The 576,716-nt window shown below is 43.9% G+C and overlaps 3 protein-coding genes across 4 annotated transcripts in view; 2 read left to right on the top strand and 1 right to left on the bottom strand.

Moving 5' to 3' along the window:
* Positions 1-189,720: 189,720 nt before the first annotated feature.
* Positions 189,721-424,074, top strand: MAMLD1 (mastermind like domain containing 1). Of its 2 annotated transcripts, none has more exons than XM_030209722.1 (6): positions 189,721-190,132; positions 328,809-330,473; positions 390,653-390,742; positions 418,344-418,487; positions 421,987-422,068; positions 423,016-424,074. In XM_030209722.1, the coding sequence occupies exons 1-6, from the start codon at positions 190,079-190,081 to the stop codon at positions 424,029-424,031; spliced, it is 3,051 nt and encodes a 1,016-aa protein (XP_030065582.1). In that variant the 5' UTR covers positions 189,721-190,078; the 3' UTR covers positions 424,032-424,074. The 2 variants fall into 2 exon arrangements, with proteins under 2 accessions (XP_030065582.1, XP_030065581.1); XM_030209721.1 differs by having other exon boundaries at positions 421,984-422,068.
* A 27,344-nt stretch (positions 424,075-451,418) lies between these two features.
* The window catches only part of MTM1 (myotubularin 1), a 199,101-nt gene continuing 73,803 nt past the window's right edge, over positions 451,419-576,716 (top strand). Inside the window, exons 1-6 of the mRNA XM_030208931.1 lie at positions 451,419-451,522; positions 510,325-510,388; positions 515,169-515,241; positions 519,516-519,610; positions 536,748-536,858; positions 550,569-550,670. Of these exons, the coding sequence (XP_030064791.1) occupies positions 510,326-510,388; positions 515,169-515,241; positions 519,516-519,610; positions 536,748-536,858; positions 550,569-550,670 (444 nt within the window). The 5' untranslated portion in view covers positions 451,419-451,522; position 510,325. The remainder of the gene's footprint in view (positions 451,523-510,324; positions 510,389-515,168; positions 515,242-519,515; positions 519,611-536,747; positions 536,859-550,568; positions 550,671-576,716) is intronic.
* Positions 544,645-545,842, bottom strand: LOC115473814 (cell division cycle protein 123 homolog). Its single transcript, XM_030208932.1, is given in 3 exon segments — positions 544,645-545,476; positions 545,554-545,684; positions 545,687-545,842. Coding segments are annotated over 3 exon segments (972 nt in total). The 5' UTR covers positions 545,829-545,842; the 3' UTR covers positions 544,645-544,777.

The raw sequence follows: 576,716 nt of genomic DNA, 5'->3' as shown, positions 1-576,716 counted from the left end.
AAGAAGGTGGCGAAATTCTACAGTCAGAATATAGCTTCCCTTAAAAGGAAGCTATATTCTGTACATTCTAAATGGATGCACACAACGGCAAGTACAAATAACCCAGCTCTAACAAATTAACAGTTTTATTCCTAAGACAGTTTTGAAATTCTTTGAGCTGCTCGGCTGGATTTTGCTTGGTTTATGAAGTTACTATGATGCCATGTGTGATGTCACAGCCAATATGGCCCAATGGGACCCAGTGGGTGTGAATTATTGTATGAGATTTGCTAACAGAGCAGATCCCAGAGGTTTTAGGGAAATTGATAGAGGAGCTTCTGAAAGCATTTCAAAAAGCCGTGAGAGAAGCAATTTTTGAAAAAGCTGCTCATGGGAGGAAAACACATACATTTATTCCTCACAGCTGCTCCCAAAAGTGGCTATGTCCTTGCTCTCAAACACCCACTCAAAGATATCAATGACCCCATCTGATTCCCCCACACACACACATACACACACACACAGAGCCGTAAAGACAGCAAACCTTTGTCTTTTGACATGGTGTTGGCTGTTCTAGTTTTAATTAAAGTTTGATGAAACTGCCCAGGTGTAGATATCCTGCCTGACCTCTTTTGCATCAGCCAGTTGTATCCAGACCATTTAGTGGAAATGCAACCTACTGTCCAATTTCATATCAAGAAATCACTATAATATTTTTGGGGCAATTCTATAAACTTGCACCAAGAGCTACATGCCACTTATGTACATCAAAGGCATCTTTAATGGCCATCTTCGTGCATAAATGCACTAGGCACTTTTCTATGAAGTAGCACATAACCCCCGGATTCTATATATGGCGATTAAATTTGTGTGTGCAAATCAGTGTGCATTACCAATTTGTGTGTGCAAATTAATGAGTCAGTCGGTGCCAATAATTGGTTGCTAACAACCAATTATTGGCATTAATTGGGATTTATGTGCGCGTGTGCAGAATCCAATAGCGTGTGAATTCAAGGGGGCATGGGCAGGGTGTTCCGGGAGGGGGGGGCATTCCCAGAATTTATGCACATTGTTACAGAATAGACCCGATTGGCACCTAACTTAGGCACTGGCATATGCACCTGCTTTCAGCAGACATAATTGCCGGCACCTTAAGTTAGGCACCGTTTATGCGCTTAGCCGCATTCTATAAAGGGTGTAGATCCTTTATAGAATAGCGCTCAGCACTTAATGTTTTGGTGCTGATTTCTCAGAGCCATTTGAAGACTCTAGTCTTAAGTGCATAAGGTGGGCATAAACATGGGAGAAGCATAGGCAGACCATGGGCACAGTGCCAAGTAACACCCATAATTAGAAAAGGTGCAGAGAAGGGCGACAAAAATGATAAAGGGGATGGGACGACTTCCCTATGAGGAAAGGCTAAAGTGGCTAGGGCTCTTCAGCTTGGAGAAAAGGCGGCTGAGAGGAGATATGATAGAGGTCTATAAAATAATGAGTGGAGTTGCGTCTGTTCACGCTTTTCAAAAATACTAGGACTAGGGGGCATGCGATGAAGCTACAATACAGTAAATTTAAAACAAATCGGAGAAATTTTTTCTTCACTCAACGTGTAATTAAACTCTGGAATTCATTGCCAGAGAATGTGGTAAAGGCGGTTAGCTTAGCAGACTTTTAAAAAAGTTTGGACGGCTTCCTGAAGGAAAAGTCCATAGACCGTTATTAAATGGACTTGGGGAAAATCCACTATTTCTGGATAAGCAGCATAAAATGTTTTGTACGTTTTTGGGATCTTGCCGGGAAATGTGACCTGGATTGGCCACTGTTGGAAACAGGATGCTGGGCTCAATGGACCTTTGGTCTTTCCCAGTATGGCAATACTTATGTACTTATAACCTGGGCAAACTGACCATTTGGGCAACTGGGCAGTTCCTGATGGCCCAGAGGCTCTAGGGGGCCCAGAGGCTCTGCCCGGTTGCCCACCACCACCGCATCATATTGCAGCCCTTCGCGGTCCTACCTTGAAGGGCATGGTGGTCTAGTGGCCTCTATGGGGGCAGGAAAGAATTCCACTCTTTTCCTGCCCAGCCACGCCACTACTCTGCATAGTGGCACCATGTTTTAGAAATGGCTACCAAGACTGCCAAGACCCACGAGATTATTGCTGTAAGTCTCAGCAGTCATTTTGAAAAACACGGTGGCGCTGCCACAGGCCGGGCACAGTAGTAACAGTGGGCAGGAAAGAGCGGGGTTCTTTCCTGTCCTCAAAGAAGCCACTAGACCACCAGGCCCTTCAAGGTAGGACTGAGGAGAGCAGGAGTGGTACAGGAGGAGAGCAGCGGTGGGGCGACAGGCAGTGGCTGGGGGGTCCCAACCACTGTCAGTCCACCCCTGCCCTTAACTTAGAGAACACTATCTGTTATGCACATCACTTGCTGCACTTATGTGTGACCATTTACAGCTTCAATTGACATGGTATAAAGAGCAGTGTTTCCCAAGTCCGGTCCTCGAGTACCCCTTGCCAGTCAGATTTTCAGGATATTCACAATGAATATGCATGAACCTGATTTGCATGTACTGCCTCCATTATATGCAAATGTCTTTCATGCGTATTCACTGTGGATATCCTGAAAACCTGACTGGCAAGGGGTACTCTAGGACTAGACTTGGGAAATATTGGTGTAAAGGGTCATGCTTAAGTTTTGGCATGCCAATGTGGGTTTGCATTAGTCCTATATATCCTATATAATAAAAAGCACCTCCAACATTCTGAAGCTGACTCTGTGGCACTGTGGCAGCAGTGTAGGGTTTGTAAGTCTGTAGTTCAGCGTTTCATTGGCACTCACTGTCAACGAAGAACCAATCAGACAGAACGGAACTTGGAGGAGGGAAGTGGAGTGGATTGAATCTCTAACAAACAATCATATACAGGGAGGTACGAACATCAGTGGAGGCAAGTGCACAGAACGGAAGGGAAGACAAACATTTAATCACTTTGTCACTCAAACACATACACACACATACAGACATCACACACACAATCACTCTGTGTATCTCTCTCTTACACTGTCTGTAAAGCACACTGTCACTCTCAGTCTCTCACGTGGGCAACTGTATGTTGCATTCTCACAAGTAAGGAGCTCTTCTGATGTGATTGTTAAACTGATTGAAGGGCCTGAACAAGGAAAACTTTTACCACATTGTAACACAGTTTACACAAACAATATTGTATATAAAGAAATCTTACACATGTAAACAACAATTATATTCAGAATACAACCGTGTAAACATTAATGGCAGGAACTCATTACATTGCTAGTGTCCGTTTCATTGCGTTAAGAAACGGGCCTTTTTTACTAGTATTCTATGACTTAGGTATGCCCAAGTGCCATTATAGAATTGGCTCTAGGAACACCAATTGTAGCTCTTAAACAGAAGCACCAAATTATAGCATCGCCTCCTTTATATATTTTTATACCATATAAGCTACCTGTTTAGTCAATAATATGCTTGTGAAAGGAGTCAATTGATTGAAATTCTCCATTTACCTTCATAACGGATGTAACAATCCTTTTGTCAGAATACCAACAGTGATTTTTAAGGGTCTGTCTATTGCATCAACTCTCTCTCCCTTTTTGGCATGTAGACCTTGTTTTACTAGTCTCTGTTAGCTTCTGAAATTACACTCCAGTTTCCTTGCGAACTGTTTCTGATTTTCTGTTATTACAGTCTATGATGCACAAGGCTACTGTACTCCAGAGGGGCTTCAGTCTCCAAGTGCACTGCCTCTCCTCCTCTTTTCTCATTAGAGAATTTTTCTACCTGTTATTGCCTTTCCTGTTTTTGTTTCTTATTTGGTAACTACCCATCAATATGTTGCTACTCAGATTCAGATCCCATTGGAATCTTCTACCAAATTTACTTATGTCAAGGCTTAGCTGCTTTTCTCATGCTGTTCTTTTTAAGGAGCTGCAGGTGTTGCTCTCACTACAGTACCAACACTTCTTATATTGTTCCTGCTGTGCTCTCAGTCTGACCATGTATTGTGTCTTTGTGGTCTACATAATTAACCCTTCAGTTGCAAAATATGAGCATCTCTGGAGGAAGAGCTGCCTCTTGGTTCACAAATTAGTTTGGAGAGATCTGTTAGCAGTCCAATGCCTCCTTATTAGACCTGTGAAGATCTTTTTGCCTATATTTCATTATTTTTTTTTTCATGTTTATCGACGGTGATACGCTGTCCTCTATTGCAAGGAGATGAATGGTTCTCCTTAATATGTTCTACCATCTAATATTTTTATGCACAGAATTTATTCAAACTTTCCAACTATTTCTTATATCCATAACTGTCCTCTTTTCCTAGGTCTGGTTTACCATTTGCAGAGAGACGTGGAGGGGCATTTTCGAAAGAAACGTCCAAGTTGCGATTTGGACGTCTTTGCAAAACGTCAAAATCCAGGGACAGGGAAACCCGTATTATCGAAAAAAGATGGGCATCCATCTTTCGTTTCGAAAATACCGTCAGAAACGTCCAAATCCTTAAATTTGGATGTCCCTATATTTGGACGTCCTTGGATCTGGATGTTTCTGGCTTTCGGCGATTTTCGAAACCAAAGACATCCATGTCAAAAACGTCCAAATGCAAGCCATTTGGATGTGGGAGGAGCCAGCATTTCTAGTGCACTGGTCCCCCTGACATGCCAGGACACCAACCGGGCACCCTAGGGGGCACTGCAGTGGACTTCATAAATTGCTCCCAGGAACATAGCTCCCTTACCTTAATATCCTCCCTTAATTAAAGAGAAAAGAAATGTCTCTATAGAAATCAAAATCATTGTTGTATGTAATAAAAGTGAGCCAAGTATAGAGAAATCAAGTCATTGTGACATCATTGATGAGGTTGGCTCTTAGGCATTGGTGGAGTGAGGCATTATGACATCACAATATCAGCTCTGGTTACCAGAGACTGAAACTCTTCACACTCTGAAGGGAAGTTATCAACAACTTACTTCATCTCAAATTTCCAATGTTTAAGAACTTAAAGTCAACTCGCAAAGAACAACCATATCTCAAACAACTAATTATTACCTGAATTGGTAATTACTCTATTTACCATTAACCTTCTCTTTGCTTCATGTACAATTTCTCATTCATAATAGATTTTCTAAATGTTAAACATCCATAGCCATCCCAGTACTTTTATGATACTGTTTTGTAAAATTGGATTCTTACAACAAATTACTTTCTTATGCATTATTCTTTGTTATGTATCCAATACTGTTAATTGTAAGCCACACTGAACTCAAACTTGTTTGGGATAATGTGGGATATAAATGTCACAAATAAATACATAAATTAAATAAACATCTTACTCTATTCTATATCAACTAGCCAATCTGTGAAGCCAACTCTCCGAACCTCTGAGATCATACTTACAGTACCTGCAATTCAGAAAGCTTCTAAAACTATCTTATTAAGCAGGTCTATCCAATACCTAATGAAATAACCATCATGAGGACTCATCTGAAATCAAAGACATGTCATTAGTTGCTCTATCCATCTCTAATTCCTGGACTGATTAGTCCAGCTCTTTATCAGTTGTGATCTGTCCTTGAACTGTAGGCGGAATACAAGAACTATAATAATAATAATAATAATTGGTGGCTCAGAGGGATCACAGGAAGACACCAAGAGAGAGGTAAGAGCACATCGAGGGCACCTGCCAGGAGCCACCTGCAGGGGATGAAGAGCAGGAGAAACTAGTGCTGGAACCCCCCTCCCCCCCTCCGCGGCATTTGCAGATGGCCCAATAGTGGCAGAGCAGACTGATGAGGAGCCACAGTCGGCTTGTAGGGACCCAACTACCACAGGTGGCAGGTGCTGTAGCTGTCCAATATAGCTGGAGGACTACCGGCAGCAGAAAGTACAGCATGAAGGGCTCCAAGTCCAATAGGAATTTGGGCAGCTGCTGCGGAGCATGGAGCAGGACAGCGAGGAGGCAGCAGCTTCTGGGGATCCAGTGTGATCTTCAGAATTACACATTTAATGCTATTCTATAAACCTCAACTTAAGTTAGGCACGGTTTAGCCTAGTGTAAATGCCTGCACTTAACTTAGGCATAGATCAGGCATATTCTATAGCAGTGTGCATAATTTTTAGGAATGTCCAAGACCCGTCCATGCCCCTTCCACGGCCATGCTCCCTTTTGAGATCCGTGCATTTGAATTTACACACGCCACTTTACAGAATATATGCATGTAAATTCTAATTAGTCCATGGTGACTATACACTCATTCTGTACCTGAACTAGCTTGCTTAGACCAATTCCTTATACCTTGTTTAAATATACAAAGAACTTGCAGAGAGTTTAGCCACCCATCTATTTATCCCAACTGACTCTGTACCATCCATCTTGTCCCCATCTATATATCTACACTTGGCCCCTAGGTGTTTCATTGGTATTATGCTGACATTGAATTACATCTATGTTATTTGAATACTATGCTGTTAAATGTGTATAGTTTTTATACTGTTTCATTGTAGTTTTATTATTAGGTTTCAATTTGCTATTTTCAAGCATACCTAATTTAGACCCCTTGTACAAAGACGCGCTAATGGCTGCCAGTGTGGTAATGCCGACACAGCCCATTCAAAGATGACATTACCATGTGGCTTTGTAAAAGGAGGGGTTATTGCATTTATTTTTATATTTGGTCATTCTAACATTGCTATGCAGTTAGCAAAATTGCTGTACACTGCCTTGAGTGAATCTCTTCTTAAAGGAGGTTAATAAATCCCATTAATTAAATAAATAAGCAACGTATCCAGGCGTGCTTAGAAATTCTTTTCAATGAGACCTATGGCATCCAAAAGAATGAGAAATATTTTTATATTCTTCTGCCACGTTTTCTTGGTCTCAGACTGCATTTATGCGATTCACTGAGCAATCGCTTGGGACTGATACCTCTATAATCAAGGCCATTCTGGCGCTCAGTTTTTTATCTGTTGAAATGGGGCTGTCCCAGGTGATCACAACCTCTTCAATCTCTGTGATTCTCTTAGGGTCATGATCCCAGTGCTTTTCCGGTACAGCAATGTTATAGTGTTTACAAAGTTTCCAATGGAGGAGCCCTGCCACCTTGTATGCCTTGCTGTATAGAGATTTTCTGTCATCAGAACTTCACAAGATGAGTAAGTTTCTAGCAACTTCTTACAGTCTATATTTGTCTTTTGCACCAGCTTTTTGCTATGCTTACAGTAAACCGGTCATTATTGTGGGATGGATAGGATTCCCTCTGGGCTTTAAATACTGCTACTGCAGCATTCCCCAGTCCTGCTGCCCTGATGAACAGAAGAAGCTGGCTCCAGGAATCAAACCAGTTCTCCTGCAGAGCCTCGACTAGCGCAGATGCCAGCTGCATTCTTATAGTATCAGTGACTTAGGGATCCTTTTCCTAAGGTGCGCTGAAAAATGGCCTGCAGTAGTGTAGGCGCGTGTTTTGGGTGAGCGCAGATCCATTTTTCAGCACGCCTGCAAAAAGGCCTTTTTTAAAATTTTTGCCAAAAATGGACTGTGGCAAAATCAAAATTGGCACGCGTCCATTTTTTGGATCTTAAACCTTACTGCCAGCCATTGACCTAGCAGTAAAGTCTCATAAGGTAACCAGGCGGTAATGACCTACGCGCGTCAATTGCCACTTGGTGCGCGTCTGAAAATAAAAATTATTTTTAGGACACGCGTATCGGATGCACGCCACAAATGAAATTACTGCAAGAGCCACACGGTAGCCGGTTGGTAACTCCATCTTGGCACTTGTTGGGCACACGTAGACACATACGCAGCTTAGTAAAGGGTCACTTAGTCCACAAAGTAATAATTCATATACTCCTAGGTTCTAAACAGTGTGACTTAAGTTGTGCACGCAAATCTAGTCGTATTCTGGATTTGCACACACAACTTAATTACTTAAGCCAATCAGCACAGATAATTGCCATTTTACAAGCAAATATTGACACTAATTGGCATTAATTAGAATTTAAGTGCACAACTGTCTAAGCGTATTCTATAACGTGATACATATAAATTCTAAGTCACATAGATGAAAAAGGGGCATGGAATGGGCGGGTCATGGGCATTTCTAAAATCTATGCACATCTACTATAATAAAACTCACCTTCAACGTTCTGAGGACACTGACGTCAGTGAAGCCAAGCCCTGACTTCCTTCAAAAAGGTTCGAAGGTTCGTGGTGGTGAAGCCACCAAAATCGCTCCGGGCCCCGCCCTCGAGGGCGGAGCTATGGCAGAACAACGAAGGGGTTGGCAGGGAGGGAGGCGGGGGGGTGGAAAATCGCTCTGGGCCCCGCCCTCGCATCAAACGTCATGACATTGGGGGCGGAGCAATGGCAGAACAACGAAGGGGTTGGCCAGGGAGGGAGGAGGGGGGTGTTGGCGACAAAAACCTTGCTAGCGCCCGTTTCATTTGCTCAGAAACGGGCCTCTTTTACTAGTTGTTATATAATACACCTGGTCTGCTCACAATTTAGGTGTTGGCATTCACTTGGGGTAACACTGCCCTTGACTAAAATAGTCACGCAGATGGGCACTCAGTGTATTCTATAAACCATGCAAAAATGTAGGCTTATTCTATAAAGTACGCCTAAATTTAGGTGTAATTTATAGAACATGCCTAGGTGTATTTCGTTTCAGTGCAGATTTTTTAGGTGTGATATATAGAATCTAGTCCTATATGCCTTTAATCACGTATCCTCTGTTTTCTACGTTTGAATCACAAGTCTGAGCTATATCTAAGAAACACACACCATACGGTTCTCTTGGCACAAAGTTATGTTTATAAGCTTTGCTCTAAAGTCGTTTGAAACAAGCTTATATAATTGCTTTTTATATGTGCAAACAAATTGATCCATACAGACATAACATAGAGCTCAAGATTGTAGGAGAGCAGCGGGGGGGGGGGGGGGGGGTGAAATAAGACCTATGAAACAGTGTTGCACCGGCCGACCGAGATGCTTCCTGGACTGTTCCCAGGTATAACTGAATTTGACTACTTTTTGTTGAGGACGACACTGACCCAAGCAGGGAATTTGGATCTGATTTGTAAAGGGCACAAAATAGATTAAAATCTTTTATAAATTAGGACCTTGAGTTTTCCTGATTGCAATGTAATACATCAAAGCCAATAAGATTCTTAACTGGTACTCAGTCTGCGGCTCCTCACTACCTCTCCACCCTCATCTCCCCCTATGTTCCCGCCCGTAACCTCCGCTCACAGGTCAAAGCCCTTCTCTCTGTACCCTTCTCCACCACTGCCAACTCCAGGCTCCGCTCATTCTGCCTTGCCTCACCCTACGCCTGGAACAATCTTCCTTTACCCATACGCCATGCCCCCTCCCTACCCATCTTCAAATCTCTGCTTAAAACTCACCTCTTCAATGCTGCCTTCGGCGCCTAACCGCTTGAGATAGATAGAATGCCCCAATCTATCCACCCTATCAGATTAACTGTTCACTCGTCCTCTAGATTGTACACTTGTCTTTAGATTGTTCTCTTGTCTTTTAGATTGTAAGCTCTTTGAGCAGGGACTGTCCTTCTATGTTTAAATTGTACAGCGCTGCGTAACCCTAGTAGCGCTTTAGAAATGTCAGTTAGTAGTAGTAGTTTATTTGATTTTATTGTTTTGCTTGTTTTCCACTTAATCCAATGAAGCTGACCTTAAAAGATACATTTATAAAAGTAACGCATGACACAATAAACACAAAAATCCCCAGATCGGGTCACGTGATGGCTGCAGGAGAGTGACGACACTCACAGGGAGAGCCCCCGGCCATAACTGGGTGGTGTTTAATATTGGTCAAGATGGGGTGGGGAAGTGTAAATTGTATACAAAACTTCCAGTTCAAATTGAAGACTGTAGTATTTTCAGTCAAGTAAAAATGATTCTTCTCTTACTAAGCGTTTAATGTTTCCGTACTAGTTTTGCCCTTTTTTTTTTTTTGCCTCTGAAATGCTTTGAGCAAATCATTCATTTAATGACATTAACTATTCCACAGGTATGAGTAGATTGCAATATCCCGTGTTTCCGAGTGGAATTCAGGTATTTAAAACTCAAAGAACAGCTGCTACTCATGTCAGGGAAAGGACTGCACACAACTGTATTTACGACTGAACTACAGGGAAACACCTTAATCCTCTATGTAAAGGACCAATTTTAGTTTCAAACCTAAACCGGTTCTACTACCTTTTGTTCCTGGGGAACTGAGGAACTGAGTTCGATTCCCACTTCAGGCACAGGCAGCTCCTTGTGACTCTGGGCAAGTCACTTAACCCTCCATTGCCCCATGTAAGCCGCATTGAGCCTGCCATGAGTGGGAAAGCGCAGGGTACAAATGCAACAAAAATAAAATAGATACTATTGGAGATTCTACATGGAATGTTGCTACTATTGGAGATTCTATATGGAATGTTGCTATTCCACTAGCAAACATTCCATGCAGAAGCCTGCGCGGCCACATTGATGATCTGCAAGGGCCGACTTCTACATGGAATGTTGCTAGTGGAATAGCAACATTCCATGTAGAATCTCAAATAGTAGCAACAGTGGAGGAGTGGCCTAGTGGTTAGGGTGGTGGACTTTGGTCCTGAGGAACTGAGTTCGATTCCCACTTCAAGCACAGGCAGCTCCTTGTGACTCTGGGCAAGTCACTTAACCCTCCATTGCCCCGTGTAAGCTGCATTGAGCCTGCCATGAGTGGGAAAGCGCAGGGTACAAATGTAACAAAAATAAAATAGATACTATTGGAGATTCTACATGGAATGTTGCTACTATTGGAGATTCTACATGGAATGTTGCTATTCCACTAGCAACATTCCATGTAGAAGGCTGCGCAGGCTTCTGTTTCTGTGAGTCTGACGTCCTGCACGTATGTGCAGGACGTCAGACTCACAGAAGCAGAAGCCTGCGCGGCCACATTGGTGATCTGCAAGGGCCGACTTCTACATGGAATGTTGCTAGTGGAATAGCAACATTCCATGTAGAATCTCAAATAGTAGCAACAGTGGAGGAGTGGCCTAGTGGTTAGGGTGGTGGACTTTGGTCCTGAGGAACTGAGTTCGATTCCCACTTCAAGCACAGGCAGCTCCTTGTGACTCTGGGCAAGTCACTTAACCCTCCATTGCCCCGTGTAAGCCGCATTGAGCCTGCCATGAGTGGGAAAGTGCGGGGTACAAATGTAACAAAAAAAATATATGTGAATAACCACCCCTGCGTATCATATGTCGGATTCGTTCTCTTAGATGTTATTTGGATTTTGCCTCTGTTCACACTCTTCTTCACGCTTTTGTCTTATCACGAATTGACTATTGTAACACTGTCTATGCTTGATTTCCTAAATTTCAACTGTGGCGTTTACAAACACTTCAAAATACGGCTGCTAGAATGCTGTTCAGAGCTAGATGTTTTGATTCAGTCACTCTTCTTTGTAAACCACAGTGGTTGCCATTGCTTTTTCAAATTTAATTTAAAGTCCTTCTTTTGACTCACAAAGTTCTTCATACTGGAGAACCACCTTATTTGTCTAAAATGGTTAACCCATACACCCCCTCTCGTAATCTTCAATCTCTAGATTCTAACCGCCTTACTCTACCTTCACCTAGATACGCCTACTTGGAATCGACTAGGTCATCTGTTTTTTTCTTTCTATCACCCAAACTTTGGAACTATCCCCCCCCCCCCCCAGACATTTGTAATGAATTATCTTTAACCAATTTCAAAATGAAACTAAAAACGCATTTTCTCCAATTGGCTTTTGGGTCCTAATGCTGTAGAGCTCTCCTGTGGTGGGTTTAGAGAGTGTATGTCCATTATTTTTGTATCCATGTTTTTGTCTGCAATATATAATTCTCTTGTTTGAATGTAGTTATTCTTTCCTATCTTTTAATGGTGTTCTTATATTGTTTTTAATTTTTATTATTGTATTTTATGTTTTTTTATTGTATTATTGTAAACCGCTTTGTTCTTGCTTGAAATAACAGCGGTATATCAAGTTTGAATAAACATATTGATGAAACAATAGAACTGTAGCATGGCGGAAAATGAGCAATCTAATTTGCTCCTGCTGTCTCCTATCTTTCCCAGTGCATGATTCCTCACACAAGCAATAAAACACAGGTATCATTCAAAGAGTTTTATTAAATGAAAGTAACATAAGATAGAAAGGGCTTATATTTCAGTGGGATCTAACCAGCAAACTACTTTGTTCATGCTGCAGAGTGGCTAAATCCAACCATCCAGTTTCAAGATGCAAGTAGATGTGAAGGCCCATTTTACATCAAAGTAATTTCTTTATAAACCTTACTTGTAAAATAGATGTAGAAATTGTGACATTTGCATGTATAAATGACATCCACACATGCATGCCAATTTTAGAAAGGACTCAATTACAGGAGGGTATCCAGAATGCATAGATGTTGGGGTGTGTCAAACATTCTCATATGTATTGTCCATTTCATAAATACCCAACCACTAGACTACTACATATATATTATAACTTTCAAAATATTTCACTCTTTATTTTCAACTTTTAAATTACTAACTACATACTCACTCACTCACACACAATTAATCTCACATCAAATATTCAAACATTGAGCAGCCAAGTCCATAAATGTCTCTTATCACAAGTTGTAATCCGCAAATCTTCCCTGCTGTGAACACCGTGGTTAATCCAAAAATGTGATCTTCAATATGTTTGACATCCACGTATTCTGCACCAAGTCTATAGTCCAATCCTGGTTAGCTCAATCCAGTTCAGATGTTGAAAAAACTCAATCCAGTTCAGATGTTGAAAAACCTTTAAACAGCAACAGATATGGAATCTTCGCTGCTCACATCCCCTCTTTTCACACAGCACTACCTGAATATAGTTCACTCTTCTCAGACATTATAACAAGCATCCATCCGGTCTCAACACTGGCCGTGTTTCAGTTTCCTTCCTCAGGAGACCTACTACAAAATATCAGCAATTACTCCACATTTCATACATCCCAAATATCTTAAATTACATTAAATCCCAAAAATCTTAAACAATACCTTTAACAGCTTCTTATAACTGTCTGGTACACCAAGGTTGACTTCCAAATACGCTATAACAGCTCACATCGGTTTAATGAACCTGCATCTGTTCTTCTTATCCTTTTATAACGTCATCAATAGTGGCCAATCCACCTCCTTATTTAAACCTAAGGGCTCCACCGTTCGTCAATTAAATATCATTCTTTGTTCTCTCCTAATCAGCTCTCTTTCACAGTTCCTCCCCTCCCAACAGACTAGCACCACAAATTGTAGATCCTCAACAGAGAAATATTATAATATTTTGAAAGTTATAATATATATGTAGTAGTCTAGTGGTTGGGTATTTAATACAGGATGACTAACTAATATGAAGTGAAACACTTGTAATGGTATTAAGATTGTCCATTTCATAAAGGGAAAGTACAAATATGACCTAATATTTCAACCTTGGGATTTACATCTTCTCCTTGGCACATATTCTGGCCAGCCCTTTAAAGGAGGGATAAATCGGGGGTGCCCCCCTTAATCCCCCATTGTTTCTTTTCCCTTTCAAATTGAAACTAAAGACTCTGTAGTTAATTAGCAGCATATACACATATAATTTTGCAAGATGGCTCACAAACATGTATAAGTGCCGACAAAATACAAACATACACATATAACTCTCAGCTCATACAGATATAAGAAGCCTCATTTCCTCCACTAATTTTTCCGACATATAAATGTGTAAACTGCTCCCGTTGCGCATGCCGGAAAATACACTTGCACTCCTACGTGTATTTTAGAACACGTTCTACATTGGCAAATCCTTTTCTAAAAAACCAGGGAAATTGTGAACATCCCAATCTAGTTGTCTCAATTCCAATTTCTACATTCAATATAAAATGTAGATCATCAAAGAACAAAAGGGGCATGCAGGGAAGACAAGCCCTTAGCGTTGGTCTTTATTTATTGTATTTATTTATTTATTATTAATTTATATTCTGCCTAAACAAGAAGATGTTTGAGATCTACCTGTACCAGAAATGGTTTTCAAGAGTGATAATGCAGAGGAACCGAAAGAAATCTCAGTGAACCTGGAAAATGTACTGAGCCAAATCAACAAATTAAAGAGTAGTAAATCACCTGGACGAGATGGTATACACCCCAGAGTACAGAAAAAACTCAAACATGAAATTGCTGATCCACTGTTAGTGACCTGTCATTAAAATCATTCATAGTACCTGAAGATTAGAAGGTGGCCAAAAAAAACTCAGATTTGTAAAAAGGGTTCCAGGGGTGATCCGGGAAATTACAGACCAGTAAGCCTGACTTCAGTGCTGGGCAAAACAGTAGAAACTTTTACAAAGAATAACGTTACTCAACACATAGACAAATAAAGTTTAATGAGATAGATTCCGCATAGATTCAGCCAAGGGAAGTCTTGCCTCACCAATTTGCTTAATTTCTTTGAAGGAGTGAATAAACATATGGATAAAGGTGAGCCAGTTGATGTAGTGTATCTAGATTTTCAGAAAGTTTTTGACAAAGTCCCTTCATGAGAGACTCCTGAGAAAATTAAAATCCATGGGATAGGAGCAATGTTCTGTTGTGGATTATGAACCGATTAATGGACAGAAAACAAAGGGTAGGGTTAAATAGCCATTTTTCTCAATGGTGAGGGTGAATAGTGGAGTGCCACAGGGATCTGTACTGGGACTGGTGCTATTTAGCATTTTTATAAATGATCAGGAAATCGGAATGACGAATGAGGTGATTAAATTTGAGAATCAGAGCCCCAGAAAAAGATCTAGGTGTCACTGTAGACAATATGCTGAAATCCTCTGCCCAGTGTGTGCCAGCAGACAAAAAAGCAAACAGGATGCTAGGAATTATTAGGAAAGGGATGGTAAATAAGACCAAGAATACTATAATGCCTCTGTATCGCTCCATGGTGTGAGCTCACCTTCAGTATTACATTCAATTTTGGTCAAAGTATCTAAAAAAAGATATAGCGGAATAAGGAAAGGTTTAAAGAAGAGTGACCAAAATGGTAAAGGGATGGAACTCCTCTCTTACGACGGAAGGCTAAAGAGATTAGGGCTCTTCATTTTGGAAAAGAGACAGATGAGGGGAGGTATGACTGAGGTCTACAAAATCCTGAGTGGTGTAGAACAGGTAAAAGTGAATTGCTTTCATACTCTTTCAAAAAGTACAAAGGCTAGGGGACACTCAATGAAGTTACATGGAAATACTTTTAAAACAAATAGGAAAAATATTTTTTCACTCAATGAATAGTTAAGCTTTGGAACTCATTGCCAGAGGATGTGGTAACAGTGGTTAGCATATCTGGGGTTTAAAAAGGTTTAGACAAGTTCTTGGAGGAAAAATTCATAGTCTGCTATTGAGATGGGCATGGGATAAGCTACTGCTTGCCCTGGGATTGGTAGCATGGAATGTTGCTATTGTTTAAGATTCTGAATGGAATCTTGCTACTCTTTTGGATTCTACATGGAATGTTGCTACTATTTGGGATTCTGTCAGGTACTTGGATTGGTCACTATTGGAAGCAGGATACTGGGCTAGATGGACCTTTGGTCTGACCTATTATGGCTATTGTTATGTTCTTATGGGACTCAAAATGTTGAGCTGGGAATTGACACAAAAAATTTGAATTTAGATTCTTCTCTGAATCTTGGCACTCCTTAATTCCAAGCTGGAGCCAGTCAATTTCTTATTAAAAAAATAAATAATCCAAAAGGGAAGAGCCTCATAGAGCTTAATGAACCAATTACTTCTGGTTCTTATCTAGCTCAAAAATTTCTAATCATAGACATTAAAAAAAAACATTTTGCTTATAAAAAAAAAAGTATATAATATATTTTGTGTGAATAATTGTGCAAAAGACAAAAACTGTGACAAAGCACTTTTAATTAAGGCACTTGACCAAAAAGAATTTAACTTTTTGAACTGTGGGGCCCTTTTACCAAGCTGCAGGAAATAGGGCCCTGTGCTGGTGGTGGGGGCCATTTTTCTCTCACGCCAGAGCCCTTTTTACCGCAGCTGGTAAAAAAGCCCCCAACAAACATGGCCATGTGGTAAGAGAACTCTTCCTGCATGGCCATGCGACGGGGAGTCCTTACCACCACCCATTGAGGTGGCAATAAGGGCTCCCACATTAGCCCAGTAGTAACCGGGCAGCGAGCGGCAATCCCTGATTACCACCAGGTTACCACCATGCAAGCCATTTCTGAAGGGTTTCTTTTTCCCCCGGAAATGGCGCAAACTCAGGGTGGGACTACCGCTGGCGGCCTCTTTGGGCTGGCAGTAGTCCCAAAAGAGCAAGCGGTAGGCCCATATTGGGCTTACCACCACTCTGTAAAAGGGCCCCTATGATTAAAAAGGTCCATCATTTCATGATTATACCGCTACTTCAGGCAGCTCAGACAAATGTATCTGCAACTGAACATGGGTTCGTTTACTTGGAATTGAGACATCCAAGTTGTAGCATTCACAATCCCCCTGATATTTTACAGCAAGATCTTTGTGAAATGCTATAGTAATGTACAAGAGTGCATGAGAATCTGCCAGCACATCTAGCAGGAGAAGCATTTTAAAAAGCTGCATGTAGACAGATAGATCATCCTGGTTGCTCCAGGTTTCTATCTCTGCAGCTTCTTAAAATTGATCCTTCTCTCTCTGCACCCTCTGATCCCTGAAGACAGCAAGACCACCCATCTCCCCATCCCCTGAACCTCCCCGACAGCATCACCATACATCCCACCAAACCCCCTCCAAAGAATCTGACAAAGGCAGCCCTACCAAAGAAGACTCCCCATCCCACTCCCAGTCTTACTTGTGGTCTTCCTGATGTCTAGTGATCCCCAGTCACTTCTGCCCCTTCCAGCACTGGGTTTAAGATGGCAGATCTGACCCCTTGTGGTAGTACCATGAGACTACTGCTAAGGGGCAGATCTGTCATTTTGAACCTGGTGCTAGAAGGGGCAGGCGTGATTGGGGATCACTTCTGCCTCCCACTTGGCCACAGGAAGACCATCGGTAAAACCAAGGCAAGGGTTGGGATGGTTCCCTTTGTCGGGGGGATTGCAGGCGGTTCAAGAGAGAAGGGAAGATGGATGCTCATGATCATAGAAGCCTACTTTTCAAAATGATTGAGGGTGCTAAACCCAACAGAAATTACACTGCCCTGACATAGTCAAGGAGTTTGCTCAATATAAGGGGTGCTCAAGTACCCACCGAGCTGGCTCCTATCATCACGATGTCAGCAGTTTCAGGGAAGGGGGGTCCCTTCATCCTGCACACCTACCCCTTCAGGCTGGCATTTATGAGTATCTCAGGGCAGGTTTAAAAGCCAACATTGAATATTTTAGGTCTCCACAGTATTCCCCTTGTAAAATGTTGACGTTCTGCTCCTCAAACCTCATCTGATCCACGCGCACACCACGCCCCCTTAAAATCTGTACAAGGTGTGAGTCCCCACTTGTAAATAGTGGCTTTCTAAAATCACCATTTGCACTTGTAAATGATTTAGGGGGGAAGTTATCAACATGGATACAGTTAAGATGTATTATTTTACTAGACTTTGTGTAAAATAACTCTCTTAATAGCCCACCTTGAGTTAAGCACCTTCAAAACAAAGAACTTAAAACACAAAAATAAAGAAAGCTAGGGGGGGGGGAATTAGGAAATAGTTTAGCAATATAAAAGCCATGCTGAACAAGACCAAGGTTCATCGAGCCCAGTATCACGTCTCTGCAGCCAGTCCAGGTCACAAGTCTCAGCAGATCCAAAAAAATAGATCCCATGTATAAATTGCTGTTTGCTATGGAGGTGCTTCTAAAATAATGCCCTTATTTCCTCCAAACATGAACAGCCACTAGAGTACTCATAGGGTGGGAGAAGACTTGGCTAGCATTGATTTTCAGTGTTAGTTTTAGCTGGCTAACCCTAAGCAACCAAATGGCAGGTCTAAATCTAACTATCCAGCTATGTTTAGACCAATTTTTAACCACAACACATTGTGGCTGACAGCATACTAAATTTACCACATCCACTCATTGGACCTTTGAAAATCTGGCCCAAAATATCTATGTATAATGACAATAAACTACAGAACTATAAACACTGCTCATTAATGCTTTCAGGTCATTTCCTCACAGATACCACAAACATGATATTTTGCTAAATATATTTCTGCTTGCTCTTCTGTATATTGTGATGCATTTCTAGGGTGCTTTATTCATTTTCCTTTAAAAGAATTCTCTTTTTTTTTTCCTTGCCTAGGCTTGCTTTCACTCTTGATAGCATTCAGCTTGGCAATCCCAGCCAGTTGGGTTTTCAAGGTATCCACAATGAATGTATATAAGATTTGCATACAGTGGATATCAAATGCATATTCATTACGGATATCCCGAAAACTCAACTGGCTGGGAGTATTCAGAGGGCTGGGTTGAGAACATCTGGTTCTCAACCCTGTAAGAGAGAAACATAGAAACCAGTTTGCTCATCCTCAGGAACCACTAACTTTCTTAAATTCCGACACAGTCCTCCTTTCCACAACCTCCACCGGTGGGCCATTCCAACCACCCTTTCGGTGAAAGAGTATTTTCTTAGAATCCTCCTAAGTCTATTTCCTCTTAACGTCATCGTATGCCCCCTTATTCCAGAGTTTTCCTTCATTTGAAGAAGGCTCATCTCCTGTACATTAAAGCCACTGAGGTATTTAAACACCTCTATCATATCCCCTCTCTCCCGCCTCTCTTCCAGCATATACATGTTGAGGTTCCTAAGCCTATCCCTATATGTTTTTATGACAGAGACCGCTTACTAATTTTGTAGCCGCCCTCTCGACCAACTCCATCCTGTATATATCTTTCTCTAGGTGCGGTCTCCAGAATTGCATGCAGTACTCTAAATGGGGCCTCACCAGAGACTTATACAAGGGCACTATCATCTCTTTTTTTCCTGCTGGTCATCCCTCTCCTTCTGCACCCAAGCATCTTTCTGGCTTTGGCCATCGCCTTTTCTACCTGATTGGCCACCTTAAGGTCATCAGACACAATTACCCCTTCTTTGGTACACAGAAGCTCTATAATGTACCATTCCCTTGGATTCTTCTACCCCAAGTGCATGACTCTGCATTTCTTAGCATTAAATCTTAGTTGCCAATTATTGGACCATTCTTCAAGCTTCGCTAGATCCTTCTTCATACCATCCACACCCTTCGGGGTGTCCACCCTATTGCAGAGTTTGGTATCATCCGCAAAGAGACAAACCTTACCAGACAGTCCTTCTGCAATATCACTCACGAAGATGTTAAAAAGATCTGGCTCGAGGACCGAACCCTGCGGTACACCACTGATATCAACCCTTTCCTCAGAGCAAGCTCCATTTACCACTACCCCCTCTCTCCTTCCACTTAACCAGTTTGTAACCCAGTCAGTCACTTTAGGTCCCATACTGAGGGCGTTCAGTTTATTTATCAGTCACCTGTGCGGGACCGTGTCACAGGCTTTGCTAAAATCCAAGTACACTACTACTACTACTATAAATCACTTGTATAGTGCTACCAGTCGTACGCAGCGCTTTACAATTGAACATGAAGAAGACAGTCCCTGCTCAAAAGAGCTTACAATCTAAATCAGGACAAACAGACAGGACCAAAAAGGAGACGGGAAGGACAGACAGAAGGACACATAAGGATAAGATAAAAGTGACAAGTCAGGAGTCGAAAGCAGCATCAAACAGGTAGACCTTTAGCCTGGATTTGAAGGCAGCCAGGGATGGAGCTAGACGTAATGGCTCAGGAAGCCCATTCCAGGCATAAGGTGCAGCGAGATAAAAGGAGCGGAGTCTGGAGTTAGCAATGGAGGAGAAGTGTGCACCACATCTAGTGAAAAACATCTGGTCAGTATATGCAAGATACAATCTATTTATATTCAACAACATACAAAATGCGATAATGTACTTAAAATCTGCTTTAAAAGAGAGACGTTGATATTCAAAGTGATTTAACTGGCTCATGGCCGGTTAAAGCGCTTGTGCCGGGCTATCCACTGATATTCAGCAACACTTCACCAGTTAGTCCTGCTGACTATCACCACAGACCACTAAAGAAAAAGCCGGCTATTTTGTGTGTGGTCCAGGGGAGGAGGCGGCACTTGTGCAGTTAGGCATTGAGTATGGTGTATCAGCACTTAAGTTAAGCAGCCATCAGAACATAAGAGTAGCCATACTGGGTCAGACCAATGGTCCATCTAGCCCAGTATCCTGGTCACAAATACCTGGCAGAAACCCAAATCATGGCAGCATTCCATGCTACAAATCCCAGGACAAGAAGTTGCTTCCCCATATCTGTCTCAATAGCAGACTATGGAATTTTCCTCCAGGAACTTGTCCAAAACGGTTTTAAACACAGATACGCTAATCGCTGTTACCACATCCTTCAGCAAAGAGTTCCAGAGCTTAACTATTCGTTGAGTGAAAAAAAGATGTCCTCCTATTTGTTTTAAAAGTATTTCCATGTAACTTCCTTGAGTGTCCCCTAGTCTTTGTACTTTTGGAATGAGTAAAAAATTGATTTACTACTACTCGTTCTACACCACTCAGGATTTTGTAGACCTCAATCATATCTACCCTCATCCGCCTCTTTTCCAAGCTGAAGAGCCCAAACCTCTTTAGCCTTTCCTCATACGAGAGGAGTTCCATCCCCTTTATCATTTTGGTCGCTCATCTTTGAACCTTTTCTAATTCCACTATATCTTTTTTGAGATACGGTGACCAGAACTGAAGGTAACACTCAAGGTCTCCATTTTGGGTCTGTGACCTTAACGCCAGTCTCATACGGTAACCAGGCAGTAATGACCTACGCACGCCAAATGTCACTTGGCGCATGTCCAATATGTGCGGCTGAAAATAAAAATTATTATTTTTTGGCCATGTGTATCGGACACACACCAAAAATGAAATTACTGCAACAGCCACGCTGTAGCCGGGTGGTAACTCCATTTTGGCAAGCATTGGGCGCACATAGAGCCTTACGCGGCTTAGTAAAAGGGCCTCATAATCACCTCACTCGTCATTCTGATTTCCATATCATTTATTGGACTGAATAAAAGTCAGTCCTATCTTTATGAAGGGTCACTTAGGCACTTAACTGCTGAATATCGCACTTAACCGCATAAGAGACAGCCAGCCACATAAACCTAGATATTCAATGCTGGGGACCGGACATGGCCAGCATTGAATATCGGGGCATAACGCCAGAATTGGCTAAAAAATCACTCACCACCACTGACTGAATACCTACCCTGGAGTTAATTCAATGGGAAGAATTATCTCAGCATTGAAGGAATCAGACTGTAGAATCAACTGTCTTGTGAGACTATCGGGCTCATTTTCAAAAGAGAAGGACTCCCATATTTCAACATAAATCGGAAGATGGATGTCCTTCTCACAGGGTCGTCCAAATCGGTATAATCGAAAGCCGATTATGGATGTCTCCAACTGCTTTCTGTCACAGGGACAGCCAAAGTTCAAGGGGGATGTCGGAGGCTTAGCAAAGACGGGACTTGGGCGTGCCTAACACATGGATGTCCTCGACCCATAATGGAAAAAAAAGGGCGTCCCTGACAAGCACTTGGACGACTTTACCTGGTTATGTTTTTCTTATGACCAATGCACAAAAAGGTGCCCAAAATGACCAGATGACCACCGGAGAGAATCGGGGATGACCTCCCCTTATTCCCCCAGTGGTTACTAACCCCCCTCCCACCCTCAAAAAATATCTTTCAAAATATTTTTTACCAGCCTCAGATGTCATACTCAGGTCCGTGACAGCAGTATGCAGGTTCCTGGAGCAGTTTTAGTGGGTGCAGTGCACTTCAGACAGGCAGACCCAGGCCCATCCCCCCCCCCACCTGTTACGTTTGAAACAGCCAGCCCTCCAAAACCCACCACAAACCCACTGTACCCACATCTAGGTGCCCCCCTTCACCTGTAAGGGCTATCTATAGTAGTGGTGTACAGTTGTGGGTAGTGGGTTTTGGGGGGGTTGGGTTGAGGGGCTCAGCACACAAGGTAAGGGAGCTATGTACCTGGGAGTAATTTATGAACTCCACTGCAGTGTCCCCTAGGGTGCCTGGTTGGTGTCCTGGCATGTCAAAGGGACCAGTGCACTACAAATGCTGGCTCCTCCCATAACCAAAGGGCTTGCATTTGGTTGTTTCTGAGATGGATGTACTTGGTTTCCATTATCGCCGAAAATCAGAAATGACCAAGTCTAGGGATGACCATCTCTAGGGACAACCTAAATTTCAAGATTTGGGCGTCCCTGACCATATTATTGAAACGAAAGATGGTCGTCCATCTTGTTTCGATAATACGGGTTTCCCCGCCCCTCCATCGTGATGTTTTGCGAGGATGTCCTCAACAAAACTTGGGCGTCCCTTTCGATTATGCTCCTCCACATATGTAACATCACAGGATATTTGTTTGTACTGAGAGGCTAACAGATTACTGGAGTAGACTTCTAGTGGAGGTAATAGGAGCTATAACTGAAAAAAAATAAGCATGTATGGGAGAGTCACAAACACTTATCACTTATCAAGGAATTTTCAAATAATATACAGATAATCTCAGCCATTTAATTCACTAAGCAGTATATTCTATAATTAGCGCCCGAAAATCGGCGCCGAAAATTTAATGCGCTTAGCACAATTCTATAAAGAGTATGCATCCTTTATAGAGTCACGCTTATAAATAAACTGCGCCTAACTGCAGGCACCTGCAATATATACGCAAGCCAAACCACCACAAGGGTGGAGGTACACAAATTCCTACGAAAAGTAGAATCTGAGGAAAGGGGGAGTAGGAGGAGTCGAGTGTATATTTAAATAAAGAGATTGTTCCTATCTACGTCGCCTACTGGTGTACCTGCAATATATATACGTGCAGTTTGGCCATATTCTATATCAACATTCCCCAGAAATGTCCCTTCCACACCTCCCAAATATGTACGTGCATTAGGATTCCCACACACATCATTATAGAATACGATATCCACGTAAATCCTAATTATTAGCAATTAGTGCTGATAATCATCAGCGCTGATTGGATCATTACTCAATTAAGTTACGTGCATTAAATTGGATGTACGCCCAATTTAACGCACATAATTCATAGAGCCATATATAGAATTTGGCCCTAAATCTGGGTAAAAGGGGACCAGATTAGAAGGGGCAGAAGTAGTGCTGGAAAATATTGAATAGCGAGATTCAGCCACTAAATGGATAAGTTATTCAATTAATTGAGGACAGCAAAATAGCAGGCTTCAATTAAATAGATAGTCACCGGCGGCAGTCACAGCTTCCATGTATATTCAGCATCACCAATTAAACAGATAATTCCGCTGAATATATGCATAAAGTTAAGTCAGCCCCACTGCTTAGCCACCCTGGCTGAATATTGGATCCATTAAATTTATCTCCATAATTAATCTAACAGAAGGATAATTAAGCTAAAAGAATAATCCAAGGCAGATCTTATAATGGAAGTTCTGGGTTATGGAAAATGCCAGGTGACATATTTGTCTAAAAACAATAAATCACTCTGTTTCTGCTTTGCTTTGTCCCTCGGAAAATTAACTGCTTGTAGAGATGTGAGAAGTATGAGGAAACTCTGAAATACTTTGCAACATAAAAAAGTATAGATGGCACAAGGTAATCATGAAAGAGCTCCCTGGAGTGAGAAAGCATTTCTGGGTCATGTGGATGCTTGTCACATCATCTGGAGTAATTGTCTCAGTGTAGGGGTAGTTTCTGGATGGCAGGGAAATAGACCTGGTAGAGAAAGCAATAATTACAGTGGGAAACTCTTCAAAGCAGCCAATAATCCATTTCCTTTTGTTTGTTTTCCTAGGCTGTGTTATGCTTTAGAGCTGCTTTTCTGTTTTACCATGCTGAGGGGTACTACCAAAGTGCAAGAAGGAGCGGAATTCGATGATTGGCTACCAGGCCGTAGGGGATGGAGTAGATTCCTTGCCCTGGCAACACAAGACCTTCTGTGACTTATTATTTGGTTGCCAGCCCCAACAGTCAAGGAAATTTTGTGAGCTACAGTTGCACTGTGCATTCATTATTTCTAAAGGGTGGGAGATTTCTCACTGGTTAATAACGGAGTGTTTTTTCAGCCTTTCAATATGCAGAAATTATACCAACATTGTGTCTCTATAGGAAATGAAGAGTTCAAGTAGTAATAGTGCTCCTAGAGAAAACTAAATAGTAACATATAGTAACATAGTAGATGACGGCAGAAAAAGACCTGCACGGTCCATCCAGTCTGCCCAACAAGACAGCTCATGTGTGCTACTTTTTGTGTATACCCTACTTTGATTTGTACCTATGCTCTTCAGGGCACAGACCGTATAAGTCTGCCCAGCACTATCCCCGCCTCCCAACCACCAGCCCCGCCTCCCAACCACCGGCTCTGGCACAGACCGTATAAGTCTGTCCAGCACTATCCCCGCCTCCCAACCACCAGCCCCGCCTCCCAACCACCGGCTCTGGCACAGACCGTATAAGTCTGCCCAGCACTATCCCCGCCTCCCACCACCGGCTCTGGCACAGACCGTATAAGTCTGCCCAGCACTATCCCCGCCTCCCAACCTCCAGTCCCGCCTCCAACCACTGGCTCTGGCACAGACCGTATAAGTCTGCCCAGCACTATCCCCGTCTCCCAACCTCCAGCCCCGCCTCCCACTACCGGCTCTGCTATCCAATCTCGGTTAAGCTCCTGAGGATCCATTCCTTCTGAAGGCTGTAATAGCTTTTAAATGGACCACCCTAAAAGTGATCCAAAGATGTTGATCTATAGAGCTTTCAAGATTGCTTATATCCCTTCTTTAGACAGGTGATCTTGACATTACATCAACATCTTTAGATAATTCTTATGTTGGTTCATTAAAAGGTACCATAAATTACATATAATCCAGTTTTCTACAGGAAGGTAAAGATTTGATCAGACTTTCTATTGATATGAGCTACACAAAACCACTGTAGCAAATTCCAGCCGATGAAGATGTATATAACTATCAGGCACTGGACTGTCTCTTAGACCAACAAACAAAAGAGGACCAGTCCCCACAGAAAAAGCAACAAAAACAGATGAGCAGTGACAACCCAGGAGAGAACAGAATACAGCTCGTTCTTGCTATTCACAATAGTATGGTTCTTGGAAAACTTCGCGAACCATGAAATCACAAATATCAAACCATTGCCCCTATGGGAAAATAGGGATTTTGTTCCAGGTTTACCTATATTTCTAAAAAAAAAAAAACATGGATAGCGAATAATAGACTCTATGGGAGTTAGAGGGTTAGGGTTCCTTCTCTGGAAAACCATATAGGATTGGTAACTTGTAACTCTCTCCTTGGATGCTTGGTGGTCATTCCCAGAAGCAAATGCCAAAACGAGAAAAGTGAAAGCATAGAAGGCCTTTGTGAATCCCTCTGTGTTTCTAAATCGGTAAATTTTTACCGATTTGGAAATGCAGACGGATCCTTGACGGGACCTTTGTACATCTGTCTCAGGTGTTATTGTTGCACACTGATTTGTGACTTCCTTCTCTCTCAAGAGCTACGAATGTTTTCACCCTGGCATCCCTATTCCCAGCCAACTTGTGGAGCAAAAGACTTGAACCATGTAAGGAACGTAGCTTCCTTTGGCAGGATACAGCATTGTCACCGAGCCAGAAGGCCAGTTCGAGTGCTATTGCTTTAAAAATTACCCCAGAACTCCTTCAAAGGTTACTGTGACACAAAACTATTACCTTGCATTGGCATTCCACCCACATTCATTAATGAATAATTTTCTGAACTTTCTGATTTTCTAATGTGATTTCATATTCTCATCACTCTTCTGCACCACCGTTTTTTACTCTCATGTATCAAATTGATGGCAGGAAACACTTTTCAGGGATCATTTCAATATTTACAAATATCTGACGGGCAATGACCTTTTCACTTTGGAAACTCAGGTACGGCTTCCTGTTTTCAGAGTCTATTCAAACTCCTTGACATTAAGTAATTTAATTAAGCACTTGCAGCAATGTAGGAACACTCTCCGAGAGGTCAATCTGTATAATTCAAGGACACCTTTTTCAAAGGTAAAATTGAGTTAACTTGTCAGATGTGGTCAATGGATATATAACCCCCGGAAAGGATGTGTGTACTCTCACGGCATTTTATACTTTGGTCATTCATTCAAGGCAGTGTTTTAGAAGCACTGTTTAGAAACAACACGCTAGCATTTTCTTAGTCAAAATGTGCATACACAATAGACATGAAGGTGGTGTGTTTATTTCACACCATAGTTTTGAAACATGTAATTGTGAACACATGCTCTTAGCCACCTAACAAACCAATATTTAAACAAGTTGTCCACACAGTTACCTTGTGTTTGCAAATCAGCTGGTTTTGTATAGTCTTAAGAGGTTCTTCTACTAAGCTGCAGTAAGCACTAACGTGCATACTGAAGCAAAAAATGTTGTGTTGTGGGGCGTCATAACTACATAAGTACAGAAGTATTGCCACACTGGGACAGACCAAAGGTCCATCAAGCCCAGCATCCTGTTTCCAAAAGTGGCCAATCCAGGTCACAAGTACCTGGCAGAAAAACAAAGAATAGCAACATTCCATGTAGAACCCCAAAGAGTAGCAAGATTCTAGAATGCTAAAGAATAACAAGATTCCATGCAGAATTTCAAAGTGTAGCAACATTCCATGTAGAACCCCAGAGAGTAGCAAGATTCCATTCAGAATCCCCAGTACATAAGTACATAAGTATTGCCATACTGGGAAAGACCAAAGGTCCATCAAGCCCAGCATCCTGTTTCCAACAGTGGCCAATCCAGGTCACAAGTACCTGGCAAGATCCCAAAAAAGTACAATACATTTTATGCTGCTTATCCCAGAAATAGCAGTGGAATTTCCCCAAGTCAATTTAATAATGGTCTATGGACTTTTCCCTTTAGGAAGCCATCCAGACCTTTTTTAAACCCTGCTAAGCTAACCGCCTTTACCAAATTCTCTGGCAACGAATTCCAGAGTTTAATTACACATTCAGTGAAGAAAAATGTTCTCCGATTCGTATTAAATTTACTACTTTGTAGCTTCATCGCATGCCCCCTGTCCTGGTATTTTTGGAAAGAGTAAACAAACTATTCATGTCTACCCGTTCCACTCCACTCATTATTTTATAATGAGAGTCCTGAGGCAATTTTTGGATGTGTGTGCACTACCCATAGGGCAGGTCTGGGATGGAGACTGGGCACATTCTGTGCTAATCAGTTAGTGCAGCTACATTGCCTTGCGCTAAGGGGCCCTTTTACTAAAGAGTTGGTGTGCGGCAACAGGCTTGCCGTGTGCCAATCTGGAACTACCACCAGGTTTCCGCAGAAGCCCGGCAGTAGTTCCCACCCCTAGTGTGTGCCATTTCCAGTGCCACAGTAATTTTTTTTAGATTTTTGTAGAACCAGAGCTTAACCGCCGGGTTAGTGTGGGGGCCCTTACTGCCATCTCAACGGATGGCAGTAAGGGCTCCTCACCGAAATGGTTCACTTACCGCATGGCAAAACAAAAAAGTACTAGGAGCCTTCAAAAAAAGGGGAGTAAAACCTTTAATCGTGTGTTTTCAGGAACAAATCTTTGAATGGACCCGACATGGTCCGTGTTTCGGCGCTGAGCGCCTGCGTCAGGGGTCTGCATTGAACAAAAAATAATTTTAAAATTAGCGCCGAAACACAGACCTTGTCAGGTCCATTCAAAGATTTGTTCCTCAAAACACGATTAAAGGTTTTACTTCCCTTTTTTTGAAGGCTCCTGGTATTTTTTTGTTTTGCTTTTTGGACCTTCATTTGTACTTTGCTCCCTCTCTTTGCGTCACTTACCGCATGGCCATTTCTTTTTCCCCCAAGATGGCCAGCCGTCTACCCGCTGTGGTAAAAGGAGGCCTTAGCATGCATCAAAAACACGAGCTGACGCTAGTGCAGACCTCTTTTTCACCGCAGCTCAGAAAAAGGACCCTAAATGATTATCACGTCATTAACATAAGTCTTTACTGCCTACAAAATAGGTGGCGGTAGAGACTCACATGCTAATGGCCATGCGCTAATTGGTAAATTAGTACGTGGCAATTAATAAATAAATACTGAAAACAGAAATTCAGCCATTTTACTCCTCTGGAAAAGTGGTGTTAGAGCATGGGAATGACCCACGTAAGGAAGCTCTGAGGCCACTTTTTACCACGGTTTGGTAAAAGGGCCCCTAAAGTACAAGAAAGCACTTCCAGTTAGATACCAATTAAAATGCATCTCAAGACTTTTGTAACTCTAAAGATGCTGATTTCCAGTAGTTGTACCGGACCTGGAGAAAACTGGATACTTTTCAGATTATGATACTTAACTGACTCAAAGCAAAAATGATACGAAACTGTGGGCATTGTTCCCTCTAAGCTGAGCGAGACTCCTCCACTTACGGTCCCTACCAGTGGGGGGGGGGGGGTGCTGTTTCACTATCACATTTTCAATAGTGACAGACAGGCAAGCTCTGCAGGACTCCAGGGAACAGGCCTGCCTCTAGTGACTGAAAGCAGGGCCGCTGAGAGGGGGAGACAGGGGGGGGACAAAATTCCCCAGGCCCGGGCCTCCAAGGGGGGCCTGGCGCCGGGGTCAGGCCGCCGGAGCTGCAGTCCCCGGTCTCACCTGCCTGCCTCCTCGGCTCCGGGCCCCCTGCATTCGAAGCGGCAGTCACAGATTGCCTCTCTTCAGGCCTTCCCTCCCTGTGTCCCGCTCTCGTGGAAACCGGAAGTTACATCAGACGAGGGCGGGACACAGGGAGGGAAGGCCAGAAGAGAGGTGATCTGCGACTCAAGAGAGGCAATCTGCGACTGCCGCTTTGAATGCAGGGGGCCCGGAGCCATGGAGGCAGGCAGGTGAGACCGAGGACGGCATCGGCGGGGGGAGCGAGAGGGGGCAGCAGGGGGTGGAGGCGGGGCGGCCTTGCCCCGGGCCCGGCCTAGTTTCTCGGCGGCCCTGTCTGAAAGCACGATATTGAAGCAGCACCCCCTGCTGGCCGCAATACAGTTGGAGGACTCCCACTCAGTTTGAGGGAGGAGTGACTATGGAGCCCTTTTACTAGGGTTCATAAAGTTATTAATTCACAAATTAGCACGATTTAACCACTACTGCACAATCGCACCAACTGTTAGTACAGTGTCTGCTGGTTGGTGGGTGTAAGTTTGCACGTTAATCACATGTCATTATATGGGGTGGGAACTTGGTAGAGAGTGGGAGGGAACTGCATATTACAGTTAGCATGAAGTACTTAGCACGCACTGTCACTTTTGCTGATAGCGCAGGTTTACTTAGCGCCTCCTCAGTAGGAGATGTTAAGTGCCTCTGCGCTAATTGAAAACAATTTGTGGCACACCCTCAACAATTCACAAACACAAAGAAGAGGTGTGAAAAGTCTGCAGCAAACAGAATGTGCAGGAACAGAGCAGACACAGCGTCCAGAAGAATCTTGTCCAAAAGGACCCAAATGGTCTTTATTCTAAAGGACCAGACGTTTTACTGCTGTCTTATATCCTTTATGACCAGGGGAAGCACTGTGTATATCCCTGGCTGGTATTTTGTTATACCCCTGATGCAGCCATTTTTTGGCGAAATGTGGCCACTTCAGGTCCTTTCGAATAAAGATCATCTGGGTCTGCTTTGTTCCTGCACACACTTGACTCAACAATTACCACATGGCCTTTACACTTAGTATATTTTAACCTTTGCTAAGTCCAAAAACTTATTGAACTTTAGTAAAACCAGGGCTTATTTTGAGGGGGTACTTGGGGGTACTGAGTACCGGCACCTTTTCCATTGTCTGCTAAAATTGAGCCATGGTCTTCAAGTTTGAATGAAAGAGCTCAGGCTCTACACACCAATTCTGTCTTGTCATAGATTCTGTGACTGGTTGCAGGGGGCCTGGCTATTGTGGGATGGGTTCCTCAGTGATTATCCCACCCATGAAGGGTGGCCTGGTATTTGTAGGGTTACCATATTTGCAGAGACAAAAAAGAGGACAGAAAAAATCAGGGCTTTTTTTGAGGGGGTACTCGGGGGTACTGAGTACCGGCACCTTTTCCATTGTCTGCTAAAATTGAGCCATGGTCTTCAAGTTTGAATGAAAGAGCTCAGGCTCTACACACCAATTCTGCCTTGTCATAGATTCTGTGACTGGTTGCAGGGATCCTGGCTATTGTGGGGTAGGTCCCTCAGTGATCACCCCCATCTCTGAAGGGTGGCCTGACATTTGAATACCGGCACCTTTTTTGCTGGAAATAACGCACTGAGTAAAACACCCCCTATGTGTCTGAAGAAGGGACCCAGATGCTCTCCAAAGCTCATACACCAGAATATCTTTACATAAGTCTTGTCAGTCCAGTAAAAGACAACACACATGCAAAGGTTCCTCCTTAAAGTGACACAAAGACAGAAAAACTCCCCAAAAAATACAAAGTTAAAGAAAAATTGGATCCTGCAACACCGTTTCCCGACCTCTTCCAGTCTGTGGCACGTCTAGGTGAATTTAACTTTTATATGGCACAATCAGTCAGTTCAGACTTGGCATGGTAACAGGGTAACTTTCCACTCTGGTTTCACAAGCCTCTCAAAGACTTCTTTTGTGGACTCTTGGTATATCTTACACTTACAGAATTTAACTCCCAAGTGTATGTTGTCAAAAATGGGAAAAAAAAATTGGACAGTATAATCTAAGATTGCTGTGGAGGAGTGGCCTAGTGGTTAGGGTGGTGGACTTTGGTCCTGAGGAACTGAGTTCGATTCCCACTTCAGGCACAGGCAGCTCCTTGTGACTGGGCAAGTCACTTAACCCTCCATTGCCCCATGTAAGCCGCATTGAGCCTGCCATGAGTGGGAAAGCGCGGGGTACAAATGTAACAAAACAAAAAAAATCAGAACATGCTTTTCTCTTTGTCCTAGCAGTTTCCCACTGCCCCTTTGGACATCTCTCTCAGCCAGAACTGGCTTCTCTCAGGTTATCTTCATTTGTAACTATCTGGTGATTTTCCCCATCCTCCTCCACCTTTCCCAGTCATTATAGTGATAGCTCATTGTTGGGGCCACATACTCCTGGGCAAATGCATTTCAACTAAAACTCAACAAAGAAAAAACACACTGTCTTATCCTCTCATCCCAACACAATACGGACAACCCCACAACTGTCAACACCCCAGACTACACTCTTCCTATATCAGACTGCAACCTAACATTAGAGAGCCAAGTAACGTCCACAACAAAGAAAATGTTCCATTCAATGTGGAAACTCAAACGAGTGAAACAATTCTTCCCAAGGGAAACATTTCGCAACCTGATACAATCAATGGTACTAAGCCACGTAGACTACTGCAATGGAATTTATGCGGGATGCAAAGAACAAACGTTAAAGAAACTTCAGACCGCTCAAAACACGGCAGCTAGGCTCATTTTCAGAAAAACACGATTTGAAAGCACAAAACCCTTACGTGAAAAACTACACTGGCTCCCAATCAAAGAATGTATTGCTTTCAAAATCTGCACTCTGGTCCACGAAATTATCTACGGTGAAGCCCTGGGATACATGACAAACCTGATCGACCGCCCAACCAGAAATACATCCGAATCTACACGAACGTACCTAAATCTGCACTACCCAAGCTGCAAAGGACTCAAATACAAATCAACCTACGCTTCCAATTTCTCCTACATAAGCACACAACTGTGGAACGCATTACCAAAAGCCGTGAAAACCACGTTCGACCACCTACACTTCCGGAAAAAACTAACCTGTTTGAAAAGGCATACCAGACCAATCCATCATAAACGCCTAATCTCTGCAACATAACATACCTAACTTATGAAATGGGCATTACACAACTCTTCCGTTGAACAATTCCCTAATGTGGCTGTACCACATGAACTCTATCCTATCACAACATCACTTTGTAATTGTTTACACCGGAGTATGCAAACGCCTCTCCGGTACTATGTAAGCCACATTGAGCCTGCAAATAGGTGGGAAAATGTGGGATACAAATGTAACAAATAAATAAAATAAATAAATACCACAGGTCACAGCTCTCTCTACAATCTGGTGCACCCTAATACTGGGCAGTAGATGTCACCATAGGTTGCTGGCTGAGACTCATTCCCACCCATTGCTACCAGTGCAGTATCTCCACCACTGGTCAAACAGAAGTGTAAACGCTAGGCCCAGAAATTGAACTTAGGACTTCAGCACATCTGCTGGGCCATTAGGCCAGGCTACCAAGCTGTTTTTCCAAAGTGTTGTCTGTTCTAAGTCACAGCTGTAACTGTGTAGAGATGTCAAAGATGAACCAACCCAACTTCAGGGCTGGTACAACTGCTCGTTCCAAAAGTACAAAGACTAGGGGACACTCGAGGAAGTTACATGGAAACACTTTTAAAACAAATAGGAGGAAATGTTTTTTCACTCAACGCATAGTTAAGCTCTGGAACTCTTTGCCAGAGGAGGTAGTAATGGTGGTTAGCGTATCTGGGTTTAAAAAAGGTTTGGATAAATTCCTGGAGGAAAAGTCCATAGTCTGCTATTGAGACAGACATGGGAAGCAACTGCTTGCCCTGGGATTTGTAGTATGGAGTGTTGACACGATTTGGGTTTCTGCAAGGTACTTGTGACCTAGCTTGGCCACTATTTGGAAAACAGGATACTGGGCTAGATGGACCATTGGTCTGAGGCAGTATGGCTATTCTTATGTTCTTGTGAATTAAGTTTACCATGCCAAACAGTGAGATTGAAGGGCAAGGAGTGAGATTTTCCAGATAGTGCATTTGGGGTATAATCCTAGAAATATTTAGTGAAGTATTGTTTTCCAAATGAAAATAAAGAAGCGTTATGTAGGGCCCCCTTATGGGCATCTCTAGGTGTGAAGCCAAATTGGCCGGAGTCCCTCTAAGGCAGACTCTACTGGTCCATTGGTCCATGAATATATAGTGTCTGGTGCTTGATGTTAACAAGTTGGATTTCCCTCCCTTCTCCTCTAGGAAAAACCCCAAACCAAATAAGAAAACAAAGCTGGCTGGCAAATATATGTAGTTTATTCAACTTATACAGCTATAGGTTTATAGCAAGTGTCAAAAGTGCACTTAAGCAATGGAAATATTAAACTCCTTGAAGCGTAATCATTCAGAGAACAGCAAGAACTTCTTATAAAGTGCATTCTTATAAAGCATCAGATAATTACTGAGATGATTTGAGGTACTAATCCCAACACAATATTAACCAGCTAGATAAGGAACCCATGTATCTCACCCATGTCCCATTACTAGCTGTCCTCTCCAGTCTCCTTCCCACCATACCCCAAGTCTCACTCATAGGCAGAAGTGCACCTGGACTGATGGCTACTGGAAGCCCTGGGAGGATCTGTGGTGCTTAGCCTGGTCCATCTCTGTTGCTCTGTTCTCCCAGAGCTCCATCTGTGGGGCTAGCTTCAGCCCTCCTGGAGCTATGGCTCTGCTGCCTCTACATGGCTGGACCTCCCTCCAAGCTAGAGAGGTCACTGCTCCATTGCCTCTGTGCTTCTGGACCTCCCTTCTACCTAAAGGGACTGCTGCTCCAGGTGCCTCTCAGCTACTGAACCCCACTGCCCCACCTGAGCTGTGTGGGGGCATTTGCCATCTTCCACTCTGCTTTTTCCTTTTATTTATTTTGGTTTTTTGAAAACTCTGTTTTATAGTCAACCAAGAAGAACAGTGCCAACTTATTTACTGCACCTCTTAGTCTGAGCTCAAAACATAGCACCACGCCTCAAAAAAACCTTCATTGGACTCTACCTGCATTTCCAACTATCACGTCATCTCCCTCTTCCCTTTCCTAGTCAAGATACTTGAACATACTGTTGACTTTCTTTCAATTCAAGCTATTCTTGATCCACTTCTGGCATATGCCCTCTACACTCAAATGAAGCAGCCCTTGCTAATGTCTCCAATTACCTGTCCCTGGCCAGATCCAAAGGTCTCTATTCTATCCTCATCCTTCTCGATCTGTCTGCTGCTTTTGACAGATGATCACAACCTACTCCTTGAGACGCTGTCCTCACTTGGATTTCAGGGCTCTATTCTTTCTTAGTTTTCTTCTGTTCTCTCCCATCACACTTTTAGTGTATGCTCTGGTGGATCTTCCTCCACTTCTATCCCGCTACCAGTTAGTGTATTTCAAGGCTCTGTCTTGGGACCTTTTCTTTTCTCCATCTATACTTCTTCCCTTGGTGCTCTGATCTCCTCCCATGATTTTCAGCATCACCTTTATGCTGGTGACTCCCAGATCTACCTCTCCACACCAGAAATTTCAGCAGGAATCCAGGCCCAAATCTCAGCCTGCCTGTCTGACATTGCTGCCTGGATGTCTCACCACCATCTGAAACTAAACATGGTCAAGTCTACTACTACTTGACATTTCTAGAGCGCTACTAGGGTTACGCAGCGCTGTACAGTTTAACAAAAAAGGACAGTCACTGCTCAAAGGAGCTTACAATCTAATGGACGAAATGACAAGTTGGGGCAGTCTAGATTTCTTGAATAGAGGTAAAGTGGTTAGGTGCCAAAGGTGACATTGAAGAGGTGGGCTTTGAGTAGGGATTTGAAGATGGGCAGGGAGCTTCTTATCTTTCCACCTAAACCCACCTCTCCTCTTCCCCCATTCTCTACCTCTGTGGATAACACGCTCACCCTCTCTGTCAAATCAGCTTGTAACATTGGGGTCATCTTTGACTCCTCTCTCTCTTTCTCTGTACATATCCAACAGACTGCTAAAACCTGCTGTTTCTTTCTCTATAACATCACCAAAATTTGTCCCTTCCTTTCTGAGTACACTACCAAAATCCTTGTCCACACTCTTATCACCTCTCACTTAGACCACTGCAAGTTGCTTCTCACAGGTCTCCCACTAAACCATCAGTGGTGCTCCTGGAACTGGCGCACAGTGTTATAGAATTCAGAGGATCCACACCAGGGGCATAGCCAGACAGCAGATTTTGGGTGGACCTAGGCAAGAAGTGGGTGGGCACCAAGTGTTCTCCACCCCACCAAAAAAATATCTCAGCTGGTGGAAAAATGCTTCTCGCCACCTTGGTAGTCTGCTGCAGGCAGGCGCTGAAAACTGAGAATGTGCAGGTGCCAGTATCATGGAGAGTAGTGTTTTCATTACCATCAGGGGGGAAGTCTTCAGCTAGCAGAGATTGGGATCCCCACCACCTACTGCTAAATGTGTATTACTGTTGGGTGGGCCTGAGCCCTAAGTGGGTGGGCCCTGGCCCACCCCAGTCCACCTGTGGCTACGCCACTGATCCGCACCTAATTTAGGTGTGAGAATTTACATCAGGTTTCAGTTGGTGTAAATTCTTGCACCCAAAATTGGGTGGAGATCCCGGCACTAAGTGCTATTCTATAAATGACACCCAACTCTCAGCACCATTTATAGAATAGCGCTTACCACTCATTTTTATTGGCGCCCAAATTTGTCTTCTGCCCCTATCAACAGAGAATTCTTCCAAGACATTTATACAAAAGACGGATTGAGAAATAGGAGGCACCACCTACACCAGGCATCTGTTCGCAACTGTGGCACTTGTTCACTTTCAAGGTCTAATTTATCTATCAGACCATCAGTGCACCAATATTTATGTGTCTCAAAATAGGGCCTTTGACTGCTCTTAAATGCAGAATATTATCCCATAGCTTTTTGCCAGGTACATAGAAAGCAATAACATCTAGCAAGGAATAGTTAAAGGATTTCAGCACACACTCCGGATGCATTATGACTCATGCCATAAAAGGCTGAGTCCTTTCAAAACACAGGAAAGAGTATCAGAATCCTTTGTTGCACACATCGGAATGTATTTACATACATTTGCAAAGTGTTCTGGGACCAAAATAATCATTCTGCTCAAGCTGCATCTGTAGTGCAGGGATCCTAAAGTTAAAAGGTGTCTTCAGACACCTCCTCCTGGATCATCTGAGATGCCTTTGCCCTCACCCGCTACCCCACCACCACCAGCAGTTCTAAGATCCTTTTCTGAAATTATGCCTTAAGTGCCCTTAATTTCATCTTATGCCACTCAATGTAGATTAAAGTTGAAAACTCAGAATTGTCAGAGAAAAGGATCAGTTTTGGATTGTGATGCTCAAGGATTTCACTTGAGTACCGAAGGATCTGTTTCTGCATTGCAAAATTATAAATGTTAGATCAGAATCCAAACAGGGGAACACTCTACAAAACAGCAGGAAAGTGCTTTGCCTCCTGGGGATGTAATTAAATAATGGCCCTTTTCTAATTTTCATCCACTTTTAAAATCTTCATTTTATCAACAGCATAGTTTACATTGTAGTGGAGCTGTAGTCTACCATCAGGCATTTGTTAAAGTAGCCTTCCCATCGTTTGGTGCCTTGGGTTTCCTTAAAACATCACATGAAGTTGCCTGATAAATCACAATGCTTGATTTTTCTCAACTATTTTACAATGACAAATAAAACAGAATATGTAATTAATTATACTAATATAATCAATTAGTGCCGATTTTTTTTTCTGCTTACCTAATGTTTTTTTTTTTTGTTTTATGTTTGTACCCCGCGCTTTCCCACTCATGGCAGGCTCAATGCGGCAGGCAATGGAGGGTTAAGTGACTTGCCCAGAGTCACAAGGAGCTGCCTGTGCCGGGAATGTCATCTTTTTGCCCTCAATTACCGCTTATTGAACATACATTGGAAAGGAGAAAGAAGTTACACGAATAAGGAAATGAAATATTCCATTAAGAAAAAAAAAAAAACGAAAGAAAGAAACACTCGTTCCTGCAATACTAAATTCTACCAAAATGAGGGATCTTCAGAGAAAAAAACACCAACCAGTTTATTTATTTACTTATTTATTGGGATTTATTAACCACCTTTATGAAGAGATTCACCCAAGGCAGTGTCGATGTTCAGGCCGTGGCAATTAGCTCCAGATATTCAGTATTGAATATCTAGGATTAATGCAACTGCACTGGCCGCTAAAGCTTATGTGGGTCATGGCTGAGTATTGGCCAGGAACTGCATAAGTATGTGTAGTTTCCTTTGCCTCTTCAATCCTCACTCCTCGAGCCTGATCCGTTTCCCTCCCCCCAAAAAAATGATGCTTCAGGGTCTGAGCCCTCCCACCCGGCCCTGGTGGTCTAGGGGGATCATGCAGGCAGAAGCAATGCCCACTCAGTCCTGCCCAGTGTAACAGAGGAGCCCTTTTACTAAGCTGCGTAAGTGCCTATGCGCGTACAGTGCATGCCAAATCAGCATTACCGCCCGGCTAGCGTGTGAGCTGGGTGGTAATCCTGAATTTGGCTCGTGCCGAATCCCGTGGTAGGAAATAATTTTCTATTTTCTACCACAGGCCGATTACCCAGCAGGTAGCATGTGAGACCTTACTGCTAGGTCAATGGACAGCGGTAAGGTCTCAGGCCGAAAATGAATGTGCACTGGTTTCAATTTTAGCGCATGTCCATTTGCCATCCCCTTAAAAAAAAGGCCCTTTTTCCTAGACGCGATAAAAAATTGGCCGCGTGCACGCCCAAAAGACACACTCGCACTAATGTAGGTCACTTTTTACCTTGACTTAGTAAAAGGACCCCATAGTAGCATAGCAGATGACAGCAGATTAAGACCTTGTAAACCTGTATGGTCCATCCAGTCTACCCAATAAGATAAATTCATTGCATATGGTATGAAATGATACATCATATGTATACCTGATCTTGATTTATCCTTGCCAGTTTTAGGGCATAGAACGTAGAAGTCTGCCCAGCACTGGCCTTGTCCTAAAATTTCTGAAGTTGTTGTCAAAGCCCCTGAATAGCTCCACTCCAGCCCATCCAAATCTATTCAGCCTCAATCAGAGCACAGACTGTAGAAATCTGCCCAGCACTGGCTTTCCTACTCAATCTCTGCTAAGCTTCTTTGGATCCAATCTTGCAATCCAGAGGTGGCCGGTTCAAATCCCACTGCTGCTCCTTGTGATCTTGGGCAAGTCACATAACCCTCCATTGCCTCAGGTGCAGCGCCCCCCCCCCCCCCCCCCCGGTGCAGCGCGACCCCCCCCAGCGAAAGGACACCCCCCACACACCGCCGAAAGACCCCCTGGGTGCACGCCGCTGGGGGGGTGCTGCGCGCCAGTCAGCTTCCTTCGTTTCCATGCTCCGTCTGCCCCGGAACAGCGACATGCACCCGGGGCGGACCGCCCCCACCGCCCCCCCCCCCTTGGTACGTCACTGCCCTCCTGGGACAGAGAAATATCCAGAGTACCTGAATGTAACTCACGTTGAGCTACTACTGAAAAAGGTGTGCGCAAAATCTAAATTAATAATAAACAAACAGGATTGCTTTGTGTTTGTCTTACGCATTTTTGAATTCCGTTACCATTTTCATCTCTACCACCTCCTGCGGGAGGGCATTCCAGGTATCTACCACCCTCTCAGTGAAAAGATACTTCCTGACATTATTCCTGAGTCAACCTTTTTCAACCTCAATTCATGACCTCTGGTTCTACCACCTTCCCGTCTCAGAAAAGGTTTGTTTGGCCACCACTACCTCTAGCAGGAGTCTTGCGGTTCATATACCACTTGATGACAATTCTGTTGCCAAAGCGTTTTTTGGTTTCCAGGATAAATATTATATGCAGATTAAGGGTACTGCCATGAGTTTAATTATGACCCTGTCATTGGCATGCCTATGTATGGCAGACTTTATCCATCTCATTTTAATAAATATATCTATTATGCTCAGAAGGGATATATTGATGATGTATTTCTGATATGGACAGGAACTCATGATTTATTGGGTCATTTTTTTCAAGTGACATAATAATTATGATAGGAATATACAATTTACTATGCATGTTGGAATGATATCCATAGTATTTTTGGATATTCAGATTTCTTATATCACAGGGCTTCTTAACCTCTGCAAAGGTACAGATTACAACACCTTGTTAACATATAGACTTTTTCTCCCTAGGAACTTATGTGACAACATTTCAGTGGGCCAATTTTTATGTGATGTACATAAAACTTCAAGCTATGGTTACGTGAGAGTAGTTTATGGGGGAAAACTATCCATCACAGATAGTAAAACAAGCCCAGCGAGACCAATCTTCTGTAAGTACGAGTTAATCCTCACCAGTTTGTGTATTGCCTTACTCAAGCCGGGCTAATGATATATGGCAGATAATCAAGAAATATTGACATATCTTACAAGTTCATACAGTTTTTGAGCAATTCCCTAGGACAGCATATCAATGTGGCCATAATCTTGGAGAATATTTAAGTAAATCTTTTTTATCATGTTCTCCATTGCCCCAATAATTGGAAAGAGGTCAGTGGAAATGTAGCCATGGGGACGGACTGTGTCTTCATCCCTTGTTGCAGATAAAACATTATCTCTGACAATACATTGATTGCAAAATAGCACAGGTTATCTGTACGATGTTTTGCCCACGTAATTTCATTTACATCGGACAGACTAAAGGAAGGTTATGGTTAGAATTGCTGAACATTTGAGTAATATTCATCTGGGAAAGATAAAGACCCCCCTTCTTCAACACTGAAGAGCTCAATAGGGGCTAGATACAATCAGAATCCAAAATGCTAGCCACACGGATCATGTGAGAGCTGCAATGCACAATATCATTCAAATGTACTAACAATTTATAAAAGAACTTATAGAAAGAAAGAGAAAAGCCTCAGAAAAGTCTGAATGGCACATTTATGAAAAATCAAAGTGCTCCAGCAATCAATCATGGGCAAAAAAAACCTCTTTGTATATATATCCATGCCACAAATCAAATGAGGATGAGGCCCCTCCTTTGGACAATAGTCAGCTTTAGGGAAGATCAGAGCAATATCTAGAAAATGTCATCTTGAAATTTGAATTCTGTGAAAAACTAAAAGCAAAAAGGCAGGGCTCACATTCTTAACACAATGCCAATCCAACTCAAGATGTAATCTCAGCATTCTCAGTACTGCAAACATGGCCGCAGTGCTATTTATCTCCTCCTTCTTCAATTAGTTAACTTTATTGACAACGCAAAACAAAACAGCTTAGCAAAAAAAAATGTTGCCACTCCAGCCTAGAATTCAACCCATGGGGCTCAACTGAGTTGAAACGAAATATCCATGGTTGTTCCAATCAGAGCAATTTCTAACTTGTTGTACATATTTTATAAAATACACATAGACCTCACAACTCTGCCCCAGCTCCACCCAAACACCACCCCTAGAATGTAAAAATGTGTGTGCTTTTATTGGCACAAATACTTTCTATGCACATATCAAAGTTGGTGATGTTATTTTTCCTTGTATCTTGGCTCAGAGATTTGTGGACTAAGGGCCTCTTTTATCAAGCCATGTTAGCAGCTCCCGATGCAATAATGCCGACAAAGCCCATTCAATTTAAATGGGCTCCATCGGCATTGCCGCGCGGGAACCGCTAGAGCGGCTTGATAAAAGAGGTCCTAAGTTAGAGGGTAATTTTCCTTTTTGTATTTTCTTCTTATTGTTTTGAGTGTTCTGTTAGTTTGCTGATTTTGCCATTATCCTTCATAAGTTTGTTCTTTGAATGTATATTATTTGAATATTATAAGTAAAAAAAATTTTTTAAAAGTTGATGATGATGTTACCCTTGCAGTTCAATAACAGCAATTTCCCAGGTGCTATACACATGGAAAAGCTTTGTAAAGTTGCCCCTAAGTATTTCATAATTAAAGAGGAAGGAGGTAGATTGCATTTGGTAAACCCAAGAAAACGTTGTGTTGTGGCTTGACTTAAAGTCATCATCATACAGGGCAATGATAGAAAACATAGGGGGTCTTTTGCAAAGCGGTGGTAAGCCCAAAGCGGGCCCACTGCGTGCTATGTCAGAACTACCGCCAGCCCAACACAGCCTCCTTTGTGGTAGTTCCAGCTCCAGTGCGTGCCATTTCCTTGGGTATCGCCACGCGCTGTCCAGTAACCACCAGGTTACTGCGGGAGCCCTCACCGCTACCTCAGTGGGTGGCAGTAAGTGTTCCCAACCACATGGCCATGTTGTAAAATTTATCTTATCACGTGGGCATTTTACCCGCTGCAGTAAAGAGGGCCCTGGCACATGGGAAAAACAGCCCCTGCCACTACCACAGGGCCCTGCTTCCCACAGTTTAGTAAAAGGACCCCATAGTTTGACTCCTGCTTCATAAAACCATTTGCAGTCTATAACCTACTTCTTTTACTTTGTGGTTGACTGTTCTTGCCAAGTCTCCCACTGGAAACATTGAACTGTGCAATAAATACACACAGAAGAATGTTTGGGGTTTTTTTTAATATACTTCTCTGGACTTGAGGTTATAGTGATTATGTGAGCATCAGGCATTAGTACTGGACTTTTGGGGGTGAGAGTAAGTAGAAAATATTGGATATATATATATAAGTGCAGATATTATATAAATCTAGTTCAGGACATCTTGGAATGTTTAGCATGCCTTTTCACAAAAATGTGTGCAATTACTGAGAAGTCCGAATTTACCTTAAAATGCGATGTGGGAATGGCTGACAGATTATCTTTCGGTAAGAAAATGATTAGTTTCCCTAAGCCCATAAGATGGTAAAAAATGAAGCATGTTGCTGAGAGGTTATGTCCATGGCAGTAAGTATGCATTCTAAGGGGCCTTTTTCTACAATACTTATACTGGCTGTTTTATTTATTTTCCATATTTTATTGTAAAATGTTACTTCCAAGGACTCTCATTTCAACAAAGTTTGGCCAAGGAGCACTTGCAGAAAAACATAGTGCACAGCTCAGGCTTATGGCTTCAAGTGTAAAGTAGGTTTCAAATCCCTCCCTGATTACTAGGCTCTGCAGACAGTGGTCAACAGCACCGATGCATGCCTCCCTAGATCAGGGCTCCCCAACACTGTTCTGTGGACTCCACAGCCAGGGGCGCTGAGAGGGGGAGCAAAATTCCCCGGACCCGGGCATCCAAGGCCTCTTCTCTCTCCTGCTCCTGAAGGGACCCAAGTGATCGCAGGAGCAGGAGACAGAAAACTCCGGTGCTGGGCCTCCCTTGGAGGCTGGGGAGGACCTGAAGCTTCCTCCAGCGCTGCTTTTCTGCCCGTTGCTGAGCGGCTGCTTTTCCTCTCAGGCGCAACACGCTTGGTTTTGAAACCGAGCATACGCTAAGAGAAAAAGCAGCCACAGGGGCGAGCAGTCAGCGCTGGAGGAAGAAGACGTCTTCTGCTGGCGGGGCCTGGGATCCCCGCCAGCCAAGGTATTTTAGCAGCAGCAGCGATGGGGGGGCAGTAGCGGCAGTGATGGGGGGCGGCAACGATCGGTGACTTGGGGGATCATCAGTGGCCCTGCCCTAGGCCCAGTTCAGTCTCTCAGCGGCCCTGTCCACAGCCAGTTGGGTTTTTAGGATATCCACGATAAATATGCATGAAATGAATGTACATATGCAGAGCCTCCAGTGTATGCAAATTTATCTCATGCATATTCATCGTGGATGTCCTGAAAACCTGATAGGCTGTGGGGTCTTCAGGACAGGTTTGGGAAGCCCCAGTGGCGTAGCAGGGGGGGCTACCACCCAGGGCGGTTCACCGTTGCACCCCCCCCCCCGGGTGCAGCATGATGACACCCCCTCCCCCCCTGACCAGCTCCCGCACCCTACCTTTAAAAAGAATATCGGGAGGCGAGGTGCAGCGCCTCGCGCCTACCCTGCACGTAAAAGAAATGTGGCCCGTTGGGTCTTCCCTCGCTCTATCTGTCCCGCCCTCCGCTGACACAACTTCCTATATCCGCAAGGGCAGGACAGACAGAGCGAGAGAAGGCCCGATGGTCCACATTTCTTTTACATGCAGAGCAGGCGCGAGGCGCTGCGCTTCGCCTCCTGATATTCTTTTTTAAGGTAGGGTGCGGGAGCTGGTCGGGGGGGGGGTGTCGATTCACCGAGGGGGGGGAGCTGGCAGGGAGCACCCCCCCCTGAGCTGACACTCGGGACGGACCGCCCCTCCCGCCCCCCCTTGCTACGCCACTGGGAAGCCCCGCCCTTTTGTCGAATAACTCCTACCAGGTGCCCTTTGGGTGCCTAATTTTAGGTTTCCTGTTATAAAATTGACCCTTATTAGTCACATTTTAGATAGAAGGTAGAAATCAGAGTTGATACATTCAGGACAGGACAGGTCAAATTCCATCAGTATTTCAGAAAAGGATCTGCTAAAGTAGAACCCTTTGTAAACTATATGCAGGAATGGACATGTATGTACCGGCGAATGCCATGGAAGCAATCGTTTTATGTCAGTGTCTAGAACATCAACAGAAGCAAGTAAGCACTTACATGTGTAAGCTGATATGTCAGAATCAGTGGGGTTCTTAGGTCAGCTGCCACCTGGGGTGGATATTCCCCCCCCCCCCCCCCACCGTGAATCATGACACCGCCCCACGAATCACGACACCCCCCCCCCCCAAACGCATCGCTCTTACCGGCTGGGGGGTGCAAGGAGCAGTCGCGTGGCTGTCTGCTCCGCTGGTTCCCTGCCCCAGAACAAGAAGTAACGTCAGAGGGGGCAGGGAACTGGCAGAGCTGACAGCCACACGGCTGCTCCCTGCACCCCCTTGCAGCATGCACCCGGGATGACCTCCCCTCCCTTGGTACGCCACTGGTCAGAACCTAGACATGGACTGTAGGTGCTGATTCTTAGACTTGTATGTGTGCCATTTTGGAAACCTACACATCCAAAGGATCTCATTTGAGTACAGAGCCAACAATCATTCAGCACAATCAATTTTGGAGGAAGAACACTGGGGATGATGTCCCCTACTCTGTTCTGTAGGGCACTGTTAAATCACAAGCATGTTTACCAAACCTTTATATACCCAGGAGTAGCTGTAAATCTCAACCTATACTTTTAAATATTTCACTGCTTCAGGTATACACAATAAAGGCAATTTTCAAAAGCCAGTTACTACTAATCATTTCTATAGCACTACTAGACATATACAGTGCTGTACACATCATATGCAGACACTTTCTCTGTCCCTAGATGGCTCACAATCTAAGGGGGTCTTTTACTAGTAAAAGACCCCCTAAGCTTTTGTACCTGGGGCAATGGAGGGTTAAGTGACTTGCCCAAGGTCACAAGGAGCTACAGTGGGAATTGAACCCCGGTTGCCAGGATCACAGCCTGCTGCTCTAGCCATTAGACCACTGATCCACTCCAATAGTTACCAGTTACCTGGTAAATGTTCCTGCTGCCACCCTCACCGCTGCTGCTTCTTTTCCTGACCAACAGCAGGGGCAAAATAGCAGATATCACTCACAAGGCTACAGTTTCTCTACCTGTAGCTTCTGGTCCCGCCCCTTCCAACATCATCTTCCTGTTCCGAGGCAGAGCTAGCAGCCATTGGCCCAGTGAGTGATGTCTGTTGTTTTGCAGCTCCTGCTAGTGGTCAGGAAAAGCAGCAGCAGCACCTAGGGTGTCGGGGGATGCAGTTTAGTGACACAAAGTGGAGGGAGAGGCTGGATGAAAGGGGAGAGAGAAAAAGAGGGCTGAGGGCACATAGTGGATGGAAGAGAAGAAGAAAGGGCAGATGGGTGAAAGGGAAGAAAGAAAGGGCAAAAACTGGATGGACGAGAAGGAAGAAAGAGCAGTAGATGAATGGAAGAGAAGGAAGAAAGGGCAGAAGCTGGATGGAAGGGGAGAAAGAGGACAGATGCTGGGTGAAAGGGAGTAAAGAAAGGGCAGAAGCTGGATAGAAGGGGGAAAAGGGCAGTAGATGAATGGAAGGGGAGAAGAAAGGGCAGAAACTGGATGGAAGGAGGAGAAAGAGAGCAGGTGCTGGGTGAAATGGAGGAAAGAAAGGGCAAAAGTTGGATGGAAAGGGGAAAGAAAGGGCAGGTGCTGGGTGAAAGAGAAGGGGAAAGGGGCAGAAGCTGGATGGAAAGGGGAAATAAAGGGTGAAGGAGAAGGAAAAAAGGGCAGGTGCAGGATGGATTGGGGACATAGAGGGCAGATTGTAGATGGAAGGGGGAGAAAGAGGGTAGATACTGAATTGAAGAGAGGAGAGAAAGGACCAATGTTGGATGAAGGTGGAAAGAAAGAGGGCAGACACTGGATGGAAGGGGGAAGAAAGGGTAGATGATGGATAGAAGGGGAGAAAAAGAGGGCAGAAGATGGATGGAAATGGGGAGAGAAAGAGGACAGATACTAGATAGGGGGGAAGAAAGAAAACATGCTGGACTGAAGGGGGGAGAAAAAGAGGGCAGAGGGCAGATTCTGGATGGAAGGGAGAGAGAAAGGGTAGATGTTGGGTAAAAGAGAAGGAAGAAAGGGCAGATGCTGGATGGAAAGAGGAAGAAAGAGGGCAGAAGCTGGATGGAAGGGGAAGAGAAAGAGGATAGAGTAAGTAAAAGACTGGGGAATAAGAAAATAGAAGAAGTGAGCAGAGGGAAACGGATGGAAAGCTGGCTCAGTAAAAAGAGGGAAAATGAAGATAGGAAGGATGAATTAAATTTAGACAGAGAGACAGAAACAAACAAACGTAAGAAAGCTGTATGAAAAAGGAGAAGAGAGAAAAATGACAAATGGACAGAAATTATGGCAAGAGAGTTAAGAGAAAATGGAGCAAACCAGAAACCAGAGACTGTGACCAACACAATTAGAACAAGTAAATGGCCAGATAACAAAGGTATGAAAATTAATTTTGGGGTCCTTTTATTAAGGTGTGCTAATGGATTTAGCACGGGCGGGCGCTACATGATAAGATGCCCATTATATTCTTATGGGTGTCTTATCGTTAGTGTGTGCTAAATCTGTTAGTGCACCTTAGTAAAAGAACCCCTTTTAATTTTAGTTTAGGGTAAAGTAGTGTGGTAGCCATGCTAATAAAGGTTAATAAATATAAATAGAAAATGGAAATAAGCTAATATCTTTTTATTGGACTAATTTTAATACATTTTTGACTTACTGTCAGAGACCAAAATCTCCTTCCTCAGGTCAGGACAGGATACCATAATTTTAGCTTACTATCCTGATCTGAGGAAAGAGGTTTTGGCCTCTGAAAGTTTATTGGAAAATGTATAGTTAGTTCAATAAAATGGTATCATCTTATTTTCCATTTTTGGATTTATTTGTTAATTTGTAATGTAGTGACTGGAATATGTCAGGTTTTTTTTTAATTTATGTCTGCTGTCTTTATATTTTGCATAATACAGTGGCACATGCATCAATATTTTTCTGGTGTTCACTGTATGCAGTCTGGCTTCTTGGAGGTTCAGTTTAACCTTTGTCTACATATTTCTGTTTTTAGTTTGTGGCTATTCATTCTACACTAGGTGAGGGTCTGTCTGAGTTTTGCATTGTGAAAGAGACATGGTTTTCTGTTAGCATTGCCTGTCTGTGCAGGATCGAACTGTACTAATTTGGCTTGTTTATTTTTCCAGTAGGTTTTATTGATGTTCTAGTGCCCACCACAATATTTTTGGTGTTGCATTTTCCTAAGTAGAGCCTTATTTTATGGCTTGTGGAAGGGTTTAGTAAAATTAAGTACATAAGTAATGCCACACTGGGAAAAGACCAAGGGTCCATCGAGCCCAGCATCCTGTCCACGACAGCGGCCAATCCAGGCCAAGGGCACCTGGCAAGCTTCCCAAACGTACAAACATTCTATACATGTTATTCCCGGAATTGTGGATTTTTCCCAAGTCCATTTAGTAGCGGTTTATGGACTTGTCCTTTAGGAAACCGTCTAACCCCCTTTTAAACTCTGCCAAGCTAACCGCCTTCACCACGTTCTCCGGCAACGAATTCCAGAGTTTAATTACGCGTTCTATAGGTCCCGAGTGACATTTGTAGTGTTTTGTGTTACTTCACAGTATGCGTGGTATTGGACTTGGATTTAGATCACACCTTTCTCAGTAGCTCAAGGCAGGTACAGTAGGTACTTTCCTGTCTCTGGAGAGCTTACAATCTACAGTAAGTTTTGTACTTGAGGCAGTGAAGAGTTAAGTGACATCTCATGGAGCAGCATAGCTGCTGAGAGGGGGGACGGGGCAAAATTTCCTGGGCCCGGGCCTCCGGGGGGGGGGGGGAGCCCCGGCACAGGAGTCTCTCTCTCTCACCTGCTCCTGACGGGACCTGGGTGATTGCGTCCTGACAGGAGCAGGAGACAGAAAAATCTGGTGCTGGGCCCCTCTTGCATTGCCTGCCTAGCAGCTGCTGGGTCCTCAGGCCGCGCATGCTCAGCTGAAGAAAGCAGCTGCAGGAGCAGGTAATGCTGGGCAGAGGAAGGAGCCGTACTGCCTGTAGATGTCGGGGCCAGTCAAGGTTCTTCGGGCAGGAGCGATGACGATTTTGGGGGGGGGGGCAGTGGCGGCGATGGTGATTCTGCCCTAGGCCCAGTGGTGGCAGCCCTGCCACGTGCCCGGCACAGTCTCTCGGCGGACCTGAGGAGCAGCAATGGGATTTGAACCCTGGCTGCCAGTAACCTCAGGATATCTGTTACAGTGCTGCTGAACATCACTGTTCACATGGTCAACAGGAAGATGTGGACTAGGGAGGTAGGGCTGACTGACAGCCAGAATACTGCAAATATTATTCTGTTTAATATGTTGTATTTGTTCAACGTGCATTACTTTTTTTGGTACATAATTCCCTGGAGTGTATACAGTAAGGAGTCAGTACACCAAACCTTCAACTCCGACTCTGAATCCTCTGTATTTCTACTGTGCGACTCCAACTCCTACTAAAATTAGACTTTAGATTTTTTGTTTATTGGGTTGGCATGGTGGAGACTTGATATCCAGTGTTTAAACACGGATGGCTGCGGCCCGCACAGAGTGGCAGGTGCATCTCTGGCTACCTTGTTGGGCAGACTGAATGGGCTGTGCGGGTCTTTGTCTGCTGTCATTTACTGTACTACTGTGTAAGTATGAGTAAATATAAGTTATATTTACCAGTACTTTAGATCTAGGACAAAAAAAAAAATCAACGTTATACTTATATATAAGTGTAAAATGACAACAGCAGAAAATAAGTTGGAAATTGACCGTGGACTCCAGAAGTGAGAGGGACAACCTTGATATCAAGGTTGTCCCTCTCATTTCTGGAGTCCACAGTCGATTTCCCACTTATTTTCTGCTCTTGGTATTTCCCGTGGGATCTAGAGTTCTCCACTTTGGTGGATTTCTACTGGATAAGTATAAAATGATACATGTACCATATATTACAATGTTGTAAGGTTTTATTTTGAAGCTTGAGTCGGAGTCGGTACATTTTTACTGACTCCAACTCTGAGTCCACAGCCCTGTTAACAGAGGTACTAGAAGAGGCAGCTGATAGACAGTGGAGACCTTCCCTGCGGTGTTCAAAAATGCTCCCTACCCTACCCCCCCCCCCTTTTTTTTTGTTGTAAGATTACTGCTTATATAGGAGGAGGGGAGCAATGTTCCCTCAAAGCTGTATTAAACATCCAGTAGCTGAGTAAAATACAGAGTAGCATAAGCATACAACTAAACTACAGGCGAACAAGTACAACTTAGTCCTTGGAGAGAACATTGTATGCACCAGGGCCGGTGTTAGGGGAGGCAAACAGGGCAACTGGCCTAGGCCCCCATGATCCATCACCTCTTCCCTTTCTCTCCACCCTGGTCCGATATCCTCTCTCTCCCTCCCAATCTACCTTACTACTACTACTACTACTACTACTACTACTACTACTATTTAGCATTTCTATAGCGCTACAAGGCATACGCAGCGCTGCACAAACATAGAAGAAAGACAGTCCCTGCTCAAAGAGCTTACAATCTAATAGACAAAAAAAACAAGTAAGCAAATCAAATCAATTAATGTGTACAGGAAGGAGGAGAGGAGGGTAGGTGGAGGCGAGTGGTTACAAGTGGTTAAGAGTCAAAAGCAATGTTAAAGAGGTGGGCTTTCAGTCTAGATTTAAGGGTCACCAAGGATGGGGCAAGATGTAGGGGCTCAGGAAGTTTATTCCAGGCGTAGGGTGCAGCGAGACAGAAGGCGCGAAGTCTGGAGTTGGCAGTAGTGGAGAAGGGAACAGATACGAAGGATTTATCCATGGAGCGGAGTGCACAGGGAAGGGTGTAGGGAAGGACGAGTGTGGAGAGATACTAGGGAGCAGCAGAGTGAGTACAATTATAGGTTAGTAGAAGAAGTTTGAACAGGATGCGAAAACGGATAGGGAGCCAGTGAAGTGACTTGAGGAGAGGGGTAGTATGAGTAAAGCGACCCTGGCGGAAGACGAGACGGCAGCAGAGTTTTGAACCGATTGGAGAGGGGAGAGGTGACTAAGTGGGAGGCCAGCAAGAAGCAGATTGCAGTAGTCTAAACGCGAGGTGACAAGGGTGTGGATGAGGGTTTTGGTAGAGTGCTCGGAAAGAAAGGGGCGGATTTTACGGATGTTGTAAAGAAAGAAATGACAGGTCTTGGCGATCTGCTGGATATGAGCAGAGAAGGAGAGAGAAGAGTCAAAGATGACCCCAAGGTTTCGAACTGAGGAGACAGGGAGAATGAGAGAGCCATCAACAGAAATAGAAAATGGGGGGAGTGGGGAGGTGGGTTTGGGGGGGAAAATGAGAAGCTCGGTTTTGGTCATGTTTAATTTCAGGTGGCATTAAGATATTCAGGCAGCAATGTCAGACAAGCACACTGAAACTTTGGTTTGGATGCAAGGTGAGATATCAGGGGTAGAAAGGTAGATTTGGGAGTCATCAGCATAGAGATGGTAGAAAAAGCCATGGGATGAGATTAATGAACCAAGGGAAGAAGTGTAGATAGAAAAGAGGAGGGAACCAAGAACAGAACCCTGAGGTACGCCGACAGGCAGAGGGATAGAAGTAGAAGAGGATCCACCAGAGTGAACACTGAAGATGCGGAGGGAGAGGTAGGAAGAGAACCAGGAAAGGACAGAGCCCTGGAATCTAAGTGAGGACAGGGTATTGAGGAGTATGCTGTGATCGACAGTGTCAAAAGCAGCGGAAAGATCAAGAAAAATGAGGATGGAATAGAGACCTCTGGATTTAGCCAGTAATAGGTCATTGGAGACTTTAGTAAGCACAGTTTTGGTTGAGTGGAGAGGGCGAAAACCAGATTGTAGTGGGTCAAGAGTAGCATGTGAGGAGAGAAAATCAAGGCAGCAGTGGTGAACAGCACGCTCAAGTAATTTGGAGAGAAAAGGGAGGAGGGAGATGGGTCGGTAATTAGAGAGACAAGTAGGGTCGAGTGAAGGCTTCTTAAGGAGAGGTGTGACCACAGCATGTTTAAAGGCAGTAGGGACAGTTGCAGTGGAAAGTGAGAGGTTGATAATGTGGCAGATAAAAGGAATAAGAGCAGGTGAGATGGCATTAAGAAGGTGGGTGGGAATGGGATCAGAGGAACAGGTGGTACATTTTGAGGAAGAAAGGAGAAGTGTAGTTTCCTCTATAGTAACTTCAGGAAAGGAGGAAAAGGAATGAGGGGAAGGAGAGAGAGGGGAACGGACTAGTGGAGGGAGAGGTGGCGAGGTAGAGAATTCAAGGTTTATCTTTTGAACCTTGTCGTGAAAGAATTCAGCAAGGGTCTGAGGAGATAATGAAGGGGGAGTTGGGGGAGTGGGCACCTTGAGGAGAGAGTTCAATGTGGTGAAAAGAAGTCGAGGGTTAGAGCCAAGAGAGTTGGTCAGTTGGATATAATAATCCTGTTTGGCGCATAAAAGAGCAGATTGGAATTGGAAAAATTCCGTTGCATTTTTCTTTACAGGGGTCACCGGCGTGACAGTGGTTCTGATATGCTGTCTGTGCCAGCCTTGGAGCTTTCCCTGTGCCGCGCTCTGCCCCTCCTCTGATACAACTTCCTGTTTTAGTCTGGGCAAAGCGTGACAGAGGGAATGCTCCTAGGCCAGCACAGACTATGCAGGATGTTGTAGAGGCTGACTGGAAGCACAGAGGAACTCGGGGGATGAGAGAGGGGCATAGAGGCACTGCTAGAAAGGGGTGCGAGAATAAGAGCGGGGCACAGCGGCTTGGCCAACACCAAATGTCCAAAGGCAAGTTAGACCTTGGGGAGGAGGGGGACAGGGGAGTGTAAAGAAAGTACGTTAAAATTAATTTTTAATGCCAAGGGAGCTGTGTGATGCTGTGACTTGCCTTCCACTTTGGCACTTATTTTACAAAAGTCTGGCTCCCCCTGACATCAAACCCTGGCTTCGCCTCTGAACAGTGGAAGTGGTGCCGACAAGGACAGTATCTGAATTCAAAAAAGCATGGGATGAGTACAGTGGATCTCTGAGGGAGAGGAAGGGATTGTAGAGCCGAGCAGTAGGTGTAGATAGGCAGAGTGGATAGACTGTATGATCTTCTGCTGCCATCATTTTCTATGATTTTATCGACTCATTAGTTCAGAAATGTAATACATTTTCATGCATGGAGGCGTATTTTCAAAGCACTTAGACTTACAAAGTTATGAGTAACCTATGGAAATTTGTAAGCCTCAGGGGAGCTTAACCTAGTAACATAGTAAATGGCGGCAGTTAAAGACCTGAACGGTCCATTCAGTCTGACAAACAGTCACGTTCATTATTAATTCATGATTAAATCAACAATGAATGTGATATTGTATATTTGCTTGCAATGTTTGCTTTAGAATGGTTGTAGCCGGTCTAAAGCAAATGCTATTTAGCGTCTAATGCACAAAGGGGTTCTGCATCCCTTTTACCAGTCGCCATAGCAGCTACCGATAACCCTATGCAAATGTATTAAAACAAGTTCATCAGTATTAAAATGAGCATTCCATGTGATGCACAGAGAGGAGTGCCTACCTTTAACTTGCTAGATTTTACAGCAAGTCAGGGCGGAGCTGTCAGGGAGGAAATATCGTCATCCACACTGGCAACTCTGGGGTTTCCTCCCTGACAAGTTCCCTTTTCCCTTCAGCCTCTGCCTCCCGTTCCCCCCCCCCCCCCCCCCCGGTCTGGTGCAGGGAGCCCTCCCCTCCTTCTGGCACTCTGCTGACCTTGTTCAGCTTCTGCTTCACGCACCCGAGCCCCCACCACCATCTTTACAAACTGGCTACGCAGGTCCCCTTACCGCCACAGGCATCTGAAAGAGCTCTGAAGTTTTGCCCCAAGGATGAAGTTTCATGAGTGCAAGAGCTCTCTCTCTCCCTCCCCCCCCCCCCCTCCCTTCCATGTCCTGGAAACAACTCCTGTTCTGCGCATGTCCTAGGGTGGCACTTCCAGGGGTGATGCACGAAATTCCATGCATCTATTTTGCATTCCATCCCTATTGTGCATCGGTCGCTGTTTGCGACTCGGTACGTTCTCCCATGGCTGCCATATTTAACGGTGACCTTTGTGTATCGTCCCCTGCGTGCTTTGAAAATGAGCCCCAATGTGAACTGCACATGAAAGTTTACTACTTAAAAAAAGGAGGAGTGCAAAAGGGGGCTATGTGCAAAAAATTCATTTATCAGTTTTGCATGGTTTTTTTTTTGTTTGTTTTTTTGCTTCAAAGGCCCCTTTTGCCATATCATTTGTACTGTAGTATATATCAGCCTCCATGTTTGCGCTTAATAGACCTGAAATAATAGGCAGCTTTATTCCATGCCCACCGGGCTTTGGCTTTAAACATTAAACAATGTTCCCTTTCCTACACTAAACACATTTTTTATTTGTTTTTGTTTTTTTTCTATTTTACAGTGGGGCCAAAAGTATATGTAGCTAAAAGAAACTGCTGTAGCTTTGAGAAATGATTGCAACCAATTGCTATAATATGTTGGGAAAAATATTTGTATCACAGCAACCAAAACGCTTATGAAAATTATAGCTAGAACATCTAGAATTTGTACTGGTTTATAAGGAACTGGCAGTTCTGTCCTTTTCCCCATTACTGCATCTTTAGTCTGCCTGGTCAACTTGAAGTGCATTGGAGCTTTCTTGAACAGTGACTTTTTTTTTTCCCTGTTTTTATTTTTATTGGCAAACAGGGAGTTGTTTTGATTCAGTATATGAAGTCCTTGTTTGCAGGCTCAGTAACTTAAATTTATGCTGGCTGTGGGTTTTGAAATTGACTAACCTGTGCAAAGCTTAAAATCTTTAGAGGTAGTCGGTGGAGTTGGCAGTGCAGTAAAAGCAAGATTCATTACCTCTGATGTCTGCATAACCCATTTTCTATCAGCCTCACATTTCTGTGAAGAACAATGTAATTAAAGAGAGTGTGGGTTGATCCTGTTTTATAAGACAGAGCAACTTTTTCTCAGTTTTGTTAACAGACGTACGACATTATCGGCCCAGCCCTGATTGTTCATTTGCTCATTTCAGAATGATGATGCAGTTCTTCTCAGTATTTATATCTCAGGATCATGAACTTGTTTGGTTGTGTTTTGCAAGTTTTGACTTCCTGATCAATTATACTCTAAGAATAATACTAGCAACCTGCACGTATATTTTAGTTCTTCGTTTTTGTGCCTAGAACCCTGACAATAACACATAGCATCAGTATTTTTGCTCAGCAGACATCCCTGTCTCCTTCCCTTGTTGCATCCTGTTTCAATCAGTCCCCTGCAGATCTGGGACCAGTGGGTGGCAAATGGAGAAGTTGTCCTGAATGTCATGTAGCAAGGGGCATCAGGTAACACTCTTTCCTTTAACTCCCTCCTTCGTGCCTTAAATTCTCCAGCCTCCCCATCCTCCCAAACTGAACAGATTACCTCAGGTTGCTCACACTGGATCCCCCTCTAACCATGCATCCCTACAGGCACCAAGAGACATATTTAATCTGATGTCATCTCCTGTTTCCTCAGGACCAAAACTCATGATAAGAGTTACGAGATTTGTTCTCACAGCAGCAAGAGCATAGCCATGGAAGAGCCTGAGAGGGCAGTGCCCCCCCCCCCCCCCACACCACCACCAAACATACACACATATACTCTGGAGTCAGACCCAACCAGTCACCAGCAGCAGCACCGACCAATGAAAGCAGATCTGGAAACAATTGAATGGGAGACAAGTTTTAGTGGAGACATTACAGACATCTGATATACGATAGTATGCCTTTCAAAATCCTTTCTTTCCAGTATAACATTGAATTATTTACCTTAATTTGTGGATTATCCCAAAGACAGGAGAATATTGAATTGTGTGTAGAGTGAAGCATAGATTTATCCATTTCCAACAAACATTTCTGGGTATTCGCAATTATTACGTTATCACTTTTGGAAATCGGCAAAGTTAGAAAGGGTGGCATTGATAAAGGAAAAGGTTTTGAAAAACTTTGCTCCAATTGCAACCATGAGGGAATATATTCTTCAGAAGATGAGAACCAATGACAACCTTGTTGTATGATGAAAGCCTTATGGTATAAAAGAAAATCTGGGAGCATCACACCAAAGGGCATGTTTACTAGGTGCGCTAGCGTTTTTAACACGCCTTTAAAGTTAAGGCGTGTTAAGCGCTAATGCACCTATACATTTCTGTGGGCGCATTAGCGTTTAACACACATTAACCATTAATGCACATTACAAATGCTAATGCACCTATAACGCACCTTAGTAAACATAGGAGCAAATCTTATTTTAGGTGCCTTTAGCTTGGTCATTGAAATTCTGACCAGTTTCTCTTTCCATATCAATGTAGATAGTAGTTGACAATACAATTTGATTCCACGTTAGGAGTCACAGACCTAGAAAGGGATCTGGGAGTTATCGCGGATAAGACGTTTAAAACTTCTGCTCAGTGTGCTGCGGCGGCTAAGAAAGCGTACAGAACGTTGGGTATTATTAGGAAAGGGATGGAAAACAATCACGAGGATGTTATAATGCCGTATCGCTCCATGGTGCGACTGCACCTCGAATATTGTGTCCAATTCTGGTCACCGCATCTCAAAAAAGATATAAAGCAATTGGAGAAGGTGCAGAGAAGGGCAACGAAAATGATAAAAGGGATGGAACGACTTCCCTATGAGGAAAGGCTGAGAAGGTTAGGGCTCTTCAGCTTGGAGAAAAGGCGGCTGAGGGGGTGATATGATAGAAGTCTACAAGATAATGAGCGGAGTAGAGCGGACAGATGTGAAGCATTTGTTTACACTTTCAAACAACAATAGAACCAGGGGGCACAAGATGACGCTAGAATGTGGTAGATTTAAAACAAACAGGAGAAAGTTTTTCTTTACTCAGCGTGTAGTTGGACTCTGGAACTCGTTGCCTGAAAATGTAGTGACAGCAGCTGGCCTTACGGAGTTTAAAGGGGGTTTGGACAGATTCCTGAGGGAAAAGTCCATTGAACATTATTAAAAATTCATTTTTTGGGGGGGGAGGGGGGGGTGCCGGGTTCTTGAAACCTTGATTTGGCCGCTGTCGGAGACAGGATGCTGGGCTTGATGGACCATTGGTCTTTTCCCAGTATGGCGGTGCTTATGTTCTTATTTCTACTTTTTTGTGGTGATTTGTAAAGGAAAATACCTTAGCACCACAGCTGGGAGAATGTGGAATGTGTGTTACAGAACTGGAAGTTCGGGTTTTCTATTGAGATTCTCTCAAATCCTCTATAGAATTCAGACTTTACTCCCACATAGGACAAGTAGTTGAATGATGCTATTAGTTTTAATGGTAGTTTTACTGGCTGCCTGATACTGGTTCTTCATAAAAGGCCCTTGGGCTTTTTTCTTGTCTTTAATTCCTAATTTAAAGGCAAGGAAGGGGGTTGTGAAGTGGTGATAGGCATGATGAGGGTAATTCTATGCCAGGACACCCATTAATCACTGTTGTGGCATTAATGTTATGCCTATACTATTTAAAAAAGTAGGCACCTACTTTCGTTTATAGAATACTAGTGCAAAAACAGGCCTAAATTTAAAGCACAATCACTTACACCAGCCCTATAGCTGGTATAAATACAAACAATAAATACAAATATGTATAACCATGGGGTTTCGCTCACAGCACCCGGGACTGGGGTCACACGAAGAGCGTACTTCTGCCACACACATAGCTCCCACTGGCAGGATCACTCAAGCTGGGCGCAGGCCAGGGCCGGAATAAATGCGGTAGGCCGAGGGTATGTTTTTTTTCTCTGGGCACTTTCACTCAAAAAAAGAGTCAGTAGTCAGTTGCAAAACTTCAACTTGCTTTACTAAACTTGGGAAAAAAAACAGTTCATAAGCTTGGCGACTTGGTCTGTACAGTTCAGGGTGTTTCAGATGGTCAGCATAGCGCAAAACTTAGTCTCCACGTGATATCAGGGTGCTTTTTTAAATTATTTATTTTTCTTATTATGATTACATGAGTCAAGTACTCATGCGTAGGATATGCATAAAGGAATCCTGTGCAGTAGGAATGGATCCTCAGAAGCTTAGCCAAAATTGGGTGGCAGAGCAGGTGGGGGAAGAGGGGTTGGTGGTTGGGAGGTGAGGATAGTGGAGGGCAGACTTATACGGTCTGTGCCAGAGCCAGTGATGGGTGGCGGGACTGGTGGTTGGGAGGTGGGAAATACTGCTGGGCAGACTTGTACGGTCTGTGCCCTGAAAAAGGCAGGTACAAATCAAGGTAAGGTATACACATATGAGTTTATCTTGTTGGGCAGACTGGATGGACCATGCAGGTCGTTTTCTGCCGTCATCTACTATGTTACTATGTAAGTAAACACCTAATAGTATACAGTAGAAATCCAGAAATAAACCATACACATTATCTCTAAGAAAAAATAAAAGAAATAAAACCTACATCATCAACCAAAATACAAGAGAGCTAGATCAAAGAATAAAGAAAGAAAATATAGAAAAAATAAGGGGGGGGGGGGGGGGAAACCCTTTAGAAAGGAACACTATGCAACATCTTTTCTTCAGCCACCCAAAACAGCAAGCATAAGGGATCAAACAACAACATCAATATCCTCTTTGGCTTTTAGAAAATTCTTCAATTGTTTTGAATCAAAAATTTGAACTTCCTTATCCTCAAAAACTATAATACATGACCAAGGAAAATGCAACACAAAATTGTCTCCCAAGACCACAGGGCCAAGAATGCTTTGCGCCTCATCTGTGTCTCTCTTGCAGGGTCAGGAAAAATTCTTATTGTAGATTCCATAAACAATGACCCCAAGAGGGGCATAATCGAACGTCGCCGGTGAAATAGATCACCGGTGATCTATTTTGGCGGCGGCGCAACAGCTGGCCGGAACCGTATTATTGAAAAAGATGGCCGGCCATCTTTTTCTTCGCTAATACGGTTTAGCCCGGCCAAATGCTAGAGTTCGCCGGGTTTGAGATGGCCGGTTTTGTTTTTCAGCAATAATGGAAAAAAATGCCGGCGATCTCAAACCCGGCAAAATCCAAGGCATTTGGTCATGGGAGGAGCCAGCATTTGTAGTGCACTGGTCCCCATGACATGCCAGGACACCAACCGGGCACCCTAGGGGGCACTTCTAAAAATGTTTTAAAAATACACAAATAGCTCCCAGGTGCATAGCTCCCTTACCTTGGGTGCTGAGCCCCCCAAATCCCCCCCAAACCCACTCCCCACAACTCTATACCATTACTATAGCCCTTATGGGTGAAGGGGGGGCACCTACATGTGGGTACAGTGGGTTTTGGGGAGGGGTTGGAGGGCTCAACACTTACCACCACAAGTGTAACAGGTAGGGGGGGGATGGGCCTGGGTCTGCCTGCCACCCATTAAAAACTGCTCCAGGGACTTGCATACTGCTGTCAGGGAGCTGGGTATGACATTTGAGGCTGGCATACAGGCTGGTAAAAAAAGGTTTTTATTTTTATTTTTTTTTGTGCGGGAGGGGGTTGGTAACCACTGGGGGACTATGGGGAGGTCATCCCCCATTCCCTCCGGTGGTCATCTGGTCAGTTGGGGCATCTTTTGAGGCTTGGTTGTGAAAATAAAAGGACCAAGTAAACCTGGCGAAATACTGATTAACGCCACTTTTTGTTTTTCCATTATCCGTGAAAGCCGGCCATCTGGTAGCCATGCCCATGCCTGCCCATGTCCCGCCTTCGCTACACCGCAGACACACCCCCTTGAACTTTCACCAGCACGGCGACGGGAAAGTGGCGATGCTGTCAAAAAGTCGCTTTTGATTATACCGATTTTGCCGCTTTTGAGAGATCGCCAGCCATCTCCCGATTTATGTCGGGAAATGGCCGGCGATCACTTTCGAAAATAAGCCTGCCAATGTATAAAAGAAAGTCTCAAAAGATTAAATATTGGCCCTATTGTTAATAGTAAGAATATAGTTTTCTTGCATCTTTAATAAAGTAATGCCTATTGTTTTCTGTTAAATTTTAACAAACGACACTGGCTGCGCCTATTATAGCAGGGCGTGTTTAGCCACTCCTACCCTAGCCAAGATAATGTTCAAGCACCTTTCTGACCTCATTTGCAACTTTCTTTAAACTAGCCCCTTATGTCTTTACTCCTGTATGTTCCACTTTTGCTTACACCCTATGCTGTCTATTAAAATGTTTTATTGTGTATTATGTTGGCATTGTAATGTAGCTTACTATGCCATACTTTGTATTGTCTGAATATTTTTACTGCTATAATTGTCCATTGCTTATGTTTGACTTATTCTTACTGTACACCGCCTTGAGTGAATTCCTTCAAAAAGGCGGTAAATAAGTCCTAATAAATAAATAAAATTATAGAACACATTTTATGGGGAGGTTTAAATTTACATCTCTAATATGCATGAGAACGGTTAGAATACCAGAGAATGCAAGGAAATAAGGTCCTACTAACTAGATATCAAATAATAATCCTCACATGTACTTAGTGACTTAAGAGATATCTACTAAAAAAAAAAAAAAGAGATATCTACTGAAAATTTAAAGTCCTACTGTACTCCACCTTGAGTGAATAAATAAATAAACTCGCAAGGAGGAAAAAGCCTGAGCAAGCCAGGACTTTTTATGAAACTTGGAGGCATATTCTCAAAGCACTTAGACTTACAAAGTGCTTTGAAAATGAGCCCCGTGAAGCGGCATAATCGAACGGGGGCGCCCATCTATAAGGGCGCCCATCTCTAAGGACGGCCCCATAAAGAGGCGTCCCCGACTGTATTATCGAAACAAGATGGGCGGCCATCTTTCATTTCGATAATACAGTCGGGGCCGGCCAAATCTCAACGTTTGGGTCGACCTTAGAGATGACCGCCCTTAGAGATGGCCGGCATTGGTTTTCGCCGATAATGGAAACCGAGGCCGGCTATCTCAAAGCTGGCCAAATCCAAGCCCTTTGGTCATGGGAGGAGCCAGCATTTGTAGTGCACTGGTCCCCCTCACATGCACCCTAGGGGGCACTGCAGTGGACTTCATTAATTGCTTCCAGGTACATAGCTCCCTTCCCTTGGGTGCTGAGCCCCTCAAAACCCACTCCCCACAACTGTACACCACTACCATAGCCCTTATGGGTGAAGGGGGCACCTATATGTGGGTACAGTGGGTTTCGGGTGGGTTTTGGAGAGCTCACATTTACCACCACAAGTGTAACAAGTAGGGGGAGGATGGGCCTGGGTCCGCCTACCTGAAGTGCATTGCACCCACTAAAACTGCTACAGGGACTTGCATACTGCTGTCATGGAGCTGGGTATGACACTTGAGGCTGGCATAGAGACTGGCAAAAAAATGTTTTTTATTTTTTTTTTAGGGTGGGATGGGGTTGGTGACCACTGGGGGAGTACGGGGAGGTCATCCCTGATTCCCTCCGGTAGTCATCTGGTCAATTCGGACACCTTTTTGAGGCTTGGTCCTGAAAATAAATGGACCAAGTAAAGTTGGCCAAATGCTCGTCAGTGCCGCCCTTCTTTTTTCCATTATCGGCCGAGGACAGCCAGCTCTTAACCACGCCCCGCCCTGCCTTCGGTCCACTGCCAAAACACCCCCTTGAACTTTGGCCGGCCCTGCGATGGAAAGCAGTTGAGGGCGGACAAAATCAGCTTTCGATTATACCGATTTGGCCGCCCTTAGGAGAAGGGCGCCCATCTCCCGATTTGTGTCGGAAGATGGCCGCCCTTCTCCTTCGAAAATAGGATAGTCACTTCAAGGCTTTGATGAAATCATAGGCCTAAAAAGCCCTCCTTTGTGATAAAACTGGCACTTTTTAAACTTTTTTATATTTTCTATATATCAAAAGCACTTAAAGTCCAATTGCCCATTAACATAGCAGCATTCTCCAGTTCTCTCTCTCTGCCTCCGAAGATGGCCAGTGTCGGGAACGGCAGGGTCACTTCGGCTACGGGATCGCTGGTGGTGATAATTTAAACTTAGACAAAAATTCAGCAAAAAACGTAGCAAATATATTAATATAAAGCTGAATGGAGTTGAAACAACATAAATATTGAAATGTTAGTAGTATCAGTTTAAAGGCTTTTTTGTTTACAGTGGAGAAAAAGACCTCAATAGTCATCACATGGCAATAAATCAATGAATGTAATCAATGCCAGCGTTTCATTGACTCCGTTATTATCACTGATCGTAAAAAAACTCCACTTGCATGTAAATATGGGCTAAGGATGAAATAACTTGTGACCCATCAAGGATAATCAGAATCGTGATATTTTACACGTAATTAAACAAATAGTGTCACTTAGCTTTCGCAATTTTGCCTAACGGGGCTCTCCGTTTCACTCTAGCTTCATCAGGGGGCCAAGTAACTATTGGCAAATCACGATACCTTAAGCAATGGCGTCCTTTGCTCATGTGACACGATTCTGATTATCCTTGATGGGTCATAAGTTATTTCATCCTTAGCCCATATTTACATGCAAGTGGAGTTTTTTACGACCAGTGATAATAACGGAGTCAATGAAAAGCTGGCATTGATTACATTCATTGATTTATTGCCATGTGATGACTATTGAGGTCTTTTTCTCCACTATAAACAAAAAAGCCTTTAAACTGATACTACTAACATTTCAATATTTATATTGTTTCAACTCCATTCAACTTTATATTAGATAATTTAAACTTAGCAGAAGCCATCTTGGAATACCGAGCCCTGATAAAGCAGAATGTTGCTGATTATTGCAGTAAGCGTCGATTTCTATTGAACTATGTTTGTTTCAAGGTGCCCGCAGCTGAAGTGACCCTGCCATTCCCTGACGCAGTCCGTTGAAATGCTGGCCATCGTTGGAGGCAGAGGGAGAATCGGAGAATGTGCAACGTTAATGGGCGATTGGACTCAAGTGAAGTGCTTTTGATATAAAGAAAATATAGAAAAGTTTATAAAGCACTAGTTGTATCACAAATGAGATTTTTTTATGCCTATGATTGCATCAAAGCCTTAACGTGACAGTGTTTCATAAAAAGTCCTGGCTTGCTGAGGCTTTTTTCCTCCTTGTGGCTTTAAATTTTCAGTAGATATCTAAGTCATTGATGGGTCCTTTTACTAAGGTGCGCTGAAAAATGGCTTGTGGTAGTGTAGGCGCGTGTTTTGGATGCGCGCTGATCCATTTTTCAGTGCGCCTGTAAAAAAGGCCTTTTCTTAAAATTTTTGCCGAAAATGGACTTGCGGCAATTTGCACGTCCATTTTGAGTCTGCAACCTTACCGCCAGCCATTGACCTAACGGTAAAGTCTCACATGATAACCAGGCGGTAATGACCTACGCGCGTCAAATGCCACTTGGTATCGGGCGCGCACCAAAAGTGAAATTACCGCAAGAGCCACGCGATAGCCAGGCGATAACTCCACGCATAGATGCTTACGTGGCTTAGTAAAAGGGCCCCTGAATACATGTGAGGATTATTATATAATACCTAAAAGATTTGAATACAACAGAGATAGTATATATGCAAAATCTATCTCATGCATATTTATTAGGAGTATCCTGAAAACCCAACCTACCTGTGGCCTCCAGGGCCATTGATGAATACCACTGCACTAGGGTATCAATTACCACCATTTATATTCTACTACTACTACTACTACTTAGCATTTCTATAGCGCTACAAGGGTTATGCAGCGCTGTACAAGTTAAAACATGGGGAAGGACAGTCCCTGCTCAAGAGAGCTTACAATCTAAAGGTAACAAGCTATGTAGTCAGTGTAGGTTAGAGAGCTGCACGGCTTCCGTCCCCGCGGGAATCCCGCGGAACCCGCGGGATTCCTGCGGGTACGGAGGCAGTTCCTGCGGGGTTCCCGTGGGGATGGAAGCAGTTCTGCGGGGTTCCCGTGGAAGTGTAAGCTGCACCTGCACCAGCCTCTCATCTACCGAATACCAATTTATTTGAGTGCTGTCTCCTCCTCTTCTTCCTTGCTTTACTAGCATAAATGTGGAAAGTCTTCCATTAAGGAGGTGGTAGAGTCACAAATGATGACGGAATTCAAAAAGGCGTGCTAACCTTAAATGGCTGCATGTGTGTGGATATGTCAAGTGACACTTAGATGGCGACTCTGGCTGTGATGAACTAGAGCTGATACCTGGCAGACTTGTATGGTCTGTGTCTCATACATGGCAATCTGGTGTAGGATGGGCTGGAAAGGGCTTAGACAGCAACTTCAGTGGCTGGAACATGAGGACAGTGCTGGACAGACTTTTATGGTCTGTGTCCCACAAATGAGAACATGAATAGGCTGGAGTGGGCTTCGATGGCAACTCCAGCAGTTGGAACATAAGGTTGGGGCCAGATAGACTTCTGTGGTCTTTGTTCCAGAAACACGAAAGAAATACCATAATCAAGTATATAATATCACACTCGTTGATTTAATGATGAATTGATCATGAGTGTGACTATTGGGCAGAGTGGATGGACCATTCAGGTCTATTTGCTGTCACTTACTATGTTACTATTAATCCTCTTTGCTCCCAGGCTGGTGCACAGACCTCAGCTCTGACACAGGCACGAGAATCAGATGTCACCTGACCTACTGGCGCATGCATGTGGCGACCTCTCAGCACACACTGCCAGTGAATCAGAGACAAATCTTACATGTGCGCACCAGAGTGTTCCAAGTTCCAACTTCCGTTCCTTCCTTGCCTACAGTGCTGTGGCTCAAATCCAGAGAGAGACTGAGGGAGCTGACTGGAACTTTCTTTTATGTACTATTAAATTCTTACGGGGATGGGTGAGGATGGGCTAAATTCTTGCGGGGACGGGTGGGGACGGGTTAAATTCTTGCGGGGACGGGTTGGGATGGTTTAAAATTTTGCGGGGATGGGTGGGGATGGGTAAGATTCCAGTGGGGATGGGTGGGGACGGGTAAGATTCCAGCAGGGACGGGCGGGGATGGGTAAGATTTCTGTCCCCGTGCAACTCTCTAGTGTAGGTATCATGAATGGGGAAGGTGGTTAGGCGCCAAAAGCAAGGGAGAAGAGATGGGCTTTGAGTAAGGACTTGAAGATGGGCAGGGAGGGCGCATGGTGTATGGGCTCGGGGAGTCTGTTCCAGGCATAAGGTGATGCGAGGCAGAAGGGGCGGAGTCTGGAGTTAGCGGTGGTGGAGAAGGGTACAGATAGGAGTGATTCATGCTCCATTCATGCTCCATTAGTTTATATCAGCAGGATTATCTTTCCACTAGGAACTAAACTGAGGTCATTTCATATCGTCCACTGAATTAATGATGGTAACAACTTTTGCCACTAACAACACAAGTCAGGTTTAAATCAGCGAGCTGAAGATGAAAGGCTGAATAACCCCGTGCATCTCTGCAAAGCCATCTAGCTCCCTAAATAAATTTAGAGGCTATGTAATACAACAAAATAATAAATACATACAGAGTGATTTACTATAAGTATAAACCTGCAAGTGACAGCCTACTAATACTTGCCCATCTAATCTTACCAGATGTACAGCTAATGAAAAATGGCAGTTTATATTACATTAACGTAGTTTGCTATTTATTATCTAGCTGGTGAGGAATTGTATACCTCCCCCCTTCTTCTGCCTTCAGCAGGGAGACTGAAAACAGCATTAAAGCAAACTCTGTCCAGGCAGCACAAAATGATAATTCTCAAGGATGAGATGAGTGAAGTGCTGTGAACACATGGATCATAATGGGATGAGCTGCATAAATTTACATCTCACTAATGGGTCCCTATCCTGCTTATAATCGAATGAGAAAAACGCCCAAGTTCCGACCTAAATCGGGAGATGGACGTTTATCTCACAAAAACGAATAAAGCGGTATAATCGAAAGCCGATTTTTGGACGTTTTCAACTGTAATCCGTCGCGGATGCGGACAAAGTTGATGGGGGCGTGTCAGAGGTGTGGCGAAGGCGGAACTGGGGCGTGGTTATCTGCCGAACAGAGATGGGCGCATTTCACCGATAATGGGAAAAAAGTATGCGTTTTTAGCTAGAATTTAGGACACTTTTCCTGGACCCTGTTTTTTCACGAATAAGGCCCCAAAAAGTGCCCTAAATGACCAGATGACCACTGGAGGGAATCGGGGATGACCTCCCCTGACTCCCCCAGTGGTCACTAACCCCCTCCCACCACAAAAAATGAAGTTTCTCAACTTTTTATTTTCACCCTCAAATGTCATACCCACCTCCCTGGCAGCAGTATGCAGGTCACTGGAGGAGTTGTTAGGGGGTGCAGTGGACTTCAGGCAGGTGGACCCAGGCCCATCCCCCCTACCTGTTACAATTGTGCTGCTTAATGCTTATTAGTCGTCCAACCCCCCCAAACCCACTGTACCCACATGTAGGTGCCCCCCTTCACCCCTTAGGGCTATAGTAATGGTGTAGACTTGTGGGCAGTGGGTTTTGAGGGGGATTTGGGGGGCTCAACACACAAGGGAAGGGTGCTATGCACCTGGGAGCTCTTTTACCTGTTTTTTTGGTTTTGTAAAAGTGCCCCCTAGGGTGCCCGGTTGATGTCCTGGCATGTGAGGGGGACCAGTGCACTACGAATCCTGGCCCCTCCCACGAATAAATGTCTTGGATTTATTCGTTTTTGAGCTGGGCGCTTTCATTTTCCATTATCGCTGAAAAACAAAAACGCCCAGCTCACACATTGTTGAATAAAACATGGGCGTCTATTTTTTCCCAAAATACGGTTCGGTCCGCCCCTTCACGGACCCGTTCTCGGAGATAAACGCCCATGGAGATAGGCGTTTTCGTTCAATTATGCCCCTCTATGTACACCGGGTTGATGCTGCGAGATTATATGAAGTTTAATAAGCAGTCTTCATTGATTCCAATCTCAGCACTCTCCTTAAAAGTCAAATTCAGTAATAAAGATCAAGGGGATGCAGCTATTGGAATTGGGGTGGGCTTAACCGCAAGGCGGCTGCCTAGGGCGGCAGCTTCTGGGAGACAGCAAAACAATAGCTCCTAAGAGCCAGGCAACTTAAAGAATCTTCCGTACATACTTTTACCCACAGGGAGGGTAGGTAATTTTCAAATAGCCCATTTACCTGTTAAATAGCTTTTGGAAATTGCCCTCATTAGGGTTGTACATGCAAAACAAAGTTTCATATTTTCTGCTTCCATTCCCTCCCTCTCCCTCCCCCTTCCCCTGTATCTCCCCCCCTTGTCCTCCCCCCATCTTCCCCCCACTAACTATCTGGCCTGTCTTACCAATCTCACTGCGTTCAGTGAGTGTAGCAGGCAGAGGTCTAGATGCTATAGGAGCCCTACCCTTCTTTCATATCAAAATAAATGTATCATAGTTAGTGTCTCACATAGCCCAGAAAGCCACCAAGATCACACCGTCAGGTATTCGAACAGCTTTCCGCTCCAGTCCATTCCTGAGCCATTCCGCCATATGTCTCTGGTCTACCATCTTGTTCACCCAGCCATTCGGTCTCACTCTTTTTCACAGTCAATTTTCGCCGTTAGCAGCCCAACAAGAACTTTCTAGAACTCAAGCAAAGTAGCAATCCAACCGGCAACTGCCAACCAAGAACTCCATCAACATATTGTGTGGTTAAACCATCTGTGGAATATAATGGCAATCCCCCCAATGTCAGGTCTGGTGATGATTCAACCACTCCGCTACAGCATCTGGTTCAGTATAAGTTGTCCAGGTTCCATTCGCCAAGATTTTCAAGGTTGCTGGATATTGCAGGGTGAATTTGAACTTTTTTTCCACTAAACAGGTGCAAACCGTGGAAAAAGCACGGCGTTGTGCTGCCAAAGCCGCAGAGTAATCCTGAAAGATACGTATTAAGGTTCCATCATACTTTGTAGTTTCCCTGCAGCTTTTATACTGTCGCAATATTGCCGCTTTTTGGGCATAACAGTGAAATTTTGCTATCACCACTCTGGGCCTCGATTCTCTTGTCGGCCTAGGTCCTACACGATGTGCACGTTCAATTCGGATCGTACGGCCTTCTCCAGCCTCCGGGAAATGTGCCTGAAGCCATGTTTCCAATGTGCGTTTTAAGTCTTTATCTGCCAAGGATTCTGCAAATCCCACAAAGCGGAGATTATCGCGGCGCGAGCGATTTTCCAAATCTTCTACTCGCTGCACATTCTCCTGGACCAGGCGTTGTAGTCTTTCTATCTCTCCCGAGTTATTTTGTTGACCATCTTCCACCTCCGCAACCCGGGCCTCCAGCTCCCCAGTCCGACGTGAAAGTTCTGTCGTGAGCGCCGACAGCCCCGTTATCTGGGCAGAAAGCTGATCAAACTGGGGGGCCAATGCGCCCACCACTGCTTCTGTAAGTTCTGGCAGCGTGAAATCAGAGGCCGGGCGGGAGGGTGAATTCGCCGGCGAGGCGGCCGCCATCTTGGATTCGCCAAGTCTCGGTTTCTCCTCTTTTTTCTTCGTGTTTTTTGCGGTTTGCGCCATCGCCGATCGCGTTAAATATTTGTCCATATACTGGGAGAGCGTGTGCGCCTTAGATTCTCTACTTTCTGGGGTCGGAGACGTCTTTAAAGGTTCGAATTTCGGGCAGGGCTCCCAGCAGCCGAAAATTCACTTCCTTCCCAGCTCACAGCATCACGTGACCCCACAAAGTTTCATATTTAAAAGTGTGAGGTTCATGTTTGCATTTTTACAGGCTTGTTCTGGGAATGGGCGATATTGGGAATGTCATGACTATTGAGTTAATTATGAAAATCTCAAGCGGGGGTTTAAGGGCATGAAGGCCATTGTGAGGCAGTGCAAGCCTGAAGGTTCACCCAGTACCAGTGGAATGCCTTTTGGGGGGAGGGGGAACGAAATGATCTGCCTCCAATTTCACCCCAGATCAACACCAAGCTCATCATCTTCCGTTCCCTTCTCATGGCATCCAACATCTTTGTCCTTCCCTACCTTTCAACCCCCCATTCCCACCCCATGGTGTCCAACATTTCTCTCCTTCCCTTCCTCCCTTCCCCTCCCCCATGGTCTCTACCATCTCTTTCCTCCCCCCCCCATGGTCTCTACCATCTCTTTCCTCCCCTCCCCCATGGTCTCTACCATCTCTTTCCTCCTCCCTCCCCCCATGGTCTCTACCATCTCTTTCCTCCCCCCCCCCCCCCCCCCCCATGGTCTCTACCATATCTTTCCTTCCATCTACCTCCCTCCTCTTGGGAGGTGTTTATTTTCTTACCTCCTTCCCCCAAGGCAGCAATGCTACAATTGGCATAACAGAAGAGGCAGTGGGACCTTAAGCATCCACTCTCTCACTTCCTGTTTTGGAGGGGTGGGAATCTGGCAGGCCTTGAGCGTGGATGGATGCGGCTCCCCCCTAGTCCATCTAATAACCTTGCATCAACCCTGACTGCAATGGTTGATGATGCTGGGAGTATTAGAGAAGTGTTCAGTCTACTGTCTGATGTAGCCATGCGGGGCTGGTTTACATGAGCCAACATTCATTATGGACATCTTTCTCCTAGTCTTGAAATGTAATTAAAATGGAAATTGTAACATAAGTCTGCAGCAAGAAGGCCATCTTTTAGCCAGAGGAATGGCATCACCACCACCTAAGTCAGATGCTGCCAACCTCTAGGTGAAAGTGTAGTTCCTGGGTTCAAATGTCAGCATGGATAACTAAATATTGTTTTTTCCTGAGGTAAATAAAATAAGAATCAGTTATAAATGGGCAAATATAATCTTTCAAAACATGCTATTGTTGTATGATTTAATTTCAGGAGTGGTGAAGCAAATGTTGTGCTATGTAGGATAAGCTTCAGACATTAATTCATAAAAGTGTCCTTCTGGTGAACTTGATGTATACCTGTAAGCTTGATTTATTCAAGGCTCTTCACCGAGACACAAATTGAGAGACAGTCTTTGATACTTCAGGCTCACAGAGAACAAATGATGCTGTCAGGTTACGGTACCTGTATACCAACAGTTCATATCTGTTCAGTTCACTTACTTGAAAAGCCCTTTTCATGCCAAGTATCTATGGAGTTCCTAGAACAGGAAGCTCAGGATGTGTTCTGTAGCTGACATCATTGCGTAATGAGACTGTGTGATTAAATCCACTACAGAAAGAACAGAGCATGATCATTGGCTTTCATTTTCTGTGTGCAAGAGCCAGTGGCAATCCTAGGTCGGCTGCCACCTGTGGCAGATCGCCGCTGCGCACCCCCCCTCCCCCCGGGTGCAGCGGCATCCATCCCCCCAGAGTGCAGCAGGACACCCCCCCCCCCCGGCACAATGACACCCCCCCCAGCGCATCAATCCCCCCCCTGGTGCAATGACACCCCCCTCCCCGGGGCATCAAGCCCCCCCCGGGTGGATTCTTGGCTGCTGGAGGGTGCAGAGAGCAGCCGTGCGCCTGTCGGCTCCACTGGCTCCCTGCTCCCTCTACCCCGGAACAGGAAGTAACCTGTTCCGGGGCAGAGGGAGCAGGGAACCAGCGGAGCCGACAGGCGCGCGGCTGCTCTCTGCACCCTCCAGCAGCGTGAACCCGGGGCGAACCGCCCCCACCGCACCGCCCTTGCTACGCCACTGGCAAGAAGGGATAAACAGAGGTAAACCATTTTCAGTCCACATTCATTTTTTTTTTTTACTTTTTAGCAGTTTGGAATTGTTGTTTTTTTGGGGGGGGTTGTGTATTACCATTTACACATGTTATCTCATAGGTGAACTGTTAAATAAATTTTGTGCACACTATAGACTAGATTCAATATATATAACACCTAAAAAAAATCGGCGCAAAAAAAAAAAAGCTACCTAATGCTATTCTATGTGCTGCATCTAAAGTTAGGCACAGTTTATAGAATTGGCGCTTATGGGCGAGAATTGCTCCTAATTTTAGGCATGGCCATTTGCACCAACCAAAATGTGGTGCATATTGTTGCACCTAAATTAGTTGCGCTTCCCTTTTCTTCTATAAACTACACGCAGAAATTCTCAGAATGCCCCTGATCCACCCATGACCCTCCCATTTCCATGCCCTTGTTTCAAAGTCACGTGTGAAATTTAGGTGTGGATCCCACGCCTAAATTTACATGCGTATGTTTCAATTAAAATCAATTAACACTAATAATTGCTTGTTAGGCTGCGCTAATTGGCTCGTTATTCAATTAAGTTGCACGCACAAATTGGGCACGTGCCTAAGTTTGCCCGGACAGCTTGAAGCGTCATATATAGACTCAGGGGCATATTTTTTAAGGTGCATAAATGAACCGAATATGCACTAACAAATGCACATCCCAAGAATATGACCTCCTAGCAATAGGTTTGCAGTACAGCCACTAGGGGTCAGATTAACAAAATAAGGGGAACGCCCTTCTATGGATAAAGATTTATCTTATGGCATTCCCACCTGATAAAAGAGCTGTTGTACCTCTCATTAGGTTTTGATGAGAGTGCAGAAGCACTGGCCCCTGGTTAGTATCACATGTATACCTGTCCCATATCACTGAGGTATTCATCTTCATTCACATATGAACTGACCCAATAATCTTATAATCACTTGATCAATACATCTATATACAACTATTTCATGTTTAAAAAGACTGACGTATAACTAGAGGAGCTATAAAAGGTCTATAAAATACTGAGTGGAGGGGAAAAGGAGTAGAGATAAATTGCATGTTTACTCTTTCCAAAAATACTAGGACTAGGGGGCACACAATGAGGCTACTAAGTAGTAAATTTAAAACAAACTGGAGAAAATATTTCTTCACTCAACGTGTAATTAAACTCTGGAATTTGTTGCCAAAGAATGTGATAAAAGCAGTTAGCTTAGCAGGGTTTAAAAAAGGTTTGGATATTTTCCTAAAGGAAAAGTCCATAAACCATTATTAAGATGGACTTGGGAAAATCCAATGCTTATTTCTAGGATAAGTAGCATAAGGTCTGTTTTACTGTTCTGGGATCTTGCCAGGTACTTGTGACCTGGATTGACCATTGATGGACCTTCAGTCTGTCCCAGTATGACAACACTTATGTTCTTATTTGTCCTTGTTCCAGTCAGTATTTAATCATGATGGTTAGTGTTTAAGCAAAACACCAGCTGCCACAGTCAAAATGAAGCCAGATATGCAATGCTAGTATTCAGATACCAGCCAGCACTAAATATCCAGTTTCGGCGCCAACCCAGAAGCGCTATCCGGTTAGTAGCGATATCAGACCACCAAATGGATAGTCAACCGGATAAAGCTAGAATAGTTTTTTTTTTAACTCTCCTAACTTTATCTCTGGGTAGAGGTCTGAATACCACCACTAAGTGGATAACCTCCAGCTTCATCTGAGCTGTGCCCATGGACTGCCCCTGCACTGTCCAGATACTGCCAAAGGTGGTCAGGGGAAATATTCAGCTGCACTATCCGACTGGTGCCACTGAATATCCCTCTTCCTGGCACTTGTCCAATTAGCAGCCCCTGCTAACCTTGTAAGTGCTTTTAAATATTGACTTCTATGGGCCCGATATTCAAAGGGGTGGCCGATTAAAGCCCAATGAGCTGGCTGGCCACTGATATTCTGCAGCAGTTAACCAGGTAGTGCCACTAAATATTGACTCGGACTGGCCATTTCCTAACTGGCTAGGTTAGGGGCAGTCCAGGGCCACTGAGAGTCTGAGGCGGGCCCGGGGCAAGGCCGCCCCCCCAATCGCTACTCAGGCCGCCAGCGCTGCAATCCCCAGTCTCCACCTGCCCACCCCCAGCCCCGTCGACAGCCCCCCTCCATCCGCCACCGGGCCCCCTGCATTCAAATCGGCAGCGCCTCACCTCCGTGTGAAAGCGGCAGATCGCCTCCCTTTGGGCCCTCCCTTCCTGTGTCCCACCCTCGCGGAACTGGAAGTTACATCAGATGAGGGCGGGACACAGGGAGGGGGGGCCCAAAGGGAGGTGATCTGCCGCTTTCACACGGAGGTGAGGCGCTGCCGATTTGAATGCAGGGGGCCCGGTGGTGGATGGAGGGGGGCTGTCGACAGAGCCGAGGTCAGGCGAGTGAAACCGGGGACTGCAGCACCGGTGGCCTGAGAGCAGGAGACAGAGATCAACCCGGGCCCGTGGAATTTTGTCCCCCCTGCCCCCCCCCCCCCCCCCCCCTCTTGGCGGCCCTGGGGCAGTCTGTAGGCAGAGTTTGGGTAGAACCACTGTATTACATTACTTTGCATTGGCCATTTTTATCCCACATTAGCCATGAGGTTCAACATGGCTTACAAACTGATCAGAAAACTGAAAGACAAGAAATGTAATTACATAGCTAGAGATATAGCAGTATACCTCCATCACATTCAGGAACAGTACAATCTCATTATTACTTAAAAATCAGGAATTTAAAAAAAAAAAAAGATTTTAAAGTCTTTCTAAATGAACCATATATATGCTGCCGGTAAAATATTCCACCAATGAGGAGCCAAATAAGAAAAAGTAGTATTCTTACAACTAGGATGGGATAGGATTAAAACATTCCTAGAACAAAAATTAACATTCCTATTGAGCAACTTAATAAGCCCCTGCATATAGCTGAGAACAATTCCTTGTATCTGATTTTATGTGACCTTTTTTTAATTGATATCAGTGGTGTGTGTGCGTTTATCTTTCCTATCAGACTATTGTAGTTCTTTGTTGGTATTTTATGTGATATTAATATTGTGCACCACTGGGATATTTTTCTTTTGTAAATGTTAAGCTGTATAGCAAGTTTAATAAACTGTAACTGAAACTATTATTGAAAAAGTAAGTGTGCGGAGCTTAAGCAATGATCGTGTATCGTCAGGTAACTAGTGCAGCCTTACCAGCAACGGTGGTGCTCTTTCAAACTTTAATACTTTACTTATCAGACAGACAGCTCTATTTTGCACCGTCTGAAGTAGAGAATGACACGGGGATGGAGACTCGCAGTAACCGCTGGGATAGGCAGAGGGACACAGCCTGCGGGGACGGGGTGGAGACAGATCCCGCAGGCATGGGGTGGGGACGGGGACAGATACCACGGGTACGGGGTGGGGATGGGGACAGAGCCCGTGAGGACAGGGACAAACTTTCTCCCCGTGTCACTTTCTACTTTGAAGCCTGTTAATCAACTGGACTGTTATTTATTTATGTTTGATTGATGCAGGTGACAATATTTTTTCTATTCGTAATTTAAACACAACAGTTACACAGCATATTGTTCCTTTTTATACGTTAATAAAAAGATTTAAATGTAAAATCATAAGTGTTCGAGGCTTCTGCAGATGAGAACGGAGCCCACGGGGACGGGGCGGGAACGGAGACGTGGCCTGCAGGGACGGGATGGGGACAGAGACAGAACCCACGGGGACGGGGACAAATTTTATCCCTGTGTCATTCTCTAGTCTGAAGTTTAGACAGCTAAGAATTTTCTTACATCCAACATATATGATGTCGCAATAATCTAAATTTGCAACATCATATACTTTGCCGGTTAGTGGTGACATCCAGTTCACTGACTGGCTAAGTCAACGGAGAAAGCTAGGACAGCAAAATAGCTATCCTATTTTTATCTGCCGAGTTAACCAGGCATCAGCCTGAATATTGTACTTCTGTACTATGTACTAGACTTCTACAAATCTAAATTTTGTAACCGCCTTTTTAGCAATATGTAAGCCACATTGAACCTGCCACACGGTGGGAAAATGTGGGATACAAATGCAATAAAAATAAATAAATAAATATCAACCAGTACCTGGTTAACTTCTGTGTAACCGCAAATACCTGAATATTCAGTGCCGGAAGCTGGATATGCTCTAGCATTGACTATCCAGAGTTATTTCAGCCTGCAACTATGATCAACTTACAAGCTGCTCACCTCCACAGGCTGAGTATTAGGCCCTATATTTTTGTTATATTCTTATAAGCATTACAAATATTTAGCTTAACTGGACAGGATGCTAGGCAATTGTTCAAATGCAGACTTGAATGTGAAGAGTTAAGGAAGGTATTTTTAATATATCCTATATAATAATTCTCACCGCCAACATTCTGAAGCTGCCTGGGACCGTGACTTCCGCCGGAGGTGGTCTGCTTCATGCAGTAGATAACTCTGACGTCACTGGCCTGGAAGCATTGAAGAGCGAGCAGGCTCAGCCAGTCTGCTGCCTTTCCTTCTGTTCGCTCTGAGCTGTGACTCTGCTCCCGCCCTTGCGGAAACAGGAAATGAGGGCGGGGCGACGTCCACGTTGGGGGATGGGGGAGGGTGGACTGGAACTTGGAGGGAGGACTGGGAGGACAGAGTGAAGGACAGTGACAGAGGGAGGGAGGAAGCCATGGAAATCGGAGGGGAGGAAAGGGGGCCATGGGACTTGGACGGGACACAGGGACAGAGCGAGGGGGGGGGAGGAAAACCTTGCTAGTGCCCGTTTCCTTTCATACAGAAATGGGCCTTTTTTACTAGTTAAAAAAAAATCAAACTAGGGTCCCTTTTTACAAAGGCATGTAAGGGCTTATGCATGTTCAACGTACGCCAAATTGGCATTACCATCTGGCTACAGCGTGCCCTGGGTGGTAATTCTGAATTTGGCGCATGCTGAAAACACGAGGTAGAAAATATTTTCTATTTTCTACCATATGGCGCTTACCCAGCGGTAAAGAGCAGTAGGCACACACTGCATGCCTACCGCCCGGGTAGCACGTGAGACCTTACCGCTAAGTCAATGTGTGGCAGTAAGGTCTCAGGCCAAAAATGAACACGCTGGTTTTTGTTTTCCTACCATCCATTTTCCAGCCCCTTAAAAAAGGCCCTTTTTCCAGGACACGGTAAAAACTGGCCCTGCATGCACCCAAAAGATGAGCTCACACTGCCGCAGGCCACTTTTTGCTGCGGCTTAGTAAAAGGGCCCCCTAGAGAAGTGGATATTTATTGAGGAGCTATACTAACAGTAATACCAAAAGGAACGTATGATCAAATAATCCCTCTAATTAATATCAAAGACGTTATGAGGCACCACAGGTAACAAACAGATCAGCTAAAACCAAGTCAACAAGGGCCTGATCAGTGCAAAGGGACACAAACAAAAACAGTATGATAACCAACAATAATTTATTAAGAAAGAACATAAGTAAAATCAAAATAAACCACACATCTAAATGAAACCTGATACGACTGCGTTTCAGCACTGCCCGCATCAGAGGTAACACAAATTCTCTGAAAAAAAACCATATAAACAGAGAATGAATAGAACAATTAATATAAACATACATTAAAAAAATCAATAAAAACATACAATTTCTGTCACCATAAAGTATAGACAACAATGTTTTAGGAGCCATACTGTGAGTAAATATATAATAATGTTTGGTTATGATAAGTAATATTAGTTCCTTGTCTGATTTTTATAACTCCATCAGCAAACAAATAATTCAGCAACTGTATTTAGTATATACCAAATTCAGGATAAGCTGGTTGGTGTAGTATGAACAGTGTTACAATAAAGTCTTATTATTTCCTGCTCAACCGGCAGAGTCGATAATATTGACTTCTTACAGTAAGAAACTAATCACATAACGTTCCTTGCCCTTACATATCTGCAGCTATTGCAAGAGCTGTAGAACTCAGTTTATGATTTTGCTTGTGATTTCTTAATAAATGATAACAGTTACAGTTTATTACATTTGCTATACCACTTGGCTTAAAACAATAAGAACACAACAGCATACAACAATTAAATAGGAAATAGGAAGTCCAAAAGTCAAATAGTAAAGTACACTGTCCCAAGGCCATACACTCCAATACAAATAACAAAAATATAAAACACACCAATTTCCAGTCACTGCTGACTCCCCAGAGATAACTCACTAAATGCTAGAGAAAAATAATATCCTTTTCGCTTAAATCGCTTCAAAGAGCCTTCAGCCCTCACTGCCAAGGGCAACGCATTCCACAAACTTAGGACCTAATAAAGAAAGATCCTGCTCACGTGACCGCCCAATATGCCCTAGATAGCAAAGACACCTGCAAGGTCACAGCATTTGCCGATCTCAAAAACCTCTTCGGAACATAGGGCTTCTCCAAGTCAGCCAGGGTAGATGGTATCCTGTGGGTCAAAACCATCATCTTACATTTAAATCAAAATCTCACAGGTAGCCAATGAAACTGCAAATACAAAGAGGTCACGTGATCAAACTGGTTTGCTCCACCCACCCAACAACCGAATGGCCACATTTTGAAGGGTTTATGATATTTTTTATACTGTATTCAGTTATATTCTCTTTACCATAAACAGTGTGTTTTTTCTAGCAAAAAAGGTGCCGGTACTCAAATGCTAGGCCACCCTTCAGGGGTGGGGTGATCACTGAGGGACCCACCCCACAATAGCCAGGCCCCCTGCAACAAGTCACAGAATCTATGACAAGGCAGAATTGGTGTGTAGAGCCTGAGCTCTACATACAATGGAAAAGGAGCCGGTACTCAGTATCCCCAAGTACCCCTTCAAAAAAAGCCCTGACCATAACTAGCATAACCCGAAAGATGAGAGACAAAACAGAATCAAGTATGAATTAAAACATATAATGCTTCTTACTGACAAAAGTGGCAAAGCTTCAAAATAGCTCATGTGTGATTGAATAATCTATATATATAAAACTCACCCTCAACGTTCTGAAGACAGTGACGTCAGTGAAGCCAAGCCATGACTTCCTTCAAAAAGGTTCGAAGGTTCGTGGTGGTGAAGCCACCAAAATCGCTCCGGGCCCCGCCCTCGAGGGCGGAGCTATGGCAGAACAATGAAGGAGTTGGCAGGGAGGGAGGCAGGGAGGGGGTGGGAAATCGCTACGGGTCCCGCCCTCGAGGGCGGAGCAAAGGCAGAACAACCAAGGGGTTGGAAGGGAGGGAGGCGGGGGGGTGGGAAATCGCTACGGGCCCCGTCCTCGCGTCAAACGTCATGACGTTGAGGGCGGAGCAATGCCACAACAACGAAGGGGTTGGGGGGGATGTTGCCGACGAAAACCTTGCTAGCGCCTGTTTCATTTGCTCATAAATGGGCCTCTTTTACTAGTAAACTATAAATTGTACAAAATATAGTGCTGTAAAAACAAGAAGAGTGAAAAGGAACGTGAGAATAGCCATACTGGGTCAGACCAATGGTCCATCTAGCCCAGTATCCTACTTCCAGCAGTGGCTAATCCAGGTCATAAGAACATGGCACAAACCCAAATCACAGAAACATTCCATGCTACCAAACTCAGGGCAAGCAGTGGCTTCCCCCATGTCTATCTCAATAGCACTTTTCCTCCAGGAACTTGTCCAAACCTTTTTTAAACCCAGATATAATAACCGCTGTTACCACATTCTGTAGCAGTGAGTTCCAGAGCTTAACTATTCTTTGGGTGTTGAGAGGGAGAAGGGGTTGGGGTCGGATGGCTCACTGGTCCAGGAGGACCCGCCCTTTTCCAGAGGCGGGTATGGTAGCAAAGAGCGGACGCAGAGGGTAGGGGATGGAGAGTTTTGGGGTCAACCAAAAATGCACAATCATTTTCAGTTGAAATCTGAATCCAGGTTTTGGGTCAGCTTCAGTGCCAAATCTGAAACCAAAATTCAGTCGGCCTCTACCCCTCAACCCCTCCCCCACACATCTGAGCCCCCTGCCTGCTGATACCCTGATCTCTGGCCCCCACACCCCTGTTGACATTCTGATCTCCAATCCCCTCTGGTCCAAACTCCACCCTGAGGTTCAAAACCACAGAACCCCTACCCCACCCCCCAAAAAAATTCAAAACCCTGCTCACAAAAGTCAAAACTGCATAAGCGCTATTATATAAATCGTGCCTAACTTTAAATGCAGTTTATAGAATAGCACTTTTTCTGGTGCTGATGTTTTTGGCACCATGCGTAGAATCTGGCTTTTTACCTCTAAGAAATGTGTGAATCAGTGGCAAAGTGGCAGATAAAATCCAGTAGTAATAAACATTAAATCTTAAAAACGTGAAAGCAAGCTTAGACACCATTTAAAAGTTAGGGGCCCTTTTACAAAGGTTCACTAGTTTAGCAAGTGCAATAAATATGCATGCGCTAAACACTAGAGATACCCATATATTCCTATGGACTTTTCCTTTAGGAAGCCGTCCAAACCTTTTTTAAACTCCGCTAAGCTAACCGCCTTTACCACATTCTCTGGCAATGAATTCCAGAGTTGAATTAACCCACCGAACTCTGGCATTTGGCCGGGCTAAACTGTATTATTGGAAAAAAAAGATGGCCGGCCATCTTTTTTGATAATACGGTTCCGGCCAGCTGTTGCACCGCCGCCAAAATAGATCGCCGGCGACGTTTGATTATGCCCCTCCACGTTACTATGAGCATATTTAGCGTTTAGCGCAGGCTAATCATTAGCGTTGCTTTTGTAAACCTTAGTTTCCCGTATTATAAAGATTGACAATTGCAATTGTAGCATTGTCACATAGCCCCGCCTATTATTTTAGAAAAGGTTTTCTTGTGCTCATAGATGTTGCGAATTTTAACTCTGCATCACAATACTTGTGCTTTGAGGGGGTCTTTGACTAAAGCTTAGCTCGAGTTATCTGCAGCAGGGCCCATTTTATTCCTATGGGCCCTGCTGCAGATAACTCGAGCTAAGCTTTAGTAAAAGACCCCCCTGACTGTCTCAACTAATTGTAATCATCATGCCTGTGCATTAACCTGTTGGCTAAAAATGCTAAAAACAAGCAACAGAAAGAAACCTCCATATATGTATGCAGGCACCAAGGAAGCAGAGGTGGCCAAGAGAAAGGCAGGGAAGTCAGAATATGTCACCGGGTTTCTATATTGTAAAAATAATCCAACACAGCTGGGTTTCAGCATAAATGCCTGCATCAGGAGTCTATAAGCATCAATAAAAAACCTCACATACATTTACAAACTTCATAGATCCCTAGATCTGCTGCTACAGCTGCCCACCTTTTAGGGCTATAAATTTGAGTACTTGAGTACTGGATGCACTAGTGCTTTTCTTTAAATGTCCTGCCCATATGAACACATACCTTTTGTCATCTAGGTCACCATGGGGGCAGTTCTATAACTGGATGCCTCTATGCTCTTGCACTGTATTTGGGTTTTTTGAGTGAAAAATGAGCCACAAAACCATTTTTTCATTAGTTCATTTTCATGCAATAATGAGCTATTTTGCATGTTTTTGCATCACAGCCACTCAATAGTGCCAAAGTTATTTAAGGACCTGTTTACTAAGCCATGCTAACGTTTTTAGCACGTGCTAAATGCTAGAGTTGCCCATATGTTACTATGGGTGACTTAGCATTTAGCACATCCTAATCATTAGAACACGCTCAAAACACTAACACGCCCTTAGTAATGCTTCATAAACAGGGCCCGTAATCTTTAACGTGAAACAGGCTTGGTGCAAAGGTTTAGTACACTTCACATGAAAAACAGCGCACAGTGCCTGTACTATGACTTTTTTTCTTTCATGTTTCCAGGCTTCTTTGTGCTATTTCCATGCAACAGTCACTTTTATGATCACCTCACATTTTCGTATGTAGGACCCTATCCATTTTATCTTCAAACAAGGCTGAAGTAGGATCTTTTGTGGGGTTTTTTGGTTAGTTCTTCTCAGGGCTGGTGATAGGGGTTGGCAAACAGGGCAGTTGTTCTGAGCCCCCAAACCATAGGGAGCCCCAAACCTGCCTTAAGCTAAAGGAGGCATAGGCTGAAGGTCAGCTTTTGGGCCCCCTCCCCAGTTTCTGCCCTGGGCCCCTGAATGTCTAACACCAGCCCTAGTTCTTCTGATACATGCTGGTAAGTTTTTCCAACCCTGTGATCAGTCTGGTACTGATATTTGAAAAAGTGTTGCCCACTGTACCCCCCACTCCACGACCTTGCTAGGCTTCAGGTATTCCTCCTAATCTTGTGGAGGGAGAGATGCGATGATTGGCGCACTAAGGGCCCCTTTTACTAACCTACGTAAGCGTCTATGCACGCCCAACGTGTGCCAAAATGAACTTACCGCCCGACTACCGCATGGCTCTTGCAGTAATTTCATTTTTGGCACGCGCGTCTGAAAAATATTTTTTTATTTTCTGGCATGCATAGCGGACACGCACCAAGTTGCATCTGACATGCGTAGGTTGTTACCGTGCAGATTCCTTACCGCTAGGTCTATGGCTGGCAGTAAGGTCAGACACCCAAAATGGACGCGTGGCAATTTTGATTTTGCTGCACGTCCGTTTTCAGGGAAAGGAAAAAAAGGCATTTTTGGTATGTGTGCTGAAAAATATTTCTTGCGTGCACCCAAACTCCGCGCCTACACTACCGCAAGCCATTTTTTACCACGGCTTAGTAAAAAGACCCCTAAACATTTCAGTGCTTAGCAAAGAGTATCGGGAACAGTCAAGCATCATTCTTTGAATTCTAAAACTGACAGCTGCACAGTGGCATGAAGTGAGAAAAAGATCCTGCCCAGTAATGAAGTTTACACATTTCTCCTGGGGATTGGGAAGATGCTTCTGCAACAGGCTTAAAGAGAAAAGTGCTCTAGACAAACCATTTCAGACTGTCATTTAAGTGTCTTCCACATGAAACTATGCAGTACCAAGTGCCATCTGGCAGAAGCAGACTATATTCTGTCCAAAGTAAATCTTATATTCAATGGTCTTTTTATGTATAACATTTGTTATGATGTTGTTATAATATTGATTAGTCATTTTCCCTGATCTTTTTAATTATATATTTTTTTTTATTTTCAATTCATATGATTGTCTTTTTTTATAATTTTATACTCCTAATGCATGTATTATTATGATCTATATATTTGTATTTTAATTTGATTTTATTTGCAGAAACTGATATAATTATGTAACGTATTTGCATATCCATTGTTCGTATTTTTAGACTCCTGAGGCAGGCACTTTGCCGAAACACGGTACCGTGTCGAATTTGTTCATGAATAAATTTTCTTTTTGAATCACCTCGTCTCCCTGGTGTCCTTTCTGGAAGAGTTCTGTTGGCTCCACTGCTTCTCCTGATTACCCTTACCACTCGTAGTGTTTCACATTCCTTCACTTCTATGGTTTACCTCAAAGTAAATCATAGCATCCCAGGACAAGTGGTTTTATGATGATAATAATAATAAATTCTAATGACCATTTGACACCCAGTCATCTCTGTAATGGAATGCTGGAACATTTACTTCCATATACAGTGCACCTAGTGGTTAGTGCAGCGGACTATGATCTTCGAACTGGGTTCGATTCCCACTGCAGCTCCTTGTGACTCTGAGCAAGTCACTTAACCCTCCATTGCCCCTGGTACAAAATAAGTACCTGAATATATGTAAACTGCTTTGAATGTAGTTGCAAAAACCTCAGAAAGGCGGTATATCAAGTCCCATTTCCCTTTCCCTAGTTGAGATTCTACTTGGAATGTTGCTACTATTGGAGATTCTAGATGGAATGTTGCTACTATTGAGATTCTGTTGCTACTATTTGAGATTCTAGATGGAATGTTGCTACTATTGAGATTCTGTTGCTACTATTTGAGATTCTACGTGGAATGTTGCTACTATTGAGATTCTGTTGCTACTATTTGAGATTCTACATGGAATGTTGCTACTATTGGAGATTCTAGATGGAATGATGCTACTATTGAGATTCTGTTGCCACTATTTGAGATTCTACATGGAATGTTGCTATTCCACTAGCAACATTCCATGTAGAAGCCTGCCCTTGCAGATCAGCAATGCGGCCGCGCAGGCTTCTGTTTCTGTGAGTCTGACGTCCTGCACGTACATTGCTGATGTGCAAGGGCAGGCTTCTACATGGAATGTTGCTAGTGGAGGAGTAGACTAGTGGTTAGTGCAGTGGACTTTGATCCTAGGGAACTGAGTTCAATTCCCACTGCAGCTCCTTGTGACTGGGCAAGTCACTTAATCCTCCATTGCCCCTGGTACAAAATAAGTACTGAATATATGTAAACCGCTTTGGAAGTAGTTGCAAAAACCTCAGAAAGGCGGTATATCTAGTCCCATTTCCCTTTCCCTATATGAGATTCAACATGGAATGTTGCTATTGCTACTATTTGAGGATTCTGGAATGTTGAGATTCTGTTGCTACTATTTGAAATTCTACATGGAATGTTGCTATTCCACTAGCAACATTCCATGTAGAAGCCTGTCCTTGCAGATCAGCAACGTGGCCGCGCAGGCTTCTATTTCTGTGAATCTGACGTCCTGTGCAGGACGTCAGACTCACAGGAACAGAAGCCTGCACGTGGCGTTCCTGGCCTGGATGGCACCCGGGGCGGAGCGCCAATACGTCCCCCCCCCCCCAGGTGCAGCGCCCCCCCCTCCCTGCTAGATGACACCTCCCCCCTCCGGTGAAATGACACGCCGCTGGGGGGGTGCCACGGTGCGCGCCTACTCCTCCGAGTTCGCTAAACTTCGTTTGTTCGCTGCAGCTCCTCTGCCCTGGAACAGGAAATAACCTGTTCCGGGGCAGAGAGAGCTGCAGTGAACGAACGAAGTTTAGCGAACTCGGAGGAGCATGCGCGCGCCATGGCCCCCGCCAGCGGCATGCACCCCCCCCCCCCCCCGGTACGCCACTGGCCTACACGGCTGCATTGCTGATCTGCAAGGGTAGGCTTCTACGTGGAATGTTGCTAGTGGAGGAGTAGCCTAGGGGTTAGTGCAGTGGACTTTGATCCTGGGGAACTGAGTTCAATTCCCACTGCAGCTCCTTGTGGCTCTGGGCAAGTCACTTAACCCTCCATTGCCCCAGGTACAAATAAGTACCTATATATACTATGCAAACTGCTTTGAATGTAGTTGCAAAAACCACAGAAAGGCAGTACAGTAGTACCTCAGTTTTCGTTGACTTCGGGTTTTGTCGATTTTTTTCTGCGAAAAATTTGTCTCGGATTTTGTTGGTTGCCTCAGATTTCGTCAGCATGCCCATGTGACCTCGCTGCTAATTTTGCGAAAACAAAGGACAACAAACGCATTCTCCTGCTTAGGGTGGCGTTGTTTCTCATTATGTGAGCATCATCCCGCGCGTCTAGCCAAACAATTCCATTGCTTTCCAGTGTTGATGCATATGGAAATAATTGCCTCGGTTTTCGTCGGTTTCGGATTTCGCCAATTGTTTTCGGACGGATTATTAACGAAAGCCGAGGTATCATTGTATATCAATTCCCTTCCCCTTTATAGAAGGGCAAATATGTGCCTATATTTTAGGCACAACCACTTACACTAGCTATAGAGCTTGTGTAAATGCTCACACCTAGATTGCTAAAAAAAACACACACACACAAATTTTAGGATTCTATCATTTACACACATAAGTACATAAGTAGTGCCATACTGGGAAAGACCAAAGGTCCATCTAGCCCAGCATCCTGTCACCGACAGTGGCCAATCCAGGTCAAGGGCACCTGGCACGCTCCCCAAACGTAAAAACATTCCAGACAAGTTATACCTAAAAATGCGGAATTTTTCCAAGTCCATTTAATAGCGGTCTATGGACTTGTCCTTTAGGAATCTATCTAACCCCTTTTTAAACTCCGTCAAGCTAACCGCCCGTACCACGTTCTCCGGCAACGAATTCCAGAGTCTAATTACACGTTGGGTGAAGAAAAATTTTCTCCGATTCGTTTTAAATTTACCACACTGTAGCTTCAACTCATGCCCTCTAGTCCTAGTATTTTTGGATAGCGTGAACAGTCGCTTCACATCCACCCGATCCATTCCACTCATTATTTTATACACTTCTATCATATCTCCCCTCAGCCGTCTCTTCTCCAAGCTAAAAAGCCCTAGCCTTCTCAGCCTCTCTTCATAGGAAAGTCGTCCCATCCCCACTATCATTTTCGTCGCCCTTCGCTGTACCTTTTCCAATTCTACTATATCTTTTTTGAGATACGGAGACCAGTACTGAACACAATACTCCAGGTGCGGTCGCACCATGGAGCGATACAATGGCATTATAACATCCGCACACCTGGACTCCATACCCTTCCTAATAACACCCAACATTCTATTCGCTTTCCTAGCCGCAGCAGCACACTGAGCAGAAGGTTTCAGCGTATCATCGACGACGACACCCAGATCCCTTTCTTGATCCGTAACTCCTAACGCGGAACCTTGCAAGACGTAGCTATAATTCAGGTTCCTCTTACCCACATGCATCACTTTGCACTTGTCAACATTGAACTTCATCTGCCACTTGCACGCCCAATCTCCCAGTCTCGCAAGGTCCTCCTGTAATCGTTCACATTCCTCCTGCGACTTGACGACCCTGAATAATTTTGTGTCATCGGCGAATTTAATTACCTCACTAGTTATTCCCATCTCTAGGTCATTTATAAATACATTAAAAAGCAACAACCCAGCACAGACCCCTGCGGGACCCCACTAACTACCCTCCTCCACTGAGAATACTGTCCACGCAATCCTACTCTCTGCTTCCTATCTTTCAACCAGTTCTTAATCCATAATAATACCCTACCTCCGATTCCATGACTCTGCAATTTCTTCAGGAGTCTTTCGTGCGGCACTTTGTCAAACGCCTTCTGAAAATCCAGATATACAATATCAACCGGCTCCCCATTGTCCACATGTTTGCTTACCCCCTCAAAAAAATGCATTAGATTGGTGAGGCAAGACTTCCCTTCACTAAATCCGTGCTGACTTTGTCTCATCAGTCCATGTTTTTGTATATGCTCTGCAATTTTATTCTTAATAATAGCCTCCACCATCTTGCCCGGCACCGACGTCAGACTCACCGGTCTATAATTTCCCGGATCTCCTCTGGAACCCTTCTTAAAAATCGGAGTAACATTGGCTACCCTCCAGTCTTCCAGTACTACACTCGATTTTAGGGACAGATTGCATATTTCTAACAGTAGCTCCGCAAGTTCATTTTTTAGTTCTATTAATACTCTGGGATGAATACCATCAGGTCCCGGTGATTTACTACTCTTCAGCTTGCTGAACTGACCCATTACATCCTCCAAGGTTACAGAGAATTCGTTTAGTTTCTCCGACTCCCCCGCTTCAAATATTCTTTCCGGCACCGGTGTCCCCCCCAAATCCTCCTCGGTGAAGACCGAAGCAAAGAATTCATTTAATTTCTCCGCTACGGCTTTGTCCTCCCTGATCGCCCCTTTAACACCATTTTCGTCCAGTGGCCCAACCGACTCTTTGGCCGGTTTCCTGCTTTTAATGTATCTAAAAAATTTTTACTATGTATTTTTGCTTCCAACGCTAATTTCTTCTCAAAGTCCTTTTTTGCCCTCCTTATCTCCGCTTTGCATTTGGCTTGGCATTCCTTATGATCTATCCTGTTACTTTCAGTTGGTTCTCTTCTCCACTTTCTGAAGGATTGTTTTTTGGCTCTAATGACTTCCTTTATCTTACTGTTTAGCCACGCCGGCTGACGTTTAGTCTTTTTCCCTTTTTTCTAATACGTGGAATATATTTGTCCTGAACCTCCAGGATGGTGTTTTTAAACAGCATCCACGCCTGACGCAAGTTTTTTACTCTGCGAGCTGCTCCTTTCAGTCTTTTTTTCACCATTTTTCTCATTTTGTCGTAATCACCTTTTCTATAGTTAAACGCTAGCGTACTTGATTTCCTAGTTTCACTTCCTTCAATGCCAATATCAAAACCGATCATATTATGATCACTGTTGTCAAGCGGCCCTCGTACCGTTACCCCCTGCACTAGATCATGAGCACCACTAAGGACTAAGTCTAGTATTTTTCCTTCTCTTGTCGGCTCCTGAACTAGCTGTTCCATGAAGCTGTCCTTGATTTCATCAAGAAATCTTATGTCCCTTGCGTGTACAGATGTTACATTAACCCAGTCTATATGCGGGTAATTGAAATCCCCCATTATTATTGTGTTGCCCAGTTTGTTTGCGTCCCTGATTTCCTTTAACATTTCTGCATCCGTCTGTTCGTCCTGGCCAGGCGGACGGTAGTACACTCCTATCACTATCCTTTTCCCCTTTGCACATGGAATTTCAATCCACAGTGATTCCAAGGAGTGTTTTGTTTCCTGCAGAATTTTCAATCTATTTGATTCAAGGCTCTCGTTAATATACAATGCTACCCCTCCACCAATCCACTATGCAGCCCACCCACGCATACACTGTTGCTGGCCACCCACGCTCTGCCCATCTATACACTGTAGCTGGGTCACCCATCCAGGGGCCAGCCAGGCTCAACCCTGCTTAGCTGCCTCTTCCTCCACACGACTGTTGCCTTCACTCCACAGCAATCTGGCTCCTCTGAGCCTTGGCTCCAGGCCCTGCGAACTCCCAGGCCTTCCTCCTCCCTCCGTTCCTTTCACAGAGGCACATTCAAAGCCCAATGTTTATAAGTAAGAGCTTTTATTTTCTTGCTTCAAATCAACAAAACACCCTTCACTCCAGGTTGTTTAGGCTAGCAGCCCAGAGCACAATTCAGGTTCAACACAGTCAAATTCAGGTTCAAAAACAGTCCATATAACTTCACTTCACTTTAGCTCAGATTACTTCACTTAGGGAACAATACATTATCAGAGGGAAAAACCCAATAGCTTGGTAGGTTGCAGCCCAGACCTTTTTAGTATGAAAGTTTACACAGTCTTTCTTGCACCTTCTTACAGCACGGTTACACAGCTTTATTCCCACCTGGTTCAGGCTAGGGTTTCAATTGTGCCCAGCTCTCTTTCTCTCCCACAGGCTGCACCTGTTTCCTCTTTAGTAGAGATTTCCCCCAGTGCCTTAGCCTCTCTCCTCCGGTCTTCCACCAGTCTCTCCAAGGTACAGCTAGCCACCCTCTTACGGCAGCTTTTTGGGTTTGAGCCAGGGCTCCAATCTCCATCTGTTCCTCCTCTAGTCCTTCAGTAACCTCCATTTTATCCTCCTCTCCAACTTCCCCCGCCCCCAAACTCTCCAGCTGGCCCTCATCACCTTCCTCTGAGACCATTTCCCAATCTTCTATCTCCTCCCCTAACTCTTGCACAGCCGGGTGGGGAAGAGAAGGATTCTGGGACTGGTAGTTCCTTCTCTTCTTCCTTAACCCAGCCAACCTCTCTCCCTCCGGTAGACCAGCTTTCTGAATGTGGGTGCTGTGCACATGAAATCTGCCCCATTGGGGTTCCCCGGCTGCCTGCACCCCCTTTCTTTGTGCCCTCCCAGATCCCCTTTCACCTGCACTCTCACAACACTCACCTTCAAACTATGTGCCATTGTACTTAGGTGCAATTTTTACACTACCACATAGCCAGAATATCAGCATTTATGCTCATATGTGCACACATATCCCCCTACTTCCATTCTGTTCTGTTTTATATTCCTCTTTCTTCCTGATTCTATATAGGTCACCAAAAATTGTGCGTGCAAATTAAAACTTGGCTTCGATTTGCGTGCAGGACAATGAACAACCACCGAGGTGGAGAAACTGGATCCGCAATGAAAGGAGCAATGCAACAGCAGAGGAGTAGTGTGATCAACAAGACTCTTCCAAAAAAACAAGGTGACGAAGGGTGGACAAATGTTCTTTAATTGTAGATAAGATAGGACTCGACAGGGTACTGTGTTTTGGCAAACAATGCCTGTCTCAGGAGGCTGTATATGATGGTAAGTTGAAGGTGAAATTCGAAGGATAATGTGGGGAAGAACCTACCAAATCAAGTCTTTAAAAAGAGTAGTGAATGGAGGACAAAAACTCTAAGCGTATATGTCAGACCTGATAGACTTACCGACAAGGAACGCCAAAAGATCAGCCCGCACATTCCTCAATCTTCATCTCCCAAGCTGCAAAGGTTTAAAATACAAACTTACATATGCAGCAAACTTCACCTACTTGAGTGCCAAGCTATGGAATGCACTGCCGCACAACCTCAGAGGGATCTACGAACTAACAAACTTTCGAACATCACTGAAGACCCATCTTTTTAAAAAGGCATACCATATAGAATAACAATTATAAATGTATACATCTCCCACATCTTTACTCAGATCTATTTTTATAATATCTGCTTGCTTTAAACTCTAATACGTTATTCAACATCTCTATGTAACAATAAGTGATTACGTTCTAATCTATCACCACCAAGAACGATTTATTGTAAGCCACATTGAGCCTGCAAAGAGGTGGGATAATGTGGGATACAATTGCAATAAATAATAATAATAATAATAAGTCAATGGAGGGTAAGTGGATGCCAAACTGGATATTGCTGGAAGTGTCTGGTTGATCATGCTACTCCTCTACTGTTGCCCGATTTCTGTGCGTAATTTAATAGAATAACAAGCCAATAATTGGCACTAATTAGATTTAATTGGGGATTACACATAAAAAATTAGGCAGGGGATCCATGCCTAAAATGTATGCGCAGCCTGAAAAAAGGTGGTGAGTGATGGGCATTTCATGGTGGGTTGGGGTCATGGTTTTGAGTTACTTGCAAAATTATAGAATAACGGTGTTCCACGTGTAAATTTAGGTGCAGCATTCGCACCACATTTTCGTTGGTGCTAATGGCAGCACCTAAGTTTACATGTGACCTGTCTGCTTAGGTGTTTATTCTATAAACCATGCCAAATTTTAGGTGTGACTTATAGAATACTGCTTAAGAGGGTTTTTTGGTGCCCATTTCTTAGGCACCATATATAGAATCTAGCCCCTTGTTCCTTATTGGATTCCAGGCAGATTACATAGTAAGAAATCCTCAACAACAGAGGATGCTGTATATAACAGGGGGTACTGCAGTGCACTTTATAGACTGCTACTAGGTACACATCTCACCATTGCTCCCTTACTTTGTGTGCTGAACCCCCCAAAACCAACTACCCCCAACTGTACACCACTACCATAGCCCTTACGGGTGAAGGGGGCACCTATATGTGGCTACAGTGGGTTTCTGGTGAGTTTGGAGGGCTCACAGTTTCATCCACAAGTGTAACAAGTAAGGGTGAGGTAGGAACCTGGGTCTACCTGTCTGCAGTGCACTGCACCCAACACTAGACTACTCCAGGGACCTGCATGCTGTTCTAATGGACCTGAGTATAACATCCGAGGCTGGCATAGAGGTTGGTAAGTAATGTTTTTCATCACATTTTTGGGGGGTGGGAAGAGGTTAGTGACCACTAGGGGAATAAGGGGAGGTCATCCCTGATTCCCTCCAGTGGTCATCTGGTTATTTAGGGCACCTTTTTGTGCCTTATTCATAATAAAAACAGGTCTAGCTCAAAACGTCTAAGTTTTAGTCCTGGACGGTTTTGTTTTTTTACTCCCCCTTGTGATTTGGACGCACTTTTGGTGAACTTCAGAGAAAAACATCTAAAAATACTGATTTGGACGTTTTTGTGAGAAAAACATCCAAATGCAGACATGCCACGTTTTGAACATTTTTCTCTTTTGAAAATGAGCCCGTTAGTGCAAAAAGTCCAAAGTCCAACTAAGATTTTTTAAAAAGCCCCTTCACATAACTTTTTAATTCTAAGTGCTTTGAAAATATGTCTCCTTACCTCCTAATGTTAGTAATCTAACTAATTATCTAGGTTTTCACTAAGTCCTGAAAATTTGAAACCCATTTTTTTTTGTTACATTTGTACCCTGTGCTTTCCCACTCATGGCAGGCTCTATGTGGTGGGCAATGGAGGGTTAAGTGACTTGCCCAGAGTCACAAGGAGCTGCCTGTGCTGGGAATTAAACTCAGTTCCTCAGTTCCCCAAGGCACCCTAACCACTAGGCCACTCCTCCTCATTAGGTTTATGGCTAACCTTGACTTAAGTTTGAAAAAATAATTTAATTAGGCTTATGGTTAATTGTAATGTATATTTGGAAAACATTGCATATTTAATTTGGTTTTATATTTTATATGTTATTGTAACTTCTGATTGTTTTTGATATTTATTGTACACCACTTTGATACTAGTAGAAAGCAGTATATCAAGTTAATAAATCCAATCCAATTAACTAACCCCCAATTTCTATATATGGCTCCTTAAGTTGTGCGCGCTAATTTGGCTGCATGGCCAAATTATGCATACAACTTAATTGATTAACAAGCCAATCAGTGTTGATAATTAGTACTTCAGAACCCATTAGTTGCACTAATTGGTTTAATTAGAGTTAATGCGTACAACTTTCTAGGCGCATTCTATAACACAGTGTGGGTAAATTCTAATGTGCACAGTCAAAAAGGGGGCATGGCCATGGGTGTTGACTGGGCAGGTTGTGGGCATTTCAAAAAAAATATGCGAACTATTATAGAATATAGCCGAGCTGCGCCTAACTTGGCGCAAGTATTTAGGCCTGGATTTAGGTGGCCTAAATGAGTGTGCCTAAATTTTGTCATAAGAATGGCACGTGAGTGTATTCTATAAACTATGCGTAACTTTAAGCATAGTTTATAGAATCACACTAACCGTGTGGTTTTGCGGTGTCAGTTTTTAAGGCACCCATATATAGAATTTCCCCCTAACCAGTTAAGTGCCGCTGAATATCAGCAGATAGACCTACTTAAGCAGTTTAACTGGCCAGAAGCCTCTCCTGCCCACTTAAATTGCCTTGAATGTCAACCCATTTGTTCTCAATGCAGTAAAGTAATGTTATGCAAATTACTGCAACATTAATAAAAGACTGTGAGGTCAGGACACTGAACGTTGCAAGACAAATGTACAAAAAGCAGAGAGCAGAGCTGCTTCTACAACCCCAGAGTGCAGCTTCTGTTGTTGATAAGTGGGGACAGCATACTGGCTGATTCTTTAACCCCTAGTGACTTTCAGGATCCTACTTAGTAATTACCTGAGGTTGCATGTGTAACTTTATGTTTACAAAGAGTCATTATAGGTTTTATTTAGTTATTTATTTAAAACATTTGTAGAGCGCTCTAAGTGGATAACAAACAATGAACATAATCCATTACAGACCTAAAGAATACATAAATTAAAACCAACCAATCAAATACAGAAGTTAAAAACAATCAACAAATATACAAGTTAAAGCAACTCACCAACACCCCACTCTCTCTTCATGTGGAGTGGAGGAGTAGCCAATGCTGCTCCTTCTGATCTTGGGCAACTCACTTAACCCTCCATTGCCTCAGGTACAAAATTAGATTGTGAGCCCTCCAGGGACAGAGAAATTCGTGGAGGGGCATAATCGAACGGGGTGCCCAAGTTTTTCTGAGGGCGTCCTCGCAGGACTTCCCCGCGAAGGGATGGGGAAACCCGTATTATCGAAACAAGATGGGTGGCCATCTTTTGTTTTGATAATACAGTTGGGGATGCCCAAATCTCAACATTTAGTTCGACCTTAGAGTTGGTCGTCCCCGATTTTCGGCGATAATGGAAACCAAGGACACCCATCTCAGAAACGACCAAATGCAAGCCCTTTGGTCATGGGAGCAGCCAGCATTCGTAGTCCACTGGTCCCCCTGACATGTCAGGACACCAACCGGGCACCCTAGGGGGCACTGCAGTGGACTTCAGAAAAAGCTCCAAGGTGCATAGCTCCCTTACCTTGGGTGCTGAGCCCCCCAAAACCCACTACCCTCAACTGTACACCACTACCATAGCCCTTAGGGATGAAGGGGGCACCTAGATGTGGGTACAGTGGGTTTGTGGTGAGTTTTGGAGGGCTCACATTTACCACCACAAGTTTAACAGGTAGGGGGGATGGGCCTGGGTCCGCCTGCCTGAAGTGTACTGCAGTACCCACTAAAACTGCTCCAGGGACCTGCATACTGCTGTCATGGTGCTGGGTATGATATTTGAGGCTGGCATAAAGGCTGGAAAATATATTTTTAAAAATTGTTTTTAGGGTGGGAGGGGGTTAGTGACCACTAGGGGAGTAGGGGGGTCATCCCCGATTCCCTCCGGTGGTCATCTGGTCATTTAGGGCACATTGTTGTGGCTTGGCCTTAAAAAAAAGGACCAAGTAAAGTCAGCCAAGTGTTCATCAGGGATGCCCTTCTTTTTTCCATTATCGGCCGAAGACACCCATGTGTTAAGCACACCTCAGTCCCGCCTTCGCTATGCTTTCAACATGCCCCCGTGAACTTTGGTCGTCCCCGTGACGGAAAGCAGTTGAGGACGCCCAAAATCAGCTTTCGATTATGCCGATTTGGGTGACTCTGGGAGAAGGACGCCCATCTCCCGATTTGTGTCGAAAGATGGGCACCCTTGTCTTTCGAAAATAAGCCTGCTAGTGTACCTGAATGTAACTCATCTTGAGCTACTACTGGAAAAGGTTTGAGGAAAATCCAAATAAATAATAATAAATATACCCATCCACCCACAGGCATAGCTACAGATGGGAACCCTCCTGCCCCCCCCCCCCCAGCCCATTGAGCCGTCGCTGGCAGTGATTCCTGTAAGCAACTGCGTCCTGCCCTCGATGATGTCATTCCTGTAAGCAACTGTTTCCTGCCCTCAATGATGTCATTTCCTATTCTTCACTGGCGGGACACGGTAGAGGGAAACCTGCAGGGCTGGTGCAGGTTGCTTATAAGAATTGCTGCTCGGAGGTAGACCAAGAAGGGAGAGAGGAGCAGATGATCAACAGGGGGAGGGGGGGGAGAAAGAAGTAACATAGTAACATAGTAGATGACGGCAGAAAAAGACCTGCACGGTCCATCTAGTCTGCCCAACAATTTAAACTCATATGTGCTACTTTATGTGTATACCTGACCTTGATTTGTTTCTGCCATTTTCAGGGCACAGACCGTAGAAGTCTGCCCAGATCAAGGCCCACCTCCCAACCACCAGCCCCGCCTCCCCCCCCCCCCCCCCCCCCCACTGGCTCTGCCACCCAATCTCAGCTAAGCTTCTGAGGATCCCTTCCTTCCGAACAGGATTCCTTTATGTTTATCCCATGCATTTTGAATTTCGTTACCATTTTCATCTCCACCACCTCCCGCGGGAGGGCATTCCAAGCATCCACCACTCTCTCCGTGAAAAAATACTTACTGACATTTTTCTTGAGTCTTCAATCTCATTTCATGTCCTTTCGTTTTACCGCCTTCCCATCTCCGGTAGATGCTGAACGGAGAGGGAAAGTTTTTTTTAAAAACTGTATGCCTGTATGGGGTAGGGGCGGGAAGGTCCCACCTAGGTTAACTCAGGGCCCACCTAAAATGGCAGGTCTGGCTACGCAGAATCACCTGCTAACCATATACTCAACCATCTTTCACCTCCAAACCAGGAATACAATTCTTATTATACAAAAACCATGCTAAACAAAATAAAGCTTTTAACATCTTTATCATCAGACATTTGCTTGGTCCTGCAATGACAAAGTAATTGATGGAATATACAACTTTGCACATTCTGATCTCAAAGCAATGACAGTATATAAATCTTGAAAACAATCTTGATAATTTTGGGGGGGGAGTGGGGGCATTCCCATCTACAGTCCTATGAATCAGTATCAAGATTTTAGTCTTAATTCTCCAAAGTCAGGGAGCCAATGTCAGCTAACCAGGCACGGAGTAATATGATGAAAACATGAAGCTCCAGTCAAAAGTCTGGTTGCAGTGTTTTGAACCATTCAAAGGGTTTTCATCGAATTATTAGGCAACCCCAAATAAAGGGAGATACAATAGCCATGGCACATTGAATCAGGACCTGAAGTACAGACTTGAAATCACTGGCAAGAATTAATGGCTTTATACAATGCAATGTACGTACTGCATTTAGAGTACCCTTCTCCACCACCTCCAACTCCAGGCTCCGCCCCTTCTGTCTCACCTCACCCCATGCTTGGAACAAACTCCCTGAGCCCATACGCCGTGCCCCCTCCCTACCCATCTTCAAATCAATGCTCAAAGCCCACCTCTTCAATGTCACCTTCAGCACCTAATCACTACACCTCTTCTCAGGAAAACTTATCTACCCCAACTTGACATTTCGTTCTTTAGATTGTAAGCTCTTCCGAGCAGGGACCGTCCTTAATTGTTAATTTGTACAGCGCTGCGTAACCCTAGTAGCGCTCTAGAAATGTTAAGTAGTAGTAGTAGTAGATAATATTTTCACTCTTCTGTTCCCTTGGTTGCTAAAGTACTCTAGGGCTCCATCTTCTCAGTGACCCTTTTCAACCTATATGTGACCCTTTTGTGTAAGTTATTAGGGGATCTGGGGGTTTACTATCATATTTATGCTGATGAAATGGAATTTTATAGACAGTTGCCAGATATTTACTCCTAACTGAAGAATGACGTCAACTAATTAGCTTGCTCTCCTGCCCAATTGCTTTGGATATCTACCTCATAGTTTTTGGTTATTTTAAGAAAATAGATTTTTTTTTTGTATCTTTTTACTTGATTTGGTATGTTTGAGGGGTAGTGCCCTTATGACAGTGATATTTATTTATGGGGTTGGCATATATACTTAGTGAATGTTGTAATACTCTTTTTCAGATTCTTATCCTATATAGTTCCTGTTCTGAACAGCCTGAGGATATGGAAACTCTTACAAGTTAAGGTTATCCATAGGTTTCTATCTATATGTGTTTCTGCCAGTTCCTGGGTAAGAAAGCTATTTTTGAAAAATGTTTTACTCTTTTTTATTTTTGGATTTTTTAAATTTTATTTTTAACTTTTGTTTTTTTAAGATCCTAATGTTTATTCTTTTCTCTCTCTCCGTTCCTTTTTTTTTTTTTTTTTCTTTCATATGCTCTGGCTAAGTCACTATTTCTCAGGATTTGAATATCTGCTTTCAGATTGTAAGTTTTAGGCTGTCATTTTATGAAATACTGTTATGTACAGAATATAACATGGCCCTGACGCAATCTATGGCCATGTTGGAATTTTATTGACTCTTGTGTTTTTTATAGTAGAGAGGTGTGGTAGCCGTGTTAGTCCACCTTTAAAAGTAATCAATAGAAATAAAACAAAATAAAACATGAAAAAGAAAATAAGATGATACCTTTTTTATTGGACATAACTTAGTACATTTCTTGATTAGCTTTCGAAGGTTGCCCTTCTTCCTCAGATCGGAAACGAGCAAATCTTAGTAGATGACAGTATATATAAGTGAGACATCAAAGCATTTCAGTGACAATCTAACAGGGTGGGGATGGAGGTGGATGGGTGAGACAGGGGGATATGCATGGAGACAGGAGAGTGACAAACAAAGCAGTACAATTTACAATTTTATGGCTTACTAGTATAAAAGGCCCGTTTCGGTAGGCAATGAAACGGGCGCTAGCAAGGTAATCCCCCCCCCCCCCGCAGCGTCCTTCCTGTCTCCCCTGCCCCCACTGCAGCCACCTATCTGGTCTCAGGACCCCCTCCCCACCAACCCTCCTCTGCCCCTGCAGCCACGCATGTGCAGCGGCCCTCCTCTCTCCCCTGCTCCCCCTGCAGCCACCCATGTCCAGCGACTCTCCTCTCCCCCTGCCGCCACCCATGTCCAGCAACCCTCCTCTCCCCCTGCAGCTACCCATGTCCAGCGACCCTCCTCTCCCCCTGCCCCCCCTGCAGCGTCCCTTCTGTCTCCCCTGCCCTCCCCTGCAGCCACCCATCTGGTCTCAGGACCCCTTCCCCACCTCCCTCTTCCCTGCCCCCCCTGCAGCCATCCATGTCCAGCGACCCTCCTCTCCCCCTGCAGCCACCCATGTCCAGCAACCCTCCCCTCCCCCCTCGGTGCATCAGCCAAACCCCTACCCCCCCCCCCCCCAGGGCATCACCCAAGCACCTACCCCCCCCCCCCCTCGGGCACATCAACCCCCTCGCCACACGCAGCTGCCAATACTAACGCTGTCCGGCCGCTGCTGCGTCTCCTGTTGAGCAGCAGCGGCCGGTACAAAAAGAAAAATGCCAAAAAAAGATTTTAAACCTGAAACACGGCTCCGTAGACAGCCATCTGGCATTGGCTGTCATCTCTGCAGTCGCTCCTCCTCTCCCCTCTGACGTCGCTGCGCTCCTCCGGGGTCTTCCTGCAGGGGCAGTGACGTGGAGGGGAGAGGAGGAGCGGCTGCAGTGATGACAGCCAATGCCAGATGGCTGGCTACGGAGCCGCGTTTCAGGTTAAAAATCTTTTTTTGGCCTTTTTCTTTTTGTACCGGCCGCTGCTGCTCCACAGGAGAAGCAGCAGCGGCCGGACAGCGTTAGTATTGGCGGCTGCGGGTGGCGAGGGAGTTGATGTGCCTGAGAGGGGGGGAGGGGCTTTGGTGATGCGCCGGGGGGAGGGTCTTGGGTGATGCGTCGAGGGGGGGTAGGGGCTTGGGTGCTGCGCCGAGGGGGGAGCACTGACAGCTGTTTCCCAGGCAGGGGGAGGAATAGGGAAACACGCTCCGTGTGTTTCCCTACTCCTCCCCTTGCCTTGGAATCAGCTGTCAGTGACATCACTGACATCAGTGCATTCTAAACTGCCTAGCAGACCACCTCCGAGGGAGCCACGGTACCAGGCACATTAGAACGTTGGAGGTGAGAATTATTATATAGGATAATGGGCTAGAAAGCCCAGATCTTTGTTAAGTCCTGTCTGGTGGGTGTCAAAATATTTAATCATTCTGACTTCAAAGGTCTTACCAGTGGCGTACCAAGGGGGGGCGGTGGGGGCAGTCCGCCCCGGGTGCCAATGGGTGGGGGGTGCTCCGCTCCCTCCGCCTCCCGTGGCCGTTCCCGCGGCGCCGCACATTTAAAAAACCGGCGAAGCAGTGTCGCAGGCAGCGCCTCGTGCCCTGCTTGTAAAAAAAAAAAAACAAATCTCCTTCCTCCTTCTCCTCCGAGTCGACGTCAAGACGAGGAGAAGGAAGGAGATTTGATTTTTTTTTACAAGCAGGGCACGAGGCGCTGCCTGCGACGCTGCTTCGCCGGTTTTAACAGGACTGAGGTGGGGAAGGAGAGGGGCGAAAGGGACTCGGGTGGGGGTGTTCAGAGGGGAGAAGGGGACTGGGGTGGGGATCTCAGAGGGGAGAAGGGAAAGGGAGGGGAGAAGGGGACTGGGGTGGGGGTGTTCAGAGGGGAGAAGGGGACTGGGGTGGGGTCTCAGAGGGGAAAAGGGGAGGGGAGAAGGGGACTGGGGTGGGGATCTCAGACAGGGGAGGGGGAGGGGAGAAGGGGACTGGGGTGGGGATCTCAGAGGGGAGAAGGGAAGGGGAGGGGAGAAGGGGACTGGGATGGGGGTGTTCAGAGGAGAGAAGGGACTGGGGTGGGGGTCTCAGACAGGGGAGGGGAGAAGGGGACTGTGGTGGGGGTCTCAGACAGGAGAAGGGGAGGGGAGAAGGGGACTGGGGTGGGGTGTTCAGAGGGGAGAAGGGGACTGGGGTGGGGATCTCAGAGGGGAGAAGGGGAGGGGAGAAGGGGACTGGGGTGGGGTGTTCAGAGGGGAGAAGGGGACTGGGGTGGGGGTCTCAGAGGGGAAAAGGGGAGGGAGAAGGGGACTGGGGTGGGGATCTCAGACAGGGGAGGGGGAGGGGGAAGGGGATTGGGGTGGGGATCTCAGAGGGGAGAAGGGAAGGGGAGGGGAGAAGGGGACTGAGATGGGGGTGTTCAGAGGAGAGAAGGGGACTGGGGTGGGGGTCTCAGACAGGGGAGGATGAGAGCAGCGCGCTGGACAGGAAAGAGGAGGCTCTTTCCTGCCCCGACGTCACTAGACCACCAGGGAAAATCGCGTGAGTAGGGAGAAGTGGTGACAGGGCCGGGGGAGGGCGATCCCGAACTCGGAGGGAGGGAGGGATTCGGACAAGACGCACCGGAGCACCTAGGTTTTAGAGTTGGGAAAAAGGAAAAAAAAAATTTTCCTATTTACCTCCTCTAAAACCTAGGTGCGTCTTATGGTCCGGTGCGTCTTATGGTCCGGTGCGTCTTATAGTCCGAAAAATACGGTACTAACTAGGAAATTTTAAATAAAGTTTCACTCAGTACGTAATTAAAGTTCTGAAATTCATTGCCAAAGGATATGGTGAAAGCAGTTAGCGTAGCTGGGCTTAAAAATGGTTTCGACAAGTTCTTTTATTAATACAGATAGACGTGAGGAAAGCCACTGCTTTTCCCTGGGTGTAAGCAACATGGAATCTTGCTACTTTCTGGGATTCTGCCAGGAACTTATGACCTGGATTGGCCACTGATGAAAACAGGATGCTGGGCTTGATGGAGCTTTGGTCTGACCCAGTATGACAATTCTTGTGGTCTAATCCCTATTTCTCAATTCACTCCGAATTTGCATAACACTTTCCATGTTTCATACTGATTGGTCGATCTTGCAATGGAACAAATTATGAGCACAGTTGCTTTCCTGCAGCTCTCATACTGTCCTCTTCCTGATCTGCTCTTTTTTTTATTTTTCTGCATCCTGCAGCACCAGCAAAATCACTCTGTCATCATTACCAGAAGTGCTGGCACCACACACAAAATAACCTTGTTGAGGGGAAAAAAAAAACCCATTGGAACAAGGAGAAGGTTTGGAAGCATAGCAAAACAGAACAAGTACCTTCTGCCAGTAGCAGCTTATTTAGCTTATTGTTCCATAGAGATGTTTTGGTTTTAATTTCTGTAAATGTAAGAAGAAAGCAGAGACAGGGTCGCCGAGAGACTGAGCCAGGCCCGGGGCAGAATCGTCATCGCCGCCGCCCGAGGTACCTTGGCTGGCCTTGCCATCTACAGGCAGCGCAGCTCCTTCCTCTGCCCAGCATTGCCTGCCCCTGCGGCTGCTTTTCTCAGGTCGCACATGCTCAGTCTCAAAACTGAGCATGCGCGGCCTGAGGGCCCAGCAGCTGCTAGGCAGTCAATGCAAGGGGGGGCCCGGCGCCGGAGTTTTCTCTCTCCTGCTCCTGTCGGGATGCGATCACCCGGGTCCCGTCAGGAGCAGGAGAGAGAGAGAGATCCCTGCACTGGGCCCCCTCCTGGAGTCCCGGGGAATTTTGCCCCCCCTGCCCCTCCCTCTCGGCAGCTATGACCAGATCCCCATCTGTGAGACTCTAGACCAAGCTGAAGTGGAATCCTTCAAAGGGTGAGGTCTGAAGCTGAGCTCTGACCTAAAAGATTCCTTCCCTGTGACAGCAGACTGTGATGGGCAGTGGAACGCAGTAAAATAGAGGTGGGCCCCCAAAATGTTAATCTATTTGGCTGAGGCTGGTGTGCGTCCTGGATCATGTCCTAATATTTTTGGTCAGGGTATAAAAAGTTCAACCAACTCTTTTTGTTTTGGCACAAGCCTGATTTTAAAACAACTGTAGCTTTATGATTCTTGAGAAGGAAGCTGATGAAATAAAGCTGATATCTGGGTCATGAGAAAAAGGTCAGCTCAGCTCACCATAGTGAATGTATCCTATAAATGCTGCAGTTCTTTCCAAGACTCACTCCTCTACGGATTTCTGCAGATTTAGGCGTAGGTACTAAGCCGCATTATGGCCATAGCACGTTATTTGCCTCTTTACAAATTTTAAAGGGTGATAAGGGGTGTCACATTACTGTAATGCACATTACTTTTTTTACCACAGCGGACACTGTAATGAGACAAAAATCATGCAAAACACCTCATTGCTAGTAAATTGAATAATGCAGCTTGTTGTAAAGACCACAAGCTACGTTACTCCTGGAAACATTTTCTGGCCGGGAGCATCCAGTCACTAACTGCCAGATTCTATATAGGGTGACTTAAGTTGCATGTTCAAATCCAGTCATATTCTGGGGTTGTGCACACAATTTAATTAGTTAACAAGCCAATCAGTGCTAATAATTGCCACTTAACAAGCAATTATTGGCACTAATTGGCATTCATTAGAATTTACATGCACAACTGTCTAAGCACATTCTGCAACATGATGCATCTAAATTCTAAGTCTCATAGTTGAAAAGCGGGTGTGACCATGGGTGTGGAATGGGCGGGTTATGGACGTGTCTCAAATCTATGCACGTTGTTATAGAATACACCCGGTCCACGCCTAATTTAGGCATCGGGATTTACACCAAGGGGTATGTTTACTAAGGCGCGCTATGGACAGTTTAGCGTTTTTAACATGCATTAATGGTTGATGCACATTAAACGCTAATGCACCCATAGGATTATATTAGCATGTTAGCGTTTAATGCACCTTAACTTTAAAGGTGAGTTAAAAACACTAACGCACCTTGATAAACATACCCCCAACTGCCCATGACTAAATTTAGTCGCATGGACGGATGCTCGATGTATTCTATAATGCATGCGGAAATTTAGGCTTATTTTATAAAGTACACCTAAATTTAGGCATACTTTGTAGAATACGCCTAGGCGTATTTTTTTGGCCAGCGCTATATGTAGAATCTAGCCTTAACTCTTTTGCCCTTATACAACAGCTTGACCCCTGGTGGTAGTACTGTGAAACTACTGCTAGGAGGTTGCCAATGCCATTTTGAACCCTGCACCGGCAGGGGTAGGAGTGACTGGGGATTGATCCTGCCTGGACCCTACTAGACTCCATGGATTTTCTCAGCATAGGTCCAGGAAAACCTATGGGAGGGGGATATAGCCAAACTTGGGAAGGGGTATGTGTTGTGGGAGGCTTCAGGAGAGGTATGGCCACATGGGAGGGGGCAATTCTGGAATTCTCATGCTGGCTTCTTTAAGAAACAACCCAGAAGCAGCAGGCTGTGGCTTAATACCCTTTGCTCCCAGGCACTATGAATAGTGCAGCCTTGTGAGGTTGATCGCAAGCCACGTTATTCATATATCACAGGAGTGATTAACCTGCAGTACTGAGCAGGTTAATCACCCCCATGGGAAAATCCCAACTTTTACCACACTTTTAACCACATTCTTCAATGAAACCCATATAAACCGTAACTCTTGCTATATAGGGCAAGAGGCTATGAAAATGAACCCAGTTAAGGAAACAGCCAAGCATTTGTGACATGCCAGCAGAATGAGAGGTAAGGAAAAGAAGTAGTCTTTTGAGGTTTTATTACCTTTTGCTTTGTGATGACTGGCTAGAAGCCTACGCATTTCTTGAATACACAATGGGGAGCTGGGCAAGGTTTGAGAAATAAATTTTATTAACACACAATCACTGCAGCAGCAGACAGAGTAATCTGCTTTATTCTCCTCTGCCTGACAGGATTCTCTGTGAAGGAGGTCAACTCAATTAGCAATATAATGTACAACAGGTTTTATTTAAAAAGGGTTTAATTAAGGTTTAGATTCAATGTGTATTTCAAACCAACAATACATCTTTTAGGTGGTATGTATTATCTGAAAATTGATTTTAACTTAATCACTAACTCATTGGCTGTTGACTCTAATGCTTGAAGTTTTTGGAATATGTTAACGGCTACCCTTTCCCCTTAATTTTCTAAGCAAATAGAAACAATGAACCCATAGGACTCAAATCAAAAATGTCTTCTTTTGGGGGAAGAAGGCTGAAGTTTCTTTCTGTTCCTTTTGGGTCTCTTGCTAAATCAGAACAAAGGCTGAAATCTGGCACTGTGAGCCAGGGGCGTAGCCAGACACCCAATTTTGGGTGGGCCTGGGCCCATGATGGGTGGGCAGAAGAACTCCACCTTGTCCCAATTGTGATTTGGTCTCTCCCCTTCTCGCCTGCATGCCATATGATCTGTCAAACAATCCCCCCCCCCCCCCCCCCGCATACCTTTTAAATAGATTTTCACCAGCAGTGAGCAGTAACTAATACACCTGCTCATGTTGGCCCCACAGCCTCCCTCTGATGCAAATTCCTGTTTCCACATAGGCGGGAATACATCAGAGGGAAGGCTGTGGGGCCAGTGCGAGCAGTATGCATCAGTCACTACTCACTGCAGACAAAGATCTGCTATTTACAACATATGCAGGAGGGACAGTTGTTGGGAGTTTTTGGCTGGTGGGGCTTGGGGATCCCTGCCAGCCACATCATAGGTGTGCTACTACTGGATGTGCCTGAGCCCAAAGTGGATGGGCCCGGGCCCACCCTTGGCTACGCCACTGCAGTGAGCTTTCATTCAAAACTATAGAGGGTTTTCCCCCTCTATTTTGTCACTCCCAACTCACCTACTCAGTTGCTCATGTCTTATTAAGGTTCAAGGTTATGTTTATTTGATGAATCACCTAAGGCAATGCCGTCAAAGAGATTTACATTAATAAAAGCATTATCACACAGTACATTAATTTTACAGTAAAAGCAAAATAAGCAGAAAACAAGCAAAATAAAATGATAGAAGGAACAGAAAGCAAGACCAAGCAGACTACAAATAAGCAAACCTGCTGTATCTCACGGGACCCCAAAGGCTAAAGCAGACCCACAGTTAGGGGAAACAAGTCTAATTGGCGAAAGCTAACCGACAAAGATGTGTTTAGAGTAAGTATGGGAAGAGAAGTCTCCAAACGTAAAAATTTGGGCAGGTTATGCCACAGTGTAGGCGCCACTTTCCGAAGGCATAATGGTGCGCAGCGGAAGAGCTGTTGGCTAGAGTGGAGGGCTCACCGAGATGTGTAAGACTGTAGACAAAAACACTTATTTATCTGTACATAATTCTATATTCTTGCACTCCCAATTGTATACTTACCCCCAAATTTGCATATACAATTTATTGAGCCAATTAGCACCAATAATTGGGCCCTAACAATCACTTATCGGTGCTAATTGGCAGTAATTAAAATTTACATGTGTCCGGATCCGCACGTAAAATTTATGTGCAGATCCAAAAAGGGGATGTGGCCATGGGAGGGTCAGGGGCAGATTGGGGGTGTTCTCACAATTTATGTATACTGTTATAGAATGAAGGGAATCTGTGCCTAATTTAGACCCGGGGATTTACACCAGGGTTTTGTTGGTGTAAATGGTCTCACCTAAAAGTAATCACAGTTCCTGGCGCTAAGCGCTATTCTATAAACGGGCCTAACTTTGAGCACCATTTGTTGAATAGCGCTAAGTGCTATTTTATTCAGTGCTGATTGTTTATTATTATTATTTATTGCATTTGTATCCCACATTTTCCCACCTATTTGCAGGCTCAATGTGGCTTACAAGGTCCCGTTATGGCAATCGCCATTCCAGGGTGAAAGATACAATTGGTAGTCCGTAGGGACCAGGTGTAAAAAGAAAATAGTCAGAAACTAGGTGGAGTGTTGATGTGTTATAAATAACTATTATTCCATTTGGTATGCCTTGTTGAAGAGATAGGTCTTCAAAGATTTACGAAAGTTAGTTATTTCGTAGATTGTTTTTAGGTTCCATATCTGCGTGCTCATATAGGAGAAGCTGGCTGCGTGTGTTAGTTTATATTTTAAACCTTTACAGCTGGGGAAGTGTAGGTTAAGGAATGTGCGTGCGGATCTTTTGGCATTTCTGGGTGGCCTTCGACATGGTTAACCACGGAATACTACTACACATCCTAGAATACTTTGGAGTTGGAGGTAGCGTTCTTAACTGGTTTAGAGGATTCCTGACCACAAGATCATACCAAGTAACAGCTAACGCGGCTAAATCAGCCCCATGGACACCTGAATGTGGAGTTCCCCAAGGATCCCCCCTCTCACCAACCCTCTTCAACCTTTGGCGTTATTTACTGAATTTAGTCCATAGCGCACAAAATGGTGTGCACAGATTATAGAATACCTACAGTTATATTGGCACAACCCAACAATTATTGGTCATAATTAGCACTAATTTGCAGTCATGTGCATAACTGCACTTAGTCATAATTCTATAACCTTAGTATGCAAATTCTATAACATGTGACTGCTAGGGGGTGTGGATTTGGGAAGAGCATGATCGGGTCATGGGCGTGGCCAGAACACATGCACTTAGGTTATAGAATACCAAGAGTTACACGCACAACTGTAACATTGAGTCACACATATTTACATCAGCCATTGACATGATGTATGCATCCCCACCTAAATGTTGGCATGTAACTGTGGACTTACACTAACATTCTATAAAAGCAATTATACACAGAATTGTCACTATAGAATTTGTGCTTAGTGGATAATATCCTGGCACCTAACTATTGAGACAGACATGGGAAGCAACTGCTTGCCCTGGAATTTGTAGTATGGAGTGTTGCCACGATTTGGGTTTCTGCCAGGTACTTGTGACCTGGCTTGGCCACTGTTTGGAAAACAGGATACTGGGCTAGATGGACCATTGGTCTGACCCAGTATGGCTACTCTTATGTTCTTATGTAGAGAATTACACCCTGTAATGTACCTTCAATTTAGACATCTATTTATCCTGACTTTGTACTACCCATCTATATATCTCAACTGCACTTGCTCCCTTGCTTACCTGTTAAGATGTTCCATTGTACTGTATTGTATGAACAGCGTTAGCATCATATCTACGTTATTTGAATGTTCTAATGCATGATTATTACGGCATTTCTTTTGTATTGGGTTGACTTCATGAGAATCATATCTATGTGAAATATTCTTCCATACTGCTATTATATTATTCATATTCTGCTGATAGTTATCATATTTCTGTTATGATTGTTCTACTGTGCTGTTAACATAGTAACGTGGAGGGACATAATCGAACGTCGCCGGCGAAATAGGTCGCCGGCGATCTATTTTGGTGGCAGCGCAACAGCTGGCCGGAACCGTGTTTTCGAAAAAGATGACCGACCATCTTTTTTTTCGATAATACGGTTTAGCCCGGCCAAATGCCAGAGTTCGCCGGGTTTGAGTTCGCCGGTTTTGTTTTTCAGCGATAATGGAAAAAACTGCCGGCCATCTCAAACGCGGCAAAATCCAAGGCATTCGGTCATGGGAGGAGCCAGCATTTGTAGTGCACTGGTCCCCCTGACATGCCAGGACACCAACCGGGCACCCTAGGGGGGCACTTCTCAAAATGTTCAAAGAATACATAAATAGCTCCCAGGTGCATAGCTCCCTTCCCTTGGGTGCTGAGCCCCCCAAACCCACTCCCCACAACTCTACACCATTACCATAGCCATTATGGGTGAAGGGGGGCACCTACATGTGGGTACAGTGGGTTTTGGGGGGGTTGGAGGGCTCAACACTTAGCACCACAAGTGTAACAGGTAGGGGGGGATGGACCTGGGTCTGCCTGCCTGAAGTGCACTGCACCCATTAAAACCTGCTCCAGGGACTTGCATACTGCTGTCAGGGAGCTGGGTATGACATTTGACGCTGGCATACAGGCTGGTAAAAAAAGGTTTTTATTTGTATTTTTTTAATGTGGGAGGGGGTTGGTGACCACTGGGGGACTATCGGGAGGTCATCCCCCATTCTCTTCGGTGGCCATCTGGTCAGTTGGGGCACCTTTTTGAGACTTGGTCGTGAAAATAAAAGGACCAAGTAAAGCCGGCGAAATACTGATGAACGCCGCTTTTTTTTTCCATTATCCGCGAAAGCTGGCCATCTGGTAGCCACGCCCATGCCCGCCCATGTCCCGCCTTTGCTACGGCGCCGACACGCCCCCTTGAACTTCCGCCGGTGCAGTGACGGGAAAGCGGCGATGGTGTCAAAAACGCCACTTTCGATTATACCTATTTCGCCGCTTTTGAGAGATCGCCGGCGATCTCCCGATTTATGTCGGAAGATCGCTGGCGATCACTTTCAAAAATAAGCCCGATAGTAACATAGTAGATGACGGCAGAAAAAGACCTGCACGGTCCATCCACTCTGCCCAACAAGAAACTCATATGTGCTACTTTTTGTGTATGCCTTACCTTGATTTGTATCTGCCATTTTCAGGGCACAGACCGTAGAAGTCTGCCCAGCACTAGCCCCGCCTCCCACCACCGGCTCTGCCACCCAATCTCTGCTAAGCTTCTGAGGATCCATGTTTATATTTCTGATACTGTATCATGTTAGTCCTATTACTAGGATTCAATTTGCCATCTCCAAGTTTACCTTACTGAATTTATTTATGCTTATATTTGTTCATTTTACTATCGTTATACTGTGAACAAAATTGTAATTTTAATGTCAAGTTGCATCTGCTGTATACCACCTTGAGTAATCTGTTCCTAAAGATGATTAATAAATCCCAATCAATCCATCAATACAATTGCAGCAACAGTCCTTTCAGAACCTTCAATCATGGGTCCTAAATTTTGTCCCTTGATCTCACCAATGTGTATTGATTGACACTCTGGTCTCAACTCAGGGGCTGTGAACACCACCTCTACAGCAAAGCTTTCCAAACCTGCACTGTGGTGCATCCCATAAGTACATAAGTATTGCCATACTGGGAAAGACCAAAGGTCCATCGAGCCCAGCATCCTGTTTCCAGCAGTGGCCAATCCAGATCACAAATACCTGGCAAGATCCCAAAAAGTACAAAACATTTTATACTGCTTGTCCCAGAAATAGTGGATTTTCCCCAAGTCCATTTAATAACGGTCTATGGACTTTTCCTTCAGGAAGCCGTCCAAACCTTTTTAAAACTCCGCTAAGCTAACCGCCTTTACTACATTCTCTGGCAACGAATTCCAGAGTTTAATTACACGTTGAGTGAAGAAACATTTTCTCCGATTCGTTTTACATTTACTACATTGTAGCTTCAACGCATGCCCCCTAGTCCTAGTATTTTTGGAAAGCATGAACAGACGCTTCACATCTACCCGTTCAACTCCACTCCGTAGCCTGTTGTATTTTCAAAGCATCAGCAAAGAATGTTGGAGGTCTAGCACATGCAAACTGATCTCATGCATATTCACTGTGAATATCCTAAAATCCTGGCTGACTCTGAGGTCCCCAGGAAAGGTTTGAGAAACCCTGCTCTACAGCAATGATTCTTAGCCATCTTTTAAAGGTATACCTAGGCAGCTGGTTTTTATACATGAGATATGTTTGTATACAGAGGTGTCTCCAGTGCATGCCAATCAATTTCAGGCATATTCAATGTGATAATCCTGAAACCTGATTGACTAGGTGTGCCTCCAGGAGAAGGTTGAGAAGCATTGTGGAGGTGATGGGAACAAACATGGAAGTGGTGAGGACAAAAACAGTACCCAAATGGTAACTGAACACAAAAAAATACAACAAACCAAAAAGTGGGACATGAAAGAGGGCTAGGCAAACCACGGGTTCTACAAGTCACATTTATCCCGTACAACATAAAATATCAAGACTCAACACGGCACAGTGTAGGAATCTATAATATAAAGAACAAAAGTATAAAATATTATAACAAAAATAAAATGTAGACAATAAATACAACATATAAACTTGATGAGGACAAAAACAGTGACAGAATTGAAAAACGCATGAGATAAACACAGAAGATCCCTGTATAGAAAGAGGATGAAATCAAAGCAAAACTTAAATGGCCTTCACACTTTTAAACAGGGCAGAGAGGAGTGTAACCTGCACCGAGTGGCAGGTAGAACTCCGGTTGCCCTGTTGGGTAGACTCGAAGGGAGGCCCGGCTGTTAGGACCTTGTGCCACGACTGAGCACGGTGGATGAAGAGCAGCACCACACTCGGTCAGGCAGTCGGACAACCCCTAGTTTCACCTGGGAAGTGACCACCGTTCCTCAGGAGTTGAGCCCCCAGGTGCAAGTGGCCACCAGGACTTCGGGATCTGGACGGGGTTGGGCAGCCACTGACCTGGCTAGTGGTAAGAGCAGGCATAACTTGGCAGGTAGGCAGGTACAGTCCAGAGATCAAGGCAGGCAGCACTACAGTGGGTTATCAGGTCCGGTCCAAAGGTCAAGGCAGGCAGCGATATAGCGGGTAGTCATGTTCAGTCCAAAGGTCAAGGCAGGCAGCAAAACAGCGGGTAGTCAGGAACGGTCCAAAGGTCAAGGCAGGTAAAGCAGACGAGTAGTAGTGAAGCACATGATACAAGCACCAAACCTCTAACAAGATAGAAGCCGAAGCAAAGATGGTGTACCAGGCTAGCTCTTAAATAGGCCTCCAATCAGAGGATCCTGGTCTCAGCTGAGAGGCAAGAGATCTCATAGGGCACGCCCAAAAGACATTCAAGATGGTTGCCCCTTGATGAGCTACCTAAGATGGCTGCTCCTCAAATGATTCTTCCAAGATGGCTGCCCCCTCAGATGATCTTCCCAAAATGGTTGCTGCTCAGATGATCCTGCCAATATGGCCGCTGCCAGAAGACTAAGGTAGGGATGCAACACCAGCACTGGGGTCTCTCTCTTTCTCCTGCTCCCAGGCCTGCCGGTGCTGCAGTCCCCAGTCTCACCTGCCCGCCCTCTGCTCCGTCGATAGCCCCCCTGTGTCTGCCACCGTGACCGGGCCACCTGCATTCAAATCGGCAGCGCCTCACCTCCGTGTGAAGGCAGCAGATCGCCTCCCTTCAGGCCCTCCCTCACTGTGCCTGGCCCTCGCAGAAACAGGAAGTGACGAGGGCGGGCAGGTGAGACCGGGAACTACAGCGCCGGCAGGCTGGGAGCAGGATAGGAGGGTGACAGTGGTAGGGATTGGGGGGGCGGCCGTGCCCCGTGTCCAGCTCAGTCTCACGGCAGCCCTGGGTCAACATTTTTTTTTTATTTGTATATTTATTCATTTACATATATCATTAAACAAGAATAAATACTTGTCAAGAAATAACTATGCTGTTCATTCTCAAACAAAAAGAAACTAATTATTTTAACACAAGTACCTACAGCAAGTTAATTAAAGTCCACATTACAGAGATTCAAAATTTACGATAGGAATAAAGGAAACACAATTTAAGGGAAATCACATTAGATCGGTTACTCATAAAAGATACCCTTTTTTATTTTCTAAACCTAGTACTAAGATCTAATTATTCCCCTGTCCTTTTGCGACCAGAAAAGATGATAGCTGAGAAGGGTCATAGAATACATACTTATTAGATTCATACTTTATTAGGCATTTGCAGGGGTACTTTAAAAAGAATGTTGCCCCTATCTGAAGTACAGCAGGTCTCATAAGTAAAAATCTCTGACGGCGTTTTTGAGTTTCCTTAGTGACATCCGGGAAGAGTTGGACCTTCAAACCAAGAAATGTTTTATCTTTGTTTTGGAAGAAAAGCCTCATCAACCAGTTTTTATCCGGTGATAAGGCTACAGTGGCAATTAAAGTAGCAGGGCTTACCAATTCAGTATCTGAGGATTCTAGAATCTTCGAGATATCTAGGACATTTGTTTGAGATACTTGGTTTTTTGGGGGCAAATAATATGTTTGTGTAAATGGAGGAACCATTTCTTTAGAAACACCTAGAATCTCTATAATATATTTCCTAAGCATTTCTCTTGGTAAGACCCCCATACTTTTAGGAAAATTTAAGAAGCGGATATTATTATTCCTAGTTACATTCTCCAGAAATTCAGTTCGCCTCCTTAGAGTACATAAATCTTTTATCATGGTCTCTTGATGTACCTGTACAATTTTCAAATCTTTCTCCATTTCTGTTTGTCGGGTAACCATAGTCTCTGCCCTAGTTTCAACTACTTGAACCCTTTGATCAAGATTAACAATGTCCTGTGAAACTTGTTTCATTTGTGGGCTTAAGGATTTCCCAAGGTCCACAATTAATGTCCAAAGAGATTCCATTGTAATTTCAGTGGGTCTTTGAATAAAAGGAAATTGTACCTCTGCAGCTTCTGTGGATTGTTGCTTTCTATTTTCACTTCCAGCTTCCATCAAATCCTGGTAACTAGATGTTATTTCTAGCCCTCCGGAGGCGCCTTGTTCTTCTAGGCTTGCATTCTCCGCTTGATGATTTCCCTCCTCGGTCCGTTGGACTGCTTCACTCGTCGGTGGCGTCCCTGCAAAAACCGGCGTTGACGTGCTCACTCCCGAGGGTTGCATGGGAGGTGGTCTAGCGTCGGGGCTGAGCGAAAGCTCCAACCCAGAAGTCTCCGGAGTGTTTCCCTCTCCACCCGATAGACTCAGCGGGTCCGCTCTCGACGTCCTCGGCATCTGGGCTCTTAGGAGGTGAGCGGTCATGGTAGATTGTATTAATTGAGGATTTTGCCGTGGCGGGGCAGCTGAGGAGGACACGCGGCCCCTTCTCTTCGGCATCTTCTCCAAGAGCTACTGAGCGTCCGATCTAATCGGCAGCCATTTTGAATCAGCCCTGGGTCAACATTTAATCAAAAAATGTACACTCCAATGAACAACTCCATAACAATGTTGAATGCCATAGGTTTATTCTCAAGATATAACAGAAATCTCTCCACACTAGACCAGAACTCATCACCACATCAGTGCCATACATTAGTAGGCTTTGGTTTTTTTTGGGGGGGGGGGGGTTTTGGTTCAATGTCATTTTTCATTATTTACTTAGCTTTCTGTAAGGTACAATTCCTAGGTGAGCTCAGGAGTTTGTAACTCAAGGTGAAAATGGGCAAGCAGAACCAGTTCCAGTGTTACTCCAATTACTTTAATGAGATTGCCATTTTAGTTTCTTAATAAGAAGCCCATAGATGCCAGAGGCATAGGCGCAAACATTTTATTAAGAGTGCCGAGTATAATACAAATTACCCCTCCCTGGACACAATGAAGGAGCTTGCTCAGTATTGGGGGTGCTGAGCACCTACAGAACTGACTCCTACGGGCAGAGGAGCAACATCAAGACCAGCTCAGCCTGTCTCTTGTGTCCCAAAATTCTCTTCATTGATGTAAACTAATCGTACCTAGAAATCAAAATCAAAACCAGTTTTGCAGTTAATCTGTCTCTCATCCACTGCAAATTGGAACATGTATCAATTATAATTCACCCAGGCAGGGCACCAAAAGTCCTTGACATAGATACATCAGTAGCATCAACATAGAAAAAAATAGGGTGCTTACATTAAACCTGAACCTTTAGTCGGCAATTTACGTAGTTTAGGATCCTATCCTCAAAGGAGGTTTTACAGAAGCAGAACATGAGAGCAAACCCACTGTTGATACAGATAGATTTAAGTATGTCTCTAATATACCCAGGAGCCTGTAGTCTCCTTTAAATCTATGGTAAAAGCAGTTAGTTTTATGGGGTTTAAAAAAGGTTTGGATGACTTTCTAAAGGAAAAGTCAATAGACTATTATTAAAATGGACTTGGGAAAATCCACTGCTTATTTCTAGAATAAGCAGCATAAAATGTATTGTTCTTTTTTGGGATCTTGCCAGGTACTTGTGACCTGGATTGGCCACTGTTGGAAACAGGATGCTGGGATTGAGGGACCTTTTGTCTGTCCCAGTATGGCAATACTTATGTACTTATGAGATGACACGAGTGCTTGTTGCCTTATGTTTTCCTCACTTGGAGGTCAATGCCAGAAAGCAACCGCGAGCTTAGCTGCAGGGATTTCCGAGGGTTGAACACTGGTTTTGTTAGATAATATATGTTCTATGCTCCACCAATTATCTGTAAGATAATAAGATAAGAATATGTGAGAAAAGGGGGCATTAAATACTATATTTGTTGAATTACATTAACCTGCACTGCAAGGTTTAAAGACATGTGTTCAGAACATAAAGACTATATATTTAACTTTAAAATGTTTATTTACAATACAGGTAATATAATAATGTTACAAGAGAGAGGCAGATTTTAAGAATCTTTCACAAGTGAAATGTGCTTTTCAAGATTAAAAGGTCTGAATTATAAATGGTAACTCACTTTGATAGAGGCTGCTGGGTGGAGTGATGGAGATCCTTACTGAAACAGAAGTCTTTTCTTACAAAGTTGTTGTTGTTGTTGGAGCTTGGAGAAAGTCTTGTCAGGGTGTGTGTGAAGTCAAGCCGAGAGGCAGATCCCCAGACCTGGGCATTTTCCAGGCTTTTTGTATTTTCTTGCTGGACCCTAGGCTGAAGTCAGGTGGGGTGTGCTTGATCCAATGAAAACTCAGGGATAGCTGAAATCTGGTTTCATCTAGTTTTGAGATGGAGCGTGTTTAATGACATCATCTGGACATCTGCTGGTCCATTGTCTGAGAGTAAGTGGGCTTCTTTTGTCTGATTAGATAGGTAGATGGGCTTTTCAGTCTGAGCCATTGTCTGAGAATAGGTGGAGTTTCACTTTCTTTGATTAACTGTAGTCTCTGTGATTACTGCCCATCTTCAGATTTTTGTTCTTTGGAGATGTGTTGATGGACTTAGGTGTCCACCCAGCTAGTTTTTGTTATCAGTAGTTTCCAGGGGAAAGGGGAAAGTAAAGTCTTTGCAGCTGTATATTTTTTTTATATTTGTATCTGATCCAGCAAAATCAATAGCTCTGACAATTGAACTCATATCATGCTACAGTTTTACGTGCTGAGCAATGCAGAAAGGGTTTGTGCACGGGTATTAACTCACACAGAAGACACAGCTGCAAGTTGTATTGAAATATATGCTGATGAGCTGATTTAGGTATTCCATGCGATGCAGAGAGTACCCCGCTCACTTTTGACGTATGCACAACACAACAATTTTTCCACCTGGGTCCGTGGTAACATAGAAGGTTTTGCAGAGAGGATTGCTGGTCAATCTTTCACATGAAAGTGCTGGTTTTGTCTTATTACACAGTGTCTGAACAAAATTGAAAGTGAAAGCACACATCAGAGCCTGTGCTTCTACGCTTAAATATGAGCCTCTCAAAAAGTTCAAGTGGAAACAATTTGCAGGGCTCCTATTTAGGCACAGATAAACAAGCGCTGATGTGTGCTGATACTTTTGTTTTTGATTTGGACATGAACAAACCTTGGGTCCTGTTTACTACGCCATGCTAGAGGCGCATTAGTGTTTTTAGCGTGTGCTAAGGATTAGCGTGTGTTGTGTACATGCCCATACTATTCTTATGGGTGTCTCCACGGTTTGTGAGCACTCATTTTTAGCATGTGCTAAAATTTATTTATTTATTTATTTGTTGCATTTGTATCCCACATTTTCCCACCTATTTGCAGGCTCAATGTGGCTTACATTATGCCATAGTGGCGATCACCATTATCGGAATGAGATATACAGAGTGATATTGCTTTAAAGTTCATAAGTGACAGAGTACTTTAAGCAGTCAGGTATAGAGAGTTCATTTCCGGACTGAGAAATAAAGTGGTATTGCGTTAAAGTTCAATGGTGACAGAGTAAATTAAGCAATCAAGTATCGAGGGTTCAGTTTTGTCCAGTTCTGGTATAAGTTTTGTTATCTGGAATTTAGGATAGATCATTGTGGAATGCCTTTTTGAACCTTAGTAAACAGGGCCCCTTGTGCACATGCATCCAGCATACCCTCCCCACATTTGCCGCAGGTTTGCCACGCATAAAATTTGCATGTAATTTGCTTCCTGAATGCTGCAGTATTACGCCCATAGTAGAAGTCATGTGCTCCAAACATCTGCACATGTCTCTACTGAAAGCCTTGCTGCATCCCACCCACCCCCCTTGATCAGCTTGAGGAATAGTTGTAGCCAGCGGTAGCTCAAGTACACTAAGGTGTTTCCTGTCCCCAGAGGGCTCACAATATAAGTTTGTATTTGAAGCAATGGAGGGTTTGACAGATTGTTCAATTGCTTAAGACCCTGCCTTAGGTAAGTTCAAGGGGGCTCCTGGATTTAACATTTAATGATTATTTCTATTTTAGTCACAGATCTTGTCTCTTTCCTCACTTCCTCCTCCATGTAGGGCCTCCGGTGGTCTAGCACCTTTTTATATAAGCTTTTGGTAGATGGAGACCTCTGCTCATTTCAAGTGACTCCTCTCCTTCTGTGCACCTAGTCTATGGTGCTCTGGTGGTGGTAATAGTCATCCTTAACAGTAGTGGATTTTGCTCTGATATTCTGTAATAAAAATTCTTATAACAAATATTACGACAGATTCCACTCAACCTAGCCATCTGTCAAAGATGATGTGGAGAAGAAGAAAGGAGACTTCTTTCCATGCAGACCACTTTAACTAGAAGAAGCAAATGGTCCGATCTGCATCCCCTTCCTGGACATAACCCCTCCTCTATGACTGTTCTGTCCTTTATAGCAGGGGCGTAGCTACGAGTGGGCCTGGGTGGGCCCGGGCCCACCCATTCTCGATTCAGGCCCACCCAGTCTTTCAGGACCCTCCAATCGGTGCTGGTCTGGCTATAGCTTAGAGAGCAGAGATCCCCGATCCACTGAAATACCTCTGTCATTAGTAACAATCTCCAGCTGTCAATGCTCACTTGTCCAAAATCCAAAGAGCAGGACCTATCTGTTTATAGTGCTACATACATCTTGCAGCACTATATAAATGGTAGCAGCAATAGCTGTTTTTTCCAGGGGCCACATTTTAATTGAACCACTCTGTTCTCTACTGCTATACTGTTTCTGCACTTTGATCTCACACATAAGAACCAAATTTATTTATTTTTTATTTTTGTTACATTTGTACCCCGCGCTTTCCCACTCATGGCAGGCTCAATGCGGCTTACATGGGGCAATGGAGGGTTAAGTGACTTGCCCAGAGTCACAAGGAGCTGCCTGTGCCTGAAGTGGAATTGAACTCAGTTCCTCAGATCCCCAGGACCAGAGTCCACCACCCTAACCACTAGGCCACTCCTCCACTGTTGCTACTATTTGAGATTCTACATGGAATGTTGCTATTCCAATTCCATGTAGAAGTCGGCCCTTGCAGATCACCAATGTGGCCGCGCAGGCTTCTACATGGAATGTTGCTAGTGGAATAACAACATTCCATGTAGAATCTCCAATAGTAGCAACATTCCATGTAGAATCTCCAATAGTATCTATTTTGTTTTTGTTACATTTGTACCCCATGCTTTCCCACTCATGGCAGGCTCATTGCGGCTTACATGGGGCAATGGAGGGTTAAGTGAATTGCCCAGAGTCACAAGGAGCTGCCTGTGCCTGAAGTGGGAATCGAACTCAGTTCCTCAGTTCCCCAGGACCAGAGTCCACCACCCTAATGAGGAAGAGGTGGTATAAAACAGCACTATACAGCTCAGGAAGAGAAGAGCTAAAGAGGAAAGCAGTGGGAAACTTCCTCTGGAAGAAATAGATATGAGCATTGCAGATAATGTGAAGACTTCAGCTAAGAATTCAGTAAAAAGCCTTCCTTGTCTTTCCCTTCAAATAAGATATGCTTTTGGAAAGACCCTTTTGTAATTCTTTGAAATATCCAGGATTAGACACAAAAAGAGAGACAGAGAATTGATAAGATGTTAAAAAAATATATATATGACCCTTCACCAGAAAAAGAGTAGACTGAATCAACCTAATGCCCTCATGAAATGTCTATCTCCTAGCCCACCCCCATAAGAAATAATGATATGTGTAACATCGTGAGGAATTCAGCAGTGATGAGACCGTGTGACTCCTCAGTGCTGTTTCCAGTCTTAGTAGAATGTCGGTGTGGCACTGTGCAAGGTAATCCACCTACAGTAGAATTTGGTCTGTCTGATATTAGCAGCAGTTAGGCGGCCTTTATTCCCGTGTCCTGCCACCTGCCAAGAAGGCACAGAATCTTTCCAGAAGGCAGAAGAACTGTGAAGAACAGTTTAGAAGCTTTAGGAAAATGGTAGAACTTAAGGAGCACTTTTGATAATCAGTGGGAAGAATCTGGTGGCAGCAGAAGCCCACCCCTCTGATTATATAATACTAGTAAAAAAAAGGCCCGTTTCTGGAACGAATGAAATGGGTGCTAGCAAGGTTTTCCTGGGAGTGTGTATGTTTGAGAGAGAGAGCCAGAGTGAATGTGCGGGTGTGTGACAGAGTGAGACTGTCTGTGTGACAGTGTGTTTGTGAGAATGAGAGTGTGTGACAGGGCCCCCCTCTCCTGTTCCTAATGCCCCTCACCCCGTTCCCTCCCCTCCTTTTCCTCCTCCTTCCCACACTTTGGGTTCCTTAAGGCTTTCAAAAGTCTATGTACCCCCGTGGCCCTAATGCCCAGTATCCGGATACCCCACCGCTTTCCTTCTCCCCCCTCCCCCAAGATGTTATACTTTCACGTCCTTCTTTTTTTTTTTTTTAAAGTGTCCTATCTACCCTGTGTCCAAATGCCCGGCATTCAGATTGTGTTCCTCTCGTAAATTTTCATTTCTTTCATTCATTCAGAACTTGCCCCCCCCCCCCCCCCCCCCCCCCCCCCACCGAACACTTTTGGTTCCTTCAGTCTTTTAAAACTCTCCTATGTACCCTTTGTGCTAATGGCCAGCATTGAGATTGTTTTCCTGTCCCAAATTTGCATGTCTTTCAGTCATTGACAACTTCCCCCCCCCCCCCCTTCTCCAGTTTAACACTTTCATTTCCTTCAGTCTTTTAAAACTCTCCTATCAACCCTGTGTCCTAATGGCCAGCACTCAGATTGTTTTGCTTTGCCAAATGTTCATGTCTTTCAGTCGTTCAGAACTCCCCCCCCCCTCCCCCCATTTAACACTTTTGGATCCTTCAGTCTTTTAAAACTCTCCTATCAACCCTGTGTCCTAATGGCCAGCACTCAGATTGTTTTGCTTTGCCAAATTGTCTGTCACTGATGTCACTGAGGTCAGTGCGTGCCTGCCTAGCAGACCACTTCCGGCAGGCACGATCCCAGGCACATCCTGTTGGAGGTGAGAATTATTATATAGGATATTTCCATGCCCAGTAGAAGTGTCTTAGGTTCCATCACCTGCCTACGGCCCTTAGGTCTTAAGGAGACCCTTCTAGATAAGCCTGTGGCAGATACTCAGGGCAAAGTCTCAGCCTTGTTTTGTCCTCATGGGTAGGCAGTGTTGTTCAAAGTACTAAATCAAAGTACTTAAATAAAAGTACACTGAAGAACACATTAAGGGCCCCTTTTACCAAGCTGCGGAAAAAGGGGGCCTGCGCTGGCATCGGCGTTTTTGCTATGTGCCGAGGCCCCCTTTTACCGCAGTGGGTAAAGGGTGGGTCTTGCCTTTCTGGCAGGAAATGGCCACACGGCCATTTCAGGGGGAGCCCTAAGGGCTCCCGCGCTACCCTGGCAGTAACTGTGCAGCCCACAGCACTGCCCGATTACTGCCGGGGTACACACCAGCACTACAAAAATAACAGCGCGTTGAGGGTGGGAAGTACCGCTGGGCTGCTGCGGTAGCAAGGCGGTACTTCCTTTTTAGCGAGCGGAGAGCCCGCATTGGGCTTACCACTGCTTTGTAAAAGGGTCCCTAAAAAATGTACTTAAGTAAAAGTAAAAAAGCTATTGCCTAATATAATACTTTTTGAGTAAAATATAAAAGTACTGCAACTACATTGAATGCAGTGGCGTACCAAGGGGGGGGGCGATGGGGGCGGTCCGCCCCGGGTGCATGCCGCTGGGGGGGTGCCGCGCGCCTGTCGGCTCTTCGTTTTCATGCTCCCTTTGCCCCGGAACAGGTTACTTCCTGTTCCGGGGCAGAGGAAGCATGAAAACGAAGAGCCAGCAAGCGAGCGGCACCCCCTCCCCAGCAGCGTGCACCCGGGGGGGTTGTCACGCTGTTCCGGGGGGGGCGCTGCACCCGGGGGGCGGGGCGCATCGGCGATCCGCCCCGGGTGTCAGCCCCCCTAGGTACGCCACTGATTGAATGCAACTATTGTTAATGTTTTTGTCCCAACGATTTTATTGCTATACAGTACAATTTAATCCACTTTGCTTTCAGTAAAACTACATTTTTGAAAATGATTGTCATTGATTGTGAGTCATTAATCCAGCACAGCTAAAAAGGTTCAACAATTGCACTAGCACAAAGTGGATTGTTCAGTCTGATATTAAAAAAAAAAAAACTCCTTCAAATCAGGCCGGGTTACAATATTACTGATGTCTTCTGACTGGATCTGAAACACTTGACTTCCGTATAGTAACAAGTACTTTATCATCATTATTGTCATTATCATCTGAAATTAGAAGAACTGTTGTCTAATTCATCACTTGCATCGTCACTTTTATCTTTGTTACCATCCTTACGCTGTCCAGTTACAGAGAAAGCTTTCACAAAATTGGAATTATAGTGTTGTTCTAGCAATTTTTCTTCTGATGCCAAACTCTGTTTGAATATCTTCAGGAACTGGTGCAAGAACGTCAAATGTGTGGGAACCCTCCAGTCTTAAAGCCAGACAAGCAAACTTCCTCTCTAAAGACGTAGAGACATGTCTGTCCACAAAGAATTACTACCAGCTTCGTCTCCGGTTTACAAGGACCCAACTCATCACTTCTGTTTGGCTAGAGACCAGTAACCAGTTCAACAAACACAGGCAACGCCACTGTTCTTACAGGCTATATTCACTGAACAGCAACATTTAAGATGAGATAATCCACCGTTTGCATGTTTGCAATAGCAAAATCCTGATCCTAGTTTTGCTGTTTCATTTGGTTTACTGAGAAATTGTTATTGACATCTCCCTTCCACTTTTACTTTGTACTTTTAACTGCAAGCATTACATGTAACTGAGTAAAAGTAGTAAAAATTGGTGAAATTATTACTTCAGTAAAAGTAGCAAATGTTATCCTGTACTTCTTCACAAGTAAAAGTGAAAAAAAAACTTTTACTTAAGTACAGTAACTACATTTACTTAGGTGGTGATGATCAGAAGCCCCGCGCTGTTCCAAACAGCGCTCTAAAAATAGCACTGGAACAGAGCAGGGCTATAACACCCCTATGATCAGAGCTAATAGCATGCAAATTTTGGCACGCTATTAGCTCTGATCATAGGGGTACAGTGCAGGAGGATTGTGCCTGAATGCAAGCTCAGGCACAATCCTCCTGCACTAGTTTGACAGGTCCAGGTTGTCAAAAGCCCGGACCTGTCAAACGCAGGAGATGGATGTCTGTGGGACCCCCAGACCTCCGCCATCCCTTTGACCCTGATGATCAAGTGCCATCCCAAGCCCTCCCCCCAACAGAGACAGGGGCTGGAGGTCTGGCGGTTCCCCCCAACCCCCCCCCCCCAATACAAGTTTATGGAGTGCTAGCTCCCCTAACCCTCCTCACCCCCCCCCCCACAAAAAAAGCCCTGGTGGCCCAGTGAGCCGCAAAATCAACCCCCCCCCCCCAACATGGTGGTTTAGTGCCCCTCTCTCCCCCGTACCTCCATCATGGCGCACTTTTTTGAAGCTTGGTCGTGACAAAAAAGAGACCAAGTAAAGCCGGCGAAATGCTCGTCAAGCCTGGCTTTTCCATTATTGGGCAAAGCCGGCCATCTCATGAGCACGCCCCTGTCCCGCCCCCGTCCTGCCTTCACTACCCTACCGACACTCCCTCCAATCCAGTACCATGTTCGAAATAGCAGTGCCCTGCCCTGTCCAGCGCATTTCAGGATGCACTGGGCAGGGCATGATGCTATCATTTTGAAGGCAGTGATGGAAGAGGAGGGAGTGTGCTATTCCCTCCTCCATCACAGAGGTACGAAGGGGAGAGGAGGCTGCTAGACCACCATGTGGGGGGTTGGGTCTGTAGTCCACTTTTTTTGAGGGTGTGAGGGGGGGTTAGGGGGGCTGGAGATCCATCAGATCTCCAGCCCTCCCTGCCCTTGTGTTAGGAGGATTGGAGGTCCACCAGTCCTCCAGCCTCTGTGTTTCTGGCTTGGAGTGGAGGGAGTTGGCAGTTCTGCGGGGGAGGGCTGTTTTCGGTTTCGGGATCTGGTCCTCTGTTGAGAAGATGGGGGGCCTACTATCATGCAGATGCATGCTGGACAGGGCTCCCCATTCCTCCCCAATGCTTTGTAAACCCTAACGCCAGCTCTGCGCTGGTGTAGGGTTTACAGCAGTAGCAGTGAGTAGTGGGAAGAAATACTAATGTCCCTACTTAGTATGCATTTGCATGCTATTAGCATTCAGAGCACACGTTCACCAGCTCCGATCCTGGGACGCAAGCAAATGTGGGTGCTAGTCTGATGCTAATAGCCTCCAGCACCCACGTTTGCTCTTGATCATCTGGGCTTTAGTTACTATACAACACTGCTCATGGGCTAGCATTAATACGGCATATTGACAGAGGGCAAGTAAAAGAACCTGCAGAAGACTGCTGGCTTGTTCAGTGTGAAGGAATCAAGGAGTCTCTACGCTCCCCTAGTTTCAGGGAAGGAGAAGGATTTACCTGAAGTTATTTGTTGTTCCAACCAGGTGCCCTGTCTATAAATTCTATGGTGAAGGTACCATCCAGAGCAGAATGAGAATACAGTCTATTCAAGGGTAACCATCCAACATAATTGCACTATGCAAACAGCAGGAATACTACTGGATAAGATAACATCATTTTAGCAGAGCCACAGAGTCTACCACCAGCTGCCTGCAAAATCTGTAAGTGATAACATCCGTGTCAACTGCACTAATTTCAACATCATGCATACTGTGGAATAGTAATTAGAATCTGAGTGTGACCCTCACCATCCAGGTAAGAAGGTTTAAGAAGGAAAGGGCATTATTCTTTCAAATTTAGAGGAAAGAGAGACATTTGTATATAGCTGGTCACTTGTTAAATGAGCTGAAGGTGCTGTTTGACCAGTTGAAGGATACAGTAGGAAAACACAGCACCGCTATTCCGCCCCTATTTTCATGGACGCAGGCTGTTTGTTGTTTATGTATATATATATATCAGGCATTGTTTATACCAGCTTACGTTATCTGTAATTAGGTGGCACTGTAATCCTGTAGTTCCCTATAATAGGCTGGTTTAGAGCACATGCCAAGGTGTCTGTGTATTATGGGACTCTGTTGGCTTGCCTTGTTCTCTGTGCATACTGGACAATTTGCCCTCCCCTTCTCTTCCCATCGGGTCTGTAAGAGTTAGTCTGCAGCATTTTCCTCTGTGAACTGAAACTGCCTCTATGCTGTACTTTGCTGTATGACCCCCTTGAAGCTACTGTGACGCCATCAAGATTTCAACAGTGTAAAAGTATAAATAGCATCTCTACTCAGCATGTTGTTGAATTACTCCCAGCTTCTCTCTTGCATGGAGAGAGAGAGCTGGTGGAGAACAAATTCCCAGTTTGCAAGGCAAAAACTCTTGTTATTTTTCCTTGTTTGATTTTTGCGTTAAAGATGATTTTGGTTCAAGAGTTCTGAGTCTTCTTGTAGTGATGTTATGTACTCTAGCCTAAGCGAGAAGGAGTGATCCACCTAAGTGGATGAACACTAGCTCCCACGTAAATATAACAGCACAAAAGAGGAGTGGGAAATGGACCAATGACTCCAGGAGAATGGGAGATAAATTTAAAGAACCACTTTATTAAATGACTCGACACAGACAACTGTGTTTCGGCCAGAAGGCCTGCCTCAGGAGTCTAAAAACAATAGATATTTAAAAACATCAATTAAAATAAACAACAACAGATATAATCAAAAAATATAATCGAAAAATAATGTAATAAAAAGAAAAAACATGATATCATATAAATATAAATAATACAGAGTGATAAAACAATATGAATCTGTATAAATAATCAAGAGATATAAAATGTAGTAAAAGGTACATATATATACACATATAATATAGTATAACAAATAAAAAGCAGAACATGCTTTCATATTATATTTCATTAGTGTGCACACATATAAATCTATGATTAAGACAAATAAAGTCAGGAATATATGTGTACATAAATATACATACATACACACACATATACATGCATACACACATATATATACATATTATATGTATATGTATCTTTAAATCAAACTGAAAGATCAAAAAATAGAAAGTTAAAGAAAATAGAAGATTAAAGAAATATATATATATGTATACTGAGGGTATTTAATTATTAAAAATTTTTTTATACATATATGTATATATGGCCATGTTCAAAGCTCATTTAAAGAGAGGGTATAAGATCAGTAATTACAGAGAGTATGGAATGCTGTGAGCATATAGGAAAATGATAAGATCAGGTGTTTCTATGAAAAAAAGGTGTTTCTATGAGAAAAATATATATAAAAAGACCGACCTTGGTGATCCTTGTATTCTCAAGTGAAAACTTGAGGTCGAATAGTCTATACAGAAAAAAGGAAAGAAAGGAGAAAACGACATTACTCCAACTCAGGTTACAGCAGAAAATATATCGTACTTTAAAGATGTGTCCACGGGATCTTCCGTTATGAAACGGAAAATATAGAGCAGAAAAGTATGTATGATGTTGAGACCAAAAAGGGGTCCACAGGACTTTACACCGTAAATCAGGAAATATAGGGGAGAGAAGAGAGAGAAAAATATGCACAGTGTTAATCGGGTACTGTAGGGCAGTAAAGTATACACAGTGTTTGCACTACACTGTGTTGGTGATTTAAATAAAAAAGGTATGCGCAGTAATGCAACTGAGTAATGTTTGTACCTTCTCACGGCGTTCACGGTACAAACGGAACAGCCAAATAAGACCGCAAAATCAATGACTATAACCAACTTCAAGCTAAAAAATGAGCACAATCAAAGTATGCGAAAAAAATTTTATATATATATATAGGCATTGCCATATGACACTCTAAATGTCTTACATAGGCGAACGAAAGAAAAAGAAAAAAGAAAAAAAGATAGAAAAGGAAAAATATTAGCAGTTACTCATATCGCCCTGAGTATCTTCCATGAGCGAACAAAAGGAAAAAATATATATTTACCTTGAGAAAGACCTTTGTAATATTCTGTTGGCGCAGCGTCTCGATATACTTGTAATGACTATGGGAAAAACCATATACTTTATATATATATATAAAAAAATTTTCGCATACTTTGATTGTGCTCATTTTTTAGCTTGAAGTTGGTTATAGTCATTGATTTTGCGGTCTTATTTGGCTGTTCCGTTTGTACCGTGAACGCCGTGAGAAGGTACAAACATTACTCAGTTGCATTACTGCGCATACCTTTTTTATTTAAATCACCAACACAGTGTAGTGCAAACACTGTGTATACTTTACTGCCCTACAGTACCCGATTAACACTGTGCATATTTTTCTCTCTCTTCTCTCCCCTATATTTCCTGATTTACGGTGTAAAGTCCTGTGGACCCCTTTTTGGTCTCAACATCATACATACTTTTCTGCTCTATATTTTCCGTTTCATAACGGAAGATCCCGTGGACACATCTTTAAAGTACGATATATTTTCTGCTGTAACCTGAGTTGGAGTAATGTCGTTTTCTCCTTTCTTTCCTTTTTTCTGTATAGACTATTCGACCTCAAGTTTTCACTTGAGAATACAAGGATCACCAAGGTCGGTCTTTATATATATTTTTCTCATAGAAACACCTTTTTTTCATAGAAACACCTGATCTCATCATTTTCCTATATGCTCATTGCATTCCATACTCTCTGCAATTACTGATCTTATACCCTCTCTTTAAATGTGCTTTGAACATGGCCATATATACATATATGTATAAAAAAAATTTTTAATAAGTAAATACCCTCAGTATACATATATATATATTTCTTTAATCTTCTATTTTCTTTAACTTTCTATTTTTTGATCTTTCAGTTTGATTTAAAGATACATATACATATAATATGTATATATATGTGTGTATGCATGTATATGTGTGTGTATGTATGTATATTTATGTACACATATATTCCTGACTTTATTTGTCTTAATCATAGATTTATATGTGTGCACACTAATGAAATATAATATGAAAGCATGTTCTGCTTTTTATTTGTTATACTATATTATATGTGTATATATATGTACCTTTTACTACATTTTATATCTCTTGATTAGATTATACAGATTCATATTGTTTTATCACTCTGTATTATTTATATTTATATGATATCATGTTTTTTCTTTTTATTACATTATTTTTCGATTATATTTTTTGATTATATCTGTTGTTGTTTATTTTAATTGATGTTTTTAAATATCTATTGTTTTTAGACTCCTGAGGCAGGCCTTCTGGCCGAAACACAGTTGTCTGTGTCGAGTCATTTAATAAAGTGGTTCTTTAAATTTATCTCCCATTCTCCTGGAGTCATTGGTCCATTTCCCACTCCTCTTTTGTGCTGTTATATTTACGTGGGAGCTAGTGTTCATCCACTTAGGTGGATCACTCCTTCTCGTTTCGGACCGGACCATGACTTCCCGGACATGGGAACACACACTATGTTATAGTGAGGAATATGTTAACAATTTACTACAACAACAAGAAGAAGAAGATGAACCTTCCCAACCTAATTCTACTATTATGGACTTATGGCTAGAAATTATACAGTTAAAGAAAAATGTTATCAGGAATGATATGCATTTTCAAAGCTAAAAGAATCCCTAGAGGACTCAGAATGATAAAAGCACCAACCATGTTTTTAGATGATCAATCTTTCTTAGATAAGTGGTGCTGTATACTAAACAAATGTAGTTTAGACCTTATGATTCTATTAGCCGAAACATCTAAACAAAAAAGTACCAAATTAGAAGAAGTTTTAGAAACCAAAATTAATAATATCTACTCTGCAGATCCAAATCATGAACAAATTTCCCAAGATGTTGACCACAAGATGTCCAGATTTAGAAATGAAATTAAAGAAACCAAAAATCATAAATTCTCAAGAGATGAGTTGGATTATAAGAGAGGTAATGTATATCCTTTTGCGAAAGCTAGGGTTTATCATCATAGAGATAAAAATAATAGAATATCTTACAGGAACAATTATATAGTTCCCTCAGATGATATAACAATACATAAGAATAAGAACAGTTACTCAGTTCCATCTGACGGTACTAGAAGAGAAAGTTTGCCCACTACATCAGGATTTCAGAAAAAAGTGGCATCCAACGAACAGAGACGAAAAAGAATTAGGAGTGAATCAGATGATGAATTCACATCACCCATCTGTAGTCCTACGGGAATACCTAATTTTCAACAACCATCGAAGAATGACATCCATGAATCTTACCTACCAACAGATGAAAGTTGCCCATCATCAGAAAATGTACAAGGTGACCACACACGTATTTTTTTAGAGAGACTGTGGACCAAAGATACAGAATTCAAGAAGTCAAGGACAATGTCCAACTCCAGGAGCACGTATCACCAATCCAAAGAGAGAGAATACCCAAATCAATATCAAACCAACTACAGTTTCCCCCAAAGAGGCAGGGGCAGGGGCAGGGGCAGACCCAGGGGATCGTCCTATCACCAGGACTATCCACTGAACTATCAGGATCATTCATATCAAGTAGGGAGATTTCACTATCAAAACCAGAAGAGAACACACCCACACGATTAGTAAATAATCAGCCATTAGAGAAGCTGATCCCAATTTTCAATCTCTCTAGTAAGGCATTGACCAATATAGAAAAAGATGTTTTACAAAAAGGACTGTCGTTTGTACCTACGGTCAAATACAATGCTTTCCAAACAAGGGTTGACCTATTTAAATTCAATCGTAAACTACAAATTATTCAAGCTTTTTCTAATACCACAATTTCATCTAGCGATATGTCTATAGTGAAAAAAACTTCCACCTGGATCCCTCCTGGCCCAGTTAACCCTCTTATCCAAGCTTTTTCTACATGTGTTGAAAATGATGTCCGCCAACTCGAAAAGAAAAAACATCTACGCTACTACAATACCACCAGAGTAGAACAAGAAGCGATTGCACAATTAGGACGTAATCAAGAAATAGTTATTAAACCAGCTGACAAGGGAGGCGGGATCGTGGTGATGAATAGACATCAATACGTAAGCGAGGTCCTACGTCAACTATCTGATTTGGAATTTTATGTGCCTCTAGACAAGGATCCTACTCCAGACCTCCAAGAAGATATTAAAGAACTAATAAATATATCCTCACGGATGGGTTTTCTGACGAAGAAAGAAAAAGAATTTCTACAAGTCAAGCATCCAGTCATTCCTACTATTTACATGTTACCTAAAATCCATAAGTCTCTAGAGAATCCACCGGGTAGGCCCATTGTATCAGGGAATGGATCTGTTCTAGAACCATTATCAATATTTGTAGACTTCTTCCTTCGACCCTTCGTCCCTCAGATTCCCTCATATGTTCGTGACAGTACTGACATGATTAACATACTAGAAAATTATGAAGGTACTTTGACAGACACAATTATGGTCACGTTGGATATTGAATCACTGTACACGAATATACCTCAGATAGAAGCATTACAAATTATAGAATCAACTCTTCTTAAAAGAACTACGCATAAAAGGATTCCAAATCATCTCATTCTAACATGTGCGACTTTAGCACTTACTAAAAATTACTTTTCATTCCAGAACACTTTTTATCAACAAGTTAAAGGGACTGCCATGGGGTCCACCATGGCTCCCGATTTGGCCAATCTGTACGTAGGAGACTTTGAAAAACAACATCTCACTGCATGTCGCTTCTCAGAACATATTAAAATATATAAAAGATATATCGATGATATTTTCATCCTGTGGCATGGTAGTATAAAATCTTTGCAACAATTCTACACTTGGCTCAATTCACGAGACCCTAATCTCAAATTCAAAATGGAGTATAATGAAGGACAAGTCCACTTTTTAGATCTCAATATCTCAAAAGGCACATATTTTTTTCAGACATCCATTTATAGGAAACCCACCGATAGAAATGTCTTTTTGCATTACACCAGCTATCATAACCCATCTTTGAAACAAAACCTACCACTCAGCCAATTTTTGAGATTACGCAGGATTTGCTCTAGCTTTGAAGATTTCAACACGCAGGCAGAACAACTAAGCAAGAGATTCTCCAGCAGGGGTTATCCTGAAAAATGTATCAAGGACGGGTATACCAAAGCACTCTCAAAAGATAGGTCTGCTCTACTACAATCCACCATGCACAGAGAGAAACCGGACATTGTATGCACTTTACGATATTCCCATTTGGCAAAAGATATACAGAGATCAATAAGACGGAATTGGCATATTTTAGATAATTTAGACTGTTTTAAAGACCAAAATTTAGTTGTGGCCTATTCAAGAAATAGAAATCTTAAAGAACATCTTATACCATCCTGTTTGCCAGAAAGAAGAGAACCTCTAATTCATCATGGTCACCGACCCTGTGGTAAATGTAGTGTATGCAAACACTCTATGGACACGTCTGTTTTTTTGCATCCCACAACCCTTCAGACCTTCCATCTACGTCATACTTCAGATTGCAATACTGCATGTGTTATTTATATTATACAATGCCCGTGCCTCAAGCTATATATTGGAAAGACCGTTAGAGCAATAAAAACAAGACTGATAGAACACCGCAGTTGTATCAATAGAAAAATTGAGAGTGCTCCTTTGGTCTCCCATTGGCTTACTGCCAACCATGATATTTCTGATCTTAAGTTCCTGGTTTTTAGAACTTTACAAATCAATAAGAGAGGTGGAAATATAGATGTTCTACTTCTGAGAGAGGAACAAAAATTGATTTTTGAATTAAAAACCCTCGCGCCTGAAGGACTTAATAGTGAATTGGATCTCTCTGTCTATTTATAAAATTTTATAATAATTCTCTCACCTCTATAATATTCAGGTATGATGTACATAAAAACATCCCATCAATAGAGAAGTTATTATTTTTTATGTATTATTTATTATTTTTTATGTCTCTTTCAGATCAAAATAGACTACTAAATATTTTATACTGATGCACTGTTCTAATCTTATATATATGTACGTGCATGTTTCTGTGCATGCATGTGTATATATATACAGATATGTATTTGCATTATTTTGCACTTTTGCACGTACATACGTTGATGACAAAATGTTTTTGTAAACCCATTCCGCACATATATATATATATATTTTGTCTAGATTATTATTATTATTTTATTTTATTATTAATTTTTAATAAAAAAAAATTTTTCTATTACAGATATATTAATCCATGTCTTTATGTATGAAGATGTGGGGATAAATATGTATATGTACCCTAATTAATTGACCCTTTTAATATCAGTAGATTTATTTTTATTGCATATGCTCGTATGCATAGACACTTACACTGCAACATTTACATTAGTATTTCTTTTTTTCTTTTTTCATTGATCAAACCTCCTTTTTCTCAAACACATAGAAATTTCGCTCTTCAACCATTCTAATCTATACTTCCCTCAAAATATTTTTTACCCTTACAAGTTCAGAGCACTTTGCTCTTTTCATTAACATAGCTTTAATCTTTGCTTTACTTTCAAATCTTGTTCATCCAATGTGTCATTTAACATTTACAGCGTTCTTCTATGATAAGATACATCGTTCGTTAATAATGACACTCCCTTTCCTTATGACAACGTTCGTTTATTCGACACGTCATTTTCACGTCCTTTCCCTACTTACACTCACTATTGGATTACCCTTATACTAATCCTCTGCTTTTTGGACACCCTGATTGAGTACCTTCTCTGTCAATCTATTACATCGAATATCACATGATCATGACTCATCCAATAGCGCACTTACATGATCATGACTCACCCGTAACGCGCTTACGTAATACGTCTTCCTTCCCCCGTTTTTTTGGCGCCAAACACAACATTTAAAGTATATGGTTTTTCCCATAGTCATTACAAGTACGTATATCGAGACGCTGCGCCAACAGAATATTACAAAGGTCTTTCTCAAGGTAAATATATATTTTTTCCTTTTGTTCGCTCATGGAAGATACTCAGGGCGATATGAGTAACTGCTAATATTTTTCCTTTTCTATCTTTTTTTCTTTTTTCTTTTTCTTTCGTTCGCCTATGTAAGACATTTAGAGTGTCATATGGCAGTGCCTATATATATATATAAAAAATTTTTCGCATACTTTGATTGTGCTCATTTTTTAGCTTGAAGTTGGTTATAGTCATTGATTTTGCGGTCTTATTTGGCTGTTCCGTTTGTACCGTGAACGCCGTGAGAAGGTACAAACATTACTCAGTTGCATTACTGCGCATACCTTTTTTATTTAAATCACCAACACAGTGTAGTGCAAACACTGTGTATACTTTACTGCCCTACAGTACCCGATTAACACTGTGCATATTTTTCTCTCTCTTCTCTCCCCTATATTTCCTGATTTACGGTGTAAAGTCCTGTGGACCCCTTTTTGGTCTCAACATCATACATACTTTTCTGCTCTATATTTTCCGTTTCATAACGGAAGATCCCGTGGACACATCTTTAAAGTACGATATATTTTCTGCTGTAACCTGAGTTGGAGTAATGTCGTTTTCTCCTTTCTTTCCTTTTTTCTGTATAGACTATTCGACCTCAAGTTTTCACTTGAGAATACAAGGATCACCAAGGTCGGTCTTTATATATATTTTTCTCATAGAAACACCTTTTTTTCATAGAAACACCTGATCTCATCATTTTCCTATATGCTCATTGCATTCCATACTCTCTGCAATTACTGATCTTATACCCTCTCTTTAAATGTGCTTTGAACATGGCCATATATACATATATGTATAAAAAAAATTTTTAATAAGTAAATACCCTCAGTATACATATATATATATTTCTTTAATCTTCTATTTTCTTTAACTTTCTATTTTTTGATCTTTCAGTTTGATTTAAAGATACATATACATATAATATGTATATATATGTGTGTATGCATGTATATGTGTGTGTATGTATGTATATTTATGTACACATATATTCCTGACTTTATTTGTCTTAATCATAGATTTATATGTGTGCACACTAATGAAATATAATATGAAAGCATGTTCTGCTTTTTATTTGTTATACTATATTATATGTGTATATATATGTACCTTTTACTACATTTTATATCTCTTGATTAGATTATACAGATTCATATTGTTTTATCACTCTGTATTATTTATATTTATATGATATCATGTTTTTTCTTTTTATTACATTATTTTTCGATTATATTTTTTGATTATATCTGTTGTTGTTTATTTTAATTGATGTTTTTAAATATCTATTGTTTTTAGACTCCTGAGGCAGGCCTTCTGGCCGAAACACAGTTGTCTGTGTCGAGTCATTTAATAAAGTGGTTCTTTAAATTTATCTCCCATTCTCCTGGAGTCATTGGTCCATTTCCCACTCCTCTTTTGTGCTCTAGCCTAAGCTGCATGCCAATCACACCCAGTGAAAAGACAGAACAGTGAAATCTTATGAGTTTCAGTGAAAATCTTGGGATTCTTCAGTGGACTTCAGTTAATAAAGTCTCAGTGCATTTACTCAAAGCATCAAATGTGTGGTGACAGAGAAATGCTATCATCAGTTTAAATGCAAGTAAGCCGTCAGGCAGAATAAGAGCATTTCTATTGCCTCGGGAAACTCTCAGCTGTGAACGAAATCATAGTGAACTACAGGGAATAGTTTGGAACAATTGCATTGCCTTAAAAACAGTAGTAAATTAAAAATGAATTATGTAAAATCAGAATCCTGCAATAGTAAACATTGTACATGGCTGCCCCCAGAAAATCTCCAGAGCGGCACCTGGCTATTCCAGGATCAAAAGTTTAGCTATTTGACAGAGAGTGCTTAGCTCAAGCTGCATATATAGGGGTCTGTTTACTAAGCCGTGCTAGCGGCTTCCAGTGGCATTGCTGAGACAGCCCATTCAAAGTGAATGGGCTGTCTCAGCACCGGGGGCGTAGCCAGATCTCGGAGGGAGGGGGGGTCCAGAACCCAAGGTAGGGGGAGGCACATTTTAGCCTGCTTCCCCCAGCCGCCGACCCCCCCCCCCCCCCGCCACTTAAAGGAACGTGCTGGACATCAGGACTCACAGCACAGATCAGCGAAGTGAGCGAACGCGCTGGAAACTGGTGCCGAAGACTAAGGCTGACGGGGGCTGGGGACCCATGCCAGCAAAGGTACCTTGTGGCAGCGGGGGGAGGGGTTGAAAGTGGCGGGGGAGGGTCGGCAGGAAGGGGGTCGAAAGTGGAGGGGGCCCGGACTAAATCTGTGGGGGCCCATGCCCCCATGGCTAGGTTTACCATAATGTCCGGATTTACTACTACTACTACTACTACTTATCATTTCTATAGCGCTACAAGGCATACGCAGCGCTGTACACCATACACAAAAGAAAGTCCCTGCTCAAAGAGCTTACAATCTAGATAAGACAGGTAAACAGACAGAACAATTAAGGGTAGGGGAAAGAGGTGAGGATAAAGGATAAAGACAGGTAAACAGACAGAACAATTAAGGGTAGGGAATAAAGAGGTGAGGATAAAGGACAGGGCAAGTGAGTTAGGAGTCAAATGCAGTGGTAAAGAGGTGGATTTTGAGTTTGGACTTGAAAACGGCCAAAGACGGGGCTAGACGTATAAGCTCGGGAAGTCTATTCCAGGCGTGAGGTGCAGCAAGATAAAAGGAACAGAGTCTTGAATTAGCAGTAGAGGAGAAAGGGACAGATAAGAGAGATTTATCTACAGAACGGAGTACTCGAGAGGGGACGTAGGGGGAGACAAGAGTGGAGAGGTACTGGAGAGCGGCAGAGTGAATGCACTTATAGGTCAATAGGAGAAGTTTGAATTGAATACGGAAATGGATAGGGAGCCAGTGAAGTGACTTAAGGAGAGGGCTAATGTGGGCATAGCGACTTTGGCGGAAAATGAGTCACGCAGCAGAGTTTTGGATTGATTGAAGAGGAGAGAGATGGCTAAGAGGGAGGCCGATGAGAAGTAGGCTACAATAATCAAGACGAGAGGTGATAAGAGTGTGGATAAGGGTTCTGGTAGAGTGCTCAGAGATGAAGGGATGGATTTTGTGGATGTTATAGAGAAAGAAATGATAGGTTTTGGCAATCTGCTGAATGTGGGCAGAGAAGGAGAGAGAGGAGTCAAAGATGACCCCAAGGTTATGAGCTGATGAGACAGGGAGAATGAGAGTGCCATCCACCAAAATAGAGAAAGGGGGAAGAGGGGAGGTAGGTTTAGGGGGAAAGATGAGAAGCTCAGTTTTGGCCATGTTAAGTTTCAGATGTCATTGAGACATCCAGGCAGCAATATCAGACAGGCAGGCTGAGACATTGGTCTGGATGCTGGTTGAGATTTCAGGGGTAGAGAGGTAGATTTGGAAGTCATCAGCATAGAGATGGTATTGAAAGCCATGGGATGATATTAGAGAGCCAAGGGAAGAAGTATAGATGGAGAACAGGAGACGACCGAGAACAGAACCCTGAGGTACACCGATTGGTAGAGGGATAGAAGTGGAAGAGGATCCACCAGAGTGTACACTAAAGGTGTGAAGCAAGAGGTAGGAGGAGAACCAGGAAAGAAAAGAGCCCTGGAATCCAAATGAAAACAGCGTATCAAGGAGTAGGCTGTGATCAAGAGTGTCAAAAGCAGCGGATAGATCGAGAAGGATGAGGATAGGATAGAGACCTTTGGATTTGGCCAGGAACAGGTCATTGGAAACTTTTGTAAGTGCAGTTTCAGTTGAATGAAGAGGGCGAAAGCCAGATTGGAGAGGGTCAAGAACAGTATGAGATGAGAGAAAGCCAAGACAGCGGCGGTGAACAGTGCGTTCAAGTAACCTGGACATGTCCTCTTTTGAGAGACTTCAACTCTCGGTGGCCATTTTGAATCGGCGCCGAGATCACCAACAGGAAGGATGCGTGCAGGGCAGCGCTCCGGGCAGGAAAGAGGGGGCTCTTTCCTGCCCTGAAGAGGTCACTAGACCACCAGGGCAGTAGTAAGGTAAGGGGAGGGGGGTGACGGGGTGTGTGACAGGAGGGAGGGGAAAATGTGACAGCAGGGGGCGGAGCGAGGGCGTGAAAGTTTGCAGGGCATGTGTCCTCCTTTTGGGGGGGACAAAATATGGTAACCCTACCCATGGCCCCACCTAGCTATGCCCCTGCTCAGCACTAGTGCACAGCCAGCCACACTAGCAGCTTAGTAAACCCCAGCGATAATTATTTAAGTACATGGGTGCTTTGAAAATACACCTCAGACTGTGCACTAGCATAGGAAGGAGCTACTGCACATCCCCCATCTTTGCTCTAGCTACAAACAAGGTAATCATTTGAGCACAAACCCAAGGCACACTAACTGACAGCAAAAGATATTCAGGAAAAAAAAAAAAAAAGGATTACCTTACAGAAACTTCCTAGCTCCCCTCATTCTCAGCTCAGTGCTACCAGGTCTAAGCAAAAAAAAAATAAATAAAAATTCTGGCACAGAGCTAAGGTTCACAGTCACTGCAGAGGGTGTTCCAAGAGAAGAAAAAAAGGTGAAAAGGGGGATTTATATTTACCAGTTCAAGAAATGGCAGGTTCTATTGTGTCAGACAGTGAAGTAAATTGAGCAGACTGAACAAAATGTTCAAGCCAACCTAGATGATGCTGGGAACATAGATGAGAATGGACAGTCTACTAGTTTAAAAGGAACACACAAGCTTACACTGGGTTCTTGTCTTCTGCACATATTTCTATTCTTTTTATCCAGAAGACAGAGCAGAGATGCCAAGAGTGGCCCATCCTAAAGATTTACCACCGCTATGCTGGAGATTTAAAGCTAATGAGTGAAAATTTTCTCATGAGTTCCAGCTATGTCTAACACTAGTTCAGGTAGATGTACATTTTACTATTGTTATGTTGTTAACAAAATTGTAAATTTTACGTTAAACTGGACCTGCTGTACACTGCCTTGGGTGAATCCGTTCATAAAGGTGGTTATTAAATCCTAATAAATAAATTTGAAAAACTGATATATTCTAATCAATAAATAGAAAATAAAATTATTTTTTCTACCTTTGTCATCTGGTCATTTTATTTTTCTAATTGTGTTGGTCCCAGTCTCTGGTTTCTGTTTTCCTCTGATTTCTGTTAATTCTCTTTGCCATAGTCTCCTTGCCCATTTGACAGTTCTTCTCTCTCCACATCTACCATCCATCTTCTTTCTGCATCCCTGTCCAGCATCTTCCCTGTGTCCCTACCACTATCCCCCTGACACATTCAGTATCTCCCCTCTTGGTGTCCCTATTCTTGCCCTGTCCAGCATTGCCATTCTGTGTCCCTACCCCCATCATGTGTCCATAATCGCCCCTCTGTATCCCTATGCCCCCCACATGTCCAGCATCACCCCTCTGTGTCCTATTCCCACACATCTAGCATCACTCTTCTGTGTCCCTATCCTTCCCTATGTTCAGCTTCTCCCCTCACTCTTCCATTTCTCCCACACCACAACCCCTCTCCCCTTTTGAGGCCACCATGTCTCCATCTCTCTCCCTTCACTTCTGTCCCAGGTAGGGATCAGGAGGAAGGGAAGAGAGAGAGAGAAATGCTTTGGAAGGGAAGGGTGGGGGCATGGAGCCAATACATAGGAGGAGGACATTTCAATGTGTGAGCTGGAGAAGGGGGCGAAATGATGTGTCACATGCCTAATGTGTGTGTATCTTGGCATGTCTGACAGAACTCCATGTGGTGTTCTTTCTTTTTTTTATTTTTTTTCTATTTAGCAGTTCAGTTGAAATATTCTTCCTGGGACCTCTGGAAGAGAACCAAACTTCTGCCTTCTCTTCAGCATGACTCCAGGGGGAAGCTATACCTTCTTTCCTGCTGTGAACCTTTCCATGGTCAGACTTCTTTTATCTGGTCAGCAAGGTACTCTCCATTCTCTGTCACCTCCGTTTGCTGCTGCCTAAACCACTTCTATTTCACCTTCCTCTGAAGCTCTCCCTACTACTACTACTGTCTCTTTACTGCCGTTCACAGCCCAACTGCTGTTTCTTATAGCCATCCCCACAACTTTCTTTGCATAGGGCTACTGCTTCTTCCTGTGTCTTCCATGAGTCAGTACATCAAGCTCCATCTCTGGCCATATTCAAATGAAAGCTAAAAGTGCACCTTTTTTAGGCTGAAAGTGCACCTTTTTTAGGCTGCTTTTAATTCCTAACTCATGTTCACCTGTTCAGTACTCATGTCTGTAAGTAATTCCGTTATCCCTTATTTGTCCTGATTAGATTGTAAGCTCTCTAAAGCAGGGACTGTCTATTCATGTATAAGTGTACAGCACTGCATACGTCTAGTAACGCTATAGAAATGATAAAAAGTAGTAGAAGTAGTCTTTGGGATTCCGGAATCTTGCCACTCTTTGAGATTCCAGAATCTTGCTACTCTTTGGGATTCTGCACAGAATCTTGCTACTCTTTGGGATTCCGGAATCTTGCTTCTCTTTATCCTTATCCCTTATTTGTCCTGTTTGTCTGTCTTGATTAGATTGTAAGCTCTGTCGAGAAGGGACTGTCTCTTACATATTTAATGTACAGTGCTGCGTGCGCCAGTAGCGCTGTAGAAATGATTAATAGTAGTAGCAGTATTTTTGTCATATGTGCATGCAAAGGAGCGCAAAACCATGGGCAATCAGGTACAGAATTGACCCTTTTCAAATGATGTCTGTATTCAACAGTGCTGTTTTGATAGCACCGCTAAATATACTTCTAACTTGAGCCATCTAAGTTAGACATTTTGTTATACTGCTATTAGTGCGGCCCACTTGTCCATGTAACTTAGACATTTAGCAGCTGAACATTGCCACTTCAATGTATAAGAAGTCTAAATGATGTCACCTCCAGAATGCCCCAAATCCCGCCCCTTTTTTGGACAAGTAATTGTAGCCATATAACTTATACAATGAAAATTACCCGTTCAAGTGGCCTGGATTTCAAAATAGAGAGCACTTATGCCAGTGACCTTCACGTTTGAAGCAGGAGCCACACTGGCAAAAAGGCTTCGACTTGAGAACTGGGACCAGCACTGGATAAAGTAGATGGTGCTCGGAGCCCTGGGTGATATGGGGAGGGGGTCTCCTCTTGATGGACTGCTTAAGTATACTCAGAGCACTACGTGTAAATTAAACAATGTTTGATTCTCTAGAAACTCTCCCCCAGCTGGCATTGTCTTCCTCAACCCACATTTCATCTTACGTTTTCTTCCCCAATACTCACTCTCCCCCAACCCTATCTGAATCAGTCTCAACTCTCTCCAACCTCTCCTCTCAGTCAGCCACCACCATCCTGTCCCCAATCCCTCCAAGCTGGGTCTCTCCCTGGTTTGCTCATGCCCCTTAACCTTTCCCAGAGTCTTGACGCAGGTTCTGCCTCTGAGACAGGTTTTCTGTTGTCTTCCAGCATCATGTGGCTCCTGGTGAGCTTGATCCAAATGGTGTCCAAACATCTTCACTGTTTGCACAATCTTGCAAAACTAGCATGGGAGCTTGGATACTCTATAGTTCAAACTCACTAAGAACCACAGAGTCGTGAAGGAAAATAGAGCAGTTGTTTTGAAGACGGTGCCAGTATCAAGCCTCTGAACAAGGTAGGGGAATGACATTAACGTATGCAGTTGACCACACTGCCAAACACATGAGTGCTTTTGAATATTGACCACTAGGAAAAAAGGCCCGTTTCTCAGCGCAATGAAACGGGCGCTAGCAAGATTCTATAATGGTAGGGGCCCCCTCCCTCCGTCCCTCTGAGCTGCTTGCCTGCCTCCGTGTGACTGTCGGACGTTGTTCGTAGTTCGCTCTGTGTGGGGAGGGTTTTTTTTTTTTTGCTGCGCCTCCGTGCCTGTGCCGTTTCCGTTTCGGTCCTCGAGTGTCATTGCTCCGCCCTCGACGTCATCACGTTTTGACGCGAGGGCGGTGCAGACACTCAGGGGCACACCGGATATCTCGGGCGCCTCAACTTCCGTGGAGGCTTCATTAGAACGTTGGGGTTGCCTTTTATATAGAGAGATAATATTGACTACAACATTTACATCCCTATTTATAAATGCTTAGTTTGCAATAAAGGCAGAAAATGCATGATAACAGTGTGAGTAGATGTAGGTCTGGATGAGTTAAAAGTAAAGAATTGCAAAAGTAATAGGAATATGTTTAGAATAAGAGTAGACAAGAATATTTCACATTATTTACATGTGAAACGGACAGATGAACCAGAGCATGATATCTACATTTTAACCATCTCAAGAGTTGCAAAGAATGGAAGGAGAAAGAATGATAGATAAAAGAATTAAGCATTGAACTTCATTCCCACTTCCAGACATAAGCGTGTGGTTGACTTATACTTGGTCAAAGGGCAGATGTAGGCAGACACACATGGGGAAAAAAAACTTTTTTGGTGTCGTTCTTCATTGGGTTTTGAAGGTAATCTTTTCTGTCATCCATCACCAATAGTACTATACTATTAACAACAGCAAAGACATTTTATAACCACAGTTGTCAGAAGTAAGTACCTCAGTCAGGGCGAGGCAGAATCTTCGACTTTTATTACTGTCATAATTTTATTTTTAGATGATGCTGGCTGGGTTATGCAAACATTGATAATTCAATAAATGGATGCAGAAACCACTAACACCGCTCAGATGTGTGCAATAAGTAAGGGAGTTCCCCAAGCTCCCCAGAGCTCACAGTTTTGGCAGGAAGAAAGAAGTATATCTGACGCAGGAGGACGGGAGTAGCGCAGGAAGGATTTGCTGGTAGACCGTGTAGAAGTTGTGTTGACTTTCCAGGAGATATGTAGAGAGGGGTGGTAGCCCTGTTAGTCCACTCTTAAAGGTAATCAATAGAAATCAAACAAAATTAAAACATGGAAAAGAAAATAAGATGATACCTTTTTTATTGGACATAACGTAATACATTTCTTGATTAGCTTTCGAAGGTTGCCCTTCTTCCTCAGATCGGAAATAAGCAAATGTGCTAGCTGACAGTGTATATAAGTGAAAACATTCAAGCATTACTATGACAGTAAAATAGATACCATTGGAGATTCTACATGGAATGTTGCTACTATTGGAGATTCTACATGGAATGTTGCTATACCACTAGCAACATTCCATGTAGAAGGCTACGCAGGCTTCTGTTTCTGTGAGTCTGACGTCCTGCACATACGTGCAGGACGTCAGACTCACAGAAGCAGAAGCCTGCGCGGCCACGTTGGTGATCTACAAGGGCCGACTTCTACATGGAATGTTGCTAGTGGAATAGCAACATTCCATGTAGAATCTATAGAAATCAAACAAAATAAAACATGGAAAAGAAAATAAGATGATACCTTTTTTATTGGACATAACTTAATAAATTTCTTGATTGGTTTTTGAAGGTTCTTAGGAGATATGTAGAATGCCCAAAACTGTAAGTATGCTGCTAGAGTCTGGTGCCGTGTTTTTACAGAATCATTCTGGAACAGGTGTTGATGGAGTGATCATGATTATTAAAATTATATTATCAAAATCTTGGAAGGGAGGATGCAACACTGAAGATTTGCCTAGGTTCCTAACAACCTTGAACCAGCCCTTTAAACAGCTACCAAAAGTAGCAAGGCCGGCCTCTTGGGTTTGCATTGACTTATTGGTCAGTACAGAGGCCAAGAAAGGTGGCAGGATCAGGCCTACAATGCAATGTCATGGAACTATGATTGATTTGGTAAGTTGCTGTCATAAAGTTGAAAATTACTTGATTAAACTGGCTAATTTAATTAATGTATTGTCAATTTATTTAACTAATACTGTAGTTAGCTACCTATTGAAACCCTGAGGCTTTTGGTGTTAAAAAATCATGGAATATTTTTGTGAGGGGGCAGAGTTGGGGACACAATGATAGAGTATCAGTAAGACTTTAAAAGGGCAATTCTATAACTGGGCGTCACTTGACCACAGAATACTGTCACATGCACAAGTGGCAGCAAAGCAACTAACCATTATTCTGTAAGGGCACACTTAAGTGGCATAGCATGTAAATCAAGGGCGTGTTCACATGGGTGGAGCATGGGAGAGGCATTGACAGTTCCAGTGCTCTCTATACTGACTAAAGTCGTTGGACATAGGAACTGTTCCAATTAACCTGAAGACAGCAGTTGTTAGCCCTATTTTGAAAAAGGATGCTGGGAGGAGGGGGCTGATAATGTCATATTGCCCAAATTCAGATTTACCACTAGTATTTTAACTATTGCAGAAACTTGTATTTAATCAATCAGAGGATTTTTTTTGTTGTTGTTGTTACATTTGTACCCTGCACTTTCCCACTCATGGCAGGCTCAATGCAGCTTACATGGGGCAATGGAGGGTCAAGTGACTTGCCCAGAGTCCCACTAGCAACATTCCATGTAGAAGTCGGCCCTTGCAGATCACCAATGTGGCCGCGCAGGCTTCTGCTTCTGTGAGTCTGACATCCTGCACGTACGTGCAGGACGTCAGACTCACAGATGCAGAAGCCTGCGCAGCCTTCTACATGGAATGTTGCTAGTGGAATAGCAACATTCCATGTAGAATCTCCAATAGTAGCAACATTCCATGTAGAATCTCCAATAGTATCTATTTTATTTTTGTTACATTTGTATCCCGCGCTTTCCCACTCATGGCAGGCTCAATGCGGCTTACATGGGAGGGTTAAGTGACTTGCCCAGAGTCACAAGGAGCTGCCTGTGCCTGAAGTGGGAATTGAACTCAGTTCCTCAGGACCAAAGTCCACCACCCTAACCACTAGGCCACTCCTCCACTCCACTCTGGAACATAGGTGTTTCATCCAGCTCAGTCATGTTTCTGACTATGCTGTAGTACAGAAACACACTTACTGGCAATGATGGATATAATAAGGGAACAAGCTGATCAGAGATGGGATACCTTGTGGCTTCAATTAGATTTTTCAGCTGCATTTGACATAGTTCACCATGGTTTATTGATTCACTAGTTCTCTAGTTTAGGCTTTCAGGGTAAAGTTCTAGGAAGATTTAAGGATTACCTGACACAATAGGTTTCATACTGCTTCCTGGAAAGATCAGTACTCGGAATGTAGGCCATTTAACTGCAGTGTTCCTCAAGAATCAATTATAGCTCCTGAGCTAGTCAATGTATACGTGACACCCCTGGCAAAGATATCAAGAACATAGATGTGGAAGCTCATTTTTTTTGCAGATGTGCAGTTGATCATGTTTGTACCTTTAGACCAGACTGAGGTTGGGGCTGGGCTGAATGCATGTTTAACAGTGATTGTTGATTGGTTCTTTAAGAAGCATTTCAAGTTGAATCCCTACAAGACAAGGGCCCTTTTCATACCTAGACATGGGTTAAAATTAAATGTAATGCCCACTGTTGTAGGTTGTCCAGTGTTGGTAGTAAGTCTAATCGGACCATCGTCTTACAGTGTCACTGCAAATTTTTCAAACTTGTGCTTTTGTTTTCTTAGGATCATTTATTATTTGTGTATGTTTTGGCTTAAGTTAGTTTACTCCTTAGTATTGAACAGAATTGACTATTGTTAGTCTTTATTTTCAGGAATGTATGAAAACCAGCTTAAAACATATTCAAGTAATTCAGAATTGCAGTTAAATTATTGGCTGGAAAGGGAAATTGTGACCATGTATGGCGCACCCTAATAAAGCAGCAGGTTGAGAACCAAGGAAGCCCAGTTCAAATCCCATTGTGGTTCCTTGTCACCTCAGGAAAGTCATTTAACTCTCCATTGCCTCACATACAACTTTAAACTGTAAGCCCTCCCAGGACAGGAAGGTATCTACTCTACCTGAATGTAACTCACCTTGAACTACAACGGGTGAGCTAAATCAAACTCCCTTCCTTTCTTTGTTGATCAAATTATCATTGACTTCCTGTGGAAGCAAGGATGAATTTTAAAATGCTGTCTTTGGTCTATAAATGTTATTGCAGCTTCTTATGAGACAGTGTAGATGTGCTAAAAGGAAATGGAGAAAGAACAAGTCTCTTGAGAACCCCTTTATGTAAAAACCATTATTGTTATTATGAAGAAACAATTCAACTTGCTAAATGGAGACTATTTTCCACCTTGATTTACCCATCTAATAACCACCCTAGAAAATTGTTAACAAGCTTACTACCCCAATTGCAGTTAGCATATCTATGCCAGAGGTGTCCTCAAAGAATTTTCCTTCTTTCTAGGAGTAAAGTTTCTATTCTATGGAACCAATTTTCTGCAAGTTTGGCAGATCCAGTGACTCTAACCCAGGTAACTAGTTTAACTCAGTCTTCAATGTCTTCTATGGTCTTGATTACATCAGCCTTATCTGATAAAGTAGACATTAAATCGGTCTCTGCTGCTCCCTCAATTACATTGTCCTCATGGCACACTTTTAACCTTCTCTCGTCATGTAGTCTAAAGAAGACGCTGTTTTCTTTAAATTCTCCCTATCACCATCTTAACTGGAGACAAAAAAAAAAAAGCATGACCATGGCCATATATGTTATATCTTAACCATGTCAAATGCCAGCTTGTTCTCTGGCCTTTTTCATTTTTGTTAGCAAAAGGTTAGAGTGTGTCTACTCCTAAAGAAACCTGGCTTAAACCTAGTGAAAGTTGCTCATTATCATAAATTCTCCCATCTTATTTGCTTCAAACGTTGTAGATAAATTGATACTGAGGCAACTCAGGTTTTCTTGATAAGTCCTAGACACTGCATCTTTACCAGTTGGGTTTTAGAGCTAGCCAGAACATTAAAACCCCACTTGTGGATCTACCTAGTTAGGTCAGGACAAGATTAGACTTAGGGGCCCTTTTACAAAGGTGCATTGAAAAAAGGCCTGCGATAGTGTAGACTCGTGTTTTGGGTGCGCGCGCAGAATCATTTTTCAGCACACCTGTAAAAAATGCCTTTTTAAAATTTTTTCCAAAAATGGATGTGCGGCAAAATGAAAATTGCCACTCGTCCATTTTGGGTCTGAGACCTTATCGCCAGCCATTGGCCTAGTGGTAAAGTCTCACACGGTAACCGGGCAGTAATGACCTACGTACGTCAAATGCCATTTAGCGTGCGCTCAATACGCACGTCTGAAAATAAAAATAATTTTTCAGACGCGCATACTGAACACGCACCAAAAATGAAATTACCACAAGAGCCACATGGTAGCCGGGCGGTAACTCCATTTTAGCGCGTGTTGGGCATGCGTAGATGCTTACGCAGCTTAGTAAAAGGGCCCCTTAAAGAAAGATGTTAGTATTATTTTCCTTCATCCGAGTGCTGCCTTTGACTTGGCAGACTATGATCTTCTGCTTTCCTGCTTAAGAGATCCTGGTACTGAGGATTTAATATCATTTTGAAATGGTTCCATTCAGGTGAAGTATAATTCCCTTACTTCTAACCCATTGTCGTTTACCTGCAGTGTGCCACAGAGCTCAATTCTAACTCTAACTTGGTTCTATTTTTTTTAACTGTTTGCAAGATTTAATTCAAAATCTTAAATTGTTCTCTATATGCTGATGATATTCAGTTGCTGGTTTCTCTAAGAAAGTTGTCTACTACAATACTAGGTTGCCCTTACATAAATTAGTCATGGAATTACTCTTCATATCATTGGACTAATCCACACATCTAAATATCAAACCATAAGTACATAAATATTGCCATACTGGGAAAGAGCAAAGGTCCATCGAGCCCAGCATCCTGTTTCCAACAGTGGCCAATCCAGGTCACAAATACCCGGCAAGATCCCAAAAAAGTACAAAACATTTTATACTGCTTATCCCAGAAATTGTGGATTTTCCCCAGTCCATTTAATAACAGTCTATGGACATTTCCTTTAGGAAGCCATCCAAACCTTTTTAAAACTCTGCTAAGCTAACCGCCTTTACCACATTCTCTGGGAACGAATTCCAGAGTTTAATTGCACGTTGAATGAAGAAAACATTTCTCTGATTCGTTTTAAATTTACTACATTGTAGCTTCATCGCATGCCCCCTAGTCCTAGTATTTTTGGAAAGCGTGAACAGACGCTTCACATCTACCCATTCAACTCCACTGAGGTAGCATAATATGTGTATAGGCATTACACTTGTTGAATAGTATGAGTTGTGTATTTATTGTGTATGAAAGTAACATCCTTGTTAGTTAAGAAATGTTAGTTGGTTTGATATTTAGATGTGTGGATTAGTCCAATGATATGATGAATAAGAAAGTTGTCTGGTACATTAGTTAATAGTGGACTCGATTATAACAGTAAAAGTTATACATCTGTAGCTGCAACTTGAAATAGGAAAAATTAATTTCACGTAACTATCTATATTCATGTTTATGCATCGCTGTGTATAAAAGCGTTTATGCAACATGTAACTCAGAAATACCTTTTTTTTCCTTTCTGATGTGCTTAATACCTAATGGGCCTTTTTACTAAGATGAGCTAAAAGGTGGCCTGCACTTCCCCGTGCGCTGAGGCCACTTTTAGCACAGCTGTAAAATGGCCAATTTTTCATTTTCTGTATTAATTGCTACGTACTAATTCCCAAATTAGCGCAAGGCCATTAGATCGTGATTCCTTACCACCACCTATTTACTAAGCAGAAAGGACTCATGCACTAACCATGTGCTAATCGGTTGGTGCACGGCCTAGTAGCACTAACCCATTAGCGCTGTCCACCACCAAAACAAACCTCCAGCACTAAAAAATACAAACCCCTCAATATTCAGCGCTATTGAACCAGCCAGAATGGCTGCTGACAGGTTAAATAGCGTTTAACCAGCTATCCCCTGCTGAATATCCCCGGTTAGCATATGATATAACCCGCTACTCACCGATTTCTAAAGCACGTTTAATGGCCGTATTTGGCTGCATGAAACCGTAGAATATCTTTGGCCAGTTTCAACGTAGCTGGATATCTTGAAACCGGCTAAAATTAAATGCCAGTCACCAGAAACAGCCCGGGCAGACTTTATCTGCCGTCATTTACTATGTTACTATGTAAATAAAATTAACTATTATCTACAAAATGGGGTAGACAGGGAACAAGTGAAAGATATGATTGCCAAGTGACTTGTGTACAGACACCCCTCTTTCTGGAATGTTATTTATTTATTTATTTATTTATTACATTTGTCGCGCTTTCCCACACATGGCAGGCTCAATGCGGCTTACATAGTAACAATAAGAAGAATTACAAGTCGTAAAAAGAATATACAATTTGTAGTAAACGTAATATTAGTGGGGTTAGTGGATGAGTAAATTGAACAAAGGAGGAATTAGGTGCAGAAGGAAATGGGCATTAGGAGGTGGGCGTAGGAAGATGGAGAGGAATAGATGGAGAGGAAAAGATTGGGGATAGCAATAAGGATAATGGTAAACATGGTCAATATATAATAATTGTTGGTAAGAATCATGTGGGCAGGCTTTAGTTAGTTGAATCGTTAGGGTAGGCTTCCTTGAATAGATGGGTCTTCAATGCTTTTCTAAAGTGCAAAAGGCCATTGATGTTCAGATTGGTCTTGGTAGAGTGTTCCAAAGCTGGCTATCCAGAAAGGAAAAATTGGTTGCATAGAAGGATTTGTACTTAATACCTTTGCAGTTGGGGAGTTGTAAATTAAGGTAAGTACAGGAAGACGTCAAACTGTTTCTGGTTGGGAGGTCGATAAGGTTATTCGTGTAGGTAGGGGCTTCTCTGTGTAGTATCTTGTAAATCATTGTGTAAACTTTAAAATTAATTCTTTCTCTGATGGGGAGCCAGTGAAGCTTCTCTCGAAGAGGTGTTGCACTATCGAATCTTGACCTGCCGAAAATAAGTCTGGCTGTCGTGTTTTAGGTAGTCTGGAGCTTTTTCAATATTAGGGACTTACATCCTAAAAAAACACTGTTCCAGTAATCTGCGTGCGTGAGTACAGTGGATTGTACTAGGTTCTGGAAGGTGTTCAAGGGAAGATACTCGTTTCAAAATCCACATTATGTTGAACATCTTTTTGTTGATGAATTTAGCATGGTATTCGAAAGATAAATGGCTATCAATCGTTACTCCAAGGATTTTCAAGTTGTCAGATATGGGAAGTTTAACCTCTGGGGTGCTAAGAGTAGTTGAGAGGAGTGGAGAGTATTGAGATGAGAGGACTAAACACTGTGTTTTCTCTTTATTTAGCTTCATCTTAAAAGCATCGGCCCAAGAGGTTAGAGTGGTCATGCCTGTGTTAATTTTATTAGAGATTTCAGATAAGTTTGATTTAAAAGGAATGAATATGGTGATGTCATCAGCGTAGATGAAGGGATTAAGGCCATATTTGGCTAGTGATCTGGCCAGAGGAATCATCATAAGGGTAAAGAGTATCGGAGAAAGCGGAGATCCCTGTGGCACTCCGCATTCCGATAGCCATGGAGATGACCTGTTTGTAGGCCCTTTGACTTGGTAGTATCTTGCAGTGATGAAGCTTTTTATCCAGTTAATGATGTTGCCACCTATCCCAAGTTTGTCCAAAAGTTTAGTTAGGATGGTATGATCAACCATGTCAAAGGCGCTGGACAAGTAAAATGTTAGTAAAAGGATGGACTTACTCATGGTTTACACTCATTATACAAGTAACCCAGTTACTAAAATAACAATGAGAAGAGCCAGGGGTTTTAAACTGAAGGTAGGAGCTCTCAGTTCTTAGAGTCTGCAAAAGAGAATTCCACAAGAAAGGGGCTTGATCATTTAAGGCACTATGACATGCAAGTTCTCTCCTCATTTTTGTGGCAGAGCAAATATATTTATAACTTACTTTGAGATGACCAGAGAGATCAGAAGGGAATATAAGGAATGAGTACACTTGAGAGGTAAACTAGAAAACCACAGTGTATAGCACAGTGAGTGTTATGACATTTAATTTGATCTAGAGGAAACTGGTAGCCAGTGTTGTTTGATCAGAAGAGGACTGAGATTATCTTTTTTTTTTTTTGCCTCTTAAAAAAAAAAAGATTTATTACAGTGTTTTGAACTAACTGAAGAAAGAAGTTTGATAGAAGACTTTTTAAGACCAGAATACAGTGAGTTACAAGGGTCAAGATGATTTATAACCAAAGCATGAGAACTGAGAAGGATTTTTCTAAACAGGAGATTTGAGGTTCATCTGTTATAGTAAATCAGTGTCAGGATAAAAACTGAGTGTACAGACTGAGCTCTTTGGGGTTCCTAAGACGCAGGGAGCTGAGAGAGAAGACCGATTTTGCCTAGGAAATCAGATTGCCTCTGATGTCTCGGGAATGAGTTTGAGTTTGTGGGATAATAGCCAATTTGCCACTACCATAGAGACAGATGTTCAGGTTCATAAGGAATTCTGCATTAATTGATCCTGCAGCAGTCATCAATTAAACGTCACCAGCATATACTGAAACAGTAAGCACAAAGCTGTCAATGAGCATTGTGAGTAAAACAAGAAATATACTGGAGAGAGTGGAGGCAAGGATAGAGCTTTGCAGAATGCCACAAGGTAACTTGAAGGAGGTCGATAGCTTAGTTTTCTGTTCCACCTGAAATGTACACTGATGACTGACCAAGAAAGGAGCAAAACAAATTTAGGGCAGTTCCTGTCAGACTGATCTCTTAAACTGTTCTGGTCAAAGGCTGTGCTCATATTGAGCAAGACAAGAACCTCCTTTCCCCCATCAAGATGTCTACATAACTCATTGATCAGGGCCACCAAGGCTGATTCTGTACTATGGTAAGGCCAAAAATTAGACTGCTTGGGATGTAGAATGTTGTATTAGTCTAGATCAGATAATCACGGAGATGCCTTTTATCTCCAAAATAACAGAAAAAAGTTGTAAGTTAGAAAGGGATGATCACACTGGATCAAAATTAGCCTTCTTTAGGTAAGGACAAATCTATGCTTCCTTCAATAAGCTTGGAACTATACCATGGGATAAGCTAGGTCTAGTAAGAACGTAATGGTAAAGACTGAGTTGAATTCTTTACTAGATGAGAGGGAATGGATCAACTGGTGAGGTGGAACATTTAATGGTTCCCATAAGTTTACAAAATTAGGGCATAGTAGGAAACCTAAGGGCTGATTATGAATAACTAAAGGAAGAACTTAGATTAGAGGAGTTATCCCTATAGGGGGCAAGTCTATAACAAGCACCAAAAGTTAGGTGTCCAAATCTGTTTGCTGAGATAGTCTTTTCTAACAGTATCTGAGTGCCCAGATTTTGTTCTAGGATAGAGCCTAAATTAGCATTTGGGCACCAACATATAGGTGATAATATTAGGTGCTAACACTTACACCATGTAAGAGGCAGGTGTAAACACAGGTCCTAAATATTGACACCTAGACACATAGCTTACAGTATTCTATAAGTTTGATGCCTAAGTATATGACCTGCCCATTCCCATCCACATGCATGTCTCCTTTGCAGTTAGGCGCTAACTTTTATAGAATAGCGCCTAAGTGTAGCTAGGCACCTAACTGCCAATTACTCCTATTTGGGTGCCCATTTTCCATTTGAGTACATAAAGTTAGAAGCCTAATTGGCACCTTACTTGTGGTGCTCCATATAGAATTAGGTAGATAGTTCATAGGTGCCAACATTAGAAAATGATTGGGGGTGCCAAACACAATACAAATCAGCCCTCCCTGGACACAGTGAAGGAGCTTGCTGAATACTGGGGTGCTTACCACCCACTGACACCCACAGAGCTAACTCCTATATTATAGTCTTCCATAGGAACTTTGATTCTGTTCATGATCAAATATGCTGCCTCCACATTCAGAACCTTTTCAAGGAAGTACCAAGCAAATAGGTCTACTGTAAGGTTGGATCCTTGTGATATTCTTTACAAGGTGTTTGGATTGTTTGTAGAGGCTGACCAAAGTTTGATTCCGGTTTCAGATTCGGCACAGAAACCGACCCAAAATCTGGGTCTGGGTTTGGGTTTCGGCCATAAATGCAGTTGAAACCAAAACTCTTCCCCCTTCTCCTGCCAAAGTTCTCTGCCCCCCCCCCCCGGGCCGCCTGACCACTCCTGGACCAGCTGCTGCTGCCACCCCCTGCCAAAGCCTCTCCACCCTCCCACTTTTAAATGTTCGGGCGGTCCCGGTGGCCATTTTGGGATTGTAACCAGCAAAAACCAGAGTGACTGGAGATTTCTCCTGGTTATGCTGGCTGTAATCTCAAAACGGCCACAGGATTTCCAGCGGGAAGTCCTGGCAGCCATATTGGCTGAGGGAATGGTGGGGGCAAGAGCGACTGGAGATGGCTCTTGCCCAGAAGAGGCCACTAGACCATCAGGAGATTTAAAAGGTAGGCCTAGAAAACCTGGGGGGGGGGGGGGAGGCACCACTAGACCACCAGAGCATTTAAATGAAGGCCCGAGAACGTTGGAGGAGTTGTAGCAGTGTAGGGGGGATGGGGTGGCCTCAGCTGGTCCAAGAGGACCTGCATTCTGCTGGGGGTGGGGTAGTGGGAGGAGCCAGTTTCGTTTTTGGTTTTATTGTTGGCTGAAAACAAATGGTAAATTGTGACTGCTGATTTGGTTTTGTTCAGACTTGAGAACCCCAGTTTGATCGGCCTCTCATTGTTCGTTTACCTAGGTGCTGAAAATAATGATTCCCTTAAGAGTGATACAGGTTACTCATTTTAAACACTTAAACCTCATTTTCCTATTTTCCAAAAATGTTCAAAGCAGTGTGACGCAGCGGAAAAGTAGTCCTTCGTTGCCTGATCAACTTTATCTTTGAACCATCTGTGCTGCTCAGGGGCGTAGCCAGACAGCAGATTTTGGGTGGGCCTAGACAAGAAGTGGGTGGGCACCAAGTGTTCTCCCCCCTCCCCCACCAAATTAAAAAAAATATCTCAGCTGGCAGGAAAACACTGCTCTCTACCTTGGCAGCGTGCAGCAGGCATGCGCTGAAAACTGAGCATGCGCAGTTGCCAGTATCGGCAGCTTAGGAAGCTCAGACTTCTGAAGTGGAGAGCAATGTTTTCAGCACCATCAGGAGGAGGTCTTCAGCTGGCGGAGCTTGGGATCCCCACCAGCTACCACTAAATCTGTGCTACTGTTGGGTGGGCCTGAGCCTTAAGTGGGTGGGCCCCAGCCCACCCAGGCCCACCTGTGGCTACGCCACTGGTGCTGCTGCTTACACTTTAATAGATTGCATGAGTTATGCCTGTTTATGTGATGCTGATCAGCATGTAACCAGGGATTGTAGCTGGTTTAAAGATAACCATGGCCGTGGCACATCTTTGATTGCTCCTCCTTTTAACTATTCTCTTTTGGTCAGGCATGGAGTCGTCTGCACAAGCAATCACTGGCCAGGTAGAGAAATTTAAAAGTAAAGATTCGTTTGCTCAGGAGGAGCAAGATGGTGGTGGGATGCTGAAGCTGTGCTGAGAGTGTCTTATTTTCTTGCAAGTTTTCCTTTTCGTTACAGTTGATGGCTTCTAAAAGAAGAGGCAAGGGTCGGGCTGCCTCTGTGTATCCTCAAAGCCCATAAGCTCCTAGTCTCAAGTTACCATTCAGCGGCTTATGGTTACAAATGTAAGCCAGTCCTCTGCAGTGGCATCTGTTGCTGGAGAGCCGGCATCACAGGGAGGAAAGGTTTACCTCAGCCTGTGTGTTCATTCCTTTTTCCGCCTTTAGCTGAATACCCCGGATGCAGTTAGATGGAGTCTGCAGGATTGGATATGGTAGGAGAAGCTATGGGGGAAACGTCGGCTGCAAGGGACTGATCCTGGAAATAAGCAGCAGCCGACACAAGTGAGCAGTCCCTTGGCTTTGAATCAAGGAACTGCAATGAAGAGAGAATACGGAGCTGCAGTTACAGCAAGTATAATCTACTGTTAATACCCACTCCTGAAGTCTTGTTGAAAATCATTTGGGATGTGTCGGTTAAGCTAGACTCAGCTATGACAACACGCTCTTCCAATATAGCCTCATTGGTACAAACAGTTGGATCTTTGTCTCAAAAGCAGGACAGTCTTGGTAAAGGATATCATGAGAAAACATTTGTTCAGGAAGGCAATCAAGACTCTAAAGAGGCAAAAGGAGCATTAATTAAGGACAACGTCACTATATAAAGGAAGATAGAACAAGTGGAAAATCACGCGAGGTGCCTGAATTTTCCTAAAGTGTTGGGGCAGACTCCTATTGATACTTGGAAGAAATAGCTGGTGGAGTTTTGGGGCTTGTTGCCTCAATGTTACCTCCCTTTAATAGGGTAAATTTTCTACCCGTTTCCAAAGAACAATTACAAGGGAGAGTTGACCCATTGAATATTTCTGAAATTTTGGAACCATCATCTGAAGAGATCCAAGGATGAGCCACTCGGTTAGTGTTGACATTAGACAAGATGTAAATATGCTAATGAGTCTGCAGAGTGCTTTATGGGGCAGACTATGGATATATCCAGATGTTGCATGTGCAACACAAGAAAGATGTAAATTATTTCTTGCCACGCACCAAGAAACTTTAACTCTTGGCTCAACTTTTTTTCTTTGCTATCCCTGTAAATGTTTACCCCCCGTTTACAAAGCCGCGCTAGGGGCTACCATGTGCTAAAGCTGACACAGCCCCTTTAGGGGTCCTTTTACAAAGGCGCACTAGCATTTTTAGTGTGCGCTGATTACCGTGTGCTAAACGCTAGAGATGCCCATAGAAATATTTGTCATTATACTCAGCTTCAACTTCACATTAGATACATCCTTATTCAAACCATCATGGTCTAGTTAGACAAAGATACTTTACTAGGTTCATCAGACCAGCATGTCTGCCTCTATAGTGGCTAGTATGAGCCAAGCATGTTTCAAAAGCAATACCGCAATCCTCATTGATCCCAATTTTTGTTATTAGCTTTTTTTCTTTTTTTATATCATTTATTTTGTTTTTATTTATTTATTTATTTATTGCATTTGTATCCCACATTTTCCCACCTCTTCACACTCATTATTGATTTTCAATTTAATACTTAGCTTTTCAACTTCAGTGAACATGCATAAAGAAAACCGCTTTGAGAAAACAGGAGACTACCTTGAAACAGCGTACAGCGAAACATGGATCTATGTCGGTGATACCGAGTCTCCATTATGCATGTCACCAGGCTCAAAGTCCACTGCATAAACCATTCACGCCACTCCTGCTGCCTTTTTGCTTCACCTATCGCCAGTGGCGTACCAAGGGGGTGGCGGTGGGGGCGGTCCGCCCCGGGTGCACGCCGCTGGGGGGAGTGCCGCGCGCCTGTCGGCTCCACTCATTCCGTGCTCCCTCTGCCCCGGAACAGGTTACTTCCTGTTCCGGGGCAGAGGGAGCATGGAATGAGCGAAGCCAACAGGTGCGCGGCACCCCCCCCCCCCCCAGCAGGTAAAATGCACCCGGGGGGTCCTTTTGCCGGGGGGGTGTCAGCCATCCTAGGAATGCCACTGCCTTTCGCAATGTTCACTACAAGCAACAGGCAGTGTGTTTTTTTTTCTAGTGAAAAAGGTGCCGGTACTCAAATGCCAGGCGACCCTTCAAGGGTGGGGTGATCACCGAGGGACCCACCCCACAATAGCCAGGCCCCCTGCAACCAGTGGCAGAATCTATGACAAGGCAGATTTGGTGTGTAGAGCCTGACCTCTTTCATTAAACCTTGAGGACCATGGGTCAATTTTAGCAGACAACGGAAAAGGTGCTGGTACTCGCTACCCCCCCCCCAAGTACCCCCCTCAAAAAAAGCCCTGGCAACAGGACCTCAGAAGTAATCTGATCTAAGAAAACCCATGGATTACGACAAGAGGGAATTAACTTTGCAGAAACCCGGCCTGTGTGTGAGGAATGGAATCTGTGCGTTCGATAGCTGCTAAGAGTGAAAATGCTAAATGGCAATCTTGTGCTAACAGGTAGCATTTAGTGAATATTTACTTTCTCTGAAGCATGAATCATTTATGATTATGTACCACATGTCAAAGATATATAATTATGAAATCCATCTTAATCCCAGATAGGAGAATAAACTTGTCAAAATACGTCAATATACACAGCGGATTCAATACAGCACAAATGTGACTTGGTTTATATGTTGCTTAACAAGTATTTGAACCAAAAGAATGGCAAGACTGTCAGCTTAACAAGACTGGTCCAAAAACGTTTTTGGCCTTTTAGCGATCTCTTTGGCCATTTACTTTCGCTTTGATCTGCAGCACCATATCTGCTACCAGATGGAAGTTATCCTTGCGAGGGAGCAGCGATAAATGCTTGGAGGGTTCCTGAAGAAGCGGCGTGCTCTCCAAAACAGAGCTCTGTAGGGCACGTCATCTACTATAATAAAACTCACCCTCAACGTTCTGAAGACAACGTTCTGAAGTCACTCAGTCACTCCCTGAAGGGTTCATGGATACATGGTGGTGAAGCCACAACACTGACCATGTCCCTGCCCCGCCCTCGCATGACGGACCAATCAGAAAAAACACCCTCAACATTCTGAAACACAAAGGACCATCACAACACCGTTCCCAGGCAACACTAGGCAACGTAAGACGGACCAATCAGAGGAAACTATGTGACAATAAGGGAGGAGCATTCCCCAGCAGAATGGCTCATTATCTGTGCGGCACGGAGAGCACAGAACCACCGCTGGAAAAAACAAAACAAAAAAAGACACACATCAACAACCTGCACACACACCGCACCCTCACACACACACAAAATAACTCTGTGACACATACACACACACACAAAAAAAGCCACATGCTAGCGCTCGTTTCATTGGTTTTGGAAACGGGCCTTTTTTACTAGTCTGTTTATATTTCAGATAAGTGAATGACCTATTTTTAGCAATTATTTACAGTGGAAGCGTGCTTCCTTTGAACACAGCAGCTCTGTATATTGGACTGTAAGGCATTATTTTTAATGTTGGGACATTCGACGCATTGCACGCTATATATTATGAGGTCGATATTTAGACAGCGGGAGGTAGCCCAGATATTCAATGCTGGGCCGTTTCTGGTGTCCGCCATTGAATATCTTGTTTATTTTTGGCTGATTAAAACATAACTAGCCAGAATGTGATGAAAGTTTGTGCCGGGTTGTATGGGAGCAGTAAGATGGCAGAGGGAGCAGAGGGGAGGTGTCCCTTGTGAACCATAACAAGAAGCTTGAATTGAATAAGGGCAGAGATGTGGAGCCGATGTTCAGTGGTAAGTAGAGGGGATGCTCCATACTGCACATAGCACACAGCACTGTGGCCTGAATCACAGGTCTACCCTAAAAGTTCTGAAACTAACCTCGAAGCCCCTTAAAATTTACACTCCAGCCCATCCATATCTATTCAGTTACGATCAGGACGTAGACCGCAGACGTCTGCCCAGCGCCGGTGTTGCTTCCCAATGTATAAAAATGCTACAGCTATGAGCCTTGGTCCCCTGCCTAGACTTTGGTTCAGGCTCTAAAATGAGGGAAAAGCTTATAGGCCTGTGTGGCTCTTGCTTGAACTCCCAGTGTTGGAGCACTGCAGAGAACAACAGGAAACACAAGGGTGGGGGTCCAAAGGACAGAGTGACATTGTGGTCAGCCATGGTGTGAGAAAGGAAAGGTATAGCTGGATGCAGGGTGTTGCTTAAGATTTGTGGTCAAGCGAGCTAAAGACAAAACCATGTTAGCAAGATAAAAGCTACTCATTAGCATGAGCCAATCAGTGGTAACCATGACATTAGCATAGATCCAATCAGGTATATCTACTGTCATATTATCCATATCCTGAGGGCACCTATAAAAATCAGAGTATTTCCTGGTTTAAGCTAGAGAGAAGGGTTGCCACTCTCTCTCTCCAAGGGAAACTAATGTGACCAGCAGAATTGACAAATTACCTAATTGCTTTCCCTTGTAAAACCTTTAATTGGTAAAAGAAATTATAAACGACTAAGATTCAGATAGCACCTGTTTGCAGCTGGATTATTATATTCCTATAATTAATTGATTGTATGTGCCTGTTGTCAATCACTGATTTGACTTGTATCTTGGCAAATAAACTCCTCATCCCAAATGATGTTCTGTGGGCTTCACGTAATGATCAAAGGCTGTAAGTATAAATGCTTCTGCTCTATCAGGCTCTCTTTCACTGCATTGTATAACCAGTAGCCTAAATCCAGTTTGTCATAAGGCTGGTATCTTTTCCTTGCCAGTGCTGAGAGGCGGACTAACCTCTCTCTCAGTGGCAATTCCTTTTAGAACTTCACAACTTCTTGATTACCCCAGTACTAGTGCTATTTAGAGATGGAGTCAGATTTAAGGTCACTCCAGCCTTCTTGGGGGCTCTCTCTGCCACTGGACAGCTGAGCTCCAGTACCAGACAGAACCTAGGGGTCTCTGAACCCTAAACAAAACACCAATTACCGGCGTCGCCACCCAATCTCTGCTAAGATTCTGTAGATCCAATCCTTCTAAACAGGATTCCTTTGTGTTTATCCCACACCTGTTTGAATTCCATTTCCGTTTTCATCTCCACCACCTCACGCGGGAGGACATTCCGCGTATCTACCACCCTTTCCATGAAAAAATACTTCCTGACATTACTCCCGAGTCTGCCCCCCTTCAACCTCAGTTCATGTCCTCTAGTTCTACCACCTTCCCATCTCCAGAAAAGGTTTGTTTGCGGATTAATACCTTTCAGATATTTGAACATCTGTATCAAATCACCCCTGTTTGTCCTTTCCTCCAAGGTATTCATGTTCAGGTCGGCAAGTCTCTCCTCATTCGGTTTGCAATGCAAATCCCATAACATTTTTGTTGCTTTTCTTTGCACTTCTTCCAGTCTTTTTACATCTTTAGCAAGATACGGCCTCCAAAACCAAACACAATACTCCAAGTGAGGCCTCACCAACAACTTATCAGCATCAACATCTCCTTTCTTCTGCTGGTTAAACCCTTCTCTATGCACCCTATCATCCTGGCCACGGCCGTCACCTGGTCACATTGTTTCTTCACCTTCATATCCTCTGACATAAATTTGCATGTTATTAGCATTGATCATTGGGGAGTTAATTCCTCACGCTGTTCCAGTGCTATTTTTAGGGTGCTATTTCTGAACAGCGTGGGGAATTGATCATCAGTGCACAAATGAGGTATAAATGCTGAAAACCTCATGGAAACAATCTTTGCATATATCTCAAAATCCACATCTATTCGAGAAAGAGGCCTGTAAGTACCAACCTCACTGTGATCACGACCTGGCTTGGGGATTCCCATTATCCTTGACTTCCCAAAAGACCCCACTTCCTCCCTCTGCAACAGAGCATGATAATACTCAATAAGGAATTATAAGATCCTGAAAAACCAAATAAAATTCCACAGATGGCCCATCAGGACCAGGCACTTTACCTAAAGTAAGTGCCTTTATCACTTTCCAGACCTCCCCCGCCCCAATCTGACCCCTTTCCGTCTGCCATAATGTGAGCTCCAGATGCAGAAGACTCTAGCAATCTTTCAAAATCTGCTTCCATAAAAGTAAACTTAGAAGCATACAACTCCCCATAGAATTTTTGGAATTCTAAAGCTATATCCTGATCTGATACATACAAATTATATACACAGGCCAGTGGCGTTCCTAGGGGGGGGGCGGTGGGTGCGGTCCGCCCCGGGTGCACGCCGCTGGGGGGGTGCCGCGCGCGCCTGTCCTCCATTCATTCCATGCTTCTTCTCTGCCCCGGAACAGGAAGGTTCTGGGGCAGAGAAGAAGCATGGAACGAACGGAGGACAGGCGCGTGCGGCACCCCCCCAGCAGCGTCACCCGGGGGGGGTTCTTTCGCGGGGGGGGGTGTCGCGCTGCATCCGGGAGGGCGCTGCACCTGGGGGGCGGGGCGCATCGGCAATCCGCCCCGGGTGTCAGCCCCCCTAGGAACACCACTGACACAGGCCCCCAACACAGAAACCCTGGCTGTACACCATTGTCCCCTCAAATACTGCGCTAACAAGTGCCCCACTCTGATATTCTCTGAATAATAGTATGTCCTACACATGAAAAAATAGGACCTTTCATATTTTAAATGCTGTGTAATTTTGTACTGTTGAATGTACTGCTGTCACACAGTACCAATAAAGAGAAAATATTACTGGCACCAATAGAGAAACCATCAATTCATTCACTAGATGGTGAAAGTCTAAAAAAGAGATTTTTTACTTCCTCACAACAAAATATTAAGAATGTTCTATACCTAGTTTATGTCAGATCTATAAGGCTCTATTTTGATCAATTATTTTATTGGTCTGTGTAAAAACTATAGCCCACCCACCCCCCACACACAACTTTGTAGGTATCCTAGGGTCCATGGCCAACCTGGCTGAAGTCCCCCTCGGTCAGGCTCCATCAGCCCCTGAATGCTTGGGACCTGAGAGGGCACCCACTAACGCCCTTCTTCCTCAGGTGGAGGCACCAGGTGCCAAGCATTCAGGGCCCAAAGGGGACTCCAGCCAGATCAGCTCCAGGCCCAGGTATGGCCACAAGGGAGTACTACATAATCAGCAACTGCACCCCTCTTTATTTCCCCAAACAGTTTATGTTAGCAAAAATAATCCTTCATCTTTCCCAAACCCCTGTGGTGGTGGTCTGGGAGGGGGGGAGGGGGTTTCGCAACTGCTAGCAGAATCCCTGGATTATAATGCTCATGAATGACTGGAAAAGAAGGTTCTTTACGAAACTCATTGACTCCAAGAGTAAAGTACAAATTCTTCATTTAAAATAAATCATTTCCATAGGAAAACACAGATTTTCCTCCAATTATTTTCTCCTTATGGCTTTCAGATCCTCTTCTCAAAAAGGTTTGGCAAATAGGCCTAGTAAATTAAGTTTCTGGAAATGTTTCTAGATGAGTTTGCACAGAACAAGTTTCACATTTCAAAAGTAAAGGGGGGGGGGGGGGGATTGAAGACTGCAAAGTACTTGCTAATGCCACTACAATCAACTCTGTTTTCCCAATGCTGACGACGCCCATTCAAAGTGAATGGGTTGTGTCAGCATTACCATGCAGCTTAGTATAAGGGAGGGGGTGGTGGTAAATCTGTTAGCGCACCTTAGTAAAAGGACCCCTTTGAGTCTTTAAACTTTTCCAAGTTGTCTTCAGTGTTGCCAGGTGGGCGGTTTTACCGCCCAATTGGGCGGTTTTCCGCGAAATTTTTGCCCGCGGCGGGTTGCGGTTTTTTGGGCTGCTTTTGGGTCGTTTGGGCGGTTTTTTGGGCTGCTTTTTGCCTTTTTTTCGGCCGCGGGGGGCGGGGTTAGTGACGTTTTTGGGCGGGGTTAGTGACGTTTTGGGCGGGCCGATGACGTGGGAGGCGGGGCCGATGACGTGGGAGGCGGGGCCGATGACGGGGAGGCGGGGCCGGTGACGGGGAGGCGGGGCCAGTGACGGGGAGGCGGGGCCGGTGACGGCGGGGGCGGGGGTGATGACGGCGGGGGCGGGGGTGATGACGCGGGGGTGGGGGTGTCAGGGGCGGGGTTTGTGTTTGGGCGGGTTTTGGGCTGTTTTTTGGGCTGGATTGGGCGAGAAAAAAATTTTCCACCTGGCAACCCTGGTTGTCTTCCCTTGGCATTAAGCTCAGGAGCTGCTTGGTAGAAACGTTGAAAATTCCCGGAGAGCTATTCCACCCACCTCTGCGATGCACTTTGTTTGCATTTCTATCCTTTGATTTACAACATTTTTATACTGCCTCTCTTACCGTTTAAAAAAAGAAAAACCATTTGTCAGCAAGTAATGTTAGGCAAAATATTATAACATTATCGCAAGCTGAGTGTAAAATGTTTGATACGATTCCAATGTAAGGACATATCATAAACATGATTTGACAGGGATGAGGTCTCTCGAAATCGGGCTATAAGAAACAAGGCCCTTTGAGATATTATTCTGTAATGCAACAGGCTTTATGTACTACTAGTAAAAAAGCCCCATTTCTGATGCAAATGAAATGGGGGCTAGCAATGTTTTCTTCTGTGTGCATGTGGCAGTGTGTGTGTCCGTGCCCTCTGGCCTCTCTCCCCTCCCCCCTCTGAGTCCTTCACTGTTACAGAGCCAGCGATTTGATTTCCTGCTCTGCTGTTTTCCTTCACTGACTGTGTTACAGAGAGGGCGGGGCAGACACTCATAGGGAAACCGGATATCTCGCCCCTTCACACTTCCGGCTGGAGGCTTCATAGAACGTTGGTGTTGCCTTTTATATAGAGAGATGTTCCTCTATGCTTTGATGTTAACTGTTTTTATAAATGAAAAATTTAATAAACATATTTAAACTAAAAAAAGAAAAAACACAAGAAAAAAATAAAATAGGATATAAAATCCAAATAATAAACAAAATGACATCAGTTTGCATAGAATCAAATAAGACATTTTTTTTAAAAAGCAATACAAATCAATCTTCAATAACAAACACATGACAACACTCAGCCAACCTATTTCAAAAACGTTTGAAGAAATGGTATAAATGTCCTACAGAAGGTTACAAGGTCACTATCTAGCTGAAATTCTAATGGCAACTAAGTGCATTGAAAGGAGGCTGCTGCAGAAAAAGCACATGTATAAGTTGAGACTGGATAAAAAGAGTTCTCTCTACTAGAGGTTCTCAACCCAGTCCTCTGGACACATACAGCCAGTCGGGCTTTTAGGATACCCACAAGGATTATGCATGAGATAGATTTGCATACACTGGCTGGGTGTGTCCTGACAACTGGGTTATGAATCCCCTGCTCTAGGCAAATGCCAGCAAACTTTGTCCATCTGAGATCAACTGATGGACTAGGACATGTGCAGTATAGAATTTCACAGCTGTAATGGAGCCAGATGACAAACCACTTTAAATGCACCTTATAAAATACCGACAAACATAAAAGTGCCCGCTCTGACACGATGGCTTGTCCTTTGCAAGTAGGAATGTACAAAGCAGTGGCGTACCCACAGGTGGGCCTGGGTGGGCCGGGGCCCATCCATTTAGGGCTCAGGCCCACCCAAAAGCAGCACACGTTTAGCAGTAGCTGGTGGGGATCCCAAGCTTGGCCAGCTACTCTCCACGATACCGGCACCTGAACATGCTCATTTTTCAGCGCATGCCTGCTGCAGACTGCCAAGGTGGAAAGAAACGTTTTCCCATCAGTTGAGATATTATTCTGGTGGTGGTTGGGGGGGGGGGAACAACACTTGGTGCCCCTCTTGCCTATGCCCACCCAAAATCTGTTGTCTGGCTACGCCCCTGGTACAAAGGTGGAGTTTGGACAATGCATGGGTGGAGTTCACAATTACATGCACAGATTGCATAAGTCCATCAAGCCCAGCATCCTGTTTCCAACAGTGGCCACTCCAGGTCACAAATAGCTGGCAAGATCCCCAAAAAGTACAAAACATTTTATACTGCTTATCCCAGAAACAGTGGATTTTCCCCCCCGAGTCCATTTAATAATGGTCTATGGACTTTTCCTTTAGGAAGCCATCCAAACTTTTTAAAACTCCGCTAAGCTAACCACCTTTACCACATTCTCTGGCAACGAATTCCAGAGTTGAAATACACATTGAGTGAAGAAAAATTTTCTCCGATTCGTTTTAAATTTACTACATTCTAGCTTCATCGCATGCCCCCTAGTCCTAATATTTTTGGAAAGCGTAAACAGACGCTTCACATCTACCCGTTCAACTCCACTCACTATTTTATAGACCTCTATCATATCTCCTCTCAGCCGCATTTTCTCCCTAGCCGCTTTAGCCTTTCCTCATAGGGAAGTCGTCCCAGCCCCTTTATCATTTTCGTCGCCCTTCTCTGCACCTGTTCTAATTCCACTATATGTTTTTTGAGATGCGTCGACCAGAATTGTACACAATATTCGAGGTGCAGTCGCACCATGGAGCTATACAAAGGCATTATAACATTCCCATTTTTGTTTTCCGTTCCTTTCCTAATAATACCTAACATTCTATTTGCTTTCTTAGCCGCAGCAGCACACTGAGCAGAAGGTTTCAACGTATCATCAACGACAACACCTAGATCCCTTTCTTGGTCGGTGACTCCTAACTTGGAACCTTGCATGACGTAGCTATAATTCGGGTTCCTCTTTCCCACATGCATCACTTTGCACTTGCTCACATTACAAAATACATTAACTTCTGTGTCTACTTTCACAAGCCAAGTGCGGATATATGTGTTCATGGTTACAAGGTAGTTATAAATTCTGCAGCTTAAACTAGCATTTTATAAAAACAAATGGCCACCTATATGTCTATTTGTTGATGCTCCTAGCTACCTCTCATCTTTGTCAATTATGGACCCATCTGTGCTCTGCGATCCTGAACTGCTAACCAACTTCCTCATCCCCTGAGGAAGCCGAACGGTGAAACGGGTCCCCGTTGGGATCATCATCTTACTGTCTTAGATCGCCATAAAACTAAGTTCAACTTTTAGCCTGAATTTTGTTACAGATGTGAACAGAAAATTGAATATGTCTCAATATTTTTGTAGATAAGAATTATTTTCACCAACAATAATTTTCTACAAACAATTACTCATTGGTCTGGTTGGGGGTTTTTGTGACCGATGATAGAAGCTGTGAACTGTGGTTTGAATGTTGTGATATTGCACTACAGAAACATTCTGAGGATACCACAGTCATCTGAGGTCTTTCCCCCCACCATTCCTTTATGGTGTTAGATTACAGTGAGTTTGGTTCCTCACTCTACATTTTGAATTGAGTCTTGACACCTATCCTATATAATAATTCTCACCTCCAACGTTCTATGAATCTGCCTGCCTGTGTCCGTGACTTTCTTCACAGATGGTCTGCAAGGCTCCGAAGCCCTAGCTGACGTCACTGGACCCATTATGACGTGAACCCAGGGGAAAAAACAAACCTCGCAGCTGATCCTCTTCCCCCCCCCCCCCCCCCAAACTGCCTCGCGAAAGTAGTTGACAGCAAAAAAAAAAACAGAAAAGGCTCGAGATGGCTGTGATGTTCTGAACAGCCTCCCTCCACAGTTACCACTGTGCTGGCCATCACGCTGAAGTAGGGAACAATGGTGATGGCAGTGACGCGCTGAACAGCCTCCCTCCACAGTTACAGCAGTGCTGGCCATTGCTCTGAAATATGGAACAACGGTAAAGAGGGAGGGGATGATCGCTAACTTGAATGACTGTTCCCTATCTTCAACTCGGACCAAAGGGGGGGGCCTGCACCTCGGACGGAAGGGGAGGAAGGGAAGGAGGGGGTCATGGAACTTGGACCCACACACACACTCTGTCACACTGTATCTCTCTGTCACACACACACTCTCTCTCACACACAAACACACAGTCTTTCACTCTCTCTGTCTGACTTTCACACACACTCTCACTCAGACACACACTGAGGCATATTTTCAAAGCACTTTGGGAGGTTAAGTTCCATAGGTTTCTATGGAACTTTGGGAGGCTAAGTGCTTTGAAAATGAGCCTCACTGTCTCTCTCTCTCTCTCTGTCTCACACACACATACACTCTGTCTCACTGCCTGCCCCTGTGGTCCTGCAGAGGGCCTGGACTGCGGATGTAACTGTCAGAAAGGAGGGATGGAGAGCACCCTCACATTGGCACTCTCACATACACATTCTCATTTAAACATACACACTCTGAGGCAAACACACGGGGGTCTGGAACTCCAAACACAGGGGGACCTGCACCTCGGACGGAAGGGAGGGGGCCTGTACCTCAGACAGAAGGGGGGAGGGCCTGCACCTCAGACAGAAGGAGAGGAAGGGAAGGAGGGGTCATGGAACTTGGACCACACACACACTCTGTCACACTGTATCTCTCTGTCACACACACACACACACACACTCTCTCTCTCTCACACACAAACACACAGTCTTTCACTCTCTCTGTCTCACTCTGACACACACTCTCACACACACATACACTCTGTCTCACTGTCCGCCCCTGTGGACCATCTTCCTCATTATACACCCTTCACAATTATTCCTTCTCATTATAGCACTTTACTATGACCTGTTTGGTTAACAACAATCAACATATGAGTATCACCTTGCTAGCGCCCACTTCATTTCTAACAGAAACGGGCCTTTTTTACTAGTATGTCTATAAAATAGCACTTAAGAGGCATATACGTACCCTCTTAAACCAAGTGCTCTATTACAAAATACCCTCTAAGGGTCCAAAACAAATAGAACATGCTATTTCGTGAGCAAACAATGTACAAACTGAAGGCTGGACATCTAGCCACTGACCTATAAATGCATTCACTCTACCGCTCCCCAGTACCTCTCCACTCTTGTCTCTCCCTACGCCCCCCCCCCCTCGGGTACTCCGCTCTGTAGATAAATCTCTCTTGTCTGTCCCCTTCTCCTCTACTGCTAATTCCAGACTTTGTTCCTTTTATCTCGCTGCACCTCACGCCTGGAATAGACTTCCCAAGCTTGTACGTCTAGCCCCATCTTTGGCCGTTTTCAAACCCAGGCTAAAAGCCCACCTCTTTAATGCTACTTTTGACTCCTAACCACTACTCACTTGCCCTGTACCCCTTTTATCCCCACCTCTTTAATTCCCTTACCTCTTAGTTGTTCTGTCTGTTTGTCTGTCCTATTTAGATTGTGAGCTGTTTGAGCAGGGACTGTCTTTTACGTGTATGGTGTACAGCTCTGCTTGTGCCTTGTAGCGCTATAGAAGTGATAAGTAGTAGTAATAGCAGTAGTAATGTAGAAGCCTGCCCTTGCAGATCAGCAACGCGGTCGCACAGGCTTCTGTTTCTGTGAGTCTGATGTCCTGCACGTATGTGCAGGACGTCAGACTCACAGAAACAGAAGCCTGCGCGGCCGCGTTGCTAATCTGCTAGGGCAGGCTTCTAGATGGAATGTTGCTAGTGGAGGAGTAGCCTAGTGGTTAGTGCAATAGAACATGGTATGTTGTTACTATTTGAGATTCTGGAATGTTGCTTTTACTTGAGATTCTACATGGAATGTTGCTATTCCACTAGCAACATTTCATATTTAGATTGTGAGCTCTTTGAGAAGGGACTGTCTTTTCATGTACAGCGCAAGGAACAATAAAACATAGATAAAATCAATACATTAACCATTTGGTACTTAAGAAAAACTCCTTACAGTTATCAATAGCACTTAACAAGAGACAGGTCCAAGGTCATAACTCTTAAATTGTACTAATTGTAGAGCCCTGGCAGTGGTCCCTGGAAGACCAAAATATAAAAACAGCAAAGTCTGTGAATTGTCCAAAGGACAGCTAGCTGCACAGTGAGAAGCTTATAAAAAGTGGATCTTACAACCTTATTAGCATAATCGATAACATAATCACCTGAGCATCAAGCACAACACCACGACGACAAGTTTCCAAACTCACTGCTATAACAAAGCCATGAATGCAGCTAGACCAAAGATCCCTTGCCAAGGAGCAACTCCTTTGGCACACTCATTCACTGGTGCACTGGAAAAACAGCACTTTAAATACTTAGATACTGGTGAACTTGCAGATGCCAGTAGAGGGGCGGAACAGGTTAGCAGCATTCCCATGTCCTGACAAACTGTAGAGTCATCACAATAAGTCAGTCCCACATTTGATGCAATCAGAGGCTAGCATGCACACTGCTGGACAGGATTTTCTTTGCTGCTTTAAGTACTGAGATACTGGAGAATGTGTTGATACATTGAATTGTGTTTCTTGTGCATCAATAAACTGTATGTCTTTACAACAATTGCATTTTATTGCCATATTTCGTGCTTTGCCCAAAGTGCCTTTGGCAGTGTCACAAGTGAGTTTAATACATGAAATGAAATGAAACTGGAATACAGAGAGGCTAACCTAGAACTGGATGGAGGTAGTCACCTGTCTAGAGATTGCCTTTAGGCAAAGAGTTAGCGTTCCTTGTGCAACAAAAGTTCACCAGGGTGAAGATTAGGTAGTGAGAGTTGCAAATGCAGACCTTTCACATTCTCAAAATTCAGTACTTAATAATCAACATCGCCTGGATAGCAGACCCAGCTGATACCTCTTCTGATAGCGACCAGCATATTTTAAGCATTCTGAGGGCATGGCTGACCCCGATGCAGAATTTTATTTTGTATCAACTAGAAAGAATACTTTTCGTGCATCATAATTTTCTTAAAAACAACTCTCCGTAAATTCAACACAGAAAAGGTCTCACCTGTCATTTCCTATAAACAACGCCAGGATTTTATATTTATTTTGTGCTTGAAAAAATAATATCAGGTAGGGCCTTAGTGTTATCTAATCCCCAAACCAGTTTATCCACTTCCTAAATACGTAGTACCAACTATTGTTCTTAGAATCCATTCCTTACAACTTCACCTAGGTGGTTCTTATGCTACCATTGAGATTAAAAACTAGTCTATTCAGAGGAAAAACGACTTCCAACAACAGTGTTATATAGGTCATTCAAATGCCTTTTAATTAAGTGCACACTAAAAGCTGCTTCTTCCGGCAGGATACTGGGCTAGATGGATCATTGGTCTGACTCAGTACAGCTATTCTTACATTCTTATAAGGCTAAAGAGGTTAGGGCTCTTCAGCTTGGAAATGAGATGGATGGTGGGGGGGTATGAAAGAGGTCTACAAAATCCTGAATGGTGTAGAATGGGTAAAAGTGAATCCATTTTTCACCGTTTGAAAAAAAACTACAAAGATCAGTGGACACTTAATGAAAAAAAAAAAGGTCTGGACAAGTTCCTGGAAGAAAAGTCCTTTGTCTGTTATTGAGATGGACATGGGGGAAGCTACTGGTTGCCCTAGGATTGGTAGCATGGATTCGCCACTATTGGAAGCAGGATACTGGGCTAGTTGGACCACTGATCCGACACAGTATAGCTATTCTTATGTTCTGGAACTCTTACTCCATTCCATGATTCTGAAAAACTGAAAATCAATTAACACGTTCGCATTAAAAAAAATATATACTTGGAATAACACTGCCCTAGAAAAAGTGAAAGTTCTAAAGAAATTCAGTTCATTGTATTGAATTGTTTTATTTTTGAAGAGAACACCTGTATCTGCATATCTCTTCCTCTCCAACCTTCAGTACGAAGAGGGGAAAGTAGAATTTTGACACACAGCTAACACATTCTTCTGCCATCTCTCATGCAAAATCAGGTGAGCACTGTTGGCCAATGGGAGCTCTCACCCAATCCAATCTTCTGCTTCCTTCCATGAGCTTTTATCTTTAGGCTGAAGGACCTTAAAAGAAGCAGATTTTCTGTTGTTTGAAGGACCTCTCCTCAAAACCAATCCTTCATTCTCTACATGCTTCAAAATAGATTCTCAAGCCATAAACTGTATTTTACCATGTGTGAGGCGGTATGTGTTAGGATCTAGTAAAGAGATCACAATTTTGAGGGCATCCGCAACTTAACAATGTATGCATATGTAGCTGACCAGTGTAGAGTGCACTGCAGTAATCCAGTCTTGATGTTATTATGGCACGCACAACTGTGATAAGATTTGCCTTCTCAATCTAAGTAGAGAGGCCGCGTAGTTGTTGCAAATGATAGACGCAGCTCTTCACGCCTATATGCCGGAACAATTTTACGAACATCTAGCAGAGTGTGATAAAACACTGTCCTATAACACTCAAGTCGCTTCTAAAATTAACCCCACATTTACATTACTTAGGGCAAGGGTGGCCCAAGGCAATCTGACGCCCGAGGCAGGGATGAGATGCTGCCCGCACCCAGTCTAGCATCTCCCCCCTTCCCTACATTTACCTTATTTTCTTTCCCAAAATGTGGGGCAGCAGCAGCAATGATTCCCAAAGGCTGCCCTGCTGCCAGCACCAGCCTCTTCGCTACTGGATCCTGCCTCTGAGGAAACAGGAAGTTATGTGAAGAGGCTGGCCGCAGTAGGAGAAGAGGCCGATGCCGGCAGCAGGGCAGCCTATGGGAATGTGCTGCCACTGCTGCCTTTTGGAAAAGAAACAAAAAAGGTAAAATGTTGAGGAGGGAGGGGAGAGTGCCACTCCTGGAGCGTGCAGCCTGAGACCCCCTGCCTCAGGTGGCCTAATGGTAGGACCGCTGCTGACTTAGGAGTCCTCTTACCAAGTTGCAATAAAAAGTGGCATTAACACGCCCTTACACAGGTCTTTCCTGCTCGCTAAGGCCATGTTTACCACTGCTGGAAAATGATCAATTTTACATTTTCCGAATAGTCACACGCTAATGTTGCCATTAGCATTCGACCATTAGCACAAATTAGCACATGAGCCCTTAGCATCACCTATTTTGTAGGCAGTAAGGGTTCACACACCAATCCAAAATTAATCAACGCATGGCAATGTAGCTGCATTGATTCTCGCTGTCACAGCCTAGGCACACTTCCTCTGAAAAAAATTGCCCCAAAATTATTTAGTGCGTGGTTTGTGCATGCTCATTCAGAACATGCTGAAGGATGCCTCAGTGCATCCTGCAGTAAGCTCTTTTAAGCTGTGATAAGCACACATTTAACATAGCAGGGTTTTAAAAAGGTTTGGACAAGTTCGTAAAAGAAAAAGTCCATAAAAATTATTAGGATAAACTTGGTAAAAAAAAAAAAAAAAAAAAAAAACAACACTGAAGTATAAAATGTGTTTTACTCTTTTGGGATCTTGCCAGGTACTTGTGACCTGGATTGGCCACTGTTAGAAATGGGATACTGGGCTTGATGGACCTTTGGTCTGTCCCAGTATGGTAATGCCTATGTATTTATGAGCCCACAAACAATGACAATTTGCCAGCTCAGGACTGAACAGCCAGTTGGCACTACAGCTACTATGCTGGCCATATGAAGTCTTTTTGCCCAGTAAATTAGACATTATTGTGCTACAACAGCTGCGAATTCCGCTGTTTTGATCTTAGTATTGTCTATTTATTTTATTTTTGTTACATTTGTACCCTGCACTTTCCCACTCATGGCAGGCTCAATGCGGCTTACATGGGGCAATGGAGGGTTAAGTGACTTGCCCAGAGTCACAAGGAGCTGCCTGTGCCTGAAGTGGGAATCGAACTCAGTTCCTCAGGACCAAAGTCCACCACCCTAACCACTAGGCCACTCCTCCACTGTTGCTACTATTTGAGATTCTACATGGAATGTTGCTATTCCACTAGCAACATTCCATGTAGAAGTCGGCCCTTGCAGATCACCAATGTGGCCGCGCAGGCTTCTGCTTCTGTGAGTCTGACGTCCTGCACGTACGTGCAGGACGTCAGACTCACAGAAACAGAAGCCTGCGCAGCCTTTTACATGGAATGTTGCTAGTGGTGGAATAGCAACATTCCATGTAGAATCTCCAATAGTATCTATTTATTTTTGTTACATTTGTACCCCGCGCTTTCCCACTCATGGCAGGCTCAATGCGGCTTACATGGGGCAATGGAGGGTTAAGTGACTTGCCCAGAGTCACAAGGAGCTGCCTGTGCCTGAAGTGGGAATTGAACTCAGTTCCTCAGTTCCCCAGGACCAAAGTCCACCACCCTAACCACTAGGCCACTCCTCCACTCTTTTGTATGTTTGGATTTTTTCCCATCTTTTTCTTGGTTACTCTTCGAACTAAGACATGTAAAGACATGCTACAGTAGGAGTCATGGTGATTTTCATAGCCACTCCCCATATTTGTAAATAAAACGTATCCTGAAAAACATAAAATAATTCTGTGTCAGAAGAATTCCGTCAACTGTCCCAAAAATAGCTTAGGATGTTCTCCAATCTCTAATTGGTTCAAATAAAACTGCACAATCCTGCTTATTGTTTGTTGCAATATAGTTGTGTATAATGTTGTTATATCCAGAGATACCAATATCATGGGGGTAACAACAGGGCTTAGCTCTTATAGAGCACGAATCAAATTACCAGAATCTTTAATATAATGATCTAGCTTTCGCGGTGCATGGCTGCAAATAATAAGCCAGAAATTGAGATATAGGTTCCATAAGAGATTTTATCCCAGAGACTATAGGGCATCCCAGAGGATGACAGTAAGATTTGCTTATTTTAGGAATAAACTAATTTCCTCGAATTGATGTAGAGAGGTGTGGTAGCCGTGTTAGTCCACTCTTAAAGGTTATCAATAGAAATCAAACAAAATAAAACATGGAAAACATGGTATCATCTTATTTTCTTTTCCATGTTTTATTTTGTTTGATTTCTATTGATAACCTGGAATTGATGGATATCAATTGTATAAAAATTTATACTGTTTTAGTAGTAATGCCCCCCCCTGAAATTCCTCTTTTAATATTTGATCAGTTGGGTCAATTGGTAATTCCTGATAATAATCAACATCTTCCGGTTGCCTATAGGCTTCTACCAATAAATATCTTCCTTACCTAACACAACCACACACACACACACACACACACACACATATATACCACTTCTCTACCTTTTTTTTAACAATTGTTTCATCCTTCCTCAAAGACTCAACCACCCTATGTTGACTTCTAGTGAGATTCTCAATAACAAACGTATGTTCAGTATGTTCAGGAAAGAGATTCTCAAGGGCATCTTGTACAGTTGTCTCGTAAAATTGATACTTGGAAGTGACTATTGTTATACACCCCAAATTTCCCTAAAAATTAGGCTGCCCTGCTGCCGGCATCGGCCTCTTCTGTTCATAAAATTTTTAAAAGCCTAAGGTCTCATGTAGTGGGCGATTTCATAGTTGCTGGTGAAATTTGCTGTGAATTAGGTATTCAGGACAAGTCAAAGGGTTTTGGAAAGGAGCAAATCAGTAGGGGAGGGAGTTATGAGGATATCTCCAGATATATCAATTAGAGGATCTGTGGAGGATGCACAACCTGGACAGAAGGAATTTACGTGCTATTCTTTCAACTACACTACTTACTCTAGGTTAGATTATTTATTTACTGAAAAGAGAAACTTAGGAAGGTGGTCTCAGGTTCATCTTATAGTGGTATCTAGCATACATCAGTTAGTAGACACAGAGCTGGAACCCACTAGTTGAAGGGCCAATGTGTGACTATTACAATGCCCCCAGAGATGCAATTGGCCAACGGGCAGATTATCTTACACTAAACAATAGTGGGGAAGTGAGCAAAGAAACTGTACAGGAGGTAGGTAAAGTTTACATGAGTGGTAATTTGATAAAGGTGGCATCACAGGCAAAATGAAAGCGGTATAGGACTTGCCAAAAACTTAAGAACATAAGATCATAAACCTTGCCACACTGGGACAGACCAAAGGTCCATTAAGCCTAGTATCCTGATTTCAACAGTGGCCAGTCCAGGTCACAAGTACCTGGCAAAATGCCAAAAGAGTAAAACAGATTATATGCTACTTATCCTACACAAAAGTTGTGGATTTTCCCAAGTCCATCTTAATAATGGCTTGTGGACCTTTCTTTTAGGAAATTATTTAAACCTTTTTTTAAACCCTGATAAGCTATCTGCTTTTTCCACATTCTCTGGCAACAAATGCCATAGTTTAATTACACATTGAGTGAAGAAATGTTTTCTATGATTTGTTCAAACTTACTTCTAGAGCAAACAGTATAGTTGCAAAGTCTTCATGAGGAAACCCAGTCCCCAGATATATATATGTGGTTTCAGTAGTGTAAACATCATCTGGATTTGATAGACAACCATAAAACTGAATACCTACCCAGACAAAAGAAAAAGAGACTGTTCAGAAATTGAGAATAGAGTGGGCAAGCTATCAGAACAGAAATTACAGTCCCAACAAAATGATAGATGGGTGAGTAAAATCATACGGGATGAAGGTTGTAGTAAACCAGGGGTATCCAACCTCGGCCCTCACCAGGTCAAGCTTTCAGGATTTTGCCAATGAATATGCATGAGATCTATTTGTATACAATGGAGGAAGTGCATGCAAATAGATCTCATGCATATTCATTGGGGAAATCTTGAAACTCCAACTGAATGGCGACCCTGGTTTTCAGAATTTCCCCATGAATATGCATGAGATTAATTTGCATACAATAGAGGCAGTGCATGCAGACAGATCTCATGCATATTCATTGGGGAAATCCTGTAAACCCGAGTGGATTGAAGCCCTCAAGGACTGAGGTTGGACAACCCTGCAGTAAACTCACCTACAAAGAGATAGCTACAGAATTTCAGATTTTTCAGAAGCTTTACTCTATTAAGCTTCAAGCTGTTCAAGACTATTTGAAGGCAGTGGGCCTACCTTCAACCTCCACTGCAGATCAGGAACACTTAAATTGCCCTATCACCCTTGAAAATATATCTCAAGTAATACAGCACTTACCATGAGGAGAGATGCCAAAGGAAAATGGCTTCCCCTGTGAGTTTTACAAAATCTTACAGCAAGAAGTATCTGGGATTCTGGCTGAAATTTTCAATAACCTTTTGAAGGATGGCTCCCTTATTCCTTTAATGTATAAGGCCAATGTAGTTGTTCTTCCTAAAGTGTATAAAGTCTTAGTGCTCTGTGCTAGTCATAGGCTCATAGCCTTACAGACATTGTTAAATAATATAAGTTCTATTCTCCACCAATTACCTATAAGGTATATGTGAGAAAAGGGGGCATTAAATACTATATTTGTTGAATTACATTAACCTGCACTGCAAGGTTTAAAGACATGTGCTCAGAACATAAAGACCATATATTTAACTTTAAAATGTTTATTTACAATACAGGTAATGTAATAATGTTACAAGAGAGAGGCAGTTTTCAATCTTTCACAGGTGAAATGTGCTTTTCAAGATTAAAAGGTCTGAATTATAAATTATGCTGGATAATGGTAACTCACTTTGATAGATGCTGCTGGGTGGAGTGATGGAGACCATGGGGGGGGCATCGGGGTACCAGAGGGAGAGATGCTTGCCCCACAGTGAGGAGTGGAGGGCAGGGGTGACAAAAGAGAGAAATGCTGGTCTTGGGGTAGGGGGTGCAGCAGGAAAGGAAGAGAGAGGGGAGATGCTGGACATGGGGAGGGATAGAGACACAGAGAAGAGATGCTGAGTATGACGGGAGCATAGGAACAGGGATACAGAAGGGCAATGCTGGATAGGAGATCCTGGAAATTAAGAATAAAAAATAAAACAGAAAAGAGACACTGGGACCAAAGCAAAACTCAGACTACAAAAGTAGAATTTTTTTTTCCAAATGTATTAATTGTAATATGGCAGCTTTTGGAAATGTGCATCTCTGATATTTTGTATTTGAGTTTCTATTGCTATTACTATGTCAGGTATTCTATATAGGTGGGGAATGTGTTTGCTTCTTGCAGGGTTTGTATATTGAAACTCTGAAGGAATTTCTCCTTCTCCCTCCTCTTCCCCCTCCCCCCCCCCGGTGCCCACTACCTTGGGAGTGATGATGTTATAGGGGGAAACAAAAAAAAACAGCACCACGGGCCTTTAAAAATGGAACACAGTTCTTTAATGAATGAGCCTTGACAAAAAGCCCCGACACGGGCCGTGTTTCGGTGACTAGCACCTGCGTCAGGGGTCCCCACGTCTCATATAGTAAAAGCTACAAAGCACCAAGGCACTTTCACTTTCTGTATCCAAATACAGAAAGTGAAAGTGCCTTGGTGCTTTGTAGCTTTTACTTTTAAAGGCCCGTGGTGCTGTTTTTTTTGTTTGGACTTTAGTTTGTACTTCGTTCCCTCTCTTTTGTTATATCCGATGTTATAGGGGGCCCATTTTTTAATTTTTGTGCCCGGGACTCATTCAGTCCTAGCTACATCACTGGTCCTAACCTTTTAAGCCTTTCCTCATATGAGAGGAGTGCCATCCTCTTGATCATTTTGGTTTCCCTTCTTTATATCTTTTCTAATTCTACTACATCTTTTCTGGGATGCAGCCATCAGAACTGCAAGATGAAGTCTTTTTTGGTCTCTGAGGTTGAGGATTCAGGCCCTCCATGGTCCCCTGGGTGGGAAGCTCACACCTTCCCCTCCTACATCTTTGCTGGTCCCTCATTTTTAGGAAGGAAGCTCCCAGGACCTCCCTACAGTCACTTTTATACTTTCCTCTAATTTTAGACTAGCCCACCCTCATTATTTTTGAGTGGCACTATTCAGATCCAGAATGTTTCTTCTGCTAATTGCAAGGAAAGCACATGATGGAATCTGCCACAGTGCCCTAGACAGTTGCCTACGTTAGCTACACCTCAATCCAGGCCTGCAGACAGTCACGTGATACTGGGGGTCCTGGCTATAACTGTGCCCTGAAAAGAATAAAGTCGCTCTCAATTTAAATTAAGTTTGCTGTGATGTACAGCTTGCTACTCCCCATCCCTAGCAGTGCTCCAGTCCATTCATTCCCACACCAGCTCCCTGATAATCACTGTGGCAGCAGAGAGGGAGAAAGGTGGTCATTCAATTACTGGATTTACAACCTGCTCTTCCAGAGTGTAGGGTTACAGCAGGTTACAGAAGCAAATGCACAGAAGCAAGCTCTGAAATCATACAGAAAATAACTACATTCAAATGTCTTTTCAGACTTGTAGCATTTTATTGTGGGTTGTATTTACTGAATCTGTGCCCTTGAAATGCCTCTCTAGCTTCCCTGTACTCAAATTAGGATTAAAGCTGTTTGCATATTGTTGCAAAAACTTGTACTCCTCCTCATCCCCCCCCCCTCCAAATTTACCTAAAACCAAACTGAATCCTTTCTCTCCCCTGAGGGCAGCCCTGGAGCCTTCTGGCCAAAAGGGTCAGTTTACATTTTCTATTCGGTTGTACTAGGCAAGACACAAAGACAATATCAACACATATGATTATAACAATCATCTATATATATAAAAGGCAAGACCAACGTCCCAACGTTCTATGAAGCCTCCAGCCTGAAGTGTGAAGCGCCAGAGATATCCGGTTTCCCCATGAGTGAAGGAAAACAGCACAGCACGAAATCTCACACAGTGAAGGACTCAGAGGGGGGAGGGGAGAGAGATGCCCTCACTCTCTCTGTAACAAAAACACAGAACAGCAGGAAACTTAACACTGAAGGACTGGACTCGGAGGGGGGAGGGGGAGGGAGAGAGGGCAGGGACACACACTCCCACATGCACACTGAAGAAAACCTTGCTAGCCCCCGTTTCATTTGCATCAGAAACGGGGCTTTTTTACTAGTTGCACATAACAGCAAAAGTGCATTTTTCTGAAAGTCACATCTGTCACACACACCCTTCTTCAGTCAGCCCCAAAATTCCCCCCAATCCCCGAAATGGGGGGAACAAAACAGTGCAGAATTGGATTTTGGGGACCCCAGTTTGACTTTGACTTTGACTTGCCCATTGAAGGATCCCAGCAGGGAGTCTGTTCCAGATATGTGATCCTACTTAATCAATTGAATATTTGGAAAGGATATGTACAGCGCTGCGTAACCCTAGTAGCGCTTAGAAATGTCAAGTAGTAGTAGTACCTTGATTGTTATTTATCTATGCTAAGCGCATATTTTCACTGACTTTCACTGATTTTGGTGTCAGGGCACAAGGCGTTTCAATGATTAGACTTTATAAGAACCTATTTAACAGCAAAGACACTAATGGCCGTATTGATGACTGGTATGATAATTATATATGAGACCTCTTATCGCTTTCAAAATTGGTGGGAGGTAACGCTTATTAGCTGTTTCAGGATATATTTCTATGTTGGCTTTGCTCAAATATCCTGTATAGGGATTTTCAATAATTTATGTTTGGGGGGGAGGGGTTGGTTTAGACATCACAATAGGCAGCATGGAAGAACATTCAGCAGAATACAGATGAATCCTCTTAATATGCAATGTATTAGAACAATAATCCAAAAATTCAAAACTGCATCAGCAAATATAAAAAAACAGAAACTCGACATATACTATTTGCTCAATATGTTAGAAATATTTTGCTCAGCACCAAAATTATTTATCAATTTTTAATAAATGGCCTCATAAACCAAGGGTACTAATCTATAATAGGACACCCCTTAAACGGCTATCATCATTGGCCCCACCACCAGCCAAACAACCCACAGAGAAAAACTCTCATAACACGATGAGAGAAAAGTCTGTGGTGAAAAGTCGGTAGGGAATACAAAATCTTTTATTTTTAGTGCAAAAAAACAAACTCTAACAAAAATTCTTCAATTACAATAGACAGATAAGAAGTGAATTTTTTTTTAATATATATATAACAGAGCAAAAGTTCCGGGAATGAAAAGCACTTAACTTAACCTCTTCATATCATATCCAGTGTCTTGGTTTATGAGGCCATTTATTAAAAATTGATAAATAATTTTTGGTGCTGAGCAAAATATTTCTAACATATTGAGCAAATAGTATATGTCAAATATATTAGAACATTCATATTACATAGATATGATAAACACAATCTGGCTGATATTTAGTACTATTTAACCAGCCTGGAACAGCTCCTGGCTGGTTAAATAGCACTTAACTGGCCATCCACGAATGTTCAGCAGGAGATAGCCAGTTATGTCCGGTTGAATATTTGTGGTCAGTGCATAGTGGCTAACTAGTTATATTGTGAAATCAGGGCCGGTCTTAGGCAGGCGTTAACCATTTACGTGCCTATAATATCCCTATAGGCGCCTATACAGTTAGTATATGTGCTAATTCTAGGCACATTAAAAAACGCTAATGCGCCTTGGTAAACAGGGCCCTTACTTACTAATAACTGGGGTGAACAGTAGCCTACGTTGATAACGTCCCCCTTTAGAGTTACTAGCTACATCCATTTCAGCAGGACAGAACAGGCAGAGGGCCATTCCTGCTAGTAACAAAATTCAAAGCTATTCCTGTAAGTAAAACAATGTTTGACCAATTAAAATGGATTAGTCTGTTTATCTGAATATTGCTTGCCCGGTATATGGTGTAAGAACATGCATTGTTCCATAATGCATGTACGTTTACCTGATTCAATGGATATGTTCCCAGAGATGAGCACAAGACCTAATACTCAGTTTCACCCTGTTCAACAATGTGTATGTACACTGATAGCACTATTAAATCAACATTATTGTATATTTACTCTGATGTAAATTCATCAGAAAACTGAAAAGGAATTAAGTTTGCTTTGTATTCTGAAAACACTCTCCTGCCATCATTTTTTGCTCTCTAAGTTGTGTTGCGCGCTTCTTTTAATTAGTGAATTCCTATATATCCAATTTCTCAAAAGCAAACCTTATAAACGTGGCATTTGCTCACGGTTTAATTTTCACAGTCAAAAGTAGTTTAACTAACGAACAAAGGAACATTTGCTCTTGAGAGCAAATACAAAAAAATGTTTTAGGTTAATCCTTTAAGAAGTCATCATCCAGGGCCTATTAATGTACTATTGAAGCACTGTAAAAGAGGCAACCTGGGATAGACTTTGTACCTTGTAACAGAGTACAATCCCTCCAGCGTGCTTTCTACCGTGCATGAAACTGCTTTCACATCTTTCCCAGTAGGTCAATGAATCAAGAAAAAGCGTGTCAGAGTCCCTGAGGTATGTGTACAGAAGTGAATACCATGCTGACTTTGTTCCAGAGGAAAGCAATAGAGCTAGACGATGCTCACAGTTACTTGTGAAATCAGTACGCCATGCTGTCTGGCTGGAACTTGCTTGATTCACCCAAAACAGGGGCTTTGAAACAGTCCAAACTAAAACACAGTTGGTGATGTTATCAAATGAAAGTAATCACATGCTGTGATTTCAAGGATGGGGCTCAGAGGTTCCGCATATCTTGGAAATACTGTGCGGCAGGATCCGTCAACAGGATTCTTACTCTTCTAAAAATTAGGGACAAAAAAGTTTGGACAAATTCCCGGAGGAAAAGTCCATAGTCTGCATTGAGACAAACATGGGAAGAAACTGCTTGCCCTGGGATTTGTAGTATGGAGCGTTGCCACGATTTGGGTTTCTGCCAGGTACTTGTGACCTGGCTTGGCCACTGTTTGAAAAACAGGATACTGGGCTAGATGGACCATTGGTCTGACCCAGTATGGCTACTCAGTTATGTTCTTATGTACTATAACCCAGAGGTAGCCCATATGCACTTGCCCCTTTGGCTACCTAGTAAGATGTTTCATTGTATTTTACAAATAGTGTTTGCATCATATCTTTGTTATTTGATTGTTCTAAATCATGCCGATTAGTTGTTTTATTGATATTGTGCTGACATATTATATCTATGTTATTTTAATGTTTTCCATGCTGTCTATTATGGTATTATTTCTACTGTACTGACATTTATCATACTTCTTGATATGATTATTTTACAGTGCTGTTAAATGTTTATATTTCTGATACTGTGTCACGTTAATCCTATTGTAACCCATATTAAAAAGAATAAAATTTACCTTGGGGGGTTGGGTTGTCTTCAGGCCGTTCATGGCCCCATTTTTGGCATTAGTGGTCAGCTGTGGGACCTGGTTCAGGTCCAGAGGGGATCTGGGGCTTGAGGGGAGGAAAAGATGCAGCCGGGAGGCAGGCAGCCAGGAAAATGGCCGGAGGAAGGCCTGGCCGCTGGAGCTCCGGTACATTCACAGTGGTTTTACCCATGTGTGATTTGGGGTCTACTGGAGCTCCAATTACACAATGAAGCTGGGGCCTCGATTTTTTATTGAATCCAGCAGGCTGCCGTTATTGGTCGCAGGTGGCCACCGGCACTATGGGAGGTCAGTCCGGAGCAAATTGAAGGATGGGGGTAGCCTAATGAAGGTCCTGAGTCCCAGGTAAGATGTTTTCTGGGGGGTTTTCTTTTTACATTTAAATGTTTTGGATGATTTTAGGTCCAGTCTTTAGGGGTCTCAGAGAGGTGAGTTATGGTGGTTTGGGTTCTGGATGGGTTTATTTTGTGGTAAGTGCATATTTCAGAAATCCTTCAGGACATTAACTGGATATTTATTTTACTTTTTAATGTCTGCGTGAAAGGGTTTTAGGGTCATTTTTGGGTGAAAAATGCATGACATCCAGAAAAATATTTATTTTTTTAAATTTAAGATTAGGGTGAGTTTGATATCGGTCTGAAGTGATTGTGTAATATATTTGCTGATGTTTCACTATAATTTGTATGATAAAATGTACAAAACATTTGGTTTCCCCATATAAGTCTACGGGACATAAGTGATTCAAAATGGAGACTGGGGCTGCAAAAATACTGTTATTGTGCATGAAGAAACTAATTTAATATTCCAAATGCATGGATTTAATTGGTTGTTAACTTGAGGGGGTGGAAGTAACTGTGTCATTGATGATGTAAATAGAGGGGTCCTTTTACCAAGCTGCAGGAAAAAGGGCCCTGCGCTAGTGGAAAGGGCTGTTTTTCCCGCATGCCAGGGCCCTTTTACCGCAGCGGGTAAAAAGACCCCAGGCACACATGGCCATGTGGTAAGAGAACGCTTACTGCGTGGCCAAGAAACAGGGAGCCCTTACCACCACCCACTGAGATGGCGATAAGGGTTGCCATGGTAACCCGACGGCATGCTACCCGATTACCGCCGGGTTACTGCCGTGCAAGCCATTTCCGGGGATTTTCATTTTCCCCTAGAAATGGCATGCGCTCAGGATGGGCCCTACCGCCGGCGGCCGCATTGGGCTGGCAGTAGTCCCGGAAGAAAAACAAAAAAGGCAACAGTCTACTTGCTACATAAAAGTCTGTTATAAAAAGTAGACCGATACACATATATAAAAACAAAGAAATAATTTATCCAAACCAAGCTGTTGCACTTTGATCCAGAGCAGTGTCTGTGAACAAGCACAGCTTTTTTTGAAGGGGTATGTTGATCACCCCTGATTTTTAGTTTTACCCCTGACGCAGCCTGAGGGCGAAACTTGGCCACGTCGGGTACTGCTTTTATCTTGGTTTGAATAAATTATTTCTTTGTTTTTATATATGTGTATCGGTCTACTTTTTATAACAGACTTTTAACTAGTCCCGGAAGAGCAAGCAGTAAGCCCGCGTTAGGCTTACCGCCACTCTGTAAAAGGGCCCAGAGTCAGTTGTCTAGGCAATGGACTCTGTTGATATGGTTATGCTTACTGTAACAGGGAGAAGGACTGAGGATGCCTGAGTGAGAGGGCGTGTTTTTGTGTGCTCCTGTGACAGAGACCTAAGTGTAAAAAATTGTGAGGAAAATAGTTCTTGTGAATGTGGATTGAGTGTGGAGATGGGGTGTAATAAGTGTGGAAAGGGGTCGTTTTAAAATAGTTTTTTGGGGATATTTGCCGGGAACTTAAATGTTCTTTATAACTTGACTATATGTGGAAGAGGAAAAACCTTTAAAGTAAATAGTTAGTGTAACGAGTGTTAAAACCGCCATATTTGGGATTTTTATGCTGATCTGAAGTGTCACCGAGAGTGATTGGGGCTGTTTAATGCTTGGTCTAATAAAGCCTGAAAGAATATGAATAGTGGCCATTGTAGACCAAGTCACTGAAGAGGAAAGAGGGTTAGGCTCTGAAGTAAATGTGGCCATGTGAGTGTGTTTGATGAAAGTAGCTGAAGAATGAACTGAAGAAGGTCCTTCTTGTAGAATAGGGTTTTTTGAAAAGGTGAGTTTAGGACTAAATAGCTAGGGGAAATTATTACGTCTTAGTTTGCTTAGCTAATTGTTCAAGTACGCTACACTGTCACTTAGGGCCCCTTTTACTAAACCACGCTAGCGATTCCCATACGGCAAATGCAATGAAGCCCATTCGAATTGAATGGGCTGCTTCAGATTTGCTAAGGACTGGTAATCCATCTAGGTGGATGAACGACAAAATCCCACAACACCAATGAACAGAAAAGTAAGAGTGGGAAGTGGACCAGTGACTCCAGAGACTGGGACAGTAGGGTCAAACCAAAAAACTTTATTACAGACTCGACACAGATCCATGTTTCAGCCACAGGCCTACCTCAGGAGTCTCTGTAAGTAGAAGAAGTGCCTCTGAGAGATCAAGGGGTCTTAAAAACGACCTAAAGGTACGAAATCTCAACAGCATGTAATGCAGCTCTATCTGCGGAGCTCAAATGTAAAAAGGAAGTCATGCAGCTCTATCTGTGGAGTCCAAATATGCTTCAGATTTGCCGCACCAGTAATCAATAGTGCAGTTTAGTAAAAAGGGCCCTTAGTTAGGGTCAACACTACAAATAGAGGGGGTGTTTTACTAAGCCATGGTAGCGTTTTTAGCTTGTGGTAAAAATCAGCTAGCGGTAAACGCCGAGACATTCATTGGAATATGCTGGGCATCTTGGCATTTACCGCCAGCTGATTTCTACTGCGAACTAAAAACGCTACCACGACTTAGTAAAAGACCCCCAGAAAAAGGAGGTCGTCTTCTTTAATGAGTTTATTTAAGAAAGCATACTAGGTAGAAAGGATATCAAGAATGCAAGCCTGAAATGAGCTCCAATGCAAGCAAGGTGAAGAGTTCAAGATCACGAAAGGTGAAGACTTCGGAAAGGTATCCAGAAGTACAAGAAATTAGAGAGTGGACTGAGATAGAGAGTGTATACGAATTCATACTAACCTGAAAATTTGGGGTTTCCTGTGAAAAATCTGACACACACACCTGAAAAGTAGCAAACAATCAGACAAGAATCAACCCTTTAGAATTAAAAGGGAATTTTAGGAAAGAAGGAAAAAAAATAGTTATGTAACAAAACCCATACTTATCTGATTCTGTTCCAAAATTGTCTGTAAATTCAGATGTCAGTGTATCCACATTGCTTGTTGTTCTAGCTACATTTTTGATACTGTTTCACAGTAAGTTCTATTATTAGCTTTCAATTTACTGTTTTCAAGTTTACCTCATTAAGAGGGTCCTTTATTATTATTATTATTGTTTGTTGCATTTGTATCCCAGATTTTCCCACCTATTTGAAGGCTCAATGTGGCCTACATTGTTTCTGGAATGAGAAATACAAGGAGGTATTGCATTAAAGTTCGTAAGTGACAAGGGTAGATTAAGCAGTCAAGTATAGAGTGCAAAGTAGAGGCAGAGAGGTACATTTTAGGATAGTAGAGGTAGAGAAGAACATTTTAAGATCATAGGTAGGGGTGTAGGGGATCTAGGGCGAGGTCTCTGTTGCAAAAATAAGGGTAAGGTAGAAGTCGGGAGAATTTGGGGAGGGTTTGTTAGCATGTCGTGTGAGTTTGGGGAGGGTCAATTGGCGTGTCATGATGGGGGGTTAGGTGGAATGTTGTAGGTAAGAGTGGTTCTGACCTGTGGGCACGCTAAACATTAGAGACATGGAGGGGCATAATGGAACAGAAACGCCTATCTCCATGGGCGTTAATCTCCGAGAACGGGTCCGTGAAGGGGCGGACCGAACCGTATTATCGATAAAAAATAGACGCCCATGTTTTATTCGCCAATGTGTGAGCTGGGCGTTTTTGCTTTTCAGCGATAATGGAAAGGGAAAGTGCCCAGCTCAAAAACGAATAAATCCAAGGCATTTGTTCGTGGGAGGGGCCAGGATTCGTAGTGCACTGGTCCCCCTCACATGCCAGGACACCAACCGGGCACCCTAGGGGGCACTTTTACAAAAATAAATAAACAGGTAAAAGAGCTCCCAGGTGCATAGCACCCTTCCATTGTGTGTTGAGCCCCCCAAATCCCCCTCAAAACCCACTGCCCACAAGTCTACACCATTACTATAGCCCTAAGGGGTGAAGAGGGGCACCTACATGTGGGTACAGTGGGTTTGGGGGGGTTGGACGACTAATAAGCATTAAGCAGCACAATTGTAACAGGTAGGGGGGATGGGCCTGGGTCCACCTGCCTGACGTCCACTGCACCCCCTAACAACTGCTCCAGGGACCTGCATACTGCTGCCTGGGAGGAGGGTATGACATTTGAGGGTGAAAATAAAAAGTTGTGAAACATCATTTTTTTGTGGTGGGAGGGGGTTAGTGACCACTGGGGGAGTCAGGGGAGGTCATCCCCGATTCCCTCTGGGGGTAATCTGGTCATTTAGGGCACTTTTTGGGGCCTTATTCGTGAAAAAACAGGGTCCAGGAAAAGTGCCCTAAATTCTAGCTACAAACGCATCCATTATCGGCGAAGGGCGCCCATCTCTGTTCGGGTGATAACCACGCCCCAGTTTCGCCTTCGACACGCCTTCGACACGCCCCCGTCCACTTTGTCCGCATCCGCGACGGAGTGCAGTTGAAAGCGTCCCAAATTCGGCTTTTGATTATACCGCGTTATTCGTTTTTGTGAGATAAACGCCCATCTCCCGATTTAGGTCGGAACTTGGGCGTTTTTCTCGTTCGATTATAAGCTGGATAGTAACATAGTAGATGACGGCAGAAAAAGACCTGCATGGTCCATCCAGTCTGCCCAACAAGATAAACTCATATGTGTATACCTTACCTTGATTTGTACCTGCCTTTTTCAGGGCACAGACCGTACAAGTCTGCCCAGCAGTATTTCCCGCCTCCCAACCACCAACCCCTCTTCCCCCACCTGCTCCGCCACCCAATCTCCGCTAAGCTTCTGAGGATCCATTCCTACTGCATAGGATTCCTTTATGCATATCCCACGCATGTTTGAATTCCGTTACCGTTTTCATCTCCACCACCTCCAGCGGGAGGGCATTCCAAGCATCCACCACCCTCTCCGTGAAAAAATACTTCCTGACATCTTTTTTGAGTCTGCTCCCCTTCAATCTCATTTCATGTCCTCTCGTTCTACCGCCTTCCCATCTCCGGAAAAGATTTGTTTGCGGATTAATACCTTTCAAGTATTTGAACGTCTGTATCATATCACCCCTGTTCCTCCTTTCCTCCAGGGTATACATGTTCAGGTCAGCAAGTCTCTGCTCATATGTCTTGGAATGCAAATCCCATACCATTCTCGTAGCTTTTCTCTGCACCGCTTCCATTTTTTTAACATCCTTGGCAAGGTACGGCCTCCAAAACTGAACACAATACTCCAGGTGGGGCCTCACCAACGACTTGTACAGAGGCATCAACACTTCCTTTCTTCTGCTGATCACACCTCTCTCTATACAGCCTAGCAACCTTCTCGCTACGGCCACCGCCTTGTCACACTGTTTCGTCGCCTTCAGATCCTCGGATACTATCACTCCAAGATCCCTCTCCCCCTCAGTACCTATCAGACTCTCACCGCCTAACACATAATACCTATGCATTCCTATGGGCATCTCTAACGTTTAGCGCACGCACAATTTTAGCATGCACTAAAAATGTGAGCACGCCTTAGTAAAAGACGCCCTTATTGTATCTCTGTATATTCTTGGTCATTTTACTATTGTTATACTGTTAACAAAATTGTACGTTTTATGCTAAACTGTACCTGGCTGTACACTACCTTGGGCGAATCTCTTCACAAATGTGGTTAATAAATCCCAATAAATAAATACAAATAAATAAAAGACGAGGACTAGAGGAATTATGTTAAGGAAAACGGGAAGGGGGCTGTTAAAAAAAAATCGGGTCAAGTTAAATTGAAAAGTATGTGCAAGACAAAATTTTTAAAAAGGTATTATAACAGTTTTGGAAGTTTAAATGTTCAAGTTTACAGTACCAAAGTATTGATTTTCAGTTTAGTATTACATTTTGTTTGAAACTTTATTTTTTTTATTGCTCAAAGTGCATGCCGTGATTAAGCGCGATTAAAGCACATAATTAAAATATTTAACCGCATGATTTACTGCGAGTCAAACTTTTAATCATCGCCCATCCCTAATAGTAATATGTAAGTATGATAAGTAAATAAGTACATAAAATTTCTTGTTGAAGTTTGAAGCGTTTGCTGAGAAAATAGGAAAAAACGCTCCGTTGTTTTTTTTTTTTTTGCCACAGCCTGTGTGCCGAGTACCTAAAATATATAGGGCCCTATTTACTAAGGCGTGTTATTTGTTTTAACACACCTACAATTAGCTTACGTGTTAACTGTATAGTATATTGTAGATGTGTACAAAGTTAACGCGCGTTAAAAATGCTAATGCGCATATAATGCAGCTTAGTAAACAGGGCCCATAAACTGGTGTTATATACAATGAATGAGCTTACAGCTTACAGTTCAAACTCCTCTTATTGACCTATAAGTGCATTCACTCTGCAGCTCCTCAGTACCTCTCCACTCTCATCTCTCCCTACATTCCTCCCAGGGAACTCCGTTCACTGGGTAAATCTCTCTTATCTGCACCCTTCTCCTCCACTGCTAACTCCAGACTCCGTTCCTTTTATCTTGCTGCACCATATGCCTGGAATAGACTTCCTGAGCCGGTACATCAAGCTCCATCTCTGGCTGTCTTCAAATCTAAGCTAAAAGCCCACCTTTTTGATGCTGCTTTTAACTCCTAACCCTTATTCACTTGTTCAGAACCCTTATTTTATCATCCTCACTTTAATATTCTCTGTTCTCTCTTGTTTGTCTGTCCTAATTAGTCATTTATTTATAATTTTTTCATTTTACAAGGGTCACTTGCAAAACAGTAATACAGAGATGATTGTACATTAAAACAATATTAGAAGAAAACAATCTCAACAAGATAAATGGATTTTATACAATCTTTCTCTTTCTTAGACCACAAAATAAATAGGGAGAGTGAAACAAGACAAGGAGATCAATTTAAACAACAGCAAACAAAGAAAACGTGGTATTAACCCGATTATCCCCAGTTATTATTTATCTAAATCATTATTCCACATTGATCATCTGGTTGGTTTCTTCAAGACCATAATGGTGCATAGTCCATCAATTTCATTGGAAACATACTTATTGTCCAATATTAGTGAAAGTAATACACCTGATTTCATTTTTTTTCCCTTTTAAAACCAGAAATTGTTTAACAATACAAACCCTTGAATCTCCAATCCAATTCCCGCTGATTAAAGTAATCCCAGTTTCACAGGCTTCACTCCTTTTGAATTAATATATTAAGAGGAATCATTTCAGAGGAAAAAAAACATTAGGAGTCATACCCGGAACTCTGGGGAAACAACAGTCTCGATATTAATCATCTGTAACAATATTCATTTTGTTCAAAATTTTCCGATCTTTTATCATTTTCAAATCTTAACCGTTTCCTACTTCAGTAGAACTTCATTTGCTGTATATTCTCAAAGGATTCGATTAGATTATCCATGTGGCTCATTATCAAGACTATATCTGAAGCAAAATCATTCTCTACCACCGTCAGGTCCTGGAGCACCCTCCATATGACATTCAATGCAACCTCCACGGGAGCCAAAAACTCCAAGCTGATAACTCTTAAGGGTTTAGGAGTAGCACCGCCGACATGGGTTCAGCTGTAAACGACTTCCGTTTCAGCATACACTCCTGACTCACTCCTCCACTCCTTTGGGCATGGTGGTTAAATGATTTTTGAGCGATGAAGTTGTTTCCAGGTCCAAGAGCATCGACGCTCCTTCGTCAGCGCTAATCAAAGGACTCATCAACCCAGTCATCCGTGGGCAGCTCATCACACAGCGGTCCCACACTTGCTGCACAGGGGACAAAATGCTGGTCATCGGCGGCTGACCCCCCCCCCCCCATTGTCCCCTTCCTCTGTTAAGGCAACTGCAATGCAGAGAGGAAATTTCAAGTGAACAAAAACTGAACTTCAGAGGACAGCTGGGCCGTTGAGTGTACAAGCTTCAGGTCACCATCTTTCCCCTCTCCCTAATTTGGGACACTCTTTGTCTGGTTTCTCCTCAGAGGCCTGTCTGATAGGGTAACCCTTCAGCATAGCCCTCTGAGTCATTGAAACACGGAAGCCCCTCCACCACTTACAAGGTGGTGTCCCTTTGGAGGGGGTCTGTCCTAATTAGATTGTAAGCTCCGTCGAGCAGGGTCTGTCTCTTCATGTTCACGTGTACAGCGCTGCGTACGTCTAGTAGCGCTTTAGAAATGATAAGTAGTAGTAGTAGCTTGTGCGGCTTACTAAACAGGGAGGTATATTTGTAGCAATGTCTTTTCATTGGAATGGCTGTTTATGTGTGTCCTGAGCATCAGTCCTATCCAGCCCTGTCACTAGGCAGAAAAGGAAGCTGCCTAGAGAGGAAGAATTAGGGGAGGCAACAACACTGACTCAGACTGGCAAGACAGGTAACATAGGAGCAGTGCAAGCAGCAGGCCTTTTGAGTACCCATGCACATTGAAGGGCTGCCACATCCTGCCCCCCTCCAACATGAAGTTAGCATCCAAGAAGGCAGGACACTGCAGGCCCGGAGCACATACGGGCACTCAAAGGCCCTGCCCTACGTTTCTTGGCTGGGTGGAGGCTAAAGATAGGGTGGTGGTGGGAGCAGTGGGGAAAACAGAAAAGTAAAACGTTGGACACAGTCCCCTTTTGCAGATATGCAAAGCAATTTAAGTGGGCCGGAGAAGCTTCTGACCACTTAAATCAAGGTCTGCAGGCTGGCCGACAATAACCGGCAGCACTGAACCGGGCAGTGCCACTGAATACCAGCACTAACCTGCCATTTACAATGTGGGCCAGAGAGGGGTGTTCTGAGGGCAAAGGAGCTGCCAGCAAAATTCTGTGCCAGAGCCCACATAGCTAAGCAACCAAACAGGGCTGCATAACTAGCAGTCTTAACTTTGGTTGCTCAGCTATACGGGTAGTGGTGTTATTGGATGCTCTCTCCTCCCTCCCACGCCACACCCCAATATGGTCTAACTCCCTCTCCTGAACCCTGCCCCCAAATCAGCCCCCTCCCCCAAGATTTGAGCAGCCATTTTAGCCCATGGAGCCACTAGGGGCAGAAGCGAGTAGGGATTGCTTCTGCCTGGATACCCCACCGGACCACCAGGGGTATAAGGTAAGATCCAGGAGGGGGGAGGGTCTAATTTCAGCAGGGGATCTGATCTCGGGGGAAGGGGGGTATGATCGTGGGGAGGGGAGGGGAGGGGAAGAAACTGACAGAGGCATTTATGCAGGTCCCAACTGATATTCAACCAGGTCCCAGTGGCGTACCAAGGGCAGAGTAGTGAGAGTGGACTGCCCCCAGGTGCAGGTAGCAAAAGTGTGCATTCCACTTTGGGCTCCTCCTCTTCCCCCCACCCTCAAATTGCAATACCCATTGCAATGGCTGGTGGGGATGCCAGCATCCTCCTTAGGCTGCAGAGATACGTGATCTAGCATATTCTCCCTCTCTATCAGTGTCCCCCCATCCTCAATTTGACATCTACCCTTCTCTTTCAACCCCCCTCCCCCCCCCCCCCCCCCCCCCCGATGTGGCATCGCTTCTTCTGTCTTCATCCCCCCTCCAAGCCTACTCCAGATCTTGATTTTCCCTCTAGTGGTGGCGGGCAGAGGTAGTACATGACATACTCTGCCTGCAACTTGCCATGACCTTCCATCTACTATGTCCCACCCTCACAGATCCACTTCCTGTTTCCATGAGGGTGGAACACAGCAGAAAGAGAATGCATAGAAGTTTACAGGCAGAGTACTCGGGAGATATGATAGAGGTCTATAAAATAATGAGTGGAGTTGAACGATTAGAGGTGAAGCATCTGCTCATGCTTTCCAAAAATACTAGGACTAGGGGGCATGCGATGAAGCTACAATGTAGTAAATTTAAAACAAGTCGGAGAAACATTTTCTTCATTCAACGTGTAATTAAACTCTGGAATTCATTGCCAGAGAATGTGGTAAAGGTGGTTAGCTTAGCGGAGTTTAAAAAAGGTTTGGACGGCTTTCTAAAGGAAAAGTCCATAGACCGTTATTCAATGAACTTGGGGAAAATCCACTATTTCTGCGATAAGCAGTATAAAATTTTTTGTACATTTTTGGGATCTTGCCGGGTATTTGTGACCTGGATTGGTCACTGTTAGAAACAGGATGCTGGGCTCGATGGACCTTTGGTCTTTCCCAGTTTGGCAATACTTATGTTATGTACTTATGTGATGTGTTACTGCTGCCAGCAACCGCTAGAGGGAAAACCAAGGTCTTAGGTAGCCTGGGGGGTTAAGAGAGAAGAGGAGATGCCAGATCAGTGGTGGTGGTGGTGTGGTGGTAGTTTGAAAGAGAGGAGGAAGATGCTGAATCCAAGCCAGGGGAGGAAGTGCTGAAAAAAATGATCCACTCTGGGTGTCAAATATGCTAGGTATGCCACTGCCAGGCCCCGCATGGGCAGGACTAGCAAATTTGACAACCAGAGCTAATCATTTTTTCAGCACCCCCTCTCAATACGGCATCTCCCTCTCTCTCTCTCCCCCCCCCCCTTTATCTTATGCAAGTCCTGGATGAATATTGGCCGGGACCCACATAAGTTCAGGCGGCCAGCAGCAGTCTGGTGAGACCTAGATATTCAATGCCAGTACCGGGACATGGGTCAGTATTGAATATCTGGGTCTAATTTAGCTGGTGATGGTCAGTTTACAAACACGCTGACCAATGCCAGATGAATATTGACCAGGCTAGTTCTATAATCTTGTGTGCACATTTTCACACTTACTGCACATACTGCATGCATAAGGTTACAAATAATACTAGTTATGTGTGTAAATTAATAATGCACAAATTGGCACAAACAACCAAATATTAGTGAAAACGAGTTCATTAGTGTTAACTGGCACTAATTTACAGTTACGTACTTATCTGCACTATTCTCTAAACTTAGTGCCTAAATACTATAGTGTGTAACTAAATTCTACAGTGCAAGAGGGGAATAGGATATGGTTGGGGCATGGGCGTGCCACTCAGTTATGCATGTAATTGAGCGCATTTACACCATCCTTTGACATGGCAAATGGTCGTACCTAAAGTGTGTAAATGCCAACTAATTCAATGCGAATAAATGCAAAGTGATAGGGAGTAAAAATCCACAGGAGACGTATGTGTTAAGCGATGAGAGTCTGATATGTACAGACGGGGAGAGGGATCTTGGGGTGATAGTATCTGAGGATCTGAAGGTGATGAAACAGTGTGACAAGGCGGTGGCCGTAGCCAGAAGGTTGCTAGGCTGTATAGAAAGAGGTGTGACCAGCAGAAGAAAGGAAGTGTTGATGCCCCTGTACAGGTTGTTGGTGAGGCCCCACCTGGAGTATTGTGTTCAGTTTTGGAGGCTGTATCTCACTAAGGATGTAAAAAACAATTGAAGCGGTGCAAAGAAAAGCTACAAAAATGGTATGGGATTTGCTTTACAAGACGTATGAGGACTGGAGAGCCTTGCTGACCTGAACATGTATACCCTGGAGGAAAGGAGAAGCAGGGGTGATATGATACAGACGTTCAAATATTTGAAAGGTATTAATCCTCAAACAAACCTGTTGCGGAGACGGGAAGGTGGTAGAACTACAGGACATGAAATGAGATTGAAGGGGGGCAGACTCAGGAAAAAATGTCAGGAAGTATTTTTTCACGGAGAGAGTGGTGGATGCTTGGAATGCCCTACCACGGGAGGTGGTGGAGATGAAAACGGTAACAGAATTTAAAAATGTGTGGGATAAACATAAAGGAATCCTGTTCAGAAGGAATGAATCCTCAGAAGCTTAGCGGAGATTGGGTGGCAGCGCCGGTGGTTGGGAGGCGGGGCTAATACTGGGTAGACTTTTATGGTCTGTGCCCTGAAAATGGTAGATACAAATCAAGGTCAGGTATACATATAAAGTAGCGCATATGAGTTTATCTTGTTGGGCAGACTGGATGGACCGTACAGGTCTTTTTCTGCCGTCACCTACTATGTTACTATGTAATTGCGGTTATAGAATACTAATGTAATTGTCAATATTTAATTTGCGATTAGCGATCATCATCCTAGCCCCTAACTTTAGCCAAGTTTTATAGAGTTATTATCTCCAATGGGTGGATGGAAAGAGAGATGCTGACCACAGTGGGGGAGGGGGCAGGGAGACAGGGTGAGAGAAGATGAGATGCTGGACACGGCGAGTGGATAAGTACCTAAGTACATAAGTATTGCCACACTGGGAAAAGACCAAAGGTCCATCGAGCCCAGCATCCTGTCCACGACAGAGGCCAATCCAGCCCAAGGGCACCTGGTGAGCTTCCCAAACGTACAAACATTCTATACATGTTATTCCTGGAATTATGGATTTTTCCCGAGTCCATTTAGTAGTGGTTTATGGACTTGTCCTTTAGGAAACCGTCTAACCCCTTTTTAAACTCTGCTTCACCACGTTCTCCGGCAACGAATTCCAGAGTTTAATTACGCGTTGGGTAAAGAAAACTTTTCTCCGATTTGTTTTAAATTTACTACACTGTAGTTTCATCGCATGCCCCCTAGTCCTAGTATTTTTGGAAAGCGTGAACAGACGCTTCACATCCACCTGTTCCACTCCACTCATTTTTTATATACCTCTATCACGTCTCCCCTCAGCCGTCTCTTCTCCAAGCTGAAAAGCCCTAGCCTCCTTAGTCTTTCTTCATAGGGAAGTCGTCCCATCCCGCTATTATTTTAGTCGCCCTTCGCTGCACCTTTTCCAATTCTACTATATCTTTCTTGAGATGCGGCGACCAGAATTGAACACAGTACGCAAGGTGCGGTCGCACCATGGAGCGATACAACGGGAAGGAAATATGCCAGTCATGGAGGGGTGGGAGGTGTGATGCTGGACTATGGGGGAGAGCACATGGCTGAAGGCTTGCCTTGGGCTGGCCCTGCTATATTATAGGACTAGCTGTTGAGCCCGTAAAAACGGGCTAGTATAGGATGGGGGGGGGGGTTGAAAGGCCCCTTCTCCTTGCCGCTGCAAGGCCCCCCCACTGCCTAGCTCGCTGCTGCCCCTCCGAGACCGCTGCGGCGACTCCGGGTGGGGGGCGTGGTGGCGGCGACCTTGGGGTGGGGGGGGAAGCTGTAGCGACGGCGGTTGCATCCCTCCCCTTGCGCAGTAGAGACCCTCTCTGTCCCGCCCCCATCATCACGTATTGACGCGGGGGCGAGACAGAGAGGGTCTTTACTGCGCATTTGCGAGTGAGTTCGGTCACTCGCCGTTTATATGTTTGATAGCAGGTTTTCTACCAAAGTTTTGAGTGTTTCTAGTAGGGTTTTGCAAGCATCACAGTGTGCAGGGTAGCAGAGAGAATTTGTTTTTTTTTTCTGTTAGGGAGATCATAGAACCTAATTATAATTAGTTCGATATAATTTTCAAAAAATGTGCACTTCTTTTTCCACCCCTTCTGCTTATCAGGGCTGAAATTGCTAAACACTTGGGTAGAAGTTAAGGGTCACTTCTGGTAGAGATTAGGGATCATATCCACATAGACCTAAGGGTCACATTTTTGTCTACTTATACAGTACAAGTATTATGTTTTACAGTAAAAGAAAAACACAACAGTCTCCTAGGTGTTGTGGTGTGCACTTTTTGTACTTGGCCACAGGAATGAAGACAGGTACCGATCATTCATTAAATTAACATTTAAAAATAATTTCAATGATCCCTAGATACCTCGGTTACAAAAAAAACTTCTAAAAGTGTACAGTTAGCAATGAAAAGCATGCTTAAAAACAAACCAGCAATCTCACTCGACATACATTTTTTGGCAAACGAGAAAAACAAAACAGCGTGTGATTTGGTGGAGCACAGGACACGCAGGGCAGGTTACACCCAGGCTGGTAGCTCTTGAATTGTCTGAATAAACGAGGAGTCAAAAGGGTATCCTTTGCTGTTGACCTAAGTTTACCTTTCTTGGTAGGCTCGTTTAACTCTTGCTTGAATCCTCCTCCTCCTCCTTCTCTTCCTCCCTGTGCATCGGAGCAGCGTAGGTAGGACTCCTCGCTTAGGAACGCGAGGATTCTATAAACCAGATTTCACACCGCTTTTTCCAACAAAAAAAAAGGTACTTTCATTTTTTTTTTTAAAAATGTCGATTTTGAGGTTTTTCATGCCCCCCCCCCTTTATTTTTGAAGCAATTAAGAAATGCAAGAAGCACTGCCATTAAACACGCATTTGCAATTATGTATTCTTTGTGAGCGAGTCCAGTTCTGCACAGGTCAGACGGGACGACACCGGCCCTGCTCCAACCCGAATGAGGTTTATTAAACCAGTCCTTGCCCCATCCATCCAACCTGCCCAATGTGATCTCTCTTTGTAAGAGCAGCGCGTGTCTCCTTTAAGACAGCGGATGTCTCCGCCCCTTTGGGTTACACAGCAGTTACAGATGTCCTATCAGTAAATTGAAGCCCAGAAACTCCACCTTCCAAGCGAGGAAGCTGTGGGTTGATGGAAATGTAGCGAGGCGATTGAGACAGACAGTGAATCATTAGCAAACTGCTCCGCCAGGATGAACTTGTCTGGAATCTAAAAGGACACACAATATCTCTCTGCTACTTTTTTTTTTTTTTCCTTCTTCTTCCTCCTTTTTTTTTTTTTGCTGGATTTTGTTCACCCCGCCAAAGTGGATGTAAAATCAGGTTGATCAGCAGGTCCAAGATGCTGCTGGTTTCCCAGCGGGTAGAAGCACCACGCATGGAGCCACATATTCCTGTAAGTAGGCTTTGTAAATTCACTCCGTAAGTGGTTTAAGGGACCTGGAGTAAGCTGCTGTCTGCGTCTTGGCTTGACTTTTTCCCCGATGCAATGGCCGCGTTCGGGTCCCGGGATTTGCCCCCCCCCCTCCCCCTCTGTAGTTTTCTGCAATATGATAACGAGGAGGGAAAGGTTTGGCGGCGGTAGTAAATGCACGATTTTTATCACCTGCCTGAAGTGCGCGTCTGAGGCAGAATGATAAAAAAAAAAAGCGCTGCGCGCGCTGGTGTCGTGTGTGCGGCTGGTGCCTCGCTGGTCTCACGAATTAAAAGTGAGACGGGTTTCGTTTGTGCTCGAAACTCTGATAAAGGTATCTTAAAATAAGTAATAGTAGACGAAATAATCTGGCGCCTAAAAGTTAGGGTAACAACAGCTTTCTTTTTGAAACAAAACCAGATCGCAGCACCTAAAGGCTGCAGCTGGTGTGTTCTTGTTCAAGGAGATGGTGGTAGCAGCAGGTCTTGTAAATGCAAACCAGAGCCGGTACAGAGAGAGAGAGAAAGCAAACCACGCCATGCCAGGAAATTATCGTTTCTTTTTAGACTGGGGAGCGGGAGGGGGGGGGGGGGCGAGAAGTTTTGAGTTTTCTGGTATAAAGTGACTTCAGGTACTGTCTGATGTGCACGGAGATTAATAAGATTAGAAAGCTGCAATAAAACTCTGTTCTTGAAGCTGAAGTTATCCCTGTAGAGGAAGACTCGCTTTACCCTGATTACTGAAGACGTTTGATTTTTTTTTTTTTTTAAACCTGAGCGTATTAAGGGGGTTCATCATAGTTTTCCCAGGCGGACTTTTCTGACTGCGGGAGGGGGAGGGGTGGGCATTTGAATTTTGAGCGTGTAAGGCGCCGTTAGCACAATGATTGTGAACAAAAGGCGTGAGCGGTGTTGATGACTGTAGTGCTATGTGTTTGTGCAGGTTTGTCGCTGGAGTACGGTTGTGTTAACCTAGCTGACGGATTCTGATTGAGTTTTGTGCATAGCTTACTGTAGTTAGGCGATGTGGCTGTGTGCGATGCTGTTGGAAGTGGCAGCCTGCAGTATTTTTCAGTGCCTAAAAGTGTGTGTGTGTCATTTAAGTCGGGTGGAGGGGTGTCTGTATGGTACTGAGCCTAAACCGAGTTTATTTGTACAGAGTTCCTAAAGCGACGATTTGCATAATGAAAATAATACCCAACGTGCTGAGAAATCGTGTTACTCATGTTTTAGCCTGTTCTTTTTCCTATAATTGAGTGCCTTTAAAAAAATTCTCTGTGCATTTTGCCATTGCCTGTTAACTTGTTTTCGTATTCGTTTCTTTGTAAGGAGCTTTTCTTATCGTATTTTTCTAATTAGTATAGCTGCTGATTGGCATGTGTGTGTGGGGGGGGGGGGGGAGGGAATTGTCTCTGGAGCAGGGTACAGTTGGAGTTGGTCTTCTAGATGTTGCATAATCAGGTTAGGGTGGGCTTGCAGTGAGTTCTGCCCCCTCTTCACCACCCGTTCGCCCTATCCCAGCGGTGCCAGGGTCTGCCAGAGGACAAGCCTTGCTTTGTTCGCATGGCATCCCACTGCTAATCTCCCTGTCTCCGACTGTAAAAACTAAGGGAGGTTACTGTACCTGCTCCAGCTTCCCTGAAAAAAAAAAAAAGGGCTTGCAGTCATGGAAAAGAAGAATCCGAGCTTTTGTTTCTTTTCAGATAGCTTTCTGGAAGCGAATCAAAAAGATGCTTTGTTTTCTAATAGGAAGGCATTGTGAGAAGTGGAAACACTGGGGGGAGGGGAGGGAAAGGGGAGGAGGCGAAAGGCGATTTAAAGGCAAAAAAAAAAAAGCATTTCTGAAAGGAGGAAGCAGAATAACCCAGGCTTTGCACTACTTTTAGCAAATTAGGAGTCAATGTGTAGCGTTAAGTCTGTACATCTGAGGATAAGTGATCAATATTACTTCTACTTGTAATCTGCATCCGTAACAAGTCACTTCTGTAAGGAAACTAGATCAACCTTTTAGGGGCATGGGATGGTCAGAAATAGGACATGGGGGAGGGATAGAGAAGTATTAAGCACCAGTGGACTGTCAAAAACTGGTATGGTGGGGGGGGGGGGGGGGGGGGGGGGGGCAGGATCTAAAAATATTTTTTTCATTTTAGGATATGCATATGCTTTAGTATCTCTGCCCATTTGTTTTTTTCCAACCAACTGTTAAATCTGGAGAAATCCCGTTTGTGCATCTCGTTTGGTTTGACAGAGGGCGCCTTATCTTTTCTGCAGGCTTCAGCCAGCTGGCATAAACTAATGATCCGTGGACACTTTTTTTTTTTTTTTTCCACCGGGCTCCTCGGCAAACCAGTTTAGTCTCGCCTCCTTTCCGGTCGTTGTGAGTTCTGTCGATTTCATGTTCTTGGCTCATTGCAACACCTCCGGACAGGCCAGTTCACCGGGCTCTCAGACTTCAATTTAGTTGTTTACCTTGGGGGAGGGGTGCCACAAAGTGAGAGAGTCAAACTCCCACGTGAAGAAAAAAAACGCATGACTTTGCCAAATTGTCACTGCATATTTTGTTGCAGACTGCATTTGTTGTATTCTATATAAACAGCAATAAATATCCTTTTATGCAGAACAGAAGTCGTGGTTACTGGCCACCTAGTTCATGTGGGATTTTGTCATTTATGGAACTAAAATGGAGTGGAGGAGTGGCCTAGTGGTTAGGGTGGTGGACTTTGGTCCTGGGAACTGAGTTTGATTCCCACTTCAGGCACAGGCAGCTCCTTGTGACTCTGGGCAATTCACTTAACCCTCCATTGCCCCATGTAAGCCGCATTGAGCCTGCCATGAGTGGGAAAGCGCGGGGTACAAATGTAACAAAAATAAAAATAGATACTATTGGAGATTCTACATGGAATGTTGCTACTATTGGAGATTCTACATGGAATGTTGCTATTCCACCACTAGCAACATTCCATGTAGAAGGCTGCGCAGGCTTCTGTTTCTGTGAGTCTGATGTCCTGCACGTACGTGCAGGACGTCAGACTCACAGAAGCAGAAGCCTGCGTGGCCACATTGGTGATCTGCAAGGGCCGACTTCTACATGGAATGTTGCTAGTGGAATAGCAACATTCCATGTAGAATCTCAAATAGTAGCAACAGTGGAGGAGTGGCCTAGTGGTTAGGGTGGTGGACTTTGGTCCTGGGAACTGAGTTTGATTCCCACTTCAGGCACAGGCAGCTCCTTGTGACTCTGGGCAAGTCACTTAACCCTCCATTGCCCCATGTAAGCCGCATTGAGCCTGCCGTGGGAAAGCGCGGGGTACAAATGTAACAAAAAAAAAAAATGGGACAGGCCATTTGTTCCCAAGATTTTTTTTTTGTTGGACCCCCTAAGCAGGGATTGTCTTGCGGAAGGGGTTGGCTCCCTCGCTGGCCCCTGTATTTCAGGGAGAAATGACTCACAGTTAAACTCTTGGATAGAGCACCGGGCCTTGTAGCGCTATAGAAATGCTAAATAGTAGTAGTAGTAGTAGTTCAAATTCCACCTCTGGTACAGACTGAGATCTTGGGTGAGTCACTCTGGCCCAGATGTGCTAAGCATTTTTTTTTTTCCCAGGAAGACCTGAAATGAGAAAAAGTCCTATAGTTGGTAGGTGATGGGCTGGTGTACTAATTTAGGTTCTTACCTATACATAATCCACCAGATTCTATAAAAGGTGTGGATCCCAGATCGGCACCCCAAATAATTAATGGGGTGATTGTTGGAGTTGTGTTTGTAACAACGGGAGCCTAACTTGGACCATGTGCAACTCAGAGGGGGTGTGGCCATGGGAGGGGCGTGGGCAGGTGAGAGGTGTTCACAACGGATGTGCACAGTGTTACAGAATAGCGGGGATCTGCACCCCACATCGGGTTTCAGCTGGCGTAAGTCCTCGCGCCCGGAGTTCGGTGCCGAATTGGGTACTGGATGCTGTTCTGGAAAGAGCGCTCATTTCCGAGCTCCCTTTATGGAATAGCTCCCAATTTTTGGTGCCATTTATAGAATTTTCCCCAACATATTGAAAAACACCTGGCTTTAGGCTGCTGTATAGCATGTGCAGAATACGTTATAATGTATATTGTAAAATACATGTGTGTGTGTGTATAGCGATAGTGGAAGAGGCTCAACTGGATTAAAGTGCTGGGTGGCTGACTAGCTGTTTAGTTTGTTTCAGGTCAAAAGGCCTTTTCTGAGCAATGCAAAGCCAAATTCAACATTAAGTCTTTTAGCAAAGATCAGAGGCCGACTCGTAAAAGCTTTTGCATCCAGCCATCTACCAGCATCAGACTCTTCCCCCCCACCTTCTGTAAGGAGCTAAAGAAAGTGTAAAGCATAGGCTATTTACTCTCCCTCCCCTTGTGGAGCCAAGATTATTGGGAAATAAAGCCACTGATGTGAGAGATTTAACATATGGTGCTTCCAGGAGGGAGCTGAAATGGCCTTGAAGCTGCAGGACTGACCAGCTGTTTGCTGCTACCAGGAACTGCGAATCTGCTTCTTTGCTTTAAAGTAATACAGGTCTGTGCTGTACGTATGGGAGGTTTGCATATCAAGCAGCCAGAAAAGGGAGGGTGGGGGGGGAGAGCCTCCCAGATTTGTTTTGGACATTTGCTTGTTGGTTGGCTGCCTCTTTCCCTGCCTTGCTCTTTCCCCTTCATCACGAAAAGCCTGCTATGCTAAAGACGCATTTGTGTCTTGGGGGGGGGGGGGGGGGCAATATTTGTGGTGCTTCTGGACCTATGTGTCAGTGGTGTGCAGCCTCAACAGCTGTGTATTAATTATTAACACAAGCCAAAAGGGGCAAGATGTAAGAGTATTTCCTGCTCTTGGCGGTCTTAGTTTGATATTAGGAGCCTAGATATCAGGGGAGTAGCCACGGGTGGGCCTGGACGGGCCCAGGCCCAGCCACTTATGCTCCAGGCCCGCCCAGCCTCTTCTGCCCGCTCTCCCCGTCCGCGTGGTCTGCTCACTTTTACTGCCCTGAAGTGCCGTTCTCCCTCCAGCACCGGCAATTCCCATAGCCAGCCTTCTGCCAGCGCGCATCCCACCTACTCTGCAACTTCCTGCATCCCACCTTTGCGGAAAACAGGAAGTTGCAGAGTAGGCGGGATGCGCCTGAGAAGAGGCTTCGACGACGCACGCTGGCAGAAGGCTGGCTATGGGAATAGCCGGTGCTGGAGGGAGAACGGCGCTTCAGGTCAGTAAAAATGACCAGAACTGACCATGTGCAGGTGGCTGTCATGGGGGGGGGGGGTAGGGGATGGAGAGGAAATGAGGCGGTGGAGGGTGGTAGCAGGTGGAGAGAAAATGCGAGGCCTGTGCCCACCCAGTCCACCTCCAGGCCCACCTAAAAATTAAACTCTGGCTACTGCTAGATATGTAACGATATTGTAGCAGTGCTTAGAAATATCTAACCTGGGAAAGTGAACGACGGATACCAGAAAAAAATTGTAACAGAAACAAGGTTTTGTACAAAGAGAAGCCAACAGTACACACAGATTAAATTTCAGTACAGGACCCTCCCAGTCCTGGGGTACAATCAGTGTAAACAGACCTAGTTGTCTTCTTCCTTTGCTTTTTTTTTTTCCAAATGATTTTTTTTTTTTTTTTTACTGCTTGTTGCACAGCATCCAACCTTCTCCTCTGTCACTTGTCAGGAGGAAAAGGCTGTTTTGGGAAGGATGCTGTGGCTGGGAGGGAGAGAGAGAGAAATGTGAGGAAATTCCATGTTAGGAAAACATTAGCAAAGGGTGACTTCTAATGCTTTCCTGTGTCTGACGTTGAGGGTGACAAATAGATTGTGTGGGTTGAGACGGGAACGTCACTGAGTTTTAAACTCTACCAGGAAATAGCCTGTTGCTTGGGATGAAAAACAAATACAATATATCATTACGGGAGGGGAGGTACCCCACAGGGAACTGCCTCTTCCAGCCAGTGAACCAGCTGTAAGTGGCTACGGTTGCTTTAGCCCTGAGCAAATGTCACCGTTTTATTGCGATTCTCCATGTTTAAAACCCTGCCAAGAGATCAGCTGAAACCAGAAACTGTATACTTACTTGTTGAAGTCTGTTAAATTTCTGAAATGCCTGCTTAGAAATGTAATTGACTACAAATGTTGTGATGCATAACACACAAAACATATGCGGATGCATTTTGGAAGCATTGTTGCAGTGTACTAGTGAATCTGCTTGTTGCTCTGTCCCAGTGTTCTTCAGTGCAGGGGCCAGTGGGGGGTCTCCCGTTGACTCCAGGTGTGGCTTGTCTTCTCTCAATACACACCCCCCCCCTCCCCACCCATCACCACCACCACCTTGTCTAGGGACATGCTGGTACTATGTCCAAAACAACTGCTCTGTTTTCCTTCAGGACTGTGTGTTTGACTTTTACAGTGTACAAACTCCCACACTGTTCTTGCAGACATGCAAACAGTGAAGACCTTGAGACACCATCCAGCTTATTTTCGAAGGAGATGGCCCGCCACCTTCCGACACAAATGGGGAGATGGCCGGCGATCTCCTAAAGCCGGCCAAATCGGTATAATCGAAAGCCGATATTTGGCTGGCGCCAACCGCTTTCCGTCGCGGAGCCGGCCAAACTTCAAGGGGGCGTTTCGGTAGGGTAGCGGGGGCGGGACGGGGGCGTGCTTTGAGATGGCCGGCTTCGCCCGATAATGGAAAAAAAAGAAGGGCGTCCCTGGCGAGAATTTGGTCCACTTTATTTGGTCCCTTTTTTTTCAGGTGCAAGTCCCAAAAAAGTGCCCGGACTGACCAGATGACCGCTGGAGGGAATCGGGGATCACCTCCTCTGACTCCCCCAGTGGTCACTAACCCCCCTCCCACCCTCAAAAAAACAACTTTAAAACTTTTTTTTGCCAGCCTCAAATGTCATACTCAGGTCCATCGCAGCAGTATACAGGTCCCTGGAGAAGTTTTAGTGGGTGCAGTGGACTTCAGGCAGGTGGACCAGGCCCATCCCCCCCTGCTACACTTGTGTTGGTAAATGGGAGCCCTTCAAACCCCCCCCCCCCAAAACCCACTGTACCCACATGTCGGTGCCCCCTTCACCCATAAGGGCTAAGGTAATGGTGTACAGTTGCGGGGAGCGGGTTTTTGGGGGGGGCTCAAGGGAGCTATGCACCTGGGAGCTATTTTAAATTTTTTTTTTAATTTTTAGAAGTGCCCTCTAGGGTGCCCGGTTGGTGTCCTGGCATGTCAGGGGGACCAGTGCACTACAAATGCTGGCTCCTCCCACGACCAAATGCCTTGGATTTGGCCGGGTTTGAGATGGCCGGCCTCGGTTTCCATTATTGGCGAAAACCGAGGCCGGCCATCTCAATCCCGGCCATTCCTGACATTTGGCCGGCCCCAACCGTATTATCGAAACGAAAGATGGCCGGCCATCTTGTTTGAAAATACGGTTGGTGCCGTCCTCGGAGATGGGCGCCCCCGGTCGAAAATGCCCCTCCATGTGGATCGAGCCACATGATGTTGGAAGACAACAGAAGACCTGTCTCGGAGGCAGAGCCTGCAACAAGACTCTGGGAAAGGTCAGGGGGCATTAACAAACCAGAGGGAGACCTGGCTTGGAGGGATTGTGGACAGCATAATGGTGGCTGACTGGGAGGAGAAGCTGCAGAGAGTAGAGACTGATCAGGGGGAAGTGTGTGTTTTGGGGGCAATGTGGGTTGGGAGAGACTGGAGAAAAACTTTTATTTTATGTATGCACATTGCTCTGAGTGTGCCTGAGCCCCTCTCCTTTATCATCCAGGGCTCTGGGTGCCGTCCAGCACTGGTCCTGGCCGTCACGTTGAAGTATTTTGCTAGTGTCGCCCCCCACTTTAAAAACAGTGAAGGCCACTGCTGTGTCTGGTTGTTGCTTGTGGTTTAGTACTGTGTCTGTCTGTGAGTCGTCTTCTTTTTTGCGTCCTTGTGAACGGTGAACTTAGATGATACGTTCTCTCTGTATCCAGAGCGCATGAAGTTAAGTTACATCTCATCCTGCTTCTTGATAAAATTAGGCAGCTGAAAGAGCTACGCTGAGCTGACAGTGGGCAGGAAAAGGCTACACATTGGGCAATTTAGGCAAAAAAAAAAAGCTTTTTTTTTTTTTTTGTATTCATTTGTTTGTTTTACTAGCAGGGAACTGTCACTTGATGTGCGCTGCTGACGTGAGATGTTTAAGCATGTGTGTAACTAACCTTGAGATAATTAGTAATTGTATTTGTTTCCCAATAAAAGGGATAGCAGAATTGTTTTTAATTATAGTGGCATCATTCCAAAGAAACATCTTCATACCTGGCTACCACTGGCTGTTTACTCTCCTGCACAGGGATGAAGCCTGCCAAATCACTGCAAATGTGCGGCAGCTTGGTTTTCAAACAGGTCAGCAGTTTTCATTTGGTCTCCGCTAGAACCTTTTCTTCTCCGAGCTGACGGAACTGGTTTCATAGGTGGGGATGACTTCATATTAATATATATATATTTTTTAAAAAAAATTCGGGGGGGGGGGGGGCTTATGTTACAAAGAGGGAGCTTTTATCCCCTTGAGCTCTCTGGCAATTATCTCGCTGCCATAAATGATGATACACACATAATAGATGTAACTAAAAAAAAAAATCTCCTTATCCAAGCAGAAACGACTGTGTGTTTGTTGGAGCAGATAGAATGCTGACAGTGTGAATACACAAACTCCCGGTGTCACTGGTGAGGGAGATAAATGATGGGAGAACAGGAGATGCTGGTTACTATGGATCAGCACAATAAACCAATTCCCATCAGACACCTCTTTTAATAATATACCAGTTTTCAATGCCATTCAGGGGTAACCTAGGTAGCACCAGTCAGCTGTAAGTTGGCTTTTTCTTTTCTTTTTTTTTATGCTGCTCCTCGATGCATCACAGAGAAGAGTTGGTCAGTACTGGTCTCGTTTTTAAGTCTTAGGTCTTGAACAGATGTGCTTTCATAGACTCAGTCTGCAGGAAAAAAAGGTTGGAAAACTGACTCAGAACAGTGAGTCACATTTACAGTGGAAGGCTTCTCGTGAGACCTGCAAAAACTCTTGCAGGGCGAGAGCACTGTAATCTGTCTTGTGTACTGTTTCTGTGCCGCCTTTCACGTTGCTGTCATTAAGGTAGCACTGTTGGCTTACAAAGTAGAGAGACTGCTACCCACAACTTGTTTCTGCCTAAAGAAATTCAATTATTTCATCAAAATTGGATTCTGAGGTCAAACCCGAGGCATTAGTCAAGATTGTGGTGTCGCAAGCCTTACTTCGTGATCTTGTTGCAGGCTGATAATTCCATATCCTTCTGTCGGGTCACACACATGAATAAGCTCGCATAGTATTTTTTTAGAAACACCCTTGGTGTCCGCTTTCTTGTTTTGAACTGGAGTACTTTTTTTTTTGTAGAATATTTGCATAACCGGCTTTTGATAGTCGTGATTTTCACTGCTGGCGTTTTTCATTCCTGATCTGTTGTTAAATGAATTCTAAATGTGTCAACTGGGTTTGTTCTTTCTAACATTTGTACTCATCTGGCTTGTTTCACTTCTTCAGTGCCCTTCCCTGCATGGTTGGGTAGAGTGTATTCAGTTCAGCGATATCATAGGTCGAGAGATTAGGCCCATGGTATTATTTATTTAGTTCTAATCTCCCCCCCCCCCCCCCCGCAAAAAAAACCCGTTTGAGCTGAGAGGCAATATTTGGCTGTGTTCTGTAGAGTTTTACACCAGACGTGCAGTGGGTGGGCCCATTAGACAGACTGTGTCATCTTTAGGATACAGCCTAATATTCTTACTCTGACTCATAAGGTTTTCTACTCGGGGACCCTTACTAGAGAATGACACGGGGGGGGGGGGGGGGGCAAACATTTGTCCCTGTCCATGCCCCATCCCCATGGGCTCTGTTCTCATCTGCAGAAGCCTGGAACACTTACGATTTTCTATTTAAATCTTTTTATTAAAGTATAAAAAGGAACAATATGCTGTGTAACTGTTGTGTATAAATTACAAATAGAAAACAATAATAATGAGCAGCTATAATAAACCCTCCCACCACCACCCTCTACCCTTCCAACCCCAGCAATAGCTGACTTTCAGCTACACCAAGGAATCCTAATCCACCCTGTTAAAATGTCCATGGGTACAAAATACAACCTGTTCTGTATGCACTAGAGAGCTGGAAATATGCCTTATGAAGCACTGTTGCGATTTTTTTAAAATCTGCGGACGAATATGAAGTCATCAACAATCTCGGGATTCAGTCTAGCTCTCCTGTCTTCCACAGTCCCTCCTGCAATAGAAGATGTCTTCTTAGAAGATGTGCTGGTAGCAGGGTGTACAGGATCCCCCATGCAAAGTTTGCAAGCTATGGCCAGCATGTTTGCTTGTTTTTCCAAAAAATACAAATATTGTCGCCTGCATCAATCAAACAAAACAGTCCAGTTCATTAACAGGTTTCAAAGTAGAAAGTGACACAGGGACAAAGTTTGTTCCCGTCCTCAAGGGCTCGATCACCATCCCCACAGGCTCTCTCTGTCCCCATCCCCATGGTTACTACAGGTCCCTGGCCCCGTGCCTTTCTCAAACCCTTACCTATCTCTCCTCCTTGCTTATCTCTTATAGCCCTGGGAGGGCGCTAGGCTCTCTCAATTTATAATTATCTTCAGATTCCTCCATTTTAACAGGTGCACTATGAATCCACTAAACACTGAGCCTTTCGGCTCGCCCTCTCCCTCTGGAACTCCTTTCCCTCTGCAGTCTGACTCGAACCCTCATATCCCAAATTTAGGACACTCCTGACGACCTACCTCTTTAAGAAGGCATACAGTTGGGCCTTAATGATTGTCTGGGGATCCCCCCCCCCCCCCCCCCACACACTCATTTACCCACATATATGTTTCCACTTCTCACATACCCCCATGCTCTCCCTTACATTATCTCATCCTGTACAGCAGTAATTCCCAAACCTGTCCTGGGAGATCTCAAGGTACTTGGGATCCATAATGAATATGCATGAAATTTGAATGCTCTAGAATAAGACATCAGAGTTTGAAGATCCAGGAGGGGGACAGACAAGGACAACATAAGTAAATATTTCTTCTCAGAAATTGTGGGGGATGCATGGAATGGCCTCATGGTAGAGACAAAAAAACAGCAATGGGATAAGCACAGAGGATACCTAGTCATGAAGAACTGAGAGGAAAACTCTGGCATGAACCTGAACAGAATAGATGGGCTGTCATCGTATTCTGTTCACCATTTGATCATTGTCTCCCAGATGTTCTACATACTATGCTTCTGAGCTCTGGAATAGACTAGATTAAGACTAGATCAAGACTATCTCTGCTGTAGTAGGTAGGAACTGCAGTTCTTTTGGTGTTGTACCTTATGGCAGTATACTGTAGTGTTTTCAAAACCTATTCCTCCTTAAGGCTCGGTGGAGGAGTAGCCTAATGGTTACATTGCTGATCTGCAAGGGCCGACTTCTACATGGAATGTTGCTAGTGGAATCTCAAATAGTAGCAACAGTGGAGGAGTGGTTAGGGTGGTGGACTTTGGTCCTGAGGAACCGAGTTCGATTCCCACTTCAGGTACAGGCAGCTCCTTGTGACTCTGGGCAAGTCACTTAACCCTCCATTGCCCCATGTAAGCCGCATTGAGCCTGCCATGAGTGGGAAAGCACAGGATACAAATGTAACAAAAATAAAATAGATACTATTGGAGATTCTACATGGAATGTTGCTACTATTGGAGATTCTACATGGAATGTTGCTATTCCACTAGCAACATTCCATGTAGAAGGCTGCGCAGGCTTCTGTTTCTGTGAGTCAGGACGTCAGACTCGCAGAAGCCTGCGCGGCCACATTGGTGATCTGCAAGGGCCGACTTCTATATGGAATGTTGCTAGTGGAATAGTAGAATCTCAAATAGTAGCAACAGTGGAGGAGTGGCCTAGTGGTTAGGGTGGTGGACTCAGTTCCTGAGGAACTGAGTTCGAGTCCCACTTCAGGCACAGGCAGCTCCTTGTGACTCTGAGCAAGTCACTTAACCCTCCATTGCCCCATGTAAGCCGCATTGAGCCTGCCTTGAGTGGGAAGGCGCGGGATACAAATGTAACAAAAAAAAAAAAAAAAGCAGCTAGGGCTCTTCAGCTTGGAGACGAGACGGTTGAGGGGGAGATACGATAGAGGTGTATAAAATAGAGTGGAATGGGTGGACGTGAATCGCTTGTTTACTCTTTCCAAAAATACAAGGACTAGGGGGCACGCAATGAAGCTTTGTGAAGTACTAAATTTAAAACAAACTGGAGAAAATATTTCTTTGTTCAATGTGTAATTAAACTCTGGACTTTGTTGCCGGGGAACGCGGTAAAAGCAGTTAGCACGGTTTTAAAAAGGTTTCAGTAACTTCCTAAAAGAAAAGTCCATAAGCCATTATTAAGATGGACGTGGGGGAACATGCACTGCTTATTTCCAGGATAAGCGGCATAAAATCTATTTTGCTGTTTTGGGATCTTGCCAGGAACTTGCAACCTGTATTGTCCAGTGTTGGAAACAAGATAACTGAGCTTGACGGACCTTCGGTCTGTCCCAGTATGGCAACACTTTTGTACGTTTTATATAAGATCCATTGCTCTGGGCTTTTATTAGGGGTAGGTTGGATGTGGCAGGTTCTGGAAGAATATTTCAGGTTAGCACTGCCAAACAAATAGGAGAGGACCTCTTCCTCTCAACTTCAAGTCTTGATGGTTTGTGTTCCGTCGGCTCTGGCTTTCAGTAAAAAGGAAATCCAACCCACAGGAAAGAGGTTTCAAGTTGTTTTTTTTTTTTTTAGCAAGGAGAACGACAGAAATTACTCTGCATTCGTTTTAATGGAGAGGTCTTGTCGTTGCTCCTGTCTGCAGACAAAGTACCGAGAACTAAGGAAACCGGGGCTGAAATTTTGATGATGGCCTTGGGCAAGTTGCTTCATTCTCTGGTGTCTTGGGTGCAGACGTAGGAGCATATTTACTAAGCATTTTCCCAATAGACATGTGGAGGACAAGTTTCTAAAGGGGCACCTATGTTTAGGTGCCTCATTGAAGCTTATTCTGTAAGGAAAGCAGGAGCCTACATTCCCTTATAGAACAGTAGCATAAGTGGATATATTAATGTATGTGCAGTTAAAGTTGGTGTAAATGCTCATGCCTGGATGCTGGAGATACATGCATAACTTATAGAGGCCATAGGAGCTGACTCTGTGGGTGCCTGAGCGCCCCCAGTATTGAGAGAGTTCCTTGTATGTGTCCAAGGAAGGGTTATTTCCACTGGGCTCAACACCTCCCAATAATTTTGAAAAGTTGGCTCCGATGATGGAGGCCAATATTCAGACCGCGGGAGGGAGCCCAGCTAACTCCTGTGGTTGGTGGTCAGCCCAGATGGTCAATGCCCCGGGCTGTTTCTGGTGACCGGCCTCGAATATCTGGTTTATTTATAGCCAGTTTAAAGTTAACCGGCCAAGTTGCTGTTCGAAGATAGCTGGTTAACTGTAAACCAGCTAAACACAGACCAGCTTTTAAGTGGCCAGATGTGGCCGCTTACAATAGCCGGGTAGGGATTGACTATTCAGGGACGGTCGGCTAAATCGCATGATATAGCCGGTTATCTCCTGGGTGCTAACCGGGAGTATTCAGCAGCTGGATAGACGGTTTAACCAGTCAGTTGCCGTTCTTAGCCGGTTAAATGGTTTTGAATATCAAGGGTAGAGAGATGTGGCAGCCATGTTAGTCCACTTTTAAGGTTAATCAATAGAAATAAAAGAAAATAAGATGATACATTTTTTGATTAGCTTTTGAAAGTAACCCTTCTTCATCAGATCGGAAACCGATCTGATGAAGAAGGGTTACCTTCGAAAGCTAATCAAAAAATGTATCTTATTTTCTTATCTATTGAATATCAGGAGGATAAGTGTTCTATAAATTACGTGCGTTTGAGTCCTGCCCAGACTCTGCTCATGTGAACGCCTACCTGTAAAATACATACTATGGAACATATGTGCATGTTTACCGAAATAGCACGTAGCCGGATTTTTTGACATTTATGCACATATTGCCAACATTCTAGTCAGGCATGTTCTTACTGCATAAATGTTAGAACCTTCTTTATAGAATTATCCCCAGAGAGTTTCTATAATAGGTCACATAAAGGTCAAGTAGGTCCCCATTCTATTTTCTAAAGACGGGTAGGGGTTCTATTACTGAAGCTTAGCGTGTGCTAATGAAATTAGCATGGGCTAAATGTTAAGCCCATTTTATACCTATGGGCTTCATAGCAATTAGCATGTGCTAATTCTGTTAGGCATCTATGGGGCCCTTTTAATAAAACTTAGCACACGCTATTCCCCGGATTCTATGTAGCACGACTTAAGTTGCACGTGCAAATCCGGTCATATTCTGGATTTGCACACACAAATTAGTGAACAAGTCAATCATTGCTGATATTGCCAGTTAAGCAGTTGACACTAATTGGCAGTAATTAGAATTTATGCACACGACTAAGTATATTCTGTAATGTGATGTGTGTAAATTCTAAGTCACATAGTTGAAAGGGGACGTGGGCGTTTCTAAAATCTACGTGTGTTGTTATAGAATACACCCGGTCCGTGCTTAATTTTGGCGTCTGCTTTTACACCCATGTTATTTGGCGTAACTGCCCATGACTAAATTTAGTCATGCAGACAGGCGCGCAGCATATTTTATTAAGCGCACAGAAATTTAGGCGTATTCTGTAAATTACGCCTAAATTTAGAGAGAGGGAGAGAGAGAGTTTTTTTTTTTCCAGGTGTCCTATATAGAATCTTTGTGAAAGTGCCTTGCAAAACATGTTAACCCTTCGCAGTTTGCAGGTCTCCTGACTCTGTCCACACCCCTCCTAAACTATGCCCTGAAACGCTCCTACACACCGGCCGAATACAAGTACATGCACTTTCTCATCACGTGTTCTTGTGTACGCATAACCTCTGAGGGGCAATTTTACGCACGAAGCATCCTTTACCCCCAAAATAGACGAAAGCCTTTAATAAATAGGCCCCTTGCAGTGGTATGCCCTCTGGGGACACAATAATACCTACCGGTGACAGTATGAGCTAAATCTAAATAAACACATGCCATTGTTAAAAGTTTGTTTTGTTTTGAAAAATAATTCAGTGCTGCAGTATTATAAAACCCTGAAACACTTCAACATATGAGGGTGATAATTTTTAGGTCTGTAAAAGACCTCCTTCACCTAGTTTATCAAGGATTTCCCTCCAGTCTGTATCTTTGGGGAAAAATCTTTTCTTTTTTTTTTTTTTTTTTTAACTTTGAAGGCTCCTTAAATTGTGCCATGCAGCCTATTTTATACCTATGGGCTACTTAGCATATAGCATGTGCTAAATCTGTTATCACACGTTAGTAAAAAGGAGTCCTAAGTCTGATAATTCTGAAATGGAGTCTTAACTTCAGAAGGACTGCCTGAGGTCTTAAATCAAGTATCAGGTTGAAATATTTAAATGTTAAATTTGAAGTACTGTGTTGGAGGAGGGGGGTTGGTTGGTTTGTTTTTGTTTTGGCTACCACCTGAAGGCTGGGATTTACACAGAAATATACACACACATATAATGGACACATGGTATCATGTGCAACAAAAGGCTAGAGGGTTTTTTTTTTTTTTTTTTTTTTTAGCATGGCTTCAAAACTGTTGAGCAGTAGTAGGTCCAGGCCTGTCTTAGACTGGGCCCACTCCCTGGGATTTGAAAGTCCCTTTTGAGTTCTGCTTGTTTCCTGGGCACACGGAGGAAAATGCTCGTAGATTCCCTGCTTTGTTGTACTCCAAAGAAGACCCAGCTGCACTCTCTGCTGGGGATTCGTTTAACCTCTAATTACTACGTTTTCTTCACACCTTGCTGCACACAAACATGTTTGTTATAACAAAAGCTCACAGAAAGTGTGTTATTTTATTTAGCCATGGCTCTGAAATTAATTTCAGGGGTATGGAGCCAAACCTGCCACACTTTGCACTGTAATCATTGTTGTAACATCGGAGGTAAAGTGCATAATGGAATGTTGTTTCTAATAGTATCACCACACCACAGCGCTCACACTGTGAACTTGGTTCCAGCCATCAAGCAGCAATAGACGAATGAGAGGATGGGATTCTGTCATCGCATAGTTCATCTGGAAATGGGGAACATTAACACACTAATTTCAGTGGGTCACTGAGGGATTGAAGAGGCGGATTCTGTGTGTGGGGGGGGGGGGGGGGGGTGTTATTGGTGCCAGCCAAAATTCATAAGAGCCATGAGGAAAAGGTTTTGCATAATTTAGGATATATTTTTAAACTTTTTATTTTTCATTTTATTTATTTATTGATTAGAATTTATTTTACCACCTTTTTGAAGTCTTCAATCTCTATGTAAAAGTATAAGCGCTATTCTATAAGTCGTGCTTAAAGTTAGGCGTGGTTTATAGAACAGTGCGTATGCCCGGGACTCGCGCCTTACTTTAGGAGAGGCCATTTGCATCAGCTAAAATGTGGAGTTGAGGAGTAGCCTAATGGTTAGTGCAGCAGAATTTGATCCTGGCGTCCTGGGTTCAATTCCCACTGCAGCTGCTTGTGACTTTGGGCAAGTCACTTAACCCTCCATTGCGCCAGGTACAAAAACTGAGATTGAGCCCGCTAGGGACAGAGGAATTACCTGCATATCGTGTACAGTGCTGCATACGTCTAGTAGCGCTATAGAAATGATTATTAGTAGTAGTAAATTGGGAGCATATCCCTTGTATCCTATAATTATGCATGTAAGTGGTAGGAATGCCCTGTTCTGCCCATGACACTCCCATTTCCATTCCCCCCCTTTTTTTTTTCTTGCGCGTAAAAGTTACGTGCGTAAGTTCCAATTAAATCTAATTGGTGCCAATAATTGCTTAACTCAGTTAAATTCCACATGCAAATTGGGCGTGTACCCAAATTTGCGCATGCAATTTTTGCGACTTTTATAGAATTTGGGAGATTATAGTATAAAACGAATCGGAGAAAACCGTTCTTCACTCGACGTGTAATTAGACTCTGGAATTCGTTGCCAGAGAATATGGTAAAGGCAGTTAGCTTAGCAGGGTTTTAAAAAGGTTTGGATGACTTCCTAAAGGAAAAGTCCATAGACCATTATTAGAATGACTTGGGGAAAATCCACTGCTTATTTCTGGGATAAGCAGCATAAAATGTATTGAACTTTTTTTTTTTTTTTTTAGATCTTGCCAGGTATTTGTGACCTACATTGGCCACTGGTGGAAACAGGATGCAGGGCTGGATGGACCTTTGGTCTGTCCCAGTGTGGCAATACTTATGTTCTTATGTACACTTTACACATTCAGATGTCTTAATAGAAAGCATATAGACAGATAAGGCAGAATAACAGGAATTACATCGAACATAAAGACGACTAATGATCTCAGCTAGAGTAGGCGTGAATAAGGAAGACCTTTTACAGTATGCAGCTGGTTAGTCCTTATATGTGAGACTAGCAAGTCAGTTGCTTTTTTTTCTTTCACTCCCAGCCTGCCCTCCCCACATCCTCTCCTGCTCAATAGTAGCTTCCCTTGCCTGGCCTCAGTCCTGTCTTTGACCTTGGCTATATCTCTTTCACTTGAGCCTGGTGTCGGGCTCATGGTGTTGTACTTAAGCACAGCCCCCTCTTTCTATGATGACGCTTACAAAAGAAACGGTCTTCGTGATTTGAAGATACAGATTATTCACACTAAAAGTTCTTTGCTGTTGATACAAAGTATTTGAAATTGGTTTACATACCAGGAGGCTATTTTTGTGGATCAGGTTTTGTAAACTTTGCTTACAGATCAGTACTGACACTCCGCTGTCATGTAGCTCATCACGAGAACTGGATTATTTGTTCCTCCTCCCAAATGCAGCCAACTTCTTCAGAGTCCAGAGCTGCCTTCTGAGAGGATAGAAAGGGGAGATGTAGATGGCAGAAGATATGGGATCATCCATGCTCAGCACTAAAAATTCATTTATTATTAGGATTTGACTCTGCACCTTTTTCAGTTGTGGCCCAGGGTGAGTTGCATTCAAGTACAATAGGTATTTTCTTGTCTTTGGAAGTCTTACAAGCTAAGTTGTATCTGAGACCGTGGAGGGTTAAGTGACTTGCCCAAGGTCACAAGGAGCTGCAGTGGAATTTGAACCGGGCCTCCCACATTCTCAGCCCACTGCTCTAGCCATTGGGCTACTCCTTAACTCCATCCCTGTAGTTTCATCCTTCCCCTTGTTAGAGTGTTGAATGCTGGTCATAGGAAAAAAAGTGATGACTTGTTGCAAGTTTTGATACCCTTTATTGAACCAAGACGAGAATTATTCAGAGGTCTTACAGGTGCATTTCAGCCTGTATGGGTCCCTCCTCCGACTCAGGAGAGAGACCTTGGGGTGTTGGTGTCGGAGGATTTGAAGGTGAAGAAACAAGGCGACGGGCGTGGCCAGAAGGATGCTAGGCTGCATAGAGAGGGGCATAACCAGCAGAAGAAAGAAGGTGTTGATGCCCCTCTACAAGTCATTGGTGAGGCCTCACTTGGAGTATTGTGTTCAGTTTTGGAGGCCGTATCTTGCTAAAGATGTAAAAATACTGGAAGCCTTGCAAAGAAAAGACACGAAAATGGTATGGGATTTGCGTTGCAAACCGTACGAGGAGAGACTTGCTGACCTGAACACGTATACCTTGGAGGAAAAGAGAAACAGGGGTGATATGATACAGATGTTCAAATATTTGAAAGGTATTAATCCGCAAACGAACCTTTTCCGGAGACGGGAAGGTGGTAGAACTAGAGGACATGAATTGAGGTTGAAGGGGGGCAGACTCAGGACTAATGTCGGGAAGTATTTTTTCACGGAGAGGGTGGTGGATATGTGGAATGCCCTCCTGCGGGAGGTGGTGGAGATGAAAACGGTAATGGAATTCAAACATGTGTGGATAAACACAAAGGAATCCTATTTAGAAGGAATGGTTCAGTGGAATCTTAGCGGAGATTGGGTGGCGACGCCGGTAATTGGAAACAAAACGGGAGCTGGGCAGACTTCTATGGTCTATGTCGTGATCGTGACTGAATAGATAAGGGATGGGCTGGAGTGTAAATTTAAGGGGCTTCGATGTTAGCTTCAGAACTTAGTACAAGAACAGTGCTTGGCAGACTTCTACGGTCTGTGCCCTGAGAAAGGCAAGGACAAATCAAACTCGGGTATACATATAAAGTATCACATACCATGTAATATGAGTTTATCTTGTTGGGCAGACTGGATGGACCATTCAGGTCTTTATCTGCCGTCATTTACTATGTTACTATGATACAGCCAGATCATAAGGTGTCTGTGTTTGAAGAGTTCATATTCAAGAAAACCTCTGAAGAATTCTTCAGCTGTGCCACCACAAGCTATCTGAGCCTTTTGGTAATTGAGAGGAGATCTGTTGGGGTCTGTGGCGTTCTAGCAGGATGTAAATGCGGCTTTCTGCCGTCATATATGTTTTGGGGGAATCCTGTTGTTTTTTTTTTTTTTTTTTTCACTCACAGCCCCAGAATATGCACATCTAAGCTGCTTTGGTAGCATAGAAAAAGTGGGTTCTCAAGCGGTTCCCCTTTTCTGAAGACCAAAATGTTTGATGGGCGGGGATTCCTCTGCCAGTTTTTCCGGGTAGGTTACTTGTACAGTCTCATAGAACTAGCAGTTTGGAATGTGAACTGGTTCTCGCTGGAAATACCTATTTACTCTTCCTTGCAAAGTTTCTCAACATTCTAAACATATATTCAGAAAATTATCATTCCAGATCATGGAGTCTGCAGTTTGTCACTAAATATATTATTTTATTGCCTTTGTATCCCACACTCCCCCACCTATTTGCAGGCTCAATGTGGCTTACATAGATTTGTTAACATTGTCATTGCAGGATATCGGATACAGTTAGTAATGTGTAGCGATTCGGAAGGGAAGATAGAGGAAGGGAGAGAGTGGTTAGGGTACTTATATAAGGTAGGCGTTCATAATAGAGTGGATTGGTGAGGTGACTTAGTGAGGCTATAGGTTCTCATTGTAGGCTTTGTTGAAGAAGAATGTCTTCAGAGATTTTCGAAAGATACTTGTTTCGTTGATTGCTTTCAGGTCTGTAGGTAGTGTATTCCATAACTTCGTGCTCATGTAAGAGAAGGTAGTGGCATGCATCCGCTTGTATTTAAGTCCTTTGCAGCTGGGGTAGTGCAGGTTGAGAAATTTGCAGGATGATCTTGTGGCGTTTCTGGGAGGTAGGTCTACGAGGTTTAGCATGTAGATTGGGGCGTCTGCATGAATGATTTTGTGTACGATCGTGCAGATCTTGAACTAAATGATTTCATAGTTTTATCTACAGCATTTAACTTCATTTATTTATTTATTTACTGGCCTTTACCAGCTTGTTCCTGGTATTTATTCAAGATTCAGTATCTGAAAGTCTAGAAAAATGTACACTTTGGATAAATATAGATAAAGAGAATTATTCTGCAACACCCCTAAGGCATAGCTTCCCAACCCAGTCCTCGCGACACACCTAGCCAGTTAGGTTTTTAGGATACCCACAATGAATATTCATGAGAGAGATTTGCATACACTACCTCCCTTGCATGCAAATCTATCTCATGCATATTAATTCTGGGTATCCTAAAAACCTAACTGGCTAGGTGTGTCGCGAGGACTGGATTGAGAAACCTTGCCCTAAGGAGTTTTTGTTTAGTGGGCGATGCACAGAAAAATTAGAAAATGCACCATATAATTCACTGCCTACCAAACTCAATGTGATGACTGAATGAACATAAATTATTACAAGCATGATATGTTGCCGTATACTTCTGTCTTTCCAAGCAGTTGCTAACGCTGTCAAACAAGTCTCGTCCTGTTGTATCTTTCAGTGGTTCTACTGACAACAAAACTCCTGGTTAATGACTATTGTGCAGGTTGTTTTCTGGCTGTATTTCCCATGGTCCTGGGGGGCTGGAGAAAATTCAGTGGCAGGCCATAGGTTCTCCACCCCTGTTCTGCCCCAAACTCCCCCTTTTCCTCCATGTTGCCTTGAAAGAAGAGGCTGGAGCAGAGCATCCCTGCTCCTGTAGAGTCTAAAAAGAAGTTGCAAAATTGTGTTCCAGGCCAATTCCCTCTCCCCCTCCAATTTAAGTCTTTTTGTGTAAACATATTACATCCTGTGGCTGCCAAAAGAAGGCTCTCTGGCATGATGCAGATACTATGCAGGCCTCTGTTAGCAATACATTTAAGAAAATGAGATCAGGACCGGCTTAATCTTTAGGTGAGGCTGTGGCCCAGGGCATTGGCAGTTTAAGGGCACCAAAATACCCAGTCTTTGACCTCACCTAGTCTACATGTTAAGCTTTTACTTCCCTTCCCCCCCCCCCCCCCAAAGACCAGTCTTTCCTCTTCTCTTTTCCTCATCCCCATGAGTCCAGCACTGTTCCCGCACCTCTCTTCCCCCCCCCCCCCCCCCCCGTGCTCCTGTAAAGTTTATGTTGGTTTCCAGCGGGAGTAGCAGTAGCATGACAGACCCTCCTCTGATGCAATTTCCTGTGGGTGGGATGTGGCAGAGGAAAGACCCAGGGGCTGGCCAAAGGCAGATGTCATTCTGCTGCTGCTGACAACCAACATTACAGGACTGCAGGGGAGTGAGATAGATGAGGAAGCAGTATCAGACCAACAGGAAAGGGGACAGAGGAGGGAGAAAACAAGACTGGATCGAGGGGGGGGGGGGCAGGGAGAGATACTGAACTTGCAAGGGAGGGGGTGATGAGGGAGGAGCATCAGCAGTGATATGATGGAGAGGGGAGTTGCCAACGCAAGTTGGCTAAGGGCACCGCTATCCCTTGAGCCGACCTTGACTGAGATCATACCCTGATTTAGGAGTGAGACTCATTGCTAGATGCAAGATAACCCTTTTCCGGAGATGGGAAGGCGGTAGAACGAGAGGGCATGAAATGAGATTGAAGGGGGGCAGACTCAAGAAGAATGTCAGGAAGTATTTTTTCACGGCGAGGGTGGTGGATGCTTGGAATGCCCTCCCGCGGGAGGTGGTGGAGATGAAAACGGTAACGGAATTCAAACATGCGTGGGATAAACATAAAGGAATCCTGTGCAGAAGGAAGGGATCCTCAGGAGCTTAGCCTAGAATGGGTGGCAGAGCTGGTGGTTGGGAGGCGGGGCTAGTGCTGGGCAGACTTATACAGTCTGTGCCGGGGCTGGTGGTTGGGAGGCGGGACTAGTGCTGGGCAGACTTATACGGTCTGTGCCAGAGCTGGTGGTGGGAGGCAGGGATAGTGCTGGACAGACTTATACAGTCTGTGCCAGAGCTGGTGGTGGGAGGCGGGGTTGGTGGTTGGGAGGCGGGGATAGGGCTGGCCAGACTTATACGGTCTGTGCCCTGAAGAGGACAGTACAAATAAAAAAAGTAGCACATATTTATCTTCTTGGGCAGACTGGATGGACCGTGCAGGTCTTTTTCTGCCGTCATCTACTATGTTACTATTTGGAGACGTTGCCTCTGGAAAGAAACATGCTATTGAGTCCCATTATTACATATGTACTGTCCAACATATTGTTTTTCCTCTAAAAATAAATCATTGTAGAGTGGTTTCAGAGGAGGATGAGGAGCCTGGGGACTGGTTTTGGAGGGTGAAGTGGAGTTGGGTCTATATCTTAAATATAACCACAGACTGGAGAAATGCTGTTCAAAGTTCTAAAATATCGATCATAAATGTTGTTGCTTCTGTGTGTTGCTGGATATGATTGATGGTGGCTTAATAAAAAGTATTACACCAAAAAATAATACTAAAGCATTCTATCATTTAGCAAGCCCCTTGGTCAGATATAAAACCTTCTAGCAATGAAGTAAAAAAATCCAGACTGACTATTCAGGATCTGAATGCACTGTGCCAAAAGGGTGACCAGCTAGAAAGGAATTTCTGTTCCTCCCTTGTGTAAGTGTTACTCATTACCAACAGCAAATAAGAGTATAATGCTGCTGGCCATGATGGATGTACACATCGAATTGTTCCAGATTATGCAGGCAAGCTCTGAAAAGGTTTTCTCCCTGTGTGCTGCCTCTGTGGCAAAATTCCTCTGTGAAGCAGGTTTTTGATGGCAGCAAGATCTGTTTTAGAGTCGAACATTGCCACACGTTCCCTGTCTTTTTAATACAAGCATGTCAATTCTGCAAAATCTCCCTCCCAAGTAAGAACAAAATTCTTGAGTTTCAGACCCCAAAAGTCCAGCTCAACCTAAACTGAGTGACTTGTAAACTCTGTACTTGGAAGTGCTTTTGACCTGTAGTCTCTTCCAAAAGGCAAAGAGTCGGTTAAACCCTAGCACTACTGTGGCTTCTCTGTAATTACAGACAGACGTTCATTGAATGGCAAACATATAAAAGGAATGCCAAGCTTATCTGGTCTGGAAACTCAGTAGCCCTTTAGCCTCTTCCCACTTAAGGGGGGGGGGGGGGGGTTGCTTTGCATTTTGCAGTATTTTTTTTTTTTTTTTTGTTACATTTGTACCCCGCACTTTCCCACTCATGGCAGGCTCAATGGGGCTTACATGGGGCAATGGAGGGTTAAGTGACTTGCCCAGAGTCACAAGAAGTCGGCCCTTGCAGATCACCAATGTGGCCGCGCAGGCTTCTGCTTCTGTGAGTCTGATGTCATGCACGTACATGCAGGACGTCAGACTCACAGAAGCAGCCTGTGCAGCCTTCTACATGGAATGTTGCTAGTGGAATAGCAACATTCCATTTAGAATGTCCAATAGTAGTAACATTCCATGTAGAATCTCCCATAGTAGCAACATTCCATGTAGAATCTCCCATAGTAGCAACATTCCATGTAGAATCTCCAATAGTATCTATTTTATTTTTGTTACATTTGTACCCTGCGCTTTCCCACTCATAGCAGGCTCAATGCGGCTTACATGGGGCAATGGAGGGTTAAGTAACTTGCCCAGAGTCACAAGGAGCTGCCTGTGCCTGAAGTGGGAATCGAACTCAGTTCCCCAGGACCAGAGTCCACCACCCTGACCACTAGGCCACTCCTCCACTGTGACATAAAACGGTTGGCAATGCTTAGTATGAAAGAGAGGCCTTCAGAATCTGTACTCGGTGCTGTCTCGCTCCTTAGTCTCTTCCTGGTACCCAGTAAGGGTAGTGGGATTTGATATACCCCCTTTCTGTGGTACAATCAAAGAGGCTTACATACGTTATATGCAGGTATTTTCTCTGTCCCTAGTGGGCTCGCAATCTTAAGTATTGTACCTGGGGCAGGGATGGACTGTCGTTTGCAACGAAATGTCATTTGCCGATAATAGTGCACACGCCTTTTAAAGAATTTGCGCTATGTGCAAAGAAGGTACACTTTTACGATAGTGCGTGCATGTGGTTCATGTGTGCGCATGGGATCAGAGTGTGCACTCTTCGCATATATCCCCAGATTCTAAGAAAAGGAGTGTGAAAATTGACGCTTAGCGCTGAAAGTTGCACACGCTGTTAAGGGCAGTAAGAGCATGCAAATTAATATAATTGGGAATTAATTGGCAGCAATTTGCAGTTGCAAACTCAACTGCCCTTAGTCACTATTCTATAACTTGGGCATGTAAATTCAGAAGCGCATATCTTCAAAGGGGGCATTGGTGGTTCAGGCGCATGCCTAGAGTATGAGTAAGAGCATCCAAATTAATATAATAATTGGGAATTAACTGGCATTAATTGGCAGCGACTTGCAGTTGCACACTCAGCTGCCCTTAGTCGTAATTCTGTAACCTGTCATAAATTCAAGAGTGCATATCTTCAAAGGGGGCATCAGTCAGGGGGCATGGGTGGCTCAGGCACATGCCTAGAATAGGAGTGTGTAGATTACAGAATACCTAAATTATCTCCCTGTTTACTAAGCTGTACGGCAATGCCTACATAGCGCATTCAAAGTGAACGGGCTGTGTCGGCATTGGCGCACGGCAGCCACAAGCATTAAACAGGCGAGTTTATGCGTGCGTTTGGTATATTTAGGTGCCACACCAGCCTTTGAGTTGGCATAAATGGGGCATCTAAATGGGTGCATGTAAATGCAGAGTTGCATGTGTGCTTTCCATGATAGAATAGCCAGTTAGCACGCTCTTTCCCAGCACCTAAATGAGGGTGTCTTATACAGAATATATCCTATAATTCACTCTTGAAGAAGAGACCACACTCTTAACAACATTTGTTCAAGAATGGAAAAAATGGGGAAAAAAACAAGAAAAGTTTTCTGGCTGCCCATCTATAGCACCTAGCAAATAGGGAAGGAAGGGGACTCGCACCCACAGTGAAATGATTCAGAAGGGCTCTTTCACATTTTTTTTTTTTGGTTTATGTTCATTTGGGGGGGGGGGGGCAGATAATAGACCAGATATCTTCATATACCCCGGTCATTCACAAAGGAAAAATATTCAACATTAAGGAATCTTTCACGTGCTTATCTTCCAATGTGGTATATATCATTCAGTGTAAAAAATGCAATGAAGGCTGCTACATTGGAGAAACAAGTCAGATGCTAAAGAAGAGATTTAATTTACATAGACACCATATGAAAAATGCTAGTACCAATAAAGATGTCACGCCCGTGGGGCAGCACTTTACAAAACCAGAACACTGTACCAGTGATTTCATGGTGAGAATCCCGAAAGGGAACTTTAAAACAATACAGGAAGGTAAGACCTTTGAAGTCAGAATGATTCAATATTTTGACACCTACCAGACAGGACTTAACAAAGATCTGGGTTTTCTAGGCCATTATAAACCATAAAATTGTACTGTGTTGTCACCCTCCTGTCTCCATGCATATCTCCCTGTACCTCTTCCACCCGACTTCCTGTCTCTCGCCTATGCACCCCCATCCTGTTAGACTGTCACTGAAATGCTTTGATGTTTCCTGAAAGGGAACTTTAAAACAATACAGGAAGGTAAGACCTTTGAAGTCAGAATGATTAAATATTTTGACACCTACCAGACAGAACTTAACAAAGATCTGGGTTTTCTAGGCCATTATAAACCATAAAATCGTACTGCTTTGTCACCCTCTTGTCTCCATTCATATCTCCCTGTCCCTCTTCCACCCGACTTCCTGTCTCTCACCTATGCACCCCCATCCTGTTAGACTGTCACTGAAATGCTTTGATGTTTCACTTATATATATATTGTCATCTACCAACATTTGCTTATTTCCGATCTGACGAAGAAGGGCAACCTTCGAAAGCTAATCAAGAAATGTATTAAGTTATGTCCAATAAAAAAAGGTATCATCTGATTTTCTTTTCCATGTTTTGTTTTGTTTTATTTCTATTGATTACCTTTTAAAAGTGGACTAACACGGCTACCACACCTCTCTACTTCATATACCCCCAAAGCTCTTGCAGTCTGTCAGCTGTTCTGGAGTGATTCGATTTGCTGTAGCATTAAACTAAAAGGATAAATCTTAAGTGCCTTGGCAATAGGGAATGGATCTAACTATCAGAAGACAAGCTGAGATGTGAAGCACTCGTGTCACTTCTCTAATGCTCAGCTGCTGGAGCAATGTGACTTCTGGAATTACTTGGGCAGAGTGGCATGTTTCTAGGACAAATCCTTCTGTGCAGTAGACTTTCATTTGGTGGACCGGCTGGAGATGTAGGACTGCTGATTTGTTGCTATGGTGTTACCCATCTTTAACAAACACAAGCAAAACAATTCATTGGAGGTGTCCTGAGTACAAAGGACAGCTTAATGCCATATTCAGAGAGCTTTGTCATGGATCTGGAATGGCAGAAATCCTTTTGAAAATAAGGGAGTGGAAAGGATGTTTTCTCTCCTGAGCTTGGGACGCAACGCGGGTACATTTTCCTTGGCAATGTGTTCTGTAGAGGAGTTGAATTTTGAATTAAGTTGTATAGCTGTTATATCCCGAGCACCCACTTTACAAATAGCGATAAGAAGGGGAGTCCCAAATAAGCTGTACTCATTATTTCTGAACCTGAAAAGACCTGGTACATTTTAGTCTTGAAGTCAGAATCAAAGTATTAGAAATGTGAGTTCAGAAACAATATTCTGCACATGTTCATTTCAAGGGTCAGCGGGTAGGTGACTTCTCTGGGTGATGAGAGGATTTGGAGGAGGAGAAGGAAGGATGAATTAAATTGTGCTGCAATGATATAAAAAGTAATTTAAGAAATATAGTCTTACGGTAGTTTAATATATTTGGGAATGGGAGCAACGCCAAGCTAAATTACTATAGCACACTAATTATGCAAATGCCTCTTTAAGTAAAGTAAGCTAAAAAAAAAACAAAACAGGCCAATGAGCAAATGATACTGGCCTTAATTTTTATTCTGTTGAACTTTTCAAGGGAAGGTGATGCTTACAGTATTCATATGGTTAAAGTGCCTCATTTAGGATATGCAAAGATAGAAACTGAGAAAGTTGCAGAAGTTAGCAAAAAGAAATTAAATATTGACTTTAAAAAGCTTCTTGCAGTTCTCAGAAGGACACATCACATGGTGTACAGCTAGAGTTAGTGTGTATCTTTACTCAGTAAGGTTGGGGGAGGAGGGGAATTTCAAAGCCATTCTTGCAGTTAAATCATGATTTACACGCATAAATAGATTGTCTGAAAACCGTAGCACGGCTGAAAGTGTGAATACTGGTCCACACGCATGCACTTTTTACTCATGTAAAGGAGGTGTCTTCCCAGGGGTGTGTGTTGGATGAATTCAGAAAAATTACGTGCACAGAATTTTTATTTTTTATTTTTAAATGTCTATGCACAGTTCCTTAGAAAGTCTCCCTGCATAAACGGGATGCAGTTGTCCGCAGGTGCTCTGGATCCACACCAGGCTTCAAAAAAATATTTGCCACAAAGGGCAAATCTATTTATGGTGCCTGTAAAATACTGTGTGGTAAACATTTCCGCCTAAGTTTATTCTATAAGCGGCACTTAGATTTAAATGTGGTATATAGAATGTGCTTAGTTGATATTCTAGCGCCTAAACCTGCACACCTCCATTTACACCAATGAAAACGTGGCGTGAATCCCTGCGTGTAGATTTAGGCACAGAGGACCACAGTCTACAACTGCAAGTAAATTTTGGAATGCCCACGAAATGTCCATTTCCCCGCCCATAACTACGCTCCTTTTTGGCTGCATGCATTACAATTTAAGCGCAGTGCATTACAGAATACGCTTAGAGAGTTATTCTAATTATTGCCAGTTATTGCTTAAGTGCTGTTAACGTTGATTAGCTTATTAAGCCAATTAAGTTACGCATGTCATTTATAGAATACACTTGGTGCAGAACGCTAGGTGCGCATTATAGAATCTGGGGGGGGGGGGGGGAGGGGAGTGCCTGGATAAAAAACCTTTGTGAACTTTCCCCAAAACGGTGAGTCTGAAAATTGCCAGCTACCTTACTTACACAAAAGAGCCTTTCCCCCCCCCCCCCATCCTGTAATGTGGCACCTACATTTATATGACGACTGGACATGTAAGTTATTGATTACTGAGCACTTCCGTGTGTGACTGTCACAGCTCTGCGTGAACTGTTAGTCGGGCATCAAATCATATTCTATAACTTTAGCTGACAACTTGTCCAGCGGGTAAGTGCAAGTTGGGGGGGGGGGGGGAGTACACGGGTTGGGCATGGGAGAGTCCAACATTTACATATGTAATTTACAAGGGAGAGAGAAAAAAAATACATCCAAACTCAAAAATAGTCAATCCCAAAGAAAAGTATATCGGATACCTAAAGAAAATACACTTTGGCAACACTTTATTGAAAAGGGAACAAAGGAGAGCCCAGCATAGGCTGTACCTACAGCCGAGCTTACAGCGAGTTAGCCACAAAGCGGCTCACTTAAGAGCTGTATACATCATAAATACTCTCTCTCTATATATATAACCCTTTAATTTATTTAAATCTTGTGTATGTATTATTTAAATCTCCAATATAAAAATGTTAAAGCAGAAGTGTAAAAATATTCAAAAGGCATCCGTATACAAAGAGGACCTGCTTTGTGGCTAGATGCTGGGCAGACTTACACGGTCTGTGCCAGAGCCAGTGGTGGGAGGCGGGGCTGGTGGTTGGGAGGCGGGGATAGTGCTGGGCAGACTTATACGGTCTGTGCCCTGAAAAGGACAGGTACAAATCAAGGTAAGGTATACACAAAAAGTAGCACATATGAGTTTATCTTGTTGGGCAGACTGGATGGACCGTGCAAGTCTTTTTCTGCCGTCATCTACTATGTTACTATGTTATGTTATGATTCACCGAAACTGAAGCACAGCTGTAGGTACAGCCTATACGGAATTCTCTTTTGTTCCCTTGCCGATGTGTATTTTCTTTAGGCATCTGATATGCTTTTCATTGGGATTGACTGTTTTTGAGTTTGGCCGTTTTAGATGTAGAGAGATTATGAAGTTCATTAAGGCTGAAAGCCATTACCACCCTTCGAATCTTTCCAAATAGTTTTTCAAATAAATAATAAATATTATAAATGATTGTGTGTGGACCTCCGTGTGTTTTGGGATCCAGCAATGATTGACAAGAGGTGAATGTTTGACTTCTCAAGACCCTGACACAGGATCCCAAAGCATGATTATGTCGGTTTGGGGAATGCGTTGCTGAGATAAGTTGTTTTGAATATTGTTTATTTTGATTTGGATGATGGTGAGAATACGGATAGAAAGTAGAGCGGTATCAAGAGGTTTCACAGAGCACATTGTGGACTGATGATAATTACAGTAGAAAGGTTTGCTCTTGTCATCATAGAGGGCACATTGAGCTCCGCTCATTATTTATAATGTCATCCGTTTGTTTGAAAAACTATTTGGAAAGATTCAAAGGTCAGTAATGGCATTCAGCCTTAATGAACTTTATAATCTCCCCCCCCCCCCCCCTTCTTGCTTTTTTGTTATCTTTGAAGATTAGAGGGAGTTTTGTTAAAATTTAAGGCGTATTTTTGTTCAGTAGCGGGTAATTGTGGGCATTTACACCTGCTGTTGACATGGTGCACCAAAATGTAGTCGCATAGATGCCGACTTGCACTACTCTTCTACACTAGTTCATTTTAATAATGGTCTATGGACTTTTCCTTTAAGAAGCTACTCATTTTTTAAACCCTGCTAAGCTAACTGCTTTTACTACATTCTCTGGCAACGAATTCCAGAATTTAATTACATGTTGAGTGAAGAAATATTTGTTTTAATTTTACTACATTGTAGCTTCATTGCGTGTCTCCTAGTCCTAGTATTTTTGGAAAGAGTAAACAAGCAATTCGTGGCTACCCATTCCACTCCACTCATTATTTTATAGACCTCTCATATCTCCCCTCAGCCGTCTCTTCTACAAGCTCAGGAGACCTGGCCACTTTAGCACACTCTTCCACCTTCTCTGCTCGCTATTTTATGAAAGCAAGGAGCGCCTCACTGCATGCATCAGAACTGATGATATCCCCTTGATAAATAGAATTGGCAACACACGCGATCGGTCCTCTCTGTCTCTCTTCCCTCTCTTTTGCCTCAATGGCCGTTTTTTTTTTGTTTTTCGCTTCATTTTCTCCTTGCATTCTTTGTATTATGTCATCGGGTTCTTGTGTACTGCTACAGAGAATTTTAAAACGGGCAATAGAACGTGGAATGTTATTAGTTTTAACAAAAGATTGTACAACCTGTATATACCAGCCAAACCTCTATACAGTAATCAAACCGAGCAGGAAATTTTAAATCCGGTCTTCATTTTTGCAATGTTGGGTATACAGTAGGAATATATTTTTGACTAAAACTAATAGTAATATTTAAGCCGATGTTTCACAAAATAGGCCCCAGGCATATCAAAAAGATGTCCATTGCTTGAATGCTTGCTTCCAAGGCACAGTTGGTATTGTGTGTGGGGGGGAGGGAGAGACCATTGGGAACATCAAAACAATGAAAAGCTGTTTTTCAAGGATCATTGACTACATAATTCACCCCCTCTTTTCCCTTACTTCCTGATCATTATCTGCTGCTTCTCTTTCTGTTTTTAGTGCTGTAGGAGTTTCAGGAAAGGGTTAAGCCTCCTCCCTGGTGATTGACCCAGTACAGTAAGGCTCCCTACTCACCTTTGAACTCTAGTAATGATTCTAGTAGCCCCTCCCTTCTCAGGATATGTGCAGGCTCTCGCTCTCTCTTCCTCCTGTAACCTGTTATCCATACATGTTATCTTATTGCAATGAATAATTTAAACACTGTATTACCAGCAGCAGATGCATTAAGTGTTGTGACACTGTTTTTCTATTCGCTATTGAGAGCAAATAGGCTGAAAAAAAGCTTCTTGGTGTTCGGATAAGCTGTCACTGAAGCTAAGGATATTTGTTTCACTTGGTTCAGCTCCTCTGTGGAGGTTCACACACTCCAGGGGTAGACTGACCATTCAGGAAACCAGGCAGTGCCTGAGGGCCCAGAGGCTCTACCCAGTTGCCTGCCACCGCCACACATTACAGTCCCTCCCTCCCCGGTCCTACCACGAAGTGTCCTAGTGTTCTAGTGGCATCTGCAGGGGCATGAAAGAATCCCACTCTTTCCGGCGGTACCACTGTGTTGTAAAAATGACTGCTGAGACCACCATGGGAAGTCTCGGCGGCCATTTTGAAAACACGGTGGCGCTGGGCACAGGACCACCAGGGCCCTTCAAGGTAGGACCGGGGAGATCCCACTGTGACCCGGGGGGGGGGGCAGCAACTGCGGTGGGGGGGGGGGACAATGACCTTTTCTGCCTGGGGTCCCGACCACTGTCGGTCCCGTCCCTGACACACACCTGAGTCTCACTCATATGAGGGAGAAGGTTGCCTAATGCACAGCAGATCTCGCAAGTCACTGAAAATCCTTGGATGCAATTGAGGATCTTCCAACAGTGAGTCTGAATGCACAGCCTCAGGTACAATTGCACCACACAGTATAGCTGCTTATCAGGCCTGTCTGAGGCCAAGGAGGCAATGTACAGGCTAAGTACAGTGTCAGCCTTATCTCAAGAAAAGCACAGACTGACATAAACGGGCCTTGCAGTGTTTAATAAATTGGACTCATGCTATCTTTTGCATGCTGCACCTGTTCGATAGATGAGTTCTCATTATTGTCTGGATTTGGTCTAGGTTGTGGAAACGTTTGCTGCACTAAAGTGAATGATCAAAACACGTTCTTGTACCTGTGCTTTCAAGATAATAGTGCTGCTCGTTTGATGGTAAACTGGATGGGAAAACAGTTTGTTCAAGGCTTTGTTGAATTTTGTAGAGTTCCGTCTCTAGTCTGATAGCTTTCAAAGACCCAAGGTTTCTTCACCGTAGGGAGGAAGTGCATTTTCAGTACACTGTTGAAGGAGACGACATGGTTTGAATTTCTGATTTTCAAAAATACCAGTTTTGATAACCTCAAATGCATTTATTTCATTCCAAATTAAAGCGGAACTGACAAAACCCCCAATCTGTGATTACAGTTTACATTCCAACTGACTCTAGGTAAATATATAAGATGCTTTTCTGCTGCTAAATACTTATCGCTTCTTCCTAATATAAGCTGATAATTCAAAATACAAAACGCATAAATATATATACAACACTCATGGCTCTGTATTTCTCCCAGAATGGGTGCTGCTGTTGCATTATCTAGATTTCTGGATTCAGGTGATCAATAGAAATCAAACAAAATAAAACATGGAAAAGAAAATAAGATGATACCTTTTTTATTGGACATAACTTAATACATTTCTTGATTAGCTTTCGAAGGTTGCCCTTCTTCCTCAGATCGGAAATAAGCAAATGTGCTAGCTGACAGTGTATATAAGTGAAAACATTCAAGCATTACTATGACAGTAAAATAGATACCATTGGAGATTCTACATGGAATGTTGCTACTATTGGAGATTCTACATGGAATGTTGCTATTCCACTAGCAACATTCCATGTAGAAGGCTGCGCAGGCTTCTGTTTCTGTGATTCTGACGTCCTGCACGTACGTGCAGGACGTCAGGCTCACAGAAGCAGAAGCCTGCGCGGCCACGTTGGTGATCTACAAGGGCCGACTTCTATATGGAATGTTGCTAGTGGAATAGCAACATTCCATGTAGAATCTATAGAAATCAAACAAAATAAAACATGGAAAAGAAAATAAGATGATACCTTTTTTTATTGGACATAACTTAATACATTTCTTGATTAGCTTTCGAAGGTTGCCCTTCTTCCTCAGATCGGAAATAAGCAAATGTGCTAGCTGACAGTGTATATAAGTGAAAACATTCAAGCATTACTATGACAGTCTGACAGGGTGGGAGGATGGGGGTGGGTCGGAGGTATGCATGGGGACATCAAAGCATATCATTGATATTCTAACAGGATGGGTGTGGATTCAGGTGGAAAGTAACACTCGGATTCCGTATGTTGGTGGAGGCCTGGAAAACTCCCAGGCACTAGGTCACTCAAGTTCCTAAACTTGAGTTCTGGCATCCAGCGGAAAGGATGTGAGAGCTCCTGGGTGGTGAAACATTGGGGCTATTGCCTCTGGTGGGGCCCGAGTCTGACCCGTAGAGGATGAGTGACTACGATTAACAGGGTGAGAGGAAGTAGCTGATTATAAGGAAGGAAGAACGTAAGAGTAGCCATACTGGGTTAGACCAGTGGTCCATCTAGCCCAGTATCCTGTTTTCCAAACAGTGGCCAAGCCAGGTCATAAGTGCAAACTGTGGCAACACTCCATACTACAAATCCCAGGGCAAGCAGTTGCTTGCTTCCCAAGTCTGGCTGAAGAGAGGGGGAAAGGGAAGGACCTGTACATAAAAGGAGGAAGGAAAGTGCCTGGAGAAGCACCAGAAAGCAAAACATTTCTCCCTCCTCAGTTGCAAAGAGGCATATCTGACCCTCCCCTTGCATTCATAGTAACATAGTAACATAGTAGATGACGGCAGAAAAAGACCTGCACGGTCTATCCAGTCTGCCCAACAAGATAACTCATATTTGCTGCTTTTTGTGTATACCCTACTTTGATTTGTACCTGTGCTCTTCAGGGCACAGACCGTATAAGTCTGCCCAGCACTATCCCCGCCTCCCAACCACCGGCTCCGGCACAGACCGCACAAGTCTGCCCAGCACCAGCCCCGCCTCCCAACCCCGGCTCCGGCACAGACCGTACAAGTCTGTCCAGCACTATCCCCGCCTCCCAACCACCAGTCCCGCTGCCCACCACCGGCCCTGGCACAGACCGTACAAGTCTGTCCAGCACTATCCCCACCTCCCAACCACCAGTCCCGCTGCCCACCACCGGCCCTGGCACAGACCGTACAAGTCTGTCCAGCACTATCCCCGCCTCCCAACCACCAGCCCCACCTCCCGATCCTGACTAAGCTTCTGAGGATCCATTCCTTCGGCACAGGATTCCTTTATGCTTATCCCACGCATGTTTGAATTCCGTTACCGTTTTCATTTCCACCACCTCCCGCGGGAGGGCATTCCAAGCATCCACTACTCTCTCCGTGAAAAAATACTTCCTGACATTTTTCTTGAGTCTGCCCCCCTTCAATCTCATTTCATGTCCTCTCGTTCTACCGCCTTCCCATCTCCGGAAAAGATTCGTTTGCGGATTAATACCTTTCAAATATTTGAACGTCTGTATCATATCACCCCTGTTTCTCCTTTCCTCCAGAGTATACATGTTTAGTTCAGCAAGTCTCTCCTCATACGTCTTGTAACGCAAATCCCATACCATTCTCGTAGCTTTTCTTTGCACCGCTTCAATTCTTTTTACATCCTTAACAAGATACGGCCTCCAAAACTGCATTCCTCCCTTCCCATTGCACTCTCTCTCTTCCTTCCATTGCTTTCACTGCCACCTCCCCCTCCCCCATCCCCATTATGAGTACATTTTTGGTTGTAGCTGTGGATCCTGCCTTTGTTCTGCCATTGGATGTTGAGCTCCCAGCAGCACACTAACAATGATGCCACCACCACTGTGTTTTGATTTGTGTCTGTGTGGTGGTGGTGGTGGTGTTTTAAACTATTTTTGTGGGTGCTGTAGGGATTGGGGTTCTCATAGCACCAACTTTTACTATTTCTCAGTTCATCTTTAGGAAGCAGGGCCTGACTTCCTCACTACCCTCTCACTTCAGCTTCTGCTATCACCGTCTTCCTTTATCCGTCCACATAAGTTTGTTTGCACAAGCAGACAGACAGATAGACGGTCCCTCCCTAATAAATGTTATCACACAAGCAAAATATACATACAAGTGAAGGAAAATTAAAATTTAAAAACATTTTAACCCTTAAACCAATATATTTTAAAAACGTAAAAAAAAAAAAAAAAACAACCCTGTCTTCTAACTGGTGGCTAATTTTTCTAAATACGTTTCTGTCCCTTTGCTGATGATCATTTGCATACAAGACGAGCTTATACTGCCAACTTTGCAGGTAAGACACCAAATTTACCACATTTTTGAACTAGCAAGAGAGATTAGACTGATTCATTCGTATTCTCTTCTGGTCACAATTGCATCAAATCTCCAGAGATGAGCTCCTGCTGGATTTTGCACTCTGAGGTCATGCCTGATACCTCACAATCCTCTCCATCCTTGAGATAACTGAGTATTCCCCAAGAGGTCCTCTTCCTCCTGATGGGCACATACCAAAAATGCACATTTATAGAGGGGTGCGTGGGCTAAAGTAATTCCATCTCTGAATGGAGCATGGATTTAAATATAAATTTTGGTAAGAAACAACAAGGATCTTAGTTTTGAACAAAGTCTGTTTTTAGGATTTCTGCTACTCTGTATCTACTGCTGGGGGAAGGGGAAGCACTTTATGAAATATGGCTGAACACGGATGTCAGGACCAGATGTTTGGTGTTTTCATGGCTGTTCTGGTCTGTGAGAAAAGGAACAGGAAGTGGACTTGGTTACATGGAGAAATGAGATAGCAACGAAAACTGAATCGCTGGTTGAACAAATAATGGAGTCTGAAAAGTTACCCAGAACAGAAATCTAAAGCTTTTCTAAAAACTTCACTCATTTCTTTATCAAGGTCAGGGGACAAGCAGACTCATGTAGGAGACAATTCTGTAAATTGTCGTCTCCATTAGGTGCAGTGATGCCATTCGCTAGGCGCCAATTCTGTAACAGCATCTCTGTGCCAGGATGCCATTATAAAATACTACAATAAGTTACATAAAAATAGACATACTGTAACTGGGGCAGGCTGATGGTCCATGTAGCCCAGTATCCTGCTTCTAACAGTGGCTAATCCAGGTCACTAGTACCTGAAAGAATCCCAAAGGGTAGCAAGATTCCGGAATCCCAAAGGGTAGCAAGATTCCGGAATCCCAAAGGGTAGCAAGATTCCGGAATCCCAAAGGGTAGCAAGATTCCGGAATCCCAAAGGGTAGCAAGATTCCATTCTACCAATCCCAGGGACAGAGTGGCTTTCTCCATTTCTATCTCAGTAGCAAACAATGGCCTTTTTTCCCCAGGAATTTGTCCAAAACTTTAAAAAAAACCCCAGATACATTAACCACCGATACCACATCCTCTGGTAATAAGTTGTAGAGCTTAACTATTCGTTGTGTGGAAAAAAAATACTACTTCTTATTTGTTTTAAAAGTATTACCATGGAACTTCATTCAGTGTCCCCTAGTCTTAGTACTTTTAGAAAGAATGAACAATCGATTCACTTTTACCTGTTCTACACCACTTGGGATTTTGTCTCTATTCCAAGCTGAAGAGCCCTAACCTCTTAAGCCTTTCTTCATATGAGCCTTTTCAAATTCCACTATATCTTTTTTTTGAGATGCGGCGACCATAATTGCGATACTCAAGCTACGGTCATACCATGGAGCGATACAGAGGCATTACAGTGTTCTTTGTCTTATTTTACAGCCTCTTTCTAATAATTCCTAGCATTCTGTTTGCTTCTTTTGGCCACCGTCATATACTGAGCAGGAGATGTCACCATATTGTACGTGATGACACCTAGATCTTTTTCTTGGGTGCTGACTCCTAAGGTGGAACCTAACATCAGGTAAATATGATTTGGATTATTTTTTCCCACTGTGCATCACTTTCCATTTCTCCACACTAAATTTCTTCTGCCGTGGCATATCAGTGGCAAGTGAGTCGTGTAATTGATAGTATTCTATAATGGAGACAGGCCCATGACCTAGCCACATATACACCCCCTGCTACCTTATAAGAGAGCCTAGTGTACGTTCACCCATAACTGTCAATTATTGGCACCTATGTCATGCATAAATGGTGCTCTAATTTATAGAATTACCTACTTAGTCCACGTTTTTAAGCACGCCTCTGAGAGCGCTAGGAGACCAGTTTCCGGGGAGGTATGCATGTGCATGTCTGGAGTCTGTGCATAAATCCAAATAGATCACCCCTTTCCGAGTCCTCATGTCCCGTTCCCCTCCCCCGTGACACATCCTGAGTAGTGGGTGTGGACAGAACACCGAACACAGATTATTAGGGACACACAGGTAAACACCCACACACACACACAAACAGAAGAATTTCATAAGCCCTCATTTTGTTTGCATAGTAAGCTAAAAAAAAAATTTATAAAGGTCCATTTAATATTTAACTATGAGAAAACGTAGGATGGCCTCTGAAAATGTACATTCGGTTAAGCATTTTGAATATAGACGGATGACCTGGCTGCCCTCAGTCCTTTGAGTATTATAGCAATCGATTTTTCTTTTCTTGTCTTCAGTTAGTCGATAATTACATTGATTCTGAAAAATATGTAGGCAAATCAATTTTATTTAGTAATGCTTGTAAAAGCTTCCTCTCTCACATGTCACAGACTCGGTTTTATTGTGACTGTGTTAGGGTGCATTATTCAAGGATACTTACAAACATGTTTATTTTTTTAAATGATCCCTTTAAGTTTCACTAATTACTTGGGTTGTACGTTAATCGTAATTAATGTTGCAATTAACCTGTTAATCACGATTTTAAAAAATGAATCATGATTAATGGTGCCATACCGCATTTCCCTCCCTTCCATCCCCCTACCCTGTTTACTGACTGGTATCTATCCCTTCCCTTTCCAGCTCTGCAAAGCTCTTGCAATTCCCTCCCTCCCCCCCTGCACCACCCCCCCATACCTTAAAATTACCTCCAGTCTTTGCCCGGGTAGTGGCACTGGCACTCATATCCTGCCTGCAACGGGGCTTTCTCTCTGACCTTCCCTGCCCCTTTTGGCGCAACTTCCTGTTTTCTGAAGGGCAAGGCAGTACAGAGCAGGGGCGTATCTGCGTGGGGCCACAGGGGCCTGGGCCCCCGCAGATTTCGCCCTGGCCCCCCTCCCCGCCGTCAACCCTCCCCCGCTGCTTACTTTTGCTGGCGCCGAGGTCCGACCCGCAATCTCCGTTTTTCGTCTTCCTCCGTGGCCATGCTTCCAGGAAGTAACGCTGCAGTGCTGATTCGTTGAATCCAGTTCGACGTCTGACGTCAGACGTCGAACTGGATTCAACGAATCAGCACTGCAGCGTTACTTCCTGGAAGCATGGCCACGGAGGAAGACGAAAAACGGAGATTGCGGGTCGGACCTCGGCGCCAGCAAAAGTAAGCAGCGGGGGAGGGTTGACGGCGGGGAGGGGGTGGAGAGAGGCGGCGGCGGCGGCGGGGGGGGGGGGGGGGGGGGGGGGAGGGAGGCAAAAATGTGCCCCCCCTCTCTGGCTGTGGCCCCCCCTACCGCCGGATTCCAGATACGCCCCTGGTACAGAGAGAGACCCCCAGTGCAGACTGCGGGTAGCCTATGAGTGCCGCTGGTGCCGCCCCGGCGAAAACTGGAGTTGATTATAAGATATGGGAGGGGAGAGAAGGGAGTAAATTGTGAGAGCTTTGCAGGACAGGAAGTGAAAGACACCAGACTGTAAATGGGGGGGGGGGGGCAGGAAATTGTGAGAGCTTTGTGGGGAAGGGAGAGATACCAGACTGTAAACGAGTTGGGGAACTGAGGGAAAGAGGGAGAACTATAGAACAGAGGGAGGGAGAGAGGGAGATTTAATCAGTGGTGCAGCCATTGGGGGGGGCAGCCTTGGAGATCTGAGCCTCCTCCTATGGACTCCTGTGGAGGAAGGTGGCGGCTTTGGCAGTGGTATGATATCTAATGCAGGGAGGATGGGTGGCCTCCCCCAGTTCACCCCTGTGCCTCCCCCAATGAACTGCAGGCTGCACCCCTGCCTTTAATCATGAGATTTAAAATTGTAATCATGTAATTAATTGTGATTACAAATTTTAATTGACATGCAGCCCTACTAATTACAGGTCACGTATAACAAAGGAGGAGGTGGTCACTCTGAATCCCCAATAATATACCAATAACGCACTGGAATTCTGATTTTGTGAGTGAGGATTGAGGATGGGCCTTTGCAATAACACAGCAGTATAAGGTTGTAAACATAAAATAAGTGCTTTATCAGACTTCAGTCTGAGGCCTGTTACTTCACAGGCCCAGGAACAAAGTCTTAACCAAGGAGTTTCTGCTCTCTCTCTGGGTTTCCAGGTTTGGCCCCAGCCAGACCTCAGAACAAGGTTTACAAGTCTTCAAATCAAAGGTTGGCTTTACCTCAGCCAGGTCACAGTAGCTAGACATATGTCATAAAGGCCTGTGCTGGTACTTCAGTTCTTCCTTCCCTGGGCCTCCTTAACCCCACTCTGCCCTGCCTTTTATACTTCCTGGTTCCTGTCCTTTCGGCTCCACCCATCTCCCTGGGTGGGACTAGTGGTTTTAAGGTGGCTCAGACTACCTGAGGGACTATCCTTAAGGGTTAGGACAGTGTTCTATAAACCCCCTCACAGAATCTTAGTGGGTTGTGAAACCTTTCAGTGGTTCAGCATAAGAGATGTTGAAGAACATTGTATTAAGACGTTTTTTTCAGATACATATGCACCTACGTCGGCCTACAACATGTTGCTCCAGTAAAAGATATCACATTCTACTAAAATTCCAGGTTTCTTAAAGACCAAATATGTTACCAGAACTCTGAAAGAGCAATTCGATGACTTGTGCATGTAAATATACAGAACACTATCACTTGTGCGCATAAGTGGTGCAAAGCAGCTATGCATTATTCTGTAAGGGCACATATAAGTGGCATAGAACATAAATACAAGGGGGCGTTCACATGGGGAGAGTGGGGGGGGGGCATAGGCAGTGCTGCCACTTGCAGAATACTGTAAGTTAGATACGCCTTTTCCTCATTTAGGTGCCCACCGTTAAATTAGGTCTATGCAGGGCTGGCTTAACCTATGGACCAGGTGAGGATCTGGCCCAGGGCGCTGGAGATAGTTCCAAATGCCTGAACCTGCAATGTTAAGGTGGCCCAGAGCTTACCTGGCGGTGTTGCGTGGGCAGGGAAAAAAGAACTAGCAACCCCCTTCCCCTTTCTGTTTCAGGCCACTTTCCCCTGTTTACTTTTAAGGGCAGTTTTCCCCTTCTAAACACACATAGTGTTTCACTTAATGCTACTCGCATCAGTGCCACGGTGACTTCTTTCTGTCACACCCCTGTGGAAACAGGAAGTTATGCCAAAAGAGGGGCTGGGGGGGGGGAGGTGGCAGAGGGAAGATATAGGGGCTGATGTGGGTAGTTTTAGTTGAAACAGTGTCTGTAATCAAGAGGGGGAATTGCCTTTAAAAAAGTAGGCCGAGGGGAGCGTGCCGGTGGGGGGGGGGGGGGGGGGGGGGGTACCAATAGGGAGGGTGCCAAACCAAAAGTTGGCTCAGGGCACAACGGCCCCTTGAGCTGGCCCTGGGTCTGTGGCTAGTGTAACTGGGTACCTAGATTCTAAGCACCCCTAAACTGGGTTGTGCTAGTTTTCTATGCTTATCCAGAATAGGCCATCGTTGTGCTTTAAAAGAAGGTACCCCACTTACAGAAGTACCCCTGAAACTACAGAGGTAGCAGTCAATCTCTGTGGCCAAAAGATGCCCTGCAGGAAGTGTCGGCCATATGAGTGAGAAGAAAAGGGGCAGCAGTCAATCCCAGTGCCTAGAAGAAGGGGGAGAACTTTTTGGGCCTCTGTGGAAATCTCTCTGCTTGTTTGACATTCAAATTTAACTTTTAGCTTCATTGGCTTGCTTTGTTGTATTTGGTTTTTCAAAACCCTGGAGCCTAAAAGAGCCACCATGAAGGCCCCAAAGAGCTCCATGTATTGCCCGAGTCTCGGCTTCAGTATCGGTGCAGTAAAAGCTATTAAAAATATATATATATCAACAGAAGCCATTTGACCTGTTCAGCCTTCTCCTTTACTGGAAAGAAATTGCCTATGCACTTAATATTAATTGACCACATCACATCTTTCCAAGCGCCAAACAGCATATGGAGTTGGAACACATTAAGCCCATATTGTCCATTTGGGTGTATTAATGACAGTATTAAGTGGTTCCTATCGTATTAATCTTGTTCTTTAGGGTAGGTTAGAAACTTCAAAAACACATACTGTATAATTGGATTAAATTGATTAGTATAAGGGCCAAAATGCTGTGTGTTCATTAGTTCTGCATGGACTTTGAAAAAGACCTTTTTTGGGGGGAGGGGGGGGGCCAAAAATGGACATGCGGCAAAATAAAAATTGGCACGCGTCCATTTTGGGCCTGAGACTTTACCACCACCCATTGACTTAGCGGTAAGGTCTCGCACGTTAACCGGACTTTAATTTTCAGTACACTTCCTATTATTGCCCAGTTAGCGCCATGCGGTAGAAAGTAAAATATTTTCCACCACGCATATCTGGCTTGTGTAAAAAAAAAATTAGAATTACTGCCTCGGGCATGCGGTAGCCGGGGCGGTAGTTCCAATTTGATGCGCATTGTATGCACCTTACTAAAAGGGCCGCTATTTCTGTGCCTAGGATTTGTGAATTTAAAAAGCATCTGCATATATTTTCCTTTCCCTAACCAAGTCCTTTACAAACTATGGGGCCTTTTTACTACACGGCAGTAAGCACTGACGCAGTACAGCTATGTCATGCAAGGTTCCACGTTAGGAGTCATGGACCAAGAAGGAATCTAGGTGTCGTCGTTGATGATACGTTGAAACCTTCTGCTCAGTGTTCTGCTGTGGCTAAGAAAGTAAATAGAATGTTAGGTATTATTAGGAAAGGAATGGAAAACAAAAATGAGGATGCTATAATGCCTTTTTATCGCTCCATGGTGCGACCGCACCTCGAATATTGTGTTCAACTCTGGTCGCCGCATCTCAAAAAAAGATATAGTGGAATTAGAGAAGGGCTACGAAAATGATAAAGGGGATGGGACGACTTCCCTATCAGGAAAGGTTAAAGTGGCTAGGGCTCTTCAGCTTGGAGAAAAGGCGGCTGAGGGGAGATGTGATTAGAGGTCTATAAAATAATGAGTGGAGTTGAACGGGTAGATGTGGAGCGTCTGTTTACGCTTTCCAAAAATACTAGGACTAGGGGGCATGCGATGAAGCTACAATGTAGTAAATTTAAAATGAATCTGAGAAAATTTTTCTTCACTCAGCATGTAATTAAACTCTGGAATTCATTGCCAGAGAATGTGGTAAAGGTGGTTAGCTTAGCGGAGTTTTAAAAAGGTTTGGATGGCTTCCTAAAGGAAAAGTCCATAGACCGTTATTAAATGGACTTGGGGGAAAATCCACTATTTCTGGCATAAGCAGTATAAAATGTTTTGTACATTTTTGGGATCTTGCCGGGTATTTGTGACCTGGATTGGCCACTGTAGGAAACAGGATGCTGGGCTCGATGGACCTTTGGTTTTTCCCAGTATGGCAATTCTTATATACTTATGCTAAAAGGTACTGCCGCTTAGGTGTCCCACTGTAGTTCTGGGATCGGCGTTCCACTACCCATGCGCTAAAGAATAGGTTTTATCTTTTTTAGCGTGGAGGTGTGTTTGCAGGGAATCGCTGCTGCACGCTGCCCGATTAGCATAAGGTTAGCGCAAGAGCCCTTACCACTTAGTAAACAGGTGGCGAAAAAGGCTCACTCACTAATGGCCATATGCTAATTGGGGAAATTAGCACATGGCCATCAATGGGGAGATAGAAATTGCGGCCATTGTACAGCTGTGCTAAATGTTGCCTCAGCTTGTTGGAAAACCCATGCGCTAAAAATAGCTCAGGGCACTTTGAGCGTGGTTTAGTAAAAGGGCCCCTTATGTGTTGTTAAAAACAACGGATAGCGGGTACCACCATGCTTTGGGGGTAACTCTCAGAAGGTCGCCTATATTTAGGGACCTGGATGATGCACACTAAGCAGAAATTTCATATCGGCAATTGCATGCGTAATTGCCACAGTTCCATGTCTAACTTTAGGCTTGAGCACTTATGCCAGCTCAATGGCTGTTTTAAATGCCGGAACGTAATGGCTGGCAGTTAGTATTCTGGAAGTCACCCATGCAAGTGCTACGATGCCCCTCCCAGGTCCACACTCCCTTTCAGTTATGTGCTGTGAATTTTGCATGCACACTTTGTGGAATATGGACTAAATAAATCCTAATAAATGTAGTTATGCACCTAACTGCTAATTAGTGGCAATTACTGCCTCAACACCAATTGAGGCCACATATTGCTTGTTAATGCCAATTAACCAATTATTAAATTGTTACACATATAACTACCCTATTCTATAACTTGCGCATGCAAGTTTGCATGCTAAGTGCAAATGTTTACATACAGTTTTAAAGAATTTAGGGAGTCTGTCATCAAGGACAGGCTGAATAGGTCTTGATTTCACACCCTTGCATCTGGGCACTTGTTCTTCTAAATTCCCCAAAGCAGGAAGGAGGCTTCAGGGCTGCCAAAAGGGGGGTGGGGGGACAAGATTTCTCCAGGGTCCAGCCTCCAAGGGGAGCCTACCTGGCACTGGCATGGCTGATTGGTCTCCTGCTCCTATGTGCCACAGTGCCAGGTTATCCAGTTAACTCTGCTCTGCCAGATACAGGTTTTTCTTCCTGCCTCGTCCCGCCTCCTGTGTGACATATTTCCTGTTTCTGCAAACAGGGAGGGGACACGGCAGGAAGAAGGACCTGTGTGGCAGAGCACAGTTAACCCGGTCCTGGCAAACAAGAACAGGAAACAAGTATTAAGCAAGTAAGCAGGCCCAGGGAGAGCCGTGGGGGGGGGGGGGGGGGGGGGGGGGGGGGACCGACCCAGGGGCTGTTTGCCCCAGGCCCATCTTTGTTTCAGGCCCGTCTTTGTCTCTCAGCAGCCGTGGGAGGGTCTATGTCTGAGGGTCTGTGAGTGTCTTCCTTGTCTGCTTTAGGCTCCTGCTACATGAACATAGATGCAACAGAGTTAAACCTGGACTGATTTAACATGTCTTTTATAGCAGGGAGCCTGTTGTCAGGCTTGGCCACTTTACCAAGAGAAGTGATACTTTAAACTCAACCTATTTTATTTGAGCTTTCCAGAAACCCAGGGCAGTGTTGCAGCAGGTCATCTTCCTGAAAAATCCTGGAAAAACCTACAGAATAACTGACTTCCTGATCAGGGCCCCATGGGCTGACCAATCTTAGAAAATGGTGTAGCCAGTGGATCACTGTATCTACCGAGTTATTACGGGGCCTGCATTTGTGTTCTTTGGTATATGTAGGGAAAACATTGTTTCGAAGAACCGGCATTGTCTGCCTAAAGATGATTTACAGAGATTAGGGGGGGGGGAAAAAATCTGATACCAAATATTATATCCTTATGCACAAACTAGGTTTCATTGGAAAGGAACATAGTGTGCTGAAAAATGAGCCTTCATTGTAAGCTAATTCCTTTTGTAAATTGGATGGCTGCTAGGGGTTCTCAGTTCCGTCTTCAGGACACGCCCAGCCAGTCAGGTTTTCAGGATGCCCGCAATGCATATTCATGAGATGGATTTGCATACAGTGGAAGTAGTGCCTGCAAATTTAGTGTGGATATCTTACACCAAGCCAGCCTGATCTTTATCTGGAGGACTGGGTTGAGAGAGGAGTGGCCTAGTGGTTAGGGTGGTGGACTTTGGTCCTGGGGAACTGAGTTCGATTCCCGGCACACTCTGGGCAAGTCACTTAACCCTCCATTGCCTGCCGCATTGAGCCTGCCATGAGTGGGAAAGCACGGGGTACAAATGTAACCAAAAAAAAAAAAAAGATATAATATGCAGTGTTTGTGAATATTTTGCAAGCTGTAGGTCCATTTTGACCATTAGGGTTTCTATGTCACTTTTTTTGACAGGAGGCATCAGAAGCTGCCTGTGCTATATGTGGGATCATTAGGCTGTGCAGCGGCAGCTAAGTGCACTGCCTGTGCTGGAGGCTGTCCTCGGGCTGTTTGTTATATGTCTCTGGCTGTCACAACATCACATACTTCTCTCTCGAATTCAGTATTATCCTACAAACCTGTCTAATGGGATCCTCTGTTGCCTGTTTCCAGCTTACACTGACCTACTTCTTTCTTTTGTCCCAGAAAGCTGTCAAGAGCTATCAGAGCAGGGGGAACTGAAATAAGCTCTTGCTGAGGGGAAAAAACCGAATACGTCTCGAGTGAATTTAATTAGCTTTGATTAACTGATTTGTGTTTGCTTTGTAAATTGCATCATTTCTTAGTCAAATTCAGGGAATAAAAATTATGCAATTAAAATGAAATGATGCAGAACCTTCTAAAAATTCAAGGGGTTTGCGTACGCTTGGGTAAGGATTAGCAAGCTGTGAGATACCTGTATTTCCACCTTTTGTTCCCAGGAGCAGGAATCAGTCACAGACTTGTGTTCAGGGAAGCAAACCATTTTTTTTCAATCAGCACAGTGGTTCCTGGTTTGTTTTGTCACTGGGGCATACTTCTGCTTTTCAGCATTTGCCTGTCTGTTACGTCTGAGGGCAAATTGTATTGAAAGAAGCCACAGGCATATGAGGTTTTTTCCTTTTCTAGTTTACTGTGCTCCTTACCAGGATGTGATACCCTTAATTGGGCCAGTGCATGATCTTTAATGGTTACGTGCAACATCTTGTATGTCCCTTCTTCAGGACCTCTGCCACTTGTGTCCAGTATTTAATTCATCCTTGTTCTGTTGGCCTAATACAGGGCATCAGACATTTCAGAGCATCTTGTTGTCAAGGACTTCAACTATTTATTTACTTATTTATTTGCATTTCTTTATTTAACAGTTTCTAGCCTGCAAATCCAGAAAAGCAATTTCTCCAGTGTGGTAATAATTCAACACAGATAATGCAAATATTACATACCACCACATATACAGCATAAAGCGATTAGGATTAGGTTGGTAGTTAGAGCAACATCCAGGACTGCGACTATTTTTTTTGCATGTCTTAACAGTTCGTCCAGTGTGGTAATAATTCAACACGGATAATGCAAATATCACATACCACCAGAGATACAGCATAAAACGTTTAGGAGTAGCTTAGTGGTTAGAGCTGAGAACTTGCGAAGCCAGAGTTCAGATCTGTTTCTGCCACTGCTGCCTTTTGTGACCTTGGGCAACGCACTTAACCCTCCATTGCCTCAAGTATAAACTTAGATAGTGAGCCTTCCAGGGGCAGGGAAATATCTAGTGTACCTGAATGTAACTTGCCTTCAGCTACTATTAAAAAAGATATGAGCTAAATCAGTGGTTCCCACACCTGATCCTGAAGGCACACCAGCCATTCAGGTTTTCAGGATGTCCACAGTGGATATTCATGAGAGAGATTTGCATGCTGTGGAGGCAGTGCATGCAAATTTCTCTCGTGGATATCCTGAAAACCTGACTGGCTGGGGTGCCTCCAGGACCAGGTATGGGAACCACTGAGCTAAATAAAGAAATGTTTAAAGGGCCTGATTTTATAGTTGGATGCCTGCCTGAGAAGTCCAAAAATAGTGCCTGGCAATGTAGGTAGCTTGGTAACTATCCGGCTCATTTTCGAAAGTGATCGCCGGCCATCTTCCGACACAAATTGGGAGATGGCCGGCGATCTCCTGAACCCGTCCAAATCGGTATTATCGAAAGCCGATTTTGGCCGGGTTCAACTGCTTTCCGTCTCAGAGCCGGCGAAACATCAAGGGGGCGTGTCGGTAGGGTAGTGAAGGCAGGACAGGGGCATGCTCATGAGATGGCTGGCACAAACCACAGGAACTTTTTAAGTTGTACACCATGGCAGGTAATGCTGAGATTTCAAGTGTGGTGCAAGAAACATCTGGTCAGCAACCCAGCAGCAGAAATCCCCCTTGACAAGCCCTAAAGTGGAGGAGTGGCCTAGTGGTTAGGGTGGTGGACTTTGGTCCTGGGGAACTGAGGAACTGAGTTTGATTCCCATCACAGGCAGCTCCTTGTGACTCTGGGCAAGTCACTTAACCCTCTATTGCCCCATGTAAGCCGCATTGAGCCTTCCATGAGTGGGAAAGCGCAGGATCAATGTAACAAAAATAAAATAGATACTATTGGAGATTCTACATGGAATGTTGCTATATTGGAGATTCTACATGGAATGTTGCTACTATTGGAGATTCTACATGGAATGTTGCTATTCCACTAGCAACATTCCATGTAGAAGCCTGTGCGGCCACATTGGTGATCTGCAAGGGCCGACTTCTACATGGAATGTTGCTAGTGGAATAGCAACATTCCATGTAGAATCTCCAATAGTAGCAACATTCCATGTAGAATCTCAAATAGTAGCAACAGTGGAGGAGTGGCCTAGTGGTTAGGGTGGTGGACTTTGGTCCTGGGGAACTGAGTTTGATTCCCACTTCAGGCACAGGCAGCTCCTTGTGACTCTGGGCAAGTCACTTAACCCTCCATTGCCCCATGTAAGCCGCATTGAGCCTGCCATGAGTGGGAAAGCGTGGGGTACAAATGTAACTAAAATAAAAAATAAAAATAAAGCTTGTAGTTGCACTGCCACAACTCAGTCCCATGCAACTTGCTATAAAATGATGTGGGATAACTGCTGGTTCAGCTCAGAAGTGAGGCAAGGAGGGGCCGAGGGCCCTGAAGATAAGGCCTTCATTCTGGATAACAGCTTCTTTGCACCTGCATGCTTGTTCTTCTATCTCAAGTCAAAACCAGATCTGGCATCATTCTTCTTCATTCGTAACTACCCAGGGATTTCTCCTTAGTTAGACCCTCCACCACCCCACCAACATACCTAGTTTGGTCTTCCCAGTGACAGTTCTGAGCCAGGGGATGGTACACCAGGACCCTAGAGACGTGCCCAGTAAAGACACGTTCGGTGTGTTTTCAGCTCACTGGAACATTTTCCCATTTGTCCGACTTTTTTCTAATTTATTTTGCACATATTTGTTTTAATTAAAAAAAACAACAACAACAACCTGTAACATGTTAAAACTTTTTAATATGCGCTAATTGATATAACAGGTTAGCATATTTTAGGGGGCGATGAATACTCTTTCCAATACCCTTCTCCACCACCTCCAACTCCAGGCTCCGTCCCTTCTATCTCGCCTCACCCCATGCCTGGAACAAACTCCCTGAGCCCATACGCCGTGCCCCCTCCCTACCCATCTTCAAATCAATGCTCAAAGCCCACCTCTTCAATGTCGCCTTCGGCTCCTAATCACTACACCTCTTCTCAGAAAACTTATCTACCCCAACTTGACATTTCGTCCTTTAGATTGTAAGCTCTTCTGAGCAGGGACCGTCCTTAATTGTTAATTTGTACAGCGCTGCGTAACCCTAGTAGCGCTCTAGAAATGTTAAGTAGCAGTTTCCCCAACATTGGCTAAGCAGGTTGTAGAGGACCTGCGCTCAGGGATCGAACTGGGAGCCTTCCACATGGCAATGTTCAGCCACTGAGTGAATACCTCGATAGCAGCTTCTTGAGCTGGGTATTAGTCTGCACTGAATTTTCTTACATTAGCCCCCAAAAAAGCCAAAAAACCATACCAACTATATGCTTTAAAGCATGCCAGAAATTAAAATTCTACTCAGATGCAAAGCATCAGTAACACCTGTATATGTCTGAGGTTGGTGTGTTACATGAGAATCTGAATTGGAATTGATTTAAAAAAAAAAAAAAAAAAAAAAAAAAGCTTGCTGCCTATATTCATTGGAGAATTGAAGGTAAGGTCGATATCCATATTGTGCAATTCACCTGAGGGTTTCTGCTGCTGTTTGGCTGGTCTGCCAAGGTGATCTCTCACAACTGCATCCTCTTTGCATAGCTTTACAAATAGCTTCCCCCCCCCCCCAAATTTGGGATTGTGTGCAAGTGCCTGATTCTGTAGCTCGGTGGATTGGTGATAGGTACGCACTTATTTGCCAAAGGCAAAGTAACAATGTTTTTTCTAATGACATCAGAAAATTATCCACAGACAGTTGAATGACAAAGAAGGATTTTGACGTGATTTCGTAAAGCAACCTGGAGTAAAAACATAGCTGTTTTCCTTGATTTATAGTGCAGGTCTGAACCAGAAAGACGCAGTCTGGTCTCGTTTTCAGGAAGGAAATATTCTGTTGGCAGATGGGCCCCTGCACAGACTTCCTATAACCACTGTGCTTTGACACACAAGCGTTCTCTGTAACCCTGCTTACAGGTTTGCTTACATTTTGTGGGAAGGAAAAAGAGGAACTCTCACACGTTTGAACATGCATACTCGCACACAACCTTTATGAAAACCTATTTTCTAGTATTTTTTTCAAGCCATCGAACCAGTAATGAGATTTTGATGACTTTTTTTTCTTGCATCTTCAAAGCAGCTGTGATTGGTTCACCTGTAGGAAGATCATAACAAAGCAAAGAAAAACACATTTGACTGAGGCTTTTGGGCCATTTTACTAAGCCGCAGTTAAAAAGTGGCCTTAGCTTGTCCTTGCTCAGGTTTTTTTCCGGCGTGCTAAAGCCATTTTAACCACAGCAGCAAAAGTGGCCTTTTATCTATTTTCTGTACTAATGGCCGTCGACTAATGTTGCCATTAGCACGCAGCCATTAAAAAAACACTAAACAATTGGGGCCCTGTTTACAAAGGCACACTAGCGTTTTTGGCGCTCGTTAAAAATTAGCATGTGCTAACTGTGTAGACTCCCATAGAAATATTATGGGCATCTACGCGGTTATCGCGCGCTAAAAAAAATGCTAGCACGCCTTTGTAAACGGGGCCCTTAGCATGTGCATGCTTACCGCCACCCGTTTTGTAGGCAGTAATGGCTCACGCACTGTTTCTCTGCTAGTCAGCAAGCAGTAATGTAGCTGTGTCAGCTGATTAGCGCAGACAATGCCCCCTCAAAAACTTAAAATAATTTTTAGCATGCAGTTAGCACGCATACATTTAGCTCTTACCGCATCCTCTGGCACGCCATTTTAAACTGCATTAGGCACACATTAGCACCTTACGCAGGTGAGTAAAGAGGCCCCAAAGATAAAATAAGTCTAAAATGGTGCTGGTGGTGGCAGAGGGTCCTTTGAGTTGGTGGGTTTTTTCCTGTTGTTTTGTATCTCCAGCTTGGTGAGAACCAGGACTGGTCTGGGCCAGTGGCGTAGCCAAGGGTGGGCCCAGGCCCGGTAGCAGCACGCCCATGATGTGGCTGGCAGGGATTCCCAAGCCCCACCAGCTGAAAACTCCCAACAACTGTTCCTCCTGCATACCTTGTAAATAGCAGATCCTTCGCCTGCAGCAAGCAGCGATTGATGCATATTGCTCGCACCGGCCCTCAGCCTTCCCTCTGACGTATTCCCACCTATGTGGAAACAGGAAGTTGTATCGGTGGGAAGGCTGTGGGGCCAACATGAGCAGTGTGTATTAGTTGCTGCTTGCTGCCGGTGAAAATCTGCTATTTAAAAGGTATGCGGGGGAGGGGGATGTTGTACCTTGTTCTTTCAGAATCTAGGCGGATTCATTTACGCTACCTCTATGGCGGGTGTACATATCCGCATTTCCAATGTAGGCATAGTTTGTGCTACCTATGCTAGTATTCTAGAAAGCAAAGTAGACGCCTGCTTATAATATTAGCCTATATTGACGACAAATCCACACAAGCTCAAGGAAATATAAATCGCAACCAGTTCAACAGTAACCCCCAACAACATTCAAGTACAGACAAAAAGTGGAGGGAAAAAAACCTCGGTTGAACCACCCAGCCAACAACAGTTAAAAGGCGTGGGCCCGTCTCAACATCACAGGGAAAAAAAACCTCCACTATACAGAGTGCATGAAAAAACTTCTTCATATGTCAAAGAGAATCACAAACACAGAAGCAAAAACAAATCTCCCCCCCCCCCCCCCCAAAAAAAAAAAAAAAAAGAACCAAATAAACTAACTGGACTGACAAGACATATCAGAAAATAACATTACAAAAATATTGTAAAACATATGTCAACGTTTGTGTGCAAAGTTTGATAACTATGTTACAGCAATTTGAGGCCATTGGTGCAGAATGTTATCCTGAAGTTACTTTAGGAAATGGGAGGCCATTATCAATGATCGTGAGCTGGCCAGGCATGTTGGAGAACAGCGCCACAGGTGTTCTGCTGGTTGTGTAGATTATTGTAAGTGATGTTCTACCTCCCTTCCCATGGCCTTGGCAAACAACATAACAATAGGGATGGCTGTCATTTGAGACAAAATCATGTAAGAGGTTGCACTCTTGCTAATAGTGTGTGAAACCATTATGCATGCATGAGAAGATCACAACCTCTTTAAGAACAATGTGCTTTTATTGCACATAGTGTGCAAAGACTACATCCTTTGACAACATATGTTCCGGAATGAAAAAAGAAATGGAAAAAAAATTACACTCTAATATTTTGGTTGCCCATTTCTCCATAATAAATAAGTACATAAGTTTTGCCACACTGGGACAGACCAAAGGTCCATCATACCCTGTTTCCAACAGTGGCCAATCTAGGTCACAAATACCTGGCAAGAGCCCCAAAATGTTCAGTACATTTTATGCTGCTTATCCCAGAAATAAGCAGTGGATTTTCCCCAAGTCACTTTAATAATGGTCTGTGGACTTTTCCTTTAGGAAGCTGTCCAAACCTTTTTTAAACCCCGCTAAGCTAACCACCTTTTACCACATTCTCTGGCAACAAAATTCCAAAGGTTAATTACATGTTGAGTGAAGAATAAGACAGACAATTGACTCATCTGCTCTGCCCAGTTCTTTGGATAGATAACAAACGAGCAGCTTTCCCTTGTGTCTTCTCCCAACCTCTTACCCTTTTCCAACCACTGCCCTCTTGATCTGTCCTAAGCACATTGTAGTTTGTTAAAGTTTAGGCCGTCACACACCCTTGGCATCTTCCTCCTCCTCTCTGGTTCTTAGAAGACCCCATACTTTATCCAACAGCCAGGGCCTCCTCTTCCTTTCCACCAAATATTCCACTTCAGTTACAATGAAGAAGGCACTGGTAATATTTTCTTTTTTTCTTCAGTTGCATGAAACAGAGTTTGACATGTTCACCTGAGCCAAAGCTTTTAGGATCTGGTTCCCTGACATCAGCTAATGCTACAATATGGGTTTAACAAACCTTCTTTTTATCTGGTGTACATGATACAAGTGAAGCGTATCTTTGACTGATAAACAAGCGAACAGAGGGCAGTCAGTAGAGCTCCAGGTGACTAGCTGTAAATGTGGAAACTAGCGTCTGCTGCCAAACAGGAAAGTTTACTGAAAAGTTTTATTGTGAGGTTTTGCTGCCAGCTCCCTTGGCAGCCTGGTGCCTGCCCTGTCTTACGTCTGTATTACCTGTTTATCGCACCATATGGCTGAGTGGGTGCTTATTAAATTATATTCACATTTACTGCCCATTTGTTTTGATTTTTGATTTTTTTTTTCTTAAAATACATTCTGAAAGGGAAATGCTTTCTGGAAGCTTTTCAAGAATGCAGAGCTCTTTTCATTCTGTTTTAAAAGATGGCTGCCATTGTTGCCAATTGTCCGAATATAGAAATCGCTGTTAAGTTGCATTGTCTCCTACTAGGCTGCTAGCTGTGGTTAAAACTACCAATTATCTGAAGAAGTTATTCTCTTCATAGTGCTTGCAAGTCAGCATTCCCAGTTATGGCTGAATCTATTTTGGCAAGAAAACGTGATTTATGTTTTTGTTCAAGAAATGGAGCAAACTAGACAGGGACAGCTTTTTGTTGGGCTATCCTAAGACATGGATGACTAGCCTTCTAGAGTTTTATCTCCCTCCCCCTTCACAGGGCAGTGTGGATTGACTAGCAAAGCCTTAGTCCATGTAATTAGTTGCTGCGTAACCCTGGCAGCGCTATAGAAATGCTAAGTAGTAGTAGTAGTTGCCATTACTGGATATACCATGGATGCCTGTGTGGCAGGAGGCATTGCCCATATATTTCTATATTTAGATTCATACTAGTACTTATATTGAGATTGCTAATTGCATTGGTGAGATCAAGAATTGAGCTTATAAGCAAATACACTTAAACTCCATGCTGAGAGAAAGATATTATGGTTCAAGAAGTTTTTGGCAAATATTACATAAGTACATAAGTAATTACACACTGGGAAAAGACCAAGGCTCCATTAAGCCCAGCATCCTGTCCACGACAGCGGCCAATCTAGGCCAAGGGCACCTGGCAAACTTCCAAAACGTACAAGCATTCCGTACGTGTTATTCCCGGAATTGTCCTCCCTCTGTTCCTATGGTTCGAGGAGAATCCTTGCCAGTTCAAACTTCTCGTGTTTTGGGAGGCTACACTTTCTTTTGAACCCGCAAGTTCATAACTAAGAAAGTTTTCTATAAACTTAAGCAGTTCATTTTGTATTTTATTATTGTTATAAATAAAGACCTTAAGCAGTTGAGATTGATTTGAATTTGCTTTTTGTGGTCCAGTCAATGATACTTTCTCACTTAGATTATTGCAATTCTACTTACATTGGTATTAGAGAAAAACTACATAGCAAATTACAACTTTTACAGGATACAGCAGATAGAATGATTTTTTAAGTGTAAAAAGTTTGATAGGGTTGCACTCTCAGGACTAGATTCAATATATGGCACCCGAAAAATCAGATCCAAATAAAACAACCCACCTAGACATAGTCTATAATGTAGGCGTCCTTTTTAGAATAATCCTAAATTTCCCCACAGATTATAGAATACACCGAGCGCCCATCCATGTGACTAAATGTAGTCATGGGCAGTTACGCTGTAAAAGTTGGTGTAAATCAGGTGCAAACTGGGTGTATTATATAACAATGAGCATATGTTTTAAAAATGCCCACGACTCACCCATTCCACACCCCCTTTTCAACTATGTGACTTAGAACTTACACGTATCATGTTACAGAATACGCTTAGACAGTTGTGTGCATAAATTTTAATTAATGCCAGTGCCAATTATTTAAGTGGCAGTTATCAGCGCTGATTGGCTTGTTAACTAATTGCGTTCCATGCAGAAATCCATTATATGACTGGATTTGCGAGCGCAACTTAAAGTCATGCTATATAGAATCCAGGGGTTAATGCTTAAACTTCTTTGACTTCCATTAAAAATGAGAATTGTTTATACAGGTTCTTGTTTTATCTTTAAATCCTTTCATAGTCAGACGCCCAAGCACTTGTGTAAAATGTTAAACAGACCATCATCATCTCATACTTTTCACTCTTATGACCAAAATTTGCTTAATTTTCTATCAATCCACGCATATTTGTAAACTAGCCGTTAAGCCCGTTAAAACCGGCGAGATTTCCAGCTACCCTCCTCGCCGCCGCTCCCTCCACCCCTCCGTGCCGGGCCCCCTGCACTGACATGACAGCGCCTCTCACCTCCGTGTGGAGGTGCTGCAGGCAGCAGCAGATCTCTGCTGCTGCCTGCAGCGCTTTCACACAGAGGTGAGAGGCGCTGTCAGGTCAGTACAGGGGGCCCGATAAGGAGGGGGGCGGGAGCAGCGGCGGGGATGGGGGGAGGGTGGAGGTTGGTGCGTGCGATGTTCGTTTCCAGGCTCCAGCGACAGCGTCCAACAGTCTGACTCAGTTTCCCTCTCTGTTCCGCCCTCTGATGTCATCACGTCTTGACACGAGGGCAGGACAGAGAGGGAAGTCTCTACTGCGCATTTGCAGGTGAGTCGGTCACTTGCCATTTATATTTTGATAGTCTTCCATTAGAATTTAAGCAAGAATTATCTTCCTTACTATTCTTTTTGCAAGAAATTGAATACTTTTCTTTGTAACAAATTTTTAATAGTGTAGGACTTTTGTTTTATATATATACTAGTAAAAAAGCCCCGTTTCTGATGCAAATGAAACGGGGGCTAGCAATGTTTTCTTCTGTGTGCATGTGGGAGTGTGTGTGTCCCTGCCCTCTGTCCTCTCTTCCTTCCCCCCTCTGAGTCCTTCACTGTTACAGAGCCAGCGATTTGATTTGGTGCTCTGCTGTTTTCCTTCACTGACTGTGTTACAGAGAGGGCGGGGCAGACACTCATAGGGAAACCGGATATCTCGCCCCCTTCACACTTCTGGCTGGAGGCTTCATAGAACGTTGGTGTTGCCTTTTATATAGAGAGATAATTTTATTATGATATTGTTATTCCCAAAGCTGTTTTGGCTTCTTTAATCCATTCTTCTTAGGACCTTTGTTGGACTAGGAGGTTAATAAAAGCCAGGATTAGATTAGATTTAGTTTACAGTTTTTCAAGGAGTTGCATTATGTACAGTAAAATGCAGAGGGTTTACAATCTGAGGCTCTTTAGTAATCTTTCAACAAACGATAACACACATCAAAAGCATTAATTTAAGTATATAGAACCAAATTATATAAATGGCACCTTAAAACTTGGTACCGAAAAAATAAAATTAAGTTTAGTTTATAGAATATTCTCACGTCATTCTTGTGACTAAAATTTAGGCCACCTAAAACCAGGCCTAAATACTTGCAACCTAACTTAGGTGCAGCTCGAGTGTTTTCCATAATCGCATAGTTTTTTGAAATGCCCATTCCATGCCCATGGCCACACCCCCTTTTCAGCTGTGCGCATTAGAATTTACACGTCACGCTATAGAATACGCCTAGAAATTTGTGCACGTAAATTCTAATTAAAGCCAATCAGTGCTGCTAATTAAAGTACCAGTTATTGGCACTGATTGGCTTGTTAATTAAGTTGTGTGCACAGTTTGCTAAATTAGCGCACACAACTTAAGGCGCTATTTATAGAATTTGGAGGCTAGTAAATAGGCCTCACTGAGAAGAACGGGACTTGCATTATGTTGCATTTGTTAATACATTTACCCAAGTTAGTAAATGAGGGCCGACATTTATACCCGAGTCTATGCAGGTGAAGAAATCTGCCCAAGGGAGGAGTGGTAGTGGGATTTGAACCCTGGCTTCTCATCCCCCTAGTATAACAACTAGTCTACTCCTCCACCCTGTTTTGATCAAGAGGTGCAGAAGAACTCATTGCGGTTATGAAATTTGTTGTTGTTGTTGTTTTTTTTTTTTAAATAAACAACTTCAAATTTGTTACAGAAATTTTGGCTTACTCTTGTGCCCAGTCATGTAATCATTTGTTCCCAGTAGTTCTCTTTCATAAGACATATCTATCCATGAGTCGATGGCTTCAGTCTAGTTCTCCACAAATCAACTATACCAGTCTGGCACTAGCAGGCATCATTGTTGTAAGTCAAAAAAACTCTATCTAGGGCAGAGTGGAAGCATATTGACTGGAGACGCTGTGTGGGAATCTTGTACTAACATTGGAGAATTTAGGTTTTTCCAGTCAGGACTAGTTTTAGAACTTAGGTGTTCACAGCCACTGTCTTTTCAGCCAGGCCCACAGCACGAGCTTGAGCAAACATTAGCATGTGGCCTGTGAGCTGGTGTGTGCTCTCATGGACTCTGCCCCAACCCTGTCCCTCACGTGGTTTCCCTGGTAACAGGAAGCCTGTGATGTGAGGAGAAGGTGAGTCAGTGGCAGGGCCTGTGAAGCCAGTGCACTGGCTCAGAGACCTTGTACTGACTTTTTTTTTTTTTTTTTTTTAAATCAAAGTTCTTGTTTGGAGGCCTGGTTACGGATGAAAGTGGCTGCAGGCCTGAATAGTGGTGGCAGTGACACTCCAGCACCTGTCAGAGTTTGGTGTCTTTGGCAGTGGTCTGCATTGATTTTGGGGCCCTGTTACTAAGCTGCAGTAAAAGGGGGCCCTGCGCTGGCGGCAGCTGCCGTTTTTGCCGCGTTTTATCACAGCAGGTAAAAAGGCCGAAAAAAGAAATGGCCATGCGGTAAGTTCACACTTGCAGCGCGGCTGTTTCCAGAGGGAAACATTTTACCGCCACCCATTGAGGTAGCAGTAAGGGCTCCCACACTAACCCAGCAGTAACCGGGCAACGTTTGCCGCCAGGTAACCCTCCTGCAGAAATATTTTTAAAATATTTCCACTAGCGCCGGGGGTAGATCTGCCGCCAGCACCCGCATTGGCGCACGGCAAGCCTTTAGTAAAAGGGCTCCTATGTGATGATCCAGGTTGGTTTCCAAAATCATCAATTAGGTGCTTTCCGTGAGTAGTAAATTCAGTAAAAAGTGTATGTGTATAGGGCATAAGATACTTTTTTTTTTTTTTTTTTTTCAGTACTTGCACCAAAATTATTTTGATTCTTCAGCAGGGAAATTAAACCATGCCAGCTATTTTGCATAAAATGTTGACCGTCTCACAACATTTCAGAAGAAGAAGAAGAAGTAATGTAAGCTTTGATACTCGGTGGTGATTTGTATGCCGGGTTCCCAACCTAGGATCTTTCTGCTTCAATGGCCTGTTGAGGCTGAAGGGAAGGAAGAAGTGGTGTCGGTGGCGCTACTAGGGTTACGCAGCACTGTACAAAATAAACAAGGAAGGACGGTCCCTGCTCAAAGGAGCTTACAATCTAAAGAACGAAATGTCAAGTTGGGGCAGTCTAGCTTTCCTGGGTAGAGGTGTAGAGGTTCGGTGCCGAAGGCGACATTGAAGAGGTGGGCTTTAAGCAGAGATTTGAAGATTGGCAGGGAGGGGGCCTGGCGTATGGGCTTGGGGAGTTTGTTCCACGCGTGGGGTGAGGCGAGGCAGAAAGGGCGGAGCCTGGAGTTGGCGGTGGTGGAGAAGGGTACTGAAAGGAGGGATTTGTCTTGAGAGCGGAGGTTACGGGTAGGAACGTAAGGGGAGATGAGGGTTGAGAGGTAAGGAGGGGCTGCAGATCGAGTACACTTGTAGGTTAGTAGCAGAAGCTTGAATTGAATGCGGTACCTGATCGGAAGCCAATGAAGTGATTTGAGGAGAGGGGTGATATGAGTGTATCTGTTCAGGCGGAAGATGAGACGTGCAGCAGAGTTCTGAACGGACTGAAGGGGGGATAGGTGGCTAAGTGGGAGACCAGTGAGGAGTAGGTTGCAGTAGTCAAGGCGAGAGGTAACGAGAGAGTGGATGAGAGTTCGGGTGGTGTGCTCAGACAGGAAAGGGCGGATTTTGCTAACGTTATAGAGGAAGAAGCGACAGGTCTTGGCTATCTGCTGGATATGCGCAGAGAAGGAGAGGGAGGAGTCGAAGATGACACCGAGGTTGCGGGCAGATGAGACGGGGACGATGAGGGTGTTATCAACCGAAATAGAGAGTGGCGGTAGAGGAGAAGTGGGTTTGGGTGGGAAGACACTAGTGGCCTGTATGGACTGAAGAGGAGGGGAGAAAGTCTCTCCATCTTTCTCATCAGCCCAAGCTCTGGAGGAATCACATAGGATTTTTCCAGCCCTACCCCTGAATGTGAACATATTTTAGTATGTGAAGATCCTGCTGTTCAGAATCCAGTCTCTGGGATTTTCCTACGGTTAACACAAGTGTACTAAACTTTAAAAATGAATTGCCCTTTTAGATATTTGTTTTGGTGGTGCTCTCCTGGAGCTGGAACTTGGTGCTGATTTATAAGCTGTGTTAAGTAATCACAGAACATCTGGTGGGTGGGGGGTGGATTTTAAGCCTGACAATCTTCCTCCTGTTGCTCTCAGCTCGGAGCTGAATTGGGAAATGATCTCTACCGAAGCCTGAATGTCTTGTTACTTACTTTTAACAGTTCCCTAAGGGCCTTTGCCCCATTTTAACCCTCTTTCCCAACTCTCACAAGAGCAGCCCTAACTAAGCCAGAGGCCACAAGTCTCTCCTGAGCCCAGAAGGCATGTACACTGAGCTGTGCAAAGACTGGGACCCCACTCTCCAGGGGATGGTGCTACCCAGCTTCTGGCCATGTCTTGTTACTTACTTTAACAGTTCCCTAAGGGCCTTTGCCCCATTTTAACCCTCTTTCCCAACTCTCACAAGAGCAGCCCTAACTAAGCCAGAGGCCACAAGTCTCTCCTGAGCCCAGAAAGCATGTACACTGAGCTGTGCAAAGACCGGGACCCCACTCTCCAGGGGGTGGTGCTACCCAGCTTCTGGCCATGTCTTGTTACTTACTTTAACAGTTCTCTAAGGGCCTTTGCCCCATTTTAACCCTCTTTCCCAACTCTCACAAGAGCAGCCCTAACTAAGCCAGAGGCCACAAGTCTCTCCTGAGCCCAGAAAGCATGTACACTGAGCTGTGCAAAGACCGGGACCCCACTCTCCAGGGGGTGGTGCTACCCAGCTTCTGGCCATGTCTTGTTACTTACTTTAACAGTTCCCTAAGGGCCTTTGCCCCATTTTAACCCTCTTTTCCAACTCTCACAAGAGCAGCCCTAACTAAGCCAGAGGCCACAAGTCTCTCCTGAGCCCAGAAGGCATGTACACTGAGCTGTGCAATGACCGGGACCCCACTCTCCAGGGGGTGGTGCTACCCAGCTTCTGGCCATGTCTTGTTACTTACTTTAACAGTTCCCTAAGGGCCTTTGCCCCATTTTAACCCTCTTTCCCAACTCTCACAAGAGCAGCCCTAACTAAGCCAGAGGCCTCAAGTCTCTCCTGAGCCCAGAAGGCATGTACACTGAGCTGTGCAAAGACCGGGACCCCACTCTCCAGGGGGTGGTGCTACCCAGCTTCTGGCCATGTCTTGTTACTTACTTTAACAGTTCCCTAAGGGCCTTTGCCCCATTTTAACCCTCTTTCCCAACTCTCACAAGAGCAACCCTAACTAAGCCAGAGGCCACAAGTCTCTCCTGAGCCCAGAAAGCATGTACACTGAGCTGTGCAAAGACCGGGACCCCACTCTCCAGGGGTGGTGCTACCCAGCTTCTGGCCATGTCTTGTTACTTACTTTAACAGTTCCCTAAGGGCCTTTGCCCCATTTTAACCCTCTTTTCCAACTCTCACAAGAGCAGCCCTAACTAAGCCAGAGGCCACAAGTCTCTCCTGAGCCCAGAAGGCATGTACACTGAGCTGTGCAAAGACCGGGACCCCACTCTCCAGGGGGTGGTGCTACCCAGCTTCTGGCCATGTCTTGTTACTTACTTTAACAGTTCCCTAAGGGCCTTTGCCCCATTTTAACCCTCTTTTCCAACTCTCACAAGAGCAGCCCTAACTAAGCCAGAGGCCACAAGTCTCTCCTGAGCCCAGAAGGCATGTACACTGAGCTGTGCAAAGACCGGGACCCCACTCTCCAGGCGGTGGTGCTACCCAGCTTCTGGCCCACAGAGCAGAAGCTGGGTACAGTAAAATTGAAGCCTGACCTCCAGAAATGGCAACATTCAGCCCAGCCACTCTGTCACCAGGCCAACCACCGGACATCCCGTTTCCTGTTCCTGAATAAGGGAGGTGTCATAATGTGGAGGACAGTGAAACATTGGAACTGACCCTATGCAACAAACAACCATTCTAAAAGCCGCTGTGAGAAAAGTGAAACCTAATGCTGCAGGTGGCCTCTAGAAACAGGACAGCTGAGAGGGCCATCTTACCTGTTTTGATTTACACACACTACAGAACTCGGAGTGAAATAATATACTGTCTTAATACCAGTCTGACACAAACGAAACTCTCTCTCTTTGCCGAGCAAAAAAAAAAAAAATTGGAACAAATCTTCAGAGAGCCATTATTTTCCATTGTGCAGTTTCTCCATAGTGAAGTGACTGCAATAAAAGTAGCTATGCTATGTTCTGTTTGATGTGGGATTTTTTTTTTAAACTGGCCTAATTCTCCAATCATGTTTAAATGCTTTCTTTCACCCCATTAAACCCTTTCCTTGAGGGCTCTTATTTAAGGTTATAAGGCATAGAATATTTGCAAGTGTTACTGAGGTTGATGGAGAGTAGTTTAGTTTACCATCTCACTCTTGATCTAAGTCTGTTTCACACACTATCATGGCAGTCTGGAAAGGTTCAGGCACTGTTATATACTGTATCACTTCACTGGCTTCCGATCAGGTACCGCATACAGTTAAAGCTTCTCCTCCTAACCTACAAATGCACTCGATCTGCAGCCCCTCCCTACCTCTCTACCCTCATCTCCCCTTATGTTCCTACCCGTAACCTCCGCTTTCAAGGCAAATCCCTCCTTTCAGTACCCTTCTCCACCACCGCCAACTCCAGACTCCGTCCTTTCTGCCTCGCCTCACCCCATGCTTGGAATAATCTCCCTGAGCCCATACGCCAGGCCCCTTCCCTGCCCATCTTCAAATCCATGCTAAAAGCCCATCTCTTCAATGTCGCCTTCGGCACCTAACCACTATTCAAGAAATCTAGACTACCCCAGCTTGTCATTTTGTCCTTTAAATTGTAATCTCCTTTGAGCAGGGACTGCCCCCCCTTTTTTGTTAAATTGTACAGCGCTGCGTAACCCTAGTAGCGCTATAGAAATGTCTAGTAGTAGTAGTAGTCTTTCCCAGTGACACTCACCAGCCTCTGACATGAAAAGAGCTTTTTTTTTTTCTTCAGATCTGATGCAATGGTATACCAATTATAGAATACAAATTATGAACCAGTGTGAGCTGTAACATCGTCATTTTGGGGCCTATTTATTTATTTATTTATTTATTGCATTTGTATCCCACCTTTTCCCACCTATTTGTAGGCTCAAAGTGGCTTACAGAGTGTGGTTGTGACATAATCATTTCGTGCAGGGGCGTATCTGCGTGGGGCCACAGGGGCCTGGGCCCCCGCAGATTTCGCCCTGGACCCCCCTACCACCGTCAACCCTCCCCCCCCCCCTACCGGCGTTAACCCTCCCCTGCCTACCGCCATCAACCCTTGCTGCGACGTCAGACTCCGTCCAACTGGAAGGATGCAGCTTTCACAGTACGAGGATGAAGAACTTAAACAAGACCTCGGCTGGGCTGGCGGGGGTTGGGGTCCCCCGCCAGCTGAAGCAATATTTTTAAAAACCAGCAGGAGGAATCGGACCTCGGGGGTAGGTGACAGCGGTAGGCGGGGAAAGGGTTGACGGCGGGGGGGGGGGGGGGGGTTGACGGCGGTAGGGGGGTGGCGGCCGGGGGGGGGGGGCTAGAATGTGCCCCCTCACTCTAGCCCCTGCCCCCCCCTACCGCCGAACCTCAGATACGCCCCTGATTTCGTGTTAACAGGTACATTTCTTATAGTTAGAATGTTGGTAAGAGAAGATAAGCATAGTCGTTTCATGATGACAAGTATCATTCTTGCTGTTTAAAGATTGGGTAGGGGAGGATAGGCGGCAAGTGTTAGGTAAGTTAGAGGTGAGCTGTGGTAAATGTGTGATTTGTTGTAGTTTGTATGCTATGTATTTTCCTTGTAGGCCTTTTGGAAGAGATGAGTTTTCAGAGATTTGCGGAAGTTAGTTACCAAACAGAGGTAAAAATTGGCTTTTGCATGCCCTTACGTGGGTCTTTCTCGTGCGCTAAGGCCGTTTTTACTGCTGGGGTAAAATGGCCGAGTTTTGGAATTTTTTTTTTTTTTTTAGTAATGGCCATGCACTAATGTTCACAATAGTGCTTGAGCCCGTACCACCACCTATTGTATAGGCGGCAGAGACTTGCACGCTAAACCTGCGCTAATCAGTGAGGACGCAGCAATATAACTCTGCAGACTGGTTAGCACCAAACATGCCCACTCATCACCCCAGACACGCCCCCTGCACCAAAAAAATAAATTTGAGTTTTTAGCACATGGATTGCGCACACACATGGCAAAATTACTGCGGGACACCTCGAAGCATCCCACGGTATGACATTTTTTGCTGCCATAAGCACACAATAATGCTTACTGCAGCTTTGTAAATGGGCCACTCTTAATCTCTGTATATAATATGCACAAAGCTGGAAAAATTCTGGGAGTGAGTCGCCTGAAATTTAGCACTTGGGAGAGGTAATTTTATGAGGAGCACCCACTTAGTTTTAGGTAGCAAAAGCATATGCAAATGGTGGTGTCCTAGTCCTTCAGGCACGTAAGTGATTTCATATTGAGTACTGACTGCTGGGTGTACACATGCGAGAGGTTTGAGGGGAGTGTGGGTGGGTTGCACCGGTATGCATGTAAATTATAGCCATCTCTCTCCTCTTAAGTCTGTTCAAAATTCTGCTGCACGACTAATATTCCGCCAGTGTCGTTATGCTCATATTAGCCCTCTCCTCAAGTCACTTCACTGGCTTCCTATCCGTTCCTGCATACAGTTCAAACTCCTCTTATTGACCTGTAAGTGCATTCACTCTGCAGCTCCTCAGTACCTCTCCATTCTCATCTCTCCCTACATTCCTCCCCGGGAACTCTGTTCACTGGGTAAATCTCTCTTATCTGCACCCTTCTCCTCCACCGCTAACTCCAGACTCCGTTCCTTTTATCTTGCTGCACCATATGCCTGAAATAGACTTCCTGAGCCGGTAAGTCAAGCTCCATCTCTGGCCGTCTTCAAATCTAAGCTAAAAGCCCACCTTTTTGATGCTGTTTTTAACACCTAACCCTTATTCACTTGTTCAGAACCCTTATTTTATCATCCTCACTTTAATATTCCCGTATCTCTTGTTTATCCTAATTAGATAGTCTCTGCTCGACAGAGCTTACAGTCTGTTCATGTTCAAGTGTACAGCGCTGCATACGTCTAGTGGTGCTTTAGAAATGATAAGTAGAAGTAGTAGTAATTTATGCACATTTCAGCTCACTCTAGGGGCCCTTTTACTAAAGGGTTGCTGCGTTGCAACCTGAAACTACTGCCAGCCCAACGCAGGTGCCTGTAGTAGTTCCACCACCCCATCCCATCCCCCTTCCAGGGTATGCCATTTCGGTGCTAGTGGAAATACTGAAAAATATTTCCACAGGGGGTTACCCAGTGGTAATCGGGCTTATAGTAACATAGTAGATGAGACGGCAGATGAAGACTTGTACGGTCCATCCGGTCTGCCCAACAAGATAAACTCATTGTATGTGATACTTTATATGTATACCTGTCCTTACAAAATAGTGCCCTCAATAGTGTTTCAAATTAACAGTAATATAATTGTGAAGAATACATAGCTGTGTATTCTTGATTTGTCCTTGCCATTTTCAGGGCACAGACCGTAGACGTCTGCCCAGCACTGGCTTTGCTTCCCAATTACCAGTGTTGCCACTCAATTTCCACTAAGCTGCTGTGGATTCATTCCTTCTAAACAGGATTCCTTTGTGTTTATCCCACGCATTTTTTTTTTTGAAGTCTGCTATCGTTTTCATCTCCACCATCCCTCCCCACCCCCGCGGGAGAGCATTCCAAGCATCTACCGCCCTCCTCTCCGTGAAAAAAATACTTCCTGATGTTATTCCTGAGTCTGTCCCCCCCCCTTCAACCTCAATTCATGTCCTCTAGTTCTACAGCCTTTCTGTCTCCAGAAAATGTTTTGTTTTATGGATTAATACATTTCGAATATTTGAATGTCTTTATCATTTCACTTGCCGCACGGTTAGCGCAGGAGTTCTTACCACCACCTCAATTGGTGGCGGTAAGTGCTCCCCTCCCCCTCAAAAAATGGCCACGTGACAAGTGTGAACTTACCACATGGCCATTTCATGTTTGGTTATTCCCCCCCCCCCCCCCCCCCCGCTGTGGTAAATGGGGCCTTGTCGCATGGCAAAAACGGCCACTGCTGCTATTGCAGGGCCCCATTTACCACAGCACAGTAAAAGCTGTGGACATTTACACCAACTATAGGGCTGGTGTAAGTGATTGTACCATAAATATAGGCATGTTTTCTGCTACTTGCATTAGTATTCTATTAAGAAAAGTAGGTGACTGTATTTATTTTTTTAATAGAATAGGCTTGGAACAGGTGCCTGTTTTACTAGGCACCTGGTTATGGAATTACCCCCCCCCCCCCCCCCCTTAGTAGCCAAAAATTCAGAAATGTGAAAAAAGAGATAAAATCAATAGAATATATAAGATTAAAAAAAAAAGAGCAAAAAAAAAGTTAAACATTTTTTTTGAACGACAGGAAAAAAAATGCAAGCAAAAAATTCTTCCTGCCTTGTGAAAATTTGTCAGTAGTGTCTAACATGGCTTAAAATGGCATACTGTGGGACATGCTGAGGTGTCCTGTGGTAACTGCCAAATCTGTACACACTAACCCCCCCCCCCCCCCCCCCCCCCCCGGTGTTAGAAAATAAGGTGCTTTCTTGTGCTGGAAATGGCGCACAGGAGACCCAGAGCTACTGCCGAGCTCCTGGGCAAGCCCGGCAGTAGGGCCGATTTTGCCACATGCCAAGATGGCGGTAGCCCTATCATCCTTTAGTATTGGAGTATTGTGTTCAGTTTTTGGAGGCCGTATCTTGTTAAGGATGTAAAAAAAATTGAAGCGGTGCAAAGAAAAGCTACGAGAATGGTATGGGATTTGCGTTACAAGACGTATGAGGAGAGACTTGCTGAACTAAACATGTATACTCTGGAGGAAAGGAGAAACAGGGGTGATATGATATAGACGTTCAAATATTTGAAAGGTATTAATCCGCAAACGAACCTTTTCCGGAGATGGGAAGGTGGTAGAACGAGAGGACATGAAATGAGATTGAAGGGGGGCAGACTCAAGAAAAATGTCAGGAAGTATTTTTTCACGGAGAGAGTAGTGGATGCTTGGAATGCCCTCCCGCGGGAGGTGGTGGAAATGAAAACGGTAACGGAATTCAAACATGCGTGGGATAAGCATAAAGGAATCCTGTGCCGAAGGAATGGATCCTCAGGAGCTTAGTCAAGATCGGGAGGCGGGGCTGGTGGTTGGGAGGCGGGGATAGTGCTGGACAGACTTGTACGGTCTGAGCCGGGGTTGGGAGGCGGGGCTGGTGGTTGGGAGGTGGGGATGGTGCTGGGCAGACTTGTGCGGTCTGTGCCGGAGCCGGTGGTTGGGAGGAGGGGCGGGTGGTTGGGAGGCGGGGATAGTGCTGGGCAGACTTATACGGTCTGTGCCCTGAAGAGCACAGGTACAAATCAAAGTAGGGTATACACAAAAAGTAGCACACATGAGTTGTCTTGTTGGGCAGACTGGATGGACCGTGCAGGTCTTTTTCTGCCGTCATCTACTATGTTACTAGTAAAAGGGGCCCCTGCATTTCTTGGTCAGTTCTTGACTAATATAAGCACAGTGGGGGGAGGAGAGTTGAAGAGGAAATGATTGTACTTGTAGAACTGCTTTGCTGAAAAGTGTGTCATGCTTTGTGTAATTTTCAGTGCAGATATACACACACTAATGTCTTAAATGTGAACCAAAAAAAAACCCCAAAACTGTTTAGGTGTAAGGAAAGATGTGGTTGTGGTGCCCACCGTCTTCTACAAAGTTCCAAAAAACTGCACTTTCCATGTATAGACACCTTTTATAAGAAGATCAGAGAGAGACTGAGATTGTTAAAACCCAGGCAGTTAGAAATTTACAATCTCCTAAACTTAACACAGTTTTTGGAAAATTCACTGGAAGTTATCACAGAGAGGACGACATTACTAGTATCGTTTGCTTTAGAACTGGACCCTAATAATATATTTAGGTTATTCTTTCGCCATATCGCCACTCTTTTTCTGGGTTCAAAAATTCAGATTTTTCCTGATCTCTCTCGAGAGAGAGACAAAGAAGAAGAAAAGATTTCCTATTATTGAAAGCGAGGGTCCTACAGTTAGGTGGGACCTTTACTCTTAAGTTCCCATGTAAATGCCATATTTCTTTAGATTCCACCAATTATATATTTTTTTGAACCTGGAAAGCTTACAGCATTTATTGTTAGTAAGGAGTAACGTGTTGTAACTTGGATTGAACACTAAATCGGCCGCCCCGTCCTGAGTCCTTGCTCCTCTGTGTTTATTAAGATTTATTGTATTTTGTGGGTTGAAGTGGGGTTCCTCGTCAACCTCTTTGTGCATTTTTATTTAAGTACCTATTTCTTGGATCAATTTAATGTAGACTAATGTAATTCACTGTTTTCCTGATTGTTTTATTTTTACGAATATTATGATTTGTGTAATGCCAATTTATGTTTTTGACATAAATGTTATGATAAAATCAATTTAAAAAACCCAGGCTGGCAGATGGGAGCAGAAGCTACATCACAGGATGCTAGCAATTTAGGGTAAGAACAGGGCAGACACTAGGGTGGTGACAGGCATGAAGCCAAAGGACTGACTAAGTTGAGCAGGGCCACCAACAGACTGAGCCGGACCTGGGGCAGGGCCGCCATGCCCCCCGATCATCACCATTGTCGCCCCCCAGGATTTCCGGTACCAACCTACTACTACTACTACTACTTATTTCTATAGCGCTACTAGACGTACGCAGCTTGGGTCTGGAGGGGATCCCGAGGCCCCGCCAGCAGAAGACTCCAGCGCCGCTCTTCACTGCATGCCTGCCCTGCCTCTGTGGCTGCTTTTCTCTTGTTGCGCATTCTCGGTTTCAGTGGAGCATGCACCTGAGGGGAAAAGCAGCCGCTCATCAGCACAGCGGTAGAGGCGAGTGAAGAGCAGCGCTGGAGGGGGACCCAGCGTTGGAGTTTTCGCTCTCCTCCTGTCGGGACATAATCACTGGGGCCTTATAGGAGCAGGAGAGAGAGAGGCGCTGCCCCCCCCCCCCCCCCCTTGGAGGTCGGCCCCTGGGAATTTTGTCCCATCTCCACTCAGCAGCCCTGAAGTTGAGCGGTTAAGATAGGCCTGCTATTTAAGCAGCCTATTTCTAACTGCTATTAACTTAACAGGCTAGTGTTGAAAATTTGTTTAGTTGCGGCCAAAACTGAAACCAGATACTTGCTGCTGGATGTGGCCTGGCATTGAATATCCGGGGTAAGTGCCAGCAGTTGCAGCCAATTGCACTGCCTGCCATCGACTGAATATTGGAGAGGAGTGTCTTCGCCGGAATCCATAGAAAAACCAAACTTAATATATAAGACGAACAAGCTGGACACCAGGATAGGGTAAATTGGGATGCTAGAAGTGGGAAAAGGGCCTCTACCGTACTGTAATTGTGTGCCGGTCTGGGTAATTTGACATCCGGTTAATCAGCGTTCAGATAATCAGTGTCGTACCGTACTTTCGGTCTAGGTTTAACATTCATTGACGCAACATGTGACAGTTGATTTCAGCTGTTAAAAAACAGATACTGGCTTACAGCATCTGTGCTAGGGTAGGTGGCCAGTTGCTTATGGATTGCACAGCTCACTGGTAACAAATCGACAGCTGTGCTTTTGTCTGTGGATTGAGGTAAAGGGCAGGCCTGTCAAGGTCACACAGACAATGACTTTCACGCCAGTGTAGGAGAAAATATCAAATCTCTGTTTACTTAAGAAGGGAATGAGGAGTTAACTCCCACATTCTTACAACCATTGACTTTATTGCAGTCAAAATACAACAGCATCACCTGCCTTACGATTTTCATAAAGCAGATTTTTGATATTTCAGCAGGCAGCTTAAAGAAGCAAAAGCATTAAGATTTTGCCTTTACGCTCTTGATTTACATTTCATTGTGAGGAGAAGCCACGTGTAATGGCTCTGAAAGTTCCTCCTAAAGAATTGCTACCATCACCTACAGATGTAAGTAAATTGTGATGCTGTCGTGCTGTTCATTAGCAGAGCCCAGGGGCAGCCCAACCATTAGGCCACCTGAGGCAGGGGCCTCAGGCGGCACTCTTCAGGAGCAGCATCTCGGGGTGGGGGTGGGCAGCTTCGCAGCGTTTTACCTCGTCACGGTGACTTTCCAATCCCGGCAGCAATTCCCATACGCTGCCCTGCCCCCACTGGCACCCGCCTCTTCCCGTTACTGTGGCTGCCTGACGTAACTTCCTGTTTTGCTCGGGCAGCCGCAGTAAAGGGAAGAGGCGGGTGCCGGCAGCGGCAGGGCAGCTTATGGGAATCGCTGCCGGGTTTGGAGCGTCACTGTGACGAGGTAAAATGCTCGGGAGGGACGGCATCTCAACCCAGGAGGGGGGGGGGGGGATGCGGCATGTAAGCTCCACCTCAGATGGCATCATGCCTTGGGCCGGCCCTGGCAGAGCCCCCATTCAGGTGTCATGGATTCATGCACCAGATGAATATAGCACAGACCCCTCTAAAGAGGATAGAGGCTGCTTACAGTTGCCTGCCAGCACAGGTGACGGTAACCAACACAAGGACAGAGTTCACCCGCATCTGGGATAGAGCCAGAGGATGGTGGGAAGAGTAGAGGAAGAAATGATAGAGCCTCAGCAAGTAGGGACAACTGGGCAAATGAGGTGGACCAAGAGCTTCACATCTTCCAGCAACTATTGGGAATATGCTCAGAGAATGGGACTTTAAAGAATAAAGTATAGGGTCAACTCAGTGACGCAACAGGGCGGTGACTTTAAGAGGCATCTAGGTCTAATACCCAGCTCCAATCTTTTGTTCCTTTTAGCTATGAGAGCGTTCACAGGGGGGGAGGGGTGGATGGGAGTTACAGTCATTGCTCCTTGGCGACACCTAGTGCCAGATTCAGGGCCCGTAATTGCAGGCTTTTGAAAAGTGCTCTTGTGAATGGGGACCACAGGTGAGGACTTTCATTGCAGTGACTGAAGTGGGAAGAGGTTTAAGCAGGGGGAAAAAAATAATATGGTAAATGCAAATGAAGGCTCATGCTGCCGATCTCAACCCAGCTTCTCTCGAGCTGCAAATCCAAAAAGGAGCGTAAAGGAAGCCTAATCAAAAATGGTGTAGCCGTAAAGAAAGGTACCTTGACTCTCTTATTTGTAATGTATAGAATTTTACAATCAACTAGGACAAGAAAAAGATATCACATAACAATAGTTAACAAACCATGAGACTCTTTTTACTAAGGCGCGCTCACATTTTTGCGCATGCTAAAATTGTGGGCACGCTAAACCTTAGAGACGCCAATGCATTCCTATGGGCGTCTCTAACGTTTAGCGTGCCCGCAATTTTAGCCTGCGCTAAAAACGTGAGCGCGCCTTAGTAAAAGATGACCCATGTAACATAATTTCACAAAAGCAGTTTGTGCCATACCAAAAGAAAAAAATATATATATATAATTCACCACATACAAACTCAACAAATCCCCAAAGGTACCCGACTCTTGTCTGGATGTAGATACAAGTAGATTGAAATGAAATGAATTAGGTTAACAAAGACAATAATAATGAGATCAAAGGGGGAGGAAACAGAATAATGAGATGCAGCTAGCCTGGCTCCTTTACTAAAACCAGATGCTTTGAAATAATTTTAAAGCACAACATCTTGAAACTGCAGTTCCTTGAAGTGTTTGTCTCTGATTCCGGGCAAATGGCTGTGAGTGGTGCACTCTGTACAACAGAGGCTTTCTTATTTGTAGTGGATTAGCAACTTTACAAATGCTAGTGGAAACCGAATTAACTAATTTGTCCACATTTACATTTTTAAAAGGAGCTTAATCTTAGGGTTTGTACCAGAGTATAAGGATTAACTATGCAAGCCCATGGTGTAGTAAACATTATCGTGAGATAAATATGCATTCTGATAACTGTACAAAGCAGGGGCGTATCTGAACTGCGGCGGTAGGGGGGGCCAGGGCCAGAGTGAGGGGGCACATTATAGCCCCCCCCCCCCCCCGCCGCCGCCGCCGCCGCCGCCATTGCCGATCCCCCTCCCCCCAGCTGCTACCATTTCCAACCCTCCCCCTCCGTTGCTTGCCTACCTTCGCTGGTGGGGGACCCCAACCCCCGCCAGCCGAGGTCCGCGTCCTCCTGCCGCTGCCTCTGCCGGCTGCCTTTGGTCCTTTCATTTGTCCATTGAAGCTGGCGCCGACGAAAGTTTCTTTTGACTCTGACGTCGCTGCACGTTGTACGTGCAGGACGTCAGACTCAGAAACATTTTCTGAGCCTGACGTCCTGCACGTACAACGTGCAGCGACGTCAGACTCAAAAGAAACTTTCGTCGGCGCCAGCTTCAATGGACAAATGAAAGGACCAAAGGCAGCCGGCAGAGGCAGCGGCAGGAGGACGCGGACCTCGGCTGGCGGGGGTTGGGGTCCCCCGCCAGCGAAGGTAGGCGAGCAACGGAGGGGGAGGGTTGGCAGCGGTAGGGGGGTCCAGGGCGAAATCTGCGGGGGCCCAGGCCCCTGAGGCCCCACGCAGATACGCCCCTGGTACAAAGGCAAGGGTGATAGGCTGCTAAGACAGTACGTAGAGTTGCTTGTAGAAAATGAAACTGGAAAAAAAAACCCCATGAATGAAGTTCTTTGCAATTCTGGGTTTAATCTGGTGAATTCATCAAGGTTCAGTAGGCTTCCATTGTCAATTTATGGCTGTGGAATCTATTAATGTTCTGTTAGAACTATTTAAGGCAGGGCTAGAAAAATCCTGGCCAACAAGTCATCTGGATGCATAAAAGACATTGGATTGCACTTAGCCAGGATCAGGTGACCCTCAGGGGGAGGAATGCTGGCTTCGGCCTAACCCCTGGTAAGCCTTTTCTTGGTTGAGAGGTGCCCAGCTCTCCCACCGGTTGCCTTCTCAGGTGCCGTGGAGGACTTGCAGCTCATCTGCATATCCTCGGAGCCTTCGCCGGAGTGACTCCCAGGTCCGTTCCGATCCACTCGGGGCCTCTGCTCAAGGTGCCGCGCGAAAGCTTTCCTTCTAATAAGTTCTGGGAGAAGAGGATATTTCTCTGGTAAGTGAACAAATTTTGCTTGTGCTTTCGGAACTTGAAGATTGGGGTTTAAAGGAGGAACTGTAAGTTAGTGATAGGCTGATATCCTTAATACTTTAGCAAGTTTTAAATTACGGAAAAACTCAAAAAACACTAAGATGGAGTCAGCAGTCCAGCAGCGAGAGGGGTGCTATCCAGTCTTTTGCATTGAGTGTCACATGTATGATTATCTCCCAATTGGTGAGGTGTCATATGTGTGTGCCCGATGCAAAGAGCTCCTAGCTCTCAGAGAACGTGTCCGTTCTCTTGAGGCTAGAGTAGCAGACTTGATGGAGCTGAGGGAGACAGAGAGGTACATAGAGGAGACCTACAGGGATGTTGTAGAGAAGTCCCACCTCCAGTCAGGTAGCCCCTGTGCTACCTTGGAGGAGGGAGGTCTCCTAGAAGGAGAGCATCACCCTGGTGAAGTAGGAAGTACTCCTGTAGCCAGGACCTGCCCACCAGGGGATGTATTATCCTTTCGCACCGAGGATATATCTCCAAATGTTGCCCGGGAGGGAAAGGTTAGGACAGCTGTTGTACTTGGTGATTCGATCATTAGGCATATAGATAGCTGGGTGGCTGGTGGACGTGAGGATCGCCTGGTGACTTGCCTGCCTGGTGCGAAGGTGGCGGACCTCACGCGTCACCTAGATAGGATTTTATATAGTGCTGGGGAGGAGACGGCTGTCTTGGTACATGTGGGTACTAATGACATAGGAAAATGTGGGAGAGAGGTTCTGGAAGCAAAATTTAGGCTCTTAGGTAGAAAGCTGAAATCCAGATCCTCCAGGGTAGCATTTTCTGAAATGCTACCTGTGCCACGCGCAGGGCCCAAGAGACAGGCAGAGCTCCAGAGTCTCAATGCGTGGATGAGACGATGGTGCAGGGAGGAGGGCTTTAGATTTGTTAGGAACTGGGCAACATTCTGGGGAAGGGGGAGCCTATTCCGAAAGGATGGGCTCCATCTTAACCAGAGTGGGACCAGGCTGCTGGCATCGGCGTTTAAGAAAGAGATAGAGCAGCTTTTAAACTAGAAATGGGGGGAAGGCCGACAGTCGCTCAAAAGAGCATGGTTCGGGATAAGGTATCTTTCAAAGATATCACCATAACAGGGAAGATAGAGTATCCTGATAGTGAGGTTGCAAAAGAGATTGTAGTAGATCGGGTATCTTTAAATAACAATAAAAATCAGACAAAAGATTGCCAATTAATACTGTCAAGTACTAAGCATGATGTACTTAGGAACAACAAACATAGTTTGAAATGTCTATATGCGAATGCCAGGAGCCTAAGAAATAAGATGGGGGAGTTGGAATATATTGCACTAAATGAAAAATTAGATATAATAGGCATCTCTGAGACCTGGTGGAAGGAGGATAACCAGTGGGACACTGTCATACCGGGGTACAAATTATATCGTAGTGATAGGGTGAATCGGATTGGTGGAGGGGTAGCATTGTATATTAACGAGAGCCTTGAATCAAATAGATTGAAAATTCTGCAGGAAACAAAACACTCCTTGGAATCACTGTGGATTGAAATTCCATGTGCAAAGGGGAAAAGGATAGTGATAGGAGTGTACTACCGTCCGCCTGGCCAGGACGAACAGACGGATGCGGAAATGTTAAAGGAAATCAGGGACGCAAACAAACTGGGCAACACAATAATAATGGGGGATTTCAATTACCCGCATATAGACTGGGTTAATGTAACATCTGTACACGCAAGGGACATAAGATTTCTTGATGAAATCAAGGACAGCTTCATGGAACAGCTAGTTCAGGAGCCGACAAGAGAAGGAAAAATACTAGACTTAGTCCTTAGTGGTGCTCATGATCTAGTGCAGGGGGTAACGATACGAGGGCCGCTTGATAACAGTGATCATAATATGATCGGTTTTGATATTGGCATTGAAGGAAGTGAAACTAGGAAATCAAGTACGCTAGCGTTTAACTATAGAAAAGGTGATTACGACAAAATGAGAAAAATGGTAAAAAAAAGACTGAAAGGAGCAGCTCGCAGAGTAAAAAAACTTGCATCAGGCGTGGATGCTGTTTAAAAACACCATCCTGGAGGTTCAGGACAAATATATTCCACGTATTAGAAAAAAGGGAAAAAAGACTAAACGTCAGCCGGCGTGGCTAAACAGTAAGATAAAGGAAATCATTAGAGCCAAAAAACAATCCTTCAGAAAGTGGAGAAGAGAACCAACTGAAAGTAACAGGATAGATCATAAGGAATGCCAAGCCAAATGCAAAGCGGAGATAAGGAGGGCAAAAAAGGACTTTGAGAAGAAATTAGCGTTGGAAGCAAAATACATAGTAAAAATTTTTTTAGATACATTAAAAGCAGGAAACCGGCCAAAGAGTCGGTTGGGCCGCTGGACGAAAATGGTGTTAAAGGGGCGATCAAGGAGGACAAAGCCGTAGCGGAGAAATTAAATGAATTCTTTGCTTCGGTCTTCACCGAGGAGGATTTGGGGGGGACACCGGTGCCGGAAAGAATATTTGAAGCGGGGGAGTCGGAGAAACTAAACAAATTCTCTGTAACCTTGGAGGATGTAATGGGTCAGTTCAGCAAGCTGAAGAGTAGTAAATCACCGGGACCTGATGGTATTCATCCCAGAGTATTAATAGAACTAAAAAATGAACTTGCGGAGCTACTGTTAGAAATATGCAATCTGTCCCTAAAATCGAGTGTAGTACCGGAAGACTGGAGGGTAGCCAATGTTACTCCGATTTTTAAGAAGGGTTCCAGAGGAGATCCGGGAAATTATAGACCGGTGAGTCTGACGTCGGTGCCGGGCAAGATGGTGGAGGCTATTATTAAGAATAAAATTGCAGAGCATATACAAAAACATGGACTGATGAGACAAAGTCAGCACGGATTTAGTGAAGGGAAGTCTTGCCTCACCAATCTAATGCATTTTTTTGAGGGGGTAAGCAAACATGTGGACAATGGGGAGCCGGTTGATATTGTATATCTGGATTTTCAGAAGGCGTTTGACAAAGTGCCGCACGAAAGACTCCTGAAGAAATTGCAGAGTCATGGAATCGGAGGTAGGGTATTATTATGGATTAAGAACTGGTTGAAAGATAGGAAGCAGAGAGTAGGATTGCGTGGCCAGTATTCTCAGTGGAGGAGGGTAGTTAGTGGGGTCCCGCAGGGGTCTGTGCTGGGTCCGTTGCTTTTTAATGTATTTATAAATGACCTAGAGATGGGAATAACTAGTGAGGTAATTAAATTCGCCGATGACACAAAATTATTCAGGGTCGTCAAGTCGCAGGAGGAATGTGAACGATTACAGGAGGACCTTGCGAGACTGGGAGAATGGGCGTGCAAGTGGCAGATGAAGTTCAATGTTGACAAGTGCAAAGTGATGCATGTGGGTAAGAGGAACCCGAATTATAGCTACGTCTTGCAAGGTTCCGCGTTAGGAGTTACGGATCAAGAAAGGGATCTGGGTGTCGTCGTCGATGATACGCTGAAACCTTCTGCTCAGTGTGCTGCTGCGGCTAGGAAAGCGAATAGAATGTTGGGTGTTATTAGGAAGGGTATGGAGTCCAGGTGTGCGGATGTTATAATGCCGTTGTATCGCTCCATGGTGCGACCGCACCTGGAGTATTGTGTTCAGTACTGGTCTCCGTATCTCAAAAAAGATATAGTAGAATTGGAAAAGGTACAGCGAAGGGCGACGAAAATGATAGTGGGGATGGGACGACTTTCCTATGAAGAGAGGCTGAGAAGGCTAGGGCTTTTCAGCTTGGAGAAGAGACGGCTGAGGGGAGATATGATAGAAGTGTATAAAATAATGAGTGGAATGGATCGGGTGGATGTGAAGCGACTGTTCACGCTATCCAAAAATACTAGGACTAGAGGGCATGAGTTGAAGCTACAGTGTGGTAAATTTAAAACGAATCGGAGAAAATTTTTCTTCACCCAACGTGTACTTAGACTCTGGAATTCGTTGCCGGAGAACGTGGTACGGGCGGTTAGCTTGACGGAGTTTAAAAAGGGGTTAGATAGATTCCTAAAGGACAAGTCCATAGACCGCTATTAAATGGACTTGGAAAAATTCCTCATTTTTAGGTATAACTTGTCTGGAATGTTTTTACGTTTGGGGAGCGTGCCAGGTGCCCTTGACCTGGATTGGCCACTGTCGGTGACAGGATGCTGGGCTAGATGGACCTTTGGTCTTTCCCAGTATGGCACTACTTATGTACTTATGTACTTATGACTCACCTACCTGTTACATTGAGGGCAGAGCCAATGTTAGTAAAATGAAAAAAAAAAAAAAAAAAAGCCCAAAAATCAGCTTTGCTCTGGGTCCCGCCAGCCAACCAGGGGCCCATAGCAAATTTGGGAGATGGGGGTCCAGGACCCCATGGCCCCACACAGCCACACCTCCGATCATGGCAGCCCTTAGCATCTACTATATAGGCAATGGTAAGGGCTCCCACAGTAATGGCCACGTGCTAAAATTAATGTGTGGCTATTACAAGAAAATGCCACATAGCGTGCAGACAACCCACATGCTGAGCACCGGCCACTTTTTAGCGCGGCTCGGTAAAAGGACCCCTTGATGACTGCCACTTACATGTCCTCTCTGTTTTTCATCCAAAACTTAGTCCCACTCGCCATAGTGCCTTTCCTTTGGAATTCCCCTTCAGCCTTCCTTCATTTAGAGCTTGCTTTCAAAAACTTCCTAACACTTAAGACGTTTTTCAGCCATAGTGGAACAAAACAAAACCGGCCAAGACTAACACTAAGAAGTTTTGAGCAAGACCTGTTTTTATCTTGAATATGGCACAAAAAGGTGCCCTAAATGACCAGATGACCACTGGAGGGAATCAGGGGAAACTTCCCTTTACTCCCCCTAGTGGTCACTAAACTCCCTACCCCCCCCCCCCCCCCCCCCCCCCCCAATATGATTAAAAACATTACTTGCCAGCCTCTCTGCCAACCTCAAATGTTATACTCAGGTCCATTAGAACAGCATTTAGGTCCCTGGAATAGTCCAGTGGTGGATGCACTGCACTGTACACAGGTGGACCCAGGCCCATACCTCCCCCTCCCTACCTGTTACACTTGTGGAGGAAACTGTGAGCCCTCCAGAACTCACCAGAAACCCACTGTACCCACATATAGGTGCCCCCTTCACCCGTAAGGGCTATGGTAGTGGTGTACAGTTGGGGGTAGTGGGTTTTGGGGGGGCTCAGCAGACAAGATAAGGGAGCGATGGTGTGATGTGTACCTGGGTGTATTTTATGAAGTCCACTGCAGTGCCCCCTAGGGTGCCCTATTGCTTTCTTGGGATGTCAGGGGGGACCAGTGTACTAAAAATGCTGGCAGCTCCTACATCCCAATGGCATGATTTTGTGCGTTTTGCACTTGGACGTTTTTTGTTTGAAAATGGACCACAAAAACAAAATGTCCAAATCACAAAACCTTGTTCAAACCCGTATTTTCAAAAACAAAAGAGAGAGGTTTTTTCTTTTTTTTGAAAATGACCTTCTTTCCTATTCAGATTTTGGACATTTTTTGTAAAAAAGTCCAAAGTCTGACTTGGACATCATATTGAAAATGCCCCTCCATGTGTATTACATCATTTTTAACCACATTTATTTTACTGTTGTGGAGCACAATTGGGGTTTTATTATTATTTTTGTTAAAGGTCATATAGTCCTGATTATTCCTTTTGTAGAAAGGTTTATTTTAATGTAGAAACTTAAGTACATAGTTGAAAAGTTAGGGTATTTCTTTTTAAAGTAATGTATCAGTTGTGTTTTATTTATTTATTTTTATTTCTGTGTAAATTTTATGATTAATGTATGTAACTTATTTGATGATGTAGTACCCACTTTAAGCATTAGGTAAATCAGTTAATTAATAAAAATAACAATAGTCAGGGACACCAAGCAGTGTGCATTTCACAATCCTTCCCAGCAGTCCATGCGCTGGAAGAGAATGTTGAACCAGAAGCCATTTTGCCCTGGGCCACAAACTTAGCTCTTGATGACTTATTTTCATGTGTCATTGTTTAAATTAAAAATTACAGTAAAATTTGTATTCTGCTACAAACCATTACTGGATCAGTGTGGATTACAATCATGGCCAAGGTTATCAAAATTTGGAAGTGCTGTGGGCCTCAATGCATTCCAAGATTGCTGGCCAAGGCTTCACTATCTGGTTTTTAACTTATTTCTTCTGTCTTTCCCCTCTTCTGTGTGGCAGTGGTGACAAAGGGTGTAAGTTTTTTTGCTCCTTGGATTCTCAGCTCTCCAGGGTCCGGGACTTGGGAGTCTTAAGTTGGACTCTGCAAATTGACTAGAGACTGACTTAACACCATTCCAGGGAGCTGGCTGAAAGAACGGCAATTGTGTCCAGGCTTGGGTATTCTGCTTTGGAGAATTACTTCTTTGTCTGAAAGGGTCCTTTGAAAGTTTTCTGCTGGAGGCCAGAAAGGAGGAGAGTGGGGGTGGGGAAGGAAAAGGGGGGAGGAGGTTTATAAAAGATGCCACAGCTCATGAAAAGTAGCTGAGCAGGCACATGAGTTTTGTGTGCCATTCCAAAGGATAATAGAGGGGGAGGGGAATTCCCCCCCCCCCCCCAAACCAATGTAGGCTCCGTCTCTGTGGATACTGCATTACTGCTACCACAATATCATTCTTGGCCCTTCAATAATTCTAGTTACAAATTTAAAAATGTCAGTTTGACAAGAAATTTGTTGGCTGACTGACAAGTTTCTCTTTGCTGTCATTGTTACGGGTTAGAGAGCTTTGTGAGTTTTTTGACTGTTTACCAAATGTACTCTGTCTGCTAAAGCAAATGCTTGGGATGTGCTCCTAGAAGGAACGCCGTATAACTAAAAATAAACTTATCCCCCCCCCCCCCTCCCTCACCCAAGTAATTTCCTTGCTTTGTACTGGCAAATAGGAGGAATGGGGTTGACTTCTTTGTCGGGGTCAGGGATGGAGTCAGAGGATGAGCCAGGTTGACGGCGTGGGGGGAGCGAGAGCGGACTTCTGCCGGCGCACATTTTCAGTGGAACAGGATGAAAGAAATAGGCGCCGGCACCGGCAGAACTCTGGGGGGAGTGGCCGCTCCCCTGGCACCCCACCTAGCTATGCCACTGGATGGGAGTATTTCGGAAAGGGCACCCAACACCTTCGGGGAGAAGGTTCCAGACTGGCATGGCTCTTGGCTGCATCCAGACATCAGTAAAAGCAACAAGGATGGAAAAGTATATAGAAAATCTGAGCACTAGGAATATATATTTGCTCCTATTTTGTGTGGCTGTGTGGTTTTTTTTTTTGTCCCTGTTCTAATTTTTATGTTTTGCTTTTGTGTTTCTTCTCCTTATTTTTTATTTTTCCTTTTCTTTATTACCTCAGCCCTGCCCTCCCTCTTTCAGCATTATCCCTGTTCCTGGCTCCGTTCTCCCACTGTCAGCTTCTTCCCTTCAGCCCCTGACAGCAACCATTGATTCTTCATGGTCAGGCTCCACTGGCAGCAACCAACTCTGTTGGTATCTCATCTATCAGGTAGCAAGGCCTGAGGTCTAGGTATCCAGGCAAGCTGCTGTCCTGGACAGATACTTTGGAAATTGATAAAAACATAACTCGTGCCATCTGCGGTCAGAAGACACCAAGGGCCATGTTTACTAATTTTTTTTACCACGCGCTAACACTAGAGACACCCATATATTCCTATGGCTGTCTCTAGCATTAGCGTACGCTAATTTTTATCACGCGCTAAAAAGTTAGCGCGCCTATAGCGTGGCTTAGTCAACGGGGCCACAAGTTCTAGAATGAGGGTGATAGTGAAAGGCAATCCTAACTTATCTGTTCACAGTGCTGGGTTCCTTATTAGAAAAGGATCTTGGGAATCGTTGTGGACAATATTTAAATCTACAGATCAATGAACAGAGTGCTAGCAAAGATTCAAAAGGAATGAAGAATAAACAAGTAGGGAACCGGGATGAGATTTAATATACTGCCTTTCTGTGATTACAATCAAAGCAGTTTTCACATTCTATACAGGTACTTATTTTGTTCCTGGACCAATGGAGGGTCAAGGGGCCATTTTACTAAGCTGCATAGGCGCCTACGTGCACCCAATGCATGCCAATTTGGAACTACTGTCCGGCTAACAGGCGGCCCGGGGCGGTAATTTCATTTTTTTTTTTTACACGTGTCCAGTACGCACGCTGGAAAATTTTCCAGTTCACGGTGCCAACCGGGCAGTAATTGGTTAACGTGTGAGACTTTTCCACTAAGTCAGTGGGTGGCAGTAAGGTCTCGGGCCCAAAATGGACACGCGCCAAATTTTATTTTGCTACACTCCCATTTTTTGGCAAAAAAAAAAAAGGCCTTTTTTGCAGGTGCGCTGAAAAATGGACCTGCATGCGTCCAATACACGCGTCTACACCAGTACAGTCCATTTTTCGCATGTCTTAGTTAAAGGACCCTTAAGTGACTTGCCCAGAGCAGGGGCGTAGCTAGACTTGCGTGGGAGGGGGGTCCATAGCTCGAGGGGAGGGGGCACGTTTTAGCCCCCCCCTGCTGCCGCCCCCCTCCCGCCACCATTGTCGCCCCCCCGTCTCTGCCGACCCCCCCCCTCCCGCTGCGAACCCGCCCCCGCCTACCTTCCGTTTTGCTGGCGGGGGTCCCCACTCCCCGCCAGCCAACGTCCTCTCCCGTAGAACGCAGCGGCACTATCTGGCAGAGAAAAGTCTTCTTCCTTGCATGCTGACGTCCTGCACGTTGTACGTGCAGGACTTCAGACTCAGAGAACAGTTCTACACCTACATCTTGAGTCTGGTGTGCTGTTTTAGTAACCCCAGGGCTTTTTTTGAAGGGGGTACTTGGGGGTACTGAGTACTGGCACCTTTTCCATTGTCTGCTATCAATAGAAATCAAACAAAATAAAACATGGAAAAGAAAATAAGATGATACCTTTTTTATTGGACATAACTTAATACATTTCTTGATTAGCTTTCGAAGGTTGCCCTTCTTCGTCAGATCGGAAATAAGCAAATGTGCTAGCTGACAGTGTATATCTTTTTCCAAAAGTTTGTTCATTTGCTTTTTCATGCGGCTGTATGCGGTATCTTCCATCTTAAGTAGAGGAGTGTGGTAGCCGTGTTAGTCCACTGTTAAGGTTATCAATAGAAATCAAACAAAATAAAACATGGAAAAGAAAATTAAAATTGACCCATGGACCCCAAGCTTTAATGAAAGAGCTCAGGCTCTACACACCAATTCTGCCTTGTCATAGATTCTGTGACTGGTTGCAGGAGGCCTGACTATTGTGGGGTGGGTTCCTCAGTGATCACCCCCACCCTTGAAGGGTGGCCTGGCATTTGAGTACCGGCACCTTTTTTGCTAGAAAAGATGCACTGAGTAACCCCATCTCAAAAAGATGCGACCAAACTAGAAAGTACAGAGAAGGGCGACAAAAATGATAAATGAGATATAAGACTTTTCTTCATAGGGAAGCTGTTCTAATTTGGTGCTAAAAAAAAAAAAAACAGGCACCACAATGAGGCAAGCTTAGCTCTAATTAAAATGGCACTTAGGCCTACTTAAGTCATTATAGAATGCACTAACAAGGTCATAAATGGATTCATGGGTTCAGTGATTCATTGTCTTGCACATACCATGACAGGCATGAGCCTGGCTCTTAAGCCAGAGAGTAAGAAATATTTATTTGCAGGGGCGGGAGTTGAGAGTTGCAGGAAAACACGGCATCTGTGCCACAAGAAATCAAAATTAGCAGAATTTGCTTTCCTTGGTAATGCCAAACAAAGGCTGGCTTGCTTAATCTCTGACATGAACACAGGAGAGAGGAAGCAGCTTTAGAAGAGACAGATGTCTCTTTCCTTCCTGTTCATGGAACTAGGAGCCTGGGGCTGTGAGGTAATGTTCCAGCACATGAAACAACAAGAGGGATGGGTCTTGTACAAGAGGGTTACCAGAAGCTACCAGAGTTGCATTAAAATATTTTTACAGAGAGAAATTGTCTTTCTGAGAGAAGATGTAAATTGGCCAGGGACAAAGACAGAAGAGATACTTGTGTCCGTGAACTGGTTTGTTTACAGACGGGCAGATATTTGATGGTAACATAGTAACATAGTAGATGTCAGCAGAAAAAGACCTGCACGGTCCATCTAGTCTGCCCAACAAGATAAACTCATATGTGCTGCTTCTTGTGTATACCTTACCTTGATTTGTATCTGCCATTTTCAGGACACAGACCGTAGAAGTCTTGCCCAGAACTAGCCCCACCACCCAAACACCAGCCCCGCCTCCCAATCTCGGCTAAGCTTCTGAGGATCCATTCCTTCTGCACAGGATTCCTTTATGTTTATCCCACGCATGCTTGAATTCCGCTACCGTTTTCATCTCCACCACCTCCCGCGGGAGGGCATTCCAAGTATCTACCACTCTCTCCGTGAAAAAATACTTCCTGACATTTTTCTTGAGTCTGCCCCACTTCACTCTCGTATCATGTCCTCTCGTTCTACCGCCCTCCCATCTCCGGAAAACGTTTGTTTGCGGATTAATACCTTTCAAATATTTGAACGTCTGTATCATATCACCCCTGTTTCTCCTTTCCTCCAGGGTATACATGGTGTAGTCTCATAGTTCTGTTCATCATTTTTGTGACCATTCGAAGGGACTGTGGGGGAAAAGCTTATTTTTTTTGCAGGTGATACCAAAATCTGCAGCAGAGTAGTCACTCTGGAAGGTGCAGATAACTTTAGGAGGGATCTAGCAAATCCTGAGGAATGCTGCAAGGGGTGGCAGCTCTTGCATTGGGCTGCAAAAACCAAGGGAGCAGTAGAGAATAGGGGATAAAATATTTCTGTGCAGAGTGGGATATAGGATTAATCATATTTGATGATCTTAAGATGACGGCAAAAGCTAGAAGGGTACTTGGATGCATAGGGAGAGGAATGGCCTGCACAAAAAATGAGGTGATAATGCTTCTGTGGTGGGACCTCATTTGGAGTATTGGGTGCAAAACGGCAATTTAAAAAAATGAGGGTGAGATGCTGTTTCCACCCATTGCTGAGCCCAGAATAATTTAGTAGTGTCTTATGGAGCTGATCAACCCATGTCTAAATTAGTGTAATTGTAATCTTTCATAGGCTGCCAGTCTCCATTTCATATTTCATCTTTATTTGATATAGCACAAGTCTTGCGTACAATTCTGGAGACCGTACCTTTAAAATGTATAAACAGGATGGAGTCAGTCCAGAGGTTGACTACTAAAATGGTCAGTGGTCTTCATCGTAAAGCGTATGGGAACAGACTTAAAGATCTCAATGTGTACACTGTGGAAGGGGGGGGATATGATAGAGACGTTTAAATACTGCCAAAATTTAAATACACAGAGAGGTAATCCTCTTTGTGGAATGGAAGCTATAAAATCAGGGGACATGGGATGAGGATGGAAAGTGGGTAGACTGAAGTGAAGGAAACATTGCTTTACACAAAGGGTTATATGAAACTGCTTCCCAGTAGAGGTGGTGGAGACAAAGGTAGTAGGAATGCGCATTTGTTAATCTGCCATAAAAAAAATTTACCCCTGATTCTTTAGAAGTCGCCAAAAATTGCGCACGCAAATTCAGGCACGCTTCCGATTTGCAAACACAATTTAATAGAATAACGAGCCAATTAGTGCAAGTTGGCTTTTTAACAAGCAATTATTGGTAGCAATTAGATTTAATTGGGACTTAACAAAAGTAAATTTAAGTGCAGGATCCATGCTTAAAATTTATGCATGACCTGAAAAAGGGGTTACGGAAATGGGAGGTCATGGGCGGGATTGGTGGTGTGGTTTTCAGTTACATTCGTAATTATAGAACAACAGTGCTCCATGCGTAAATTCAGGTGTGGGAATGTTTCATTGGTGCAAATGTCGGCGACTAAATTTATCTGCAACCTCTCCGCTTAAGCGTTAATACGGTGAACCACGCTGAACGTTAGATGCGGCTTATAGAATACTGCTTAAGCGGATTTGTTTTAGGTGCCATATATAGAATATAGCCCTTAGTGTGCATAAAATCAATATTAATGCGTGCTAAAACTTTTATCACATTAAAATCATTTTATTAAAACAAATGGGTGACATGAACCAAAAACAACCTGTCTGAAAATCGGCAAACTGCAAATACCTTTTCCTATGCACACTGTTCGATAGTATTTGGATTCATGAATGCATGTGGGACAAACGGAGGATTTCTGAGGGACTGTAGAGTTTAGAAGTTGATGTAGATACGCTGGATAGTCATTTTCTATGTTGTGTTTTGCCTTTATCCTTTAACTAAGTTTTAGTGGAGGAGAAGTCTAATGGTTAGTGGAACTGGCTGAAAACCAGGGAAACCCGGCTCAATCCCACTGTAGCGCCTTGTGATCACTTAATCCTCCATTGCCTCAGGTACAAACTCAGATTGCAAACCTTCCAGGGACAGAAAAATACCTACTGTGCCTGAATGTACATTGCTTTGATGGCTTGCAGGTGCTATGTAAGAAATTAAATGCATTAACCTTTTTTGAGGTTGGTGGTTTCCTTCTTTTCCTTTATACTTTCGGCCTAACTAGAACTAAGGGTGAAATGTCGACACCAGAGCATTCGTTGGCAGTTATCCAGGGATAGATGAAGGACCAGGGGCCATGCACCAGGACTTCAGTAGGACTCTGCAATCATGGGCCCAAAATCTAGTTACCAGGTATCACCCTTCCTCCTATCTCCACATCATCATCAGCCCCAGTCAACCAGAGAGCTGAAGACCAAACTCAAGATTTGAATCGGGGGGCTTTCTGTATGTCGGCACACAGCACTGTCATTGAGGCACCAGACTGCTGGCCTCTCTTTAACCTTTTCAATGAAATGTTGAATGTTTCAGGGCCATGCAGTGTGCCCTAGCGCAAAGACTGAAATTTATGTGCACCAGGGCTGCAGCAGCAAAGGTATGCTAAGGTGGAGGGAGAAGGGGTCGGCTTCAATCCATGAAAGTTACAGAAACATCTGGTTTTCAGAATAGCAACATTCATATTAATGTAAGTTGTAAACCATGTGTAGACCAGTGTTTCTGATGAGTATGCAGGGTAGATATCCAAATAATTAGATCCAACTGTACTTTAACGTAACTCTCCTTGAGCTTGTGAGAAAGGCATGGGCTAAATCTAAATCCCTTTCATCCTTTACCTGTTTCCTTTTTCCTCCTCAAGGAAGAGGTTTGATTCTTACTGTGTTCATGAAAGGCATGGAGATTTCTCGGCTCCGTCCTGTTGCTGCCATTCTGATATCTTTGCTGTTGTACAGTGGTTCTTGTCAAGATCAGTGATGATCAAATGCTAACGCTGACGGTGTCCTTTTGCCCCACCTGTGCTTTCAAATCAAAACGCCATTTGCAGTAACCACATAAACCCTCCAGTTGTCCCAAAAGCAAAGCCCTGTGTTCTACGTTGGCTGCTGAAGCAGATGGAGTAAGAAGAAATTATCCTTCTCCTGACATCGACATGGTGGCTTCAATTATTTTTCCAAGTGTTGGTCTGACTATGATTAATTTAGCATACTGCAGTGGATGGATGAGAAACAGCTTACTGATGGAGGCCAAAACAATAAAATTCAGGGTATGTCCAGAAGATCCTTGAATATGGGACAACGCCCCTATGAGGGAAGGCTGAAGCATCTAGGGCTCTTCAGCTTGGAGAAGAGACAGCTGAGGGGGAGATATTATAGACGTCTATAAAATAATGAGTGGAGTGGAAAAGGTAGATGTGAATCGTTTGTTTATTCTTTCCAAAAATACAAGGACTAGGGGGCATGTGATGAAACTACAAAGTAGTAAATTTAATACGAATCGGAGAAACTTTTTCTTCACGCAATGTGTAATTAAACTCTGGAATTCGTTGCCAGAGAATTTGGTAAAGGCAGTTAGCATAGCGGAGTTTATAAAGGGTCTGGACGGCTTCCTAAAGGAAAAGTTCATAGACCATTATTAAGTTGACTCAAGGGGAAAATCCACTGCTTATTTCTGAGATACGCAGCATAAAATGTATTGAGCTTTTTTGGGATCTTGCCAGGTATTTGTGACCTGGTTTGGCCACTGTTGGAAGCAGGATACTGGGCTCGATGGCCTTTGGTCTGTCCCAGTGTGGCAGTACTTATGTGGGTAGAGCCCAAGATTGGACATTGCTCTGTGGTATTGCACAGGTCTAAGACTAGATGGACCTTGAGGGTTTCACCTCCTCTGGGTGTGGGGGGGGAGATGATTCTTTTTAACCGCATTACTATTGTAATTTAGTTTCCTGAGGAAACAGGGTGAGACACAAGGGCCATCTCTCTATCACACACACACATATAATATGTATTGTGTGTGTGTGTTTATGTACATTTGTTTAGATGGATTGGCTGAACGGGTTTTTTCAGGAGAACCTAGAAAGAGGCCAAATGGCATTTTCCTGCTACACTATCTGATTGCACATTTGACATCATTTAATTTAATTTCCTCTGTCAGAAATTTCCATGTGTGATGATAGTGGTGAAAAAAATGGAACAAGCCAAATTTGAAACCTCATCTCGGTGTCTACAGTAATGGACAACCTGACCTGCTTCTTCACTGTCTCTCTCTGGATTTCATGAATTGCTCACTTTCTCTTACCCAGTGAGAATCCAGGTCTGCAAATCTGACCTACACAGTAGCAAACACCAAGAAAATGCTCCTGGATTGTGGAGATATGCAGTGAAACAGATACTTCCCTGCCCCAACCCCAAATCCTCTCTTGGTGAACCTGTACTCTGACCCAAATTAACCTGCCTGCTGCACAGGTGCTATTTCAAGTTGTCCTCATTTCAAAATCTGTGACATTTGGTTAATGAAGTCAGGCAAGGGGTTCATTCATGTCCTCTTTCATCCTGTTACAATTAATATGGAGCCTGCTTTTGTATCTGTTCTGCTGCCTCTGACATCTAGGCTTGCCACCTGACTCCATGTCATAAGGAACGGTTAATCCAGCCCAGTCGTTGTGGGGATCCTGAAAAATCTGACTGGCTTGGGTGTATCCTGAGGATTGGGTTGAGAACCCCTGCTTTAGCGAAACGCAGCCTCCTACGAATTAAGTACATTGCTGGAAAAACACACAAGTCATCTCACGTCAAATGGGGAAGTCCAGTCTAGCTCTTAGAGGTTTCTCTGCGAAATTGTTTTCTGGTACTTTCATTTTCAAGTAAAAAGCAAATGTTTCCAGCACCAAGTTTCACTCGAGTAGTTACGGTAAGAGAGGAGGTGGTTTTGCAGAGACTGGCAGCTTCCAGCTAACTTTCTGAAAAATTTCTGGCTACATGCAAAAACCGCTTGATCCCTCAGGCTTGGACTTTTCAGGCTGAAGCGTTAACACTGGGTGGCTACTTAGAGCAGTAATTTCTGGCAGGGTAAAAAAAAGGTGCTGCAATCAGATCAAAACAGTAGGTCCTGACAATCGCACAACTTCAAAGAAGCATCAGTATGTGCTTTTTACCTGTAGGGAAAGAGGGCAGTTTTCAAATAACCCCATTATCCAGGTAAATAGCTTTTAGAAGTTAATGTCATTATGAAGATAAATATATAGATATTATAGATATAACAGAGTTTAATATTTAAAATTATAGTGCCTGATATTCAGCCAGCGGTGATCAACATTATCCCCAGAAATTCAATGCCGGGCTACCTACTACTACTAATCATTTCTATAGACGTACACAGCGCTGTACACATATGCAGGTACTTTCTCTGTCTGTAGAGGGCGCACAATCTAAGTTTTTGTACTTGGGACAATGGAGGGTTAAGTGGCTTGCCCAAGGTCACAAGGAGCTGTGGTGGGAATCGAACCCAGGTTGCCAGAATCAAAGCCCGCCGCGCTAACCATTAGGCCACTCCTCCACTCAATGTCCAGGTCAGCCATTGAATTGCAGGGTTCAGCACTTAACCGGCAATGGTGTACCGCGTAAAGACAGAACTGGTTTTTATGTGGTCCTATTTATTCAGATACTTTGCTCCGTTAAAAGCTGAATATTAGCGCTTAATGGCCAAATGCTGACTCCGCCCATGTAATGCCCCAAAAATAGCCGGTTTCGAGTTGGGCGCTAAGCAGACATTTTTGTTGACACAATCTGATTAAGTGCCACTGAATATGACGGTTATCCCCGATCAAGCGATTTAACCAGCCAGGATCAGTTTTAGGCTGTTTTAATTGTTTTTTTAGTATCGACCCCGTGAAGTTTAATTATGCATTTTTATAGAAACAGAGAAAATGACAGCATATAAACACCAGGTCTGTGATTTTTTTTAATTATCAAAACCTTTTGGTGGAGGTAGAGGGATCTGAAAGTTAATGGAGACTGGTACAGAGGCTGAAGTTTTCCCTTTGGTGTTTTAAGGTCATTACATTGTCAGGCCACAAACCCTTTTAGTGCAGAGTTTCCCAAACCTGCCTTAGGGGCTCCCCAGCCAGTCAGGTGTTCAGGATATCCACAATGAATATTCATGAGAGAGATGTGGAGGCAGTGCATGCAAATCTCTCTCATGAATATTCATGGTGGGTATCTTGACAACCTGCCTGGTGGGGGAGTCCCTAGGACAGTTTGGGAACTGCTGCCTTTGTATGATTTCAGCACTGCTGAGCAGAGGCCTTAGCTGCTTGCAAACTGGAAACATACATGTGGTGCTCAGTGAGAATGACACATGAACAGATGCTGTGACAGTTGGTACCACTACTCACAAGTTCAAATGTATGCCAAATTAGTTATGGTTTTTTTTCCACAGATGCTAAGAATAGTTAAGAAAAAGGTCTTTGCTGCTACTCCCTTTTTAGAGGGACCACTGTTTTAACTGTTGCTGATGCAACTATCCTGTTACTTTTAGCCCAAGGGGGTACAGTTCAAATCTGATGTGCAAGTAGGGTTGTCAGTCTGCTCATATTTGGCCAGCCTGGCCAGTTTTCATTCATTTAATATAATCTGGAGTTTTATAACCGTCTATATATAGTAATATACATAGTAGATGACGGCAGAAAAAGACCTGCATGGTCCATCCAGTCTGTATATCTATCTCTATCGCCTGTTTGGTCTTTCAGTGGATCACCCAGTGCATTTTATAGCAAATCAGGTTACATAATTATACTCTAATACATAAAACGACATTCAAATAGATAACTATACAAGTATGTAAAAATAAATACATAATAAATGTACAACAATAAATACCTCCCCCATAGTCAACTCCCCTGGGCAGTCTGTACAATTTAACCTAAAATAAAATGATGTAACACACCCACATATTATACCCTGCCATTACTTTATCTCAGCCCTTCTCACCAATAATCTAGGGAAAGAGCAAGGAAAGTTCCTCTTTTAGGCCAAAACGATTAATTCCCAATCTTGTTATAACCTCATGTAAGCAGAGCACAGTAATCTTCCCTGTCATTCCTGGTCACTCTGGAAGGAGCTCCCAAAAGGGGTGATCCCCTTTTACTGCCCCTCTTTTAGGAGTGATCTGCTCCTTGCAGGACAAGACCAGGTCTAAGCCAGGCTGCTGCAGCTAGCACCTTAGGCAGAGCTTAAAAGAAGCAGTGGCTAGTAGAGCCTTTAAAAGCTGGTCTTCTGCTGCCTTCCATAGTGGCAAGGCCTACTCCCATTCCCCAGACCTTCATTCGCTCTGTCCCCTGCACCACTGCTGCAGCTCAAGGAGCCTGTTCTCGACTGGGCGTTGGCAATGGCATCAGGGGAAGACGGCATCAAATAGAAGAGAAAATTTTTCTCTCAACACGTAAGCTCTGGAGTTAGTTGCCAGAGGACGTGGTAAAAGTAGCACAGCTGAGTTTTAAAACTGTTTTGGACAAAACTTCCTGGAGGAAAAGTCCGTAGACTTGGGGGAAAGCCCAGTAAGCATAGAATCTTGCTACTTTTGGGGATCTTGCCAGGTCCTTGTTGGAAACAGGATACTGGATTTCATGGCAATACATAGGTGCTTGTCTAGTCCTCATTGAGAGCAAGCTGCTTGTTTTCAGAGTATCCCTAACTGAATTTGCTTCAGTTGTATGTAAAGCTATCTGCTACATATTAGAGTATCCTGAAAAGCCATAGGGCTTGGTGCACACAGGGAGGGCAGCTTGTGAAGGTGCACTGGCAGAGACTCAGCCAGCATGCTTTCTCCTGCACAGAAGCCAGGAGGAAATGGGGCCACCCTATAGCCTGGAAGTTGGGCATGGACCTTCACAACCTGCACTTGCTGTCATGTTGGGACCTTGGACCAGCCCACTGCTTCTGAAGAAAAGATTCACAAAGAGAGGAGAGGGTTTGTGGAGGAGAATAAGGTCTGTGCTTGTGGGAGAGAGGGAGAGATGATGTCGAGAGAAGGCTGCCTGTTATTTTTCATAGTTGGCAACCCTACATGAAAATATGTAGAAAATGCTTGGCATGTTCTTCTGCCATAGCAAGCAGTACTAGCTAATAACTAGAGATTCACATATGTCACTGGTGATGAAAGCTCGGGTCATTTATAGTTTTTGGATTTGCGGAAAACTTTCAAATGCTGGAGTCAGCAAACAGCACCACCCTTCCCCCCCCCCCCCCTTTTTTAGATTTCAAATTTAAACACTTTCTGTGTTTCAGCTCCTAAGAATTATCTAGGAGTTGACCAACAGGCAAAACAGTTTTGCACAGTAAATTTAACCCTGTGCTCAAAAATTATGAAGGCAGATTTGTAACAGGCTGCCTGATCTGTGCAGCAAGTTTGTGCAAAAAGACCAATTTTCAAAGAGAGAGTATGTGCATAACTTCCCTTTGAAAATGACCCTACCTGCTATGTAGTATGCACCAAATATTAGAACATTTACACATGCTTTTAAAATAAAAAAAATATGCATATAATGTCAAGCCCTATCCCAACGCTCAGGAATGTGGTCTTTGTGGGTAAATACATCCATATAGTCCAGGCAGTTTACAACAAGCCAAGGTTTTGCATGTGAATGATGTTTTAAATTTGTCCCTCATGGTGGTGGTTTTCTAAAGCATTTTCTTCATGGAGTGGAGGAGTAGCCCAAGGGTTAGTGCAGTTGCCTAAAGAACCAGTGGAATTGGGTTTGATTCCCACTATGGTTCCTTAATACCCTGGCAAGTCACTTAACTCTCCATTGCCCCAAGTACAAACACAAAACGTAGAAAATACTTGTGTATAATATGTAAACCATTTTGGTTGTACCACAGAAAGTTGGTATATCAAATGCCTTACCTGCACACATGTCTTAAAACCATGCAGGGATATATGTGTGTGTAAAAAGTGGACAGTCAAAAAAAGAACACGGTATTCCTACATAATCTATTCATAGGCACGTCTGGGGGTGTAGTTTGAGTACAACTGGGGCAAAGTTGCAATCCACATGTGTATTTTACAACAAAATATGCACAAAGTTTACACCTGTCTTTGGAGCTGGCGTAAATCTGTGCGAGAGCTTTTGTGATTTATTGCGGAAGGTTCTGACTGCATAGCCACATAGGTGCCTGGGTTGCCTTTAAAGTGGATGCCTTTTCCCAATTTCACATAGGTGCCCTGTTATAAAATTAGCCCCTACAGGGGCAAATCAGGGGCGTATCTGGGATTCGGCGGTAGGGGGGGGCCAGAGCCAGAGTGGGGGGGGCACATTATAGCCCCCCCCCCCGCTGCCATTGCCATCCCCCTGCCGCCGCCACCATTGCCACCCCCCTGCCGCCGTCACCACCACCACCTACCGCTGCCAACACCTACCTTTGCTGGTGGGGGACCCCAACCTCCGCCAGCCGAGGTCCGCTTCCTCTAAAAATATTCGTTGAGCTGAGGTCTTTTAAGTTGTTCGTCCTCACTCCCACTCCTCCGTGCTGCTGTTGAAACTCTCCGGAATCCAGTTTCGGAGTCTGTCTGACGTGCAGCGACGTCAGACAGACTCCGAAACTGGATTCCGGAGAGTTTCAACAGCAGCACGGAGGAGTGGGAGTGAGGACGAACAACTTAAAAGACCTCAGCTCAACGAATATTTTTAGAGGAAGCGGACCTCGGCTGGCGGAGGTTGGGGTCCCCACCAGCAAAGGTAGGTGTTGGTGGCGGTAGGGGGGGGGTCCAGGGCGAAATCTGTGGGGGCCCAGGCCCCTGTGACCCCACGCAGATACGCCCCTGGGGCAAATATACATCTAATAAAATTTCCAGCCCTTTAAAGCCTAATTACAATTAATGTTCCCTTCAAGCATAATTGCACAGGTCAGTATTCCTAGCCAGGCTTTGATCTAACCTTGTGGTCACATTCACAAAGCTGGGTCTTGGCACCTTGAGAACCTCCCTTAATTTGTCCCTAAATTACAGTAACCTTTGGCTGCGATTAAATGTTTCACTGTCAGGGAATGAAAATACTGATTCCAGGGCCTCCTGTTGCTGCTGTTTCAGGTCTTTCCTGTTGCACAACTAGAACAGTTTTATGGTATTCATCTGCCATTAAAAAAAAAAAAGAAAAAAGGAAATGCCCTGTGAGGCACCCAGTGCTGGGCACAAATTGGAGACCTGTTGGTGTCTTATAATGTATGGCAAGTGCAATAACCAGCACAAACAGAGGAGTGGCCTAATGGTTAGAGCACTGGTCTTGCAATCCAGAGGTGGCTGGTTTAAATCCCGCTGCTGCTCCTTGTGATCTTGGGCAAGTCACTTAACTCTCCATTGCCTCAGGTACAAACTTAGATTGTGAGCCCTCCTGGGACAGAGAAATATCCAGAGTACCTGAATGTAACTCACCTTGAGCTACTACTGAAAAAGGTGTGAGCAAAATCTAAATAAATAAGATTCTGGAATCTTAAAGAGTGACAAGATTCCATGCAGAATCTCAAAGAGTAGCGACATTCCATGTAGAACCCAAAGAATAGCAAGATTCCGGAGTGGAGGAGTGGCCTAATGGTTAGAGCACTGATCTTGCAATCCAGAGGTGGCTGGTTTAAATCCCGCTGCTGCTCCTTGTGATCTTGGGCAAGTCACTTAACCCTCTATTGCCTCAGGTACAAACTTAGATTGTGAGCCCTCCTGGGACAGAGAAATATCCAGAGTACCTGAATGTAACTCACCTTGAGCTACTACTGAAAAAGGTGTGAGCAAAATCCAAATAAATAAGATTCTGGAATCTTAAAGAGTGACAAGATTCCATGCAGAATCTCAAAGAGTAGCGACATTCCATGTAGAACCCAAAGAATAGCAAGATTCCGGAGTGGAGGAGTGGCCTAGTGGTTAGAGCACTGGTCTTGCAATCCAGAGGTGGCTGGTTTAAATCCCGCTGCTGCTCCTTGTGATCTTGGGCAAGTCACTTAACCCTCTATTGCCTCAGGTACAAACTTAGATTGTGAGCCCTCCTGGGACAGAGAAATATCCAGAGTACCTGAATGTAACTCACCATGAACTACTAGTGAAAAAGGTGTGAGCAAAATCTAAATAAAAACAATTATTCAATGCCAGTGCACTTGTAGTGATAGAGAAGGAAATGTATATACCAATGGTTCCCAGACATTTTCAGTCCACAGCACCCTCAGTGTCCAAGAAATTTTTAGTTGCACCCACCCCCTGCTACACATCATGACCAATATTTCTCCCTCTACCCCAATCACCATCTCTCCTTTCCCTCCACCCCATGTCGATCATTTCTTCCTCTGGCCCCTCTCCTTGCAGCATCTCCCCCTCCCCTCGACCTCCATATAGAAGATTTCACCCCTTCCTCCCCCTCCAACTCATGTTCAACATTTATGCCCCTCAGTCCTCCTGCAGCATTTCTCCTTTCCTTTCCCACCCCACCCAAAATTCTCCCTTTGCTTGAACGGGTCCCCGGCAGCAACTACGATTCCCACATGGTGCCTGTTGTTAACCCAGAAGCCTTCCTTTGGTTTCATGATTTTTTTTAACTTGCTGTTCTTTACAGGGTCAGGATTAATTGTGCTTACTTTTATTTATTTTGTTCCCTCCACCAGCTGTGTACAAAATCTCTGTCACTGACAGAGGACCACTGTTTTTCTGCCATGCATATCTGGGGCAAGCTACCGGTTATAGCTCAGCTGTGATTGGTCATGGAGCCTGTCTAGTGCCCAAAAGGGTGATCTTGATTTGGAAACAAAGAGCCTCACTCCTTGCTTCCCAATCAGGATTGCCCTTTTAGGAGCCAGACATGCTCCGTGACCAATCACAGCTGAGCCGTGATCAATAGCTTGCCCCAGCCATGGTGTATGTAGGTTTCCTGGAACTTAACTTTAAAAAAAAAAAATGTTGGAATTAAGCGATGTCCAGGCACTTGGCTGTGACCCTCCCATCTGCCCCGCGGCACACAGTTTGGGAAACGCTGGTATATACAATACAGAGAAGGATAACAGGTAAGAGACTTATCCTGAAAAGACTAGCATTCTGTTCTTCTGGGGAGGGGGGGGGGGGGTGGATCTGTACTTAGTAAGAATTATCGTGTAGGACAAATGTAAAAGTTCAACCTCCATCAGTACCTAGTACGAATTGACACTGTTGTGGACACTCTTAAGAGAGGGGCTGAAGCGCAAAGCCTGCATTGCCCTTTCACTTAGAAGAGAGAAGGGTCTCTTTCCAAGGACAGGAGTGGAGGAGTGGCCTAGTGCTTAGAGTAGGGGACTTTGGTCCTGGGGAACTGGGTTCGATTCCCACTGCAGGCACAGGCAGCTCCTTGTGACTCTGGGCAAGTCACTTAACCCTCCATTGCCCCATGTAAGCTGCATTGAACCTGCCATGAGTGGGAAAGTGCGGGGTACAAATGTAATAAAATAGATACTATTGGAGATTCTACATGGAATGTTGCTACTATTGGAGATTCTACATGGAATGTTGCTATTCCACTAGCAACATTCCATGTAGAAGCCTGCGCGGCCACATTGGTGATCTGCAAGGGCTGACTTCTAGTGGAATAGGATCATTCCATGTAGAATCTCAAATAGCAGCAACAGTGGAGGAGTGGCCTAGTGGTTAGGGTGGCAGACTTTGGTCCTGGGGAACTGAGGAACTGAGTTTGATTCCCACTTCAGGCACAGGCAGCTCCTTGTGACTCTGGGCAAGTCACTTAACCCTCCATTGCCCCATGTAAGCCGCATTGAGCCTGCCATGAGTGGGAAAGCGCGGGGTACAAAGAAAAAAAAAAAAGATGGATTAGAAAGACAGCATGGAGAAACTTGCACAGCTGCTGCATATGCTGAACCTGTTCTATGGGGAAGTATTTACTGCTGCTGCCTGTGGGGCAATGTGTGTGTGTGAAGGAAGTATGCAGTACTTGTTCTGTAGTGAGACAGCATGTGAAAGAATGCTGCTTTGCCACTGCCTGTTCTCTACCTGTTCTGTGGTGAGATGGAGGACTTCAGTCTCCAGTCATGTCAACCTGGCATGTTTCTTGAGCACCACAGTCCTTCAGGATAAATGAAAAGTGACAAAATACACATGGGGAAAAGCAGTCATGGCTATTATGAGGTTTCCCAATCTCATGACACCCTTGTAAAGTAAAAAAATTAGATTTGAATGGAAACTTAATACAATCATAAGGTAGAGGGAACATTATAAAACACTAGTAAAAGAGGCCCGTTTCTGGAGCAAATGAAATGAGCGCTAGCAAGGTTTTCCTCCCCAACACCCCCCACCCCTTCTCCCTCCCTCCCTATCTACCTACCGACCCCTTCGTCGTTCTGACGCCATTGCTCCGCACCTCCTGAACGCACCGTACGCCATTGCTCTGCCCTTGACGTCATCATGTTTGACGCGAGGGCGGGGCCCCGAGACTTGGCGATTTCTGTGGCTTCACCACCACGAACCCTTCGAACCCGTCTTGAAGGAAGTGATGGAATTGACGTCAGTGTCTTCAGAACGTTGAGGGTGAGTTTTATTATATAAGATGTGTGGCAAATGGAATTCATGTGTCTGTTGAGATTCCTTGTTCTTCTGCTTGGACCATTCTCTTTCCCTATAAGTACTTCTTCCCCTGAGTTGCACTGCAGTCTTTTCCTGGTCTGTGTGAATTTTGTGCAATCGTGTTCTGTAGTCTCCAGCAGCCTGGAGGTTTCCCTTTGTGTAAGCCAGGACAGAAGGGATTGACTGTTCTGCATTAACTCAATTGAGTCTTGGGACTGCCCGTTCCTCCAGTTTTCTGCAGAAAGCTGTAATGTCACCTGCTCTGGCAAGTCTGCTAATGTTACCCACACTTATTGGTCAGGAACCCAATGCCCTGGATTATGATTGGTTTTACAGAGAGGGAGCTGGCTAAGACTTTTCCAGAACTCTTCTGTCTCAAGGGGAAAGTTTGGCAAGTCAGACCTGTAGTGAGAACCCTGGAAGAACCTGTGGACAGGCTACTGCCAACCTTCCCCAGGCTTTGACTAAATTATGGTTAAACTCTGTGATGTTTGTTGTTTATATTATAATAGTCTTCAGTTGAACGTTGGAAAAAAAACCATCTTATTTTTAACACATTCCAGTTTTGTGACCTGCCCTTCAAATTTTTTTACTAGTTGGTAGCCCCATTCCAATTGTCACTAAAATTTATCTCGGAGGTTTTTTTTTAGATACTTCTTTACCTATGCGTAGTCATTTGAAACATATTATTAAAATTGTATTTTTTCAAATTATGACTACACCGTAAAGTACGTGATTTGTTAACCTTGTGAGAATTTTTTTATTGTACTTCAAAGCCTAACTTTACCTAATTTTGATTATTGTGATGCTCTTTTGCTTGGATTACCAGCTTAAATGTCCAGTCTCTACCAGTTGCTTAGAATTCTGCAGCTCGTGTACTAACCCATACTGCTAAAGCTGGTCATATTACACCAGGCTTACTAGCGTTTTTAGCATGCACTAAATGCTGGAGATGCCCATAGGAATATGTGGGCATCTCTAATGTTTAGCGGGCATTTATTTTTAGCGTGCGCTAAAAATACTAGCACACCTCTGTAAAAGGACCCTTTTTTGCGGAGTTCCTTAGGTGGTTAAGTTCTGATAAGAGACAGCTGGCCGCATAAACCCAGATATTCAGTGCTGGTTCCAGATGTGGTCTGGTATTGGATATCTGGAGATAATGCTTCTACTGGCCAGAAAAATGCTTATTGCAGCTGGTTGCATATCTACCCAGACTTATGATCCTGAGGCTATATGCCTGGTCAGCTGGATCGACTTCCCCTAGCCATGATTCCTTAGCTACAGATACTTATTCTAGGCAGCAGCTCTTGAGAATGGATGAGGCCCTGATCAGAGATGAGTAACAGAGAAAAACATGCTAAGAATAATTATCCCTGGGTATCTGTCTCTGGTGACCACGTATGTCTTCCCAAGCAGTTGCAGTCTTGCCAGTCGAGGCTAATTGCTTTGCCTACGTTGTCAACTTTGTCAACGTTGCATTTGGAAATTACTAGATGATCATCCTTTATCAACTCATGGTCTCAAAGTTGTGGAATGAATTGCCACCCACCTTGCAAGTGGAGCAAAGCTATGCAGATTTTTAAAAGATGTTGAAAACCTTGCAATTTGCACTGTAGGTTTGCGGGGATGATGTGGGGGTGGGTATGTTGAGCAGTGGGTTTGGTATATGAGGGGAGGGTGAGTTAGTGAGAATTCTCTGTTTATTTTTTTTTTTATTGTAATTTTAATTGTGATTTTTATTATATTTTGCAGCAAGGTTTTTTTTTTTTTTTTACTGAAAAAAAGCAAATAAATAATTGTATTGAAGAAACTAATTGATTTAACAGATTAAAATTGGCCGGGATCTTAATACTTTACATCAAGTACAATAATTCTATCAATGCATGAAAGACTCTGATAAATATACCTAAACATAGTGTAATACATTTATTTGTATGTGGGCTTATTTCTTATTCAGACCACGGGAGATAGCCAGGCTTTAGTAAAAGACCCCATTAATTGTTTAGCATCAGGGTGTTTTATCAGTGTTAAAACTGGAAACTCTTGGTATGTTACAGATTTAACAAATCATATTAATATAGTATGTTTTCAAATCATTTTTATTAAGGTAATTAGCATAAAGACAAATATAAACTGTAATCAAATATCAGTATGAAAGTCCTAAGTATCCCTGCCATCCTCCCACTCACCCTCCCTAAGAACCAGTACCAGATATATTTAAGGATAGAGAAAGAAAGTCACAATTTCAGCAGTCGACTGCGTGCTGTGGGAGATAACATGGTCCAGAATAGAGACCAAATCCGTTGAAATTGAGTTCCCCTAATAGAAGTGATATCTTGGACCCTCAAGCGTTCCATGAGCAGCAACATCATCATTTGGCCAATCCACTGTTGAGGTGAGGGTCTCGGGGGGGGGGGGGGGGGGGTAAGCTGCTCTAGCAGGATAACCCTCTTAGCCACTATTGTTGCTCTAAAGAGAAAGCTCTTTAGACCTATGTTAATATATTATTACCTCCAGGTTACAACTGAGTAACGCGAGACACCGAGGAAGAATGATTTACCATGATGAAATTATTACTCAGCCAAAGATATAGTTTTGCTTTTCTGCGTTGAAACTGCATGCCCACTTCTGCCTTCTGACTCACAGAGCCTTTAGATTACATGAAGAAACCTCTTTGTTTAATCTCTCACTGTCACTTCAACTTAGATTCCAAAGCTCCTTTGAGAGAGAGAAACTCTGGGGTCGTTATTCAGAGCGATTTAGCCAGCCAGAAAACGGTTCCTGGCCAGTTAAATCACTTGTTTGGGGGCTAATCGGTCATTTCAGCAGTACTTAAGTGGTGAGTGCCACTGAAAATGTCCAGTTAGTGCTGAACTCAAAACTAGATGTCAGGAAGTATTTTTTCACGGAGAGGGTGGTGGATGCTTGGAATGCCCTCCCGCGGGAGGTGGTGGAGATGAAAACGGTAACGGAATTCAAACATGCGTGGGATATGCATAAAGGAATCCTGTGCAGAAGGAATGGATCCTCAGAAGCTTAGATAAAATTGGGTGGCGGAGCAGGTGGGGGGGAAGAGTGGTTCGGAGGCGAGAATAGGGGAGGGCAGACTTGTATGTTCTGTGCCAGAGCCAGTGATGGGAGGCGGGAAAAACTGCTGGGCAGACTTGTACAGTCTGGGCCCTGGGAGAGACAGGTGCAAATCAAGGTAAGGTATACACATGAGTTTGTCTTGGGCAGACTGGATGGACCATGCAGGTCTTTTTCTGCCGTCATCTACTATGTTACTATGTAGTTATTTTGGGGGTGGAGTCAGCACTTAACCGGCTAATGTCACCGCATAAATAGGAGCACATAAAAGTTAGTCCTATCTTCGGTGCCTCATAGCCGGATAAGTGCTGAATATTGAACTGAACCGGCTACGGGTTAGCTGGCTCCAGAAACCCGGAAATCCAGATGTGGGTTGACATTGAATTTCTGGGCATAATGCCAATGGTGATTAGCAAAACACTGAGCTCTGCCGGCTGAATATAGTAACATAGTAAGTGACGACAGGTAAAGACCGGAATGGTCCATCCATCTGCCCAACAGTCGCATTCATCATCAATTCAAGATTTAAATCAACAGTGAACGGTCTTTCTTTGTTTGGTGTTTTGGGGACATTGACCATAGAAGTCCGCCCGGCTCTGTCCTTATGGTTGCCATCAAAGGTCACTCCAGCCTATCCGAATCCACCTTGTCATTTACTGGACAAAGACCATAAAAAGTCTGCCCGGCACCGAAACCACTGGAGTTTCCATTGAAGCTCTCTCCAGCCCATCCTAAACTGGATTGCTATATGCGGGACTCAAACCGTACAAGCCAGCCCTGCACCAGCCTTGGAATTTAAATGGCTGCTTATGTGTTTGCATGTCAAATGGTACTTAGATGGACTCTGGCTGCATCGACTGTTTTTTATATCATTGATTTTCTAATTTGAGATCCTCTGTGTTCATTCCACGCCTTTTTGAATTCCATTACAGCTTTTTTTTTTCCACCATCTCCATCAGGAGGACATTCCAGACACCAACCACACTCTCCGTGCAAATGAATTTTCTGACATTACTCCTAAGTCTACCACCCCGCATAGCATAATATTTCTTGATGGGGGTAGTCCAGATATTGATAAGGGTTTTTCTTTGAGCAGGGACTGTCTTTCTTCTATGTTTGTGCAGCGCTGCGTACGCCTTGTAGCACTATAGAAATGCTAAATAGTAGTAGTAGTAGGTGGGTGATGGTGATTTTTCCTCATTACCTGAATTGATCTTGGTCTACACACCTTACTACTACTTAACATTTCTAGAGCGCTACTAGGGTTATGCAGCGCTGTACAATTTAACAAAGAGAGACAGTCCCTGCTCAAAGAGCTTACAATCTAATAGACAAGTGAACGGTCGGTCCGATAGGGGCAGTCAAATTGGGGCAGTCTGGATTCACTGAACGGTAAGGGTTAGGTGCCGAACGCAGCATTGAAGAGGTGGGCTTTAAGCAAAGACTTGAGGACGGGCAGGGAGGGGGCTTGGCGTAAGGGCTCAGGAAGGTTGTTCCAAGCATAGGGTGAGGCGAGGCAGAATGAGCGGAGCCTGGAGTTGGCGGTGATGGAGAAGGGTACTGAGAGGAGGGATTTATCCTGTGAACGGAGGTTACGGGCGGGAACGTAAGGGGAGATGAGGGTAGAAAGATAGTGAGGGGCAGCAGACCGAGTGCATTTGTAGGTAGTATTTCACCTTGAGTGAAAATAGCCATTTTGATCTCAGAGCTTTCATAGACAGCCCAGAGATTCTGGTGGGCAGAGCGAAATGCTGCACATGAGGGCCATGCCACAGGGTTATTTCATTGGAAACTGTGTGCAGCCTTGAACGCTCTGACCTTTCATAGTTTGTTTGCTCAGCACAAAGAACAATTTCTTTATTGGCCTATGGAAAATTAACTTCTGATCTGACACTAATTTGCATAGCTTTTGATCCAAATATAGCACCCTTTTTCACATGCTTTTGTTGTGTGTGCGCCTTCAAGTAACTTTCTCTAGATATTTAATTTGTTTCCTAACTCTGATGGGAATCACCTGCTCCTGAGCCGTGCAGGATTTAAAACTGCTTTCAGGAAACCTGAAGCTTCACAACGGTACTTCAGCTTCAAGGGTGTGTTTCTTTGTTTATTTTGGAACAGATAGCTGCATAATAGTTTGAATACTGTCCATAAAACACAGAGTGCTGCAGTCATGATACAGTATACCAAAAGACACCACAGCCATTCTGAAAGACAGCATTGCACAACTAGCACACAGGAGCAGTTTTACAGCCCTTTCCCTTCACAGCTGCTGAGCCTCAAAAGAGTGTTTTTCCTTACAATCTATGCTAACTGGTTCAGATGAGTGGGTTATGTCCCCCTGCCAGCAGATGGAGACAGAATAAAACATCAAAGCTGACTTCATTCCTCTTATAAAAGTTTGATGCTGCCTTTAGCATTTCTCTGTCTTTTAGTGGATGGTGTATCACCTAGTTTTCAGTCTCCTGGACACAGGAATGGAGCTAGACTTGCCAGCAACCCCTGCAGCTATGTGTCTGTTCTCCCCTCCCCCTGGGAATTCATTGCCAGAGAATGTGGTAAAAGCATTTAGCTTAGTGGGGTTTAAAAAAAAAAAAAGGTTTGGCTAACTTCCTACATGAAAAGTCCATAAGCCATTATTAAGATGGACTTGGGGAAAATCCACTTCTTCTTTCTAGGATAAGCAGCATAAAATGTATTGTACTGTTTTGGTATCTTGCCCGATTTCTTGTAACCTGGATTGGCCGCTGTTGGAAACAGGATGCTGGGCTTGATGGACCTTCGGTCTCTCCCAGTATGACAGCGCTTATGTTCACAATTGCTGCTGCCACTGCCACCTTTCCCATCCCCAGGTCTGCTACTGAAATATTACATCCCCTCCCCCCACCTGCCACCATCACCACCACAGCACTGACACAAGACTTTTCTCCACTGGCCCACACTCCAGCACTGCTGTGTCCTGCCCCTTCTGTCAACTTTTGTGTCATAGGGAGTGGGATATGCAGCAGCAATGGAGCATGCGCCTGGCATCGTGATAAGCCAGGTAATGGCAGACCCAAAATTGGCACGCCCCCAAACATCTGTGGCCTCCTGTTACACTTACCTGGCTTACCGTGTTCACCAGAGCTGCCTGGACATGTTTCAGCCAAAAGCCTCCTGGACATTCCTTTGATTAATCTCTGAAGGGAACAATCAGAAGTACGCAGTCAGTCTTTCCCCTGGTTAGAGGATTATTTCCTGGATGATAACCTTCCATTCTCGTGGAGGAGTAGCCTAGTGGTTAGTGCAGTGGACTTTGATCCTGGGGTTTTGGGCTCAATTCCCACTGCAGCTCCTTGTGACTCTGGGCAAGTCACTTAACCCTCCATTGCCCCAGATACAAATAAGTACCTGTGTATACTATGTAAACTGATTTGAATGTAGTTGCAAAAAGCACTGAAAGGCAGTATATTAAGCCCCATTCCCTTTCCCTTTAGAGAATTAGGCCACTTAACAAGGATGCGTAGAGGTGTATTTGAAAATGAGCCTCATGGTATTGGGTGTAACTTTTGGTGGCATGAAAGAGGACCACATAACAGACCTGTATTAGAGTGTGAAGCCTCTGTAAATTCAGTTTAAGGGACATTATTTCTCTTTGGGGGGGATCCATTCCTTCAGTCTTGCTCTTCTTGAGGAGGTTGAGGTGATGGCTAAATCTACAAGGGCAGAGTGTGGCTGAGGATATAGTAAAAGCTGTTAACATAGCTGGGTTTAAAAAGGCATCATACAAGTTCCTGGAGGAAAAGTTGATAAGCTGCTATTAACAATGCAGTCTTGAAGAAGGCTATTGCTTACCCCTGGGGATAGGCAGCACGTTATGAATCAGCTTTTTGGGATTCTACCAGGTACTTCAGATGGCTGCTCTTGGAAATAGGATACTGGTCTTGATAGACCTTAGGTCTGACTCAGTAGGTAATTCTTGTAGTCATGGAAGTTACCTTGCATCTGTACTTTTCTTTGGGTAGTCAAGCATGCATAATCGTTGCTGCAAGAGATCTTCTCTACTTGGAACCTGAACTTAGTCCTGACGGCTCTCACCGGTCATGTTGTTGAAGTTAGTCTTTATGATGGTCTTTAGTAATTCCTAAGGAAAGGGTATCTCTAAGCCCTATATTCTACTCTCCCTCTTCTGAAGGTAGTTTTGCTTGCGCTGTAAGAGACTTTCTCTCTCCCAATGATGATACATTTGGGTGATGTGGAGGCATATTTTCAAAGCACTTAGACTTACAAGGTTCTATAGTAACCTATGGTACTTTGTAAGGCTAAGTGCTTTGAAAATGAGCCCCATAGGCTATTCACAATATGGTTGTAGGTCACCTTTGAGATGGTTGTAGATGCCCAGTTCCTTCTGAATTTCAGATAGGTGTTTGGTCTATTGATATGTTCTCTAATGTACCAGTTTCAGGAGGAGTCAAGTTGCATGTCCAAGAGAGCCAACAGTTACACCTGATGAGGATACAGGAGTTCTCATAGACAAAGTCAGTAACTGTTTTGCCAGAGACTAATGGTAGAGCAAGCACCCTTGTCTCCAATTAATTCCTGTATGCAGGCCAGGAGAGACTTCAACTTGGTCATAGGTGTCCCGAAAATTATTGTGGTTGCCTCCTCCCCATTCTGGAGCTTGGGTACATCTTACTCATCTGGACTGGTCTGACATGGACAATAAGGAAGATGAAATTTTAATTTAATTTTTTTTCCTTTCCTTTAGTCCTGCCTGACTAGTTCAGAACATGCCCAGGTAACTCTTAGTGATCAAAAGCTCTCCGTTTGATAAGTTCTGAAAACTAACAGCGAGTACGATGTTGCCCACTTTGAAGCTGGTTGGCCTAGTCACACCTTAGGTATTATCTCATTCTTTGGTTATTGACCTTGGAGTGAAGATGTTGACTGCACCAGGTTTGCTTGTGGTGGTGAACTGGAAACATAATTACCTTTGTGGGGGTGGGGGGGGGGGGTTGATTTGCCACTTTTAAGGGGAGTTAATTCAACTCTAAGCTTTATTTTTGCTCTCCATCTGCTAGACTTATCAGGACTGGTCTGGCAAGATTAAAGGAAAGGACATTAACAGGTAAGTTTAAATTTAACCATGTCAAATGTTAACCGCTTTTATCATTCAACGTGTTATTGCTGTACCGTTCTGTTCCATATTGTGTTGAAAATTGGATAGCATGCCTTGCAGGGGAGAGCCACACTGAAAACCTGTGTGTAGCCTGTGGAACATTGAAGATGCATAAAAGAAAATAGCTTTCATTACACTGTCACATTCCCTGAAATAGTTTTGACCTTGTGCCCTTGGTAGATGATTGAAGGGAGGTTTGATAGCAGCATAAGAAATAGCAAAAGATGTGGGGAAAAGTAAATAGGGAACTCTTATTCAGTACGTCTCGCAGTTCGAGAACTTAGGTGGCACGCTGTGGAACTTATCAGGTAACAGGTTTTAAAGCAAACACAAGGCAGTCCTTCTTCACAAAGCTCTCCATTTAGCCTGTGGAACTCATTTGCCACATGACGCTGTGGAGGTAAATAGTGTAATTAAGTTTTAAAAAGGTTTAGTGAAAGATCCAGCCTAAGCGATTAAATATAAAGTTCAGAGATGTCACCGCAAGCTCTGTGCATCCCTGGACCATGAGCACTGGAAACTGAAAGGGTAGAGCAGGGTGTGGGCAGCACCGCACATGGCAGCTTTGCTCTGGGCACATGCTGTTTGCCCCCTGCTGGAGAGATGGACCTTTGATCTAACCCACTATGCAATTGTGATGTTTTTATGATAGGCATGACATTTCTGTTGGCCATTTTTCTACTGGGTTTCTTCCTAGTAAATGCCTAGAGTGCAGGAGGGATGAAAAATATATACCTTAAGAAATATTAGCCTGCAGCTGCTGTTGTCTCAGCAGTGCCAAGCTTCGGTGGCCATTGTTGGTACTGGAGAAAGCAGGACTCTGTGCGGCCTGTGACAGCATTTAAACAACTAGTTTCAGACACGAGACCTGTTTTCAGGTCACAGCCTGCAAAGGCTTATTGATTGGTTCTAAGGGCTTTGATTTTTCTTTTCAAAAACAAAATGAGATTTATTTTCTAGAGAAAGTGATTTTAAAATGGAGCTTGCTCACCTTTTGGGGCAATAATCAAAACAGCTCCCGTTGGTGCAAACCACCCGGTTACTTCTGTTAGAAGCAACAGACAAGAACTACGTATGTTATTACATGGCCTACCCACGGGAATGTCTCCAAACAAAGGTCATTTTGCCCACACTGAGGGCGGGCGCTTTTTGGGGCCTTTATTTCCACAGCTGAAATGCTTTTGTACCTGTTGAAAATGGAAATGACTTTGAGCTTCTGTTCAATAAGTACATAGCATTCACTTAGGGACATTTGAAGCTACTTAACAAATAGAAAGAGGGTCCATTATTTAGATCATCTTCCCATTTCAGTGATGTGTGCATTTTATGAACTCTTCTGCAGTAAATCAGGGTGTCACTTACCATTATCTCCCTGCCAAATGTTGACCTTGCATGAATCAACATCATGGTTTAAAGAACTGAGATCGGTTAGCTGATGAATGATTAGAAACAGTCATTTGCATTATTCTCCTTGTACTAAGCCTGTGTAATTTCTAAGTTTCTCAAACCTATGTCCTGAGTGGAGGCTGGGATGTGAAATTTGCAATTACTTCTTTGGCTCTGTGTGGCAGTGTGTCTAGCGGACAGGCTGGGCCCTTATTAAATACACTCACACAGAGGGTTAAAAGTTAAACAAAGCAGTTTATAGATGTTTTATAGATGTACAGGGAGAGAGGTAACCTGTTCCTTTCACAGGTGAGGAGAAATAAACGTGCAAAAAGTCAATCTTTGATCTCAAGAGTTCTCCCTGTGGCCTGCTCCTGCAGGGCCACAGCATGCACTAGTCTGTCTCTCTCAGACAGCACATCTTGTCTCTGGCCTAGAGTCCCCAGAGTTCAATCAAGCCTAAATTAGCCCTAAAGTCCAAAGATCCACTTTGCAGCAGGATTCCAAGATAAACTTGGCCTATCTTAGTGGAGCTTCTGCAGCTTACACTTCTGTGGTGGAGGCTTAGGGTGAAGAACTTAAGAACATAAGAATAGCTATACTGGGTCAGACCAATGGTCCATCTAGCCCAGTATCCTGCTTCCAGCAGTGGCCAATCCAGGTCACAAGTACCTGGCAGAAACCCAATTAATAGCACCATTCCGTGCTACCAATCCCAGGATAAGAAGTGGCGTTCTCCATGTCCATCTCAATAACAGACTATGGACTTTTCCAAACCTTTTTTTAAACCCATCCTGTTCTGCCAGTGGGCTTTTACTTCCTGCTCGCTGCTTGAGCCCTGCCCTCCTGACCAAAGGTGGTTCTGCTTCAGCCTCAGTAAGGGAAACCCTTCCTTTTTCCCAGTGTTCCCTCTAAGCTGAGCACGCGAGCGATCTCTCATAGAAACTGGAATTGTCACTCAAGCTGTGTCAGTGTTCGCTCACTGTCTTACGAGTCATAGTGCCCCCTCGCCTCCAGATTGGTGTCTTCTGCCTTGTGTCATGCCGACTGTGACATGCAGTCTTCCGACTTCCTTTAGCAGTGTGTTAAACAGTAACGTAGCTACAGGGGGCCCAGCCCCCCATTCCTTTTTCAGGCCCCCCCTTAACAATGGTGGGCAGCCAGGTGCCTGCGTGTCTGTGCACCCCCACACCCAACTGACACGGACGCTTCCAACGCAGGCGTCTTCCCTTCTCCCTCCTCACGGTCCTTTCACCTCTCCTCTCTAGCGGCACAACAATGATTTGAAGCAGGGCAGGGCTGCCTCAGAGCCTAGGCCTTCCCTGGAACATACCCCGCCCACTCTTCTCTGATGTAACTTTGTTCCCGCCTGTCCTTGCGGAAACAGGAAGTTACATCAGAGGAGAGCGGGGCATGTTCTTTCTAGGGAAGACCGAGGCACCAAGATAGCCCTACTTCAATCACTGCCGTGCCACTACGGAGGCATGGTAGGTAGACTGCGGAGAGGGAGGGGTGCTGGATCCAGTAAATGAGAGATGTTACTCTGCTGGGTTGGGCTGAGGAGGTATGCTGGACCTCAAGGAGGTTAGATTGAGAACAGAAGACGGTATGAGCCACCCAAAACAATAGTAAAAGATTATTGGAAATAGTGGACAGCTATGCATGGTCCATCTGTAAAAAGTCAAAAAGCTGTTCCAGTTGGATAGGCAGTGCCTTAAAGGGTAGAGGACAAAAGATTTTTTTTTTTGGCAGTTTTTTTATGTATTTGAAAGGTTCCAATATGTAGATATAAATATCATGAAATAAAATTATCAGCAGCTTAAAAATTATTGTCGCTAGTAGAAACAGCAATTATAAATTCTGTATTTTGTGGTCCTTTTTCTACACTACTCTATACAGGACAGATGGCCAAGTGGAGATTTTTTTTTTTTTTGGGAGGGGGGGGGGGAAGGTAGGGGCCTCTTTGTGTAATTATTTCATGTATTTATTGATGTTTCATTTTTATGAAATTATGATTTGAAAAAAAAAATTGTAACATAGTTAACACTAAATTTGCTCTTCAGATAGCTCAGGGGGACTCCCCCCCCCCCCCCCCCCCATTCCACAGATACCTTGGGGAAAACTGCTCCCCCCCTGCTCTTTTTTGGCTGTTGGGCTATTTTCGGCAGTCACTTGAAAAATAATTTGCACGCGTGTAATTAAACTCTGGAATTTGTTGCCAGAGAATGTAGTAAAAGCAGTTAACTTAGCAGAGTTTAAAAAAAAGGTTTGGATAATTTCCTAAAATAAAAGTCTAAAAGCCATTATCAGGATGGACTTGGGGAAAATCCAAAATGTTGTCACCCTGCTTATTTCTAGGATAAACAGCAGAAAGTCTGTTTTACTGTTCTGGGATCTTGCCAGGTACTTGTGACCTGGATTGGCTACTGTTGGAAACAGGATACTGGGCCTGATGAACATTCAGCCTGTTCCAGTACGGAAACGCTTATGTTAAGTGAATTGCTCATTTTTATGTGCACATAGAATTTTGCATTGGCATCAGATTTATGGTTCATGCAGTTTCCACCCCCATGCAATGAACAGGCTGTGTAAAAATTTGGCAAGCGCTCAAGATACAAATTTGCTGTCAGGGGGAAGGGATTTGGGATTTAGCTCGTACCTTTTTCGCATTGGGCCGGAGGTAGCTTCAAATTGGCGCTCTAACCATTGGGCTCTGAGGGACCTTTTGTGTAGGTTTCAAATCTGACGTTTGGACTTTTGAAGCATCACTTATTGTTTCCATCAAAGGATTGTACTAAGATGCAAGGGAGTGGCAGGGTGGCAGCATGTGAATCCAAAGCACAAGCAGGTACAGGCGGCTAGGCGGATACAGCTGGGTTTTCTCTTCCTTCCATTGTTAGATGAACAGTAGGTACTGTATGAAGTTGCTGATTATTAGGTACCAGCAGTTATCACATAAGTAGGCCAGTGCCCTAGAACGAAATGATTTTAATGGGCCTCTACCAATGCTGTCGAGATCAAGGCGTGAGAGGAGGGGTTGTTTCTGTAAACAAGATCAAATAGAAGGGTGCAGGGATAATTGTCCCCCCCCCCCCCCCCCAACCCTATGCCTTAATATGAACCTGGGTAACGCACATACCCAGTATTTCTATAAACTGGCTGCTCAAATTATCTACTAGTGTGCAAATGTGGGCACTCCAGTCAGTTGCACACACAACCTAATTCAATAATTGGCTAAGTGGGGTTAACAGGCCATAATTAGCCTTAATTGGTGCTATTTGGCCCCAATTAGCACTTACCTATGTAACTATCCTTTATAATAGTGACTAAGGAGCGTGCAACTTAAGAGGGACGTGGGCCAGGGAGGGGCATAGATGGGTCAGGAGCATGCCAGGCACTTAGGACTTCATTCTGTAAAATTTATGCTCCTAAATTACTAGCTTAATATATGTTCCAAAATAGATTACGCTCGTAATTTAGGAGCATAACCTTTATAGAATAAGGCCCTTTGATGCACGTGGGTGTTAGAATTTTATCATTTGCACACTTAACTGCCTACAATTACACACGCATATTTATGCCAACCACTGAACTGGCATACTTTTATTTATTTATTGCATTTGTATCCCACATTTTCCCACCTATTTGCAGGCTCAGTGTGGCTTACATTATTCCGTCATGGTGATCGCCATTTCCGGAGTGAGAGAGATACACATGGTATTACATTAGAACATGATTGACATAGTGGATTAAACAGTCAGTTATAAAGAGTTCATTATCGGAATTAGAGATAGGGTGGTATTGCGTTAAAGTTTATTCGTGGTAGAGTAGTCTTTGGTAGTCCAGTATAGTGAGTTGGGTTTCAGCTAGTTCAGGCTTGAGTTTCGTTGTCTGGTAGTTAGGCTGTATCGTTGTGGTATGCCTTTTTGAACAGGTTGGTCTTCAGTAATCTCCGAAAGTTAGTGAGGTCGTGGATTTTTCTCACGGCTAGTGGTAAGGCGTTCCACTTTGCCTAAAGATAGGTGCGTTAATACAGACTTATATACCACAATTATGAATACAGTTGCCATTGTAGAATTTGTGATTAGCATGCATCATCCCGGCGCCTACATTTCAGCGACCTTTTGAGAATTTACCCCAACCGCTATGGAGGAGATTCTATATATGGCGCCTAAAAAATTCGGCACTGAAACCAGTACCGACTAAGCGTATTCTATAATCTGTGCGTAAAAGCACCGATTATAGAGTACGCTTAGTTCATATTTCAGCACCTAAATCTACGTGCATCCATTTACACCAATGAAAACTGGTGTGAATCACTGCACGTAGATTTAGGCGCACTAGGCCATATTCTATAACTAGGCGCCTAAATTTTGGAATGCCCACAAAAATGCCCATTTCCCTGCCCATAGCCGCACCCCTTTTTTGCCTGCGTGCATTAGAAGTTCAGCGCACGTTGTCACGGAATATGCTTGGCGAGTTGTGTGCCTAAATTCTAATCGGTGCGAATTAATGCTCATTAAGTTCTGTTGTCAGAGCTCATCACCTTGTTAAGCTTAAGTTACATTCATTGTTATAGACTCCGCACCGATTTTGACGCAGATCTCTAGGTGCACTATATAGAATACAGGGGTTTAAGTGTAGTTAGGCTGACCACAGATTTGGAAAGGCAGAAGAAATTCCCACATTTGTCCTGACTTGCATTACCACGAGTAGATTTCCCAACACTGACTTCTGTGTGTGCGCCAAACGCATCTGTGTTTTGTGGGAAAGCAGCTTGGCCGAAATCAAGACTGTTCTGAAGACTTTTGCATGCCTGACCAGAGCATTTTGGCAATATGCCAACTCAATCCTGATAAAACAGTAGGAGACCTTGTTTTTCAACCTTAAGTACAAAGAAGGAAAGGCAGGAATCGAGGGTGGGGTGGGGGGGGGGGTGTCTTGCACTGTGATGAAAACAGAGGTTACGAGTTTTTAAGTATGAAAATATTCCATAAAGAACTTCCACTGGATTTCAGCGTAGATCATGTGATATTTGGTTACACCACCAAAACCCACTTTTCTAATTCAGGAGCATTGAACACTGAACTGGTTTTTATTCCTGTTAATACCAGCTATTTAACCCTGTCATCGGTCACCGTTTTGGGCAAATGGAGCTGCATTTTATCAGATTCTTGTAAGGAGAGATGGGGACACAACCCACGTTCCACATTTTGCCCTATTCAGGTATGAAGTCTGAGAAAAGGCTTTAATATCGGCACCCAGCATTGTTTTTAACACATTGTAAAATTCAAGTGATTTATAGGATTTGAGTTAACTTACAACACTATTTATTTATAAGCGTCTCTTGACCTGGCATGTTTCTCTTTTGGATACCTGTGAAATAATAAATCACCTTTATTTTTGAACTGCTGGGTCAAGTTAACAAGCCAACTATATAAAATTGGCTATATTGGTTTTATTTTTACATTAGCCACCAGAACCATGGATGAGAAGGTCATATGGCTTTAAATAAATAATTTTATTGCATAAAATAGAACGTCAGCTGTAGTTGTAAATGCACCCTTGTCCCCAGATTGGCCTCACCCTTATACAGTATTCATCAGCTCTGTCTAGGAGCAGAAGCTATTGTGAATTTATTTTAAAAGTAAAGACACATTTTCAAGAACAAGAGGGATTCCTTTTATTAAACTGCGGTAAACACTAGTGCATGCTTGCCTCAGCTGAAAACTGCTTATTGCAGGATGTGCTGAGGCATCCCATGGTAAGTTCAGAACGCACGCGTGCAAACCACTCCCTAAAAAATGTTTAAAATTATATCTCTGAGAGGGAACATATCAGGTGTCAGAGAGTGGACGTTTCTGCGCAATTCAGCGCATCTAAATTGAGCTTGTACCGCCTACAAAATAGGTGGCAGTAAGGATTCGTGCACTTATTTTTGGTAATGGCCATGTACTAATGGCAGGACACCATGAGAACGGAGGACCTTATTCCACTACGTCAGAAAATACCAGCAAAGGGGGAGTAGTGTGATCAGCAAGGCTTTCCCGTGAAGAAACAGAAGGATGAGGAATATAATAAAACCTTTTAGGGCTTGACACAGCACTGTCTCAATGTGTTATAACTGCGATTGTGAGCCCTTGTGCCCCGACAGAGCACGGTGGACAGAAGGGTGTCGCCGCACTTGGTCGGGCAGCCGAAGAACCCCAGCTTCAGCTGGGAGCGACCACCGTTCCCCAGGAGTTGAGCCCCCAGATGCATGTGGCCACCAGCACTTCCGGTCACAAACGGGGTCAAACGGCCGCCGGCCATGGCAGGCAGCAAAGCAGAGAAGAGTCGGGTCCAATCCACGGTCAGGGCAGGCAGCAAAGCAGGGAAGAGTCAGGTCCAATCCACGGTCAGGGCAGGCAGCAAAGCAGGGAAGAGTCAGGTCTAATCCAAGGTCAAGGCAAGCGAAGAAGCAGACGGAGTAAAGCACAATCCAGAGCACCAGACCTCTACCAAGATAGAAGCAGAAGCAACGTATGGAGATAACAGTGGTTCTTAAATAGTCTCCTCGTCGGCAGTAACCTCAATCAGCTGGGGAGAACCCTCCTAGGTAGGTGGTCGCTGAAGAGGGGCAGAGTGTAAGACGGGAAGCGGCCAATCCCGCACAATCAGGTGGAGCGAAGGCTCCTGGGCACCGCGCCAGAAAGCAGCCGACCACTGAAGTGAAACGGGCATGTCCGGGCAACATGGCCGGCCACCGAGGCGGGACGGACATGGCCAGCCACCCCGCTACCCAGATCGAGCCTGGACGCGGACCGGCCGTGTGGACTGCACCGCAGGTGAGGAACGTAACACAATGTTACACGCTGACCCCTAATGTAGGCTTTACGCCTAAATACAGTGCTGTGTGGGATCCCTTGTTTGATATTTGTTGAGGGTCTGGTCTGTTTTGTGTGTGTGACCAAGGTGGTATTCTGCTAGCTTGTAGTGTCTGTGTAGAGATCTTGTTGAGGCTTGTTTGTTGTGGGGTTTTTTGTTTTTTTTTCACTAGATGATGTATTGGAGTTTTAGAGCCCAGCATAATATTTACAATGCTACCTTTTTATGCGTAAAGTTGTTGCTCTTTGAATCCTGGGAGTTAATTCTGTTATGGTATGGTTCTGAGTGTGTTTTTACACAAGTTTGTGCATGGTGTTTTGCAGTGGATTGTTTGTGTGTTGCCTTACTGAGGTGACATCAAAACTTAAATCTTAGGGGTCCTTTTACAAAGACGCACTAATGTTTTTAGCCCACACTAAAATAAGCCTTGCTAAATGCTAGATACCCATATATTCCTATGGGCGTCTCTAGTGTTTGGGGTCCACTAAAAACGCTACCATGCCTTTTGTAAAAGACCCCCTTAGTTTGTCATGACATCAGGCATGGTTTTAGAAAATTTTGCAGGATCTGATGTTTGTTGGAGTGGGTGTCTTTATACCAGACTTGTGTGTGATCGGGTTTAAATTATGAGATGTTGCCTCTTGAAAGATCTATACATACAGTTGAATTGTTTCCACGGATGTGTTTGTGGTTTAGTGTTGGTAAGTGCTTGAAATAAATGAGTTTAATATAAGTAACGTCATCCATGATCCACTTCTACCCTAGCTGAGATAACATTTTATCCTCCCTCTGACCTCATGTGCAACTTTCTTTAAATTAGTCACCTTTATTTTCTAACGCCTCTTATTCTCTTACCTATCTATATGTTCCTTCTTTGCTTATACACTACGCTGTCTATTAAAATGTTCTATTATGTACTGTGTTGACATTGTAAGTAGTGTACTGTAGTGTATTATTTGAATAACTTTGCTGCTGTAATTGTCTATTGCTTATGTTTGATTTGTTCTTACTGTACACTGCCTTGAATTATTTCAAAAAGGAGGTAAATAAAGTGAGGTAAATAAATAAATTATTATGGGCCCGTGAAGGCATTGTTTGTCAGTATGAGAGATTAGTGGAGGAGTGGCCTAGTGGTTAGGGTGGTGGACTTTGGTCCTGGGGAACTGAGGAACTGAGTTTGATTCCCGGCACAGGCAAGTCACTTAACCCTCCATTGCCCCATGTAAGCCGCATTGAGCCTGCCATGAGTGGGAAAGCGCAGGGTACAAATGTAACAAAAATAAAATAGATACTATTGGAGATTCTACATGGAATGTTGCTACTATTGGAGATTCTACATGGAATGTTGCTATTCCACTAGCAACATTCCATGTAGAAGGCTGCGCAGGCTTCTGTTTCTGTGAGTCTGACGTCCTGCACGTACGTGCAGGACGTCAGACTCACAGAAGCAGAAGCCTGCGCGGCCGCATTGGTGATCTGCAAGGGCCGACTTCTACATGGAATGTTGCTAGTGGAATAGCAACATTCCATGTAGAATCTCAAATAGTAGCAACAGTGGAGGAGTGGCCTAGTGGTTAGGGTGGTGGACTTTGGTCCTGAGGAACTGAGTTCGATTCCCACTTCAGGCACAGGCAGCTCCTTGTGACTCTGGGCAAGTCACTTAACCCTCCATTGCCCCATGTAAGCCGCATTGAGCCTGCCACGAGTGGGAAAGCGCGGGGTACAAATGTAACAAAAAAATAAATAAATAACCATGGTAGAGTAGTGGAAAAGGTGAAGTATAAGTAAGTGATGTGAACTGAAAGATGATGGGGCTGAAGACTGAAGGGTGTAGAGAGACGAGCAACAAGACATAGAGAAATCGATGTCGGTGTAGGAAAGGAAGAAGATAAAAGGAAATACAAGAAATGATAAATGGGCAAGAGACCCTGGAGAAGAAGACAGAAGAAACTAAAGTGGGATCGATTTCGGTTCTATCAAACATATAAACGGCGAGTGACCGACTCACTCGCAAATGCGCAGTAGAGACTTCCCTCTCTGTCCCGCCCCCGCGTCAATACGTGATGACGAGGGCGGGACAGAGAGGGAAACTGTGCCACCGAGGTTGATACCGCTCCCCCCCCCCCGCCCACCCGAGGTCGCCGCTACCGTTACCCCCCCCCCCCCCCCACCCGTCCCGGGCCCTCTCTCCGCTACTAAACTTACACATCTATTCGCCGGATCGCAGCACGCACATCAGCTGAGCTGCCGTCGGCCCTTCCTTCCCTGCCTGTGTCCCGCCCTCGCTGACGTTATGTCACAGGAGGGCGGGACACAGGCAGAGAAGGAAGGGCCGACGGCAGCTCAGCTGATGTGCGTGCTGCGTTCCGGCGAATGGATGTGTAAGTTTAGTAGCGGAGAGAGAGAGGGCCCGGGCCGGGTGGAGGGATGGCGGCGGCGGCGGCGGTGTCGACCTCACGGGGAGGGAGGGAGGGGGAAGGAAGGAAAACCCCAATACCAGCCCGTTTTTACGGGCTCAACGGCTAGTTTATAATAATGTAAATGTATAATCAACTTGTAGGAGGCCAAATATTTCTGTGGACCTGCTCTGTTTTGCTATGTGATAAAAAGTGACAGCTCAAGCTGCCTCCGGTCAGGTTGTTGCTGCAGATGCAAAATAAGTTAATATCCTTGATTTGCATTGGTGTATATATATGTTCATTTTTCTCTTGCAGTATTTAGTATTGGCATTGGTCTCCTCTAATTTTGAGAAGTTGGTTTCCATAAATAATTTAAAAAAATGTAATGCCTAGACAAGAAGAATACATAATACAAAAGTGTTTTTTGTGGTTGAAATTGGAATGTGCATTTCTTCTCTCGTATTTTGCACAATACAGGAGGAAATGCATTTCTGTTTCTCTTTGTCCAGCGTTCCACTGCATACAGGGCATGCCTTCTTGGGATTTTCAGTTCACTTTTTGTGTGCATACTTGTGTTTCTAATTTGTGGTTACTTATTCTGTCTTCGTTGAGAACGTATGTTCCGTGGGTGACTGAGATCTCATCAAAACACGGCGCATACATTTCTGCTAGTTGGTGTTTCCACACGAGGTGATTTGTGTACATTCTTGTCATATAAAAATTAAGTGGTTCCTTATAGAATGTGTGCCAAGTTGAACCCCCCCCCCCCCCCCCCAATCATTTTGAAAAGTCAGCTCCTATGAGCTGCGTAATCAGTTCAGAAGTAAACGGAACAATTTCTTAGAGAAAAAAAAATAAATTTGTGTGTATGATACTCTGGAGCTCATTTTCAAAAGAGAAAAACGTCTACATTTTCAAAACCAATTTTTAGATGCTTTTCTATGAAGTCCATCAGAAGTGCATTCAAATAACAAGGGGGCGTGTTAAGGGCGGGATCTGGGCGTTCCTAACACTTAACATAGTAGGTAATGGCAGAAAAAGACCTGTATGGTCCATCCAGTCTGCCCAACAAGATAAACTCATATGTGCTACTTTATGTGTATACCTGACCTTGATTTGTACCTGTCCTTTTCAGGGCACAGACCGTATAAGTCTGCCCAGCACTATCCCCGCCTCCCACCACCGGCTCTGGCACTGATTGTATAAGTCTGCCTAGCACTATCCCCGCCTCCGGCTGTGCCACTCGATCTCGGCTAAGCTCCTTAGGATCCATTCCTTCTGAACAGGATTCCTTTATGTTTATCCCACGCGTGCTTGAATTCTGTTACTGTTTTCATTTCCACCATCTCCCAACAAAGATACTTGGATGTTTTTCAGCCATAATGGAACAAAACAAAATCATCCAAGGCTTAAAACTAAAATGTTTTTGAGCTAGACCTGTTTTTATAACAAGGCACAAAAAGGTGCCCTAAATGACCAGATGACCACTGGAGGGAATCAGGGGTGACCTCCTCTTACTCCCCCAGTGGTCACTAACCCCCTTCCACCCCCCCAAAAAATGTGATTAAAAACATTACTTGCCAGCCTCAGATGTTATTCTCGGGTCCATTAGAATAGCATGCAGGTCCCTGGAGTAGTCTAGTGGTGGGCGCAGTGCACTGCAGACAAGTAGACCCAGGCCCATACCTGCCCTTGTTACACTCGTGGAGGAAACTGTGAGCCCTCCAAAACTCACTGTACCCACATATAGGTGCCCCCTTCACCCGTAAGGTCTATTGTAGTGGTGCACAGTTGGGGGTAGTGGGTTTTGGGGGGGGGGGGGCTCAGCAGACAAGGGAGCAATGGTGAGATGTGTATCTGGGTGCCTTATTGCTTTCCTGGGATGTCTAGGGGACCAGTGTACTAAAAATGCTGGCTCCTTCTACATCCTAATGGCTTGATTTTGTGTGTTTCGCAGTTGGACATTTTTTGTTTGAAAATGGACCAAAAAACAAAATGTCCAAGTCACAAAACCTTTTTCAAAACAGTATTTTTGAAAAAAAGACACGGTTTTGTTTTTTTTAAATGCCTTCGTTCCTATTCAGATTTTGGACGTTTTTTGCAAAACGTACAAAGTCGGACTTGGATGTCATATCAAAAATGCCCCTCCAGCTTAGCTTGAACAACTCCACCTCCAACCAGTTTAACCCCCAGTGTTCTGTAACCCCTCTCCAGGGTGTGCACCCCCTTCAAGACCTCCCCCATTCATCTTTCTCTGACTTCCTTCCCTCCACCCTCACACTTGACCCACAAATCCCCACAGCTCTTTCTCAACTCCATAGCACATATTCCTATAGCTCTCTTCCTGGAACCTCCCCCTCTCCTCCCACCATACACACCACATTTCTCTCTCTCTCTCTTTCTCTCTCTCTCTCTCTCATCAGCATTCACTGTCACTCTCAAAACTCCAGATCTCAAGTTCCCTCTGGGCAACCACCCCAATAACTCTCTATGAAGCCTTACCCCTCCCCCCCCCCCATATTTCTCTTTCTCCTGAATTCCCTCCCATGGCACCCCTTCAGCTCTCTCTCTCTCCCCTACCCAGTGGCACCCTCCCACACACACACAATTCTGTCTTTCCCCTCTCATGACAAACACTCTCCAACTAACTCTCTGTTCGTTCGTTCTCTCTCTCTCTCTCTCTCTCTCTCTGCACCCCTTGCAGTACACGCTGGGAGTGACAGACACTCCGCCCTCCCTCCATATGGGACCCCTGCTGCAGGAGAAACACAAGTAGTAATCTCTTCTGGTACACTGTACACCTCCCTCCCGTCTTGGGAACCTAATCAGTGCAAGTGCATGTGGAAGAAAGCAGCTGTATCAGACCACATGTCTTTCTCCTCCTCCTCTGCCGTCCAAGGCTGATTGTCGAATTTAAACAATGGACACTGCAGAGCCCAGCAGTTCAGATTCAGCAGCCAGCCCAGTGGCTTTGTTCTTTTATACTTCTATTGTAATCCGCTTTGATAGGATTCTCAAAAGCGGAATATCAAATAATTAATAAACTTGGAAGCTTGGAGGATCAAGCCTATGTGCAACCACTTCCCTCCTCCACTTGTACCGATTAGGCTCCTTGGGGAAGGGAGGTAGCAGAAGCAATTACACGCTGAGTCAGTCCCATGGTTGGGAAGCATGCATGTGAGGGCAGCTTCAGGGTAAGTGAGGGCAAGGGTGCTATGGGGAGGAGGGAAAAGAACAATGGACTTGCCCACTGTGTCTTGGGCCTTTAGTCCAGATATCACGAACCAAAGGGATGCTGGATGCCTCTTAGACCTGAGAATGGGGAACAAATAGTCATCTGTCACAACTGTGCACTAACAGTTACTCATTTGGATGACTTCTAAAAAGCTTCTTGTAGGCCTGGCTAACAAAAGCATCACACACTTAAGGTGGTTGGGTGAGCTGGTGGTTGGGAGGCGGAGCTAGTGCTGGGCAGACTTATACGGTCTGTGCTGGGGCTGGTGGTTAGGAGGCGGGACTAGTGCTGGGCAGACTTATACGGTCTGTGCCGGGGCTGGTGGTTGGGAGGCGGGACTAGTGCTGGGCAGACTTATACGGTCTGTGCCGGGGCTGGTGGTTGGGAGGCGGGACTAGTGCTGGGCAGACTTATACGGTCTGTGCCGGGGCTGGTGGTTGGGAGGCGGGACTAGTGCTGGGCAGACTTATACGGTCTGTGCCGGGGCTGGTGGTTGGGAGGCAGGACTAGTGCTGGGCAGACTTATACGGTCTGTGCCGGGGCTGGTGGTTGGGAGGCGGGACTAGTGCTGGGCAGACTTATACGGTCTGTGCCAGAGCCGGTGGTGGGAGGCAGGGATAGTGCTGGGCAGACTTATACGGTCTGTGCCAGAGCTGGTGGTGGGAGGTGGGACTGGTAGTTGGGAGGCGAGGATAGTGCTGGGCAGACTTATACGGTCTGCCAGAGCTGGTGGTGGAAGGCGGGACTGGTAGTTGGGAGGCGAGGATAGTGCTGGGCAGACTTATACGGTCTGTGCCCTGTAGAGGACAGTACAAATAAAAAAGTAGCACATATGAATTTATCTTCTTGGGCAGACTGGATGGACCGTGCAGGTCTTTTTCTGCCGTCATCTACTATGTTACTATGTGTGGAATTTGTTGCCGCAGGCAAAGATGACTTGACGAAGCAGAGTTCAAAAGAAGTGCGGACATGTTTCCGGAGGGAAAGTCCATAAAAATGACTAGCCAGATAGGTGCAGGATAGCCATTAATCCCTGGAAACGCACTATGAGAAATAGTTTTTGGTTTCTGCCACCTACTTGTATCCTGGACTGGCCATCGGCAGATAGGATACTGGTCTCGATGAACTTTGTTCTGACTCAGCCTGACTTTTTCTGATGCTCTTCAAAAGAGGAAGTGTGTGATTCTTACAGAATTCAGTCTTTTGACAGAAACATTACTTGCCCTTAGGGAAATTCCTGGAGAGGAAAAGGAGGTTGGTTCTGTTTTGATGAGAAAATCATTGGCTAGATGGCAAATAGAGACACAGAGTGTGGATATTATGTGCAAATAAGACAAATATGGTTGGGCAGCACAAATGCATTGTCATATTTGGTGGCCATGTTTTATTTTTCGCCATGTTGGGCTAGGAGAAAGCTGTCATCATTGCAGACTGTGTAGTATATAAACTTTCCAGACAACAGAGGGTCAGGTATCAAATAAATAATACATTTCAAATTGAAAGGGGACCTTATACTGTGGTTTGGAAAGCTCACAGATGAAAACCTGTCCGTTCGCGGTTCAGCAAAGACTCCACTCGTCAAAAGACGCACCAAACTGGGTCAGAACAGAGGTCCATCTGACCCAGCATTCTGTCTGTCTGTAGTGAGCAGCGGTTGCTTAGAGAAAGTGAACCATCTTAACCGTAGTTCATAAGGTTTAGAACACAGGCTCTCCCTTGTATCTCTACTTCCCTTCCAGAACTCTCACATCCTCTCTCAACACAATTGTCTTACTTTCCCATCATTTAGGCAGATTTCTTTTGACTTTGTCAGAACCAAGATTTTCAGTGGCACTGGCCCTTCATTATAGAATTCTCTCCCCTTCAGATTTTGATTAGAGAGGCCCTTTTGAACATTTTAAGAGATGGGAGGGCGGTAGAACGAGAGGACATGATATGAGAGTGAAGGGGGGCAGACTCAAGAAAAATGTCAGGAAGTATTTTTTTTCACGGAGAGAGTGGTAGATACTTGGAATGCCCTCCCGCGGGAGGTGGTGGAGATGAAAACGGTAGCGGAATTCAAGCATGCGTGGGATAAACATAAAGGAATCCTGTGCAGAAGGAAAGGATCCTCAGAAGCTTAGCTGAGATTGGGAGGCGGGGCTGGTGTTTGGGTGGTGGGGCTAGTTCTGGGCAAGACTTCTACGGTCTGTGTCCTGAAAATGGCAGATACAAAAAGAATGGCAGGTGTCAAAAAGAAACATTTGTAATCAATCTTAACATAGTAACATAACAGATGACGGCAGAAAAAGACCTGCACGGTCCATCTAGTCTGCCCAACAAGATAAACTCATATGTGCTACTTCTTGTGTATACCTTACCTTGCACATATGAGTTTATCTTGTTGGGCAGACTAGATGGACCGTGCAGGTCTTTTTCTGCCGTCATCTGTTATGTTACTATGTTAAGATTGATTACAAATGTTTCTTTTTGACACCTTTGCCCAACTAGGATCATCTGTCCTCGTGTTTGGAGCCTGGAGGGGCCTGTTTGCCAGGTCTGCTTTGCAGTGGCACTGTGATGCCAAATGTACTTCTTTTTCCTTGTTCTATTTTCTAATTTAAAATTTTGTTTTGATTATTGTAAACTGCCCCGAAAGGCTCCTCTAGGGCAGCCTATCAAATATGTAATGCACTTGGAACTTGAACAGGTCAGTATTCACCTACCATGGTTGGCATTTTTTCCATGCCTTCTGTGGCTGTCAAAAACTATCCAGACATTCGGCACCGCTAAAGCTGGCACTGAATGTGGACAGCGTCGGAACATATCCGGTTAGTGACGCTATTCAGTCTGCCTTATGAGGAGAGGTTAAGAAGGCTAGGACTCTTTAGCCTGGAGAAAAGGCGGCTGAGGGGGTGATATGATAGAGGTCTACAAAATAATGGGTGGGATAGAGCGGACAGATGTGAAGCGTTTGTTTACACTTTCTAACAATAATAGAACCAGGGGACACAAGATGAAATTAGAATGTGGTAGGTTTAAAACGAATCGGAGAAAGTTTTTCTTTACTCAGCGCGTGGTTAGACTCTGGAACTCATTGCCGGAGAAGGTAGTGACGGCAGCTGGCCTTGCTGAGTTTAAAGGGGGTCTGGACAGATTCCTGAAGGAAAAGTCCATTGATCGTTATTAAATTTTGGGTTTTTGCCAGGTTCTTGGGGGCCTGGATTGGCCGCTGTCGGAGACGGAGTGCTGGGCTTGATGGGCCTTTGGTCTTTTCCCAGCGTGGCAGTGCTTATGTACTTAGGTACTTATCCAGATAATTCGGGACAGTCCTTTTCCCAGTCCTAAGTTATCTGGTGAGTGGACTGAATAAGTTCTGAGACTGCCCCAGCTCCTCTCTGGCACTGTCCGGAGAGCGCTGAGGAGCTCTGTAAGGATTATTTAGTGGCACCAGGGATTAAATAGTAGAAAGGAAGTGGAATTGTGGAAGTCAGGAAGGGGACAGGTGGACCCTGGAGCAGGAGCGACAGAAGAAGGGGAGCTGAATTAGGGAACAGAGTGACTGTTCTTTAACTTTACTCCAGGATCACTCCCTCCCCTCCCCTCCCCTCCACTTCAGTGCAGGCTGCCTGGAAAGATGGGGCTGAGCGTAAGGCCACTGCTGTTCTGGTCTCTGAAAAGCAGTGGTGGAGTTGTGTTGCACACTGTTCCCATAGAAATTAAGCCCCGAGTGGCACTGTCCAGATACTGCTGAGGACCCTGTAAGGATATTCAGTGGCACTACCTGGAGAGCGCCGAAGGGCTCTCTAAAGATATTCAGTGGCACTACATAGTAAATGACGGCAGAAAAAGACCTGCACGGTCCATCCAGTCTGCCCAAGAAGATAAATTCATATGTGCTACTTTTTTATTTGTACTGTCCTCTTCAGGGCACAGACCGTATAAGTCTGGCCAGCCCTATCCCCGCCTCCCAACCCCCAACCCCACCTCCCACCACCAGCTCTGGCACAGACCGTATAAGTCTGCCCAGCACTATCCCTGCCTCCCACCACCGGCTCTGGCACAGACCGTATAAGTCTGCCCAGCAGTATCCCCGCCGCCCAACCACCAACCCTGGCACAGACCGTATAAGTCTGCCGAGCACTAGTCCTGCCTCCCAACCACCTGACCTTGATTAGTATCTGCCATTTTCACGGCACAGACCATAGAAGTCTGCCCCGACCCTCACCACCGGCTCTGCTAACCAGCTACCCGGAGAGAACCTCAGGCACTACCCAGAGAGTGCTGAGGCATTCTAAATATTCATTGGTGTTATCTAGATAGTGCTGAGGACTTTGTAAGGATGTTCAGTGGCACTGCCTTGATAGCACTGAGGCAATCTTTAAGGATATTCAGTACGGAGGAGATCTGTAGGGATGTTCAGTAATAGTACTATCCACATAGTGGTGAGGCAGTCTGTATGGATGTTAATTGGTACTGTCTGGGTAGTAGGTACTTCTATCCAGATAAGGCTCTTGAATATTGACACAAGGATTTATAGCTTTGGATCTTCAGATTTCTGATTTCAGTCCAGCAGGTCACTAAAAAAAGAAAGTGAGGTCCACTTGGCGAAAAAAAATTGTCCTCATTGCTTTGAGGCTATAGGCCCTTTTTAGTAAGCAGCGTTAGGCTCTACGTGCGCCAAAATGAACTTACCGCCCAACTACCACGTGCCTCTTGCGGTAATTTCATTTTTGATGCGCGTCCGGAAAATATTTTGTATTTTCGGATGCGCACTAAGTGGCATCTGACGCTGGTAGGTCCTTACTGCGCAGATTCCTTACCACTATAGGTCTACGGCTGGCGGTAAGGTCAGGCACCCAAAATGGACGCGCGGCAATTTTGATTCTGCCGCACGTCCATTTTCGGCAAAATTTTTTTTAAAAAAGGCATTTTTGATACGTGCGCTGAAAAATATTTCTGCATGCGCCCGAAACCCGTGCCTACACTTGTCGCAAGCCACTTTTTACCGCAGCGTAGTAAAAAGAGCAGAAGCGGAGCCAGGAAGAGGCAGGTTGACGGCGCGGAGGGAGCGAGAGTGGACTTGCGCCGGCGCACATTTTCAGTGCGACGGGACGAAAAGAAATAGGTGCCGGCAGAACTCCGTTTGGGGGAGCGGCCGCTCCCCTGGCGCCCCACCTAGCTACGCCACTGAAAAGGGAGCCCTACGTGTTTCTGGCCTTCTCTGCAAAGAAAGTGGCAGTACCGCTCAAAACCACTGGAGTAGGCCTTGGTGTCCTTGGAGACTCAAGACAATGTCAGCAGCCCTTCTGTTCCGCGCCAGGGATGACATCACAGCTGTGCACCAGATCCGCCGTCAAGTCAGCCCCCCAACCTGTGATTCCTGGTTGTGACAGACGACCCATTCACAGCAGCTCAGGACACGTCTCTTCTCCGCAGGAGGGGGAATAACTATCCATGCAAATGTGCTTGTATTGCATATAAAATTCAACATACGGGTTTCCAGTTTAAAAAAAAAAATCTGAACAGATGAGATGGATGGCTCTTTCCTTGCGAACAAATAATCTCTTCTCTTGATTTTTTTTTTTTTTTTTTTAGTCTCTAAAATAGTCTGCGCGCAGTGACTGGAGTCAGGCCGGCAGCACATGTGATTGCAGGAAATCCTTCCAGCCCTAATTATGAGGCATCTGTACAGAAATCTCCCGCTGGCTGAGCTAGACTGAAGGAAGCAGCGGTGACCCACTATGCCACATGCATTAGTCAAATGCAAATTTTTTGCTGCAAAAAAAATCCTGTTCAGTAAACAGGGGGTAATTATCATAAAAAGTAGTCAAGCTGCTGGGGAAGAATGAAGTGTTGAGATATGTGTCTATGTTCTGGGATCAAGGTTGCTGCACTGAAATTAAGCGGGGGGGGGGGGGGCTTCTTTCCCTTTACCGGTACAGAGAGCATTATAAAATCACCTCTCACCCCCTTACTCTCTTCTCTTCCTGCAAATTGACATTGTATCTGACTTGAGAGAGAAAACAAATAGTTTTTCTACCAGATGGATGGGGATTGGATAAAGAGCATGCTTGGTGGTTACATTTTCCAAGGCTTGAAATGAAAATGTGTTTTCCTCCAAGAGGTTACATATATATTTTTTTCTTCAATCCGAAAAGTGCATCTCTCTGATAATGCATGGGGAGGACAGTTTTTCAGAGTGATTTATGCATGTAAAGAGCAAATTAGCCACATAAGCGGCCGTTTGAAAATTGCCTTTTTCCCAGAGCAATTAAATGCATGAGTATTCAACATACTGCTGGCCATATTTGGAAGAGGCATTCGCAGGGGTATGTGTAAGTGGGATGGGGGGAAGGAAAAGTACATGCATGGATGACATTTTCAAATCTTCATGTATAAAAAGCTATCTGCGGAAAAAGGAGGTTGCAGGTGACTGTACTTAATTTCACTTTGAAAACTTGACGCAAAGTCTTGTTAAAAACTTTGCATATTCTCTATTCCAATGTGGATAGTTTTAATGCACATATTTACATTCCAAAAATCTGGCTAAGCACCAGGGGCAGACTGACAGAGATCTGGGCCCCTGGGCAATAAGAGGGTCCTGGGCCCCCCCCCTCACTTTGTCCCTGAGTCCAGTACCTCCCCTTTCTCACCTCCACCCCTACCTCAAAAGTCCTTTCTCCGTACAGGACCCTGGCTATCTGCTGCTGACCGGAACCTCTCTGCCATGGCCCACCCTTGCAGAAGCAGGAAGCTGTATCAGTAAGGGGCGGGCCGTGGCAAAGAGAAGATTCCAGTCAGCAGCAAACAGCCGGGGCCCTGTACGGAGAAAAGATTTTTGAGATAAACGGAGGGTGGGGGTGAGAGAGGGAGTGCCGGACCCAGGGATGGAGGGGAGAGAGAGAGATGTCGGATATGTGGGGAGTAGGTACTGGGCCCTCGGGCATTGCCTGGTTGCCCAAAAGGTCAGTCCTCCCCTGCTAACCACTGTGCATTTTTCATGTTAGCCTACACATGGGCGGCGTGTGATCAGGACTGACACGTGCCCATATCTTACAGACTAATGTAGGCTCCGTGTGCATCTCCTGTGTTTAGTCACTTCACTGGCTTCCTATCCATTTCTGCATACAGTTCAAACTCCTCTTATTGACCTACAAGTGCATTCACTCTGCAGCTCCTCAGTACCCCTCCACTCTCATCTCTCCCTACATTCCTCCCCGGGAACTCTGTTCACTGGGTAAATCTCTCTTATCTGCACTCTTCTCCTCCACTGCTAACTCCAGACTCCGTTCCTTTTATCTTGCTGCACCATATGCCTGGAATAGACTTCCTGAGTCAGTACGTCAGGCTCCATCTCTGGCCGTCTTCAAATCTAAGCTAAAAGCCCACCTTTTTGATGCTGTTTTTAACTCCTAACCCTTATTCACTTGTTCAGAACCCTTATTTCATCATCCTCACTTTAATATTCCCTTATCTCTTGTTTGTCCACTCCTGTTTGTCCTAATTAGATTGTAAGCTCTGTCGAGCAGGGACTGTCTCTTCATGTTCAAGTGTACAGCGCTGCGTACGTCTAGTAGCACTATAGAAATGATGAGTAGTAGTCTTTGGGATTCCGGAATCTTGCTACTCTTTGGGATTCCACACAGAATCTTGCTACTATGGGATTCCGGAATCTTGCTATTCTTTGGGATTCTGCATGGAATCTTGCGACTCTTTGTCCTAATTAGATTGTAAGCTCTGTCGAGCAGGGACTGTGTCTTCATGTTCAAGTGTACAGCGCTGTGTACGTCTAGTAGCGCTATAGAAATGATGAGTAGTAGTAGGTGCACACACGCCACTTCTGTGTGTATCTATCTCATTACGCTGGTGTTCTATAAAGGAAAGTAGGCGCCCTCTTTCCTTGATAGAGTAGGTTCCTAATAGATGCCCTCTAGGTACCCCTTAGTAGAATTGCCCTTTAACCCTCAGATTCTATATATTGGACCCAAAATTGGGCACTGATCCAAGAGGTGCGCTTAAATAAATTGGCTGAGCCAATTAGTGCCAATAATTGGATGCTAATTGGCATCAATTTGGATTTGTGCGCTATTCTGTAACGATGTGTGCCCAAATCCCTTGGTGTGCAACCCAAAAGGGGGTGTGGCCATGGGAGGTGCATGGGCAGTTAAGGGGTGTTCCTAAAATTTGTTTGCAGTTATAAAAATACTAGGGATGTGCGTCCAAATTGGGTGCTGGGAATTACACCTGGTTTCAGCAGCTGTGAGTCCTGTCACCCAAATTTGGGCAGCTCAGTGCTATTCCATAATGGATGCTTCTCTTTTAGTGCCCATTATAGAATAGCATTGAGTGCCATTTTTTTTCTTTTTTTTTTTTGTGCCAATTTTTGAGCACCATTTACTGAATCTAGCTCTAAATGCAAAAGAATGATGAGTCCTTATTGCTGTTCTTGAACTTCCAAACACTTTACCACTGGTTATTGCATTTTCCTTATTTTGAGGATTCATTTTCCTGCCATCAGTAGTTTTTTTTTCTAGTGAGAGAGTTCTTTTTTGTTGTTGTTATTTTGTACTATAAAGTTCGGAAAGTGTAACATTTAACCATCTCTCTGACCCTCATGTGTTGCTTTCTTTAAATTGCTCACCTTATTTTCTAACTTTTACTCTCTTACCTATCTTATATGTTGCATCTTTGCTTATACCCTATGCTGTCTATTAAAATGTTTTATTACATTTTGTGTGGACATGGGAGTTCTTTTACAAAGGTGCGTAAAAAAACATAGTAACATAGTAAGTGACGGCAGAAAAAGACCTGTACAGTTCATCCAGTCTGCCCAACAAGATAAACTATTATGTCCTACTTTATCTGTATACCTGACCTTGATTTTTATCTGCCATTTTCAGGGCACAGACCATAGAAGTCTGCCCAGCACTAGCCCCGCCTCCCAACCACTAGCCACACCTCCTAACCACCGGTGCTGCTCATCCAATCTCTGCTAAGCTTCTGAGGATCCATTTCTTCTGAACAGGATTCCTTTATGTTTATCCCATGCTTTTTCGAATTTTGTTACCGTTTTCATCTCCTCCACCTCCCTTGGGAGGGCATTCCAAGTATCCACCACTCTCTCCGTGAAAAAATACTTCTCAACATTTTTCTTGAGTCTTCCCCCTTCAACCTCATTTCATGTCCTCTAGTTCTACCGCCTTCCTGTCTCCGGAAAAGGTTCGTTTGCGGATTAATACCTTTCAAATATTTGAATGTCTGTATCATATCATCCCTGTTTCTCTTTTCCTCCAGGGTATACATGTTCAGGTCGGCAAGTCTCTCCTCATATGTCTTGTAACGCAAATCCCATACCATTTTTGTAGCTTTTCTTTGCACTGCTTCAATTCTTTTTACATCCTTAGCAAGATACTGCCTCCAAAACTGAACACACTACTCCAGGTGGGGCCTCGCCAACGACTTGTACAGGGGCATCAACACCTCCTTTCTTCTGCTGGTCACACCTCTCTCTATACATCCTAGCAATCTTCTGGCTACCGCCACCGCCTTGTCACACTGTTTCGTCGCCTTCAGATCCTCAGATACTATCACCCCAAGATCCCTCTCCCCGTCTGTACATATCAGACTCTCACCGCCTAACACATACGTAGGTGCCTATGTGCATCCAACGTGCATCAAATTTGCTCTATCTCCTGGCTATCTTGTGCCCCGGGTGGTAATTCCATTTTTTTGGCATGCACCCAAATCACGCAAAAGAAAATATTTTCTATTTTCTACCGCGGTTCCTTACCCAGCAGTTATAAGCAGTCAGTGCCCGCTGCATGCTTACCAACCAGTTAGCGCATGAGATCTTACCGCTAAGTCAGTGGGTGGCAGTAAGGTCTTAGGCCAAAAATGGACGTGCGCTGGTTTTCATTTTTCCACATGTCCATTTTTCGGCACATTAAAAAAAATCCCCTTTTTTTTCCAGGCACACTCAGGAAATGGACCAACGCGTATCCAAAACATGCACCTACACCAGCACAGGCCACTTCTGGGCATGCCTTAGTAAAAGGACTCCTTGGTATACTATGACATAGTATACAAAGTCGTATTGCTATTTGATGTAATCGTCTATTGCTCATGTTTGATTTATTCCTACTCTACACCGCCTTGAGTGAATTCCTTCAAAAAGGCGGTAAATAAATCCTAATAAATAAAAATAAAAATGTATGCCTGCATTTTATTTGTTTTAAGTGATACCATCCAAATGTTGCTGCAGAAATGCCAACTTATCCTCTATTCTAGAACGGAATCTGGGTAACCAGATGTGTTACAGAATTTGCGCTCAACCAGGAGTGTAGCCAGACCTCGGCAGGAGGGGGGTCCAGAGCCCGAAGTGGGGGGCACATTTTTGCCTGCCTCCCCAGCCGTCGACTCTCTCCCGCTGCCGCCGCCAAGTACCTTCGCTGGCGCGGGTCCCCAACCCCCCCGCCAGCCGAAGTCTTCAGCACCAGTCTCCAGCGCGTTCACTGATCTGTTTCTGTCAGTCCTGACTCCTGATGTCTTGCCTGCACGTCCTGTATGTAGCCCCATGCAGGACGTCAGGAGTCAGGACTGACAGAAACAGATCAGCGAGCGTGCTGGAGAACGGCACTGAAGAAGACTTCAGCTGGCGGGGATGGGGGACCCCCACCAGCGAAGGTACTTAGCGGCGGGGGAGGGTTGGTGTTGGCAGCAGGGGGGGGGGTCAACCCCACCTAGCTATGCCCCTGCGCTCAACACCCTGATCTTAGCACCCAAATTTGGGCAACCTGTATTTAAGTGGACAAAGCCCTTCTGGTGTGTGCTATCTTTTGCTTCCACACACAGAGTCAGTAGTCTGGAAGGTAGTCTGTAAGATTGTCCAGTTGTCAAAGTACGGTCATGCTGAGGGTCCCCCCCTTTTGCCCTTGAAGAAGCCCTGTGGTGGTGAAACGGGTCCGTTGGGCAGGGAAGGCCGATGGCGACCGCTTTGCAGCTAAGTGATGTTTAACATTATGGGCAATGTAGCTTTTGATATTTAATATTTGATTTGTTTGTTACAAAATTGGAGCACATAGGAGGATGGTGAGAAAGTGACCAGTGATTGATTTGTAGTGACGCTCATGTAGAGCACCACTTGTTCAGCATTATTGCTGTATGTCACTTATCTGAGGTCCTTTCCACTGTTCCTTATCACTATTTTTGAACAGGGTTCCCATTCATACAAACCCGCTCTTTTCCTTTTTGATATTTTGGATTTTTTGAACGGTAGTTCCCCTACTGAGTATTGTTACCTACATACATACATACACACGCATAAAGCAAAATTTAATATGCAAAAGTATGCTGTCCAATAATGTTTTTAATAGCAGTGTTATCATCTTCACAACTTTCTTGCCACATACTGTACCACATGCTCTTTCGTACCTCTCCTCTGCTTACGTACATGCTCTCTGTTACAATTAGGCAGTTTTGTCCAGACAGAACAAGACAGATTTGACAAAAAAAAAAAAAAATGCATGAACAGGCAGCTTCAGAAGAAATATTTGCACTTGTGAATTTAAACAGCAGATCTGTTTTATACAAAAAATAGCCACACTTTTACTGGGTGTGCTGTGTATATGTTTCATGTTCTTTAAAGAACAGTCTTAATTTATGCAAATATTGACTGTTGACATAACACCCTGTTCCAAAAAGGGACAGAGAAATTGTGCCACGTGTATTATACAAAACTGAATTCTAAGTCTTGAATCTCATTTAGCTTAAACAGTTCTAATGTACATGGTGTTAGAGCAGGAGATTTCTCTTTTTTTTTTTCTTTTTTTTTTTTTTATTAGATGCATACAGTTTGTCTCTTTATGATTGTATGCTGGGATAACATCGGAGAGTGGGTCATCAGGGGCGGAAATGTATGGGACAGGTGCTGCTGTTCTGCATTTTTATTTTATTTTTTATTTTTGTTACATTTGTACCTCGCGCTTTCCCACTCATGGCAGGCTCAATGTGGCTTACATGGGGCAATGGAGGGTTAAGTGACTTGCCCAGAGTCACAAGGAGCTGCCTGTGCCTGAAGTGGGAATCAAACTCAGTTCCTCAGTTCCCCAGGACCAAAGTCCACCACCCTAACCACTAGGCCACTCCTCCACTGTTGCTACTATTTGAGATTCTACATGGAATGTTGCTATTCCATGTAGAAGTCGGCCCTTGCAGATCACTAATGTGGCCGTGCAGGCTTCTGCTTCTGTGAGTCTGACGTCGTCCTGCACGTACACTCACAGAAACAGAAGCCTGCGCAGCGTTCTACATGTAATGTTGCTAGTGGAATAGCAACATTCTATGTAGAATCTCCAATAGTAGCAACATTCCATGTAGAATCTTCAATAGTATCTATTTTATTTTTGTTACATTTGTACCCCGCGCTTTCCCACTCTTGGCAGGCTCAATGTGGCTTACATGGGGCAATGGAGGGTTAAGTGACTTGCCCAGAGTCACAAGGAGCTGCCTGTGCCTGAAATGGGAATCAGTTCCTCAGGACCAAAGTCCACCACCCTAACCACTAGGCCACTCCTCCACTGTTGCTACTATTTGAGATTCTACATGGAATGTTGCTATTCCACTAGCAACATTCCATGTAGAAGTCGGCCCTTGCAGATCACCAATGTGGCCGCGCAGGCTTCTGCTTCTGTGGGTCAGACTCACAGAAACAGAAGCCTGCGCAGCCTTCTACATGGAATGTTGCTAGTGGAATAGCAACATTCCATGTAGAATCTCCAATAGTAGCAACATTCCATGTAGAATCTCCAATAGTATCTATTTTATTTTTGTTACATTTGTAAGGCTCAATGCGGCTTACATGGGGCAATGGAGGGTTAAGTGACTTGCCCAGAGTCACAAGGAGCTGCCTGTGTCTGAAGTGGGAATCGAACTCAGTTCCTCAGGACCAAAGTCCACCACCCTAACCACTAGCCCACTCCTCCACATAAGATCTCGGGTTATTTTGTAAGATTGAATTGCTTTCCTATGGAGGGCCAGGGTTTTGTTGTCTTAGTATTTTTATTAGTTTTCCAACAAATAAACAGTAAACTGCATTAAGAAAAGGAAACATGAGGATTCATGGTGGAATCTAGTTAGGATGCATATTTATAAGTCATACAATCTCTCTAAGAGGTCAAAGATTTCTGTAAATTTCAGGGGTTTGTTTAAGTTTTGTTTTTTATTTAAAGTTTTAGATTGGGGGGGGGGGGTGCTCCAGAATATGTGTTGGATCATTTTCAGCTCACAGCTTTGTCCAGGTATAGGAGAACCACTAGCAATTCTCTATTTAGTTTCCCTTCTGTTAAAGGTTGTAAGAGTTTCAAGGCCCTAAATTTTGGCAAGAACTTTCAATATGTTTTACTCAATCTGATACCTATGGTTTATTTAGGAGGAGTCTCAAAACTTAACTTTTTCAGACATTTGTTTGTTAGAGTCATTGGATTGCTGCACCATAGGCCTGAAATAGACTTCATCAGTCAATATGTCAAGCTCCACCTCTGGCCATCTTCAAATCTAGGGTAAAGCCCACCTTTTTGAGGCTACTTTTAACTCCTAATTTGTATTCACTTGTTCAGTACCCATGTCTGTTGTATCATTCCCACCTTATCCCTTCTTTGTACTGTTTGTCTATCCTGATTAGACTGTAAGCTGTGTCGAGCAGGGACTGTCTCTTCATGTCCAGTGTACAGCACTGCGTACGTCTAGTAGTGCTATAGAAAAGATAAGTAGTAGTAGTCTTTGGGATTCCAGAATCTTGCTACTCTTTGGGATTCCACATGGAATGTTGCTACTCTTTGGGATTCTGCATGGAATGTTGCTACTCTTTGGGATTCCGCATGGAATGTTGCTACTCTTTGGGATTCTGCATGGAATGTTGCTACTCTTTGTTCTTATCCTTTATTTGTCCTGTTTGTGTATCTTGATTAGATTGTAAGCTCTGTCAAGCAGGGCCTGTCTCTTTATGTTCAAGTGTACAGCGCCGTGTATGTCTAGTAGCACTATAGAAATGATAAATGCGGAAATTTGGACATGTTCCCAATTTGTGCATGGAATTTAATTGAACAAGCTAATTAGTACCAATAATTGGTTTGTTAAATTATTGGCACAAATTAGTTTTAATTGAAATGTGTAAATTTAAGCGTGATTTCAAAAAGAAGGCCTATACTGAATTACATAAGAACATAAGAGTAGCCATACTGGGTCAGACCAGGGGTCCATCTAGCCCAGTATCCTGTTTTCCAAACAGTGGCCAAGCCAGGTCACAAGTACCTGGCAGAAACCCAAATTGTGGCAACACTCCATACTACAAATCCCAGGGCAAGCAGTTGCTTCCCATGTCTGTCTCAATAGCAGACTATGGACTTTTCCTCAAGGAATTTGTCCAAACCTTTTTTTAAACCCAGATAAGCTAACTGCTGTTACTGCATCCTCCGGCAAAGCGTTCCAGAGCTTAACTATTTGTTGAGTAAAAAAAATATTTCTGCCTGTTTGTTTTTTAAGTATTTCCATGTAACTTAATTGAGTGTCCCCTAGTCTTTCTACTTTTGGAACGAGTAAAAATCTATTTACTTGTTCTACACTACTCAGGATTTTGTAGACCTCAATCATATCTCCCTTCATCGGTCTCTTTTCCAAGCTGAAGGGCCCTAACCTTTTTAGCCTTTCCTCATATGAGAGGAGTTCCATCCTCTTTATCATTCAGGTCGCTCTTTGAACCTTTTCTAATTCCGCTATATCTTTTTTGAGATATGGTGACCAGACCTGAACGCAGTGTGTATACTTTTAGTTTTATCTTTATTCAATTTTAAATTTACATATCTCCAACATTCTGAGTTTAATCAAGAAATGAAGAAAACATTACATTACAAAATCAGAAAAAAAAGGAAATAATCTAACAATCTTGTGTCCACTAATAAGGGAAAGGGAAATGGGCGAGGTTTTTGCAACTACATTCAAAGCGGTTTACATATATTCAGGTACTTATTTTGTACCAGGGGCAATGGAGGGTTAAGCGACTTGCTCAGAGTCACAAGGAGCTGCAGTGGATCAAAGTCCACTGCACTAACCACTAGGCTACTCCTCCACTCCAGAGCAGCAGAAAAGACAAAATATATTTAAAAGAGGCAGTCATATCCCTCAATTACTATCCCAAGCCTGCTCCTAGTAGCATTTAGGACTATGCTGTACCATTCAATTCTTCTTTAGCAGCAAGAAAATTGTCCCGCTGTTTTGGGTCAAAAAATTGAAATTGCTTATCCTCATAAACTACAAAACACAAGCAAGAAAACCTAAGCACAGTGTGTGTACTTTTAGGTGTATTTGGGGGAGGTGTTTCCTAAGGCAGTATTCTGGGCTGGAGAACTGGGATCTTTTTAGGTCTCTCAGCCTGTTGCTTGAATCATTCGGCCACTCTTCTCCTAGACCAGTGTTTCCTAAGTTGCCAGGTTAGCGCAGGAGCCCTTACCACCACCTCAATGGATGGCGGTAAGTGCTCCCCTCCCCCCCCTGAAATTGCCACACAGCAAATGGTTCACTTACCGCGCCATCTTTGTTGTCAGATAACACTGTGAGTGTGTGACCACGTTTGGGAAGCAGTTTCTTTCCTGAAGCAGCAATCACATGGGTGAAAGAAGGCGCTCCTGTTGAAAGAAACAGGCGCTCATTGGGAGAACTGGGCGCTTTTTGTTGAACACTGCTATTCCGTGGACATGACTGGTGTAGCTGTAATATTATGGAGATGTGAGCTATGAGTGAGCAATTTGATTGGCAAGTGGATTGGTGTGAGGCAAGGTTCTTATTAAGCAACGAGGGGTGATTGGCTGGCAATCGGCCAGTTAGGGACCGACGTATTATGGGATCTACAGTTTGTATTGCAATAGTAACTGCAAAAGCAACCTCATCTGTGTGCTTCAACGATAATTTCCACTTTAACCATAAGTATCTGCATCTTCATTTTTGTTTTTGTTTTTTCTATTTCATACTAAGGGATTTCAAGTCTATACCAGTTTCAGTCTCTAAGGTCTTTATAGTGGGGTTATGCACTTATGAAGTCATGTTTATTTGTAGATAGTGATTGTGTGTTCTCACTTTCGTGCCCCTTTTTTGGACATAAGGTTTGTTTGTTTTTTAACCATCTGGTTTTCTCTGTTTTCAGAGTTTTTTCGGATGTTTTTTTTTTTCCTTGTGTTCTTAGTTAGGGACCAGTGATAGTACCTACTCCCTGATTATATTTGGGTTTTTGAACACTATGAGTTTTCCCCTATTGGGAAACGTTTGAGGTTCCACTTATGAAATATATTGTTGAAGATTTTGTGGTTTAAATCTTTGGGGTTGAGGAGGAGAGACACACAATCAAGTCTTTTGGTAGTTTCAAGCTTTTCAGAATTTAGATATTGATATTTTAAGCTTGAAAATGCCCCTTGTTGAGGTAGTCACTTACCGCACAGCCATTTCTTTTCCAGCAAAAGAGACGGCCTTTTACCCGCTGCGGTAAAAAGGGAGCCTCAGCATGCGTCAAAAACACGAGCTGACGCTAGTGCAGACCCCCTTTCACCACTTCTTAGTACAAGGATCCCTTAGTGCACGTGAATGTAAGTGTGAGAGTCTCCCACAATTATAAACATTTACACCTGCCATAGACAGGGCATAAGTGGGTGCATCCAAATGTTGATGTATAAATGCCAACTTACGCTGGTATTCTAATACGGAGTCTTGAGTTCCCAAACCCCGTTATAGAATTTGTTCTTGGACTCGGTTTTTGCACCCTGAATAGAACTGCTACCCATAGTGATTCCCAGATCATTTTGTCCCGAACCAGGCACAGCTTGTTCCCTATTCCTTCTCCCAGCATCAGTGTTTCTCACTCTCGGTCCGGTTGATATCTTGTCCTTTCATGTAGGATAAGTATGTTAGATCCCAGAAGGATCCATCGTCAACAGGATCTAAGGCTTCTGCTCCTTAAGCCACAGCCTGTTTTTTGGAGGTAGGAACTCATGTGATTGGATCATAGTTGGAGCCTGTGCAACAGCTGCCACAGGTTTCCAGTTTCATACAAAAAATAGGAGTGTCACCGGACAGCAGATTTGGAAATGAGTGTGTGTAATTTTTAAATTGTGTGCAGACAAATGTTGGAAACGTCTTCCTGTTAGTTGTTAAATTCTTGAATGTTGTAGGACTCTCAGCTTCAGTTCCCACATGTGTCAGGTGCAGGAAATGGAGGCGGAGGGGTGGAGGAGCAGCCCAATGGTCAGTGCAGTGAGCTGAGATCCTGGGGAACTGGGTTCAATTCCCGCTGCAGTTCCCTGTGACCCTGGGCAAGCCTCCATTGCCCCAGGTAGCAAAATTTAGATTGCGAGTCCACTAGGGACCGAGAAAGTACCTGTGTGTGTGGTACAACACTGCATATGTCCAGTAGCACTGTAGAAATAATAAGTAGTACCAGTAGTTAGCTCTCACAGCCCTCAGGATGGAGTCCCAGCTGTTTCTCCATGATTTATACTGGCTAACTTGAGATTGCACTAATACCATGTTTTGGAGAGAATGGGGGGGGGGGGGGGGGGGTCCCTGGGTGGGAGACACAGCAGGAAGAATGAGAGGAAAAATCCCACAGAACTACAAATGAGAAATTGTTAACATGGCCTGAACACAATGAGAGAGAGAGCAAATACGTTCTATTTATATTTGTGCTTCCGTTTTGATTGCTTAATAAGTGTCTTGGTATCCGGTTGGCATGATTTAGGAAGAGTCTCTTGCATTCAGTATTTGACACATGTACAGATAGAAGGACTAGAGGAGGATATTGTATTTACAGTATTTTAACACTTCGGCTCATTTATTTACTGAGTGACAGAAAACAAACCAGAAATGAATCTCTTTTTTTTTTAATAGGATATAGAAAGAAAGATAGATCGATCTCAAAAGGCAGAGCACTACCTGAGCAATTCACTAAAATTACCAGGCACTGGTGAAGAAAACCAGCTGTGTTAACCCTATCTGAGTGTGTGCTCATGGTGCTCTGCAGCTGTTCCTTCAAGATGGTACAGGAATCTTCTGTTCCCCCCCTCTGGAAAAGCTGCAAACGTCACGGACTGATCTGACAAGTGAAATCAGGAGCGTTTCCCTGTAGTTTCTAGAGTATTTCTTTGAATAGTGTAACTACTACTACTACTTATTTCTAAAGCACTACTAGGCATACACAGTGCTGTACACTGAACATGTAAGAGGCGGTCCCTGCTTGATAGAGCTTACAATCCAATCTGAACTTACAATCTAATAAACCTTTCTGTGGGCCACAACGGAGTGCCTCTTCCTGCCTTGATCTCTTATTGGTAAATTGGTTTATACAACAGTCACTCAGAGGGTTTTTTTACTAAGGCGCGCTCACGTTTTTAGCGCGTGCTAAAATTTGTGGGCGCGCTAAACGTTAGAGACACCAATGCATTCCTATGGGCGTCTCTAATGTTTAGTGCACTCACAGTTTTGGCGTGCGCTAAAAACGTGAGCGCGCCTTAGCAAAAGACGCCCTTTTTGAGACAGCTAAGAGCAGATGTTGCGGAGATGGGCTGAGACTCTTGGAACTTTTTTTGTAGCTTTGGGCTTGTAGCATTTACAGTGATGCTCATAAATTGGAGAACACTTCCAAATCCACAATATATCTTGAATGGGATAGTCAATACGTACAGTCTCAAAACAATCTCCCACCAGCCAAAAATTGTTGCAAAGTGACTTACTTATATATGAATGACAGAGAACCTCAGCGGTGTAACTTGCCGGCTATACTTTTGCTGTTGCAAGACTTGACAACACCAACTTTGTCATCTGTTCCCAATAGCTTCAATTATTTTCACCCAAATTCTTTAGATGTTTTAAAATCTTGCTAAATATTCAGTAGTAGCTAACCCCCCCCCCCCCCCCCAATATATTGCAATTCAGTATGTTAAATACTCATCTTAGAAATAACACTGCAGATGTCAGACGGGGGACTCTACGTCAGGCATGCATGTTTCGCCCACCCAGGCTGTCTCAAGGACTGTCCCCACCATGCCTATAGTCAGGGGCGTAGCCAGACACCCAATTTTGGGTGGGCCTGGGCCCAAGATGGGTGGGCAGAAGAATTCCACCTTGTCACACAAGTGATTTGGTCTCTCCCTCTCTCGCCTGTATACCATATGGTCTCTCAAACATCCCCCCCCCCCCCCCCCCGCATATCTTTTAAATAGCAGAGTTTCACCGGCAGCGAGCAGCATTTAGTACACACTGCTCATGTTGGCCCCACAACATATATCAGTCACTGCTCGCTGCAGGCAAAGATCTGCTATTTACAAGGTATGCAGGAGGGAGTTTTGGGGAGTTTTCAGCTGGTAGGGCTTGGGAATCCCTGGATGGGCCTGAGTCCAAAGTGGATGGGCCTGGGCCCATCCTTGGCTACGCCACTGCCTATAGTGTCAGCTTAACTCACGCTTTTCAAGGACAACTCAAGTGTGCCTCACACACTCTAGTAAAAGGGCGCACTAAGTGTCTATGTATCTTAATAAAATAGCACCAAAATAGCTGCCTTCCTGCTCAGTTAACTAGGCACCCTTGAAGAGCAAATTGGCCCTTTTTTTTTTTTACTAAGCTGAGGTAAGGTTTTGTACTTACCTCATGGTAATTACCAAAAGTAATGCATGGTAATTGCAGAACATGTGTGTTGGGGCATTCCTGGCAGTTAGAAAAGGTTTGGACAAGTTCCCGGAGGAAAAGTCCGTAGTCTGCTATTGAGACAAATATGAGGAAGCCACTGCTTGCCCTGGGATTGGTAGCATGGAAAGTTGCTACTAATTGGGTTTCAGCCAGGTACTTGTGACCTGGCTTGGCCACTGCTGGAAACAGGATACTAGGCTACATGGACTATTAGTCTGACCTAGTATGGCTATTCTTATGTTCTTATGACTGTCATGCAGTTAACACAAAGAAAAAGCCGCTACCAGGCATTAACTGCACAGCTTATAATGCACAATGCAGTTAGCTGTACCTCATGAAGTGGCATTAACTGCTCTGCATTGTCAACATGCAGTAACAACCCGCACATTAACTGTGAGGCACAGTCTCTGACCATTTCCCACCCCAAAATTGCATTTTCCACATTAGCTGTTTAACACAGCAATCAGCGTGTGCTAACAACCCACTGTATCAACTGCTAATGAAGGCCAGCACTGTTAGTGCACAGTAATTCTTGTTAATGCAGCTTAGTAAATGGTCCCCCACGGTGTGTGTGTTTAAATCTAGGCTTGTGCCAGATGTTGAGATCAGGTAGCCAAAGTCAGTCCTTATTTGATAGTGAATTTGGCTACATATAGAAAACGGCTACCATGTGCTAGCGATGGACCAAATCATATTGCTTCAATTATCCATTCTAACTGAGTTGCATACAGATTCTCCTGAGACATATTAAATATACACCTTCTAATTCTGTTGTCGATGTGAAGTGTTACATTGTGAATATATTACTAATAGAAAATACTTTTGTTTTCTCATTTCCAGGGATCCATTAAGAGAAAAGTGGAAGATGACAGCTCTCCTGCCTCCAGTGGTATACCCGATGTGATTTTTCCAAGTGACAATAAGAGACTCTGCCTGGATGATGTTACTCTTTCTATTGGCCACAGCCAAGGAGCCAATCCTAGTGTGTCGTGCTCAGAAATGCAGAACTCTCCCTTCTCCAATCACAGTGCTTCATCTATGGGAGTAGCTGGCCATCCAGCTCTACTTGAGAACAATCATAGAAATGGCAATAGCACTGGATCTCCCTTTTCTGTACCACCAAACACAGAAATGGGGCACAAAGGACCAGTGGGTGGGCAACCTAATATTCTTTCATATGATGAAAAGGGAAGTAATATGCAAGCTGTGGATCAGGAGCTGCAGGATCTGTTGGAGGAGCTAACGAAAATGCCTGATCCTTCACCTAACGAGTTGGATCTTGAGAAGATTCTGGGAGGGAAGCCAGAGGAACCCCTCAGCATGAGTCATTCCCAACCAAGTATCAATACCACACAGAAACCTTCTCCACAAGCAGCATCTCACCTGGAGAGCCATATTTCTAACAAGGAATTTTCTCAAGGTTGCAATCCTGCAAGTAGTGGATCCCCACAAATAAGACCCCCTTCTGCTGGAGCAAATTATCCAGTTGCTTCAAGTAAGCCTACACCATCAACAAATCAAACTAAGAGCCAGCCGCCATCTATACATGAAGTAGCCTTGCCCAGCATGCCAGGAGCAAACTGGCACGCACAACAGTTAAAGCAACTGGCAGCAAACAAACAAGTCTCATCTACTAAACAGCAGCAAGTTGCAGCCCCTAACTGGCCAACCATGTCTCCACCTGGTCTTTCTCCACCTTACAGACCAGCATCATCTCCTCATCAGCCTTTTAGTCCTCAAAATGTCATGGTATCTGGCATAACCTCAACCAGCCTACAAGGAAATAATATTCAAAGTCCTCAAAATGCCATTCTCTCAAACATGGCTTCCACCAGCACCCCATCTTGTGGGCCTTCGCCTCCATATGGATCGGAGAAACTTTCCAGTCCTGCTCTGAACCAACAGCCCTACAGTCCTCAAAATCCCATATTGCCAAGTATGTCTTCAGCTAGCATCTCCACAAACAATATCAAAAGTCCCCAAAGCAACCTAGTGTCGAGCATGGCGCCCACCAGCACAAGACCATCTCCTCCGTATAGGCCAGAAAAACTTTCAAGTCCAGTGCTACACCAGCAACCTTTTAGCCCTCAAAATAATTTGTTACCTAATAGCAATCCTTCCAACATGCAGAGTTCACTTTTTAAATCAATGACTGCAAACCAGTCAAAAAATATCAACATAGTTATACCTCCATCATCAAATGGTTTGCAGTCGGCTCTGGTAAACGAAAACCCAGTGTCCCAAGACCAGTTTTCTTTCACTAACACCAAACCGCTGTCTCATTTTGCTCCTGAAGCAGCACCTCAAAAGATGAACATGTCTCCGAGTCCAGGGCAACAGTCCCTAATTCACTATCTGCAACAGCAGCCACAAGCTCCAGCCACACAGCAGTCCCAGCAGGTTAACAATACCCTGTTTTTACAGCAGCAGCTTCGACAACTGATGCAGCCACCGCGTATGCCGCAGCACATGCAGCCCGCTGGTTTGCCTTCGCAAGTAAGGCAGGTGAGGACTCCTGAGTTTCTCTCTCTTTTGTTACCTGTTCCAGGCATAAAACCCAAAGGAGTGATGTTATCACTGCAGAATTTTGTTTTCTTTAGGTGTGGGGGAAACTAGTGGTAGATCCCTACTGTATTTATAATAATTGTCTGTCCGGTGAGTTTGAAATAGTGCAATGTGCCATTGAGAAGAGGTGAAAGCTTACTTAAAAAGACCGTAAAACCAATTTGGATGCATGTACCTGACCCAGCATTACTGCTGGTACATTTATCATTTTATTTAAACGTTTTTTTTTTTTTAATGCAAATTTTCATATCCAACCAGGTAATTACAATTGTACAAAAAAAGAGAGAATCCAAATTACAAGTAAGAAAAACTTGTGTCTGCATACATACCAAGGCAATTTTTCCCAGAGTTCACAAAATTTGAGAGCGTGTCGGGTTCATAAAGGAGGAAAAGAAGAAAATAATACATATACGAAATAAGGAGGCTACTACAAAGCTGACATAAAGGCACAGGAACATTTAATTAATTTATAACCTTCCTATCCTTGTAAATCTACTAGTCTATAATCAGCTGGGACCCCCATAGGAATTTCTAGCCAGGTGTCAACCCTGCCCCATGATACTGATCCCCCTTCTCTACCTCCCCCCCCCCTTCAGGATCATGGTGGGCTTAGTGGAAGCAAGCAGGAGTGATGACCACTCACTTCTGCACGGCACAGCTAGCTCCTCAAAATGGCTTACCACAACCTTTAGCTACAGCCTTGTGGTACTTGCCTGTTTTCCTCTAGACCATCAAGGATCATGTAGGTAGGCCTGCCATGATCCGGGGGGGGGGGGGGGGGGGGGGGGGGGGGAATAAGAAAGGAGGGTTTGGGATGATCTGGGGGGGGGGGGGGGGGAGGAGGGAGAGAGGAGGATCAGCCCATTTCAGGCTGGGGCCTGGAAATTATGTGGATGCCAGCTGATATTCTAAGTTAGGACTGCTGTTTATGCAGCTCCTCCCCAACTCCATCTCTGGAACATCCCTCTCTGGTCTACTTAAAAAAAAAAAAAAAAGGGTGGTCGGAGCCTGTGGAGGAGTAGCCTAGTGGTTAGTGCAGCAGACTTTGTTCCTGAGGAACTGGGTTCAATTCCCACTGCAGCTCCTTGTGACTGTGGGCAAGTCACTTAACCCTCCATTGCCCCAGGTACAAAATAAGTACCTGTACATATGTAAACCGCTTTGCATGTAGTTGCAAAATACCACAGAAAGGCGGTATATCAAGTCCCATTTCCCTTTCCCCTATATTCAGTTTTTCCTGCCTACTTAAACTGTTTTGATAGCGACCAGCTAGGCAGTTTACGTGTATATACGGTTATAACGGAAAACAAGGCCAAAAGTACATAAAACTTATAAAACCAACTAGACTTAACAGGAAATCCATAGAATAATGTCTGAAATCATCAGTATTGCATGTAGGGTACAGTTAAGAGATAAGAGGCCAAAAGTGCTGGGGAGAGGATTTAGCTCTGAGGCATTAATCTAAAGTAGGTAGACTAATAGCTTACCTCATGCAGATATATAAATATATGAATGAAGTAAATAAATGAATAAAATAAATGAAGTCAGTAAATACAATCCCTAATGTGGCTGTTCCACATGAACTTTATCTTACCATAACATCACTCTGTATTTGTTCACATCGGAGCCTGCAAACGCCTCTCCGGTACTATGTAAGCCACATTGAGCCTACAAATAGGTGGGAAAATGTGGGATACATATTGTAATCCTATATAATAAAACGCACCTCCAACATTCTGAAGCCGAGAAAGTGAAGCCTTGAAGCATTCCTGTAACGTTCCGGAACTACGTGTCGCCAGTTGAGGAGATGGAGCCTTACAGAGCACACAAATGCTTCAAGGCTTGAAGGCTTCACTTTCATACACACACTCTCTGTCTCTCACATACACTGTGTCTCTCTGTGACACACACACACACTCTCTCTCACATACACACTCCGAGGAAAGGGGGGCCTGGAACACACTGGTGAAGGGGGGCTAAGATCTCGGAGGGGAGGAGAAGAGAGGAGAGGGAAGGAGGGGGTCATGGAACTCTGAGCCCCCCACACACACACACTCTCTGTCTCTCACATACACTCTCACACACACACACACTCTCTCTCTCTCTCTGACACAAACACACACTGTGTCTCTCTCTCACTCACTCTCACACACACACACTCTCTCTATCTGAAACATATACACTCCAAGGAAAACCTTGCTAGCGCCCATTTCATTTGTGTCAGAAACGGGCCTGTTTTACTAGTAAATTAATATAATGCACAGTTAAACACTCGGGCAGAAGTATCCATCTCTTGAGTTAACTGTGTAGAAATTTTATCATAAGAATGAAATCCCTCAAATTTTTGAATGGCTACATGAAGTCCACTGCTAAATGAAATGTGAATTTGGCACATTGTTTTCACTGTGATCCGTTACTTTGGTACTGCCCTACAGATCAATGAGAGAGACCCTCTTCACTGCTTTGACTAGAATTTATATTATTTATCATGGTGGTAAAAAATATATTGATATAAAGATCTTTAAAACATTCTGTTGTAGCTTCCATACACAGAAGAAAGATGCCCAGGGTACAGTAGGTGGGTTGGGTAAACTGAGAGTAGGTGATGCCTAGGGTACGGTAGGGAGGGCTGGATATTTCTGGGTTGCATGGTGCCAGCTCGGCGGGAGTAGTAGGTGCTGGAGCACCCCCAACAGGAAACCCCCCCACGATGTGCAGGGAGGGGTAACACCTGTGCTGAGTTTAGCACTGCCAGTCATTTTCAATTGGATTGTACAGAGAGCGGTTGATAGGCAGAATCTAGAATATCTTTTGGGTCTCGCTGGATTTCATATGCAGATGGAAGAAGAGCTGTATTATTTACCCTTGAAGCAGAGCTTCAGTGCTTGAAATACAGCCATTTAAAAGATTCATGACTTTTGATCTGTTGGGCATTCAAAGTTGTGTTTGGTTTTTTTTATTATTATTATTCATGATTTTGTGTAATAAAACTTTAGGCTAGTAGATTTTGGGGGGGCTTTTTTAAAAAAATAGATGATATTCCATGAAGAAAGATTATGGATCACATGTTTGAGATAAATTGAATTTTTTTTTTTTTTTTTTTTTTAATTTTGGGACCACTACAGGGCTTAAATATGAGCTCTTACAAAATAGCTTTATATGTACATACCCTGGGCAATCTCCCAAGGGTGGAGTAGGGACAGAGAAATTGCTTACGCGCGTATTTTATAAAATGTATGAGAGGTAAGTGAGGGTGAGGTCATGTGTAAGTATGTGGTTTCTTCCCAGATACCTTTATTTATTTATTCCAGAGGCTTGATATACCGCACAGGGTCCAAACTGGCTACCGTGCAGTTTACAGTAATATAATAAAATTAAGAGGGGGGAGACTAAGAGCAGGGTAATCCAAAGGCTTCACAGAAGAGATGAGCTTTGAGCAGAGATTTGAATCTATAATAACACGATACTTGACGGAAAGGAGGTGGGAATGCGTTCCAGAGGGAAGGGCCAAGGAAACTAGGGGGTCCTTTTACTAAGGTGCGCCGAAAAATGGCCTGCGCTGGTGTAGACACATGTATTGGATGCGCGCAGGTCCATTTTTCAGCGCACCTGCAAAAAAGGCCTTTTTTTTTGCCATAAATGGACGTACGGCAAAATAAAAATTGGTGTGCATCCATTTTGAGTCTGAGATCTTACCACCACCCATTGACTTAGCGGTGAAGTCTCACGCGTTAACCGGGCAGTAATAGTCTACGCGATTACAATGCCGATTACCGCCTGGTTAGCAATGCGCACCGAAACATTCCAACGCGCTTTAGTGGACATGCGTAAAAAATGAAATTACTGCCCGGGTGATGCAGTAGCCAGGCGGTAGTTCAAAATTGTCTGCACTTTCAAACAATAATAGAACCAGGGGACACAAGATGAAGCTAGAATATGGTAGATTTAAAACAAATAGGAGAAAGTTTTTCTGTACTCAGAGTGTAGTTGGACTCTGGAACTCGTTGCCGGAGAATGTAGTGACAGCAACTGGCCTTACAGAGTTTAAGGAGGGTTTGGACAGATTCGTGAAGGAAAAGTCCATTGAACATTATTAATTTTGTGTGTGTGTGTTGGGGGGGGGGGGGGGGGTTGCCGGGTTCTTGAAGCCTGGATTGGCCGCTGTCAGAGACAGGATGCTGGGCTTGATGGACCCTTGGTCTTTCCCAGTATGGCGGTGCTTATGTGCTTATATGTGACTACACGGCTTAGCAAAAGGGCCCCTCAAGGAGGATTGATAAGAGATGGTCAAGCGGAAAGCAGGAAGAGAGGACATGGTTAAGGGTGGAAGGACAAGAGAGAGTTAGTTTCTAAAAGCAGATAGATGCGTAAGTTCCCTTATTGCACTGATGCCCTTTCACCAAAGGCGAGACATCCTCTGTATAAAATTACCCTCATGGAGCCTACAACAATTTCAATGAAGCACCTAGTTTATGCTTTCTTCATAAAGGCACCGAGGTATCTATGTTGCTTTTTCAAAGTAAGCTCTGCAATGTATCCCGATAGCATACAAATGCTCTCATACAGACTTACATCTGCTCTGAAGAAGCGAAACTGTGTGTGTGTATTTTGATAAAGTAAGTGTGTATATCGCATCTCTGCCCCGACTCCATTCAAACTGTCAATAGGAATGCCAAGGCACAGATCCTATACAATTAAGTGCTGTCTTTTCATGCACTTACATTTTATGAATATATACCTGCACGCAATTTCATACTGACCACTTTCCGTATAGAAAGATGCTTTGCATGCAGGAAATAATGACCTCCTGTGGAGGCAGTTCTATGAAGTGGCACCTAAATGTGTGCATGACAAAGAAGCACGTTTAGAGGTGAATTCTATAAATGGTGCAAAAAAAACCCAAAAAGCTTAAGCAGTATTCTATAAGTTCAGTGCGGTTTATAGAATAACCCTTAAGCAGAAAGGTCGCTTGTAAATTTAAGCGCTGCCGTTTGCACCAACAAAAATGTAGCACAAATGCCCGCATCTAAATTTACATGCGGAGCACCATTATTCTATAATTATGCGCGTAACTCAACCATGCGCCCGATCCACACCGAAACACCCTTGACCCTCCTATTTCTGTGCCCTATTTTTTGGGCTACGTGTAAATTTCAGGCACAGATCCCGTGCCTATAGTTACGTGCGTAAGTCCCAATTAAATCTAATTGGTGCCAATAATCCCTTGTTAAAAAGCCAATTGGCATTAATTGGCTTGTTGTTCTATTAAATCTTGCGTGCAACTCAGGGGTGCGCCTAAATTTGCGCACAATTTTTGGTGACTTTTATAAAATCGGGGTAATGGTGGTAAGGTGTGCCTAACCTGTTATGGAAGAGAAACTTTGGTGTACCAGCTTACACCTGGTCAATGGCAGACAGTGGTGTACCAAGGGTGGGGTGGTGGGGGCAGTCCGCCCTGGGTGCACGCTGCAAGGGGGTGCAGGGACTGCGCTGCTGTTGGCTCCATGGGTTCCCCTGTTCAAGGCACATCCGCGCGACTGCTTCCTGCACCCCCTGGAGGTAAGAGCAATGCGCTTGGGGGGGGGGGGGGGCGTGCACAGTGGCAGTCCGCCCCAGATGGCAGCTGACCTAGAACACCACTGGTGGCAGACATAAGCTGGCACACCTAAGCATACCTTGCATTGTGTGCATCTGGTATTATTTTATAAGGTATGCGCATTGCTAGGCAGCGTTCCCATGACATGCCCATGTTCTGCCCACTGGTACAGCCCATTTGCCGTTACACGCCATGAGACTAGGACACCAATTTTATAGACTAGCACCTACATGTAAATGCCAATTTATGACATTGTTCATACGTGTAATTGCGCCATCTATAAATTGGTGTATGCAGTTGGCACCTTTTATACAATTAATAATAGAAAATCCTCACACCTAATTAAGCAATGTGATATATTTGTTATTTTTCACACTTCAAATAGAAACGAATCAAGGAGGAAAAAGCCTCAGTGTGCCCAGACCTATTACTGTATTGGTCTCAAATGGGCTACAGTCCAATCATTGGTATAAAAAAAACCTCAGCATACAATTTTGTACTTAACGTCCACTGAGAATAGCCCACATCTGAACTAGACCGCTATTCTCCGACATTGGCCAGCGTTTCATTCCACTGCATCAGGGACTGGTCGTGCTTTAATGTATTCAATAATATTATCCCACTAGTCCCTGATGCAGTGGAATGAAATGCTGGCCACCATCAGAGATTTTTTTTTAGCCAGTGTTGGGATGGGGGAGGCAGTGGCCTACCAAGGATTGCTGCCTCGTTGGTAGGGTAAGCACACAATGAGCTTCCTTTAATGCTAGGTTTTAACTGCAGGAAGACCTACTACTACTACTATTTAGCATTTCTATAGCGCTACAAGGCGTACGCAGCGCTGCACAAACATAGAAGAAAGACAGTCCCTGCTCAAAGAGCTTAAAATCTAATAGACAAAAAATAAATAAAGTAAGCAAATCAAATCAATTAATGTGAACGGGAAGGAAGAGAGGAGGGTAGGTGGAGGCAAGTGGTTACGAGTCAAAAGCAATGTTAAAGAGGTGGGCTTTCAGTCTAGATTTAAAGGTGGCCAAGGATGGGGCAAGACGTAGGGGCTCAGGAAGTTTATTCCAGGCGTAGGGTGCAGCGAGACAGAAGGCGCGAAGTCTGGAGTTAGCAGTAGTGGAGAAGGGAACAGATAAGAAGGATTTATCCATGGAGCGGAGTGCACGGGAAGGGGTGTAGGGAAGGACGAGTGTGGAGAGATACTGGGGAGCAGCAGAGTGAGTACATTTATAGGTTAGTAGAAGAAGTTTGAACAGGATGCGAAAACAGATAGGGAGCCAGTGAAGGGTCTTGAGGAGAGGGGTAGTATGAGTAAAGCGACCCTGGCGGAAGATGAGACGGGCAGCAGAGTTTTGAACCGACTGGAGAGGGGAGAGGTGACTAAGTGGGAGGCCAGCAAAAAGCAGATTGCAGTAGTCTAAACGAGAGGTGACAAGGGTGTGGATGAGGGTTTTGGTAGAGTGCTCGGAAAGAAAGGGGCGGATTTTACGGATGTTATAAAGAAAGAAGCGACAGGTCTTGGCAATCTGCTGGATATGAGCAGAGAAGGAGAGAGAAGAGTCAAAGATGACCCCAAGGTTTCGAGCTGAGGAGACAGGGAGAATGATAGAGCCATCAACAGAAATAGAAAACGGGGGGAGCGGGGAGGTGGGTTTGGGGGGGAAAATGAGAAGCTCGGTTTTGGTCATATTTAATTTCAGGTGGCGTTGAGACATCCAGACAGCAACGTCAGACAAGCACGCTGAAACTTTGGTTTGGATGCAAGGTGAGATATCAGGGGTAGAAAGGTAGATTTGGGACCTCATTGGGGGCTTCCATATAAAAGCTTAATTATACCTCCTTGAGATATAGAGTGGAATTTCAGAAGGGACATCCAACTCAGAATATGGATGGCCAAGTCTGTACATCAGATATGGTTGTCCATTTCTCGTGTATTTTAGAACAGGCTCTGTTGACATACAGCCTTTCTAAGATACATGAGAACTGGATGTCCAAGTGCTGGCTATACCCAGCATAAATCTCCATTTACAAACCAAAATGGACAAACTATGAATGGGGCCAAAAAAGGGACATGGATGTCTTTCTGGCAGCAAAGGAATGTCCATATTATATGACAACACAGGTGTCCACCTGAAGGAGTAGCCTAATGGTTAGAGCAGGCAGCTAAGAAGCAGAGTACAGATCCAGGGTCTCATGTTCAAATCCCACTAGAGCTGTTTGTAATTGTTATTTCTTTTTTAAAATTGTGAGCCTTCTAGGGATAGAATACAAATCAAGGTACGCATCCAGTTTTTCCTACATAAGCACACAACTTTGGAACACATTACCGAAAGCCTTGAAAACGACATACAACCACCTCAACTTCCGGAAAACACTAAAAACTAACCTGTTTAAAAAGGCATACCCTACCGATCCAACTTAAATGCCTGATCTCTGCAACACAACAAAACTAAAGTACGTAATGGACATAACACAACTCTTCCGCTGTACGATTCCCTAATGTACCACAACATCACTTTGTATTTGTTCACACCGGAGTCAGCAAACGCCTCTCCATTACTACGTAAGCCACATTGAGCCTACAAATAGGTGGGAAAATGTGGGATACAAATGTAATAAATAGAAAAATACCGACTGTGACTTTCCTTACACCCTCCAGTCGAGAACTGCACAGTCAGAGCTCCGTTCTGTAATCATGCCACCAATCCTAAATACAGACATTCGACTTTTTACACATCAGCTTTTTTGCTAAAACAAGCCTGTGCATGTTTTTGTTTGTTTTTTTTTTTTTTTGGGGGGGGGGGGGGGGGGGGGGACTTGTTTCAAGTAAAATGAATACTAATGAGCAGCTTTGCAGAATATTACATCACAGCAGCTCACTAATGTAAAACTTAAATAAACGTTTGCATGTGGCAGACTACACCTCGTATTTACTATGGTCTAGCCCCGCTGGTGCGAAGTGACTTTGCAGTGCATTGCATCACCCTTTTAGCGGGTGGGTGAATTTGAAAAGCCCACCCCAGGTATTCCCCAACCCATCTGGCTACATCTGTGCACACTGTGTGATTTGCGTGGAATAACTGGAGCCAGCCAGGGAAAGAGAGGGAAGTATAGCCAATGATGTGATTAAAAATAATAATAACTGCATCAATCATTTGATTATCGACCCCTTAATTCTTTAGCTTTGCCTGCACAGGCTGGAGACGAGATCTGAACAACAAAAATGTACATTACTTCCTTTTTAGCCTTTAGCAGTGCGAGAAGGGCCTGATCCGTCTCAGAAAGAATCTCCATGTTTGCGTTTAAGAAATCTGTGCCAGAGGTGTGCAGTAAACAGCTGAACACGAACTGCATTGTGCTGAAAAGCCAGAGCTGGAGTGAAACTTGCTCTTTGGTACTTGCAGAGACGGGTTATGTCATGCGTTTGTGTGTGCAGATGAGAAAGGCGACTAGCTGGAAACAGTTTTTTTTTTTTTTTTAACTGTTCTTTTTCTGAGTAAGAGGTGCAGTTTTGTAAGGCTAAAGAATGTGGATGACCGCCAATCGGAGGAAGAACGCAAAAGGCATGAAATTTGATCCTGGTAGCACACACAGAAACACGGAGAAGGGAGCAGCTGTTGTAACAGAGCCCTGGAGAGTTGGGTTCTTAGTTACGTTAACACATAGGGGAAAAAACAGAGACCTGGTATTCTGAAACTGCAATTGCCCACTGGAGATCGATCTGTTATGATATGCATCTCTGTAATTCAGATGTACGCCAAAATTATTATTACTTTGCAATTTTATATAGTGCTGTAAACCGGGGTGCTGTCATAACAAAACTACATACAAATATATTGAATCCCTGCGCGGCCGCGTTGTTGATCTGCAAGGGCAGGCTTCTACATTACTACTACTACTACTTATCACTTCTATAGCGCTACAAGGCATTCGCAGCGCTGTACACCATACACGAACAAGACAGTCCCTGCTCAAAGAGCTCACAATCTAAATGTGGAATGTTGCTGGTGGAATAGCAGCATTCCGTGTAGAATCTCAAATAGTAGCAACAGAATCTCCAATAGTAGCAACATTCCATGTAGAATCTCAAGTAACAGCAACATTCCAGAATCTCAAATAGTAACATCATCCCATGTTCCACTGCGGTAACCACTAGGCTACTCCTCCACTAGCAACATTCCATGTAGAAGCCTGCCCTTGCAGATCAGCAATGCGGCCGCACAGGCTTCTGTTTCTGTGCAGGACGTCAGACTCACGGAAACAGAAGCCTGCACGGCCGCGTTCCTAATCTGCAAGGGCAGGCTTCTACATTACTACTACTACTACTTATCACTTCTATAGCACTACAAGGCATACACAGCGCTGTACACCATACACATAAAGACAGTCCCTGCTCAAACAGCTTACAATCTAGATAAGACAGGTAAACAGAACAATTAAGGGTAAGGGAATAATAGGTGAGGTTAAGGACAGGGCAGGTGAGAAGTGGTTAGGTTAAGTGCTGAAAACAAATGACACTGAGAAAGAAATGCTTAAAGAAATACTATTGAAACAGTGAAAAACAAAAAGCCGTTTTATATACCTAATCGAGTACAATGTACGGTTTACCCACACAAAAGAGTGACAGAAGGTCCAACTATATAAAACCGTTAGGCGCATAGTATCATGTACAGCTACATTGTTCTGAAACGTCAACAGAATCGGGAACCCAAACTTCATGTTGAGCATGAAACAAACAGGAAAAACAGCCAAAGAATAAGAAATTGAAACAAGTAGCGTGCCGTTCACGAAATAAGAGAGGGAGTCGTCTCCTCCCCACAAAATTTAATGTTTCAACTCATCTTAACAAACTGCACTGGCTTCCCATAGCAGAAAGACTCGGGCTGCTTGTTTAGTTTTTCAAATCTTACAGGGCTTCACCTCTGAATTTCCGACTAAGACCACTTCGCTAAGTTGGGTCCAGTCTAACAGACTGAAAGAACAATTGATGCTAGCATCACTGTTTCAAAAGACAGTACAAAATCGATTTTCAGCTCTCTATTCCCTGTACTTGGAGTTAAGATATGGAACTCTCTCTACCTATTGCCATCAGAACAGAAAAACAGGTACCTTAGCTTCAGAACGAGGCTAAAAACCTTTCTCTTTCCAAAGACTGCTTCATAACAATCCATTGACTTCTACTTCCTAGTATCGTCCATTATCCTTTCCTATAATGTTTTTGGTCTCCTGCATTACACCAATGGTCTCTAATTGTTCTCATACCTCACACTAACATCAGCTTTTTTGCCTCACCTAGAATGTAAACTACACTGAACCCTGGAAAGGGGATGTTGGCTGTATACTAGAACTGATTTGATTTGAAGTCTCTCAAGATCTGCAAATCAAGCCAGGGTTTTTAGTTTTCTATTGTAAAGTGCAGTGTGCCTGGCCCTGAGCAGCTCCAGCTGCCACTGCGGGTAGCTAACATGCCAGTCACGTTAAAGTATTATAGGGTTCTAGTAGCAGGTCTGGCCTATTTGCAAACTAAGAGACTTCCTGTAGATGGACAAGGGGCGTTTTTGTGGTCTCAAGAATTCCTGCATGACCTCAGTATTTGGATCGTTACAACATGGGTTCGAAGAATGCGAAATTACATGAAGACCACATTTTGGTGCAAGAGACAATGGCAACAGCAGTCCAGGTCCCAGGCTAGAACTTTGGAGTAAGTGCCGAGCTCTTGAAGATAAGTAAGAGGCCCTTTAGCTTGACGGAGTAGATTTGAATAAGCTGTTTTTGGAGAGTGGTGGTGATCAAGAAGAATTTCTTAAGCCAGTTTAAGTTCTACCCTGGGGTTTGACCGGTCCAGATCTTGCTCTGCTTCCCTTCCACTTCCTCCCCATAAATTTGCAAACGCTTTCTGAAAAAGGTGCTTCTTTGTGGGGGGGTCATTTTTGCCTATAGAACGGTTTATTGGAAAGCAAGGCTTGTCAGAGCCGGGTTTTCTGCTCCATTCTGTGGAACTGCTTTGGGTCTGAGATCCAGAGAAAGTCTGTGCTTGAAGAGGTGAAGGCGCCTTGCTTTCGTCTGTCAGCCTTTGGGGAAGAGCAATTGTGAAATGATCTTTGGACTCTTTAGTTCTATCGCTTCTAAAACTTAAGCCCTCTCTTATTTGCAGGGGAAGGGAGGTGTTGTAAATCAGCCCTGTGTTAGCAAGAGGAGACTTAGCTGAGTTGAATAATCCATCTGCACTGCCACCGTTGAACAAAAGGGAAGGAAAAAAATGGATTCTGTAAATTTAATTAGTACTCTGGTTATAGCATCTTCTAATGGCTTCTATCATATTGAGGATGAGTCTATTCAGGAATGAAAGATGATATATATATATTTTTTTTTTAACTGTTTCTCGTTATCTGTAAGTTACAGTGACTTGCAAAATGTGAGAACCCCTCTGAAGCTTAAAGGAGAGGTGACGGTGAAACCTTGTGTTCAGTATCTTGCTGTTTAAGCAGAAACTGACAGATGTGGGCAGAGTGGGATGTACGTTCACCTCCTTGGAAGATATACATGATTGCTCACAGCTATTGTATCTAGGGTTTCTGTTTTCAGATTTTAACTGGTACACAGTGATAAGGCACTCCCGATGTGAAAAAAAAAATATATATATATATAATAATGAAAATATGTATTTACTAGAGAAATTGTGGCAAACCCTCACTTGGATTTTTACACCACCATCCCTGGCTTATTGTGTATCTTCCAGTCAGTCGTCCATGCCACTCCACCAATGAGGCAGTAATGCCTGGTAGATCAGGGCCCCAGTTAGGTCTCCCCCCCCCCCCCCCCAACAGCCCAGGGCCTGGGCAAAATGGCAAGATAATGCACCTGTCTGGTTCTGCTATGGGGCAGTCCAGTGGCATAGCTACAGGGTGCCATGGGGGCCTGGGCCCCCAGTTTGGCTGGTGCGGGTCCCCAACCCCTGTCAGCTAAATCGTTTGTCTCATGCTGGTCTAACATTGCCTAGTGCCCTGTCCTGTTTTCAGTCGCTGTGCATGCTCTGTTTCAATAAAACGAGCGTACACAGCGACTGAAAACAGAACAAGGCGCCAGGCAATGTGAGACCAGCGCAGGACAAATGCTTTAGCTGGTGGGGGTTGGGGACCCCACCTTGGGGTCTGCCCCCCTCCCTCCTGTTGAGGTCTGGCTACGCCCCTGGGGCAGTCAGTACCATTTTCCATTTCAGTGTGCCAGGAGTGACTCACACCACTGGGCTTCCAGATACTTCCAGGTCATTGGGGACAGGCTAACTCAGTCTCACTGCATCGATGTACTTGCTCCAGTTTCCAAAACCGAAACATACATATTTGCTTCCACCATAAAAGGTACCAAGTAATAAAACCTATGGCAGGAAAACACCAATTTCTTTTTGTACCCTCATAGAACCTCTAATTAGCTAAAAAAAATAAACACCCAAATTTACAATTGATAAACACTTTAGAATAGAAATCCTAATTATATTAAACACCTTCTCACTACACATACATACAAACATACTATACTCCCATGCACACATGAAAGGGAAAGAGGATGGGATATGATATACTGTCTTTCTGTGGTTTACATATTATGCACAGGTACTTATTTTGTACCTGGGGCAATGGAAGGTTAAGTTACTTACCCAGAGTCACCCAGTTCCCCTGGTTCTCAGGCCACTGCACTATCCATTAGGCTACTCCTCCACTCCACACACACCATACACGACTTATGTATACCAGGGGCGTAGCCAGCCTTCCGTGGGAGAGGGGTCCAGAGCCCGGGGGGAGGGGGCACATTTTAGCCCTCCCCCCGGCGCCGCCCCCCCACCGCCAACATTGCCGCCCCCCCTCCCGCCGCGAACCCGCCGCCACTGCAGCCTACCTTTACTTTTGCTGGCGGGGGATCCCACTCCCCGCCAGCCGACGTCTTCTTCTTAGTCGCTTTCTGCTCTTCAATTTGTTTGCTGACGTCCTGCACGTTGTACGTGCAGGACGTCAGCAAACAAATTGAAGAGCAGGAAGGACTGAGAAGACGTCGGCTGGCGGGGAGTGGGATCCCCCGCCAGCAAAAGTAAAGGTGGGCGGGGGCGGGTTTGCCGGGAGGGGGTCCTGGGGTGAATCTGCGGGGGCCCCGGCCCCCTCAGGCCCCACGTAGCTACGCCCCACGTAGCTACGCAAACACATGGCATGTACGCAGGGGTGTGCTGGTAAATTTTCAACAGGCTCTTTCTCCAGACGCAGCCAGCTCTGCAGTTGGAAGGGCCAGGGGTGGCCGGGTGGAGAGGGAGGGGGAGCAACACTTGCCTCTCTCTCCTCCCACCCTTCGTGTGGACATGCTAGGCATACCTTTGCTGGCAACCAATAAATGGACTGCCACCACTCCCAACGTCTTGCTCTGAGCAGCATGCTGAAACTTCTCACACATGCTGGAGAAGTCCCAGCCTGCTGCTCAGAGCTGGAAACAAGGAGCGGGGAGCAGCAGCAGTCTATTTACTTGGCTGGCAGAGCTCAGCATCCCCACCAGCAAAGTAAAAGAGAATTCAGCAGGGGGCCCAAGCCCACATTTTGGGAGCCAGTTGTTAAAGTAGCCATGGAGGGCCCTACTTTAACAACCGGCTCCCAAAATTCTTAAAAACTTAACAACCGGCTCTTGCGAGCCTGTGAGAGCCTGCTCCAGCACACCACTGCATGTACGCAACTGCCTGCTTGCAGAATAGACTAGAAATGCCTAATAATCGCTGTTTAACTGGGGGATTTGGGTGAAGGCCTGGTGCTTGATGGCTGGAATTTTTTGAGTACCTGTAATACACAGAGCCTAATACAGGTTTTTTTTTTAAGGGATATTAATAAGTAGAAAAATAAGATATTCAAAAGTGAAGTTTTAGGCATGTCCAAGCTGTGTTTTTTGATGTATCTTATCAAGAAGACCTCTAATGTCTTTCAAGTGCTTCTTCCCAAAATGTCCCTTCCCACAGCTTTCAAAGGTCAGGAGGCAGGTGCATTAATGGCTGGCTGAAGCAGTCATGTGACTGACACAAGAACACCGTTTAAGGACCTCGGTAATAATTAATGGTAGAGAATGTAGCTGGGCTGCCTTCCAACCGAAACAACTGAAGCTTGAATAGTATAAAGCTTGCTTTTGGATATCAAATGAAAAAAAGGCAAGTGCACGATTCCTGGTTATGCGGAGATGCTGGGAGACAAGGAGGCGTGTCATGTCATTGCAGATATTGATAAATTCAGGAATGAAACCTTCCTGTGGTGCATTAATGCATTACAGTTTAAATTTGTTTTCACAGAAATGCACAAAGGGAACGATTCTATAACTGGGTTCCTATTTTAGGTCCCCTGGTGCTGTGTGCTGAGCCCTATTCTATAACAGCATCTGGGTTAGAGACGAAACGAATTTCGGATTCGGCGCCGAAATTTGACCCCAAATCTGGGTTCATGTTTTGGCTGAAAATGCCTGTGCATTTTTGACTGAAACCAAAATTCACCCCTCGCCCCCCCCCCCCCCCCCCCCACTGCAAGTACTCCCTGTCCCCCTGCCTGACACAAGTAGGTCCTCCCAAGGTCTACCTTGCGAAGCCCAGGTGGTCTGGTGGCCTCTTTGGGGACAAGAACAAGCTCCACTTGTGCCTGATCCATGTGCTGCTCCAGTGGAATGGCTGCTGAGACTTCCCACGGCAGCCATTTCTGGTTGGAACCAGCAAGGGCATGTGTAACTTACAGTATTCAGTAAGTTGTGTAAGTGTCAACACTGCCCATGCTCCGTCCTTTCCAGAGCGTGCTATGCCATTTACGCATGCCATTACAGGACAGCACTTAGGTGTTTTGCTACCATTTAAGCGTGTAAATGTACACTTGCACATGAGAGTGGCAATATTCTATACAATTACACACTTAAGTGGCATGTGGTGTGCCCTGTTTTAGAAATAGGAGACAAATGTCTGGAAATGCAAATGGCAAAGTTGGTGTTTTGCATTGTGGCCTTCTTCAAAGAAATAGCAAATTAAGGCCCTTCTGTGTAGTAGACTTTTGGGTTTAATCTGCTGCGGGTGAAAGGTAATACAAATTCATACGTCAGTGAGCTGGTCTGATACAAAAGCATCCAGAGCAGCTCATTATTTATGACTTTTTTGAAAACTGTTACACGAAAATGGGTAACTGCGCATCAACAGACGTAGTTGTCTCTTTTTTGGCATGAAGGCGGCTGCTAGGCTGTGGGAAGTCCTGCAGGTTTGTACGTCAGCCTTTATGGATGTGCAGCATAAACAGCATCTTAGAAATGCTCCAATCTCTGCCACGTGTTGCTGCTGACGTCTGCAACCCAACCCATGAGCATGATGTTCAACAAGTGAATTGTGGTCAACGATGGCGGCTGAGAGGAGGCCACACGTGCTATATTTGTGATCCTGAGTGGTGTCATGGTCCAAAAGTGCAAAGCCAGAGATGATCACGCTGCTATTCTACTCTGCACCCAGTGGTTAGGCCAGTGGACTGATAAATTCGCAGATGACACAAAATTATTCAGGGTCGTCAAGTCGCAGGAGGAGTGTGAAAGATTACAGGAGGACCTCGTGAGACTGGGGGATTGGGCGTGCAAGTGGCAGATGAAGTTCAATGTTGACAAGTGCGAAGTGATGCATGTTGGTAAAAGGAACCCGAATTACAGCTGTGTCATGCAAGGTTCCGCGGTAGGAGTCACAGACCTAGAAAGGGATCTGGGGGGAGTCATTGATAAGACGTTAAAAACTTCTGCTCAGTGTGCTGCGGCGGCTAAGAAAGCGCACAGACTGTTGAGTATTAGGAAAGGGATGGAAAACAAACACGAGGATGTTATAATTGCGTTGTATCGCTCCATGGTGCGGGGGGGTGGGGGCAAGGAATCACTAGGGAGTGGCTCAGAAGAAGGAGGGTCACTATCTCCTTTGGATCACAGTGTAGAGCTGACCACTGAGGCATGGACTCCCTTCTTCTCTTCCAGATCCAGCCGTGTTTCGGGTCATACATTCAAAAAAGGAACCAAAATAGGTTGGTGCGTTATTTGGCGTCCTGTCAGACCACACTACCTTGTAGTTGAGTGGTTTTTACCTTCCAGTTTTTTTCTTCTTCACCAACCTATTTTCGTTCCTTTTTTTAGTATATGACCGTTGAGGCAGACTGGTATGTCCCGTTGAAACCCGGCCCCGTGTCAGGTCATGTACACGAGTGGTGCTGAATAAAGATTGTTGCATTAAATACCTGGCTATGAGGATTTCTTGGTCCACCTCTACTTTTTGGATTTTGCTTGGTCTACATGTAGGGGTTCACCTTGACCTTTCGGTTTTGTGGTTTTTGTAACAAGAAAGAGAGAATATGAGGAGGAGGTGCACATACATCATGGACCATACAACCACAAACCACAGAACAGGAACGTTGAAAGGGGAGCTTGCAAAATTGGTAATAGCCAGGAGTTGCCTTGACTAAGAAGAGAAGAAAATGGACACAGCTGGAGAAAAATATTTTCATCTGAGATTTACATTTCTTGGAGGACTCGGATCTTAGATAATGAGTTGAATCATGCCAAAGAATTGGGAGAAACACTAAACAAGAGTTATGAGTGCCTTCCAGATGTACTTCATAGTGAGAAGGAACAGTTGAAAGGCGATGCTGAGACAAATGAAGGGTTCGTAAAGCAGACTGAGGAAGAAAAGTACACAAACAAAATGAAGGAAGATCAGAATAGGAAACCTGATGAGCGGTGGTCAAAATTTTAAATGGGATCCCATAGAAGACTGATGCAGCATAATCTGATGACCCTGTGTACCCAGAACTGCCAGACACTGAATGAACCATTGTATTGTGCAAAGAGTAACATGATCACCAGTTGTGGTCTCTGTGGCTGAGAGGTGGTAATCTTCAGGTACAGACAGCAATGGAGATTTCAGCCAGTTAAGTCCACCTCTTCTTATTCAGAGGAGATACAGAATGTGGTAGTAAGCTTTGCCTTGGGCAATCTCTGTCCACCGGTTGGTAGGCCCATCTTCAAAGCCTTGCTCAAAGCCCACCTCTTCAATGTCGCCTTCGGCACCTAACCACCATACTTTCTATTCAGGAAATCTAGACTGCTCCAACTTGACATTTCGCCCGTTAGATTGTAAGCTCTTTTGAGCAGGGACTGTCCTTTTTTGTTAAACCTGTACAGCGCTGCGTAACCCTAGTAGCGCTCTAGAAATGTTAAGTAGTAGTAGTAATAAGTTCTTATGTCTAGAAAGTGAACTGGGTGGCACAGAAGCTTAAATAGACAGTTCAGAGGAGTGGGAGAACTGGATATTAAAATGAAGAGAGCTGAAGGGTTCCAGAAGGCACAATATAAGTCGCACCCTTGGAGATGTATGAAAGGTACGTTTTCCCTGGTTCTGTTCCTCTGATCTTCCGAGCTTCCTATCTGTCACCCTTTAAGAAGACACAATGGAAGTTTTGGACAGGTTGGCCACTATATCTCAGGACAGTTTGGATTTGACTGTATTTCTAGAGACTTTTGGTGAAAAGGTGGCAGTTACTGAAACTTTGAGTTTCTTTTGCCCTCAGATGCTGATCGAGATTGGCTTTGGTTTATGAAATTGGTCTTTAGAAACAGTGAATTATGGCGTTACTTCATGGTGAGGGAATTTGTGTTCCTGATGTAGCCCAATGATTTACATGAAATCTTTTATATTTCCATCAGATATACAGAAGTATCCTGTATATTTTTTTGAGTTGTCTCAACTTTGTAATTTGGAGTGATGAAAATTATTTCTGTACTGCAAATCCTTTTGTGCATCAAAATGTTCTTGACATTATTGTATATAAATTGATATAAAATAATTTTAAAAAATGAATTGCTCGCCTGAGCCTACCCGCTGCTGTTTTGTATTTTCACCACCTTCACAAAGGGGCTTCCAGATGGTTTCAGGTCTTTAGGGACAGGCTAAGTCAGTCCCAGTTTGACCCACTGCATCCATGGACTTGTTCTGTTTCCAATATTAAAAACCAGGGCTCCCAGTTCAATGGATGCAGTGGCTTGAGGCAGGGATTGGTCCATCTGAAGCAGCATAATCTGCTGGCCCTGCCTGTCCAGCACTGCAGGACCCTGAATGAACCATTGTGTTGTTTGTTTGGAGTTGTTGTTTTTTTTTTTTGTTGGGGGAAGGGGGGGAGGAAAGTGTGCAGTTGGGTGGGCATCATGCCCGAATGCTCTGTTTTGAGGTTGACCCTGAAGTGAAAGGCTCAGCCTTTCTGTACAGTGCTTGGAAACAGGAGCCCCTGCAAGACACTCCCCTGGGTTTTTCTCTGGGCTTTTCAGAGGGAAGTCATTCTGTGGGTGGGGGGAACAAAGAAAAGACTGTACAGGGGAACTGATGCGTCTGTGCTGCTGAATGGAGGAGAGAGAGAGTGAGTTTATTGCCTTTGCTTCTCTTGCACAGCTGTGAGTCTGGAAAGCCTGGGATGAGTCACACTTTAGACAGATTCATACAAGAACGAGCATTAGCACTCCCCCCACCCCTCTGCAACATTTTGTGACAGATGTGCTAAGAGCTATTCCTACTGAGCAAAACTGAAACAAGAGCTCTCTCTTCCTGATTTTCAATGCACAAAAATAAAGGTTATGTTAACAAAGAAAAAAAAAAGTATTCTAAGGCGATACTTTTTATTGGACTAACACAGTCCATTTGTTTAATGAGTTGCGTTTCTTCCAGGTTAACTCTCTTGCTTGTGACCTGTAACACCCTGCCAACTGGTTGTGATTCAGAGCTTAGATTTAACAAAAAAAAAAAAAACCAAAAACCTAGACTTTGTAGCTCATGATTCAGATGAAAAGCACCACAAAAGTTGGGCACTCCAAAAAGTTTTATTCTACAAGATCATAGGGGGAAGTGTATGCATGACTGGTCTATTTTAAGAGAGAGAGAGTCTAGTGCTGAACTGCAGCTATTCATCCCCCAAATGAAATACATTTTCTGTGCTGCTTGAGGGTAAGCATGTAACAGGAAACTTGTTCCCTCCCCAGCAACCTGCATCTCCTAGGGTTTATTTGGTTTTAGCTCTCACCTTTTTCATTAGTAGCTGATGGCAAGTAACAAGTAAAGTAGGTATGTATTTCCTACAACTGATTTCTATTCCCACTGCAGCTCCTTGTGACTCTGGGCAAGTCGCTTAACTCTCCATTGCCCCTGGTACAAAACAAGTACCTGAATATATGTAAACCGCTTTGAATTTAGTGGCAAAAACCTCAGAAAGGCGGTATATCAAGTCCCATTTCCCTTTCCCTATATGAGATTTTACATGGAATGTTGCTACTATTTGAGATTCTACATGGAATGTTGCTGTTGCTACTATTTGAGGTTCTGTTGCTACTATTTGAAGATTCTACATGGAATGTCGCTAGTGGAGGAGTAGCCAAGTGGTTAGTGCAGTGGCTTTTGATCCTGGGGAACTGGGTTTGATTCTCACGGCAGCTCTTTGTGACTCTGGGCAAGTCACTTAACCCTCCATTGCCCCTGGTACAAAATAAGTACCTGAATATATGTAAACCGCTTTGAATGTAGTTGCAAAAAACCTCAGAAAGTCAGTATATCAAGTCCCATTTCCCTTTCCCTATATGAGATTCTACATGGAATGTTGAAACTATTTGTAGATTCTACATGGAATGTTGCTATTCCACTAGCAACATTCCATGTAAAAGCCTGCCCTTGCAGATCAGCAACGCGGCTGCGCAGGCTTCTGTTTCTTTGAGGTACGTGCAGGACGTCAGACTCACAGAAACAGAAGCCTGTGCGGCCGCATTGCTGATCTGCAAGGGCAGGCTTCTACATGGAATGTTGCTAGTGGAGAACTAGCCTAGTGGTTAGTGCAGCGGACTTTGATCCTGGGGAACTGAGTTCAATTCCCACTGCAGCTCCTTGTGACTCTGGGCAAGTCACTTAACCCTCCATTGCTCCTGGTACAAAATAAGTACCTGAATATATGTAAACCGCTTTGAATGTAGTTGCAAAAAACCTCAGAAAGTCAGTATATCAAGTCCCATTTCCCTTTCCCTATATGAGATTCTACATGGAATGTTGAAACTATTTGTAGATTCTACATGGAATGTTGCTATTCCACTAGCAACATTCCATGTAAAAGCCTGCCCTTGCAGATCAGCAACGCGGCTGCGCAGGCTTCTGTTTCTTTGAGGTACGTGCAGGACGTCAGACTCACAGAAACAGAAGCCTGTGCGGCCGCATTGCTGATCTGCAAGGGCAGGCTTCTACATGGAATGTTGCTAGTGGAGAACTAGCCTAGTGGTTAGTGCAGCGGACTTTGATCCTGGGGAACTGAGTTCAATTCCCACTGCAGCTCCTTCTGACTCTGGGCAAGTCACTTAACCCTCCATTGCCCCTGGTACAAAATAAGTACCTGAATATATGTAAACCGCTTTGAATGTAGTTGCAAAAAACCTCAGAAAGTCAGTATATCAAGTCCCATTTCCCTTTCCCTATATGAGATTCTACATGGAATGTTGAAACTATTTGTAGATTCTACATGGAATGTTGCTATTCCACTAGCAACATTCCATGTAAAAGCCTGCCCTTGCAGATCAGCAACGCGGCTGCGCAGGCTTCTGTTTCTTTGAGGTACGTGCAGGACGTCAGACTCACAGAAACAGAAGCCTGTGCGGCCGCATTGCTGATCTGCAAGGGCAGGCTTCTACATGGAATGTTGCTAGTGGAGAACTAGCCTAGTGGTTAGTGCAGCGGACTTTGATCCTGGGGAACTGAGTTCAATTCCCACTGCAGCTCCTTCTGACTCTGGGCAAGTCACTTAACCCTCCATTGCCCCTGGTACAAAATAAGTACCTGAATATATGTAAACCGCTTTGAATGTAGTTGCAAAAAACCTCAGAAAGTCAGTATATCAAGTCCCATTTCCCTTTCCCTATATGAGATTCTACATGGAATGTTGAAACTATTTGTAGATTCTACATGGAATGTTGCTATTCCACTAGCAACATTCCATGTAAAAGCCTGCCCTTGCAGATCAGCAACGCGGCTGCGCAGGCTTCTGTTTCTTTGAGGTACGTGCAGGACGTCAGACTCACAGAAACAGAAGCCTGTGCGGCCGCATTGCTGATCTGCAAGGGCAGGCTTCTACATGGAATGTTGCTAGTGGAGAACTAGCCTAGTGGTTAGTGCAGCGGACTTTGATCCTGGGGAACTGAGTTCGATTCCCACTGCAGCTCCTTGTGACTCTGGGCAAGTCACTTAACCCTCCATTGCTCCTGGTACAAAATAAGTACCTGAATATATGTAAACCGCTTTGAATGTAGTTGCAAAAAACCTCAGAAAGTCAGTATATCAAGTCCCATTTCCCTTTCCCTATATGAGATTCTACATGGAATGTTGAAACTATTTGTAGATTCTACATGGAATGTTGCTATTCCACTAGCAACATTCCATGTAAAAGCCTGCCCTTGCAGATCAGCAACGCGGCTGCGCAGGCTTCTGTTTCTTCGAGGTACGTGCAGGACGTCAGACTCACAGAAACAGAAGCCTGCGCGACCGCATTGCTGATCTGCAAGGGCAGGCTTTTACATGGAATGTTGCTAGTGGAGAACTAGCCTAGTGGTTAGTGCAGCGGACTTTGATCCTGGGGAACTGAGTTCGATTCCCACTGCAGCTCCTTGTGACTCTGGGCAAGTCACTTAACCCTCCATTGCTCCTGGTACAAAATAAGTACCTGAATATATGTAAACCGCTTTGAATGTAGTTGCAAAAACCTCAGAAAGGCGGTATATCAAGTCCCATTTCCCTTTCCCCTATCCCCAGAGGGCAACTTGACTTTTCCAAGATCCCAAGGAGCTAGTACCAGGATTTAAACCAAGGTTCCTTGGGTGCCAACCACAGTTTAACCTCATGCACAGCAGGGATCATTTTCTCCTCGTTTGCTTCTTAAGAAATGTTTCTTTGGCATGACATGCTGAATCATGTGACCCTAAAAGAACATAGTGTTCCTTTAACTGTTTGATAGAACTGCTGGCCCTCTGGTGACTGATTCACCTGGAGACTGTGCACCATTTTAAACTTCCTGGTGATTAACTTCAGTTGTGGATTCACGTGGGCAGTTCCTGGAAGTGGCTGTTTTGCTCTTTCTGTCCCCTCCCTCCTCTTCCCTTTAGAGTCAGGAAATGTCATCCTCTGAGACAAATTTGTACCTGTTTTGTCAAAGTTGTACATAAGGGGTCAAGGGGGGGTACTTTTTACTTGTGGACTTTTCGTTTAAGTGAAAATACACAGGTGCTTTCACTTTGAAAGTTATCTCAGGAAAACTGCCAGCATGCACTGACGCTTGCTAATAACGTGTGGGTGGTTTTTCTGGAAAAAAGAACTCGTGTACTTTTCAGAATTCAAGTGTGAGAGTATCTGTAAATCCTTCCGCCCGGGGAATGCCTTTTGTCATGTGCGCAGTTTTTAAATGCCTTTTTCCACAGGTAAAACAGTTTTACCCGTGAAAGCAGTTTAAAAATTGACCCTCACTGTGATGGAAAGGAAGAAAAAGATAAATCCTTAGGGGTAGATATTAGGCCGGCAGTGGTCAACATTTTTTTTAAACGCTGAGCGTGGCCTGCTAAGGGGCCCTTTTACAAAGCTGCGGGAGGCCTAACGCATGGGTAGCGCACGCCAAATCAGCACGTGCGCCCAGCATTAATTTCGAGTTTGGCGCACACTGAATCCCAGGTAGAAAATATTTTTTTCAGTTTTCTACTGCGGGGGGTGTTCCCGGCAGTAATCAGCATGGCCATGTTGGCGCACATGTAGCGTGTGATCTCTTACCACTAGGTCAGTGGCTGGCGATAAGGGCTCAGGCTGTAAATAGGCGCACGCTAGTTTTAATTTTTGTGCATGCCCATTTCCCAGCCCATTAAAGAAATAGCCTTTTCCCCAGCTGTGGTAAAAAGTGACCCAGCATGCGCCAAAAATACATGCCCACACTACCACAGGCCACTTTTTACCTTGGCTTTGTAAAAGGACCCCTCAATTAGCTACAAATGTTTGGTGCCAAGCAGTGGCATAGCTACGTGGGGCCAGGGCCCCTGTAGATTTGGCCCTGAACCCCCCCCCTTTCCGATGACCTGCCTGACCCCCCCCCCTTCCCGCCGCCAACCCGCCGGCGCCCACCAGCTGAGGTCCTCTTCTACTTGCAAAAGGCTTCCTTCTGTTTCTGACGTCCTGCACGTACAACGTGCAGGACGTCAGAAACAGAAGGAAGCCTTTGACCTCGGCTGGCAGGGGTTGGGGTCCCCGGCTAGCAAAGGTAGGCGACGGCGGGTTGGCGGCGGGAGGGGGGGTTGAGAGGGTCAGCGGCAGGGGGGGCAAAGTCGGCAAGGTTGGGGGGTGTTGGCGGCGCTGGGGGGGGGCTAAATGTGCCCCCTCACCTCGGGTTCTGGACCCCCTCCCACCGAAGTCTGGCTACGCACCTGGTGCCAAGCCATATGCGGACATGACACTAAATATCCGGGGCTAAATGGTGCTGCTGTAGCTGCCAGAGTTTATGTGGGTCCTGGCTGAATATTGGCCAGGACCACATAACTTTTTTTTTTTTTTTTTTTTTTAATTCCACCCCTACCCAATCCTCCTGTGATCCCTGAAGCAGGCCGCCTCCTTCCCTTCCCTGCCCCAGCCCGCCGCTAGGCTAAACATACCTTCAACCCCCCCCCCCCCCCCCCAGCCTACCTGTATTCCTGTTGGTCCATTGGGGGATTTATGGGGGCAGCAGTGAAGCCCACTCACTCCTGCCCCTTGTGGCTGCCTTCTGCAAATGGCTACCGTGACTTCTGACGGTTGCTCAAGGTACTTACCGCAAGCTGCCATGGGAGGTTGTGGCAGCCATTTGCAGAAGGCAGCCGCAAGGGGCAGGAGTGAATGAGCTTTGCTCCTGTCCCCATCACCCTCCAACTGGACCACCAGAGATCCAGGTAGCCCCAGGGGAGTCTACCTAGACTGAGAGGGAGTGTAGGGGTTTGGAGAGGTTAAGAATAGCTGGGGGAGGGAGGGAGGCAGCCTGCTTCGGGGGACTCAAGGGGGGGATATTTTTAAAGGTTATACGTGTCTCAGCTAATATTCTGTGCTGGGGCCCACACAGCTAAGTGGGTGAATTTACGACAACTTTTGAGCTGTCCTAAATTCATCCACTTAGCTATGCTACTACTACTACTAATAATTATTTCTATAGCGCTACTAGATGTATGCAGCGCAGTACACATTATATGCAGGTACTATCTCTGTCCCTAGAGGGCTCACAGTCTAAGTTTTTGTACCTGGGGAAATGTAGGGTTAAGTGACTTGCCTAGGGTCACAAGGAGCTGCAGTGGGAATTAAACCCAGGTTGCCAGGACCAAACCCCGCTGCACTAACCATTAGGCCTCTCCTCCACACTGAATATTGCCGACTCCCGCATAACCCCCGGCTCCTCCCCAGTGCCACTCCATGTACTGCCCCTGACCTGCCCACTTTTAACAGGGACGGTCAAAGATGATATTCAGTGGCACTGCCCAGTTTAATGCCTCTCTGAATATCGGTGGTTGGGAGGCTTACTGCAATATAAGCAGGCCGGAGACTCTCCTGCCCACCTAAATGGAGTGGAGGAGTGGCCTAGTGGTTAGGGTGGTGGACTCTGGTCCTGGGGAACTGGGTTCAATTCCCACTGCAGGCACAGGCAGCTCCTTGTGACTCTGGGCAAGTCACTTAACCCTCCATTGCCCCATGTAAGCCACATTGAGCCTGCCATGAGTGGGAAAGCGCAGGGTACAAATGTAACTAAAATAAAATAAATTGCTCTGAATGTCATCTAGATAAGATTTGAAGAAACAGTGCATTTTGATTGCATGAAAAACTCCTTAGATTGTCTTGTATATTCTTTTTTTTTTTTTTTTTTTTTTTTTGCTGGATGAAGCTCCTTTTTGTATATGGCTTACATGGGGCAATGGAGAGTTAAGTGACTTGCCCAGAGTCACAAGGAGCTGCCTGTGCCTGAAGTGGGAATCAAACTCAGTTCCTCAGTTCCCCAGGACCAGAGTCCATCACCTTAACCACTAGGCCACTCCTCCACTCCATTGATTCTTGATTCATGAAATAGCAATTTTTAAAAAGTAAGATAAAATATCTGATACATGCAAGTCAATGAGGACATTTCCCAAAGCCTAAGTGGTCTTTTCTTTGTCATCGTCATCTTGTCCCTCTCTTTCCTCTCCCCTCCCTTCTCCCTCCCTCTCTGTCTCTCTCTCTTACGTGTACCTGTCCTCTCCTGCACTTCTCTGTCATGGCTGTGTTTCTCTCCCTAAGACAGGGGTGGGCAACCTGCGGCCCACAAGCCAAATGCGCCCTGCCATTGAATTTTTAGTGCGGCCCACCATACTATGGGAAGTATACACAGAAAACGTCATTAACCAGAGTTTTGACAATTTGAACTATTGAATTCCACAAATATTTTAAGTTTGTTTCCCTCATTTTTAATTACATTTTTACTTATGTATTTATCACAGCGGTCTGTGGAGCTCTGTGAATTTCTGGTTCCAACATTGCATAATGTTGCAGCCCGCCCCCCACCCCCAGGTATAGTACTGGCACTCTTGCGGCCCTTTGTGTATAAAGGTTGCCCTTCCCTTGCTCTAAGATTTAATGTAGCATTTACCACTGGTGGCAGACATAAGCTGGCACACCTAAGCATGCCTTGCATTGTGTGCATCTGGTATTATTTTAAGGTAAGGTATACACAAAAAGTAGCACATATGAGTTTATCTTGTTGGGCAGACTGGATGGACCGTGCAGGTCTTTTTCTGCCGTCATGTACTATGTTGTGCCAGTATTAAAGAACGCATTAAGAGGAGATCTTGCCTGTCCGATAACAGCTGCCTAGCCGCATACGGGGCAATGAAGACCAGAATTGGGAGATGGTACGGCTGCAGCACTGCTAGTGTTTGCCATGCTAATCTCCCACCACCACCACTTACCTCAGACTTTGTTGTTTTTTTTTTAACCAAAATTAAACCTCAGGTAGTTCAGCAGTGGGCGGCTCCGGGCTGTTTGCCGGGCTTGCTCAGAGGTGGATATGCTTCTGATTGCATGCTGTGGACATAAAATACTTTCAAAATTTACTTCCCTTCCATCTCTCTCTGTTTCTTACCCCCATCCCTACCTTTCCCCAAGGGACTGTCACTGGAAAGCTTTTATCTTTCACTAATACGTTCTGATATTTGACATCGTTTGCTTCATTTCTGATCTGAAGAAGGTGTTGTTGCCTTTGAAAGCGAATCAAAAAAAAATGTATTACGTTAGTCCAATAAAAAAGGCATTTTATTTTATTTATTTTTTATTTCTATTTATTACCTTTATAAGTAGACTAGCAAGGCTACCACACCCCTTTGTCCAAAGTTTACTTCAAAATGTTAAAAATTATACATCAGACGGCTAAAAGAAATGCAAAACATAGCTAAAGAGATGACAAAAAGCCTGGAATAACCAGCTTTAGCCATCAGTTTCACATTTCTAGTTTACTAGCTCTGACACTATCTTTTAAAACTTATTGTTTTTCAAGCGAAGCCTGATCCAGCCTTTCTCTGACGCAGTGCTTAAAAGTTGGCTGCAGCATATACTGTTGGCTTGTGGTGTCTAATGGGAAAGAACAATGTTATACACCTGTCAAAAGAAGAAGTAACTATTTAGAGGGTGTTCTTTGCTGTGTGATTTTGAGGGTTAGCATGTACCAGGAACTGTCTTTCTTATCAAAGGGTGTGCCTGGATCTTTGATCAGACACAGCCTTTTATGAAGCCTCAGCAGAAGCAAGGTAGAAACTCTAGGAGTTAGGAAGCCTATTTCCCATGATTTCTTTGGATTTAGTTCATGCTGTTCCTTTACATAGCTCAAGACATGTTACATTCTGCTTCCAGAGAATCTAAGTTGTACCGAAAGCAAGGGAGAGGGTGAAGTAATTTGTCCAAGGTGACAAGGAGCATTAGGGACACACACACAGTGACACACAATGGAACCCATAATCGTACTGTAACACATTGTATTTCCATCATTCACAATGTATTGTAAGCCACACTGAACCCGCAAATAGGTGGGAAAGTGTGGGATACAAATGCAATAAAATAAAGAAATAAATAGGTATCGGCAGATAAAGACTCACATGGTCCATCCAGTCTGCCCAAAAAGGTGTCCAGAGACACACCTGCCGCTCTTTGCAGGTTACACTAATTCATGATTGAACACTGGCATCCCAACCAAAGCAGTTGACGATATGTCGTCATGTCTATCACCGATAGGCAGTTGTATATGATGCTACAATACCATGGCAATAATCACATGATTAAACCAACAGTCCAACTGTATTGCTAATTATCAACCTTTTACTTTCTAATTTCAACCTTAAGATGTCTTCCTGTCCCCAACAGAGATACACAGCACAGTTTTGAACTCTGGCTTCCCCAGTTCTTGTGCTGCTATACTGTCCAATAGGCTACGACTCCACTCAGTTTGTTTGAATTTTGCTGTTTTGTAGTGTGCATAGTAGTGGCATAGCTCCAGAGGGCCTGGGCCCTCCACTTTGGATTGAGGCCCCCACCCAAATTGTGACCCCTTTCTGCTGCTGTGGCTGGTGGAGGGTCTACAAGCTCCACCGGTGCAAGAAATTCTCCACTTGTGGCCTGACAGTTGACTGCACTTACCTCACTGGCTATCCCCTCCTCCCCAGTTGTGACTCTGGGCAAGTCACTTAACCCTCCATTGCCCCAGGTACGAATAAGTACCTGTATATACTATGTAAACCGCTTTGAATGTAGTTACAAAAACCACAGAAAGGCGGTATATCAAGCCCCATTCCCTTTCCCTTTCCTGCTCAGTTTTCGCACATGCACACATTAAGGCCATGAGGTGACGGCCCATTGAAAGTTCTGCTGACTGTGAGGCCACTGGTGGAGAGCCTCTTCTGCTGGTGGGGCTTGGGGATTCTCACCAGCTCAGGTATATGATGGTCAGAGGGCATGGAGAGGGGGTGGGGCAAAATTTTGTGCCCTCCATTTTGGTCTCGGGCCCTATCAAAATTCAAGGTCTGGTTACTCAACTTGTGTGCAGGCCTAATCTATGCAGACTGTTGTAAATGTGGAGATTCCCATGAGCAATAGGTGGGTATTTCATGAGATGCTCATCTACCCATAGGAAACCACTTCCGTTAATAGTGCAGCAGAGAAACCTCTTACTGCAGGGTAGCACAACACAGCCCGTACTCTTTCACTGGTGATATTCCTCCTGTAGGATAGTGCAACACAGTGCCGTACCTCTGCAGAGGGGTTACAGTAGCACTGTGGTTCTTAACCCAATCCTCAGCTACGCCAACATTGTATGAGGCAGCATGCAATAGAGGAAGTGCATGTCACTGTATCCTGAGCATATCCTGAAAATCAGACTGCCTGGGGATGGGGGGAGGGGACAACAAAGGACCCAGTTGAGAGCTACTACTCCTTCAGGACTGTATTCCAGCATTTGCTGCACTACAGCTAGAAAAGCCAACCTGAACTCTCTCTCTTCCAGCTGCCCCATTGCTGTAGTTAAAAGTTCTTCCAGGCTTTCTAACACAGTAGCACAGTAAATGATGGCAGATAAAGACCCGCATGGTCCACCCTGTCTTACACCAGGTTTCATTCCTTCATGATTAAATACTGGCGTCGCAACCAGGGCAGCTGGCAATTTACCATGCCTGCCGCAGTTTTGTATGATAACACCATAACAATAGTCTAAGGAGCATAGTCGCATAGTGGAGGAGTGGCCTAGTGGTTAGGGTGGTGGACTCTGGTCCTGGGGAACTGAGGAACTGAGTTTGATTCCCACTTCAGGCACAGGCAGCTCCTTGTGACTCTGGGCAAGTCACTTAACCCTCCATTGCCCCATGTAAGCCACATTGAGCCTGCCATGAGTGGGAAAGCGCAGGGTACAAATGTAACAAAAATAAAATACATACTATTGGAGATTCTACATGGAATGTTGCTACTATTGGAGATTCTACATGGAATGTTGCTATTCCACTAGCAACATTCCATGTAGAAGGCTGCGCAGGCTTCTGTTTCTGTGAGTCTGACGTCCTGAAGCAGAACCCTGCGCGGCCACATTGGTGATCTGCAAGGGCCGACTTCTACATGGAATGTTGCTATTCCACTAGCAACATTCCATGTAGAATCTCAAATAGTAGCAACAGTGGAGGAGTGGCCTAGTGGTTAGGGTGGTGGACTTTGGTCCTGAGGAACTGAGTTCGATTCCCACTTCAGGCACAGGCAGCTCCTTGTGACTCTGGGCAAGTCACTTAACCCTCCATTGCCCCAGGTACAAATAAGTACCTGTATACAATATGTAAGCCGCATTGAGCCTGCCATGAGTGGGAAAACGCGGGGTACAAATGTAACAAAAATAAAATAGACTCTATTGGAGATTCTACGTGGAATGTTGCTACTATTGGAGATTCTACTATTGGAGATTCTACATGGAATGTTGCTACTATTGGAGATTCTACATGGAATGTTGCTATTCCACTAGCAATATTCCATGTAGAAGGCTGGGCAGGCTTCTGCTTCTGTGAGTCTGACGTGCAGGACGTCAGACTCACAGAAGCAGAAGCCTGCGCGGCCACATTGGTGATCTGCAAGGGCCGACTTCTACATGGAATGTTGCTAGTGGAATAGCAACATTCCATGTAGAATCTCAAATAGTAGCAACAGTGGAGGAGTGGCCTAGTGGTTAGGGTGGTGGACTTTGGTCCTGGGGAACTGAGTTCGATTCCCACTTCAGGCACAGGCAGCTCCTTGTGACTCTGGGCAAGTCACTTAACCCTCCATTGTCCCATGTAAGCCGCATTGAGCCTGCCATGAGTGGGAAAGTGCGGGGTACAAATGTAACAACAATAAATAAAAAATAAAATTGTGATAAAATTAAACCAACAATCCAACGATATTGCTAATTAACATTTTACTCTCTAATTTCAACTTTAAGATGCATTCCCCTCCCCCACAGAGACACATAACAATCACACTCATAGCCTATGATATGAAATATGCAAACATGATTCAGATCTCTCTTTTCAGATAAGGTCATAGAAGTCTGGCCAGCCTTACTTCTCAGTTGCTGGAGCTAGATGCTGCTTGCTAATATTGCACAAGTGCAAGGAACCCCTGGCACTAAAGAGTGATAAGAAACTGTTGGTCTGGGCCCTGCGGGATCACAGGAGCCTGGTGGATCAAACACTGCTGAAGTACCATTGACTCCTAGAAACATCTGACGTTTTTATGTCAAGATAAGAGGGCTAATGACATGTCATGGGCAAGAATTTTTACTACCATAAAATCTTTAGTTGACAAGGTTTACGGATGCTCATCCTTTGGCAGGTCTGCAGACCTACAAATCTCAGCGGGCTCTTCAGCTTCCATCACTTTTGGTAGATGGGAGGGAAGAGGTGTGCAAGTTATGTGCAGTGACAATAAAATTTAAAAAAAAAACTCCCCCTTGACCCAAACCAAAATAGAAAAGACTGTTGAGAGTAAAATCTACAGAAGGATTAGTGCAAAGCAGCCAGGGAATGCCAAGGACTCCCCAACATGTGGAAATCAATTGTAATCCGTACTTAAAGTGAGAGCTTCTGGAAGTCTGATCCTGCCTACAAAGTACGGCCCAGGGATGAAGGGGTTCAGGTCTGAAGTGCAGCAAAGAGGCCAGGCTTTGGGGAAAATCCCTAATGAATATGCATGAGATACAATGGAGGTTGTATCCATGCAGATCTCTCTCATGCATATTCTTTTAGGGTATCCTAAAAATGCCGGAGGAGCCTCCCTCTTTTTGGTTCTGGAGCAATAGATTGCACGCTTTGATGTTATGGGAGTCAAGGGCTGTTAGGTATTCCCCAACAGGAAGAAGGGCGTTTGTGTCTGCCTGGAACCGTTACTTTCAAAAAATCTCCCATAAAGCAAGAAGTGCAGTGTTAAACAGGTTTCAGAATGTGGCTGAAGCTGGTGCTGATATAATAGTGGGGGGGAGGGAGGGTTAGGAATACTGGCCGTTATCTTTTCAAAGGTGGCCTAGGGTCATAAGAGCCCAGATGCCGGAGCCATCTCAATGTATGCTTAAGGTTTGGGGGGGGAGGGGATAATCTTGTGTATTACAGTTAACTTTGAAAGGAACAATGGTACTGAGGAGGGAGAGTGGGGGGAGTCTTTGTATAAAATAAAAAAAGGGGTCAGGTGTTGTTCAGTTTTTGCTGTAAAGATGTTTTTGCTTATTACGTTAAGCTTGGTCGTTGTTATGTTATCGCTTGATGATTGTTTCTAGATTTGTTATTTCGTTGTTAAATGTTGCCTTTGTTTGATCCTGAATAAAAATCGTTAAACCTTAAGGCTATCCTAAAAACCTGGCCTGTTTGCGTCACTTGAAGCCTGAACTGCATCGCTGTGGGTCTTCTTTGGGTAGAAGGGTCCAGAGTTGCCCGTCTCCTCCTGTTAGGATTAGATTTCCCTTGGTAAAAGCTTAGCTAGGAAATCATTAGAGCAGGCAGTTTGACACATCTGTGTGCACAAGAATTTCTTTAATCAGCGTATGATCCCAGTGGTTCTTCCTTTTTCCTTTTTAGCTGATTTGGCAGAAACATGTATTTCACCTCCTTCAGTTTACAAGCTTTGCAGAGGTGCTGTGGTTTTTAAATGAATAAATTCATCACCAGAAGAAGTTGTTTTATATTTATCTATTTTTTTTTTTTGTCTCCAGTGTTATCCACTGATTTTCTCTTCATTTTGATCTGGAGAACAGAACCAAGTACAGAAATGCAGGCTCCAGTAATGTACTTCTGCTCTGTTTCCCTGCTGAGTTTCTGTTCACCCGGAGCTATGTTTCTCCCTCCTCCTTCTGCTTTATAGCTGATCAGTGATGTAAGAGCAGAACATAAGAATAGCATACTGGGTCAGACCAATGGGCCATCTAGCCCAGTATCCTGCTTCCAACAGTGGCCAAACCAGGTCAAACGTACCAGCCAGAAACCCCAACAGTAGCAACGTTCCATGTAGAACCCCAAAGAATAGCAAGATTCCATTTAGAATCTCAAATAGTATCAACGTTCCATGTAGAACCCCAAAGAATAGCAAGATTCCATTTAGAATCTCAAATAATAGCAACATTCCATGCTACCATTCCTAGGGAAAGCAGTGGCTTCCCCCATGTCCTTCTTAATAACAGACTATGGACTTTTCCTCCAGGAATTTGTCCAAACCTTTTTTAAACCCACATATGCTAGCCGCTGTTACCACATCCACTGGCAGCGAGTTCCACAGCTTAACTGTTCTTTGAGTGAACAAATATTTCCTCCTATTTGCTTAAAAGTATTTCCATGTGATTTCATTGAGTGTCCCCTGGTCTTTGTACTTTTTGAAAGAGTGCATTATATTTAAGCCTTATGGTCATCGGGAATCATGAATAAAATTATCATGATAGGACAGTAAATGAATTCTGTGAGAATGTGTGTGTAGTGGGGAGATTGTTTGACCCCCCCACCCCCAGTCGCCTCCTTTTCCAGCTCAGTAGGAACCAGGGTTGAGATCTGGCACCTTCAGCCTTCATTTGCAGTTACCCAGGGATTTCCCTCCCAACTCACTCAGTACAGTCAGCACACATGAGGGCTCCTTCTTGTCCAAGTTCAATCCTCAAGGTCTTGAAAACTTAGTTAGACTTAGCTCCACCTGTGCCATTAGGCATATCGGGCAGATATCCTCGGCTTCTTCCCATGTAAGACATAAGCATCGCCACACTGAAACAGACCAAAGGTCCATCTAGCCCAGCACCCTGTCTCCGACAGTGGCCAATCCAGGTCACAATCACCCGACAAGATCCACGGAGGAAAGCATTTTGTACTGCTTGTCCCAGGAATAGTGGATTTTTCCCTACGTCCATTTAATAACATTCTATGGCCTTTTCCTTCAGGAAGCCGTCCAAACCTTTCTTAAACTCTGCTAAGCTAATCGCCTTAACCACATTCTCCGGCAACGAATTCCAACATGGTATAGACCTTCTCTGAAGGGGTGTGGCCATGTCTTCCTTGGTTTGCCTTTCTTTCTCTTGCATTAGGTGATGTCCATCACATCGCAATCTTTGGAATTCTTTGGTCTGAAAGCTGGAGAATATGGCCAGCTAAGCACATTCTCCACTCTCCTGTGGTGCATTGTAGTCTATGTGTCTGGGCTCTTTGTAGCATCTCTTCATTAGTAGCATGATTTCGGTATGGGGCGTGTAATATTTTCCTCATATACTTCTGATGAAATAACATTTACTTTATGGACTATCCCCTGGATTTTATATAGTGTGATTTGTTACGCATGCAAATCCAGTCTTACTCTGGGTTTACACGCGCATTTTAATTAGCAAGCCATTCAGCGCCAAGCATGTATTGACACTAATTGGGCATGAATTAGAATTTACACGCAAAACTACCTAAGAATATTCTATAATGTGATGTGCGTAAATTCTAAGTTGCATAGTTGAAAAGGGGGCATGGAATGGGCGGGTCACGGGTGTTTCTAAAATCTCTGCAGATTCTTATAGAATATACCTGGTGTGCACCTAATTTAGGCATCTGCATTTATACCAAGTTTTACTTGGCGTAATTGCCCACAACTAAATTGAGTCGCGTGGACAGGCACGGCATATTCTATAAACCTTTTGGAAATATAGGCATATTCTATAGGCATATTTCATTTTGGTGCTGATTTTTTTTTTTAGGAGTGATATATAGAATCTAGTCCTATGTGTGCTGTTTTTTTTTTCCAAGTTCCACTAGCGTAAACTGCAGTGGGTAAGGGCGTTAGTGTTGTACAGACAGTTCTTCATTGCCGTGCTAATAGGTGTAGTGGATTGTAGTAGGCTCAATCTTTGAAACACTGCTGCTGATTTGCCAGTTCTGCAGATGACACGTGCCTCAGCTTCTCAATCATTGGTTTAGCAGCACACCGCCAGGCCATATAGAATATGTATGTGAGAGAAATTTGCTTTCCCACTACCTCCATTGTATGCAGCTCTCTCATGCATATCCACTAGGAATATCCTGAAAATCTGTCCTGTATGCATTCCACAAGCAGTGAACTTGGACAAGCCTGTTCTAGAATCTGGCATGCTTGACCATGCATGACCCCAAATCTGGCCGCCAGAGTCACCTCCCCATTGCATGATGATTGGGATTCTGCCAGTGCAACTTTACAGATGCACAGAGCATCCCCACTTCAGGGACATAGTGGTTGCAGCTTGGTAGGGCTACTGTTGACCACAGCACTCTAGCCACCCCCCACCCCCCTTATCCAAGGCCTTAAAGCTAAAACCATCCCTATCTCCCTCCCACGTGGAGTCTCTGAACTCTGCCTTCTCTTCTGCATCCCCAGCTGGCCCAGGTAGCATTAGAACTGACCTAGGAATTGCACCCGGTAGAGAACGACACAGGGACCGGTGGTAACCACGGGGACAGAGCCTGAGGGGATGGGACAGGGATAGATCCCTGGGGATGGGGACAAACTTTGTCCCTGTGTCATTTTCTACTTTGAAGCCTGTTAATGAACTGGACTGTTATGTTTGAGCGATGCAGACGACAAATATTTAGATTTTTTGGAAAAACAAGCAAACATGTTGGCCACAGCTAGCAAAATTTGCATGGGGGATCCTGTACATTCTGCTACCAGCACATCTTCTAAAAAGACAATCTTCTATTGCAGGAAGGACAGTGGAAGACAGGAGAGCAAGACTGAATCCTGAGATTGTTGATGACATTCATCTACAGATTAAAAAAAAAAATCATAATAGTTCTTTATAGGGTGTATTTCTCCCCTGCTAGGACATACAGAATGGGTTGTATAATGGGTTTTATTTTGTACTCCTAGACATTTTAACAGGGTGGATTAGGATTCCTTGGGGTAGTAGAAGTCCGCTATTGTTGGGATTGGAAGGATAGAGGGTGGCCGGGGTGGGTGTTGTTATAGTTGCTCATTGTTATTGTTTTCAATTTGTGATTTATAAACAGTTGCACAGCATATTGTTCCTTTTTATACTTTAATAAAAAGATTTAAATATAAAATCATAAGTGTTTGAGGCTTCTGCAGATGAGGACAGAGCCCATGAGGATGGGGCAGAGACGGGGACAGGACCTGCAGGGACGGAGACAGGGCCCATGGGGACAGGACGGGGATGGAGACAGAAATTGCGAGGATGGGGTGGGGATGGAGTCAGAACCCACAAGGAAAAGGCAGGGATGGGGACAAACTTTGTCCCTGTGTCATTCTCTAGCACACGGGTCCTAAACCATCAGGCCAGTTTCTAGACGTGGTTGAGCACCGCCTATCGCAGGGGTGGGCAACCTGGGTCCTCAAAGGCCACAACTCAGTCAGGTTTATAGGATTTCCCCAATGAATATGCATACAATGGTGGCAGTCCGTCTAAAAAGATCTCATGCATATTCGTTGGGGAAATCTGGAAAACTCGACTGGTTTTGTAGCCCTTGAGGACCGAGGTTGCCCTACCCTACCCTATTAAATCTGTTCCTTTAAAGGAAACTTTCAGCAAGGTTGTCGGGACACAAGCTTGGGTTTTGCTTTTGTGATGCTTATAAATGAATTTAGAGCCTCCTTATACTCCAGAGAGGATTATCTACAGTATATTAAACATGTTGCCACAAACCTAATTAATTTGTATCATGACCACTAATTCTTAGAAGCGAGATATTAATACCCCACACTGTCATGGGATGCATTCCAGCACACGTTTTAGGTATTTTCTTAAAGAAGAACAGAAAATATTTCTCTTTTGTCTGGCGTGTGATGGAGGTGGGTCCGCTCTCCTCTTAGGTTTGGATTACTGAAGCAGAAATGCGAACAAGTGCTATCAAGGTTTTGACAGGCTCTGATGCTGGCGTCAGAGAGAACTGTGGTGTTACCAGGTTGTGACTGGCGCTATGAAACAGCGGGGTCTTTTTTTTTTTTTTTTTTCTGAACCACTCACCGCTGCTTGTTTCGGGAAAGTCAGGGGAACCTGCTCTTCAGCAAGGCATTTCTGGTGAATGAAGTGAAACGCAACCGGGGTGTGGGGAGGTCAACTTTACTTGGGTTAATGCTCGCTCTGATCTACATCCCCTCACAAGTGGATTTCTCTGTTTACCCCCTTCTTGTTGTTTTTACTTCCTTCTTTTCCCCACTTGTTGGAATTGTAACTGTTACTACTACTTAACATTTCTACAGCGCTACTAGGGTTACGCAGCGCTGTACAGTTTCACAAACTGTTCCTATTGTACCCCTCCCCTTCTCATAGAAAACTGTTTGGTATTATTGTCCCCCATATCAACTGTCTTGTTAGTTTTAAACTCGTGTCTCTCCCCCTCCCCCCACCATATTTTTACTTAAGGTTGTAAACCGCATGGAGGCGTATTTTCAAAGCACTTACAAAGTTGCAGAGTAACCTATGGAACTTTGTAAGCCTAAGAGCTTTGAAAATGAGCCCCTTAGATGTTCAAATAGGTGGTGTATCAAATAAATTGAACTTGAAGGGGCCCTTCTACTAAAGCTTAGCATGTGCTAATGGAGTTATTGCTCACCAAATGCTAAGAAGCCCATAGCATTTAACACGCACTAATTCTGTTAGTGCATGCTAAGCTTTAGTAAAAGGGGCCCAAGGTGATTTCAGCCATGTCTAAAACTTCTAGTCTTAAATTTTGTCTTAATTAATATATTTATTGAGTATATATTTTGTTATAGTTTGGCTATGGTAAGTCTTTTTCCTCTCAAACACCATGCTGTGTGTGAAGAGTGTTTGTGGGTAGTTCTTTAGTTCGTAACAGTAGCACTTGTGTTCGCTGCTGTAGAGGATATCTGTAATCCACAGCCCTTTTCAAGTCAGATTGCATAACGTTTATCGCTCAGTTACAACAGATACTCACTTTATCAACTCCAGAACAAAAATGATGCCAGGATGCTAAAGCTGAGATCTTAAGACAACAGCGTTATCGCTTTGGCTGCTCGACGCCAACCCCGTATAACTCAGTCCCTTGACAATATGTAACATTCTTTCTTTTCGATGATCTAAAAATGCTGTGTTACTAAACTTAGATTTTGGAATTTTTATATTCTTGCTTTTGTTTTAAAATGTTAAAACAAAGGTAACCTGAGTGTATCCTGTGCACTATGAGATATTTATTTAGTTATTTATTTATTTAGATTTTGCTCACACCTTTTTCAATAGTAGCTCAAGGTGAGTTACATTCAGGTACACTGGATATTTCTCTGTCCCAGGAGGGCTCACAATCAAAGTTTGTACCTGAGGCAATGGAGGGTTAAGTGACTTGCCCAAGATCACAAGGAGCAGCAGTGGGATTTGAACCGGCCACCTCTGGATTGCAAGACTAGTGCTCTAACCACTAGGCCACTCCTCCACTCCGGAATCTTGTTATTCTTTGGATTCTACATGGAATGTCGCTACTCTTTGAGATTCTGCATGGAATCTTGTCACTCTTGAAGATTCCAGAATCTTATTTATTTAGATTTTGCTCACACCTTTTTCAGTAGTAGCTCAAGGTGAGTTACATTCAGGTACTCTGGATATTTGTCTGTCCCAGGAGGGCTCACAATCTAAGTTTGTACCTGAGGCAATGGAGGGTTAAGTGACTTGCCCAAGATCACAAGGAGCAGCAGCTGGATTTGAACTGGCCACCACTGGATGGAGATAAGCAAACAAAAAAAAAAAGGCTCCTATTCCCTTAAAATAGGTTACCCAACAGTTATTTTTTTTGTTTATTTGAATTCCCAATTCGAGAGGGTTACTGCACAGGTAGCACGTGCCAGATTGACCCTACTGCCGGAGTAGCGCAGATGCCTGGTGGTAATTCCAAGGTTGGCGCATGCATTTTTCCACGGTAGAAAATAATTTTATATTTTCTACCTTTGTGGGCGGAGGGCATTTCCAGTGGTTATCGGCAGTGCGGCCACATTGCCGCATGCTACCTCATTACCGCATGATTAGTGCGTGAGCCCTTACCGCCTTCTAAATAGGTGGCAATAAGGGCTCAGGCAGTAAATAGCCACGTGCTAATTTTTAATATTAGCGTGCGGCCATTTACTGCCCCATTTTTAAAAAGGCTTTTTCCCGCCGTGGTAAAAAATGGCCCAACGTGCACCAATTTCACACACAAACTAGCACAGCCCAATTTTTACCACGGTTTAGTAAAAGGGCCCCAATGTTACCACAAGTATAAAATCTTGAAAACAAAATACATTCCATCAGTAGAAATATATAAATATAAGAAAAAAAATCACATAGTCAAATGCAGTAGTTAAAAAAAAAAATGTACTTATGACATAAAAGGTGGGGGGGAAGGGCAAGAAAAGGAAACTCTGAAAGCTGGAAGTCACTATCTGAATAAAATGCAAATAATAAATTCTAAGTAATTTCTTAATGGAGCAGAAAAATTAAAGCTTCGAAAGCAGGTGTATTATCCACTGTAGGAGATGAGATGGTGATAGAGGCCAGTTAAAACCTGGTTTCAACAAAAATTCATCAACTGAATTGGATCTGCAAACATAAAAGTTTTACATGAATATTGAAGGAACAAGATCCCTCCTAGTGCTACCAACTAAGGTCTAAGGACCAAAAAGGCTTTCCTCCTATGTTGTGTTTCCCTAGCCAAGTCAGAAATACAGAAACTTTGTGATCCAAAAACATTATCCTCCCTGTTTGCAAAGCCAGGCTAGTTCTGACACAGCCTATTCACTTAGTAAACAGGGGGGTATATCTTTATAGTAGAAATGTACATGTAGAACCCAAACATGGTCAGGATTTAATGCAAAGGTAATGATGAGGGTAGTTTTAGATAATACAGCCTGTGAATTCTCTAAAAAGTCTGTCAAATTTAGCAAGTAACTTCCCTTCCTTATGTTAGGGCCACAAACTCTTCCACAAATAGAATGAGCTCACTTAATAAGTGGCATGGAATCTATAAAGATCTTTAAAACGTCATTAAGATATTTCTTCAACATTTCCACCAATGATAATATTGATGATTTAGGGAAGTTTAAGAAACAGGCTTAAACACCTCTCATAGTTCTCCAAACTTTTCCAACTTCCTTTGAGTTACCATATTTCCTCTAAGCACAGCATTCTACACCATTTTGCAAATCAGAGACTGTTTTTCCTTCATCGTTCAGTCTAGCATCTTGCCTTGATAGAACTTCAGCACGAGAGCGGACCTGGGCTTGAAGAGATTGCGGACCTTCCAACAAGTTATCAAGTTTTTCCACCACATTCTACTTAAGGCCTCCAAATGCCAACCATATATCCTTCAGAGTAATAACACCCGCTGAAATTGCCCCTCCAGGCGTTGTATGTCTCCAGCTCCACTCACATCAGGACTAGACTCAGCCCGAACAGCAGCCAGTTCATCTGAACCCTTCGTCAAAGGGAAATCTCATCTTGCAGGGAGCAAAACACCAGATTGAGCGGCACTGCCTTTGAGAAACCTTGTGGCAAACTCTTTGGTATCCTCTACAGTTCTCCGCCACTGTAGCAAGCCTTCACTCCTAGGTCTGGGGGAGTTTCATATGGGCCAGGGCTTAGTGAGATTCCCAACACTACCAGAAAGAATCCTTCCTCACTCAGCTCCAGACCTCTGCTTTCTTCCTTGCTTACCAGTACAACAAAGTTATTCCAGGTTCTGCTGAACCAAATTTGAAGGTAGTGCATCTGCATGCAGACAGGAGCATATTTTCCTTTTGCATTTCACCATGTTATTTCTGCAGGCTTTAACTCAGCAGATCCCCGTGGAGCTCCCTGCCACACATCTGCTCAGTCAGCCATCTTGCCCTGGTGGGCTCTGTGTCTTGGTTGAGAAAGGTACGTTTCTCGCCAAAAAGATCAGACATTCAGCTGTAGTCACTAATGCGTGCTGTTGCGTTACCACATACTGTTAATGCTCATTATTAGTAACTGAGATCTCTGGTAAAATGTGTAGCTTAATGACGTTGGTGCAAGAATGGAACTCTGGCTGATTTGATTATTTAGATCAATCTACCTTTGCCTTATTGATACAGATGCTAATTCTCTCCCATTTGGATTATTGTGACGTTCTTTATTTGGGTTTCGCCTCTAAGTTATTGAATAAGCTTCAACTTATTCAAAATACTTCTGCTTGGTTGATTTATAGTTTTAAAGAAATTGGACAATGTCTCTCCACGTTTGATAGCATTGCATTGGCTTCCTTGTACGTAAGCGGGTTATATTTAAATCAGCTTGCTTGTTGTTCCGGGTAATTTATGGGCTTACCTCGGAGTTGTTGGCTAATGTCGTCAGAGCTTTTTTTATTTGGTCATTCTAGGCACTTTTGTTTCTCTATCCTCCTTGCCCTAGAGGTGTCTATTTTAAAATAATTTTTAATACTCTTATTTTCTTCCGCTGCGGTTTCTCTTTTGGAACTCTTTACCTTCTTCCGTGAAACTAGAAGCTTCATATCTGGTCCTTTGAAAGTTGAAAACATTTTTATTTGATAACTGATGTTTTTTAAATTAAATTTTCTATTACGTGTTTTGCTGTTTAATTTCACCCTGTTATTAAATTTTTGTGTGTAAACCGCAGTGAACCCATGAGGGGAAATAGCGGCATATAAACAATACACTTACATTAACAATTTCCTGACCTCAGTGGGAGGAGTGCAAAGCTGGGGAGCTTCTTAGGCAGGGGTGGGCAACCATGGACCTCAAGGGCCACAGCTCAGTTGGGTTTTGAACATTTCTGCAATAAATATGCAAGACTGTATACAAATAGATCTCATTCATATTCATTGTGGAAATCTTGAAAACCCAGCTGTGTTGCGGCTCTCCCAGACCATGGTTGCCCATCCATGCTGTAACATACATAGTAGATGACGGCAGAAAAAGACCTGTCCGGTCCATCCAGTCTGCCCAACAAGATAAACTCATATGTGCACTTTTTTGTGTATACCTTACCTTGATTTGTATCTGCCATTTTCAGGGCACAGACCGTAGAAGTCTGCCCAGCTCTAGCCCCGCCTCCCACCACCGGCTCTGGCACAGACCGTATAAGTCTGCCCAGCACTATCCCCACCTCCCAACCACTAGCCCCGCCTCCCACCACCGGCTCTGGCACAGACCGTATAAGGGTATTTTGTATTTATTTACTTGGATTTAGCTCACATTTTTTTCAGTAGTAGCACATGCGAGTTACATTCAAGTACAGTGGATGTCTGAGTGCTTAATGTCATGCCATGCAAAACGTTAAATATATTCTAATTTTATGCACAGAAAACTTGTGGCTAATGGAGAGAGAGAGCGTGCTGGACACGTTCACACAAAGGATTGGCGGTGAGCACAGGTTCTTGTGCACATGCCCAAAAGGAAAATAGAAGTGGTAGCAACCATTGGCACCTGTTCTTCCCCACCTAAATATGAGCCTAGCAAAAATGTATGTGCAAGCAATTTGCGAGGCTCCAATTTAGGTTCAGAAGACCAGTTGCCGATGTACGCTTTCATTTTCAGTTTTGTTCTCACACATGCACAAGTTAGTCGTGGGGGCAAAGAAATTCAAAATTCTCTATACGTCTTGTGCAGAGTTCCCCATTTTATAAAGGTTGGCATCTCTCCCCAGGCGCACACATCCCCAACCACCTTTTTCTAGCCCTCCACCTCATGACACACACACTACCCACCCACCTCCACCCCCCCATGGCACACACCACCCTATCCACCTTGCTTCAGCCCCTCGCCCATGGCATACACCACTCTATCCACCTTGCTTCAAGGGCCCCCCCCCCCCCGTATGGCATACACAACCCTATGCACGTTTCTGCAGCCCTCACCCCCTTTTCATGGTGCACACACACACCCCTACCTCATCCCACCTTTCTTCGATCCTCCTCCACACTCTCCATCCACTTTTTCTCCAGCCCTCTCCTCCCCCTCCCCCCACACTCCACCTTTTTTACAGCCACCCCACTCCCTCTCTGCCTACTTCATGCATAGCACTACCTAATGGCACATCAGGTTTGTTTCTTCTTCCTCCTCCTCTGCCATCCTGGGCCCAACTGTACCTTTGAGGTGTGTGGACCTCTGTAGCGCCACGCTGTTTAAAGGAGCTGCTGGGGTCCAAGGCAGCAGAGAAGGCAGTAGCAGGCCGGTATGCGGCTTTCTGACTCCTTTCTCTTGTTGCACTGTAGTGGTGCATATGCAGGGAGGGAGGGAGGCAGCCAGCTGGCAACAGCATATTCTGTGCCACGCTCAGCAACAGCAGACTGCTCAGAATTCTGCCTGATCTATGGAGGAGGGAAATTATGTGCAAATTCCCGCCCCAGGAGTAACATGTCTGTAACCTCCTGTCTGCCTTTGAACTTTCTTACAGCTTCCTTCAGGTTGCAAAAAGAGACAAAACCAGCATGCAATCCTCTCTGCAAACTCTTGTACGTAGCCCTGGAGCTGGTGAAAATATTCTCATGGTAACTGTGCATCAAAAGCCCCTGTTTACCTCTCTGCATTGCCATGGAATACTCAATGGCCTCATTAACATTCATTTTAATGAAACGTGCGATCATGTATCCCGTGTGGGTTAACACCTGCACTCAGTCCCTCTCTGCATTGCTTGGTGTGTACAACCCTTGGTAACCAATGCAGTAGCTTTCGGCATCATTCCCTAAGTTTATACCTGAGGCAATGAAGGGTTAAGTGACTTGTCCAAGATTTCAAGGAGCTGCAGCAGGATTTGAACTGTGCTTTCCTGGTTGTCAGCCCAGTGCTGGAACCACTAGGCTGCTCCTCCACTCCTGCACTGCTTCAGAGTTAAACATGATCCACATTAATGCAGACTTATCAGTTTGAAAGATCACTTGCCACCCTTTTTTGTTTGTTTGTTTGATTTATTAAGCAGGGACACTGTGATTTTTTCCCCAGAGCTCTCCATGTATCAGAAAGATCCTGTGCATTTCTACCTGGTTCTAATTGGTTTCTGCAGACTATGATGTCATAAGTGACTTCTCCTGGGCCTCATTCTGTGTGATGCAAAGGGTTACAGAAATAACTGTTCCTGAGAATAGTAATGGAACAAAGCTTTTCTTTTTAGCCCTCTTTAAGCTGAATTGACAGAGGCTAAGCCTGAGTCCTTGTTCTTAAATATTGCACAATCCAAGAAGGCACAGCTTGATTTTCTGCTTTTATTTGCTGAGGGAAGGGAGAGGGACAGAAACTACTCCCACTGTAGCCCATGCAGACGGCTCTCAGAAAACAGACACAAGCTGCCAAGAGCTCTTTCCTTTGGAAACTGTGCCTGGGAAGGGCCCCTTTGGCTTGTTAGATGAGGTGGGCAGTCAGACATCCCCTTTCCTGAATCCCAGGCAGGCACCAGACGCTGAAGGAAGAGAGGCACCAGGCTGAATTAAATTGACTGCTTTGGACAGTGAGGCAGAGTCAGGCTTAATTGGTTTGCAGCTGTTTCTTTTTTCTCTCTCTCTCTTCTCTGGGTCCTCTGTTCAGCTAGTAAATCTCCACGCCCACCCATCCTGACAGCAGAGAAAAAAGCCTGCAAATCTACAGGTTCTTAAGTTTGTCACTAGGGTCACGGATGCTACAGAACTTTTAAAATGTTTCCAAAAAGAAAGTTCAGGTTAATGCACTTACATCTACCATATCTAGTTTTTACAGATAGCTGCAGGAATTGTCCGTTGTTTGTGTTTCGTGGCCTAAGTAACATGTTGGGAAACAGCGGAGGTTAAATAAGTCCCTGAAATGTTGCACATTCCTAGTGAATAGGGCTGGCTGCTGGTGTTTTGGAAGCCCCTTTTTGCCTCTTTCAGGAGTTGAATTCTTTTCATGACCTCTGCTGCATTCCTTGGGGGGGGGGGGGGGGGGGGGGAGAGAGAGGCCAGTTTGCACACCTCAGCATTTCATTCAAGGGCACACTGAGAAGTGGTGGGCTCCTGGCTCATCCTTTTACAGGGAATCGGAGCCTTTTTAACTGGGTTTCACGAAGGCAACATAAAAGCGTAATGTAACAGAACAGAACATTCCCTGTTTTGTGCAGGGATGGCGAAGGATACATTGGGAGGGCTCCCAGTGGCACTTACCGCTGTCTGCCTCCTAGCTTTCATCTGATGTAATGTTTATATCACCACAAAACCCAATGTAAGCCTTAGTTTATTCACTGTTCCTTGTAACCTACGTAAAGTGGGTGGAAAAGACTTCAAAACTGGTCTCAAGCAATTGAACAGACTGAGCACACCATCGCCAGTCATAAAAACCTCCCTTATTGTTTGTAGTCAAATTTTTATCGTATTCACAAAAATTTTTTAAATTATTATATATATTTTTTTTAATTCACTATGTTCACTCAGATTTACAGTCCATAAATTTTCATGCTATTAGCAACTTAACTGAACTCACTCGTGCTCACGCAGCCATTCCATTTCACTATTAAGCTTCCTCAGGAGCTGCCAGTTCATAATAATGGCCGACTGTCTGCATTACGATGTGACTATTCTCTTTGAATAATCAGTAATACTTACATTGTGTTTTGTGGTGACACCGGGTAGTAAGTCTATTAGCACGATCATCTATATATATAAAAGGCACTTTGAAGCCTCAAGCCGGAAACTTGAGGCGCCCGAGATATCCGGTTTGGCCTGCAGGCTCCAGTCACTGTAGCTCCACCCTCGCGTCAAAATGCGATGATGTTGAGGGCGGGGCGGCCCTCGCGTCAAAACGCGATGACGTTGAGGGCGGGGCGGCCCTCGCAACCACATCACTGAGGGACAAAGGGACGAAGAGGAAAGGTGTGCAACTCGGAACGGAGGCACGGAGGGGGTGTATGCAACTCGGGAGGGAGGACGGGGGGGGGGGGGGATTACCCTGCTAGCGCCCGTTTCATTTTTGCCAGAAACGGGCATTTCTTACTAGTATTCAATATTTACATCACCTCCATAAAAAGTAGCCAACCAGCAGCACACCCCCCACCTGCTTATAAGGGGGAGAAGGGGGAAACTGTAAGTTGATATAAAAGGATTGAAATACAGAAAAATGTTGATAGATGCCCGTCCATGCCATCTACTCCTCCTGTCGCTCCCTTAGAGATCCTATGTACCCAAGCTTTCTTGAATTCAGATAGTCTTCATTTCCACCGCCTTCACCAGGTGACCGTTCCACAAATTCACCACCCTTTCCACGAAGAAGTATTGCCTCGGGTTACTCCTGAGTCTATCCCCTTTTACCTTTATGCCATGCCCCCTTGTTCCAGAGCTTCCTTTCAGTTGAAAGAGAATTTCTTCCTGTACATTTATACCACTGAGGTATTTAAACAGCTCTATCATATCTCCCCTCTCCTGTCTTTCTTCCAGAGTATACATATTGAGATCTTTGTCTGTCCCCATATGTTTTATGACAAAGACCACTGACCATTTTAGTAGCCATCCTCTGGTAAGGAAAGAAGAGAAATGGAAGAAGGATTGAAGGCGTCAGAATAGGAGATGGAAAGAGAAGGAAGAATTGGAGACACAGGAAGAAGGAAGGAACAATAAAAGACAGTGAACATTTAATATAAGCCTTGCTGGTAGCCTTAGCATCTCTGGTTTGAGACTCAGAAAGAATATGTGCTCCTTTAGGAGTCTCAGCAGGACTCCCCTGCATCACAGGATGCTAAAAATATCATGAATAGAATTAATACTTATCTTAGAGGTTTAAAACATGCCATGGTTCAGATCCTAAGTGTAGTTAGCTTACCAAGCAATAAACTATCAATGTGAGCCTGTATATAATATGGAAATATATATATCTGAGAGAGAACTTGGCACTCACTCGGGTGAGTTCATGCCAAACTCAGAGGTGCAAGGTGTAGGTTTTTGCGAAACATTTTACAAGCTCTGTGGCGTACATGGATGTTCATGGCCAACAAAGTTTTGGTTTCTTTTCAGATTTTTCTGAAATGTTTTCCAAGTGTTTCCCAGTGCATGTAAATCTATGTGTGGGGATTTATGCCACATTTTCGTTTGTGTAAATGGAGGAGTGTAGTTTTAGTTTAAGAATTTACTCACCCAGAGAAGCTCAGATCTAAGTGGATTCAGCTGGAGCTTCTGTCTTGATGTGAGATCCAGGCTTGGAAAGGGTAGTAGAAGGGGATCTGTCAAAAGCAAAAACAGTCACCTTTGTGGTTAGGGGGGGGGGGAACTCCCCCCGCCCAGATTTTAACTTCAGCACTTTTTAATCATATTTTTTTAATGTTGACAATTTTGAATGGGAGGTAGTCTCCCCATCAGGAGCAGCAGCAGCTGTATCAAGAGTGTGTGTATGTGTATGTTTACATCTTGATATCACTGTCCGTGTGAAGGTTGTGGTAAAATTGACTTTGAGATTACTAGAGTTCCCCCTCTAGTGGTGGGAGTTAACTACAACTGAGGAAAGAGAATGGAGCCACTTCAGTTTAGTGTTTTGGCTGATTGGCAGAGCGGCTGCCCCTAGGCCAGAAGTTTGATGTTCCTAGTCACAATTCAGGTGTTTCAGCACCTTAACACTACTGCTTCCCAAACATCTACCAGAGTCACACCTAGCCAGTTGGATTTTCAGGATTATCACAATGAACATGCATGAGAGAAAGTTAAATATAGTCTGAGCGATATTTAGCCTGTGGCAGTCAAAGTAGCGGAGAGCCGCAGATTCAGGTATTCAATGCCGAGCCATGTCTGGATACCAACATTGAATACCTGGACCCAGAAGCTATTCATATGCTAGTCAATATTCAATGCTGGTACTGTCTACCTGACTGGGCAAAGATACGACTGCATTAAGGAGCCCTTTTACTAAGTCATGGTAGGCCTAACCTGAGCCTACCATGTGGTAAAAGGCACTACCGCAGGATGCCTCGGTTTGACCATTAGCGCACGCTACTCCCGTGTTCATTTTTTTTTGTGCTGTGGGAGACATGTGTGGGGGCAGAGATTAGGTGTGCCTGCGGGCACATTATCGTGGGCTACCCAATTAGAGCAGGAGTAGTGCAAGAGCCCTTACCGCCTCCTAAGTAGGTAGCGTTAAGTGCTCCTGACGGTAATGGCCACTTTTTGGTTCAGCTTACTAAAAGGATCCCTAATATGTGGTCCTTCTGCCTAGTCGGGTATTCAGCCACTGGCACCGCAGAATTTCTCGGTCTTCCCTGACTCTGCCTTGGACTGTTCCAGCACTGACTGAATTGTGCCGGGGCGGCCAGAACCAATATTCGACAGCACTGCCCAGTTATGTGCCACTGAATATTGGCGATTGGCCTGCTCAGCTATGTTTAAGCAGGCAGGAGCCTAAAATCCTGACTGGCTAGGTATGGATCCAGGAGGGGGTTGAGAAGCTCTGCTTTACACACGCACAGCTTGCGTTAGTCAACTGCTCGCCATTGTGGTGAATGTACACTTTGTGTTAAATTATAGAGGTTACAAATATTTCTCACCTTGTGGGGGGGGGGGGGGGAGGGGAGAGAATGCTGATTTGGATTCAGCACAGCCTAAGAGGAATAAGTGACACAGGTAATTTAATAAAATGTAGTAATAAAATAGGCAAAAGAGGGCGTTGCAGCTTCGGGAGCACAGAGTGGGATGGGAATTTGATGAGTGTGCGTTGTGGGATTTATATGTAAAAAAAAAAAAAAAAAAATTTGTGCTGCCAATGGAAAGACTGAATTCTGTTTTCCACCAATATAATAACATAGCAGTTAAAAATAACCCTGTAATTAAAACTCCTAGCAACTTAAAAGTATTTTGGAACTTAAGGCTGCCGTTCAGGCAGTCTAATCAAGCTTTGTCTGAGCTTGATTGCTCCTACTTTGAAGGATGTAAGCTCAAAGCAAGGCAAGAGAATTCTGGCACAACAGTGTATTAGAAAGCTACAGCGGATAATATTTTAAGATGGAATGTTGATCTAATATGATCAACACCACCAGAACTGGCCCACAGTCTCAAGTGTCCTCTTACAGTGAGTTCTGGTAAATCTGGTAAATACTCTTTCCTGTGGACATTTGATGATCATCACTACAGAACTGTTAGTGTTTATTTGAACTTAACCTATAAAACAAAGGAAATTACGGATAATCCTCTGGATTCAGTACAGGTTGCCCAGAGCTAGACACGGATCCCAGATCCACGTGTAAACTAATCTAATCTGGTTCTAATATACCGATTGTTGTTCCTGTACGGATTCAGAACTCTGCTGCACGTCTCATATTCCGCCAGAACCGATATACTCATATCACCCCTCTCCTCAGGTCACTTCACTGGCTTCCGATCAGATACCGCATTCAATTCAAGCTTCTCCTTCTTACCTACAAATGCACTCAGTCTGCTGCCCCTCACTATCTTTCTACCCTCATCTCCCCTTACGTTCCCGCCCGTAACCTCCGTTCACAGGATAAATCCCTCCTCTCAGGACCCTTCTCCACCACCGCCAACTCCAGGCTCCGCTCATTCTGCCTCGCCTCACCCTATGCTTGGAACAACCTTCCTGAGCCCTTATGCCAAGCCCCCGCCCTGCCCGTCTTCAAGTCTTTGCTTAAAGCCCACCTCTTCAATGCTGCGTTCGGCACCTAACCCTTACCGTTCAGTGAATCCAGACTGCCCCTATCGGACCGACCGTTCACTTGTCTATTAGATTGTAAGCTCTTTGAGCAGGGACTGTCTCTCTTTGTTAAATTGTACAGCGCTGCGTAACCCTAGTAGCGCTCTAGAAATGTTAAGTAGTAGTAGTTGGCCTTTAGGGGAAAGAGGAGGAGGTTGGGAGTTGTGATTAGTCTGAAGGTTGGTGGCAGTGTGGGTTAGCCATTGTATAAGTGGGTTTTAAGACGTTTTCTGAAGAGAGTGTAGGATGGTTGTGTTTTTAGGACAAGAGGGAACGTGTTCCATTGTCGTGTCCTATAGAAGGAGAACGATTTTTCGAGTGTAGATTTTAGTCTGATTTTCTTGGTAGCAGGGTAGCCTACTGTTTGGATTGGGTGGTAGCAAAGGTTTCTAGAAGATGAGGGGGGTTTCCAATAAATCCATTATCCCTTCTGCATTGGTACCTCTAAGCGCCTTGAAGGTCATACACAGAGTTTTGAATTTAATTCGTTGTATGACGTGCAGCCAGTGCAGTCCCTTCAGTGCTGGGGAAACACTGTCAACTAATCAGCCAATTAAGCACTAACAATAATTGGTGTTAGCAAGCACTGATTTGGCAGTAATTAGGACTTGTGCATGGATCTGCCCTACGCTCTATTCTATAACATGTGAGCCTAAATTTCATAGTACACAATTCTAAAGGGGATGTGGCCACAGGAGGGGCATTCCCAGAAATTAGACGCAATGTTATAGAATACTGCATTCGTTCACCTAACTGCCATCAGTTGGGTGTGAACATTTACACCAGCTTTTGTCCTTGCTCCCAACGTTGGGCACAAAATGCATGCTAAACTAGTATTCTATAAGGGTCGCTTCATGCAGAGTGCCCTTTACAGAACACTAGTTTAGCATGGATCATCTTGATGCCTAACTTTGGGCCACATTCAGTAAATGGCACCCGACCCAATCTGAATGGGGAGATAGGAACCAGTCACTTGGATGCCTTTCCTTAAAGTGAATCCAAGTGGTGGTCACTGTAGAGCAGACGATATGTTGGTTCCTCATATGTGCTGTTGAGAAAACCACAGTGCACTTGGAGTTTCTGTTTCTGTCCACCGGTCAAATACAAATCAGACTCCTTTGCTTTGGCGTTTGGTATTTTCTCGTGACACTTCTTCGTTAAAAAAAAAACAACCAAAGATTCTACTTGAAAGGCTGATGGTCTGGGACACAGACCTTGAAATATGGTTGTTTTTAAATTCAAGTTCTGCCTCTACCATTTACGGGATTACTGAGCAAGTCAGTTATCTCTCTTATTCTTTCCAACCCAATCGATGCTGGAAAGAAATGATACATAATGGATTAGGAATGTCTCTGTGGAGGCAAAAAAACAGTCTCCCAAAATTTAACATAATAGGACCAAAGTTGATGAGGGAGAAAAATGATGAAAAGACGCATTGAATTTGAAAATGGGCCAGATCAACCCAGGAGTTCTATAGAAATAAGTCCCCCCACCCCCACCCAAAGGATATATTTCTATGGGCAAAGCAGTTCCAGCTTCTACAGCATAGAAACCTTAATGCGGTGAAACAAGAATTTCAATGTATTTTCATCATCCACAACATGAAGTCTCCCAACGCCACTCCCTGCCATACAGCCCCAGATCATCACTTTCACTGGATGCTTCACTGAGAGATTGAGACACACTGGCTTAAATTCTACTCCTGACTATCTCCTTACATAGGTCTTTCCATGGTCTCCTAGCACACAGAAAGTGCTTTCATTACTGAAGAGCACCTTTTCCCAGTCCTCTTTGCTCCAGTTACAATATTTCTTTGCCCAGTCCATTCGCGTCCGTCTCTGGTCAGTGGTCGTCAGTGGCTTTTTCCTTGCTTTGCATCCTCTTAAGCCAACTCTTAGACTCCGCCTTTTCACAGCTGAAGTTCATACATCAACTGGACATTTTTCTTTCCAGTCCCGTAATAGCTCTGATGACGTTAGCTTGTGGTTTCCAAGAGATATCCACATCAGCACACGATTTTCTCTTTCAGTTGTCTTTCTGGGCCAACCACAACTGGGTCTGTCCTTTGTGCTGCCAGTCTCTTTCAGTTTTAGCAGGATCCTATTGACTGTACTTTGGTTACAGCCAATGTTTTTTGCAATTTGACGACTGGAATAGCCTTCCTCATGCAACACTGCCAAATTTGGTCTTCTTGAGACAGAAACTTGAATTGTGCCTTCATCGTGACGCTACTTCAAGGCTAGCCAATAAGCATGTGTTTAAAATCACAGTTTTACGCGCCTTTATAACGGTTTTAATCTCCTCAATGATTGGTTAAAAACTAAAGCATATTCATTTGTTAGAAAACTCTCAATGCCATTGGTTCATTTCGATCTGAAAATGCATCAAATTTAGAACACCAATGGGCGGGATAAAAACCATTACAGGTGCCAAAAAATATCAGAAAAACACATACAACTGATGCAAACTTGAATTCTGAATAAAATGGCATATGATGTGCAATATTTTCCACCATACATTTGGGCAGAAAGCTGGTCAGAGATGAAAGTTATCATTATCACAGAGGTGATACAGGATTTTTTCACACCACTTTAAGACAAACCAGATTAAAACTTTCCTTCCAACTCCCATGTCCAGCATCTCTCTTCTCTTTGTACTTCAACCAGTGTATTTCTGTCTTTCCATGCCCACTATCTCCCTTCTGTTTCCCTGTCCCCCCTGTGCCTAGCATCTCTCCTTTGTGACCCTATTTCTCCATGATCCAGCATCTCCCCTGTATGTCTGTATACATCTGTGGTCCATCTTCTATGTCCCTGTCCCTATCCCTCCATGGTCCAGCATCTCCCTTCTGTCTTCCTGTAGTCTAGCATCTCCCCTCTGTGTCCCAGTCCCTCACACAGATGATTCAGCAAAGTAGAGCATCAGCATGATTCTGTGACTGGACTAGGTTTGGTTGGCAGCCTAGAGCCTCATTCAGCAGTGTTGTGAAAACTCATCACTAAAGGTGACAGTCTTGCAAGTTGCAGTCCTACTCTGGCTGGCACTGATGGCATGCCTGCCTGGTCATAATGCACTGGGCTGACTTGATGCTTCAGAATTGTTCACTAGCCAGTCCACCCTTGTGGAGGAGTAGCCTAATGGTTAGTGCAGTGGCCTGAGAACCTGGGTCACTGGGTTCAATTCCCAGTGCAGCTCCTTGTGACTCTAGGCAGGTCACATAACCCTTCATTGCCCTATGTATGAAATAAGTACCTATATATAATATATAAACTGCTTTGATTGGAACCACAGAAAAGCAGTGTGAAGAAATTGTGTGTTTTAAGCCTGTAAAGTGTGTTGGATATTTTTCTACATTGATTATGTTCTGAAGTGTATTTCTCCTATTTGGCCAGCAGGTGGTGTTTCTTTGCTGTAAAGCTGTTACAGAGAACTAAGTGTTTTTTCTTTAGTTTGACACAAGCAAGAAGCAGTATATATTTGAAATCTTGTTGACTGGGCTCTGATTGGCCCAGGAGCTCATCTCATTTGGACTTTACTGGTTTTGAGTTCAGTCTTAGCCCGGGAGAACAGAGAGACAGATCTCTTTGCTAAGGCTCTGTGAACAGTTATATATCCTGATCTTCCCAGGTACTGTTGAGACAGTATACAAATATTTAGTTAATGTTATAATTGATCCATTTTTCAGTTACCTGTAATTGTTGGCTGATTGCACTTTTTTTGTGTGTTCATTGTTCCTGTGTGACAGTAAACCTGTTTAGTTTGTTGACTCTGCTGTCTGGACTGATAAAGAATCCTGGTGGCTTGTGTGTTGGGTCCATGAGTGCTTTCTGGAAACTGTGGGACCACTGGGAGTGTGGCCCCAGTAACCCAGAAATCACAGGGGATAATTTGAGAGTGGGAAACTCGCCCAGAGTTGGTTGTGACCCAGTCACTGGGAGGAGGGTGCTAATGTAGAGCTGGGGATAGACCATCTAAGTGGCCTCAGGGTAACCCCAGGCAGGTGGCTAGGCGTTTTGTAACAGACAGTATATCAAATCCCATCCCCTTAGCACTTGTACACTGATTGGGATCACTGAGCCAGCAGAACTGCCATTGCTGCTGCTGTGTGTGCTGCCTACTTGTGTTGTACTTTGCACATGGAACCTGCCACATTGTTCGCATTTGATACACCTGCTCCATGTGATGTGATACTGGAGTTTGCTACTGCCACCTAAGACCCTGGACTGGAGGATGGATCCTCGATAGTCCAAGCAGTGTGCCCAGATGTCTGTTGACTTCTGGCTGTGCTATTTCTTCTTTGCTTTCCTTAACAGTCTTTTGTCTTCTAACCAGTTTTTCATCTTTCTTCCTATACCCTATTGTACTGTAAACTACTCTGATGTGTATTCTTGAAAGGCAGTCTAGAAGGGTCTCTTGGTAAGCTAATTCCCTGAGCCTTGCTCTGCATGCTTTCCAATCAAGAGGATGAAATGCTGCCAGACAGGAGACAAAGTTACCTCCGGGTACTATCCCTCAAATGTAGGGATGAGAGATACTTATACAAATGTGGTTCGAGTGGCCACTGCTATGCATTAGCAGGCTAAAGAACCCTGGTTGATTCCCCAAGTCAGGTTTCCATGGCCAAGACGGTTGGGGCTCAGCATGCTGTGGAGGCAGCATTCACAGCCCAAAGAGAGAGGCTGTCATGGTCATTGCTTAACAGTGATCTGGTGGCCAGATTCAGACCTCATAATTGCAGGAACCCCAGTGCATGATCCCTGGCTCAGGACAGGCATGGCAGTGGCCAGATTTGGTATGTTGAGGGGGAGGGATACAAAATAGGGTTAAAAATCCATGGGTAGTTGCTAAAAATGCCCGGTGTACCTGAATGTAACTCACTTTGAGCTACTACTGAAAAAGTGTGAGCAAAGTCCAAATAAATAAATAAGGGTGTGGAATGACAGATCTCAGCTCTGACTTCTACAGAGCTGCAAGTTGAAAAGAGCAGAAGAAAACTACCAGATTAATCAAAAGTTACTTTATCTTAGATTGCGAATATAGGTCTACGTTCAGGGTAAAATCATCAGTTAATGTTATTTTATTCTACTACTACAACTTCATTTCTATAGTGATACTAGGTGTCCGCAATGCTCTGTACATAAGAGACACTTCCCCCTGCTTTAAAAAGTCTACAATCTATTTGAGACAAACAGGACAAATAAGGGATTAGGGAGTTTCATTTATTATGGGAATGTTCTATTTATTTATTTTACGTTACTTGTTTGGAGAGGACTCTGAGAGAGAAATTTTTTTGGAGAGATCCAGAGGGAGAGGTCACCTTAATCTCAGAGTGCATTTACCACAGGAAGTTATAGGAGGGAGGCAGTGGGAAAAATGGGAACAGGAAGAGATTCCCTCCTAACCAGGCAGAGCTGCCAACTCTTCTGTGTGTGAAACTTTTTAAAAAGAAGAGGATGAAAACGTTTCCAGTTCTTACTCTGGAGGAGCTACAAACTCTGTCCCTTGTAGTATTTCAAAAAGAAGAGATTTCTCCTGCTTCCTATGCCCATTGATCTTAAGGTGTTGGCTTCTAACCTGCTTATTAAAACGTTTTGTTTACATCTAGGTATGAATTATATAGTCTTCGGTTCCCTGAAGGCTTTCTGATGCTGGGACATTTATGGGCGGTGGAAACGTTTCCAAAGAGTCGGAGAAAGAAGCATTATCAGATTCTTTGCATAGCTTATGTCGATGTTTATACAGAAATGTTTGAGTACATTAGCACTACAGGCCCAGGTTTTTGGCCTTCAGCCTGGCTCCTTCTTCTTTAGGATATCTTTGACGCTTCTGATTGTAGATTGATTGCAGCTTGGGAGGATCTAAAGAAACAAATAATCTCACTCTGAGAAAACGTAACAGTCAAAGAAAGGATTTGCTTCTCTGGAAGAATATCTCTCTATATAAAAGGCAGCTCCAACGTTCTAAATTTGTAGTTGCAAGATCCCATGAGTGTCTGCCCCGCCCCCACGTCACAACGTGATGACGTGGAGGGCGGAGCAATGACACTCAACAAATCAGATTGTCATTCGGTAATCTCGGTTTCCACTCCCCAATGCAGCCGTCATTCCCATACACTCAAAACCAACCAACAACGGCGCTGGATCCCGTCCCCCTCACCCACCCTCCCGCAGCCGCTCGCTCTCCGTTCCACCGCTCTCCCTCTCCTCTCCGACTCCGGCCATGGTGCACGATGATTACTACACACGAGCAAGGAAGCCCATTAGTTAATCTCTTTTTCCACTCCCCAACACAGCCGTCATTCCCATACACTCAAAACCAAGCACAGACATTTTTTTTTTCTTCCCAGGAGCACGCACACACACACACATTCACACTCTCACACACAGTCACTCTCACATTCACTCTCTCAAACATATACACTCCAAGGAAAACCTTGCTAGCGCCTGTTTCATTTGTGTCAGAAACGGGCCTTTTTTTACTAGTGTTAAATATAATCCAAGACTAAATTTTGTTGTAGTTTAATTTAGTTAAGTCTCTAGACTGAAAACTGGGTTTTAAGCTCCAGTGAGTGCGGCCTTTGGTCTAACCTCTCTCAGGTGTCATACAGAACTCATACTTAATATTTGGAGACATATATAAATGGAGAGGTAGGTTCTAGATCCAGTTGTACCCCTTTTTCAATGCTTTGTGGTGATTTTTTAAGGCCTAAGGTATGTATCTGTTATTTAATGTGAGCTCTAGAATAAAATTGCAAACTATAATACTAGACTTTAGTCAGATCAAGTCATGCCATGGTGAAATAAATTATTTAATCTTTGCTATAATAGAAATTTGGGGACATAAGTTGAAAATGTACCAGCCTGCTCTAATTCATCTGTTCTCTTAGAAACAGCAAACTGAAATAATTATGAAGGAAAACCAAGAGTAATTTGTTGACCTAATTTCTTTCCTTGCGAAGGTAGAGTTTACTCATGCTTCCTAGCCAGGGGAGAACTTATTTGAATGCACAGTTCAATTACCTGATAAACTGAAAGATTAATTGGATTTTGCGTGGACGGAAGAGGAGGAAATGGCAGAAAAGAATTGGTAGGATTTGTGGTTGAAAGCGTCTCAAGGTATCTGTACAGATCACCAGAACATTGTTTATTTACACAAGAGAGATGGTTGCTCCCACATCTGAAAGTCTAACATAGACACTGTTTGAGCACTACTGAAAAACAGGAGCAATTGAATGTGTCCCTTTAAACCAAGAAACCACACACTCCATATGGCAGCAGCACTGCTAGAAGTAAGTGTAGTGTATGCCACGCTAATCTCCTGCCACCACCACTTGCCTCAGATTTTTTTCTTTTTAAGCAAAATTAAACCTCTGGTAGCTCAGCAGTGGGCAGCTCCGGGACGTTTGCTGGGCTTGCTCAGAGGTAGATATGCTTCTGATTGCATGCTGTGGACATAAAACACTTTCAAAATTTACTTCCATCTCTCTCTTTCTTACCTCCATCCCTACCTTTCACCGTGAGACTGTCACTGAAAAGCTTTTATCTTTCACTAATACATTCTGATATTTGACATCATTTGCTCATTTCTGATCTGAAGAAGGTGGTGGCGTCTTCGAGAGCTAATCAAAAAGAATGTATTAAGTTAGTCCAATTGTAAAATCAGTTTATATTGTTGGGCACAGGGATCAGACAGATGTGGTATCTCTGTGCTTCTAGTGACCAGCCAGAACTCTGTAGCTCTCTCTCTCTTTATCTCTTTTCTCTCGAGATGTGCTTAGCGTTTGCCTCATTCTGTTTGTGTGGTTGGAAATGAGTAAAAGAATGGACAATGATAGGTTGGCTACAGTGCCAAGATGATGAGGTCAATAATATTGCATGTTGAAAACAGTGGTTGCAGTATATGAATTCAGCCACGTTGATCCGTGTTTACTTCCTTTTGCTCACTAAATGACTGGCTATTGCAACGAGGAGACCTGACCTCTCTTTATATCATTCATAAAAGGACAGGAGGCCTCGACTGCATCCAGTACACACCGAGTATCCATGAGCAGTCAATTTAAGCTCCTTGCTCCACATCCAGCAAGTTTAAGCTCCTGGTAATATCTCCACACAGTCTCCCACCTTAGTTGTGCATAGGGGGATGTTAAATCTTGCCCTCTGTATCCGCAGAAAGAAACTGTGTTTGGCTGACTCCCTGGGAGGTCCTAATTGTGACATGATAAGGTCTCCATGCTTGGCGTGTTGCAGAAAGTGTGGACGTATGTCTAAGCAAGACCTATTGTGTATGTAAAACTGTATTAGAACACTTAGCTTATTGCTGTCTGAGGACAGGATAAGGACTAGAAGTGAATAACTGATAGCCGGAGCAATTATGGATTCCTCCCAATTAATTCATTACTCAGCTGCTTTATGGTCTGCATTGGTCGGAAGGAAAGTGCTAATTAATTTGCCAGGCACTTGCTAATGTATGGACACTGAACTGGTGAGAAGCAGCCACACTGTTTTCCAGGAGAAGATGCAACAGAAGCAATCTATGAGCAATTACAGATTGTCTGTGGCTTTGGTTGTATTTGTGCAGTATGTTAATTTTCTGTTGTTAGTCGTTTTTAATTTGGAATCTCATCCGACACCTTTGGAATAAGTGTTTCCTCTCGCATCCATCCATTCTAATGAATGAAGCAATTTTATACCTATTGATGCTTTATTAAAATTACACCTACAATAGGGGAATGTTTTGCAGCTGGTGACTTGTATACATTGCCTGCCTGCAGTTTTTTTTTTTATTATTTCTGCCTGATGGACTACACAGGCGCTGTAGGACCTACGTTAATGCTGATGGGGGGGAGGGGTCTTGTTTTTTGACCCATAGCTAATATCCTACAAATCCCATGAAGCCAGCAAGGATTCCAGAGCTAAACCTGAAATGCTTCAGTTATCTCCAAATAAATGCCATTAATTGCTTTCAGAGGGTGTCGCGCAGCATTTAAATTATTAGATCCTTGTAATGTATTTGCACATCAGCCGCCTTCTCTTTGTAAAGGCAGAGTAGTAAAATCATTTGAAATTAGCAAGGAGTTTTTTTTTTTTTTTTTTTTACGGGAAGGCATAAAGAACTGTCAGTTGTGGGAAGCAGGATTTTATGTTCCTGTCCTGAATGACCTTGCTCCAAGGAGAAATCGGACCTTGATGAAATGAAGCTGCAGATGGCTGGTGATCTCAGCTCTGTAGCAATAAAATGACATAAGGAGAAAAATGGACCAGCCACAGTTTGTAAATACAAAGTGAATGGGGAAAAAAGGACTTTCCAAAGAGTAGTAGGTGTGACATGGTTTAGAACATTTAATGAGAGAGCATGTAATTAAGACACATGTGCATGTATACATCTATATAGGTTTCTCAGTCCAGTCCTCAGGATGTATCTAGCCAGTCAGGTTCTCAGGATACCTACAATGGATGTACACTAGATAGAGTTTCATACATTGGAGGTATTGCACACATATTGAACTCATGCACGTTCATTGTGAAAACCTGACAGGTTGGGTGTGTCCCAAGGATGGGTTGAAAAGCCCTGATCTGTACATCAGTAATGTTTCTCTGGAGTGATGAACCCTGTAAGATTGCTCGGGGGGGGGGGGGGGGGGGGGATGCAGAGAGCAACCGTGCAGCTGTCTGCTCTGCCAGTTCCCTGATCCCTCTGATGTTACTTCCTGTTCCGGGGCAGCGGGAGGAGGGAACCGGCGGAGTTGACAGTTCCTAGCACCCCGGGAGGTAAGCGCAATGCACCCGGTGGAGAGGGGAGAGTGTTTTGAGGTGATGCACCGGGGAGGGGGAGTGCGCAACGGCGATCCGCTGCGGGTGGCAGCCGACCAACCACTGAGATTGCCTCAAATACAGAAGTGTCACAATTCAGCTGTTGATTCTTGTGAACGTCCACCCAAATAGCTTTGGGGCCCTTTAACTAAGCTGCGTTCCTAACACAACAAAATGGCCTAACGCGGGGCGTGCGAAAGTGTTCTGCATTACTTTTGCCATCTGCTTGCACTGAGCATCCGGGTTCAACTAACTCTTAACATTAATATGACTTAAGGACACTAATTACCCGTTATTTTAATTTACCTCCTGCTGTTTATTGCTATTCTATCTTACTCTCAATTGTATAATTGTACCTCTTGTACTATAGCCTTATTACAGATTTATTGTAGGCCACTTTGAGCTTGCAATCAGTGGGAAAATGTGGGATATAAATGTAATAATAATAATATTTATATATATATATTTTTTTTTTGGTGGGGGCGTGTTGGGGGTGGAGAATGATCATGAATACGCTAATCAGCCAGCGCACTGACACTACTGCCACGCTGACTGTGTAGCATGTCCTTAACATGAGAGCCCTTAGCACCTCCTAAATAGTAGGCAGTACATGGTCTCATATTTGTAAATGGCGGCTTGCTAATTCTAGCATTAACACAAGACCAGATCTACGACCACGCTAGACATGGGCTTAGCACACCGGAAAGACTCATGTAAGGACTCTCTCTAAGCCTATTTCTTAGCGCAGTTTAGAACAAAGGCTCCTTTGTCTGCAGAATGCACCTTGACATTGTTGCGTTACTGCAGCCACACCATTCTCTCTGGATGTTGAAACCTCAGTCTGTTGAAGTTGGACTGAGGATTTGCTTGACTTGAAGCAGGAGAGGCAAGGGAGTTGACTCCATGAGAGGTTTGTCTTACATGAATGTAAATTTTGATTGTCTCATACCACGCTAAGAGATGTAAAATAATGATGTAAAACCAAGCTAATATAAATTGTCTTCTTTCTTTGCAGAGAATTCAGTTTGAGACTCACAATTACAACGAGAATATCTGGGATTTAGAAGTGCAAGAAAAGCCTACATCTTTCTGTGGAGAAAATGAGGTAGTTTATTCATTACATAATCTCTAGAGCCAGCTTTTCTCCACGCTGAAGAGCCCTAACTATTTCAACAGTCTGTCAGCTAGATTTACTAATGTACGCTAATGCCATTATTGCTCATTATTAACTAGGTCCATTGCGTAAGGTGGGATCTGTGGTGAAATGTGTTAATAGCCCTAGTGCATGGTAATAATTCTAACTGTGTATTTGCAAAACATCAGAGCTAACTTATTTTGCTCTATCCATTAAGCGGCAGTACATAGATGAAGGGGAATAGCTGAATGTCCTCCAAAAACACACCATAAGACCTTATGACCTCTCCTGTTGCTCTAATAATAAATAAGGTCAGGGAGATTGAGGAACTATGGCAGATGAAATTTAATGTGGACAAATGCAAAGTGATGCACATTAGGAAGAAAAATCCAAGTCATAGTTACCCGATGCTGAGGTCCACCTTAGGAGTCAGCACTCAAGAAAAAGATTTAGTTGTCATCGTAGACAATACAATTAAATCTTCTGCCCAGTGTGTGGCGGCGGCGGCGGCCAAAAGAGCCAATAGGAATTATTAGAAAAGGAATACAAAATAAGACCAAGAATATTATAACGCCCCCGTATCGCTCCATGGTGCAACCTCATCTTGAGCATTATGTTCAATTCTGGTCACCATATCTCAAAAAAGATATAGTGGAATTAGAAAAGGTTGAAAGCTGAGCAACCAAAATGATAAAGAGGATGGAACTCCTCTCATATGAGGAAAGGCTAAAGAAGTTAGGGCTCTTCAGCTTGAAAAAGAAACAACTGAGGGGGGATGTGATTGAGGTCTATAAAATCCTGAATGGTATAGAACGGGTAAAAGTGAAGGAGTGGCCTAGTGGTTAGGGTGGTGGACGTTGGTCCTGGGGAACTGAGGAACTGAGTTTGATTCCCACTTCAGGCACAGGCAGCTCCTTGTGACTCTGGGCAAGTCACTTAACCCTCCGTTGCCCCATGTAAGCCGCATTGAGCCTGCCTTGAGTGGGAACGTGCAGGGTACAAATGTAACAAAAATAAAATAGATACTATTGGAGATTCTACATGGAATGTTGCTACTATTGGAGATTCTACATGGAATGTTGCTATTCCACTAGCAACATTCCATGTAGAAGGCTGCGCAGGCTTCTGTTTCTGTGAGTCAGACTCACAGAAGCCTGCGCGGCCACATTGGTGATCTGCAAGGGCCGACTTCTACATGGAATGTTGCTAGTGGAATAGCAACATTCCATGTAGAATCTCAAATAGTAGCAACAGTGGAGGAGTGGCCTAGTGGTTAGGGTGGTGGACTTTGGTCCTGAGGAACTGAGTTGGATTCCCACTTCAGGCACAGGCAGCTCCCTGTGACTATGGGAAAGTCACTTAACCCTCCATTGCCCCATGTAAGCCGCATTGAGCCTGCCATGAGTGGGAAAGCGCGGGGTACAAATGTAACAAAAATAAAAATAAATTGATTTTTTTCACTGTTTCAAAAGTACAAAGACTAGGAGACACTTGATGAAATTACATGGAAATACTTTTAAAACAAATAGGAGGAAATATTTTTTTCATGCAAAGAATAGTTAAGCTCTGGAAGTCGCTGCTGGAGGATGTGGTAACAGCGGTAATGTATCTGGGTTTAAAAAAGGTTTGGACAAGTTCCTAGAGGAAAAGTCCATAGTCTGCTATTGAGATAGGCATGGGGGAAGCCACTGCTTGCCCTGGGTTTGGTAGCAAGGAGTATTGCTGCTGTTTGGGTTTCTGCCAGGTACTTGTGACCTAAATTGGACACTGCTTGGAAGCAGGATGCTGGGCTAGATGGACCATTGGTCTGACCCATTATGGCTATTCTGATATTCTTATGATTGCAGAATGAAGGGCTTCCAGTTAGAACTTTAGTTCTCGACAGTAACTTGTTGACAGCTTCCTGTTAGGAATGACTTGTAAACATTTTAAAATAGCAGGACCCAACCGGATAGTTTTAAGTTGATTGAGTATCTTAATGTGTCAAACACTGAATACACAACTAGAAGAACTCCAAAACAGTATTACCCTTGTCTAACTTCACCTTTAGATTGTTCAGTACTGAGAGCAGAAGTATCACAGTGTCATGTCCTCTTCAGAGAACAGCTTGCAGTGGAACAAGAATATCATGGTGCTGGTAATCCTGGAGTTACTCAGGCATAGGATTTTGTGATTTTCCCAAGGAAAGGCAGGTTTGAAATAGGCCCATAATTTGGGAAAGAGGAATCTAGGGAGGACTTTTTTTTTTTTTTTTTTTAAATCACTGAAGGCACCACCATTTTCTTAATAGAGATTGGAACGGTACCTTCCTTAATGAATTTAATGATATTAGTTAAGGGATCTATCAAGGAAGTCTTAGCTCGCAGGACAGGAGTCTTCCAGACAGTTGAACGAATACATGTGCATCTACTGACAGAAACTCATCCCAGGGCTTCGACCAAAGTTTGGCTGAACTTACATAAATGGCTGGTTCATCTCTCTCAAAAGCCTTACAAAGTGTTTGAACTAGACACGTACTCAGTGCTGTACGCTAATCACATATGAGACTGTCCCTGCTTGACAGAGTTTTTCTATTCAATTTAGTTCAATTGTTGTATACCTCTAATATCCCCTTTCCAGTGTTCAGTACGGTTTACATTCTAGGTGAGACAAAAGCAGATAGTGTTAGTGTGAGGTATGAGAAACATTAGATACCATTGGTGTAATGCATGAGCCTAAAAACATTAAAGGAAAGGATAATGGATGGTACTAGGAAGTAGAAGTCATGATGGATTATTATGAAAGCAGTCTTTGGGAAGAGAGAGGTTTTTAGCCTCTTCCTGAAGTTGAGGTAGCTGTTTTCTGTTGTGATGGAAACAGGTAGAGAGTTCCATATTTTGACTCTAAGTACTGGGGGAGTAGAGAGCTGAAAATCTGATTTTCAATTGTCTTTTAAGTAGAGGAGTGTGGTAGCCGTGTTAGTTCACTCTGATGTGTATTCTTGAAAGGCAGTCTAGAGGTTCTCTTGGTAAGCTAATTCCCTGAGCCTTGCTCTGCATGCTTTCCAATCAAGAGGATAGTGGTAGCCGTGTTAGTCCACTCTTAAGGTTATCAATAGAAATCAAACAAAATAAAACATGGAAAAGAAAATAAGATGATACCTTTTTTATTGGACATAACTTAATACATTTCTTGATTAGCTTTCAAAGGTTGCCCTTCTTCGTCAGATCGGAAATAAGCAATTGTCTTTTATAATCTAATCAAGACCAGACAAACAGGACAAATAAGGAATTAAGGAATGTTGCATGCAGGTATATCTGCATGAGAATTGACTACTGCAACCTACTCCTGACCGGCCTCCCACGTAGCCATCTACTCCCCCTTCAGTCCATCCAGAACTCTGCCGCACGTCTTATCTTCCGCCTTAACCGATATACTCATATCACCCCTCTCCTCAAGTCACTTCACTGGCTCCCAATCAGATACCGCATACAGTTCAAGCTTCTCTTACTCACCTACAAATGCACTCGATCTGCGGCCCCTCTGTACCTCTCTACCCTCTTCTCCCCTTACGTCCCTACCCGTAACCTCCGCTCTCAAGACAAATCCCTCCTTTCAGTACCCTTCTCCACCACCTCCAACTCCAGGCTCCGTCCCTTCTATCTCGCCTCACCCCATGCCTGGAACAAACTCCCTGAGCCCATACGCCGTGCCCCCTCCCTACCCATCTTCAAATCAATGCTCAAAGCCCACCTCTTCAATGTCGCCTTCGGCTCCTAATCACTACACCTCTTCTCAGAAAACTTATCTACCCCAACTTGACATTTCGTCATTTAGATTGTAAGCTCTTCCGAGCAGGGACCGTCCTTAATTGTTAATTTGTACAGCGCTGCGTAACCCTAGTAGCGCTCTAGAAATGTTAAGTAGTAGTAGTAGTAGTAGTAGGATTCATCTGCGTGTGCCGTCCAGTACCATTTAATAATTTGAAGACGCCTTCTGCACTGATCAAAGAATAGCACTGTATACTTTCCACATGTTCCTACCTGCTGCTAAACAGATGTTTAAGGCCTGCATGAAGATTTTAGGCACGGTCAAGACAAGTTCCTTATATTTCATTTGCTTTTCATCATTCCCAAACCAAAAACAATGGTATTATTGCCAAATGTTAGCACTTTATTTGTGGAAAAGTTGAAAACCCAGGGATCTGGGCCATCTTTGATGAAGAGCAAACTGCAATAGGCCTAGGAGAGGGGAATGTAAACTGTATTAGCTGTTGTCCCCTTGAGCAGCACATAATGCATTAGTAGTTGGGAGGATCAGAGTTATTTTCCATGTTTGCTGTGCTGAAATATTTCTGCTTCAGGTATGGTAATCTTGTCACTGCCTCCATCAAAAGAGTAGTGTTGTTTTGTTCTGTGAGGCTGAGCATGCCAGTGGCACAAGGACAGAAGAAAGCAGATGTTAGAAGGAGCTTTGTATAATATTGTCTGCCCCTGGATCACTTACAGCCTTCAAACAGAGTGTTTCCCTGATTGACAGCCCCTCAGATAAGCTGAGAAATTGGAGCCTAAGAGTATTTCACAGGGTTGTGTCAAGTAAATGGGTGAAACATGGTTTGTTTTATCAGTGCTAGTGCATCAGTTTAATTCAGAAATAGCTTGAAAAGGTTTCTGAAGTGAAAAAAGATCAAGTTTAGCGTAGGGATGAATTTTACCTACGGTTTAATCTACAAAGTTTTCTAAAAAGAGACATATTGGGGTGAATTCTATAAATTGCGCATAAAAAAATTTGGCAAAGAAAAAAATGCTTAAGCTCTATTCTGTAAGCCGGGCTTAAAGTTAGGTGCGATTTATAGAATAGCACTTAGGTGCGGGGACACGTGTAAATTTAGGTGTGTCTAATTGCACCAATGAAAGCGTGCAAATGCCTCCACCTAAATTTACGTGCAGAACCCCCATATTCTTTAATTTCACGCATAACTCAAGTCCATTCCTCCACCACGAAATGCCCATGACCCTTCCATTTCCATGCCGCCTTTTCGGGGCCATGTCTAAAGATCTGTGCCTAAATTTATGCGCGTACATATTGATTTCAATTAGCACTAATAATTGATTGTTAAGCCAATTGGTCTGATTGGTTCGTTATTCAGTTAAATTGCACACCCAGAGTTTTGCACAATTTTTGACAACTTTTATAGAATATGGGGGAATAGGACTTTCTAGGAACAATTCTTATAAAATTGTGTATGTATATGTGTGTGTGCATACACATAATCTTGACAACTTAAAGGAACTCTAAGGTCTTAATTTTTCGGCACAGTTTAAAAAATAAAATTTAGGGATGGAATTTAGCTGTTTTGTTCTTATAAATTACTAGAGTAGTATCAGACACTGAATGTGCCACCAGAGAGGATGGAAGAATTTTCTCTCTTTATTTCTTAGCTCCTGCTCCCAAGCCCTTCTCCTGGGCCATCATCGGGATCATTTCATAAAAACATAAGTATTGCCATACTGGGATAGACTGAAGGTCCATCAAGTCCAGCAGCTTGTTTCCAATAGTGGCCAATCCAGGTTACAAGTACCTGGCAAGATCCCAAAACAGTACAATACATTTTATGCTGCTTATCCTAGAAATACTAACTGTTAAATAATTTTAGACCGTCACTCTGTCCCATAAAGCAAAATATCAAAAAATATTCACAGAATGTGTAAATGCAAATATGATAGTCTTAAAGGCTGTTAGACTAAAGCGAGGAAGAGTCTCATATATAATACACGATGGTATTTCTTTCACTCAACAGGTGAATCTATTGCCCGTGTTAATGTCTTAATCATTGACTCAACCTCCACCATCCCAATTATATTAACAAAAAAAGACTTGCACAACTTTTTAAATGTACTTCTCAATAATGCGCACTGCACTTATCTTAGGCAGGTTGGTGCGCTCTTAAAACCCCGACAGGTCCCCGTTTCGTATTGACTTTATCAAGGGGGAGTGACACCAATTCCGGTTTCTGCCCCAGGCATCTATATGTGCTGGCTTATTCTGATGACAGACCTGTCGAGGTTTTAAGAGCGCACCAACCTGCCTAAGATAAATGCAGTGTGCATTATTGAGAAGTACATTTAAAAAGTTGTGCAAGTCTTTTTTTGTTAATATAATTGGGATGGTGGAGGTTGAGTCAATGATTAAGACATTAACACGGGCAATGGATTCACCTGTTGAGTGAAAGAAATACCATCGTGTATTATATATGAGACTCTTCCTCACTTTAGTCTAACAGCCTTTAAGACTATCATATTTGCATTTACACATTCTGTGAATATTTTTTCATATCCTAGAAATAAGCAGTAGATTTTCCCCAAGTCCATTTTAATAATGGCTTATGGATTTTTCTTTTAGAAAGCTATCCAAACATTTTTTTAAGCCCCGCTAAGCTAACTGCTTTTACTATATTCTCTTTTAACGAATTCCAGAGTTTAATTACATGTTGAGTGAAGAAATATTTTCTCTGATTAGTTTTAAATTTACTACTTTTATAGCTTGATTGCATGCTCCCTAGTTCTAGTCTTTCTGTATGTCCCAAGCTGTGATACTACTGTCTGATGTAAACCTTGCAGTTACAGCCATACACTTCATAAAGCAATGTGTCTCAGATGGGAGAAAATAATGTGGTAGCCATGTTAGTCTACTTTAATGGTTAATAGACACCAATAAAAACAAAATATAGAAAATAAGGCAATATCTTTTATTGGACTAACAATACATTTTCTGACTAGCTTTCAGAAGCCAAAGACTCCTTCCTCAGGTCTGAAAGGAAGTAAAAAAATGTATTAAGTTAGTCCATTAAAAAAGGTATCGCCTTACTTCCCATTTCTAGTTTTTATTTATATTTATTAACCCAATGTCCATCCAATCTTAATATGTGGAAAGGCAGATAAGTACATAAGTAATGCCATACTGGGAAAAGACCAAGGGTCCATCGAGCCCAGCATCTTGTCCATGACAGCGGCCAATCCAGGCCAAGGGCACCTGACAAGTTTCCCAAACGTACAAACATTCTATACATGTTATTCCCGGAATTGTGCATTTTTCCCAAGTCCATTTAGTAGTGGTTTATGGACTTGTCCTTTAGGAAACCGCCCAACCCCTTTTTAAACTCTGCTAAGCTAACCGCCTTCACCACATTTTCCAGCAATGAATTCCAGAGTTTAATTACACGTTGGGTGAAGAAAAAGTTTCTCCAATTTGTTTAAAATTTACTACATTGTAGTTTAATCGCATGCCCTCTAGTCCTAGTATTTTTGGAAAGCGTGAGCAGACGCTTCACATCCACCTGTTCCACTCCACTCATTATTTTATATACCTCTATCATGTCTCCCCTCAGCCGTCTCTTCTCCAAGCTGAATAGCCCTAGCCTCCTTAGTCTTTCTTCATAGGGAAGTCGTCCCATCCCCGCTATCATTTTAGTCGCCCTTCGCTGCACCTTTTCCAATTCTATTATATCTTTCTTGAGATGCGGCGACCAGAATTGAACACAATACTCAAGGTGCGGTATTGTTCTTCACAAGATTATCTGTAATTTCAGAAATATGTTACAGATAATCATTTTCTCTGTAAGGAAACCTACCAATTTTTCAGACCTAATGTGGGCGGTTATAAAGAGAACTGTAATTTGAATTAAGAGCTGCTTCAGTGTAGTGAGGGCTGTTGGTGATGCAGGCCCGCGAGCAGAAGGAAGACCATATTAGAAGATGCTTTCTCTGAAATGTCTGAGTTTTTATTCTGATTTCACTTATCCATCTGCCCTCTCACCACTTGCAGAGCTTACCAGAAGTCAGCTGGAAAAGCAGAAGGTGCACATGCAGACTCCTTATGGCAGTGGTATTCAACCCTGTCCTTGGGACATATCCAGCCAGTCCGGTTTTTCAGGCTGTTCGCAATGAATATGCATGAGGTGTAGGTCCATAAAATAAAAGGCAGTGCATGCAGATCCACATCACGCATATTCATTGGGGTTATTTCAAAAAACCAGACTAGCTGGATGGATCTCAAGGACTAGGTTAAGAGGCACTGGCTTTATAGGGCTACCACCAGCGAATAAAAGATGCGTTCTTGACCTGAGAGTTCAGAGAACGTCATTTTTAATTTGAAGAATACTTTTTCCATTTATGCATTTTAGCATGGCATAGCTTCTGGTGGTTTTTAAACTAGACTCTTTTTTTTTTTTTTTTTATTTAAGTAGGTTGATCTGACTCTTTAAAAAGCAAAAACCATAACCCACAGAGGAGAGAGAAGAAAAAGATTTGCAGTACGGGTCTTGCACGATCCTTTCAGAGCTGAAGTTACTTGAAAAACCACTCAGCCTTCAGTGCTGGGTTCAGGGCCGCCGAGAGACAGAGCCAGCCCCCCCCCCCCCCTCACTTGGGATACCCCCTCCCACCTTCCTGCATCTTCTCTTCTCCTCTCTGTCTGTTACTCTCATTGCTCCTGTATGCCAGGACCCAGGTTATCGTCACCTGGGTCCCGACACACAAGAGTAGGAGAGAGACAGACCCCAGCAAAGAATCTTGCCCCCTCCCCCCCACTCAGTAGCTCTGGCTGGGTTTGCAATTCCTGTTGAGCAGTTGCCAATACTAATAGGGAAACGTACATAACCCTAAGAAACATTCACCTGCATCTCACCTAATGCACTGCCTTTCCGAGACCCACCCACATTTAGTAACCCAATTTTACCCTTATCCCCCAGATCCTATAACGATCATCCAAATGTGGGCCTGGATCCAAGATCTGCACACAAACTAATTAATGAGCCATTAATCAATTATTGATATTAATTGGCACTAATTAGGACTTACACGCATGTATCTGCCTATACATATTCTATAGCACTGTGCACCTAAATTGCCTGACATGCAACTCAAAAGGAGGCATAGCCAGGGGAGGGGCACTGTAATATAGATTAGGGCAGTATTTCCCAAGTCCGGTCCTGGAGTACCCCCTTTCCAGTCCAGATTTTAGGATATCCACAATGAACATGAAAGAGATTTACATACAATGGAGGCAGTGTGTGTAAATCAAGTTCATGCATATTCATTTTGGATATCCTGAAAACCTGACTGGGAAGGGGTGCTCCAGCACCAGACTTGGGAAACAATGGAATAGGGTCATTTACAAGCCCAACTGCCATTGGCCACACACCAGCATTTATACAAGGCTTTGGTAAGCACAAGTCCTTGTTCTCAAAGTTGGGTGCAAGAATCCTTGCTAAGCGCAATTCTATAAAGGTTGCTTAGCACGGATCTTAATGATGCCCAACTTTGAGCGCCATTTACTGAATCTGGTCCTATATCACAATCCAATCCTTTGTTTCGATTCAGTAATTCTCATAGGGCCAGACGGACAATAGTTTTTTTCCATTTAGGGGGCAGTTCTATAAAATGCTCCAAAAGTTAGGTGTCAAAATAATGGGTATGAACACAGAGGACAGATTGGTGAAGCCTATGGTGTAATTGAGTAGTATTTTTGATGGTTTCTGCCCAGGGTTTTATGCAATGAATGCACCCCCAGATTTTCCCAAACACTGGTCCCTAGACTTGAATTTAAAATCAGTCATATAGTAAATGACGGCAGATAAAGACCTGTACGGTCCATCTAGTCTGTAGAAATCCTGGACAGAGCTGCAGGGTGTGCAGAAACACAAGGGAGTTCAGAGGGGGAGGTTATAGCCTTGAAATTGAGTTATTTCATTTTGGGTGATGTCTTAGCTTGATGTTGGGAAAGAAGGCAACCTTTCTTATGAAGTCATAAACAAAAGGGAAAATCATCAAGCCAGTTTACCTTTAGAAAAGACAGCAATATCCTATTGACCACAAATAGGAACTTTTCTTAGTACTGAATCTCATCAGGAAATGTCAAGTTGACGAACACTACAGTAATTCCTACTAGTGATGTAAAGAAAAGCCTACAATATTTTTTTAAAGCTTTTGGGCACTATTCATGGTACAAAAGGGAAATGCTTAAGGTAGTTTGTTGATAGGTTAGACCCAGTGCCATTAAGAGAGAAAAGAGACAGAGTTACAGCTGACATATAATTAAACCATATTCACAGGCCAGCAATAAGCATTTCCCTATTCTGTGAAAGATCTACTTTGCTGTTGTAAATGTAGTGGATATACTTAGTGGAAGAGGTCATAATGGTTTTGACTTGTTAATGCAATAGCCATGAGAAAAAAAAAAGAATCATTTCCTTTATTTACTTATATTTCTTTCTTGCCTATACATGATTGTCTTCAAGGCAACTTACATGGATATTATTATTATTATTATTTATTCTATTCTGCCTATCTTCCCAATACTGATGGGTTACTATAAACATAGAGCATCAAAAACACATAAAATATATTTAACATTAATAATAAATACACATAAAAGATTATATCAAACAAACAATAATTTATTAGAACTCATTATGAAAAGTAAAATCCACATAGTACAACACTAAGGGCCCCTTTTACAAAGCAGCAGTAAGCCCAATTCGGGCTTAACGCTCGCTAAAAAGGAAGTACCGCTGGGCTACCATAGCAGCCCGGCGGTAGTTCCCGCCCTTAGCGCACCATCAAATGTTTCTAGCACCGGTGTGTACTCTGTGTTAATCGGGCAGTACAGGAGCCCTTACCTCCACCTCAATGGGTAGTGGTAAGGGCTTCCCCCTGAAATGGCCGTGCAGCAAGTTCTTCACTTGCCGCATTGCCATTTCTTTACAAAAGAAAGACCTACCTCTTACCTGCTGCGGTAAAAGGGAGCCTCGGAGCACATCAAAAACACGCCGACGCCAGCGCAGGCCCCCTTTTGCCACAGTTTGGTAAAAGGAGTCCTAAGGTCCCTATTTACTAATGCTTAGCGTGTGTTAACACATGATGGTGTTATCATGTACTAGGCATTAATGAATGGAGGCCTAAGGGGCTATTTTACTAACGCTTATTGTGCACTAACAGACGTTAGTGTGCACTAAGATGGGCATAATTGAAAGGGGTGCCCAAGTTTTCCTGAGGATGTCCTCGCAGGACGTCCCGGCAAAGGGGTGGGGAAACCCGTATTATCGAAACAAGATGGGCGTCCATCTTTAGTTTCGATAATATGGTCAGGGATGTCCATATCTTGACATTTAGGTCGTCCCTAGAGATGGTCGTCCTTAGACTTGGTCGTTTCTGATTTTCGGCGATAATGGAAACCAAGGACGCCCATCTCAGAAACAGCCAAATGCAAGCTGTTTGGCCATGGGAGGAGCCAGCATTCGTAGTGCACTGGTCCCCCTGACATGCCAGGACACCAACCGGGCACCCTAGGGGGCACTGCAGTGGACTTCAGAAAAAGCTTCCAGGTACATAGCTCCCTTACCTTGTGTGCTCAGCCCCCCCAAAAACCCCCCCACTACCCACCACTGTACACCACTACCATAGCTCTTATGGGTGAAGGGGGGCACCTAGATGTGGGTACAGTGGGTTTCTGGTGGGTTTTGAAGGGCTCACATTTACCAGCACAAGTGGAACAGGTAGGTGGGGGATGGGCCTGGGTCCGCCTGCCTGAAGTGCACTGCACCCACTACAACTACTCCAGGTACCTGCATACTGCTGTCCTGGAGCTGGGTATGATATTTGAGGCTAGCATAGAGGCTGGCAAAAAATATTTAAAAAATTTTTTGAGGGTGGGAGGGGATTAGTGACTACTGGGGAAGTAAGGGGAGGTCATCCCCGATTCCCTCCGGTGGTCATCTGGTCAGTTCAGGCTTGGTCATAAGAAAAAAAGGTCCAAGTAAAATCGTCGAAGTGTTCGTCAGGGACGCCCTTTTCTCCCCCCATTATGGGTCGAGGACACCCATGTGTTAGGCACGCCCAAATCCCGCCTACGACACGCCCCCGGGAACTTTGATCATCCCCGTGACGGAAAGCAGTTGGAGACGCCCAAAATCGGCTTTCCATTATACCGATTTGGGCGACCCTGTGAGAAGGACGCCCATCTTGCGATTTGTGTCGAAAGATGGGCATCCTTCTCTTTCGAAAATAAGCCTGTGTCGCATGTCCCATCGGTATAAGCTTTCGTTAAAAGGGCTCCTACATCATAAAACAAAATCAACAAGAACATCAGAATCAAACAAAATAAATTAGACCTTAGCAAGCAAAAATAGAGCCACCATTTTATCACATAGGAAAGGCAATTTTGTTACCAGAAACCTGACTTGTCTGAAAAGGGTGCACATAAGTTATATCAGTTTTCAAAGGGAAAGTAAACTCATCTTTTCCCTAAAATTACTTCACCAAAATTATCCCCAGGATTCTATATATCGCGCCCTAATTTCCGTGCGGAAATCGAAGCGTATTCTGTAACAATGCACGTAACTTAATTGGCTAATTAGCACTGTTAATTGGATGTTAAAGCAATTATCAGCACTTATTGGCATTAATTAAGATTTACACAACTTGGTCTAAAATCTGTGCACATTATTATAATACAGCTGCTCTGCATCTAATTTAAGCGTCGGGATTTATGCCAAGTAAAACGTGGCCCAAATGGATGCAACCAAATTTGGTCACGTGGTCGATGTATTCTATATACCACGAAGAAATGTAAGCCTATTCTATATTTAGGCATTCTTTAGAGAATACGCCTAGGCGTATTTTTATCCTATGCATATTTTTCAGGTACCTTATATAGAATCTAGCCCTATACGTATAATTTAACACTGCCTTTATTACACACACAAATATGAGTAAACCCATAAGGGAGCAAAAATAGTAAATTTGTATTAGGGGCCTTTTTACTAAGTTGCATTGTTCCAATGTGCACCTAATGCAGCTTAAAATGGTATACCATGGGATGCGCTCACTACATGCCAAATGTGCACAGGCAAACCACATACTAAAAATGTGTTTTAATTATTTTTGGAGGGGACGCGTCTGGAGTCGGGGAGTGGGCATTCCTGTGCCAATCAGCGCAGCTACATTACCACGTGCTAACTGGTTAATGCATGAATGGCGCGTGAGCCCTTACCACCTATAAAATGAGGGGGGGCGCCATAAGTGCACACGTGCTAATTTTTTTTAATGCCACGTGTCAATAACAACATTAGTGCATGGCCATTAATATAGAAAAAAGAAAGAGGCCATTTTTACTGCTATGGTAAAAAAGGCCTTAGTGATGTGTAGGACCATAGTCAACCCTTGTACATTCACCCTCCCAAGTTACAAATATAGGCCCTCATGATCAAAAGCAAACTCCGGCGCTAGAGGCTGTTAACGCCATACTAGCGCCGGAGTTTGCTGCCAACCCATGATCAGAGCCCTCGAGCGCCTGAAACAACGCACTCGAGGGCTCTTAGCGCAAGTAGCATGCAAATGCATGCTAATCAGCGCTTAACGCGTTCATCCCCAATGATCAGCGTCCAGCGCGCCAAAGATTGGGTCGCTGGCCGTGGCAAAATCAACGCCAGCTCCGAGCTGGCGTTAGACTTTGTGGATCATTGGGGAGGAATGGTGAGCCCTGTCCAGGATACGCTGGGAGGGGCTGGGTGCCGCCATTTTGCGTTGTCGTCGACTGGAACAGGAGGGAGGCAGGCTCTGTCCCTCCTCCAACGAAAGGTAGGGGGGCCAGGAGGGGGGTTCTCACCACGGACCACCAGGGATTGAAAGGAGAACGCTGGGGGGGGGAGGAGTTGGGGTGGGCTGGAGGTCCACTGGACCTCCAGCCACCCCCCCCCCCCCCCCCCCCCCCCCCCGTCGTTGGGTGGGAGAGCGTTTGGCCGGAGGCGGCCACTTCACAATTTCTGGGGGTTTGGGGGGGCTGGAGACCCACAGGATCTCCAGCTCTCCTTGAACATGGAGGGGGTGGGATCGTCGGGGGGACCGGAGGCCACGATGTTTTCTGGGGGTTTGGGGGGGGGGGGGCTGGAGACCCACCGGACCTCCAGCCTCCGTTGTTCGGGCCTCGGGGCAGACTGTTTGACAGGTTTGGGCTTTTGACAGCCCAGACCTGTCAAACAAGTGCGGGAGGATTGTGCTGAGCGCATGCTCGGCACAATTCACCCGCACTTCTACATGATAATCAAAGATAATTGTGCTGCTTAGATTTGCATGCATTATCTTTGATCAGCTATGCAGTAAAGCCTTGCGCTGTTCCAGCGCTATTTTTAGAGCGCTGTTCGGAACAGCATGGGGCTTTGGATCATGAGGGCTATAGTAACATAGTAGATGACTGCAGAAAAAGACCTGCACGGTCCATCCAGTCTGCCAGACAAGATAAACTCATATGTGCTACTTTTTTGTGTATACCTTACCTTGATTTGTATCTGCCATTTTCAGGGCACAGACCGGAGAAGTCTGCCCAGCACTAGTCCCGCCTCCCAACCACCAGCCCCGCCTCCCACCACTGGCTCTGCCACTCAATCTCAGCTAATCTTCTGAGGATCCAAACCTTCTGAACAGGATTCCTGTATGATCTCTCATTTGAATTGTAGTCTTGTCAAACCATACAACGTGATGTAGTTCTAGGTTTACTGGCCCTAAAAATGTCAGGATTAGAAGAATTCACCCTCATATTTTTAAGCATCCAACTACTAGAGGCCATTTTTCAAGATAAAAAGATCGCTAGGGCCTCAGCAAGCTTTTTAGTTTAAGGATAGATAAAGTTGTATATCATCAACATAAATCAGATATGTGATCAGTCCCCCAGTGGACGAAGATAGATGTTAAATAATACAGAGGAAATAATTGAGCTCCCCAAAGAACAGAAGATGAATCCAGCTTGATGGCATTCAGGCTCCTTTGTTTCCCTAAGCACAGACCCTCCTGCAGATAGGGTAGAGAAGGGCAGTGAGGAAGAAATGAGTTTGCTGGTGTGGATTTGGGTGTTGTGAAACCTGCAGTCCTGTTTCATACACAAACCCAAGCACTGCCCTTTCAAATATTTCCCCCAGAGGCAATCCGTATTATTCAAAGTCTAACTGCAGCTGCTGGGTAATAAATAATATCTGACAGGTTAGCAAAATACTAGTTGCACATGAACTGTAGCACTGTATAGGAAGCCAGTAACTCATACATATGAGGGGGGTTACTTTTGTTTTGTTTTTTTATATCGTGAGCACAGTGTAGATTATCTGCAACAGAGTTTTGACTAGTAGGGTGTACCAAGAGAGGTAGGTAACCTGCAACAAAATCTACTATAATAAAACTCACCCTCAACGTTCTGAGGACACTGACGTCAGTGAAGCCAAGCCACTGACAACAGTTCCTTCAGGTTCGAAGGTTCGTGGTGGTGAAAGCCACCAGGCCCCGCCCTCGAGTCAAACATCATGACAACGAGGGCGGAGCAGACGTTGAGGGTGAGTTTTATTACTGTACCTGTGCTCCGCCCTCGCGTCAAAACGCGATGACGTCGAGGGTGGCACAGGAAAATGGACACCCACACAGAGCAACGCTAACAGCGGCGGCGGCAAACGAACCACCTACAACCGCGACGAGCCACGGGGCAGCCCAGGAAAATCGCCACTGATCACCGTATGTGAGTCACCCCCCCCCCCCCCCCCCCCGAAAAGCTAGCGCCCGTTTCATTGCTCAGAGAAACGAGCCTTCTTTCCTTGTAGTCTTAATGAAGCGCAGGCCCATTTAGCACACCAGCCTTTAAAACGTGAGACATTACTCTTCTCCATCAGGGTAATAAAACTTTTTGTCTCACATTTTTATTACACAGTGGCAGATGCTCTTAAGAAGGGGTCCCATAGGTATGTCCAGTGTTGGGAAATTTTTTTTTTATTTTTAGGAGCTCAAGGAGATGGATTGTGGGATAAGATATGGTTCTATATTTTCAAATAATCATAACTCCTTGAATATAGTGACTGTACAAACTCAGATTCTGATGCAAATTGATCTCACACCACGTAGATTACATGGTTTGGATTGGAGTATCTCCCCCACTATGCTGATAATGACGTTCTCAAGTTGGTATTCTTGATCATGTGTGGTAGTCATGTCCAGTCGTTCAGGTGTTCTGCAAAAGAAGACTTAGGGCCAGATGCACTAAACCTAACGAGCCCACAACTTGCGTTTTAAACTGGTTCCAGCCAGTTTAAAACGCAAGTAGTTTACCGGGGGCATGCACTAAGGGCATTTTCCCTGCCACGGTAGCAGGCAACGAAAACGGAATGCAAATTATTCAAAAGCTATTATAATGAGATGCACTACCGTTTTTCCGATTCCCTTACCGTAGGAACCCTAACAGGAGGTCTGCACCTCTCGTTAGGGCTCCTGTGAGGGAATCGGAAAGGAAAAGGGCCCCCCAAAAAAAGGTAAAAAAGAAAAAAAAAAGCAGGGAGCGCATGTGAGGAGCGTCCTTTATGGAAGTACTCTCCCTGCGCTTGTGAGAGACGTCTTTTTTTTTTTCGCCGTTTTTCGCTCTGCCAGCGCTCGTGTTTTTCCCCCTTCTATTTTGTCTTCGCCGCACCACTTACCCCTCCACAGCAAAATGTTTCTATTTTCCTGGTTGCCGGAGAATCAGGACGTCCCTTTCGATTATGCACCTCTTCCTGGTCTCTTCAGCCAATCAGAGCGCGTTTCACTGACAACAGCCAGCTAAACCCGCTTTGGCTGAAGAGACCAGGAAGAGGTGCATAATCGAAAGGGACGTCCTGATTCTCCGACTGGCAACCAAGGAAAATAGCGAATGCAAGTGAGCTACAACGAGTAGCTTATTTGCATTCCCTATCGTTGATGCATTCCCGTTCCCTACCGATTCGCTATGGAATCCCCCCTACCTATTACACTTGTGGTGGTAAATGTGAGCCCTTCAAAACCCACCCGAAACCCACTGTACCCACATGTAGGTGCCTCCCTTCACCCCGTAGGGCTATGGTAGTGGTGTACAGTTGGGGGGAGTGGGGTTGGGGGGGCTCAGCACCAAAGGTAAGGGAGCTATGCACCTGGGAGCAATTTGTGAAGTCCACTGCAGTGCCCCCTAGGGTGCCCAGTTGGTGTCTTTGCATGTGAAGGGGACCAGTGCACTACGAATGCTGGCTCCTCCCACGACCAAATGCCTTGAATTTGGTCGTTTTTGAGATGGGCGTCCTCGGTTTCCATTATGACCGAAAACCGGGGTCGACCATCTCTAAGGTCGACCTAAATGTTGAGATTTGGGCGTCCCCGACCGTATTATCGAAACGAAAGATGGACACCCATCTTGTTTCGATAATACAAGTTTTCCCGCCCCTTCGCCGGGACGCCCTTAGAGATGGGCTTCCCCATTCGAAAATGCCCTTCTAAGTGGGCATCTTTGATTGATGTCGATTGTGTTATTGTATACATTGAAAATAACACTTTTTGACAACAGAGTGGTCTTCAAGCATGCACTGCACCAACACTGGGCATGGAGGGTTTCTCTACAGCATAGTAAGTGACAGCAGATAAAGACCTGAACAGTCTATCCAGTCTGCCCAACAGTCACATTCATTATCAATTCAAGCTTAAATCAAGGTCTTTCTTTCGTGTTTCTGGGACATAGACCATAGAAGTCCACCTGGCTCTGTCCTACTCCTGGAGTTGCTGTGAAAGCCCACTCCAGCCTATCCGAATCGGTCATGTCATTTGCGAGACACAGACTGTAAAAGTCTGCCTGGCACTGTCCTCTTCCAAATCACTGGAGTCGCCGTCGAAGCTCTAAACCGGATTGCTATATGGGGGACATAGACTGTACAAGCTAGCCCAGCACTGGCCTTAGTTTTTACAGCCAGAGTTGCCACCTGAGCACCACTTGACATGTAAACACATATGCAACCGTTTAAGTTTTGTTTTCTATACCGTCCATTTTCTGATTAGAGATCCTTACTAAACCTTTTTACGTGTTATCAGTTAAGCAGTGGCCAGACAATCCCTGCAATGTACAGAGCAGAATGGGGACTAATTGCAGTTGCTCCCAGCTCTTCTGAAGCTGCTGTTCTATAAGGGTGTGCATAGGTTCTATAGGGGGAAATCAGTATATGGCGCTGAATGTTAGGCACTACTTATGCGCCAAAGTTTGGGCATGGAAAAGCGTTCTCACCAGTGGCCCCCGTAGATTTGGCCCTGGACCCCCCTTGCCGACGACCCTCTCGACCCCCCCCCCCCCTCACCATTGCCTGCCTTTGCTGGCGGGGGACCCCCGCCAGCCGAGGTCCTCTTCTTCCCACAAAAGGCTTCCTTCTGTTTCTGACATCCTGCACGTACAACATGCAGGACGTCAGAAACAGAAGGAAGCCATTTGCGGGAAGAGGAGGACCTCGGCTGGCGGGGGTTGGGGTCCTCCGCCAGCAAAGGAAGGCGGTGGGAGGGGGGGTCGAGAGGGTCATCGGCAGGGGGGGCAAAGTTGGTGGCGGGGTCGGCAATAGTGGGGGGAGGTTGGCGGCGCCAGGGGGGCTAAAATGTGCCCCCTCACCTCGGGCTCTGGACCCCCCCGCCGAAGTCTGGCTATGCCCCTGGTTCTCATGGATGCAAGGTATTGAAATGGGACAGAAACAGCAGAGCCGTGCAAAAATACACTTACACCCATTTATAGAATAGAGCATAAGTATTATCCGTGCAGATCTTCAAAGGGGGTGTGGCCATGGGAAGGGCAGGGGTGGGTCTGGGGTTATTCCCTTAAAATGTTTCAGCTGGTGTAACTCCCCGGGCCCAAAGTTGAGCGTAAATCCTGGTGTTAAGTACTATTCTATAAAGGGCACCGAATCTAGAATGCTCATTATAGAACACTGTTCAGTGCTGACTTTTTTTTTTTTTTTTTGGTGCTGAATTTTGAGGATCATTTATAGAATTTCCCCCATAACGCATAAACTGCAAGGGGGGGGGGGTATACATGTGAGCAGAATAAGGTTGTAGCAAGCTACATGCAGGTGATGCAGCCGCACAGGCGCAAGGGAAGCTGGGGTGTGAAAATCACGTCCCTCCCATTGGCTTCCCTTGCAATATGGGTGGGGCATGGGCGCATCAGCAGCGTTTGGGGGGGGGGGGGGTGACGCACAGGCCGCATGCCAGACTTGCTATGTTCCTGGAGCAGAAGGGTTCCCAGTAACTTTACAGAATACTGCCACAGTTGGATCCCTCCCACTTAGGAGGACATTTCTGAAACTGTCACTTGGAGCCCCTTAATTTCAAATTATGCCTCTGGAATTGCAGTTTTTCAGATTTGGTGCTGAAAACTCTATCCCACATTAGTACTTCCCAAACCTTTCCTGGTGGTCCCTCAGCCAGTCGGCTTTTCAGGATTCCATCTGTATACATGCATGAGACAAACTTGCAAACATTTGAGATCAGCATGTGCAAATTGATCTCATGCATTATTCGTTGCAGATGTCCTGAAATCTTTCCTGGATGTGAAATAACCAGAATAGATTTGGGAAGCCCTGCGTTAGAGCATGTCCTTCTTGGCGGTCACATAAAACCACCCGATGTTAGTACTGATAGTGGTACTCTGATGGAAGGGCTGGAGAAAGAATCCCAGTTTCCACCATGTTTGGTTTTAGCAGGTGCCTCCCAGCCCTTTCCCTTTGGTCCTGAACAGTCTGGATCATTTCCTGTTTTTCCATCCTCTAAGCATCTTTATAATTTTCAAATGTCAGAAGGCAGCTACCCCTTGCTCACTGCTCATCTCTTGATACCACTGTTTGCAAAAGAAAGGGAGTAGCCTTCCATTAGGATAACAAAGGAAGCATGGCCTAGTTAAGACATAGATAGAATAGGATAGAAGAAAGCTGACAGGAATGAGTCCTTCAAGCCAGCAACAACAAAATGGAACAAAAATGCCCAAACTAGATGCAAAACTTCAGTTTAACGCCTTTTGGCATAGATATAGAACAGGTCAGCTCAGTGCCTCACGCTTGCTTTTTGTCATCTTTGTATGGTTGTTTTTCTTTTTTTACTGACCAGATGTTAGCTGTAACACTTGTGGTCTGAAATAGCATTCAGTGGGAGATAATACTTGGCAGTGGTTTGTAACAGGTTCCAGAGCAACAAGGAGCCTGGTATGCCTGCCACAGGGATTGTGTGGTGAAATGATACTGAATTGTTTTGACATTATACAAGTATGTTCAGTTAGTGCGTGTGTGGGTATGTGTGTGCAATGATAAAACTCCCAAAGCTTTTCTTTTTCATTCTTTGTATCATGTCACTGTTTCCCCCCAGGTTCCATACGCTTTATTTTTCAAGGATTTTTTTTTTTGTGTGCTTTGGTTTCTTGTCTTTCTCTCTCTTTAATGAGGTCAATACACAAAGGCTTTGCGCAACTAATCAGGTTTAAATTCCTGCTTTCTGCAGAGTAGGTACATTTTTCAGTGATCAAACTATTACCTGCACAAAATTTACACCTGAATTAGACTTTATCCCCCGGATTCTGTATAGCGCGACTTAGTTTACACATGGAAATCCGGTTGTATTCCGGATTTGCATGTGCAACTTAGTTAACAAGCCAATCAGTGCTGATAATTGCCACTTAATAAGCAATTATTGACACTAATTGGTATTAAAATTTACACACACAACTGTCTAAGCATAGTGGGATAGATTCTATATATGGTGCCTGAAAAATCCACACGGAAAAAAAATTTGCCTAAGCGTATTTTCTAAAGCACACCTATGTTTTATAGAATAGGCTTAAATTTCCGCATGGTATATAGAATGCACCGAGCGCCTCTCCACACAACCAAATTTAGTGGCAGCCATTTATGCCATGTTTTACTTGGTGTAAATCCCAACTCCTAAATTAGGTGCAGATCAGGTGTATTCTATAATAATGTGCATAGATTTAAGAAACGCCCATGCCCTGCCCATGGCTATGCCCCGCCCATGGCTACACCCCCTTTTCAGCGATGCAACTTAGAATTTAGGCACGCCACACTATAGAATCTAAGCTAAAAGCCCACCTTTTTGATGCTGCTTTAAAAAAAACTCCTAACCCTTATTCACTTGCTCAGAACCCTTATTTTATCATCCTCACTTTAATATTCCCTTATCTCTTGTTTGTCCTGTTTGTCTGTCCTAATTAGATTGTAACCTCTGTCAAGCAGGGACTGTCTCTTCATGTTCAAGTGTGCAGCAATGCGTACGTCTAGCAGCGCTATAGAAATGATTAGTAGTAGTAGTAGTAGAAGAATATACTTAGAAAGTTGTGTGCATAAATAATCAGTCAATTCCAATTAGTGCTGATAATTTTTTTTTTTTTTTTTGTTACATTTGTACCCTGCGCTTTCCCACTCATGGCAGGCTCAATGCGGCTTACATGGGGCAATGGAGGGTTAAGTGACTTGCCCAGAGTCACAGGGAGCTGTGCCTGAAGTGGGAATCGAACTCGGTTACTCAGTTCCCCAGGACCAAAGTCCACCACCCTAACCACTAGGCCACTCCTCCACTGTTGCTACTATTTGAGATTCTACATGGAATGTTGCTACTATTTGAGATTCTACATGGAATGTTGCTATTCTACTAGCAACATTCCATGTAGAAGTCGGCCCTTGCAGATCACCAATGTGGCCGCGCAGGCTTCTGCTTCTGTGAGTCTGACGTCCTGCACGTACAGTGGGGGAAATAAGTATTTGATCCCTTGCTGATTTTGTAAGTTTGCCCACTGACAAAGACATGAGCAGCCCATAATTGAAGGGTAGGTTATTGGTAACAGTGAGAGATAGCACATCACAAATTAAATCCGGAAAATCACATTGTGGAAAGTATATGAATTTATTTGCATTCTGCAGAGGGAAATAAGTATTTGATCCCCCACCAACCAGTAAGAGATCTGGCCCCTACAGACCAGGTAGATGCTCCAAATCAACTTGTTACCTGCATGACAGACAGCTGTCGGCAATGGTCACCTGTATGAAAGACACCTGTCCACAGACTCAGTGAATCAGTCAGACTCTAACCTCTACAAAATGGCCAAGAGCAAGGAGCTGTCTAAGGATGTCAGGGACAAGATCATACACCTGCACAAGGCTGGAATGGGCTACAAAACCATCAGTAAGACGCTGGGCGAGAAGGAGACAACTGTTGGTGCCATAGTAAGAAAATGGAAGAAGTACAAAATGACTGTCAATCGACAAAGATCTGGGGCTCCACGCAAAATCTCACCTCGTGGGGTATCCTTGATCATGAGGAAGGTTAGAAATCAGCCTACAACTACAAGGGGGGAACTTGTCAATGATCTCAAGGCAGCTGGGACCACTGTCACCACGAAAACCATTGGTAACACATTACGACATAACGGATTGCAATCCTGCAGTGCCCGCAAGGTCCCCCTGCTCCGGAAGGCACATGTGACGGCCCGTCTGAAGTTTGCCAGTGAACACCTGGATGATGCCGAGAGTGATTGGGAGAAGGTGCTGTGGTCAGATGAGACAAAAATTGAGCTCTTTGGCATGAACTCAACTCGCCGTGTTTGGAGGAAGAGAAATGCTGCCTATGACCCAAAGAACACCGTCCCCACTGTCAAGCATGGAGGTGGAAATGTTATGTTTTGGGGGTGTTTCTCTGCTAAGGGCACAGGACTACTTCACCGCATCAATGGGAGAATGGATGGGGCCATGTACCGTACAATTCTGAGTGACAACCTCCTTCCCTCCGACAGGGCCTTAAAAATGGGTCGTGGCTGGGTCTTCCAGCACGACAATGACCCAAAACATACAGCCAAGGCAACAAAGGAGTGGCTCAGGAAGAAGCACATTAGGGTCATGGAGTGGCCTAGCCAGTCACCAGACCTTAATCCCATTGAAAACTTATGGAGGGAGCTGAAGCTGCGAGTTGCCAAGCGACAGCCCAGAACTCTTAATGATTTAGAGATGATCTGCAAAGAGGAGTGGACCAAAATTCCTCCTGACATGTGTGCAAACCTCATCATCAACTACAGAAGACGTCTGACCGCTGTGCTTGCCAACAAGGGTTTTGCCACCAAGTATTAGGTCTTGTTTGCCAGAGGGATTAAATACTTATTTCCCTCTGCAGAATGCAAATAAATTCATATACTTTCCACAATGTGATTTTCCGGATTTAATTTGTGATGTGCTATCTCTCACTGTTACCAATAACCTACCCTTCAATTATGGGCTGCTCATGTCTTTGTCAGTGGGCAAACTTACAAAATCAGCAAGGGATCAAATACTTATTTCCCCCACTGTACGTGCAGGACGTCAGACTCACAGAAACAGAAGCCTGCGCAGCCTTCTACATGGAATGTTGCTAGTGGAATAGCAACATTCCATGTAGAATCTCCAATAGTAGCAACATTCCATGTAGAATCTCCAATGGTATCTATTTTATTTTTGTTACATTTGTACCCTGCGCTTTCCCACTCATGGCAGGCTCAATGCGGCTGACATGGGGCGATGTCACAAGGAGCTGCCTGTGCCTGAAGTGGGAATTAAACTCAGTTCCTCAGTTCCCCAGGACCAAAGTCCACCACCCTAACCACTAGGCCACTCCTCCACTCCAATTTGCTTGTTAACATCCAATTAGCACTAATTAGCTAGTTATCCAATTAAGTTATGCACATTGTTATAGAATACGCTTTGATTTCTATGCAGATTTTTAGGCGCCATATATAGAAATCCAGGGGATTCCACATTGTGATGCTTATAAACTATGAGTCACCTAGTTGAAAAGTAGGCGTGGAATGAGCATTTCTCATATCTATGCGCATTGTCTTAGAATACACCTAATTTAGGTGTCGGGGTTTACACCATGTTTTACTTTTGCGTAACTTCCTGCAACTAAATTTTGTCACGTGGGCGGGTGCTCAGTGTATTTCGTAATCTGCATGGAAATTTAAGCCTAGGCATATTATTTTAGAGTGCATTTTTCAGGCGCCATATAGAGAATCTAGCCCTATAAGGGCAATTCTTTAACTAGGCGCTCCCAGTTACGTGCCCCCTCGAGCATGTAAGTGCAGAGAAAAGTAGCACTTATGCACGTAACTGCAGGGGGGCATATATGTGGGCAGAGCATGGGTGGCAATCAACCACAAAGAAGGAGATAACTGGAAAATAGGGAGAAAAAGACTTCAGAAGTCTATGGCAACACTTTTGAATTTCTCACTGTGTTATACCATAATTAAACCTCACGCTCACTACTACTACTTATCATTTCTAAAGCGCTACTAGATGTACGCAGCGCTGTACATTGAACATGAAGAGACAGTCCCTGCTCGACAGAGCTTACAATCTAATTAGGACAGACAAACAAGACAAACAAGAGATAAGGGAATATTAAAGTGAGGATGATAAAATAAGGGTTGTGAACAACCTCACGCGCTGATCTAAAAAGATTCTCTTAAGTGCAAATAGTGTTCAATATGATCAATTTGTGTCTGTTTTTTTTTTTTTATCAAACTATTCTTTATCCCAAAAACATTTTTTAATGTTGTTCTGCATAAATACATCAAAAGCCCCAACGAGGCCTCCGTTTCACCATCAGGCTCCTTCAGGGGATATGTTTTTGTGATCAATATCATGGTGCCATTTTTTTGCGCGTGAACAGCACATAGAAGTTCACCACGGATGCCATGATTGAGCACATGAAGATATCCTCTGAAGAAGCCCAGTGGGTGAAACAGAGGCCCCTTTGGGGATTTTTTTTTTAATAATCTAGCAAGATAACTGCTGACTTTTAATTGATGATGTATTCATGGAGAATAGTATTTAAAAATTGTTTTTGATAAAGATTAGTTTGATTTTAAAAAAACAGTTAAAAATCACATTAAACACTGTTTGCACTTAAGGGAGTTTTTTTAGACTAATGACTATGAGCAGAGCCGCCGAGAGGGGGGCAGTGGGGGACAAAATTGCCCGGGCCCAGGCCTCCAAGGGGGGGCCTGTGGCAGGGGTCTCTCTCCTCCTGCTCCCAGGCCGCCAGTGCTGCAGTCCCTGGTCTCGCCTGCCTGCCCTTGTCTCCGTTGATAGCCCCCCTCCGTCCGCCACCGTGACCGGGGCCCCCTGCATTCAAATCGGCAGCGCCTCAGTCACCTCTGTGTGAAAGCGACAGATCGCTTCCCTTCGGGCCCTCCCTCGCTGTGCCCCGCCCTCACGGAAACAGGAAGTGATGAGGGCGGGACACAGTGAGGGAAGGCCCGAAGGGAGGCGATCTGCTGCTTTCACACTGAGGTGACTGAGGCACTGCCAATTTGAATGCAGGGGTCACGGTGGCGGACGGAGGGGAGCTATCAACGGAGACAAGGGCAGGCAGGTGAGCCCGGGGACTGCAGCGCCGGCGGCCTGAGAGCAGGAGAGGGAGGGCGACAGTGGTAGGGATTGGGGGGGCGGCCTTGCCCCAGACCCGGCTCAATCTCTCGGTGGCCCTGAGTGTGAGTGGAGTCTAATTGTTGTATAACACGGTGAGAAATTAAAAAAATAAATAAATGTTGTCATAGACTTCTGAGGTCTTTTTCTCCCTATTTTCCAGTTAACTCACCTTCTTTGTGTTGTTTGTCAGTGTTGACATTTTAAGAGAGTTTTTTTTTCTCTCCTTTTGGGTATTCAGAGCATGGGTGAGGCATTAGTAGGCTCCCAGTTATACTCATAAACTGTGAGCACCTAAATGTTAACCAACACTAGATTGCATTAGTATTCTACAAGGGAATCTGGGCACCCAGATACTGTTATATTGTAGACTCTCACCTTACGGTATTTGGGTGCCTAAAAGGCGGCACCTACTTAAGTGAATTGCTTCCTTCATGGTCAGCACCAATATTCAGTGTTGGATGCATAAATGTAGGTGGATAAGACCGGTTGATGTAAAGTTACCTGGATAAAGATGGAAATCTAAATAAAAACTCTAGGACAGGGGCTCTGAACCCAGCCCTCGGGACGTACCCAGCCAGTCTGGGTTTCAAGATACCCATAATGAATATGCATGAGATAGATTTGCATGCAGATTTTTCTCATTGTGGGTATCCTGAAAACCCGACTGGCTGGGTACGTCCCGAGGACTGGGTTGAGAACCCCTGCTCTAGGAGAAAGTCATGGGGTGGGGAACATTACCAGTGATATTGGTAATAGAATGAAGAAACAAGAGTCCGATATTTAGTGGACTGCCTAGCAAATAAGTTATCCGGATGAAGATATCCGAATATTCACCAGATCTTATCCAAGTAACTTATCTACCCATCGTTTTGCTGAATATCAGGCTCTGCGTTTCTTCCCCTTCCTTCCACCTTATCTTTAATGTTTTCCTCTGTTTTACTTCCATCTTGGTGTTTTGTTTTGTTTTTTTGTCAGATTTTCATCTTTTTTTGGGGGGGGGGGGGGGGGGGTCATCCCACTGCTTCCTATTTCTTTTTTGTAGTTTTGGTTTGGTTCAAGGTAGGTATTTTTGTTTTGGGGATTTTTGTTTTGTTTTGTTGTTTGATTTGAAATTGTTTATTGGAGAAGTTAATATACCGCCCTTTGAGAGAACCAAGTCAAAGGGTGTTACAAAACCGCACTAAAATAGGGAAAGGAGACTGGAACTAGAGCTGATGGGCAGTGCTTCTGGGATTGGGTTGGCAGATGGGGGGGGATAAGTAGAACGGATTGATCTGGGTGAAGCTTGATGAGTGAAGCTTCTGGGATCAGGTCAGCAGACAGGAAGAGAACTAGAGCTGAATACTGGAAAGACAAAGCTGTGTTACACAATAGTTAAGGCTGAACAATTTTGTTTGTTTGTTTGTTACATTTGTACCCCGCGCTTTCCCACTCATGGCAGGCTCAATGCGGCTTACATGGGGCAATGGAGGGTTAAGTGACTTGCCCAGAGTCACAAGGAGCTGCCTGTGCCTGAAGTGGGAATTGAACTCAGTTCCTCAGGACTAGAGTCCACCACCCTAACCACTAGGCCACTCCTCCACTGTTGCTACTATTCCACTAGCAACATTCCATGTAGAGGTCGGCCCTTGCAGATCACCAATGTGGCCGCGCAGGCTTCTGCTTCTGTGAGTCTGCGCAGCCTTCTACATGGAATGTTGCTAGTGGAATAGCAACATTCCATGTAGAATCTCCAATAGTAGCAGCATTCCATGTAGAATCTCCAATAGTAGCAACATTCCATGTAGAATCTCCAATAGTATCTATTTTATTTTTGTTACATTTGTACCCTGCGCTTTCCCACTCATGGCAGGCTCAATGCGGCTTACATGGGGCAATGGAGGGTTAAGTGACTTGCCCAGAGTCACAAGGAGCTGCCTGTGCCTGAAGTGGGAATCGAACTCAGTTCCCCAGGACCAAAGTCCCCCACTCTAACCACTAGGCCACTCCTCCACTCCTCGGTCAGTCTTTCCCTCTTTTGGCTTTCCTTAGTCTGTTAGTACTGTGCAACAGGAGGAGCAACAGCTAATAGACCAGCGCACAGAATCTGTTCCTGTCTGTACTCTCTAGTAATCCAGCCATTTATGCTATTCAATAAATATTAACCACTGCAACAATAACGTTTCACATTCTCCTACAGAAGGCATGTAGGATGTGAGGTGTGGAGATGATACAGAGAGAGTTAAAGTACAGTAACAACTGCAGATTTGTTATCTTCTTGGTCACATTTGGGTCTTGTTTTTCTGTTCTTGGCAGGATCAGACTGCTGGACTGGTTCCCAGGCTGCAGGAAGCAGGACCTATACCCAGTACAGGCTCTGGACCTGCACCGCCCATAGTTAATGGATATTTAAGAAACACTATGTTAAAGGAGCAGATAATGAGACGGCAGCTGATGCAGGTTTGAATTTTTTTTTTTCTCTCATATTTTAGCTACGGCTAGTGATGAAATAAGAATGTTTCATTTAATGGGTGGAAATAGGAATGTTCTTTCTGTTTGATGGGGGAGATGAGCTTCACAATTTCAGGCTCTGATATTTTTTTCCTTTAATTTTGTACATTTTGAGTAGGAGGAAATTTGCTTAGTTGGGATAATCAGCCACCGAATATCCCCAGAGATCCCTGCACAAGCAATTTAAATGGCCAGAAGCCATTTGGTCTCTCAAACCCAATGGCAATTGATTCCAGTGTTCTTGGTCCATCAAGATCCACCTTTTTCACGTCGCCTATAAAACCAACAGATTACCCAACTTTGACCTTAAAGATCTTTTGGGGACATAAGGTTTCAATACTGTACACCGCCTTGGGTGAATCTCTTCCTAGGTTAATCAATCCCAATAAATAAATGAAAGATCCATAAGGTACTGTGGTTTCACGTTTTGAAGCAATTTAAACATCAATGCTAATATATATACAGCACTACTTTGGATTTGGATTTTTCAATTTATTGCTCACCTTTTCCAAATCAAATCCGAGTTACATGAGGTATTTTCCTGCCGCGTAAAAACGACGAAGTTACTTACTGTCACAACAAGTCTGGAAGAATTGGGATTTGAACCATGGCTTTCTTACTTCACAACTTGCTCCATTAACCGCTTCACTACTCTTCCATTATTTTATATAGAGACTATATTTTTAAGCCATGATAACATGATAAAAAGCGCTAATGTAAGCTAAATGCAAATAATAATCAGAAGTTGTAATCAGGGGCGTATCTGCGTGGGGCCACAGGGGCCTGGGCCCCCGCAGATTTTGCCCCGGACCCCCCTACCGCCGTTAACCCTCCCTCCCTCGCCTACCGCCGTCACCTACCCCGAGGTCTGCTTCCTCCGGCTTTTTAAAATATTGCTTCAGCTGGCGGGGGACCCCAACCTCCCGCCAGCCCAGCCGCGATCTTTAACTTTTTCATCCTCGTCGTGCAGCGCGCTGTGAAAGCTGCATGCATCTTTAGTTCCAGTTGGATGGAGTCTGACGTCGCAGCTAGTTGACGTTACAACGTGCTGCAACGTCAGACTCCATCCAACTGGCTCTAAAGATGCATGCAGCTTTCACAGCGCGCTGCACGACGAGGATGAAAAAGTTAAAGATCGCGGCTGGGCTGGCAGGGGGTTGGGGTCCCCCGCCAGCTGAAGCAATATTTTAAAAAGCCGGAGGAAGCGGACCTCAGGGTAGGTGATGGCGGTAGGCGGGGGAGGGAGGGAGGGAGTGTTAACGGCGGTAGGGGGGTTGACGGCGGTGGGGGGGGGCTATAATGTGCCCCCTCACTCTAGCCCCTGCCCCCCCTACCGCCGAACCTCAGATACGCCCCTGGTTGTAATTATTGTAAGCTTCCATATGTTACTTCTTAATCCCTAAATTAGGCCATGTTAAATGAGTGGGTTCACATGCTAGGGATGCAAAGCAATCGTATTGGCATGACGATGAATAAAATAGTTCATGAAACATCTTTGCACACTGTGATACTTGTAAATAGTTGGTTACACTTCAAGAGGTGTAACCAGCTTTCTCCCAGGCACATTACCAGACTAAGGTGCCAGGTGATGCTCCCAGGACTGCCATTAAAAGGAACTCTCAGACCCTATAAAAGCTTCTCCGCCCCTGTGTGCAAATTATGGTGGGCCGCGGGGCAAGTCCCCAACCTTCTCCCACAACTCCAACTCCCATGCATCCCATAGGAAACAGATGTGAAAGATTAAAAACTACTTAAATTTCCCTCTGTCGTCCGCTTTCAAGTATGACTGCTTGCGTGTATCACTCCATTTGATTAAGGGCTAGACCTAGAGGCACCCCAGCCAGTCAGGTTTTCAGGATATCCACAAGGAATATTCATGAGAGATTTGCATGCAGTAGAGCCTCTCACATGAATATTCATTGTGGATATCCTGAAAACCTGACTGACTTGGGTGCCTCCAGGACCAGGTTTGGGAACCACTGAGCTAGAAGGAAGGTCTGGGAAGACTGGAACCCTCAGTGTTGCTGTTACCCAGGCAGGAATTACTTCTGCAATGGCAAGCGCAGCCCTTTTCTGTAGGGACTCAAGTTACCTCTGTGATACTCCTGATATGGGTGAGCAGGAATCTAAGCCAGCATGCCTTGGTTTTATTTATTTTGAGTTTACTTTTCTTTCATCCAGTGGCGTAGCCAGGGGGGTGCCAGGGGAGCGGCCGCTCCCCCAAATGGAGTTCTGCCAGCTCCGGCGCCTATTTTTTTCTCAATGTGTTACATTGAAAATGTGCGCCGCTCCCCCCGCATCGTCAACCTGGCTCCGCTTCTGCTTCCATCTATTACTTATCGCTCATTCCACAATTTCAGTTTGTGCCGGTCAAACATAGCTCATTTAGGGGGTCCTTTACTAAAGATTAGCTTGAGTTATCTGTAGCAGGGCCCATTTTATTCCTTTGGGCCCTCCTGCAGTTAACTCGAGCTAACCTTTAGTAAAAGACCCCCTTAGGAGTCCTTTTACTAAGCTGTGGTAAAAACTGGCCTTAACGTGCACTTATATGGGTTTTTCCCACTCGCTAAGGCCATTCTTACTGCAGCTGGAAAATGGCAGATTTTCTGCATTGATGGCCATGTTGCCGTCAGTACATAGCCATTATCAAAAATTAGCATGTGAGCCTTTACCGACACCTATTTTGTAGGCAGTTGACGTGCTAATGCCACGCTAATCCGTTGGTGGGTGGTAATGTGGCTGCACTGACTGATTCGTGCTGTCGTGCCCGGACTCATCCCCTCCAAGAAAAATAAAAACTTTTTAGCACGTGGTTTGCACTCGCACATTGGGCTTTTACCACAGTGCGCCTCAGCTCGTCCCACAGTAAGCACGTGCAAGCACTCGCTGCAGCTTAGTAAAAGGAACCCTTAAGAAAGGTGCTGGAACTGCATTGGTGGAATTGAGCTTTTATTCCCAGATTGGAAGGGCTTCAAAGGTTCACCCAAGCAGTGGCGTAGCCACAGGTGGGCCTTGGTGGGCCAGGGCCCATCCAATTAGGGCTCAGGCCCACCAACAGTAGCACACATTTAGTGGTAGCTGGTGGAGATCCCAAGCTCTACCAGCTGAAGACTTCCCCCTGATGGTAAGAAAAATGCTAGTCTCCACGCTACCGGCACCTGCGCATGCTCGGTTTTCAGCGCATGCCTGCTTCAGACTGCCAAGATGGAAAGAAGCATTTTCTCACCAACTGAGAGATTGTTTTTGGTTGGGGTGGAGGAGGGAGAACACTTGGTGCCCACCCAAAATCTATTTTCTGGCTACGCCCCTGCACCCAAGTAATTCATCCCTTGGTCGCCTGGGCCTGGGCCTTTTACCATACCTGCAGAACCATTCTTCACTTACCAAAGTTATGCCATAACAAAAAGGTCTGTTATTTATACATATATATTTTTTATGTGTTTAGCAGGCAAAGCACAGACCAAACTTGATGGGAGTGACGCCAGAGCAGCGCAACACATTCGTCGCCCAACAGATGAACCAATTTGCAAGTAAGGAACTCAAGATAACGGGACTGATATTCAGACTGTGGGAGTTAGCCCAGCTAATTCCCGCGGTCACTGTTAAACCCAGATATTCAATGCCTGGCCATTTCCGGTGACCAGCATTGAATATCCAGTTTATTTTCGGCCAGTTAGAAGATAACCAGCTATGTTAATATTCAGACTTTAGCTGGTTGTGTTCTAACTGACCAAAGATATCCCACATATTCATGCGGCCAAATATAGCCACTAAAGTGGGGCTGAAAATCGGTGGATAGCCGGCTTTATCGGCTGATATAACCGGCTATCTGCCGCTAACCGGTGATATTCAGCAGGAGACAGCCAGTTATTCCCCCGCTGAATATCGCCAGATAGCCGGTTACCTCCTGCTGAATATCGCCAGATAGCCAGTTATGGGGTATTCAACCGACCAGGTGCTGACCCTGGCCAGTTAAACGTTTTGAATATCGGGGGTAAGTTCTTACCTAAAAGTTTGAAAGAGCTTGCTTCAGATGTGAGGGCAGCCCCTCTACACTCAGAGGGGGAAATTCAGTAAATTGCAACCAAAGTTAGGCGCCAGGAAAATCCGCACTAAATTAGTATTTTGCAAAGTGCGAGAATCTCGTGCCTAATTTTGGACATGAGCATTGAAACCTAGTGTAAATGCCAGTGCAACTAATACTAAATGACACTGTTGTATAACATCACGCCTACATTTTAGGAAGGCCCGTGACCCGCCCTTCTGAGTTGTCGCTTAATGCATTGACCTCATGTTAACCATATCATTGGCAACAATTTTCTTGTAATTAAATGAATGTATAGGTTTTACCAAACGAGTTGATGCCATCATCATTGTACCTTGTTAGCGACAAAGACCTATTTGACTGAACTGCTACGTGAAATGAGATAATTCCTTGTATCTTCAGTAATTCAATATTTATCTTTTGTATATGCAGCAGCATCACAGCCTGTTCCTAACGACTGTGCTCAGCCCATGCCAACTCATTCACCCAACCACCGGCTGATGGCGTCAACTCAAGGTCTGATTAAAACCAATATGGGCTCTGGCATGACACCGTCTACAGTCAACCAGAACAGTGGCACAATGGTAATGATTCCCCATAACCCTGGAAAACAGCAAGGGATTTTCCCAGCAAATTCTGACTTCAATATTTCACTTCGAACAAACCAAACCTCACTGGCCATGAGTTCCAGCTGCCAAACTGTTCACAGTCAGTCTGCAGTTCGGCCTGGAATGTCATTGCCTGGATTTAGTCCTGGTAATTTGGCAAATCACTCTGCAGCCCAGCAGCATTTAAGGCAAGCCAGCATGGCACGGATGTCTAATTACACCAGTTCACCTTCACAGATGTGGACACCTCAGGGAGTCCCAAGAATGCCAAATCAAACCCAAATGGATGCCAGCATGCAGCAATTTGCCAATAATCCCTTGTTCTCCAAACAGAGTGTGAGACAAAATATGGGAGGGCAAGCATTTTCTCATCAAGCCATGGTACCCCCCAATCAGATAGCTCCTCCCAACCAGATAAGGCAAATGCAAAAACTCAGCCTAGTACAGTCCAGTCAAGGGGTAAACCCTCTGAATACTCAGAACTTACGAAACAGTTTGACGAGAGGACAGCTATCGGCTATGAATGTTATGAAACCCATAATTCAGAGTGTGCCCAGTTTTACCCAGATGACTCCTGCTCAGCTTGGCCCACCCGCCTATCCCCCTTCCATGGGACAATCATCAGCGCCATTCAGCCGAATGAGTACTGCCGCTGAGCTTCCTCCTTATGACTTTGTACCGTCGCAGACCAGTTCTGTCTTAGCTGGGAACTGCAGTGAAGCCGACTTCATCGAGTCTATCATGAAGAGCAGTAGCGGCAATGACGAGGACTGGTTGAACAATTTGACCATGCTCGATGATATCCTGGAACAACACACACAGAATTCTGGGCATGTCTAGCCTGCTGCTGTGGAAAGAGACACATTTCTTTCAAAAAAAAAATCAAACAGAAAAGTGCTTTCAGTGCTAGAAGTGTGTAATATCCAGACAGTTCTTTGCCTGCAACAAAGTTTAATATGGGCAGTTTTTCAGATAACTGTATATATTAAAATATTTTCTAAATTATGTTTTCCATAACATTAATTGTGGAAGTATTTATACTTCTGTGCCGGACTGTTTGTAAATAAAACTGTAGCATAATGTTTTGTTACATTACAGGGCTTTCATTTATTATAATGTGTTATAAATATGCAAATGATATTGTTAGCTCCAGTAATACTGTGTATTACAGCCAAAAATACTTGTTATGTTTTTTGACATAAAGAACTGAGGGTGTCCCGTAAACTGGATGAAGCAGGCACCACGGTGCAGGAAGAGGAGGCTTTGGTACTTAGCGCAACTCTTCAGCACTGGACTGAATGCAGAGCCACTAATGGCGACAGAAACAACATGTCTGTTAATTTATTTTTCATTTTTCAATAAATTGGGTAGACTTACGGATCACATTTTATTGACAGCTTAGAATTTTCTTATTCAGAAAGGCTAGTTTGTTTTTTTTTTTTTTTTGCACTGCTGATGATTAAAGTAGGAGTGTAGAACATTGTGGTTACTTCCCTTGTAAGTGTATGCCTCTGGTCTTCAAATTGTTAAGAGACTGATGAGGTTGTCCGTAGGAGATCGCACAGTCAGATAAATGGACATTTTACTGGAACTGGTCCAATATCCACGTATACAGGATAACGCTGAAAAATGGCCAGCCATATACTCAAATGAGAGATAAAGCCATTAGTGGATGGCGTACCTCTGCCATGTATGTTTATAGTGTACAGGTAATTCGTTCCTGGTTTTAAGGGGTTTCATAATGTCATTTTAATGGAAGACTTTTGTTTATTTTTCATTTTTAGGGAACATGTCGGCATTAGCTCTTTTTTTTTTTTTCCCCTAAACTGTCTAAGATGTTTTCTGTCAGCTGAATTTGTCATATGTATATTTAAGAGTCTGTTTATAAAAAGGTTCACTGTACCGTAAACTGAAAATGTTCATCCTTTGTGTAATCAAATTTTAATAGCTACATCATGTTTCTGCTCTACATTTGTACTATACAGTAATGTCAGCTTCAAGCACAGAAATGATAACCTTTTTTTTTTCCTTCATAGCATAATAAACTGCCAGGGGAAAATGTACATATGTTTTTAGATGTTTACCCGTCCATTCTTTCCATCAGTTTTGTTTTTAAGGTTGTGTCACTTGCTGTCTTGCAAATCTATGTATGCAGATATCATTTCAAAGGGGCAAAAGGAATCCTGCTGCTTTTTTTTTTTTTTTTTTGGTTCGAACTGATACGGTTTACTCTATCGTTCCCCTGAAATCTGTTGGCATTTAATTGTAATTCAGATTTGAATTTAACTAGCAGGCGTTCTTTGAATGTAAGTATTTGTCAATGTTGTGTGAAGAGAGGCACAATTTTTTTTTGTTTGTTGGTTTATTTTGTGCAGCCCAATAGTTTTCCAGTACAGGGATCCTGGTACTTGTAAATGTAGTCACGGCTACCTGGGGAATTTTTAACAGGGCCTTCCCCCTACTGTTCATTGCAATAATAGGCCTGAAGTCAAGAGCTATGCACTGAAGTACTTTCTGGAACCCTGCATCAGGAGCTCTAACTTAGATCACAGGTGTCACTTTTAATTTATTTATTTACTAGTTAAAAAAAGGCCAGTTTCTGTATGAAATGAAACGGGCGCTAGCAGGGTTATTCCCCCCCCCCCCCCTTCTCCCTCGCTCTCTCCCTCTGTCACTTCCAAGTCCCATGGCCCCCTTTCCTCCCCTCGGATTTCCTTGCCGTCCTCCCTCCCGTCTCCCACTCCCCTGCAACTCACCACTTTGGCCATAAGTTTCCGTTGGTGGCGCTTCAGGTCCCCGGCTGCCAGAGGTCGCTAGTTCGCGGCTCCTCTCTGCCCCTTCCCTTGGCCTTCGCTTAGCTGCTATGTTGCTGTGTGTACGAGAGAGTCAGTGAGCGCCTGTGAGCTGCTGCAGCAGCAGCAGCACTCCAAAAACCGAGAGCTGAGTCACCGCCAGCACTCGCCCCGGACCGCCGTTGTCTCCCTTTCACAGCAGTGCAGAGATTTTAGCCGAGGCAGTGAAAGTGTTCAACAGCGAGGTGCATAGCGTGGCTTCCCGCTTTCTCCCCTCCCATTCCTCCGTAGAGCGATAATTTGCCAGTCGCGCACTTCCCCTGTCTCTCACTGGGATCGTAACCACCTCCTGACGTCAGGCAAGCAGGGTTCTAGGGCTCGCCAGTGACGTCAGCAGGTGGTTACGATCCCAGTGAGACACATTTGAACGTTCAAGGAGCAAATTATTATATTAGATTTGGCTTTTGCTCGCATCTTTTTCAGTAGTAGCTCAAGGTGAGTTACATTCAGGTACACTGGATATTTCTGTGTCCCAGGAGGGCTCACAATCTAAGTGTGTACCTGAGGCAATGGAGAGTTAAGTGACTTGCCCAAGATCACAAGGAGCAGCAGTGGGATTTGAACTGGCCACCTCTGGATTGCAAAACCGGTGCTCTAACCACTAGGCCACTCCTCCACTATAGCAACATTCCATGTAGAATCTCAAATAGTAGCAAAATTCCATATAGACCAACATTCCATATAGAACCTCAGATAATATCAACATTCCATATAGAATCTAAAATAGTAGCAACATTCCATATTTTTATTTATTTCCATTTTGCTTACACCTTTTTCAGTAGTAGCTCAAGGTGAGTTACATTCAGGTACTCTGGATATTTCTTTGTCCCAGGAGGACTCATAATCTAAGTTTGTACCTGAGGCAATGGAGGGTTAAGTGACTTGCCCAAGATCACAAGGAGCAGCAGTGGGATTTGAACTGGCCACCTCTGGATTGCAAAACCGGTGCTCTAACCACTAGGCCACTCCTCCACTATAGCAACATTCCATGTAGAATCTCAAATAGTAGCAAAATTCCATATAGACCAACATTCCATATAGAACCTCAGATAATATCAACATTCCATATAGAATCTAAAATAGTAGCAACATTCCATATTTTTATTTATTTCCATTTTGCTTACACCTTTTTCAGTAGTAGCTCAAGGTGAGTTACATTCAGGTACACTGGATATTTCTGTGTCCCAGGAGGGCTCACAATCTAAGTGTGTACCTGAGGCAATGGAGAGTTAAGTGACTTGCCCAAGATCACAAGGAGCAGCAGTGGGATTTGAACTGGCCACCTCTGGATTGCAAAACCGGTGCTCTAACCACTAGGCCACTCCTCCACTATAGCAACATTCCATGTAGAATCTCAAATAGTAGCAAAATTCCATATAGACCAACATTCCATATAGAACCTCAGATAATATCAACATTCCATATAGAATCTAAAATAGTAGCAACATTCCATATTTTTATTTATTTCCATTTTGCTTACACCTTTTTCAGTAGTAGCTCAAGGTGAGTTACATTCAGGTACTCTGGATATTTCTTTGTCCCAGGAGGACTCATAATCTAAGTTTGTACCTGAGGCAATGGAGGGTTAAGTGACTTGCCCAAGATCACAAGGAGCAGCAGTGGGATTTGAACTGGCCACCTCTGGATTGCAAAACCGGTGCTCTAACCACTAGGCCACTCCTCCACTATAGCAACATTCCATGTAGAATCTCAAATAGTAGCAAAATTCCATATAGACCAACATTCCATATAGAACCTCAGATAATATCAACATTCCATATAGAATCTAAAATAGTAGCAACATTCCATATTTTTATTTATTTCCATTTTGCTTACACCTTTTTCAGTAGTAGCTCAAGGTGAGTTACATTCAGGTACTCTGGATATTTCTTTGTCCCAGGAGGACTCATAATCTAAGTTTGTACCTGAGGCAATGGAGGGTTAAGTGACTTGCCCAAGATCACAAGGAGCAGCAGTGGGATTTGAACTGGCCACCTCTGGATTGCAAAACCGGTGCTCTAACCACTAGGCCACTCCTCCACTATAGCAACATTCCATGTAGAATCTCAAATAGTAGCAAAATTCCATATAGACCAACATTCCATATAGAACCTCAGATAATATCAACATTCCATATAGAATCTAAAATAGTAGCAACATTCCATATTTTTATTTATTTCCATTTTGCTTACACCTTTTTCAGTAGTAGCTCAAGGTGAGTTACATTCAGGTACACTGGATATTTCTCTGCCCCAGGAGGGCTCACAATCTAAGTTTGTATCTGAGGCAATGGAGGGTTAAGTGACTTACCCAAGATCACAAGGAGCAGCAGTGGGATTTGAACTGGCCTCCTCTGGATTGCAAGCCTGGTGCTCTAACCACTAGGCCACTCCATGATGATTATGGTGGTCCATCTCTCCCACCGCCCTAGGAATCAGTGAAGGCTGCATCTAAAGCAGGGGCTTCTGAACTCAGTCCTTGGGAGAGACCCAGTCAATCAGGTTTTCAGGATACCCACAATGAATATGCATGATATAGGTTCCCTTGCCCTGTATGTAAATCTTTCTGTGGTTACGAACAAAGCAGTTTGCATATTATATACAGGTATTTGTTTGGTAGCTGGAGGCAGTGCATGCACATTTACTTCATGTATATTCATTATGGGAATCTTGAAAACCCCAACTGGCTAGGTGTGGCCCAAGGGCAGTGAGAACACCTGCTCTAAAGCATCCTCACACATCGCTTCTTGCCCTTTTGGCTAAGATCAAGTCTAAAGCATCCTTACTGTCCCAGGGTAGAGAAGATCGAACTTGTGGATTGAACCAGGAACCTTTTGCATGAGCCACCAGGCCACTCCACACATCAGTTTATTTCTAGCTACACGTCCAATGCCAAAGCAGAGAAGCACTAGAGAAAATGTTTTGAGCCATCTTACTGATGTGCCACAGTCTGTAGTTTTCTAGCGTAATGCGAGCTGAAAGTCTAAGCCATCACATATCATTTCTCCTGTAAACTGTAATTTATTGCTAAATAGCTGAACATGTTAAGTGACCAACTAAAAGCCTCTTAAACAACACTACCCGACATGACAGGCTGTCTCCCTCCTGACCCAGCTGTTTTCCTGTGCCTAGTGGCACCCCACCTGACAAACCAGAACTTTAAAAAAAGAAAAAGTCCCAGGTGTCTAGTGGCACCCACCTGACCCCCCTTTCCAAGCCCCCCCCCCCCAAAGCGCTGTACCTTGAATGAGGCAGGAGTGTTGCAAACTCTGTCCTGCCTCCGGGTTCTATGCCATATAAAGGAGACATTCCTTTGTATGGCATCCCAGAATGCACCAGGCGAAGCAGGGCACCATTTTGAGAATGCCTGAGACAGGAGTGAGTTAGCATTGCTCCTGCCTCACTAAGAGATAAGGGGTCTGGGGAGGGTTGGGAGAGAGAATCCCCATTAAACACCAGAGATTTATTTTTTCTTCAACTTTGAAGACAGGTCAGGCAGAGGTGGGGGTGGGAGGGAAGGTTTCCACTAGACGTTGGGAATTTAGAAAGGGGGGGGGGGTTCAATCAAGGAATGGAGGAGTAAGGAGTGCACTAGACACCAGGGATTGTTTGGAGTTGGGGGCAGGTCATGTCATGGTGTGCCACTAGATGCCAAGGTTGTTCAGGGTCAGGACAGGAGAAATGCCACAGCATTCTTGAATGCAGTGTTTTTGAGGGTTGGTTTTTTTTTTTTCCCCCACCCTTCCTGTCAGTGCCTGAACCAATCACTGATCAGGCACCAACAGGAAAGCAACTCCAGCTTTGTCATTAAAATTGTCCATGGTACCTGAAGATTGGATAATGGCCATTGTAATGCCAATTTTTTTAAAAGGCTCCAGGTCATCCCAGAAATTACAGACAGGTAAGCCTTTTATCAGTGGTAGGCAAATGATAAAAGAACAAAATTACTGACCACATTGTTTAATGGGAAGATGTGGATAAAGGCGAGGCTGTTGCTGTATTTTATCTACATTTTACAGAAAGCTTTTAGACATGCCTGAGAATATTTTAAAAACTATGGTATAGGAGTCAATGGTCTGTCCTGGACTGGAAAAGAACTAAAAGATAGAAAACAGAGAGTACTACTACTACTACTATTTAGCATTTCTATAGCGCTACAAAGCATACACAGCGCTGCACAAACATAGAAGAAAGACAGTCCCTGCTCAAAGAGCTTACAATCTAATAGACAAAAAATAAATAAAGTAATCAAATCAATTAATGTGAACGGGAAGGAAGAGAGGAGGGTAGGTGGAGGCGAGTGGTTACAAGTCAAAAGCAATGTTAAAGAGGTGGGCTTTCAGTCTAGATTTAAAGGTGGCCAAGGATGGGGCAAGACGTAGGGGCTCAGGAAGTTTATTCCAGGCGTAGGGTGCAGCGAGACAAAAGGTGTGAAGTCTGGAGTTGGCAGTAGTGGAGAAGGGAACAGATAAGAAGGATTTATCCATGGAGCGGAGTGCACGGGAAGGGGTGTAGGGATGGACGAGTGTGGAGAGATACTGGGGAGCAGCAGAGTGAGTACATTTATAGGTTAGTAGAAGAAGTTTGAACAGGATGCGAAAACAGATAGGGAGCCAGTGAAGGGTCTTGAGGAGAGTAGGGTTCAATGTCCAATTCTCTCAACTGCGGAAGGTGAATAATGGAGTGCCCCGGGGGTCTACTGGGACCAGTGCTTTTTAACATATTTGTGAACTGCTGAGCAAAAAGGTAGGATTACAGATAACAGAGAGAAGGCTATAAAAGTTGGGAGGGATACATTTGGGCAACTTTCATTTTGAGTTTTGTGTGCTATTAGGGCAGTAGAATGGGACTGCAATTTTTTTCACAACTTTGATGTTTTTCATGTTCTAAAAGGTACCTAAAGTGAGGTATGTGATTTCTTGGGGGGGGGGGGGGGGTATTGATATAAACATGTTTAAAGATGTAATTAGTTTATATACCTGAGGCTGAAATTTGCCAGGATTATGTAGTTGATATCCCTCTATCTTGTGGTATAAAGTCACATACCCCACTTTTGGTACCTCTGTTCAGCAGATCACATTTATAAACGATCTGGAAAGGGGAAATGACAAGTGTGATTATCACATTTGCAAATGACACAAAACTATTCAGTTGTTAAATTAAATGTGGACTGGGAGAAACTGCAGAAGGGCTGAGACTGGAAGACCAGGTATCCAAATGGCAGATGAAATTTTTGCAAAGTGATACATGGTGGGAAGAATACCCCAAGTTATAGCTACACGATGCTTGGTTCCACATTAGGAGTCACCACCCAAGAAAAAAGATCAAGCTGTTGAATCTGCTCCATGTGTGCATTGGTGGCTAAAAAAGCAAACAGACTATTAGGAATTACTAGAAAATAAAACAGAATATTATAATGCCTTTGTAGCAACCTCAGTTTGAGTATCGTGTTCATTTCTGGTTGCAGTATCTTAAAGCAGATATAATGGAATTAGAAAAGGTACAAATAAGGGCAACCAAAATGATAAAGGGGATGGAACTCCTTTCCCATGAGGAAAGGGCTCTTTAGCTTAGAGAAGAGACAACTGACGGGGGATATGATAGAGGTCTACACAATCCTAATTGGAGTGGAACAGGTAAATGTGAATCGATTGTTTTCTCTTTGAAAAAAGTACAAAGACTAGGGGACACACAAATTTAAAAACAAAAAAATATATATATTTTTTTTTCACTCAACGCATAGTTAAACTCGGGAACACATTGCCACAGGCTGAGGTAAAAGCAGTTATCTAACCTTTTTAAAACCCAGTTATACTAAGTTCTTGGAAGTAATTTCTATAAATTGTTAAGGTAGATTCGGGGAAAGCCACTGTTTATCTCTGGGGGTTGGTAGAATGAAATCTTACTACTTTGGGGGATTCTGCCAGGTACTTGTGACCCAGCTTTGGCCACTGTCGGAAGCAAGATACTGGACCTTTGGTCTGACCCAGTATAGTAATTCCTATGTTCTTGTTTTTCTGGGTATCTACACTGAATGAGTTAAGGAAAGGTGAATAGAAAGCTAAGGATGGGTGACTGATAGTTGCAGCCCAGGACAATGGATTACAGAAAACATCAATAGAGTATGTAAGAAAGAGTAGCTGACTGCAGAGTTATGATGGCAGAAAATTTCTGTACAGAAAGGCACAAAAAGATGCCACATCCCATTCATTGGAAATGTATCATTACAACATTGCTGTAGAGGAAAGGCATTAGGACCATAAGAGGTTATAAGCATGTGGAACATCCCTTCTCTGACTGATAAGCTGGATGCAAGGAAGCTGGGCCCAGTAGCAAAAGAAAAAAAAAAACAAAACACCAGAATGATATTACTCATAAGAACATGGTGGAGAGAGAGAGAAGGTCCACAAGTACCAAGACATGTAATCCAAGACCAAGAAAATGTGGAAGAAATTTCAGAAATACTTCCCACTATTCTGAGTGACACAGGCTTCAATAAAAGGAAATTTCAAGCACACCTAGATAAATTGCCTATACTTGTTTACTGTTTTATTAAATTTAATATACTGTATTACAGAAAACTATATTGAAGTGGTTTAGAAGAAAGGACATAAGAAAGGAACTATAATGGTATAGAAGAAATCTTATTCCAAAGATCAGGGCCTACTACAAAAAAATGCCTGCCTATGAGTGGAACTCAACCTGGTCACTCTAATCCCCAGCACTACCAGCTGAGAAGATTCTGTAGAGCACAGTACCTTACCCGGAATAGAAACTTGAATCAAAGACACAATTAGCGGTAGAACCTGCTCATAATAGACCCACTGCATCAATAATAATAATTTAAATTGTAACCTGAAATGAACTGGCAACCAATGATAATGAACATAAAATGGAGTAACATGGACCTGACCATTAGTTTTACTAAGTAATGAATAGCAATGTTTTGTCATGTTTGAAGCTTTCTCAAGCGACATTGGGGTAAACCAACTAGACTAGGCATTAGCATAGTCTAGCTGTGACATAAATAAAGCATAAAACAAACAGAGGAAGGCCTTCTCATCTACATAACCATGAATCGCACATAGTTTGTGCAAAGTCATAAATCTCCCAACCTACTAACCTATCGCTCTGCCCTGTAAAATCCAACCGATAATCCAGCCATATCCCTAGATATTTAAATTCATCCATAACAGGGAGTATTTCATCACCCAGCTCTAGCTCTATTATGGCCACTCGTTATCCAACAGGCCACCTGTAACATCTTATGAAGGAAGATGGATCCAGAAGGAAGCACTGTTTGGCATGATGCAAGTACTACAGCGAGTGATAGACCTAAATTTGAGGGACTTAGATTATAGTCCATATACCCTGGTTTAGGAATGAAGTGCATTACTGTTATGGTTTGTGTAAAATTAACCCACTTTATTCATCCAGTAATAAGATTAGATAGTTTGAAGCTAATTTCTCTAAATGGTTTTCTTGTTCAAGAGAACTTTACGTCTTGGACTCCCTCTTCTTTCTTCACTTCATCTGCTCTCCCCAAATCAGTTGCTGCTCAGTTTCAGTCTACATTAGGTAGTGGATCCGTTACTGGATGATGTTCCACAGACATACCTTCTTCAGAAAGGCCATCATTCCAGTCTTTACTTATCCCATAGGCCTCTCATGAACAGTTTAGAGCAGGGGTTCTCAACCCAGTCCTCAGGATATACCCAGCCAGTCGGGTTTTCAGGATATCCACAAATAATGAATCTGTACACTACTTTGTTCTGTTTGTTCAGTTAAAGGAAAAGTTTTAACAAAAACTATGAGATAAATTTGCATCCACTACTTCTGTTGTATGCAAATCTATGTCATGCATATTCATTAGGGGTATCCTGAAAACCTGACTGGTTAGTTGGGTCCTGAGGACTGGTTTGAGAACCACTGGATTAGAGGGACAGTAAAGTGGGTTAAGGAATAATGCATGTTTTTTGTCAAAAGAACGTGTTAAATGACAAAATTGTGTGTTTGTTTTTAACGCACATTATTTTAGCATAATGCAATTTTTTTTTTTTTTTTTTTTTTTTTTTTATTTTATTTATTAAATTTTTACATTTATATCCACCAACATAAATGTATTGGAAATATCAGAAATTATAACAGCAACATAATACATTATATCAAACTGATATATTAGACTTAAACATTATAATTTGTCCACAATAAAAGGTAATGGATCAAGATACTAAGAAATTTCTGCTAAGTAATGTATTAACATAGTATAACTATTACTGACGGAAGGGATAAACGGATGGTCACAGCCGGCGTTAATCAGCATTAACTATGGGAGTTTCTACAGGTGAAACATCTTTTTCTTTTAATTCGATTAACTCCAATAATTTCTTGGGTGTAAAAAACACAAAATTCACTTTTGCCAAGGAGACATAACATTTACATGGAAATTTCAAAATAAAAGTTCCACCTAGTTTAAGGATTCTTGATTTATACATCAAGAATTCTTTTCTCCTTTTTTGTGTAATACGCGCCATATCAGGGAAAACCTGTATCTTTTGTCCCAAGAAAAAATCATTAATATGGCGAAAATATAAGCGAAAAATGTTGTTTCTATCTGGTTCAAGAGCGAAGGTGACTAGTAATGTTGTTCTTTCGGTTATTAATTCAAGAGAACTCTCCAAGAATTCGGTCAAATTTAAATCAGACTTAGGCGCAGGTTGAGATTCTTTAGATGCCTTGATTATACCAGTTATGTATTGGGCCCTCGTTATGGGGGGATATCCCTCAACGGGTATTCCCAGTACATCACAAAAGTATTTCTTGAGCAAGTCCAGAGAGGAAATAAGAGGCGATTTAGGAAAATTCAGGAATCTTAAATTGTTCCTGCGTCCATTATTTTCAAGATATTCCAATTTTCTTTCTTGGATTTCTCTCTCTTTAATCAAATTCATAGTTAAGCTTTTTAGTTCTTCAACTTCTCCTGATATTTTAGTAATTTTCACATTCTGTTCTTGAAATTGTTCAGATAAATCCTTATTAGACTTTTTTATCTCAAATATTTCACCTTTAATTGAGGCATTCATTAATAATAAAGTACTATTCACACCTTGTATGGCGTCCCATAGTGTGTCTAACGACACCACTGTAGGTCTTGTAATTCCTCCGGTACTCACTGCCACGATCTCCCGGGTAGGTGGAACAATATCCAGCATAGTTGTTTCTTTCCCCGGGGTCGAGGTGCCCATAGGTCCTCCTTCCACAGCCAACACCGGTTTTCCATTCTCGGGTGGTTGTGAACCCATGGTCAGCAAATCGTCTCCAGGTCGCGGAGGAACAGTGTTAGAAGGAGGGCTTAACGACGCTCCTTCTATGCTGCACTCAAGGCCCAAAATGGCCGAGTCCGCCGAAGTGAACGCCCGCTCACCCAAGGCTCGAACTCCAAAGTTCTCCATTGTCAACTGGCGAGAGGTGGGTAACTGAGGCGGTATTACGGAGGAAGAAACCGCCGTCTTCCCCTTTCTCTTACCCATCGCAAAGTCGGGTAAGTGAACCTCTGCCAGGAACGATGTTGATTCTCGGGAGCTACTGAGCCTCACAACCGTTCACGTCGCCATCTTGATCTAATGCAATTTTTAATAATGAGATGCAACACATCTCTTTATTAAGCAAAAGAACAATGAAACATGTGTTTGACATCACAAGTTATATTATTCATGGAAAGATTATGCCAGTTTTGAGCTGCTGTGATCTTTCTTTCCTGGGAAGCATTGGACCACTAATGCTTCCCATGTGCCCTCTTAGTGGGGCAGTGGTTGAGGAAAGAACCTGCATCAACATGTACCCACCAATCCCTCTTGAAATAAGAACCCCTCTAACACAAACTCTCCCACCCCTAAGCCCCTCCCTTAAAAAAAACCCTCCCCAATACAAACTCCTAACCCTGGATCCTCCCCCAGCACCTACCAAGTGTTTCTGTGGTAGCTAGGGAGGGGGTAGAGAAGTGAGCCCTGTTTTCTCCTGTCTTTTCAGCAGCCAGGTTCAAACTGACAGCAAAAGCCCCCCTACTGATAGTACTGTGCCATTTTTGACCCAGGTGTTGATGGGGCAGAAGAGACAAGATTACTCTTACCATCCTATAACCCACCAGGGAAATTTCTCTGATACATGCTGGAGAGATCAGGGAATGGGGTTGATGTGGGGGAAATTAGAAATGGGTGGGTTGTTTCATATACAACTAGCTATTTTTAAAAAAATTGGGCCTACTGTAAGAGGCTGTTTCCGGATGAGCAATGAAAATGTAATCTATGGTGCAAGTCACTAACCTGCAATACTGAGATACTGTAGGTCCGTGATTTACATAATGAATTTGGCTGTGGTAAGATTGTGAATTGCAGTGCAATTTATTTATTTATTTTAAAAACATATATGCCACCTCTAACTAGGTGGTTTCCATGGAGTGGAGGAGTGGCCTAGTGGTTAGGGTGGTGGACTTTGGTCCTGAGGAACTGAGTTCAATTCCCACTTCAGGCACAGGCAGCTCCTTGTGACTCTGGGCAAGTCACTTAACCCTCCATTGCCCCATGTAAGCCGCATTGAGCCTGCCATGAGTGGGAAAGCGCGGGGTACAAATGTAACAAAAATAAAATAGATACTATTGGAGATTCTACATGGAATGTTGCTACTATTGGAGATTCTACATGGAATGTTGCTATTCCACTAGCAACAGTCCATGTAGAAGGCTGCGCAGGCTTCTGTTTCTGTGAGTCTGACGTCCTGCACGTACGTGCAGGACGTCAGACTCGCAGAAGCCTGCGCGGCCACATTGGTGATCTGAAAGGGCCGACTTCTACATGGAATGTTGCTAGTGGAATAGCAACATTCCATGTAGAATCTCAAATAGTAGCAACAGTGGAGGAGTGGCCTAGTGGTTAGAGTGGTGAACTTTGGTCCTGAGGAACTGAGTTCAATTCCCACTTCAGGCACAGGCAGCTCCTTGTGACTCTGGGCAAGTCACTTAACCCTCCATTGCCCCATGTAAACCGCATTGAGCCTGCCATGAGTGGGAAAGCGCGGGGTACAAATGTAACAAAAATAAAATAGATACTATTGGAGATTCTACATGGAATGTTGCTACTATTGGAGATTCTACATGGAATGTTGCTATTCCACTAGCAACATTCCATGTAGAAGGCTGCGCAGGCTTCTGTATCTGTGAGTCTGACGTTTATTTTAAACTTAATATACTGCCTTTAATGCATTGTATAACAAAGTGGTGAAGAAAATAATATTAAATCAATTAATAATTATGGAACAGAAGCCCATAATTCTTAAATGAACCCAGCTCAAACAAAATAAAATAGACTAAACAAAGTATAATACAACAAAATATAATTAACAAATGCTGGTTGACAGCAGCTATGGGCGCTGTCTTAGAAAACATTATAGAGAACATTAATAATATCTGCATTATGCATCAACTTAACATCCCTTTTGTGTGTGGTTGATGGTGTGAGCTCAAACTATTCCATTCTTTTTTTTGGTTAGGAATGACATTGATAACACTGTAGGTATATATTTCCCCCAAATGCAAAACACAGCATGGGCAAAACCTTTAGGGAGTCTTTTCTGCCACCTATTTACCAATTACTGCCGGGTAAGCCCCTGGCGCTAAAAATGTACAAATATTTTTCAAGCATCAGAAATGACAAGCGCAGGTGGGACAGGAACTACTGCCAGGCTCCTGCAGTAATACCAAATTGGCACATGGCAAGTCCATGGTAGGCTTGCCGCACCTTACTAAAAAGGCCCCTAAGTGACCACCTAGTTTGCCTGATAGGAAAGCTGGCCCTGTCTCCATATGTGTAAATGCAGGAGGTGCAAATAATGCTTTTCAAACATCTAGAGGAAAACCCAGGTAGTTGGGTTTTCAGGATTACCACAATGAATATACATGAGACAGAGTTACAGTGAGTCTCCAGTATATGCAAATTGAATGCATTCATATTCAGTGTGGTAAACCTGAAAACTTGAATGTCTAACTATGACTCCAGGAGAGGGTTGAGAAGCAGGGGTTCTCTCAACCTAGTCCGTTGGACACACAGCCAGTCAGATTTCCATGATATCCACAGATAAATTTGCATGCATTACCTCCATTGTATGCAAATCTATCTCATGCATATTCATCGTGGGTATCCTGAAAACCTAACTAGCTAGATGTGTACTGAGGACTAGGTTGAGAACCCCTGCTCTAGCAGGATATCCACAATGAATATTCATGAGAGAGATTTGCATACAGTGGAGGCTGTGCATGACATTCTCTCATGAATATTCATTATGGATATCTTGAAAACCTGACTGGCTGGGGTGCCTCCAGGACTAGGTTTGAGAACCTCTGCTCTAGCACAGGGGTTCTCAACCCAGTCCTAGGGACAGACGTACCTAGACAGTCAGATTTTCAGGATATCCACAATGAATGTACATAGGATAAATTTGCATGCATTTCCTCGATTGTATGCAAATATATCTCATGCATATTCATTGCAGGCAGTGACGATCTTAGGTCGGCTGCCACCCGGGGCGGATCGTCGATGCACCCCCCCCCCCCCCGGGTACAGCACGACCAACCCCTCCTGGCGCAATGACCTCCCCCCCCCCGGGTGCACTCTTGGCTGCTGGGAGCAGTCGCGCGGCTCTCAGCTCCGCTGGCTCCCTCTGCCCCGGAACAGGAAGTAACCTGTTCCGGGGCAGAGGAAGCAGGGAACCAGCAGAGCCGACAGGCGCGTGGCTGCTCTCTGCACCCCTCCAGCGACATGCACCCGGGCCGGACCGCCCCCACCTTGGTACACCGCTGATTGCAGGGAAAACTTGACTGGCTAGGTGTGTCCCAAAGACTGGGTTGAGAACCCCTGTTCTAGTACATTAGGCAAGTGAACTAGAGGCAGCCAGACGCTTTACCAGCCACTCTCTGCAGATATCACTCCTTCATGATTAAACACTGGCATCACAAACAGGGCAGTTGGTAATTTACTACAGTGGCAGCTACAGAAAGGCAGTTATATATGATGTAATCTTGGAAAGTGCTTTTGCATTCTGTCCGCAGCATAGTTACATTGATTGTCAATGCATTTAAAGATTTAGATTTATTATAATTTATAATCCACCTTAAACCAACGTGGAGTACAAAATCCATACATAATTAAAACAGATAACTTAAATAAATGTCCTCAACACAGTAAAGTCCACGGCTTTTGCACTCTTCAGGGTATACAATAAGACAGATTGTACAGATGATGTCTCAGTAACATTTTAAAAGAATGTAAGGTACATTGGGGCTCATTTTCAAAAGAGGAAAATGTCCAAAAAGTGGCATAAATCTGCATTTGGACATTTTTCCTCACAAAAACATCCAAATTGATATTTTTTTTTTACCAACTTTTAGATGTTTTTCTATGAAGTCCCTCAGAAGTGCATTCAAATCACAAGAGGGCACGTCAGGAGTGTTTTAAGGGTGGGATCTGAGCATTCCTAATACTTGGACGTTTTTCTGCCATAGTGGAACAAAACAAAAACATCCAGGGCTATAAGTTGGACATTTTGGTCTAGATCTGTTTTATTAATGAATAAGGCAAAAAAAGTGCCCTAAATGACCAGATGACCACTGCAGGAATAAAGGAATGACACCCACAATGGTCACTGACCCCCTCCCACCCCACAAAGATGTAAATTAAACAGTACATACCAGCCTCTATGACAGCTTCAGATCAGGGGCATAGCCAGACCTCGCCGGGAGGGGGGCCAGAGCCCGAGGTGGGGGGGCACTGTTTACTACTACTACTACTACTTAACATTTCTAAAGCGCTACTAGGGTTACGCAGTGCTAAACAATTTAACATAGAAGGACAGTCCCTGCTCAAGGAGCTTACAATCTGAAGGACAAATGTACAGTCAATCAAATTGGGGCAGTCTAGATTTCCTGAATAGGTATAAAGGTTAGGTGCCGAAAGGAACATTGAAGAGGTGGGCTTTGAGCAAGGATTTGAAGATGGGTAGGGAGGGGGCTTGGCGTAAGGGCTCAGGAAGTTTATTCCAAGCATAGTGTGAGGCAACGCAGAAAGGGCGGAGCCTGGAGTTGGCGATGGTGGAGAAGGGTATTGAGAGGAGGATTTGTCCTGTGAGTGGAGGTTTCAGGTGGGAATGCAAGGGGAGATGGGGGTAGAGAGGTAATGAGGGGCTGCAGACTGAGTGCATTTGTAGGTAAGAAGGAGAAGCTTAAACTGTATGTGGTATCTGATCGGAAGCCAGTGAAGTGACCTGAGGAGAGGGGTGATATGAGTATATCGGTTCAGGCAGAATATAAGACGTGCAGCAGAGTTCTGAACGGATTGAAGGGGGGATAGATGGTTAAGTGGGAGGCCAGTGAGGAGTAGGTTGCAGTAGTCAAGGCGAGAGGTAATGAGAGAATGGATGAGAGTTCGGGTGGTGTGCTCAGAGAGGAAAGGGCAAATTTTGCTGATGTTAAAGAGAAAGAAGCGACAGGTCTTGGCTATCTGCTGGATATGCGCAGAGAAGGAGAGGGAGGAGTCGAAGATGACTCTGAGGTTGCGGGCAGATGAGACGGGGAGGATGAGGGTGTTATCAACTGAGATAGAGAGTGGAGGAAGAGGAGAAGTGGGTTTAGGTGGAAAGATGATAAGCTCAGTCTTGGCCATGTTCAGTTTCAGGTGGCAGTTGAACATCCATGTAGCGATGTTGGATAAACAGGCTGATACTTTGGCCTGGGTCTCCGCAGTGATGTCTGGTGTGGAGAGATACAGCTGGGTGTCATCAGCATAAAGATGATACTGGAAACCATGAGATGAGATCAGTGAGCCCAGGGAGGAGGTGTAGATTGAAAAAAGAAGGGGTCCAAGGACAGATCCCTGGGGAACTCCAACAGAGAGCAGGATGGGGGTGGAGGAAGATCCCTGAGAGTGTACTCTGAAGGTACGGTGGGAGAGATAGGAGGAGAACCAGGAGAGGACAGAGCCCTGGAACCCAAATGAGGACAGTGTTGCAAGAAGTAAATCATGATTGATAGTGTCAAAAGCGGCGGATAGATCGAGGAGGATGAGGATGGAGTAGTGGCCTCTGGATTACAGACTTTAGAGAGTGCCGTTTCTTCTAGTGTAGAGGGCGAAAACCAGATTGAAGCAGATCGAGGATGGCATGAGAGGAGAGAAAATCAAGGCAGCGACTGTGAAAGGCGCGCTCAAGTATCTTGGAGAGGAAGGGTAGGAGGGAGATAGGGCGGTAGTTGGAGGGACAGGTAGTGATGGTTTTTTTGAGGAGTGGTGTGACTATGACATGCTTGAAGGTGTCAGGGACAGTTGCAGTGGAGAGAGAGAGGTTGAGGATATGTCAGATGGGGGTGGGGGGTGACAGTAGGAGAGATGGTGTTAAGTAAGTTGGTGGGGATGGGATCAGAGGAACAAATGGTGCATTTCGAGGAGGAAAGAAGGCGAGCGGTTTCCTCCTCGGTGATATCAGGAAAGGAGGAGAAAGAGGCCTGGGTTGGTTGGTTGAGGGAGAGGGTTGAAGAGTGAAGAGGAGGAGGTGGCTTGGTAGTGAACTCAAGGTTGATCTTTTGCACCTTGTCGCGGAAGTAGTCAGCCAGTGATTGAGGAGAGAGTGAGGGGGGGGGGTGAGAGCGGAGGGCACTTTGAGGAGGGAGTTAAGGGTGGCAAAGAGACGATGAAGGTTGGAGCTGAGAGAATTAGTCAATTGGGTGTAATAGTCCTGTTTGGCAAGGAATAGGGAGGACTGGAAGGAGGATAGCATGAATTTGTAATGAAGGAAATATGAATGGGTGCGAGATTTCCTCCAGAGGCGTCCAGCAGATCGGGCGCAGGAGCGAAGGTAACGGATGCAAGGGGTCAACCAGGGCTGGGGATTAGTACGCCTTGTGGGTCGGGAGATGGATGGTGCGAGGGGCTATATGCACAGTGCAGGACGTAAGGCGTTGAAACAGCTGATCACAGGAACTTCGTTGAACGAAGGTGCTACTCTGGCGCTGAAGAAGACTCTCTTCAGCTGGCGGGGTTTGGGGACCCCCGCTAGCAAACAAGGTATCTGATGCGGCGGCAGGGTGGGCGGTGACGGCGGGGGAGAGTTGGTGGCGGGAGGGGGGTTCAAGGGTATCGTCGGCAGGGGGGCCAGGGCCAAATCTACGGGGGCCTCAGGCCCCACATAGCTACGCCACTGCTTCAGATGTTACGGCCAGTCCTATTAGAGCAACAAGTAAGTTCCTGGAATAGCCTAGTGGTCGGCACAGAGCACTGTAGAGAAGTGACCCAGGCCCATAATCCACTCTATTACACTTGTGGTGGAAAGTGTCAGCTCCCCCTCCCCCCCAAAAAACAATTTACTGTACCCAGATATAAGTGACACCTGCAGCCATAAGGGCTATTGTAGTGGTGTATAGTTGGGTACAGTAGGTTTTTTTTTTTGTGGGTTTTGAAGGGCTCACCATACAATATAAGGGGGTGGCCAGTCTACTAGGAAAGCTGGCTCCTGTTATGTCCCAAAGGCTTGATTTTGTGCGTTTTTCCACTTGGACCTTGGAAAATGGTCCAAAAAGAAAGACATACTAAGCAGAACAACATACAGGAAATGGTCATTTTCAAAGAAAAAAGATAAGACTTTTTTTGTGGTTTGAAAATGGTCATTACTTGATTTTTGGACATTTTCAGTAAAACGTCCAAAGTCGGGTTTAGACATCATATCGACAATGCCCCTCATTATCTTTTCATCTTCAAAGGCAATTTGTTCCATTCCTTAGGACCCACAACTGAAAGGACTGTCTTCCACGTTTGCTCAAGTCATAGAAAATGATGAGTTAACACTATCAGATCCAAAGTATTTACTGGGTGCAAAGTTCGAGAAGGCACATAGTGGTGTAGGCTGTTAGTTAAATACAAAGAAGAACCCTGAAATAAACCCTAGAAAACCATCAGTAACAATTTAAATTTGATACAATCAGTAACATGCATATATATACATGCATAAACCAACAATTTAAACAGAATTCTTATATACCATCTAAGCCATGGGCTCTGTATGGTTTATAAATACATAAAGACCACCAATTCAGTGGGAATAAAACAATCACAATAAACAAAAGTCCTGTTAACTAATCAGCTAAAATATTTCTTTTATTTGCTAATTTTACCCTTAAGTTTCTGCCTTCTCTCCACTGAGATACACAGCACCTGCACTCACAGGAATGTGATATAAAATATGCATACTTGATCTTGATTTGTCCTTGCCATTTTCAGGACACAGACTGTAGACGTGGAGTGGAGGAGCAGCCTAGTGGTGAGAGCACTGGCCTTGACATCCAGAGGTGGCTGGTTCAAATTCCACTGCTGCTCTTTCTTGGGCAAGTCACTTAACCCTCCATTGCCTCAGTTACAAAATTAGATTGTGAGCCCTCCATGGACAAATACCCAGTGCAGGGCCAGTCCTAGGGTCTCTGGTGCCCCCCTGCAGACTATGAGTTGGCGCCCATGTGTCCCCCTCCTGCCCCCCCCCCAGCATCTCCTCTCTTCTCCCACCCTGCCCCTGTCCAGCGATTCTCCTTCGCCCCATCCCCTGCCACCCTTGGTGCTTTAAATCTTTAATTTACCTCCGCTCCAGCAGCCGTGTCATTTGAAAGCCTTGCCCCGTCTCTAGCCTTCCCTCCCTTTGTGAGTTCGTTCTGCAGTCCCGCCCTCAAGGAAATGACGTCAGAAGGCACGACTGCAACAAACTCACGAAGGGAGGGAAAGCTAGAGACGGGGCAGGGCTTTCAAATGATGCGGCTGCTGGAACGGAGGTAAATTAAAGATTTAAAGCACCAAGGGCGGCGCGGTATGGCGCCCTTGAAGGCAGGCGCCCCCCTGCGGTGCTTGCCCTGCTTACCGGGTTTGACCGGCCCTGACCCAGTGTACCTGAATGTAACTCACCTTGAGCTACTACTGAAAAGGTGTGAGCAAAATCCAAATATATGTCTGCCCAACCCTGACCTTACCTCCCAACTACTAGAGTTGCTGTCGACGCCTACTTCAGCCCATGCAGATTTGCCTTTACCATATTCAGGGCACAGACTTTCTCTCATGCCTTTACAAGAGTAGTTCAAGGGGAAGTTGAACTCTGCTGGTTTAAGTGACTTGTCCAAAGCCATAAGAAGTGTCAGTGGAATTTGAACCCAGGCTTTCCTGGTTCTCAGTTATTCATCTGAGCAGCTCTGCTGGTAAGATAATGAGCTCAAGGCAAAATGTGCAAGATGCAGGAGATACACATTTTTTTTTTTAATTTCTGCATACATATGAGCATTCCAAGCCTCCAATATAATATCATTCTTAATGTTATCTTAATTATGTTTAAATCTGTTTATTAAGGTTTCCAAATATTCAACACATTCACAGCAGAACCAACACCAGGAATCATAGAGTCATGTTGCATGAGTCAACATACACATTTACAAAATATGCCACCACGGGCCTTGTTCCTTATAGCCCCCGGCACAAACGCCACAGCTCTCAGTAATGACAGATTTCTATTTTTTTCTTTTACTTTTGTCATCGATCCCATTGAAAAGGGCCACGTAAGTGATTTTAAACCTATTTAACAGGCTGATTCGCTGACATCCATTACCACATTATTATCTAACTATATAAATGACAAGTGACCGACTCACCAGCAAATGCGCAGTACAGCCCGAACGTTGAGAGAGGAAAAGTCCAAGCTCCGCCTCCACCAGCTCCAGAACCAGAAAGGAGGAGGAGTCAGAGGCGGGGCGGAGAGTACAGAACAGGCCGAACTAATGGAGAAGATGGATGGCAAGCAGAATGAAAGGATATAAACCAAAATGCAGACACCCAAGTTGTAAAATTGTTTATTTTAATCTTGGAAAGAATGCCTTGCCCTTCCCCCAACCCTTTATACTAAGTAGCTAATCTAGGACAAGGAACTTCCAGAGGCAGAGGAAACAACTGCCATTTGATGTGACCTGTCCTCATTCATTCCTGTTTTAGCTATAAAAAAAAAAATACTAATATACTGCAGCTGATACAGAATATATCAGAGTGGTTTATAATAAAAATATAACAAAAAAAACTTCAATAAAATCTATTCTGCATCATGAACCTTCCCAATCTCTGCTGTCACCAGTTCTAAGTACAATGTTTTTCCTGGAAGGACCTGGGGATGGGAAGGAAGCTGCATTGCACCACAACATGCTACACATTGAAAATCTCTCTTAAAAATTGCTTCCCCTTGGCAGCTCTGAAACAAGCAGCCTCATTATATTCTAACTTCATCCTTTACAGGCTCCAAATGAAATAAAGAAATGGTTTTCATCAGAAACCATCTTGGCATAAGAGGACAGAAGATAACAATGTTAACTGCATCGTCGGGTTTCTAAATGTTGCTTCCTGATGCTTCAATAGCTCATTACTGTAACACATAAAAGAAAATGGTATTTAAAACATTGAAAAATTTGCATAAACATCAAGTGCAGGAACTCACTGGTAGATGAGCATGAAGAAAGCAATAGAAAGGAGAGGGACTTGTCCAGAAGCACAATTTTTAATTTCAGACTATTAGAAACATATCAAAATGAAGGTAGTGCTGCAACATATCCATGCTAATTGACACAGGCTCCCTTTCATTTTTTAAAACTTTTGCCAAGAGGTAGCACTATGTATTAAAAACTTCAGGCAAAATAAATCTTCCACTAAAACATAACTCAAAAAAATGTATCTCACCCTATGCTTGGAATAAACTTCCTGAGCCCTTGCGTCAAGCCCCCTCCCTACCCATCTTCAAATCCTTGCTCAAAGCCCACCTCTTCAATGTTGCCTTCGGCACCTAACCTTTATACCTTTCAGGAAATCTGGACTGCCCCAATTTGACTGACTGTACATTTGTCCTTTAGATTGTAAGCTCCTTGAGCAGGGACTGTCCTTCTATGTTAAACTGTACAGTGCTGCGTAACCCTAGTAGCGCTCTAGAAATGTTAAGTAGTAGTAGATACAGATGCATAAATCAATGTGGGGTCCTTGTACTAAGCCACAGTAAAAAGTGGCCTGCGATAGTGTAGGCACGTGAATTGGGTGCGCGCCGAGCCAGTTTTTACCGCTTCTGCAAACAAGAGGTTTTTTTTAATGGGATGGGAAAAGGGCCTGCAGTAAAACTAAAACCAGCGCATGCCCAAAACTGGCTTAAGCCCTTAACGCCACCTATTGATCTTTCAGTAAGGGCTCACACGCTATATGCATGGTGACTGGTCACCACAAGCAATCTTACATCGACACCTCCAGCACTTCAGACAGACAGATCACCTTGATACTGCATCTGTAGGAAAGAACGTGCACTGTTTTGAAAATTAGAAAGCGGATGAAATTCAAACGGTATTAAAATAAAACAATTTTGCTGCTTTTTATGAGCGAGGAGGAAAAATGGCACTTAGAAAGGCAACCACACTGCTTGAAAAGCTCTTATACAGCAACATTGGTCTAATAAAAAGGTATTTCACCGCCTGCAAAAAACTCAATAACTGCCTGTTTAAGACACAAGGCAAATCCGCCAAGAGAGATTTAAGCCTGATCAGTCACAAAATGAGGAAAAAAAATAAGATTTAGGGCCCTGTTTACTAAGGTGTTAGTGTTTTTAGCACGCCTACACTGAGCATGCGTGCTAACCATGTAGGTGTCTATAATGCTGTTTAGTAAACAGGGCCCTTAGTAAACTAAACCCTTTGAACGATCTAAGAATAAAATATATAGGGGCTGTCCTCACTCGAGAAAAAACCTCGTTTGCAAAACAAAAGTTTCAGGTTCCTTTAAATTCATCAGTGTTCAGTTATTTATGGCTCAGAGACATATTGCCAAGTTTTATTAAATAATAACTGTTTCATTTCAAGAACTTTGCCTAGTTCACCATGGCACATCACCCACTGATTCAAGTTCAATTTTATTTGATATACTGCTATGCGTACATAAGACATCTAAGCGGTTTACAATTCAAATCAATGATAATGGGGATGAATATAAAAATCAAAGAACAAAACAAGGCAAAAATTAAACCAATACATAATAGAGTAAACAAAAGCAGTCGAAAAAGGGAAAGATAAGTGGGGAGAACCACAATAGAAGAGACTAGTATTACAAGTTCCAAAAGAGTTACAGTATAAGGAGAGGGATATCTAGATTTTCAGAAAGCTTTTGATAAAGTTCCTCATGAGAGACTCCTGAGAAAATTAAAGAGCCATGGGACATGAGGCAATGTTCTGGTGTGGATTAGGAATTGGTTATTGCACAGAAAACAGAGGATAGGGATATATGGTCACTTCTCTCAATGGAGCACAGTGAACAGTGGAGTGCCACAGGGATCAGTTACTGGGACCAGTGCTATTTAACATATTTATAAATGATATCGAAATCGGTATGATGAGTGAGGTGATTAAATTTGCAGATGACACAAAACTATTCAAGGCTGTTAAAACACTTGCGGACTGTGAAATATTGCAGGAAGACCTTAGAAAATTGGAAGACTGGGCATCCAAATGGCAGAAGAAATTTAATATGGACAAATGCAAGGTGATTCACATTGGAAAGAATAATCCGAATCATAGTTACCTGATGGGTACCTGAGGGTCCACCTTGGGGGTCAGCAGCAAAGAAAAAGATCTAGGTGTCCTTGTAGACAATACACTGAAATCCTCTGCTAAAAGCAAACAGAATGCTAGGTATTATTAGGAAAGGGATGGTAAATAAAACCGAAAATACTATAATGCCTCTGTATCGCTCCGTGGTGCGACCTCACCTTGATTACTGTGCTAAGTTCTGGTCACCATATCTCAAAAAAGATATAGCAGAATTAGAAAAGGCGCAAAGAAGAGTGACCAAAATGATAGAGATGGAACTCCTATCATATGAGGAAAGGCTAAAGAGGTTAGGGGCTCTTCAGCTTGGAAAAAAGATGGATGAGGGGAGATATGACTGAGGTCTACAAAATCCTGAGTGGTGTAGAACGAGTAGAAGTAAATCTACAAAGACTAGAGGACACGCAAAGTTACATGAAAATATTTTAAAATCAAATAGGAAGAAATATTTTTTTCACTCAACAAAAAGATAAGCTCTGGAACTCTTTGCCGGAGGATGTAGTAACAGTGGCTAGCGTATCTGGGTTTAAAAAAAGGTTTGGACAATTTCCTGGAGGAAACATCCATAGTCTGCTATTGAGACAGACATGGGGAAGCAACTGCTTGCCCTGGGATTGGTAGCATGGAGTGTCGCCACGATTTGGGTTTCTGCCAGTGTAGCACCAGGTACTTTTGACCTGGCTTGGCCACTGTTGGAAACAGGATACTGGGCTAGATGGACCATTGGTCTGACCCAGTATGGCTACTCTTATGTATGCTGTTCTTCCATATTGAGGGCAAAATAGCAGGAGGAAAATAGGAAGAACCAGGATTGCAACCTACAGGGAAGAGGGTTGGGTTTGTGGGAATGCCTGAGAGAATAAGGGGCTCATTTTCAATGCATTTACACTTACAAAGTTCTGTAGGTTACTATTGGGCTCATTTTCGAAAGAGGACGCCCATCTTTCAACATAAATTGGAAGATGAGTGCCCTTCTCACAGGGTCGTCCAAATCGGTATAATCGAAAGCCGATTTTGGACGTCCCCAACTGCACTCCGTCGCAAGGATGTCCAAAGTTCAAGGGGGCGTGTCGGAGGTGTAGCGAAGGCAGGACTTGGGTGTGCCTAACACTAGGACGTCCTCGACCCATAATTGAAAGAAAGATGTCCTTGACGAACACTTGGACGACTACCTGGTCGTGTTTTTCTTACGACCAAGGCACAAAAAGGTGCCCGAACTGACCAGATGACCTCCCGTTACTCCCCCAGTGGTCAATAATCCCCTCCCACCCTCAAAAAACATCTTTAAAGATATTGATTGCCAGCCTCAGATGTCATACTCAGGTCCATCACAGAAGTATGCAGGTACCTGGAGCAGTTTTAGTGGGTGCAGTGCACTTCAGACAGGCAGACCGATCCCCATCCCCCCCCCCCCCCCCACGTTACATTTGTGGAGGAAACAGCGAGCTCTCCAAAACCCACTGTACCCACATCTAGGTGCCCCCTTCACTCATAAGGGCTATGGTAATGGTGTACAGTTGTGGGTAGTGGGTTTGGGGGGGGGGGTCAGCAAACAAGGTAAGGGAGCTATGTACCTGGGAGCAATTTATGAAGTCCACTGCAGTGCTCGCTAGGGTGCCCGGTTGGTGTCCTGGCATGTCAGGGGGACCAGTGCACTACAAATGCTGTCTCCTCCCATGACCAAATGGCTTGCATTTAGTCGTTTCTGAGATGGACGTCCTTGGTTTCGATTATCACCGAAAATCAGAAACGACCAAGTCTAGGGACGACCATCTCTAAGGACCACATTTCAGGATTTGGGCATCCCTGACCATGTTATCAAAACGAAAGATGGATGTCCATCTTGTTTCGAAAATATGGGTTTCCCCGCTGGATGGGGACGTTTTGCGAGGAGGTCCCTTTCAATTATGCCCCTCCACGTAACTTTGTAAGTCTAAGTGCTTTGAAAATACGCCTCTAAGTGTGCTTTAAGGCAGCCCTTAAATTTTACAATGGAAGGTTCAGTCTTAATGGAAGTAGGGAGAGCGTTCCACAAAGTGGGTGGTGCAACAACACTAAAACAAGTGTTAGGTAGAGAGTCAAGCCACATGTGACAGGAGGGATCTGTAAGTGCTCTTGTGAAGAGCAAAGAGCGAGTTGAGGAAAATAAGGAACAAGAAGTCTAAATAGAAATGTTGGAAGACCAGAATGCAAGATCTGATGGACAGTGGTAGAATATTTAAAAGGAATCTGAAATGAGCCAGGTGAGATAAATAAAGGTGTAACACGGTCATAATGGTTTTTCCCACTACACTGAAGGACAGAGGAATATCCTTTACAGATTAAGATAACTTTACAGACCTAATATGTATTGCCAAAATAACACACATGGAAAGTAATTTTACAACAGAGTGGTAAAAAATAAATAGATAAATTAACTCACACTTCTGTTTAATGAAGACAAGTGAAGGCTTTAACTACCTTTATATAACAGGCTCCTACAATAATCCCCAGCAACGCAAGAATGTTTCAATGAAGGTGCAATTATGTGCATGTACATGGCTATTTTATAAAATAAAATACAGATACACAACAGTTCTACCCAAATGCATACCTCAGAAACACTTACAGGCTGACCTCTTCAAAGTATACAAGCTCTAGTTGGCCCATATACTTGCACATACATGTACGTTCACGCAATTTATATAAGAGCTATTTCCAAATGTAGAACATGCCTCACAGAGCGAAATCATCTTCCAAGTGGTTAAAAGAGCATTTTTATTTTCCAGATCAAACCTACAGGTCACAGAAAGGTCTTGCATGTACAGATTCAAAAGCAGTAAGTGTGGGAACGTACAGTAAACGTGGAAGTCCACGCGTGCACGTAAACTTGAACGCAAACTGCAAATGTCTCTCTAGGAGATGCTTCACAGGTTTGTGATGTCCTTTACAGGACGCACGTGAGGCGTATTTTCCTTAGGAATTTCCAAAGATAGGTCCTGTGCTCTTCTTCCAGGTAGCTCTTGGACAACACATCATCAACGCGGCTGAAGTCGGCCCAATATATCAACGTCTTCAACTGTCGTCAGAGGAAAACCGGAGAAAGCAGATGTTCAAAAAGCAACCCCCCCCCCCAACCTGTCTCCCCATATTTATTTATTTATATTTTATTTATTGCATTTGTATCCCACATTATCCCACCTATTTGCAGGCTCAATGTGGCTTACATAGTTTTGTTAACATTGTCATTGCAGGTGACATATACATTCAATGTTGTGTAGAGGTTAAATGAGGGTAAAAGAAGAAGGAGAGGAGTGATTTCGGTAGCTATAGTAGATGAGTTATCTTAATTGACTTATCTTCCTCTCAACCCTCCCGGCTTCAGCACCTCTCCCTCTCAACCCCCTTTCAGCCTCTCACGACCCCGCCCCCAACATCTCTCTCTCTCTCAACCTCCCTCCGCTCCCACTCCCATATCTCTCCCTCTCAAACTCTTTGCCCCCTGCCGAGGTCCAGTATTTCTCTTTTTCTCTCTCTCCCAACCCCCTTTCCTCCCTCGATCCGGCATCTCCCCTTCATTCTCAATCCGCCTCGTCCTGAATCCTATCTTCAAACGTGGAGCTCGCCGGCAGGTGATCGACCCTGGCTGGAGCTTTCCCTTTCCCCGCCCCGCCCCTCCTCCGATGCAACGCAACTTCCTGTTTCCGGTAGGCCAGGGCCCCGGAGGCAGACCGTAGAGGGAAGGGTCGGGGGTCGTTCGCGAGCTGCCTGTATGACTTGCTGCGGTTGCCGCCGGCGACCTTAGCGACACGTTTGAAGGTAGGACGTGGAGAAGGGGGTTGTGAATAAGGGAAGAGTAGAAGAGAGAGGGAGGGGAGGGTCCTGGCTGCGTGTAACTTGGTGAGGGCTCCTCCAGGACCTGTCATAAGCCCATCAGCAGCGCTCAGTTCCTCATTCCAAGTTTTAGTCTGTCGACAAATTCTTGTGTAAGCGGGGACTTGCTGCTGCTTAGAATTCGGCAGCCTGTAACAAAATTACACAAAAGTATCTAATCCCACCTCCCCTTTCCCTATCGAAGCTTTCCACTGATTTGAAGAGGAGCTATTTTGGGTGGTCTTCGTTTTTGCTCTTTATTACTCGTTCACATTGCTGAATACGCGGAGAAAGAGTTAGAAGATGCAAATTTTAACTTTGTAGTCCCCTTGGCTAGAAAAAGGGTACCATAGTGCAGCTTACTGGTATCAGTGGTACTGACACTGAGAGTAGGGGTGCAAGAGACAAGGCTAGTTTAAGGGAAAGTCATAGCAAGTGGCAGACACATGGAGATGACTGTGAAATTCTGTTGATAACAGGGTTTTGCATATTTGTTTATGTTTATTTGGATTTTGCTCACACCTTGTTCAGTAGTAGCTCAAGGTGAGTTACGTTCAGGTACTCTGGGTATTTCCCTATCCCCGAAGGGCTCACAATCTAAGTTTTGTACCAGAGGGAATGGAGGGTTAGGTGACTTGGGTATGGTGAGAGATTACAATAAGGAGGTCTGCTAAGTAGTGATGGCAGTTATCTTGCCATTCTTTATAAAGCATACCCCAACTTAATGAGAGTTTTATATATCATTTTGTTTATTGAACGTTCACCTTTCTAGCAGTAGCTTAAGGCAGTTTACATTCATGTACAGTGAGTATTTCCTTGTGCAATCTGTGGACCCTGTTTACTAAGCTGCATTATAAACGCATTAGCATCTTTAGCGCGCATTAACCATGTACACACCTACAGTATCCCTATAGGCGCCTACACGGTTAGCATGTGTGCTAACTGTAGGCACGTTAAAAACGCTAATGCACCTTAGTAAACAGGGCCCTGAGTTTTGTATCTGAGGCAATGGAAGGTGGAGTGACTTGTTCAAGGTAACAAGGAGCATCAGTGGAAGAAACTGGATTTGAATCCTGGCTTCCCTGGTTCTCAGTCTTCTGCTGTAACCGCTAGGCTACTCCTTGATTGTATACAAATCCATCTCATGCATATTGTTTTAGATATCCTTAAAACCTGCCAGGGTATGTTTTGAGTACCCCTACTTAGAAGCCACCTTGGTGAAATAGATTGATTTTGTTATCACTCAGTTATGGCTTAGCCCAATCTGGATTATCAGTGAGCCACATTGGAATATATTCCTTTGAGAAAGAACAGGATAGGTAAAAAAAAAAGGGGGGGATATAATGTTGTACTTGCCAGGTGCCCTTGGCCTGGATTGGCCGCTGTCGTGGACAGGATGCTGGGCTCGATGGACCCTTGGTCTTTTCCCAGTATGGCATTACTTATGTACTTATGTACTTAGGGCTGGGACAGAAGCCATCGATGTACAGCAGGGGTGGGCAACCTCAGGCCTTGAGGATTACAACCCATTCAGGTTTCCCCCAATGAATATACATGAGAACTATTTGCATGAACTGTCTCCATTGTATGCAAATAGATCTCATGCATATTCATTGGGGAAATCCTGAAAACCTGACTGGGTTGTGCCCCTCAAAAACCAATTTTTCCCACCCTTGATGCACGGAATGAGCAGGGAGCATTGAAGTGTTGTGGGTTCCCAAGGGTCAAGGGTCTAATACCTATATATGTGTAATCTAGACATTGCTATTACGGGGGGGGGGGGAGGTAGATATGGAGATGATAGATGGGGGGAGGAGGTAGATATGGAGATGATAGATGGGGGGAGGAGGTAGATATGGACATGATAGATGCTATAGAAAGGACAGCAATGAAAGGTGATTTGAAGCAGATGGTAAATCTGCCAGCTATAGAATGAAGAGTGCTAGGTTTGGATTTATTATTTTTAACCTGCCATTATCCAAGGTGGCTTACGAAAGTGCATACATAAAATCATATAAACACATACATTAAATCTAGAAAATATACAGTGACATAGTACTCAAATTATACTAAGCAATAACATCCAGGCCCTTTAGGTATACTAAAAAGAGGTATTATCAAATGTATAGTAAATCAGGCTACACAAAAGGGAGGTGTAGCGATGAAAACGGTAACAGAATTAAAAAAAAATACCTGGGATAAACACAAAGGAATCCTGTTCAGAAGGAATGGATCCACAGAAGCTGAGCGGAGATTGGGTGGCAACACCGGTAATTGGGAAGCAAAGCTAGTGCTGGGCAGACTTCTACGGTCTGTGCCCTGAAAATGGCAAGGACAAATCAAGGTCAGGTATACATATAAAGTAGCTCATACAATGAGTTTATCTTGTTGGGCAGACTGGATGGACCATACAGGTCTTTATCTGCCGTCATCTACTATGTTACTATGTTATGTAATAAAAAAAAAAGCGTAATCAAATACATAATATGCCAGGCATAACAAATGTCTTTTCAGCTGGTGTTTAAATGTCAGTGTGTGTCATTCATTTTTGAGATATCTCGTCAATTCATTCCATGTTGTTGGTCCGGCTAAAGAAAAGGTTCCCCTTCTCATTATGTCCAAGCATACAATATTCAAAGCAGGTAATACAAAATCACAAGACATCAGTGATCGTAATTGATGTGATGGAGCATACGTTTGCACTGCATTTGTCAACTAAGAAGATTTCAGATACAAAACGTTATACAGCATCAAAAGCAGTTTTGATTTTATATCATAAGCAATTGGCAACCACTTCAAGCTTTTCAAATATACTGTGATATGATCAAACTTTGACAAACAAAACAGCAGACGCACTGCTGAATTTTGCACTGTTTGCAATGATTTAATACTGGTAGCTGGTAATCCCAAATAAGCTATATTACAGTAAACAACAGTTCTGTTTTGTTTACATTCAGCTTCAGACGATTCTTTAACAGTCATCTAAACAAGACATCAAATATAGTCTGTAATTTCTAGCTGGATCAGCTAGCAATAGGGGTTATTGGAATCCTTGCAAGAAATTTTTTTCGAGCAGCTAGTTGAGACACAGTTGTGGCCATAGATGTGTTAAAGGGTTTTCTCAGTTTTGTTTCAGTAGGTACATACAGCCCATGGTGAGATGGTGTTGGACCCAGTATTGATAGAGACAGTGTCACTGAGGTTATGGTGGTGGGAAACTTGAAGTCCATGGATTATATACTGTTATATTTAATGAAAATGCTGGATCAGAATAATTTTTTCTTAGATCAAGATCCTAGACCTTCAAGGGCTGACTTTAAGAAAGTGACTAACTAAGGAAGGTTTCCATATCATCAAGCTGATCAATCCATAGACTGGTGGGTTGTGTCCATCTACCAGCAGGTGGAGATAGAGAGCAAACTTTTGCCTCCCTATATGTGGTCATGTGCTGCCGGAAACTCCCCAGTATGTTCTCTATCTCAGCAGGTGGTGGTCACACACAGCAGCAGCTCTGGCTAGGCCTCCAAGCCTAATCCTTAGGTTTTGTTGAGGCCTGGGGTTGAGGGCTCTTTTGAGCAAGTGCAAACCTGGTGGTGCCAGGTCCCTCCTTTTCTCCCCCCTCCCGCTGGCTCCGTTTAAAAAAAAAAAAAAAAAAATTTTTTAAACGTCTTTAAAGGCGTTTAATTCGACGTTTCTTTAAACGTTCATTGCAGCTACTCACTGGGACACCAGTTCGTTACAGCTCGGAGCGGCAAGCAGGTAATTTTACCTTTTTATAGCGGGCAGGGGGTTCCCCGATTCTTCTTCTCGTGGCATATGGCGTCGGAGGGCGAGGGCGCAAAGGGTCGCTCCCCGGATCGCTGGAGCGCTTCTAGAGGGGATGCGGGGGTTTTACAACCTGATTCGCCCTTGATGGGTGACAGTTTAGTGACCGATGAATGTCCCGGTCGTTCCTCCGGCGTGGCGGTTTTTTCCCGCCATAAACGCCCATCCCCCGCTCCTCGCCTCCGCCATCTTGGCCGGCCACGCGGCTCGGACGGCTTCTTCGTGGGCCGCCCTTGAGGTTGGAGACATTAATGCCATGAACGCCCTTAATTTGGGCGACGGCACAAAGCGGCTAAAGTTAAGCGCCGTTCTTCCCGCGCGGCTCCTTCGCGGAGTTTCGCGCCGGACGCCATTTTGGGATGCGCAGCATGTCTCTCCCCCGCTATTGCGAGCGCCGGTTGAGAGTGCGTCTAGGGCTGTTGCCCAGGCTGCGGAAGTGCACAGTCTGGGGGGTTTCTCCCCCGAGTTTGTTTTGCTGCTGCATCAGGCTTTCCTCATGCAAAACGCTGCCCCTGCTCCCTCTTCTGATAAAGAGGTTGAGGTTCCCAGAGGTAAACGCCCTCGGGTTGATTTCCAGGCCTTGGAGGACTTTGTCTCCTCCGATGTAGATGAGGGCAGCGTGTCTGAGGTCTCCCAACGGTCCTTTGCGGATTCCTTGGAGGAGATAGATCCCCGCTCGGATGGAGCGGATGACCCCTCTGCAGCGCGGCTTTTTAGCCCAGAGGATTTGCCCAACCTGTTGTTACAGGCCATGGACACTTTGAAGATTTCCTCTCCGGAGGACGTCTCTCCCTCAGCCCCTGTTGGCTCTGCCATTATGCTGGGGACGAAGCGCCCGCCTAGATCCTTCCACGTGCATGATGCCATGCACACCTTAATTGCGGCTCAATGGGATGTCCCGGAAACGAGCCTTAAAGTGGCTAGGGCTATGTCCCGCCTCTATCCTTTGGCTGTGAGTGAACGTGAGGCCTATCTGTGGCCTACCGTGGATTCTTTAATCACTGCGGTGACTAAGAAAACGGCGTTGCCGGTGGAAGGTGGCACGACCCTAAAGGACGCCCAAGACAGAAGATTGGAGGCGGCCTTAAGGTCGTCCTTTGAGGCAGCTGCTTTAAGTTTGCAGGCCTCAGTTTGCGGCTCCTATGTGGCCAGGGCGTGCCTGTCTATGGTGCAGCGGGCTTCCCCCTCGGATCTTTCCTTGAGGGCTGATTGGCCGGCCCTGGAATCGGGCTTAGCCTATTTGGCAGACTTGCTGTATGATGTCTTGAGAGCCTCAGCTAAAGGCATGGCTCAGACAGTCTCTGCGCGGCGGTGGCTTTGGCTGAAACATTGGTCTGCTGACCACGCCTCTAAATCCCGCCTGGCTAGATTGCCTTTTAAAGGCAAGCTGCTCTTTGGGGTCGAGCTGGACAAAATCGTGACCGATCTCGGCACGTCTAAGGGCAAGAAATTACCAGAGGTCAGGGCTCGGGCTAGTACTCGTCCCGGTACCTCCAGAGGACGGTTGCTGGAAGCCCGTCGGTACCGCCCGGGCAAGTCGGGTTCCTCTGCCCCCTCTTCCTTCAAGAGGAATTTCTCCCCCAAGCAGCATTCCTTTCGCAGAGACCGCCGTCCCGGAGGTGCTCCCTCCGGTCCTCCCCCAGGGTCTCGTACCCAATGACGGGGCCTTGGTCCACGCCCCAGTGCAGATTGGAGGACGGCTGTCCTCGTTTCTGGGCGAGTGGACCACTATAACTTCAGACGCGTGGGTGCTGGAAGTCATCAGAGACGGCTACAAGCTAGAGTTCTGCCAACCCTTAAGAGACGGGTTTGTACTCTCTCCCTGCAAGTCTCCGGTCAAGCTGTGGCAGTGCAGCAGACCTTGGACAACCTGATCCGCCTGGGTGCGGTCGTTCCGGTGCCAAAAAATCAGATTGGCAAGGGACGTTACTCCATTTACTTTGTGGTTCCAAAGAAAGGAGGTTCTGTCCGGCCTATCCTCGACCTCAAAGGGGTCAATCGGGCCTGGAAAGTGAGGCACTTTCGCATGGAGACTCTCCGCTCTGTTATAGCGGCAGTGAAGGCAGGAGAGTTCTTGGCTTCCTTGGACATCAAGGAAGCGTACCTGCATATTCCCATCTGGCCTCCTCTCCAACGCTTTCTGCGTTTTACAGTCCTGAGACGACACTTCCAGTTCAGAGCCCTCCCTTTTGGGTTGGCTACTGCTCCGCGGACCTTTTCCAAAGTAATGGGGGTCATAGCGGCCTTCCTGCTAAAGGAAGGAGTACAAGTCCATCCTTATCTGGACGACTGGTTGATCCGAGCCCCCTCTTATGCAGAGTGCGGCAAAGCTATGGACCGGGTAGTTGCTCTTGTGAGCTCCCTGGGATGGATCATCAACTGGAAGAAGAGCCAGCTGCGCCCGACTCAGTCCCTGGAGTATCTGGGAGTTCGATTCGACACCCAAGTGGGCAGAGTGTTCCTGCCAGACAATCGGATTGTCAAGCTTCAGGCTCAGGTGGACTAGTTCCTAGTAGCCTCTCCTATTCGGGCTTGGGACTACGTGCAGCTGTTGGGCTCTATGACGGCCACGATGGAAGTAGTGCCCTGGGCCAGGGCTCATATGAGACCACTACAGCTATCTCTGCTGCTGCGCTGGACTCCGATGTCGGAGGATTATGCTGTGCGCCTTCCCGTGGACCCAGCAGTGCGCAAGGCGCTGAGCTGGTGGACGGAGACAGACAAGTTGTCTGCAGGATTGCCTCTGGTGACCCCGGAGTGGATTGTCGTCACGACAGACGCCTCTTTGATGGGCTGGGGAGCCCACTGCTTGGGAAGGACAGCGCAGGGGCTCTAGTCTCCTGCAGAGGCAAGTGGTCTATCAACCTCCTGGAACTCAGAGCCATTCGGTTGGTGTTATTGGAGTTCATCCCGGTACTGGTGTTGTAGCCTGTACGGGTCCTGTCGGACAATGCCACGGCTGTGGCCTATATCAACCGCCAGGGAGGTACCAAGAGCGCCCCTCTAGCCAAGGAGGCTATGAGTCTTTGCCAGTGGGCGGAAGCGAACCTGGAGCAGCTTTCAGCGGCCCACATTGCCGGAGTCATGAATGTCAAGGCGGACTTTCTCAGTCGCCATACCTTGGAGCCCGGAGAGTGGCAACTATCTGCTCAGGCGTTCTTGGACATCACGAAGCGCTGGGGCCAGCCGAGCCTAGATCTGATGGCGTCATCGGCCAATTGCCAAGTGCCGCGCTTTTTCAGCAGAGGACGGGACCCTCGATCCCTGGGAGTAGATGCTCTTCTCCAACAGTGGCCGACACAAGAGCTCCTCTATGTGTTCCCGCCCTGGCCCATGTTGGGCAGGGTGCTAGACCGGGTGGCAAAGCATCCCGGCAGGGTAATCCTGGTGGGTCTGGATTGGCCCAGACGTCCCTGGTATGCGGACTTGATCAGGCTCTCAGTCGACGATCCTCTGCGGCTGTCAGTGGAGCAGGGCCTGTTACATCAGGGTCCCGTGGTGATGGAGGATCCCTCTCCCTTTGGTCTTACGGCCTGGCTATTGAGCGGCAGCGTCTGAGGAAGAAGGGCTTCTCAGACAAGGTCATCGCCACTATGCTGAGAGCGAGGAAGCGCTCTACTTCTACTGCTTACGCCAGGGTTTGGCGTATCTTTGCAGCATGGTGTGAAGCAGGCTCACTTTCTCCCTTCACTGCTCCAATTTCTTCAGTGTTGGCGTTCCTGCAAGAAGGTCTGGAGAAAGGCCTGTCGCTCAGTTCCCTTAAAGTCCAGGTGGCGGCTCTGGCTTGCTTCAGGGGCCGCCTGAAGGGTGCTTCCCTGGCTTCGCAGCCAGATGTGGTGCGCTTTCTCAAGGGAGTTAATCACCTGCGCCCTCCTCTGCACTCGGTGGTGCCTGCGTGGAATCTCAACCTGGTGCTAAGAGCATTGCAGAAGCCGCCTTTTGAACCCTTGTCGAGGGCATCTCTGAAAGACCTGACGTTGAAAGCAGTCTTTTTGGTGGCTATCCCTTCAGCCAGAAGAGTTTCCGAGCTCCAGGCGCTCTGATGTCGAGAGCCTTTTCTGCAGTTCACTGAGGCAGGAGTGACTATTCGCACAGTGCCTTCCTTCCTGCCCAAGATTGTTTCTCGCTTCCATGTGAATCAGCAGCTCTGTCTCCCTTCCTTTCGTAGGGAGGACTACCCAGAGGAGTACTCCGCTCTTGAATATCTGGATGTGAGACGAGTCATCATCAGATACTTGGAAGTGACCAATGATTTCCGGAAATCGGATCATCTGTTTGTCCTGTTTGCAGGTCCTCGTAAGGGTCTGCAGGCTGCTAAGCCTACAGTGGCAAGATGGGTCAAGGAAGCCATTGCAGCGGCTTATGTGGCCGCGGGGAAGGTGCCGCCTATCCAGCTGAAGGCTCACTCCACGAGAGCTCAGGTGGCCTCGATGGCAGAGGCCGGATCCGTCTCCTTGGAAGAGATATGCAAGGCGGCAACGGGGGCTTCGGCTCATACATTCTCCAAGCATTACCGTTTGACTGTGGCTGCACGGGCGGAGGCCCGGTTTGGAGCTTCAGTGTTGAGGTCAGGGATTTCTATGTCCCGCCCTGGGTGAGTACTGCTTCGGTACATCCCACCAGTCTATGGATTGATCAGCTTGATGATATGGAAGGTAAAATTATGTATAATCATACCTGATAATTTTCTTTCCATTAATCATAGCTGATCAATCCATAGCCCCTCCCAGATATCTGTACTGTTTATATTCTGGTTGAATTTTAGGTTCAAGTTTAGCCTTCAGTTACTTCAGGAGGACTTCGTGTTCAAGTTCTTCTTTCACTTGGATTCTTCAAGAGTTGAGACGAGTTTGTGTTACAGTGAGCTGCTGCATTCCTCTCCCCTCCGTTTTACGGGGCTGGATTGAGACATAAATTCTGCCGGCACTCCCTCCCGCTTCGTGCGGCTGTAGGGCAGCTTTGTACCCCTCCCGCTTCGGCGGTGTTAGGGTCAGTCAGCTCCTCCCGCGGTTGCGGTTGCAGGATAAGCCAGATCCCCCCGCATCGGCGGGTGTGGTGTCCCTCCCCCGCTCCGCGGGGATGAGCTGGACGGATTCCCCTCCCCCACTTGTGTGGGGATGAGCTGGGTTAATTCCCCTCCCCCGTTTCGGCGGTGGTGAGCTGGGCAGAGTGTCCCTTCGTGGGTGTAATTCTCTAAGTGCTGAGTCCTGCGGATGGAGCTTTGATATCGACATACTGAGGAGTTTCCGGCAGCACATGACCACATATAGGGAGGCAAAAGTTTGCTCTCTATCTCCACCTGCTGGTAGATGGACACAACCCACCAGTCTATGGATTGATCAGCTATGATTAATGGAAAGAAAATTATCAGGTATGATTATACATAATTTTACCTTGTGAGCCATAGGGGATTTATGAGGTATGAATAAATTATGAACAGCAATAAAAAGAAGTGTTGAAATGACAAAAAAATGTTTTGTCAGGCATGTTTGCAAGAGGAAAAGAATACAGGGACTTCTAGGAGTCACCAAAGAAATTTGAGAAATAAAAAAAAGAGCATTCAGGAAATAGACACAGGTGGAAGAAGAGGCAAAATTACCAGGAGAAACAGAGACAGGGAGGGCAGCTCAGCCATCAAAGGGGCCATTTTGGAGGAGAACCAATCAGGAAAGAGACTTGGATTTCATCCTGTGTATGTATTTATTTTTATTTACTTGTATTATGTACTTCCACAATTCTAAGTAGATAATAAAACATAAGCAGCATTTCAGAAGCATATAAACACAAACTGTAGATCCCATATAATACAGATCAATTTAACAAGGATCCTTTTTTGTTGTTATTCTGTGGACCTGATATAATGTGGCCAAATATCTTGGACCCCATTGTCCATGTTTATATGGGTTCTACGGTATAATTACCCTTTTCCTCCATGATTTATTTGATGACCTCAACATAGCCAGTCAGTGTGACAAAGCAGTTGGGAAATGTTACATAAAGAGAGGTTCCACAGGTAGAAAGAGGGATATAATATTACCTCTGTACAGATCTCTGATGAGATATCCCCTCAAGAATTACATTCTATTCTGGAGACCAAACCTACAAGAGGACATTGATCAGATAGAAGCAGTTCAAAGAGAAGCCACCAAATTATTGCATGGTCTATATTATAAATCATATATGAACTGGAAGAGCTGAAGATTTTCTTTTTAGAAAGAAAATACAAGGGAAATGTGGGGTTAGCAAAGCTCAAGAAAATATTTTCTCCTGAGTGATGTTCAAAAGGCTGTGCAGCACCTACTAGTATTGCCCCAACTGTGTCTCGCCTACAGTATATAGAGAGGTGTGAATGGGAGCTGGTTAAGGCATCTGGAAGAAAGCAGAAAAATCACTGGTTTTTAAAAATGTTAGTGCTACATTTTTACATTATGTACACTTAAGAACTACTTAGCTTTTTGAGACATTTTAATTTGTTAAGATTGAAATGCTTGTTTAATGATCCTGAGGCACTTAACAATGAAGCTATTCATGGCAATGGGCAATACACTGTATTGCATTCACATATGCTGAGTTCCCATAATATCCACTTACTGTTTCACACTGGCTTTCAGACATTTTGGCTCTTCTCATATCCTCTGAATAAGGCTATTCCTATTCCTGTCTTCAAGCAAGAAGCTGGTTCTGTAGTTTTATTTCAAAAACCAGAGTATAATCGTACAGCTCAGCATACAAAGAATAGATGTGGATAGTGGTCCATCTAATCAGTCCATGTATACCTACCTACCTACTCTACTGCTATGGTTTTACTTGACCTGTGATCTTCTTTCTCCGTCCTCTACCCCAAGGTTCTTTGTGTTTGTCCCCTGCATACCTGAATTCTGCCATTGATTTCCTATCTGCCAACTCTAATGATGTCAATTCCAGGTGTCCACTGCCCTCTTCAAGAATAAGGCTTCACTGTGTAAAACTGAAATTTTCATTCTATAGAAAACAATACCTTCAAATACCCGCTAAATATGTACATATCTGTGTATCTGCCATTTCTCCTTTAGAGTGCCATAAAGCCCCATTTTCACATAGCATATCAAGGATGGGATGTTAAGGTCCCCCAGTATTTTACAAAAGGTCCTGTTGAATGCAGAGCCTTTTATGTGCAATGGGAGCAGCGATTTCATAAACCTACACGTACATGAAAAGAGTGGTATCACTTGGCATCTTCCACAAAAACTTCCCAGCATCTATACAAGGAAGTATACCTTCCGTGTATCTATACACCTTCATGTATAAAGGCCAGCAACATATAAAACTAACCTGTTTAAAAAGGCATACCCTACCAATCCAACATAAATGCCTGATCTCTGCAACACAACAAAACTAAAGTACGTAATGGACATAACACAACTCTTCCGTTGTACGATTCCCTAATGTGGCTGTACCACATGAACTTTATCTTACCACAGCATCGCTTTGTATTTATTTATACCGGAGTCTGCAAATGCCTCTCCGGGACTATGTAAGCCACATTGAGCCTACAAATAGGTGGGAAAATGTGGGATACAAATGTAACAAATAAATATAGGGACCCTGTTTTAGGAAAATATATGTAGGAGTGACAGTAATTAAGGAGAGAAGGTGCTAAAGGTAATTTTTAATGTTTTCAATGCCAAAATAATTTCCAGGAGATTAAGCACCATTACTGCTTTTATAACTTGTTTCAAAACCTGAATGAAATGAGCAATTTGCTGGAATCTGTGCGTGGCTTGAAGCTGATTGGAAAATTTGTATTTCCATTGTAAAATGGGAGCTACAGGTATATTTTTTCAGACCGCCCAAACCCTCCCTCTTGAAATCTCTGTGTCCTGGGGATGCAGCAAGACTTCTCAGGAGTAGTCTCCACACTGGAGCTCATTCCTTGAGGGTCTACACCAGCTCGAGGCAGCCTGTATTCCAGGAAGCAGTTGAAAGCCTGGTTCTTTTCCCAAGCCTTTAGTTGTAGTCACACTGCATCATTCTGGACAAGCTTGCCGTGTACCCAATAAATGAGACCAGTTCTACATACCTCATTCCAGCTGTACATATAATTTGCCATCCATCTAGGCAGCCATTTATTTATCCAAATACACTTGTTTTACCCATCTTGTCTGTCTATATGCATCTTTCACTTCTGCTGCCTTGTTTCATTGTATTGTCCTAACATTGTGAGCATCATATCTGTTTGTATGGATGTTCTACCTTGCTGTTTGTTAAGGTATTTCATTTGTATTGTTTTGAGATTTATCATATTTCTTTTATATAAAAGTTCTGTGCTTTTTCATTGTGTACAACACTAACATTTTATCAAGGGCAAAGCCTAGGAATAGCAATAACGCCACCAAGTTTACCCTATTGTCGTAACTGTGTAATATACAATACCATTTGGTCGTTTTACTTTTAATACAGTATAAGTTTATTTCAAACTGTATTTGTAATAAACTGCCTTGATTGCGTCTCTTCATAAAGGCAATTGATAAATTCAAGTAAATAATTGAGGGCTTTCTCTAGTTATGATTTGCACTTGTAAATGCTGCTATTTCCACATGTAGATGTTTCAAAAATGATTTCAGTAGTGTGTATTTTGTCATTATGCAGTCTTACAAAAAATTTGAGCTTGCTTAAATTAGGTTGCTCAGGTTTGAAGTACCCCTTGCAATGGGCATTGTACATAGTTAACCAAAGAGCCCTGTGCTAAAAAAAAAAAAAACTTCCATTCTTTGCATTTTACTGCATTGCAACAGAATACATCCTTCTGAGTAGGAAACATATTTGATTTAGGAGCAGTGCACTTTTTGTTCTCTGTGTCTGTGCTTTAACGTTCAGTCATATTTTTCTCAGTCACACCTAGCATCTCAGTACTACCATTGTATTCTCGTCGCTTATGAAATTGTTTTGATAACATGGCCTGACCTCTGATGGTTTTTAGCATTAAGAGTGTCACCACTTGCGTAATTGCCATGCAAGGTTACATATTTCTTGCTTCTCATGCAGATATGATGAGATGGGCTTCAGCGTTTGTATGTCTTAGATAAACTGCACAGGAGGGCAACAAAAATGCCTGTGGGGTGGAATGGCGCCCATGTGAAGAAAGGCTAAACAGGACTCTGGATAAGTGAAGGAATATAGAAGTTTATAAAATGGAATACAGTTACTTACCTTTTCAAATAGTGCTAGGATGAGGGGCACTCCATAAGACCAAAAGGTAGCAGATTTAAAACAATTGAAGAAATAATTTTTCCAGTTGGTGTATAAGTAGAGCTTTGGAATTTGCTGCCTGAGGATGAGGTCAAAATTAATATTCATTTTTATTGGGATTTATTAACCACCTTTATGAAGAGATTCACCCAAGGTGGTGTACAGCAGGTATAGTTTAACATAAAACTTACAATTTTGTTAACAGCATAACGGCTTCCTAAAGGAAAAGACCATGGACCATTATTAAATTGGACTGGTGGAAAATCCACTATTTCTGGGATAAGCAGGATAAAATGTTTTGTACTTTTTTGGGATGTTTATTTATTTATTGCAGTTGTATCCCACATTTTCCCGCATAGCAGTAGGCTCAATGTGGCTTACAGGTTCCGGAGAGGAGAGTACCAACTCCGGGAATATATAGAGTGGAAAATAGAGTAACAGTAGGTGCAAGGAAGCTGATAAGGTTCCGGCAAAGAGAATACAACTCTGGGACGAATATATAGTAGCGTATAGAGAAAAGTAATCCCAATGAGGCTGATAAGTCTCCGGGGATGGGACTACAGCTTCTAGTGAGCAATACAGAGTAGGATAAGGGTAGAAGTACACTTAATTATAACTGGAGTGGTAAAACTCGTACTGTTTGAAGTACTAGGATTATGTGGAAGGGTATTGTTTATTTCTTAGATTGAAAGATGTGATGCATTGTTCATGAATTAGTTCGGGTCTGCTGGGTAGGCTTTCCGGAAGAGGTGAGTCTTGAGGTCTTTTCAATGTTGCCAGGTATTTGTGACCTGGATTGGCCACTGCTGGAAACAGGATGCTGGGCTTGATGGACCTTTGGTCTGTCCCAGTATGGCAATACTTATGTACTAATAGTAAAATAACCAAGAATAAACATAAATACAATAAATGAGGTAAACTTGAAAACAGTAAATTGAAACCTAATAATAGAACTACCGTGAAACAGTATCAAAAATATACACATTTAACTGCACTGGAATTCAAATATCAGAGATACAATATGTTAGCATAATACTAATGATACATCTAATAAGCATTCAGGTCGAGGTCATGGAGATGAGGACTGTGTCAGAATTTAAGAAAGCGTGGGACAGGCATATGGGATCCCTTAGGAAAGGAACAGTTGGTGGTTACTGAAGATGGGCAGACTGTATGGGCCACTTGGCCCTTATCTGCCGTCATGTTTCTATAATCGTATAGCTGAGTTTAAAAGAGATGTTAATGGACGTGTCCTCCAGGGAATTGTCTAAACAATTATTAGGCTCCTTGTGACTCTGGGCAAGTCACTTAACCCTCCATTGCCGCAAGTACAAAATCAGTACTTGTGTATAATAACGTAAACAGCTTTGATTGTAACCACAGAAAGGCGGTATATCAAGTCCTATCCCCTTTCTCCTTTTCCTTTGTTGCCATCTGTTGATGAATTATGGAGATGGAGGCATTACTTTTCATTCAGTCCTTGTACATACAGTATTACTGTTATCTTCTCACTCTATGCTTCTCTTTGTCATTTAGCTCTGTTGTATAAAGCAGATTTGGGGATACTCGTGTAGAGGGCAATGTTATAGCAACACCTAGGTTATTAAAGCACATAGGTGCATATGTTGTGCCTGATTTATTAAGTCAAAGCAAAATCAACCATCCTCTCACAGAATATTTCACTAGACAGAAAATGCTTAGGACATATGGACCATCATATTTAAGGGCTCATATGAGACTTTAATGAGCTCTACAGTTCCAATCATCAGTCAAAATATCTTCTTTATACTGCGTTAAAAGTTCCTCGGTGGTCATTGTTAACATAAATAATATAAATACAAATAGCTTATCTTAGAGTAATGGAGGATATACGTGGACTATGAAGAATCTTTCTATTAATAAATACTAAATAGAATATGAAAGAGTTTTTGGCAATGATCTTCTCTAAAGTCGTGCTAATGCTTGAAACAAAATATTGTGTCAGTTTGGAGTTAAGTATTTGTATTTGTTAAGAACATAAGAATAGCCATGCCAGGTCAGACCAATGGTCCATCTAGCCCAGTATCTACTTCCAGCAGTAGCCAATCCAGGTCACAAGTACCTGGCAGAAACCCACATAGTAGCAACTTTCCATTCTACCAGTCCCAGGGCAAGCAGTGGCTTCCCCCATGTCCATCTCAATAAGAGACAATGGCTTTTCCTCCAGGAACTTATCCAGACCTTTTTTAAACCCAGATACGCTAACCGCCATTACCACATCCTCCAGCAATGAGTTCCAGAGCTTATCTATTCTTTGAGTGAAAAAAATATTTCCTCCTATTTGTTTTAAAAGATTTTCCATGCAATTCCATTGAGTGTCCCCTGGTCTTTGTATTTTTGAATGAATGAGAACCTGATTCACCTCCACCCACTCAGGATTTTGAACACCTCAGTCGTATCCCCTCTCAGATGTCTGTTTTCCAAGCTGAAGAGCTCTATCCTCTTTAGCCTTTCTTCATATGGGAGCAGTTCCATCCCCTTTATCATTTTGGTCACTCTTCTTTGAACATTTTCTCATTCTGCAATATCTTTTTTGAGATGCAGTGACCAGAATTGAACGCAATACTCAAAGTGAGGTTGCTCCATGGAACAATACAGAGGCATTATAATATTTTTGGTCTTCTTTTGCATCCCTCTCCTAATAACTATCATCCTGTTTGCTTTTTTGTCTTCTGCTGCACACTGGGCAGAAGATTTCAACATATTGTCTACAATGACATCTAGGTATTTTTCTTGAGTGCTGACTCCTGAAGTGGACCCTAGGACCTAAAGTGGACCCAGTGTGCAAAGTGATGCTCATTGGATTATTCTTCCCAAGGTGCATCACTTTGCATTTGTTTGCATTAAATTTCATCTGTCATTTGGATGCCCAGTCTTCCAGTTTCCTAAGGTTTTCCTGCAATTTTTCACAATCCGCATGTATTTTGACAACTTTGAATAGTTGTGTCATCTGCAAATTTAATCACCTCGCTTGTTGTTTTGATTTCCAGATCATTTATAAATATGTTAAAGAACACTGGTCCCAATAAAGATCCTTACAGCACACCATTATTCAACCTCCTCCATTGGGAAAATTGGCCATTTAACACTACCCTCTGTTTCTGTCCAATAACCAATTCTTAATCCACGGAAGGACATTGCCTCCTATCCCATGACTCCTTAATTTTCTCAGGAGTCTCTTATGAGGTACTTTGTCAAAAGTTTTCTGAAAATCTAGATACACTACATCAACTGACTCACCTTTATTGACATGTTGATTCACGCCTTCAAAGAATTAGATTGGCGAAGCAAGAACTCCTTTGGCTGAATCCGTGGTGACGCTCTCCCATTAAACCATGTTTGTCTACATGCTCTGTAATTTCATTCCAGTTATAGTTTCAACTATTTTGTCCAGCACTGAAGTCAGGCTTATCAGTCTGTCATTTCCCGGATCACCCCTGGAACGCTTTTTAAAAATCTGTGTCATATTGGTCACTGTCCAGTCTTCAGGTATTATGGGTGATTTTAAGAACAGGTTACAGATTACTAGCAGCAGATCAGTAATTTCATTGTTGAGTTTTTCAATACCCTGAGGAGTATACCATCCAGTCCAGGTGATTTATCACTCTAACTTGTCAATTTGGCTCAGTACATCTTCCAAGTTCACTGAGATTTCTTTCAGTTCATTCTCATCGTCACACCTGAAAACCAATTCCAGTATAGGTAGATCTCTCGCATCTTCTTCCGTAAAAACCGAAGCAAAGAATTCATTCAGTTGCTCCACTATGGCCTTGTCCTTCCTGAATGCCCCTTTTGCTCCTTCCAGATCTAACAATCCCACGGATTCCCTCTCAGGCTTCCTGCTTCTGATATACCTGAAAAAAGTGCTACTATGAGTTTTTGTCTCCAGAGCAAGTTTTTCTTTATATTCTATTTTACCCTTCTTTAGCAATGCTTTGCACCTGGCTTGGCAATTCTTATATTGCTTCTTATTTTCTTCATTCGGATCCTTTTTCCATTTTTTAAAGGATATTCTTTTGGCTCTAATAGCCGCTTTCATCTCACCTTTTAACCATGCTGGCTGTCGTTTGTTCTTTTTTCCAACTTTGTTAATAAGTGGAATACATCTGGTCTGGGCTTCCACGATGGTATTTTTAAACAACCTCCATGTCTGATTTTTAGATTGTAAGCTCTATCGAGCAGCGACTGTCTCTCTGTGTCAGGTGTTCAGCGCTGCGTGCTTCTGGTAGCGCTATACAAATGTTAATAATAATAATTTAAAGTCTTAACCTTTGTGGGCCAATTCTTTCAGCTTCTTTTTAACTATTTTCCTCATTTTGTCATAGTCACCCTTTCAAAAATGTAAAGCTGTTACAGTAGATTTCCTTAGTGACTTCACTCCAGATATCAGCTCCAATTAGATCATGTTATGGTTAGTGTGTCCTAGCAGATCCAACACCATTGTCTCTCATATTATGCTTTGCATTCCACTGATGATTAGATCCAAAATAGCTCCCCCTCTTTTTGGTTCCTGAACCAGTTGCTCCAAGAAGCAATCATTTATTACATCTAGAAATTTTTATTTCTCTAGCAATCCCTGATGTAACATTTATCTAGTCAATATTAGGATAATTGAAATCACCCATTATTATAATGTTGCCTAATTTGCCAGCTTTCCTAATTTCTGTAAACATATTTTATCTGTCTGTTCGTTCTGTCCTGGCAGACAGTAGTATAGCCCTACTACTACTATAAATCACTTTTATAGCGCTACCAGTCGTACGCAGCGCTTTACAATTGAACATGAAGAAGAAAGACAGTCCCTGCTCAAAAGAGCGTACAATCTAAATCAGGACAAATAGATAGGACCAAAAAGGATAAGGGAAGGACAGACAGAAGGACACAGAAGGATAAGATAAAAGTTACAAGTCAGGAGTCGAAAGCAGCATCAAACAGGTAGGCCTTTAGCCCGGATTTGAAGGCTGCGAGGGATGGAGCTGGACGTAATGGCTTAGGAAGCCTATTCCAGGCATAAGTTGCAGCGAGATAGAAGGAGCGGAGTCTGGAGTTAGCGATGGAGGAGAAGGGTGCAATTAGGAAAGATTTGCCCAGTGAACAGAGTTTTAGGGAAGGAGTGTAGGGAGAGATGAGGGTGGAGAGGTAGTGAGGGACTGCAGAGTGAATGCAGAGTCAACAAGAGGAGCTTGAATTGTATATGGAAACAGGGAGCCAGTGAAGTGATTTCAGGATAGGGGTGATATGTGCATAACAACTTTGGCGAAATATTAGTCGTGCGACAGAGTTTTGAACAGATTGAAGAGGAGAGAGATGGCTAACTGGAAGACCGGTGAGAAGCAAGTTGCAGTAGTCTATGTGAGAGGTGACGAGAGTGTGGATGAGGGTTCTGATAGCGTGTTCAGAAAGGAAAGGGCGAATTCTGGCGATTTTATAAAGGAAGAAACGACAGGTTTTAGCAGTCTGTTGAATATGGGCCGAGAAGGAGAGGGAGGAGTCGAAGATGACCCCAAGGTTGCGAGCAGACGAGACAGGAAGAATGAGTGTGTTGTCGACAGAAATAGAGAATGGGGAAAGGGGAGAGGTTGGTTTAGGAAGGAAGATAAGGAGTTCATTTTTGGACATATTGAGTTTCAGGTGGCGGTGAAACATCCAGATAGCAATGTCAGAGAGGCAGGCAGATACCTTGGACTGGATTTCTGCCGAGATTACTGGTGTGGAGAGGTAGATTTGGGAGTCATCAGCGTAAATGTGATACTGAAAGCTGTGTGATGAGATCAAAGCACAAAGGGAGGAAGTATAGATGGAGAAAAGGAGAGGTTCTAGAACAGATCCTACCAGTATGTTCCTTCCCTTCACACCTGGAATTTCTGTCCATAAAGAGTCCACTCTTTTATCTGCTTCATGTAGAATGAAGGCTGAACTAGGCCCTTCTGTGCCTTCTAGAGGCAATCTGTTAATGGTGTGGGAGAAAGTTCAAGTTTTAAAACTATGGGGAAAAGAGTATGGAGACTAGTTAATAAAGCTTGCTTTTTGTTTTTTAAATTCTGACTTTTATCAATAATCTACAACTCCTCTTTTAATCTCCAATCTTTAAGTTACCAAAGCACAGAGTAAAGTAATGTTCACATACCCAGAGAAATGCCCTGTTCTTTTAGAACTTCCCATAAAGAAAGTTTTGTGGCGCCTTTCTCCTCTCTATATATAGTTTTGATTCCAAGGGGACTTGCTTTAAACAGACCCTTTGAAGCTAACCCATTAATCAAATTGACCTAGTAACCTTTGCAACTATTCTACTTCCTCACATCTTAACACATAATTCAGGTCAGTAGCAATGCTACCTCTCCAGCAGCCAAATAACAGAAAATAACTTTCTTTTAGGACAAAGTTTGAACCCTACTACTATCCTTTTTAATGCTCTTGGCTGTTGTTTCTGCCTGTAAAGAAAGTTTCAGTTTAAAACTATGGGAAAAAGGATTGTACACTATTTTATTTATTTGGATGTTTGCTCATACCTTTTTCCAGTAGTAGCTCAAGGTGAGTTACATTCAGGAACACTGGGTATTTCTCTGTCCCTGGAGGACTCACAATCTAATTTTGTACCTGAGGCAATGGAAGGTTAAGTGACTTGCCAAAGATCACAAGGAGCAGCAGTGGGAACCTCTGGATTTCAAGACTGGTTCTGTAACCACTAGGCCACCTCTCCATTCCACTATGGAAACTAGTTAATAATGATTGCTTCTTTTTTTTTTTTCCTAAGACTGAACTATGCTGTGCTATACTATATGATTCTTATATTCCGCTAAGTTCAAAAGAGATTCTAAGCGGATTACAAACAATAAATCCTTCTTCAGGAGAATTTACAATTGCATATCTAATAGATTTTTTTTTTAGTTTTAATGTTTCTCATCAATTGCACATGTCAAATATTCTGTGAGGTGATGGTTGATTGTGCTTTGGAATGACGCTTTGCATTACTGGATCTTTTTGTTTTCTTTTCTCTTATTTTATAAAGTCAAATATGTGCCTGTGTGCCTTTATAAAATTAACCCCAGGTAATAGACACACACATTTATACTTCTTCCAAGTTGTGTGCATGTATGTGCCAGAAAGAATGCATGCATATTTATAGTATGTGCATAAATGCCAATCCTGGCACAGTTATCCCCAGGCCCCTTGCGTGTATATCACATAACAGTAGTGCCTAATTTATACAGTGTATGCCCTGGGCAGTTTTAGAAGAGCCCAGAAAATAGTGAGGGGTGTAGTTATCAACATGGACTCATGTTGAGTTATTTTACTACAGGTCCCATTTTATACAATGAGACCTAGTTGCTAATAACTGGGATTAACATTAAAATAACACATCTTATGAGTATCCCACATTGATAACTGTGCCCCTGAATCTATAAAACACTGTTTTACATGATCAAGCTCCCTATAAATTTACCACACATAAGGAGTCATTTACTAATGGTTTGCGCACACTAATACCCTTCTATTGTATGCCACAGGGCCCACTTCATAAAATCAACCCCATGGCAGATAATAATCAATAAGGCTGTTATCACATCTTAACTTTAATAAATGAACCCTTAATGTTTTACTTCTGTTGTGGGGTTGGTGTAATCAAAATTTTTTTTTAAGATAACCATAAGAAGGGGCTCTTCAGGAGCCACAGAGATGAGATCCAGAATGTCAAAATGCTGTTTAGTCAAACAATTTATGGAAGTCTAGTGAGCTGTCAAAAAGATAAGAGGCTTGTGTATGACGTTATCAGGGTGTTTCAAATTAGTTGGAAGAGAGGTATCTTTGCTTAATTACATGGTTTCAGTTAAGTTTTGATGTCTGAAAATCAACTATATATCAAACATGGGTTTCTTTACTAACATTATATTTGTGTAGGATCCATTCTCTAGATACTAGACATGACCTGGGTACAGACGTTAGTGTTATCAAAAAATGTTAGAGTGACTTTTATATACCAACCACAATCAATAGTCAGGTTTCTGTGTATTCAATGGGTGTGGAGATCTGCATCTTTTAAAAATGTTTTTATATATTATAGTCCTTTATATATGTGAGCAACATTTTAACATACATCCTTTTTTTGTTTGTTTGTTTCTTTAAGTTTAAGTGTTGCTTTTGAGATACAACTGAGCTTGCCACAAAGTGGTTTGATCTGTTAGGGAAGAATTTTTTTTTTTTATTATTCATTTATTTATAATTAACAAGCATTACATCTTGTATTTAGAAACACAGAGAAGCAAAAAAAAAATATAGAAGAATTTAAGAAAAAAAAAAAAGATACAATTTTATACTCTTCCTTAGACCACATAACAATGGGGGGGACGTGTCTAGTAAAGAATAAAAAAACCCAAAATCTTATATAATAAGAAATAATAAAGAAAATGGCCTGGCTCATTAATCCACCATAATAAACATTAATCAGTTGTTAAATTATTACACTGGGGATACATTAAGGACCCGCTTTTGTTCCAAGAAAGATTTTAACTGGTCCGGCTCAAAGAAAACATACTTTACGTTAAGATACTTCACTATACATTTACAAGGATAGGATAGCAAAAAAGAGGCTCCAATTGCCCTTGTCTCCTCTCTTAGCGCTAGAAATAACTTTCTCCTGTCTTGAGTAGTTTTAGTTACGTCTGGATAAATCCAGACCCTGGATCCACAAAAAGATTTCATTGAATTTTTAAAGTACATTTTTAATATTGCGTGGGGGGCGTGTCCAAGATGGCGGCTCAGCTCTGATTGTGTGCGCTCGAGCTCTCTGGACTTATACTTGATACTTTAAACTTGTTTCTTTTGTTAAAAATGCCTCATACAAAGAGGAAAGGCGTGGTAAAGAGCCTTCCGCCAACGGTTCTAACCTCTTCGCCGGTTCAGACGACGCTGGATCGCTTCACAACAAAGCCCACGTCTAATCCCGTCGAGTGTTTGCCCGCTGTGAGCGCTGACGAAGGAGCGACGGCTCACTTGGGCTCAGAGATCTCTTTATCCCCGCCGGATATTAATCAACCACCTTGTCCAGCTCGTAGTCGGTAGTGGATGTCGGATCTAGCTGCTTCGGAAGACAAAGGCGGCGGATCTGTATGTGGCGGCTCCACCCCAAAGCGGACTGAGAAGATAACTGTGGAACAGCAAGCTCCCCAGGTGGTTACACTGGAGTTGATCTGGACCGCTATCCAAGAACTGACTCAAACTGTAGCGAACACGGTAAAAGAGACTTCCCTGCTTGTAAGTAAAGTTGATGTTTTGACTGAAACTATGGATAACTTTAAAACAGATACTACTTCAAAAATAGATTCGATTCAATCAGAAATAACGACGCTGAAACTGACTAATACTGCTTTGATTAAAGACAAATTGATGACTTTGAGAAAGATTGAACAACTCGAAAATTTTAATAAGCGCTTGAATCTAAGGATATTAAGTTTTCCTGTTATAATTGGTTTGAGCCCGATGGAACTGTTTCGTAAATACTTAATTGAAAATGTACAATATTCCCCCTCTCATATTCCTCCTGTCAATAAGATTTTTTATGTTCCTTTGCCTAAAAATAAAGAGGGAGAATCGAAGCAGATAAGTAACCAAGCTAAGTCACAAGAGAACAAGCAGGAAATACAAGATCTTTCAGCGTTTTTGGAACAGTCTTTTTCAGTAGTTTCACATCGACAGACTCTATTGATATCATTAGTCTTCGAACAAGATCTTAACGCAATGTTAGGGAAGAATTTTGTATATTAGGAATGGATAAACTGATCCAAATGTACATTTAGGGCCATGTTTACAAAGCCGTGCTAGCGTTTTTAGCGTGTGCTAAAAATTATGGCATTCTATATATGGGTGTCTCTAACATTTGGCGTGCACTAAAAACGCTAGCGCACCTTAGTAAACAGGGCCCTTAGTGAAGTAGTAGTATTATGTGAATTGTTCAGTTCATTTTTTCCCTAGCACAGCAGGTGACAGGGGACACTCTTGCCACTCCCAGGATCTGTGGCTCGTAGCTATTACCAGAACAGCAGCTGCAATGGTCGCTGCCACCTTCTTTCTGTGGACAAGACACTTGGACCTAGTTTTGCTGTGCTGAGTCAGTCCTAAAATCATCTATATACCTGTTTCTCAGCACAGTTGCATTCTCTTTTCATCTTTTTCCTTGTTTGTTTTTGTAGATCATTAGAGCTGGCCATTGTGTTTTGTGTGGCATTTAAAATCCTTCTCCAAATGTAGTGGTGCCAAATGGAATTCTGATCAACACTCTGAAAGGTTACAAGTTCAGGATTGCCTTAAGATCTTACAGTTATTTAGTAGAGTTCAAATTGAAGAGGATCGTCTCTTGACTAATTAGAAAGTGGCATATGAACTGAGCAAGGAATTTGTCTAATGTAAAAGTGCATAACGAGAACTGATAAATAATACTTTTATTGTAATAAAGAGACATAAGAAATGGAAAATAAGGTGATACTTTTTTTATTGGACCAGATATGTTTTTTTGACTAGCTTTTGGAGGTTTGAAGAAGGAGGTTTTGTCCTCCAAAAGCTATTCAAAAATAGATTTGGTCCAATATCGCCTTATTTTCCATTTTATGTTTTATTTCTCTCTATTAGTTTTTAAAGTGCATTAACCTGGCTATCATACTACTTTTATTGTAGGAAGTATAAAAGCTGTGAAATGGTAAAATACAAAATTATATCAACTAGGAACAAAACTAAATTACATACTAGATTATACAGTGGTCTATGAATGTGTGCATTGCTGAACAAGATAAGTCACATGCTTTCAGTGTCCCTTTGGAGAAGGCCATAGTTAATGTGAACCATCAAAAGGTTAATTGACATTTGCTTAGTCACATATTAAATGGTACAGGTGGGATTTAGATTAGGGACTGCCATGTGTCTTACCCAGCAGGTCTTAACACCAGACCTTTATCAGCAAACCATGTAGAAATGTAAATACAGTTTCCCTGTTATTCTATGGCTACTCTTCATTCCTCATTCCTCAGTGAGAGCAGCAGATGATCCAGAAACTGATGGGTTGTGTCCATCTACCAGCAGGTGGAGATAGAGATCCCTGAACTGAACTCAGTATAGGGTGACCAGCTCCTCAGTCAGTCAGTGTATGTCTATCTCCAGCAGGCAGTGGACAGATTCTCTCCAGCTCCTGGACTCTGTTCTTGGGGGGGGGGGGGGGGGGGGGGGCTTCTGTTTCGACTTTGCTAACTCATTTGAGCTTGGGGTGTGTGGCTGTGCAGCCCACTTTAGGGGGCATATCTGGTGGTATCAGGTCCCTATCCGAGTCTGTTTTCCCCTTTCCTCAGTGCCCTTTGTCTCTTTGCCCTTGTTTTCCCTTCTTCAAAGCTTTGGTCACATTTTAAAAACAAACAAACCAAATCTTCAGTCAGTTCCAGCCAGGCACTTGGGAGGCTTGCAGCTTTGAGCTGCTGTGGCGTGCTGGGCTGTGGTTTTTGGACTGCTTGAGGATTCTTTTGAGGGATGGAGACCCGGATTGGGAGGCATGCTAGAACTGATGAGTGGTCCTTTAAATGTTTTTTTCCATCAGGTCAATCGGCTGCCAGTGCAGTATGGCAACAGAGACGGAAAGATATTTCCACTGTGGGAAGTGGCGGTCAGCAGCAGTACTGTTTAGCTGGGTGCATGGAGGCCCCATCAGGAGACAGTGTGGCCATTGCTGCAGAGCCAACGTTTTCCCACATGGGAATGCTGAGCACACAGCATTGCGCTGATTTTCCCACAGAGGCCGCAGTTTTTAGTTGGCTTTCTCAGTCTGGTGCTGGGATGCACCCGGACCACATTTCAGTACTTTCAGCAAAGGGGGTAGTGGGTTCTTCCCTGATGTACATAAGTATTGCCATACTGGGAAAGACCAAAGGTCCATCAAGCCCAGCATCCTGTTTTCAACAGTGGCTAATCCAGGTCACAAATACCTGGCAACATCCCAAAAAAGTACAAAACATTTTATACTACTTATCCTAGAAATAGTGGATTTTCCCCAAGTCCATTTAATAATGGTCTATGGACTTTTCCTTTAGGAAGTCGTCCAAACCTTTTTTAAACTCCGCTACGCTAACTGCCTTTACCACATTCTCTGGCAACGAATTCCAGAGTTTAATTACACGTTGAGTGAAGAAAGATTTTCTCCGATTCATTTTAAATTTACTACATTGTAGCTTCATCACATGCCCCCTAGTCCTAGTATTTTTGTAAAGCGTTGGTTTCAGGTGATGAATTGCTGGGTCCTTTAGAGGCCGTGGAGCATTTTCGCTGGATTATGTATTGCTGCTCCATCAAGTCTAGTTAATGAAGAGATCCTTTCAGTACTCTCAGCCCCTTCCTCAGTTGGGGCTACCTTCTGGGTCCACAGGACCTTTGGGACAGGCTGTGCCGCATGTGATTGCGGATCCAGCCCAAAAGAGGAATAGGATTGACTCTGTATCTGAAGTGGGGTCATGTTGGCTCCCTTTCCCTCCCCCCAAATGCTCAGAAGCCGCCTTGTCTGGGGATTCTCTGTGCCCTTCTGGGCTTGAGAGAAGCTGAGGAGGGGGAAAATCCTGGTGGTTGTATATCTAGATTTTCAGAAAGCTTTTTACAATGTTCCTAATGAGAGACTCCTGAAAAAATTAGAGTCAAGAGATAGAAGGCAATGTTCTGTTGTGGATTAGGAATTAGTTATTCAACAGAAAGCAGAGGGTGAGGTTAAATGGCCATTTCTCTCAATGGAGGAGGGTGAATAGTAGAGTGCCACAGGGATCTGAACAGGGACTGATACTATTTAAGATAATTATAAATTATCTGGAAATTGGAATGGCGAGTGAGGTGATTAAATTTGCAGATGACACAAAGCTATTCAAAGTTGTCAAAATGCGTTCAGTTTGTGAAAAATTGCAGGAAGACCTTAGGAAATTGGAAGATATGGCATCCAAATGGCAGATGAAATTTAACGTGAACAAATGAAAAGTTATGCTCATTGGAAAGAATAAATCATAGTTACCTGATGCTAGGGTCCACCTTGGGGGTCAGCACCCAAGAAAAAGATCTAGGTGTCGTTGTAGACAATACACTGAAATCTTTTGTCCAGTATGCAACAGTGACCAAAAAACAAACAAACAGGATGCTAGAAATTATTAGGAAAGGGATGGTAAATAAGACCGCGGGAATGGAACTCCTCTCATATGAGGAAAGGCTAAAGAGATTAGGTCTCGTCAACTTGGAAAATAGTGTAGAATGAGTATAAGTGAATTGATTTTTTTTTTTTTACTTTTTCAAAAAGTGCAAAGACTAGGTGACAATCAATGAAGTAACATAGAAACACTTTTAAAACAAATAGGAAGAAATATTTTTTTCATTCAACGAATAATTAAGCTGTGGAACTTATTGACGGAGGATTTTGTAACAGCAGTTAGCGTATTTGGGTTTGAAAATGGTTGGACAAGTTCCTGGAGGAAAGGCCCATAGTCTGCTGTTGAGATGGACATGGGGAAGCCACTGCTTGCCCTGGGATTAGTGGCATGGAATGTTGCTACTATTTGGTTTCTGGCAGATACTTGTGGCCTAGATTGGCCACTGTTGGAAACAGGATAGTGGGCTACATGGCTCTATTCTTATGTTCTTAAGAACTGGATGATAAGAACCGGATGATCCCACAGCGGTGTTTGTGCTGCTTTTGGGTCCGAATCAATGGCCATGCGGCTTTGAAGGCGACTATTGCATAGTGGATTAAAGAGGCTGTGACATCTGCATATATTCTGGCGGGTTGGAGCTTGCAGGTGCGTTCCACTCAGTCGTTGGCGACCTCGTATGTGGAGGATCACAATTTTTCACTGGACGAGATCTGACGGGCAGCCACTTGGGCTTCTTTGCATACTTTTCCCAGACATTTCCGGTTGGATGTGGCTGCACGGGCGGACTCCAGTTCTCCCCTCCCCCCTACATAAGGACTGCTTTATTACATCCCACCAGTTTCTGGATTCATTTGCTGCTCGCTCATGCTGATGAAGAAAAAATTATGTCTAACCTCGTAATTTTCTTTCCTTTAGTAGCAGCAGCAGATGAATCCAGGATCCTACCCTTGCACTGCTGGATCAGTTTGTGGGCTGATGTTGGTCTCTGTTGTAGGTGGTGGTGGCAGTTTCTTTGGGACTGCATTTCTTCTTTGAATGTTCGGCTGTGAGGAAAGTTTTTCTATAGGTACTTGTCATTTCCTTCTTCTTTGATATGAGGAATACTGTCTAACTGAGGAGCTGGCCGTCCTATCAGAATTCAGTTTAGTGATCTCTATCTCCACCTACTGATAGATGGACACAATCCACCAGTTTCTGGATTCATTTGCTGCTGCTAAAGGAAAGAAAATTATCAGGTAAGAATTATTTCTGACCTACTATAGTTTTGATGTTTATTATCATAATACCCTTTCTTGAGTTGCTAGATTCACAGGTTACACTGTGGGGCTTGGAATAATAGAACATAAACGCACAGCTTACTTGGGGGTCCTTTTACAAAGCTGTGGTAAGCACTAACATATGCTTACTGCAGGTTAAAAAGTGTGCCCTGCATTAGTTTTAGCATCAGTATGCATTAGCCACACATGTCTGGGGGAGCTGAGAGTAGGCGTGTTCTGCGCTAATCGGTTTTCGCAGCTACATCACCGCCTGCTAATCAATTAGCACATGATTGGCGTGTGAGCCTTTACTACCTACAAAATAAGTGGCAATAAAGGCTCACACGTTAATGGCCAGTGCTGATGGGGAAATTAGCATGTGTCCATTAATAGGAAACATGGAAAATGGAGCCATTTTACTGCCACGCTAAAAGTGACCTTAGCGCATTGGAAAGACCCACTCTGTGGATAGCGCTGGCCACTTTTTAGCACTGCTTAGTAAAAAGGGCCACTTGGTGTCTCAGGATATTATGAATGAAATAAAGAGCTTCTCAAATATTCAATGCTAATATCTCCATAATTACTTCAGGTGGTGTAAATTCTGTGTTTGTATTTATCTGGACAGTTTTGCTACTGATTTTTAATCCTCTCTATTCTGCTTCTTCATGTCTTGCTTTAAATCACATTTTCATAGAACACTTATTTATTTATTGCATTTGTACCCCACATTTTCCCACCTATTTGCAGGCTCAATGTGGCTTGCATAGTACTGTCAAAGGCGTTTGCCCAGTCGGTGGATAAGAAACACAAAGTTGTATAGTGATCGTATGAGGTATAAGTGGAGGGTCGAAATGGATGAAGATTGCGTGTTGTCCTGTTCAATCATAGTCATGCTGTGTTGGTAGGTGAAGAGGGTTACGTGGGGTCGTTGGGGGTAGGCCTTTTCCTGAAGTTCAAGTGGTCGTGGATTGTTTTCACAGTTTTTGGGAGCCCATTCCATAGTTGTGCGCGTACACTGGCAGTCTCTCTTTTTTTTTTTTTTTTCTTGAGATTCCCCTGCAGATGTTTGGTGAAATCTGGTGGTGTGAAATATGCTTTTTTTTTTCCAAACCTGATCAGCCTGAAGTTGCTGAAGTGTAGAAGAGGTTATAAATGTAAGCGTATTATATTTTTCAGTCTAATTTTTGGAATAATTCTATCCCATTTTCTTTTTATTATCATGATTCTTTGAAATTTCATCTCATGATTCTCATTAACGATGTTTGTATATATTTTATTGTACATTTGGAAATTTAATTCTTTTTCAAAATAAGTGTGCTAAGATCCAGGATTAATACACCGCTGTGATCTTGTATAAAGCTAAACAGTACAGCAAATTTTAATAAACTATAATAACATGCAAAATCCAGGTTTAACGCAGTGCCTAGTAGGGGCTTTCTCAGCATTTAACTACTCTGGCTGTGCGTTAATGTGTGGGACTAATGTGCTAATACAGACTCACCTAGTGCCTCCTATGTAGGGCCTCTTTTGGGATTAATACGCTAACTGGATAATTCAGAGTTAACTTTGGAGCACTTGGTGCTTCCTAAATAAGAGGCACTAAGTGCTTTCGCGTTAAGCTTTTTGCAGGTAACATGCACTAATGACATTATTAGCGCACAACCTGCAAAACCCATAAATGTGTGCTAACTTTGCCCTTAGCGTGCAGAAAATTCCCACAATAAGAGCAAATTTTAGCACGCTTTAGTAAAAGGGCATCTCTTTGCTGGATGTCATGTTTGCATGAAGTTGTAATGCAAATGTAAGAAACTTTGAAGCTCGGAATGCAGAAAGTAGGTTTTTTTTTGGTAATTTAATTTTTTAATGTGATTAGCTCCTTGACTGCTCTGCAGGGATGATTTATCATGTACTTCAAATGCCAGAAAAAAAAAAGCATGAGGGTAACAGAGGAAGGAGACCTGCAAATGCATTCAGAATCCCTTGAGTTAAGAAGTGTACTGTAGTGGGCACCAAAGAGTGCACTATGTTACTTCACCATAAGAGAGCAGATTGCCCTGTTTAATACATATAAGAAGATATGAGGATCTGTGACAGAACTTTGCTGGGACTGTGAATTTCCTCTGTAGAAGCCCTTTACTTTGATACCTTTGTGTCCCTGCAATTAAGGGTAAATAAAGCCAGATATCAAGCATGGTCTACAGTATTGCAAGAGGAGTAAACTAGATGGCCCTGATGGTCTGTATTTGTTGTCTTAGCTGGTTGCACAGGAAATGATAGTAATGGTACAGGCATAGATCTTTGACTTAAGGGGAGGAGGAATAAGGGGATGAAATGCTGGTGGAAGATTACTGTGAAAGAAAAACGGGGCAGTGGCAGACACTGTAGTCTGCCAGGGCTGCTGTGGAGGCAGCTCACAGCCTCCTGGGGGAGGATGAGTCATAATTATGCAATGCTCATACCTAGTGGTTAGATTGAGGGTTTTTATAATTGCAGGGTTCCAGATGGAGATCTGATGTGAGGACTGTTGATGAAGTGTCTGGATTAAAGTATGTTAGGAGGAGATACAGCACAGGAGGAAAACTTTTAGTGTAGTTGCAAATGAAGGCTCCTGGCACCAGATCTGAACTCTCATTCTGATAAAACAAAAGGAAATTGGTGAATCAGTAACATCTTCCAACTTCAGACAGAAGCCAGCAGAGGAGGAGATAGCAGCAGGTAAGGCATGATGCTGTTAGCTGACTCTTTCTACTGAGGGAGAAGATGGAAGAGAACATGACTGCTGTCAGCATACCTTGGGTTCCCCTGCAGCATACTACTACTACTACTACTACTTAACATTTCTAAAGCGCTACTAGGGTTACGCAGCGCTGTACAATTTACATAGAAGGACAGTCCCTGCTCAAAAGAGCTTACAATCTAGTAGACAAGTGAACGGTCAAATTGGGGCAGTCTGGATTTACTGAACGGTAAGAGTTAGGTGCCGAACGCAGCAATGAAGAGGTGGGTTTTAAGCAGAGATTTGAAGAGCAGGGAGGGGGCTTGGCGTATGGGCTCAGGAAGGTTGTTCCAAGCATAGGGTGAGGCGAGACAGAATGAGTGGAGCCTGGAATTGGCGGTGGTGGAGAAGGGTACAGAGAGGAGGGATTTGTCCTGTGAACGGAGGTTTCGGGCGGGAACGTAAGGGGAAATGAGGGTAGAAAGGTAATGAGGGGCGGCAGACTGAGTGCATTTGTAGGTAAGAAGGAGGAGCTTGAATTGAATGCGGTATCTGATTGGAAGCCAGTGAAGTGGCCTGAGGAGAGGGGTGATATGAGTATATCGGTTCTGGCGGAATATAAGACGTGCGGCGGAGTTCTGAACAGATTGAAGGGGGGATAGATGACTAAGTGGGAGGCTGGTGAGGAGTAAGTTGCAGTAGTCAAGGCGAGAGGTAATGAGAGCATGGACGAGAGTTCAGGTGGTGTGTTCAGAGAGGAAAGGGCGAATTTTGCTGATGTTAAAGAGGAAGAAGCGACAGGTCTTGGCTATCTGCTGGATATGCGCAGAGAAGGAGAGGGAGGAGTCAAAGATGACTCCGAGGTTGCGGGCAGATGAAACGGGGAGGATGAGGGTGTTATCGACTGAGATAGAAAGTGGAGGAAGAGGAGAAGTGGGTTTTGGTGGAAAGACGATGAGCTCGGTCTTGGACATGTTCAGTTTGAGGTGGCGGTTGGACATCCAGGCAGCGATGTCGGATAAGCAGGCTGATACCTTGCCTGGGTCTCCGCGGTGATGTCTGGTGTGGATAGATAGAGCTGGGTGTCATCAGCATAGAGATGATACTGGAAACCATGAGATGAGATCAGGGAGCCCAGGGAGGAGGTGTAGATTGAGAAGAGAAGGGGTCCAAGGACAGATCCCTGGGGAACACCAACAGATAGGGGGATGGGGGTGGAGGAAGATCCATGAGACTGAACTCTGAAGGTGCGGTGGGAGAGATAGGAGGAGAACCAGGAGAGGACAGAGCCCTGGAACCCAAATGAGGACAGTGTGGCAAGAAGTAAGTCATGATTGACAGTGTCAAAAGCGGCGGATAGATCGAGGAGGATGAGGATGGAGTAGTGGCCTCTGGATTTGGCAAGGAACAGATCATTACAGACTTTAGAGAGTGCTGTTTCTGTCGAGTGTAGAGGGTGAAAACCGGATTGAAGTGGATCGAGGATGGCATGAGAGGAGAGAAAATCAAGGCAGCGGCTGTGAACGGCACGCTCAAGTATTTTGGAGAGGAAGGGTAGGAGGGAGATGGGGCGGTAGTTGGAGGGACAGGTAGGGTCAAGTGATGGTTTTTTGAGGAGAGGTGTGACTACGGCGTGCTTGAAGGTGTCAGGGACAGTTGCGGTAGAGAGAGAGGTTGAGGATATGACAGATGGAGGGGGTGACAGTATGAGAGATGATGTTAAGTAAGTTGGTGGGGATGGGATCAGAAGAGCAGGTGGTGCATTTCGAGGAGGAAAGAAGGTGAGCGGTTTCCTCCTCGATGATGACAAGAAAGGAGGAGAAAGAGGCCTGGGTTGGTTGGTTGAGGGCGAGGGTTGAAGGGTGAAGAGGAGATGACTTGGTAGTGAACTCAAGGTTGATACTAGTTGGAACAGCTGCACTAGATCATGCCACACTCCAAGGAGTACAGTTTTCCAATTTTATTATTTTGTAAGTGCTCCATTATTGTACTAGGCCAGGGATTTCCAACTTCGGTCCTCGCCAGGTTGGGTTTTCAGGGATTCCTCAATGAATATGCATGAGATCTATTTGCATACAATAGAGGCACTGCATGCAAATAGCTCATGCTTATTGATTGGGGAAATACTGAAAACCCGTCTGGATTGTGGCCCTTGAGGACCGAGGTTGGACAACCCTGTACTAGGCAGTAATAGTACCTCCTCTTTTGGGGGCTTCCTCTCATTTTTTCCACACCGAGAATCAGTAGCGTGGCTTTGTAAAAGAGGCCCTATGTTGTTTTGAAACTCTGTTGTCTTTCTAACCCTAAGGTGTTCGAGTCACAGAAAAACAAAAACTGTTGTCTGATAAGAGATGGGAGAAAACCCAGGCATCTGAAAAAAAATGGAGCCTACAGCTAGCATGGCTTGAAAAGAAATGCTGCTACTGTGGGAAACTGAGAGCAGTAAAAGCCACTGTGACCAAAGCTGTTCACAAGAGGGGAAAGAAAAAAGAAGGGTGGGACGGCTGCTGGCGTCGGCTTTTAAAAAGGAGATAGAGCAGCTTTTAAACTAGAAATGGGGGGAAGGCCAGCAGTCGCTCAAAAGCGCGTGGTTCGGGATAAGGTATCTTGCAAAGATACGTCACAAACAGGGAAGATAGGGTTTCTGGATAGTGAGGTTGCGCAACAGACCGTGGTAGGCCAGGTGCCCTTAAATACAACTAAAGATCAGACAAAAGATGGCAAATCAGTAGTGTCCAGTACTAAGCATCATGCAAATAGGAATAACAAACATACTTTGAAATGTCTATATGTAAATGCTAGGAGTCTAAGAAATAAGATGGGAGAGTTGGAATATATTGCACTAAATGAAAAATTGGATATAATAGGCATTACTGAGACCTGGTGGAAGGAGGATAACCAGTGGGACACTGTCATACCGGAGTACAAAGTATATCGTAGTGATAGGGTGGACTGGACTGGTGGAGGGATAGCATTGTATATTAACGAGAGCCTTGACTCAGATAGATTACAAACTCAGCAGGACACAAATCACACCCTTGAATCATTGTGGGTTGAAATTCCATGTATAAAAGGGAAAAGGACGGTGATAGGAGTGTACTACCGTCCACCTCGCCAGGATGAGCAGGTAGACACAGAAATGATAAAAGAAATCAGAGATGCAAACAAAATAGGCAATGTGATAATAATGGGCGACTTCAATTATTCAAATATAGACTGGGTAAATGTAACATCGGGACACGCTAGAGAGGTACAATTCCTTGATGAAATCAAGGACAGCTTTATGGAGCAGCTGGTGCAGGAGCCGACGAGAGAAGGAAAAATTCTAGACTTGGTCCTTAGTGGAGCGCATGATCTGGTGAGGGACGTTATGGTACTGGGGCCGCTTGATAACAGTGATCATAATATGATCAGTTTTGATATCAACCTTGAAGTAACTATACACAGGAAGTCAAATACATTAGCATTTAACTTTAAAAAAGGAGACTATGATAAAATGAGAAGAACGGTGGGAAAAAAAACTTAGGGGGACAACCGAGAGGGTAAAAACTGTACAACAGGTATGGACGCTGTTCAAAAATACCATCCTGGAGGCCCAGGCCAAACATATTCCACAAATTAGAAAAGAAAGACGGAACTCCAAAAGACAGCTGGCCTGGTTGAAAAGTGAGGTGAAGGAAGCTATTAGGGCTAAAAGAAATGCCTTCAGAAAATAGAAGAAGGAACCGTCTGAAAATAACAAGAAGCAGCATAAGGAGTGTCAAAGCAAATGCAAGGCACAGATAAAGAAGGCCAAGAGGGATTATGAAAAAAAGATAACATTAGAGGCAAAAAAGCATAGTAAAATTTTTTTTCGGTATATTAAAAGCAGGAAGCCGGCAAAAGAATCGATTGGGCCGCTGGATGACCAAGGGGTAAAAGGGGCGATCAAGGAAGACAAAGACGTAGCGGAGAGATTGAATGAATGCTTTGCTTCGGTCTTCACCGAGGAAGATTTGGGTGGGATACCGGTGTCGGACATGATATTTCAAGCGGATGAGTCTGAGAAACTTACTTCCATAATTTTCAAAAATTGTGTGCAGAATTCCCCCAGGGTTAGGAGTTGAATTCTGCTGAGCAGTTTCCTAGACTGCTGCAGTATGAAAAGGAAGCTAACGAGTTGGATATGAAGAGGAATTCTGAATTTGTTTCCTAGTTAGTGGACTCAGTTTTTATTGACGCTGGAAGAGTTCATGATTGACCCTTGATATGGAAATAACCTTAGGCTGGTAAAAAGGCTTTGGTATCTTCTTTAGATCTTGCCATTTAAAGCAGATACCATGGCATCAATTGCTTATATCATCTAGCTTATAGATGTAGTTTGTGCAATTTATTATATAACTTGCTTTCAAAAGGAATGGAAGAATAAGTCTACTTTCTGGCATAGACATTCCATTGTACTTTTGATCTTTCTCACATAGTAAGTTGGAAAAAAAGTCACAGTTTATTCAGGTACCTAACTACACAGTGTTTTCCCCCCGCCTATTTTGTAAATATTTGTAACCAGTGGCGTAATTAGGTCTGAATGGACCCTGGGCAGAAAAATTGTGGTAGGCCCCCTATTTGAAAGTCACAAGCCAGTATCCAACATCCCGTTTCTAGGGAAACTCAATAGAACAAACAGCCTCTGTTCAACTTAATGAATGGCTAGAAAAGAGTAACTGGCTAAATCCATGTCAATCTGGATTCAGACCTGGTTATGGAACAGAAACAGTCCTCGAATCCCTGCTAGATGATCTTCACAGAAACCGAGACAAGGGATTTGCCTCGATGTTAGTACTGCTAGATTTCTCAGCAGCTTTTGACATTGTGGATCATGATATCTTGCTAGCACGACTGACAGAAACAGGTATCAATGGAACAGTACTTGCCTGGTTCAGATCCTATCTATCAGACAGGCAAGAATCCATATTGATTGGCAGCAACTCATCACCATCCTGGACACTGACCTGTGGGGTACCACAAGGTCACCTATTCTGTTCAATATCTATTTCAAGCCACAAGCTGAGCTGATTTGGTCAATGGACACTCAATTCTACATCTATGCGGATGATGTGCAGCTACTCATACCCATTGAATCTGACTTACCTACAGCCTTGAATAAACTGATCGCTTGTCTAACATCAGTTCAAGAATGGTCTAAACACAACAAACTTTGCCTGAACCCAAGTAAAACCGAGCTTCTCTGGGTCCCTAACACAAGTGGATACATACCTGACATGAAAATCCCTTTTGGGAAGTATGAACTCCCTCCTCAAATCACAAGTCAGGAACCTTGGACTACAGTTAGATTCAACACTTACTCTGATTCCCCAAATCCAAGCAACCTTCAAGAGCTGCTTTCACTATTTGCGACAGCTACGCTGCCTCTCTCCTTACATTGAGAAGGTAAATCTTATCCCAGTTGTGCATGCCATGATAACATCAAGACTGGATTACTGCAATGCACTATACAATGGTCTGACTACAAAGGGCCTGCACCAGCTCCAGTTGATTCAGAATGTAGCAGCAAGACTCATAGAAGGTTGCAAGCGACGTGACGACATCACACCATTTTTGCAAAAACTTCATTGGCTACCAGTACAATACAGGGCTAAATTTAAAACTCTATGTCTGATCTTCAAGGCCCTGAAAGAAAATGGCCCCGAGTATCTGAAGAATAAGATGATACTCCACACACCACCAAGGACACTAAGGTCCTCCCAAGGACTTTCACTAACTACACCCTCTCCAAAAGACATTACATGATGTGATACCCGAAAGCGAGCCTTCTCTGGAGTAGCCCCCACACTCTGGAATGCATTGCCTGAAAGGCTCCGCTTAATACAAGACTACCTCTACTTCAGGAAGCCAGTGAAAGCTTGGCTCTTCAACCAAGCCTTTAATGGAAGAAGTAACTAACTTGTTAGTCTCACTCACACACACAAGGATTGACTCGGGATGCACATACTGCAGCGGGACATGTTTATCCACTTCTACCCTACTGAGATAATATTTAACCATCTCTCTCTGACCTCACGTGCAACTTTCTTCAAATCAATCACCTTACTTTCTAATTCTTTCTACTTTCTTACTCATTTGTATGTTACAACTTTGCCTTACCCTTCACAACCAATTATAATGTTCTAGTACATATTGAGGTGTATTTTCAAAGCACTTAGACTTACAAAGTTCCATAGTAACCTATGGAACTTTGTAAGTCTAAGTGCTTTGAAAATGAGCCCCATCGTGTTGTCATTGCAAGTAGTATACCATGCCATACTTTGTATTGTTGTTTGAATATTTTTACTGCTCTAATTGCCTATTGCTCATGTTTGATCTATTCTTACTGTACACCGCCTTGAGTGAATTCCTTCAAAAAGCCGATAAATTCTAATAAATAAATAACACTATCACTTCTTAAGAGGTGGGGAGGGGGAGGATGCACATTTCCCAAAGCTGGCATATTTTGGTTAATACCTTTGTTGTCTGAGTATCTCTTCTGGTTTGTTTTTTCTGTTTTATTTCTTAACTCTCTTCAGGGTTTTTCTCTGTCCCCCTATCCACCCTGTCCAGCATCTCCCCTCTGTATCTCTTTCCCTTCCACCATGTTGAGCATATCTCCTCTTGTGTCTCTATCCCTCCCCTTATATCTAGTGCTGCCCCCTGTGTCCCTGTCCCTATGCTTTCTCCTCTTCCAGCATGTCTTCTGTTTCCTTCTTCCCTTCCTCCTGTACCCCCTGTATATTCCATGGTATAGTAGCTCTCTCCACCTCCCTCCATTGGTCCATCATCTCTCTCTCTCCCCTTTGTCTTCTTATCTCCCTCCCCTTTGGTCCAGATCTCTCTCTCATCTGTTCTTTGGCCCCATTGGTCCAGGCCTCTCTCTTACTCTTCCATCTGTCCCCCCCCCCCAAAGGTCCAGCATTACTCCCCCTCTCTTCCCATTCCCCTAGTAGCGCTTTAGAAATGTCAAGTAGTAGTAATCAATCTCTCTGTCTCTCTCTCCCTTCATCCCCCCCCCCCCCCCCCCGTCTCTCTGGTTTCTCCCCAGTGCTGTGGTGGGTGGCTGGCAGAGGCAGAAAACTGGCAGGTGGGGCCTTTCCTCTGTTGCGTCCTCTCTGATGCAGCTCCCTGTGGGTGGGATGCATCAGAGAAAAGGCCCTGCTGGTTAGAGACAGACAGTTTTCAGGGCTGCATCTTGCTCTACCACCCACTGCAGCACTGGGAAGAAGCCAGAGAAACAGGTGGGGGGATGGAGCAGTGCCAGTTGCAGGGGGACATGGGGAGGAGGAAAGGGAGAGAAAAAGGGATTCCGGACCTGCAAATGGGAGCAGCTTCAGGCGGCCCTGGGCATTGTGCTGGGCTCAGTTAGTGGTAGCAACGCCCCTGACATCTCTGAGAAAAGGTGACTCAAGTTCTCAGAAACAAAAAATAAGGTTTTAATGAATTCTGTTATAGAAAACAATTTGTAAAACAACAGTCCAAACTCTGTCCTTTTATGTAAAAAAAAAAATAAAAAAGTTACAGAAGTTCATACGTAACTTTTTCAGACTTTTGGATCTGCTAATAGTCACCTTTCCCCAGATACAGTCACACTTTGTCATTAAAAAAAAATTGTATTCATTTTTATTTTTATAAGACTAAAACATGAATTATTAAAATTTTGTTTTCAAGATGATTCACAGTATAGCTATTTACTCTTTTTAATGGGCAAATCAAAGGATTGAGCCTGTAGACCACACTTAGATAACTACTGAGATGAATATGTATTTACTGTGGATGAGATCAGTGCATGCATGCCGTCCCTTTCTCTGAAGCACTTGCTTTCACGCCCTTTATTCCTTGCTGACTGTAGGGCTTTATTGTAGTATCCAGTGATTTTAAAGGCAGTCACAATGACCAGACATGGTAATGTTTCGGTAAAGTCTGCCTGCCTGCATCAGAGTCCAAAAATGTATATGTCAAATTACATATACCGTATTCTTACAACAAAGCTTTTCCAACTGCGGTGGACTTGAGTATTCTGTTCCTTTCCGCTTACTCGTGTCCCTTCTGGCTTTGTGCAGAGCAGATCCCACCCCCTCCACGTCTTGCAAGAGTACAGCCAAAACACAGGGCAGAGTCTTACTGCAGTAGGGATTTTTGTAGTAATAAGCTTCAAAGGAGTGGGCTTGGATGGACTGGGTCACATGGTGCTAAAGGCTCACCCAGCTTAACTCTAAATTTAATGCTGGCAGCCACAGTGCCTTTGGCTTTAACTTTCTCTGCTGCCTGGATCATTGTTCTGTTAAAAGTGGTTCCGACTGCAGAGGTGGAAGAAGCAGCCCAAGGTGCTAGAGTTGCCAGCTTTAACTTACAAAATTGAGCCCTGTACTGCCCTGAGAAGCCAGAACACAATAACTCACGTTTTTGTATTATTACAGTATTTACTATGTATTTTTTAATATGGAAGCCATTTAACATTTTTCATTTTCAAGCCTGTAGAAAAGTTCAAAGCACAGTATCTCTTGATAAATGAAAGGTATGTTTAGCCAGAAAACAGTACTGTATTAGTTTTGGTCAAGAATTATATCATGGGGATTAATTTTTCTCATATTTATGTTCTCAGCAATACTGGATTTTGGCTTTTCAGGACAGTGTAGGGAGGGGTAGATTTTCTGGCCACCAAACGCTGCTTCCTTCTTGGGTTGCAGGGAAGAGGAGGCAAAGTTTGATTCCTTTCCAATGATGTCATCTGGCTGTGAGCGATGTGATTGTATCTCTGCAAGAGAGGATGCTTTTTTGGGGTTTTGGTTATAACGTGGAATGCCAGTTTCCTTATCAGAGTTTTTAGGTATTTCTGGTTATAATTGGAAATTGGAAGCTCTAAACACAAAATATCTGAGCTGACTAATACAGAGTTCTTAACTTATGCCTTTAAAGGTAATTGGGGGAGGGGGCATGGAGGAACAGGATGAATTTAAATTGACTGAATTAGAGAAGTTATTTGTATAGGGAGTAAAATGCAAACATTCTTGTTTGACTTGATATGGGAGTATATTTCTGTCTGTATGCTTTCAGAAATCCTGTAAGACTGTAAAATCTTGTGCCTGTGTGAATAGTGATATTCTTTATATCTATATTTGGTATGTAGCTGTAAGGTGATGAAAACAGTGTGATGGGGATGGCTGGGAAAGGCCTTGGTGGTGGCTGGGCCTACAGAGTAGTGCATCTAGGCTGGGGAGAGAGTGATGGGATAGTGTTGGTCTGGGGGATGGTAATTTGTTCTCAAATGTTTTGAGGATCCCCAGTAAACGTGACTTCCTTATTCTCCTGGTTCATATTCACATTTGTGTTGGCTCCAGTCCCCTCTAAATTCCTAATACAGTTGTTCTAGACAGCCTGGCTTTTGAGTACATGGCTTCAACTCTTTGTTCCTCCTCTGACAAACCCGTGCCACACTCCACCCATCTTTATCACAGAAAAAGCAGCTGCAAGGTTTCCAGCTTGATCCTTCGGTGCCTGGAAGGCCTTGTGCTGGCTTTCTTGGCCTACTTTTTTTTTTTTTGAATGTTATGTTTTAGCATATTTTAGTAGCTTAGCAACATTGTTTCATATCATCACAATAAAGTCAGACTGATTTCCATCTTTTTTTGATGCAGAACAGGTTTCACTGCTTGCCATTTGATATCAGCTGAAAATGAGAAATTTTGTAATCAAACTGTTGTATTTAGAATATTAGTGATGACTCTTGTAAAAAAACAAGCTGCACATCTAGGTCATAACCAAAAAGTAAAACTGATTCAAATGATGAAATGTACTTGTTTTGTCATTTTAAAATCCAAAAAATTATTTAGAGGATCCAGAGTCCTGTAATAGATTCATTCTCTAAAGTCCTGCACGTTTTCCTGTTTTTTTCCCTTTTCTTTTAATTGTCTTTGTGAAGAAACAGTGTTTTTTAAGCCAGTAAAATATATGTTGATGTTTTCCTGCCTTAATTATGTCCTGAAGTATATTTCTTCTATTTGGCCAGCAGGTGGTGTTTCTTTGCTGTAAAGTTGTTACAGGGAAATGAATGCTCTTTTCTTTAGTTTAGCACAAGCAGGAAGCAAGATGCAGTATATTTTTGAAATGTGTTCTGGGCTCTGATTGGCCTGGAGTTTGAAGCTAACTAGCAGTTACTGATTTTGAGTTTAGTCTTAGCCAGGGAGAAAAGAGAGACCGATCTCTTTGCTGAGGCTCGGTGAATTATATGTCCTGATCTTCCCAAGTACTTTTTAGAAAGTAAACAAATGTTTAGGTAGTGTTATAATTGATCCATATTTCATTTGCCTGTTATTCTCCGAGGACAAGCAGGCTGCTTGTTCTTACTGATGGGTGACGTCCACGGCACCCCCTCCAATCGGAATCTTCACTAGCAAAGACGTTTGCTAGCCCTCGCTTGCGCATGCGCGACCGTCTTCCTGCCCGAACCGGCTCATGTTCGTCAGTCTTCTTTTGTCCGCGCTCGGGACGGTCGTGTTTTGCCGCCGTTTCGTGCCCCTCAGAAGACCTCGCGCGTCTTTCGTGTTTCTATTTTTCTGTATTTGTTTAAAAAAAAAAAGAGAGGTTCCCTTTTTTCCCGTATTTCTAGTTTTTTCCCAGCGTAAGTATCCTTTCGCTTTCGGGAGCGACCTTGTTGGCTGCCCGTACGGGTTTTTCTCCCTTTTTTTCTCGGTGCCTATTGTCATCGCGAATTTTGATTTTGCCGGCGCGATTTTTCCGCCCATGTCATCGAAGCCTTCCAGCGGCTTCAAGAAGTGCGCCCGGATAATCTCGCTCACTGATAGGCACACTTCGTGTCTTCAGTGTCTGGGGGCTGGGCACCGCCCGCAGGCCTGTAGTCTTTGTGCTCTTTTGCAAAAGAGGACTCAGGTAGCGAGATTAGCCCAGTGGAACATTCTGTTCTCCGGCGCTTCGACGGCAACAGCATCTCGGGATTCGTCGGGTGCATCGGCGTCAGCAGCACCGAAGTCTTCGGAGATCGCATCGGCATCGAGGCGTCTTCCTCCTGCGTCGTCGGTACCGAGACTTCGAAAGAGTGCGTCGGCGTCGGTGGTACCGGGACCCCCGCTGGTGCTGATGTCGTCGGACGGTAGTGCTTCGTCTGGAGTGCAGGTGAGGGCTGTCCATTCCCCTGCTGGTGGCAGTGAGCCTTCGGGTAGGTCTCCTCCTGCCGTGAGGGCTCCTGCGGTACAGCCCCCCCGGGATCGACCATCTTCCGCCCCCGGCCCCGAGGAAGTGACGTCTGGATTCAACGTCCTCCTCATCGGTACCGGGGAGCTCCGGTGACATGCTTCGCTCGAAGAAGTCGAAGAAGCATCGTCACCGGTCACCTTCCCGACTTGGTACCGGGAGCTCTGGGTCGCCGAGGGAGTCGGCACCCAGCAGGCATCGGCACCGGGAGGACCGCTCACCCTCCATCCAGGAGGTGTCGGTGCGCTCTACCCCGGACAGCCCGGTACCGCCTCCGTGCCCGGAACAGATTCTGACCTCGACGCCTGCACCGGCTTCTCAGTCTTTCTCCACAGTCGCTCTGCACGAGAGTCTCCGGGCCGTTCTTCCTGGCATCCTGGAAGAGCTGTTGTGCCCTTCTCCTCCGGTACCGGGGGTGCTTGCGCCACCGGTGCCGTCGAGTGAGGCGAAAGCTGGCCCTTTGCCCGGGGTGAGGTCCCCGGTACAGCTTCGGCTGCCTCCCAGGTGGACTCCCCGACGACGTCGGGGGAGAGAGCTTCGCCGCTGCCGGCCAGGGAGTCCACCTCTCGACGCTCCCACCGTGGCCGTGTTTCCACGGAGTCGGGACGGGCGTGGCTTCAGACACAGGTTCGTGAACTTGTGTCTGATACCGATGATGAGGCCTCGTGGGAGGCAGAGGAGGACATCAGATATTTCTCTGACGAGGAGTCTGATGGCCTTCCTTCTGACCCCACTCCCTCCCCTGAAAGGCAGCTTTCTCCTCCCGAGAGTCTGTCTTTCTCGGCCTTTGTCTGGGAGATGTCTACGGCCATCCCCTTCCCGGTGATTGTGGAGGATGAGCCAAGGGCTAAGATGTTTGAGCTCTTGGACTATCCTTCTCCACCTAAGGAAGCGTCCACAGTACCCATGCATCATGTCCTAAAAAAGACATTGCTGGCGAACTGGACCAAGCCACTAACTAATCCCCACATTCCCAAGAAGATAGAATTCCAGTATCGGATCCATGGGGACCCAGAGCTGATACGCACTCAGTTGCCTCACGACTCTGGTGTGGTGGATCTGGCCCTGAAGAAGGCTAAGAGTTCTAGGGAGCATGCTTCGGCGCCCCCGGGCAAAGACCCCAGAACATAGTAACATAGTAACATAGTAGATGACGGCAGAAAAAGACCTGCACGGTCCATCTAGTCTGCCCACAATAAACTCATGTGTATACCTTACCTTGATTTGTACCTGTCTTTTTCAGGGCACAGACCATATAAGTCTGTGCAGCAGTATTTCCCGCCTCCCAACCACCAGTCCCGCCTCCCATCACCGGCTCCGGCACAGACCCCGTATAAGTCTGCCCTCCCCCATCCTAGCCTCTCAACCACCAACCCCTCTTCCCCCCGCCACCCAATTTCAGCTAAGCTTCTGTGGATCCATTCCTTAGACTCCTTTGGGAGGAAGGCCTATCATTCTTCCATGCTCGTGGCCAAGATTCAATCATACACGAGCATCCATATGCGGAACAATGTGCGGAAGCTGGCAGACTTGGTGGACCAGCTCCCTTCTGAGCAAGCCAAGCCGTTTCAGGAGGTGGTCAGGCAGCTGAAGGCATGTAGGAAATTCCTGGCCAGAGGGGTATTTGATACCTTTGATTTGCGTCCAGGGCCGCTGCTCAAGGTGTGGTGATGCGCAGACTCTCATGGCTGTGTGCCTCCGTCTTGGAGAATAGGATTCAGCAGCGGATTGCGGACTCCCCTTGCCGAGCGGATAACATTTTGGGGGGAAAAGTCGAACAGGTGGTAGAACAGCTCCACCAGCGGGATAACGCTTTCGACAAATTCTCCCGCCGGCAGCCTTCAGCATCTACCTCATCAGGTAGGAGGGCTGTTCCCTACTCGTCTGGTAAGTGTAGGTATAATCCTCCCTCTCGACAGCCTGCGGCCCAGGCTAAGCCCCAGCGCGCTCGCTCTTGTCAGCAGCGTGCGCCTCAGCAAGGTCCCACAGCTCCCCAGCAAAAGCAGGGGGCGAGCTTTTGACTGGCTCCAGCAGAGCATAGCCGATATCAAAGTGTCTGTGCCAGACGATCTACCGGTCGGGGGGAGGTTGAAAGTTTTTCACCAAAGGTGGCCTCTTATAACCTCCGACCGTTGGGTTCTTCAAATAGTCCGGCAAGGATACGCCCTCAATTTGGCCTCCATGCCTCCAAATTGTCCACCGGGAGCTCAGTCTTTCAGCTTCCAGCACAAGCAGGTACTTGCAGAGGAACTCTCCGCCCTTCTGAGCGCCAATGCGGTCGAGCCCGTGCCACCGGGGCAAGAGGGACTGGGATTCTATTCCAGGTACTTCCTTGTGGAAAAGAAAACAGGGGGATGCGTCCCATCCTAGACCTAAGGGCCCTGAACAAATATCTGGTCAAGGAAAAGTTCAGGATGCTTTCCCTGGGCACCCTTCTTCCCATGATTCAGGAAAAAGATTGGCTATGCTCTCTGGACTTAAAGGATGCTTACACGCATATCCCGATACTGCCAGCTCACAGACAGTATCTCCGATTCCGTCTGGGAACACGTCACTTCCAGTACTGTGTGCTACCCTTTGGGCTCGCCTCTGCGCCCAGGGTGTTCACGAAGTGCCTGGCTGTGGTAGCAGCAGCGCTCCGCAGACTTGGAGTGCACGTGTTCCCTTATCTCGACGATTGGCTGGTGAAGAACACAACTGAGGCAGGAGCTCTACAGTCCATGCAGATGACTATTCGACTCCTGGAGCTACTGGGGTTTGTGATAAATTATCCAAAGTCCCACCTTCTCCCAGTACAGAGACTCGAATTCATAGGAGCTCTGCTGGATTCTCGGACGGCTCGTGCCTATCTTCCAGAGACAAGAGCCAACAATCTGTTGTCCCTCGTCTCGCGGGTGCGAGCGTCCCAGCAGATCACAGCTCGGCAGATGTTGAGATTGCTCGGCCACATGGCCTCCACAGTTCATGTGACTCCCATGGCTCATCTTCGCATGCGATCTGCTCAATGGACCCTAGCTTCCCAGTGGTTTCAGGCTGCTGGGGATCTAGAGGATGTAATCCACCTGTCCACGAGTTTTCTCAAATCCCTGCACTGGTGGACGATTTGGTCCAATTTGACTCTGGGATGCCCTTTCCAAATTCCTCAGCCGCAAAAAGTGCTGACTACGGATGCGTCTCTCCTGGGGTGGGGAGCTCATGTCGATGGGCTTCACACCCAGGGAAGCTGGTCCCTCCAGGTACAAGGTCTACAGATCAATCTCCTGGAGTTACGAGCGGTCTGGAACGCTCTGAAGGCTTTCAGAGATCGGCTGCCCCACCAAATTATCCAAATTCAGACAGACAACCAGGTTGCCATGTATTACATCAACAAGCAGGGGGGCACCGGATCTCGCCCCCTGTGTCAGGAAGCCGTCAGCATGTGGCCGTGGGCTCGCCGTTACGGCATGTTTCTCCAAGCCACATATTTGGCAGGCGTAAACAACAGTCTGGCCGACAGGTTGAGCAGGATTATGCAACCTCACGAGTGGTCGCTCAACTCCAGAGTAGTGCGCCAGATCTTCCAGGTGTGGGGCACCCCCTTGGTAGATCTCTTCGCATCTCGAGCCAACCACAAGGTCCCTCAGTTCTATTCCAGACTTCAGGCCCACGGCCGACTGGCATCGGATGCCTTCCTCCTGGATTGGGGGGAAGGCCTGCTGTATGCTTATCCTCCCATACCTCTGGTGGGGAAGACTTTGTTGAAACTCAAGCAAGACAGAGGCACCATGATTCTGATTGCTCCTTTTTGGCCGCGTCAGATCTGGTTCCCTCTTCTTCTGGAGTTGTCCTCCGAAGAACCGTGGAGATTGGAGTGTTTTTTGACCCTCATTACCCAGAACGAAGGGGCGCTTCTGCATCCCAACCTCCAGTCTCTGGCTCTCACGGCCTGGATGCCGCTTTGGGTCTGTCGGAGGGTGTCTCCTGTGTCTTGTTTGCTTCCAGGAAAGATTCCACTAAGAGGAGTTACTTCTTTTTATGGAGGAGGTTTGCCATCTGGTGTGACAGCAAGGCCTTAGATCCTCGCTCTTGTCCTACACAGACCCTGCTTGACTACCTTCTACACTTGTCTGAGTCTGGTCTTAAGACCAACTCTGTAAGGGTTCACCTTAGCGCAATCAGTGCATACCATTACCGTGTGGAAGGTAAGCCGATCTCGGGACAGCCTTTAGTTGTTCGCTTTATGAGAGGTTTGCTTTTGTCAAAGCCCCCCCAATCAAACCTCCTACAGTGTCATGGGATCTCAATGTCGTTCTCACCCAGCTGATGAAACCTCCTTTTGAGCCACTGAATTCATGCCATCTGAAGTACTTGACCTGGAAGGTCATTTTCTTGGTGGCATTAACTTCAGCTCGTAGAGTCAGTGAGCTTCAGGCCCTGGTAGCCCATGCTCCTTACACCAAATTTCATCATAATAGAGTAGTCCTCCGCACTCACCCTAAGTTCTTGCCGAAGGTGGTGTCGGAGTTCCATCTGATCCAGTCAATTGTCTTGCCAACATTCTTTCCCCGTCCGCATTCCTGCCCTGCTGAACGTCAGCTGCACACATTGGACTGCAAAAGAGCATTGGCCTTCTATCTGGAGCGGACACAGCCCAACAGACAGTCCGCCCAAATGTTTGTTTCTTTTGATCCCAACAGGAGGGGAGTGGCTGTGGGGAAACGCACCTTATCAAATTGGCTAGCAGACTGCATTTCCTTCACTTACGCCCAGGCTGGGCTGGCTCTTGAGGGTCATGTCACGGCTCACAATGTCAGAACCATGGCTGCGTCAGTGGCCCACTTGAAGTCAGCCACTATTGAAGAGATCTGCAAAGCTGCGACGTGGTCATCTGTCCACACATTCACATCTCATTACTGCCTGCAGCAGGATACCCGACGTGACAGTCGGTTCGGGCAGTCAGTGCTTCAGAATCTGTTCGGGGTTTAGAATCCAACTCCACCCCCCTAGGCCCATGTTTATTCTGTTCCAGGCTACACTCTCAGTTAGTTGGATAAATTGTTAGGTCATTCTCAGTTACCTCCTCGCCGTTGCGAGACCCAATTGACCATGTATGTTGTTTTGAGTGAGCCTGGGGGCTAGGGCTACCCCATCAGTGAGAACAAGCAGCCTGCTTGTCCTCGGAGAAAGCGAATGCTACATACCTGTAGAAGGTATTCTCCGAGGACAGCAGGCTGATTGTTCTCACAAACCCGCCCGCCTCCCCTTTGGAGTTGTGTCTTCCCTTGTCTTTGTCTTGCTACATATGGGACTGACGAACACGAGCCGGTTCGGGCGGGAAGACGGTCGCGCATGCGCGGTGCGCATGGGTGCGCGAGGGCTAGCAAACGTCTTTGCTAGTGAAGATTCCGATTGGAGGGGGTGCCGTGGACGTCACCCATCAGTGAGAACAATCAGCCTGCTGTCCTCGGAGAATACCTTCTACAGGTATGTAGCATTCGCTTTGTTTGCAGACTGCACATTTTTTTGTACACTGTTCAATTTTTAAGACAATAAGCAGTTTCAGTTTATTGCCTGTTTGGACTGATAAAGAATCCTGGTGGTTTGTGTGTTGGGTCTGTGAGTGCTTTCTTGGAACCGTGGGACTACTGTGGCCTCAGTAACCTAGATGTCACTGGGAAGAATTTGAGAGCGGGAGACTCATCCAGAGGCAGTTGTGACCCAGTTGGTGGAAGGAGGGTGCTAGTATAGAGCACGAGTGGCAGGTGCAGGCAGACCTGAGCTGTGCTGGGGATAGACCCTCTAAGTGGCCGCAGGGTAACCCCAGGCATGTGGCTAGGTGTTTCATGACAGTCTTCATGAGCAACTTGCTCAACAGTGGATGCAGCCTCTCCTTGACAATTGAGGTGTCGTGTTGTCTGTGGTTCTGCATCTGGCCTGGGAAGACACTGGAGGTTTGGGTGTTTGGTCTTGCTGCTCTTGTACTAACAATGGGAAGCTTAAGGATTTGGTTAGACCTTCAGTGTGTGATGTATATGCAATTTCTAAAAATAAATCACCTATATTGGGACAACCAGCCAAATTCCTATGTGTGGTTGAAGAGTCCAGGTGTTTGGCTTAGATGTTATCTTTGCCGTGGGTGCATTTGTGAATCAGCTGATGCTAATTGCTTCTTGTCCCTCAAAAAGGGAGAATGTAAGGACATCACTACCTCTCCCTGCCTGAACTCTGAAACTTCTTTAAGTTTAAGGCTGTGAATACTCCTGACGCTGCAGTTTTTTGAAGGGACACAGCACAAGTACATGGACTGACTTACTGTATCCAGTGAGGCACTGCTCTCTGAGATAGAAGTAAGAAGCTTTACTGATTTGGATAAAGCTAGTGCTGTGGGTGGAGCAAGGTCCTCTATTGATTTTAGTCTTGGGGCACAATGTTTTAAAAATCTCTATATTTAATGTGCCAAACTAACAGATTTGTGAATGGAATGGTAAATTTAAATTTCTCTTGCTGTAGCTGGGAATAATGTGCCTTTCTGGTTGCAGCAATATAGATATAGTGGGACCCAAATCAGGCCCACCATCTTTTAAAGGGCCAGGCTGTTGCAGTACTGAAGACAGTCTTCACCCCCTGGCATCTGCCTGGTGGTTAGTGGGGGTTGGAGCAATCCTCAGATATTCCCCTCCTGGTGGCTTCCAGCATGAAAATGGCAAGGTAGAACTACTTAAAAAAACTTATTAAAATCTCTTAAATATTCTGAAGATAGATAGGATTTTCTGTTTCCAGATTTGTACCCTTATCATAAAGCATTTATTCTTCATCAAAGTTGTTGATGGTTGAATACAAATGCAAAATATATCACAGTTTAGGAACTATAGAATCCTAAACCTGTCTCTTTTTAGCACTATCCTTTCCTCTTTTACCTTCAAAACAAAATCTTAATATGTTCCCACATATTTATTTATTTTTATTTTTTATTTTATTGCATTTGTATCCCACATTTTCCCACCTATTTGCAGGCTCAATGTGGCTTACATAGTATTGTTAGCATAGTTAATTCCAGTATATTAGGTATAGTTAATATTGTGTAGAGGTTAATTAGGGGAAGAAATAAGAAGGAAGGGATTTATAAGGGTATTTATAGCAGGTGGGCTTTCATAACTGAATGGGTTGGTGAAGTGGATTAGTGGGGCTTAATTGTCTAAGTCAACTAGACAGTTTTGGAGACATTCCATGGCAAAAATCTTCCCATATTTCACTCTGATTTAATCTTAAAATAAAGATTAATAAACCCACAATGTATTGGAAAGACTGAGCAATGCATGGAACTTGGACATTAAAAAGATTTACTAGATCAAAAACAATTGCTCATTCTTTAATCTTAAAGAATGATTTTCACTATCCTCCCAAATTTTCAGGTTGTTACAAATTTGTAACATATTCTTTCTAGTATTAAATTTAAACCACCAACTTTATTATAATTTATTCCCGCTGTTCTTTCTACAGGACATGTAGCTTCCTTAGGGCCTTTTTTATCAAGCCGCGCTAGCAGATCTTGTTGTGGTAATGCCGACAAAGCCCATTCACTTTGAATGGGCTGTGTTGGAATTGCCACGCAGGAACCGCTAGTGTGGCTTGATAAGAGACCCTTACTGCATAGAATTCTTATTTATATACAGATAATTTGTATTTTAAGGAAAACATGGGAATCAGAGTTGAAATGTGAATTATACAGTGTACAATGGTCTTTTTTTCAGGACATATACAACAAGAGCTTTCTCTTCTGTAAGTAGTATTCAATGTATTTCTTGGACCATAGTGCTTTCTGCACACCACAAAAAATGTTTCTTGCTGGTATATCCCCATCAAAAATATGTTGGTCCTGCAAAGTGTCACAAGGCATGTTGAATGTAAATTTACTTTTTCCTTTTGGAAAGAAGTATGGGCTTTGATAATTTTTTGACCACATGAATCAATTCATAATCTGATTATATTCAAATCTAATGTTTTTCAAGGTGCATTGTCTGACTCACAAAATTGTTCGATACTTTTTATAATAATAGCATTGACAATGATATTGTCTGGAAAGGTAATCATCTGCTAAATGTCCATTTTTGGTACTATAAGCGAGGATAAATAGCTACGGAGTGCCTTAAAGGTGAAGATTGCTAGCTTAAATTGCATCCTGTATTTTATAGGACAGTGTTTCTTAACTTCTTCAAGTTATGTATGCCCTAAGTCAAGCAAATTTTAACTGAGCACCCCCCAAGCTCCGATCAGCAGAGATTTTGAAATGGACATTGAAAACTTTTGACATTGTAATCACAAAATAGAAATTAAAATTATTTTCTACCTTTGTTGTCTGGTCATTTTATTTTTAAAATTGTGCTGGCCAGAGCTCAGGTTTGTGCTTTCCTCAGTCTTCTCTTAAATCTTGTTATTTTTCTGCCTCTCTCCAGATTTAATTCATTCTTACTATTCAGTCTTCAGTGCTCTCTTTTTACTTTATCTATCTACAGCTTTCCTTCCTTTCCCTCAACCTGTCTCTCTTGTTCCCATTCCTTTTATTCCCCAGTCTTTCACTAGCTCTGTCCTCTCCCACTCTTCCACCTAGGGTCTCTCCCCTTTCTCTCTTCCTTCCTGTGTCTACTCTTGCATTTATATCCTGTCTCCCACCCCTCAGCCACAGCTGCTGCTTCTCCAGGCTAGCAGCAGCGGTGGCAAAACAACCTGAAACAGTCACTAGGAGTGCAGTCTTCATGTCTTCTGTTGGCTTTGCCAGTCCTCCACCTCCTCTGACATCAACTTCCTGTACTGAGGTAGGGGACTGGCAGAGTCCACAGCATGTGCATGGAGACTGCAGTCCTAGTGACTGCTTCAGGTTGTTTTGCCTCTGCTGTTGGGCTGGAGAAGCAGCAGCAGTATTGGAAGTTACAGCAGAAGGGAGGTGAAGAAGATCTGCTGTATACCTCCTTCTGATGTCTTGCCTATTCCTTAGAGTACGTGTACTGTGTGTTGGGAACCTCTTTCATAGGCAACTTGGAACAATGGAGTGACATGATCACACCTTTTCACCCAACAAAGAAAACAGACGGCTGTATTTTGAAGAGACTATAGTCTTTTGAGATTGGCTTTAGTAATCCCCGCATAAATACAGTCGCATTAGAATAATTTAGAACTGTCATAAAGAGGTATGAAATAGAATATGTAACACTAGCCGTTGAGCCCGTAAAAACCGGCTGGTATTGGGGTTTTCCTTCCCCCTCCCTCCCCCCTCCCCACGAGGTCGCACCGCTACCGCCCCCCCCCCCACACCCCCGGAGTTGCCGCCATCACTCCACCCGGCCTGGGCCTTCTCTCCGCTACTAAACTTACACATTCATTCGCCGGAACGCAGCACGCACATCAGCTGAGCTGCCGTCGGCCCTTCCTTCTCTTTTTTTTTTTTTTTTTGTACCCCGCGCTTTCCCACTCATGGCAGGCTCAATGCGGCTTAGGTACTTATTTGTACCTGGGGCAATGGAGGGTTAAGTGACTTGCCCAGAGTCACAAGGTGCTGCCTGTGCCTGCAGTGGGAATTGAACCCAGTTCCCCAGGACCAAAGTCCACCACTCTAACCACTAGGCCACTCCTCCACTCCCTCCTGTGACGTAACGTCAGCGAGGGCGGGACACAGGCAGGGAAGGAAGGCCGACTGCAGCTCAGCTGATGTGCATGCTGCGTTCCGGCGAATGGATGTGTAAGTGTAGTAGCGGAGAGAGGGCCGGGTGGGGGGGGAGGAACGGTAGCGGCGATCTCAGGCGGGCGGGGGGAGCGGTATCAACCTTGGCGGCGCAGTTTTCCTCTCTGTCCCGCCCTCGTCATCACGTATTGACGCGGGGGCGGGACAGAGAAGGAAGTCTCTACTGCGCATTTGCGAGTGAGTCGGTCACTCGCCGTTTATATGTTTGATTTTGGAACAGAGGACAACAAAGCCTGATTTCAGAACTGAGGACATTTTGGTCTGTGAAAGTTATTAATAGAAATCAAACAAAATAAAACATGGAAAAGAAAATAAGATGATACCTTTTTTATTGGACATAACTTAATACATTTCTTGATTAGCTTTCGAAGGTTGCCCTTCTTCGTCAGATCGGAAATAAGCAAATGTGCTAGCTGACAGTGTATATAAGTGAAAACATTCAAGCATTACTATGACAGTCTGACAGGGTGGGAGGATGGGGGTGGGTCGGAGGTATGCATGGGGACATCAAAGCATATCATTGATATTCTAACAGGATGGGTGTGGATAGGTGAAAAAAAGATACCGCATACAGCCGCATGAAAAAGCAACGGCTACCACACTGGTCTGTGAAAGAAAGCCAGGAGTCCAAAATCACTCTTTTATATATAGTGAAAATATATTCCACTGTAGGGATCAGTGAATCAGAGAACTGGAATTAAAGACAAGGAAGGGGTGTGATCTGTTTTCAAACAAGTAGTAGATTTATCAAAGAACCAGATGATTTTCTTTCATCCAGAGAGCCACATTTTTGAGGTAGTGCCATAGGGGTGATAGGTCAATGGCATAGTTATCTGTGTAGTGAATATAAGAGAATATCATCGGCATAATAGTATGCGGTGATACCGAACGACTGGTTTAATGTGTGCAGGTTCTTTCAGTGGCATAATTTTCAAAGGAAAATTATACAGATTGATTCCCCTTTGAAAGCTGCTGTAACTTAAGCACATATGCGACATACAAATTAAGTAACCTGTTATATAAAATTTCCATCTTAATGCATATGTAATCTATTTATAGCGCAAAAAAATAACTTATGTTCTATAGATCTGATAACCAGTCAGCTCCTCAGTGCTGACTGGTAAGTGGTATTTTACAATGGCCCTTTGTGTATATTAGAATTATGAAAATCTTCAGATTCATTTCAGCTTTGTGTTGAATTCAAGTTAATGACAATGCACCATGTGATACCAAGTTAATGACAATCTACCATGCTGCTAATTCTAATTTAGATGATAAGCAATATATATTTCCTTATGCTTAACATAAATTTCTTGTGTGTTGTGCTGGGAACTAGAAAATAAACCACTACTATTAACAATAATGGAAGATATGCATATGGCATTTCACACTGAGTGCTGTGCTAAGAGTTTGCCTGTTATTGCTTTTTTTTTTTTTTTTTGTAATTTAACCTTTTCTTCAAGGACACGCAGGACTGAATCCGCGTATATGGGTGGTGCCATCAGTGGGGCTTGGTGTGGGAAGCAGTAACCCCCAGCAACGTTTTCCAGAACCCTTTGGAATAAGCTCACTAAGTATGTGCACTACTTCCCGCCAGCTGCAGTTTCATAGGACCTCCTCAGTCTAATCATTTTTGCGGAGCTGGTCAAACCTCTTTTTTTGTCATGGTTGCTTCAGCGCCTTACCTTCAATTAAAAATTGCTCTTTAAGTCCTGTCACTGTCATGTAGTACTTTCTCTAAGCACTAATCGCTACTAATCGTGTTTCTGCCAGTACTTGTGACCTGGATTGGCCACTGTTTGAAGCAGGATACTGGGCTAGATGGACCATTGGTCTGACCCAATATGGCTATTCTTATGTTTTTACCTAATAATTCATCAGTCAGATTTTTCATTCTTTTTCAAATTTCCTTTCATTTTTTTTTCATGTTAGCTTAGCCTTGGCAAATTTAGGCCTCATGCTCCTAGTCAGGTACTTTTTGTCATCATTGAGTTTTTGGATTTAGCTATTTTCCAGATGATATGTTCCAAAAGAAGACTCCAGTAGCTTCAAAAGGTGTTCCTGGTGCAACAGGACCATACCCATTCATGGTGTCTGCAGTGCCTGGGACCCAACCATGATCCCTTTCATTGTATTCTTTGTACATAGATGTCAAAGAGAGAGATCCATGTAGAAAAAAGCTTTTCAGTGATGAGACTGGTCCATCAATGTTAGCATTGAAAACATCAGTATCCATGGGACCAGAAGCGTCATTGGAGCTGGGGATGCTCTCACCTATTCTTGCTCTGATTTACGGCTTTGTCAACCTGCTAGGTCTCTAAGTTCTGGTTCCCAAGACTTATTTGAGGTTCTTTCTTTTCATTTTGTTTGACTTGAAACTAGTAGGAAATCCATGTTTAGAATCATGGGACCTAACTGTAGAATGCATTACCTAGACCTTTCTGTAGTATTACTTTTGCTCATTAAAAAAAAAGAACTTAAAACTTGGCTGTTTCAAGAGGCATATGGTATTGAGACTCATTTGCATACTGCTTTTTATTTGCTTGTTTGTTATTTTATGTGATATTTTTGTTAACTGTTATGTATGTTTTTTGTAACCCGCCCAGAACCGTAGATGGAGTGGAATATAAATTTTTTAAATAAATAAAATAAAATCAAGAGTATCTTGATCATCCGTGAGAGTGAGCATTGGTAGATTCCACGGGGAGTAGTAATTGTCCATTTCTCACCTGAAGAAGAAGAAGACAAAATCAACCTCATCTTCAGTGGTGTTGAGGGAGTGCGATGCAGGACTTCAGACGGAGACTGAGAGATTCCATCATGGCACTGAGAACACAGAGGTGTCGAGATCACCAGTGGGATACCATTGTTCTCTTGAAATCTTAACATGAGGACCACTCATGTGTCTTTAGGAAAGGGTGTGATGGCCTCCATGGACCTTGATCATGGATTCCGATTTATCTCAAGTGATTCAGGAGGACATGGCCATGCCTGTTTTGATGCCTCTGCCTTTGAGAAGCAACTCATGTAGAAGTTTGAGGTGTGAATGGACCACTACTTCATTTGAAATGATGGTGCAACCTCGACTTTATCAAGAGAAGGGATGATGCAGCTGATACTTGAGACTCATGCCTGTCTGAAATAGATGCTTTGACACAAAGGCCTGGAGGGGGCTCAGAGTTGAGGTCAATTGCATCAATGTCCATTTCCTGTGTATTAGGAGAAGTGTCACTGAGGCATTGGGAATCCTCGGTGTCTTGATGATGTAGGAGGCCTGACTGTACTATCAGTAGTCCAGACAGGCAGAAACTCAGACTTCACTGACCGACTTCTTCTGTGAGTCTGAGTTAGAGTGCTAGAGAGCTTCTCAGAGGAGAAGTCCACTGATGTCCCTTCAGATTCCTCCCACCACATGAGAGATACAAGTCCCCACCAGAAAAACTCTTTCATCAATTGTAAATGGTAGATGGCTCAGGCTATCTCATTTCAGTTAGAGATGGAAAAGGATTCCAGGGCAGAAATAGTGGATATCCTCCAGTTTTTTTTTGCTTCCCACCCCCACCTCCTACACCAAGAAAGCTGTGACAGTCCAGGAAGCCCCAAGATTCAAGAAGCAGCAGCTTCACCATTCTGTGGTGGTTGAATCTGTTCTCAAAAGAGCCAGGAGTTCCAAGATTCACGTCTCGATGCCCCTGGAATCTTATGGGGGTGATATTGTTTCAGAATGCTATACTCTCATTCTGCATAGCATCCTAGCATTTCTTCATGGGCTTGTCCTTGAGGAACATAGTGCACACTATTGCTGAGCTTGTGGACATTCTTCCTAGGGACAAGGCCAATAAGCTACACTCATAATTAGCCAGAGGTAATGAGTGTAGAAAATATAATCCGAGTAACTTAAGATATCTTCAGGATGTCATTGAGATCTTCTGCCATGGGGATTGGCACCTGCAGCCTTGTCTAGCTGTGGGCCACAGACCTTAGGCAAGATGGACAGGAAAAGCTTGCTGACATAGCGTGCTGTGGATAGAATTTCTTCAGAGATGTGGTGCAAGATGCAGCTACTCTCCTCAAGCAGCACAGTGACATCCTTAAGACTCTCTCCAGACCCACTTCTAACCCAGCCTCCTCTTCCAGGAGATCAGTGCAGAGGGCAAGAGTGGTACTATTATTATTATCATCATCATAAATATAGGTATCCATCCTCCTACTTTCCCAGTCTGCTGGTTCTCCCTCTTGTCCTAGATAGCAGAGGACCCAGAAGTCTCAACTTGAGTCACAGTCAAAACTAGAAATGTAGTTTTGACATCCTTTACAAAAACATAGTCTCAGTTCCAATATCTATTCCAAATAGCCTACTTGTATGAAGGCAGCTAATTTTTTTTTTTTTTTGCGCAGACAGATGACACCCTATAACCTTAGATGTGTGAGTTCTCAAAATAGTCCGGTTAGTGTACTGTCTTCGTTTGGCAGACCAGCCTCCAAATTGCCTACCGAGAGCATCAAGATTACGCTCTCAATATGGAGTGGAGGAGTGGCCTAGTGATTAGGGTGGTGGACTTTGGTCCTGGGGAACTGAGGAACTAAGTTCGATTCCCACCTCAGGCACAGGCAGCTCCTTGTGACTCTGGGCAAGTCACTTAACCCTCCATTGCTCCATGTAAGCCGCATTGAGCCTGCCATGAGTGGGAAAGCACAGGGTACAAATGTAACAAAAAAAAATATTGGGAAATACATACAAAGGAAATTCTCTTCTCTTACAGGTCAAACCTGTTTCACTTGGGGAAAGCGGCCAGGGATTTTATTCCAAGTATTCCCTGATCACAAAAAAAGATGGGAGGATTCCACCCAATCGTAGACATCAGGGACTGAATTAATATCTCTCCAAACAAAAGTACAGGATGGTTTCCTTCAGCTTCCTTGTCCATCTCAAACAGTGCCAACCATTGTAACAAAATCTTCATTAGGCATTTCTTATGTTTCCCTTATACAGTTGTCTGTAAACAACAATTTTCCTATCCCTCCATATTTACTATTACATTTACTCCTTGTGCTTCCACCAAGGCAAATACTTTTCCTGATACCCAATGACTTTTCTTCCCTCTCCCCTTCAAAACTGTCAGTTTATTTAAGCTGTATAGTGTGCTTACACAAAACTCTTTGGTTTCTGGGAGCTGAGTTTGCTTTCAGTGTAGTGCTAGTTCTCTAACAGACACCAGGCAATAGTTCAAAAATGTGTTCCTGATACCAGTCTCATACTGATGGAATAGAAACACTTTAGGATTCCTGGGGATCTTCCACTTAGAGAAGGACCTGTGGTAACAGTAGGGGACAGGGACCCGCAGTAACGACGGGGACAGAGCCCGTAGGGACAGGGCAGGGACAAAGTCTGAGGGGATGAGGTGGGAGCAGGGATGGGGACAGATCCCACGGGGGCAGGGTGGGGATGGGGACAAACTTTGTTCCCGTGTCATTCTCTACTTTGAAGCCTGTTAATGAACTGGACTGTTATTTATGCTTGAGTGACGCAGAAGACGACGATATTTAGATTTTTTGGAAAAACAAGCAAACATGGCAAAATATTCATGGTGGATCCTGTACATTCCTGCTACCAGCACATCTTCTGACATCATCTATTGCAGGAAGGACTGTGGAAGACAGGAGTGCAAGATTGAATCCTGAGATTGTTGATGACTTATTCATCCACAGATTAAAAAATCATAACAGTGTTTTATAGGGCATATTTCTCCCCCGCTAGGGCTTACAAACGGGTTGTATTTTGTAGCCCTAGACTTTTAACAGAGTGGATTAGGATTCCTTGGGGTAGTAGAAGTCAGCTATTGTTGGGGTTGGAAGGGTAGAAGGTGGTGGTGGAGAGGGGTTATTATAGTTGCTCATTGTTATTGTTTTCTATTTGTGATTTATAAACAACAGTTGCACAACATATTCCTTTTTATACTTTAATAAAAAGATTTAAATGTGAAATCATAAGTGTTCAAGGCTTCTGCAGATGAGGACAGAGCCCACGGGGATGGAGACAGAGACAGAACCTGTGGGGATGGGGACAAACTTTGTCCCCCGTGTAATTCTCTACTTCCGCTCCTTAACTTCCTCCATAATTCTTTATACATTACTCCCAATTTCCCCTGTACTGTTTCTTAGTGCTATTCATTTTCTTTTTTTTCTGTTTTGCAGTTAGGAATTGAAGATGATTCTTTTTGATGATACTAGGACAAATATTGATTTGTACAATCCAGGGCTTAAATGTAAATAGATACTGATACAAATTTGTTAATCTTAGAAATTATCATGTAGAATTTTCTATCTTGTTTCACATAAATAAACCATACTAGCTTTATTACCATGGATTTAAATATGTTGCTTGGTGGTGTCTATGCAAGACTTTGTGCAATGCTAGCTCCAGGTCAGAACTTAGTTTTTGTATTGTGCATCCACAGAATTATGCAGTAAAGCTGAGCTAACCCGTGTGCAAAGCCTAGCTTAATTTTCAGCATCGTCCCCTCTGTGTCCACAACTTCCTTTTTCTTTTACTATTTCCATGCTCAACCCCTGGCACTGGAAACTTCCTCTCCCCAGTGCTTCCATTCACAAACTTCTTCCCTCCCATAAACCACCATTTACCCACTCTCCCCACCCTACAATGAAATAAAGTCTTAAAAATGCCAGGGTTCATTTCCTGTGTCTCCTGCTGATACTCATGACTGGGCAGATCAGTTCACTCTCCCATTGCCTCAGATGCAAACTTAGGGCTATATTTACTAATATGCATTAATTTATAGTATTGCCATTTAACATGGTATTTAACGCTTCTCATTATTATCAGTGACACCTGTTTATTAATAACTAGTGAAAAAGGCCCGTTTCTGAGACCAATGAAACGGGCGCTAGCAAGGTTTTCAGTGGAGTGTGTATGTTTGAGAGAGTGTGTGAGAGAGAGAGACGGAGTGAATGTGCGAGTGTGCGTGTGTGTGACAGTTTGAGGCTGTCTGTGTGAGAGTGTGTGTGAGAGTGAGAGTGTGTGTGTGTGAGAAAGAATGAGAGTGTGCGGCAGGGGTCCCCCCCCTCCGTCAAGGTGTTTTGGAAAAGAAGCAGGAGATCCCAAGGGGTCACATTGTGACGCGAGGGTGGGGCAGACAGTCATGGAGAAAAAGCGATCTACACCATGACACGTTTAGAATGTTGGGAAACTTGAGGCTTCATTAGAATGTTGGAGGTGCGTTTTATAGAGAGAGATGTGTTTAAATAGCAGTAATGTGATAATGTATTAATGCAGGTTAATAAATTTAGCCCTTTGATTGTAAACCCTCTGAGGAAGGGGAATACCTACCTAAAATATAATTTGCCTTATGCTTAGATTTGGTTTGTGTTTGGAAAGGTGAATTAAAAAAGAAAAATCCAAATTCTCCCATGAATACCCATTTACTTTCTTCTTTAGACCCTTCTCCCCTCTCTTCTCCTTCCGCCTTTATTTAGGAAGTGGTCATGGTGGGTGGGTGTGTGTATATGTGGGTATTGAAACCTGTTTCAACCCCCCTTTTTTTTGTCTTCTGTGTTTCTAGTATGGCTGCAGCATCATCACCAAAATACAACTCCCACTCCTTGGAATGCTCATCTTTTAGAAGGGTAAGGTCTAATTTCTTTTGCACTGGTGTGTCTCATGACGTGATTTTCATATATTGCTCTTGAGAATCCCCAATTGTCTGTTTCTCTGGATAACCACAATGAAGATTTTTTTGTTATTATAAAACTTGTTTTGGTAGGCGCTCTCATGGATCACATTTGGGATTCCCTATCTATTTTGTTTTTAACCCTAGAACAAAGTATTCTATAATAAATGTCAATAAAATATTTTTTTTTTCTTATCTAAACTTGTTACTTAAGGTAGTTCACTAGGCTAATGTTTTCTTTGCAAGGCCTGGGGGCCAGAGGTGGCCCCCATTGCTCCTGCGTAACCCTTTGACTCTTCCCTCCCCTCTCCCAACAACCAAGAGACTTGTTACTGATACTATGTTCACAGTAGTTCAGAGCCGTTTGTTGCTCAGACTCTCTCACTATTCTCATTGAGATCAGTATGGGAGTCTTGCTGAGAGTCATATGGTGCCAGAAGAAAACAGAGGCAGCGCTGGCAGCAAGCCCATGGAGCAAATATAGAAGGATTAAAAAAAACTGGAGAGAAAGCTTGAAGGGCTCGGCAGCGGAAATCGGTTGGTGAAGATTGACTGCTGGAGACTGAATGAGGGTAGGGATTGGGACTAGTTGGGATAGATGTGCCGGTGAACAGAGAACATGTGGGGGTGCTGCTCCCTGTTGGCTCATGGCTTAAAGGGATTTGGATGTGAATGGTAGGGTTTTAACAATTTCCCCAGGAGTTACTTGCTGGCAATAAAATGCAGTTACAGTGTACATCTGCCTTCCCTGTTTCCCCTTCCCTCCATTTTATAAGGGGGGCTATGGTGAGAGAGAAAGCTTTGCAGTAGAGCCAGCTCAGCACGTGGCTCTACCACAAAATTAGCAATCCAAAAATATTGCAGTATTCTGTAAGCAAGAAATAAAATAAAAGTGGGAGGACGACCAAGGATTCCAAAGACTGAAAGGATATATAATAATAAAGATGTTTATTGAGGTATAAAGACTCGACACAACGTCGTGTTTCGGCCGTTAGGCCTGCATCAGGAGTCTTAATGCCGAATGCTTTTGAGAACTATTTGATGAAGGCAAATCCTCAACAAAGGGAGGTCTATAGAAAGCCATTGGCTTATTGCAGCATTCTATACAAGCGTTGTGTCAGAGGAGACGACGAAGCACGCTCACCTTCACAACGGTCTTTCTAAAGACCTCCCTTTGTTGAGGATTTGCCTTCATCAAATAGTTCTCAAAAGCATTCGGCATTAAGACTCCTGATGCAGGCCTAACGGCCGAAACACGACGTTGTGTCGAGTCTTTATACCTCAATAAACATCTTTATTATTATATATCCTTTCAGTCTTTGGAATCCTTGGTCGTCCTCCCACTTTTATTTTATTTCTTGTTGTTGTCCCTGGGGCGTCTAGAGTTCTCCGCCTTCTGGCGGATATTTTTTCTCTAGTATTCTGTAAGCAACAAGCACGTAAATTACTATCATGTTAAAATTGCAGTTGGGTGACATTTCATCTCCTGACAGTTCATCACATATTCAAGCTAAATGTATTCAAATCATATGTGCAGAAACTTGCAGCAAATAGGGGGGGGAGGGGGGCAGTCCATATCTGCGCCTGTTCTTTTAGGCCTAAATACGAGCTTCATGAGGCCCATATTTAGGTGCAGAAGATCAGTATTTTCATCATGCACAGAAAGCTAAAAAATTATGTGTGCGAAAAACTTGTGCAGCAAATTGAGCAAAGAGATTTACATTTAAAATAGCATATGTCACTTAATGCACAATGAATGTGTGAGGAAAACGTTTTGCACAAAGGTAATGGAAAGTCAAAACCACAACTGTTCTTCACTGACAGGCAATTACATAGCCCATGTCATAGTTGGGTTGGGGAAGATGGAAATAGGGTGATGGGGGGAAGCGAGGTAGCATCTTGGAGACCTGTGTAGATAAAACAGAAAAGAGAATCGGGGGTCTGTGGCTTCAGTATGTGTTTAATGAGGGTCACATTTAGGTGCAAAAGAACAGGTGCCAATATATGTTGACACTTTGTTTCCTTTGGACATGTGCACAAAGAGATGCGATTACTGGTATGCTCTCCCCCCCCCCCCCCCCCCCCCCCCGTTTGCTGCAAGTTTTTCAGGCATATAATTTGATTATATTATAGGGGATGGGATTTGATATACTGCCATTCTGTGAGTGCAATCAAAGCAGTTTATATATTGTATACAGGTGCTTATTTTGTACCTGGGGCTATGGAGGGTTAAGTGACTTGCCCAGACTCACAAGGAGCTACAGTGGCAAATGAACCCAGTTCTCTTGGATCTCAGGCCACTGTACTAACCATTAGGATACTCCTTCACAGTGATGAAATGTCCATGGTGATGAAGTGTCCATACACCAATATTGCAGCAGTAATCTGCAGCTTATTGCTAAATGTCACTCATTCTTTCAGTGACTGGCTCATGCACTGACAGGAAAGGTGACATTAAAAAAACTAACAAAACAAAAACACAGGCTGCCGGCATCTGCATGGACCCCATCTTCCCACCCTAAACTGAATTCTCAATCCCTGGTGTCTAGTGGCACCCTCTATCTGACATGACCTCCACTTCTCTCTCCCCTTCCAAGTTGTACCTTAAAGGAGGCAGGAGCAATTCTCACTTGCTCTTCCTCCGGTGTTACCATCTTGGAAAATGGGGGTATCCAGCCCCACACGATGCATCTGCCCAACTACAGAATAAGAGAAAAATTCCTTTATATGGAAAACTGACCCCTGCACACATGGGACTTGGTGCTGCCATTTTCCAAGATGGCGGTGCAGAGAAAGGAGCAAATGGGCATTGCTCCTGCCTTCTTTAAAGTACAACCTGAGGAGGAGGGGGGTGCCACTAGACACCAGGGGATTTTGTTTAAATTAAGCCAGGAGCAGGGGAGTCAGTTTGGTAGGATGGGGTTGACATTAGACACCAGGGAAAGTTTTCTTTTTCTTTTTTTTAATTGTGGGGAGAGAGGGTGGTAAGATCAGGTCTGATGGGGGTGGAGGTGCCAGTGCAGAAAGCTATCAGGGCAGGGGTTATCAGGTCATGCTATGCTACCCTGTACCTGGCAAAAAAAATTTCATGATAACTGTGTTGGAAGCCATTGTTTCTCTTTCTGTATTGCCACATCATACTTAATGGCCTCTTGTACGGCCATGTATACTGCGCAAGTTAAACCCGTTCTCTACCCTGGCATTGCTCAGCCAGTAACATGCACATATACCCTGCAGTAGCTGGCATTGCTTGGCCTGTAACATTAGTATATACCCTGCAGTAACTGGCATTGCTCGGCCGGTAACATATGCATATACCCTGCAGTAACAACACAGCTGAGATCACAGTAGATTTCTGCATCAGCTCGTCCCTAGTACATGCAGCTGCCTCCTCATCCCACATTTCTGCAGCCTTTTTACTCTCCTGAAATCATATAGCCCTCCTTCATCTCTTCTCCTTCTTCCATGCCTTTATAAATTACCTACTAATTTGTTCAGACATGCACAGCTTTATTTAACTGATGACCTAGGAATGGTGATGCAAGCAGGAGTCTGCACCCAAATTAAGCACATGTTTGATGATTACATTAGTCAGTCAGCCTGGTTATTGTATCATTAATCACTTGGACCAGATCTCTAAGTAAGTTACAGAACAGCTTCTATGTGTGCAACAGTTGTTCAAATAAAGAGCAAAACATCAGATGTAATGGTGTAGATTTGATTTAGTGTGTGAATTCAGTATATCTCTGAGTGATCCTGGACAGCATGCTTTCTTATCCACACAAAAAATAATGACAAGTATATAAGAACATAAGAAAAGCATTCTGGGTAAGTCCAAGGTCCATTGAGTTTGTGTATCACAGTGACCAGTCCCGATGTCAGCAGATCCCAAAAATCTGTGGCCACGGAGACATCATGCTTCAAGTGGATGCATGTAACACCTCTCCCAATCAGAGTATACATTAAAATGAGGCATATTTTCAAAGCTCTTAGCCTTCCAAAGTTCCATAGAAACCTATGGAACTTAGGAAGGCTAAGTGCTTTGAAAATGAGCCTCATTTTAATGTATACTCTGATTGGGAGAGGTGTTACATGCATCCACTTGAAGCATGATGTCTCCGTGGCCACGCCTGAGCACTCACGTGCCATGACTGACCAGCCTCTGCCTGTGTCCTATACCACCACGAATGTGTTTTCTTCACTTGCATATGAAGAAATATGTAAAGAAGAGAGACATTTTTTCATATTTCTGTATTTGATATGGCAACATAACAAGCTATTAATTTGTTCCACATTTTTTAGTCCCTTTTGGGGCAGCTCATTACAAAAGTTGTGATATTCACATACATGATATTTAATATGTTTTGATGAGCAACAGCTAAAGGTTCCATTCTAGTGTGGCAGCTTGTAAGGCTGCCATCACTAAGACTATCTATCAACTTGGCAGCACATAATTTTTCCATCCTGTTGAGGAATTATGTTTTTTCTCCATCTGGCAAACATGTAATAACTTGCAAATATGTATAGGCATATGCTCAGGCTACTTTCTAACTAGGACATTTTATTCCAGGACAATTCTATGCTGTTGACTTTTCTCTCGCCTTTCATTAAAGCTTTTTAGGCTCTGTGTCAGAATCAACTTCTGAGAATATTATGTGGGACCTCTCCAACTTTGTAAGGAGCTGCATGTACTGACAAATTACTTCTGCCATTAATACTGATGTTTCTGTTTAAAGACCTCAAGAGATGGTGTTAATCAGCAGCACAAAGATGAAATACCCTCTCTGCAAGGAGAAAGCAAAATTACAGGTAAATTTTATGTATTTATTTACTTATTTTTGCCAGGCAAGACGACATGCTGCACCAATAAGCAACAAAGACATATGTATTTAAACACATTTTTGAATCACCTTTCCTCTGCTCCAGGTGATTTACAAAGAGGAAATGCCATAATGTAACACAATACGAATAACGCAGCTGACATTGTTACAATGGATCTACCCTCTCACTGATGAATTCTTCATAGGCTGTATATAGTTGAAATTACACTTGACTATTATGTTCATCCAGTCTGGTATATTGAGGCATAGGTGTGTAGAATGCTATGTAAGAATATTGGAACATATGGAATGAGTAGTAATGAAAGGAAAGGGCCTTGGTGATTAGTATCTTTTTGGAAGATGCTCCTTTTTCTAACAGGAAATTGACAAATAGCGAAGGCCTGATTTGAAGTCATTGCCTAACTGCAAAAGAACAAGCGAGAGTGGAGGTGACTTTTTTTTTTTTTGGGGGGGGGGAGGGGTTGGGATGGACTGATGATTTCCTCCTCTTGTTGTCTGCCAGTTCAATTAGAACCAGCCTTAAACCATCATTTTCTCCGTTTTTAACTTTCCCTCCTTTTAATTTAGCCCAGCTGTTGACAGTGATAGCCCCAGGCCAGGGGGAACATTGCACATGGGTCTGGTTAGGTATTACTATTTTATAGATCTGGGACTTCCTCCACCAGAGGTGGAGAATGCTGTTCTTGCAGCATCCCGGTGAATTCCAGGGAGTAAAATTTATGCTTGGAAAGTAAAACCAGACCTCCTGCATGACTCTGTACAGCTGTCTTCTGTCTACATTTTGAAGGCAAATCTTATGTAATAACCTCCTTTGTAACTAATTGTTCAAAAGTATTTTAATTTGGTTGGGAGGTCGTCATCTTGAATGGTTAGGTAGAGGATTATTGAGCTCCATTTTGTTTTTGAATCTTCCCTGAAATTGATGGAAGGGTGTACTTGGACCATCAGTTTCAGTGGAACTTCAGATTAATGTTTTAATTCAAAAAAGTTTTTTTTAGGAAGTTAAGACAACTTCATAGGATTAGAGGCCACTTTCAGCTGGACCAGTTTAAAATCATCAAGTTTATATTCTGACTCAGTTAGATTACTGTCCAGCTTATTTTTGAAAGAGAAAGACGCCCATATTTCGACCCAAATCGGGAGATGGGCGTCCGTTTCCCGTGGGCGCCCAAATCGGTATAATCGAAACCCGATTTTTGGCGTCCTCAACTGCAGTCCGTCACAGAGACGAACAAAGATCACGGGGGCGTGTTGGAGGCATGGCGAAGGCGGGACTGGGGCGTGGTTATCGGCCGAGGAGAGATGGGCGTCTTTAGCTGATAATCAAAACAAGAAGGGCGTTTTTGACGAGAATTTGGTCCACTTTATTTGGACCCTTTTATTGAGGTCCAAGTCCCAAAAAAGTGCCCCAACTGACCAGATGACCACCGGAGGGAATTGGGGATGACCTCCCCTGGGGGAAGGGAATTGGGGATGACCTCCCCTGACTCCCCCAGTGGTCACTAACCTCCTCCCACCAAAAAAAAAAAAACACTTTACAAACTTTTTTCCCAGCCTGTATGCCAGTCTCAAATGCTGTACCCACCTCCATGAAAGCAGAATGTGTTCTATCCTCTGACAGCCTTTCCCTGGTTCTGATGTGGGTCTCGGGTGAGTGTGATACCTTTTCTGTTAAGGGCACTGCAGAGTCACATCACCAATGCATCGTGGTGGGTGTAGGGTATTGGGCTCCGTGATTCCACTAGCTTGTGTTAAATGCTCACGATGTTGGTAGTTGGTAGGCTCTAATCCCATGGTGCTTTTCCCTCTGCTTACTGGGTCAGATTGTGCCCTGTTTTTTTTCCGGTAGTCCATGAGGTAGTGGCCATTTGTGTAAGACACTTTTAGATCCCTTTCATGTGTTACCCACGTTAGAGAACGTTAGTTCTTACCTTGAATGTTGCTGAAAGATGGCGTTGTACACCATTCTGCCAGCTCGGACTTACTGCTAATCTCAGTATCAGCGAGACTCGTTGCCAGTGGGGCACAACCTCTGATCTGCAGTTAACTGTGAGTAAAGGTGCTTATTCAAATAAAGGACGTTTTCAGCGAAATTAGTCTTCAGGTGTCAACTGCTGTGCCAAGGTTATACACCAGCAACAAGTCCTGTCCCTGGAGCACTTTTAGTGGGTACTGCAGTGCACTTCAGGCAGGCAGACCCAGGCCCATCCCCCCCACCCGTAACACTTGTGGTGGTAAATGGGAGGCCTCTAAAACCCACATGTAGTTGCCCCCTTCACCCCTAAGAGCTATGGTAGTGTTGTACATTTGTCCCTCCCATGACCAAATGGCTTGGATTGGGACATTTCTGAGCTGGGCATTTTTAGTTTCCATTATCGCAAAAAAAAAAAAAAAAAAAACCCGCCCATCTCAGAAGGGACCAAATCCATGGCATTTGGTCCGTCCAAACCGTATTTTCGAAATACGGTCTGTCCCACCTCTTCACATACCCGTTTTCGGACATAGACGCCCATGGAGATGGGCGTTCGCGTTCGATTATGCCCCTCGATATATGGGATGTCCCTGGACACTTTTTTTTTTGTTGTTAAATTACAAACTTTTCAAAGTATATCTGCTACATTATTACGTCATGCAAGTTACTTTGAGAAAATTATTCCACTGTTGTTAGTTACATTGGTTGCCCGTAGAATATCATGCTATGTTTGATTTTTAAGATTCTCCAGGGTCAGGCTCCTTCATTTTTTGGCCAGTTGATATCATTTACAAAGTATTTTAGATGGTTGTGGCAAGGAAAAATCTGCTATTACATTTTCCTGATGCTAAAGGGATGAGATATAAAAGAGTATTTGTTTAATCTTTTGCATACCAAGCGGCTTTAACTTGGAATACTTTGCCATTTGAAATTAGATCTCAAGTTGACTACATGACTTTTTGGAAAAAGCTGAAGACTTGTTTGTTTAAGAAATCCTTTGGTACTTACACTGCATTTTGTTAACTGTTTTGCATTGATTTATTATTGTGTATCCTAGGAATGACTAGTTAATTCTTTTGTGATCCACATTAGATTTAGATGGTAATTGGCGGATTATACATTTTTTATTTGTATTTAAATTTGGCAGGAATGATGGCTCTAGATATTCTGCAACATAATTGTAATTCTATATCCTTAAGACAGCATCCATCAGTTTAGTAAATAGAATCTAGTTCAGTACTCTTTTACTGAGCTGTTTCTGAAATAGAGATGAATCATCTTCTCTTTTATAAACGTATGTGGGACCAAAAGAACCAGAGAGCTTTCATTTAGCACATATTTAACCTTTTCTGAAAGGATGGCTCATCTTAACCAGGATGGAACGAGACTTCTAGCACTAACCTTTAAAATGGCGATAGAGTAGTTTTTAAATTAGATCATGGGGAAAGCAGTCAGTCAATCATGAGCACATGGTTCAGAATGAGGTGCCTCTGAAGGATACTAACAAAATAGGAAAGTTAGGACATAAGATCATAATAGCTATACTGGGTCAGACGAATGGTCTCTCTAGTCCAGTATCCTGCTTCCAACAGTGGCCAATGCAGGTCACACGTGCTTGACAAAATCCCAAATATTAGATGCTGCTGTATTTGCAGTCTAGTTCCATCCTGGTTTAAGCTGGAGCCTAACCTTTCATAAAAGGCTAAATATCTGCTGAGTGACGGATCTCTGGTTCTGATGGTCCCACACACATTTGAAGGAGAAGATGGTTCTTAGTTTCATGTATATGTGACTTTTTTTTTTCCTCCTTCAAGATTTTTGTTTTTGGTAATTTCTACTATAAAGATACCATGTCCTTTGTGTTGGCTTTATTTATGCATTCTTGTATCCCACTATTATGCAAAAACAAGTTTCGGTTCAAAGTGGCTTACAATTTACATTTTGGTGTTGTGCAATGTGGAGAGGGCATCTATAGTTTGTGTGGTTATTCATAGAGTTTTTTTTAAGAGATCTTTGAAGAACACTGCAACTAAACTGTAAAGAGAGGTTCTCAAACATGTCGCTCTTTGTATGTATGGGAACTGAAGATTATCATACAGGTAAGTGCTCTGCTGTAGTGTTGGCTATATACATCCCATTCTGTCATTATCTTTTGTATTCTTGCTTAATGCTTGTTTATGTATACACACACAGACTTTTTTAACCCCATCTCCTGTATGAAATCTGTTTTCTTCTATATATGTAGAATAACTATGCTTCTTTTTTAACAGATAAAGATGTTATCTATATGTGTCCTTTCAATGGCCCCATTAAGGGAAGAGTCTACATCACAAACTATAGGCTGTACTTCAGGAGTGAGGAATTGGTGAGTAGTGTATAAGGCGTTTTAATGAAATGACATGATTTTATATATTATATAGTCATGATTTTGCTGAATATATCATGACTAGTAAAACATGCCCGTTTCTGATACAAATGAAACGGGCGCTAGCAAGGTTATCCTCCGAGTTCCAGCTTGGCCCCCTTCCTCCCCCCTCCCCTCTGAGTTCCATGCCCCCCCCCCTCCGAGTTTCAGACCCCCGCGCCTCCCTCCCTCTCTCTCTTCCCCTCCGAGTTCCAGGCCCCCCTCCCTCCCTCTCCTCCCCTGCCCTCCGAGTTCCAGGCCCCTCGCCCTCCCTCTCCTCCCCTGCCCTCCGAGTTCCATGCCCCCCTCTCTTCTCCGAGTTCCAGATCCCCGCGCCTCCCTCCATCTCTCTCCTCTCCGAGTGGCAGCCCGACCTGTGTTGCCCGCCCTCTTCTCCCAGTCCTCCGCCTGCGCCTCGCCTTCCTGCGTGCCGGCCTGAATTTAAAAGTTCTTACCTTGGGGTCTGCCGGCAGCAGTAAAAGGCGAGCAGGCACGGTGCTTCAGCCTGCCGGCCCTTCTCTCTCAGCTCTGCCTTTGGTCCCACCCTAATTTCCTGTTTCCCCACCCACCAACCCCCCTCCCTTCCCATCCTGATCAGTACTATGGGTAGAAAGCAACACTGGGAAAACAAACTGCAACAAGATGGCTAATGAATACAAAAATGGGGAAGATAGGCTTTGGTTATTATAGCTTCCCTCCCAAACAAAGAACATGATGTCATAAGCCTCCAATCCCTCCTGACCTGGCCCACTGAATCAACCTGCCCCCCCCACCCCCGCCAAAAAAAAAAAAAAGGGAAACCTTCTGAGGCAAGGGGACCAAACCACCAATCAAAATAGCTAAAGCATATTTAATATAAAACTGTGAGCCCTAGGTGTAAGGGAGGAAATGTAGGGATCTCTGACCGACAAACTCTTCTTGCGCTTAAAGGATAGGCCCACCCCTTGCTTCTCCAACAATGTATTATGGTGGAGTATACTACGCCAACCCTACCCTGTCCACACCCTAAGAATTGGTTTCTTCTCAAGAAGTGTCACCTTATGGCTAAGCAAACGGCGACCCCTGCTCTGCATGAGAAAGGCCTCATATCTGTCCAATAAAAAAACAGCAGCTGATATTGGAATAGCTGAACTCAGCAGGCCTTCCAAGTAGTGAACCATCTGCATCAAAAATGATGCACCACAGTGCACTCCGAGAACGCATGAAAGAAAGGATTAGGCTGTTGAGAACATTTCAAACCAAGGGGAGTGTCAGTGCTGCCCATGTGAAACAGTTGGGTCTGAGTGAGATATGTATAATAAAGCACTCTAAACTGACATTCACGTAAGTCTGCTGCTGTCATCAGCTGTGGGACGCGAGCAATCAATTTACCAAGGTCCAGAGAAGCAGGTAATCTATGTAAATCCTTCAGCCATTTGGCCGTCAGAGTTGAAGGTATTTTAGGAGGGGAAAACTGCAGGAGGGCTTTATATAAAGTGGAAACTAATAATCGGTCTCAGTCTTCCAGAGTGAGAAGGGAACTTAACCGAGCAACATGACCAGCAGCCAAAGTGGAGACATAGTGGCACAACTGGTGATAAGCAAACATGTCCCTAAGTGGACAGAAATACCCTCCCCCAGAACCCACAGTGGCAACAGTGAACCATCTGGATTGAGCACATGATCGAGATGTGATATCCCCAAGGTTTCCCACCTATGAAAGATCCCATTGTCAATCCTCCGAAGAAACCTAGCATTCCCTTGAATAGGTAGCAAAGGTGAGGTGTGAGAAGAGACACCCCACAAAGTTCTAAGGGCCGTCCATATGTCCCGCAAAGATTGTAACAAAATACTGCCACTCAATTTTACGGGAAGTTCTTTGTTGGGCACCTACAAAAAAAAAAGCTAAAATGCCAAGGGTAATATAGCTCCCTTTCCATCCTAATAGGGGTATAGTCCAAGAATGTATGTCCCAAATGTCTTCTAGCAAGCCTCCAAGCCTCCAGTGACCTAGTAATAGGTGTATGGGGAGCTCTGTTTTTTTACCTCCCCAACAAAAGCAAGATAAATGACGATGAATAGTGTTAAGGTCTTTCTGCAGTATCTTAAATGGGAGCATCTAGAGAGTGTACAACCATTTGATAAAGTCTTTCACCTTAAACAAATGGATCCTGCTATGCAGACCCAGAGGTAATGTCTGTCAGCTGGAAAAAGTAGCTATGGTTGAGTCTAACAATTGGGAAATATTGAGATGATATAACTTCTAGAGTTGCATGGAAAGGCAGATCCCTAGATATCAAAAAGAGTGGGTTGCCCAGTGCAGGGGGAATGATCCCTCCCAATTCTGCCTTACTTGGTCCGAACACGCAAGAGCCAAGGACTTCTGAAAATTTAAGTCCCCATGTTTATGAAATACTTCCATCAGAGCCGTAAGCAAAGATCATCTGTTCCATTTGTAGAGACTCCGGCAAGGTCTTATTCTCAGCCATATACATGAACAAATTGAGAAGCGAAAGCTCAGTGTTTTCCTGGAGACTCTTGTAAAATTCAGCCTGGAGGCCATCTGGAACGGGCACCTTATGGAGTGCACAGCCTTGGAGAGCCAAAGCCAGAGCCAGCTCACCATTCGTAAATGGAGCATTTGCTTACTCTGTGGGAGTAACACAGGGGAGCTGGACATTGTCCAAGTATAGAGATCCATCCAAGGTATTCGCAGCCAGCGAAGCATACAAGTTTTCGTAAAACGTTTGAAGCCAGCTGCAGAATCCTAGAGTGACCTCACTCAGTCTTAATCATGTGAGAGAACAATTTGCCACTCTTTGCCACGGGACATTTAAACCCTGAAAGTTCTGTGATTACCGTCTTCTTAGTGGGTACTGTATTTCATTTTTCTTTTTGAGAGACTGAACTTGTTTCTTGAGTACCCCCTGTTGTTTTCGCGAGTGTGGGAGCATGCTCCGCCCTTCGCTTGTACCATCTGATTTGAGGCATGGGAGCTAGCTCCACCCACTGGCGCCAACACCAGAAGCAGTGGGACATTTAAAGCACGGCGCCTAACAGTGCACCATTGTTTGGCGCAACGCCTAAGGCGCAGACTGAAGGTGCGGATCTTAGCATGCGCCTTTGCGTGACGCCAGCAGTGATGCCTGGTTTAATTATTTTAGTTTAATTTTCTTACTTGATAGTTTGTTGTATTTTTAATTGTTAGGTTTTTAAAGATGCATTGGTCTATGGTACTCTTCTTAGCTTTGCTGGGTTCTAATGTATACTTGAGTCAAAATGAGGGTAAACATAATTCAGTAACACATTTTGGCATTTGGGATGGCCTTTTAGATAGCCATCAGGTACGATACTTTCCTTTTAATTTGATTGATCTGCAATACTTAATCATGATATTGAAATTATAATTGGAAATCGACCTTTTAGGCAGAATTGCTTAATAGCCAGTGAGAGGCAGTCTTGTAATATTCTTGTAAAATTATTAACAAAATCTAATTTTCCTTCTGATTCATCATTTGCTATTCATTGTTTATATTTCAGTGCTGGTTCAGTCTATAATAAATCTCTTATAGTTTATGACATAATAGAGGTTCTCAGCCAGGCTTGATCTTTGTTGTTAAAACCTGGATTTCAGATTTAAATTTGCCTTATCTGATAGATTTGTGACCTTTAGGTTACAAAGTGATTAGTTGATCAAGATTAGATAAAAGAGGTGGAGGTATTATGTTAATTTATAAGTTTTTTTTTTTGTCTGTTTTTCTTATAGACAGTTATGTTGATAAATATCTGCAACTGATGGTTTATAATTTGTCTAATTCAGACGATGGTTATCCTACTGGTGTTATATTAATTTATAGGCCATTGGGATGTTGGACTAATTCTCAATGTAAATTGCTTGAATTTTGTCTTTTTACACAACTTACTTTGAAAGATTGATTATTTGGGGGGATATCAACTTGCATTTGGAGTGTATAAATGATGCAAATAGTTGTTTTCTTCAGTTGTTGAAGTCTATACATTTTAATTTGGGTCAGATAAATCCTACTCATATTAAAGGTCATTAGATAGATTTTGTAGGTTGGTCATCTGGTTCTAATATTGGACTGTGCTTAGATCATGTAACATGGTCACCAAACCCTTGGTCTGATCATTTCTTACTTGCTTTTTTTTTCAAAATAAGCAGCCTGAAAAGGACAAAGTTATTAAAACATCATACAAGATTTGAGCCTATCAAGTTTTGGAAAGAACTTGAATTGTATTTGTCTAATTGCAGTTCCACCAAAGTTACTTTTGAGTCATGGAATTCTGGGGTAAATGACATATTATCTAAGCTGTCTAAAGTAAAATCTGTTCTGTGTCGAAATAATCCTTAGTATATAGAAACTTTAGCTCTTCAGAAAAGAACTTGCAGAAGGTTTGAAAGGCAGTTGAGAAAGACCAGGAATGAATTGCATCATAATCTCTGGTGTGAAAATATTAAGAAGTATATGGCAGCTATTTCCTTAGCTAAAGCTAATTATTATGATTCTTTGGTACTGTAGGCAGGTAATTCTTCTAAAGGGTTATTTAGAATTTTTAAAAGAATAACTGATATGAATATTCATATCAAATATTACAACCTGATGGCTTAGCTATGTTTTTTCAGTCTAAAGATCAGAAAATGAGGCAGAATTTTCATATAGCACCAGATGCATGTTTAAACTTTAGTCCAGGTGTTTTTAGTATGTTAGATGAGGTCCCTGCAGATAGGTCTTGGAATTTATTTTCTGGTGTTTCTACAGATACTGTTGTAAAACTTTTGAACAATCTCTCTAAGAAATCTTGTCATTTAGACAATTGTCCTGCTTATCTGTTAAGAACAATTCCTCTGAACTTAGCTACTTGGTTAACTGAGCTAATGGAATCATTTTTACTGGATGGTTTTTATCCCGATTCTGTTTCTAATATCGTGCTCACTCCTATTCCTAAGTCTACTAGTTCTGATCTATCTTTGGTAGATAATTAATTATCAGCCTTTGGCGGGGATTCCATGGATTGCTAAGCTTTTGGAACTTTTGGTTTATCAACTACTTTATGAATTCATTTTTTCCATTGATTGCTTACATTATACACAACATGGATTTAGGCCTTCACATAGTACTGAGACTTTACTTCTTTCTTTGACTTTAGAGATGAGAAGTATATTGAGTAGAGGAGGTCAAGCTGCACTATTGCAATTTGACTTCTCTGCAGATTTTGATGCAATTGATCATTCTTTGATGCTTCATAGGCTTGCTGAGTTGGGCATTGGTGAAAATCTATTAAAATGGTTTTCAGAATTTTGGGATAAGAGGTTATATTTGATATATAAGAATGGAGTTTTTTCTGATCCTTGGATACGTGGCTATGGAGTACCCCAGGGGACTCCATTGTCCCCTCTGTTGTTTAATGTCTATATGAGGCTAGTAGGTGCCTGGATATCATCTCTTGGATTACAAATAATGACCTATGCGGATAATATTTTTTTTTGCTCTGTCCTGTTTTAGATACCTTTGATAATACTTTATTAATGCCAACTGACAACATCAATTTGATTGATTCATTGGCTAGTGCTAATTTTCTGAAGTTGAATGAGCAAAAGACTAATATCATGTGATTTGGGGATTATGATTCACTACCTCAAAATTTTTTGCAACCAGTCGACAGGAGATGTTTTGCAGATTACTAACAGTCTAAGGTTTTAGATGTAATATTAGACTCAAATCTGTCTTTTGATAATCATATTGCAGCATTAGTGAAAAAGTTTAATTTTTTATTACGTCTGTTAAAAGCAATACGATCTAGCCAAAGTATGGAATGTTTTCGTAGGACAGTTCAGTCGGTTCTCTTACCATATTTGGATTATTGTAATTCTTTATATCTAGGACTAACATCAAAATTACTGCAAAGACTGCTGCTGCTTCAGAATACAGCCGCTAGATTGATTTTGAAAGTTAGCAGATTTGAGAAAGTGATCCCTCTTTTTGATGGATTGCATTGGCTTTCGGTTTTTTCCCGTATTAAGTTTAAAATAGCTTGTATGATCTGTAAAAGTTTTGTAGGGCAAAATTCAGTTTATCTTTCTAGTAACTATTTAACTTTACTTTCTACAGGATGAACTTCTCTTTCCATCTATTCTAATTCTCTGTAGTTTCCAAATTTTAGGGGAGTTAGGACTAAGAGTTATTTGATCAATTCCTTTCAATATCTAGGGATAAAAATTTGGAATAATATACAGTATCAGGTAAGGTCTATTCAGTCTTACATATTATTTAGAAAACAGTTGAAGACCCTATTATTTTCAGATATAAATTGTTTGATTTTATTTGTTAATGCAGTTTTTTATAATTACATCTAACTGAGATGTTTCTTATCTTGTAATCCGCAGTGAATCCTTTTGGAGGTATGGCAGATAAGGCAGAATATAAGTTATGAATAGAATAAAGTTGGTATTTGTAATAAGTTAAGGATTTAACAGCTCTCTGATGCAGTAAAGTATTCAGAGCAACCTGGGAAGCCAGAAGTGCCGCTTTAGCAGCAGAAGATTTACGAGCTTCCAAAGCCACCCTATCTTTGATTACCAGCCTCTCCAGATGCAAAATTTCATTGTCACTCATAGTCTTCCTACAAGCAGCATAGGCGATTAATAAAGTATCTCTCCCCTAAGTACTGCTGTAGCCATGTCCCAAAAGAGAAGGGGCTGTGTCACATGGGCGGCATTATACTTTGCATATTCATTTCACCTTGCTATCAAAAAAGGGTCCCAGTAGAGCTCAACAGGAAATTGCCATCTGGACTCCCTGCGCTCCAAAGGGGCCAAGTCCTAGAGACACCCAGACCAATGCATAGTCAGAGACGCCATAGGGACCAATCTCTGATGTAATTAAATGCTTAACAAGGGATTTAGAAACCAAGATGTAGTCAGTTCTCAACTGTATAGAATGAACTTTCTAGCAGGGGATTTTAATTCTGTGTTGGATTCCCAAGTAGACATTTTAGCAGGTCAAGCTGGGCTACAGGCGAGATCAGATTTTGGATTATGGATACTGGTTAAAACCTAGATTTGCTTGACATGTGAAGGGTTCTATGCCTCTCAGAAGAAAATGTGTACTTTGGAAATATGTGTACAAATATAATGTCTTGGATTTGCTATCCTTTTGTTTCCAAGGGTGGCTGATTCTACTACGGGGCCTCTAGAGAACTGAGTCCACACTTTAATTTAATTTGGATTGATGTAGAGAAGGTGGGGAAGAGCTGGGAAGGGAAACCTTATTGGAAGTTTCTTACATATTTGTACAAGGACTGAGACTTTCAACGATATTTGATTTAAAAAATGTCAGGATTATTGTTCCTATAAAAGAGAGGCCTGTAATAGAAGCTTTGTTTTGGGAAACATCCAAAATTGTAATATGGGGAGATGATATTGCTTATGTTAATAAACAGACTAAGCAATTGGATAGTCAAATACTAGATTTAGAAGCAAGAGTGAGGAAACTGAAGATACACTTCCTTCAAACCCCAACTTTAACAAATAAAAATGCATTGTTCAGAGAACAGACAGCCCTTAATGAGAAAACCAAATGTCGTATGTTCTACCTAAAATTCAAAGTGTTTAAGTTTGGCAATAAATTTCACAGAATATTAGTGAATCTTGACAAGACATGGGCAGGACCGTGCTTTGTTCCAGCCCTCAAGAACATGGCAGGAAAAAGAGTCTCTCAGCTGAATAATTTGAAAACATTTTTAGGGAGTTTTATCAAACCATATATAAACCAGAAATCCAGAGCAATGAGACATTTCTTGAGTCGATTCCTCTCCCAGAGTTACCTGATTTAGAGGCAGATGCAGCAACCAAACGTAAAAAAATCTAAATCGTTAAAGTCCCTAACGATTTTAAAATAACGAAAAATGCACCAAAAAAAAAAGTCACACATGCTGAGATCGGTAGTGAAACGTACAATGTATCAAAGAATCACAATACACATCGGTCTGGACCTCTCGTTAGGACAGCTCCGTGGCAGGAAAAAGTGTTAAGTGAAAAAATAAACAAACTTTGAGCCAATCCCAGCGCATTAGCAGAGCTAAAAGCGCTGTGATTGGTCCAAAGGACCTCAGAAAACACATAAAAAAATAAAAATAAAAAAAGGATCGGGAGGGGGCAAGGGCGCTCATCAGGAGCGTCCTGTACGGACGGCCTTGCCCCCCCCCCCTGCTCCCCACTTTCCGCCGCTCCCCCCACCCCGAAAAAGCAAAATTGTAGCAGCCCCTGCCCCCCTCCCTTCCTCACTACTCTCAGCTCCGCCTCCCGACATCCTCCGTCTGTGCCCCGCCCCCTTTGGGGATCGTCGCCGCCATTCCCCTTCTCCATCGGGCCCCCCTCCCTCTTACCGGGCCCGTGCAGCGCCTCTCTCCTCTGTCCGAAGGCGCTGCACGGGCAAGAAGAACGCAGAATCAGCTGATGCCTGCCTTCGCGATGGCATCGATAGAGCGTCTTTCTCCTCCTGGGCCCGCCCCTGTCTGACGTCAGTAACCTACGTAGGTTACTGACGTCAGACAGGGGCGGGCCCAGGAGGAGAAAGACGCTCTATCGCGAAGGCAGGCATCAGCTGATTCAGCGTTCTTCTTGCCCGTGCAGCGCCTTCGGACAGAGGCGCTGCACGGGCCCGGTAAGAGGGAGGGGGGCCCGATGGAGAAGGGGAATGGCGGCGACGATCCCCAAAGGGGGCGGGGCACAGACGGAGGATGTCGGGAGGCGGAGCTGAGAGTAGTGAGGAAGGGAGGGGGGCAGGGGCTTCTACAAGTTTGCTTTTTCGGGGTGGGGGGAGCAGCGGAAAGTGGGGAGCAGCGGGGGGGGGGGCAAGGCCGTCCGTACAGGACGCTCCTGATGAGCGCCCTTGCCCCCTCCCGATCCTTTTTTATTTTTATTTTTTTATGTGTTTTCTGAGGTCCTTTGGACCAATCACAGCGCTTTTAGCTCTGCTAATGCGCTGGGATTGGCTCAAAGTTTGTTTATTTTTTCACTTAACACTTTTTCCTGCCACGGAGCTGTCCTAACGAGAGGTCCAGACCTCTCGTTAGTTTTCCTGCCTTTTTCCTGCGTAAAGGCAATCGGAAAAGGTTAGTGCATGTCGTTTCAATGGGGTTTTCACACTAATTGCTCATCTCCATTCCGTTTTCGTTAGCTGCTACTACCGTCGAAAAATAGGCTTTAGTGCATGGAAAGGATCGGAAATTCTTCCCCGAGGGCTCATTTAACGATGAAAAACGTTTAGTGCATCTGCCTCTTAGAGAGGGAAAAGCTAAATGTGCCTATTACTGGTGATCAGATCTTGGAAGGTAATTAAGCATTTGAAATTGCACAACATGCTTGGCCCGGTTGGGTTTAACGGGGAGTTTTTCCAAATGTTGGAGCTCTGGAACTTGGGGTAGTCAGTGGAACATCGCTCCCTTTTAAGTAAGTAACTCTGACAGATGTCTGGCAGGTGGTGAGTGGTTCGCAAGATCCTTTTGAAAGGACCGGTATCTCGGCTTTGTGATTTTTCTCATCAAGTTGTGGAGGAGTATTTTTGTGGGTAGTGCAGCAGGCTTTGATCCTTGTGAACTGAGTTTGATTCCCACTGCAGCTCCTTGTGACTCTGGGCAAGTCACTTAACCCTCCATTTCCCCAGGTAAAAAAATAAGTACCTGTATATAAAATGTAAACCACTCTGATTGTAACCATAGAAAGATGGTATATGAAGTCCCATCACCTTTCAAAACTTGAGGATACTGAAGCCAGAGAAGCCATATTGGAGTCTGGTTTAACAACCATAGAGTCTAAACTTGGGACACTGCAAGCTGTTAGTACTTTAGGGATAAAAGATAGTTTGATCCTCCATAGGTAGTTGGAAACTATGGAGAATCAATATAGAAATAGGAATTTACATATATTGAATTTTCCTGTTTGTTCCTTATTATCAACGGAGATACTTTTTTAGGAATTATCTCAAAGTGTTAGTTTTATCAAATGCTGACAATCTTTCTATTGTCTCTTGTTATTTGACTAAAAAAATTTCTCAGACAAGTATTCAAGAGGGACAACCTAATGTTCTGTTACCATAAGACCCATTTACCGTGTTTCCCCGAAAATAAGACACTGTCTTATATTAATTTTTGCTCCCCAAGACGCGCTAGGTCTTATTTTCATGGGATGTCTTATTTTTCGGGGAAACATCGGAGTCGCCCCCCCCCCCCCACCCGAGGTCGCTGGGCCCCCCCCCTCCACCTGCCCTCCGTCGCTCCTGGAAGTTGGAACTAACCTTAAACGCCTCCTTTCACCAAGTTCACACTCGCAGCAAGCAGGAGCAGTGCAGACCTCTCCTTCCTTCCGTGCCCTGCCCTCGCAGACGTTACGTTACGTTAGGCGAGGGCGGGACACGGAAGGAAGGAGTGGCCTGCCCTGTTGCTGCTGCTTGCTGCGAGTGCGAACTTGGTGAAAGGAGGCGTTTAAGGTTAGTTCCAACTTCCAGGAGCAACGGAGGGCGGGTGGAGGGGGGGGCCCGGCGACCTCGGGTGGGGGGGGGGGGCGTGGTGGCCTTGTCCGGCTCTCGGCAGCCCTGCTTTAAAAGAAAAAAAAAACTTTGCTAGGTCTTACTTTTGGTGGAGGCCTTATATTTTACAATTGCAGCAAGACCTCTACTAGGTCTTATTTTCGGGGGGATGTCCTATTTTCAGGGAAACATGGTAATTTAACTGATTTTCTTCAAAATTTTCAGGATAACGTTACATAACAGGCTATGCACTTGTTAACATTTATTAGTGAAAGTGATAAGACTGTGGTTCTAAAAACATTTTAAAAAGCAGGATTTTCTTTTTTGTGGTTTTGATCTTTCCTGATGTGGCCCATGTAACTCAGGAAAGTATTTATTCAATTAAAAAAGTGAGTGCCTGCACTTGGGGCTAGTTTCTTTCTAAAGTTTCCCTGCAAGTGCTTGATTACATTTTCAGATTTAACGCATGTATTTTTCGAACCAGCTCAGTTAGAACAATTACTGATAGAGAAGGAGAATTGAAGATGATGAATTTCTGTTTTCTCAGCTAGGTGAGGTGTAATAGGGCCTTTTAATATACCAGGTGATTAAATATATTGTATAATCTTGTTTACCTATATTTAGTTTCCTTTTTTCCTCTCCCTTTATCTCCATTAATGTGGGCTGGATTATTTTCTTTGACTACTGTTTTCTTCAATATCCAAACCTGATACTTTTGGGGGTATTTTGTTAAATCCTTCTATATCTGTGATATGTATTACACAGAAATGTGAGCAGCTGCCAGATATAGCACTAATGGGCAGTGTGATGTGGTCTGAAGCTTTCCAGTCTGCCAGAGTTGGGCTCTAAGATGTACTTGTTGGTATCTTTGTAATTCACATAATTAATCAAAACATTGCTAACATGAATTGAAGGCATGGCCTCCCACTTGAACAGGTATATTATACTGCTGCCTTGTAGAAGGCCATTAAGACTTTACAGTTTTATATTCCCTAAATCTTTATTTTTGTTCTTATATGTATCCTAAATGGGGCAAGTAGACTATTATTGTCCTCCATAGTGATTGACCTTTTAGAGCAGGGGTGGGCAACCTCTGTGCTGAGGGCTGCAACCCAGGCAGATTTTCAAGATTTCCCCAATGAATATGTATGATTTATTTGCTTATAATGGAGCGATAGTGTAAGCAAATAGATCTCATGCATATTCATTGGGGAAATCTTGAAAAGCCAACTGGGTTGCGGCCCTCAAGGATGTGGTTGCCCACGCTTGTTTTAGAGGGTAAATTTTTATAACGGGGTGCTTACTTAAGAGGTAGTTTATAAAGATAGATAGACGCCCGTGTTGCCAGTTTTCATGCAGGTGTAAATGTTCATGTCTAGATTATTCAAGTATGTATGTAAATTAGCATATTTTATAACCCTACATGCAAGTTTGTGAACAACACCCATTCGCCATCCAGTTTCTGCCCTTGTATATTTGTTTATGTAATATTTGCTATTCCACGCTTCCTCATGTCAAAGTGCATACTTTTACACTGGTTGGTACTTTATAAGAGGTCATTTACACGTATTTGACAAGAAAAATGACTTCATAAACTTACTCCCTTATTGTTGATCTGTCTCTCTGCTGCTGAACCAAACAACGTCCATTAAATCCTTAGTAAGTTATGGTGAGCCATAGTATTATAATGCTTCATGTGCCAGATAGACTTTAGAAAGAACCAATTTATTGAGTACAAAAAAAATGTAAGTATTGTAGTAGATATTGAATTAGCTAAGCATTTGTGAAAGAAGGAACAGGAACATGTGTTCTGAACAGAATTATTCTGTACAAATGACAGTACAGTACTTAAGAACATTCCAGCCTGACTTTAATAAGGTTTTCTGCCTTAGACAAAAATTTGTGAGAATCTTTATGAACATTCCTCCAGTTCTTAAGTCATTTTTTTGTTTCTACTGAATAGATTTATGTATGTCCGTGATTTTGTTAGTGTTTTAATTTTTCTTCTTTGAGTTTTCCTTTTATGCTGAATCTTTCAGGCCTTGATCTGTCTGCTAGATATTCTTTTACTGCTCATGCTGGCACAGAACAGTGTTTGCTGGTATGCACCTTCTTCACATTCAGTGCAGAAAACTTGCAACTTTTTTTTCTTTCTGCCTTTTTTGCTGTTTCCCCCCCCCCCCCCCCCCATCCTCCCCAAGTCAGATAGCAGTTAGGAACTGATTTAACTGGAATTTGAAACTTCTTTGCTTAAAAAAAAAAATCTTATTTTATCCTGTGTACCAATAGAGGATCTATTTAGTTCATGGGGATTGTTTATTTGAGCTTATGCAGGCTGTCCTGAAATTGTAGTCAGATAGCAATCGGTCACTCAAATACAATGATACCATTTGATTTCATGGGTGCATTTGTTCTTTTTCATAAGAAAGTACTGGATAACATTTAGCCAAATTGTTGTTTGGGTGATATGCTCACTATGTCCTGTCTCCATGCAGTAGAAGAGCAATTCATTTTCTCTATTATAGAATGGCTTTTTCCAACCAATTTTGGTGCAACAGAAAAGTAGAGGAGTTTATATACAATACCATGGACCCTGTTTACTAAGTTGTGCTATAGGCATGCTTGCGTTTTTAGCACGTGCTAATGCTAGAGACGCCCTTAGCCTAGCTCACCTTAGTAAACGGGGCCCTAGATGTTTTATAATAATGGAATGTATCTATTGCAGACAAATGGTAATTCTTACAAGCTAAATCCTCAACAATGCTTCCCACCTTTTTCAGTTATTTCCATGGGCATAGTTTGGGGGGGGGGGAACTAGGGGGGCATTGCCCCCCCTCCCCAAATGAGCTGCCCCTACCTGGGCAAGGGTTGGGACATAAGCAAACACCCACCACTAGCTTCTGCACCTGGCCTCTGCTGTGGCAGCCTGGAGGAACTGCAAACTTCCGTGCTCTTCCCTTTCCTTCCCTGCCTGTTGCTCACTATCTCTATCCCCCCCCCCCCCCTGGCAAAGCATAATGAAAAGGTGCACGGGGCTGTACTCCTGCTGTGCATGCTGCTTCCGACTTCCCTTCTACTCCCTTACCTGCCTCATAATGTAAGTTCCTGTTTCCGGTGAGACGAGGAGAGAAGCCAGCAGCACCGTACGCAGGAGCACAGCCCTGCGCATGTTTTTATTTTGTTTTGTAGCTGTGTCAGGTGAAGGGGGGTGGAGAGAGTGAGCGAGAGGCAGGGTAGAGCATGGAAGCTTGTGGTTCCTCCAGGCCACCACAGCAGCAGCAGGGAGGAGAAGCTAGTAGTTTGGTGCCTATGTCCCTAACCTTGGTGGGGGGGAGACTGGAGAGAGTGAGCAAGAGGACAGGTGAGAAGGGGGGGAGACACTGGATGGAAAGGAATGAGAGAGATGGAAGATGCTTCAAAGGGGGGAGAGAGGGAAGATGCTCGATGGAGGGATGAAGGGGAGACACTGGATGGAAAGGAATGAGAGAGAGAGAGAGAGATATGGAAGATGCTGCAAAGGGGAGAGAGAGAGAGGGGGAGATGCTGAATGGAGGGGGATGAGGAGACTCGTTGGAAAGGAATGAGCGAGAGAGATGGGAGATGTGAAGGGGGAGGGGAAAGAAACTGGATGGAAGGGGATGAGATGGGAGATGTTGGATGGAAGGAGGAGGTGAGAGGAGGAAGGGGTGGGAGAGAGCAGATACACTGGATGAAAGGGGAAGACAGAGAGGGAGGAGACACTAGATGGAAGGGAGAGAGAGGGAGGAGGCGCTGGATGGAATGGGGGAAAGGGGATGGAAGGAAATAGGATGGAATGGGAGAGACAGGATAGACGGAGAGGACAGAGGTAGTGAAAGTTGGGGGAATATGAGGAAGGGGGCAGGGGCGAGGAAAAGAGATGGAAACTTGTAGTTAAATGCAGTAAAAAGAGGGAAATTGAAGACTAGTTAGAAATAATGAAACCTGGAATGAAAGACAGAAAAATAAATGGAATGAACTGGAAGGAAAAGATCAATGCTGGATATGGATGTAATGAAAAAAGTGAAGAAGACAGGAGGAGAGAGAAAAATGGAAAAGGAAACCCTGGCAAGGGAGTTAGCAGAAACCAGAGACTGGATTCAACACGATTAGAAACTTTAAATGACCAGACCACACAGGTAGAAAAAAATATATTTTTAATTTCAAAACCAGCATATTACAAACAGTGCAAAATGGAAAATAAGGTAATAGTTTTCTATTGGACTAAGTGAATACATTTTTCAGTTAGCTTTCGAAAGCCTAAGCCACTTTCTTCTCGTTCGGACAGTATACCATTCTTAGTGGTCCTTTTAATGAGGTACTCTAACACGCACTAATGATGAGCGTTTTCTAAATTCTAAGAAGCCCATAGGTATAAAATGGTCATCTTAGCATTTAGCATGTGCTAAATCCATTAGCAAACCTTAGTAAATGGACCCCTTAATTTGTAATGTAGAATATAGAATAAGTCAGGTTTTGAAATTTATACCTGCTGTCTTTATATTTTGCACAGTATGAGGGAACACACTACTGTTGTTTTGGTGTATTGTGTGCAAAGTTTGGCTGCTTGGGAGTTCAGTTTAATTTTTGTCTACATGTTTCTATTAGTCTGTAGTTACATATTCTATATTTGGTGAGAGTTTATCTGCGTTCTGCGCGTGTGGAAGAGACCAGGTATTCTGCTAGCATTGAATGCCTATGCAGGATCAATCTGTACTAATCTGGCTTGTTTAGTTTCCCAGTAGGTGTATTGATGTTCTAGTGCAGACTTTCTTAGGTAGGCCCTTCTTGAGTGACTCCTGGAAATTAGTGACATTTTTAGGGTTTTGTATTACTTTAATATATGTCTGATAGTGGATTTTGGATTTGAATTTAGATTATACCGTTCTCAGTAGTAGCTCAAGGCAAGTTATATTCAGTAGATATTTCCTTTTCCTGGAGAGCTTGCAGTCTAAATATGTACCTGGGGCAATGGAGTGTTGTGACTTGCCCAAGAAATCAAGGAGCAGCAGTGGAATTTGAACCCTGGCTTCCCTGGTTGGCAACTTGCTGCTCTAACCATTAGGTACAGCTAATACAGATCTGAAGCCTGGTGGCTGTTTGATAACGTACTAGGCAAATCAGTTTATGGTTGCTGGAAACCACAGGATTTCTGTTACAATTCTGCCGAACATTACTGTTCACATGGCCAACAGGGAGATGCTAGACTGGGGAGCTAGGACTGATTTCCTACCAAGTTTTACAATACCTGCATATATTACCAGAATACTGCAAATACTATTCTGTTTAATATGTTGCTTCCCCCACTGTGTTGTTCTGCTGTCCTTGCTTCCTCCATTGTGGTATTCTGCTGTATTATTTTGTTGTACATTATTTAGATTTTTTTTTTTTACACTCCTGGAGTCGTCAGTGTGCATATTATCAGTAAGAGAAATAATTAGGGGTGGCAGCTATTGGCTCTGCACCAGAAACCTTAAAGGGGTCCTTCCTTGTGTTCAAAAATGCCTCTACTGTACCTTTACTGTTGATGTAGGAGTTCCCCCCCCACCTAAGGATTTTAACTTACCCCATCCCATTCCACCACCGTAGTCCCACCCATCTGAACCTCCTCAAACAGTTGACTCATTGACTGTCTGTGATGGATTGGAGGATAAAAGTGGAGGTCAGCATGAGGAACAAGAAAGTGAGGAAACTGTTGTGCAAAATTTTCAGGGAGAAAAGAGGATTTGGAAGGAATATTTTAAGGGAATTCTATAATAGGACACTTTATATTTAGGTACCTACCTTCCTTTATGGCATCGACTCCTGTCAGGTCGGGTAGTGAGGTTGCTGAGCCTCGAGACCATTTTGTGGTGTCGTGGTGTGTTTTGCTAGGGTATATTTTCCACCTATGGATTTGTAACAGTCCAACTTGTTCTGTTTTCCCAGTAGGAGGTGTATTGATGTTCTAGGGAAGTGTGTGAGAGGAAGGGGAGAGGGATAGTGTGCACTGCCCTTGGGGATCTGAGTGGGGGGCACCATGAGTCAAACTTCCCTTAGTGCTAGCTCATTTCAGTGAAAAAATTTTCACTGCCCAATACTATCCAGTCTATTTTTTGAGATAACCATAATGAATATGTATGAGATGTATATATGCAGATTAATATGATAATGTGTCACAGTCCACATTTTGTCCTCCCAAAAGGAACAGTCAAACTATGCCTATGGTTATTTCCACTTCAAGGCATTTGTCTTGCTTCACTGGAAGGAAACCAGCTTCCCCAGCACCTTTCCTTTGCTTTATCCTTGATTATTTTTGTGGGTTTTTTTTTTCTTGTTCCCTTCAGCTCCTTAGGTCTGCACTCCAGTTTTCGCTTCTTTTCTTTCTCTAGGCATTCCATTTTGCTTTCTAATTATCATGCTTATTTTTTGATTTCTGTCAAATTGTTTAATTTTTTGAAGTTTTGATATCTAAGAATTTGTAAAATAAAAGAATAACCATTGACATTGATTTGAATACAAGATGCCTGAATATAATAACAGGTTTTATTTTTTCTTGCATTTTTTTCTCCTAGGATCCTGTTTTGGTGTTAGATGTTCCTTTGGGTGTAATTGGAAGGATTGAGAAAATGGGAGGAGCCACAAGTAGAGGAGAGAATTCTTATGGATTAGATATTACTTGTAAGGTATGAGTTATAAAAAAAAATAAATGATTTTGAAGACCTATGGTTTCAAGAAATGATAGTGAGAGTCATCAATAACTTTTATTAATATTGCATCAAGTATTGCATAATAATTTTGCTCTTTATTTATTTTTGCTGTTTAAATAACATGATTATTCAACTGGTATGCTTAAGCAACATTTGAATAACAATAGCAAAAACCCACTGAAATGGATTTCCAAAGACAGGATGCGTATTAAACTAACACTGTCAGGATATTCCCCTGTACCATCAGGTGCAGCGGAACACCTTTTTCTGGTTTCCACTCCACCCCTAGTTCCCACCCCAATTTGCACATTCTATCCACCCCATTTTCTGTTTTTCTGCTATTTGCTCACTGTTACTTAGCTTGGTCATTACTCATATTGACTATTGTAATTCTCTGTACACAGATCTTCCCCTCTTTTCTCTCAAGAGACTCCAGCTTGTTCAATTGACTGCGGTTCGCTTGCTTCATCGCTCTAGGCCAACCCTACCTATAAAGTGTCAGCATTGCAAATATTCTAGAATACTGGTTGACCTCCAGTTGGAAAAAAAGAAATGCCCAACAGCGATGGATTGTTACACAGAATGTACATGTTAAAAGAAGCTTTTACTGTGGTTGCAAAGGGAAACTCAGACCATCACCTAATGAAAAATAAGCCTACAGATGAGAAACAAATACATAGAAAATAATGAAATGGAAAACTTGAAGAAACCAGGCTGTGAGCAGCAGAACATGAAGAAAGAGAAACAGAAATGCATTACCTCATGTATAGAAACAAGTACATGACATTCACGTTTTCAGAGCTGACAAATCTTATTCTCTAAATATTAAAAATTAAATTTTTATACCTTTTGTTGTGGGACCATTTTGTTTTTCCAGTTCGCTTGGTCCTCTTCATCTTTTTTTAGGATCTCAGTTCCATTTTCTATGTCTTCAGTCCTGTTTTCTCTTCCTCTCTTATATCTGACAATGATCCTCCTGTTTCATTTTTTCTACGTTTTTCTTATCTGCCTTTTTATCACTGTTGCTAAATTTCATTCCTCCTCCTGCTCCCTTAAATCCTCAGTCTCCCTTTTTCACCTAATTACCAGCTTTCTGCCTCCTGCACTTACCTCTCTGGTCCTCCTATTCCCTCCCATATCTTATTCTTTCTCTAGCCTCCTGTTCCCTGTCTTTCATCCACTTTCTAGGCTCCTTTTTCTACCCTCGTCTGTCTCAGCCTCTCCTGCTCTTCACCAGCCTTGCTCCTTCCCTGCCACTCATCCCCTTTCCATCTCAAGTACCCTTAAGTCTTACTCCCATATTAGGGCTCCCATTCTCCCTTTTACCTCTCAGATTTCCACCCTCTCTCACAGCTTTCAAAGATCTGTCCCCTTCCTTTTGTCTCTCACCCTCTTCATATTCCTTTTTTTTTATCCTCTTCCCCAGCAGACCTCTGCTATAAATATAAACACATGGCTTACATCTATAAATATATATATATATGCCATTAAGAAACATTACTTTTTCAAACAAATAGAATTTGCCCCTGACTGGATAAAGGTGAGCCGGTTGATATTGTGTATCTGGATTTTCAGAAGACGTTTGACAAAGTACCTCATGAAAGACTCCAGAGGAAATTGGAGAGTCATGGGATAGGAGGTAGTGTTCTGTTGTGGATTAAAAACTGGTTAAAACTATTTCCTAGTATCTTGATCCCATTATTGGGGACAAATGTAAAATTAGTGTGTTATACTCTAACCATCTGGTTGTAAGTATTGGTTTTTTCTTTTTTGCCTTTAAAGTTAATTCTGTTATTTCCAAGTCTATGTATGTGGATGTATGACTTTATCATTAATAAAAAAAAAAACAACTGGTTAAAAGATAGAAAACAGAGAGTAGGGTTAAATGGTCAGAATTCTCAATGGAGAAGGGTAGTTAGTGGGGTTCCCCAGGGGTCTGTGCTGGGACCGCTGCTTTTTAACATATTTATAAATGACCTAGAGATGGGAGTAACTGGTGAGGTAATTAATTTTGTTGATGACACAAAATTATTCAAAGTCGTTAAATCGTGGGAGGATTGTGAAAAATTACATGAGGACCTTACGAGATTGGGAGACTGGGCGTCTAAATGGCAGATGACGTTTAATGTGAGCAAGTGCAAAGTGATGCATGGGGGAAAGAGGAACCTAAATTATAGCTACGTCATGCAAGGTTCCATGTTAGGAGTCACAGACCAAGAATGGGATCTAGGTGTCGTCATCAATGATACGTTGAAACCTTCTGCTCAATGTGCTGCTGCGGGTAAGAAAGCAAATAGAATGTTAGGTATTATTAGGAAAGGAATGGAAAACAAAAATGAGGATGTTATAATGCCCTTGTATCGCTCCATGGTGTGACCGCACCTCGAATGTTGTGTTCAATTCTGGTCGCTGCATCTCAAAAAAGATATAGTGGAATTAGAAAAGGTGCAGAGAAGGGCAACGAAAATGATAAAGGGGATGGGACGACTTCCCTATGAGGAAAGGCTAAAGCGGCTAGGGCTCTTCAGGTTGGAGAAAAGGCGGCTGAGGGGAGATATGATAGAGGTCTATAAAATAATGAGTGCAGTTGAACGGGTAGATGTGACACGTCTGTTTACAATTTCCAAAAATACTAGGACTAGGGGGCATGCGATGAAACTACAATGTAGTAAATTTAAAACGAATCAGAGAAACTTTTTCTTCACTCAACGTGTAATTAAACTCTGGAATTCGTTGCCAGAGAATGTGGTAAAGGCGGTTAGCTTAGCGGAGTTTAAAAAAGGTTTGGACGACTTCCTAAAGGAAAAGTCCATAGACCATTATTAAATGGACTTGGGGAAAATCCACTATTTCTGGGATAAGCAGTATAAAATGTTTTTGTACTTTTTTGGGATCTTGCCAGATATTTGTGACCTGAATTGGCCACTGTTGGAAACAGGATGCTGGGCTTGATGGACCTTTGGTCTTTCCCAGTATGGCAATACTTATGTACTTATGACTCCAGGAGACTTTGCTATACTGCGGAGCTTCACTGAGCCGCCTAATTCTCGTAACTTTGCTAACCCCCTGTCGGCCACAGAGTTGGCAACTTTTCTGCAAAAATTAAGACCATTTGAACTAGCATGGCCTTGAACTCATACATCGTCACCCACTTTGCAGCCAGACTTAGTTGCCCATTGGACCCTACCCCATCTCCTGCCCCCTTAAATCGCTATGAATATCAGCCAGATTTTCTTTAACTACCACCCTATTGCCAATTTCCCCTTTCTCTCCAAGGTAGTTGGTGGAGTGTATTGTCTTAGTCCATTGAAATGATTACATAAAATGCAATTGAGATCATTACAACACTAAGAAAGCTCTTATTGGCTTGCTGGCCACCACTCAATCTACTGTTGCCCAACACAGCTTTATCCTGCTATTATCTATGGACCCCTCCACAATGTTTGATCTCATTGACCATGGTTTGCTGTTGGACAGAACATAGGTCATAGAGATCATGATAATGCGTGGTTGTGGTTCTGGTTCTATCTATCCAATCATTACTGCTTTCTCTGGCAAAATGTTTTATCTGAATTTCTGTTGACATCCCTGTTTTTTCCCTTGACACATACTACACATGCTAATTGTGTTCTTGCTTCAGTTTATACAGATGTGCCATTATAAAATCAAGTTACTTTGGTTTGTTTTTCACTTCTTTCTTTGAAATTGTATCCCTTTTACATTTTTCCTATGTTTGATTAGGTTGTCATATAGCAGAAGATTGCTTTCACAACTGTCCTCCTTGGCTTTATCACCTTCATTGTGTAGGCTTGTTCAAACTTTTATTCATGACCCTTTTTGTTGCTCAGGGACTTAATAAGACAATGTGCACTCACAGCCTTAGGACTTGATCCACTAGTTTTCCACACATTTCTCTTATATTTTTTAGTTTAGCCTTTGTTTTTTTTTTAGTTTGTCTGTACTTTTTTTATTGGACTCACCCAGCCAGTTAATTATATATTTTGTCCATTCACTTTATACCTACAGTTTTAAATCCACATGATGTTTGCATATTTTACAATGTTTAACTTGGCCATATGTTATGCACCTTATTAACTTACATAACTGCTTTGTATCTTTGGTGATTTGTATTTCTTCCACCCATAGTTTTTACCTATACCGAATTTCATATTTGTGTTTAGGTTTATATTTTAAATTATAATTGCCTTTCAATTTAATTTATTTTAATTAAATGGTATTAGTATATTTATTCGTCTATCACTCTTTGTTTTCTTATGTCCATAGGTTGTTTTTAACCCATATGATGTTTATTTTCCTGAATGTTTTACTACTACTACTACTACTTATCATTTCTATAGTGCTACTAGATGTATGCAGCGCTGTACACTGGACATGAAAAGAAAGTCCCTGCTCGACAGAGCTTACAGTCTTATATGATTATATTTGGTTATTTTTAGTTGATGATTGGATTCCTGATGAAGGCAGTTGTGCCAAAACACGGCCAATGTAGACGCTGTACCTTTTAACCACTGTACATCATAATGTGTTTATCAATTATAAGCTGGTATGTCATCCATACTTCATAGTGTCTCAAATATTATCTTGTTCATCGCTAGAGGGAAAACCTTAAAAGGCTAGTATCATCATCGGTGTTGAGATGATCTGCAGCGAATGCCTCTGCTTCGTTGTCATTGAATTCATATTCCTCCTAATCAGTAGAATCATACAAAGTCTGGTCTCCAAGTAAACCTGCTTTTTGAAATCCATTGATAATCAAATGTGTTTTCACTGCCTGCCATGCGGTGTCAATCCAGCAGCAGACTTCTGCATAGGTAGCAAATTTCTGTTTCCCTGAAGGAGTAATTGAGCGCATGCCCTCTTGCATTCATTTATCCCATTCCTTCCATGCGAGACATTTAAATGTACGTTTAACGGTTATGTCAAAAGGCTGTAGCTTGCACGTTAGTCCACCAGGAATTACTGCTATATGGGATCCAGCAGCATTCAACATTTTCTTAACTGAGTCCAACTTGTGGGTTGTCATGGAGTCGAATATTAACAACAATTTCTTGTTGGAAAAACCCACTCCTGTGTATGCTCATGTCAGCTTAAAAAACTGAGCATGTTTGGGGAATAGAGGGGTGTGGGCTATATGCAACCTTTTTTACTTAGTTTCTTCTTTTCCACGGGATATACATGGGTGTAGGTTATAACCGTGTGCGGGTTATATGTGTGAAAATACGGTAAATATTCATAGTAAATGCTGCGGTAATACCAGTGTCCAAATAAAACAGTAGTTACATGAGTTAGGTTTCAAAGCATCTTATTCACAGTTGCAAAGTGAATTAATAGGATACTTGCCTTCTGAACTTATATTTTACTTACAAGAGGATTTTTCATTGAGACAAGGGGTTTCTAAAAATATGTCTATTCCTACCTGACAGGTGGGAAACAGATGACAATTTTTAATTGTGATCAAAGGAAAGGCTTTTTATAAAGGATATTTGCATCTGTTTGAGACATGATATAAGTAGGTAAAAATAGCAGCGTGTTACTGACAGTATGAGTCACCAACTAGTCTGGGATGTGCTGTAGTAATAAACGTAGGTTCCCTTACAATTCAGATGTAAAACAAGAAGCCTAATTTGTTTTGAATGCAGTCCTGTCGTTCAGAATTACAGGATGCATCCATCTTATTCTCTTGTATTACCTTCATTTTAATATTGACTCTGAAAGTTTACTAGGTGCTAATTTTGAACCTTTGTTTCAAATGTAGCTCTCATTTTTCTGAGGACAATCAGGACATAGGATTCTCACATGTGGCTGATGTCACCGATGAAGCCTAGGTGCAGGCGCTACTTAGCATGCTGTAATTTCTAGAAGTCTTTGGCAGGCCCCCAACGTGCATGCGCAAGTGCCTTCCCGCCTACCTGACTTGCTCAGGACCATTTCATTTCTCTGCGGAGCAGTGAAGACCTCTTTTCAATTGCTGATGCGAGTTTTTCATCTCACAGATTTTTTTCCTTCCTGCCTCCGTAGAAGCAGTGCCGATGTGCCGGTCTCTCTGAATCCAGGACCCCGCCTCTGATTCAGATCTGATATCTTCACGGACTGCCTCCACACTGGCAACGGCCCATCCTTTACCGATTCCTGCACTAGAGGATCAGCTCCAGGTCATGTTACAGGATGAGCTGGGATGCATCCTGGATTGATGTGACGCTGAGGCAGTAAGGCGCTTGTGCTAACTATGGTGCTGCTCCAGCCCTTCCTGGAGAACCATGCCATGCCTGGCAACTGTTCGTTGACACTGATGCTTCCTCTGGCATTGGGACCAGAACCAACCGATGCAGTGCTCCTTTCATACCCGTCGGGGGTGGAAGCAACCCTGAAGTCCAGGAGAAGACCTGCACTTTGGCACTCTCACCTAGAGCCTGGCCCTGCACTCAGTAGACTGAGGCAGGTGCAGACTCAAATTTCCCACAAGGAATATTTTGCTGAGTTGTAGTTGGACCACTCTTGGGGATCTGATGTAGAGCCACAGGACCTCTTGGAGGAGAGATCCCTTAGCATACCTTCAGACCCCTCCCACTGCAGGAAAGGAGGAAGTCTCCCCTAGAGGAACTCTCCTTTGTTGAATTTTTGAGGGAAATGGCTGAGACTATTCCATTTAAGTTGAAGGTCGAGGATGAGCCCATGTCCAAGATGTTGGACAAACTTAATTATGATTTCTCTCCTAAGAAAGCTGTGACAGTGCCTGTTCACAACATCCTCGAGAATGAACAGTTGAAGAATTGGTAGACCCCACTCTCTGTGCATGCAAACTCCATGTATAGAGTCCAAAGGTTTCCCGGATTTGAGAAGCTGCAGCTTTCACCCCATTTCATGGTGGTTGAATCTGCTCTTAAAAGGGCCAGAAGCTTGAGGAGCTATGCCTCAACTCCCCAAACAGGGATGCTCGCACTTTGGAATCTTTTGGGAGGAATATTTTTCAGGGCTCGATGCTTATTTCCCGCTTTCCAGTCTTACCAGCTGTACATGAACATTTACTTGAAGAACTTGGTGAGTAGCATACTCAAGTTTGCAGGTTCTCTACCACAGGAACGGGCCACAGAACTTTGCCAGATAGCCACTAAGCAGAAGGAGTACAGAAACACGGAGCTCAGGCATTTTTCATACTTCTGATGTGGCATACAGACTTTCTGCTATAGGTATCGGCATGCGCAGACTCTCATGGTTGCATGTTTCAGACCTTGAACTGGCAATTCAGGAAAAGTTGGTGGCTGTCCCTTGCTGAGGAGACAACTTTTGGGGGGAAATGATGAAAGCGGTGGTGATAAAAAATAGAACTGATACCATCAAGTCCATGTCTCAGCCTGCACCTTCTGTGGCTTCCACTTCTTTGAGGTACTACTCTCAAAGGCGTGGGTTCACTCCTTCATCCCATCCTTTATAGGAAGCCCAGCCTCCGTGCTTCCATCCTTGACAGCAGTGACCCCAGAAGTTCCAACCAGCTCTCCATTTCTAAGCAGGGAATGAGCTTTTGACTGGCTCCAGCAGAGCATAACAACAGTAAAAGTATCCATCCCAGATGACCTACCAGTAGGAGAGAGGCTGGTTTATTTTTCTCAAGAAAAGTGGTCCCTTGTAACTTCAGACTGGTGGGCTCTCCAGAAAGTCTAGGGTGAGGGTGCGTGAGAGTGTCTCCAAAGTCCTGCTGGCTTCCAGGAAATATTCCATCAAGAGGTGCTATACTTCTTTTTGGAAATTATGTATTTTTATTATAGCAAGGGCATATGTAGGGACAGATGCCAGAAAAGTGCAGCTGCAGTGCTCTGTGGTAAACAGAAGAGCAATCTCTGTCACGAGGGAAGGAGGTGGATCTATCACACTTCATTTCACTCATCTGCATTGTCACCAGAGTCCTCGTCATCTTGGTTTCTATTCAGTTTGAGGAAGTCGATTAGCTTGTGAGCATCTTCCCCAGTAGAAAGGTCCACAAAATCTTTGGGAAGCCTGTAGCTCAGATAGGGACTAGGCTGGACTGTGTCTTCACTGGTTGTATAACAAAATGCCGGATGATCCTGCTCTGTAGCCTCCCCTTCACCATGATTGTCCTTTATGCTTATCACACCTGTCAGTTCGTCCCAGGTGAATAGCAACGAGTCTGTAACTTCACCAAATGGGTTAAAATTGATTAGCCATACTCTACCCGAGCTGTCTCTGTATATATCAAAAACAAAATCCTCATCTAAAAATTTATATTGAATGTGTTCTCTGAAGAAATCCTGAATAGATCTACAGATTTCCTCTCTCTGTTTACAGATATGTACATAGTGTTGTGTGTAATCCCTCTGGGATATAGCTATAAGTTTATTTTCTTTGACGAAACACCTAAATTCTGCCCCAGGAATTAATTTGCACCATTTCCGGAGGACCAACTCATAATCCATGCATGGATCCGGAGAATCATCAGCGCAGTGAATGAACGGCTGTGTAAAGTCATGAGTGATAAAGTCCGAGCTCTTGAAAAGTAGGAAGATGTCGCTGACAGTTTTACACTTCAGAGAGCTGTTCAGGGCGATCCAGTAGGCATCCTGCAGCAGAAAGCAGAAGTTCACCTTCAGGGCCTGATTTCTGAGCACAGTTCCTCTTGTCACAACTGTTTCTCCTCCCTCGGGGCGCTCCAGTTCAGCTTTGGAAAAATGCTGCCTCCCAGGGAATTGATAGCTTCTTGTACTTTTGATGCAAACTCCGGGAACTCTGGGGCCGTCAGCGTTGTGGTGTTCTCATCATCTGACCACTTCCAGATACCACCAGTGTACCGTCATTGAGTAAATAGTCTTTCACGTTCTGAGGCAGTGGAAGTATTACGCTGCGGATAGTGAACCTCTTAAACAACGGGTACCAAACGGAAAACTGACAGCGCAGGACCTGTTCCTTCTTCATACTGGGAGAATTTGCACCGGAAAAATGAGGTGCTATACTTTTAAGTGACAGAGGTTTGCTGTCTAGTTTGAGGGTAAGGCTAGATCTTCTCTTGTCCTACATAAAAAGAGCTTGAGTACCTTCTACATCTCTCTGAGTCTGGTTTAAAAACCAACTCTGTAAGGGTTTACCTCAGTGCAATTAGTGCTTACCATCACTATGTAGAAGGTAAGTTCATCTCTGTTCAGCTTCTAGTTGTTCGCTTCATGAGAGGTTTGCTGTTGACACCGTCCTCTGTCAAACCTCTGACTATGTCACGGAATCTCAACATTGTACTCATCCAGCTGATGAAAGCTCCTTTTGAGCCACTTGATTCATGTTATCCGAAGTACCTGACCTGGAAGGGCATGTTTTTGGTGGTGATCACTTCAGCTCGCAGAGTCAGTGGCCTTAATAGCGGATCCTCCTTGCATGAAGTTTCATCATAACAGAGTAGTTCTCTGCTCTAAGTTCCTTCCTAAGGTGATGTTGGAGTTCCATCTTAACCAATCAATTGTCCTTCTAACATTTTCCCCAAAACCTCATGCCCATCCTGGTGAAAGTGCACTGCACACTTTGGCCTGCAAGCAAGCCTTAACCTTCTATCTAGAGTAGACTAAAGCTCATAGACAGTCCACCCAGTTTTTTGTTTCTTTTGAGCCAAACAGAATGGAAGTTATCCAACTGGCTAGCAGACTATGGTGCTCATTTTCAAAGTACATAGACTTACAAAGTTACATAGTAACCTTGTAAGTCTACGTGCTTTGAAAATGAGCCTCTTTATCTCCTTCACTTCACTGAGGCTGGTCTGACTCTTAAGGGTCATGTGACTGCTCACAATGTCATAGCCATAGCTGTGTTGGTAGACCACTTGAGTTAAGCCTCCATTGAGGAGATTTGCAGAGCTGCAAAATGATCTTCAGTCCATACATTCACATCTCACCACTGTTTTCAGCAGAATAACCAATGCGATCCACCGGTTTGGTCAGACAGTTCTGCAGAATTTCTTTGGCATCTAGAACCCAACAGCACCCTCCTAGGCCCATTCTTTTCTGTTCCAGGCTGCATCTTCACAACAGGAATGTTTTTGTTGTTAGAGTTGTTGGTTCTTGTTGGCCTTGCTGTTTTCAGTAAGCCTATCTAGGGATTTTCACGTGTGAGAATCCTATATCCTGTTTGTTCTTGGAGAAAGCAAAGTTACTCACCTGTAACAGGTGTTGTTCAAGGACAGCAGGGCAAGTATTTTCACATACCCTCCCACCTCCACATGAAATTGCATTCTTTATACTTTTTTTCCAACTGTGGGTCCCATGCGAGTCGAGCAGGTGAGAAGGCACCCACGCATGGGCAGTAGGGGCCTTCCAGAGGCTTCTGGAAATGACAGAAGGCTCAGCAGTGTTCGCACTGGCACTCTGTCAGTGATGTCACCCACATGTGAGAATACTTGTCCTACTGTCCTCAGAGAACACCTGCTACAGGTGAGTAACTTTGTTATTCTGCACTTCTAGCAAAATTGCTTAGAAAATTGGACCTATTATGGCTTCTCCCTCTATTCATGGCTTTTAATGATTCTGACATCACTGAGGGGCCTTTTTACTACAGTGCATTAAGTGGTTAACAATCAAATTAGTGTGTACTATTAGGGCATTAGCATAGTAATTGTTACTGGGTTGGGCATGACAGCTTATGCTAATTTGCACGCAAACTGCATGCCATGTCAAGATGTGTGAATTGGGCAGGTTATGGACTGAGAATGGCTTTGAACTGTGTATTGCAATTAGTGCACGGTACTTACCACATGCTGTTTGTGCAGTTAGGACAAGTGCACTTAGCACCTCCTCAACAGAAGGCATTCAGTGCATTGATGCTAATTGCAAAAAATGTTAGCGCACTCTAAATAACTTTTCTGTTTAGTATCTGTAGGGGATATGTGGGGCATGCACACAAGAGTTACTGGATGGCCTGTTCTAAATGACTTTGACAGGAGATATTAACAGTCTTAAAAGAAGAATTTTTATTTCATAAAGGACACCAGTAGCAGTAGAAAATCCTATGACTGTAAGAACAATAAGATACAGTAAAGTTATATTGTATCGTTTTTATCCCTAAAGATCAAAATGTAGAATGGAGCAGTGTTTCCCAAGTCCGGTCCTGGAGTACCCCTTGCCAATCAGGTTTTTAGGATATCTACAATGAATATGCATGAAAGAGATTTGCATATAATGGAGGCAGTGTATGAAAATCAAGTTCATGCATATTCAGTTAATCCACAAAAACTTTACACACTTGTAAATAAGCTATTGAATACTCAACCCGTAATTACAACAAACAAATCCACTCTAACAGCTGATCAATTGGCGTCGTATTTCAAGCAGAAAATAATTAAAATCAGACAAGAACTAAATAACTTCCTAACATCAATAGATCATTTTCTTAATCTACATGATCCTTCACTACAATGCTCCCAAGTAGACAGAATCTGGTCTTCACCCACTTACAATTGATCAAGTCAAATGTACTCTTCACAAATACACTAAATCACAATGCCTACTTGATAACTGTCCTAGTTACCTTCTCAGATCAGCCCCTAATTTACTCATAAGCTATTTGCACTCAAAACATAATCTTAATGCTATATCAGGGACTATTACCTCTCAAAGTGGCAACATTATTTTGACTCCCATACCGAAGAATACCCAAACCAGCCTAAGTGTAGTCTCTAACTACAGACCAGTGACTTCAATCCCATTATTGGTAAAGGTAATTGAGGGGTTAATCACGCACCAACTGATGGACTCTTTCCAACTGCACTCCATTTTACATAGCTCACAATTCTCACAGTATTGAAACTGTTCTTACCACCCTCCTAGCTAAATTTAGACAAGAACTTAGCTTTGGTAATAAAATATTAATTCTTCAATTTGATATGTCCAGTGCCTTTGACATTGTTGATCATAGTAGCCTTCTAAATATCGTTGACCATTACAGAATCTGTGGAGCTTTGTTAAAATGGTTCTCAGGCTTCCAAAGGTCTAGATCATACCAAGTGAAACGATCAGGTACAATTTCATCAGCATGGTCTCCGGTTTGTGGAGTGCCCCAGGGCTGTCCATTGTCCCCCATCCTTTTTAACATAATGTTGATTCCATTAGGCAATTTACTGGAGAAAAATGGTCTCCCAACATTCATTTATGCAAACAATGTTACCATCTATATTCCATTCACTAAAGAAAGAAATTAAGTTACTCATATCATCAGATTAGATATCTCTGTCTAATAGAAACTTGGACATCCAGTTTCAAGTTAAAACTTAACACAAAACAGAGAGGGTCTTTTACTCAGGCGTGCTCACATTTTTGGCATGTGCTAAATGTTAGAGATACCCATAGGAATACATTGGCGTCTCTAACGTTTAGCGCGCTCCAAAAACATGAGCGTGCCTTAGTAAAAGACCCCCTAAATTCTTAATAGTTACTAATCCTTATCACACTACAAATCTTGATGAGGATTAGTAACTATTAAGAATTACAATAAAAACATACATAAAATCAACAAAACATAAGTTAGTTAAAAGTAATACCAAGTTTTATGATGGGGAAAACAGGAATAATGTCTGTATGTTTCTTGTTCTCAGTTACTGGATTATTGCTTGTAGTAGTATCCTCTGTATAATAATTTCTCAATCTGCGTCCCTGGATGACTGGCTGGCTAGGTTCTTGACCGTATGCAAATGAGCTACTACGTAATCGGCTCACCTCCAGTCTTCCCTTTTTTTCCCTCTCAGTGTCCCGCCCTCGCGGAAAGAGGAAATTACATCAGAGGAGGGTGGGACAGTGAGAGGGAAGGAAAGGGAAGGCTGGAGGTGAACCGAGCCTGCCGCCGCTGCTGCGACTTGAGGTAAAATAAACGTTTGTAAGGCAGAACGGCAGGAAGGAAAGGAGGGCTGTTGTGGGAGAAGAGGGTGGGCAGGTGAGAGCTGGGGTTGAACTGGAACTCGGGTGCTTAAAAGGGGGGCAGGTGGGGGCTGCGGCGAATCACTGGACATGGATGTGAGGGGAGGGGAGAATCGCTAGACATGGAGGGGAGCACAGGGGAGAGAGGGGAAATGGAGGGGAGGGCAGGGGATAATCGCTGGACATGGATGGAAGGGGAGTGGAGACAAGAAATTGCTGGACATGTAGGGGAGGGCACACAGGAGAATCGCTGGACTTGGATCCTCTTTAATCCTATTCACATAAGCCTCCCTGGTGGTAGTGAGACACAGTTGACTGCCTTATCTTGCTTTTACTTCATCTTGATTTTTTGAGCAATAGATATGTCACTGCTTCTTGATTATGTCAGATGTATGAGCAAAGTGGAGAAGTGATGCACATTAATTGCAATCTGAGAAGGGAAAAGGAAATGGGACTTGATATACCGCCTTTCTGGGTTTTTTGCAGCTACATTCAAAGGGTTTACATAGTATATATAGGTACTTATTTGTACCTGGGGCAATGGAGGGTTAAGCGACTTACCCAGAGTCACAAGGAACTGCAGTGGGAATCGAACCCAGCTCCCCAGGATCAAAGTCCGCTGCACTAACCACTAGGCATCCCCTGTTGGCCCATTGCTGGAATCTTTGAAGCACAATTTGAAAACATTCATTTCATTTGGAATTGCCAGCTATATTCTTCCTTCCATTATATAGCTGTTTTTTAAAGTTTGCTTTTATCTTTTCTGTAGGATATGAGAAATTTACGATTTGCATTGAAACAAGAGGGTCACAGTAGGAGAGATATATTTGATATTCTCACAAAGCATGCCTTTCCTCAGTCACATGGTTTGGTAAGTTACCTTTGTTGTACAATATTTATATTAGCTTGATATTATGAAATGATTTTGCCATTGATTTTGTTAATGTTATTTCATATCATCGAAATACTTCTGGAATTATTATGGAAGATGACACTTCAATCTATATTGCTGATAGCATATTCTCAGTGTGCATGTTTATCCTTTTTTTATGTCTCTATCTGTGGCTGCTAATGACTATTGATATAGTGGAGGGGGAAATATATTATGCCTTCAACAGTGGGGATTCACATGGTAGGAGTTTTCCTTCTTTTTATTAGCTAACTCAGGGCTCGACAAACCCCAGGTCCTAGGTCGCCATGGTGGCTAAAAAATATGGGGCCTGGTGCTGCAGCACTGAGCATATGGGCACTTTGCTGGAGCTGTGAGAAGGAAAGAAAGCAGTCCTAGTAATTCTTAATACGTCCTCTAAAGCTGCATATTGAAGCACACGCACAGCCCCCCCCCCCCCCCCCAGTGCTGATTGGCAATGAAAGGAACTAGTGGCTCACATTGGATCACAGCTTTCTTCTCTGCTGCAGGGGAGGCAAAGAGAGAGAAAGAGTGCTATAGAGGAGGCAAAGAGTGAAAGAAAGTGCTACAGGAGAGGCAAAGAGAGAGAAAAAGAGAGTGCTAAAGGGGAGGTAAAGAGAGCGGGGGGGGGGGGGGGAGTTTGAGGAGAGAAAGAGAGTGCTACCGGGGAGGCAAAGAGGGAGAGTGCTATAGGGTAGGCAAAAAAAAGAGAGTTCTACGGGGAGGCAAAGAGAGAAAGAAAGAGAATGCTACAGGGAGACAGAGAAAGAGAGTGCTATGGGGAGGCAAAGAGAGAGAGAAAGAGAGTGCTACAGGGGAGGCAGAGAGAGTTCTACAGGGAGGCAGAGAGAGAGAGAGTGCTATGGGGAGGCACAGAGAGAGAGAGAGAGAGTGCTACAGGGGAGGCAGAGAGAGAGTGCTGCAGGGGGGGGCAAAGAGAGAGGGAGAGTACTATTTATTTTATTTTTTTTGTTACATTTGTACCCCGCACTTTCCCACTCATGGCAGGCTCAGAAATTAAGCCCTTATTTGAGATTTTTCTTAGCTAGAGGGAATTTTCTTTTGGGCCTGTGGCCTGGTTAGCCAATGAGAGATTTCTCTGAACCAATTTTGAAGAATTTAGTTGAGCTTCTTCCAAAGTATGCTGTCTAATGGTTTTTAAGTAAGCTATTGTTAGACTGCTGCTCAAGAAAAATTCTCTATCTTGTGAAAAGTATCAGTTTTCTTATTTTCCTGTTTTAGCTAAGCTTAATGAGTCATCTGTGATCTCTCGGCTAAGACATGTCTTCGAGAAGTCTTGCTTTTTGAAACCAGAGACAGTGCTGGTATCGATAGTTGATGAAATAAGGCTGCTTATGGATCAAGGGGACTCAGATTTTTTGGTCCGCGCTCTGTCAGCTACCTTTTGTACAATAAATCTTAGACTTGCTGCACTAGGGTTTGGTGGTAGGGGTGCTGACTAGTTTAAAACATTTCTATGTGATAGATCTCAGAGGTTTTTTTTTTTTTTTTTTTTGATCATAACTTATCTTGGGCATAGCCTTTGCTCTTAGTGATTCCTCAAGGATCCCCATTGTCAGCTGTTCTTTTAACCACCTATGAATTCTGATCTCTGATTAGGAGTCTTGAAGTGGAACCTTTATGTAGATGATCAATTTGTACCAGGGGCGTATCTGGACTCCGGCGGTAGGGGGGGCCAGAGCCAGAGGGAGGGGGCACATTTTAGCCCCCCCCCCCGCCGCCGCCGAGCCCCCACCGCCACCAATGACTCTCTCCACCCCCCTCCCGCCGCCAACCCTCCCCCGCTGCCGTTCTTACTTTTGCTGGCGGGGGACCCCAACCCCCGCCAGCCGAGGTCTGCTTCCACCTGCCGCTGCCGTAAAAACTTCTTCTTCAGCCGGCGGGGGACCCCAAACCCCCGCCAGCCGCCCCGCGGTGTTTAAAATTCATCTTCGGCCTCCGTGGCTGTGCTGCTGTGATAGGCGCTGTTGAAATCCACTTCGGAGTCTGACGTCGTTGTACGTTGTACGTGCTGCGACGTCAGACTCCAAAGTGGATTTCAACAGCGCCTATCACAGCAGCACGGCCACGGAGGCCGAAGATGAATTTTAAACACCGCGGGGCGGCTGGCGGGGGTTTGGGGTCCCCCGCCGGCTGAAAAAGAAGTTTTTACGGCAGCGGCAGGTGGAAGCAGACCTCGGCTGGCGGGGGTTGGGGTCCCCCGCCAGCAAAAGTAAGAATGGCAGCGGGGGAGGGTTGATGGCGGTAGGGGGGTCCAGGGCAAAATCTGCGGGGGCCCAGGCCCCTGAGGCCCCACGCAGATACGCCCCTGATTTGTACTACCTTGGGTAAATTCTTGGGAATCTCCTTTGGAGGTTTTTGCCAAGATAATGAGACATCTTAGATCAGATGTTACGTTAATCATCTTAAATGTAACATTGAGAAAACTAAGACCCTCCAGCTTAGTACATCAAGCTACCTTGATGAATATTTAATTATAACCTTTGTAAATATGTCTTTGCATTTGTCTTCCAGAATGAGGAATCTTAGAGTAATTTTAGACTCTAGTTTATCCTTAGAAAATCAAATTGCAGCTGTAGCTAGCTTTCTCAATACAAAATTTAGTGAGGTTGTGACAGTCTGTTTTGTGTCCTTAATTTAAAAAAGACAAAAATCAAAAGAGTGTGACCCTCCCAGGTAATACAGGAAGCAAAAAAAGAGAGTGAGGGCAGCCAAAGGAAAAACACTGATGAGGATCAAATGATGAGATACCAGAATAGAAAAATTGTATTTATTTTTTCAAAAGTCCAGATTAAAATACAAATAAGGCACAAAACACTTTACTGTTTTCATGAAATCCAGGAATAACAATAGAAAATGGCTTTCATAAAAAAACTCAAATGAGTTTTATGAAAGCATTTTTTATTAAAGCCATATTATGTTTTGATTTTGTGAAAACAGTGAATGTTATGAGGCTCATTTTCAAAGCACATAGGGCCCTGTTTACTAAGCTGCATTAGAGGCACGTTAGCATTTTTAGCACTTGCTAACCGTGTAGATGCCCATAATTCCCCGGATTCTATATAGTGCACCTAGAGATCGGGACAGATTCTATAATAATGCGCACAACTCAATTAGCTTAATAAGCTAATGAGCGCTGATAACAGCACTTAAGCAATAATGAGCACTAATTGGCACTGATTAGAATTTAGGCGCACAACTTGCTAAGTGTATTCTGTAACAATGTGCGCTGAACTTTGAATGCGTGCTGAACTTTGAATGTGTTCAGGCAAAAATGGGCATAGTTATGGGTGGGGAAATGGGTGTTTCGTGGGCGTTTTGAAATGTACACGCCTACTGATAGAATATGGCCCAGTGCGCCTACATCTATGCTCCGATATTAGCGCCACATTTTCATTGGTGTAAATGGATGTGCATAGATTTAGGCGCTGAAATATCAACTAAGCGTATTCTATAGTCGGCACCTAGATTTCAGCGCCAATTTTATTTAGGTGCCATTTATAGAATCTCCCCGATATTCCTATGGGCGTCTACACGGTTAGTGCGCATTAATTTTTAGCACGCGCTAAAAATGCTAGCACACCTTAGTAAACGGCCCATAGACTTAAAGTTACATATGTAACTTTGTAAGTCTATGTGTTTTGAAAATACACCTTCAAGTAATTTTGTAAGTCTTTGTGCTTTGAAAATGAGCACCTATATCTTATACCTGTATTTTTATTTGGACTTTTGAATACTTGTTTCTATTCTGGTGTTTTACTGGTTAATCCTCATCAGTAATTTTCCTTTGTCTGCCTTGCTTTCTATTTCTTCAGGTCTTAAGAGTTATGCAAGCTGCAGTGTTATCACATTCAGGCTATAGTAGTGCAATTCATGCTGGTTTAACAAAAAAGGCTTCTTGGCTAACTTCAAATTAGAGGCCAACTGTGTTTTGGTTTTGGTTATGGCGCCAGAACTGTCTCAAAATCCTTTTTCTGCCTGGTTTTGGTTGCAGCCAAAAAGTTATTGTTTTGGCCGAAAATGACCATGTGTTTTCAGTAGAAACTGAAAATTTGTACTTTGGCCCATTTGTCTCCCTCCCTTCCCCTTACACAGGAGTTGCCCCTCCTCTCCGGGCCTGGTGGTCTAGGGGTGTAGTTGGGTCAGGAGCAATCTCCAGTTACTCCTGGCCATTCTGGTTGTGCTCTCAAAATGGCTGCCATGACTGGCCCATTGCTCCTGCCCTGACTAAACCACCAGGGATTGTAAGGTAGTCTGGGGTGGAGAGGTGGCTACTGTTTTTCTTTTTTCTTTTTTTTTTTTTTGTACTATGACTGCAAGTAATGCAGTTATGATCGCAAGATCTTAGGAATTAACCTCTCTGTGGAGTTATGATGCCAGCTGTCACTCTTAAGTGTGGCACAAAGTCAGCCACTGTAAAACTGATGCAGGAATTACCACTATTGTTAGCAGAATCTGTGGTATTTCAGGAGTCAAACACCACACACCAGAATGAGAGAGAAATCTTCTTTATTTGCCAGCAAACAAAGTAGGACATCAGCACTAGCTCTCTCCTTCTCTTGAGCTCTCTGTGTCTTGTGTCTTGTCTCTCTCGTCTCGGCTCCTTCTCTAACGTAAGCTGCTTCTGTTCTCATTTATATATTGTCCTAAACCCCTCTAGCCCCCCTTTCTCACCAGATGGTAAAGAATAGATTGATTACCCTGTCTTGAACTAATTATCTCTACACATTTCAGTTACATAGGTTTCAGATATTTCCTAAACTGACCTATGACCTGGGGCCTCTCAAACTTGACAATGTGGCACCTATCTCCTGCATTTTATTATTATTAAATTCTCAGATTCCCAGCTAACTTCATAACTTGAAATACTAACTGGACTCTGGCATTCATTAAGGGACCAAGGGGCCAGTCTTGCTTAATGGCACACAGACATGGTTTGTTATTACTTTCAGAAGAACAGTCCTACACTTAGTTATAATCAATCAAGGAGAAGAGTTGACTTTTCCTGACCTCTTTCACCTAGCTAGGACTGTGGATAATTCAAACCAGATGATGACCTCTTAAACTGTAGGAAATCTCACTTGAAAAGTCAGACAAAGATGTAACACTGAATTGAAAAGATATTTTACATAGAGAAATAGAACTTATTAATTAAACAGAATAAAACATATTTTAAAATAAGCAGAAATCAGAATTCCTTATAAGACAAAATCTAAATTATCAAGAATATTTAAATCTAAACTATCTCCTTCTAAACAGCATTCAGTCTAATCTTTTAAAACTGCCTGCTTGCTAATCCCCTCGAGACTGTCCAGTATGCCTTACTTAGAATGGCATCCAGATGTGGTTTATTTATTCCTATGACCTAGCCTTAACAATCCATCACTCAAAAAGGGACAAAGAAAGTTTTATTTCTCTCTGACCTTTCTAACCTCTAGTCTAGCAAAAGCTAGACATTTGAGTAATTAAAACCAGATGGCATTCTACCACTTTCAGGCCTGAACCAAGTTAAACAGAATTAACAAATTAATATGATTTCTCTGTCCAGGCTGCCTCAAAACCACTGTGACTTTTAGTTTCATTTTTCATTAGCTGCAGTCCACGTTTGTAAAGGTTGTTTTGCTTGGAGGTAAAATATGGTCTTTCATTATTTATTATATTCTGACTTGGATGCTGTAGATTTAGCAGAGGGATGTATACTGCAGGTTCTGACAATCCTCAGTGGCTCCCTCTGGTTCACATTCACACAACCAACCTTGAGTTTTCAGTTTCATTTTTGGCCAAAACCAAATAAGTTTTGGCCACAGTTTCAGTGGCAGTTTCAGTTTTGGCCAAAACTGGGAGAAAAAAAAAAGTTTTTGGTTGGCCTCTACTTCATGTGCTTCAAAATATGGCCTAGTGCTGTCTTCTGGGGGTTCATAAGTGCATGTGTGGCACAGGAGTGGCTCTACTAAACTGCCCATATAGTACTGACATGGCAACCTCTCCTGCACCATTCCTCCCATTTTCACCTCCTAGTCCATCTCCCTCAGTGTGTTGAGCTTTTATCTGAGCTCTATGTACGCTGCTTAAAAGATGGTGGAGGCAGAGGTGGTGCCCTGTGAGATGGGGGGGAGGGGGGTTGCAGCCATATTCTACATGGAACATATGCTATGTGGCCCTGTTCACATATGCTGTTTCTGTGAGCATATGTGCTTTCCTTGCATCTGTCCTTCCCTGCATCTGTACAGTACTGACCGCTGCCCCTCCCCTCCAGGACGTGTTTTTTGCTAATTACTGTATGTTTGTCATGCGGGGTTGTTGACATTTTTCCTGCTTCCTCTTTGTCACCCTCCTCTGTCTTTCCTGTGAGGCCTTGGATCTGTGCAGTATTTCCTAATAGTTTTTCTTTTGGAGTGATGTGGACCTGGCATATGGCAGACATCTGAACAGTGCTTCCTATGTCCTTGCTCTCCCCCTTGATGTAGGGCTGCATCTACTGTCAGACTGCAGCACTTTATAAATTGACTTCATGTGTGGAATTCTGTCTGGGGAGGTGAAATGGGTGTTATTGGATCACATATGCTCTGTCCACATATGATGTCCTCTTTCTATCCCTTTCAGAGTCTTATCCAGTCTTGCTGTGATAAAATGTTGGTGATATGTCTGTGGCCCATCTAATCATGTCTACCTATTTAACATATGTATGCAGTTCAAGACACGTCTACTTCCCTTCCATATTCAGTCATATTCTTTTCCCAGCTCTGCCCTTCTGTTGGCACTTAACATCTCTGTAGAAGGTAAAATTATGTCTTTCCTGATAATTTTCTTTCCTTTAACGCAGCAGATGAATCCAGGAACTAGTGAGTTAAGTCCGCCTACCAGCAGGTGGAGATAGAGATAAACAAACTAAAGGCAGTGATGCCAGATGGCCAGCTGTTTCCTCAGTTAGTATGTCATTCGTAAGCATTTGCCAAGACCAAAAATATGAAACCAACAACAACCAGAAACCATCCTCACTATGAAAAACAGAGAACCAAATAAGAACTTCGAAATAACTGCAACTTGATCCAGAAATCAGAATCCTTTCCGGGTTCCCATATCTGTTTGAACTCTGCAAAAGAGAACCCGGAAGGAAAAATTAGCCACACTGTGTGGAAAATGAAAAAACCGTTGGCTGAACTAGGGAGGGATCCTGGATTCATCTGCTGCGTTAAAGGAAAGAAAATTATCAGGTAAGACATAATTTTACCTTCCTTGTCACTTGCAGCAGATGAATCCAGGAACTAGTGGGATGTACCAAAGCATTCCTTAAGTAGGGTGGGAAGCCGATGCTCCTCGCGCCAACACTCCCGCCACAAAACTCGCATCCTCCCGAGCATACAAGTCTAGCCTGTAATGGTTCGCAAAAGTATGATGGGACGCCCAAGTAGTCGCCTGACAAATCTCTTCCAAAGATAAGGCTGACGCCTCCGCCCAAGAAGTCGCCTGTGCCCGAGTAGAATGCGCAGAGGAGGCTGAAGCCGAAGAGCCCCGCATAGGAAACGGACCACATCAGAGTGAGCTGCTAAAAAGGAACCTTCCAGTTTGCCCCTAAAACAAGCTAGCATGGCCATCTGCACTCGAAGGGAATTATATGCCAATCCCTTTTGAAGACCATCCTGAAGGAACTCCAGAATAACCAGAATGTCCGCCCGAAAAGGCGATTCAGCATGCAAAGCACACCTCGCAGAGAAAGCTTTCCACACTCGCACGTATGCTGCTGAAGTAGACTGCTTCTGTGCCCCCAAAAGAGCGGCAATGACTGGTCCTGAAAATCCCTTCTTCCTCAGCTGCTGCCTCTCAATAGCCAGGCCGTAAGACCAAAGTGGGAGGGATTTTCCATCTGAACTGGCCCTTGATGCAGCAGATCGGGAGTTACTGGAAGTCACAATGGTGGCTCTGAGAGTGCTCGAACGATATCTGCATACCACAGCCGTCGGGGCCAGTTGGGCCACTAGAACGACCGGCCCCTGATGCCGCCCTATTCGGCAAAGAACTCTCCCTAACAGAGGCCATGGAGGAAAAACATAAAGTAGCTGTTGTTCCGGCCATGGCTGGAGAAGAGCGTCCAGTGCTGCGGATCCTGGCTGCCGTTTGCGGCTGAAGAACTGGGGAACTTTGGCATTGCAAGCCATGGCCATGAGATCCATTACTAGTCTTCTCTAACATTGACAGATCAGCCGAAAAGCCGAGTCCGACAGTGTCCATTCTGCTGTGTCCAAAAGAGTCCGGCTGAGAAAATCCGCTTGAACATTGTCTTGACCCGCAATGTGCGCTGCTGACAGACTCTGAACATGTGCTTCTGCCCATACTAGAAGATGAGATGCTTCCACTGCCAAGGGAAGACTGCGAGTGCCCCCCTGCCGATTGATGTAGGCCACCGTCGTGGTGGTGTCCGAGAATACACGAACCGCCTGCCCTTGCAGAAGGTCCTGAAAACTCCGCAGCACATTCACGACTGCTTGCAACTCCAGATGATTTATCAGTCAAGTCGCTTCGAAGAGGGGTCCACGATCCCTGGGCTACTCGATGAAGACAATGGGCTCCCCAGCTCGCAAGGCTGGCATCCGTCACGACTGCCATCCAATTGGGAGATGCCAGAGAAACACCCTTCTGCAAATTGGCTGACCGGAGCCACCACGCGAGACTGTCCCTGGCCCGGCTCGACCAAGGAAGGCGTCGTTGATAATCTAGCGACGTCAGCAACCATCTGCTCAAAAGGAAATTTTGAAGAGGCCACATGTGAGCCCTTGCCCATGGAATGACCTCCATGGTCACTGTCATGGAACCGAGTAAGAACGCTGCCCAAAACGAAGACACTGAAAGGCTGCGTTGGACCGCCCCGGGCGTCTCTCTGAAACGTGACCTCGAGGCTCCCTGCCTGGAAGTAGACTTGGGTCTATCCTCTGGAAGACGCTGAGATTTGGAATCCCCTAAATCTTTAACAATCTTTTCTAGGTCTTCCCCAAAAAGCAATTTCCCTCAGAAAGCCAATTTAATGAGCCGCTGCTTAGAGGCCATATCTGCGGCCCAATTACGGAGCCACAGAAGACACCGAGAGGAAACGGCAAGGCCATGAGTTTGGCCAAAGCATGGACCAAATCATACAAGGCATCCACCAAGTACGCCAGCCCAATGTCCATCAGCGACATCTGAAGAGTTCCCGGCCTATCAGACTCCGAAATCGAATCCATGACAGAATGTAGCCAACTGAGACAAACTCTAGCCGCATAAGAACTACAAACAGAAGCTTGAAATGTCAAAGCAGCCACCTCAAAGGCATGTTTTAAAGAGGCCTCTAGCCGTCTGTCTTGCATATCCTTAAGTGCCACACCACCTTCCACTGGAAGAGTAGTCTTCTTAGTGACCGCCATCACCAGGGCATCCACCCTAGGTAGAGCAAACTGCTCTAAACGGTCCGCTGAAACCAGATACAGCCTGGCCATAGCCCTGGCTACTTTCAGACTCCCATCCAGATCCGCCCACTGGACCGAAATCAACTCTTCAATAGCTTCATGTACCGGAAAGGCCTTAGAAGGTTGTCTGGTTCTAGCCATCTTGGGGTTCACCGCCTGAGAAGCTGCAACCTCAGGGTCCTCTATATTCAGGGCTTCCAGCACCTGAGAGATAAAGGAGGAAAACTCCTCCTTATGGAAAATCCTCACGGCGGAAGAGTCCTCCGGTTGGCCAGTGAGGACACCGTCCTCCATGTCCTCTACCGCGTCTGCTCTGAGAGAGTCACCACAGAGGAAGCTGCAGGCGACCATATGCAGGACCCCTCCTCAGACCCCAAAGAAAGCCTAAGCTTTTTATGGGAGGAGAAATTCTTGGGGGAAAAACCCAAAATCTCTTAGTTACCCCCAGACCCCCTGAGAGAATCAAAAGTCGAAGCTGTCGCAGCCACGTGAGGGGTGGGGGGGGGCAAGGCCCTTTTCAACAAAAATGCCTGATGGAGTAGCAAAATAAACTCTGGTGAAAACCCCTCCCCCGCAACAGAGGAGGTCGCAGCCATTGCACCTGCACCACTGCCCACAGTGCCTGATGGCCCTCCCAACTCCCCTACCAGTGGAGAAGAAGCTTTGCCCAAAACCGCTACCAGAGCCGGCTCCGTGACCGATCGCAAAATGGCGCGAGAAACACCAGGCTCTGAGCGGGAAAGCACGCTCTCAGGGGGGCTACCGCTCTGTCGAGTCCCGCAAAATCAGTGCACCCCATGCTGCAAAGGCTCCTTGCCGAACGCCGTTTCCCGCATTGGGAACAGCGTTTTACCGCCTCCACTGCCATTGCCCGCCCACGAACAGGAACCCATCAGGACTTACCCCGGACCGGGAAAGCGCGGGAATTGACAGCTGAGCCGAAGAAAAAAACTCTCCGACTCCACTTCGAGGCAGGCTGAGACAAGCAGGCAACAGAAAACAGGACTCGGACAGCAGTAACACAAACCTGCTCTCAGCAAAAACACACTTCCCTGTGCTTCTCTATTTCTCTTTTAAACAAATTCTATGGTTCTCTCTTTTTTTTTTTTTTTAGTGAGGAGAAAGAAACAAACAGGGAAGGAAAGGAACATCAAAAGCCTGAGGGAATTTGAGGTGCAGCAGGGACCCATCAACTGCGTATGCTGCCAAAGGGGACACCACCAGTCCGCCACCCCCGGCTCAAACTGGCCACCGGCCCAGGAGAACCCTCAGAGGCCTTGGGCCCAGGAGCTGGAGAAAAAGCCGTCCACCACCTACTGAGATAGAGACATACTAACTGAGGAAGGAGCTGGCCGTCTGGCATCACTGCCTTTAGTTTATCTCTGTCTCCACCTGCTGGTAGGCAGACTTAACCCACTAGTTCCTGGATTCATCTGCTGCAAGTGACAAGGAATGCAGCATTCCTGTTAAACACCTCTGCAGTCTCTCCCAGGCCCTCTTCATCTTTGTATGGTCCCTCCTCCTGCCAGGTACAGAGAACAATTTATGTTTCTTTCTTAGGAACAGCCTGGCCAGGAGGAAGGGGGTCTGATGCCCTGAAATAAGGTAGCCTGCAACATCAATGCACAAGTCGTGTACATGCACATGTGCCCCATCGCATCTGATCATTTGCATTTGATACAGTGTGTGCATCTGTTCTGTGAAGGGCACACCCACTTGTGTTCTCTTTATAGAATACATGCACACATTTTGTTGCTCATCAAAATAGTGTGAATTGGACTTCGGCTTCCACAGGACAAACAATGAGTTCTCATCGTTTGTCCTGTGGAAGCCGAAGTCCAGCTCCTGCTATTTTTATCTTTTTCATGTTCCCCATGGGACTCCTGTGTTCTTCTGCTACAGTGGACTGTTTCGCACATTTTGATGCTGCCATTTAGCCGCACCCCTATTAAATTGATTGCTTTTTATAGAATTGCCCCTTTATTGCCTGGGAAAACAAGGCCAGCACCTTAAGCTTTATTTGAGATCCTATCAGGAGCAGTGCAGTTCCCTTAAGAAGGGGTTACTTGATCCATATGTAGTCTCCTGATAATAGTCCTTGCCATTGCATTCTGTTGTTCTATATCCTGCCTGAAGGGGAATACCACAATGTTTAACTCAGTGCCTACTCACTTATGCCACTGCACCTCCTTAGATGCATTCAAATCCGGTCTTAAAACATTCCTGTTTCAAGATGCATTTTCCAACATCCCATGATTACTTCCTTTCATTAGTACCTTTTTGGGGGAATAGGTGGAATCCCTGTGAGTCCTGACACAAGAACAGAGTACCTAATGTTTTTACCTTTCCCCCTCTTTTCTATCATTAATTGGAGTTCTCCCCCTTAACCCTATTGTATATTGTCCAGTCTGTTCATCCTACTCAAATAAATTTTAGACTGTACACCACCTACCTGGTACTTCGCATTAGGTGGGATAGTAAGGTATTAATAAACTTGAAACTTGATTTAAACAGTCACCAGGTTTCTTCAGACATAATTTGTACGTACCTTTTGTAAAGACTCTGGATTCAGAGCAAAGATCTATAAACTTGGTTTCAGTAAAATCAATGGTACATTGATTAACAAGGTAAGAAAAATGAGGGGAGGATGATTTGAAGAGGAACGAGGCAAGAGGTTTCTGACCCTTATGCTTTGTTTTTAAAATGGAACTTGTATAAAGCTATTTGCACTTGTATCATGAGAGTAAATGTATTAGATTAACAGCCATTTGTTTTGAGAAAATATCTTAAAAGTCTAAACAAGGCATGGAACCAAAACAGATTTGAGGTTTTAAAATGTAACAAGGCCAAATGGTGTACTCAAAATAAAGATAGGAAAACCTGCCTATCAACTTTTATCCTAGACTCCTGAAAAACTGCAGTGAAATTAAAACGGAATCAGTAGTTCAATCAACTAACTGTACCAAAGCAGGGCAAAGTACAGGCTTCTAGATTTGTTATAGAAAGCACCTTTACCTAAAATCTGAATTAAAATAGCAAAGTAGTAAGCTACGTGTGCATATGGAAATTTCAGGAGGTTCACCAGCTAGTTTCGATAGCTTGATATTTAAAGAATTTCTATGTCAGTTTTTATAAAAGCTAAAAGACCTTTCTATTCAGCAAAAGTTGAAGTGTACTAACCTCCTCCATCCCATTCCTCCTGCCAAAACTGTACACAGGCTTAAATCTGGATGGCCCAGAACCTGATACAGCCCCCTTCCAATGCCAACCCAATTTTATTGTACTGTGGAAAAAATGTTATGTACTAAGTAAGTCCAAATATTCTTCTGTTTACACAGTCCAGGAATTTTGTCCACTTTTGTTATGGCTAAATTGTAGTACAGGTTGTACAGTCTGGGTTGCCTAAGTACCCCTTTTATTGATTATTTAACAGAGAAATAACATGCTTTCCCATGTTCCATTTTAAGTATGTTGTGTACTGTTTTATTTAAAGAAAAAAAACTGTACAGTGGTTTGGAAAAATGCGATGGAAATGCATAATTAAGTATTGCAAATTTAGAGAGCACAAGATTCTGCTGAGCTTGGGAGATGAACCTGTCAAACCTCATAGACTTACCAACCAGGAACACAAAAAGGTCAGCACGAACATTCCTGAATCTCCACTGCCCCAGCTGCACAGGACTAAAATATAAATCAACATATGCATCCAGCTTTTCCTACAGAAGAACGCAACTATGGGAATGCATTACCAAACGCCATAAAAACAATGCACGACCTAACAAACTTCCGAAAATCACTAAAAACCAACCTGTTCAAAAAGGCATACCACAATGATCCATCCTAAATACCAGACAACGAAACTTATACCAGAACTGGACAAAACCGAACTCTCTATACTTGACTACTTCATTTACTTTGTCACTTATGAACTTTAATTCAATACCACTTTGTATTTCTCATTCCGGAAATGGCGATTGCCATTACGGCATAATGTAAGCCACATTGAGCCTGCAAATAGGTGGGAAAATGTGGGATACAAATGCAACAAATAAATATATAAACGTTTATTTGCCCACGTGAATTTCTTTTCTAAAGTCTGCCTCTTTATGTTTGTCATATTGAGGAAACTATTGTTGAAATAAGCATTCCAGTTTCTACAATTCATGTGATTCGTTTTGTTTTTAAGCTTGTTTGGCTTTGTGTGAGTACAGATGTCCTGGCATCAGGACTACATGAAACTTCCAACAGAGGGAGGGAGGGAGAGAGAGAGAGAGAAAGAGAGAAAGACAGAGAGAAAAAGTAAGAAATGTTTTTCCTAGCAAATTATTGCTAGGCTTCTGGATAAAAAAAATAATTTACCTGTAGCCACACAACAAGTAAATAACAGAGGACATCCACATCATAAGATTGCTTCATGCTCCCAATTTAGCTGTGTAATTACTAAATCAGCTCTCCTAGTTGGAAATTAACAAGGCATTCCACTGTTTATTTGGGACAAAATAGAAATTCTGTGGAGATCTACATAGTGTTTCAAAGTCATCAGGAGCAGAGGTTTCCATGAGAAAATTTGTGGAATAACAAAAGAATCTCAGCAGACCTTTAATAATAACATTTGCAATGCAAGTAAAAATAATTTTTGCTGTCTTACTGTAAGGCAGAAGAAAAGTTATTCTATTTGGCAACTTGTTCTCCGAGTTTGAAGACATGCTGCATGAGCCTTTGATGATACCTTGTTCCATCTGTTGGTTGATGAAGCTGCCGGGCCTAATTTCTCCTGTTCCACTGTTTGTAGCACCTGCAACAGTTCTCTTCCACCTATCCTTTGAGGAAGTTAAAGCCTGTCAACATCACGGCAGAATTGCAGAGCATGGTTGATGGTCATGATTTTTTTAATACAAATTTTCTAGTTGTGCTTTAGTCCAGTTTACAATTCATGCTCTGTTTCTAATGATAGACATGGCCTTTATGATATTTCCACCACTGCGTTTAGTTTTCTGGTGATTGTGTTCTTTTCCATTGTATACTTGATGATATCTGCCTGTAGGATGCTCACATATCTATAGGCCCCTTCACTGTTTAAACTTTGATGATATTATTGTAGGGCATTTTAATGCTTTCAATATCAACCATTTCCCCTTTTTTCATAACTAGCCTAGAATGGGTGGCAGAGCTGGTGGTTGGGAGGCGGAGCTAGTGTGGGCAGACATATACGGTCTGTGCTGGGGCTGGTGGTTGGGAGGGGGGACTAGTGCTGGGCAGACTTATACGGTCTGTGCCGGGGCTGGTGGTTGGGCGGCAGGGATAGTGCTGGGCAGACTTATATGGTCTGTGCCAGAGCCGGTGGTGGGTGGCAGGGATAGTGCTGGGCAGACTTATATGGTCTGTGCCAGAGCTGGTGGTTGGGAGGCGGGGATAGTGCTGGCAGACTTATACGGTCTGTGCCAGAGCTGGTGGTTGGGAGGCGGGGATAGTGCTGGCAGACTTATACGGTCTGTGCCAGAGCCGGTGGTGGGTGGCAGGGATAGTGCTGGGCAGACTTATACGGTCTGTGCCAGAGCTGGTGGTTGGGAGGCGGGGATAGTGCTGGGCAGGCTTATACGGTCTGTGCCAGAGCCGGTGGTGGGTGGCAGGGATAGTGCTGGGCAGACTTATACGGTCTGTGCCAGAGCTGGTGGTTGGGAGGCGGGGATAGTGCTGGGCAGACTTATACGGTCTGTGCCAGAGCCGGTGGTGGGTGGCAGGGATAGTGCTGGGCAGACTTATACGGTCTGTGCCAGAGCTGGTGGTTGGGAGGCGGGGATAGTGCTGGGCAGACTTATACGGTCTGTGCCAGAGCTGGTGGGAGGCGGGGTTGGGAGGCGGGGATAGGGCTGGCCAGACTTATACGGTCTGTGCATTGAAGAGGACAGTACAAATAAAAAAAGTAGCACATATGAATTTATCTTCTTGGGCAGACTGGATGGACCGTGCAGGTCTTTTTCTGCCGTCATCTACTATGTTACTATGTTACATTTGTCTAATCCAAATTCCATGGCAATATTTGCACTGAAAATTCAGGTGATATTTGGCAGCAATTAGATTTCCAGTTGCCCTTTCCCATAGAGCATATACTAGATGTGATATTTTTGGGAGATGTCTTTCCAGTCTGGTAGCCTAAGGCTGTCTTTCTCAGTATGACTGATAGTGGAATCTTAGTTATCACAAACAACAAAGGTGAGAATGAGTCTCCCTGAAATATTCCTCTCCTGATGTTCACCTGACCCACTTTTTCACTTCCAACTGTCATTTCCGTTTTCCACTGACTCATTACTTTCTGCACAAATTTTTTGATGTTTTCAGCCACTTCAGTTATTTCCAGGCACTTCCAAATCCTACTCTTTGGCAGTGAGTTGAACTAATCAAACTACATTCAGGTTTGTTTTTTGACGTTTGTAGTTTTTCAGGATTATTTTATCAGTCAGAAGCTGATGGTTTTTGTGTCTTTTTCAATGGTTTCCTTTTTGTTCCACTTGAATCAAATTGTTTCTTTTCAAGTGGTCCTGGACTGTGTCCGCTATTATTTCTGTCAACAGTTTGAACATTGTTGGCAGTCAGGCTATTGGCCTGTAGTTGTTTGGGACAGTCCCTCTCTTAACAGGCAGTAAGGCTTCACAGTTGTCAACCAGTCTTCAGCCTGCCCTCCTTGCAGTATGCTGTTGAACTGTTCACTGTTCTTGGATTTAAACTGGCTAGTTGTTTGAACCAGAAACGATGCAGTTGATCTTTTCTAGATTCTGTTCAGTTCTTGACAACTAGCTTTTACATAGGTTTTCCAACCACATCAGCTTCTGCTTTTTTCAATCATGCAACTTTTTTGTTGTAATATTTGTGTCCCATAGATTCTTCCAAAATTGAGCTGTTTCTTTTTTTGTCAGCTTGTTTGTTAGCTTGTTCAGTTTCTGTAAGCTTCTTCACTGATGTTTTGGTAGAACTGCCTCTGATTTGACTGGAATAGTTGGTTTTGCCTGTACTGGATGATTCTAGCTTTGTATCTGGCAATTTTCTTTGATACTGTTATTACTTGCTGCTTTGATATTTCCAAGGCTTTACTGATCTTCCTAGTGCGAAGGTGGTACCTTTTAACCAGACCTTCTTGGTTTTCATGTTTTTAAGATTCCTTTCTTTCATGTCTTTCTATTTGCTTGTGTCAGATCTCAACTTTTAGATCTTATTTTCTAGTAGAGTTTTCCACTTGGGTGATGCACTGAAGTTTTCTTCGAAGTAGTTTTTATTTTATATCCCAGTTCTTCTGTGATCACTGCTGCACTGTAAATCAGCTGGTTGATCTGTTCTGAGGTTGTTGATTCTATGGATTCAACTGCTTTGTTCAGATCTCTGTGCTTGTACTAGATCATTTTTGGCAACAAGTTCCAGTGTTGGCAGTCTTTGACGTTGTTTTTGTTCTGTTTCAGTTCTTGAGTCAGCTGTTGATCTTGTGCTCTTTGTGATATTGGCGAGAGACTGATAGGAAACAATATTTCTCTGACTTTGGCTTCTGCAGCTCTTTCACTTGTTTTAGGCTATTATCGGGCTCATTTTCGAAAGAGAAGGACGCCCATCTTTCGACATAAATTGGAAGATGGACGTCCTCACAGAGTCGTCCAAATTGGTACAATCGAAAGCCGATTTTGGGCGTCCCCAACTGCTTTCCGTTGCAGGGATGGCCAAAGTTCAAGGGGGCGTATCGGAGGCGTAGCGAAGGTGGGACTTGGGTGTGCCTAACACTAGGACGTCCTCGACACATAATCGAAAGAAACAAGGACGTCCCTGATGAAAACTTGGAAGACTTTACCTGGTCGTGTTTTTCTTACGACCAAGGCACAAAAAGGTGCCCGAACTGACAAGATGACCACTGGAGAGAATCGGGGATGACCTCCCCTTACTTCCCAGTGGTCACTAACCCCCTCCCACCCTCAAAAAACATTTTTAAAAATATTGATTGTCAGCCTCTATGCCAGCCTCAGATGTCATATTCAGGTCCATCACAGCAGTATGCAGGTGCCTGGAGCAGTTTTAGTGGGTGCAGTGCACTTCAGGCAGGTGGACCCAGGCCCATCCCCCCACCTGTTACGTTTGTGGAGGAAATAGCGAGCCCTCCAAACCCCACCACAAACCCACTGTACCCACATCTAGGTGTCCCCCGTCACCCATAAGGGCTATGGTAATGGTGTACAGTTGTGGGTAGTGGGTTTTGGGGGGCTCAGCACACAAGGTAAGGGAGCTATGTACCTGGGAGCAATTTCTGAAGTCCACTGCAGTGCCCCCAAGGGTGCCCGGTTGGTATCCTGGCATGTCAAGGGGACCAGTGCATTACAAATGCTGGCTCCTCCCATAACCAAATGGCATGCATTTGGTAATTTCTGAGATCGACGTCCTTGGTTTCCATTATCGCCGAAAATCAGAAACAACCAAGTCTAGGGACGACCATCTCTAAGGACGACCAAATTTCAGATTTGGGCGTCTCTGACCGTATTATCGAAACGAAAGATGGACATCCATCTTGTTTCAAAAATACGGGTTTCCCCGCCCGTGGATGGGGACGTTTTGTGAGGACGTCCTCATCAAAACTTGGACGTCCCTTTTGATTATGCCCCTCCACGTGGCACATCATGTTGTATTTTTCCTTCTTGGATGTGCCTCTGAATTTCTTCTAATTCCAAAACCATAAAAATCTTTTTTATTCTGGTGATGAATTGCCTCTGATCTGCTAGGTGCTGTTCAATTATTTTTGAATACAGGTGTTTTTCTTGCCATAATTCAGACATTCATTTTACTTAGCCATATTTTGATGGGTGTGATTCATGGTAGCAAACCATAGTTTCTTTTATTTTCAGCAATTGTGTATTTTCATCATGTTTGTGGTTGTTCTTATAGTAGCTCTACAGGATCCAGCCCCGGTTGGTCAACTGAAGATTCTGAGTCCTGCATCCCATTTGTCGCCAGGTGTTCTGCTACTGTAACACTTCATTTAGTCCTTGTTGTCCTGGGTGATGACCATTCCAGTAACATACATACATAGTAAATGTCAGCAGATAAAGACCTGCACGGTCCTTCCAGTCTGCCCAACAAAATGGCCAGAGTTGAATCTAGCACTCTGCACAGGTTCCACTTCTTCATGATTTAGCACTCGTATACATAATCTATGCCTCTCCTTGCCAATTTTGGGGCACAGACTATTAAAGACTGATCGGCATTGGTCCTACTTCCCAACTACTGCAGTTGCCATCAAAACCCAGTCTAGCCTTGATCCTGATCCAGTTTTTTTTTTGCCGTTTATGAACCCAGACCGCAGAAGTCTATCTAACATTGGTCATACTTCCCAACCTCTGAAGCTGCCATCAAAGCTCACGCCAGCTAGGAGGTCATTTAAGTTTAGTTTTAATTTGATTCCATCATTTTTCTATATAGTCTTTCTTGTGTTTAGCTCAAAACTAAAAATGAAAAAGTGGAAACCATACGTACACCCAGTATATTAGGGTCCCAAAGGGAAGAAACACCTAATAGTTGGTTGATGTACTACTGACAAAGGAGGAGACACACTCTTTATCCTGGTGCTAGCTGCTGAGTTGTTTTTATTGTTACATCTACCAACTATTTAGGTGTTTGTACCCTTTGGGACCCTAATAGTTTATAATTCCTGACGCAGCCTCTACAGAGGCAAAACGTGACCTCATCGGGTTGTGTTTTAAAGTGGCAAGAATAAAAGCCTTTTTAACTATTAGAAGACTTTTAAGGCAGTATAGTATCCTTTAAATTTGATTTTTTTGACAAATACATGAAATATTAACCTATATTAATAAAACTGGTATCAGTACTTCAAGTCTTTTTATATCTAGTGCAGTTTATAAATGTGTAGATAAGGGTCACAATGATCAGTCTCTGGACACTAGAGGACAGAGTACACAGAGGAGTTACGAGTTCAAAACTGTGGTGTTTACCCTAACCTGTGGGCAACAACAGAAAGTCACTGTGAGTGGACTCCAATTTGAATCTGAAGAATCCATTTTGATTATGAACAAAGCTGTTTTGCTATAAGAGACCTGGCCAAGGGAAATGACTTTGTGAAGTACAACCAGCCCCAACCAGTTCCGCATCTTGATTTACCATGACAGTGACCAATTTGTGGTATCTCGGTACCGCAGGTTGCTGACTTCCATGTAAAATGAATAATGCTGCTTGTGAGTCACCGAAATCTCAAGCATGGCACCCTGGTAAGGTTGCAAGCATTCATGAAGCCATAAGGAAACTTGTATCATGCAGAAAAACAAATGTTCAAAATGGTAGGAAAACTTGGCTGACCAAAAATACGAAAGATTCAAGGGCCCCTTCTGCTGCGCCCTCCTATGTCTATAGTCTTGCACCTAGAACAGGTTTAGAAAGTTAAGGGGAAGGCATTAAGAGTACTACCAATGAAGGTATTGCTTCTGGAGGAAAGGCATGAAAAAAAGAACCTTAACTGCTACTGAGCACTGTGCAGGGACCACTGCTCAACCTTTTATATAAAACTGACTTAGTGGATTCAGAAGAGGAAGAACCACCAGAAGGTAGCAGTCATTCCCCCACATTCTGAAAGAAATATGGTCTCAACCTGGGTACTACATCCTGAAAGATGACAAACAGGCAAGGAAGGAGGTGACTTGATTCTAGATAGGCTTCCATCTGCAAAAAGATATATTTATGACTTCCTTCTTGGAAATAGAAAGGAAGAGCTAATGAAGAAAATAATGATGGAGATGAACAGAATTGTAAACTACGATTCTCTTGAGGCAACTTATAAACTGAAACCTTCAAATACAGAATACATAAACAGCAGATCAAGTATAAGATTTGTTTTTCTGGTTTACATTATATTTTGATAGGTTTGAGACAATCTTAGTCTGGCTTCTCAACAGAGGCCTGTCAGATATGGGTGGCCCTACAGCATAACCTTCTTATTCATAGACATTCGCTGTCTTATTCATAGACAAGCCCTTCCACTCTTGTAAGGTGGTGTCCCTTTGGATGGAATTATTATTATCATGGCTTTGCAAAGCCTGCCTTTGGCTCAGTTTGGCACTCCAAATATTGAGTCCTTCCCAAGAACCTAGGATATTCAGAGGTATCTGCTCAGGATGTAGACAGTTCCAAGCAGCACAGACTTCTGTAGTTGACACATGGTGATTTTGTCATTGCTCAGGGTGATCAGATGTGATTGCAGGTCTTTCAATATTGTTCCAAAAGTGACAGTTACTACAGGGATCCATAATTGCAGGTTTCACCAGAGTCACTCAGCTTCAGTTTTCAAGTCTTGATATTTCATGAATATTTCCAACTGTTTGTCTTCAGCATGGTTGTCTTCTGGTATTTTGTCACATCTATGATCCATACTTGCTTCTTTTCAATCACAATTATACTGGGTGTGTAGTGTAGCAAGTGTTTGTCAGTCCATATACTGAAGTCCCAGAGAATTTTGGCTTCTTCATTTTCTATAATGGTTTTGATTTTGTGGTCCCACCAATTTGTGGTTGCATGCAAATAGTATTTTCGGCAGATATCCCAGTGTATTGTTTTGTTGTGTCTTTTCTCGTAGTTGGTCTGGTGTATCTTTTTGCAGCCAATAACTAGGTAGTCCACAGTCTCTTTGGCTTTTTCTTATTAAATTGTCAGTTCTGCTTCTTTAACTGAAGCGGTTACACCAGCAGTTCCCAAACTTTACGCTGTGGTGTCCTGAGGTGCCACAGGAATCTCACAGGGTAGCTGTGGCATATTTTAAGACCCCCTTCAAAATTGTGGCACCCAAGCAACAGCTAGTGGGGTTGCCCAAGCCCCACTAGCTAAAGAAGTCCGCTGATCAAAGGCCTGAGCTCCATGCTACCCGAGGAAGTCTGTGGCATGCTTCTGCCACTGATGCTGGCTTTCCCACGCATGCTCATTTCATGTTGAATGCCGGTGGTTAAGGCATGCCAATTTCCTCAGTGCTCAGATAGCATGGAGCTCAGGCAGCAGACCGCTTCAGCTGGCAGGGCTTAGGCATGCCCGCCAGCAAAAATAGGACTCAATGTCACCGTTGCCGCCGGGGGGGGGGGGGGGGGGGAGAAGACTTGAGAGGAAATGTGTGGCCTAGGAGCACCATGAACAATACATGAAGGGTGCCATGAACCAAGAACGTTTGGGAACCACTGGGTTATACTGTTTTTCAAGGCCATTGCTCTAGGTCAGTGCTTCCCAAGTCTGGTCCTGGAGTACCCCTTCCCAGTCAGGTTTTCAGGATATCCACAATGAATATGCATAAAGTTGATTTGCATACACTGCCTCCATTATATGTAAATTTCTTTCATGCATATTCATTATGGATATCCTGAATACCTAACCAAGGGGTACTCCAGGATTGGGCTTGGGAAACACTGCTCTAGGTCGCATGACCTGTTGTGTGCCTATCTGGAGGAACCTCTCCCATTGGGCTGCATCCATCCTTTTCTTCCCTTGCCCGCTTGTTGAATAAGGAATGCAGGATCTCATCTTTCTCATCTCTGTAGTTCCTCTATTTTCCCACAATATGATTATTTAGTTCTTCTGCAGGAGTAGCCTGGTGGTTAGTGCAGTGGGCTGAGAACCTGGGGAACTGGGTTCAGTTCCCCCTTCAGCTCCTTATGACCCTGGGCAAGTCACTTAACCCTCCATTGCCTCATGTTCAAAAACAGATTGTGAGCCCAGTAGAGACAGAGAAAGTATCTGCATGGAGGGTGTGAATTGTTTTGGTTATACCACAGAAAGGAAGTATATCAAGTCCATGACCCTTTACCCATTGAGTACCTTTCTGTGTCCCCTTAACCTCTTTACCTCTATCTTGCCTTTATAAGAAAGAGTGGACACAATTAGGTAAAAAGGTTCTTTAATATCCTCAAGCATTAAATAAATATCTGAATGAAATATTGAGTTCCTGCTAACTGACTTTGTTTAACGACCAACTTAATTAGCTTAAAAATTGGTCACAGATTCTATTTTGAAGAGTTTTCTCTAAAAATGATTTTTTTTTTCTCAAACAGAATATCAAGCAGTTAATTTAATTTAAAAAAAGGGAATATATATTCTGGGCTAAACTGTACAAATAATTTTAACCCAAGTCTTGAATATGGTAAGAATGCTTTTGATTGCTTTAGATAAAGAAAAACAAAGGACAGCCTTTGTGGTTTAAAGTTTAACATGTTTTACTTGTAACTTAATAGCCTCCATGCTTCTCCCCATTGTGCTTTTGATGTGTGTATATATAGATTTATTTCTATAACATACAGCAATGTTGCTGTAGACTTAGCAAATGCTGCCAGCATAATTCACAAGATCTTTTTATTGTCTTTTGCATAACATATAAGATTTAGTATTTTAGTTGATTTTTCTACTATTTTCATTTACTCCGCAGATTAGTGCATATTTGGGATTTTTGAGGAATTTTCTTTTGTTGTAGAAAGGGAAGGTGTAAGTTGAAACAATGATTATGTAAGATTTAATATAAGAACATAAGAGTCGCCATACTGGGTCAGACCTGTGGTCAGTCTAGCCCAGTATCCTGTTTTTCAAACAGTGGCCAAGCTAGGTCACAAGTAACTGGCAGAAACCCTCAATTGTGGCAACACTCCATACTACAAATCCCAGGGCAAGCAGTTGTTTCCTGTATTTGTCTCAATAGCAAACTATGGACTTTTCCTCCAGGAATTTGTTCAAACCTTTTTTAAACCTGGTACGCTAACAGCTGTTACCACATCCTCTGGCAATGAGTTCCAGAGCTCAACTATTCGTTGAGTGAAAAAGTATTTCCTCCTATTTGTTTTAAAAGTATTTCCACGTAACTTCCTTGAGTGTCCCCTTGTCTTTGTACTTCTGGAACGAGTAATAAATCGATTTACTTCTACTCTTTCTACACCACTCAGGATCTCAATCATATTTCCCCTCATTCATCTCTTTTCCAAGCAGAAGAGCACTAACCTCTTTAGCCTTTCCTCATATGAGAGGAGTTCCACCGCCTTTATTGTTTTGGTCGCTCTTCTTTTGAACCTTTTCTAATTTCACTATATCTTTTTTGAGATACAGCAACCAGAACTGAACGCAATACTCAAGGTGCGGACGCACCATGGAGCGATACAAAGGCATTATAATATTTTCGGTCTTATTCACCATCCCTTTCCTAATAATTCCTAGCATCCTGCTTGCTTTTTTGTCCACCACCGCACAGTGAGCAGGAGATTCAGCGTATTATCTACATTGACACCCAGATCTTTTTCTTGAGTGCTGACCCCCAAGGTGGACCCTAGCATCAGGTAACTATGATTCGGATTATTCTTTCCAATGTGCATCACCTTGCATTTGTCCACATTAAATTTCATCTGCCATTTGGACGCCCAGTCTTCCAATTTCCTAAGGTCTTCCTGCAATATTTCACAGTCCGCACGTGTTTTAACAACCTTGAATAGTTTTGTATCATCAGCAAATTTGATTGCCTCACTTGTCGTTCCAATTTCCATATCATTTATAAATATGTTAACTAGTACCAGTCCCAGTACAGATCCCAACGGCACTCCACTGTTCACTTTCCTTCATTGAGAGAAATGACCATTTAACCCTACCTTCTGTTTTCTATCCAATAACTAATTCCTAAACCACACCAGAACTTTGCATCCTATCCCATAAGTCTTTAATTTTCTCAGGAGTCTCTCATGAGGAACTTTATCAAAAGCTTTCTGAAAATCTAGATACACTACATCAACCAGCTCACCTTTATCCACATGTTTATTCACGCCTTCAAAGAAATGAAGCAAATTGTTGAGGCAAGAGACGTCCCTCGGCTGAACCCATGCTGACTCTGTCCCATTAAATCATGTTTGTCTACGTGTTCTGTAATTTTGTTCTTTATAATAGTTTCCACTATTTTGCCCGGAACCAATGTCAGGCTTACCAGTCTTTAATTTCCCGGATCACCCCAGGACCCTTTTTAAAAATCGGCGTCACATTGGCCATCCTCCAGTCTTCAGGTACAACGGACGATTTTAACGACAGGTTACATATTACTAACAGCAGTCCAGCAATTTCATGCTCGAGTTCTTTGAGTACCCTTGGATGTATGCCATCTGGTCCAGGTGATTTGCTACTCTTTAACTTGTCAATTTGGCTTGGTATATCTTCCAGGTTCACCAACATTTCTTTCAGTTCCTCCGCATCAACACCCTTGAAAACCATTTCCGATATAGACAGATCTCTTACATCTTTTTCCTTAAAGACAGAAGCAAAGAATTCATTCAGTTTCTCCGCTTTGGCCTTCTCCTCCCTGAGCGCCCCTTTTGCTCCTTCGTGATCTAACGGCCCTAGGGATTCCCTCGCAGGCTTTCTCCTTCTGATTTACCTGAAAAAGTTGTGCCTCTGCAGCAAGTTTCTTTTCATATTCTTTTTTAGCCTTCTTTATTAATGCTTTGCATCTAACTTATCGGTGTTTATGTTGCTTCTTATTTTCTTCATTTGGGTCCTTTTTCCATTGTTTGAAGGACAATCTTTTGTTTATTTATTTATTTGTAGCATTTGTATCCCACATTTTCCCTCCAATTTGCAGGCTCAATGTGGCTTATATTTGCCGTAATGGCGGTTGCCATTTCTGGGTAACAGAATTACAGATGGTAAAATTGCGACAAGGTGCATGCATACATGGGTGTAATGGCTACCTTTTATTTTTAACATCTAGGCAGTGTACAGAAATAGATCACATCCAGGGAGACATAAGTACATAAGTAATGCCATACTGGGAAAAGACCAAGGGTCCATCGAGCCTAGCATCCTGTCCACGACAGCGGCCAATCCAGGCCAAGGGCACCTGGCAAGCTTCCCAAACGTACAAACATTCTATACATGTTATTCCTGGAATTTTGGAGTTTTCCAAGTCCGTTTAGTAGCGGTTTATGGACTTGTACCGTATATATTGACTATAAGCCAAGAGTTTTGGGCCCAAAAGTGAGGATCTCGGCTTATAGTCAAGTCGCAAGAAATTTCTGTTCTTCCCCCAACCACCATGGCTCCCTCCTGGCTGCTGCCGCTAACAGGAAAGTAAAAGTAAGCTAGGCCGGTGTGAGGCCTTGAGCATCTGTGCATGCTCAAGACCTCCCAGTTTCCATCCTCTTAGAGTCTCTGAGCAGGCAGGAGTCGTGAGACCTTGAGTATATGCAGATGCTGAAGGCACCATACCACCCCAGTCATTTTAAGATGAGGCCCAGGAGCATCAGATTGCAGGTTTATGGCCCAGTGCTCCCGTGCAGTTATGACCAAAACAGCTTGCAAAGTTAAAAGAAAGTTGCATTATTGATGTGTTGCAGGAGTGAATAACTTGCAGTACTGACATACCACGGACTGAGCACTCTTGCTGTAAACTAAGATGCAGTAAAAGCCTGACTTTAAATAACTCCTCCTCCCCCCTTAGTTTGTTAAATAGTCTAAAACATTTTTTTGCTAAAATTATTTTTAGAGACAGTAAAATGTATGCAGTGTAGGCTTAGCA

The sequence above is a fragment of the Microcaecilia unicolor genome, chromosome 7, assembly GCF_901765095.1.
Source record: "Microcaecilia unicolor chromosome 7, aMicUni1.1, whole genome shotgun sequence".
Classification (NCBI taxonomy): domain Eukaryota; kingdom Metazoa; phylum Chordata; class Amphibia; order Gymnophiona; family Siphonopidae; genus Microcaecilia; species Microcaecilia unicolor.
This window is presented reverse-complemented; position numbering and strand designations above follow the sequence as displayed.

Excerpts from the sequence above, each read along its gene's own strand:
- MAMLD1 (XM_030209721.1), top strand. The coding sequence starts at position 190,079 with ATGCTGCTGGTTTCCCAGCGGGTAGAAGCACCACGCATGGAGCCACAT. Across the intron at positions 390,743-418,343 it reads CTTTCTGTGGAGAAAATGAG|GATCAGACTGCTGGACTGGT; the intron begins GTAGTTTATTCA and ends TGTTCTTGGCAG. Across the intron at positions 422,069-423,015 it reads ACAGATGAACCAATTTGCAA|CAGCATCACAGCCTGTTCCT; the intron begins GTAAGGAACTCA and ends TTGTATATGCAG.